Source organism: Plecotus auritus (assembly GCF_963455305.1).
Source record: "Plecotus auritus genome assembly, chromosome: 3".
Taxonomy (NCBI): Eukaryota; Metazoa; Chordata; class Mammalia; order Chiroptera; family Vespertilionidae; genus Plecotus; species Plecotus auritus.
The window spans coordinates 113,948,466-114,525,181 of record NC_137772.1 but is presented as its reverse complement, the minus strand read 5'-3'; the positions used below and the strand labels follow the sequence as shown (position 1 = coordinate 114,525,181).

At 43.9% G+C, this 576,716-nt stretch overlaps 4 protein-coding genes and 5 pseudogenes across 65 annotated transcripts in view; 3 read left to right on the top strand and 6 right to left on the bottom strand.

Moving 5' to 3' along the window:
• Positions 1-21,655, bottom strand: part of LOC308243298 (RING1 and YY1-binding protein-like) — a 25,065-nt pseudogene extending 3,410 nt beyond the window's left edge. The window contains exon 1 of the transcript in view: positions 21,644-21,655. The product of the transcript in view is annotated as an RING1 and YY1-binding protein-like (transcript). The remainder of the gene's footprint in view (positions 1-21,643) is intronic.
• The window catches only part of BCL2L13 (BCL2 like 13), a 304,446-nt gene extending 232,335 nt beyond the window's left edge, over positions 1-72,111 (top strand). For 6 of the 11 annotated variants that reach the window (XM_080658707.1, XM_080658715.1, XM_080658712.1 and 3 more), the window contains one exon: positions 25,717-28,266. In XM_080658707.1, coding sequence (XP_080514833.1) covers positions 25,717-26,514 — 798 coding nt within the window. In that variant the 3' untranslated portion in view covers positions 26,515-28,266. Of the gene's footprint in view, positions 1-25,716; positions 28,267-66,735; positions 66,890-71,990 lie in introns of those variants that run through there. The other 5 variants (XR_013960067.1, XM_080658711.1, XM_080658719.1 and 2 more) reach the window with 5 other exon arrangements.
• BID (BH3 interacting domain death agonist) lies at positions 32,555-90,542 on the bottom strand. 23 transcript variants are annotated; one of them, XM_080658721.1, is made up of 8 exons: positions 89,742-89,825; positions 74,606-74,665; positions 56,175-56,313; positions 54,295-54,380; positions 48,977-49,190; positions 37,258-37,397; positions 35,847-36,059; positions 32,555-32,790 (listed from the first exon to the last, which is right to left on the bottom strand). In XM_080658721.1, the coding sequence occupies exons 2-8, from the start codon at positions 74,624-74,626 to the stop codon at positions 32,779-32,781; spliced, it is 825 nt and encodes a 274-aa protein (XP_080514847.1). In that variant the 5' UTR covers positions 74,627-74,665; positions 89,742-89,825; the 3' UTR covers positions 32,555-32,778. The 23 variants fall into 23 exon arrangements, with proteins under 23 accessions (XP_080514847.1, XP_080514853.1, XP_080514848.1 ...); XM_080658727.1 differs by lacking the exon at positions 54,295-54,380 and having other exon boundaries at positions 56,175-56,244; positions 89,742-89,853; XM_080658722.1 differs by lacking the exon at positions 54,295-54,380 and having other exon boundaries at positions 89,742-89,830.
• On the top strand, positions 82,678-83,040 carry LOC308243380 (large ribosomal subunit protein uL29-like; the record flags this gene model as incomplete). Its single annotated transcript, XM_080658744.1, has 1 exon — positions 82,678-83,040. One exon carries the CDS (start codon positions 82,678-82,680, stop codon positions 83,038-83,040), a length of 363 nt encoding a protein of 120 aa, XP_080514870.1.
• A 19,625-nt stretch (positions 90,543-110,167) lies between the features above and the next one.
• LOC308244017 (uncharacterized protein C20orf96-like) lies at positions 110,168-111,268 on the top strand (annotated as a pseudogene). Its single transcript has one exon. The product of its transcript is annotated as an uncharacterized protein C20orf96-like (transcript).
• Positions 111,269-166,957: 55,689 nt separating this feature from the next.
• MICAL3 (microtubule associated monooxygenase, calponin and LIM domain containing 3) lies at positions 166,958-461,157 on the bottom strand. 25 transcript variants are annotated; one of them, XM_080658695.1, is made up of 41 exons: positions 460,916-461,157; positions 339,647-339,986; positions 336,674-336,881; positions 334,757-334,873; positions 334,257-334,358; positions 333,545-333,700; positions 332,440-332,540; positions 327,697-327,954; positions 327,186-327,301; positions 325,438-325,564; positions 323,235-323,331; positions 322,111-322,258; positions 310,221-310,417; positions 308,601-308,713; positions 308,443-308,505; positions 307,826-307,996; positions 306,259-306,342; positions 303,087-303,185; positions 300,694-300,834; positions 297,764-297,871; positions 295,248-295,355; positions 294,481-294,667; positions 274,722-274,810; positions 273,864-273,951; positions 240,284-240,479; positions 229,560-229,792; positions 227,780-227,866; positions 225,747-225,887; positions 224,310-224,372; positions 211,550-211,663; positions 210,618-210,764; positions 210,120-210,202; positions 207,067-208,879; positions 206,458-206,552; positions 200,667-200,777; positions 198,936-199,029; positions 194,280-194,330; positions 173,042-173,107; positions 170,466-170,565; positions 170,262-170,335; positions 166,958-170,175 (listed from the first exon to the last, which is right to left on the bottom strand). In XM_080658695.1, exons 2-41 carry the CDS (start codon positions 339,908-339,910, stop codon positions 169,991-169,993), a joined length of 6,795 nt encoding a protein of 2,264 aa, XP_080514821.1. In that variant the 5' UTR covers positions 339,911-339,986; positions 460,916-461,157; the 3' UTR covers positions 166,958-169,990. The 25 variants fall into 25 exon arrangements, 24 of the variants coding, with proteins under 24 accessions (XP_080514821.1, XP_080514818.1, XP_080514828.1 ...); XM_080658692.1 differs by lacking the exons at positions 194,280-194,330; positions 224,310-224,372 and adding an exon at positions 340,287-340,391 and having other exon boundaries at positions 460,916-461,090; XM_080658702.1 differs by lacking the exons at positions 173,042-173,107; positions 224,310-224,372.
• LOC308244143 (tubulin beta-3 chain-like) lies at positions 346,082-349,007 on the bottom strand (annotated as a pseudogene). The gene is made up of 2 exons: positions 348,306-349,007; positions 346,082-346,618 (listed from the first exon to the last, which is right to left on the bottom strand). The product of its transcript is annotated as a tubulin beta-3 chain-like (transcript).
• Positions 441,684-442,470, bottom strand: LOC308244431 (transmembrane protein 254-like; annotated as a pseudogene). The gene has a single exon. The product of its transcript is annotated as a transmembrane protein 254-like (transcript).
• Positions 461,158-547,147: 85,990 nt separating the features above from the next.
• Positions 547,148-548,637, bottom strand: LOC308244142 (vacuolar protein sorting-associated protein 72 homolog; annotated as a pseudogene). The gene is made up of 2 exons: positions 548,612-548,637; positions 547,148-548,167 (listed from the first exon to the last, which is right to left on the bottom strand). The product of its transcript is annotated as a vacuolar protein sorting-associated protein 72 homolog (transcript).
• Between the last annotated feature and the right edge of the window lie 28,079 nt (positions 548,638-576,716).

Here is a 576,716-nt window from a genome sequence, read left to right as displayed (position 1 = left end):
GCCCCTCTCCAACTAAACAGTTCTGCTCTGCTCCATTCTGTGCCTGTCTGCTGTAGCCTGTTCTGGTCTGCTTTGCTGTGCTCTAGGGCAGGGGTCCTCAAACTTTTTAAACAGGGGGCCAGTTCACTGTCCCTCAGATAGTTGGAGGGCCGGACTATAGTTTAAAAAAAAAAAAAAAACTATGAACAAATTCCTATGCGCAGTGCGGGTCCGGGACAAGTCGGCTGCTAAGCAGGACAGGCAGCGGCACCCGGCGGGCCGAATAAATGTCCTCGGCGGGCTGCATGTGGCCCGCGGGCCATAGTTTGAGGATGCCTGCTCTAGGGGCACATCTTTGGTATTTAAGTTTAGCCAGGGAAATGCAATCTTCAGGCTTCAATGGAAAGGGAAAGTGTACTCTCCAGTAGGGGAGTTGGCTTATATAGACAGAAATTCCCACCCCTGGTCCCTGATTGAAATATAGTCCATATGTGTAGAGGTATAGAAATGAAAAAGAGCTGTAACTATCACTGCCTGAGAAAATAAAAACAGTGGGTGTTTTATACCCAGAGCTTCTTTTATATGCAGAACTTCTTTTATATCCAAAGATGGGACCAATTTTCCTGTCATTCAAACATTTGTTGAGCACTCCTATTTGCTTGCCGTACATTGGGCATTACAAGGGGGATAACAAAAAAGTGTAAATCATTTCTTCTTCCCTTGAGCTATTTTTAATGTAGTTGGGGAGATTACTAATACTTAGGGAAAAATTACTGAGAGTATGGTACAAATGTATAATTATAATACTTTATGTGGCCTGTACTCATAGCTTTAAGTTCAGGAGAAAAAAGAGTGGTTGGATTTATTCCACAGGAGATGGAATTTAAGCCAGACCCTGATAGATCCAGATGGGGAGTCTTAATTAGGATCCCTGGATATGTTTCAGGGAATCTGAAATTTCACCTAAAATGGTATGCTGGCCCTAACCAGTTTGGCTCAGTGGATAGAGCGTCGGCCTGCGGACTGAAGGGTCCCAGGTTCGATTCTGGTCAAGGGCATGTACCTTGGTTGCGGGCACATCCCCAGTAGGGGGTGTGCAGGAGGCAGCTGATCGATGTCTCTTTCTCATCGATGTTTCTCTCTATCCCTCTCCCTTCCTCTCTGTAAAAAAATCAATAAAATATATTTTAAAAAAATAAAATGGTATGCTGCTTTGTATGAATACACAGGTTTTTTTTTTTTTCTTTTCAAATTTTTATTAAGGTATTATATGTGTACATATCTTACCATTGCCCCCCACCCCCACCCCACTCCCATACATGCCCTCACCCCCCAATGTTTTGCATCCGTTGGTTACTCTTATATACATGCATATAAGTCCTTCAGTTGATCTCTTATTTCCCCCACCTCTCCCTAATCTTACCACTGTAATTTGACAGTCTGTTTGATGCTTTACTGCCTCTGTAACTATCTTTTTGTTCATCAGTTTATAATGTTTTTCATTATCCCCAAATGAGTGGGATCATGTGGTATTTTTCTTTCATTGACTGGCTTATTTCACTTAGCATAATGTTCTCTAATTCCATCCAAGTGCCTACAAATGGTAGTAATTCCTTCTTTTTTACGGCAGCATAGTATTCCATTGTGTAGATGTACCATAGTTTTCTGATCCAGTCATCTGCTGATGGGCACCTAGGCTGTTTCCAAATCTTAGCTATTGTAAATTGTGCTGCTATGAACATAGGGGTGCATATATCCTTTCTGATTGGTGTTTCTGGTTTCTTAGGATATATTCCTAGGAGTGGGATTACTGGGTCAAATGGGAGTTCCATTTTCAGTTTTTTGAGGAAACTCCATACTGTTCTCCACAGTGGCTGCACCAGTCTGCATTCCCACCAGCAGTGCACGAGGGTTCCTTTTTCTCCGCATCCTCGCCAACACTTGTCGTTTGTTGATTTGTTGATGATAGCCATTCTGAAAGGTGTGAGATGGTATCGCATTGTTGTTTTGATTTGCATCTCTCGGATAATTAGTGACTTTGAGCATGTTTTCATGTGTCTCTTGGCCTTCCTTCTGTCTTCTTTCGAAAAGATTCTATTTAGGTCCGTTGCCCATTTTTTTATTGGATCCTTTATCTTCCTTTTATTAAGTTGTATAAGCTGCCTGTAGATGTTGGAAATTAAACCTTTATCAGTGATACCATTTGCAAATATGTTCTCCCATACAGTGGGGTTTCTTGTTGTTTTGTTGATGGTTTCTTTTGCTGTGCAAAAGCTTTTTATTTTGATGTAGTCCCATTTGTTTATTTTCTCTTTGGCTTCCATTGCCCTAGGGGCAGTATCACTGAAAAAGTTCTTTTGGCATATGTCTGAGATTTTGCTGCCTGTGGATTCCTCTAGTATTTTTATGGTTTCCCGTCTTATATTTAAGTCCTGTACCCATTTTGAGTTTATTTTTGTGTATGGTGTAAGTTGGTGATCTAGTTTCATTTTTTTGCATGTATCTGTCCAATTTTCCCAACACCATTTATTAAAGAGACTGTCTTGACTCCATTGTATGCTCATGCCTCCTTTGTCAAATATTAAATGCGCATATTGGTTTGGGTCGATATCTGGATTCTCTATTCTGTTCCATTGATCTATATGTCTGTTCTTGTGCCAGTACCAGGCTGTTTTGATGACAGTGGCTTTGTAATACAGCTTGAAATCTGGTATTGAGATCCCTCCTACTTTATTCTTCTTTCTCAGGATTGCTGTGGCTATTCGGGGTCTTTTTTTATTCCAGATGAATTTTTGGAGAGTTCTTTCTAGGTCTGTGAAATACGCCGTTGGTATTTTAATGGGGAGTGCATTGAATCTATAGATTGCTTTGGGTAGTATGGACATTTTAATGATGTTGATTCTACCAATCCATGAACATGGTATGTTCTTCCATCTGTTTACATCTTCCTCTATCTCTTTTTTCAGTGTCCTGTAGTTTTCCGCATATAGGTCTTTTACCTCCTTGGTTAGGTTTATTCCTAAGTATCTTAATTTTTTTGGTGCGATGGTAAATGGGATTGCTTTTTTAGTCTCTCTTTCTGTAAGTTCATTGTTGGTGTATAGAAATGCCATAGATTTCTTGGTGTTAATTTTGTATCCTGCTACATTGCCGAATTCATTTATTAAGTCTGTTAGTTTTTTGATGGAGTCTTTCGGGTTTTTTATGTACAATATCATGTCATCTGCAAATAAGGACAGCTTTACTTCTTCTTTTCCAATTTGGATGCCTTTTATTTCTTCTTCTTGTCTAATTGCAGTGGCTAATACTTCCAGTACTATGTCAAACAGGAGTGGTGAGAGTGGGCATCCCTGTCTTGTTCCTGTTCTTAGGGGAAATGGTTTTAGTTTTTGCCCATTGAGTATGATGTTAGCTGTGGGTTTATCATATATAGCTTTTATTATGTTGAGGTATGATCCTTCTATTCCCACCTTGTTGAGAGTTTTTATCAAGAAAGGGTGTTGGATTTTGTCAAATGCTTTTTCTGCATCTATTGATATGACTATGTGATTTTTATCTCTCAATTTGTTTATGTGATGTATCACATTTATTGATTTGCGGATATTGAACCATCCTTGCATTCCTGGGATAAATCCTACTTGGTCATGGTGTATGATCTTTCTGATGTACTGCTGGATCCTATTTGCTAGAATTTTATTGAGGATTTTGGCATCTACATTCATGAGGGATATTGGCCTGTAATTCTCCTTCATTGTGTTGTCTTTATCTGGTTTTGGTATTAGGGTGATGCTGGCTTCATAGAAGGAGCTTGGAAGTGTTCCTTCCTCTTGAATTTTTTGGAATAGTCTGAGGAGGATAGGTTTTAGTTCTTCCTTGAATGTTTGGTAGAACTCTCCTGTGAAGCCGTCTGGCCCCGGGCTTTTGTTTGCTGGAAGCTCTTTGATGACTGCTTCAATTTCTTCCATAGTTACTGGCATGTTGAGCTGTTTAGATTCTTCCTGATTGAGTTTTGGAAGGTTATATTTTTCTAGGAATATGTCCATTTCCTCCAGGTTGTCCAGTTTGTTGGAATAGAGTTGTTCGTAGTATTTTTTAACAATCCTTTGTATTTCGGCGGGATCTGTTGTTATTTCACCTCTTTCATTTCTGATCTTGTTTATTTGGGTCCTCTCTCTTTGCTTCTTGGTGAGCCTGGCTAGAGGTTCATCAATCTTGTTTATCCTTTCAAAGAACCAGCTCTTGGTTTTGTTGATCTTTTGTATTGTTTCTTTGGTCTCTATGTCGTTTATCTGTGCTCTGATCTTTATTATTTCCTTCCTTCTGCTTACACTGGGCTTTTCTTGTTGCTCTTTTTCTAACTCTTTGAGTTGTTGGGTTAGGTAATTTATTACCCCTGTTTCTTGTTTTTTGCAGTAGGCTTGTAGAGCTATGAACTTCCCTCTCAGGACTGCTTTCGATGTGTCCCATAGATTTTGGATTGTAGTGTTTTCATTGTCATTTGTTGTCATGATGTTTTTTATTTCTTCTTTGATCTCTCTGGTAACCCAGTCATGGTTTAATAGCATGCTGTTTAGTCTCCATGTGTTTGATTTCTTTGGGTTGTTTTTATTGTAGTTGATTTCCAGTTTTATGCCACTGTGGTCTGAGAAGATGCTTGATATGATTTCTATCTTCTTGAATTTGAAGAGACTTTGCCTATGTCCCAACATATGGTCTATCTTTGAAAATGACCCATGTGCACTTGAGAAGAATGTATATTCTGTGGCTTTGGGGTGAAATGTTCTGAAGATGTCAATTAATTCCATCTGGTCTAGTGAGTCATTTAGGATTGATGTTTCTTTGCTGATGTTTTGTTTAGAGGATTTGTCCAATGGTGATAGTGGAGTATTAAAGTCCCCTACTATGATTGTATTGCTGTCAATCTCTCCCTTGATATCCTCCAGGAGTTTTTTTATGTATTTGGGTGCTCCTGTATTGGGTGCATATATGTTTACCAGAGTTATTTCTTCTTGTTGGATTGCTCCCTTTAGTATTATGAAATGGCCTTCCTTATCTCTTGTTATGTCCTTCAGTTTGAGATCTAATTTGTCAGAAATAAGTATTGCTACCCCAGCTTTTTTTTCAGTTCCATTTGCCTGGAAAACCTTTTTCCATCCCCTCACCCTCAGTCTGTGTGCGTCTTTTTTTCTGAGGTGGGTTTCTTGTAGACAGCAGATATATGGGTCGTGTTTTCTTATCCAATCCGTTACCCTATGTCTTTTGATTGGGGCATTTAATCCATTTACATTTAAAGTTATTATTGATAGGTACTTATTTGTCGCCATTCCTATTCTTTACCCTTGTGTTACTTCTTCGCTTCCTGTTTCTTTCTTTCTTTCTTTCTTTTTTTTTTTTACAGCAGACCCTTTAGCATTTCTTGCATTGCTGGTTTGGTGGTAATAAATTCCCTTAGTCCTTTTTTGTCTGTGAAGCTCCTGATTTCACCTTCAATTTTGATTGACAGCCTTGCTGGGTACAGTATTCTTGGATTCAGACCCTTCCTTTGCATGACTTTGTATATTTCATTCCATTCCCTTCTGGCCTGATGAGTTTCTGTTGAGAAATCAGTTGCTAGTCTGATGGGGGTTCCTTTGTATGTAACTTTCTGTCTCTCTCTTGCTGCTTTTAAGATTCTTACTTTGTCATTGGTGTTTGCCAAATTAATTATAATGTGCCTTGGTGTCGGTCTTTTGGTGTTCATTTTGCTTGGGACTCTGTGAGCTTCTTGGATTTGTGTGTGTTTTTTCTTCCCTATATCTGGGAAATTTTCTGTCATTATTTCTTCAAAGAGGTTTTCTATTCCTTGCTCAGCTTCCTTTCCTTCTGGAACCCCTATTATGCGGATGTTGTTTTGTTTCGTGTTGTCCCAAAGTTCCCTTAGACTCTCCTCCTGCCTTTTAATTTTTTTTTCTAGAAGTTGCTTTTCTTGGGTATTTTTTTCCATCTTGTCCTCTAGCTCACTGATGCGGTCCTCTGCTTCTTCTAGTCTACTCTTGATGCTTTCTATTGAGTTCTTTACAGCAGCGATGTAATTTTTCATTTCTTCTTGGTTCTTCTTCATTTCCTCTTGGTTCTTGCTCATATTGTCGAATTTGTCTTCCATTCTTTTCAGCCACCTTATGACCATTTCTCTGAATTCTTTTTCTGGAAGGTTGCTTGCCTCCATTTCGTTTACTTCCTTTTCTGGTGATGCCTGCTTTTCTTTCATATGCGGACTGCTTCTTTGTCTCCCCATGGTCTCTCTTCTCTGGGTGTCTGGTTATGTAGTTCTCTCTCTCCTGGGTTGATTTAAAGGCACAAAATACAGCACTACCAGGTACAACTCACAAGGCACTGAACAGGAATGTATTCACGATATTAATAACCTCCAATAAAGGTGACCACCAGAGAAAGGCAAATTAGGTGATAGGAGAGAAAGAAGAAGAGGAAAAAGGAAAGAAAGAAAGAAAGAAAAAAAGAAAAAAGGAGTGAGAAAATGAAATTGGGAAAAGGGAAAGTAAAGAGAAAGAAAAAAAAAAGTAAGAGAGATAAGAAAGTGACTAAGAGAGAAAGGGGAACAGACTATATATATTGGGGATAAAACTCCAATAGAACAATCACTAATCCCAGCAAATGCCAGCAACAAGTGCCTGGGGATTAGTACAAACTACCACACCAACTAATATGGAGTGAGGCAAGGGAAAGCTGAAGCACAAAACAAACAAAAAAATAAACAAAAGAAGAATAAGCAAAACAATCTCACAAAAAAGCATAAAAATTGGATATAATCTACATTCAAGCAAACAACAACAAAAGGACAGAGAGAAGGACAAGTTTATGGATAGCTCAGACAGCGAAGGGAGAGGTGTATGTGGACTTGGAGCAGAGGATTGGAGATTAGATATGTAAGTAGGGTGAAATTTTAACAAGGGGTAAACAGAAAGAATAGGGAAAATCTAAAGCAGTAAAAGGGTAATATAAACAGGACACTGAAAAGGGGGAGGTTAGGAAGAGAGTGATGGCCTAAAGGTAGAGTTGAGATAGAGTAAAACGATGCTAAAGGAAAGATAAAAATAGAATGTAGAACCCTAATCCCAAAATAAAATGAAGAGAAAATAAAATGACACTTTAAAAAAAAAAAAAAGATAAAATAGCAGTAGTAATAATACGGATTGAAAATAAAAATGTAATCATTAAAAAGGTAAAATCAAGTGATGAAAAAAGAAAAAAAAAGTTTCTTGATTAAAAGATGCAAAAAATGAAAATAAAAAAAAATTAAAAAAAATAAAAGGTAAAAATAAAATGTGAAGTAGTGAAGGTCATTCACTTCCTCTGTTTTTCTGTTTGGCCCGCCTGTTTCTCAGTCCAGACAGTATTGCAGTTCCCTGCGATCCACTGCTCTTCGGTGTTGTAAGCCAGTCCTGATTTTAAGCAGGCGCTGTGTCTTTAATTTCTCGTATTCCTTTATTTTTGATTACACAAGAGTCGATTTGTGATTCAGCCCCTGGGTGGCAGTGTTTCTGGATTAACTTCCGGGTCTATCTATGGCCTCTCTAGGCAGTGTTAGAGCCTTCTTTCCCTGTGGCACTCGTCACTGGCCTGTGGGAGTGGTCTGCCTCAGAGCTGACTCTCTGATGGTCACTCCCCGCTCCGATCCCCAGGTTCCAGAAAAACAACCTTCCCCTGCAGTCTCCCAGGGTGTCCCCAACTGGGTGATCCTATGTATTGGGCTTAGTAATCAGAAGCAAGAATTTCAAGAGGAAAAAGCCCAGTTGTGCGTACTCCGGGACTCCGCGTAAGCCCAGGCACCCAGGGAACGCAGGGGCTGCGCGTAAGTCTGGACTGCCTGAAATTCTTAGGGTGTCCCTGCACTTCAGATCAAAATGGGTTGCTTTTTAGAGTGCCCTTCTCTTAGCAGCTCTGAGGACCCCTTTCCACAATCACAGATCACGCCAGCCCCTACAGCCACGGATTTTTCTAGGCACAAACTTCCCTGGTCCTCCAGCTCCCGCAAAACGCGCGTTCCTCTCTCCCGCCGGGACCAGAGACCTCACCTTATCCCAGGCGAAATCTGACCTTTCCGTGGTGGAGTGTAGAGCTCCTCTGAACCCGTGTGCTTGCGCCAGTTGGGGAGCGTTGTTCTGGGGCTCGCAGCTGTTCCTGGGGTGCCGCCGTTGTGGATTCTCAGGCTTCAGATAAGCTCCACTTTCCGGATCAAGATGGCGCAGACTCCGCGTCCAACCCCGCAGCTCCGGGAGGGGACCCAGCCACAGTTGGTGCTGCCAGGTCAGGGGAACCCCGTTCAGCAGTCCCCCACCTCCTTCTGGAATTCAGCTGTCTCCCAACCAGCCAACCAACAAACACTCCTTGTGCGACCCTCAGCTGTTCTTTCTTTCTGCTCCGGGACAAGGCTCGGAACACGTCTGTCTATTCCGCCGCCATTATTCCCCTACACAGGTTTTTTTTAAAAAAATATATTTTATTGATTTTTTACAGAGAGGAAGAAGGGAGAGGGATAGAGAGATAAAAACATCGATGAGAGAGAAACATCGATTCAGCTGCCTCCTGCACACTCCCCACTGGGGATGTGCCCACAACCAAGGTACATGCCCTTGACCAGAATCGAACCTGGGACCCTTCAGTCTGCAGGCCGACACTCTATCCACTGAGCCAAACTGGTTAGGGCTGAATACACAGTTTTAAGGAAGAAGTTTATACCTTTTGTTATATTTGCAGGACATTTTTTGTCTCCCACAATGTTAACACCAGTGTCTACATGAATAAGAAATTTAGTATAGCACTTAGAGGGGACAGTGAGCAACCTCACCAAGATAAGCCTTCCCTCTGATGTGGGGTACCTAATACAAGGTCAAGACAAATTTGGGCTAAATGATAGCTGTAGGGAGTAGAAAGGAAATATTGGCTTTACCTCTTCTAACACCATTCACTGTAATGCAGCCACTTAAAAATGTTTATATTTGGTTTCTTAGGAAAATATTCAATGTGCTCAAGAAGAAATAATATAAAGAGTGGGGCAAAAGTAGTTTTATAGTTGCCTGGCTTGTGTGGCTCAGTGGTTGAGCATTGACCTAGGAACCAGGCAGTCAGTGTTTGATTCTATGTCAGGGCACATCCTTGGGTTGTGGGCTTGATCCCCAGTAGCGGGGAGTACAGGAGGCAACCAATCTATAATTCTCTCTCATCATTGATCTCTCCCTCTCCCTTCCTCTCTGACATCAATAAAAATATTTTTTTTGAAAAGTAGGTTTACAGTTGTCCGTATGGGAAATAATCCTATCTTATGAAGAGGGAATATGCAAATTGACCATCACTCCATGACCAAGATGGCATCACCCACAGCCAATAAGGAGGGAATATGCAAATTGAGGTTCACTTCACAACAAAGATGGAGGCAGCCAGGCCCGGACACTTGAGTCATTGCCACGGCGATGACACAGTTGTTCCACCCAACTCCGCATGCAGAGGGCCTGTGGGCAGCGCAGAGGCGCAGAGCGGCTGGGGGGTGGGCCCCGCCCCAGCCACTCCAGGCCTGTGGGCAGAGTGCGGAGAGCCTTTGGGCTGCGGAGAGCTTCTGGGTGGGGGAGGCAGGCCTGCGGAGGGCGGCCTGTAATCCCCACATGGCAATGGTGGCAGCCGTGAGTGCGCCAAGCAGAGCCTGTGGGCCGAGCTGAAGTAGCGCCTGCTGGCCATCAGCACCAAGAAGTGGCTGCGCAAGTCCCGCCTCCTGGCCCAGAAGGTGCACGATCACAGGGACAGCCACTGTGGCAGGCCAAACTGACATCCTCCTGGCCGCACCATGGGGGTTTGCGGATCTGCGTAGCCGCAGGCCTCCGGTGCACACATTCTCTTCTTCCTCACCTGGCATGCGAATGTCCCCCAGCGCGCTGTCACCCAGGCGAGCCTGCAACAGTCCCAGACTATGGTGCACGCAAGTTTGCCCCCGCCCCTCCGCCGCACTTCCATCAATCCCAGCATGCCTTCGTCCCCCACAGGACTTGCGCTCGGCCCCTCCAGCACGCTCACGTCCTTTGGAGAGTGTCTGGGTGTTCTGAGTGCTGGGGGTGGGCGCCTGTGAGATGACAGTGAGAGGGCGGAGTGATGATGCCCTGTTCCTGCAGAGGCCAATGCAGCGACGAGATCACCTCCATGGGGCTAATGCAGGTGCTGAGGCGGGAGCAGGTGCGGACAGACACACCTGGTGGGCGCTGACAGCCCTCGCTGAGGTGCCTTTGGTCAGCGTTCAAGATCAGGAACCCAGAGGAGGCGAGGAGTTCCATCCTCTCAGTGAAACGATGGGATAGTTGGGGCGACGGCAGAGGAGGAATGTGCACATTGGGTGCCGGCACCCATGAGCGAAGGCTGCCCTGACTGAGCCTCACTCACTTGGGGCCTAGTGCACTCCTGCTGGGCAGCAGGTGACAGGACGTGCTTTTCCGAGTTAATGAGAAAAAACATTGATTCTCCTGCTGCCCGTGAAGGTGGAAAGTGGAGTGGGGACACATGCGGGGAGTGAGCGAGGTTCCCTGTCTGGGGGTTCCAAATCCACCGTTGGTTCCTTTCACTGCTGACTGGAGATATACAGGGTGTCCCCCAAAAATGTATACACACTTTGAATACCTACTAATTCCAATGGGTTTAAGCATGAAAAGAAAGAAACAACAATGGAGCTGTCATCTGTTAAAAGTGCGGGCACAAACCGGCAGTCGGACATTCCCCAAGGGGTCCCAGATTGGAGAGGGTGCAGGCCAGACTGAGGGACCCCCCCCCCCACCCGTGCACAAATTTTGTGCTCCAGGCGTCTAGTACAATAATAATAGAAGAATAAACTTTTGCATACTCACAACTGTAAACCTACTTTTGCCCTACCCTTGTTATTTTAAGTATTGTATGACTTTACCCTCTTGCCTTTTTTTTTTATTATTATTTGCTTTTTTTTTTTAAAAAATTGATTTTAGAGAAGGAGGAAGAGAGAGAGAGAAACATCCATGTGAGAGACATATATTGATCGGTTGCGTCCCATATATGCCTGATCAGGGATGGAACCTGCAACCTAGGTATGTGCCTTGATGGGGAATCGAACCTGTGACCTACTGGTGCATGGGATGACTCTCCAACCAACTGAGCCACACTAGCCAGGGCTGTCCCCTTCTTTTTAACTGAAGGAGTGAGAAACTCAGAGATAGATTTCAAATGTAGTACTGCTCTTTTATAAAATTCAAACTTAGTCTTTTTCTAATGGCTGGGTGCTGCTGCCTTAGATTTATCTCTTCTGTCCTAAGGGTTATTGATAATCTAAGGGTTGTCATATTTGGGGGTGTGGGGGAGTTGAGTTTATTTTTTGGTAGAACAAAGATCTTTGTCAGATGCAGCAAGATTAGAGGGAAACACCTTCTATGAGATAGAGGTATATCCTTGTTTACTATGTGTACTGGTTAATAATGGCAGATTTTATAATAAAAGAAAAGAGGATAATTTCAAGAGAAACATTAAAAGTGCTTTATTCAAAGTAATGTCCATTGCTAGCTACACATTTCCCCCCCATTTTCAGGTAATTTGTGGATACTGTCCCAATAGAATTTTTCTTGTTTTGAGGCAAACCATTCAGAGACCCAATTTTCCACTTCTTCGTATGTTTTGAAGTGCTGCTCAGAAAGTGCATGTGCCATCGATCGGAACAAGTGGTAATCTGAAGGAGCAAGGTCTGGTGAATACAGTGGGTGAGTTAATACTTCCCAGGCAAGATCTTTTAACATGTCTTTAACTGGTTTTGAAGTGTGTGATGGTGCGTCATCATGAAGCAAAATTACTTTGCCATGTCCTCTGGCACATTTTGGCCGTTTCATGATCAAAGCGTGGTTCAGATTGATTATTGGTTGTCATTAGTGATCAGTATTAATGGTTTCACCTGGTTTTAGAAGCTCATAATACACTACACCTTCCTGATCCCACCAAACACAGAGCATTGTCTTCTTTTTGAATCAATTTGGTCTTGCAGTCGATGTTGATGGTTGACCCATGATTTTGTGCATTTGGGATTCTCTAAATAAATCCACTTTTCATGGCCAATCACAATTCCATGCAAAAAAGACTTTCATGCTGTTGAAGCAACATTTTACTGATGACTTTTTGGTTTTCCATTTGTCTTTCGTTCAGTTGATGTGGCACCCATTTTCCTTCCTTTAAAATCTTTCCCGTTGCTTGTAAACGATCACAAATTGTTTAATCTTTCTGCAAATTGTTTTTGTTTTTGACACACATCTTCATCCAATAATGCTTGTAATTGTTGGTCTTCAAACTTTTTCCGTTGATCTGGACGTTCTTTGTCTTTTGCATTGAAATCATCACTTTTAAAGCATTTAAACCAGCGTTCAAAAGTATCTTGAGATGGATCATGTTCATCATAAGCTTCCCGAAGTATTCAGCAGTACTTTTCTTCAAAATAAAGTAATGAATTAAAACTTCCCGCAAATGCTCTTTTTTTGGCATGAAATTCGACATTTTTATGTGTAAAAATATCTATAATGTTTATACCTCCAGAAAATTTGACATATGAAGTTTTGAAGTTTGCTGTCAATACAACAAAATAGCATACATATCAAATCACATATATATCAACATATGTGTAACTCCATCTATTGAAAAAAATCCGCATTATTAACCGGTACACCTGTATATCCAGACTAGAGGCCCGATGCAAGAGATTCGTGCAAGAGTAGGCCTTCCTTCCCCCGGCTGCCGGCACTGGCTTCCCTCCGGCATCTGGAACCTGGGCTTCCCTCCAGCCCTGGCAGGCACCCAGGACCCGGGCTTCCCTCGTAGCCCCGGCTTTGTCCAGAAGGATGTCCGGTCTAACTGGCATATTACACTTTTATTATTATAGATAGGCCTTTTGCTTTCCATGCATTGGCATCATGCTTGACCTTTCCTACTTCTCCACCTTTATCTTTCTATATTCCTCATCTTATGCTTTGGAATACTGAAGAATTTGTAGTTGCCTGTATATACTATGATAGTGCTTGGCGCTGTGATTTTATTTACACTTTTCTGCTGCCTCCTTCTCATTTCTTTGGTCCGGCAATTCTTATTCTTTAAGATGCAGCTTTGATGTTCTCTCTTCTAAGAAGCCTTTCATGATTCCCCAAATAAGTTTTTCTCCTTCATGCTCTTAGAGTACTCCGTGTTTATCTTCTTAACTAGGTTTTAAACTATATTTGAAACTCTTTAAGGGCAGAGATGAGAGTGTTTTATCACTCGCATGCACATAGCATAGTTCCCAGCAGTAAGAAACAACTACTTCAGGAATAAGAGGAATCCAGTATGACTCCCAGGTTTTTTGCTTCGCTGGCTGGGAAGTGGTGCTTTTCATCTCCAAATAGGATTACAGGTTCAAGAAGACAGGAAGTCTTCTTGCTGGTTTGGCTCAGTGGATAGAGTGTTGGCCTGCGTACTAAAGGATCCTGGGTTCGATTCCGATCAAGGGCACAAACCCCGGTTCTGGGCTCGATCCCCAGTAGGGGGCATGCAAGAGGCAGCCGATCAATGATTCTCTCTCATCATTGATTTTTCTAACTCTCTCTCCCTCTCCCTTCCTCTCTGAAATCAATAAAAAATATTTTAAAAAAAGAAAGCCACAAGATTTTGATTGGCTTATGGGTGGTGAGTATTGCAAGGACAAGAATTACTTCCCTAAGAAGCAACCTTCAACCAATTTGGGACAGGATTCAGTGGGATACACAATCCAGCCTTTTCTCCTCTTGGTGAAAAATTCCAAGGGTTACCTTCTCATGCCTCACCTGATGCTCTACAGCAATCAAAAGTCAGGTGCCTATTTTTCAGTTACTGTCATAACTATAGTTCTTGACACAGTGCCTGACCCACAGTAAGTGCTGATTAAATTGTGGCAGCCTGCCCCAGTCCAAGGAGTGGTAGCTTTTTTTATCATAAGTACCCCACCCACTACTGCGAGCAGCCACAAGAATAGCGCCCACCCAAGGAGCCACTGCCAACTGAGGAGCAGCCGCTGCCATGACTGCCCAAGGATCAGCCACTGCCTGAGTAGCTGCTGCCACCCAAGAAGCAGCCCCCACACGACTGGACACCTAGATCCTTTGGTGAGAGCAAAAAAGCGGAGACAAAGAAACGCCCCAAGGAAAGAAAAGGAGGAATCACTAGAAAAGGAGCTAAGTGAAACGGAGGCATGCAATGTCAGAAAAACAATTCAAAATAAGGGTCATACAGTTCATAAATGGGATGGATGAGAAAATCAACAACTTATGTAAGAATCAAGAGGAAATAAAGAGTGATATAACTACAATAAAAAACACTATGGAAGCTTCAACAGTAGAGTAGGAGAAGTGGAGGACCAAATTAGCGAATTACAGGACAGGGAAGCAAAACACACAAACTGAACTGCAATTGGCAAGAAAAATTAAGAGACAGAAAGAGAGCCTAAGGAAACTTTGGGACAACATGAAACGAAGCAACATATGAATAATAGGGGTGCCAGATGACAAGAAGAGGAACAAGGGTTAGAAAACCTATATGAAGAAATAATGTCAGAAAACTTCCATAGTTTGGGGAAGAAAAAAGTCACACAAGCACAGAGAGTCCCAAACAAGATGAACCCAAAAAGACCCACACGAAGACACATCGTAATTATGATGGCAAACGTTCAGAACAAAGAAGAATCTTAAAGGCTGCAAGAGAGACAGAAAGTTATATACAAGGGATCTCCCATTAGATTATCAAATGATTTCTCAACAGAAACACATCAGGATAGAAAGGAAGGGAAGGAAGTATACAAAGTGATGTAAAGCAAGGGTCTGAATCCAAGAATACTCTATCCAGCAAGGCTGTCATTCAAAACTGAAGGGGAAATAAGGAGCTTTGCAGACAAAAAAAAAAGGCTAAGGGAGTTTATCACTATCAAGCCAGCAATGCAAGAAATGCTAAAGAGATGTGGTGTAAAAAGAAGAAATAAAAAGGGAAGAAGGAACACAGGCACAAAAAATAAAAATGGCTACAAACAAATACCTAACAATAATAACTTTAAATGTAAATGGACTAAATGCTCCAATCAAAAGACATTGGGTGGCTGAATGGATAAGAAAACATGACCCATATATATGCTGTCTACAAGACACCCACCTCAGAACAAGGGACTCACACAGACTTGGAAAAATATCGTTCAGGCAATGGAAATGACAAAAAGCTGGGTCAAATCTGTGCACCGGGCCTCTAGTATTAGAATAATAGCAGAAAATGTTGATAGACAAGGAAAATATATTTAGATACATTAAGATATATTTAAGAATAAGTATTTTGAGATACATATTTAGTAATTAACGATTAAATAGAGAGAAAGGCATGTGATGAGATAGATGCTAGCTAAAATAAATTATTAAATATATGAAAACACCGAGAAATGGTGTAGAAGTGGTATTTGTAGTTTATATTCTTCAGTAGGATAAGCATTACCTTCTGGCTGTCTGTAATTAGTGATCTGCTGTTGATGGGTATATGGTCTTTATGTACTGCATTTGTTTGTTAAGGAACTCTTTGCGGTTGGTCATTAGTGATATTCTCAGAACTGTTGAGTGATTTTACATTACAACCAGAGGGGTCCCTCGGCCTGGCCTGTGGGATTGGGCTGAAACCAGCTCTCCGACATCCCCTGAGGGGTCCTGGATAGTGAGAAGGTGCAGGCCAGGCTGAAGGACCCCACCAGTGCACGAACAGGGCCAGGGAGGGACGCAGGAGATTGGCCAGCTGGGGAGGGCCCGGGTGAGGGCTCCAGGGCATGTCTGACTCTTCTCACTCTATCCCGATTGGCCAGACCCCAGCAGGAAGCTAACCTACTGGTCAGAGCATTTGCCCTATGGTGGTCAGTGCACATCATAGCGAGTGATTGAGCATCTTTAGCATATCATTAGCATATTACACTTTGATTGGTTGAACGGATGACTGGATGACCGGACACTTAGCATATTAGGCGTTTATTATATAGGAATATACTGATGAAAATATAATGAGAGTTTAAAAGAGATGGAATCCTCTAAGATTAGAGCTGTGTCTCTTTTCCTCCTGTGTGATTTGAAACTTGGGAAAGTAATTTATATGAGGAATGGCACTAATGGCAGAGTTCTTTCTTCTTTCTTTTAATGGCAGAGATTTTTTTTTTAAAGTAACTATTCCTGGCCAATGTAGCTCAGTTGGTTGAGTGCCATCCTGTGCACCAGAATGTCACTGGTTCAATTCTCAGGTCAGGGCACACACCCAAGTTGCGGGTTCGGTCCCCAGCATGAGGGAGGCAACCAATTGATGATCAGTGTTTCTCTCTCTTCTTTTATTTCTCTCTCTCTCCTTCTCCTCCCTCACCCTTCCAGTCTCTCTTTAAAAAAATCAATAAAAATATGTTTGTTTATTTTTAAAAGAAAGCTTTAAAAAATATATAAACTAGCATAGGTTACTGGTTACTTTGGTACTTTACCTGTACCAGTATGCTTTCTTTGGGTTCAACCCCCAAACAATTGTTTACTTTAATATCCAACTGTGTATCAGTCTTGTTTAAGAATAAAAGTTAAGTCTTTTTTTCAAATATATTTATATGGATTTCAGAGAGGGAAGGAGAGGGGGAGAGAGAGAAATATCAATGATGAGAGAGAGTCATCGATCAGCTGCCTCCTGCATGTCCCCTACCAGAGATTGAGCTCGCAACCTGGGCATGTGCCCTTGACCAGAATCAAACCTGGGACCCTTCAATTGCTCTATCCACTTAGCCAACGCTCTATCCACTGAGTCAAACCAGCCAGGGCAAAAGTTAAGTCTTTTAACAGTCCTATATAATAAAGAGGTAATATGCAAATTGACCATCACTCCAGCACACAAGATGGCCGCCCCCATGTGGTCAAAGATGGCCACCACAAGATGGCCAGCAGGGGAGGGCAGTTGTGGGCAATCAGGCCAGCAGCGGGGGACAGTTGCGGGGGAACCAGGCCTGCAGGGAGGGCAGCTGCGGGGGACCAGACCTGCAGGGAAGGGCAGTTGGGTGCGACCAAGCCAGCAGGGGAGGGCAGTTAGGGGCAACCAGGCCAGCAAGGGAGGGAAGTTAGGTGTGACCAGGCCAGCAGGAGAGGGCAGTTGGGGGTGACCAGGCCAGCAAGGGAGGGTAGATAGGGGTGACCAGGCCAGCAGGGGAGGCAAGTTAGGGGCAATTGGGCCGGCAGGGGAGCAGTTAGGTGTCGATCAGGCTGGCAGGGGAGTGGTTAGGGGGTGATCAGGCTGGCAGGCAGAAGTGGTTAGGGGCAGTCAGGCAGGCAGGCAGGTGAGCGGTTGGGAGCCAGCAGTCCTGGATTGTGAGAGGGATCCCAGATTGGAGAGGGTACAGGCTGGGCTGAGGGACACACACTGCCCCTGAGCACGAATTTCATGCACTGGGCCTCAAGTTCAATAATAAAAAGACAAGTCAAGTTAAAAATAGGCAGCAGATTTGAATAGATGTTCCAGAGATATACAAATAGCCAGTAAGCACATGAAAAAATGTTCAGCATCATTAGTCATTAAGGAAATGCAAATCAAAACCACAGTACCACTTCACATCTCCTAGTATGTCCTCTTTCAAAAAGTGTCTATTTAGGTCCTTTGGTCATTTTTTTATTGGATTGTTTATCTTCCTTTTGTTAAGTTGTATGAGTTCCCTGTAAATGTTGGAGATTAAACTCTTTATCAGAGATAACATTGGCAAATATGTTCTCCCATGCAGTGGGCTTTCTTGTTGTTTTGTTGATGGTTTCTTTTGCTGTGCAGAAGCTTTTTATTTTGATGTAGTCCCATTTGTTTATTTTCTCCTTAGTTTTCATTGCCCTAGGAGCTGTATCGGTAAAGATATAACTACAACAAATGTCTGCTATTTTGCTGTTTATGGATTCTTCTAAGATTTTTATGGTTTCTCGTCTTATGTTTTAAGTCCTTTATCCATTTTGAGTTCATTTTTGTGTATGGTGTAAGTTGGTGGTCTAGTTTCATTTTTTTGCATGTATCTGTCCAATTTTCCCAACATCATTTGTTGAAGAGACTGTCTTGATTCCATTGTATGCTCTTGCCTCTTTTGTCAAATATTAATTGAGTATAATGGCTTGGGTGGATTTCTGGGTTCTCTGTTCTGTTCCACTGGTCTATATGTCTGTTCTTATGCCAGTACCAGGCAGTTTTGAGAACAGTGGATTTGTAATACAGCTTGACATCTAGTATTGTGATCCCTCCAAATTTATTCTTCTTTCTCAAGATTGCTGTGGCTATTCAGGGTCTTTTTTTATTCCAGATGAATTTTTGGAGAGTTTGTTCTAGGTCTTTGAAGTATGCTGTTCATATTTTAATGGGGAGTGCATTGAATCTATAGATTGCTTTGGGTAGTATGGACATTTTAAAGATGCTGATTCTACCAAACCATGAACACAGTATATTCTTCCATTTGTTTATGTCTTCCTCTACCTCCTTTTCTAGTGTCTTAGAGTTTTCCAAGTACAGGTCTTTTACCTCCTTAGTTAACCTGTTAACTGCCACACGTCCAAAATGGAAACCATCCCCACATGCCACGATATTTTTAATTTAATTTTAAAGATCAATTTGCAATGAATATTATAAAAATAAATATATTACAATTAGGATGTTCTTGAATATTTTCAGTTGATAATTCTCATGGAAAATGACTTTTTAAAGCATCTATAGACACTTATGGCATACAAAAGGTTTACTTCTAGGTATCTTAATTTTTTTTGTTGTTGTTGAAATGGTAAATGGGATTGTTTTTTTAATTTCTCTTTCCATAAATTGACTATTGGTGTATAAAAAAGCCATAGATTTCTGGTGTTAATTTTGTATCCTGCTACATTGCAGAATTCATTAATTCTAATAATTTTTTGATGGAGTCTTTAGGGCAAGCATGTCAAACTCAAAGGCTAACAGGCCAAATAAACAGGGTTTAAGTTTATGTGGGACGCAAAAAAACAAAAGCTTCAATTTTCTTTTCTTTTTTTAATATATTTTATTGATTTTTACCGAGAGGAAGGGAGAGGGATAGAGAGTTAGAAACATCGATGATAGAGAAACATCAATCAGCTGCCTCCTGCACACGCCCTTCTGGGGATGTGCCAACAACCAAGGTACATGCCCTTGACCGGAATTGAACCTGGGACCCTTCCAGTCTGCAGGCCGACGCTCTATCCACTGAGCCAAACCGGTTAGGGCCAAAAGCTTCAATTTTCATAGAAACGTAGGTTTATTTTGATATAGACATGCTAAATACAAAGGGATGAAATAAATGAGTAATAGTTTACATTAAATAATAGAACATTTTAATAAAAATATTCTTTCTTGAACATTAACTTACGAGACACTGACTAACTGCCCGAATTATTAAGCATAACGCAAATAAACCTATTTTTCTTGTTCTCCGAAAGCGAAATATTTCCTGTTGCGCACACCAAACAAGTCAGTACAAGACTAATGACGTGGCAATCGGCTGCTAAAATACTCGCTACTATTAGTGTAGAAAAATGGTGTGCCTGTGCATAAGGCGCATAAGGGAAATGAATGCAACATGATTATAGTAATCAGTGATTAGTGAATGTTGTAGTTCGTTATTAATAATTATGCATAACGGTATTGTAACAATTAAGTGACGAAATTTTTATTAAAACGTTTCTAACATACCATTATATTGGCTAGGCTGCAAGAATATTCGTTGTGGGCCATGAGTTTGACATGCTTGCTTTAGGGTTTTCTATGTACAATATGTCATTTGCAAATAATGACAGTTTTACTTCTTTTCCTATTTGGATGCCTGTTATTTCTTCTTCTTGTCTTATTGCTGTGGCTAGCACTTCCAGAACTATGTCGAATCGGAGTGGTGAGAGTGGGCATCCCTGTCTTGTTCCTGTTCTTAGGGGAAATAGTTTTGGCTTTTGCCCATTGAGTATGATGTTGGCTGTAGGTTTGTCATATAAGGCTTTTATTATATTGAGGTATGATCCCTCTATTCCCACTTTGCTGAGGGTTTTTATCAAGAAAGGGGTGCTGGATTTTGTCAAATGCTTTTTCTGCATCAATTGATGTGACTATGTGATTTTTATCTCTCAATTTGTGTATGTGATATATCACAGAAAGGTCAGAATGGGTGGGGTTCGCTTATAACATGAGGCCATAATGTATCAAAAGAACTTTTATTCCAGGCACCTGGGTGCAAGTGGGCTGAGTCCAAAAAAGGAATCAGCAGATACTGAAGGGAGAGGCAGGTTTTTATTAACTTCTGCTGGTTGCAAGCTGTTTCTGCTGATGTAAGGGTCCAGTCTCTCCTTGGTTCCTCCTATTGCCAGATGTCTAGTGGTTATCTAGGCTATGCCAAGCTCAAGGCTGCAAGCTTTCTGCAAGATATCCACTAAGCACAATAAGTTTCCTCTGCCCCATTTTATTCTCTTTAATCCTTTCAATGACATGTATTGATTTGAAGGTATTGTACCATCTGCATCCCTGGAATAAATCCCACTTGGTCATGGTGTATGATCTCTCTAATGTATTGCTGGACCCGATTTGCTAGAATTTTGTTGAGGATTTTAGCATCTATGTTCATCAGGGATATTGGCCTGTAATTCTCTTTCTTTGTAGTGTCTTTATCTGGTTTTGGGATTAGGTTAATGCTGGCTTCATAGAAAGAGCTTTGAAGTGTTCCTTCCTCTTGAATTTTTTTGAATAGGCTGAGTAGGATAGGTTTTAGTTCTTCTTTGAATGTTTGGTAAAACTCCCCTGTGAAGCCATCTGGCCCAGGGCTTTGGTTTTTGGAGGGGTTTTTGTTTATTTGTTTGTTTTTATTACTGCTTCAATTTCGTCCATAGTTATTGGCCTATTCAGATTTTTTTATTGTTCCTGATTGAGTTTTGGAAGATTGTATTTTTCTAGGAATATGTCCATTCCTTCTAGGTTTTCCAGTTTGTTGGAACAGAGTTGTTCATAGTATTTTTTTAATAATCCTTTGTATTTCTGTGGGGTCTGTTATTTCACCTCTTTCATTTCTGATTTTGTTAATTTGGGTCCTCTCTCTTCATGGTGAGCCTCACTAGAGGTTCATTAATCTTGTTTATCTTTTCAAAGAACCAGCTCTTGGTTTCACTGATCTTTTGTATTGTTTTTTTTTTTAAATCTCTGTGTCATTTATTTCTGCTCTGATCTTTATTATCTCATTCCTTCTGCTCACTCTGGGCTTTTCTTGTTGCAGTCTTTCTAATTCTTTAAGTTGTAGTGTTAGATAAGTTACTAGAGGCCCAGTGCATTAAATTGTGCACAGGTGAAGTCCCTGGGGTGGCCTGCAAGGATCGGGCCCCAGCTCGCGCACCCAGGCTCGCAGCCCCAATTTGCGCACCCAGCCTCACAGCCCTGCATCCCCTCCTGGCACCTCGCTGTGGCCTGGCACCGCCTCCTCACCTGCTCCACCATCCCACCTGCGGGGCGATAGATTGGGGCTGGGTCCCCACCAGTGCCTGTGAGACAAGCAGCAGCCCTGCCCTGCCCCCCGCCGCTGCCGTTGATTGCTGTCTGCAGGGCGATCAGTCTGGGCCTGGCACCGCCTCCTCACCTGCTCCGCCATCCCACCTGCGGGGCGATAGATTGGGGCTGGGCCCCCACCAGCGCCTGTGAGACAAGCAGCAGCCCTGCCCTGCCCCCCGCCGCTGCCGTTGATTGCTGTCTGCAGGGCGATCAGTCTGGGCCTGGCACCGCCTCCTCACCTGCTCCACCATCCCACCTGCGGGGCGATAGATTGGGGCTGGACCCCCACCAGCGCCTGTGAGACAAGCAGCAGCCCTGCCCTGCCCCCTGCCACTGCCGTTGATTGCTGTCTGCAGGGCGATCAGTCTGGGCCGGGCCCCCCACAGCCGTTGCTGGTCGCCGTCTGCAGGGTGATTGGCAGAGCGACTGGGTGCCCACTCGCACCTGCCTTGGCCTGGCCCTGCCTGCTCCATCATCCCATGGCCGTCCTACTCTTGTCAGGGCCCATCGGGCCCACAGCGCCTCCACTGCTGCTCGCTGCCAGTGCTGCCATGTTCTGCACCACCCCCTAGTGGTGAGCACACGTCATGGTGAGCGTTCGAACTCCTGCTGGAACAATTTGCACATTAGACTTTTATTATATAGGATTACCAATGTTTCTTGTTTTTTGAGGTATACCAGTAATGCAATGAATTTCCCTCTCAGAACTACTTTTACTGTGTCCCATAGATTTTGGATTGTTTTGTTTTCATTGTCATTTGTTTCCAGGATGTTTTTATTTATTCCTTGATCTCTTTGGTAACCCACTCATTGTTTAATAGCATACTATTTAGCTTCCAAGTGTTTGAATTTTTTTGATTGTTACTGTAGTTGATTTCTAATATAACATTATGGTCTAAGAAGATGCTTGATATGATTTCAATCTTCTTGAATTTGGATGGGCTTTGCCGGTGACCCAATATGTGGTCTATCTTTGAAAATGTACCATGTACACTTGAGAAGAATGTATATTCTGTAGTTTTGGGGTGAAATGTTTTGAAGATGTTTATTAAGTCATTCTAATCTAGCGAGTCATTTAGGATTGCTGTTTCTTTTTTGATTTTTTGTCTAGAGGATTTATCTAGTGATGTCAGTGGGATATTAAAGTCCCCTACTATGATTGTATTGTTGTTGATCTCTCCCTTATATCTTCCAGAAGTTTTTTTTTTAATATATTTGGGTGTTCCTGCATTGGGTGCATATATGGTTACCAGAGTTATATCCTATTGTTGTATCGATCCCTTTAGAATTGTGAACTGGCCTTCCTTATTCTTCTTGTTATGGCCTTCACTTTGAGGTATATTTTGTCATATATAAGTATTGCTACCCCAGCTTTTTTTTTTTCATTTCCATTAAAGATATTTTTTCATCCCTTAACTTTCAGTCTGTGTGAGTCCCTTGTTCTGAGGTGGGTGTCTTGTAGACAGCATATTTATGGGTCATGTTTTCTTATCCATTCAGCCACTTGATGTCTTTTGATTGGAGCATTTAGTCCACTTACATTTAAGGTTATTATTGTTAGGTACTTGTTTGTATCCATTTTTATTTTTTGTGCCTGTGTTCCTTCTTCTCTTTCTATTTCTTCTTTTTACAAGTACCTTTAGCATTTCTTGCATTGCTGGCTTGATAGTGATATACTCCTTTAGCCTTTTTTTGTCTGTGAAGCTCCTGATTTCCCCTTCAGTTTTGAATGATGGCCTTGCTGGAGAGAGTATTCTTGGATTCAGTCCCTAGCTTTGCATCACTTTGTATACTTCCTTCCATTCCTTTCTGTCCTGATGTGTTTCTGTTGAGAAATCATTTGATAATCTAATGGGAGATCCCTTGTAGGTAACTCTCTGTCTCTCTCTCATACAGCCTTTAAGACTCCCTATTTGTCATTAACGTTTGCCATTGTAATTACGACATGTCTTGGTGCGGGTCTTTTGGGTTTATCTTGTTTGTGACTCTTCGTGCTTGTATAACGTTTTTCTTCTCCAAATCAGGGATGTTTTCTGACATTATTTCTTCAAATAGATTTTCTAATCCTTCCTGCTCTTCTTGTCATTCTGACATCCCTAATATACATATGTTGCTTCATTTCATGTTGTCCCAAAACTCCCTTGGGCTCTCCTCATGCTTTCTAATTTTTTTCTCCAATTGCTGTTCAGAATGTGTGTGTTTTGCTTCCCTATCTTCTAATTCGCTAATTCGGTCCTCAGTTTCTCCTAGTCTACTGTTGAAACCTTCCATAGTGTATTTTATTGTAGCTATATCACTCTTTATTTCTTCTTTATTCTTACATAAGTTGTTGATTTTCTTACCCAGACGATTTAGAAACTGTATGACCCTTACTCTGAATTCTTTTTCTGACATGTTGCATGCCTCTGTTTCCTTCACTACCTTTCCTGGTGACTTCTCCTTGTCTTAGCTTTGGGGGTTGTATCTTTGTCTCCCCATTTTTGCTCTTACCAAAGGATCTAGGCATCGAGTCGCCTGGGGCCTGTGGCTGCAGTGGTAGGCTTGGTGGCAGGTTGCGTGGTCGCGGGGTCCTGGTTTGAAGTGGTGGGCCCGCCGGCGGCTCCCGCGGTCATGGCACCCGGGTTTTCAGGACTTCTTAAAGACACTGAAGCAGGGGTTGAGGTAGAATGTCGGGCAGTCATAATGTTGACATTATGATCATGTGATTTGCTTAGTTGTATATCTGTTTTTCTCTTTTTAGTGGGGTGATTAGAGGGACTACTGATTTATATTAGATCTTTAGTAAACACTGAAAGTTTTTTATCTTGATTGAAGAATAAAATTAGTCTACGTCAGCCATAATCACAGAATGAAATAGGAATTGCATATCCTATTTAAATTCTCTGTAGCATTTATGAGTGCCATCCAAATTTTTTGTAAAATTTCCTGTAGATCTCTTGACATTACACTCAATTGGTTCTCTTCCTGTGTTTTTCATTATTTCTTAACCTCTGGGTTCCCCTAGCACTCTGTGCATACACCTATCTTAAAATCCATATCATACTGAAACTCATTATTCATATGCCAGTTTTGCATAAAAAATATATATTTTTATTGATCTCAAAGAGGAAGGGCCTGGGAGAGAGAGATAGAAACATCAATGATGAGAGAGGATCATTGATTGGCTGCCTCCTGTACGCCCCACACTAGGGAGCAAGCCCACAACCCAGGCATATGCCCCTGACCGGAAATCGAACCTGGGACCCTTCAGTCCACAGGCCGACACTCTATACACTGAAGCAAGCTAGCTAGGGCTAGACAGTGAATTTTTTAAGAACAAGAATTGTGTCTCATTCTTCCTATAACTCCAGTGCCTAACACTGCAGTAGGGTCCTATTAAACCTGTTAAATGTGGAAAAGAAAAATGATACTATTTGCTTTTTGTAGACTCTTGTTAAAGGAGGGAAGCAAGAGTCCCACATTTCTGGTGTCCCTCCATTCTGCTACTGCTGTCAAAGTAATTGTAAAGTGGGGCTTTGTTGTTTTGTAGCTCAAAGACTTAATTGACTAAATATTTCCTATTGAATAAAGTTCATGTTTCTTAGCTCTCTGTCAAATTCCTCACAGTGCATCTTAACTGAACTTTCTATTCTTCTTCATGTGTACTTTATACTAATTAAGCTGAGCTACTTCCTATTCCCCCTTTTCATATTTCTATGCTTTTGCTCATATTGTATCTTTGTGGCTTTCACCCAATCTTCAGATGTCCATATAGATGCTGCTTCCTTCATGAAGCTTTCAGTCATCTCCCTGCCCTCTCCAGCCTCTACCAAAAAATCATTTCCCCATCTGAACTCTTAATTAGACTTAGACTGTGGTAAAGCATTATTTTTGTATCCTATTAAGTTCCTTGAGAGCAAGGTTCTTGTCTTTGTTTTCTCTATTTTGCATTAATAATTGAATTGAGTATAAATTAACTTTTAAAAATGTTTTACCATCTTGTTAAAAATTCTTCCTCTGAATTGATCTATAAGTAAATGCACTTAATCCAGAGAGTGTGTGGGTTTAAATAATGTATTTATTCCTGCAAGTTCAGTTTAGGAAATAATTTTTGTTCCAGATTTACATTTATTTAAAATATATTTACCATTCTTTGTATTGACTCTCCTTCTCCTTTTCTAGGGCACTGTCTTTAATCTTGTGTCCAAGGAGGAGGAATACCCTGAAGTTGTTGCCGAAGATAGCAATGACATTTATATCCTGCCCAGTGACAACTCTGGTCAAGTCAGTCCTCCAGAGTCTCCAACTGTGACTACTTCTTGGCAGTCAGAGAGCTTACCTACTTCCCTGTCGGCCAGCCAGAGTTGGCATACAGAAAGCCTACCAGTGTCCCTGGGTCCTGAGTCCTGGCAGCAGATCACAATGGATCCCGAAGTAAAAAGCTTAGATAGCAATGGGGCTGGAGAGAAGAGTGAAAACAATTCTTCTAATTCTGACATTGTGCACGTTGAGAAAGAAGAAATACCTGAGGGTGTGGAAGAGGCTGCTGTGACATCTGTAGTCTTGTCAACCAGGGAGCTGCAAGAGGCATTCCCTAAAGCCCCAGGTCCCTTGCTTCCACGTATCACTGCCACTTCCTTGCTGGGCATGAGAGAATCTGACACAGAAATGACTGCAGTTGAGAAAGTCAGCCCAGCTACATCATTGTTCGTAGAACTTGATGAAGAAGAGATAAAAGCAGCTATAATTGAACCTATTGAACGAGAGGAGATGATCCCTATACTGGAATCCACAAAAACACTGTTGAGTGAAGAGATGACTATAAGGGAAAAGAGTCTTATGGAAGGGTCCTACCCTGCTGGAGAAGAAAAGTCTATGGCATTGTCTGAGGGCAAGTCTATACTGTTGTTTGGAGGAGCTGCCGCTTTTGCTATCCTGGCTGTGGCAGTTGGAGTAGTATTGGCTCTGAGAAAGAAATAGCATGTTTTAGAAGAGAAATAAGACAAAAAGGATATTAGGTTTTAGTTGTATTGACTGAATTTGAACTGCCAGCAGATGATTGGACATTTGTGGAACACTCTTGGATAATTGGAGATTTCTGGCTTGAGGTAGAGGGTGTTCGTGTTTGTCTGATTTTAAGTTCCAAAGGCCTTGGCTCATGGTAGATTCTGGATCTTAAGAGTAAAGTACTTCCTCTGGTACAGGTTTCTCAATATCTGCAGTAATTGTATCTTGAAATGTCTTTGTTGTAGGAAGTTGTCCTGTGCATTGTGTTTAGCAACATCACTGGCCTGTACCCACTAAATACCAGTAGCACCCCTCCCCCAGTTGTTACAACCAAAAATATCTCCTGACATTGCCAAATGTCCCTGCGAGTAAAATTATTCCCTCTTATGGGCCACAGCTTTAGAGGGAGAGGGTTAATTTAGGAGCATCTGTGATAGAAGTTCCAGGCAAGAGGCCTAGCTGTGTGCTTCTCAGCTATAGACTCGGTCCTGCCCTTGGAATTTCATCTTTTCTGATGAACATGCTGTGTTTGCAGTCATTCCTTTTTGGCTTTTTTTTTTTCTTCCCCAACTTTTTAGTCCTATAGTCTGAGGGTATTCTCCTCTTATGTCACAGCTGCTTCTCAGGTACCACACTTCTCTTCACCCCAGGTTTCTCCTAAGATCCATTGAGCGTGCTTGCGCTGTACCTATCAAGTCTCTGATGGTTCTTATAGCTTCACCTTGTAAAGATACTGCCTTTAGTAATCTGTAAAAAAGAGGGGAGGGGGCTCCCTACCTATAAGTGCTATGACAAGTAACTGACAAGAGCGAGATCTGTCTCGTTTAGAAGCAGAAATGGCTTAAATGACCTCTGGAGCTCTTTTGTGTATGGCCATCCTACTGAATTTATGGCTACCCACCAGCAGCATCTCCCTTGCTGGATGGTCACTGTCTATAACCTGGGCTAGTGTGTTTTTCCCTATACTATCTGGCCTCAGTGTTACTGGTCCACCATCTAACTCCTTTGCAGTCCTTTACTGCATTTTTATACTTGGCTTACAGACCAATTGAATTTTCACTCTTATGAAATACAGAAAGTCTCCTAAATATCATTGAAATAAAAAGTATGGAAAGAAAAGCTTGACTTTCTTGGTTACCCTCGAGTTCTAGTTTGGCTTTCAGGCTTCTTCACTGAAATCTTCACAGTCCAAATGCCAGTGTGATAAACCAAAATGATCCTAATTTATATGTACTAATTGAGAATCAGCATAATTTTCTTTCATCTGGCTTACTCCCACCTCTGGAAGGGTGAGAAGTGACATTTTATGCCTGAGGATCATGGTGTCACTATGCAGGGCATACTTGTTTGATACATGAGTCATCTCAGATTTATCTTAGTAAATGTAACAAATTATTTTTTTAGATCGTGAAATTGGTAGTAAAATTACTTTACCTCATCCCGATCACCAAGATGTGATGTTTTAAATGTGCTTTCTTTTTAAAATGTTTTTTAAAATTAAATCTTCTCCTTAAAGCAATGCTATTTAAAAGTTGGTCAAGAAAAGTTCTGAAGTGTGTTTGTGTGCCACTTCAGCTTTGTCATGGGGTGTATCTTTATGTTCTGAGTTTCAGTGTCCCATTTAGGGAGTGATGTTTTTAAGGATTTTGGTGCACCTTGATTAATACAGCTAGGGGTGAGGGGGCAAATGGGATTCATGTAGTAAAGAATTATTTCCTTCTTGGGCTCTGACTGTTGCAGTGGATTACTCTGTGTTCTAATTGCTACATTTGTGTTTGCATAGGGTAAGAGCAAACTGGTGTGTTATCTTAATTCCCCCTCCCCCCCTATATAATAAAAGGGTATTATGGAAATTGACCAAACGGCTGAACAACCAGAACACCTGCGGCCCCTCGCCCCGGCCGGCCCTGTCCCCTGATTCGCTCCCACCCCAGCTGGCCCGCCCCCCATACCCCCCATGGGGGTGGGCCGGCTGGACCCCACCAGTGCATGAATTCATGCACCGGACCTCTAGTTTATAATAAAATATTTTTCTTCCAGAGTTCACACTTTTAAACTCTGTATCCTCAAACCCAATGGCTGAACACATTTAAGCACTAATGTAAACCAAGTTCATTTCTGAGCTGCTAGAGAGATATGTGGCTTAGGATATTTGGGTCTGTGTTCTCTATTAAAGAGAAGAATAAGACATGTGATACGATGCTACCATTGCTGCTTTATTTTCCCGTCTCTTGAACATTAACCCAAAGTTATTTGAACAATTGGATTTTGCTGTGTAATGGTAAATAGCTATTCTTTTCCATTGGCTTTCTCTAGATTGAATTGTTGAAAGTTCCTGAGTTAATAGCATGGTCAGTGTCCACGTTTTCTCTTCATTTCCTTATCCTGTGCCTCTGGCAGTGGAAGGGAATACCCTAATAAGGACTGCTTCTTACAGCCACTCCTATTTTTGCTATTACATTTAAAAGAAAATCAGTTGTTACCCGCCCTTTTTTTATGGAGGCTGGTAGTATTAGGCTGTTCCTTTCTGTCCCGACTTATAGAGCATCTAAATCTAAGAAAAAGGGACAATTCACAATCCAACTCAAATGCAGAATTAAGAATATCACCGTTTATCTTTTCTCATTCTTTGAACTATTGAGGAAAAGTTTTTGTTAGTCTTACAGAACTTTTCTTAACTGTTCTCTTAAATATAATGATTTATGATCACTTGGCAAAAAGCTAGTGAATGTTTAAAAAAATATTAGAATTAAAGGATGCTAATTTATCTTCTCTAATAAAATGATCATTCTGAGCCCAAAGAAATCCATTTCTACAGTGTGCCTTAGGGGGACTCTCATGGTCATCATTGCCCTCTAGAAAGAAAGCTTTCTAGATGAAGAAAAACTACTGTTGACCATCTGGTTCACACATTCACCACCCAAAGTCATCCTTGATACCTCCTCTTGCCTGTGTCCCATCTCGTATTAAATGCAGCTACTACTGCCTGGGTTTGTACTGGGGGAGTAAACAGCGAACACAAAACATGGTTTTTTGAACCACAGCTACCATTAATTTCCTCAGCTTCTGTGCTGATTCTCTCTAGTAATATAAAAGTGATGCATGCTCTCTTGCTTTTTTTCTAAAAGTATGACATGTGGACAAATGTCATACCCATAGAATTTTTCAATTATTTTAAGAGATGTTTTCTAGAAATAAAAGGTACTGCAGGTAAGAAAAATTTTCCTTTTTCTCTTTTATGTCTTTTTACACAAACTTATCTTTCAAAAAATTTGAGATATTTATATCATCAGGAGGGCTGGTCCTCCTGATGAAATATCACTATCTGCTCACTTTATAGAAACAGCTTCTAGCCTCTGAACCAATACCCTCACAAGCATTATTTCACTTAAAATCTCATCAATACACTTGATGCCCGAAAGTTGCCTCTTCCGTGGAGGACCAAGATGTGCCATTAGTAATAATCTATTATAACTGAGAGGGTTCAACTGTGACATGGGTTTGAACTCAGGGTGCATATTTTTTTATATTAGAATATCCTTTTTCTAAAAAGAAGTGTGGGTAATTATAATTTCAGCAAATATTAGTTGAGCATTTACTAACTTTTCTAAAGTGTTCTAGCATATGAGAGGCAATGATTGGAATTTTTCTGACTCCAAGTCTAGTGCTTTTTCCAGTTTTTACTATTTTTTGTGACCCTGCAAAACAGTATTTGCAGGCTCTCTGCACACGGCTGTGCCAATTGTCTGCTGCACAAGAGCAGCCTATGCTTACCATATTGTGTGCCCTAATTAGTAAATATTGAGCACGTTGTCCCAAATGAGATGTCCAGGATTATTCCCAATTCCTAATTATACCAAATGTTTTGCCTCTAAATATTGAATGAGATGCCTTATGAATAATTAGCAGTTATCATTAGCTTTCTTATTTAATGTGTTAAATATTTCTTGTGAACAAGGGTAAGGCAATCTGACACAGGAATCATCACTGAATGACTTGAAGGTAGCACCATGATTCTTTCTCTTCCTTTGTTCCTAGTTTGTTACCTTTTGTTCTGTTTCCCCTGCCTGTGCTATGGGTTGTGGAAGCAAACTCTAGGCATTGCTAGACTTTTCAACACTCATTCAAGAGAGTTAAGCAGACACAGCCAGAGGCCTGTCTTGCTCAGAAGCTGGCAATATGTGACTCCCAGTGCAAACCTTCCATTCATTCCATAGTACACTGGGGAATGTAAAGTTAATAGTAGCCTTGCCTGTAGAATACTGATTTTAATTCAGTCACTATTGTTTAGTTACTTCAATATAGCCCTTCATGGAGAGTTAGAATCTGTCATGTTACTATAATATTAATAAATCCTGTCTTTTTCCTTTACACAAAACTAACCTCTACCTAGCTTGTCACCAGGGTCCTCCACCTGTGAACTCTGTTTACAACAGCCCTAGCCACGCAGCTTATGCTCAGGTTGGAATTGTTCTCAGGTATATTTGCAAGGCTCTTTTCCATTTGTTTAGTCAACTACTTGTATTTAAATTGCTCTTTCTGGAAGAAAATATCTCCCCCCAGTGAGAATCTGATTGTATGGATGAGAGTGTATGTATGTATATGTGTGATTCAACTTGTTTCTATATATGTTTCTGATATGTATCCTCTGGGGGAAAAAGTCCATTCCAAAACATTCATAATAATAGCATTACTAGAAAATGTTTTCCAAATGATGGCATTCATACTGCATGACAACATCTATTTGCTTTTAATATTTGCAACGTATTGCAGATATCAGATTGAGCCCCAACTCTAGTGTGTTAAGTATTTAATGCAGAATGATACACAGTCATTTTTTCTTTTCTGATTAATTTACTCAAGGAACATAAAATTGGTAACAAGGAACTATATATTAGTACTTCATTACTCTTATTCAAATGCTTCTCCAGAGTGTCATGTTCACAGTAACAAGACACTCTATTAGTATAGAGTAAAGGTAATGTGTGTGACATGGACCCAACATCCACCATCATACATGCAAATGGAACCTTAGGAAACAATCGTTGCTTGGAACCATAGACACCTCGGCACCATTTTTAAATGTATACGCTCCCTGGTTTATTTGGGCATTACCTAAGAAATTTGATTTTGTTATTACTTGTATTCTAACTGTATCACTAGTGTTGAATTTTTAAGTCTCATTTTTCATTTTTTTAAAAATATATTTTTATTGATTTCAGAGAGAAAGTGAGAGGGAGAGATAGATGATGAGAGAGAATCATCGATTGGCTGCCTTCTTGCACACCCTACACTTGGGATTGAGCCTGCAACATGGGCATGTGCCTGATTGGGAATCAAATCATGACCTCCTGGTTCATGGGTTGATGCTCAACCACTGTGCCATGCTGGCCAGGCTGCTTTTTATGCCTAGAAAAACGTGTTCTCTCCTGACACAACCTCTTAGGCTTGAATTGAGGGCTACGACTGGAAAATGAAAATACAAGATTATTAGCAGACAGTCCTAACTGATTGTATGCAGTAGTGTCTGGTACGCCACCTTGACTTCTTAGAAAAAGAAAATGTGCCTTTAATTACTCAGCTTTGGAAATTTGGTGACACTGGCCCTTAAATCACCTCCACACCTTTTACTTGCCTATGGTTTTTCTTGACTCTTAATAAAAGGAAATCAAGTTGAAAAATGTCCAACATGCTCTGAATCCAGAATCTCCTGAACTGTCTGGTTTTTAAACCAGAAGACTATTCTTTAGTGGTAGTATTAAGATGTCCCTGTTCTGCGAGGAATTTTTCTTTGTAAGGGATATGTGCATTCTTCCTCTGGTCCTTGCTCCCCTTACACAACACTGCTGTAAGACTATGCCCTGAGGTTGCACTTTAATAAACAGTAGATGGTTTTTTATCAAAAAACATTTTTTTTTCTTCTGCCTTATAAACTGTTTTTAATTTTAATGTTCAAGTGAAATAAGATAAAGGCACAATGTGTAGACTTAAAAAATGGGATCAAGCTTGTTCAAATATGTCCAAGTTGACATTTTTATTCAAGTATGTTACTGTAGAGATTTCTAAATGGGTCACAGGCCTAAAACATCACCTTTAAAAATAATGAGAAATAAATAACTGTTATCTTGTGCCTGTCTTCTCTAAGAACTCTAAGTGGTCACAACTCCATCTCCACCAGAGGCAGCTAACTGCTGTCCTGTATCAAGTTTTAACCAGACATGCTTTGCAGTCATCCATTTAGTCCATCTCCTAGATCAAGAAAGGAAAAACCAGAATTAGCCAGTATAATTTTCCCCCCACCAATATGTTTAGTCATATTTCTAACTTTTTATTTTAAACTAGAGGCTTGGTGCACGAATTCGTGCACCGGGCCTCTAGTATGCATATAAGATCTTTGGTTTATCTTTTCCCGCCTTCCCTCCTTCCCCCTCCCCTCTGAGATTCATCAATCTGTTCCATGTTTCCATGCCTGTGGTTTCTGCTCTTGTGTTGAGCATATGCCCCCTGGTGGTCAGTGCGTGTCATAGCGACCGGTTAGGCTTTTATATATATATATAGAATTCTTTTTTATGACTTTCTATTTACTGTTTCTCCCTCTTTTCTAACTTGTATTGAATGACCAGGCTTTCTTTTTCTTTCCTTCTAACAGCAGGGACACTTTTTCTGTTATGGCCCAGATAATATTTTAGGCTCTGTAGGCCACTCAGTCTTGGCCATATGCTCTTTGTCACAATGGCTCCATTCTGATGTTACAGTGTGCAAGCAGCCAGAGAAAATACACAAATAAATGAGCATGGCTATGTTACAATAAAACTTTGTTTATAAAAACAAGCAGCAGGCCAGATTTGGCCTATGGCCATTATTTACCAATCTTTGTAAATGATTAGAAGTTCTACATCCTTCACTTTTACCAAATGTACATTGCATTTATTAGAATGTACATTCAACTTCTATGACAGGTAATCTAAATATGACTTAAAATTTGTTTATTTCTCTAATTATATGTCAGCAGTCAGCACCTCAGTCTTGGGAGCCAGGAGCCTATCTTACTGATCCTTGTCACTAAGATAAAGCCCTCACCTGTACCCACATCCTCATACACACTTCAACCTGTGGAAGGGGGAAGGGAGAAGGAAAGGGCAGACCCCTTCAGGGACACAGCACAGAGATGTATATATCACTTCTGCCTGCATCTCTTTAATCAAAAGCCATAGGTCACACCTGGCTTACAAAGGAACCTGGGATATGTAGACCAAAAGGACCCTGTAACTACAGAAGACAGGGAGGACAGATATTGGGGGTATCTAGCAGTCTCTGCCAAAACTTTTGAGTTTCTGATTGGCTTCAAGGATTAATTATAATCTATAACTCCTCACCCAACCAACATAAAACCTTTAGTATATATTTATTTAGCACGTCTAAAATACAGTTTCTACTACTGCCATCTCCATAGATTTGGGTTAACTCCCATGTGAGTTTTTTAGTGTTCTACACCTATAATTTAATAGATGTTACTGCTTTATTGATGATCATTTTCTAAAGTCTAAATTAGCTGTTTTAATTTACAAGCCAGAATTCAGCCCTTAAAAACTCCAGTGCCATAAGAAATACAAGTGAAACTGGGGGTTGTGCAGAAACATGTTATCTGGAGCCCTGTCATCCTTATATCCTTGCATCCTATGTTTTGCTCCATGAGAGCAACTGCAAAAACAGACTTTCAAGGTGCTGAGATGTGGATATTCCCATCTATTGGGTCACTTATGGTGCCAAGAGATATCTTGGGTCCAAGGAATCAAGATTCTGTTTGAGCCATTCAGTATTTGGTAAGCTGTTAATACAGACTGCTGTTGATGTCTTGCCCATTTACTCCCCTTGGGTGGTGGGTGCTGAACACTGTCCAGGAACTTTCTCAGGTGTACCTGCTTCCAACAATTCAGCATGGTTCAATACCTGATTTGAGATTTATATTCATTCTCCTGTTTCAAAATGCTGGTATAACTAAAGTCCAAAACAGATCGAGAAAGCTTTTATGGTTTATCACTAATTTTAACAGGGTTGGATGCCTGAGTAATGCTTCTGACACATAAAATCCCAAATACTAATATTTTCAAATTTAGAGAAAAGATATACCCATTGAACATTCAGTTGGCTTTATGAAACTGAAGCAGCAGACATTAAGGACTGTCTAGCCTTCTTGGGCAACATAATGAACTGTGACTTAATATCCTGGTTATGGATAGATGTTTTCTGGGACAGGTTTTAGATAACCTCTCCTCCCTGCTTTTTTATCTCTCCTTTTGGTCTCTCTCACCTTCATCTTTCTTTCTTTTTTCTTTTTTTTTTTTTTAAATATATTTTATTGATATTTTTTTACAGAGAGGAAGGGAGAGGGATAGAGAGCTAGAAACATCGATGAGAGAGAAACATCGATCAGCTGCCTCCTGCACACCTCCTACTGGGGATGTGCCCGCAACCAAGGTACATGCCCTTGACCGGAATCGAACCCGGGACCCTTCAGTCCGCAGGCCGATGCTCTATCCACAGAGCCAAACCGGTTTCAGCACCTTCATCTTTCTTAGTAAGCATGTTTTCATTTGTTTGTTTTGTAAGCATGTTTTTAAAGAAATTAATTATACTTATTTTTGTGACAAGGTGAAGTTTACAGCAAATCTGGGGATGCTCAGCTTGGATCCCTCAGCCACTTTCTTTCATGCTCTAAGTGTCTATACCACCTATATCACACTAGTACAATTCTATGGACAGTATGAAATAAGCCTTCCCCCAATGACAGTAGAAACCTTAAAAAAAAAATGAAGCTGCCCAGCCAGCATGGCTCAATGGTTGAGCGTTGATCTATGAACCAGGAGATCACAGTTCGATTCCTGGTCAGGGCACATGCCCAGGTTGCATGCTCAATCCCAAGTGGGGGGCATGCAGGAGGCAGCCGATCAATGATTCTCTCTCATCACTGATGTTTCCCTCCCTCCCTTTCTCTCTGAAATAAATTTTAAAAAATATATTTTTTAGAAAATGAAGCTGATAAAGCTCAAAAGCTTTTTTTTTCATTGCCACCTCCTACTACATAATGTTCTTGTTCACGAAAGCAAAACCAAGCCTTTTTGCCTGAACAGGAAGGTTTATAACAGCCTTCCTTGTGGTTTGGTCATCAGAAGCAGAAGAAAGGGAGGAAAGTAGCAGAGGTCTCTGCTGAGTTTCCTGACCTTAGAGGGAAATGGATGTAGGGAGTAGGCAGACACCAAGAGGATTTAGTGAAATGCCAAGGAGCTGACATCACTGGTTCTTACATTTCTGACTAAGTTTCTCACATAGGTGAGTAGGTTCTGATTAATAAAATTCACTGTTGTGCGAAAGACATCACGGAGCAAGGATGGTGTGTGATTGGCCACCTTTTTGGCCAACAGCATGGTCAACATCAGCATAGTCTTCTCCTTCTCCATGTCTTTAGGATAAGTCTGCATGACCTGCTCCAGGGCAGCAGCAAGGCACTCCCTTCTGTCCTGTACAGAGGTGAAAACAGAAGGCTAGGTCACTAATATTCTTCCCTCTTAAATGAAAAGTAGTCCTCCAGTGGAAAGCATGAAGAAACATGCTCTCATTTCACAAGGAAGTATTTACTAAATAGCTAAGGTGGTTGGAAGAGAGAATGAGAAACAATTTAGTTCTGAGAGGAGATGGAAAGGAAAGACTGAGATTAATCCCTGGAGTGGGACACTCATTAACCAAACGCGTGGTCACTGCGCATCTTGTGTGCACACTCAACACTGATGGAACTAGAGAAGCCAAGTTATTCCCTACCTCTGAAGCACTTCAAATCAAGAATTAGTTAACTACCCAAGATATCGCATGCCCAGTTACTGGTGCCGACCTTACTCGCTAGAGGGAGGGAGTAGGGGCTGCATGTGATATTCCCACCTGGAACAGGCACACCATAGAACATTAGACTTGAGAGGGCCTGCAGGCTCATTACTTTCATGGAGAGTTAACATTGTGGGAGAGGTCCCAGAACATCACTGGATGCTACAGATTCTGTGACAGCTGGGGAGACCATCATATGGGAAGAGACCACTACAGAGGGGATAAGCCTTCTTGGAGGCAGGAGACCTGGCCTGATTGAACCTTGGAGGATTAATACATTTCTATGTAGTGAAAGGTACTTGCATTTTTAGCTGGTAGTCAAAAAAAACCTTGGGGTATTTCTCCCACTAAGTTTCCTAGTGTCTTAGACCTATTTTTGTATCCCCACAATGCTTGGCTATTGATAGAAGCTCTGTAAGTATTAGTATGTGGATTACAACTATGAAGCCAAGAGTAGGAGGCTAACATGTTGCTTTTCCTGTCACACCTGGGTGACTTAAAGTTCTCTGTTGGCATTTTTATTCAGGTCCCTAAAACTGAAGAAAGTTATTTCTGAAAGAGTCATATACATTTTGTTCATCTTTTTAGAGGCTTTTATCCTGAAACTCTTTGACTCATTCCTAAATGTGAAATAACTTAATTCTTCTGAAAGACAATTAACCATGCTATAATTTCTATTTCCAATGCTTTTGTGGACAGTCATGAATTGAGTTACCTCACTGAACACTGGTCTGTCTGATAGCAGACAGAGGGCAGACCTTGTTGGTTAAACTGACAATGCAAAAAGCCCTCACACTTCTCAATTAACCCAGAAAAGGCACCAAAGGATTTCTCACTTACTTCCTCTGACAGGTTCCCATTCATAAACTGTATTGCCAGGTGATTCACCAGTCTTGGGGGGATGCTGCAGTCCATCCTGTCCCCTATATGGGCAAGTTGCCTGGCGATATTCTGGATGATTTCGTCTTGACTCTCAGAATCTGAATGTTCAGGCAAGAGCAGCAAAGACAAAGCAGACTCAGACATTGGTCCTGTTCTACACCCTCATCCCACTGCACCCCACTGCAGAAAGGAAGGAATTCTGCTTTAAAACAAAGCCAGCTCCTACTTCCACAGCACACCATGGCGGGTTGGGGGGAAAGGGGGTGTCCCCAGAGAATGGGCCTGAATGAGCAGAAGTTTGGCTGAAGAAGCAGACTTCTCCCTGAATACAGATTCAACATCTGCCCACAAAAAGGATCAGTGATACTGTGGCACCCATGACTATGGGCACCTGAGGCATGAACCTGGCAAAAGTCTTAAGGCTGCTAGTTATGTATCCCATCATCTAACAGGTTTCAGACTCAGAAGTTGTTAGGAAAGAGGCTCTGCAGTCAGACCGAGTTAGAGTCCCATCTCTGCCAATCCCTGGTCACGAAACCTTGACACATCCTCTCCTACCTTCTTCTTCCTTAAGCTTATAAGCTATGGGGATCACTGCTTTCCCCAGTCGTATCTCACTCAGTAAAACCTCCATCATCACTCTGACCTAGAAGGCTTTGTACAATCTGCCCAGCTCCTCTAACAGGAACTCTTCCCACTTCTCAAGCTACACTGGCCTCTGTAGAGAGCAGGCTTCTTCTTTAACTTCCTTGGGTCTACACAAATGCCACTCTGTCCAAGATCAAACCCCACTTTCACTGCCACATGCCCTCTTCCACTCCCACCTTTACGTTCCTTGACACCACAGTTTCATAGTTTGTCTGTCTGTAGTCTTTGTCTGATTCCCTTCCAGAATGTAAACTTCACAATGGCTCTGATTTTTTTCTACATTTTTTTCTTTTTTCTTCTTTAAATCTTTATTGTTGAGAGTATTACCAATTTCCTCCTCTCCCTCCACCCCACACATCCTCCCTTCACATGGTTCCCAACCTGCCCCAGGCCTTCACCCTGCTACTCTCTGTGTCCATGGGTAAGATCTTTGGTTAATCTCTTCCCCCCTCCCTTCTCCCCTTCCTCTGAGATTCATCAGTCTGTTCCATGCTTCCATGCCTCTGGTTCTATTTTAGTCACCAATTTATTTCATTCATGAGATTTCTTGTTTGTTTATTTTGATTTTTAGATTCAATTATTGATATATATGTATTTGTTGCCATTTTATTGTTCATATTTTTTATCTCTTCTTCTTCATAAACAATACCCTTCAACATTTCCTGTAATACTGGTTTGGTGGTGATGAACTCCTTTAGATTTTTGTTTGTAACGCTCTTTATCTGACCTTTAATTCTAAATAAGAGCTTTGCTGGGTAGACTATTCTTGATTGTAGGTCCTTATTATTGATCACTTTGAATATTGCTTGCCAATCCCTTCTGGCCTGCATAGTTTCTGTTGAGAAATCAGCTGACAGTCATATGAGCACTCCCTTGTAGGTAACTAACTGCTTTTCTCTTGCTGCTTTTAAGATTCTCTCTTTATCTTTTGCCCTTGGCCTTTTAATTTGATGTGTCTTTGTGTGGGCCTCATTGAATTCCTCTTGTTTGGGACTCTCTGCACTTCTTGGACTTGTAAGTCTCTTTCTTTCACCAGGTAGGGGAAGTTTTCTGTCATTACTTCTTCAAATAGGTTTTCAGTATCTTGCTCTCTCTCTGTTCCTTCTGGCATCCCCATAATGAGAATGTTGGTACACTTGAAGTTGTCCCAGAGGCTCCTTACACTAGCTTCATATTTTTGGATTCTCTTTTCTTTTTGCTCTTCTGATTGGGTGTTTTATGCTTCCTCATATTCCATATCATAGATTTGATCATCAGACTCCTCTACTCTACTGCTGAATCCCTGTATATTATTCTTTATTTCAGTTAGTGTATGCTTAATTTCTGACTGGTCCTTTTTCATGCCTTTGACATTCTCACTAAAATCCTTGAAAGTATCATGAAGATCCTTGAGTAAGCTTATAATCATGGATTTGAACCCATATCCAAAATTTTGCTTTCTTCCATTTGTTTCATTTGTGACATGTTTCTTTGTCTCCTCATTTTGGCCGCTTCTCTGTGTTTGTTTCTATGTATTAGGTAGAGCTGCTATGCCTCCTTGAGTTGGAAGAGTGGCTTGTGTAGTAGTTGTCCTGTAGGGCCCATTGGCTCAGCCTTCCCAATCACCTGAGCTGGGCACTCTAGGTGAGCCCCTGTATGGGCTCTGTGCACAGTCTTGTTGTAGTTGCGTCTTGATTTCTGTTGGTGTCACTGGGAGGAATTGACCTCCAGGACAATTGGCTGTGAGGACCAGTTGTGACTATAGTGGGAGAGCTGCTGTGCAGGAAATACCCCTATGGAGCAGGACTTGCTTCAGTGGGGCTTTGGTGCTCACTGAGTCTGCCCCTTGAGTGTGTTGCTTGTGGATGTGTAGAGTTTTAATCTGCTATGGTCTGAAGCTGTCCACCAGGTGCTCTGGCTCTAGGCCCTCCATGGAGGTGCAAAGTCAGCCACTGCCTGGGGCCACCCTGCAGGAGCTATTTGTTTTGGGCAGGGGAGGCCCAGCTGTAAAGTAAGGCAGGCTTATGTTAGTGCAGGGTCTTGGGCCTTTTATTGATAGGTTTGGGGCATGATAGCTGCAGCATGTTTGAGAGATTTTAGCAAAGTCTGAAGCCTGAGCCAGATCAGGCCATTCACATGCAAAAGCCACTGCAAACAGCTTGGATAGGACTGCAAATTGGATAGGGGGGGTTTCAAGGAATCACCAGTGCAGAGGGCACAGTGTGGGACATGCTGATGGAAGGTCAGATATGGCTGCCAGTCAGCTCTGCGATGGGGGAGGTCCCGGCACAGAGACAATGACCCCTGCAAGCACCTCTGTCTGGGAAAAAGCTGCTCCCGAGTCCCTGCCCCAATGCCAGACAATCCAGTTCCTCCTCGTATGAGTCTGGATCCTCCAGAGCCTCACCCTGGCGCTGGGGCAGAGGTAGCAGGACCTTGTAAGTTCAGTTCATGCGCCAGCCCTTTAAAAGGAACTTCTGGGTTTCCAGCAGCCTCCATGTCACTGAGCTCCAGTCCCCGCTTGTTTCTACAGCTTTAGTTACGGGGACTTCTATTCCCAGTTCTGGAACCCTGGGGGTCTGGTGTGGGGCTGGGACCCCTTGCTTCTCCACAGGGACGATCTCCAATCTGATGAAACAAACGGCCCACGTGGGTGCTGTTCCAGCCTGTTCCACACCTCTGCCCCTCCTACCAGTCTCAGTGTGCTTTCTTCTTTACTTCTCTAGCTAGAGGACTTCCATTCAGCCAGCTTTCAGGTGGTTTTGAATGATGGTTGCTCTGTATTTTATTTTATTTTTTAAATAAATCTTTATTGTTCAGATTATTACAGATGTTACTCTTTTTTCCCCCCATAGCTCCCCTCCACCTGATTCCCCACCTCCCACCCCATGCCCTTACCCCCCACCACTGTCCTCATCCATAGGTGTAAGATTTTTGTCCAATCTCTTCCTGCACCCCTCACGCCCCCTTCCCCCAGAGAAATATCAGTCCACTCCCTTTCTATGCCCCTGATTCTATTATATTCACCAGTTTATTCTGTTCATCAGATTTTTTATTGACTTGATTTTTAGATTCACTTATTGATAGATATGTATTTGTTGTCACTTTGTTGTTCATAATTTTTATCTTTACCTTTTTCTTCTTCTTCTTAAAGAATACCCTTCAGCATTTCATATAATACTGGTTTGGTGGTGATGAACTCCTTTAGCTTTTTCTTGTCTGTGAAGCACTTTAACTGACCTTCAATTCTAAATGATAGCTTTGCTGGGTAGAGTAATCTTGGTTGTAGGTTCTTGCTGTTCATCACTTTGAATATTTCTTGCCACTCCGTCTGGTCTGCATAGTTTCTGTTCAGAAATCAGCTGAGAGTCGTATGGCTACTCCCTTGTAGGTAACTAACTGTTTTTCTCTTGCTGCTTTCAAGATTCTCTCTTTGTCTTTTGCCCTTGGCATTTTAATTAGGAAGTGTCTTGGTGTGGTCCTCTTTGGATTCCTTTTGTTTGGGGTTCTCTGAGCTTCCTGGACTTGTAAGTCTATTTCTTTCACCAGGTAGGGAAAATTTTCTGTCATTATTTCTTCTAATAGGTTTCCAATATTTTGCTCTCTCTCTTCTTCTGGCACCCCCATAATTCGGATGTTGGTACGCTTGAAGTTGTCCCAGAGGCTCCTTACACTAGCTTCATATTTTTGGATTCTTTTTTCTTTTTGTTTTTCTGGTTGGGTGTTTTTTGCTTCCTCATATTTCAAATCTTTGGTTTGATTCTTGGGGTCCTCTAGTCTACTGTTGGATTTCTGTATATTATTCTTTATTTCAGACAGTGTATGCTTAATTTCTGACTGGTCCTTTTCCATTTTTTTTTTTTTGGCATTCTCATTAAGATCCTTGAAAGTCTCACTAAGTTCCTCGGAGGTCTCACTAAGTTTCTTGGCAGTTTCTAGAAGATTCTTGAGTAACCTTACAACTGTGGTTTTGAACTCTATATCCAGTAGTTTTCTTTCATTCATGACATGTTTCTTTGTCTCCACATTTTGGCTTCTTCCCTGTGTTGATGGAGTGGCTTTGTGTGGTAGGTGACCTATAGGGCCCAATGGCTCAACCTCCCCAATCACTTGAGGTGGACACTCTTGGTGCATCCCTTTGTGGGCTAGGTGCACAGTCTTGTTGTAGTTAAGCCTTGATTGCTGTTGGTACACTGGGAGGAACTGACCTCCAGGCCAATTGGCTGTGAGGATCAGCTGTGTCTATAATGGAAGAACTGCTGTGCTGGAGACACCCTTATGGGGCAGGACTTGCTTCAGTGGGGCTTTGGTGCTCACTGAGTCTGCCTCTTGAGTGTGTCACTTACGTATGTGAGGAGTTGAAATCTGGTGTCATCTCACACTGACACTAGGTACACTGGCTCCTGGATCTCCAAGGAGGTGCAAGTCAGCTACTGTCTGAGGCCACCCAGCAGGAGCTATTGTAAGATCTATAGATTTCTCCTCTTTGTTTGGGGTTTGGAAGTTTTGGAGCTGACTGACCCAGCTGCAATTTGTTAGGTTAAGCTGTGAAAGGGCAGGCCATTTATATGCAAAAGCTTGGGTGGGTTTGTAAATTGGGTGGGGTGGGGTCTCAGGGAATCACTAGGGCGTAGCAAACAGCGATGGCTGCCAGTCAGCCATCTCTGCGTCTCTGTGTCCCTGCATCCAGCCCCAGTGCAGTAAACAATGATTCTTGTGAGCGCCTCTGCGAGAAAGCCACTCTCACTTTCCGACCTGATGCCAGACAGTCCAGTTTCTCCCCTTAGGACTCTGGGTCCCCAGAGTCTCACCGGAAACTGGAGTTCAGAGCAGTTTGGGGTTTGTATCTCCCTTCTGATTGAAAAAAAAAAAACATCGCACCCAGTCACCAGCCCAATTCAAGTGCCTCCGTACCACTGTTTTTCCGCGCCTCTGCACCTACTACCCGGTCTCAATGAGCTTTTCTCTTTCCTTCTAGTTGTAGAACTTATACTCAGCCAGCTTTCCCGTGGTTCTGGGTGATAGTTGTTTTGTCTTTTAGTTGTTGTTTTGGTGTGGTTGTGAGAGGCAGCACGTACAGGTGTATACCTTATGCCGCCATCTTGGTTTTCCGGTTGCTCTGTATTTTAGTTGTAATTTTGATGTGGCTGTAGGAGGCAGCGAGTACCTGCCATTTTGGTTCTCTCAGGGCTCTGATTTTTTAATGTTTTGTTTATTGCCAAACATGCAGTACTGAGAACAATGCAAGGCACACAGAAGATGCTAAATAAACAATTTTATGAACGAATGAATAAGTGAATGAACCCTGTACCTAGCTCCTAGTAAATTTTCAATAAATGCCAACTATTGTTATTTTTCCAATTAAATCTTATACCATGGAACTTCACTTCTTGAACTTAATTTGTTCCAGAAGGTTGTTCAAAAGCAATTTGTTCGAAAACATCATTTTTCCCCATTAAAAATAATGTAAATTGAATTAATCCATTCCAAATCCCCAAATCATTCCCTCTTTTAACCCACTCAATTGCCTGTGATCGATGTTTCCTTAGCATTTTCACACCCTTAGCAACATCAGCACTCTTGATGGCCTCTTTATGTTTTGAAACTGTGCTAATCATCAATTACAGTCTCTCCTCACCCCATTTTCACTGTCCTCCAGTCCACTCTCCACAGTATACTTGGGCTAGCAAAGCACCTAGAGGTGAAGATGAGAGGGCATTGAGAGGAGTGAGTGCCTCCTTACATTTTGTGCCCTGGGTGTTTCATTTACCTCACTGTGGCACATGAGTATCAATATGACATCACTTTTTTACTCAGAATTTGCTAGATGCTCAACTCTGCTGAAGTGACAATTTACCACCCAGCCTTAAATCACCCTGAACTTCAATTATTCCCTTCAAATGCTCTAGTTAAACTCAACTATTCACAGGACCTTTCCCAGGCCCTGGCCTTTTGATCTTCAGGGTTTTGCTTAAGCTATTGCCATTCCCTCTTCCCAATCTCCAGAGCAAAACTACACAGCTTCACAGCTCAGCTCAATTCCATTGCAGCCATGAAATTTCTCTTTATTTCCCACAGAGAATGAAGTACTCACTACCTTCTCCATAGATCCCACAGCACTGACTCTGCCTCACTAATTTCCCTAGGCGTTTCTCCCATTTCAGCAACTTCAGGAGTCATGGCTGATTCATCTGTGTGCAGCTGAGTGAATAAATTCACCATGAAATTGGTAGTGGCCAGAGCCTCTATTCTGCCCTTTTCTTCCAAATCTTGTCAGGTATTTACTACCAGAGGGAGAGGTTAAGTGTACAGCCTCATAATCAGTTTTGAAAATGCCATTTGAGTCAAGCCAGGCTTTCCAGTCTACAAGAAAGGGATGGTACAGAACAGCAAAGGAGAGCCCAGGGGACAGCCTCTAGCAGTAGTTACTCCTACTAGCAGTTTCTGCCTGCAAAGCCATTCCTGCCCCTCCCTTCCTAAACCTTCCCCAAAGGGTCCAGGTGCTCTTATTCCAGTTTAGGGCCAGAAGACATGCTAGCTGGATTCTAAGGCAGCTAACATCTGGCACACCTTGGCTAGTGGGGAACTCTTATTACACATCCCTATCCCACCAGCTGTGAGACAGAGCTAGGGGTCCCAAGGCTGGATGGGCTGCTGGTCTCCCTCAAGGCCACCAGAGGGCAGTGCAAAAACCCAGAGATGTAAGGGTAGCAGGATTTCAGTCCTGCTCCTAAGTAGGGAGGCTTAGAGGAGAAACCAAGATGGCGGCATAGGTGAGCATCTAAACTGCTGCCCTGCACAACTATTTCAAAACTACAACTAAAAGACAGAACAGACACCATCCAGAACCACAGAAAAGCTGGCTGAGTGGAAATTCTACAACTAGAAGGAAAGAGGAAAGCTCACGGAGAAGGAGCAGCAAAGAGCTGAGGTACGGAGACACGCGCGCGCAGAGAGGAAGGGCGGCGGAGTGCCTGGCTGGCTTTCTCTGGCGGGAGGGGGAAGGAAGGCCCGGACTGCACTGAACCCCAGTTCCGACTGCATTGAACCTCAGTTCCGGGCAAAACCCTGTGGACCCAGGATCATACAGGGGAGTTTGGACTGTCAGGTAGAGAGAAAGGCTCACGGAGACTCGGAGACTCAGGGGAGCCGCGGCGGCAGGGGTCTGGAGGCGCGAGTGCGCACAAAGACTGACTAAGGAGGTTACCACAGGCTATCCCTAGTGGAAGGGAGTCGGAAGCTCCTGACTGCACTGAACCCAATTCTGACTGCACTGAACCGCAGTTACGGGCGAGCCTTGGGGACCCACGCTCTTACGGGGGAAATCTGGACTGTAAGGCGGAAACTCAGGAACCACGGAAGGCAAAGGTCTAGAGACTCGCGCACAAGGGCAGGGATGATGGGAAGCCAAGACTGTCTGCTCCGCCCTGAGACTCCACCCTTCCAAGCTGAGCACAGAGGCTTTTGCAATCTGGCAAGTCTAATCCTGTAAGGCTGTCTCCAGCACCAAAAATCTCCCAGTGTAGACACAGCTGATCCTCACAGCCAACTGGCCTGCAGGTCAATTCCTCCCAGTGATACCAACAACAATCAAGACTTAACTACAACAAGGCTGTACACACAGTCCACAAAGGGGTGCACCAAGAGTGTCCACCTCAGGTTAACTGGGGAGGCCGACCCACTGGGCCATAAAGGAAACCTAGCACACAAAGCTACCCTACCAACTCAGAGAAGCAGTGAAAAATGGGGAGACGAAGAAACAGATCACAAACAAAAGAAATGGAGGAAAACAAATGACTGGATATAGAATTCAAAACCACGGTTATAAGGCTTTTCAAGAATATCCTAGAAAAGGCCGATAAATATAACAAGACCCTCGAAGATATGAAAAAGGACCAACTAGAAATTAAACATACACTGACTGAAATAAAAAATATTATACAGAGACACAACAGCAGACTAGAGGAACGCAAGAATCAAGTCAAAGATTTGAAATACAAAGAAGCAAAAAGCACTCAACCGGAAAAGCAAAAAAAAGAAAAAAGAATCCAAAAAGTTGAAGATAGTGTAAGAAGCCTCTGGGACAACTTCAAGCGTACCAACATCAGAATTATGGGGGTGCCAGAAGAAGAGAGAGAGCAAGATACTGAAAACCTATTTGAAGAAATAATGACTGAAAACTTCCCCCACCTGGTGAAAGAAATAGACTTACAAGTCCAGGAAGCGCACAGAACCCCAAACAAAAGGAATCCAAAGAGAACCACACCAAGACACATCATAATTAAAATGCCAAGGGCAAAAGACAAGAGAGAATATTAAAAGCAGCAAGAGAAAAACAGTTAGTTACCTACAAGGGTGCACCCATACGATTGTCAGCTGATTTCTCAACAGAAACTATGCAGGCCAGATGGGAGTGGCAAAAAATATTCAAAGTGATGAATAGCAAGAACCTACAACCAAGATTACTCTACCCAGCAAAGCTATCATTCAGAATTGAAGGGCAGATAAAGAGCTTCACAGATAAGAAAAAGCTAAAGGAGTTCCTCACCACCAAACCAGTATTATATGAAATGCTGAAAGGTATTCTTTAAGAAGAGGAAGAAGAAAAAGTAAAGAGAAAAATTATGAACAACAAATACATATCTATCAACAAGTGAACCTAAAAATCAAGTGAATTAAAAATCTGAGGAACAGAATAAACTGGTGAATATAATAGAATCAGGGGCATAGAAAGGGAGTGGACTGATAATTCTCAGGGGAAAAGAGGTATGGGGGTTGCGGGAAGAGACTGGACAAAAATCGTACACCTATGGATGAGGACAGTGTGGGGGGAGGTAAGGGCAAAGGGTGGGGTGGGAGACGGGTAGAGGGGAGCTATGGGGGGAAAAAGGAGAAACAATTGTAATAATCTGAACAATAAAGATTTATTAAATTAAAAAATAAATAAATAAAAATTCAAAAAAAATTAAAAAAAAAAAGTAGGGAGGCTTAGGGTCTAGGTCCTTAGAGTCACCTTAGGCTTTTAAGGCAGTGAATCTAACCAGGGAAAACAGCAGAGTCTCCCACCCTAGAACACACTGGTTCAGGCAGCTGGAGTAGGGGCAAGGGACCAGGCATTTTGAAAAAGTTTCTCTTGGAATTCCAATGTGCACACTACTGAGGGCCACTGTTCCCTAATCTGGGAATGGCTAAGCGTTCAACATGCTCCCCAGCCTTGCTCTCTCAGCCATCTGCTTGGGATAGTCTCCATCAGTGAAGGCAGCATCAGCAGTTAGGAGGAGTAAAAATTGAAGTTGGAGGACAGCACAAGGATGTGGGTGAGGAAAGGTGAAAGAAGTCTGGAAACTGTAATGTACCGAGAGGCGGTAGCAACCATGGGAGGATGGGGCCCAGCTCAAGGAAAGAGGACTGGCCCGTCATTTGGGGCTTGTATTTATGCTTTCTGGGCCTCAGTTTCCTCATTTGGAAATGATATTCAGAATACTTCAATGCCCCATCCTAATATATAAAAACCCTGTGTCGTAACGATCAGTAATGACCGAGCCTCGACCAACGGGAAGTCAGTCCTGCATTCAGTGCTGGGTTGCCGTGGCGCGGTGCCCCAGCACTGACTGCTGAGAGGGCTGCGAATCAGGGCCAGAGAGAGGCCTGAAGAGAGAAGCAGGGACTGATCTGTTGCCTCTGAGGCAGCTTTTGACCAGCACTTGCCTTTCTCTTTCTCTCCCAGTCTGGCCAGCAGCCTCGCCTCCATTTCTTTTTTTTCTTTTTTTTTCCTTTTTTTTATCACCTCCATTTCTCTCCAGGCCTCCACCGGGGCTGCTGATCAGCCCCGCCTTTCTGATCAGGCCCCGTTGATAGGCCCAGAGACGCTGACTGGCATAGGAACTGACTAATCAGAACCAAATTTGGGTGCTGTGAAGAACTAATGGCTGCCTAGGAGGCGAAGCTTTGATGCTGTCATAGACACCAACCAATCAGAACCAAATGTGGGTGCTGTGGGGAGCCAATGGCTGCCTAGGAGGCGGAGCTTTTGATGCTGACTAGAATAGAAACTGACCAATCAGAACCAAATCTGGGTGCTGTGGGGAGCCAGTGGCTGCCTAGGAGGCGGAGCTTTGGATGCTGACTGGCATAGAAACTGACCAATCAGAACCAAATCTGGGTGATGTGGGATCCAATGGCTGCCTAGGAGGTGGAGCTTTTGATGATGCTGACTGGCATAGAAACCGATCAATCAGAACCAAATCTGGGTGCTGTGGGGAGCCAATGGCTGCCTAGCAGGTGGAGCTTTTGACACTGACTGACACTGAAACCAACCAATCAGAACCAAATTGGCCAGCAGAGGAGGAGGGCAGTTGGGGGTGAGATCAGGTCTGCAGGGGAGGGCAGTTGGGGATGAGATCAGGCTGGCAGGGGAGGGCCATTGGGGGCGAGATCAGGCCGGCAGTGGAGGGCAATTGGGGGCAACCAGGCCAGCAAAGGAAGGCAGTTAGGGGCGATCAGGCAGGCAGGCAGAGGTAGTTAGGGGAAACCATGCCGGCAGGGGAGGGCAGTTAGGGGTGATCAGGCTGGTAGGAAGAGGCAGTTAGGGGCAATTGGGCAGGCAGGCAGGTGAGCAGTTAGGAGCCAGCGGTCCCAGAATGCAAGGGGGATGTCCAACTGCCAGTTTAGGCCCGATCCCTGTGGGCCTAAATCGGCAGTCAGACATCCCCCAACGGGTCCCCAATTGGAGAGGGTGCAGGCTGGGCTGAGGGAACCCTCCCTTCCGTGCATGAACTTCGTGCACCAGGCCTCTAGTAATATATATATATATATAAATGTAAGGTGCTATACAGATACAGTCATTATAAAGAAACTGAGTGGGTTTTCAACTAATTGGAAACTCAGCTAGGCTTGCTCCACTGGAGGAACCAAGTATCACATGACACAAACATCAATGGTGGACTAACAACACACAGGTGGAGCTGAACCCAAAGGTCTCTTCTAGCACTCTGGTTCCCTAAATGCCACTGGTGACAGCAAGGCAGAAAAGACTGGGCCCGATGCTTACCTGTCTCCTGGCTCTCCAGGACAAAGTGGCTGTACTGGCTGCCATCGGTCTGCAGTTCATCATCATGGTTTTCCCGTAGGCAAGCTGGCACATATAGGTCATGGCCCAACACCTGCAGCTCTTTTTGGAAATTGTAGTTGGAGCAGTTTTGAAGGAAGCCAAACACCAGCAAGTCTGTAATGCGCTCATCCTGGAGGCCTGAACCATTGCTGCCCTAAGATGAAAGGGGGTCAGGAAAGCTGAGCTGGCAGAAGGGCTCTGGGTACAGTGGGGCCCCAAATAGCCTCATTAGCCCAAGAGACCTGAATAACCCTGTGGGCACAACAGTCCTGCAAGAGATCTCTGTGGGCAGAGACCAAGTCTGCAACACCTGTGTGTAGATGCCAAAGAGAAAGCTCCAATTCTGCACAAGTTGGTTATCTACCATTTAACTGACATCCTGACAACATCTAGCTGGAGTAAGCTTACTTTTGGGGTAGGAAGCCCAAAAGCTGTTTTAGGACGTCAAGTAAATATCATCATGTAGAAAACATCCTTGCTTTTGCCAAGTCCCATGTGTCTTTTACCAAATGAGCCCAGCCTTACTGGCCATGCATCCAGCAGTTAGAAGCTCATTCTTCTCCATAATGTTCTTCATGGGCCCAGTATGGTATTGTGCAAACAGCAGATTTTCAATAAATACTGGTAGTAGTAACCAGATACCCTCTCCCCTTGAGCAGGCTTGGGGGGACGTGCCTCTTAACCAAAACCCACAGAGAGCACAGCTCCTGCTCCAACCCAGAGGGGCTGGTGATGGTGGCCCAGCAGCTCTCCATCCGTGAGCAGTACTACAGCAGTAGCTCACTTCAGCCTCTGTGCTATGGGAGACAGCGTGGACAATTCTGGTGTGCTGACTACATTTGGGGCAGTGTTCTTAACAAATACAGGTGAGCACTTGTGGCATCAGCAGTCAGGTGTGCTGAGAAAAATCAAAGATCTAGGATGAAGGAGTAATCTGAAAGGCCAGGGATCCAAAGATCTGCCCAGATAAATGCAAAGCTGACATGCTGGATGGTATGAGGTCAGTAGAAAATGAAGGTGCAGGTAAAATTTATTTCTATATTCTAAGTCCTTAGTAGTTTTCCTTTTTAAAAAATATTTTCTTACTGATTTTTAGAGAGAAAAGGAGAAGGAGAGAGAGAGAAAAATAAATAAATGTAAGAGAGAAACATCGATCAGCTGCCCCCTGCACGCCCCCTTCTGGGGATCAAGCCCTCAACCTGAGAATGTGCTCTGACCAGGAATGGAACCTTCAAACTTTTGGTGCATGGGACAATGCTCAAACAACTGAGCCACACTGACCAGGGCAGTCCTTAATATTTTTCGTTAGAAAATTCAGAAAACATTTAGAGGACAGTTTTTAGGAGGCAAATAGTTTTCAATAAAATGCATAAAATAAAATGCTTAGATATTGTTATTCAGACTTTAGTTCTCTAAAATTATTCCTAAAAAAATGGGGAGCCCAGCTGGCATGGCTCAGTGGTTGAATGTTGACCTATGAACTAGGAGGTCACAGTTTGATTCAGGTCAGGGCACATGTCCAGATTGTGAGCTCGATCGCCAGTAGGGGACATGCAGGAGGCAGCTGATCAATGATTCTCTCTCACAATTGATGTTTCTATCTCTCTCTCCCTCTCCCTTCCTCTCTGAAATCAAAACAGGTATCTTTAAAAAAGGGGGTGGTAATGTTATACAAAAGCTCTACTGTCAAGCCCTGGCCAGTTTTGCTCAGTGGTTAAAGTGTTAGCCCATGGTTTGATTATCACGGTTGCAGGTTAGATTGCAGGTTTCATTTCCAGCTGTGTGGAAGGCAACCAGACCATGTGCCTCTCTCACATCAGTGTTTCTCTCTCTATCTCAATGGAAAAAATATCCTCGGGTCAGCATTTAAAAACACACACACACACACACACACACAAAATCCTTGCCCTGGCTGGTTTGGCTCAATAGATAGAGTGTTGGCCTGCGGACTGAAGGGTCCTGGGTTCGATTCCAGTCAAGGGCACATGCAGTCGTGGCTTGGTCCCCAGTGGGGGGTGTGCAGGAGACAGCCAATCAGTGATTCTCTCTCATCATTGATGTTTCTATATCTCTCTCCCTCTCTTTTCCTCTCTGAAATCAATAAAAATATATTTTTAAAAAGCTCTACTGTCAAATGATTATAGTGAGGCCAGGAGAGCTTAGAAAGTCAAGGACAGGCTTCATTTCCACCTCACGGTGATGTACTGGTTACAGAGAAGACTGGGACTGTGTTCCCCAAAAGGAAACATTTAAGTGCTAAGCATAAGTACCTGTGAATGTGACCTTATTTGGAAATCAAGTTAACATCAGGTCATCCGGGATAGGGCAGGCCCTAATCCAATGACTGGTGTCTTTATGAGAGGAGACAGAGTTTTGTATAGAGACACAGAGGGACAATGGCATGTGAAGACAGACTGAAAGTAGAGTGATGTGCTTAACAACCAAGGAGCACCAAGCACTGCTGGTAGCCACCAGAAGCAGGGAAAGAGGCATGGGACATATTCTTCATCAGAGCCCCACAAGGACCCAGCATTGCTGACACCTTGATTTCAGACTTCTAGCCTCCTGAACTGTGAGAGAAAACACTCAGCTTGTAGTATTTTGTTTCAATAGCCCCAGAAAACTAATATAGGCAGTTTTTGCCTGAGGACTTCCTTTCCATCTAGGGATTGATAAATAAGTGTCCAAAGTCTGGATGCAGAGCAGTTGTTGCTACCCACTATGCCACATCAGCTTATTAAATATAACTTCAGTAATCTTGGCTTTTGCCATGGAAAATTAAAAGAATAGAATTGGCAGGGAGGAAGAAGCCAAGAGTGACCCATGCAGCCAAATGTTGAGCACCAGGCTGGCTGGGAAGCAGTATGAACAGACTCCATTCTAATAAGTAGGCTGGACTGTTCCACAGAATAGGCAGTAGGCTCAGAAGACTGACAGTATTGAACTCTAAGAACAAATAAGAACCAGTGATAGTATGACCTTTTTTGATCCTTCCAGTAATGAAAGTTAAAATGGGTATCTCAAAAAGATAAAAGATTTGATAGTTGTTTATCTTTTAGGTCATAGGAAAAAAAATTTTAAGAGAAATGATCAAAACTTAGAAGTCTTGCTGGAAATATTACAAAATTCATCTAAAGAAGGCATGCTATAAAGTCAGTTATGGTGCAGAGAAAAAGATGGAAAGCTATCCAACATGTTTGATAAATTTGCATAATCCTGGTTCCCAAACCTGGTGAAAAGAGCAGCAAATAAATAGAAAAAAAGAAAAAATCCCACAAAATCAACCTTATTTACTTTCTATAAAAAACAAAGAAGAATGATACAATATGGATGAACAGTACCATACAAGTAGTAAAAAAATAAAATAAAATCCAAACCCAAGACATTATGGTAAGTGAAATAATCCAGATACCAAAGGACAAATACTATGTGACTTTACTTCTATGAGGTACTGGAATTCGTCTGATTCAGAGAGACAGAAAGGAGAGTGGGGCTGGGGTGATGGGAAGTGAATGTTTAATGGGGACAGAGTTTCCAATTGGAGAGGATGAAACTTCTGTGGATGGTGGTGGTGATGGTGGTACAGCAATGTGAATGTACTTAATGCCACTCAACAGACACTTAAAATGGTTAAAATGATACATTTTATACTATGTATGTTTTACCACAATCTTTAACATTTTACCACACTTTAAAAACACTGAGACAAAATAATTGAAGAAAAAGTAAGAAAAATCTATAACAGGAATAAAATTCTGATGGTGGGGGAAGAGGCCAAACCCTGACATATCAGCAGAAATTGCTCTCTGTTTCACTGTGAACCCTGATTCTGTGGGACACTGGACAACTTGTGTCTGTTTTCTCACCTTGAAGGGGGAAAAAATAACATGAGAAATAATTTGAGAGTAATTATATCTACCTTCCTAAATTGAAGGGATATCAGGAGAAACGGGATGCTGTGGGAGACAGCACTCCTAAAGTTGAGCTACTCGAGCATAAGGAGGCAGTGTGGTTCTAACCCAAAGACAGCCCAAGAATACAGAAGAGGAGACAGAATTGCAAGCTGTAAGGGGCAACAATGGGTAGGTTTAAAGGACCAGAACAGAAGAGTGTTTTTGTTTTTGAATAGGCCTTTTTCAGCACGGGGAGCTCTCTTCTGTTCAAGCAACTAATGTCTGCTAAGCTTGAGATGTCTCTGGCCCTCCAGCTGCCAAGCAGTTCTCATGCTTTAGAAGGCTGTTCAACAGTACCTATGGCAAACCTTGGGTGCCAGGTGCTGCTATATGGCTCAGGTTCAGAACCTGTGGGCCACTGGGAGCACCAGAAGGCTGGAGTGTGTACACGGGCCAGCCCTGGTGCTGGTGGCCTTGAAAACATTACAGAATATGGCAAAGAAAGGAAATAGAAAGACTTATAGTAAGTAGATGAATAAAGAACAATTGATTGGATATGCTGTGATTTTCTCTTCTAAACTCATTCAAAAGTATAGACAAGGCACAGTTTAAGTACCATCCTATTGAAGGCAGGGGAAATAGCCTATACAACCTCTGGGTGACCTCTTCCAAGAACTCTATATCTTTTATTTTTTCGTGTGTGTGTGTTTATATGCTTTTTTTTTTAAATTTATATTTAATATTCAAAGTATTACATGTCCCCAAAACTCTATACCATATACACACACACACACACTGAGTGGCCAGATTATTATGACCACCTCATCAGTACTTCGTTGGGCCACCTTTTGCCTTCAGTACTGCGGCGATTCTTCTTGGCATTGACTCCACCAGATGTTGAAAGGTGATGCGAGGAATCTGACACCATGCCTGATGAATAGCACTGTTCAGTTCTGTAAGATTTGATGGTTGTGGAACCAGCTGCCTGATGGCTCTTTTAACTTTGTCCCACAAATGCTCAATTGGATTGAGATCTGGTGATTGTGGAGGCCACCTAAGCAAGGTAAAGTCTCCCTCATGTTCTTGAAACTACTCCTGCACAATACGAGCACAGTGGCATGGTGCATTGTCTTGTTGGAAGAAGCCATCTCCATTGGGATATGCCATCAACATGATAGGATGAACTTGATCAGCAACGATACTTAGCTATGTTGTGCTATTCAGACGTTGTTCCACACGAATTAAAGGGCCCAAATCATGCCAGGAAAACATGCCCCAAACCATAACACTGCCCCCACCAGCTTGAAGGGTTGTACTCATGCATGTGGGGTGCATGCTTTCATGCTGTTTCCACGAAATTCTCACTCTGCCATCTGCATGATGCAACGGGAAACGTGATTCATCAGACCACATGACTTTTTTCCAATGCTCGACTGTCCAATCATGTGTTCCTGTGAGAATTGGAGACGTTTTAGCTTGGTAACTGCAGACAGCAAAGGTGTTCGAACAGGCCTTCGGCTTCCATAGCCCATACGATGCAGTGTACGGCTAATTTGCCTACAAACGTCAGGTGGTCATAATAATCTGGTCACTCAGTGTATATATACTAAATATATATATATATCCTATCTAATAAAAGAGTAATATGCAAATTGACTGTCACTCCAAGATACAAGATGGCCGCCCCCATGTGGTCAAAGATGGCTGCCCCCATGTGGACACAAGATGGCCACCACAAGATGGTCTGCAGGGGAGGGCAGTTGTGGACAGTTAGGGGTGACCAGGCCAGCAGAGGAGGGCAGTTGGGGGGAACCCAGGCCAGCAGGGGAGAGCAGTTGCGGGGGACCAGGCCTGCAGGAGAGGGCAGCTGTGGGCGATCAGGCCAGCAGGGAGGGCAGTTAGGGGTGACCGGGCCAGCAGAGGAGGGCAGTTGAGGGAGACCAGGCCATCAGGGGAGGGCAGTTGGGGGGGACCAGGCCTGCAGGAGAGGACAGTTGGGGGGGACCAGGCCAGCAAGGGAGGGCAGTTGGGGGAGACCAGGCCTGCAGGGGAGGGCAGTTGTGGGGGACCAGGCCAGCAGGGGAGGGCAGTTGGGAGCAACCAGGCCTGCAGGGGAGGGCAGTTAGGGGTGACCAGGCCAGCAGGGGAGGGCAGTTAGGGGCAATTGGGCTGGCCATGGAGCAGTTAGGTGTTGATCAGGCTGGCAGGGGAGTCGTTAGGGGGTGATCAGGCTGGCATGCAGAAGCGCTTAGGGGCAATCAGGCAGAGGCAGGTGAACAGTTGGGAGCCAGCAGTCCTGGATTGTGAGAGGGATGTCCGACCACCCATTTAGGCCCGATCCTGGTGGGATCTGGCCTAAACGGGTGGTCAGACATCCCTCAAGGGGTCCCAGATTGGAGAGGGTGCAGACTGGGCTGAGGGACACCACCCCTGTGCACGAATTTCGTGCACCGGGCCTCTAGTGTGTGTATATATATATATATATATGTGTGTGTGTGTGTGTGTGTGTGTGTGTGTGTGTATTTATATGTGTGTGTTTTTTATTGATTTCAGAGAGGAAGGGAGGAGAGAGATAGAAACATCAATGATGAGAGAGCATCATTAGTTGTCTGCCTCCTGCACTCCCCACACTAAGGATTGAGCCCAAAACCCAGGAATGTGCCATTTCCGGGAACTGAACCTATAAACCTGGTTCATAGGTCGACAACCAGTGAGCCACATCGGCCAGGCACTCTATAGCTTTTAAATGGTCTCAAATCAGAAAGCCTCCTTGACCCTGGCCAGGTAACTCAGTTGGTTAAGCGTCATCCTGATTCACCATGGTTGTGGATTCAATCCCCAGTCAGGGCACATACAATAAGCAACCAAGAATGCATAAATAAGTGGAACAACAAATCTATGTTTCTCTCTCTCTTTCCCCCTTTCATCTCTCTCCCTCTCTCTAAAGTCAATCAATCAAAAATTTTAAAAATAAAGAAAAAGAAAAAAGAAAGCTTCCTTGAAGCCAGGCAGAAGGTATAGGAGGAGGGCTGGAGAGCAAAAGGGAAAAGGAGGAGAGCGGGAAAGGACAGAGGTGAGAGGGGCTTTCTCTCCTCTGTTTATTGCACCCCAGTCAGCTGGAAATGTGAGGTCCCTTCCACAGGACTGTCACACAAGGTGGGCTGGTCTTACTGATCTTAAGCATAAAGAACAAGTTGGTCTCAGCTGCCCTTGCTTCCCACATCCCTCCTCCAGAAGCATCTGACCTTGGGATCCATGGCACAGGCAGCTGGAGGCTTGACTGGATTCTGGCTCACAGGTGTCCAAGGCAGCAGACTGGAAGGGGACACACAGACACACAGGGTGGGTGCTGGGTCCCTGTAGGGATAGCCCTCTGGGATCCTCCTGAAAGAATCAAGAATGCTGTCCTGAGCCCTGGCTCTGAGGCACTCCAGCCCCACAGTGGGCTCCCCTCACCATCCCACCAGCTTGTCTTGGATGGCTACTTTCCTTAGTAGAGACTAGCCAAGGTGCTGAGGGCATCCCAGGCTCCACCCTCCAGCCTCAGGGTCCACTCTTCCACCCAGCTCATGACCCCTAAGACCTCACTGAGCAGGCAAGGAGAGCAGTCTGATTATGAATACTGCTTAAGTAAATACTTACATTAGTGAGTTTCCTACAAGAATAAACTTAGTTAATAAGGCATACCTAGAAGTTTTCAGGAAATCTTTTTTATTATTACACTAATAGGGCCACTACAACAACTATTCCTTCTAACAACAAAAGTGAAAGGAGTTTTAGGGATAAAAATAGGTAGGTTTAGGAAGTTTAGTAATAAAGAGGGTCCATGGGGGAGGAATGCATAGGTGAGGGCTTGGAGCTGCCAGAAGGCACACATTCACAGAGCCGGGGAGGGGGGGGGTGAGTACCACAGCATAAGGGGAGAAGAAGACATCCATTCATAGAAGATAAGGGAAAGCCACAGGGTATGACAGAAAGAGGAAGACATCCCTTCACAGGAGATAGAGAAATGTTACAAGATAAGGGGGAGAGAAAGAGGGGGCACTATGCGGGGGTTGGGCTTTGAAGCTACAAAAAGAGTGACCAATTGGAAGGCAGCATCAAGAGACATAGAACTGCAGCCTTTATAAACCTGAGCAAAAAAGAACTTAGTGGGTTACCTCCTTGGGACCACCACCCTTCGTGGGAGTCTGTATTTGCTTCCAATGAATTTCCACCCTTTTCATCTACCACCTTTTGTCCATGGCTTAATTCTTCGGATCCATCTAGACAAGGACCCGGGAAAGCAATCACCCTTGCATCCTGCTCAGGAAAACAACCCAAATCAAAAGCACCAACCCATCCCCTCAGCATACTAGTACAACAGTTCTCAGAGCTCCACACTATCACCACTTTCTTCCACACAGCATGCTGAGAAGCAGGCAGTGTACAGTGCTGATGTTGACTTAGTAGATGAGGAGATAAGGTTTGGGGAGTAAGAGACAGCCAGGCAGGTCAGTTCTCTCCACAGGCCAGATAAGATAATTTGTTCATATAGAAAGAGTTCCTGTAAAATGTTTATAACAAAAGAGAAAGAATGCATAGTTGATAATTACACAAAAGATTAAAGTTCCATATGGCATATATTCCAACTAAATAAACCATCATAAACAACTGACCAGACAAAAGTCAACTGAGAATTGAATTAAAAAGATTACATCCATAAAATGGAATATATATAACCATGAAAAGGAACAAGAGATCTGTGAGTGCATCCATACAGAGATGTCCAAACAAACTGAACAAAGTGAGTAGACTCGGAGCTCTCCTTGGCACCGAGACTTGCCAAGGTGCTGAGAGCATCCTGGGCTCCACCCTCCAGCCTCAGGGTCCACTCATTTTAATCCTATTTTAAAATGCATTTGCCTGTGTGTGTGTGTGTGTCTGTGCGCGCGCGCGCGCGCGCGCGTGCGTGTGTGGCGCGTGCGTGTGTGTTCAAACAAAATATTAGGTGGCACCAAATGAAAAGATCATTGTGTAGGGCAAAACCTGTCAAATCTGGCAAATTCTTGCGGCTCCTAAATACACAGGCCGTAAAAAACAAAGAACAGACAACCACTTGTCTTCAGTAAAAAAAGAGCAAGACTCTATCACCCACCACATACACCTAACCAAGCACCATGCAAACCTCAAGGTCACTCAACATTACACCCCATCCATCCCTGGCCCACCACTTAATCACCTATCTGACTTTGAGTGTGGCACTCATTTTGAGCTTGTTTAATGCAGGCACAGTGTTTGGGGCTAGAAGAACAATGGTACAAACAAATGACCCACAGGTCCCTGCCCCATTGAAGCTTATTTACCAACAACACAAAGAATTATAAATACAAACACTATTTTTAAAAGTGTGTGCTGTATAAGAACCCAATCATTAATGTAGCCATCAAAATTCATAGTGCCTATGAGAGTGGGGAAGGACATGTAATAAGAATAGAGCCACAGTTGTCTAAAAATTATTCACCTAACTATAGATAAGACGTTTTCTTATAGACCCTGGGAAACAAGGATGAAACAAGACTGTAAAAAGATAAGATGCCTCAATGGGTCCGTTACTCAGAAAATAAATATATATTTTTATAATACTAGTATATCTTTATTGATTTCAGAGAGGAAGGGAGAGGGAAAGAGAGATAGAAACATCAATGATCAGAGAGAATCATTGATTGGCTGCCTCCTGCACATCCCCTACTGGGGATCAAGCCCGCAACCCAGACGTGCCCTTGACCGGAATCGAACCTGAGACCCCTCAGTCCGCAGGCCGACGCTCTATCCAGTGAGCCAAACCAACTAAGGCAAGAAATACATTTTGAGAACAGACCAAGGAACAGGGCATGCTTTGATTTGGTTGCTGCACCTGGACCCTGACCCTCTCTGGGAGTTTTTCTCAGGAACGCTGACCATGCTCCGGTCCCAGGAATGGGCTGAGCTGTTTGTAACATCAAAGAAGATTAGCCACCTGGTTATCAGACTTTGAGTTCCTGAAGGCCGGACTGCAGACTCTACCCTCCCCTTTCAATGTTACACTTGTAGCTCGCAGCTGCATGTAACTATCTTCTCCCTGGTGTGTATTTAACCAGCCAACTGGCAAGGGGGGTCAGAGCAGATTTTTGTGGATGACCTGCTGCTCTCCCATTCTGCTGACATTATTGGAATAAATGCTCATATATGATTTCAACCCATTCTCTGTTTAATTGGCTCAAGTGGTGACAGGTAGCCCAGACCCCTTGGTTGTCTAGTTATACCTACTGCATGCCAGGAAAAGCTATATGTAATATATAGATATTTATATCTATTTTTATAGATATATCTTTATAAAGATACTAGAGGCCCAGTGCACGAATTTGTGCATGGGTGGGGTCCCTCGGCCTGGCTGGCAATCGAGGCCTATCAGGGGACTGGCTGGCGGGGGTGAGGGACCCCGGGAGGTTGGACAGCCGCTCTCCAATTGGGGCCTATTGGGAGGCCAGTTGGCAGGGGGTAGGGACCACAGGAGGTTGGCCTGCTGTGGGGAGGGACCGTGGGAAGTTGGCTGGGGGGAGGGGCTGCAGGAGGTTGACTATGGGAGTGCATTGACCACCCCCTGGTGGTCAGTGCGCGTCATAGTGACTGGTCGACCAGTTGTTCCAGTTGTTTGGTCATAATGGTCGCTTAGGCTTTTATATACAGTAGGTCCTCGGGTTACATCGGAGATCCGTTCCTATGGCGCAAGGTAATGCAATTTTCACCGTAAGTCGGAACCCACCTACATAAGCACCTATATCACCCACATGCAGCACATACATAGCAGTAATGAAGTGAAACAGTAAAAAAAATTTTAAAGAAAGATAATAATTCCTGACCTTTACTTGTGGTAAATAAATAATAAAAAACATAAAGCACATATGTACATACGTCAAAATGAAGGAACTTTTTTTTAATAAATAAATGGGAGATGGCGATGTAACCACAAAACAACGTACATCGAGTCCAATGTAACCCAAGGACTGCCTGTATATATAGATAGATATTTTTATATACAGGTTGAGGCAAAAGTAGGTTTACAGTTGTTTGTATGGAAAATAATACAATTTAACCAGTTAACTGCCACTATATTTTGAGTTGAATTAGAAAAGGTCTGCCACTTGCATCTGTAGACACTTATGGCATACAAATGGTTAATAATAACACAAGAATAAACTCTGTTTCACGTACTCACAACTGTAAACTTACTTTTGCCCCACCCTGTACATAAGGATAAAAATAAAGACATAGATATGTAGAAGCCAACCCAGACTGGGGATCCAGAAGAGAAAGTGCCACCTGAAAAAGAGAGAAGCAGGACAGAGAGCTAGTCTACTTTTCTGGGCCTTGGTGTTGAGGAAAGAGTAAAGAAACAAAAGTGAGCCACCACAACTAAGTTAAAATTACTTAAACCAACATGGGCTGAAACATGGGGAATAGGTTTTTTGTTTCATTTCTGAGAACAAGTTATTTTGTTCCTCCTCTTCCTTCCCCTCCCGTTCCTTTCTTTCTTTTAATCCTCACCTGAGGATATTTTTCCATTGATTTTTAGAGAGAGCAGGAGGAAAGGGGAGAGACACAGAGAAACATCGATGTGAGAGAGACACATCCTCAATTGTTTGCCTCCCGCACATGCCAGCCAGGACCCTTCAGTCCTCAGACTGAAACTCTATCCACTGAGTCAAAAAAGCCAGGGCTGAAAACAATTAAAAAAAATTTTTTTTCATTGTTGTTGTTTTTTAGAGAGAGAGGAAGGGAGAAGGAGAGAAAGTAAGTGAAACACTGATGAGAGAGAGAAAAATTGATCAGTTGCCTCCTGCATGCACCCCAGAGATCAAACCCAAAATCTGGGCATGTGTCCTGACTGGGAATCAAACCAACAACCTTTGATGCACCAGATGATGGTCAACCAACTGAGCAACACTGGCCAGGGCTGAAAACAAGTTTTATTTAAATAAGGATTTAAATACATTAGATAACATTAAAACTGAAGGGAAAAATAACCCCCAAACCAGCTTGTTACTCAATGGCATTGGGCAGCTGTTGCTAGTAAGTTGCAAGCTCTATAGGTAGCTGCATGACGGACACATCCCTTTAAAATTTGTTCCCGTGTCAAAAGCTTGTCTGATAGAAGTTTGGTCTCACATTCTGGTGTTTGGATATTAATTAGCTAGAACATGTCTGATCAAAAAGACCTTGTTGGCAAGCCAGATGTCCTATTGCCTCACTAGAGGAAAGGTAGCTGCCCTCAGCTTCACGCACCTGATCAGGATGGAGACACCAAGGGGTCTTTCTTGACCACCCAAGGCTCCCTCTAGTGGAACAAATGCTGTTGCTGCCTTACCTGGTCCTCTCTCAGCTTCACAGAAGGCTGTTCAAGTGGTGACCTTCTCTTAGGGTAGGAAACTGTAGAGGGAGAGCCAAGGAGCTTTTGGACAGTAATAGCTGTGATTTGAGGGCCGTGGCCTTGGCTGAAACATCATGTTATTTATTTGTTTCAGGCTGGACACTGCCAGGTGCCCACTGCTTGACCTCTGTTTAAAGGAGGGACTTCAAGACTAGACAGCATGGCTCTTTTCAGTTTATTGCATGGAGGAGTTACACTAGTCCAGGTTAAAAGCAGACCCAAATGGTTACATTCTGCAAGCTGTAAGGTTTTTAAACTTGTGGCAAGCAACAAAAAGAAAATTGTACTCATAGCAAGGAAATTCTCACTTAAGCTTCCGTGAGCAAAAGCAATTAAAACCCATGAACTTTCACTTTAGCTGGGCTTCCTTAGCCAGTCCAGTCTCCATGAGGAACTGGCATATGTTCTTGCTTAGTCACTCTGTAGATGAATTACTCCTTCATATTCTGGATGCTCAATTACAATACCACTGCAGGCAAATTTCTCTAAAAATGCCTTCACTAGTTTCTCCGTGCCCCACCCCCACCCTGCCTCTGCCCCTTGACTTCAGAGCGTAGAAGAGAGAAAGAGAGAAAGGGAGGGAGGAAAAGAGGGAGGGAGGGGGAAAGAGTAACATCTACTGGTTGCCTTCCACACACACCCCAACAGGGGATTGAACATGCAACCAGGTACATGCCCTGACTGGGAATCAAACCTCTGACCTTCCAATGCACGGGACGCTCTAACCCATTGAGCCACACTGGCCGGTCTTCACTAGTTTCTTTTTATCATAATCATCAGTGATCCCTTGAAGTTCATGCCATTTCTCTGTTGAATTTTTATCCTATATAAATAAAGAGGTAATATGCAAATTGACCATCACTCCAACACACAAGATGGCCGCCCCATGTGGTCAAAGATGGCTGCCCCCATGTGGACACAAGATGACCGCCACAAGATGGCCAGCAGGGGAGGGCAGCTGGAGGGGGGACCAGGCCTGCAGGGTAGGGCAGTTGGGGGCAACCAGGCCGGCAGGGGAGGGCAGTTGGGGGCGACCAGGCCTGCAGGGAGGACAGTTAGGGGCAATCAGGCCAGCAGGGGAGAGCAGTTAAGGGCGACCAGGCTGGCAAGGGAGGGAAGTTAGGGGTGACCAGGCCAGCAGGGGAGGACAGTTGGGGGTGACCAGGGGAGGACAGTTAGGGGCAACTGGGCCAGCAGGGGAGCAGTTAGGCGTCGATCAGGCTGGCAGGAGAGTGGTTAGGGGGTGATCAGGCTGGCAGGCAGAAGCGGTTAGGGGCAATCAGGCAGGCAGGTAGGCGAGTGGTTGAAAGCCAGCAGTCTTGGATTGTGAGAGGGATGTCCGACTGCCTGTCTAGGCCCAATCCCGGTGGGATAGGGCCTAAAGGGGCAGTCGGACATCCCTCGAGGGGTCCCAGATTGGAGAGAGTGCAGGCCGGGCTGAGGGACACCCCCCACCGTGCACGAATTTCATGCACCGGGCCTCTAGTATGGACATAATCTTCAATGCCAGGAGGAAGCAGAGCATCACCCCCACATGTCCAGAGGTTCAGAATCACTCCAAGATGTGCTTTTGTGGTATGCAAATTGTTTTGAGCTTATGGTGATTTTAACTTCAGACTCAAAAGAAACTTCTCCCCCCTCACCCTTTAACTATCTAGAAGAACTGGAATTAGCATCCTTGCCCACAATAGGCAATTATGAGAGATAACCTTTTAGACCCACCTATATGGCAGAGCAAACATTTATTTATTAAACATCTGCTCCTATCATCCTGTAATGACCCTCTGAAGCCCCTCATCCCTAAGCTCAGACTGTCTTATATACCTCAATCCCCCTTTCTATCTCTGAATCTCTCCTGCATATGGGGCCTCTGAGTCTCTCATGTATGTGGGATTCCCATACATATGTATGTATTAAATTTGGGTATTTTCTCTTGCTAATCTGTCTCATGTCTATTTTATTATTAGACTAGCCAGAAAAACATTGAGGGGAAAGGGAAGGAAGTTTATTCCATTCCCACACTTGCATCAGCAAAAAAGGTCAAAGGAGTGGAGGCTCTGGGTGGCAGACATAGGATTCCTCCGTGGAAAGGTCTGCAGGAGAAGTGGGAGAGGGGGAGGAGGAAGTGCCAGGAAGTGAAGGGGTTCATGGGGGAGGCTACTGAGTCCTCAGTGGCAGCTCAGTGACTGGGGCCAGGAATAGATTTTATTTACTTTAACTAGCCTGAGGACTTAACCTTTTGAACTTTTCAGTTATGTACTGATGCATGGTGATGTATCAATCCTATTGATAACCCTCTGAAAAACTAAGGAAGGAATGTCCACATGTCCAGACCACTGGACATCTGGAAAATTACCATCTTAGACCAATCCAGAAGCTAAGATTCTTTCCTAGAATGTACTTTTTACTATCCTCAACGTTTTCCTTTTCTTTGGAACACCTGGCAATATTCCCTCAGTTGCAAATGTTAAGACCCTTGAATAAAACTTTGTCATTTAATTCTAGTGAAGCCTCCTGATTCATTTAGACTTAGTCCACAGTGTACTCCTCAGTAAAATAATGAGTTTGGAGAAGGTGGATTCCCTTTTTCTCCCCCTAATTAAATGAACACATATTAAAGATTTTATTCAACTCACCATTTAATGGGGGAAACAATAAGATGTTAAAACCATTAAAAGGAATCAATATTCCTTTTAGACCTATACCTACAGGCAAAGCGAAAGCTAAAATGAATTTACGAATAGATGCAAAACTGGTCAATATCCACAAGGAGGTCCATTTATCAGTTTTCTGCAACTTAGAGACATAAAAAACTCAAAGACAACAAAAAGCAAAGGAAACCTAAAAGGGTGCTCTAACAAGAACATCAAGTTATTTTTTTATTTGGGGGGGGGGTGGGGACATCTTAAATGTTCCACAATTTTTCCTGACTGCCTACAATAATGGTCTCAAAGGTTATTCTTTGACACAAGAAGAAAAAGGGCTGCTCTCATTGCATTAGCCTGGGAACTGCCATCTATGCAGCAAAAGTGTTAATTACCACCTAAGCCTCTTTATGTTTAGAGACATGCAATATTGAACAACTACTAGGGGCACAAAATCAACTTCTGCCATAAATTTTCATAAGGGATCTCAGATTGGACTTTAAGCATCTCTATTACTTGTTATCCTGAAGGTTAAGAAACCCAATCTAAGCAATTCCACCAGGTTCCACTTGCATTCCCTATAAATGTGAGTGAATTCTTCTGTGGAAATAAAGGAAGCTCAACCAAATGGGAACAAGAGTTATTTTTTCAGACACTTGCATTTGGAAGAGACTCAAAGGCAGGCTGAGGAGGGAAGAAGATTTATATTGAGGAAAGAAGGCTTCGGGTATGCCCCCATAGGAGGCTAATGACCTGGGGTAGCTGGAGATAGTGGACTATGAGCAGGGCACCTTATGTGACTGGTCAGGGGTGAATATTTGGCTTTCTTTGGGTGGTCCTAAATTGAAAGCAGGGACAAAAAAAATAGAGAAGCTGTTAGTTATTAACCAAGTCCTGGCCATTTGGGGCTGATGGTTACAGAAATTATTTTTAGCTTCCAGGACTGTTATGAAAGACAAAGGTCTGATTTCCTGCAAGTCTGACATATAGAAGGCTGATTTCCTGGGCTGGTTATCATAAATATGGGAGTTGGTTTTCTGGGTAGGCTGCTGCAAGTTATGGGTTAAAGTTCTGTTTTCACATATGGTCCTGCCATTGTTCATTTGTTTATTCAATCGCACACCTCTCTTATTCTGAGGTAAGGTATGTGGTTAAATGGCTATAACGGATAAGGGCTACAGAGACTGTCAAGGAGATAGTCAGACCAACTCCCAACATATTTATGGCTTAGAACCAGCAGAATACCAGATCAATCCAATATGACACTAATTTTACCTTAAGTGACCCCTAGCTTCATTATACACTCATTGCAATACATTAGCATTCTAAATGACACACCCTGCACCTCCAACATCAGAAATGGAAAGCCCAGCCCTAACAGGTTTGGCTCAGTGGACAGAGCGTCAGCCTGCGGACTGAAGGGTCCCAAGTTTGATTCCGGTCAAGGGCATGTACCTTGGTTGCGGGCACATCCCCAGTAGGGAGTGTGCAGGAGGCAGCTGATTGATGTTTCTCTCTCATCGATGTTTCTAACTCTCTATCCCTCTCCCTTCCTCTCTGTAAAAAAATAAATAAAATATATATAAAATAAAAAGGAAATGGAAAGCCCATATAAGGACACAAAATGGTCAACAGGGTTCTTCTCTGAAGTCTCCACCCCTTTCCTGGAAAAATCCTGAATATTCCTCCCCCTTACTGAACGCCCTACCCCTGATTAAATGGCCTCAATAAAAGAAGTAAATCCCACCAGGGAGGGCTGCTCTGTCTGTGGAGTGGCCCACTCTCTGTCTCACTGCTTCACTAATAAATTGCTAACTTTAAATTTATGCTGGCTCACATTTGAATTCTTTTCTGAGTGAAGCCAAGAACCCATTGTGTCCCCAGGCCCCCAGAATGCCTGCATCAATTCCAGCCCCCCACATATCTTAAATTCCATGGCCTGCCAGGAAGTGACCTTCCTTACCAGAGCCAGGCCAGTTTTCCTGGGAGGGCTTTGTAGGCTCCATAAAGTCAACCTTAGTTCCATGAAAAGTGTCTTGCCATAGCCGTGGCTGGGTGGCTCATTTGTTTAGAGCGTTATCCCCTACACCAAAAGGTTGTGGGTTCGATCCCCAGTTGGGGTGGGTATGGGAAAGCAACGGACTGATGTTTCTCTCTCTCTTCCCCTTTATCTAAAATCAATAAGCATGTCCTTGCGTGAGGATTTAAAAAAGTGTCTTGTCATAGCTGGTTACGTAAGTATCATTCAGAAATATGACATTCTAAATAATACCCTGGTTGAACTATCAATTTGTTCAATTATATTATATCTTGGTTAAAAAAAGACAGTGAGGGTTCAGAGCAGGATCCCCACACTGTGCCACTTGGGCATGAGCTACAGACAATTTAGACTGCAAACTCCTGAGAAACGTTTACTGCTCCCTTAAATTTGGGGCCTTGCCCATAGTAATAGTTATCACCAGAGATAACTTATTGTGAACCATCTGTATAGCGGGCAAACATGTAATTAGTGAACATCTGTTCTTCTTATGCTGTGAATGATCTTTCTCCCCTCTGAAGCCCTCAAAGCACCTTACTTCATCCTTGGCTCAGAATGCCATATTATACCTCATTTCCCCATTATTTCTCTAAACCTGTCATGTATGTGGGGTTCCCATATGTACATATACAATTAGATTTGGTTATTTTCTCTCATTAATCTGTTTCATCTAGATTTCATTATTAGACCAGACAAAAGAGCCTGGAAGGAGTTTCATCCTCCCCTAGAGCTGGTGCGGTGAGCAGGATACCTCAGAGGCTGGACACCGCTCACCCAGAGGCTGCTGCAACAAAAAGATCCTGGGACCTTGAGCATGAGCCAGCAGAAGTAAGAATTCTTGCCAAGGCAGACTCCCAGATCTCTACCTGCAGAGTTTAGTGTAAATACAGTGATAAAACTCTTGTTTTTCTTTTCTAAATTTAGATTAGCAGAAGAAAATATTTGTGAAACTAGTTTCTAGGGCTAAGCCACTCTTGGTTATGTGATATGAGTACTCACAGGTTTTCTTAATTTTGTTTGTCTCTGTTTGGTATCTCTCCTTTCATCTTGTTATATGTCAGAAGACTTTGGTCTTTATGACCAGGAAGAATATTTTCTCTCTGGCCTCCACCATACAGAAGATATACTGACTGGGCTGGACCTTGCCCTCTGTCCAACCATGCCAAGCTCTCAAAGGGAGTTTTCTGTATCTATCCATTTCCTCCTAGAGCTAGTAAAAAGCGGGGCTCATCATTCTTGTTTTCCACCAGTCAGAGGATGTGTATGCATCTGGCAGGCAGTGGAGCAGGATCCTATGGATCCGAACTTAGGGAATCTAAACACCCCATTCAGAAGGGAAAAAACCACTTGATTCACTGTTTTTGGAATGCCTATTTCAAACTCTGGGAGTAAACTTCATCTTGTGAAGGTTGCATTTTTTTTTTTCACTCTCCTTTGGGAATGCTTCTTATATTTGAAGTTCTTATTGGTTGAATTATTATTAGAATCCTACTCATCAAGGCCAGATGATAGATCCTTTGAATGGAAAAATACTTCTAAATTGAAAAAAAATTTTAGAGACCTCTCATAGTGTTGTAATGGCTAGTCATTAAGATACCCTTAAAAAGATAGGACAGAAATTAGCACAAAAACCAAAGTCCACTCAGATTCCTTCTTATTTGCCTTCAGACATTTGTAGGTATTATTAAAAAAAAAAAATCTGGATTTTGGAAATAAAAATGTCTTTCATTTAAAAAGGAAAGATAGCCAGACCGGTGTGGCTGAAGTGGTTGAGTGTTGACCTATGAAGCAGGAGGTCACAGTTTGATTCCCAGTCATAGCACATGTCCAGGTTGCGGGCTTGGTCTCCCATAGGGGGCCTGCAGGAGGCAGCCAATCAATGATTCTCTCTCATCACTGATGTTTCTATCTCTCTCTCCTTCTCCCTTCCTCTCTGAAATCAATAATATATATATATATATATATATATATATATATATATATATATATATATATATTAAAAAATAAAATAAAAAGGAAAGACAGAAAAGAGAACCAGGATAGTGGCATAGGTACACTGTACATACTGCCTCCCCAACCACATCAAAATTACAACTAAAACACAAAACAACCATCATTAAGAAGTGCCTGAAAGCTGACTGAATAGAAGTCCTACAACTAGAGAAGTAAAGAAGAGAGCACAGTGAGACTGGTAGGAGGGGTGGAGGCACAGAACAGGCTGGTCCATCACCCACATGCTGCATATTTTTAATCAGGAGGGAGATCTCCAAGGCTTCCCGTGAGAAGCAGGGGGTCCAAGCTGTACACCAGACCCCTAGCCCAGGATCCCAGAGCTGGGAAGAGAAGTCCCTGTAACTTTAGGATATAAAAACCAGTGGGTATTGTGCCTGAGTAACACAGTGAGAGCTCCTGGAGTCCCAAGTGTTTCTCTTAAAGGACCTGAGCACAAACTTACATGGTCCTGCTTCCGCTGAGCTCCAGCCCTGGGCAGTGGCATTGGGGGAATCCAGGGACATACAGGGAGGAACTGGATTGTCTGGCATCAGGGCAGGATCTCGAAGGTGTTTTCTCCAAGACAGGGATGTTTGCAGGGGTCATAGTTCCTGTGCTGGGACCTCCACCACCATAGAGCTGACTTGGCAACCATATCTGAGGTTCTATCAGCCTGGAGCACATTGATGGCTCCACCCTGGTGATTCCCTGAGACCCCACTCCATCCAATTTGCAGCCCCACCTAAGCTGTTTGCAGGAGCTTTTCTTTATGAATGGCCTGTCCTAGCTCAGGCTTCAGACTTTGCTAAAACCTCTTAAACAAGCAGCAGCTGGAGTCAGTGTGCCCCAAACCTATTAATAAAAGGCCCAAGACCTGGCACTACCACCAGCCTGCCTTGATTCACTGCTGGGCCTCACCTGGGCATTTCCAGCCCAATGCAAGTAGCAGCCATCTGCAGATGGCTCTGTAGCTCCTGCCTGATGGCCCCAAGCAATGGCTGACTTTGCACCTCCCTGATGGCCCCAGAGCCAGTGCACCCAGTGGACAGCCTCAGACCAGAGCAGATTACAATTCCACACATCCACAAGCAACACACTCAAGGGGCGGACTCAGTGAACACCAAAGACCGACTGAAGCAAGTCCTGCTCCATAGGGATGTCTCCTGCATAGCAGCTCTTCCATTGTAAACACAGTTGGTCCTCACAGCCAACTGGCCTGGAGGTCAATTCCTCCGAGTGATGCCAACAACAATCAAGGCTCAGCTACAACAAGACTGTGCTACATAGCCCACACAGCGTTGCACCTAGAGTGCTCAGTTCAGGTGATGAGAGACTGAGTCACTGGACCCTATAGGATACCTAATGCACAAGGCCACTCTACCAATTCCAGGAGACATAACAGCTATACCTAATACATAGAAACAAACACAGGGAAGCAACCAAAATGCAGAGACAAAGAAACATGTTACGAATGAAAGAAAGGGAAGCAAGCAAAATACTGGATAGAGAGTTCAAAACAATGGTTATAAGGTTACTCAAGGACCTTCATGAGAGCTTCAAGGGATTTAATGAAGGCCTCAAGGGAATTAATGAGAACCTGAAAGGAATTAATGAAAGTGTCAAGGGACTTAGACTTTCAAAGATCTTAGTGAGAATGTCAAAGACATGAAAAAGAACCAGTCAGAAATTAAGCATACACTAACTAAAATAAAGAATAATTTACAGGGATTCAACAGTAGAGGAGAGGATTCCAAGGATCAAGTCAACGATTTGGAATATGAGGAAGCAAAAAACACCCAATCAGAAGAGCAAAAAGAAAAGAGAATCCAAAAATATGGAGATAGTGTAAGGAGCCTTAAAATCAAGGGCCTCCAAATCAAATAAAATGAATCTATTAAAAAAATTTTTTTTGCTAAACCTTGCCAGAGAATACTTTTTCCATTGATTTCTAGAAAGAGTGGAAGGGAGAATGGAGGGGGAAAGACAGAAAAACATGGACATGAAAGAAATACATTGATTGTCTGCCTCCTGCACATGCCCCTGTCCGGGCTGGGGAACCTGCAACAGAAGTACGTACCCTTGAATGGGAATCATACCCACAACCCTTTGGTCTGGGGGCCAATGCTATAACCACTGAGCCAAACTGGTCAAAGCCCACCTATATTTACCATCCCCAATTCTTATTTTAAAATATTAATAAGCAGGACTGAAATCTTTAGTAAATCTTTTTTAATTGAGATAAATAAAACAGATTGGACATTGATGGGTTTAAAACAAAGGTTTTACTATAACAATATCAAAGGCTGAATGGGCCAAATTAACTCCTTATTGGTCTCCCAACATTAAAGGTAGGCCCCTTTAACAAGTTTGCTCTATCTCAGTTTGGAGAACTTTTAAAAAGTGGGAAGGCAGATATTTTGAGAAACCTGACCAATAATTCTCTGGGTAACATCATTCTGGTTAATCAGGTTAAAAACTGACAAAAGGATCAGGGTCCTTTGCTTTGACCCCTCACTGGGGACCCAAAGTCTTTTTTACACAAGAGTGGGTAAAATGGTCATGGGATAGAAAAGATAAATTTCCAGGATTCCCTGATATGGGGATTCATGAACTGTGGCACCAAAACCCATTGGTGAAGTCCCAACTCAAGCTACAATTAGATGACAAGACTACAGAAATATAAGGATTGATAAGATTATGAAAATTAGAATGTTTAAACAGGCTTTATGTAAAGAATTTATGCCAACTATACCTGAATGTTTTAGGGAGAGTGGAAAAGAGAGGAAAGACAAAGAGAAACATCAATGCGAGAGAAACACATCAATTGGTTGCCTCCTGCATGAGCCCTACCAGGGCCTGGACTGGGGAGGAGCCTGCAATCAAGGTACACACCCTTGACTGGAATCGAACTTAGGATCCTTTGGTCTACAGGCCGACGCTTTATCCACTTAGCCAAACCAGCTAGGGCTTCTGTGGTATTTTCTGCCTTTGATGGTATGGCTTATTTGTAAAAGAGGTCTATTTAATTGGCTTAAATGAATAAGTGCTTGTATTAAAATTCTCAAAAATATAATAGAAACTAACCCAGTGCTTTTCAGGATAATGCAATCTAGGAAAATATTTGGTATTAAAGCTGGTTTGAATTTGGTTTGGTTTGGTTAAAACAGACATGCCTTTAGAGTTATCAAAATCTACACTAATAAAAGAGTAAGATACAAATTGACAGTACCTTTGCGACGCCCACCAGCCAATTAGGAGTGAGTATGCAAATTAACCCAACAAAGATGGCTGGTTAATTTGCATATGCAGGTGCAAGCAGCCGGGGGCGGGGCAGGACACAGGCGTTCTGCACTGCCCTAGCCGCTCTGGGCCTCTATGCAGTGTGGGAAGGCGGAAAGGCAGCTCCAGCCGGAGCGAAGGCGGTGCCAGCAGCCAGGGGAAGGAAGGCCCATTCTTGCACGAATCTTCGTGCATCGGGCTTCTAGATAAATATAAAACTTTAATTTTACCTGGGTTAAAAAAAGTAAGTTCATGTTATCTCTGTTACAATTTTTTTCAGCATGATAAATCACTTGGTATAATATAATTTTCATAAGTAATGTATAGTGATAAAAGTGTAATATGCTAATTAGACTAGACGTCCTTCTGGACAAAGTTGGGGCTGCTGGGGCTGCAGCGGCGGGATTGAGGCAGCTGTGGCTGTGAAGGAGGGATCAAGGCAGCCGCTGCAGCTGCGAAGGCCTACTCTTACACGAATTTCATGCATTGGGCCTCTAGTGTAAACATAATTAAGAGCAAGTAAATTAAATAATGTAATAGAATAAATAGGTTTTTATTAGGTGAACTATTTGGCAATAATTATATTTTATATGTACTTACAAATAATTTTTTGTTGTTGTTAATCCTCACTCAAGGATATTTTTCCATTGATTTTTAGAGAATGAAAGAGAGAGGGAAAGACAGAGAGAAACACCGATGTGAGAGAAACACATCGACTGGTTGCCTGCTGCACGAGCCCCCACCAAGGCCCAGGCTGGGGAGGAGCCTGCAACTGAGGTATGCACCCTTGACTAGAATGGAATTCAGGACCCTTCGGTTCACAGGCCGACACTCTATCCACTGAGCAAAACCGGCTAGGGCTAGAAATGGTTTCCTAAATCTCTTTGGTAACTTGAAACTTTAGAGTTTTACTAGCTAAATTAAATGATGGATTGTTACTGAATATCTATATCAGTAACATTAGTTACTGAACACATAGGTTTATCTGTCATTGGCTTCTTATTGCAGATAAACTAAAAAAATGAATTTGTATCTGTTAGTAATCATGTCATGTGACACATTAAAAGACCAGACTATGAAAAAGCATGTACTAGTATTTCCAGAAATTATAGAATGTGTTCATAAAGTTATCAATCTAAAAAATACTGGTATAACAATTCACAATTGCTTATTTCTTAGTTTGCTTATTTCCAGAAATTAAAGTTCCTAAAGTTTAAGAATTCTAATAAGTATAACTAAAGCTTACAAAACTATAATAGGGAAAACAACTGTATATACAAGAAAAACAAGTTATATTTTGGCTTAATAAAAGGTTATTAGGCATGGAGATATGTTTTCATTAAGGAACATAGTAAAAGTAATTGTGCCCTGGTTATTTCTGAATTGGTAAGAGAACATGATACAAATTAAAAGGGACCAAAAAGTTGCAAAAAAAACTTATGAAAAAGAAATAATGAGAAAGAAACTTTATGTATGATCAGGATAGGTAAGATTGAATTTGTTAGAAGGATTTTTTAAATTTTAATATCAATTATGTGCTAAAACTTAATATTCTTTCAGCTGCTAAAAGGACAGTTTTCCTGGACTACTGGTCTGCTTCAGATAAGCTACTGTAAAAAAAACTGCCTGCCCAGAGAGCAAAGATTCTGTGTTTTACCCAAATAAATTTTGGTATCTTATGTTGTCTTAATCAGGTATTTGGTTATTTAAGAAAACTGAATCTTTTCAATAGTAAAAGGTAACCTTCTGTATTGAAATGCTGAAGCTTTCATGCAAAGGCAACAGCAACAAAATCTGATTATGGCTCCTATGGGTGAAGTCCATTATACTTCTTTAAAACTGACCCCCCCTTGTAACTGACAACAGTCTGCTCCAGAACCAGAGAAATTAAGATGGGTAAAAAATGGCTGTAAGTTAAAGAATAGTCATTCAACTGCCACTCAGTATGTGTTATCAATATGTTCTTATTGTGTGTAGTTTTCTGAAGGTGTTGAAGACTTCAGCTGCCAAAGGCTGATGCCCTTACAGTGGCAAGGAAACTGTTAGAAAATGTATTCCCACTTGGGGTATATCTTCCACAACCTCCAGTGATCAATGCACCCACTTCACTGAGCAATTCATAAGAATCTTGATGGAAAGCTTTACAAACTTCTTGGAATTATCATTGACCCTATCACCCTCAATTGTCAGGCAAGGTTGACAGAACTAATAGAAAAACTGGATTCAAGCAGAACAAGTTTTAATTACACAAGACTGAATGAGCTAATGGGAATGATGACAATTTTTATGAGTTTTTTGTCTAAGACATTGCTAGTTCCTTAATTTTTTTTGTTTTCCTGGAATAAGTAAGTTTTGGGGTTTTTTTTCTCTTATGCTACCTCTGATTTAGAGCAGCAATTTTCTTTTCTTTCTTTTTTTTTTTTTTAAATACATTTTATTGATTTTTTACAGAGAGGAAGGGCGAGGGATAGAGAGTTAGAAACATCGATGAGAGAGAAACAACTATCAGCTGCCTCCTACACACTCCCTACTGGTTATGTGCCTGCAACCAAGGTACATGCCCTTGACTGGAATCGAACCTGGGACCCTTGAGTCCGCAGGCCGATGCTCTAGCCACTGAGCCAAACCGGTTAGGGCTAGAGCAGCAATTTTCAACCTTTTTCATCTCATGGCACACATAAACTAATTTAATTATTAAAATTCTGTGACATACCAAAAAAATATATTTTTGGCAATCTGACAAAACAAACAAACAAACAAAACCTATATATAATATTGATTCATTCACACCGGACAGCTATTGTTGTGTTGGCTGTTGTCATTATTTTATTTGACAATACAAGGGAAAGGATGTCAGTACCCCTGATTAAAATAGTCAGGTATTGCAAGTTTTAAAAATTCTGTAGCACACAGATTGAAACTTGCTGATTTAAAGCAATTTGGTAAATTACACCTTTTAAAGCAGAATTGAAACATTTTTCTTTTTCTCCCTACTTGATCCCACCAAAATTCAGAAACTCTCAGTGAGTATTACTTACATGGCAATATGGTTATTTGCATATGTCCAATAAAAATCTGTTCTCCTTCTAATGACACAATTGGAAATTGGTAATATTATCAAGGCTTTGACTGGAATGTCATGTTTGAGAAAAACATGCATAGTCTCAGACATGACCAGACAGTTTTAAGGAATTAAGATTGACATATGGAAGCCAATAAAAACCTTGGAAAAACATCCCGATACCTTGCTTACAAGGTTCCCAGAAGTCTTACCAGGTGAGTAAAGAAGGTCATGTCCTAGAAGGTGCAGGACCCTCAGGATATTTGGGGGACCTAGAGAAGAGAGACACTCACTCAAATCTATAGGTATGGCAAGTCATTGACTTCACTTTTGTGGCCTCAAAAAGCCTTTTAAAGTTCAGTCTGGAGATTCCTTATGAAAATATCCAGTAAAGTAGATTTAGAAGATCCCATGTGGACTTCCAGTCAAGATGGCAGAGTAGGTGAACACTGTGCTCGCTTCCTTCCATGACTATCAAATTACAACTAAGTTATAGAACAACCATTAAGTACCAGAATACTAGCTGAACGGAACTCCTAACACTAAGGATATATAGAAGAAGCCACATCGACAGTAGTAGGTGGGGCTGGTCCACATGTGGCAATTAAGAACTAGGGCAGAAATATCTCTGCTGCAAAGGTCCCTCTTGAGGAACAAGGGGTCCCCGTCCCACACCAGGTTCCCCAGCCTAGTACACCAGTGCTAGGAAGAGGACTCCAAACAACAGCTAGATGTGAAAATCAGCATGGACTCCATCCAAGTGAAATGGAAGGCTCTAAAGACTCAGGTGTACTCTTAAAGGGCTCAACCACAGAATCACTCACACACACTCACCCTAAGCTTCAGCAAAGGGACAGCACCTCGAAAAGCACCAGAGACATTCAGCGAGGAAATGAATTGTCTGGCTTCATGGTGACTGACTATTCCTTTGTTGAGACCTACCCACACACAGCTTGCAGGTGCCCCAAATCTGAGTATCAACCTCTCTAGAACACCTCTCTAACCCAATCTAAGTGATTCTGAGTCTTAGCCTGACCCAATTCACAGCCTAGCTAAACCTCTCTCAGAAGCTAGTCCACATAATTGGCCAGCTTATGCCTACACTGAGGTCTTTCCTAAAATCTATCAAAGGTCCACAAACCCCAAGCGAATAGCTTCAGTATACCCGGTACCTCTTGCTAAGTAGCCCCAAACCTGGCACTAATGGTGGCCATCCTTGGTTCACAGTATAACCACTCCCAGGTACCTCCCAGCCCAGCATAGACAGCTATCAACTGCAGATCACTGTGTAGCTCCTATCAGGTGGTCCTGGCTGTACACAGGCAGCAGATGACCTTGGCCTGCACTGAGCACCTCCCAAGAGGCCCCAGAACCAACACACCTGATGGCCAGCTTCAGACCACACCCAATTAGTGTCACAAATGACACACCATAAGGATGAACTTGCTGGGACCAGAACTCTGCTAAAGTGAATCTCACTCTATGGAATCAGGCCCTGCACAACAACTTGTCCACTGAGGTCATGGTCAGTATTCACAGCCAGTCAAACTGAGGATCAATCCCTCCCACTGATGTCACAACAGCAATCAAGGCTCAACTACAACAAAAGGTCACACACAACCTACCCAGCGGACACATCTGGAGCAACTGGCTCAGATGAACAGGAAGACTATGCCATTGGGTCTCACAGGATACTTACTATCCAAGGTCACCCTGCCAAGACCAGGAAACAGAGCAGATCAACCTAATACATAAAAACAAACACAGGGAGATAGCCAAAATGAGAAGACAAAGAAACATTTCCCAAATGAAAAAATAGGACAAAACTCCAGAAAAAGAACTAAAAGAAATGGAGGCAAGCAATCTACCAGATGCAGAGTTCAAAATACCGGTTATAAGGTTGTTCAATGAACTTAGGGGAAGAATAGATAATCTCAGTAAGAACTTCAACAAAGAGATAAAAAACAAAACAAAAAAAGAACAAGAAATTAAGAATACAATAACTAAAATGAAAAACACATTTGATGGGTTAGATAAGCAGATTAGATGACTCATAGGATCAAATTAGTGATTTGGAGGACAAGGCAGCAAAAACACCCAATCAGAACAGCAAAAAGAAAAAACAATTTTTAAATGAGGACAGTTTTCAGGATCTCTGGGACAACATCAAGCATAACATTTGAATCACAGGGATACCAGAAGGAGAAAAGAGTGAGCAAGATATTGAGAACCTATTTGAGGTAATAGTGACTGGAAATTTCCCTTGCCTGTGATGGAAATAGACATCCAAGTCCAGTAAGCACAGAGTCCTGTACAAGATGAACCCAATGAGGCCCACACCAACATACTTCATAATTAAAATACCAAAGGATAAAAAAAAAAAGAATCTTAAAAGCACCAAGAGAAAAGCAGTTACCTAACAAGGGAGCTCCCATAAGATTGTCAGTTGATTTCTCAACAGAAACTTTGCAGGCCGGAAGAGATTGGCACAAAATATTCAAGTGATGGAAGCAAGGAACATAACCAAGACTACTCTACCTAGCAAAGCTATCATTTAGAATCAAAGGACAAATAAAGAATTTCCCAGACAAGAAAAAGCTGAAGGATTTCATCACCACCAAAAAAGTATTACAAGAAATGTTAAAGGGACTTATTTAAGAAGTAAAAAATTAAAAATGTGAATAAGAAAATATCACAAAGAAAAACTCACTAACAAAGGCAAACATAATAAAGTGAATCAACAAACACAAAAGCTAGTACAAAGGTTAAAAAGCAAAAGTGGGAAGAGCATGTGTAACTACAACAGTAAATAAAGGAATGCACACAAACAAGTTAAAAAATGACAAAAACAAACGTGGAAGGGCTGGGTAAAAATTGTAGTGATTTAAAATGGGTCTGAACACAAGCAACTATCAATTTAAAATAGACTGCTATAAACATATCTTAGTATATCTGAAGCTCATGATAACCACAAACCAAAAATCTGCAAGAGATAAAGAAATAAAGAGTAAGGAATCCAAACACAACACTACAGGAAGTCATCAATATACAAGAGAAGAGAGTAGGAGAATAGAAAGAAACAGAGAAGAACTACAAAATCAATTAGGTATGTAGTTATTGCCATTTTATTAATTGTTTCCTATCAATTATTATTTTAGAGGCCTGGTGCATGAAATTCGTGCACGGGGGGTGGGGGGTGGGGGGTGTCCCTCAGCGCAGCCTGCACCTCTCTATTCTGGGACCCCTCGAGGGATGTCCCACTGGGATCGGGCCTAAACAGGCAGTCGGACATCCCTCTCACAATCCAGGACTGCTGGCTCCCAACTGCTCACCTGCTTGCCTTCCTGATTGCCCCTAAACCGCTTCTGTCTGCCAGCCTGATCACCCCCTAACCACTCCCCTGCCAGCCTGATTGATGCCTAACTGCTCCCCTGCCAGCCTGTTTGCCCCTAACTGCCTTCCCCTGCAGGCCTGGTCACCCCTAACTGCCCTCCCCTGCAGGCCTAGAACCCCCCAATGGCTCTCCCCTGCAGGCCTGAGTCCCCCCCAACTGCCCTTCCCTACAGACCCAGTCACCCCCAACTTCCCTCCTCTGCCGGCCGGGTCACCCCTAACTGCCCTCCCCTGCAGGCTTGATCACCCCCAACTGCCCTCCCTTGCAGGCCTGGTTCCTCTCAACTGCACTCCCCTGCTGGCCATCTTGTGGTGGCCATCTTGTGACCACGTGGGGGAAGGATCTTTGACCACATGGGGGCAGCCATCTTGTGTGTTGGAGTGATGGTCAATCTGCATATTACTCTTTTATTAGATAGGATAGAGGCCTGGTGCATGGGTGGGGGCCAGCTGGTTTGCCCTCAAAGGTGTCCCGGATCAGGGTGGGGGTTCCCTTGAGGCGTGGGGCGGCCTGGGCGAGGGGCCTGTGGTGGTTTGCAGGCTGGCCATGCCCCCTGGCGACCCCAAGCAGAGGCCCTGGGATTTGGGATTTATTTATCTTCTACAATTGAAACTTTGTAGCCTGGAGTGGAGCCAAGTCTTCTGCTCGCTCCATGGTGGCAGCCATTTCTGTTGGGATTTATGTATCTTCTATAATTGAAACTTTGTAGCCTTAAGTGGAGGCCAAAGCAGGCCAGGGCTGCAGAAGCGTGGCTTCCTCCATTGCCGCAGGCAACCCTAGCCTCCTGCTCTTTCCAGCTCCGTGGCTGCCGCCATTTCTGTTTGGGTTTATGTATCTTCTTTCATTGAAACTTTGTAGCCTTGAGTGGAGGCCTAGGCCTGCAAGGGCAGGCGGAAAGCTTGGCTTCCTCCATTGCCAGGGAAACCCAAGCCTCCCTCCTGCTCTCTGTGGCTGCAGCCATCTTGGTTGGGTTTATTTGCATATTCCCTCCTAATTGGCTGGTTGGCATGGCTTGTGGGTGTAGCGGAGTGATGGTTAATTTGCATATTACTCTTTTATTAGATAGCATGTAAATGGATTAAATGCTTCAAATAAAGATGAATGGCTAAAGATGTGGTATATTTATTCAATGAAATATTACGTGGCCATAAACAAAAATGATATCTTACCATTTGCAACAGCATTGATGAACTTAGAGGGCATTATTCTAAGTGAAATAAGTCTGAGAAAGACAAATACCATATGGTTTCACTTACATGTGGAATCTAAAGAATAATATAAATGAACAAAACAGAAACAAACCCATAGATACAGAGAACAAACTGATTGTTGCCAGATGAGAGGGGGTTTGGGGGCCTAGGTGAAAAAGGGGAAGGGATTAAGAAATACAAACTGCCCAGCTGGCATGACTCAGTGGTTGAGCCCCAGTGTGGGGCATACAGGAGACAGCTGATCAATGATTCTCTCTCATCGTCAATGTTTCTATCTCTCTCTCCCCCTCTCCCTTCCTCTCTGAAATAAATAAAAATAAATCTATTTATTTATTTGGGATCGAAACCATAATCCAGGCATATGCCCTGACTGGGAATTGAACCGTGACCTCCTGGTTCATAGATCGACGCTCAACCACTGAGCCATGCCAGCTGGGCAAATATAAATACAAATATATATATATTAAAGTAGAATTAACCCAGATGTTCAACTAATGAATCAATAAACAAAATGTGGTATATCCCTACAATGAAATTTACTTGGCCACATGCTACAACATAGATGAAAACATACTAAATGAAAAAGCCAGTCACAAAAGGCCACATATGATTCCATTTATATGAACTTCCCACAATAGGCAAATCCACAGACAGAAAGTAGATTATGGCTGCCTAGGGCTATAGAGAGAGGGGGACTGGAAGTGCCTGATAATGTATATAGAGTTTCTTTTGGAAGTGTTGAAATGTTCTAAAATTAGAATGTGATAATGGTTGCACAACTCTGTGAATATATTAATAACCACTTTAAATGGGTGAATTTTATGATATGGGAAATATCTCAATAAAAAAGAAAAGAGCAGCCTCAGAGAGGGTGGTATAAAGGCACAAGGGTCTCTTTACCAGATAACTCAGGCCATCCCCTCACACAGCTCTGCTGTTCCAGACATGTCCTCAGAGTCCATCATCCTGGGGTCTAAAGGCCTCCATGACCTAGATTCTCCTGCCTCCCCTCACATGCTCAAGCCCTGGGTTTCTACAAGAACTGTGAACAATGTGTAGGGCAAGATGGGCTAGAGGGAAGGAGACAGGTGTCCCAAGGGCTATTGCAAAACATCTAGGTTGGTCTTTGACAGTCTCACTGTAAGAGTTTGGGAGGTTAGATACCGCCAAAGTTTCTAAGAGATTCCCCAGAAAGAAAACAAGGCTTTTTAAGAAGTGGTGAATGCCTAGGGAGCCAGTCTTATTTTGCTGTCTGAAACTCGGGGTGTAACAAAAGAATGGAGATATTTGCAAGGATGTGGACTAAAGACAGTAATCTTCCTGAAGGCTGTGCTGTCACCCAGTCCCAGGAGCCCACCAGCCTGGGCCTTCTCATCAGCTCACAGCAACCCTCTTTAGGGCAAAGTGAGGAAATTCCCAGCAGGTTCCAGTCAAGAGCAGTCTAATCTCCTCAATCAGAGCAGAGCCTGCCTTCATTCCAGGTCTCCAGGCGGTGCTGAGCCTGGCTGTGGTCCCTCTACTCCTCCCCACCCCCAACCTCCTATTACCACAGACACAGATGCACCTGGGCCCAGAAAGGGAGCAGTCCCAAAAGCAGTGACGTCCCGCACCAGAAGCCAGCAACCAAAGCTCAGGTTCCCAACTGAAGCCTACAGGCGGCCTCCTCGGTCCTATTTCCAAGGAGAGTCCCTGCTGGTGCCAGGAGCCTTTCCCAGCCCCTTCTGACTCATATCTGCCTTCCCAGATGGCTAGTCCCCTATTAAGAATGAATTCGCTGATGCTGAGAGGGGCTTCTGGTAGGTGTGAGCATTTGCCCAGCTGGCCTGCTCCAAAACAGAGGCACACATATGCTGAGGCCTTAGGCCTCGTTTTATTGTCACAGAACCAGAGTTACTCAGCTCCAGGTCCCTCTCTTGCACTCAATTCCCTGGAAGGACACAAGGGTGCTGATTCCCAGATGCCTTCATGCCTCAGCCTCCATTCTACTCCCACCTGCTACACCCTCCTCCTATACCCCTCCCTGGTACTGGGTCCCTACCCTATCATGTTCTCCTGCTGCCCTAGCTCCTAACTAGACTCCACTTCTCCCAGTTCTGATTTCATTTGGCTCTCCCTAGAAAAACAGATCTAAACTCCAGAAAAAAAACAAAACAAACAAACAAAAAAACTCAACTCCTTAAGACTCCAGGGCAGGGCAAAGCAGTATGTTAAAAGACCCAGGTACTCTTAGCTCGTAGAGGGGTCCTCTGAAGGTGGACAGGTGGAGGGTTCACAGCTGGCTCTGCACCTGCCACATGATCTCACTTTTTCCATCTGTAAAAACGGGCACCACATGCCTCATGGTATAAAACAAGATAACAAGAAAGTGTCCAACATATAATGGCCATTCAAAAGTCTCTCCCTTCATTTTTTTTTGGGGGGGGAGGGGGTGGTTAAGGGAGAGAGGGATTCCAAGCAGTAGCTCGTCGGACATGGCCAGTCCTGGACACAGGGCTGCAATCCCCTGAACACTTGTTCAAACATGAGCATATATATGAGAAGCACCCCCACCATGGAGGTTTCACATCTGCAGAACTTCACAGAATTAGCATGAGAATTAAAATGAGACATATGGTTATGCAAATTAAATCAAGTACAGATGCAGAGATACCCAGTGATAGAAATACATTATCATTGGCATCAGATAAAGTTCAGGGCCAAAGGTCTACATAGGACAAGCATGGGAATATTCAGCAAGTTGGACTCCCTACATACACACAACTGCATTTGGAATTCTAACCATGGACCCCCTACAGCTGCACTCACTTCCCTTCCTCTAAAAAAGGGGGGTTTGTTAAGTACGAGCATATAAGGTGAACACTGACCTGTCCACTGGTCAGTACAGCCATCAGCAGGGCAGGAGCTTTTTTAAAAAAATCTTTATTGTTGAGATTACAGATGTCCCCCTTTCCCCCAACCCACTGGCCCCTTCCACCCCATTCCCACCCTGCCCCAGGCCTTCAGCACCCTATTGTCTGTGTTGGTTAAGCATATCCTATATAGTAAGAGAGGAATATGCTAATTATCTGTTAGGCCTGAGGCATAATGACTGACCATTCAGCAGGAGGGTGGGGCAGCGAGCTACAAGCAGGAGGCAGAAAGCTACAGAAGGGGGCAGGGCAGCAAGCAAGCTGTTGGTGGAGAGCTACAGGAGGGGGCAGGGCAGCAAGCTATGAGGGGGGTGCGGGGGGAGCTACAGGCGGGCGGGGCAGCGAACTATGAGCAGTGGAGGAGGGCAGGCAGCAAACTACCAGCAGCTGAGAGCTACTAGCGGCGGTGGGCGGGTGGCCAGCTGAGGCAAGCGGCAGCAAGCTATTCATGTATGGATTTATGTGCAGGGCTACTAGTATGCATATAAGGTATTTGATTAATCTCTTCCCCAAACCCCCATTTCCCTCTGAGGTTCATCAGTCTGTTCCATGTTTCCATGCCTCTGGTTCTATTTTATTCATCATTTACTTTGTTCATTAAATTGTTTATTTTTGATTTTTAGACTCAATTGTGATAGATAAGCATTTATTGCCATTTTACTGTTCATATTTTTTATCCTTCTCCTCCTACTACTTCTTCTTTCTCTTCTTAAAAAATACCCTTCAAGCTTTCTCTCCAAGCAGGCAGCAGTGGTGGCTTGTTTTCAGCCATGGCCAAAATTAAGGCTTTGGACCTTCTTGGAAAGAAGGAGGAGCTGCTAAAACACCTAGATGATCTGAAGGTGGAGCTATCCCAGCTGTGTGTAGCCAAAGTGACAGGCAGCACAGATTCCAAGCTTTCAAAGATCCGAGTTGTTGGCAAGTCTATCACCCATGTTCTTACCGTCATTAACCAGACTCAGAAAGAAAGCCTCGGGAAATTCTACAAGGGCAAGAAGTACAAGCCCCTGGATCTGCGGCCCAAGAACACATGTGCCATGCACCTCCGTCTCAACAAGCATGAAAAGAATCTAAAGACCAAGAAGCAGAAGGAGCAGCTATACCCCCTGCAGAAGTACACGGTCAAGGCCTGAGCATCATCGAGTCAATAAAGCAAAAACTGGCTGACATTGAAAAAAATACCCTTCAACATTTCATGTGATACTTGTCTGGTGCTGATGAACTCCTTTAGCTTTTTCTGGTCTGTGAAGCTCTTTATCTGACCTTCAATTCTAAATGACAGATTTGCCAGGTAGAGTAATCTTGGTTGTAGGTCTTGCTATTCATCACTTTGAATATTTCTTGCCACTCCCTTTTGGCCTGCAAATTTTCTGTTGAGAAATCAGCGGACAGTTGTATGGGTGCTCCCTTGTAGATAACTAACTGCTTTTCTCTTGCTGCTTTTAAGATTCTCTCTTTGTCTTTAACCCTTGGCATTTTAATTATGATGTGTCTTGATATGGGTCTCTTTGGGTTCCTCTTATTTGTGACTCTGCGCTTCCTAGACTTGTAAGTCTATTTCTTTCACCAGATAGGGAAAGTTTTCTGTCATTATTTCTTCAAATAGGTTTTCAATATCTTGCTCTCTCTCTGTTCCTTCTGGAACCCCCATAATGAGAATGTTGGTACACTTGAAGTTGTCCCAGAGGCTCCTTACACTATCTTCATATTTTTGGATTCTTTTTTCTTTTTGCTCTTCTGGTTGAATGTTTTATGCTTCCTCATATTCCACATCATTGACTTGATCCTCAGAATCCTCTCCTCTACTATTGAATCCCTGTAAATTATCCTTTATTTCAGTTAGTGCATGCTTAATTTCTGACTGGTCCTTTTTCATGTCTTTGACATTCTCACTAAGATCCTTGAAAGTCTCACCAAGTCCTTTGCAGTTCTCATTAAAATCCTTGAGTAACCTTATAAATGTTGTTTTGAACTCTGTATCTGGTAGTTTGCTTCCATTTTATTTACTTCTTTTTTCCAGAGTTTCTTGTTCTTTCATTTGTGACATGTTTCTTTGTCTCCACATTTTGGCTGCTTCCCTGTGTTTATTTCTATGTATTTGGTAGAGCTGCTATGTCTCCTGGAATTGGTAGAGTGGCCTTGTATAGTAGGTATTCTGTGGGGCCCAGTAGCTCAGCCTCCCCGGTCACCTAAGCTGGGTACTCTAGGTGTGCCCCTGTGTGGGCTGTGTACCAGTCTTGTTGTAGTTGAGCCTTGATTTCTGTTGGCATCACTGGGAGGAGTTGACCTCCAGGCCAGCTGGCTGTGAGGACCAGCTATAGTAGAAGAGCTGCTATGCAGGAGATACCCTATGGAGCAGGACTTGCTTCAGTGGGGTTTTGGTGCTCACTGAGTCTGCCCCTTGAGTTTGTTGCTTGTGGAGGTATAGAGTTGTAACATGCTATGGTCTGAAGCTGTCCACTGGGTGCACTGACTCTGGGGCCTCCAGGGAAGTGCAAAGTTAGCCATTGCTTGGGGCCACTAGGAGCTACAGAGCCATCTGCAGATGGCTGCTACTTGCATTGGGCTTGAAAGTACCCAGGGGAGGCCAAACTATGAAGCTGCTGCTAGTGCTGGTTCTTGGATCTCTTATTAATAACTATGGGGCATGCTGATGCCAGCTGATGCTTGTTTAAGAGATTTTAGCAAAATCTGAAGCCTGAGCAAGAACAGGCCTTTCATACAGAAAAGCTCCTGCAAATAGCTTGGGTAGGTCTGCAAATTGGAAGGGACTGAGTCTCAGGGAATCAACAGGGTGGAACCAAACTCAGATATGGCTGCCAGTCATCTCTGGGATGGGGGAGGTCCCAGCACAGTAACAATGACCCTTGCAAGCATTCTGGTCTGGGAGAAAGCCACCCTGGAGTTCCTGCCCCAAATGCCAGACAATCTAGTTCCTCCCCGTATGTCTCTGGATTCCTCCCAAAGCTGCTGCCCCAGTGCTAGAGCCCAAGGGAGCAATTCCTGCTAAGTTTGTGTACCAGCCCTTTAAGAGGAACTGCCTGGGTCTCCAGCAGCCTCCTTGTCACTCAGTCACAATCCCAGCTGGTTTTTACAATCTGAAGTTACGGGGCTTCTCTTCCCAGCTCTGAAACCCTGGGCTGGGGACCTGGTGTGGGAATGGAACCCCTTGCTCCTCATGGGAGACCTCCACAGCGGAGATATCCCTCCCAATAAAAATAAAAAACAAACAAACATGGGTGTCAGACCAGCCATTACGAGCCTCTGCCCTTCCTACCAGTCTTAATGTACTTTCTTTTTTACTTCTCTAGTTGTAGGACTTCCATTCAGCCAGATTACAGGCAGTTCTGAATGATGGTTTTTCTGTATTTTAGTTAGAACATTGATGTGGTTGTGGGAGGCAGCGAGTACCAGTGTTACCTACATCGCCATCTTGGTTCCCCTTATGGCAGGAGCTGGGGGTTCTCATCGAGACTAGGCAGAAGCCCTGGTATGAAGCTTTGCAAAAGCTCCATGGGACCCTGGCATCCTAACCCCAGCAGACAGGCCTCTCTCGGCATGGTGGCAGCTCCACTTCTGTGCAGCCCTCTCCTAGGCATTCACATTCTTCCACCAGAACAGACTGCCTACTCTATGGGCCTGAGGTAAGTGGTCTTTTAAATCTGGTTTATGACTTCAAAGGTACTCTTTTTCCCCTTGAAACTCCACCTCCAGCACCAGTTCCACCATCCAGAAACTGATAGGAATACTGAGGGGAGGGGGTAACTTAAAACAAACCACTTCCTTGTTTTCTAAATTGGTAGCTTCTAGGACCCTTGACACAAATACCAAAACAAAACAAAACAAAACAAAACAAAACCAAAAAAAACCCACAACAACCTAGAATTTTATTTGCAGGGCTGCAGAACCTCCTAAAGTAGTTGTTTTGTGTTTCATCCAGATGATCATGTTTGCCTTACATTCCTATCTTCCCCATTTTGACTGATGCAGGCAGGAAGAGGAGGGGGAAGGACTGAATCAGGGGTAGGGGGCTGCGGGGCCTGAGGGATGGTTCTTGAGGAGACATCCCATGGAGAGGGTCCAAAACAGTGCCCTGTAAAGCATCACCCTCTCCCATGCACATCATTATTGTCTTGTCACCTGGGCTACCTTCAAGGGAGGAGAATCACGGAAAGATCATGATCTTTCTCTCAGTCCCTCACCCTCAATGTCTAACAGGTATGAGATGCAAAGGTGGATGGGCCCTATTTGGAGAATGGAGCAGTGAGAAGCTGGGAATCCAGGCAGAGCAGAGTAATGGTTAGAGCTAGAACTCCAGAGTCTGACTCCATCAGTTGTGACCCAGGGCAAGTTACTTAACCTCTCCATGCCTCAGTTTTCCCATCTAAAGAACAGGGATAACCTAGTTTCTGATTACCGTGATGTCCAAATGAGCTAATTAATGCACATAAAATTCTCTGTGAGTGCATCTGACTTACAGTGAGCTCTGTATGTCATGGTCACCATCCTCAATTAGCTGTCCTTTTCAGACCTGTCAGTGGCTTTGGACAAGAATACATGTAGTAGCCTCTAGAGGTGGCCGATTAGGTGTGGCAACCAAGAAGCTGCTAATCAGATCCTGTGTGTGGGAGGCCCAATGGGGTGGCCAGCTGGCCTCAGGAGGCATTCCAGGCTTGCGCTGCCCTCCACAACCCCAGCCTGGCAAATGGGCACCTGAGGTGCAATCACAGGAAGCACTTCCCATGGCCACAAATCTAGAATGAGGGTTCTCATGAGCTGAAAGCCCAGAGCCAGCATCCTGAGTACCATCACCAGGACATACATAAATCTTGATTAGGATGGCTGCTTGGCTGTGAACACTGATAGTTACAGCTTCTCGTCCCAGTCCCCAATCCCTCTACCATGGACTAAACAGAAAGAAAACATCATTCACTATCCTTCAAGACTCTTGCCCTGGAAAGCTCCATCATCAAATATCCTTCTTCCCCTGTATGCCTTCATCCTTCCTGAGTCCAGGTGCCTGGGGCTCCTGGACAAGCCATTCTCATTAACAAATGGGTGGAACCTCTAGATCCTCCAATTAGTCTCCCAGGTTGGCTACGGCTGTGAGCTGCCCTGGGCAAGGCCTCGCAGCAGGGTATACAATGCCCTTTCCCATCTAGAGACACCCCTTTTCCATCTAGACAACCCTCCTGCAGAATTCCTTGCACTGCCCTGAGTGCACTTTTCCTTCTTCTGCAGCTGGCAAGCTCCTATTAATCCTTCAGAGTCCATCTCAGATAGCCTAACTTCCTCAAATGAAACTAACAGCAACCTGGGAGGGGAGTTGGGAGACTGGGTGAAAAAAAGTGAAGTGATTGAGAAGTACAGATTGGTAGCCATTCAGATGTAAAGTACAGCATAGGAAATATCTATAACAATAAAAGCGTAATATGCTAATTAGACAGGACAGCTGAACAACCTTCCAGACGTCCTTCCGGACAACCTTCTGGACAAAGCCAGGGCTGCGGGGGCCAAGGCAGCCACCGTGGTGCAAGGTCCGAGCCCCTTGCACGAATTTCGTGCATTGGGCCTCTAGTAGTCAATAATATTGTAATAACTACGTATGGTACCAGATGGAAATATCAGGGGGAACACTCTGTTAAGTATGTGATTGTCTAACCCAGTGGTCGGCAAACTCATTAGTCAACAGAGCCAAATATCAACAGTACAATGATTGAAATTTCTTTTGAGACCCAAATTTTTTAAACTTAAACTTCTTCTAATGCCACTTCTTCAAAATAGACTCGCCCAGGCTGTGGTATTTTGTGGAAGAGCCACACTCAAGGGGCCAAAGAGCCGCATGTGGCTCGCGAGCCGCAGTTTGCGGACCACTGGTTTAACCATTATGCTGTACACCTGAAGTTAATACAAAATAATACTGACTATAAACTGTAATTGAAAAAAAAAAAGCTAACAGCAACTCATCCCATGTTCCCACAGGTCTTTGCACCATCACCACTATGGCCTGCATCCCAACACTGTATAAGACACCAGTCTGTGTCTCCATTCCCAGGAGACAGCACCCTGTCCCTCATGAACCTGTGCCCAGCACAGCATAGGCATCCAGAGTACTCAAGAGAGCCTGTGAGATGTTGCCTTTAAGTGCCGCTCCTGTGGGTGCTGGCCTGAACCTCTCCTTGCGTTCCTCCCACCCCAGGAGGGACAAAACAGCTCACACTCTGGGCAGCAGGTGTCCTCTTCCCAATGATGCCTCACTAGAGGTCTGTCCACCTAACCTTTATTTTTTTCAAATATATTTTTATTGATTTCAGAGAGGAAAGGAGAGGGGGAGACAGAAACATCAATGATGAGAGAATATCATTGATCGGCTGCCTCCTGCATGCCCCCCACTGGGGATCAAGCCTGCAACCTAGGCATGTGCCCCTGACTGGAATCGAACCCGAGACCCTTCAATCCACAGGCCAACACTCTATCCACTGAACCAAACCAGCTAGGGTCTGTCCTCACTAGAGGTCTGTCCACCTAACCTTTAAAACCACAGGACTCCCCTCCCTCTTTCCTCCTAGCTCTGAGACTTCTCTTCCAGAACAGTTACTCCCATTGGAGTCCCAGGCCTCAAGATGGCATAGCCTCAGGCCCAGGTGTGTCCTCTCCAAGTCAGAGCCTGCCATGTGCCTCAGATGGGTGGAGATGGAATGTGGAAAAACCACTCCTTCTGCAGCTCCCTCAACTCCCTTCTAGAAAGAGGCCAGCTGAGAGGCCACTGAGTGAGGCTTGAGTTAACAGATATGACTTGGCAGGAAGGCCAGGCAGGATGGGTAGGCAAGCCTGGTGGTGGAATGAGGCAGTTGACTAAAAAGGTGGGGGCACTCTATGCTGGATCCCCATCCTACTCCTCAACCCCTTCCAGGCCCATCAGATGAAGGCCAATCCAATCCCAGAAGGCACAGGCCCAAACCCAAAGCCAACTCTACAGAGGTCTTAACTGTGCTCCTCAAGCTGGTCCCTCTCTGTCCTACCACTAGCCCAGCACTGGCTGCACATTCCTGCTGGTGGGTGAATGAATCAATAAACCCCTGCCACCGCAGACTCTTGGTTACTGAGGATTTCAGAGCTCTCCCAGAGTCTCCTGAGTCATCCAAACTGTTTTCTACCACCAGCCAGTATTTGTACATAACTTCTAATAGTTCTAAGGCAGGCACTCTGACCTCACTGAGGCAGGTGTTGGGGAAAGTCCTATAGACCAGAGTCCAAGGTCTGCGTCCAGATTTGGGTTCCGGATCTGGGGCCCACCCATCCATTCTTGTTGGCTTTCTCTTTTCTGGGGTGGGAACCAGTGGCCTCCAGTCTAACCCACACGCGGGCGGGGTGTCTGGAAGTCCTCACCCAATCTCCACTCTGCTCCCCCAGCATTGTGGCGGGCTGAGGCCCCACAGACGACTGCCAAACCAGAGGTTCACGTGGGGCGGAGAGGACAAAACCTCTCCCAACCCCCAAAAGGCCAGGACTTCTCGGCAAAGGGAGTGAACCATGGAGCCGCGCGGGTCCCCGCTGTGAGCCGGAAGCCTTCCGGCGACGTCTGGGCCACGGGACCGTGTGGGGGCAGACCAAACTAGGGCGGCCCCAACGCCGGTGCGGAAGGGCAGTGGTGTGCCCGGGGCCTCTTGTCTTCCGTTCCCACCCCAGGGCGCTGGCGGTCAGGGGCCACACCTGGAGGGCTGGGCTGGGGGAGCACACCTCGTCCCCAAGCAGGGGCCCCGTGAGCTTGGAGTTCCTCGCAGATCCCTAGGAGGGCACAGGGGCCGAAAGCCGGGACCTGGCGGCTACTCACCCCCACCAGCCGCCGGAGGCCGAGAGAGGCAGCGGGGCGGGCGCTGGAACCCGAAGAGGAGGCGCTGCTCGACTTCCTCTATCTGAGGCGGGCGGCCGCTGCGCCCCGCTGCGTCCCTCCGCCCCCGGTCGGGCCCCGCCTCCCGTCTGCCGGTCCACCCCGAGCCTCCGTCCCGCCGCGTGCGCCGCACGGGTCCTGAAGTTGGGTCTCCTGGAGCCCTGAAAGGCCTGGCAGATAAGCCGATATTCAGAGGAGGCAGTCCTTGTCAAGGGAACCCTATGGGAAGGTTGACCACTTACTCAGGCGACGCAGGGATAATTCGCAGTCTTTCTCGCGTGGAATTGCTTTCAGTATCCTCCGGGACTGGTTTTAAAGAAGCCTCAGGGATGCCTAGTCCTCCGGACGCAAAGATCGAATTAAAGCCCCTCACCAGGCCCCGTGTTCAGATGTCCCCAGGATGACCGTCTGGCCGCTCTAAGCCAGAATCACTTGTGGCGCCAAGAAACAGAAACAAACAGAAAAGTGAGTTTCTATAAAGGATGAGGAAGCAAATAGGACCAAGGAAGTTGCTCTACCTGAACATAAGAATAGAAACTGAACTTTAAAAAAAAGAAGAGAAAGACTGAAAGGACATATAACCAAAAATCATCACATGGTTTACATTAAAATAATAGAAATCACAATGATTTTCTAATTTCTACTTTCTTTTGTATTTTCCAATTGTGAGAGTGAACCAGTGATCTTTTCTGTCAAAGAAAGGAGCTCCCCGCTATCATAGGTTCTGCCAATTTGATTTGACCTTCAGATTCTCAGGGGGCTGCCATTTTAGGCTCCAGCTTACCCGCCCCTTCCTCTGAATTAGCCAATTGCACAATAATGTGAATCTGAGCTCTGAGCTCTGACCAATCAAGTCACAGTGAAGGGCAGGGCAGACCAGTCAGGGAATAAAACCCCAAGAGACTTCCCCTTTGGTGTGCTTTGCCCATGATTTTCAGCCTGCAACCTAGCCCTTCTGAAGAAGTAAATCTGCCTTGCCCATCCACTTTTGAGTGTTTGTCTCATTCCTGTGAAACTGTTGACCAGTGTTTCAAACAAAATTTTTCTTTTTAAATTACAGATGACATGCAATATTATATTAGTTTCAGGTGTACAACCCTGGATTGCGCATTTATGTAACTTATGAAGTGATCACCCCAATAAATCTGGCACCCATCTGACACCATATATAGTTACTAGAGGCCTGGTACATGAAAATTCAGGCACTGGAGCGGGGTGGGGGTGGGGTCCCTCAGCCAGGCCTGGCTCCTCTCACAGTCTGGGAGCCCTCAGGGGCAGGAGGCAACGCCCCCATCACACCTCTGCTGTTGCCACTGTTGGCAGCGCAAGCCTCAGCAGGCACTGGTTACCTGAGCCTCAGGCATCCCTGGGCAGCTGGGCAGCTGCCATCCGAGGCTTGCCTGCGCCTCAGGCTGGCCATGGGTGGCTGGAGGACTGAGGGGACAGGGAGATTCCAGAGGCAGGTGTGTGGAGTGGCCAGACCTGCCTGGGGGGCGGGCGTAGCTTTGCCATATGCCTGCCGCATTGGCGGGGCGGAGGGGACTGGGCGCCACCATCTGTGTGAGGGCATGACGGTCAATTAGCATATTCCCTCTTTATTATATAGGAATACAATATTCTTTTTTTATTGTTTAAAGTATTACATATAGTAGTACATATATCTCCTTTTTTTCCCCATTGACCTTCCCCCAGCCTCCCCTACCCCCTGTCGCATGCCCTCATGCCACCCCACCAGTGTCTGTGTCCATTGGTTGTGCTTATATGCATGCATACAAGTCCTTTGGTTTATCTCTTCCCCCCTCTCTTCCCCAGCCTTCCCGCTGTAATTTGACAGTCTGTTCGATGCTTTACTGCCTCTGTATCTATCTTATTGTTCATCAGGTTATAATGTTCTTTATTTTCCACAAATGAGTGAGATCATGTGGTATTTTTCTTTCATTGCCTGGCTTATTTCACTTAACATACTGCTCTCCAGGTCCATCCATTCTGCTGCAAATGGTAAGAATTCCTTCTTTTTTACCACAGCGTAGTATTCCATTGTGTAGATGTACTACAGTTTTCTAATCCATTCATCTGCTGATGGACATTTAGGCTGTTTCCAAATCTTGGTTATGGTGAATTGTGCTGCTATGAACATAGGGGTGCATATATACTTTCTGATTCGTGTTTCTAGTTTATTAGGATATATTCCTAGAAGTGGGATTACTGGGTCAAATGGGAGTTGCATTTTTAGTTTTTTGAGGAAACTCCATACTGTTCTCCTCAGTGGCTGCACCAGTCTGCATTCCCACCAGCAGTGCACGAGGGTTCCTTTTTCTCTGAATCCTCGCCAGCACTTGTCGTTTGTTGATTTGTTGATGATTGCCATTCTGACAGGTGGGAGATGGTACCGCATTGTCGTTTTGATTTGCATCTCTTGGATAATTAGTGACTTTGAGCAGGTTTTCATGTGTCTCTTGGCCTTCCTTCTGTCTTCTTTCGAAAAGTATCTATTTAGGTCCATTGCCCATTTTTTTTATTGGATAATTTATCATCCTCTTATTAAGTTGTATAAGTTCCCTGTAGATGTTGGAGATTAAACCTTCATCAGTGATAACATTTGCAGATAGGTTCTCCCAAACAGTGGGATTTCTTGTTGTTTTGTTGGTGGTTTCTTTTGCCATGCAAAAGCTTTTTATTTTGATGTAGTCCCATTTGTTTATTTTCTCTTTAATTTCCATTGCCCTAGGAGCAGTATTGGTGAAGAAATTGCTTCAGCATATGTCTGAGATTTCTCTGCCTGTGGATTCCTCTAGTATTTTTATGGTTTCCCATCTTATGTTTAAGTCCTTTATCCATTTTGAGTTTATTTTTGTGTATGGTGTAAGTTGGTGGTCTAGTTTCATTTTTTTGCATGTATCTGTCCAATTTTCCCAACACCATTTATTGAAGAGACTGTCTTGACTCCATTGTATGTTCATGACTCCTTTGTCAAATATTAATTGAGCATAGTGGTTTGGGTCAATATCTGGGTTCTTTATTCTATTCCATGGTCTATATGTCTGTTCTTGTGCCAGTACCAGGCCGTTTTGAGAACAGTGGCTTTGTAATACAGCTTGAAATCTGGTATTGAGATCCGAGAAATCTGGTATTGAGATCCCTCCTACTTTATTCTTCTTTCTCAGAATTGCTGTGGCTATTCGGGGTCTTTTTTTTATTCCAGATGAATTTTTGGAGAGTTCTTTCTAGGTCTGTGAAATATGCCATTGGTATTTTAATGGGGAGTGCATTGAATCTATAGATTGCTTTGGATAGTATGGACATTTTAATGATGTTGACTCTACCACTCCATGAACATGGTATGTTCTTCCATCTGTTTACGTCTTCCTCTATCTCTTTTTTCAGAGTCCTGTAGTTTTGAGCGTATAGATCTTTTACCTCCTTAGTTAAGTTTATTCCTAGGTATCTTAATTTTTTTTTGGTGCGATGGTAAATGGGATTGCTTTTTTAGTCTCTCTATAAGTTCACTATTGGTGTATAGAAATGCCATAGATTTCTTGGCATTAATTTTGTATACTGCTACATTGCTGAATTCATTTATTAAGTCAGCTGGTTTTTTGATGGAGTCTTTTGGGTTTTTTTATGTACAATATCATGTCATCTGCAAATAAGGACAGCTTTACTTCTTTTCCAATTTGGATGCCTTTTATTTCTTCTTCTTGTCTAATTGCAATGGCTAATACTTCCAGTACTATGTCCAACAGGAGTGGTGAGAGTGGGCATCCCTGTCTTGTTCCTGTTCTTAGGGGAAATGGTTTTAGTTTTTGTCCATTGAGTATGATGTTGGCTGTGGGTTTATCATATATGGCTTTTATTATGTTGAGGTATGATCCATCTATTCCCACCTTGCTGAGAGTTTTTATCAAGAAAGTGTGTTGGATTTTGTCAAATGCTTTTTCTGCATCAATTGATATGACTATGTGGTTTTTATATCTCAGTTTGTTTATGTGATGTATCATGTTTATTGATTTGCAGATATTGTACCATCCTTACATCCCTGGGATAAATCCTACTTGATCATTGTGTATGATCTTTCTGACATACTGCTGGATCCGATTTGCTAGAATTTTTTTGAGGATTTTGGCATCTATGTTCATGAGGGGTATTGGCCTATAATTCTCTTTCATTGTGTTGTCTTTATCTTGTTTTGGTATTAGGGTGATGCTGGCTTCATAGAAGGAGCTTGGAAGTGTTCCTTCCTCTTCAATTTTTTGGAATAGTCTGAAGAGGGTAGGTTTTACTTCTTCCTTGAATGTTTGGTAAAACTCCCCTGTGAAGCCGCCTGGCCCCGGGCTTTTGTTTGCTGGAATTTTTTTGATGACTGCTTCAATTTCTTCCATAGTTCTTGGTCTATTGAGATGTTTAGATTCATCCTGATTGAGTTTTGGAAGGTTGTATTTTTCTAGGAATATGTACTTTCCTCCACGTTGTCCAGTTTGTTGGAATAGAGTTGTTCATAGTATTTTTTAACAATCCTTTGTATTTTGGTGGGGTCTGTTGTTATTTCTCCTCTTTCATTTCTGATTATTTGGGTCCTTTCTCTTTGCTTCTTGGTGAGCCTGGCTAGAGGTTCACCAATCTTGTTTATCCTTTCAAAGAACCAGCTCTTGGTTTTGTTGATCTTTTGTATTGTTTCTTTGGTCTCTATGTCCTTTATCTCCACTCTGATCTTTATTATTTCTTTCCTTCTGCTTACACTGGGCTTTTCTTGTTGCTCTTTTTCTAACTCATTGAGTTGTAGGGTTAGGTGATTTATTACCATTGTTTCTTGTTTTTTGCAGTATGCTTGTAGAGCTATGAACTTCCCTCTCAAGACTGCTTTCACTGTGTCCCATAGATTTTGGATTTTTGTGTTTTCATTGTCATTTAATGCCATGATGTTTTTTATTTCTTCCTTGATCTCTCTGGTAACCAAGTCATTGTTTAATAGCATGCTGTTTAGTCTCCATGTGTTTGATTTCTTTGGTTTGTGTTTATTGTAGTTGATTTCCAGCTTTATGCCATTGTGGTCTGAGAAGATGCTTGATATGAATTCTATCTTCTTGAATTTGAAGAGACTTTGCCTATGTCCCAACATATGTTCTATCTTTGAAAATGACCCATGTGCACTTGAGAAGAATGTATATTCTGTGGCTTTGGGGTGAAATGTTCTGAAGATGTCAATTAATTCCATCTGATCTAGTGAGTCATTTAGGATTGATGTTTCTCTGCTGATTTTTTGTTTAGAGGATTTGTCCAGTGGTGATAGTGGGGTATTAAAGTCTCCTACTATGATTGTATTGCTGTCAATCTCTCCCTTGATATCCTCTGGGAGATTTTTTATGTATTTGGGTGCTCCTGTATTGGGTGCTTATATGTTTACCAGAGTTATTTCTTCTTGTTGGATTGCTCCCTTTAGTATTATGAAGTGGCCTTCCTTATCTCTTGTTATGTCCTTCACTTTGAGATCTAATTTGTCAGATATAAGTATTGCTACCCCAGCTTTTTTTTCAGTTCCTTTTGCCTGGAAGACCTTTTTCCGTCCCTTCACCCTCAGTCTATGTGCGTCTTTTTTTCTCAGGTGGGTTTCTTGTAGACAGCAGATATATGGGTCTTGTTTTCTTATTCAATCCGTTACCCTGTGTCTTTTGATTGAGGCATTTAATCCATTTACATTTAAAGTTATTATTGATAGGTACTTATTTGTTGCCAGTTTTATTCTTTACCCCTGTGTTCCTTCTTCACTTCCTATTTCTTTGTTTTACAGCAGACCCTTTAGCATTTCTTGCATTGCTGGTTTGGTGGTAATAAATTCCCTTAGTCCTTTTTTGTCTGTGAAGCTCCTGATTTCACCTTCAATTTTGATTGATAGCCTTGCTGGGTACAGTATTCTTGGATTCAGACCCTTCCTTTGCATGACTTGTATATTCCATTACATTCCCTTCTGGCCTGATGAGTTTCTGTTGAGAAATAAGTTGCTAGTCTGATGGGGGTTCCTTTGTATGTAACTTTCTGTCTCTCTCTTGCTGCTATTAAGATTCTTATTTTGTCATTGGTGTTTGCCAATTTAATTATAATGTGCCTTGGCATTGGTCTTTTGGGGTTCATTTTGTTTGGGACTCTGTGAGCTTCTTGGATATTTGTCGGTTTTTTCTTCCGTATATGAGGGAAGTTTTCTGTTATTATTTCTTCAAACAGGTTTTCTATTCCTTGCTCAGTTTCCTTTCCTTCTGGAACCCCTATTATGTGGATGTTGTTTTGTTTTGTGTTGTCCCAAAGTTCCCTTAGGCTCTCATCCTGCTTTTTAATTTTTTTTTTCCAGAAGCTGCTCTCTTTGAGTATTTTTTCCCATCTTGTCTTCTAGCTCACTGATGCGGTCCTCTGCTTCTTCTAGTCTACTCTTGATGCTTTCTATTGAGTTCTTACAGCAGCGATGTCATTTTTCATTTCTTCTTGGTTCTTTTTCATTTCCTCTTGGTTCTTGCTCATATTGTCAAATTTGTCTTCCATTCTTTTCAGCCACCTTATGACCATTTCTCTGAATTCTTTCTCTGGAAGGTTGCTTGCCTCCATTTCGTTTACTTCCTTTTTTGGTGATGCCTGCTTTTCTTTCATATGTGGGCTGTTTCTTTGTCTCCCCATGGTCTCTCTTCTCTGGATGTCTGGTTATGTAGTTCTCTCTCTCCTGCGTTGATTTAAAGGCACAAAATACAACACAACCAGGTAAAACACACAACGCACTGAACAGAAATATATCCATGATATTAATAACTCCAATAAAGGTGACCACCAGGGAAAGGCAAATTAGGGGATAGGAGAGAAAGAAGAAGAGGAAAAAGAAAGAAGAAAAAAAAAAGGACTGTCAAAATGAAGTTGGGAAAAGGGAAAAAAACTAAGAGAGACAAGAAAGAGACTAAGAGAGAAAGGGGAACAAACTATATATATGGGGAGAAAACTTCAATGGAACAACCACTAATCCCAGCAAATGCCAGCAACAAGTACCTGGGGATTAATACAAACTACAACACCAACTAATATCAAGCGAGGCAAGGGAAAACAGAAGCAAAAAGCAACCAAAAACAAAGCAAACAAACAAACAAACTAACAAACAAAAAAAAGAATAAGCAAAACAATCTCACAAAAAAGCATAAAAATTCGATTTAATCAACATTCAAGCAAACAACAACAAAGGGACAGATAGAAAGACAATTTTTGGATAGTTAAGACAGCGAAGAGAGAGGTGTGTATGGACTTGGAGCAGGGGATTGTAGATTAGGTATATAAGTAGGCTGAAATTTTATCAGGGAGTAAACAGAAAGAATAGGGAAAATCTAAAGCAGGAAAGGGGTAAGATAAACAGTACACCAAAAGGGGAAAGGTTAGGAAGAGAGTGATCGCATAAAGGTAGAGTTGAGATAGAGTAAAACGATGCTAAAGGAAAGATGAAAATAGAATGTAGAACACTAATCCCAAAGTAAAATAAAGAGAAAATAAAATGCTTTAAAAAAAGGTAAAATAGTAGTAGTAATGATACTGATTGAAAATAAAAATGTAATAATTAAAAAGGGAAAATCAAATGAGGAAAAAAGAAAAAAATTAGTTTCTTGAGTAAAAGATGCAAAAAATGAAAATAAAATAATAAAAGTAAAAAATAAAAAAAATAAAATGTGCAGTAGTGAAGGTCATTCACTTCCTCTATTGTTCTGTTTGGCACGCCTGTTTCTCAGTACAGACAGTATTGCAGTTCCCTGTGTTCCACTGCTCCTCAGTGTTGTAAGCCAGTCCTGATTTTTAAGCAGGCGCTGTGTCTTAATTTCTCTTATTCCTTTATTTTTGATTACACAAGAGTCAATTTGTGATTCAGCCCCTGGGTGGCAGTGTTTCTGGATTGACTTCCGGGTCTATCTATGGCCTCTCTAGGCAGTGTTAGAGCCTTCTTTCCCTGTGGCACTCACTACCGGTTTGTGAAAGTGGGCTGCCTCAGAGCTGGCTCTCCGATGGTCACTCCCTGCTCTGATCCCCAGGTTCCAGAAAAACATTTTCCCCTGCAGTCTCCCAGGGTGTCCCCAACTGGGTGATCCTATGTATTGTGCTTAGTAATCAGAAGCAAGGATTTGGAGAGGAAAAAGCCCAAATGTGCCAACAATGGGTCTGTGCGCAAGTCTAAGCAGCCAGCACACCTTTGAAATTCTTAGGCTGTCCCTGCACATCAGATCAAAATGGGTTCCTTTTTAGAGATCCCTTCTGTTAGCAGCTCTAAGGAACCCCTTCCACATTCATGAATCATGCCAGCCCCAACAGCCATGGATTTTTCTAGGCACAGCCTTCCCTGGTCCTCCAGTTCCCAAAAAACGCACGTTCCTCTCTCCCACTGGGACCAGGGACCTCACCTTATCCCAGGCGAAATCTGACCTTTCCGTTGTGGAGTGTAGAGCTCCTCTGAATCCACGTGTTTGATCCAATTGGGGACCGGTGTTCTGGGGCTCGCAACTGTTTCGTGGGTGCCGCAGTTGTGGATTTTCAGTCTTCTGATCAGCTCCACTTTCCCTTTCAAGATGGCGCAGTCTCTGCGTCCCAGCCCATAGCTCCGGGAGGGGACCCAGCAGCAGTGGGGGCTGCCTGGTCAGGGGAACCCCGTCTAGCAGTCCCCAACCTTCTCCTGGAGTTTAACTGTCCCTTAACTTGCCAACAAACACTCCTCGTGCGACCCTCAGCTGTTCTTTCTTTCTGCTCTGGGACAAGGCTCGGAACACATCTGTCTATTCTCCCGCCATATTTTCCCCTCCCTTAGATGTTATTTCTAAGGAAGAATGTAGTAGTTTAAATCCAAGCCTGCTCCTATAATAATTTTCTTAATTAACTTAAAGGCTTTGGAGCATTGCTGGGTTAAATGGTAAACATCTAAGTATTTTTTTAAAATACTGAAACATTTACTGCTAGACAAGTTTTAATCTGCCTCTTCTTAGTTTTTATTTCAGAAGGTCTCTTGTACTTTGTTGAGGTATATTTTCTTGAAAGTAAAAGTCCATTTAAAATACGTTCATAAATGTTAATCTAAGGAATGCTGACTGTTTACTTTTTGGTAAGCATTGAAAATTTAAGTTTTCTAACAGTGAAGAATTCTAATACATTAAAAAAAGAAAAGGTCTGTACAAGTTGTATAAATACTTAATGGAAGGACAGAGGCATGGTTATGCATTTTGAAGGAAAAAGAAGGTGGTTTCTAAAGGTGGTTATTTCTGGAAATTGTAAAAATGTTTTTGAAAGTTGTAAGAATGTCTGTGGAAATTATATGAAGTTTATAAAAGAAGAAGAAACCAAGATGGCCGCATAGGTAAGCACCTAAACTGCTGCCTCACACAACAATTTCAAAACTACAACTGAAAGACAGAACGGACATCATCCAGAACCACAGGAAGGCTGGCTGAGTGGAAATTCTACAACTAGAAGAAAAGAGAAAAGCTCACGGAGAATCAAAGAAGCGGCAAAGGGCTGAGGTACGGAGACACGCGCGCAGAGAGGAAGGGCGGCTGAGTGCCTGGCTGGCCTTCTCTGGCGGGAGGGGGAAGGAAGCTCCCGACTACACTGAACCCCAGTTCTGGGCAAAACCCCGTGGACCCAGGCTCATAAAGGGGGAGTCTGGACTGTCAGGTAGAGAGAAAGGCACACAGAGACTCAGAGACTCAGGGGAACCGTGGGAGTCAGAGGTCAGGAGGCGCGCGCTCGCGAGTGCTCGCAGAGAAGACTGAATGCGGAGGTTAATGTCATTTGCTATCCACACCCAGTTCCGGGCGAGCACCTGGGGACCCACACTCTTACGGGGGGAATCTGGACTGTCAGGTGGAAACTCAGGGGAGCCGCAGAAGGCAGAGGTCTGGAGGCACGTGCACAAGGGCAGGGCTGCTGGGAAGCCAAGACTGTCTGCTCCGCCCTGAGACTCCGCCCCATCCAAGCTGAGCACAGAGGCTTTTGCAATTTTGCAAGTCTGATCCTATAAGGTTGTCTCCAGCACCAAATTACTCCCAGTGTAGACACAGCTGATCCTCACAGCCAACTGGCCTGGAGGTCAATTCCTCCCAGTGATACCAACAACAATCAAGACTTAACTACAACAAGGCTGTACACACAGTCCACAAAGGGGTGCACCAAGAGTGTCCACCTCAGGTTAACTGGGGAGGCCGACCCACTGGGCCATATAGGAAACCTAGCACACAAAGCTACCCTACCAACTCTGGGAAGCAGCAAAAATGCAGAAACAAAGAAACAGATCACAAACGAAAGAAATGGAGGAAAACAAATGACTGGATATAGAATTCAAAACCACGGTTATAAGACTTTTCAAGAATATCTAGAAAAGGCCGATAAATTTAGCGAGACCCTCGAAGATATGAAAAAGGTCCAACTAGAAATTAAACATACACTGACTGAAATAAAAAATATTATACAGAGACCCAACAGCAGACTAGAGGAACACAAGAATCAAGTCAAAGATTTGAAATACAAAGAAGCAAAAAACACTCAACTGGAAAAGTAAAAAGAAAAAAGAATCCAAAAAGTTGAAGATAGTGTAAGAAGCCTCTGGGACAACTTCAAGCGTACCAACATCAGAATTATGGGGGTGCCAGAAGAAGAGAGAGAGCAAGATACTGAAAACCTATTTGAAGAAATAATGACTGAAAACTTCCCCCACCTGGTGAAAGAAATAGACTTACAAGTCCAGGAAGCACACAGAACCCCAAACAAAAGGAATCCAAAGAGGACCACACCAAGACACATCATAATTAAAATGCCAAGAGCAAAAGACAAAGAGAGAATCTTAAAAGCAGCAAGAGAAAAACAGTTAGTTACCTACAAGGGAGCACCCATATGATTGTCAGCTGAGTTCTCAACAGAAACTATGCAGGCCAGTCGGGAGTGGCAAGAAATATTCAAAGTGATGAATAGCAAGAACCTACAACCAAGATTACTCTGCCCAGCAAAGTTATCTTTCAGAATGGAAGGTCAGATAAAGAGCTTCACAGATAAGAAAAAGCTAAAGGAGTTCATCACCACCAAACCTGTATTATATGAAATGCTGAAAGGTATTCTTTAAGAAGAGGAAGAAGAAAAAAGTAAAGATAAAAATTATGAACAACAAATACATATCTATCAACAAGTGAACCTAAAAATCAAGTGAATTAAAAATCTGAGGAACAGAATAAACTGGTGAATATAATAGAAGCAAGGGCATAGAAAGGGAGTGGACTGATAATTCTCAGGGGTAAAGGGGTCTGGGGGGTGCAGGAAGAGACTGGACAAAAATCATACACCTATGGATGAGGACAGTGTGGGGGAGGTAAGGGCAGAGGGTGGGGTGGGATCTGGGTGGAGGGGAGCTATGGGGGAAAAAGGAGAAACAATTGTAATAATCTGAACAATAAAGCTTTATTAAATTTAAAAAAAAAGAAGTTTATAAAAAAAGAAATGTTGAAAGGAAATTGATTGAATGATACAGGCCAGTAAGCCAGGACAAGCAGAGCAGGGAAACTGAAATATTAAAAAAGCAGTTTGAAACCAGCTAGAAAACTCTGTCTTCCCTAAACCAAGGACACTTAAAAGTCAATGATTTGTATTTTGCCTCCCTAAACAGAGGACAAATAGCTTATGCCAAAGTTCTCAGGAAGACTGGTGGGAGAAATCCAATTAATGTCATTTGCTATCCACACCCAAGGACAAATGAAGTTAGAAAATAAGCCTTATTTTGGTCAGTTCTTTTCTAGTAAAATAATTATGTTATATTAATCAAGTATTTAATAAAAAGACCATCTTTTAATCATAGGAACTGAAGTTTGCTGGCCTATGTTCCTGTCTAACACACTATGTACTGGGTATCTCTTCTACTTTAACTGTCTCAGGTTAGAAGACCCCCTGACCCAAGGCCCTCTTGACTTTCCAGTTCATTGCCATCAACCAGAAGACTACATTTGTTTAATCAAGACTTGGAAGGAAAGCAAGTTGGGACCCTCCTGGGAAGGACCTTACCTGTCTTGCTTACCACAGAGACTGCTGTTCGAACTGCAGAGCGAGGTTGTACCCATCACACACGGGTTAAGGGTGGATACATCTCAACTTGAACAGCCATACCAGGACATATACCCTTGAAATTGACGCTAAAAACTGTGAGCTGTCTTAATAACCATCATGCACTGGGCTCTATTTGCTTTAGGGCTCTGGCAAATTGCAGGGGCTTACAATGTGGGCTGGGGAAAGGTGTACAATTCAGATCATACTTACCCAGTTAAGTTATTGATTACAGATAACTTGAATGACTTGGATATTTCAGCCTTTAGGTCAAAAGATTGGCTAGGACTAGATTTAGGAGTAGATGTCACAGGACAAGATCCCCTAGGCCACTGCCACCACCAAGCAAATAGAAGTAGGATATAAGGGAACACATGCCTGGGTGGAATGGATTAAATATTCTGTATGCACCCTAAATAAAAGCGACTGTAAACGGTTGCACGGTAGGAAGGCTAGAGGCCCAAGTGGTCCCATTCCCATTCGGATGGACCTGAGACAGTAATGGTATGGAATGTGTGCTTGCCTTGTACCAGGAGGAAACAGCCTGAGGAAATGCTTCCTGTAAGAGTCTTGCCCTGTTCCCATCCAACAGAGGTAAAGAGCTAGGACACCCATTCCCCCCTCCAAATGATCTGACCCGTCCTTTAATGTAAACTATACCTTCTCCTTCTCAAGGGGGAGGAAACAGTGCTCGGAGTTTATGAGAAATGTATCCAGATGCGTAAATGGCCAAGTATTCTCAGAAGCCCATCATGTTGCACTGTCGATACCCCGTGCTGATGTCTGGTGGTGTCATGGGGGACCCTGACTTGTGACCTTGCCCAGCAGTTGGAGTGGACCTTGCGCTCTCATACAATTGGCTATCCCTTTCATGTTGGCATATCGTAAACCTTTTTCAATGGACAGACAGCCTAGGAAGAGGAGAGAGAGTCTGGGGGACTCCTTTGATCCCCATATATACACAGATCCCATTGGGGTTCCAGGAGGAGTGCCAAGGAGTTGAAGACTAGAAATCAGATTGCTGCAGGGTTTAAGTCTGTCCTGTGTTGGTGGCCCACGGTGAACAAAAATGTGGTGGATTAGTTATATTTTCTAGAACCGGCAAAGGCTCATTAACTACACTCGAGATGCAGTTAAAGGGATAGTGAACAGCTAGATGCCAGCAGCAGGGTGCCCTGTGAGAACAGGCAGAAGGACGAAGATGTGTAATGTTGGGGCCAGTGCTGCACATTCATCCTGACAACACAGCACATAGACTGTCACTGAGGCCATAAGGCACTGGCAGTTTTAGTGACAAGTGAGCTGGAGCTTGGGATCAAGGGTCCTTTCTCTGATGCACTAGAGCAATGGTGTTTGCTTCACCCCTTTGATTAGGAGCTACAGTGATGGGATGTCACATAATCCCATGTCTTATCCAAGGGCTAATTGAAACCGCATGGACCAAACAGCAAATTAGTTTTCTAGACACTGCAGAACAGGAAAGTCAATGCATGTCAGCCAAGTTTGAAGAAAAGAGTTTAAATAAAGAAAAGCGGGGGGGGGGGGGGGGGGGGAATTGTGAGAATAAACAAGTCATCTTTTCTGTCAAAGAACAGTTTAGACAACAGCCATTTTGGATTGCGTGACTTGGCAGTTGCCATGTTGGCCCCATGGCTTGCAGCTTCCCTGGGGGCCGCCATCTTGAAACAGCAAAGGCAACCCATCCCTTTGAATTAGCCAATCATGAAAGACTGTGCATCTGAGCTCCAATCAAGAGCAAAGGACAGGTCACGTGCGTCAGGGATTATAAACCCGAGCAGCCCACCTGCTCCGTGTGCGCGTGCTTCCCGTGCACACCCTTCTACGTAGAAGTAAAGATGTTTGCCTTGCTGCCTGGCTCCCAAGTATGTTTTGTGTTCTATCAGGACCCATGACTTGGGGGGCTCGCCTTATTTCTAACAGTACTAACGTTTCCTTCTTCAACACACCCCAAATTGGGGATTCCTGTTGTTGAATTAGTGCCAATGACTATTGGTTGACAACACCAATCATCATGGAAGAAAATACATTTATTGAGGTGAACCTGCTCTTGCTCAAAATTTCTAGATTGTCCCCTTTGACACTTCCTTCTAAGACAATTTAAGCTTGTGGACGAAAGGGGCCATATGGTAACCTTACTAGTTCAGGGAAGGCCTGCACGGTGGTTGTGCAAACTCAAAGACCTAAAATAACCACAAAAGATGGTCTGAAAATTAAATATTTAACTACAAACAGGTTATAGTGGGTAGTCATATCCTAGGCCAGTATTTTCCTGACAAAGATCAACTTAGATCTTTACTGAGCCCATTATCTTTTTGCATCTAAGATAACATACCTGTGAAATGTCTGGGTAACTTATAACTTCCCTTTATTCTGGACCCCTCAGGGCCCAACAAATGGCATCAGGACATTCCCTCATTGTTATTGCTATCAAGTTAATCGTCAACTGTTAATTATGTTAAACTATCCTGTATCCATCTATGTAAAAGAAGCTTATGTCCATCATTTCACTTTTTATCCTATCCCAGAGGTTTCCCTGCTTTGCTTTCTCCCACCTCCCTAATCTAACACCAATGAATTTCATGTAACCCACTTATGTATTTTCTTTTTGATTGTAAATTTATAAAAGCAAGGTATGCACTCCCCATTCTCCAGAGCATTATCTCAATTTGTTGAGGTTCTGTTTCCCGGCATATGTCGACAGTTTGGCTCAAATAAACTCACAAAATTCTTTACAGGTCTGAATGTTTTTTACGTTAACAAGCTGCACATAAAACCCAGAAATATCATTTAAAGTTAGGTTTGGGGATAAAGGTGGACTCTCTTGAAGTGAAAATTGGTATGTTCCATTCTTTTTATAATTGTGAAACTAATCTCTCTCTCCCTTCCCTGCTCTTTTGCTTTGGCTACCAGGTACTTTAAAGACATTTATTTTATCTTATTTTTTTGTTTCTTTTTTTATTAATCCTCACCCAAGGATATTTTTCCGTTGATTTTTAGAGAAAGTAGAAGGGAGGAAGGGAGGAAGGGAGGGGGAGAGGGAGGAGAGAGAGAAAGAGAAAAAAACATTGATGTGGGAGAGACACATGGATTGGTTGCCTCCCACATGCACCCCAACTGGGCCAGTGATTGAACCTGCAACCCAGGTACATGTCCTTGACTGGGAATCAAACATGTGACCCTTTGGTGTGTGGGCCAATGCTCTAACCACTGAGTACACTGGACAGGGTTCAGAGACATTTATTAATTTTAAAATGTTATTTGCTATTTATATGTTAGCCACTTGAATATGTAACTGATAAAGAAATCAACTTGAAATATAAATAACACTGCCTGAATTTAACAATTCCATTATGTAATTTTTTAAAAAATTTTTTGTTTTTATTGATTTCACAGAGAGGAAGGGAGAGGGAGAGAGAGATAGAAACATCAATGATGAGAGAAAATTGATTGACTGCCTCCTGCACAACCCACATTGGGGATCAAACCTGCAACCCAGTATATGCCCTGACCAGGGTTCATGGGTCAATGCTCAACCACTGATCCACACCAGCTGGGCTGTGATTTTTATTATAATAGTTTTTAGTCATTATAAAATTAGTGCCCCAGTCAATCATTTAAGAAAAATTGGAGCCCTAGCAAATTTGGATCAGTGGGTAGAGCATCAGCCCACTGAAGGGTCCCGGTTTTGATTCCAGTCAAAGGCACATACCTTGGTTGCAGGCTCTATTCTCAGCCCCAGTTGGGACCCTGGAGGGAGACAATCAAATGGTGTGTCTCTTTCACATCAATGTTTCTCTTTCTCTGTCTCTCACCCTCCTTTCCACTCTCTCTAAAAACTCAATGGAGCCCTGGCTCAGTGGATAGAGCATCAGCCTGCCAACTGAAGGTTTGATTCTGGTCAAGGGCACGTGCCTGAGTTGTGGGCTTGATCCCCAGTAGGGGGCATGCAGGAGGCTGCGGATTGATGATTCTCTCTCATCATTGATGTTTTTACTTCTCTCTCCCTTTTCCTTCCTCTCTGAAAGCAATAAAAATATATTTTTAAAAATCAATGGAATAAATATCCTTGGATGAAGATTTAACAAAAAAAAAAAAAAAAAGAAAAAAGAAAAATTGTAGGTAAACACAATACTTGGAACCTCCCACAACCACATCAAAATTATAACTAAACTACAGAACAACCAATATTGAGAACCACCTGAGACCTAACTGAACAGAATTCCTATAAATAAGGATATAAAGAAGAAGCCATGTCGAGCCTGGTAGGATTGTCAGAGACATGGAACAGGCTGGTTCCACACCCACAAGTAATGGTTAAAAATTGGGAGGAATATCTCAGCAGTGGAGGTTCCCCGTGAGGAGTGATTGGTCCCAGCACCATACCTTACCCCCAGACCAGGGTTCCAGTGCTGGGAAGAGAAGTCCCCATAACTTACGGCTATGAAAACCACTGGGGATTGTGGCTGAGTGAAACAAAGGGCTGCTGGAGTCCCAGGTGTTCCTCTTAAAGTGCCCACACATGAACTTACTTGAAATCACTCACTGTGACCTCCAGTTTTTCCATACAAACAGCCTGTCTTGGCTCAAGCTGCCAACTTTCCTAAAACCTCTCAATCAAGTGGCAATCTGACTTCTGCATACACCGTACCTCTTGCTAAGTGGCCCCAAGCCTGGCACAAGTAGCAGGCATCTGCAGATCGCTTTGTAGCTCATGCTTGGTGGTCCCAGGCAGGCCACAAGTGGCAGCTGACCTTGGCCTGCACCTCCCAGGAAGCCCCAATGCCAGCACACCTGGTAGACAGCTTCAGACCATGCTGAAGCATCACCCACCACCTCCATGAGTGACACACTCAGAGGTGGACTTGGCAGGTATCTAAGCCCCTCTTAAGGGAGTTATGCTCCTTGGGGTCAACCTCTGCACAGCAAATGCTTCATGGTGGTCATGGCCAGTCCTTGCAGCCAATTAGCCTGGATAAATCCCTTCCATTGAGGTGCCAAAAGCAATCAAGGCTCTACTACAATAGGAGGATGCATGTAGCCCACATGGGGGCATACTTTGAGCACCCAACTTGGGTAACTGGGAAGGCTGTGCCACTGGGCCCTAAAGGAAACCTACTACATAAGGCTATTCTACCAAGTCTGGGAGATGTAGCAGCTCTATCCAATACGTAGGACCAAACACAGGGAGACAGACAAAATAAGAAGATAAAGAAACATATCCCAAATGAAAGAACAGGACAAAACTCCAGAAAAAGAATTAAACTTAAAGGAGGCAAGTAATCTATCAAATGCAGAGTTTAAACTGTTGGTTAAAAGGATGCTCAATGAACTTAGGGGAAGAATAGAGGGCCTGAGTGAGAACTTTAACAAAGAGATAGGAAACATAAAAATGGAGATTAAAAAAAAACAGCATAAAGAAGAATCAGTCCAAAGTAGAGAATACACTAACTGAAATGAAGAATACATTACAGGGAATCAATAGTAGTGTAGATGAAGGAGAGGGTCAAATCAGTGATTTGGAAGATAAGGAAGTAGAAGACATCCAATCAGAAAAGCAAAAAGGAAAATTATTTTAAGAAATGAGAATAGTATAAGAAGCCTCTGGGACAACTTCAAGTGTACCAACATTTCCATCATGGGGGTGCCAGAGAAGAAGAGAGAAAGTAAGAAATTGAAAACCTGATTGAAAAAATATAATGATGGAAAATTTCCCTAATTTGGTGAAAGAGAGATATACAAGTCCAAGTAGTGCAGAGAGTCCCAAACAAGATGAAACCAAAGAGATCCACACCAAGGCACATCATAATTAAAATACCAAAGGTTAGCCTTAGCCTCAGTTGGTTGGAGCCACACATATGAGGCAACTGATAGACGTTTCTCTCACATCTATGTTTCTCTCTCTCTCCCTTACTCTCTAAAAATCAGTGGAAACATATTCTCAGGTGAAAATCTATACTAATAATAGCCTAGGGCCATCATGACTGGAGGGATCACCAAACTCTACTATTGATTCCCTGTAATGTATTCTTCATTTCAGTTAGTGTATTCTTTACTTTGGACTGATTCTTCTTTATGTTTTCTATCTCAATTTTTATGTTTCCTATCTCTATCTGTAGATAGAGCTGCTACATCCCCCCTGGGAGGGGGTCGGGGAGGGGAGGAGGTGGGCACTACGAGGTCGTTAGCCTCCCGCCTGGGCCTGGCGGAGGCCTAACGACCTTGCCTCTGCCTCTGAGGTTGACTCCAGCAGGACCTGGGCCCTCCCCTCTGTGGACCAGAGGCCCTTTTCCTGCTAGCATGTTCCCAGGATCTCTCATTTGTGGAAGTCAGAAAACACTGCGTGTGGTCATCCCACCCTGGGGACTCCCAGGGCTTACACTGGGGGAGGGCCTTGGTGGGGTTCCCTCTGTTGTGGCGTCCAGAGTCCCATTAGTGTTTCCTCGGGGTCCTAACCTTGACTCTGGCAGGACTTGGGCGGGTCCTTTGCATATCTGAGGACCCGCTCCCTCTACCAAAGCCCCCGAGGCTCTGAGACCCAGATATAGAAATCGCCTGTTGTTATTCCCTCCGCCCCTGCACCCACCTCACCACTCCATAGTTCAGGAGGCTGAAGCCATGGAAGCACATCCATCCACCTGGGAAGACCCATCTTGGATGCGGTGTGTGTGCCCGGAGCCCACCCTGTCCCCGAGCCTGAACCGCGAACAGGCCGGGGCCTGGGCCATGGACAACTTCCCTGCCCTGAGCTGCCCCTCCTGTGACCCCCTGCCTCTGGTTCCTGGAGCGGAGCTGCGGGGCCCACGGGTGGCTGCACCAGCCTGGCCCCTGGGACACAGAGGTTCCTAGAGCTAAGAGGGGCCAGGAATGCAGCCCAGACCCAAGCCTTCAGGACCCGCAATTACCTAAAGAGGAGGCCCAGGCGCCGGACTTCACAGCCCTGTGGCTCCTGAACCAGCCAGGAGGTGCCAGCCCCAGAGGGGACGAAGGGACGAGGGCTCCTGATGCCGCGCTGAGCCCAAGCCACCTGTATCAGTACCGAGCACCCAGGCTGCGCCCCAGGAAGTGGACAGAAGGCGGCCAACCTGCTCCAGGAGCCCGCACCCCTGGGGAGTCCGAGACTACCCTCTAGGCAGCCCTGCTGCTTCTTTCTTTCCTGAGGGACACACAGACTTTCCTGGGACAAATCCCTCCCCCAGTGCAGTCAGTAACATGCTAAGGTACAGATTTGGCTTTTGCACCTACTTCTCTCTCTGTCCTGTTCTGGAACCCGTGGGCCGTGATTAAACCACGGATCCCTTAAAAAAAAGAAAGAAAGAAATCGCCTGTTGTCATCATCCCGCCCTGGGTGGGATGATTCTGTTCTAGGGTCCAGGGTCCCTCTCTCCTGCCTCATGTTTCTCACCTTGAGCCCTGGCAGGTCCTGGACTCCTCAGATCAAAGTCTCACTGCCCTGAGTTCTCTGCAGGAAGTCAATGTACGTCACATCCGGTACCAAGTCCAGCAATTCCAAAGCCTGATGGCAGGGGCTGAGATGGATTCCATAGGGTCCTTTAGCCCTGCCTCTGATCCATACTTTGACAGGGCCTGGGCCTCCTGTCCTCAGTGAACCTGAGTCTGCAATCCTCACACCAAGGGTCTGACTACCCGAGTTCCCTAAGGAGGTGGGGCGGAGGGAGGTGCAGTTTTCAACATACAAACAGGAAGCCCAACTTCGGGGATTTAAATTCCTACCTCATTCACCTTATACTGCTAAACCCCAAATCTAAATACTATACCTACTATGATCACCCCCAAGATTTTAAACAAAGCTAAAATAACCAGATGAGCAACTCTATTCATTAAAGACAGCCTAAAGGCAATGATTTCAACCTTGAAAACAGAAAGCTGGGGAGAGCCATATGGACAGTGGAAAAGGGGGGGGGGTGAGGTGGAAAATTTCTCTGGTAGTAGGCATGAAGTGAATGGTTTTCAAAGTGCATAAGAGCAACCTGTACTAGGGAAGCAGGATGATTCACATCTCCACAGAGACAGTCACGTTACCTTGAAAAGATTTAGGTAAATCTTATGAAAACTTGGGTGGCCTAGGGAAACGTTTCGAGGAAGCATCATCTCCCTACCATGTGACCCATCATAATTGAACATGGGAAGTTTGAGTGGCCTGAGTTACCACGCGATCCACGCTGAGACTAGGAAGTTGGAGAAGACGAATAAATAGAGATTCCAAGAGATCGGTGCCCCACGGACACTCCCAGTCTTCTTCCATTTCCCCAATGGCGCATGTCTTTCCAAAGAGTCGCTCTACAATCCACAAGTACCAGACTCTGGATTATGTTCCATGGCAGCGGTCCAAACATAAAATCAAGCCATCCACTGTGCTTCCAGTCCTACATACCAGTGGCGGTAAGAAAAGCAAAATGAAGACTTGGATTAGTGACCAGCCAGGGTATTCCAAGTCTACCACGTTGATGACATGCCAGCTGAGGAATCCACAAGACCTGTACAAAGGGGAGTTGGACTCTGGGAAGAACAAGTTCCGGCTAATGAAGACGTTGCTCAGGAGCCGGCGAACCTTACTCCAGGAGCTCTGCAAGCAGGAGGACTTTCTCATCAAGCTCAATCAAGACCTGATCAACACCATCAAGGACATGGAAGACAGCTCAGCCCTGAAAACACGCGGGATGCTGCAGCAGCAGGACATCTTTGGGACCATCATCAACAGTTTGGGGTATTCAAACAAGAAGAAGCTGCAGCAGATGACGTGTGAGCTGCAGGAGTGGAAAGGAAAAGGAGGAATCCAAGATGAGCTACCTGAAGCAGCAGGTGGAGCAGCTGAATGACAAGAAGACCCAGGAGGAAGTGAATTTCCTGAGCACTTACATGGATCATTAGTATCCTGTCAAGGTGGTCCAGATTGCCAACCTTATGCACCAGCTGGAGCAGGTGAAGGACAACCAGCAGGATGAGTTGGATGACTTTAATAAGATACGCAGAATGGTCCTGGAGTCTTTGTCTGATCAGATTCAGATGAAGAGAAAAAGCTTCTGTGCTCTCTGGTGGCGAAAATCCAGCATCCCAGTTAGGGAGTTCTTCTGCAGAAGATCTGGGAAAACCAAAGCATGGTGAAGTACATGGACAAGTACAGAGAATTTGTCAACCAGTTTGAGGAGGAAATTCCCAAATTAAGGGCTGAGGTGGAACAGCTCCAAGTCCAGACCCAGGAACCCCGAGAGATTGCATTTGCAGGTGTTCTGCTTCGGAGACCCAAGTGCACCCCAGACATGGATGTCACCCTCAACATCCCTGTGGAAGAGCTGCTACCCTTCTAGATGGCAGGGCCATGGCCACCCTTCCCTCCCTGCTCTCTTCCCCACACCTGGAGCCTGAGTCGTCTCCTTCTAAGACCATATTCCCATGGTACCCTCCTTGTCTGCTTCTCCTTTCCTCCCTCCGTCCTTTTGGTTTGGGGCTGCTACTTGGGCCAGGTGGGAATTTCCAGTCAAGTCCACCATTTCCTTTTACCAATAAAGCTGGATCTGCATTTGCTCTTAAAAAAAAAAAAAGAATTGAATATGGGGTCAGTAAGTTTGAGAAGGCTTAGGAGTGCTAAAGAAATGCCCCCTTTCTCTTACCAAAGCATCTCGGCCTCCTCACCCATCCCCCTGGAAGTGTCAGGATGGTGCTTTATGATGTCTAAGTTTCTCTCCCAGAGCTACCATTAGCTGAAGGAGAGGCTTCCTGATTAATTAAAACCTAGGGGGTGTGGCCCCTCATTGTCCTAGAGAAAAGCATATGTTCAGGAGGCCTGGGGTAGGCCCTGGGAAATTTTGACATTGTGAAGATAACAAGGAAACCACAAAGTCTTAGCACAGTTATGTAACAACCAACCCCATTCACCAAAAGAAGGTAAAAGAGGAAGAAGCCCTGTTAACCCAGGTCCAGTGTCCAGGATGAAAGGACCACACTCAAACTTCTCCTCTTCTTTAGTGGCATATTCCCAAGACTCCCTGGTCTTGCCTGGCAGATTCCATCCTCAACCCATACTTTTTTTCATGAAGACTTTTTTTCCCTTTCATCCCAGCCATTTCCCCACAAACCAATGTCCTTCTGTGCTTACTCTGTTGTCCTTCCAGGTTCTAAAGACATCCATGGGGGTGAAAGATGTCTTCAAGGAAAGGAGCCTTTCCAAAAATTCCTACCCCTTCAAGGAAACCTACGAAAGCTATAAAGCCAACAAGATGTGGCCATTATCACAGGCCAAATGAGGAACTGAATAAAAATGACCCAGAAAAAGACCAAGACAAAATGTAGAAAAATTCACCACTTCGAGTGATAACTTGGGCAGCCAGTAACTTCAGAGCAAGGCCAAAGACCTCAGAACTATCTATGAAGTCTCTGAAGTCTGGTCCTCAAGAAATGTTGACAATGTGGAAGCCAAATTTTACACCTACAGGGTACACCAATAGTGATGGTTAAAATAAAATTGATAAGTGGTTCACTTCCAGTGTAAGCATAATTTGCAGACAATTTTTATTAAATTTATTGGGATAACATCTACATTTTAAAAGACCAGGGGCCGTCACATCCTAAACAACCAGATGGATGACCAGTCACCAGGTGGTGGTGGTGGGGGGTGTGCAGCAGAGCTTGGGCAAAGCAGCGGGAGGGGGGGTGGGGGGCGAGAGGGGTGCAGTGAAGTTGTTACCCTCTGGCCTGGGATGGGCGGAGGCCTAACCACCTCACCGCTGCCTCAGCAGCTGTGGATCAGGCCTGGAGAGAGGCCTGGAGAGAGAGGCAGGGACTAATCAGCGGCCACCGAGGCTGCTGGCTAGGCCTGGAGGGAGAGAGAGAGAGAGGCAAGGGCTGATCAGCAGCTGCCACAGAGGCTGCAGATCAGGCCCCGAGAGAGGCTCAGAGGCAGAGGGGTTAGGGGCAATCAAGCAGGCAGGCAGAGGCAGTTAGGGTGATCAGGCAGGCAGGCAGGTGAACGGTTAGGAGCCAGTGGTCCCAGATTGCTAGAAGGATGTCTGACTGCCGGTTTAGGCCCGTTCCCTGTGGGATTGGGCTTAAACCAGCAGTTGGACATCCCCCAAGGGGTCCCCGATTGGAGAGGGTGCAGGCTGGGCTGAGAAAACCCCCCTCTGTGCAAAAATTTCGTGCACCAGGCCTCTAGTTAAAAATAAAAAAGCCAAGGTTAAAGACAAAAGAGAATCTTAAAAGTAGCAAGAGAAAAGCAGTTACTTACAAGGGAGCTCCCATAAGGCTGTCAGCTAATTTCTCAACAGAAACTTTGCAGGCCAGCAAGACTATCACTTATAACTAAAGAACAGATAAAGAGTTTCCCATGCCAAAACCGGTTTGGCTCAGTGGATAGAGCATCAGCCTGCGGACTGGAAGGTCCCAGGTTCGATTCCAGTCAAGGGCACATAACTTGGTTGCGGGCACATCCCCAGTAGGAGGTGTGCAAGAGGCAGCTGATCGATGTTTCTCTCTCATTGAGTTTCTAACTCTCTATCCCTCTTCCTTCCTCTCTGTAAAAAAATCAATAAAATATATTTAAAAAGAGTTTCCCAGACAAAAAAAAAAAGCCAAAGGGATTTATCACCTCCAAACCAGTATTACAATCAAATGTTAAAGGTTCGAAGAAGAAGAAGAAGAAGAAGAAGAAGAAGAAGAAGAAGAAGAAGAAGAAAGAGGAGGAGGAGGAGGAGGAGGAGGAGGAGGAGGAGGAGGAGGAGGAGGAGAAGAAGTAGAAGAAGAAGAAGAAGAAGAAGAAGAAGAAGAAGAAGAAGAAGAAGAAGAAGAAGAAGAAGGAGAAAGGGGAGGATGCCAAAACCGGTTTGGCTCAGTGGATAGAGTGTCAGCCTGTGGACTGAAAGATCCCAGGTTCGATTCCGGTCAAGTGCATGTAACTTGGTTGCGGGCACATCCCCAGTAGGAGGTGTGCAAGAGGCAGCTGATCAATGTTTCTCTCTCATCGATGTTTCTGACTATCTATCCCTCTTCCTTCCTCTCTGTAAAAAAATCAATAAAATATATTTTTAAAAAAAGAAAGAAAGAGGAGGAGGAGGAGAAGGAGAAGGAGAAGGAGAAGAAGAAGAAGAAGAAGAAGAAGAAGAAGAAGAAGAAGAAGAAGAAGAAATTTTTAAAATATGAAAAATAAAATGGTAATAAATACATATCTATCAACAATTATTTTAAAGGCATATGAATTAAATGGCTGAATACATAACAAAACAAGACTCTTACATAAGCTGTATACAAAAAACTCACTTCAGCTGGAAAGATATGCACAGACTGAAAGTTAAGGGATGAAAAGGGATTTTTCAAGAAAATGGAAATGAACCAAAAAAAGCTGGATTTGCAGTACCTATACCAGACAGAATATACTTTTAAAAACAAATTTATTTTTATTTTTTAAAGTATTACAGATCCAGACATAATAGACTTTAAAACAAAGGCTATAACAAGAGTCAATGAAGGACCCAGCAATTCTACTTCTGAGTATTTATCCTAAGAAATCTAAAACACTAAATCGAAATTCCCTCTTCCCAGCTGGCAAAGGCAGAAGCAGACACAGCCTGTTGGCCTTGGTTGGGTACATGTGTGTGTGTGAGTGTGTCGCTGCTGGTGTGCCGGAGTGAGGTGGCAGGGAGGGAAGTCAGGAATGTAACTTTTTCAAAACAAAATTAAATATTTTGAGACTAAATAAATAAATAATAAAGTAAAACACTAAATTGAAAAAACATATGCATTCATATGTTCATTGCAGGATTATTTACAATAGCCAAGATGTGGAAGCAATCTAAGTGTCCATCAGTAGATGTGTGGATAAAGAAGTGGGGCATATATACAATGGAATGTGATGCAGCCATAAAAAGAAATGAAATTTTGCCATCTGTAGCAGCATGGATGGACCTAACTAGAGGGTATTGTAATAAGTGCAATAAGTCAGACAGAAAATGACAAATGTCAGATGATTTACCTTATATGTGGAAACTAAAAACAAAACAAACAAGCAGGACAGAATAAAAATCATAGACATATATATAAAACATTTTGAAGGTTGCCAGAAGGGGAAGGGTGGGTTGATGGGATGGGTAAAAAAAGTGAAGGAATTTAGAAGTACAAATTAGTACAGCATAGGGAATATAATCAATAATATTGTAATCCTAGGAAAAGAAGATGGCTACCGATGGGAAGGCAGACTGCAAGATAGTGTGTGAGTGAGAAAACAAAGGGAGAGTGTGTGGTTGCACGAGGAGTGTTTGTTGGTGAGTTGAGGGACAGCTATACTCCAGGAGACTGTGGGGGGACTACTGGACAGGGCTCCCCTGACCGGGCAGCCCCCACTGCTGCTGGGTTCCCTCCTGGAGCGACCGGCTCGGACACGGAGACCACGCCATCTTGAAGGGGAAAGTGGATGTTATTGGACACCTGAAAAGCCCTGGGAATCTACAACTCCAGCACCCACCAAACAGCTGCAAACCCAAGAACACCAGTCTCCAAGAGGCGCAAGCACGCGGATTCAGAGGAGCTCTACACTCTCACGGAAAGGTCAGATTTTGCCTGATGAGGTCTGGGGTCTCAGAAGGAGAGAGAAACACGCGCACTGCAGGAGCTGGAGAACCTGGGGAAGTCTGCGCCTAGAAAAATCCATGGCTGTTGGGGCTGGTGTGATCCGTGAATGTGGAAGGGGGTCCTCAGAGCTGCTAACAGAAGGGGACTCTAAAAAGCAACCCATTTTTATCTGGGCGAAAAAGGACAGCCTAAAAATTTTAAAAGTGTGCCGGCTGCTTAGACCCAAGGGGAAAAAAGACTGCACAGACTTGCGCGCAGCCCCAGAGTTCGCACACTTACTCTGGCTCTTTTTTTTCCCCTGCTTCCCCCCCCCCCACCTCTTTAAATCCTTGCTTCTGATTACTGAGCCCAATATATAGGATCACACAATTGGGGACACCCTAAGAGACTGCAGGGGAAAGTTGTTTTTCTAGAAGCTGGGATCAGAACATGGAATAACCATCAGAGAACCAGCTCTGGGGCAACCTACTCCCCCAATCCGGTATTAAGTGCCACAGGAAAAATAAAATCTGAACACTAGCTAGAGAGAACCTATAGTCCTGAAGGTCAATCCAGAAACACTGACACCCAGGGGTTGAATCACAAATTGACTCTTATGTAAACACAAATAAAGGAATATAAGAAATAAAGACGTCCTGCCTGCTTAAAAATCAGGACTGGCTTACAACACTGAGGAGCTGTGGAATCCAGGGAACTTCCATACTGTCCTGACTGGGAAACAGGCGAGCCAAACAGAACAGTAGAGGAAGTGAATGACCTTCACTACTGCACATTTTTATTTTTATTATTTTCATTTTTTACTTCAGAAACTAAAATTTTTTTCTTTTTTCCTCACTTGACTTTACCTTTTTAATTATTACATTTTTATTTTTAATCAGTATTACTACTACTATTTTATATTTTTTTTAAAAAGTGTCATTTTATTTTCTCTTTATTTTACTTTGGGATTAGTGTTCTACATTCTATTTTCATCTTTCCTTTAGCATCATTTTACTCTATCTCAATTTTACCTTTATGCCATCACTCTCTTCCTCACTTTTCCCCTTTTGTTGTCCTGTTTCTCTTACCCTATTCCTGCTTTAGATTTTCCCTATTCCTTCTTTTTACCCTGTTAAAATTTCACCCTACTTATATATCTAATTCCAATCCCCTGCTCGAAATCCATACACAACTCTCTCTTCTCTTTCTTCACTATCCAAATTTTTTTTCTCTGTGTCCTTTTGTTGTTGTTTGCTTGATTGTTGATTATATCAGTTTTTTATGCTTGTTTGTGAGATTATCTTGCTTATTCTTTTTCTTTTTGTTTGTTTTTTGCTTCTGTTTTCCCTCACCTCGCTTGATATTAGTTGTTGTTTGTAGTTTGTATTCATCTCCAGGTACTTGTTGCTGGCATTTGCTGGGATTAGTGGCTGTTCTATTGGAGTTTTCTCCCCATAGATATAGGTTTTTCCCATCTTCTTTCTTATTCTCTCTCTATTATCTCTTACTTTTTTTTTCCTTTTCCCAATTTCATTTTTGCACTCCTTTTTTTTTCTTTTCTCTTCTCCTTTCTCTCCTATCCTCTAATTCACCTTTCTCTGGTGGTCACCTTTATTTGGGGTTATTAATATCGTGAATACATTTGTGTTCAGTGCCTTGTGCATTGTACGTTGCTGTGTTGTATTTTGTGCCTTTAAATCAATGCAAGAGAGAGAGAACTACATAAGCAGACACCTGAAGAAGAGAGATGATGGGGAGACAAAGAAAAAGCCCGCATATGAAAGAAAAGCAGGCATCACCAGAAAAGGAAGTAAACGAAATGGAGGCAAGCAACCTTCCAGAGAAAGAATTCAGAGAAATGGTCATAAGGTGGATGAAAGAATGGAGTACAAAATTCGACAATATGTGTAAGAACCAAGAGGAAATGAAGAAGAACCAAGAAGAAATGAAAAATGACATCGCTACTGTAAAGAACTCAATGGAAAGCATTAAGAGTAGACTAGAAGAAGCAGAGGACCGCATCAGTGAGCTAGAAGAAAAGGTAGGAAAAAATACCCAAGTAGAGCAGCTTCTAGAAAAAAAATTAAAAAGCAGGAGGAGAGCCTAAGGGAACTTTGGGACAACACGCAACAAAACAACATCCGCATAATAGGGGTTCCAGAAGGAGAGGAAACTGAGCAAGGAATAGAAAACCTGTTTGAATAAATAATGACAGAAAACTTCCCTGATACAGGGAAGAAAAAAACCCACACAAATCCAAGAAGCGCACAGAGTCCCAAGCAAAATGAACCCCAAAAGACCAACGCCAAGGCACATTATAATTAAATTGGCAAACACCAACAACAAAGTAAGAATCTTAAACGAGGCCAGAGAGAGACAGAAAGTTACATACAAAGGAACCCCCATTAGACTTCCAACTGATTTCTCAACAGAAACACATCAGGCCAGAAGGGAATGGAATGAAAAATACAAAGTCATGCAAAAGAAGGGTGTGAATCCAAGAATACTGTACCCAGCAAGGCTGTCAATCAAAATTGAAGGTGAAATCAGGAGCTTCACAGACAAAAAAGGACTAAGGGAGTTTATTACCACCAAACCAGCAATGCAAGAAATGATAAAGGGTCTACTGTAAAAAAAAAAAAAAAAAAAAAAAAAAAAAAAAAAAAAAAAAGGAAGCAAAGAAGGAAAACAGGGGTAAAGAATAAAAATGGCGACAAACAAGTACCTATCAATAATAACTTTAAATGTAAATGGATTAAATGCCCCAACAAAAGGGTAACTGAACAGATAAGAAAACATGACGCATATATATGCTGTCTACAAGAAACCCACCTCAAAAAAAAAAAAAAAAGACACACACAGACTGAGGGTGAAGGGATGGAAAAAGGCTTTTCAGGTGAATGGAAATGAAAAAAAACCTGGGGTAGCAATACTTATATCTGACAAGTTAGATCTCAAAGTGAAGGACATAAAAAGAGATAAGGAAGGCCACTTCATAAAACTAAAGGGAGCAATCCAACAAGAAGAAATAACTCTGGTAAACATATACGCACCCAATACAGGAGCACCCAAATACATAAAAAAAACTCCTGGAGGATATCAAGGGAGAGATTGACAGCAATACAATCATAGTAGGAGACTTTAATACCCCACTATCACCACTGGACAAATCCTCTAAACAAAAAATCAGCAGAGAAACATCAATCCTAAATGACTCACTAGACCAAATGAATTAATTGACACCTTCAGAACATTTCACTCCAAAGCCACAGAATATACATTCTTCTCAAGTGCACATGGGTCATTTTCAAAGATAGACCATATGTTGGGACATAGGCAAAGTCTCTTCAAATTCAAGAAGATAGAAATCATATCAAGCATCTTCTCAGACCACAATGTCATAAAGCTGGAAATCACCTACAATAAAAACAATCCAAAAAAATCAAACACATGGAGACTAAATAGCATGCTATTAAACAATGACTGGGTTACCAGAAAGATCAAGGAAGAAATAAAAAACATCAAGGCAACAAACAACAATGAAAACACAAAAATCCAAAATCTATGGGACACAGCGAAAGCAGTCTTGAGAGGGAAGTTCATAGCTCTACAAGCATACTGCAAAAATCAAGAAACTATGGTAATAAATCACCTAACCCTACAACTCAAAGAGTTAAAAAGAGAGCAACAAGAAAAGCCCAGTGTAAGCAGAAGGAAAGAAATAATAAAGATCAGAGTGGAGATAAAGGACATAGAGACCAAAGAAACAATACAAAAGATCAACAAAACCAAGAGCTGGTTCTTTGAAAGGATAAACAAGATTGGTGAACCTCTAGCCAGGCTCACCAAGAAGCAAAGAGAAAGGACCCAAATAATCAGAAATGAAAGAGGAGAAATAACAACAGACCCCACCAAAATACAAAGGATTGTTAAAAAATACTATGAACAACTCTATTCCAACAAACTGGACAACGTGGAGGAAAGTACATATTCCTAGAAAAATACAACCTTCCAAAACTCAATCAGGATGAATCTAAACATCTCAATAGACCAAGAACTATGGAAGAAATTGAAGCAGTCATCAAAAAAATTCCAGCAAACAAAAGCCCGGGGCCAGGCGGCTTCACAGGGGAGTTTTACCAAACATTCAAGGAAGAAGTAAAACCTACCCTCTTCAGACTATTCCAAAAAATTGAAGAGGAAGGAACACTTCCAAGCTCCTTCTATGAAGCCAGTATCACCCTAATACCAAAACAAGATAAAGACAACACAATGAAAGAGAATTATAGGCCAATACCCCTCATGAACATAGATGCCAAAATCCTCAAAAAAATTCTAGCAAATCGGATCCAGCAGTATGTCAGAAAGATCGTACACAATGATCAAGTAGGATTTATCCCAGGGATGTAAGGATGGTACAATATCTGCAAATCAATAAACATGATACATCACATAAACAAACTGAGATATAAAAACCACATAGTCATATCAATTGATGCAGAAAAAGCACTTGACAAAATCCAACACCCTTTCTTGATAAAAACTCTCAGCAAGGTGGGAGTAAATGGATCATACCTCAACATAATAAAAGCCATATATGATAAACCCACAGCCAACATCATACTCAATGGGCAAAAACTAAAACCATTTCCCCTAAGAACAGGAACAAGACAGGGATGCCCACTCTCACCACTCCTGTTGGACATAGTACTGGAAGTATTAGCCATTGCAATTAGACAAGAAGAAGAAATAAAAGGCATCCAAATTGGAAAAGAAGAAGTAAAGCTGTCCTTATTTGCAGATGACATGATATTGTACATAAAAAAACCCAAAAACTCCATCAAAAAACCAGCTGACTTAATAAATGAATTCAGCAATGTAGCAGTATACAAAATTAACGCCAAGAAATCTATGGCATTTCTATACACCAATAGTGAACTTAGAGAAAGAGACACTATAAAATCAATCCCATTTACTATCGCACCAAAAAAATTAAGATACCTAGGAATAAACTTAACCAAGGAGGTAAAAGACCTATACGCAGAAAACTACAGGACACTGAAAAAAGAGATAGAGGAAGACGTAAACAGATGGAAGAACATACCATGTTCATGGAGTGGTAGAGTCAACATCATTAAAATGTCCATACTACCCAAAGCAATGTATAGATTCAATGCACTCCCCATTAAAATACCAATGGCATATTTCACAGACCTAGAAAGAACTCTCCAAAAATTCATCTGGAATAAAAAAAAAGACCCCGAATAGCCACAGCAATCCTGAGAAAGAAGAATAAAATAGGAGGGATCTCAATACCAGATTTCAAGCTGTATTACAAAGCCACTGTTCTCAAAACAGCCTGGTACTGGCACAAGAACAGACATATAGACCAATGGAATAGAATAGAGAATCCAGATATTGACCCAAACCACTATTCGCAATTAATATTTGACAAAGGAGGCATGAACATACAATTGAGTCAAGACAGTCTCTTCAATAAATGGTGTTGGGAAAATTGGACAGATACATGCAAAAAAATGAAACTAGACCACCAACTTACACCATACACAAAATAAACTCAAAATGGATAAAGGACTTAAACATAAGATGTGAAACCATAAAAATACTAGAGGAATCTACAACCAGCAAAATCTCAGACATATGCCAAAAGAACTTCTTCACTGATACTGCCCCTAGGGCAATGGAAGCCAAAGAGAAAATAAACAAATGGGACTACATCAAAATAAAAAGCTTTTGCACAAGCAAAAGAAACCATCAACAAAACAACAAGAAACCCCACTGTATGGGAGAACATATTTGCAAATGTTATCACTGATAAAGGTTTAATCTCCAACATCTATAGGCAGCTTATACAACTTAATAAAATGAAGATAAATGATCCAATAAAAAAATGGGCAACAGACCTAAATAGAATCTTTTTGAAAGAAGACAGAAGGAAGGCCAAGAGACACATGAAAACCTGCTCAAAGTCACTAATTATCCGAGAGATGCAAATCAAAATGACAATGCGATACTATCTCACACCTGTCAGAATGGCTATCATCAACAAATCAACAAACAACAAGTGCTGGCGAGGATGCGGAGAAAAAGGAACCCTCGTGCACTGCTGGTGGGAATGCAGACTGGTGCAGCCACTGTGGAGAACAGTATGGAGTTTCCTTAAAAAACTGAAAATGGAACTCCCATTTGACCCAGTAATCCCACTCCTAGGAATATATCCTAAGAAACTAGAAACACCAATCAGAAAGGATATATGCATCCCTATGTTCATAGCAGCACAATTTACAATAGCTAAGATTTGGAAACAGCTTAGGTGCCCGTCAGCAGATGACTGGATCAGAAAACTATGGTACATCTACACAATGGAATACTATGCTGCCATCAAAAAGAAGGAATTATTACCATTTGTAGGCACCTGTATGGAACTGGAGAACATTATGCTAAGTGAAATAAGCCAGTCAATGAAAGAAAAATACCACATGATCTCACTCATTTGTGGATAATAAAAAACATTATAAACTGATGAACAAAAAGATAGATACAGAGGCAGTAAAGCATCAAACAGACTGTCAAATTACAGCGGGAAGGTTAGGGAGAGGTGGGGGAAATAAGAGATCAACTGAAGGACTTATATGCATGCATATAAGAGTAAGCAACAGATACAAAACATTGGGGGGTGAGGGCATATATGGGAGTGGGGTGTGGGGGGGCAATGGTAAGGTATGTACACATATAATACCTTAATAAAAATATATATAAAAGAAAAAAAAAAGAAAGAAAGAAATAACATCTAAGGTTACTATTACAGCTTCCGTTTCTGGCCCTCCAGGCCAGCCCTTCCCTAGGCTGCTTGTTCTACAATTGTGAACATCATGTTAGTTTTCTGTTTTTTCCTTTCTTATTCTTATGTACATAGATCTTCTGAGCCTCTTTTAACAGCTTTCCTGCACTTCTATCCTTCCAGTTCTCTACCTTTGCAGTTTTCTTGAAATGTCAGGTCAACTAGTGGTGACAAAATACATATAAAAAGAGGTAATATGCAAATTAGCTGGGACACTGTAACAGTCACGACTGGCTCAGGACGAGGCTGCGTGCACAGATGTGTGGGAGGGGACTGCATGTGTGGTGAGGCAAGCCACAGGTGGTGCAGGCCCAGAGCAGACACACACACAGGAGGGCCTGCCCCAGCCGCCGCAGTGCAGCTGGGCAGGCCTGGAGTGGACACACCGCTGCGCACCAGCAATCCTGCCTCTGCATGTGAGCTGCAGAGGAAATACATTTTCTGGCTGCTCATTGGCTAAGATCCCTGTATGCCACTGGCAGTGTTCTTGGTAACTTGGGTAATAAAAATCCAAGAAGGTGATCTAGGGTTTTTCTACCTCACTCCTGGAGGATAAAACGAAGGTCTGCTGCTGAAGGGGCTAAGAAATGTCATATCCTGCCCTAGATGGTTTAACTCTGTAACTATTTTCTCTCTTTTCCGTGTCCAGCATGGCTAGAGAGCGGGTCCAGTTCCTGAGTAGAAGCTGGGGATTGAGAAATAAAAGAAAGAAAGAGACAGGACACAAAATGGAAGGAAAAAGCTGGGACCAGGTGGGACCGCTGTCCTCTTCTGAGGGAGAAACAGTGACCTAGAGCCGATACAGCGTGTTTATTTTATATCCCAAATATCAGGGGGTTTCACCAAAACTTAAGATAAAAGGAGCTTGGGTGGGCCTGAGTCATATTCATTCCCTCAATCCCAGTGCTAGACTGGATTTACATATCAAAGCCTACTCCCTAACACCTGGGCAAAGATAAGAGTCAGTGATGAGAACGCATCTGCCTTTTTGGTGAGATGTGTATCCAAGACAGGGCTTTGCCTGTCACCTTGGGTTCAGCTGACAATTTAAAGAAATGCCCATGTGCCTTCCCAGGGGGCCCTCTACATCTCCCCCGTTTTCATTTTTAAATGCAGCCTGTGGACATCTAGTTGGAGCCTTCGGACTTGAGATCGAAGGAGTTTGCTGATGACTGAAAAAAGGCAGGATAAGATTAGTAATACACAAAGGAACCTGATTAGGTATGAGGCGGTGTTTTTTAACATATTCCATGGATTAAATTCTTTTAAATCATCCAGCAATTCTTTTGCCAGTTTTGCCAGAGAGATAATTTCATCATGACTATTTTGAATGGCTTGCACATGTTTGTATAGCTGCACTAGGTCTATACTGATATTATTATGATGCCATATTCCCTGTAGGTGCATCTTGATTTTATTCCAATCCCATAAAGAACTGTTATAGCAGGCTGAGGTCACACAAATATATGTAAAAGCAGCATGGCATTGCAGCTTCTGTCTAATCTTGATACTTTCTAATTGATTACCTAGTCCTATCACTACAGCTTCCAAAGCATTTAGCTTTGTTTCTAGTCTTTTGTCTATATCTTCTTGATCATGAAATGTAGTTGAGGTGTTCTGAGCCAATTCATTGACAAACTTTGCGTTCTGGATGCTTTGGGTCAATGCAAGAGAAGCAGTTACAGCAGATGCAATAACAGTAACTAAGGTAACAATACCAAAAATAATAAGTCCCAAAGCATGCTTTTCCCGGGACAGCTGATTGTGTAATTCCTGCAATGCCTGGAGGCCCGCATCATGATACCATTTTCTTGTTATGTTGGTAGGAAGCATAATAAAAGAAGGCTGCTTTAAAATCAATATATCTTCATTCAGGTTATGCCTGGAAACACAGTTGGTAAGGTTGCAGTAATGGCATTGGACAGCATAATGGGTGTCCAATCTGGTGATATTCACATTCCCAGTCACCAATACATATGGGGGCTGGACAAAGGCTCGTAAGCCATAGCAAGGGCTTGATGTACATGCTCCTTTAGTATTAGCTAAGAAAGAGCCAGTAAAATTAAGGAAGTCAAGGGCAGTGGCTAAACGCCACAGATCTTTCTGTAAATTTCCTTTTTTCGTGGTTAGGGCATTACCTACAAAACCTCCTGGTGACATAGGCTCATGATAGAGATATTTAGCATCAAGCCTGTGGGACCAATCCAATACATACAAGTCAGAGCCAGAAATATTATGTCTCACTGGTACAGGATTGGCGTAATCTAGCCATTGAGGAAATGCTCCCAACTCAGCAGTGGTGCTATTAGGGCAGGAGGGGAGTGGGAAATGCTTATCAGACAGCCATCGGGTGGCCTTAGGAAATCCTAGTTTAGTAACTGTCTGAACATATTTTCCCATATCCCAGGGGCCTTCAATGTTAGCAATGTTTGTGCCTCCATAGGAAGTCTTATTTTCTTGGCCAAGCTGCAAACATCCTGAAGTCCCCCTTTTTGATAAACAAATAGGGAGCTCCCCACTAAAGCCATTATAAGTATAATCACCTTGGGAGGAAGGAGTTATGTGCTTGTCGGAGCTACCCCCGACCATATTAATGTTGTTAGTAAACACTGGCACTGATTCTCCGGTCCAGGTGGCTGGATTGATCATAGGAGGGTCTGGAACATAAGTTCAGTAAGTTTCTGCTGCAGCCATACTTACCTGGCAGCTGACAAGTGCCATCAGAGCAAGAAAAATGTTGGAGTGGGTTACCTAAACCCCCTGTTCTTTCACCACTTGCTGAGCATCGGTGGTCAGCTTCTTCAGTTGACCGCATGTGGGGACACTAGCTTCTCGGGTGGTTTTGGCCAGCTGCCTTCTGCTTCTCTCCTTCTTTGGGGCCGGTGGCTGAGCTGGCATCATCACCGGAGGTGTGATCTTCAGCTTTTTGAATGGTGGGATGAGTTGTTCTCCCAGGTCCATGGTCATGACGCACTGCTCGCTCTGGCACCCAGATGGGGTTAGAAGCACCTTCTGGAAAGATACAAACGTGGCCTCTTCCCCACATCATTACTGGATCTGGCCCTCTCCACTGCCCTGTTTGTAAATCCTTCCATCATGCCATGCCGGCAGATCCACGGCACCAGGAGTTTGATGCCTCTCAGCTGCTGTGCGACCCTCATCATCACAATTTAAAAAATTTAAAGTGTAAAGGGCATGATTTAACTGATTCTGTGGAGTAGGATTATACCTCTCTCCCCCTTTCTGTTTTTGTAATTGAGTCTTTAAGGTTCGATTAGCTCTTTCTACAATTGCCTGTCCCTGGGGATTATAGGGAATTCTTGTTTTATGCATAATTTGGTATTGCTTACAAAATTGCTGAAAGGGAGAGCTAGTATAGCCAGGTCCATTATCTGTTTTTATCTCTAGGGGCCGTCCCGTGACTGGAAAAGCCACTAGGCAGTGGTTGATTACATGTTTTGCACTTTTCCCTGTTCGGGGAGTGGCAAAAATGAAGCGTGAGCATGTGTCTATAGAGACATGGACCCACCGAAATCTGCCAAATTCAGGCACATGAGTAACATCCATTTGCCAGATTTGATTAGGTTTAAGTCCTCGGGGATTTACCCCTAATGCTGGCACAGGGAGGTGGATAACACACTAAGGGCACTGCTTAACAATTTGGCGAGCCTGCTCTCGGGAAATATGGAATTCCTTGCACAAGGCAGAGGCATTTTGATGATGCAGGTCTTGTGAGGCCTGTGCCATGGAAAATGGAGTGACCTCCTCTACTGAGGCAACGAGGTGATCTACTTCCTCTTACCTGCAGCCAAGGGACCTGGAAGGCCAGAATGGGATCTAATATGGCCAATGAAACATGGAAATCGTTGTTTTCTAGTAACTCTTTGCAAGGTGATAAACAGGTGGAATAGCCCTTCAGAGTTTGTATGCCCAATGGTAGCAGTTTCAATAATTGTAGCCATTCCGACTACATAAGCACTGTCACTGTAGATGTTGACGGGCTCAGAGGCAAAGTTTTCTAAAGCATAAATGAGAACTTGGACTTCTACTCCTTGTGCAGAAGAGTAATTTGTCTGAATTACTTTTGAACTCTTTACACTATGAAATCCGGCTTTCCCTGAGCTGGACCCGTCATTGAAGATGGTTAGTGCTTGAGGGAGAGGTTGCTGCTTAACTATTTTTGGAAAGATAAAAGTTGTAACTGACAAAAACTGTAAAATCTTATTAGCAGGGTATTGATTTCCAATTTGACCAGGATAGTTAGCAAGAGCTGTTTGCCAATAAATAGAGTGTTGCCATAGCCAACTTTGCTGTGCTGTGGTAAATGGCACTATAATGAGGGAAGGTTCTTGCCCTACTAGTTGAACTAGTCTGTACCGTGCTTTCGCCATGAGTTGAGAAACTAAATCAGGAAAAGGTGTTAATACTTTGGTTGGAGAATGAGCCAGGTGAAGCCATTCTATTACCCCTGGGTCCTGCCAAACGACTCCCGTGGGAGTGTGAGTAGTAGGGAAAATTAATATCTGAAGGGGTTTAGTTAAATCTACTCTTGCAAGCTGAGCAGCTTGAAGGGCAGCTTCTACTTTGGTTAAAGCAGTACCAGCTTCAGCAGTTAATTGTCTAGAAAATGGTGAGGAATCTCCTCGAAAAATACCATACAAAGGAGCTAAATCTGCAGTAGTCAATTTCAATTAGGGATGGATCTAATTAATGTTCCCGAGTAATTTTTGAAAATCATTTAAAATTACTAATGTATCCATCTGAATTTGTAAGCGTTGAGGACACACAGTACGTCCTTCAATTAAACTGCCTAGATATTGAAAAGGAGAACTTTTCTGTACCTTTTCTGGTGCGATACACAGCCCCATTGTTAAGGGATAGTGTTGTAAGTCTGCAAAAGCATTATGAAGAGTGTCCACATTCTCATGAGCCAACAAGATGTCATCCATATAATGGATGATGTATGCCTAGGGGTGCTATTGCCTTATGGGGTGGATAGCTGCATCCACAAAGTCCTGGCATAGTGTAGGACTGTTAGCCATTCCCTGCAACAGCACTTTCCAGCAGTATCTCTTTGCTGGCTCCTTAAAGTTTATTGCAGGGACACTAAATGCAAATCGTTTACAGTCATCTGGATGCAAAGGTATAGTGAAAAAACAATCCTTTAAATCTAGAATGAGTAGTTCATAATTAAGAGGAATAGCGGTAGGTGAGGGCAGCCCCGATTGAAGGGGGCCCATAACCTCCATGGTCTTATTTATTGCTCGGAGATCTTGCAAAAGTCTCCACCCACCTGATTTTTTCTTAATTACGAAAATAGGTGTATTCCAAGGACTATAAGTAGGTTCAATATGACCAGCTTCAAGCTGTTCTTGTACTAGAAGCTGTGCTGCTTGAAGCTTCTCTCCAGTTAGGGGCCATTGATCAACCCAAACAGGGTCTTTAGAGAGCCATGTAATTTTTGCAGCAGTCATTTGGGTTGGAGAGACGACCAAAGCCCCTAATGTAAAGGCTGTGGCTCCCTGTATCCTAACCCTCTTCTCCCTTGCTGGGTGGACGTGGGGATAGGAGATAATCTGCTTTGCTGCCTTTTGCGCTTTGCTGCCTTTTGCTTAGTCCTTTAATAGGATAAAATCCTTGATTTAACATTTGAGCTGTAACCACAGCATTGGGACTCATTAGTAATACCCCCATTTGTTCTAGAATGTCCCTTCCCAGAGGTTAATAGGTAAATCAAGCACATAAGGTGTAAAATATCCTGTATTGATCTTCCCATCTTATGAGCTGCGCACTCTGTTGAGGCTGAGAGACTTGCCCAATGCCTATAGATTGGTAGTGGCTGTATTAAGAGGCCATGCAGGGGACCAGTGCCTGGAGGCAATCACTGAAACATCTGCCCCCGTATCTATTGTTCCTAGGAAAACTTTCCCATTTAATCTTAATTCTAGCTCTGGGAGCCCTTGTTTAACTAGCTGTGCCCAGTACATTTGATTAGAGGATCCAAATCCTCCTTCTCCCCAAGGCTCTGTGGAGAGAAGTTTCCCTGCTGTATGATAAGGCAAAAGTATAATCTGAGCTATCCTAGTTTCTGGAAAAACTTGAATTACGGTATTTGTGGTCTGTGCTATAACTTTAATTTCACCAGTATAGTCTTGATCTATTACACCTGGTAAAACTTGAAATCCTTTCACGGTTAAGCTACTTCTTCCTAAAATAAGTCCCAGGGTGCCCTTAGGTAATGGTCCATAAATCCCTGTAGGGATTGCTTGTGGCCCCATATCGGGAATTAGTACATATTCGGCGGTGGGACGGAGGTCCAATCCTGCACTCCCTGGGGTGGCCTGGTAGAGGTCCCTGACAGTGGGCTTATCGGCTAGCCGGGATGGTACAGCTGTGCTGAGCCACAGTGCCCTTACTGTTTGGCGGGGCCGGGGCCGGCCCCACTTGCCATTTCCCTGATGTGTCAAGAGGCTGGCCATCAATGTCTCTCTGGGAGCACCAGTCATTGGCCCAGTGTTTCCCCTTGCGACAGCGAGGACAAAGACCTGGCTGCTGAACAGGGAGACTAGGAGCGGAACTTCCCTGTCCCCCTAAGGCAGCCTGTTGCCTGCAATTTTTTGCAAAGTGACCTGGCTTCCCGCAAGTGAAACAAGTCCTTCTTCCTTTGCTCCCTGAATGGTCCCTCTGCAGAGTCTCCTTTAATGCAGCATCCAAAGTCACTCCCTGAACATAGGCGGGCCCAATATCAGCACAAATACGGATTAACTCAGAAATTGATCCCCTTTCCCTGTAGGGGCGTAGAGCCTCCTGACATGTTCTATTGGCATTCTCAAAAGCCAGTTGCTTCACTAGTAGAGATCCTGCATCAGGATCTCCAACCACTCTGTCTACTGCCTGAAGCAACCGTGCCACAAAGTCTTGATAGGGCTCCTCTGGCCCCTGTATAATTTTAGTAATGTCCATGGTTTTTTCTGCCTTAGTGAGCAACTCCCTCCAAGCCTTAGTGCCACAAATATTTATCTGCTGATAAGCTTGCAAAGGGAACATCATCTGAGCCTGTAAGCTGTGATATACCCCGGATCCTACTAATATTTCAAGAGTGATAGGCGCACCATGTTGTTGATTTCTAGCCGCTTGTTCTGCACCAAGTTCAGTCCAATTGGATTTCCACATTAAATAATATCCAGGGGAAAGACAAGCCTTAGCCAGTGTTTGCCAGTCAAGAGGAGACAGAGCTTCGCTAGTTACAGTGTCAAGCAAGCTCAAGACAAAAGGAGAAGTGGGGCCGTACATGGAAACAGAGGCTTTAAACTCCTTGAAGGTTTTAAAAGGAATAGGCTCGTGTACTCATAGTATCTGCTCTGGGTTGGTAGGGTCTGGCCTTTCTACGACAGGATACATTGAAAATCCTGTAACATGCTCTCCAGCTCGTGTGCCTCCCGTAAGGTCTGCTATAAAGGGGACAGTATAGGCGCAGAAGTTACTTTGGCATTCGGCTGTGCACCTGCTTCTAGCCATAAAGGCTGGATGGCTAGGGCCATTTTTCCAAAACTGCAAGCAAGATCTTCCTCATTATCTGAATCATCCCACTCATGGTGATGCTCACCTCTCGTTTCCTCAAACTCTAGCTCCCGCTCATATTTAGGAGGTAAATCTTTGTCAGGCGGGCTCTTAACTAAAGTCGCAGGAACAGTGGGTGGAAGCAGCGGAGGAGGTGCAGAGGGGGGAGGTGGTATTTTTAGAGATTCACACTCCTCCACTGTAGGCTGTAGAGCCTTGGCTACACCCTGCTTAGACATTCTTAAACTTTCCTGCGCTGGATCAAGACAATCACGAATCAACGGCCATAGTGTAAACGTGGGAATAGGAATCTTCTCTGAACCTTCTGCTGTGTATCGGTCACGAGATCTCTTTCCTGAGACCCTGAATTACCCATGTTTTACACCCAGTTAATACAACTTGCAACAATCCGCTCCTTACCTTACTTCTTTAATCTGTGGTGCGCACACTTCTTGGAGCAACCCCCTCCCTTCTTGCCTCTGTACTCAGCGGGACCACGTTAGGCACCAGATGTAATTATTTTCTCTCTTTTCCGTGTCCAGTGCGGCTAGAGAGCGGGTCCAGTTCCTGAGTAGAGGAGCTGGGGATTGAGAAATAAAAGAAAGAAAGAGACAAGACACAAAATGGAAGGGAAAAGCTGGGACCGGGTGGGACTGCTGTCCTCTTCTGAGGGAGAAACAGTGACCCAGAGCCGATACAGTGTGTTTATTTTATATCCCAAATACCAGGGGGTTTCACCAAAACTTAAGATAAAAGGAGCTTGGGTGGGCCCGAGTCATATTCATTCCCTCAATCCCAGTGCAAGACTGGATTTACATATCAAAGCCCACTCCCCAACACCTGGGCAAAGATAAGAGTCAGTGCTGAGAACACAACTGCCTTTTTGGTGAGATGTGTATCCAAGACAGGGCTTTGCCTGTCGCCTTGGGTTCAGCTGACAATTTAAAGAAATGCCCATGTGCCTTCCCAGGGGGCCCTCTACATGGCTGAGTGGATAGAGCCTTAGCCTGCAGACCACAGGGTCCAGGTTTGATTCTGATCAAGAGCATGTACCTAGGTTGCAGGTTCCTCCCTGGCTGGGGCCCAGGTCAGGGCTCATGCAGGAGGCAACCAATCAAAGTATCCCTCTCACATTGGTGTTTCTCTCTGTCTTTCCCTCTCTCTTCCACACTCTCTAAAAATCAATGGAAAAATATCCTCAGGTGAAGATAAAAAAAAAAAAAAAAAGAAAGAAATGTCATTCTATGAAAGAGACATCTTGAAAATGCCTAAAGAAAGTTGTCATTTTTCCGTGGTGAAGGGACTGGAGTCTGTGTTGATGAAAACACCTTGGTGGCTGCAGCGGCTGGCAGTGGCAACAACAGGATGTCCTACTCATGGCTTAGGCCCATGGGGAGCGGGCCTAAGCCATGAGTAGGACATCCCCTGAGCGCTCCTAGACTGTGAGAGGGGGCAGACTGGGCTGAGGGAACCCCCCCCACCCCAATGCACAAATTTTGTAATATTTCTTGGCCCAACATGTCCTCAGGGTCTGGCCCAGAGTACTTTCTCATTTGACCTTTTAGTCTTGGTAAAATTCAGAAGGCCCTTCTTCGCGCTACTGAATATTGAAGGCCTTATTTAGGTTCTGAGTCCCACTGGGCTCCCGGGTTTGGAAATCTTACATATGCTGGAAGCACACCAGAGCCAGCCAGGTGCTCCCTTTCCAAGATAGCCATAGCCAACTTTCAAATCACTCCCCCTTCTTTTAGTCTAGCTAGTCAACTGAGCCACGTGGATCTTCCAGCAGAGTTTTTAACTCTTTTTTTTTTTTTTTTTATTGTTCCAACTCCTCTCGCAGCCTAGAAAAGTTGGTTTCTGGTGGCATGATGGCCAAAGGGCTGGTTAGAACCTGAGGGGAAGGCAGAACAAGGGGTCCCATTTCTCTGTCTGCCCTTGTTCTCTTTTAGGCTTCTCTGTCTTTACAGGGAGGATGACTGGACTTTCATTATTAAAATATTTATAATTATTACTGAAAAGCTTTATCTAAATTCTTCATTTTAGTTACATTTATTATATCTTAACAACTTTGAGATTTTTAAAGCCAATTATTACCAATAGCATTTTCTTGACTAATTTTGTAACAGGGATAACTCAATGTGAAAGTACCATTTTATTTTAATTACTAGAGGCCTGGTGTATGAAAATTCACGCACTGGAGGGGAGGTCCGTCAGCCTGGCCTGCCCCCTTTCACATTCTGGGAGCCCTCAGCGATGGGATGTGACCTGGCAATCAGGGGAAGGTGATGCCCCATCACACCTCTGCTGCTGCCACTGCCAGCAGCGCAAGCCTTGGCCTGCCCTGGTTACCTGAGCCTTGGGTGGCCCTGGGTGGCTGGGCAGCCACCATCTGAGGCTTGCCTGTGCCTCGGGCCAGCACTGGGTGGCTGCGGGGCTGAGGGGACTGAGGGACTCCGGAGGCAGGCACGCAAGGCTGAGGGGACTGGGCATCACCATCTTGTGGCTGTGGGCGCCGCCATATTTGAGGGCGGGGCAGTCAATTAGCATATTTCCTCTTTATTAGATAGGATGCTATTAACCATGATTGCCCTTTCTGTTTAAAGAAAGGACATGCTAATCTGGCTGGGAGTGGTATGCCTCCAGGACCATCCTTGGAATGCAGTCCATCCTCATTCAAGAACTGCCCATTCTCTTGCTACCATGCCCCTAAGGTCAGCCTTAGTTCTGCCTCGGCTGGCCTGCATGGGTTTGTGATGTCACAAGCAGGCATGGGCCACCTGCTTCCAGTCCCGGTCCCATTCTGGTCCCATGCCGGTCCGGTCCTGGTTAATATCAATGCTGACAACTGGATGTTTAATGGACGTGATGCTGGGCGGGGTTTTGCAAATTTCTCTGCCCTGGTGAGTTTGGCAAGTACCCAAGTACTTCCCCCCATTCTGCCACTTGGAAACCTAGGCTTTTTTCCTTCCCCCACCCCCCACCCCCGCTTTGCCTCAGGTGGGGAAGGTAATGGTTTGTTAGGCTTGGAATTAGCTGGCCTTTTTTTAAACTTCCCTGGTTGCAACCTTTACAAATTTTACACTTTTAAATTAATATTAGAATCTTAAAATTTTAACCCTTCACAGAAAAACCATAAATCAGGGAAGAGCAAATTAAAGCCCCTACTTTGCAGACAAAGACAGAAATCTTACTAGCTAAGAGTTCCTGGCGGGCCAACACCCTGACAGGGAGAGCAGGATGAATCCCCAATAATAAGGATTCTTGGCAGCTGCTGGGATCTCCTGCAATCTCTGTCGTGGGTCCAGGCCCACTACACACAACTGAGCTTCCCCCAAGGTGGGACTTACCCAATCTTTAAACAAATTAAACAAAAAAACAGACATAAAACATCAACACACACTCTCATACAGGCACGCACAACACTAAAAGTTTACACAAAGAGCAATGTCTCTTTTCCCTGGTTCTGGAACTTGCCTCCCCAGAACCTCAGCATTCTCCCAATGGACTATTTCAGGGAAATGTATTCCCTAGGCCTAGAATTTCTGTTTCCCATCCTCGGCAGGTCCCTTGTGACTATGTACTCAAGCCCCATGTTGGAGGTTTCTCGTACTCCCTGAGATCTGCTTCATCCCTCTCTGGCCACTTCCCTCACAGGAGAACAGAACCACAGATCAGAACTCTGCACTTGCTTTATGTCCAAGACACATCCCAGTCACATATGCTCGACCTCTGAGGACACCCAATCACCAAAGTAGTACTCAGTCCTTTTCCCACTTTGGCTCATACATGAGGTTACCTGATTGCCACAGGTCTTTCTTGGGCCCTTCCTGCATTGCTGGCTGACTCTCAATCCCGAGCTCATAAGGCTGCCGCAACTTGGCAGTGGGGCACACCTCCTCAGGAGATGGGTCCACTTTCCCTGTGGCAACAGACGCTATCCCGGACACGCCCCCAAATTGTTAGAAATAAGGCGAGCCCCCCAAGTCAGGGGTCCTGGTAGAACATAAAACATACTCGGGTGTGCACACATGGTCTGGAAGAACTCACACACCAAGCAGGTGATCTGCTCAGGATTTATAATCCCTGATGCACGTGACCTATCCCTTGCTCTTGATTGGAGCTCAGGCACACAGTCTTTCGCGATTGGCTAATTCAAAGGGAGAGGCTGGCCTTTGCTGTTCAAGATGGTGTCCCCCAGGGGAGCTGCAAGCCATGCGGCCAACATGCCGGCTTCCAAGTCATGCAGTCCAAAATGGCAGCTGTCTAAACTGTTCTTTGACAGAAAAGATGACTTGTTCATTCTCACAGGTAGGTGCAGAATAGTTAACAGTCAATAGCTAACAGGATAACAATAACAATGAAGGAATTTGTGGTCTTTTCCCTGATGCATTGGTTGTGCCCTGAGGGGTCCAGAAAAAGGGAAGTTACAAGTTACCCTTGATAGATCCTCCCTCCCCGCAACTGGTGGGTGGAGTATGACGTAACCAGCGTCTGTGCTGGGACATCCCTGAGACATTCAACCACCAATCAGTGCGTGCCGAGTGCCCTGGGACCCACCCCTTCCCATTCCACCCTGGGCCCAACCCCTTCCTGTTCCTCCCCTCAAAAGGCATGTTCACCACTGCACATGTTGCTGCTCTCCCAGTCTGCGAGTCAGCCCGCCTGGGTCCCTCCTTCTCCTCCTCCCGCTCCTCTAATCCTGGTCTTTCTACCCTCCTCCATAATGAATCTCGCTCGTTAGTGTGGAATAAACATGCTCTTTAACATGCCTTGGTCTCCGACTCCCATTTCCTGCACCTCGAACCTTACATCTGGTGCTGTGAAACCAGGGAGGGGGTGCGAGCATCCCATTTGACTGTTCACGGTCTGGGGTGCCCCCACTTCTCTCCTCGTGGCTCAGAACCCTCAGCCTCCTTCCCCCGGCTTGGCAGCATCAGCGGTAAGTCCTGCCCCTCTCTGGCCACATGGCCTGACATTCCCATGGGGCCGCCATCTTGAAATGGCAAGTTCCGCCCCTCTCTGGCCACATGGCCTGCTGTTCCCATGGGGGCCGCCATCTTGAAATAGCAAGTCCAACCCCTCTCTTTAAATAGTTACTGAGACCTCCCACAGCCCGCCCCCGCAGGCCTGGCCTGGTGTGGGTGCCCACCGCCGTATTCCTCCTCCTCCGGCCCACGGCCTGCCTCCTGCTCCGCCACCCCCTCCCCTAACGCCTACTCAGACACAGGTCCGAGATCCAGTGAATACGGCATTTAAGGTTTTAATGCTCATGAGGAGCAGGCAGAGTAAGCCCACCTTCGACAAAAGGTGAATCTGCAAACTCAAGCCTTGGTAGCAGCTCTGAGGCCGATGGCAGCCATGCATGGTCCAAAGGGGACTGTGCAAGGTGGGAGTGCAACAAGAGGACGAATGGCACCTGGAAGATACTTCAAATGCAGAAATGAAGGCCAGTGGGCAAAGCAGTGCCCCGGCCCCTGGCTCCAACCAAGCCCTGCCTGGCATGCAGTAAAAGTGACTGCCCCTGGAAAAGTGATGGGCTCTCTGCATCTCAGCATAGAGGAGCTGCCCTTCCAGGTCATGACCCGCTGCTGGGCATGACTGAAGACTGGCTGAAAACTGAAGATGCCTGGACTTGACGACCCCCATCACCCTCTCCGAGCCCAGGATAATGCTCATGGTAGTGGGTAAGCAGGTCTCCTTTCTGGTCAATACGGGGGCTACCTTTTCTGTCCTGTCCTCCTTTTTCTGGGCCACTCTTCCCTTCCACGATCTCTGTCATGGGTATTGATGGCAAATCACCCTTTAATGCTCTGAAAACTGCTCTGGCCTCAGCGCCTTCTCACAACGACCCCTCCCCCACTCCACCCTCCCTAGAGAACATCTTTCTTGCTGGCACAGGCTTATCAGAAACTTAGATCTTTATCTCTAGGAAAAAGTGGCAGTTTTAAATTCAAGCAGATAGAGGCCTGGAAACAGGCTTCAGGGCCTGCTCCCTCCTCCCCCTGTCTTTTCTAAATATTTTAAATAGCATACAATACTGAAACATTAACTGCTAGACATGTTTAGAAATATTTAATGGAAGGTATGTTGAAAGAAAGAAAGAAAGAAAGAAAGAAAGAAAGAAAGAAAGAAAGAAAGAAAGAAAGAAAGTTCTAAAGTTAACTGTTGACAAGAATTGTAAAAGGACCCACTATACCAGGCTGCTAAAGAAACACCACTAAGGGAGAAACCAAGATGGCGGCATAGGTAAGCACCTAAACTGCTGCCTCGCAAAACAATTTCAAAACTACAACTAAAAGACAGAACGGACACCATCCAGAACCACAGGAAAGCTGGCTGAGTGAAAATTCTACAACTGGAAGGAAAGAGAAAAGCTCACAGAGAATTGGAGGTACAGCAAAGGGTCGTTGTGCGCGCAGAGGGAAGGGCGGCTGAGAGCCTGGCTGACTTTCTCTGGCGGAAGGGGAAAGGAAGCCCCCGACCACACTGAACCCCAGTTCTGACTGCACTGAACTCCAGTCCCGGGCGAAACCCCGTGGACCCAGGCTCATACAGTTAAAGTCTAGACTGTCAGGTAGAGAGAAAGGCAACCGGAGACTCGGAGACCCGGGGGAGACCCGGGGGAGCCCTGGCGGGCAGGGGTCTGGAGGCACGCGCGCCAGTGTGCACAAAGGCTGCGGAGGTTGCCACAGGCTTTCCCTAGCAGAAGGGAGTCGGAAGCTCTTGACTGCACTGAACCCCAGTTCTGACTGCACTGAACCCCAGCTCCCGGCAAGTCCCTGGGGACCCATGCTCTTACTGGGGGGAATCTGGACTCTCGGGCGGAGACTCGAGAGCCGGGGAAGGCAGAGGTCTGGAGGCGCGTGCATGCAAGGGCAAGGCTGACTGGAAGCCAAGACTGTCTGCTCCGCCCTGAGACTCCACACCATCCAAGCTGAGCACAGAGGCTATTGCAATTTGGCAAGTCTAATCCTATAAGGCTGTCTCCAGCACCGAACTTCTCCCAGCGTAGACACAGCTGATCCTCACAGCCCACTGGCCTGCAGGTCAATTCCTCCCAGTGATACCAACAACAATCAAGACTTAACTACAACAAGGCTGTACACACAGTCCACAAAGGGGTGCACCAAGAGTGTCCACCTCAGGTTAACTGGGGAGGCCGACCCACTGGGCCATATAGGAAACCTAGCACACAAATCTACCCTACCAACTCAGGGAAGCAGTGAAAATGCGGCATCAAAGAAACAGATCACAAACAAAAGAAATGGAGGAAAACAAACGACTGGATATAGAATTCAAAACCACGGTTATAAGGCTTTTCAAGAATATCCTAGAAAAGGCCAATAAATATAATGAGACCCTCGAAGATGAAATAGGACCAACTAGAAATTAAACATACACTGACTGAAATAAAAAATATTATACAAAGACCCAACAACAGACTAGAGGAACACAAGAATCAAGTCAAAGATTTGAAATACAAAGAAGCAAAAAACACTCAACTGAAAAAGCAAAAAGAAAAAGAAAATCCAAACAGTTGAAGATAGTGTAAGAAGCCTCTGGGACAACTTCAAGCGTACCAACATCAGAATTATGGGGGTGCCAGAAGAAGAGAGAGAGCAAGATACTGAAAACCTATTTGAAGAAATAATGACTGAAAACTTCCCCCACCTGGTGAAAGAAATAGACTTACAAGTCCAGGAAGCACACAGAACCCCAAACAAAAGGAATCCAAAGAGGACCACACCAAGACACATCATAATTAAAATGCCAAGAGCAAAAGACAAAGAGAGAATCCTAAAAGCAGCAAGAGAAAAACAGTTAGTTACCTACAAGGGAGCACCCATATGATTGTCAGCAGATTTCTCAACAGAAACTATGCAGGCCAGACGGGAGTGGCAAGAAATATTCAAAGTGATGAATAGCAAGAACCTACAACCAAGATTACTCTACCCAGCAAAGCTATCATTCAGAATTGAAGGGCAGATAAAGAGCTTCACAGATAAGAAAAAGCTAAAGGAGTTCATCACCACCAAACCAGTATTATATGAAATGCTGAAAGGTATTCTTAAAGAAGAGGAAGAAGAAAAAAATAAAGATAAAAATTATGAACAACAAATACATATCTATCAACAAGTGAACCTAAAAATCAAGTGAATTAAAAACCTGAGGAACAGAATAATCTGGTGAATATAATAGAATCAGGGGCATAGAAAGGGAGTAGACTGATAATTCTCAGGGGGAAAGGGGTATGGGGAGGTTCAGGAAGAGACTGGACAAAAATCATACACCTATGGATGAGGACAGTGGTGGGGAGGTAAGGGCAGAAAGGTGGGGTGGGAACCGGGTGGAGGGGAGCTATGGGGGGAAAAAGGAGAAACAATTGTAATAATCTGAATAAAGATTTATTTTTTAAAAAAAGAAAAGAAACACCAGTAAGCCCCCTCTCCTCACCCTCCCTCATTCGCCAGGCTTTTTCTAAGCTCCAGAATACCCTTCAGTCCCCAGCCCTGAACCCAGCCACTCTCTTTCCCGCTGCCTCCACCCAGCCTGTGGCAACACACTCCTGCCCTGAGGTCGTCAGAGGCCCTCACTCAACCTCGGGCGGGACTCTCAGATTTTCCTCTCTCTAACCCTGATTTAACTAAACTGCACATACCCTACCACACACAATCATTGGGTAAGATCGAGAGAATCAACGGCTTCCTTAAAGACCATCTAAGTAAACTCTCTCTAGAAATTTGCAGCTCCTGGCTGGACCTCCTGCCCATGGCCCTGACCGGAATCCTCCGGGAACACGCTGACAGGTTTCTGCCCAGGCCAGAACCAGTCGACCAAGACTCCCGAGGACCAGCCCTCCAGCTGGGGGACTCAGTCATCCTCAAGAACCTTATCCCCAGGTTGTATTTCAGCTCCAGGCCCAGAAAAGCAGCAAAACCAGACAAGTGATGCTGTGGCAGCCTCAGGACCAGCTTTTACCTCCCAAGTGACTCAACAGGATCACTCTCGAGACTTCACCAACCGGAAAACACTCCCTGTTTTTCGGCTCACTTACCCCATGGCTCCTCCCATCATTAGGCCCACTAGTATCTATTCCTTTAATTTTGCTCTTTGGCTCCTGTCTCATGCGCTGTTTCACTAGTTTTTTGCAGAACAGAATGCAGGTGTTCACCAACCAGAAGGTGGGAGAGATCTATCTGGCCTTGAATTCAGAACCTAGCACCAGAATCCTTGAGACCCCGGGTAGAAACACCTAATGACTCCCCCTCTCAGCAGGAAGTAGCTATGGAAAAACATACCTTCACCCCCTGACATTGCCCGGACTCTCAATTTTTTAAATATCACCAAAAGCCTGTAATGATAGATCCTCCCTCCCCGCAACTGGTGGGTGGAGTATGACGTAACCGGCGTCTGTGCTGGGACATCCCTGAGACATTCAACCACCAATCAGTGCATGCCGAGTGCCCTGGGCCCCACCCCTTCCCATGCCACCCTGGGCCCAACCCCTTCCTGTTCCTCCCCTCAAAAGGCATGTTCACCGCTGCATGTGTTGCTGCTCTCCCAGTCTGCGAGTCAGCCCGGCTGGGTCCCTCCTTCTCCTCCTCCCGCTCCTCTAATCCTGGTCTTTCTACCCTCCTCCATAATGAATCTCGCTCGTTAGTGTGGAATAAACATGCTCTTTAACATGCCTTGGTCTCCGACTCCCATTTCCTGCACCTCGAACTTTACAACCCTGACATTGCAAAGGTACTTTAAAAAAAAAAATCTTTATTCAGTTTATTACAATTGTTTCTCCTTTTTCCCCCCCATAGCTCCCCTCCACCCGGTTCCCACCCCACCTTCTGCCCTTACCTCCCCCGCACTGTCCTCATCCATAGGTGTATGATTTTTGTCCAGTCTCTTCCTGAACCCCCCCATACCCCTTTCCCCTGAGAATTATCAGTCCACTCCCTTTCTATGCCCCTGATTCTATTATATTCACCAGATTATTCTGTTCCTCAGGTTTTTAATTCACTTGATTTTTAGGTTCACTTGTTGATAGATATGTATTTGTTGTTCATAATTTTTATCTTTACTTTTTTCTTCTTCCTCTTTTTTAAGAATACCTTTCAGCATTTCATATAATACTGGTTTGGTGGTGATGAACTCCTTTAGCTTTTTCTTATCTGTGAAGCTCTTTATCTGCCCTTCAATTCTGAATGATAGCTTTGCTGGGTAGAGTAATCTTGGTTGTAGGTTCTTGCTATTCATCACTTTGAATATTTCTTGCCACTCCCGTCTGGCCTGCATAGTTTCTGTTGAGAAATCAGCTGACAATCGTATGGGTGCTCCCTTGAGGGTAACTAACTGTTTTTCTCTTGCTGCTTTTAAGATTCTTTCTTTGTCTTTTGTTCTTGGCATTTTAATTATGATGTGTCTTGGTGTGGTCCTCTTTGGATTCCTTTTGTTTGGGGTTCTGTGTGCTTCCTGGACTTGTAAGTCTATTTCTTTCACCAGGTGGGGGAAGTTTTCAGTCATTATTTCTTCAAATAGGTTTTCAGTATCTTGCTCTCTCTCTTCTTCTGGCACCCCCATAATTCTGATGTTGGTACGCTTGAAGTTGTCCCAGAGGCTTCTTACACTATCTTCAACTGTTTGGATTTTCTTTTTCTTTTTGCTTTTTCAGTTGAGTGTTTTTTGCTTCTTTGTATTTCAAATCTTTGACTTGATTCTTGTGTTCCTCTAGTCTGTTGTTGGGTCTTTGTATAATATTTTTTATTTCAGTCAGTGTATGTTTAATTTCTAGTTGGTCCTATTTCATCTTCGAGGGTCTCATTATATTTATCGGCCTTTTCTAGGATATTCTTGAAAAGCCTTATAACCGTGGTTTTGAATTCTATATCCAGTCGTTTGTTTTCCTCCATTTCTTTTGTTTGTGATCTGTTTCTTTGACGCCGCATTTTCACTGCTTCCCTGAGTTGGTAGGGTAGATTTGTGTGCTAGGTTTCCTATATGGCCCAGTGGGTCGGCCTCCCCAGTTAACCTGAGGTGGACACTCTTGGTGCACCCCTTTGTGGACTGTGTGTACAGCCTTGTTGTAGTTAAGTCTTGATTGTTGTTGGTATCACTGGGAGGAATTGACCTGCAGGCCAGTGGGCTGTGAGGATCAGCTGTGTCTATGCTGGGAGAAGTTCGGTGCTGGAGACAGCCTTATAGGATTAGACTTGCCAAATTGCAATAGCCTCTGTGCTCAGCTTGGATGGTGTGGAGTCTCAGGGTGGAGCAGACAGTCTTGGCTTCCAGTCAGCCTTGCCCTTGCACGCACGTGCCTCCAGACCTCTGCCTTCCCCGGCTCTCGAGTCTCCGCCCGAGAGTCCAGATTCCCCCCAGTAAGAGCGTGGGTCCCCAGGGACTTGCCGGGAGCTGGGGTTCAGTGCAGTCAGAACTGGGGTTCAGTGCAGTCAAGAGCTTCCGACTCCCTTCTGCTAGGGAAAGCCTGTGGCAACCTCCGCAGCCTTTGTGCACACTGGCGCGCGTGCCTCCAGACCCCTGCCCGCCAGGGCTCCCCCGGGTCTCCCCCGGGTCTCCGAGTCTCCGGTTGCCTTTCTCTCTACCTGACAGTCTAGACTTTAACTGTATGAGCCTGGGTCCACGGGGTTTCGCCCGGGACTGGAGTTCAGTGCAGTCAGAACTGGGGTTCAGTGTGGTCGGGGGCTTCCTTTCCCCTTCCGCCAGAGAAAGTCAGCCAGGCTCTCAGCCGCCCTTCCCTCTGCGCGCACAACGACCCTTTGCCGTACCTCCAATTCTCTGTGAGCTTTTCTCTTTCCTTCCAGTTGTAGAATTTTCACTCAGCCAGCTTTCCTGTGGTTCTGGATGGTGTCCGTTCTGTCTTTTAGTTGTAGTTTTGAAATTGTTGTGCGAGGCAGCAGTTTAGGTGCTTACCTATGCCGCCATCTTGGTTTCTCCCCTCTGCAAAGGTACTTTATTGTCTAAAGTTTTACATATGTCTCCTTTTTTCACCAATTGACCCTCCCCCAGCCATTACCACCCCAGGAAAGCCCCCACTTCCCCAGTGGTTATGCTAATATGCATGCATACAAGTCCTTTGGTTGCTCTCTAACCCCCTCTCCCCTACCATTTGTCTCTGGATATATTCTTGTTCATCAAATTATGTTGATCATTATCTACACTACATCTTGCTAGACACCCCTCTTTACCCACTCTTTTATCATTCTACCTTGGTGCCTGACCAGAGCTACCGGGCATTCCCTCATAAAACCCAGTTTTCCCGAACCACAGTCACCTACCTCAGTTTCACTTTCACCTCATAAAGTCCAGTCATTCCTTAAACTGTGAACACCTCATCTTCTCTATGACTGTCCCCTCCTCTAGACAAGAAATATCTCCTTTCTTGGGCTTGCTGAGTACTCTTGCCTCTAGGTTCCCAACTTTAGTCTTCTTGCAAAGTTCCTCTATGACATGGTGAAAGGGCCCCTCACTGAGCCTTTAGATCCCAAGACCAGCATTATCACACACTTTAATGCTCTAAAAACTGTTTTGACCTCAGCGCCTTCTCACACCCCTTTCCAAAGAATAATTTTCTTTACTGCAAAACTGCAAATGCTTACTTATCAGTCCAGCTACCATCAGAAGCTGAACTCATTATCATCCAAACCTTAGCATGTTATTTCTAAGGAAAACTGTGGCAGTTTTAAATCCAAGGCACTGGAGGCCTGGAAACTGCAGTCCTAGAATAGGACCTGATCATCCCTGACATCCAAAGAGACCCCTTCTCTCCTAGTAAGCTAAAGCATCCCCGCCCAGGCTCTCTCCTGTTGCTTATGTCTTTAAATTGGAGTCTAAACTTACTTTATTTTCACTGCTCATTCACAGTCCTTGACACTATCATTGAAAGTTTCAACAGGCCTTCCTGCTTGGTATTTAGGAACCTCTCTCCCCTTTTCTAGCCTTCTTAAAAGTCATGCACTGAAAAGGACACCCCATAATACAGGACATCCAAGTCAGGAATGATCCCATAATACAGGCAAATAACAAAGCAGACCAGGAGGCCAAGGCAGCGGCTCAGAGAAAGCCTCCATCTCCCCAACTCTTAGCTCTACCTTATATAAAACCCAAATACACTCCAGAGGAACTTCAGTCCCTATTAGCTCTTGGGGCCACTCAGGAAGATCCATGGTTAAAATTTCAGGGAAAATATATCCTTCCCCAAGGACAGGCCCACGATATCTTATGGGCTATTCACAATTCCCTACATATAGGATACAGACTGCTTTTACAACTCCTAAAACTTCTAATCACAGGTTGTAGCCTACCTCCCTACTGCAAGATATCACCAAAACTTGTTCTACTTGTTAGTATCTCCTCAAGGACAGGTTAGATTAAATCTCCTTCTTTCCCCACTCATCAGACAAGGGGCCAAATTCCTGGACAAGACTGGCAAATTGACTTCACTCACATTCCCCCTATTAAAAAAACAAAACAAAAACAAATATCTCTTAACCCTAGTAGATACCTTCTCTACTAGACTGGGTAGAAGCATTCCCTACTATGTCTGAAAAGTCCTCCAAGGTCACACAAGCTCCCATTCAGCATATCATTCCCAGATTTGGCCTCCCTACCTCATTACAATCAGATAATGGACCTGTTTTCATATCTCAAATAACTCAACAGGTCTCCTCCACCCTGAACTTCCAGTGGAACTTACACCCCCTACCAGCCCCAATCTTCAGGCAAGATAAAAAAGACAAATTCCTTAATTAAGTCTCACCTAACTAAATTAACCCTTGAAACCAAAGGACCTTGGACTACTCTCCTAACTCTAGCCCTATGCACATCAGGGCAACCCCCCACATACCCTCCTTTCTTAGTCCCTTTGAGCTCATCTATGGAAGACTTTCCTTATTAGAAAACTTCCCTTCCACAGAGACCCCTCTAGGAGACTATGTACCCATTTTAAATCTCATCCAACAATTACTGAGAGAACATGCTGATGAAGTCCTCCCTCAACCTTTTATGGGAGACACCACCCCCCGCCCCGACTCCTCTACAGCCAGGGGACTGGGTCCTCATAAAGGAAATCCATCCATCAAATAATTTACAGCCCTGATGACAGGTACTTATCAGGTACTCCTAACTATCCCAACTGCATCTAAGCTATTGGAGCATATCCCATGGTTTCACCTTTCCAGATTAAAACTCATACCTGGAACACCTCCATCACATGAGCCGAGTCCCCTAAGTATTACAGGGCCAACCAGACTCTGCCTTACCCACATCCCAGAAGAAGACAAATGAGTGAGCACCCTTGCACATGCCCCCTATGTACTGACCCTACCAACCCTGACTTCTCTGAAAGCCCACCTCCTCTCCCAATACAAATATTCCAGGTCCTAGCTACTGCCCCATCTCCCTTTGCATCAGGTTTCTCACCTTTCTATGGGACTCCCTTCTATAAGGGAACTTTGATTACCCAGAAGACAAGATTTCCTTCTTTCTAGATCCTGAACATACCCTTCCACCCCTTGGGACAATCCCTTCCCTGGAAGTGGGGAACATACCCTTCCACCCCTTGGGACAATCCCTTCCTTCTCATCCTATTCTAGCCATCCTCTCCTACACACAGAGGGAACTTTCTCACCTCTACTCATCTTGAACGAACACTTAACCTTACTCATTCCTTCCTAAACCAGACCAATCCAACTTTTGCTGGGAATTGCTGGCTCTGCCTTTCCCTTTCCTTTTTTGTGTATACCACCACCCCTATACCAATCAAGAGATGGAATCAGGCAAAAATCACTCTAGCTTATAAAAAGGAAAAGGGAACTATATTTCTTGAAAAGGCAGACACCCTTCTAGGTAATTATCCCACTGCCCAGGTAAATCAAGCCTCCCTTCTTGTCCATACTTATATTCTATCTCTTACTAAGGTAGCTCCTTCCTCCATCCCAGTCCTCCCCACTTCCTATCACTCTACACAGCCCACTAATCACCCAAGGCCCTTTATGCTTTACAAGATCCCAGGGCAATATAACAATTGGCCATCTCCCATCATCACCTTGCAACATCACGGTCAACCTAGAACTACCGAATGGCCATTTGTCCCAACGGGTTGACTACCAGGTCTTCCTGGAAGCCAATGGTTATTTCCTATAGCCAGTCAGCTTTACTTCTTATCCAACCATCCAGGCCCCAGGCTTCAACTGCTCCTTTCCTTCCTTTCTCTTTTCCCTTGGATAACAGCCCATTCTAGCGTTCCTTCCCACTTTCACTGCAATAAAATCTCAACCACTCATCTGTCACCCCTTATCAGTAGTGCCATGGTGACTACCCTCTCAGCTTGGAGCTTGGAACTGGGAAAAGGAACCTCATACCCTTTAGTCCACCTCTCCTCTCTACACCTTTCAGCTTGTCACCATGATCAGGAATTCTTTTTCCTTTGTGGGGAGAACACATACATCTATCTCCCCACCAACTGGATAGGAACCTGTACTCGCATCTATCTCTCACCCAATGTAGATGTAGCCCCCAACAATCAGTCTTTACCTGTTCCTGCAGTCCAGGTAATCCATCTCCTCATAACCCTCAGTATCTCAGCAGGTGTCGGGATTGGCATGGGGGCTTAACCACTGCTTTACCATATTTTGAAATCCTGTCTCACCTAACAAAAAAAGCTCTGACACCTAACAAGGGGCAAAACTAGGAAAACAGGGTAACCTATCCTCCTCTTTCATATCACTAGTTAGGCAACTTAGACCCTTGGTCTTTTCCTCCCTAAAGATAACATCAGGCCTAAGTTGTATTTTAGCTCCAGGCCCAGAAAAGTAGCCAAACCAGACAAGTGATGTGGCAGCCTCAGGACCAGCTTTTACTAGTACCTCTCAAGTCACTCAACAAGACTGCTTCCGAGCCTTCACCAACCAGTCTCCCAGGGAAATCATGCTGCTGCGATTCCTTGCTCCAACCAGGAGAGATATATAGTGTTCCAGCCAACTACAATCAAAGTCCATCCTCCTGTGATCTTGACACTCCCTCTCAGCAGGAAGTAACTATGGAAGAGAGGACCTTCATCCCTATCCCATAAAATAAAAATGGCTGGAATATTAGGTCTGATCAAATAATTGAATCAAAACCCCCTCCCCTGGGAACTGACCTTTAGGCCACTTAACAATGGACAGTCTCTTTCGCTTAAACCACATTTCATTTGCTAAGATCGCATTTCACTTGCTAAGACCATTATCTCTACCCTGCGGACCTTCCCAGGATCCAGACCTGCAAAGAGAATTCTCCACCCAGAAAAAGCCCACCTAGAGTCCTTTAAAACATCTGACTCTTGTCTTTGGGGGCTGGCGCCATTTGGGGCTCAGCCCATCTGGTATCCTGATGACCTAATAAATTTATAATCCTTTACCACTTTGGCCTCCTGCGTTCCTCCTTTGGCAACCCTAACAGTAGGTCAAAGGAATTACAGGCATGGGGAAGTAGACAAAAGGAATAAGAATAAATATAATGGTTACAGGTTACAGGCAAGGGGGGGGGGGGAATCTAGGAGGTTGCAAAGGGCAGACTCTATTGTTTCAGCAACAAAGTTGTTCATCTTTTCATGTTAATAGGCAGTTCTGCGATCAATGGACTGCATTCCCAGGTTATCTCCCTTGTCTCAGGGCATACAACTCTCAGCCAGGTTAGAATGTGCTTTCTCTAATCAGAACAGAACATGATTAATATTTCTGCTCCTAACAGAGCCACTGACCCTATTAGGCCGAGAAGGGCTTATACCACTCGGCCCCTAATTCTTTGCACTCCTAACTAGATTTCTGCAGTTCTCTCAAGAGCTTCTCACACTCAGGGTAGCTTCTCCCAAATCCAATCCCGATTTGCTTCTTCTATTATGCTTTGGGCTTTTAAAATCTGTCAGCATTGTTAAGTTAAGAGAGAAGGATGCTTCCTTTTAAAAAAAATTTTATTTTATTGTTTAAAGTATTACACATAGTAGTACATATATCTCCTTTTTTCCCCCTGTTGACCTTCCCTAAGCCTCCCCTACCCCCTGCTGCATGCCCTCATCCCACCCCACCAGTGTCTTGTGTTCATTAGTTGTGCTTATATGCATGCATACAAGTCCTTCAGTTGATCTTTTTCCCCCACTCCCCAGTATTCCCCAGCCTTCCCGCTGTAATTTGACAGTCTGTTCAATGCTTTATTGCCTCTGTGTCTATCTTTTTGTTCATCAGGTTATAATGTTCTTTATTTTCCGTAAATGAGTGAGATCATGTGGTATTTTTCTTTCATTGCCTGGCTTATTTCACTTAGCATAATGCTCTCCAGTTCCATCCATGCTGCTCAAATGGTAAGAATTCCTTCTTTTTTATAGCAGCGTAGTATTCCATTGTGTAGATGTACCATAGTTTTCTAATCCACTCATCTGCTGATGGGCACTTAGGCTGTTTCCAAATCTTAGTTATGGTGAATTGTGCTGCTATGAACATAAGGGTGCATATATCCTTTCTAGTTTCTTGGGATATATTCCTAGACGTGGGATTACTGGGTCAAATGGGAGTTGCATTTTTAGTTTTTTGAGGAAACTCCATACTGTTCTCCACAGTGGCTGCATCAGTCTGCATTCCCACCAGCAGTGCACGAGGGTTCCTTTTTCTCCGCATCCTTGCCAGCACTTGTCATTGGTTAGGATGCTTCTTGCAAAGGCAAGATACAGGGTCAGAAAACATCAGTGGCTGCCATAGATTGGTAGGGGGTGAGACTATGGAGGAACAGCGGGGAATTCTGGAGGTGATGGAATTCATCAATATCTTGATTGTGCTGGTGGTTACATAACTATACTTTTGTCAAAAGTATAAGAACTGTCACAGAACTCCACATTAAAAGGTGAATTTTACTATGTGTAAAAATAATATCTTAATTTAAAAAATGAAATAAATACACAAATAAATAAACAAGAGAGAATAATATTCTTAGTAATGAAAACCCCACACAAACCTAGGGAAGTTTTGACTGAGAGGGTGTTGTAACTGAGTAAAGTCAGAATCTGACAGTTTCACTTTTCCCCTAAGGTTTTTCTTTGTTGCATCTGCTGTCTGCATGCTCCTCCTGAGAAACCCCATCCCCCTTCCTAAATTCCCTTTATTGCTGCAGAGATAGGCTGTCATTTGCATAAACATCTTTAAGGAGACTCATTTGTTTCTAAAGCCCACTGTTATGGGCTGAATTGTGTCCCCCCAAAATCCATATGTTGAAGCTCTAAGCCCTAGTCCCTCAGAATGTGACTGTTTTTGGAGATAGGGCCTTTAAAGAGGTAATTAAGATTAAATGAGGTCGTTAGGGTGGAGTCCTAATCCAATTTGACTGTGGTCCTTATTAGAAGAGGAGATTAGGACACAGACACCCACAGAGGAAGAAGGACCATGTGAGGTCAGCCATCTACAAGCCAAGGAAAGAGGCCTCAGAGGACAACACCTGACAACACCTTCATCTTGGACTTCTGGCCCCCAGAACTGGGAGAAAATCGATTTCTGTTCTTTAAGCCATCAGGGGTGTGGTTCTTTGTTATGACAGCCCTAGTGAACTACTATACCCACCTTCCACTGAGTCACTGGTAACTAGTCAGAGCAGGCTGGATTCCTTTCCTTTTTACTCCCTGCATTCCTTCCTAGGTAAGCTTTCCTCTCCTGGTCCTGGGGAGGAGGTCTCACACTTATCTTCTCCTGCTCCAACCTCAAGGGCAAATCTTACTCTTTTTTTTTAGCAAAATTAAAATCTTTTCCTTTTTCTCAGGCTTGGGTCCCTTCACATTCTCTTCATAGGCTGTTTCAGGCTAGGTGTCCACTGACTTTAGGGGAGCAGTGCTGGGCCTCCCTGAACACCTGGTATGACCTGGCTTTCCAGTTCTGGCCCTGACCCAGGTCTTACTCACACCCAGACCCAGGCTTTCAGAGAAACTGAACCCAGGCTTGGACGCCAAGCCTCAAACACCTGCACACCCCTGCGTGTGGCCCATAGCTGTCAGGAGGGCTTGATGACAGCAGCTCTGTTTGAAGTCCCTATTTACACTCTTTTGTGTCCAAGGCTGTGCTTGGAGAGAACCGAGGTTACAAATGCCTAAGGTGTTCCTGTGTGAGGACAACTCAGGACTGAAAATTGGTTTAGGAAGAGGAACCAAGTAACACCTGCTCCATTGTAGATGGAGAGAGACAGATGTTGTGGAGCGAACGCGAGTAAAGACCACTGGAGTCCAGACCAATTTAAAATTTAGGGAGCCTTTATTGCTGGCTGGCGACTGCCCTCTCTCCTGGGGGAGGTCAGAGAGCAGCTCTGACCCTTTGTGCAAGACCACTTTTAAGCGCATTAACCACATCCTGTTTTTGCAGAGTAAGTAACCCAAGACAAAACAGTTTTTCCCAAATAATGTCAGGGCCATGATATTGACAACCATGTTATTTACAGGGTTATCCTGTTCTTTAGAAAGCTGACAGTGTTCTATGAAAGAAGGCCTACATGCTAGGAAGGGGCCATGAGACCATATCTCAAGGCCTGGCCTGGTGTCACCACTGACAACTCTATCTGGGGCATAGTCCACAGCCTCTCTGGAATAGTAGTAGTAAGCATGCTCAAAAATTCCCACTTGCCACCATTCCCCACTGGTTTTATGTACATGAGTCAAATCATTGACTCTTTTGGGTCATTGTTGGCGAGGGAGTTATATTGACCCCTGAGGACTATGAGCTTGATAGAATTAATTCTCTGCTGAATAAAGTCAGTGGGCCTGTTTATAAGATAAGGGCCCGGAATGAGGGCCAGGACTAATCTTTAGAGGGTCCGAAGAGTCCTGGACTCTCTATTTTGCCTGGGCTGTCTTAAGCCAGGTGTGATGAAGCCATGTCGGGATCCCATTGACCTTGACTGCTATGGAGGTGGTCCTTTCCAGGTAGGAGTTAGTCCTTGCGTGGCAAATTTCTTTATCCAAACAGTCACCAGGGTGGAAGGATGGACCGGATCAGACATGCTTCTGGACTGCTTTCTGGGTGGACTGTAAAGCCTGTAAGAACTTGAGTAAAGATTGGTTATGGATTTCAGCTTTTCTAGATTGGGTTTCTATGTAAGCTGGTGAGGTGGTTAGGTCAGGGTTTGGAAGAGTCACTAGAATCTGTAGAAGCCCCACTGGTTTTAGGGCAGCCTCCCGGGCTGCTTTATCTGCAGCCTCGTTCCCTCTTGCTTCTGGGGAGTTCCCTTGTCTCACATAGGTAGAGATGGAAAGACTTAATTACATCTGGTAGTGCTAGTTGGCCCATCGTCCTTGCTCTGCTCGTATCTGTCTAACTGCCTAATATACCGTGTTTCCCCACAAATAAGACAGTGTCTTATATTAATTTTTGCTCCCAAAGATGTGCTAGGTCTTATTTTCAGGGGATGTCTTATTTTTCCATGAAGAAGAATACGGTACACATTTATTGTTAAATGAAAATAAAGGAAATTTATTACCTGTATATGGTATGGTAGTACGGTAGTTGTCAACACAAACCAGACAAACTGTGAATCCTACAGTATCAAGAATTTACTCATTTATTCAATGGCAATCATGTCATCATCTTCTGGAACATCATCATAACAATCCAATTCCTGAATTTCCTGGTGAATTTCTTGTGACTCCATTGCTTTCAGAATCAGTGGACCAAATCTCTCATGTTTAGCAATAGCACTGTCTTTAAATGAGTACTTCTTGTCAAGGTAGCCTGCTCGCAGTGCATTTACAATGCAACTGTCAGTGATTTTCTCCCATGAATTCTTCACCCAAGTCACAACTTCTTGCAGTTTAGGTTTCACAAAGTTTCCACGCTGATTTCTCTCCATTCTATTTTCAATGTAGTCATTAATTTCCATGCGCAAATTGTCTTTGAATGGCTTGTTTATTGCAATATCAAGAGTCTGGAGATAGGCCGTCATTCCTGCGGGAATCATTATCTGATCTATTTTTCTTTCGTGAAGAAATGTCTTCATGTCTTTAGCGCGGTGAGTGCTGGCTACATCCCAGACTAGCATCCCCTCTTTGGCTCCCTCGCATAACAAGCGGCAGCATTAAATCGACCCACTTCCTTATAACTGCTTGTGTGGCCCAGGCTTTTTCAGTTTCAGGAATAAAAACACCCAAAACACGTTCAATCTTTTCCTTCTTGCCCTTAGAAATGATTAAAGGTGGGATTTTAGTGCCATCCAGACGAATTGCCAAAATACAGGAAACACGTGCACTTTCGTAAGCAGTGGAGGGAATGTACGCTAAGGAGGCACCCCGCTGTTCAATTGTTGTTTGAGATGATTGGCCCATAAACACTGCAGTTTCATCCATAGCAATCATGTTGGAAAGATTGTATTTAGAGAAGTCAGCATCATCAATAAAGGACTTGAATGCAAGTGCTCGCTTAATAACTTGAGTATCTTCCAACCTAAACAATGTTGGTAGATCTTCTTAAAGACAGTTCACTTTGCTGAAGGAAATTATCCAGCCAGTGTTGTGATGCACTGGAGTATTCCGGAGCTATGTCAAACTGTGGTTGCCATTGCAAGGGCAAATTCTTGAATCTGAGCCCTATTCACAACCAAAGCCTTTGCTCTCCTGTCAACAACCCATTCACAGATCAGGTCTTCCAGCTCGGAAAATAATGGTTGCCGACCTGATCCACACTTGCGCTTTTTAGCATTTCCCTTGTCCACTTGTTCAATGAGGTTACCATACTCTGCTCGCCATTTTTGGACCAATCGGATACTCAACATCTTCTCTTTGCAGAAAGCAGTAAGATTTTGGCCCCAAGAGTCTTCCACGATTCCTTTCTTGTACTCCACAGAGTAGCTTTTTCTTTTTGCGCTCATTTCTAGGGGTAAAAAAAAGGAATTGGGGTATCAAGGTGGGGGGAGGGGGATCACTCAAAATGACACAGGGGGGATCAGAGGGGGGAATCAAATTGGCACAGGAAAATCAGAGGGGGGATTACCATTTTAGTAACCCCTTTTGATCCTCCTGTGTCATTTTGGTTGTCCCCTCTGACCCTCCTGTGTCATTTTGATTGTCCCCTCTGATCCTCCTGTGTCATTTTGATTGCCCCCTCTGATCCTCCTATGTCATTTTAAGTGATCCCCCTCCCCCCACCCCTGTGCCACTGAACACCTTCACCAGACATCCCCCCTACCCCTTTATCAGACATTTACACCCTGGGGCCTACCTGGGGACTATCATTGGGCTTGCTGGGGCCTGGATCTGGGCTGGAGCAGGGTCTGCCACTGACTGAGAACCTTCAGTCATCATGAAGGCGGCCGCGAGCATCAGGTAGTGTCACCAGAGACAGACCAGCACTCACCACCTTTGCCGCGTCCCATCCGCTCTAATCCTCCTGTTCTTCTACACGCATCTGCGAAAGTCTCCTCCTCTCTCCCGCCCCGCGCTCACCGCTCACTCCGACCTCCGCTCCGCCTCTACACAGCAGTGACGTCAGGACTCCGCGTAACATCACTGGTTGCTAGACGCAAGTCGGGGCGGCCCTAGCGACCAGTTTACGGTAAATTAATTTTCATTCTGAGACAGAGCCTGGGGGCCTTATTTTCGGGGGGATGCCTTATATTTCACTCAGAAGGAAACCTGTAAGTAGGTCTTATTTTCGGAGGATGTGTTATTTTCGGGGAAACACGGTATTGCCTCAAGGATCCTGGCTCTGAATTCTTTTAGGGAAAATGGACGTTGAATTTCTTCTATAGCTGCTTTGTGCTGAGGAGGGGCAGAGTTTTCTCTCAGAGCCAAGAGATCCTTGCTGTCTGTCAGAGGGACAATGAGGCCTGGGCACAGAAGGAGGTGGGCTTGTGACCTGGCGGAGACAAACTGTAATAAATGGTCTGGTGGAAGGGAAAGAAAACCTTTTAGTTTCAATAACTTCTATTGAAATAGAATTTTTCTCCTCAAAATTACCCCCATGTTTATCAAAAGGGCCAAATCAAGACCAATTTATCTATTGTATTTAATTTGGCCTGATTGTTTGCATAAACATAATAAGAATGGTAACTGACTACCTTTGCCGGAATTTCATGACTGAATCTTAATATGCCCCGAGGGCCAGGAAGCCAAGCCATCAAGTTGCCGCCAGGCCTGCATGTAGTATCTGCTGAGTTAGGTGAATCTTCACCTGTAGTGGCTCTACCTGGGCCCCATGCCCTAGGCTTCAAAGCCCATCTCAGCCCTCCTACTCATCGCGGCTCAGAGTGCCTTGGGGTCCCGCAGGGACGCAGAGGCGCCCTTATTGCTCCCCTTCTACTCTGACCAACCGCCAGTGATGGTAGGGCATGGGCCTGATGCTCCAGCACCAGCTATTTTCAGGGCTACCAAGCAGGATACAGACGTTCTCCATGGCACTCTTATTGGCTTCAAGTCTTCAGAGTTCAGGCAGGGCTCTTTAAAACATGATACTCCAGTCAAAGTTTCTGGTTAATAAAACCACTATTGGAAACCGGTCTTATTGAATTTATGCAAAGAAATGTATTGCTATGATTTATTTATTAAGTATTGCCAAATTTCAGAGGAATTGTATAAGGAGAAAAATATACTGACCTGCTTTAATATAGAATTTTCCTTGCCAGTCCTTTTTATGGACTTTCCAAAGTAATATTTTCTGAACAAACAGTAACTGTTAGATTTCTTTTATCAGTCCCTCCCTAAGTACTTTGGCATAAGCTATTTACCCTCTGTTTAGGGAGGCAAAATGTAAATTATTTACTCTTCCTGGCTTACTGGCCTGTATTATTTGATTTCCTTTTCAATATTTCTCTTCTCCTTCTTATTACATACACAGCCTTTATTAATTTTACACTTCTAAAGTAGCCTTCAAACCTTCTTTCTATGTCCTTTAAAAATGCATAACCATGCCTCAGACCTTCTACTCAGCATTCCTTATTCTTTGAAACCTCAATCCTTTAATGACTCCTAAAAATAAACAGCCAGAATTTCTTAGATTAACATTTATGACTTAGACCTTCTGTGATAAAACTAAGAGCAGGCAAAAATATTTCTTTTTGAGAGACAGAGATTTTTAAAACTTAAACTAGTTGTAACATTGAAGATATTATGTCTTAAAGTTCCTTTGCTGAATATTCCACCACTGCCCAAGAAGTAATAAGACGGGGCAGAGGAAGATCCACTGTGTTTTGCAAAAAAACCACATAGTTCAGATAAGTAAGAAACCAAGGACACCAGCAGAGTGGGTTTTAACCTATCTCTCCCTGCTCTCTCCACCGATGCCCGCTCCCTCTTTTCTGCATTAACCATTTACTCTGTCCTTAGCAGGGGAAGTAAGGCAAGTGGTCTGAGATCCTGTATAACCAGGCTTTTTACATTTAAGGATACTTTTTTTCTTTCTGTAACTGTTGTTTTCCCTCATAGATTTTTACTCTAAGCCCCTAGACTCCTAGAGGATCTTAAATCCTCCTCCTTACTACTCTTGATTTCTGCAACCACCCAAAAGAGATAAGAAAGTCATAAATAAAAGTTCTTTGCTCTTTGAAATGTCACAAATTTATACCTGCAAATTAACCCTCGGACTTTAAAATTTCAATTTAATACAGCAAATTCACAAATCAGAGCAAAATGAAACCCTTACTTATACAAACATAGACAGAAATTTTTATTAGCTAAGTGGGCTGATTCCCTCTCTGACGGACAGCAAAAGACTCTGAGAAAAAGGCATCTCAGCAGCTGCTAAAGACTTTTGCATTCCGGCATAGCAGGTCCGCCCTATCTTTAAACAAATTAAACAATAGAAAGAATTAACAAATACTCACATGTGTATAGCCAGACAGCACAAAGTAGCTTTCACTTCACACAGACTCTCACACTTACATTTATACACCAGACAGTCTGAGTTTTTTACTTATGGGGAGGTGATCAAGCTCCCCATTCCACTCACTGGGATATGGGAAAGTTGGCCATTCCCACTCACAAAATTTCTGTAAATCAAAAGCATTAATGGAGGCTCCATAATCATCTGCTCGCCACTTTAATTCCTGAAAATTTTTCAAAAAACATTGCAAGGGAGTACAGACAGAAGCAGACTGACCCATTCTAATGATAGAGACAATTAGACCACAATAACACAGAATAACAAAAGACAAAGACAACTGACTGAGGATCACCGAGCACCGTTGTGTGCCAGGATCTGGTCTTGGAAGTAGCCCTGTGTCCAGCCTTCCAGAGACCCCAGATGTAGCGCTGCGTCCAGCCTTCCAGAGACCCCAGGTGGACGCCCACAGAACAGAACCAGAAATAAGTTTCTTACCGGTAAGAACCAGATCCAGGCGGCTCCGATCAGAGTCAATCAGGAAATTTAGCAGGCGGGGTCTCCAACCTCTACCAGTCCCGGGGCTTAGGAACGTCTCTCAGAGATCTCCCCCTGGGTCGAAGAGTCCTGGGACCCCGGTGGGCTCTGGTCACAGGACCAGGCAAAGGCTGGTTATCTCGCGGGGGCCTCCAAATGTTGTGGAGCAAACGCGAGTGAACGACCACTGGAGTCCAGACCAAATTAAAATTTAGAGAGCCTTTATTGCCGGCCGGCGACTGCCCTCTCTCCTGGGGGAGGTCAGAGAGCAGCTCCAACCCTTTGTGCAGGACCACTTTTAAGCACATTAACCACATCCTGTTTTTGCAGAGCAAGTAACCCAAGACAAAACAGTTTTTCCTAAGCAACGTCAGGATCATGCCATTGATGACCATGTTATTCACAGGGTCATCCTGTTCTTCAGAAAGCTGACAGTGTTCTATGAAAGAAGGCCTATGTGCTGGGAAGGGGCCATGAGACCGTATCTCAAAGCCTGGCCTGGTGTCAGCACTGACAACTCTATCTGGGGCATAGTCCACGGCCTCTCTGGAATGGGAGTAGTAAGCATGCTCAAAAATTCCCACTCTCCAACACAGACATCTCAGGAATCGTCAAAGGTTGGCTCCCCTTTCCCCAACCCAACCTGAATTTAATTAAGGCTGAAAGGTCTCCAGCTGAGGACGTAATAACTATGTGAGAAATGCTCACCTGTCTGAATTCAAATAACGACTCGGAGACAGAAGTATGGCGAAAATGAGACTTTTAATACTTTCTTGAGAGCGGGTGTCTGTCCAGTTGTACAGGCACAATGGGGCAGCAATCACAGCCCATTTATTCAGTCCCTCCTCTGGTTCCTCATTGGCCGAGTACTATGTGGTCACCTGTTTTCTCATATGTCGCCTAGGTCTTATTGTCTCCTATTGGGCCATTTAAAAAAATTGGGCTGAGGCCTTTTCTAGTTGCCTTCACTTGCCCCTGTCTAGTTGAGGCAGGCGCCTGGGGCGGGGTGGGGAGGTTGGGGGATAGGGGGTGGTTTCCACCATGATGCTGGCCCACGTGCACAGTTCTTTACTCTTATACCTTCTCCCCTCCTCCCTACATTCTCTTTGCCCTGGGGAAATTCAGTAACCATTTCCATTAAAAGTTGACTATGCTGGAAATGGATCACAGAGGCCTATTTCCTACAACTATGTAAGTTTTTTAAAAAATATATTTTTATTGATTTCAGAGAGAAAGGGAGAGGGAAAGAGAGATAGAAACATCAATGATGAGAGAGAATCATTGATTGGCTGCCTCCTGCACTCCCCCAACTGGGGATCGAGCCTGCAAACCTTCCCCCCGCCCCCTCCGGCATATGCCCTGACTGGGAATCGAACTGGTGACTTCTTGGTTCCTGGATCAACGCTCAACCGCTGAGCCACACCCGGCTGAGCTGTAAGTTTGTTTTAAAAGTCATTTATTTATGCTTTAGAGTAAAAAAAAAAAAAAGTAATCTTTACTCTTGTTCTTAAAAAAAAATCTCAAGTGCAGTGGACTGGATAAACGATGCTCCTTAGTTCTTAACAAGTTATCATCGTGAGTTCCCTCTTATGTTGTTATTTATTCTCTTTTATTCCCTTTTCCAGTCCCTTCTCCCTCTTAGAGGCAACCACCATGTCATTTGTTTGCAAAAAAGTAAGTACCCTGTTGTTTTATGCTTATTATGCAAATCTCACTTGGTGTTTTCTGCACTCAGCGCTGTTTGCATGTTCCCTCCATGTTGGCTGTGTGGGTTATTCTGACTATTGAAGAATCTTCCACTGTGGGCATTTCCCACATTTTACCCATCTGCTCCCCCAAATAGCCTCCAGATTGCCTCCAACTTGCCCCCTTGACAAATAACACAACTGAACATCCTCAAACATGGTCCCTTGGACCCTGAATGAGCATTTCTTAGGACAGAATTGCTGGTCTTGAGGCAGGCATGTGGGTAGACTGACAAGCACTCCCAGCTGTCCTTCCAGTGGCGGCCGTTTCCTGCAACCCCACCACAGGGCCTCTGCTCCTCTTTCCTCCATCCTCACCCTTGGGCACGATCCAGGTTCCTAATTTTTGTAGTCTAGTGAAAACGATCTCTCAATGTTATTTTGTTTTTGTGTTTCCATGATAAGCAGTGAGTTTGAGCATCCTTGTTCGGGATCAGATGGAAGTGTTAATTTGTATCCTCCAGTGAGCAAATACTGAAACAGTTAAGGAGAGCAAGAAGTTTTTTGGGAGGAGATAATGTCTGTGAAAGATAAGAGCGGAAAAAGCAAGATTAAACAGGGAAAGCCCGCAGGTCGCCATGCAAGTCGGAGCCTGTAAAAGGAAAAAGGGAGGAAGTGGAGTGGATCAGACCATGAAGCAGATCTGATAAGACCACAACCATGCTAATGGGGCACTCCAGAGAAAAGAATGTCTGCTAGAGGAGAAGTGGACAGCTCAGTGCCCCCACCATGCCCCTTCATTGCCTGGCATTTGGGCATTTAGAGGGAAGAGAGAGCATGTGGAGTGGAGGAGTCTAGAGCAGATGGGATGGCCTCTAGTATAGCAGTTAAGAGGTCAGCCTTTGTGCCCGGACAGTATGGCTCAGTGGTTGAGCATCGACCTATGAACCAGGAGTTCATTGCTCTATTCCTGGTCAGGGCACATGCCTGGGTTGTGGGCTCAATCCCCAGTGGGGGGCATGTAGGAGGCAGCTGATCAAAGATTCTCTCTCATCATTAATGTTTCTATCTCTCTCTCACTCTTCCTTCCTCTCTGAAATCAATTATTTAAAAAAAAAGAACTCTGCCTTTGCCATTTGTTTTCTTAGCTCTGTTCCTTATCCTAGGCATGATACCTGATTGATCTGAGGCTCAGTTTTCTCTTCAGTAAAATGCGGGTAATAATGTCTCCAAATATAGTGACTGGCACAGAGTATGTTCTTTAATTATTGCCTACTTAGTGAATAGGAAGGAACAGTATGTGTTAGGCATGAAGTCAGAATGCCCAAGACAAGTTCTCAGGAGCACATGAAAACTGTTGTGGCATTCCTGGGTTTGCAACCAAAGAAGAGGCTGGTGGCTGCCCCAGGAAAGCTGGATATTAGCTCACCCTGTCCTGAGGCTCCAAAGCAAGTTTCCTGAGTTCCTATTTCCTTTCCTCTATTGAAGCATAGTGGTCCCTCCTTTGGAAGAACGGCTGTTTGAAACTGCTGTTTGAACTACTCTGTTATTCTTAGTCTCTTATTCTGTAGGTCAACTCTGTTATTTTTAGACTGTAAAATAACTTTATTTTTAGGTTGAATAATAGAAAAGATAAACTTAATTATCTGACCTTGCAAGCTAGCCATCTAACTGATACGCTGATATTGATGCCAGGTGACTGTATAGATATGATACTCAAGGTTACAAGTGTTTGTTAGATAAGATATGTACTCAAGGTTGCAAATTGTCTATAAAAACAACTTACACAAGGACCCAAAAAGATATAAAAAGAGAATGCTTCCTCCTTTGGGTGTTCAGAATTTGACAGAGGTAATCTGCTCTGAACCTGATCGAAATAAAGATGACTTCTAACTAATTGGCTGATTAAGGTGTCTTGTCCAGCTCGCTGATTTGCGATACAACACTATAACAGGAAATAATAATGCTTCTAAGTTGTATATGAATAAATGAAATATATAAAGGTCTTTGGCATAGTGTCTGACACATGGTAAGTTCTCAGTAAGCAGGGGCTGTTGTTATCATTACTCAGTAGTCCCTTCAGAGGCTCTCAAGTCCTGTGTGGTGTGAGGGTGGTTGTCTGAGAGTTAGAGATCAGGGTGCAGAAAGGTGGTTCAGGAAGTAGGAGCTCAATAGCTGGGGTTTCTCAAGGGGCATGAAAGAGAGAAAGGAGAAGAGAGAGAGGCTGCCTACTTGCTCCCCCATTTCCTTCCTCTGGTTGTGACCTCCTGAGTGGCCCTCCTCATTTGCCTCTTGGTTGCTTCCACCCCACACACCTGAACTTGATAATGAACTTTTTCTGCAGGTATCTCTCATTTCCCTGCAGGGTCAGTGTCTAGCATTGCCTCTGAGCTCTCCATAGACCTTAGATGCTCCTGGGAAACTGAAGGGATGAAGGAGGAAGGGCAGCAGGGCCAGTTTCCCTGGGTTTCGTCAGCTGAGCTCTGAGAGGGCAGGGCCGTGGCTGCCTTGTTCACAATTGGTCTCTGGTGCCTGGCACATTGTTAAGTTTGTGTTGAATAAGTCAGTCATTTCTTAACCTTGCTTTTGTGGGCATGTTGTCCCCTCAAACAGCAGGAGGGATGGCCTCTGACTTTTCCCAGAGACAAATGAGATGGGTAGAGGCTCTGGATAGCAAATGGGCTTACACTCTACCTTCTGGTGCCCACGTCCCACAAGCACCCTGCTCCAGCCTCTTTAGATGTGCCAGTCTTAGGGTCAGAATTTCCAGAAACCCACAAATGCCAGTTCTTTCTCTTTTCCCAATGCTCACAAAAGCTGACAGCTGTAATGCCCCCAGCTGACTCCTAATTTGTGGAGTCAAGGTTTCTTGCATTCTGGCCACCCTATCCCCCTTACCTCAGGGGTAAAAACTGACAACAAATTCCTGCTCAAGACCTGGGGTTGTGAAAAGGAGGTGAAAGGTAACATCTTGTGGGGGAGAAATGCGTAGCCCAGGCACTGCACAGAATATGATGTACATAGTCAGTTCTCCATAACAGCTCACTTTGTGACAGGAGTAGGAGCTGGAGGGTTGCAGGCTTACCAAGGCTCTCTAAACAACAGTCTAACAGAGGGCAGAAGAGCATGGTCTTCAGGACCCTGCAACACCCACGTGAGTAAGCACTTAGAGCTCCTTCTCTGTGCCCCACATGGACTCTGCCCTAGGATCCAAGAGAAGGGTCAGGCCAGTGGCTTCCCATCTCTGAGGAATACTGAGCTGACACACAAGAACAAACAGTGGGATTAAGGGGCCACAGTCAGAGAGTCTAGTCTGGTAGGCCCAGGAAGGGCTGATGGAAAGTGTTTGGAGGCAGAGGAAAATGGCCCGTATGGAGGGAAGATTCCACTGCACCCAGAAATGTGTATACAGGGGCTAGGAGCCACAGATGAGATGCCTGGAAAAGAAAGGGTCCAGGCTTAGGTGGGTGGTAGACTAGCCCCCTCACCTCCAAAATACTCCAATACAGAATCTAGGCTCTGGACCTTGAAGGGCAGATGGATTTGGGAGGCAGAAGAGTCTAGACAGAGGAAAAGAGGGCAAGTCCTGCTGAAGGAGAGTGGAAGATGGATACATCCAGGACCAGGGTCTGTGGGGCTAAGCTGCATTAACATCCTCCACCCCACACCCACCCCCATTTGAGTTGCCCTAGGTGAGCAGTCAGAGCTGAAGCCTGTCTGGAGCTCTCCCACCCTATCCGGTGCACGCTGGTGGGTGTCGCCCTGGGGGCAGCTGTGAGAGGCAGACCCAGCTATGACTCAGTGCATGTCACAGCTAAACCACCAATCCTATGTTTCCAATGTTACCTTAAGCAATCTTTCCCTCTGGACCTTTCTATTGAGGTCAACAAACAATAGCTGCTAGTGAGGCTTTGCCCAGGGAATCAAAACAGTGACTCCAGGCTGGCTCCCAAGACTTGAGGGCTAGAGAACTCCAGAAACATTCCTCCCAGAGTCTGACTGTGGTCAGAATGAGCTAAAAAAAAGAGGAAGATGAGAATTTCCTGTGGGAGGTAGGTGGACTCTGCCAAAGCGTTGGGTCCCTGCCCTGGCTGGTTTGACTCAGTGGATAGAACACAAATCTATGGACTGAAGGGTCCCAGGTTTGATTCCAGTTGAAGGCATGTACCTCGGTTGCAGGCTCGATTCCTGGCCCTGGTCAGGGTGCATGCAGGAGGCAACCAATTGATGTGTCTCGCTCACATCCATGTTTCTCTCTCTCTCTCTGTCTTTCTCCCCCCTTTCCACTCTCTCTGAAAATCAATAGGAAAATATCCTCCAGTGAGGATCAACAACAACAAAGAGCTGGTTCCCCCAGCATTTGCTGGTCCTCCAGGGCTGGCCAGGTTGTAGGATCTCCAGGCTTTCCTTCATCTTATTTCTGCCTTTCAGGAAACCAGCTCTTTGGAGTTGGCTGTCACACTACACCAAGGGAAGGGTGTGTGGGTCCAGGCATGCGTGGGGCAAGGGCCTGGCCTTAACTGGTTTTTACATGGTGATTTATTAGAGGGAAGGATGTTGAGAAAGAGAGGGAAAATGGATATGCTCAGATGCACAGATGGAGGATGCCATGTGGCAGAATGAGTGCCACATATGAGACTTGGTGTTCCTTGAGGGAAGGGACTATGACTCTCATTACTGTAGCCTATGTTGGATTTCCCACCAACCCCGTGGATTTCTTTCCTACAAACGCAGCACTGAGCTTTGAGTGTCATCACTAATTTTCTGGAAACCAGTCTTGAGCAGCTCCTGCTCCTCCAAAGACATTGAATATTTGTGGCACTGAGTAGCATGTCTTATCGGCCACCAAAGGACAGGCACAGTGCCCACAGACTCAGCACACAACACATCTGACCTCTTTTCAGCCCCACACCCACTTCATAGGGCAGAGAGTGGATGTTATTTTCCCATTTCAAGGGTCAGCCAGCCAGATAGTGACCAAGGTGGGCCCAGATGCCAGATAATATTTGTGGCCCAGTGTTCATTTTACATGGCTAATAGCCTCCAATAAAGAATTTTCTCCTGGGTGGAGGCAGGAGAGAAGGGTGGACTTGGGATTATCTTTAGAGGAGCATAAGGACAAAGGAAAGGTGCTGAGATCACCCTAGAGGATAAGAAGGATGGTAAATGTTTGAAACTGGACTTACCCAAGTCCCATGGAACCAAGCACACCCATAGGACTGCTGAGAGGGCGCTGGGTGGTGAAGACCAGCTCCAATACTACACAGCGGTGCTGGCTGAACTCACTGCTCAGCTCTCAAAGTCATGGTCAGTTCTTAGGTACCTGAAGAACCAGATACACCTGTGTTCCTCAGTTTCCAGGTCCAGGGGCATAGTTCCCCACCTCAGCTGGAGGGAGGCTTGCCAGCATCCTTCTCAGTCACTAGCCTGCTGGGTAGGGTGGGCAGCTTTTCCCAGCTCCCACTATTGTAGCCTGTCCCAGAAAGTGGTTGTCTCTTATTCCTCCCCCTGGGTCCTTGGAGCATTTCTCTCTAGGGAGGAGGAAGTATGGGGTTTGGGGTGAAGAGGCATGGGGGTGGACATTGTTCTGTTGCTTCACTTGCTTTAAGCATGAATTTCTTTAAAAAAAATAGATTTTTAGAGAGAGGGAGTGAAAGAAACATTGATATGAGAAATATCGATTGGCTACTTCCCAACATCAGGGATTGAACCTGCCACCATTTGGTGTATGGGAGGATGCTCCAAACAAGGCACACTGGTCAGGACTAAGCATGTTCTTTACCAGCCTTCAACTCTTGAACCTGATGGGAGTAGGAAGTACATGCTCCCCAGGCTGGATGTACAAGGTGGGCCAGGCTGCCGGGATGCTCCCAGACTGAAGAGGCCAACAGGACCGCTCTCCCGTCACCTAGGATCTGGTGGGCTGCACTCTATTTAGTATCATCTGATAACTCCTGCTCATTGAGACCTGGGGAGCATGTACCTCTGATCCTACGTTGGAGGTGGGTGAAGAGCTTAATCTTAAATCAAGTGGAAATGCTGGTGGAGAGGGTCTGTCCTCTGCCTGGGCAAAAAGCTTGGGAAAGAAGATGATTTTTCTGCCTGACATTTTCCAGGCAAGATATATACATGCACACCTCGTTTTATTGTGCTTTGCTTTATTGTGCCTCACAGGTGTAGCATGTATTTTTTTGTTTAAATATATTTTTATTGATTTCATAGAGGAAAGGAGATGGAGAGATAGAAACATCAATAATGAGAGAGAGCCTGTGGCTCAGTGGTTGACTGTTGACCTATGAACCAGGAGGTCAGGTTCGATTCCCAGTCAGAGCACATGCCTGGATTGTGGGCTTGATCCCCAGTGTGAGGTGTGCAGAAGACAACCAATCAATGATTCTCTCTTGTCATTTATGTTTCTATCTCTCTCTCCCTCTCTGAAATAATAAAAATTGTTAAAAAAGATTAGAGAGAATCATGTGCCCTGACCGGGAATCAAACCATGACCTCCTGGTTCATAGGTCAAGGCTCAACCGCTGAGCCACATAGGCTGGTCCAGGTGTACCATATTTTACAAATTGAAAGCAAGACCAGCAAAAAGATTACAAGTTGCTTTATTGTGATACTGGCTTTATTACTTATTACAGTGGTCTGGAACGAAACCTGCAATATTTCCAAGGTCTGCCTGTATAATGTTAAGGGAAGGAGAGGAAGGAGAATCTTACTACCCAGCAGTGGCCTTCTTCCAACCCAAACAAACCAACAAAGGAGATAGTGAGTGGGAGAGGAGGAGTGGAGGGAACACAGCTCCCATTCCCTACCCCAGGAACATGCCCTGCTGGGGACCAACTGGGTAGTCCTATCACTGGCCTGGATGGGCAGGTGGTCCTGGTGCTGGGGCCTCAAGGAGGGAAGTCCCCTTTCAGCTCTCAATTTAAGGGCACATCCCAGCTCCGCTGAGGGTGTGAATTTGCTTATTGAGAAGACAAATTATCCTCTTCCACACAGAAGAAAAAAATAATACTGACTTTATTTTGATTGTTGGCCACATGAGTGGGAACAGCTGGAGTGTAACTGGTATGCACCCCACCACACACAAGTGAAGAAGGTACTTTCTATTTGGTTCCCTTTTTGCTTTGCTCCAATGACTCAAAATCATGAAGAAACGGCAGTGCTTTTCACATACACAGGCATAAACTTATTTATATGTAACTACTGCCAAGTCAGCACAAAGGGGCATTCCCCTCTACCAGAAAATGTGTCCTTTCTCAATGCTTCTAAGTATCTTCCCATAGAACTTGGCAGGCCCCTGGGGCTGCTTTCACATCTGTCAGGAACAGGGGCTGAGGCCTTTCTGAGGTGGCTCCTTTGGAGAAACACCTGGGACCACCAATCCTCAGGAGCTGAGGCGCTGGGCTCCTTCTCTAGGTGGCAGATGAAGCAGCAGGGAAAAGACAGGCATCTCCTTGAACTGAGAGCTCATCTGTTTCCAGAAAGGCACCATGTGCCCATGTAGACCCAGTACTTCCCAGCCTCAGGCACACACCCAGCAGCAGCCCATCTGAACGTTCTGGGAATATTGCCTGTCTATAGCGATCTGTTTCTAGTAAGTTAAGTTCCTGAAACAGATCAGCCCAGCATTTAAAATAATTAAAAATAAATGCCCAACACTGTTGGCTCACCAGATCTGAGATGATTTTTGGGCAGCTGGGAGCCAGCCCCTAGAGCTCCTTCCCCTTAGCCCTCCTCAGGTTTCTTACCCTTCCTCAAGGTGAACATTAGTTACCTTCATGAAAGATGTCTGTGCCCTGCTTCAAGAATCTGAAACCCTTAATGCACTGACCTCCCCCGATCCTATGGGCTGGTTACCAGGTGAGACAGGGAGGGAGGCATTGACCAATTATGTGCCTAAGGCTATGTCTGAAGTTGGTTAGAGGCAGGGACAAGTTTCATGTTTCACACCCCTACTGCCCTCTCACGTGTGGATAGACACCAGCAACCTTGCCCTCATTTCTGTGTGAGTCAGTTCTACTCCCACACTGGGCACTATGTGGGCCTCTTCTCCTGGGCCTGGGGGATGGGCCATCTGCCTACCCTGGAGAACAGTCAATACAGCCGTAGCCTTCCAGGCCCAGGCTGTTGAAGGTGGCAGGAAATTCCTCAACTTTGATCTTGCCTAGCTCTGGGGCCTGGGCCACCACCACAGTTGCCCCACTTGGGGCCAAAGGCTGCAATCCAGCCTACTTTAGAACTAGAAAGAAGCACACTCTGGTTCAGAAAGACCATGCTGGGTGTGAAAAGGAGTGTATGTGTGCATATGTATGCATCACAGGACTCTGTCTCCCCTTCCTTGCCTTTCTTGGTAACAGGTGGCTTCTCAGGCAGAGGCAGCCAGCACACGTGGCCTACCCACAGAAGCTGAGACTCCAACTTTCTCATTTAAGCCCCAGCTGCATCAAGATCTTAGGGCAAGGGACACAAGGAGTGAGGCTGTCACAAAATGCTACCTAGTAAAGTTCAGCAGCAATAGGCTATCTGGAGCGTCACTGGAGGGCCTGTGACTCCAGGCATCTGGTCTACCACGCTTCTTGGTTAGGTGTGTTTTCGGTGGGACATAACCCACCTAAGAGGATGGTTTCTTACCCTCCTCACTGAACATGGCTGATCTTCTGAGCAGTTAACAGAAAGGAGGGGTCTCCTTAAGTGAACCGGTATGGCCAGCTCATAAAGTGAAATAAAGTAGCACATTCTCTCCATTTGTCATTTTCCACTCTGATTTCTAAGAAGGGACCATGAGGATTCAGGGATCAGAAAGGATTTAGAAGCCATCAGACACGGTGGTTTCTTAGACAGAAAGGAGCAGTGCTTCTAATGGGCTATTCCCAGGTAATGGAACAGCCTTCCTTTCTGGTTGCCTGTCTAAAACCACAATCACCATTTCCTGCCACCAGGGGTTACTGTGAACTGCTGCGAACTCCTGCTGCTTCCAGCTCCAATCAAAGTAAGCCCCTTTGAGGGACAAAAGGTGTTTGGGACCAGCACAGGTGACTTCCAAACTCCTCTTCTTTCCCAGCAGTCATGCACCTCGATCCATCTTTCTTTTTAGTAATCTAGGGCCACAGTACATTCACTCATGCTGGCTCTCTTGTTTCTTCTACCTGAGATGTGCACATCTGTGTCAGTGAGGCCCTTTTTTTCCTCCTGGAATAATTGGCAATACAGCCAGAAGGTTGTGGACCCAGCTTCTTAAGGCTGACCTCCAGGCTGGGCAAGACTCACTTCTACCCATCTATTGCCATTTTCTTCTCCCTTGTTACTGTTCCCAAGAGAAGCATCATACCTTAGGGATTACTCTGTATTCCTGATAGGTCAACACAAAGGGAGGGGGAGAGTGCTGGAAAAGCAACCTAGGATGCTTCTTGTAGCAAAGAGAGGAGAGTCAGTCAGGATTGTTTTCTTCAATTTCTCAGGGATTTTTCCATTCTAAAGAAGGGTGACGTCAGCTCTCTCCAAGACCCTGTGCACGGAACTCAGGGACATTCACACATCTGAATGATGAGGCCTAGAGGCTGCAGACCCCACAGCACTGGCTCCTAGGTCAGCTGTGTCAAAGGCCAGTGTCCAGCAAGCCTGGAAGCAGCACTGGCAAGGAAGGCTGCCAGGACCCAGGTTCACTCTAACTTGGGTAATTTCTAGAACATGCTTCTTTTCAAGAGAAAATACTGGGGTTTGGTTTTAAAGAGCAGCTTCTTACCACATTGGGTTGCTTCAGATATTTTCTCAAGTGATAACAGTTGATGGCTGAGCCAGGATAATAAAAACACACACACACACACACACACACACACACACACACACACACACTCACGCCAAAAAAGTTGTCTTTAAATAACCTTGCACACATTCACACATACATTAGACATAAAATGACTTGCATGAATACCACCTACCTGAAAAAGGCAGGTGGTGGACTTGGACATGCATCCTGGTGCACTGTCAAGTCCAGTACCATGACTTAAGAAACACACTGTGAATTCCTTTTAAAACTTTTATTGTGCATAAAATGGCCCATTCCCCTTTGTAATTCAGTTGTTACCACTTTAGAAATTTTTTTCTTTAAATTCTTTCAATTTCCTGCCTGACTGAAAATGTCTTCTTTTGGAAGGGATAAAGAATAATCTATCTTTGCTGGTCAAAAGAAGCTGGAGAATAACTCCTGAGGGCTAAGGCTCAAATATGCCATCTGAGCAGGGTTAGAACCTCCCATTCCTGTTGGCCAGCCCCACCACAGTGACTGACTCGGGGTGGTAGTGCCTGCTGCTGACCTAAGTGATGCTGAGCTTGGAGCCCACTGTGTGTGGCCTGGTGTTTGGGGCTCACCCAACCTCAGGCGTTTCAGATGAATATATATCCTGTTCCCCATGCCTTCAAGGGGACTTAACTCTTGAGAAGAAAAACCTGCCTGGGGCTGCAGGCATTTCCAGAGTTGGAAAACATTTCATGCAGCATGTCACCAGGTACTGAATAAACTGCAAACTAGTGATTATAAAATAGAAGCTTTGAAAAAAGTACTGTTGGGAGTGCAGTGCAGAGGAACATTTCACAGGCTTGTGGATTTTTAAAGCTTCTCTGCAAAGTCTTCAGTCCCTTTCTAGCAACTGAAGGAAGCAGTGTGCACTTTGGAAGGATGCAGTATAGGCTGGCAGCAAGAGGCAGGCAGTAACATCTCATGCCCCTGCTACATTAAGCCACTTAGAGAGGATCACTATGGCCACATCCTTTCCAGCCACTTCCTAAACTGCTTCCTTGTCCTGGAATTAGCAGGAGCTACAATGGAGGGAGGCAGCTCTCCTAGGGCATGGTCAGGTATGGTGGCCTTTGAGAGGTGGAGGGTTAGGGAAAAGGCCACAAAGGCGATAAAGGTCCTGACCCAAGTCCAATTTTATTGGAAGTTGGGGTTTAAAGATGGACTCTAGAACACCCTTCTCTCCCCCTTTTAAGAAAAGAGAATAAAAACAGAAACTCTGCCTGTCTCATCTGAAAACAGGAAGTGAAGAAGTCAGAGCTGTGGTGGCTGCCAGCAGCACACTCCTGGATTCCCACAGGAGGGAGATGGCAGCTTCGGGACAAAGTGAAGAAGAAGACAGGTTCTTTGCTCCTTTGCAGTGAGAACGAATGTTCAAGTTGAGGCACAGTGTGGTTTCCCATGGAAGTTCCAAGGTCAGCATGGATGCCCAATCTGTCCTGCCCTCAGGTGGCCTTGAAAAGTTGCCATGCCTCTGTTCTCTCTACATTGGCCCCTCTGCACAGGAGTTGGCTAGAACACCCTCCCAGACTGGCCTGGCACTGGTGGGCCTCCTCCTTGGGCTCACCATGAGCTAATTCTGTGGATGGACAAGTGGTGATCCACCAGGTTTCCTCAGACAGTGGCTGAGCTGAAAGCAATAAGCAATTTGGCTCAAGGAGCTAGTTACATGGTGCTTTATCATCCCTTGCCCTCCACCTGAAGATCCGGGAACTGTGGAGGTCTGGGCTGGAGCTGTTACTAGTTTGGAGAGACCAACCTAAACCCCAATACCTAAGACCTCACCTGTGCATGTCTATCTGGTTGGATTTGAGGCTGGGCTGAGGGGATCCTCATCAGATGGATATAAGGTCCTACCAGGCACTGTCTCAGCCAGCCTCGAAGAGGGCCTACCCTCAACTTTCTATAATAAATGTGTTATGGGAGGTTAAAAACCCCTGGTACCAAAACTGAGAAAAAATGGGTTCTGCAGAGCCAATATTCCTGCAGGGAGAGACAAGTGGCATCTGTGCCTGCTGGTCTGGCTTCAAACAGTGCTGACATGTCTCCTTGACAAGTAGTGGTGTAGAAATAAAGTTTGGCGCCAGAGTGAGAACAGGGTATCAGGTGGAGGAGGAGGAAGATCCAGAAACAAAGTATAGGAGGGGACAGAAGAGCTCTGAGTGGGGGGACCCCATGAGGGACTCACTGCTTTCTGATGTCAGTGGGGTCAGTAACTCTATAAAGAAGGTGAGCTAATAAATAGATGGATGTAGCAAGAATGCAGGCAGGCTGGAATGGTTACCTCTGTCACTTCCACACCAGGTGCCAGGTGATCAGTGTCTTTAGTAAAGATATAAAAATGAATTTTTTTTCAAGTATTAAAAAAATAAGTTAATTGAAAAAAGGAGTCTGAAGTGGCTGAGTGTCTTGCTAGATTGTCAGCTTCATTTCAATGTGCAAATGCAGGAAAAACACCAAGGAGGATCACTCCTGCCCCAACTGAAGTACTGAACAGTGACTGGGGCTTGAAATGTAGAGCCTCACCCATCTCCCAAAGTCAGTATTTTCCAGTGTTAAAATGGTTGTGAATTAAAAGCAAAATGCAGCAATACACAACCCTCAGGCCATAGTCAGAGGGAGGCCCAGGGCATTTGGCCATGTGGAGTCCAGTGTGCGGTGTGGGGCTGGGGAGCACACTCCTCCTGGATCCTCCTTACTTGCATAATGAACTCAGGAACTGGGGTCCCCTCAGCTTCCAGGTGATGCAGGATAGGCATCACCCTGACTGGCCACGGCCTCTCCCACTCTTAGTTCACATGTGGTTTTCCTGGGAATCTCCTTTGTTTCTTTGGTGGTGCTTCAGGGAGCATGAAGACAGTTGCCCCTTCCTCTCTGTGGGGTGCACTCTGGTGGCTGTGGTTTTGACAGAGGGGGAGAAGCTTCCTTCTCTCATCACACGTGCCTGCACAAGGAGGGGCGCTGGTTACTGCACATCCCTGGGAACTTTCTTTTCCCCACATTAATCCTCTGCACTCCATTGCCTTCACTCCTTGGATCAGGAAGTCAGGGTGATTCTATTCAAGGAGGCAGAGCCGCCTCAGATACTCATCTTCACTTGGGATTCCCCACAGCACAGACACTTGATCTGCTTTTTAAGAGGCATGGACATTTGAGTGCAAACTCCCAGGAGCTGCTAGGCCTTCTCAGATCTTGGATCTAGGTGGTGTAGAAGAGCCCAGCTAAGTCAGGTGGATTCCATAGACCAGCTAGCAGAGCATGGTGGGAGCTCAGGACCAGTTTAGGCTGAAGCCCTTTGACAGCATGACAGCCTCCAAGTCCTTGTCTTCCTCTTTCTCTCGGAGGCGCTGTTCCTCTAGCAAGGCCACAAGGGCATCTCTCTGCTCCACCACATCCAGCATCTCATTCAGGATCTTCTTCTCCTCTGACAACTCCTCTTCAGTCTTAAGGTGATCTGGACAGTAGCAAAAGACAGGTCTGTAGGGCCAGGAGGCTACACCCAGCCTACTCATGTACAGCTCAGCCTTGTTCCCCTCTTACCTTCCATTGCCATTCGCTCCCGCAGTTCCTGCTGCAGTCGGCTCTGCCGGTCTTCCAGTTCCAGCTCCCGGGCACTGGGAAGGTAGGAAAGGGGAAGGAGACAAGCAATAATGACTTGGGGACCATATCTCCTTACCCCCTAAATTAGAAAGGAGCTGTGCTCCTGCCATGATAGGCACTGAGCTCACAGCTGGGTCCACTCACAAGATCATCAGCTCCGACTCATAGCGCACCATGGCATTCTTCTCTTGTACCAGTCTGAACCACTCCTGCATCAGCTTGGGGTCATCCTTCTTGCCCATGCCTGCAGAGAGGGAGAGTCAGGCACACAAAGGTTTTGCTGTCTATTTGGCCAGCAGGAGTCATCATCACACTGGGGCAAATGTGCAAAGAGAGCAGAGCGAGATGCTGCAGGAACGTTCCCAAGCCAGGTTCAGCGTTTGCCTGCTGCCCAGAAAGGGACGCCATGCCCACCCCCAGAGCCTAATTGAGCCTGTGCTTTGAGTTTGTCCTTCCCAGGCCCGCCCTCACCTCTCAGTAACCTGGTCACTACTCGTTTGGACCTCTCCTGCTCAGTGGTTTTCCTTTAGTATATTTTAAGTGCTTTGCCCTCTTTTCTCTTTTTTTCTTTTCTTTTCTCTTCCCCCCTCCCTCCCTCCCTTCTTCCCTCCCTCCCTTCCTTCGTTTCATTTAATATTTACTTGGTACTTGCTATGTACTAGGCCTGCTTTGAAGAAACCAGCCTAATGATGGAGGTAAATGTGAAGTTATACACCACACTTGGTCTCTTTTTAAGTCACACTCACTAACTCAGCTCTTTCTGGGCACTGCCCCCTTGGGGCCTCATAATTTCTTTTATCCTGACCAAACACTCTTCCATTGGATCCTATATGGTATATGAGATACATCCCAGGAAGGCTAGCACATTTCTCACTGAGGGCAGAGAAACAATAGCAGACCCTAGAGACTAAATGAGGTGGTACACTCACTCAACCCAACCCCTAGCAGCAGTGTCTGGGCTGGCACCTGACTAACTCAGGCTGCCCTGCACCATGGCATTGCTGAGACCTAGACCTCCACCAGGAGTATCCTGACCCCACTTGGCTTCACTGTAGCAGGAGGATGGACAAAAGAACTTTCCATGGAATCAAACTACCCAAAGAGGGAAAACGCCTTTTCCTTGGAGCACAAAGAAGCTATAGTGTGGTCCTGCCTGAAGGCAAATGACAAACTATGTCAGTGGTTCTTCAATGTTTTTTTTATTACAAACCATTTCAAGAATCTCAGGAAAGCTAGGGACTCCCTTTCTAGAAAAAAATGCATGCATATACATCCAACAATTTAATTTCATACAGAATTTCAGGGTGTTCATGGGATTCCTGAAATCCATCTATGGGCCCCAGGTGAAGAGGCACTGCACTGGGAAGTCTTTCAAAGTGCTTTCCATTTTATGAGTAACTTGGTTGGATGTTCTATCCCAGTAAAGACTAGACCTAGAAACATATGGAGTACACCCCTCAGGTGGGATGACTCTCATGTATCAAGCTCCTTACTCACTGCTTTCCTACATTCTTCACACCTGACTTTCTTGCATATTGTTTAAAGACAACTCTTTCTCTGCAATGTTGTTTGCTTGACACACATGAGGCTCAAGCCAGTTCGTCTTTCAATGGGGCCACACTCTGGAGAGGCAGAAATGAATCACGTTCATACAAGCAGGGGTTAATGAATGCACTGTGTGGTGCACATGCAGCTGGGCTCCCAAGGTGAAGTCTTGCCCCTGAGTCCTACTCTGAAGGATGGAAGCTCCCTTCTGACTGTCAAGACTGCTACTGTGGAGTGCGTGTCGGAGTGTCTGGGGACCAAAGCTCTTCTCACCCAACCCAATAGACTTGGCTCTCTGGCTGTTAAAGCAGCCTACAGCTCAGTTCCATGCATACCTTTCTGAGTGTCTCTGCACAGTGTGCCCACATGGCCATGGAGGATGGAGCCTGAGGCATGCAAGCTATCCAGTGTGGCAAGCTGTAAATGCACTAGGAAGCCACTTCCTCCTTCCCACCTCCCCAAAATTCCACAAGGAAACCTCCACACACCATTCATGAGCTTTGGTAGATTGTTCACAGCCAATAAGCAAAAGTATATGGTGGGGTGGGTGAAAGTCAAATGTGAGCACTATGGAGAGCACAGGAAGAGATTAGCAAGGGTTAGTCATGAACACACTCCCCTTCCCCTTTCCACATGCCTTTTCAACAACAATCTTATCACCACAAAAGACTTCAAATCAGACAAACTTAAAAAAAAAAAATCACACACACTCAGCAAGACACAGGTTAGAGAAGTTTGCTTTCAGTAGTTGTTTGGGAAAAGAACTCAGGGGCATTTGTATAGACCAGTCTTTGTAAGGACAGTATTCCTTGACTCCATCAATACAAATCGTTGCCACACAGGCAGGAGGTTCCTCACCCGTGAACCTGGCCCCTCTATCTGCTGGACTTGAGACTGAAAGGCCCAACCACAAATGGTGGTGCAATATCATGGGACTCTCTGCTGCTGCTGAGAGGCCTGCCACGGAGGCTCTCTGGCTTCACTCCATACCCCGTTTCTCCCCTGAGACAGTCAAAGGGATACTGTACCTTGTAAGAAACTGCCACATACTCATGAAGTTTTGTAACAGGGCTATCAAGTGTCAGAGAAAGAAAGACAGTTGGGTGTGGCTCCCTCTTTAACTAGTGTTACTATGGCCTGAGAGGCAGTGGGGATGAGGTTGGGAGTTACGTTACCTTCCTGGACACAGCAAGGGCAGAAGGAGAGAGGTCTACGCCGTGGAGTCCCGCCACTGGGCTCAACTTCAAAAAGGACCAAACAAAGAAGAGGAGGAGGAGACAGAGAAAGACAAAAAGAAAGAGGAGTAGGAGTTTGGAAGTGAAGAGGGACAGGGAGAGAGTGAAATAAAAATTAAGCAGAGGACAAAAAGCATAAAAGTGAGAAAGGAACAAAAGGAGGACAAAAAAAAAATACAAGAAATGGAAAGGCAGAAAAAAGGGAAACAAAGTCTACAAATGAATTAAGTCCCTTTTTCGGCATGGAAACTCAGTAAGAGAGACCCAGGCCTGGGTGGCCATTCTTGATGTGGGTACGTGGCTAAAAAAAAGGAATGCACATGCACATGCTCCCTTCCCAATAGCAGGGCAGCTTCCGGTAAGGGCTGCTCCTTCTCCCTCTAGTCCCCACGGGGAGGGAGGTGACACTGGGTATTACCATATAGTGGCCTTTTGGGTTTTGGGTTCCCTCCTTAAAATTGCCCAAAGCCCCTAGATAGGTCTGCCTACCTCTGTGGAACAGACTGTTATATATGTGGTCAAAACTGCTTCTAGTTTTGTAGGTGATAACCTCAGCCAACCAACCAAACCTGCGCTCATATTCATAGACCCATGAGCCCCAGTTACAACTAAGCTTGTATAAGTCTAAGGGGTAGGGAGGGGTTTGTGACCACTGGGTTGCCATGCCCACAGAAAGCAGCTGAGTCTGCGGAGGGCTGCCAGTGCTCTGACATCTGCAATGCTTTGAATGCGGAGCCAGGATGTGTTAGGGAACATGTCCACACAGAAGCAACTTCCACCAGTCTGTTTCACTATCCCCCCACATGCCAGGGAGAGCAAACCACCCCCTTTGCTTCCATCCCTTCCATCTGCACAGAGGGATCCAATGCCATAGGTGGGGAAAGGCTGTCACACTTTGGAATGTAAGACCAAAAGGGGTGCTGACAGGACATGCCAACCCCCAGTAACACTGCTGATAAGAGCTGAGAGAAGACAGTGTGCAGAGAAACACCTGTGAGACTTAGAGACCTGATGATAACTCAAGAAAGAGGAGGAGCTCACAGGGACCATCACAGAACCACATGTCACACTGGAGACAGGGAACACCCTCCCCAGCATAGACACCTCAAGGACTCTGGTGTGTGTGTGTGTGTGCGCGTGTGCAGGTGAGCAAACGATTTTACAATTAGAACAGGGGTAAGAAGTAACCCTGGTTTAGTCATCAGAAGGTTTGAGAGGCTGTTCTGCATTGCAGTCGAATAAATGCAGGTGACACATTTTTTCTTTCCTTTAAGCCTCTCACAGTGATCTCTATATTGCTTTGTGCTATGCAGTGAATCTGGTGTCTGGTAAAACTTCAAAACTAAAGCCAGGTACTGACCGGTTTGGCTCAGTGGATAGAGCGTCAGCCTGCGGACTGAAGGGTCCCAGGTTCAATTCCGGTCAAGGGCATGTACCTTGGTTGCGGGCTCAATCCCCAGTAGGGGGTGTGCAGGAGGCAGCTGATCTATGTTTCTTCTCTCTCATCGATGTTTCTAACTCTCTATCCCTCTCTCTTCTTCTCTGTGAAAAATCAATAAAATATATTAAAAAAACAAAAACAAAACTAAAGCCAGATACTGTGTGTACATATGTTTGTGAAATGCTGATTATATCCAGCATTCTAACAGACATGACTGTGACCAGCTGATGTGCTGGGGTAGGAAGAAGTATTCCTTCCATAACTAGTCTATGTTCAACCTTCTTTGTTACAAAAATGTAGAGTCTGTATTGGTGCTCAACATACCTGGATAAATCCCATGAAATACAACATCAATGAGCACTCTGTGCCACTTTGTGGGACAGATGGTACTCCAAACAGTCTGTGGTGCAGAGTGGACAGTGTCCATATACATTTGCAAGGCACAGTGAAATGATACACAACCAAAGCACACCCAAAATAAGGAAGTATGTACCTGTACATATACTTAAAAATGTGTTTCAATTTTCTGGTAATCACAAAATAGAGCTTTCAGCTTCTTTTATGTAGACCACATCCTCATACACCTTTTCCAATACAGACGACAATATGCAGTAACAGAATATTCAGAACAGAAATTAGGAAAGGGGGTATCAGGTAAAGCAAGTGTTTAAAAAGAAGAAAGCATCCTATATAATAAAGAGATAATATGCTAATTAGACCAAACAGCAGAATGAACAGTGGATGAAGTAGGGGCGCGGGGGAGGCAGCTGGGGCTGCAAGGGCCAAGCCCCTTGCACGAATTTCATGCATCGGGCCTCTAGTTCTATAATAAGGGGCAGAGGGCAGGATGTGAAATGGCCAGAAGGGAGCTGGGTAAACTCAGACTGCGTGGTTATGACTTTCTTCTTTAGACTTTTCTGCATGCTCTGAAATTTCCATAATGTATACTATTTTAATAAACAGAAAACATAACCAATAGATATTGTTCTAAAAAGAAGAAATTGAGGAGGGAAAACTGACTGGAAACATCAGTCAAATAAAGGGCATCCTCCCAGATCTGGCTCTCAGGTGAGTGTGCATAGGAACCAAAGGATTTGGTTTTGAGTGCCATTTGTTTGCCTTTTTTGGAGATGTGAGAAATAGAGGATTTGATCCACTAGTTCTAAAGGAAAAGATGTAGTCAAGCTCATGGCAAACCTTTTAAAAATAGGGTTCTGTCTCTTTGCAACAGCTACCATATTTATAACCTCACAAACCACCTCTGCATCCTCTAGGCCAGCTGTGGGCAAACTACGGCCCGCGGGCTGGATCCGGCTGTTCTATCCAGTTCTCTTGCTCTCCCCTCCGCTCCTTTACTTTGAATTTATATTAGTTCACACAAACACTCCATCCATGCTTTTGTTCCGGCCCTCCGGTCCAGTTTAAGAACCCATTGTGGCCCTCGAGTCAAAAAGTTTGCCCACCCCTGCGTCTAGGCTCATCATCACTTCTGAGAAACCCTGGGACTTGGTTCTGGTTGGAAGCCTTTTATCAGCAGCTCTACACTCTCATCCTCATTGCTCTGCATGCCCTCAACACTCTGCAAGCTTATCTGCTCCATCTTTTACCTTGGCAGCAAACTAATTTTTTTTTCATCTGACACAGAGATTCCTTTGGAAATGTGACCACCATCAGCAACTGTTTAGCACCCATTCACTTTGACCACTGGGGGCAGGTAACAGGTGAATTTAAGAGCAGCAGAATATTGTCATATAGTAAGGTATGTTTCATCATATTTCAGTGATGCATGCAATAAGCAAGGATAGTGCTTTATTACTTCAAAACACTCTCACATGTGTTATTTCATTGATCCATACATTGGTGGCCACCTGAATGACTATTAGTATCTCTATTTTGAAATGGGTGATCTGAGGATCAAAGAAGTTAAATGTGGCACAGCCTGACTAAAATCTGGATTTTCCTTTCCCATGCTGAACTAAGTTTGCCCTCTTTAAAGGGGCAACAAAGGCTCTAGGTCAGTGGTTCTCAACCTTCCTAATGCCGCGACCCTTTAATACAGTTCCTCATGTTGTGGTGACCCCAACCATAAAATTATTTTCGTTGCTACTTCATAACTGTAATTTTGCTACTGTTATGAATCATAATGTAAATATCTGCGTTTTCCGATGATCTTAGGCTCCACAGCAGCGGTTCTCAACCTGTGGGCCACAGGTTGAGAACCGCTAGCAGGGTCGCCTAAGACCATCAGAAAACGCAGATATTTACATTACAATTCATAACAGTAGCAAAATTACAGTTATGAAGTAGCAACAAAAATAATTTTATGGTTGGGGGTCACCACAACATGAGGAACTGTATTAAAGGGTCGCGGCATTAGGAAGGTTGAGAACCACTGCTCTAGGTAAATCTAACAATAAGTAGCTACTGGAAACTGAGTCCTACTCAGATCCTATTCATAATGCCTGGCCTGGAAAAGAGTGGTACTGTCACCCTTTTCTCCAGTTGTAGAGGCCAAGAGAGGATAAGTGACCTGGCTGGGGATACAGTGAAGCTCGGACCTGACTCAAGGTCTTGCCTTTGTAAGTTAGGGGTGCTCTCCACACTACCACTTTGCCTCTGACCCACTAGACACCACTCCAGGTCCTGGCTCTTGTGTGGAGGGCTGTGGAGCAGTTGGCAGGTAGGAAAAGCAAACAATCTTATGGCAACTCCCCCTTCTACACACTTGTCTATTCTATATTTCCATCTTCCTCTGACTTCCTCATGAAGGCTTTGTCCAAGACACTTCACCTCAAAGCACTGCACCCTCCCCTGCTACCCTATCAGTTAACTGAATGAAATGTTAGCCTACCTGAAAAACACCAAACTAACCAACCCAGCCTCAGGACCCTGAGTGTGGATGCTCATCTGTGATGTAAACAAACCCAACATGACTTCAGTCCTTTTGGTTGTCAAAATCCCCTGAGACTGAGAGGCAAAGAAGGTCTGGCAGTTTTCTCAAAAGGAGAGGTGAGGATGGTGGGAAGTGCGGAGGTGCTAAAGGGTTGACTGGGTTCCCACAGACAGCAATGAAGTTCTGGAGGGATATCTTAGCTGTGAGAGGTTCCCACTGAGAACTCTGGGGTCTTAAACCCCAAGCTGGGCTCCCCAGCCCAGAGCACCAGAACTAAGAAAGGTGCCCACATAACATCTGGCTGTGAAAAGTAGCAGGGTTGCTGTCTTAAAGGGCCAACCCAAAATTTTGTGTGCCGCCACTCGCCACTCTCCTTGGACTCCAGTAGAGGGAGGGCAGAGTGGACTGGAGCTGAGTGAGCAAGCCAGGATTGGGAGCTCTGGAGTTTGAGCTTGGAGGGCAGCCACCCTGGTTTCCTGTGCTGAGTAATTTCCTCATGCTCGAGGGAAGTTTTGCTCTGGTGGTGGAATTTTGCTATCCAAGCAGTTTTTGCTTGAGGGGGAAGGCAGTAGCCCCCCTGTTTGAAAATCTCTTGCCCTACACTGTGGTCAATAGCCGGAGGCTAATCAAGTCTAAATGTCAACTGAACTGGAGGCAGAGGCAGGTCTCAGGAGATTTTAAGTCTTTTCCTCATCTATTCCTTGGCCCAGGGCTATGAAAAGCAGACCTTGGTGCACATCTTGGTCCTTTCCAAAGGCATCCTGCCCCAGCAGAGGGAGTCACAAGCTGTGGATTGCAGATAGTGCCAAACAAGGTACTCAGGGCCAGTCACAAAAAGGGTCTGACATTGCCCAGGCTGGTTTGGCTCAGGCTGGTTTGGCTCATTGGATAGAGGGTTGTCAGCCTGAGGACCAAAGGGTCCCAGGTTTGATTCCAGTCAAGGGCACGTACCTTAGTTGTAGGCTCCTCCTTGGGATAAAGACGCAACCAACTGAAATGTTTCTCTCATCAATATTTCTATGTTTTTCCCTCTCTCTTCCACTCTCTCTAAAAATCAATGGAAAAATATCCTTGAGTGAGGCTAAGAAAAAGTATCTGGCATTGTCCTGCACTAGAGATTGAGAGTTATAGCAGATCTACTTAATACACAGACACAAATCCTAACTGACAGTGAAAAAGTGGAGAAAAAAAAAAAAAAAAAGTCCCAAATGAAAGAACAAGAGAATTCTCCAGAAGAAGAGCTAAATAAAATGGAGATAAGAAATTTATCAGGCATAGAGTTCAGAATAATGATGGCAAAGATACTCAATAGCATGAGAAAATATATAGTAACTATGAAGAAAGACACAAATAAAGAACTAAGTGGAAAGAATATACAGAAGATTAGGGGAAGCCGAGGATCCCATCAGTGAATTAAAAGACAGGGCAGAAAAAAATCACTCAGAGGACCAAAAAGAAAAAGCAATTAAAAAATAGGAGGACAGCTTAAGGGAGCTGTGGGACAACATGAAACATAACAATATTCACATAATAGGTGTGCCAAAAGGTGAAGAAAGTGAGCAAGGGATAGAGAACATGTTTGAAGAAATAATGGCAGAAAACTACCCAAACCAGGTGAAGGAAAAAGTTTAGGAGGCACAGAGAGTCCCAAGCAAGAAGAACACAAACAAGTCCCATGCACAGACACATCATAATTAAAATGCTGCTTGGCCAGCGTGGCTCAGTGGTTGAGCACTGACCTATGAACCAGGAGGTCATGGTTTGATTCCTGGATGGGGCACATGCCTGGGTTGTGGGCTTGATCCCCTGTGAGGTGTGTGCTGGAGGCAGCCGATCGATGAGTCTCTTTCATCATTAATGTTTCTATCTCTCTCTCCCTCTCCCTACCTCTCTGAAATCAATAAAAATAATTTAAAAATGCCAAAAATTAAAGACAAAGAGAGAAACTTAAAGGGAGCATGAGAAAAGCAAACCGTTACCTACAAAGGAGCTCCCATAAGGCTGACACTTGATTTCTTATCAGAAACTCTATAAGCCAGAAGGGAATGGCATGAAATACTCAAGATAATGAAAGCAAAGATCTGAAAACAAGATTACTATACCCAGCAAGGCTAGCATTCAAAATAGAAGGTGAAATAAAGAGCTTCCCATACAAAAAAAGAGGCTAAAGGACTTTATCACCACCAAACCAGCACTGCAAGAAATGCTAAAGGTACTGCTGTAATAAGAAGAAGTACAGAGAGAAACATAGGCATACAGAATTAAAACTGCAATAAATAAGTACAATAATAATACTGTACTATCAACAATAATCTTTAATATAAGTGGTTTAAATGCTCCAATCAAAAGACATAAAGTACCTAAATGGATACAAAAAAACATGACCCAATTATATGCTGTCTATAAGAGACCCACCTAAGAACAAAAGAACCACACAGGATGAGAGTGAAGGGATGGAAAAAAATTTTCCATGAAAATAGAAATAAAATAAAAAAGCTGGAGTAGCAATAATCATATCTGGCAAAATAGACTTCAAAATGAAGGCCATCACAAGAGACAACAAAGGTCACTATATAATACTAAAGGGAATGATCCAACAAGAGAATATAACCGTGGTAAACATATATGTACCCAATATAGGAGTACCTAAATATATAAAAAACACTTCCAGGGTACTTTAAGGGAGAGATCGAAAACAATACAGCTATAGTAGGGGACTTTAACACCATACTGACTTCACTGGATAGATCTTCAATCTTCTAGACAAAAACTTAACAGGGAAATAGTGACTATAAAGGACACACAGGATCAGATGGATTTAATTGACAATTATAGAACATTTCACCCCAAAGCTGAAGAATATTCATTCTTCTCAAGTGCACATGGGTCATTCTCAAAGATAGACCACATATTAGGACACAAAACAAGTCTCTACAAGTTCAATAAGATTGCAATCATATCAAGCATCTTCTCAGATCACAGTGGAATGAAATTAGAAATCAACTACAGTAAAAACACTCAAACACATGGAGGCTAAATAGCATGTTATTAAACAATGAATGGGTTACCAAGGAGATCAAGAAAAACATCAAACACTTCCTGGAAACAAATGAAAATGAACACACAACAACCCCAAATCTATGGGACACAGCAAAACCAGTCCTGAGAGGGAGATTCATAGCACTACAGGCAGGCCTACCTCAACAAACAAACAAACAAACAAGAAAAATTAATAATAAACAATTAACCCTCGAGTTAAAGAATTAGAAAGAGAACAACAAGAAAAGCCAAGAGCAGACATCCTCAAACTACGGCCCACGGGCCACATGTGGCCCGCCGAGGACATTTATCTGGCCCGCCGGGTGCCACTGCCTGTCCTGCTTAGCAGCCGACTTGTCCTGGGCCCGCAGTGCGCATAGGAATTTGTTCATAGTTTTTTTTTAAAGCTACAGTCCGGCCCTCCAACAGTTTGAGGGACAGTGAACTGTGCCCCTATTTAAAAAGTTTGAGGACCCCTGACCCAGAGTAAGTAATAGGAAGGAAATAATAAAGATTAGAGCAGATTAAATGACATAGAGACTAAAAAAACAATACAAAAGATCATTGAAACCAAAAGCTGGTTCTTTGAAGAGATAAACAAGACTGATGAACTGTTAGCTATATTCATCAAGAAACAATGAGAGAGGACCCAAGTAAACAAAATCAGGAACGAAAGCAGTGAAGTAACCACTGACACCACAGAAATACAATGGGTTGTAAGAAAATATTATGAGCAACTATATGCCAACAAGCTGGACGATGTGGATGAAATGGACAAATTCCTAGAAAAAAACAATATTCCAAAACTGAATCAGAAAGAATCAGAAAACCTGAATAGGCCAATAACAACTGATGAAATTGAAGCAGTAATAAATAAGTAAAAACTCCCAGCAAACAAAAGCTCAGATTCGGATGGCTTCACAGGGGAGTTTTACCAAACATTCAAAAAAGAATTGACACCTATTCCAGAAAATCCAAGAGGAAAGAACACTTCCAAGCTCTTTCTATGAGGCCAGCATTATCCTAATCCTAAAACCAGATAATGACAGGACAAGTAAACAGAACTACAGGCCAATATCGGTATGAACACATAGATGCTAAAATCCTCAACAAAATATTAGCAAATCAGATCCAACAATATATTAAAAAGATCATACACCATGACCAAGTGGGATTTATACCAGGGATGCAAGGTTGGTACAATATTTGGCCCTGTGGACCATGGGTCCTGGGTTCGATTCCAGTTGAGGGCATGTACCTTGGTTACAGGCTCCTCCCTGGCCCGATTCCGGGTTGGGGTTCGTGTAGAGGCAACCAATCGATGTGTTTCTCTCACATCAATGTTTCTCTCTGTCTCTCCCTCTCTCTTCTACTCTCTCTAAAAATCAATGGAAAAATATCCTAGGGTGAGGATTAACAACAACAACAAAATCACATTATCATATTAATAGATGCAGAAAAAGCATTAGACAAAATCCAACACACATTTTTTATAAAAACTATCAACAAAGTGGGAATAGAAGGAGCATATCTCAACATAATAAAGGCCATATGAACCTATAGCCAACATCATACTCAATGGGCAAAAACTAAAAGCAGGGAGAAACCAAGATGGCGGCATAGGTAAGCACCTAAACTGCTGCCTCGCACAACAATTTCAAAACTACAACTAAAAGACAGAACGGACACCATCCAGAACCACAGGAAAGCTGGCTGAGTGAAAATTCTACAACTAGAAGGAAGGAGAAAAGCTCACAGAGAATTGGAGGTACGGCAAAGGGTCTTTGAGCGTGCAGAGGGAAGGGCGGCTGAGAGCCTGGCTGACTTTCTCTGGCGGAAGGGGGAAGGAAGCCCCCGACCACACTGAACCCCAGTTCTGACTGCACTGAACCCCAGTCCCGGGCGAAACCCCATGGACCCAGGCTCATACAGGGGGAGTCCGGACTGTCAGGTAGAGAGAAAGGCTCTCGGAGACTCGGAGACCCGGGGGAGACCCGGGGGAGCCCTGGCGGGCAGGGGTCTGGAGGCGCGCGCATGCCAGTGTGCACAAACGCTGCGGAGGTTGCCACAGGCTTTCCCTAGCAGAAGGGAATTGGAAGATCCTGACTGCAGTGAACCCCAGTTCTGACTGCACTGAACCCCAGTTCCAGGCGAGCCCCTGGGGACCCATGCTCTTACGGGGGGGAATCTGGACTCTCGGGCGGAGACTCGGGAGCCGGGGAAGGCGGAGGTCTGAAGGCGCGCGCGCAAGGGCAAGGCTGACTGGAAGCCAAGACTGTCTGCTCTGCCCTGAGACTCCACCCCATCCAAGCTGAGCACAGAGGCTATTGCAATTTGGCAAGTCTAATCCTATAAGGCTGTCTCCAGCACCGAACTTCTCCCAGCATAGACACAGCTGATCCTTACAGCCCACTGGCCTGCAGGTCAATTCCTCCCAGTGATACCAACAACAATCAAGACTTAACTACAACAAGGCTGTACACACAGTCCACAAAGGGGTGCACCAAGAGTGTCCACCTCAGGTTAACTGGGGAGGCCGACCCACTGGGCCATATAGGAAACCTAGCACACAAATCTACCCTACCAACTCAGGGAAGCAGTGAAAATGCGGCGTCAAAGAAACAGATCACAAACAAAAGAAATGGAGGAAAACAAACGACTGGATATAGAATTCAAAACCACGGTTATAAGGCTTTTCAAGAATATCCTAGAAAAGGCCGATAAATATAACAAGACCCTCGAAGATATGAAAAAGGACCAACTAGAAATTAAACATACACTGACTGAAATAAAAAATATTATACAAAGACCCAACAACAGACTAGAGGAACACAAGAATCAAGTCAAAGAATTGAAATACAAAGAAGCAAAAAACACTCAACCGAAAAAGCAAAAAGAAAAAGAAAATCCAAACAGTTGAAGATAGTGTAAGAAGCCTCTGGGACAACTTCAAGCATACCAACATCAGAATTATGGGGGTGCCAGAAGAAGCGAGAGAGCAAGATACTGAAAACCTATTTGAAGAAATAATGACTGAAAACTTCTCCCACCTGGTGAAAGAAATAGACTTACAAGTCCAGGAAGCGCACAGAACCCCAAACAAAAGGAATCCAAAGAGGACCACACCAAGACACATCATAATTAAAATGCCAAGAGCAATGCCATAACCGGTTTGGCTCAGTGGATAGAGCGTCGGCCTGCGGACTGAAGGGTCCCAGGTTCGATTCCGGTCAAGGGCATGTACCTGGGTTGCGAGCACATCCCCAGTGGGGGGCGTGCAGGAGGCAGCTGATCGATGTCTCTCTCTCATCGATGTTTCTAACTCTCTATCCCTCTCTCTTCCTCTCTGTAAAAAAAATCAATAAAATATATTTTAATAATAATAAAAAAAATAAAATGCCAAGAGCAAAAGACAAAGAGAGAATCTTAAAAGCAGCAAGAGAAAAACAGTTAGTTACCTACAAGGGAGCACCCATATGACTGTCAGCTGATTTCTCAACAGAAACTATGCAGGCCAGACAGGAGTGGCAAGAAATTTTCAAAGTGATGAATAGCAAGAACCTACAACCAAGATTACTCTACCCAGCAAAGCTATCATTCAGAATTGAAGGGCAGATAAAGAGCTTCACAGATAAGAAAAAGCTAAAAGAGTTCATCACCACTAAACCAGTATTATATGAAATGCTGAAAGGTATTCTTAAAGAAGAGGAAGAAGAAAAAAGGTAAAGATAAAAGTTATGAACAACAAATACATATCTATCAACAAGTGAACCTAAAAATCAAGTGAATTAAAAACCTGAGGAACAGAATAATCTGGTGAATATAATAGAATCAGGGGCATAGAAAGGGAGTGGACTGATAATTCTCAGGGGAAAGGGGTATGGGGGGTTCAGGAAGATTCTGGACAAAAATCATACACCTATGGATGAGGACAGTGTGGGGGGGAGATAAGGGCAGAAGGTGGGGTGGGAACCGGGTGGAGGGGAGCTATGGGGGGAAAAAGGAGAAACAATTGTAATAATCTGAATAAATATTTATTTAAAAAATAAAAATAAAACAAGATTTACGGTATAACCCCCCCCCCCCCAAAACCCACTAAAAGCATTTCCTCTAAAAACAGGAACAAAATAGGGATGCTCTCTTTTACCACTCCTATTCAACATAGTACTGGAAGTCCTATCCATAACAATCAGACAAGAAGAAGAAATAAAAGGCATCCAAATTGGAAAGGAAGAAATAAGACTGTCATCTGCAGATGACATGATACTGTACATAGAAAACCCTAACAACTCCACCAAAAAACTACTAGATTTAATAAATGAACTTGGCAATGTAGCATGATACAAAATTAATACCCAGAAATTGATGGCATTTTTATACTCCAATAATGAATTGTCCAAATGAGAAACTAAACAAACAATCCCCTTTACCATCACAACAACAAAATTAAGATAATTAGGAATAAATGTAACAAAGTAGGTAAAAGACTCAGAAAAATAAAAGTGGAAAAATATACTGTGTCCATGGAGTGTTAGAATTAACATCATTAAAATGACCATACAGCCCTAACTGGTTTGGGTCAGTGGCTAGAGCATTGGCCTGCGGACTGAAAGGTCCCAGGTTTGATTCTGGTCAAGGGCATGTACCTTGGTTGTGGGCACATCTCCATTAGGAGGTGTGCAGGAGGCAGCTGATCGATGTTTCTCTTTCATCAATGTTTCTAGCTCTCTATCCCTCTCCCTTCCTCTCTGTAAAAAAAATCAATAAAATATATTTAAAAAATTAAATAAATAAAATGGCCATACTACCCAAAGCAATCTATAGATTTAATGCAATCCCTATTAAAATACCAATGGCATATTTAACAGATCTAGAACAAATACTCCAAAAACTTACATGGAACCAACAAAGACCCCAAATAGCCTCAGCAATCTTGAGAAAGAAAAACAAAGTTGGAGGGATCACAATCCCAGATATCAAGTTATACTACAAAGCCACCGTAATCAAAACAGCCTGGTACTGGCACAAGAACAGGCATATAGATTATGCAATAGAACAGAGACTCGAGAAATCAACTCAAGACATTATGCTCTATTAAAATTTGACAAAGTAGTCAAGAGCATATAATGGAGTCAAGACAGTCTGTTCAATAAATGGTGCTGGGAAAATTGGACAGATATATGCAGAAAAATTAAACTAGACCACCAACTTACACCATACACAAGAATAAACTCAAAATGGAAAGAAGACTTAAAATAAGTTGTGAAACCATAAAAATCCTAAAAGAAACCATAGGCATATCTCAGACATCTTGCAGATACACCTTCTAGGGCAAAGGAAACTAAGGAGAAAATAAACAAATGGGACTACATCAAAATAAAAAGCTTCTGCACAGCAAAAGAAACCATCAACAAAATGTAAAGGGAACCCACTGTATGAAAGAACATATTTGGCAATGATACATTTGATAAAGGGTTAATATCCAAAATATATAAGGAACTCATACAATTTAACAAAAGGGAGACAAACAATCCAATTAAAAAATGGACATAGGACCTAAATAGACACTTCTCTAAAGCCAAAGTGGACATAGAGAAGGCCAAGAGACATATGGAAAAATGCCTAGTCACCAATCATCATCAAAGAGATACAAATTATAATGACAATGAGGTATCACCTTACACATGTCAGAATAGCTACCATCAACAAATCAACAAATGACAAGTGCTGGTGAGTATGTGGAGAAAAGGGATCCCTAGTACACTGCTGGTGGGAATGCAGACTGGTGCAGCCATTATGAAAAACAGTATGGAGTTTCCTCAAAAAATTAAATATGGAACTGCCATTTGATCCAGCGGTCCCACTTCTTGGAATGTATCCTAAGAGACACGAAACACCAATCAGAAAGAATATATGCACCCTAATGTTCATAGTAGCATAATTTACAATAGCTAAGATGTGGAAACAGCCCAAGTGCCCATGAGTAGAGGAGTGGATAAAAAAGCTGTGGCACATTTACACCATGGAAATCTATGTAGCAGTGAAAAAGAGGGATCTTGTACCCTTTGAGATAGCATAGAGGGATCTGGAGAGTATCATGTTAAGTGAAATAAGTCAGTCAGAGAAAGACAAGTATCACATTACCTCATGCATATGTGCAATCTAATAGCAAAATAAACTGATAAACTAAATAGTTCCAGAGATATAGAAGCATAGAACAGACTGTGGAATCTCAGAGGGAAGGCGGGGGTGGGTGGGTGGGAAGAGATCAACCAAAGAACTTGTATATGCATAACCCATGGACACAGACAACAGGGTGTTGAAGGCCTGGCGGGGGTGGGTTAAAAGGGGTTAATTGGGGGAAAAGGGACATATGTAATACTTTCAACAATAAAGATTAAAAAAACACAACAAACAAACAGAAACCCTGGTATGACCTAGAATGTTAGGGCCTAATACGGTATACTAGAAACATTATGAGAAAAATGGGCTTTTTGTGAGCTGAGCTACTATTTATAATTGTATTTCCACATGAAAATACAAAATTCCAAATAATCAAGTCACAACCATCATACAATATCATCCTTTTAGGCTCAGAATCTCTGCCCCTTCCCTTTTGATACACCACAGCTGGTTTCATGCACAAAAATCTGTAAAGCACCCCAGAGTTAAGTACTTCCCTTCCAGCTCTACTTTTGGAAAATCCTGCATATAGGAAGAGATTCTATTTGATTTTTTACTTCCTCTTGGCCTCCAAGGTATCATGGGTAGGCAACAGGCATGCTTACTTCTCAGTCGCATTTTGAGGCTCCACTTTCTTGCTACAGGGAACCTGGGCTAGTCTTTGTGGGCAACTGTCTGGGGCAGACTTCCATTTCTCACACTTGTTTTTGGCTATAATGCCACAATATGTACTGATAACTGACCCAGCATTGCATAAGTACCTTTTTATCCAGTTCAATCTATTGATACTACCAGAATTTCATTCTTTTTCCCCCTAAGAAACATCAGGGACATTACCTTTCATTTCCAAGCTCAATCAACCAGATTAAACTTGCAGAAAGCCAGATTGGGAGAATTTCTTGGTGACGTAGGTATAAGGAATGGGGCTTTCACTAATCTTTCTTTTTTATAAAGCAAATCTTTTTTTAAAATAGGAAGAGATTCTTTTTTATTTTGATTTCCTCTTGGCCTCCAAGAGAGCGGAAGGGAAAGGGAGAAATAGAAACATCTATGAAAGAGAAACATCTATCAGCTGACTACTGAATGCCCCCTAATGGAGATCAAGCCCACAATCGGGGCATGTGCCCTGACTGTGAATGGAACCAGCAACCTCTTGGTGTATGGGATGATGCTCAACTGAGCCATACTGGCCAAGTCTGATTTTCCTTTCTGCGTTGTTCAGGTTATGTAGTCTGAAGCAAGGGAAGATTGGCCAAATATTTTGTTGACTAAGATTATACTCAAGTGTTCTGACTCCTTAACCCAGAAACCTATTTGCTCTGTATCAATAAATGCTATGCCGGACATGAGGTAGCCTTTGCATTATTTGTAAAACTGAGGTGCCCAGTCCCAAACCCAGGGGCAATGACAGATGCTGTGACCCTACAAGGGAGTCAAGGTGGCTGGCTGCAAAGCTGCAGAGTGGTAAGCTGGAAGGTCTATGTCCCAGCAGGCTCAGTATATATACATATGACAGGGCTAGGAGAGTGCCTTGTGTTATAAAACTTAGTAGATAAATCTTAAGATGGCATAGCTAAATGCCTGTACTTGCTGCCTCCCACAACCACATCAAAATTACAAGTAAAATACAGAACAACTATCATCCAGAACCATGGGAAAGCTGGCTGAGTGGAAGTACTATAGCTAGAGAGGTAAAGAAGAAAGCACATTGAGACTGGTAGGAGGTGCAGAGGCACTGAACTGGCTGGTCCAGCACCTGGGTGTGTCGCTTTTTTAATTGGGAAGGAGATTGCCTCTGCGGAGGCTCCCAGAGGAGCAAGGAGTCCCAGCCCCAAACCAGACCCCCAGTCCAGGGTCCCAGAGCTGGGGAAAGAAGTCCCTACGGGCCATAAGAACTACAGACTGTAAAGATGAGTGCAGACTGGGGTTGAGTGACACACAGGCTGCTGGAGACCCAGCTGCTCCTCTTAAACGGCCAGCACCATGAACTGAATTTACAAGCTCCTACTTCCTCTGAGCTCCAGTGCTGGGCGAGGCTCTGGGGGACCCAGACACATACAGGGAGAAACTGGAATGTCTGGCATCGGGGCAGGAACACGGGGCGGCTTTCTTCCAGACGGAGGTGCTAGCAGTGGTCATTGTTCCTGTGCTGGGACCTTCCCAGTGCAGGGCTGATTGGCAGCCATTTCTGTTCCCTCTGCCTTGGTGATTCCCTGAGACCCTGCCCTACCCAATTTAGAACCTCACCCAAGCTGTGTGTAGTGGCTTTTGCATAAGAATGGTCTGTCCTTTCTCAGACTGAAAACCTGTCAAACAAGCTGTGTCTGGGTCAGGGAGCCCCAAATTTGTCAATAAAAGGTCCCCCAAACCGGCACTAGCACCAGCCTGCCTTGCTTCACAGCTGGGCCTCGTCTGGGCACTTCCAAACCCTCTACAAAGAGAAGGAATCTGCAGATCTCTCTGTAGCTCCTGCTGGGTGGCCCCAGGCAGTGGCTGACGTTGCACCTCCCTGGAGACCCAAGAGCCAGTGTATCAGTGGTCAGTATGAGACCATACCAGATTACAACTCTTCACATCCATAAGTGACACACTCAAGGAGCATCAAAGCCCCACTGAAGCAAGTCCTGCTCCATAAAGGTGTCTCCTGCACAGCAGCTCTCCCACTGAAGTTGTAGCTGGTTCCCACAGCCAATTGGCCTGGAGGTCAATTCCTCCCAGTGACACCAACAGCAATCAAGGCTCAACTACAACAAAACTGTGCACACAGTCCACAAAGAGGTGCACCAAGAGTGTCTACCTCAGGTGATTGGGGAGGCTGAGCCACTGGGTCCTACACAAAGCCACTCTATCAGCTCAAGGAGACTTAGCAGCTACCCAATACATAGAAACAAACACAGGGAAGCAGCCACAATGTGGAGACAAAGAAACATGTCACAAATAAAAGAAATGGAAGAAAGCAAACTACTGGATATAGAGTTCAAAACTATGGTTATAAAGTTACTCAAGAATCTTTTAGAAACCTCTGAGGAACTTAGTGAGACTTTCACAGATCTTAGTGATAATGCAATATATATATATATATATATATATATATATATATATATATATATATATATGGAAAAGGACCGGTCAGAAATTAAGCATACACTGACTGAAGTAAAGAATAATATACAGGGATTCAACAGTAGATTAGGGGATCCCGAGAATCAAATCAATGATTTGAAATACGAGGAAGTAAATAACACCCAACCAGAAGAGCAAAAAGAAAAAAGAATAAAAAAATATGAAGATAGTGTAATGAGACTCTTGGACAACTTCAAGCATAACAAATCTGAATTATGGGGGGGGGGGGGGGCGCCAGAAGAGAGAGAGCAAGATACTGAAAACCTATTTGAAAAAATAATGACAGAAAACTTCTGCTACCTGGTGAAAGAAATAGACTTAAAAGTCCAAGAAGCGCAGAGAACCCTAAACAAGAGGAATCCAAAGAGGACCACACCAAGACACATCATAATTAAAATGCAAAGGGCAAAAGACAAAGAGAGAATCTTAAAAGCAGCAAGAGTAAAACAGTTAGTTACCTACAAGGGAGCATCCATACAACTGTCATCTGATTTCTCAACAGAAACTATGCAGGCCAGAAGGGAGTGTCAAGAAATATTCAAAGTGATGAATAGCAAGAACCTACAACCAGGAATACTTTACCCAGCAAAGCTATCATTTAGAATTGAAGGTCAGATAAAGAACTTCACAGACAAGAAAAAGCTAAAGGAGTTCATCACCGCCAAACCAGTAGTATATGAAATGCTGAAGGGTATTCTTTAAGAAGAGGAAGAAGAAGGTAAAGATAAAAAATATGAACAACAAAGTGACAACAAATACATATCTATCAACAAATAAATCTAAAAATCAAATGAACAAAAAATCTGATGAACAGAATAAACTGGTGAATGGAATAGAATCAGGGGCATGGAAATGGAACAGACTGATGATTCTCAGAGGGAAGGGAGTGTGTGTGGGGTGCGGGAAGAGATTAGACAAAGATCTTATATGCTTGTATGCATTACCTATGGACACAGACAATAGGATAGCGAGGGCCTGGGGTGGGGTGGGAACTGGGTAGAGGGGAGCTATGGGAGGAAAAAAGAGGGACATCTATAATAATCTCAACAATAAGGATTAATTTAAAAATAACTTAGTACAGAATGGATCTCTAGAATAAAGGCAAGAAAGAGAAAAAAACCCCAAGAAAACAGAATATAAGAATTGCGATCCAACACACCCATGTGCATGCACATACAATATGTGTGTACATTCACATGTGTACACACACATATACACAGAAGAATGCTGGGAAATCTCAAGGATTTTAAAGTTCCTATGCAAAAACAGAGCCAAAAAGACAAGCCAAAATCTAGAACATCAAATTAAAGGAAGCAAACAGAATAGGAAGACCCAGAAAGGAAGGAAGTAAGCAGGCTTGTGGGGGGCCCTCTGTGCCTCTCACCCCAATTCACCAGCAACAATAAAAGACCACTTTCCAGTCCTTTATGCTACATTTCTAAACCATTCATGTTCTTTCATTTTCCCTTTGAGATCAATCAACAGGTGAAATCTTTGAAAACTAGAAATTAGGTGTATACAGGATAAGCAATATTAGGATTACAGTTGTGAGTATATGAAACAGAGTTTATTCTTGTATTATTATTCATTAACTATTGTATTATTTCCCATACAAACAACTTTACCCTCATTTACCCACTCCCTGTACGTTTTTGATTTAGTTATTCAGAGATATGGTTTTTTTATAAAGGTTTCCAGTCATCTATCTGTCTGGTGCAACAAAATGTGCTGACTGGGTAGGGTGGGGAGCCTGCCTAATGTCCTGGGAAGATGAAGGGGGTGAGGTCATCTCTCTGGCCCAAGGCTCATTCTGTCATTTTAATGGTTTGTTTTGAAATAACAAGGTTCAGCTAAGTGAAGAAAGGATCTTTATTCTCTGTATTCTGTGGCTTAAAAAGAGACTTCTAATACAGATTTGGAGCCTTTATATAGTCAGCTGATGGCCATCAAATGACCCTACTGGAACAATATAGTGTAATGGGCAGAGCACCAGGCAGGCATTAGGAGTCTGGACTTCTCTGAGCTTTGATTAGAGCTGGGCCCAGCAATGGGATCTCTGTGTGGCCTTCTGGGGATGCAATAGTAGAGAAGCAATCAGATTTGGTATTTCAGGCTTCAGATTTTAAAAGGATAATTTCCTCCCCTCAAATAATGAATATTACCAAGTGCTCCAAGAAGAAAACATTAGCAGAATCTGAAAGGGACCTATTTCTGTTATCTAAATGTTCCTCCTGGAGCTTGATGGGAGTGGGGCGGGAGGAGCCTTGCTCTCTGCCTGGGTTCATAGTGACTCCCTTTGGAATGGATGTTTCTCTCATGCTTCATTGTTAGGGCAGTAGCAGCCTCTTTGTGGTGAGCAGAACCCACAGGAGAAGTCTAACGTTTACACAGAAATCGCATAAATAAGCTGAAAAAGAAATGATGAGTTGATGAGAATCCAGTAGCAGGGTTATCAGGTGTTGGATGGGGGCATTTCATAATTCAGAAGACACACTGAGTTTTATTTATTTATTTATTTAATATTCACTTAGAATTTGTGGAATTTTAAAGGCTAGTAGTTGGGAGTTCAGGAACACAGAAATGAAAACAGCAACTACATTTATCATTCAAGCAATGGGGATAAAGAAAACAAAACTAGACATATGAGGTAATCAGTGTGGCAACAGTATCTTAAACTGGGAGGGAAGGGTGAATATACTTTTAAATAAATTGATTTTGACATTTCCTTCCAGATTTTGAATTAAAAAACAACAACCCAACCACATATTTTCACATATTGAGATTCACTTAATAAAAATGACATAAACAGCCTGGCTGGCGTGGCTCAGTGATTGAGCATCGTCAACCCATGAACCAGGAGGTCATGGTTTGATTCCTGGTCAGGGCACACGCCCAGGTTGCGGACTCGATCCCCAGTGTGGGGCAGCTAATCAATGATTCTCTCTCATCATTGATGTTTCTATCTCTCTCTTCCTCTCTGAAATCAATTAAAAATATTTTTAAAAAATGACATAAACATCCCCCAAGAGTGTTAGGAGGCGGCAGGAAAGGAATCAGACATTAAACAAGAAATGCGTTTTGTTAATTGGAATGTAAGTATTAGCCCTTTTACAGCATGAATGGCCATGAGTGTGGGAATCCCTGAGAAGCTCTGGGGCACTGAAGGAATCTGTGGAGGGTGGAATCCATGGGACAATAGGGTTGGACAGAGAGACCAGTCACTCCCAACCCGCCCAACAAAGCCAAGAGCCAGCCTCCTTACTGATGGAGGTTCTCTTAGAATATGGTACTGTCTCATAGTAGGTACCACAGAATTATACCTTTGGATTTTAAAGGAATGAGCTAAAAAGTGATTTTCTTAAAAGGATGAGATTGTAGTAAAAAATGAAAATGATTTTTGCCAGTTCTTGAGTTTTAAGGCCACTTCTGAGAGGGAAGATGAAGACCTTTCAGAATGCAGGAACTCCAGAAGAGGAAGTGCCAGAGGCCTCCTACCATTAACCTCAGAAGCAGCTGCTTGGCACTCCTCTTGAAAAGATGTTAACTTTCCAGGAGCAAAGCTGCCCAAAGTCTAGAAATGAGACTCTTGGATTGGTTATTTCTCTAATCTGATACAAATGATAAGTTTCATGAAGCAAGACATAAAAAATATTGACTTCTTTTAAGGCAGTGGTTCTCTGACTTTAGAAGGTCTGAGAATCATCAGGAAGGTTTGTTAAAATACAGATAACCAGGCCTTACTCCCAGTTTCTGATTCGGTGGGTTTGATCACTTGTATCTTTAGCAAGTTCCCAAGTCATGATGCTGATATGTTGGTCCTGGGATCCCATGCTGAGAACCACTGCCTTAGCCTTTTCCTGTGTTCAATGAAAAGAACTGTGAAGGAAGTGCCAGGACAGAGCAAGGAGGGAGGGGCATTATTACCGGTATCTGTCAACAAAGCCTCAAGCTTCATGAATTTGGATAGAAATCATAAGTGGCACCTTTATATACACTTGATTCTCTTAGGGGAAACGTGAGCACATCCTAATGAAAATGGTTGAGGCTGAGTTCTTCAGATGTTTGGTTCTCGAGTGTGGTTAGCAGTGAGCTTCCTGGTAGATATGACACCTCCAACTTCTGAGGGATGAGATCCAAGGCAGAGGTCATGTTGGAGTGTGTGTGTATGTGTGTGTGTGTATTGGTTGTCAAACAACCAAAATGTTATTAGAGGGACCAGAATGCAGAGGTGAGGTTGATGGGCTGGGGTAGGTGAACTTTTATTATAAAAAATTAAGATAACCCTGGACAGCAAAAGCTACCTCAGATCTTCTTTGGAGTATATATGGCAGTGGGGAGGACCCAGTATGCTGCTCCATTATCAGATAGGAAAGAGCCAGTGTTTGCCATTTGGTTAACAGGTTGATTTCTTCTTTCATTTGTGAGCAGGGACTAATGAGAACAGGTGAGGGAAGGGTGTCAGCAGGGTTAGTGTCAGCAACAGATGCTGCTATACATACCACCCAGATGCAAGTCGATGAGGTCACTGTAATAAGACTCTCCCCAATAGTCTACAACAAGGAATCGATGAAGAGAGAGTTACTGGATCTGATAAAACCCTCCTGTCCCCCCCTACCCAAAGCAATCAATATCAAAAAGTATAAGAAACAAAGAGAAAGAGGGAGAAGAGAAACAGCTGGAAAGCATGCATCTCTCTGAAAGTGCATTGTGTGCACACATGCTGAACTATACATATTTCCTGGTGGTGGGAGGAGGTGTTCACTAACCACAGGTGACAGAGTTAATAGCCAATATCAATGTGATTCTGTTTATAACTCCAATGATTAGTTAGGACAAAAGGCCTTGTTGGGAATTCTGGCCCTGCTAGGACTGAATCTTATCTAACTAAGAAGATTTTAAAAATTCAAGGGCAGATCAGGGGCAACTACTTCTTTAGTTACTGAATATTAGAGACCCCAGGCTGAGCTCTGAAGGCAAGACATAAACCACCTAAAAAAGCTTGGCCAGGACACCAATCCTTAGGGTTAAAGAGCTCTCTCAAGAATTCACACATGTGACCCCCACTGGTGAGTATACCAAACTCCTTGCAGAACCACTTTTGCTAGATGGGTTGAGAGGAAGGAGATGCTCTTTCTTCTGAGGTTAGACCCTAACTTCAGCCAGCCTTCTCTCTAAAAGCAGGAAATGAGCTGTGGCTATTTGCCTGAAGGCTCTTCGAGGTTTGCTGGCCACTGGCACTCCTAGCTTTTTAGCTTCATGTGGCTATCCAGTAAGGATGTTATGTTCTTCACATGCCTGAGATGCAGAGACTGGGCTGTGCCAAGGGACTGGACTTGGGCAGAATCATAAACAAATGCAGAGCACAATAAAGGTCAGCTGCTATTTCTCTCCCTTTCCTCCACATTTCACAATCTGAATGCTGATCCTAGCAGCCTTTTGTTTCCTAACAGGGTTCCCCCTTAAGAATGGACACACCAGAAAGTAGAATGCAATCATGCTCAAGGTTGATCCATTAGTTTAAGTTTGAATCAGGGTTCCATGAACAAAAAGGGCTTTCCAGATGCTCCAGACCAGAAATCATGTCAGTTTTAGTCTTGCTCTTGGCTGGAAAGCTCTGAATCTAACCCTGGTGGTCTGGATATTCATGAGCCTTGGGTAAGTTGAGACTAATGGATGGCAGGTCCATATCAGATCTCTCCTCTGGAAGGCATTTTGGCTAATTGGGCAGTCTGACCCCCTCAGCCAGTGAGACCAAAAAATAAGTTGACCAGATGTATGCCTCCCAGGGAAGGGGCTGATGAGCATTGCTGGAAGACTCCAGACTGTCATGCTATACTAAGATTAGCTGGGAGCAACCGAACTAACAAGAGGAGAGGAATGCTGAAGCAGCAGAGGAAGAAGCGGCCAGTGAGCACAGATTTGCCTCAAAGATGATCTCTGCCAAGTAGGAACAGGGCCACTGGGGCATCTGACAAAAGGGGGGGCCTTGGAAGTGATGTGCTTAAATAAGAAAAGGAAAAAATATATTTGGAAATATATTCTTATGGTAAGAGCTATTATATTCTTAGAATTTCCCAAATGCATCTTGAGAAAATCTCCCATGGAGCTGCTGAAGCCTGTCTTTATAAACAGAACAGATGTTTATGTATTTGGATGGAGGTTTCTGGTAAAGCCTTGCTTGGAAGAGTATGGACTAGAATAGTGGTTTTCAAACTGTTCTGTGGAACCCTAGGGTTTTTCAAGTGCTACTCCAGGGGTCTCCCAAATACCTGATTCACAAACACTTTTACCTTATTTTTAAAAACTTAAATAAGTTACTCCATGTTCAAATGTTTGATATGCCAACTTTTAACCCACTGAAGACCATCAACACATTAATTTGTACTACCAGGTAAAATGGCTTTTGTGAAGCCCTCAGGACCAAGTTTCTTCTGCCCTCTTTGTGCAAGTATCTGTACGCCCTGTAAATGTGTTAGGGAAGAGGACATTTATTCATTCATTGACATTCTGGCAAGTAGAGTACTCCTGAACAAGTGTACAGATCAGCGTCCTGAGAGAGTTCTCTCTCAGCCTCAAGCAGCTTTTGTCACAATGAGGTCCTCTAGGTGGGTAACACACATACCACAATATCATAGCATAGTTGGGTTTGTGTTCATTGTATATTTGAGAGCTTTTATCTGAGATATACTCTTTATGAAGAATATGAACTACTATTAGATTTGTCAGTGATTTACCTGTGAAAACAATTTCTAGTACTCCAAGTGTCAAGCATCTGCATCATTTAAATTATGTATATCCTTAGATCTCCAGGTGAGCTGTTAAAAACTTACCATTTGCAGCAACTACCTCTGTGTGTCAGGATGTTCCCTACACAGGTGTGAACTGGAAGTGGAGGCAGTGCTTTCAAATTTTCAAATTTGTGTTGATTAACATTTTAAAGTAATTCTTTTTGACTTGAATTTATAATTTGGTTTGTAAAAAGGATTCTGCTGTTAAAAAACAAGTTTGAAAACCAATGACTTAGATAAAATCCTGGCTGTATATGTTTATGAAAAGAAAATTATCTAAACAGCTAGAAAGAGGAATTTTGGCAAAATCTTATGCCAGTCTTCAATGGTATTATTTTTCTCTGATCCCTTGGTAGCCAGCAGCTTGAACCACACAGCCTGTTGCAGAAACACTGAAGCACCATCATAGACTCAAATTGCATGGCAGCTGGCAGGCACGCAAGTGCTTTATGGGAACCATCAACCCTGGGGTGGCCCACTCAAACCTCCGAATCTGTGAGCAAGGAGGCACACCCTGTTGAGCTAGTCTGACTATGTGTTGGGAGATCTACCCTTCACTTTCTACTTTGGCAGAAGTAATCAGTGGGGAAGGGTAGAAGGAATGATGGGCCCGGGCTCCCTCTTGATTTCTTCTGCAAGAAGAGAAAGCAGCGAGGGCAGGGCCCTGCGAGTTGCTTATGGCAGGTACAGGGCATCTCTGGTAGGTTTGGGCCAACTTCCTCCAGGGGCTCAGGCTTAACTGAGGAGGCCAAGTTGGAGCATGCAGGACACGGAGCAAAAATAGGATGGTGGATACATCACAGCTTCATTTGGAAGCCAGGGACCCTTTTAGGTGAACCTGAACCTCCACTCCTTGACACAGAGCCAGTGCTAGCTTTGCAATCACATATCCCAGGCTTCTGGCTCACTGGCTCCTCAGTGGTTCAAGTATTTGCATTTCGTTTGGTGACTTGGGCTTCAAGCAGTAAGTCAAGCATCAGTAAGGCACAAAACCAAGAACATCACACCCTCATCTTTTTCCCCCACCCATCTCTTCACCTGAAGGTCATCACTGAGTCAATTGTTCAACTGCAATTTCTAGGCCTTGAAGGGCCTGGAAAAACACCTACTTCTATGTCTGACCCCTGACTCCCTCCATGTGAACTTCAGTCTTAAAGAACCCCATGAATTCATCTTTACACCAGGTACATACTGCAAGGTCAACCCATTGGTCAGTTCTGTAGCAAGATCAGATGGCAACAACTGGTCCCGTTCCTGGCTCTTCTTTGGTTTACAGACAGCCTGCCTACCAGGAGACATAGCACAGCCCTTCTGCCACACGAGAATAAGGAAGCAATAAGGTGCTACCGCAAAATTAAGTTACTACCTCTCTTGATCCCCAGCTTCAAAACCTGAATGCTTAACCTGTGCTCTCTACAAGAGATGGAGGTTTCCACATCTAGAGACTTGTGAATTCTTGAAAAAGCAGACTTCAATCACTCTATGCCTGTGTTGGAGCTACAGTTGGGGCTGGGCCCAGTGGTTTTCAGGTCTTGCACCAATAGGGATTCCTGGCCCTTGGGATTAAGGATAACTCCTTGCTTTCTCTGTGCCTAACTGTGCTTAATCCACCCCACACACTCCTTGGGTGAACAGCGGGTATCTCCGCACTACACTTCGATTTTCCCCAGGAACGGCAGTCACCAAGCACAATGGCCCTCACAGCTATTTCCCAATGTCTACTTAGTGCTGGCCTGTCATAGTCCTCCGAGCCTTCCCACCCTGCCTTGAGTAACCAGACTCTAGGAAATACAGAGCCTGGGCTCACACTGGGAAATATGTGTGCTCAACCCACAGTAGGTGGTGAGTGCACTGTGGGGCGTGTGTCCTCACATACTCTGAGCTGCTCGGGCAGGAGAGGGAGCCTGGAGAGCCAAAAACAGAAGGTGGCATGTGGAGAGCAGGCCAGGGGCTCTGCTTGTGCAGTTCTATGATGGTTTCTTGTGGTATAGGTCTCCCTTATTCCCAGTTATTTTCTTCTAGAGAAAATGATGGGGCGGGAAAAGAGGAGGAGGAAAGGAGAAGGCCCAGTGCTTGCCATCAACAGAGGAAGTAGACTGAGATTTCATCCCACAGGGGCTCAGTGCTGGGATTTAAGTGGCAAGCTCTAAGACAGGGTGGAAGAACAGGTGTGGGCCTTGGGGCAGTTACAAACAGAGGTGCTTTTCTTTCCTTTGTTTTACAGGAAGCCCAAATCTCAGTGATGAAGGGACCCAGAGAAGCCTACTGGAAAAGAAGCTGAGGCGATGAAAAACTGGCCCTACTATGGGGGTGGGGGTTGGGGCTTCCCTTAGGAACAACCTCCTCACAGGACAGCCCAGACAGTACCTGCTTCCCCGCGGAGCGCCTTCTCCACAGCAACACCTCTCTCCTCCAGCTGTCGCTGCCTCTCCTCCACCTGCTCCAGCTGCCGCTGGATGATCTGTGGGGAATAAAGCAACAGAAGACGCTCTCATTTCCTAGCCTTCAGGAGGCCAACAACCTGCAAACACACAGAGGGGAAAAAACTAATAAGGTAAAAAATTTGGCCTTAACTGGTTTGGCTCATTGGATGGAGCTTTGGCCTGCAGACTGAAGGGTCCCAGGTTTGATTCCGGTCAAAGGCATGTGCCTTGGTTGCAGGCACATCCCCAGTAGGAATTGTGTAGGAGGCAGCTGAAGTTTCTCTCTCATCGATGTTTCTAACTCTCTATCCCTCTCCCTTCCTCTCTGTAAAAAATCAATAAAATATTTTAAAAAAATTTGGAAAGGCTCTAGTTAATGGGCATCATGCCCAGTGTGTGAAGAACATGTCTCCAGGGCCCATCATCAGTCAGCAGCATGTATATGGCGTGCACATCAAGGAATGACCAGCCTCTCTCGGGGCAGTTCAAAGAAAGGAAGTGGATTAAATTCCTGTGAGAAGGAATTAAATACTATAGCCTAGGACCTTTCTGCTTCTTCATTTTTTTTGGTATTAATCCTCACCCGAGGATATTTCTTCCATTGCTCCTTAGAGAAAGTAGAAGAGGGGGAGCAGAGAGAGACATTGTTGATTGCCTCCCACATGCACCCCCCAACCAGGGATGGGGATCGAACCTGCAACCCAGGTACATGCCCTTGATCAGGAATCAAACCTGCAACCCCCTCAGTGCACGGGCCACGCTCTAGCCTCTGAGCCACACTGACCAGGGATCTTTCTGATGGTGATATTGTTAAAGCATTATCAGGGGTTCTTGGACACTACTGCAGACACCCTCTCTCTACAAGATTAAAAAGAAAAAAGAAATCTAGAATGTAGCACCCAGCCAGAATCTGTAATGAGAAGTTCCTGCGTGCTACGTGGGGACTAACAATGGGCAATCAGAAGAACATTCATCCCCCAAAGCAGCAGCAGCCAATGGCATATCAGTGCAGATAATGTGCATATGGAATAATGTGCAAGACAAGGTCTAAAAGACTGGTGGTTTTTGATGCTTGATGAAACATGGAATTCAGAGGAATACTTCATTGGTATTTGGATTTTCTGTTAATGTTTCTCATTGTTGTATAGCTTTTGATTAGTGTACTAATCTCTATGAATACAAGTAGATAGATATGATTTAATTAAAAACCTGTATTATATTTAGGTTTCTTTTTAAGACTTTGTATACAGAAATTATTTAGTCCTCACCATCCCCAATCTAGAATGGTCTAGGATCTGTGAGGCCTGCAGACAGAGGCCCATGACTAGAACACTACTCTGACCTCTAAATCCCAGGCCCATCAGAGGCTGTCAGGTCACAGATTGCCTCAATAATTATTCTTACAATTGAACTAGTTGACTTTAAAATTATTCCAAAGTAAGGAATTTAGAAACTCAAAGCTTGGCTCTTCCCTTTCTACCTAAAACTCCACAAAATCAAGGTTTCTATAGTTGTATCAAGCCAGGGGTTTGTGGCCTGAGCCTTTGGGGCTGTCCTCTCAGGTAGTGGGACACCCCATCTACCTCTGCTCTGCCTTCCTTTCCCTCCCTCATCATGGATAAGGAATAGCTGGTTGGAAACAAGGGTGCTATGGTGTGGCCCCTCCTGGTTTTACCTGGGCTCGGTGCAGCCGCTTAAGTTCCTCTTGCTTGGCCTGTCTCCGAGCTGCCTTCTGCACACGCCGGGTCAGCTTGGCATTCAGTTCCTCCTCTGTGTAAGTTCTTGGCTGGAGAGAACAAGAGATGTTTGGGCACTGGTTGACAAGGACATAGAGAGCACCATTCCAGGCTGCAGAGTGCCTGCAGGGCAAACAGGCAGGCCAGAGGCGTGGGAAGACTTCCAGGCTGCAGCCCTAAATGCCATAGGGTACACCTCAAGCTCCACAAGTGAGATGCTTTTCCACTGTGACAGGGACAGAAGGTTCAGTGGAGTACAGAGAATTAATGCAACAAAGGGACATATGCTTCTTTATTGTTGGTATCACCTGTTTCTCATATAAGAATGTCTGCTCTTTTTAAGACTTTTTTAAGGTAAATATATTGGTAAGATGTTTCCCATGCCTCCTTCTAGGATATATACAGGGAAAGAAAAATTAGGGTCCTTTCATTTTTTGCTTGGTATCAAAAACCACTTTCTTCAGATGAGCAATATTTATAAGATTCTTTTAAGAAGTAACATCTGAAGGAGAGAAAACAAGGATGCTTCTATTTTAAGTCTGAGAGAATCCCAAACTGACTAATGGTCTGAAGAAGAAACTATGGACACAAACCTGTCCTGACTCTGGGTTCTGCACAGCAACTACTGAAAGGAAGGCAGGGAGCGGGGCTGTTTCAGCCAGTGCCATCAAGATTTGAGAGGCAACCAGCCAAATCCAGTGCAATTCCACGAATGGAACTACCTGAGCAATCCCACCTGCAAATGTGGGAAATGAGGGCACAAGGGAGTATCAGATGCCTTGAATAAACTCAGGGCAATCACTGAGAGGCAAACGCTGGGGGGCGGGGGAGTGTTGCCTCTATTCATAACACCTTCTTTATCGCTTCCAAAAAAAAAAAAAAAAAAAAAAGGAGTCTTTTATAGACTTTAAAGGAGACTTCCAAATTCAACTCAGGTGTGTACTTTAGTAATCTTTATTCTAAGAAAACAAGGGATAGTGGAGAGCCAACTGAGCAGGTAATCCTTAAGGGTGTCAGTGGTGTTCCAGTGACCTAAACATGTCACCTTGCAGATCAGGAATCAAGGGCTCGTGAATTCCCCATTCCTGCAGCACCCAGCCCCAAAGGGCAGTCCTGTCCCCCAGCTACTCAGACCAACATTACCACATGCACTCCAGCCAGCAAAGAGCAGGGTATGTCACCCTCCTTCTCTGTCATGACACAGCTAAAGAAAGTTCTGCTGCTAGTGTATGTAACCGCTCCATGCACGTATGAACAGTTAGTGAGGGTATGGCTGCAGGGCTAGGACTGGGGACCGCCCCATGGTTAATCATGGACACACATGCAACAGTGACCAGCCAAGGGGAACAAGACACTACCTTTGGTGCATATTATCTCCTGAATGCTAAGCTGTGTGGTACATAAATTGACTTTTAAGGGGATAGCAACGAAAAACAAAACAGAATAGTAACAATAATAATAATTAAAATAGAATAAGAGATAGAGTAAGATCAGAAGTTTAAAACAAACACAAAGACTAAACTTATTATTTTTCACCATGTCACATAGGGTTGGTAGGTGAGGAACCTGGGTGTAGATTCTTGCAGTTGCACCTTAGTGAGTCCCACTCTGACAAAGGCCTGGGTTCCCTCCCTCCCTCCCTCCCTCCCTCCTTCCTTCCCTCCCTCCCTCCCTCCCTCCCTCCCTCCCTCCCTCCCTCCCTCCCTCCCTCCGTGTTTTTATTGATAGGCAGAGAAAGGGAGAGACAGATATCGACTGGTAGCCTCCTGACTAGGGATCAAACCCGCAACCTGGGTATGTGCCCTGACTAGGAATTGAGCCAGCAACTTTTCCGTGCATGGGATGATGCTCAACTAACTGAGGCACACGGGCCAGAACTGGGCTCACTTTTCTTCCGTGAAGACAGGTTCTTTCTCATGCCTCAAAACTTCCCTTTTTTCTTCTCAATCTCTTTCATGTATAAATTAAACTATTTGAACATATAGTTATAGATGTTATTTCTCATTTAGTAGTTCATTTGCTCATGGAAATTCTGACTACTCCTTCCCACTGAATGCTATTGGTGCTGGGATGGGGGACAGGTGGTGGGAAGTTCCTGTCACCAGAGACACTGACACAGGGCATGCTGAGTAGCAACCTAATGCTGTCTTTCAAAAGGCTCTCTACTGGCAGGGCTCCTAACAGGGTCAGGGGTGCCCCCGGGTCACCAACAACCCTGGGATGGAGGTGGAGTGGGTCATTTCTTGATTATACACAGTGAAAGAAACCTGAAATAGTAGAAATAACTGATATTTATAAAAAACATTTCAGGCAGTAGTTATAACCTCTTACTCCAGTAAGTCTTATGCAGAGCTGCTCAGAGCCGAGGTTAATTACCTGGCTTCCTCACCATCCCCATTCCAAGGTTGAGAGGCAGTCAGGGAGGGAGGGAGGGAGGGAGGGGTGGAGGTCTGGAGATCTGGAGAGCCTTAGGATGTACTTCTGTGGCCTGGCTGCTTATTCTGAAGCACTGGGGAGCCCACTACTGTGCAGCTGGCATTTCAAGAGCATATTGACCCCAAGAAGAATGAGCTAGCCTCCTAGTGGTCACATTTAAATTTAAGCATGTTGATTCTGCCTCTCACCGACTCCTCTCTCTCACCAACCATGATAAAAGAAAAAATGTCATTATTAGAACAAGTAAGAAAAAGAAGACAGATGGTTTCCCCAAGCAGCATGTGAAAAATTCCATAGGAGTCACATAACTACAACCTAAGGAATGGCACTCAACATTTGTACCCTGGCTGATGTGGGGCAGTCACTTACTGATTTCTGGAAGGGAGGGAGTACTACCTTGGTAGAGGCAGTGACGGAAGCATAAAATCATGACATATCTGTGGTGTGCCAAAAGAGCGGATCAGTCACAGAGCAATGCTTTTGCAGTGAACTGGGACTGGGTCCGTTAGAAAGCAAATGCACATGCTCTCGGCTGGGCCAAAGCACTCAAGAAGAGGCCACTTGTATTTAGTCAGACTGAGGCAAAGAAAAGAGGTAAACATGAGTTATCTCTTGGTAAGGCTACAAGGTAAATTAAAAAAAAAAGTCTATTATCTTAATTTTCTATATAAACATTTTAAATAAAAATAACTAACTTACTTTTGTTTTTTAAAAATGAAAAAAAAATTCGTTTCATAACTGCCTCACTCAGGGGTGGGTCTGTGATGTAAGGGGAACCACTTCCCCACCTTTGCTGGTCCAGGGAGCAAGAGGCTCCCTCATGAGTCAATCAAACCCCATTCTCACTTTAGGTGCCCCCATGCTCCCCTCACTTCTTACTCTGAAAAATCTTCAAACCTATCGAAAAGTTGAAAGAGGAGGACAATGAATACCTTCACCTAGATTTGCTAAGTGATTTTGTACACACTTGATAGATATAAGCTTTACATATTATCTTTTTTTCTGACTCATTTGAAGATATCAAGATCCTTCATCCCTTAAAATTTCAACACGTACATCCTAAGAACAGGGACATTTTCCTAAATGACTACAGTGCTTTAATAGCTTTTACGAATTTAGCATTGATGTGCCAATATTATATATCGGTGCATATCTTCCAAGATCAATTCCTTAAATTTCCAAAGTGTCCTTCCTGGCTGTTTTTGTTTAGGTTTGTTTTCCTGATTTAGCTTCTATTCTTTTTTTTTCAATTACAGTTTACATTTAATACTAGAGGCCCGGTGCATGAATTCGTGCATGGGTGGGGTCCAGCTGGCCCGCCCCGATGGGGGCCAATTGGGGCCGGACTGGCAGTGGGGAGGGGATGCAGGAGGGAGGGGTGGAGGTCTGGAGATCTGGCTGGCTGGCCCCACCCCTAATTGGGGTGGGGGCGCTGATCAGGGCCGGGCCGGCTGAGGAAGGGTGCTGTGGGAGGTCGGCCAGCTCTGCCCCTGATGGGGGGGTGATTGGGGGTGGGGCCAGCGGGGGGGGGGGCACGGGAGGTTGTGGGGGGGCTGATCAGGGCCCCCATCAGGCCGGTTGGCTGCTGCAGTGTGCATCATAGCAACCGGTCGTTCCACCATTCAGGTCGCTTGGCTTTTATATATATAGATTATTTAGTATTAGTTTTAGGTGTATAGCACAGTGGTTATTAGACAATAGTATAATTTACAAAGTATTCCCCTTGATATTTCCTGTAACCACATGGCACCATACATGCTATTATAATATTATTGACTGTGTTTCCTATGCTATACTTTAGATTCCCATGACTATTCAGTAACTATCAATCCATTCTTCTCAATCCCTTTACCTTAGCTTCTATTCTTAAAAATACACAGTGCCTTGCTCCTGCTCAGCCTGACTGCACACTACAGTGGGAGTCAGGACATTAGTATCCTTCACAGCCTCCAGCAAATGGCCCACCTCTGTGGGGAGCATGTGGAACGTAAAGTGCTTGGATTCTAGGAAGTGGGGTCCATGACCTGTCATTTATGTAGTTGCGGAGGAGCTCCTTGTATGCTCCAGGCCTTGGAGATCCAGGGAGAGGCTGTGGTCAGTGAGATGTGCTACCCAGATGACATCCTTGGCATAGCCAGCTTGGGTAGTTTGGCCCTCAGCATTTTGCCAGGAGGTTCCATTAGTCAATAGAGAAACTGTGGAGAGACCTGACCACAAAAGCAACCACAGATGGAAGTTTTTGACCAACTGGCTGAATGTCTGCACTGAGGCAAAGTGAACCTTGGACCACTATTCTCCTTCTTGACAGAACCCCTTCAGGACCTCTATGGCAGTGTTTAAGAACACACTCACATACCCAGAAGGATTTCTCACTTTAGTACGAAAGCTACTGTGTGGGAACCACAGCAGGGAGCACTTGATGCCAGGTCTCTGTGGGGAGTTGGGACACAGACCCCAACCATAACCCAGTGTGGCCTGGCTGGGACATGGGGAAGCTCTGCAGATGGCTGGGGTGGGATGGGAGGCCTGACTCATGAGTCAATCAAACCCCATTCTAGGTGTCCTTCTAGGAGAATGAACAGATACAGAGCTGGCATGGCCAAAGGGGGGACGAACAACTCAAGAATAAAATGAGAACTGAAAGATTGGTTTCCTCTGGTTTGCAAAGTTATTAAATGAGGAACTGGATCAAGCCAGGAGGAGAGAACTGGACACAGACTGGCCATGGCCTCCCTGGAAGTCAATGGAGAGGGAAGACTCAAATCTAAGCCTTGGAAAGCCTTGGAAAGAAGGTACAGAGTGTTCTGAGGAAGTTTTTCATTCAAAAAAAAAAAAAAAAGGAGGTGGATGTAGCTGGACCTTCACTTTAGACAGGAGGGTGAGTGTGTGCCCATGGCTGGACAATGGAGATGGAGCAGGAAGGCTCCCCATCCAAGCCTTGGCTGGACCTGGGAACAAACAACTATCCTGTCACTCTGGGCACTGGTGGGTGCTACTCCACGTGGGATTTCTGAGGACAAAAGAATGAATGGACAACACTGGGCTGCTTCCTAAAGACAGAATGAATCTTTGGGCATGAAATGTCTGTCTTCACCAGAACTGAACACAGGAACTCTTGCCATAGAAGCCAATAACCCCTAGCTGCTCACTGAAAAAGCCTGAGATAGGTCCCTTCTTGGACCCCTGAGCAAGGCTCTCCTTTCTTCCACCTCATCAAAGACCAACACTCAACAGAGGACAGGAGTTGAGATTCCCAACCCCTCTGAAGCCCTACTGCTGACCAGGCCTGCGTACCTCTCGCTTGGACTTCTGGGAGACCTTCTCGAGGATGTCATCGCTGGAGAGGTCAGAGTCCTCGGAGAAACTCAGCTGGTCCCGCAGCTGCAGCTCTGTGGGGATGGAAAGAAGGGGCAGAGTGAAGACTGTGACCAGTTTACAAGAACCATGGTGCTTTCCTGATTTCTACACTCACAAGAGTAGCCTGGGGGAGTGGGGTGGAGGTTTGGTTTCTTTCAAGTTTGAGTGACTTTTCCCATATTGGGGAGCCAGGAACTTGGATGCTGACATCTGTTCAGGCAGGATGGACCAACACTGAATAGATGGTGCCCAAAGAGACTGTCTGGAACTCCCAGCAACATTGCCCTCCGTTAGGGTGAGCGACTTCAGGAAGTGCATAAACCTCCTGTCTCCCTTACCCAGCTTCAGGCTGTTTTTTAGAATATCCTATTAAGTGGAGTATGTTCTGTGAACCCGTGGTTGTTTTTTTCTCCCTACCCTGTCAGCACAGCTCTAAAGACCCTTGGGGGAGTGGCATGGGGAAGCGACCTTTCGAGAAGAACCAAATGACTGAAGAACGCACACCTTATGCTCTGCCCCAGGAGGGGTCCCTTGGTGCTGATGTACCTGCTCTCACTATTGGAGACATCCTGTGCTTGCTAGAGTCCACAGTGGCACCACTGGAAGGGGTGCTGGAACAGGACTTGTTGTCACCCTTCTTCTTCTTGTCCTTCTTATACCCTGAAAAGACCGACTTCCACAAGGACCTGGGCTTGGCAGCTGCTTCCTCCAGGAGATCTGGGCTGTGTTTCTCCAGGGGCCGGCCCTCACCTTTAGATTTTCTCTCCTTGTTTCTACGGGGGGAGAAGAGTGACGATCTCTTCTTGCTCTTCCCGCTAGAGCCCTCGGATGAAGTGACTGAACCATCTGGGGCCCCAGAGTCCAATGTGGGGGAGAGGAATTCTTCACTAGTGGTTTTGTGCTTCAAGGTGGGCTCCTCAGGGCCTTTGTGCACTGGGTGTTTAGGGGATTTAAGGCCAAGGGCTTTGCCTTTAGAGGGCATTGAGGAGGCTTTGTGGCAGGTGCCTCCTGGGGGCCTGGAGGTCTCAGCCCCAATTTCCATCTCCTTCATTTGACTCAGCTGTTTGGCCATGGCGTCTCTCAACACCTGGCTCTTTATAGACTTCTCTCTGGCTCGCATGCGTTCCTCAGCCAGCTCCTTGGCTTCTGGAGAGACTAAAGGTAGCCCCCTCTTCTGCAGTTGGACCCTGCTCTCTAGAGTAAGCAACCTGACGTTCTCCTTGGCTAGGGGTGAGGGGAGGAGCTTGTCAGAGAGAGGCCAGCAGGAAGGGGGTGTGAAGAACCTCTCCTGCAGACTTGAGTCCTCGGTCTTGTCATCATATGTATCCTCCACGTCATCAGCAAAGGGGATCTCAGCTACACTCTCTACAAATGACTTCCGTACCTCCTCCCAGGGCAGCTGGGCAGGCTCTCGGGGGGGCCGCATAAAGGTGGCAGGTGGCGGGGGTGGGATTACGGAGGCCTTGGGCTTGGTTTCCTTCTGCCCATATATCTGATATGGCTTCCTTCGAAGAGTTGCGGGCTCCTCGTCCTGGGGTGGGGGTGGAGGCGGGCTTGAGGGTGGAGTAAGTATGGTGGAGTCTGAGGTATTGAAGCTCTGGCTGCCCAAGGTCTTTATGTTGGAGGAGCTCCCATGAAGGCCCAGCCCAGAACTGCTGGACAGGTCTCTTTGCTCCTCGTGGGAGCTTTTTAGTTCTCTGTCAGATGGGGACTTGGGGGTTGGCAGAGAGGGCTGGTCACTATCTGACTTTGTCTGTCTCCTAGGTGGAGGTTTTAGAAGATGGAGCCCCTCATCCTGAGGAGACTTCTCAACTGAATAGGATTTTAAGGACAATGGCTTAAAGGCAGGTGAGGGGAAGCTGTGCTTGGGCCCCTTGCTCCGATCCACGGGTGTGAGCCCAAGGCTGCGGCGAATTTCTGCGCTCTTCATCCAGAACTCGGCCACCAAGTCGTTTGGCTTCAGGGCCTCGTCCATAGCAAGAGGGCTGCCCAGTCTGTCCTTGGCATCCCCTTGGTTTTTCATGTGGAGGGGGGTGGATGTTTTCACTGGAACAGGCTGGAAGCATATGGGGGACTTGGTAGGGGATGGAATGGTGGCCTCACAGGAAGGTTTAGGCTGGGAGCAAATGGGGAGCTGAGTGGGGGTGATGGTGGAAGTGGCCAATGGGGACAGGCCCTGTGAACTAACTGGAGAGGTATGTGTCCTGGCTTCCAGCAGAGCTGTTGGCTGGGACTGGATGGGAGAGTGCACAGCTTTCTGATCAGTGGGAACTTCTGCTTTGAACTTTGCTTTGGAAACCAAAAGCTCTGGGAAAAGGTGCACCTTGGTAGCCTCAGAGGGGAGTGGAATCCGGGCCCCCTACAGAAAAAGAAGATAGATGAAAGCTGTTTAGAGGGCAGGGACTTAACGATCAGCAAAGATCCCTTAGGGAGCTTTCTCTCTCAAAGAGCCTGTGCTTGCTGAAATAAATTCCTCTCTCCATCCTTTAAGCTATTAATCAAATTGCTCCAGGAGAACCTTTCTCACTTTCTGTAATTTTTAGAACCACTTACTTAGTTGAACAGACTCAGTTTTCAGGGCTTGGCTCACCTCAAAAACATCCTATATTCTATGTGCACTAAAGTGAGTGCTGGTCAGAGGACACTAATGAATTCAGCTCCCACTCCTCAAGAGCTCTAAGATCTCTGATGTACGAACATAGTGGCCAACATGGTAAGAAGATTAAAAACATCTATTTTTTTTACAGTCTGTATTATAAACTGTCCTCCCCAGGAAGCTCAAAGATCCAGATATTCCTGCATGAATCCTTATGCCTTGTCCTCCCATCACTTGTCTCAGTAAAGCTCCTCCATCTCAGACGTGAAATCACCAAATTCATCTCGCTTCTTAGAATCTCAAAGACCAGAGCAAGCAGACCCAGTCTTCAGTTTGGACCTCCCTCCCTGATCTTTTCTCCAGAAGGCATTTTCTAAAACACATTCCATGGGACATATTATTACAATGTGTTCATATAGCATTCTTTAGTGTGTGGTTCACATACCACTGGTAATATGGATAAGTATTTCTTATTTTAAAATTCATAGTTCAGCCCAGCCAGTAGTTGAGCTTCGACCTATGGACCAGGAGGTCATGGTTTGATTCCTGGTCAAGGCACATGCCCTGGTTGTGGGCTTGATCCCTCATAGGGGGCGTGCATGAGGTAGCTGATCAATGATTCTCTCTCAATATTGATATTTCTATCTTTCTCTTCCTCTCCCTTCCTTTCTGAAATCAATAAAAATATATTTGAAAAAAATAAAATTAAAATTCATAGCTCATTTTAACATAATATTAAGAAATAATGCATCTGTAATATTGAACCAATAATTCCACAAATATTCTTGCTTTAACTTAAAAATAAACTTATTTTTGAAGTGGTATGATATGTGGACAAAACTAAGAATGATACAATAATAGGATGACCCAGGTTTGGAGTTGGTGCAGAGCAGGATGAGGGAGACGCTGCCTTATCCCCACAGATGAGAATTGAGCTGGATCCCACTCCTGTTTTCAACAACCCCACTTAGCACAAGCCAAAAAAAGGGGCTCACACTCTTACCTTTCCCACGGGGCTGTGGGCAGGAGAGAAAAGAACAACTTGTTCCGAAGGGGACCAGGTAGGACTGGAGACTTGGGAGGGACCTAAAAAGAAGAGACAGAGGATTGACAAGAGGAAAAACTCCCATTCCCTTTTCTAGCCAGCTCTGCAGTGGGGTTGGAACAAGGTTGGCCACCTGCAGAGATGGAAAGAAGAAAAAAGGGAATGTGCTTCCCCAGGGCGTCCCATATGAAGCCTCTGCTTGTGTCATGTGTATGGTGTGTGACAAAAAGATTTGAGCTGTACCTGCTACCCTTTCATAGCTCCAAATAACACACAGAAAGGGGCTGTTGGTAAAGCCACGTGCAGGGCCCATGCATAGGGGGAGGAGGTCATTATCTGAGGCTGGTATGATGCATGCCCACTCTGTTTCATGACCTGTGCCTGTGTTGCCACTAGTCCTCAAGTGGCTCTCAGCAGGAATTCTGGGAGTAGCTCATCCTGTGACAGTAGACTTACCTCTCTTGTTATGCTGTAGAGTGGCAGGGGGTCGTTCATCCTGGTTTTCTGAGACATTCAGCTCCAGCTCCGCTTCTACTACCTCTTGGTGCTGCCTGCAAAACTCTATTTCAGCATCCAATGGGATGTCGTCAGACCAGTGCTGATCTGGCAAAGGAAAAGGAGAACACGGAACTTGAGTGAGGCCTGCCCCTTTCCAGTCTCCTGCCTTCCTTGGAGAACAGCATGACTGTAGCCTGGACCAGGCTCTGTTCCCCAGTGGGGCCCTACTTGCTGGTCCTCACCCAGTTTCTGATACTCAGCCAAAAGTACATCCTCTGTAACACAGTACTCCACTATCTTCTGAAATATAGCCAGATGACACATGATAGGCCATGACAGAAAGCAGAACCATGAGCATGCTTGTGGAGGGCAGGCCTTGCTTGCTGGGCCCACTACCCACTTGCATTTCTCTCCCGTTAGCACTGCCCAGCCCTGCCACCCCACCACCACAGCTGAGGCCGTGCTCCCTTCACTATCTTACCAGGACTGTTCTTCTCATTTTTCCCAGCCTAATCCTTTGCCCTTGTTTCCCAACCAACCAGGCTATAATTCTTAAAATACCATCTCCTTATATCTAGCTTTCAGAAGGCATCTACTGGATTAAAGGCTCTGTATAAAGCCCCAAATCTGCTCAGTTTCTCAACCACAACTTAATGAATGCAGGCGATGTTGAAAGGTGGCTTATGGGAGAGTGAAATAATAGGTATTTAAGTTAGTGACCGAAAATGGAACGAACCAGGAGATCTATCTGCTGCCTCCCCTGAGCTCCCTGCTTTTGATTAATGTGTATTGTTTTTATCTTTCCTGAGTTCAAAGCACTCTGGCGTGTCCTGAAGTGAGGAACAGGGTGTTCACCATGGTGGAAAGGGGAGGCTCTGGGGTCCCCATACCATCATCCAGCTCAGCACCAGTGTCACCCATGTCCCCATTCTCTGCTGCCTCCCCTTCTATTTCTGCCGGCTCCGAATCCACATCTTCCTCCAGGCCATCCTCATCAAATGGGACTGTAAAGCAGAAACAAAGGAAGAAAAGGAAAGACAGGATAGGGAGACCGCCTTTGCAGGTGGGAAAGCAGCAGTGCTTCTTCCCAGGCTGTGATGCGAAGACCACTAGGAGAAGGGGCAGGACAAATTCTGGCAGAAGTGGCAGATTCGCTTGGGATAATTTAGAAATACTTTTCTAAAGCATAATAGGAAGGGATAAGGGGATATGTAAAGTTCATTTTCTGGATTCAGGACTAGCCCTTTAGTGCTACAAAATGCGGCAAAGCACTAATCAACTTCATTTCTCCTGAGGAACCAGCCCCTACAACACACACACACACACACACACACACACACACACACACACACACACACACAGCGCGCGCGCGCGCATGCACATTCACAGCTGCTTCAACCATCTGGACACTTAGAACTTACACTAACAGTCTGAAGAAAAAGCAATTAAGAAAGTAACAAGCACTGCTTTAAAGGATGCTGTGACATGCCAGTGTTATCCAAGACTAACAGTACTCACTTGCCAGGAGTCCTAATGGCTTCTTCTAGTGTTCGAAGCATAGCAACCCACAAATCATTGTTTTTATTTTATTTTAATTAAAAAACTTTATTATTGAAAGTATTACATATGTCTCTCCCCCCCCCCCCCACCCCTGCATCAACCTCCTCCAGTCTACCCCTGGCGCCTGCCCCAGGCCCTCACTACCCCACTGTCTGCGTCCATGGGTTATGCATATATGCATACAAGATCTTTGATTGATTACCTCCCATCTATCCACTCTCTCCCACTTTCCCTCTGAAATTCTGTACACTGTTCCATGCTTCCTTGCCTCTGGATCCACTCCATTCATCAGCTTATTTTGTTACTTAGATTCCACATATGAGTGAGATCATGTGATACTTGTCTTTCTCTGACTGACTTACTTCACTTAACGTGATACTCTCCAGGTCCCTCCATGCTGTCTCAAAGGGTAAGAGATTCCTCTTTTTTACTGCTGCATAGTATTCCATAGTATAAATGTACCAGAGCTTTTTCATCCACTCATCTATTTATAGGCACTTGGGCTGTTTCCAGATCTTAGCTATTGTAAATTGTGCTCCTCTGAACACAGGAATGCATACATTCTTTCTGATTGGTGTTTCGGGTTTCTTAGGCTATATTCCTAGAAGTGGGATAACTGGGTCAAATGGCAGTTCCATATTTAATTTTTTGAGGAAACTCCATACTGTTTTCCATAAAGGCTGCACAAATCAGCATTACCACCAGCAGTGTACTAGGGTTTCCTTTTCTCCACATCCTCACCAACACTTGTCTTTTATTGATAGCAGACATTCTGACAGGTGTAAGGTGATACCTCATTGTTGTTTTAATTATTATCTCTCGGATGATTAGTGACTTTGAGCATTTTTTCATGTCTCTTGGCCCATGTGTGTCCTCTTTGGAGAAGTTTCTATTTAGGTCCTTTGCTCATTTTTTCATTGGATTGTTAGTCTTCCTTTTGTTAAGTTGTATGAGTCCCTTATATAGTTTGGATATTAACCCTTTATCAGATGTATCATTGCCAAATATGTTCTCCCATACAGTGGGCTCCCTTTTCATTTTGTTGATGGTTTCTTTTGCTGTGCAGAAGCTTTTTATTTTGATGTAGTCCCATTTATTTATTTTCTCCTTAGTTTCCTTTGCCCTAGGAGATGTATCTTTCAACATATTGCTATGAGAGGTGTCTGAGATTTTGCTGCCTATGGTTTCTTCTAGGATATTTATTGTTTTCTGACTTACATTTAGGTCTTTTATCCATTTTGAGTTTATTCCTGTGTATGGTGTAAATTGGTGGTCTAATTTTTTTTTTTGCATGTTTCTGTCCAATTTTCCCAACACCATTTATTGAAAAGACTGTCTTGACTCCATTGTATGCTCTTGCCCCGTTTGTCAAATATTAATTGCGTGTAATGGCTCAGGCTTATTTCTGGGGTTCTCTGTTTTGTTCCATTGATCTACATGCATGTTCTTGTGCCAGTATCAGGCTGTTTTGATTATGGTGGCTTTGTAGTATAACTTGTTATCTGGTATTGTGATTCCTCCAACTTTTTTCTTCTTTCTTAAGATTGCTGCAGCTATTTGGAGTCTTTTTTTGTTCCATATACATTTTTGGAGTATTTGTTATAGATCTGTAAAATATGCTGTTGTTATTTTAGTAGGGATTGCATTGAATATATAAATTGTCTTGGGCAGTATGGACATTTTAATGGTGTTGATTCTACCAATCCTAGAACACAGAATATTCTTCTACTTGTTTATTATTTTCTCTGTCTTTTTTTAGTGTCCTATAGTTTTTTAAGTACAAGTCTTTTACCTCAGTGGTTAAATTTATTCTTAAGTATCTTAATTTTTTTGTTGCAGTGATAAATGGGATTGCTTTTTTTCAGTTTTGCTTTCTGAGAATTCATTATCTATCCTAATATATAAAAAGCCAGGGGCTGTCACAACCAAAACAACCAGACGGACGACCAAACAGCAGGCTGTGTGGGGCGATAAGGCCAACAGGGGGGTTAGTGAGGGACAACCAAATGACTGAACAGCAGGTTGTGTGGGGCAACCAGGCCGGCAGGGGAGGGGCAGTTGGGGGCAACCAGGCCAGCAGGAGGGCAGTTGGGGGCAACCAGGCAGGCAGGGGGAGCAGTTGGGGGTGACCAGGCCAGCAGGGAAGAGCACTTGGGGGTGACCGGGCCAGCAGGGGAGGGCAGTTGGGGGCAACCAGGCCTGCAGGGGAGGGAAGTTAGGGGCAACTAGGCCTGCAGGGGAGGGCAGTTGTGGGTGACCAGGCCTGCAGAGGAGGGCAGTTGTGGGTGACCAGGCCAGCAGGGGAGGGCAGTTAGGGGCGATCAGGCTGGCAGGGGAGGGCACTTGGGGGTGACCAGGCCAGCAGGGGAAGGCAGTTAGGGGCAACCAGGCGGGCAGGGGAGGGCAGTTGGGGGTGACAGGGCCAGCAGGGGAGGGCAGTTAGGGGCGATCAGGCTGGCAGGGGAGGGCACTTGGGGGTGACCAGGCCAGCAGGGGAAGGCAGTTAGGGGCAACCAGGCGGGCAGGGGAGGGCAGTTGGGGGTGACAGGGCCAGCAGGGGAGGGCAGTTGGGGGTTACCAGACTGGCAGGGGAGGGCAGTTGGGGGTTACCGGGCCTGCAGGGGAGGGCAGTTGGGGGTTACCAGACTGGCAGGGGAGGGCAGTTGGGGGTTACCGGGCCTGCAGGGGAGGGCAGTTGGGGGCAATTGGGCTGGCAGGGGAGCAGTTAGGCGTCGATCAGGCTGGCAGGGGAATGGTTAGGGGGTGATCAGGCTCGCAAGCAGAAATGGTTAGGGGCAATCAGGCAGGCAGGCAGGCAAGCAGTTGGGAGCCAGCAGTACCGGATTGTGAGAGGGATGTCCGACTGCCTGTTTAGGCTCGATCCACCTAAACGGGCAGTCGGACATCCCTCGATGAGTCCCAGATTGGAGAGGGTGCAGGCTGGGCTGAGGGACACCCCACCAGTGCACAATTTCATGCACCAGGCCTCTAGTATATACGTATATAAAAGCCAAGCAACCGGAAGGACAGAATGACCAGTTGGTAGGATGTGCATTGCAGCAGCCAACTGGCCCGATAGGGGCTCCAATTTGCCCCCCCCAACCTCCTGCAGCCCCCCCCCCAGCCGGTCACACCTTCATTCCCCCCCCCCCGCCAGTTTGGCCCCAATTGGCCCTCATTGGGGTGGGCTGGCTGGACCCCACCTGTGCACAAATTCGTGCACCAGGCCTCTAGTTGATGTATAAAAAGACATTGAATTTGGGTGGGTTTTTTTGATCCTGCTACATTGCCGAATTAATTTATTAAATCTAGTAGATTTTTGTTAGTGTTTTTAGGGTTTTCTATGCACAATATCATGTCATCTGCAAATAATAAGAGTTTTTCTTCCTCTTTCCAATTTGGATGCCTTTTATGTTTTCTTCTTGTCTGATTGCTATATCTGGGGCTTCCAATACTATCCTATATAATAAAAGCCTAATGTGCTGTCTGGTTCACTGGCCGGCTGTTCAACCAACCAAAGCGTAATATGCTAATGATATGCTAAGGCCGCTCAACCACTTGCTATGACATGCACTGACCACCAGGGGGCAGACGCTCAAACTGGTAGGTTAGCTTGCTGCTGGGGTCCAAGATTGGGATGGGCAAGATGGGCCGGCCATGCCCTGGAGCCCTCCCGCGGTCCCTCCCCGGCTGGCCAACCTCCCGCATCCCTCCACAGCGCCAATTGTACATTGGTGGGGTCCCTTGGCCAGGCCTGCACCCTCTCACTATCTGAGACCCCTCAGGGGATGTTGGAGAGCCAGTTTCGGCCCGATCCTGCAGGCATAAAAGGCTAATATGCAAATAGACTGAACAGCAGAATGACCAGTCACTATGACGCGCACTGACCACCAGGGGGCAGATGCTCAACACAGGGGCAGTCCCCTGATGTTCAGTGTGCTCCAATAGGGGGAGCACAGCTCAGCCAGAAGCCGGGCTCATGGCTGGCAAGCGCAGTGGTGGTGGCGGGAGTATCTCCTGCCTCCGTGGCAGTGCTAAGGATGTTGGACTGCCCCTGAGGGCTCCTGCACTGCGAGAGGGCGCAGGATGGGGTGAGGGACCCCACCCCAGTGCACGAATTTCATGCACTGAGCCTCTAGTGTTGAATAAGAGTGGTGAAAGCAGACATCGCTGTCTTTTTTCTGTTCTTAGGGGAAATGGTTTTAGTTTTTGCCCATTGAGTATGTTTGCTGTAGGTTTGCCATATATAACCTTTATCCTGTTAAGATATGCTCCCCCTATTCCCACTTTGCTGAGAGTTTTTATCAAAAACTAGAGGCCCGGTGCACGAAATTCGTGCACGGAGGGGGGTTCCCTCAACTCAGCCTGCACCCTCTCCAACTGGGGACCTCTTGCGGGATGTCCAACTGCCATTTTAGGCCCAATCCCAGGAATTGGGCCTAAACCGGCAGTCAGACATCCCTCTCACAATCTGGGACCACTGGCTCCTAACTACTCCCCTGCCTGCCTGCCTGATTACCCCTAACTGCCTCTGCTTGCCAGCCTGATCACCCCTAACTGCCCTCCCCTGCTGGCCTGGTTGCCCCCAAATGCCCTCCCCTGCCGGCATGATCTCGCCCCCAACTGCCCTCCTCTGCTGGCCAATTTGGTTCTGATTGGTCAGTTCCTATGCCAGTGTCAAAAGCTCCACCTACTAGGCAGCCATTGGCTCCCCACAGCACCCAGATTTGGTTCTGATTGGTCAGTTTCAATGCCAGTCAGTGTCAAAAGCTCCGCCTCCTAGGCAGCCATTGGCTCCCCACAGCACCCAGATTTGGTTCTGATTGGTTGTTTCCTATGCCAGTCAGCATCAAAAGCTCTGCCTCCTAGGAAGCCATTGGCTCCCCATAGCGCCCAAATTCAGTTCTCATTGGTCGGTTCCTATGCCAGTCAGGGTCAGAAGCTCCGCCTCCTAGGCAGCCATTGGCTCCCCAAAGCACCCAAATTTGGTTCTCACTGGTCAGTTCCTATGCCAGTCAGCATTTCCAGGCCTATCTCTGGGCCTGATCAAAGAGGCGGGGCTTAACAGCAGCCCCCACAGAGGCCAGGAGAGAAAGAAAAGCCTGGCTGCTGGCAAAGATCAGAAAGAAAGAGGGAAAGAGAGGTAAGTACACTGATCAACAGTTTCCACCGAGGCTGCAGATCAGACCCTGACTCACTTTCTGGGTCTCAACCACTTGGGCAGTCAGGCTGCAGCTGGGCAACACAGCGCTGACTTCTGGATGGTCAGCATTTGGTCATGAGTGGTTGTTACAATCCTGGGTTTTTATTATTAAGATGGGTGTTGGATTTTGTTGAATGCTTTTTCTCCATCTATTGATACGATCATGTGATTTTTGTCTTTCAATTTGTTTATGTATCATATTTATTGATTTGTGGATATTGTACCAGCCTTGCATCCCTTATGGACATGGTGTATGATCTTTTTAATATATTGCTGAATCTGATTTGCTAATATTTTGCTGAGAATTTTATCATCTGTGTTCATCAGGGATATTGGCCTGTAATTCTCTTTCTTTTTAGTGTTTGTATCTGGTTCTGGAATAAGGGTAATTCTGGCCTCATAAAAAGAGCTTGGAAGTGTTCCTTCCTCTTGGATTTTTTGGAAAAGTTTGAGGAGGATAAGTGTTAGTTCTTATTTGAAAGGTTTGGTAAAACTCCCCTGTGAAGCTGTCTGGTCCTGGGTATTTGCTGGGAGTTTTTTTCTTTTCTTTTTTTCATTTTTTATTACTGCTTCTATTTCATCAGTTGTTATTTGTCTATTCAGGTTTTCTGATTTTTCCTGATTCAGTTTTGGGAGATTGTATTTTTCTAGGAATTCTTCCATTTCACCCACATTGTCCAGCTTGCTGGCATATACTAGTAGTTGTTCATAGTATTTTCTTACAATCCATTGTATTTCTATGGTGTCAGTGGTTACTTCTCCACTTTAATTTCTGATTTTATTTGTTTGCATCCTCTCTCATTGTTTCTTGATGAGTCTGGCTAATGGCTCATCAATACTGTTTATCCTTTCCAAGAACCAGTTCTTGTTTGATTGATTTTTTTTTTTTTTAGTCTCTATGTCATTTATTTCTCCTCCAATCTTTATTATTTCCTTCCTTCTATTTACTCCGGGCTTTTGTTGTTGTTCTCTTTCTAGTTCTTTAAGTTGTAGGGTTAAATAGTTTATTATTAATTTTTCTTTTTATGAAGTAGTCCTGTAGTGCTATGAACTTCCCTCTCAGGACTGATTTTGCTGTGTCCCAGAGATTTTGGGTTGTGTGTTCATTTTCATTTGTTTATAGGAAGATTTTATTTCTTTCTTGATCTCGTTGGTAACCCATTCATTGTTTAACAACATGCTATTTAGCCTCTATGTATTTGAAAGTTTTACTGTAGTTGATTTCTAATTTCATTCCAATGTGATCTGAGAAGATGTTTGATATGATCTCAATGTTCTTCAACTTGTAGAGACTATTTTTGTGTCCTAACATGTGGTCTATCTTTGAGAATGACTCATGTGCACTTGAGAAGAATGTCACAGCTTTGGGTGAAATGTTCTATAAATGTCAAGTAAGTCCATCTGATTCAGTGTGTCATTTAGAGTCACCATTTCCTTGTTAATTTTTGGCTGGAAGATCTAGCCAGTGAATTCAGTGGGGTATTAAAGCCCCCGACTATGACTGTGTTGTTGTTGATCCTTAAAGTCCTCTAGAAGTTTCTTATTGTTTTTGTTTAATCCTCACCCAAGGGTATTTTTCCATTGATTTTAGAGAGAGTGGAAGAAAGAAGGGAAGATAGATAGGAAAATGGATGTGAGATAAACACATTGATTGGTTTCCCCTTGCATGCGCCCTGACCAGGGCCCAGGTTGGGGAGGAACCTGCAACTGAGTTAGGTGTCCCTGACCAGAATTGAACCTGGGGCCCTTTGGTCCGTAGGCCAATGCTCTATCCAGTGAGCCAAAGTGGCTAGGGCAGGGGTGGGCAAACTTTTTGACTCGAGGGCCACAATGGGTTCTTAAACTGGACCGGAGGGCCGGAACAAAAGCATGGATGGAGTGTTTGTGTGAACTAATATAAATTCAAAGTAAAGGAGCGGAGGGGAGAACAAGAGAACCCTCCGCTCTTTCGGCTCCACGGGCTGGAAAGAACAGCCGAACGGGCTGGATCCGGCCCGTGGGCCGTAGTTTGCCCACGGCTGGGCTAGGGCCTCTAGAAGTTTTGTTTTTTTATATGTTTAGATGTTCCTATATTGGGTGCATATATGTTTACCAGGGTTATATCCTGTTAGATTGATTCCTTTAGTATTATGTAGTGACCTTTGTTATCTCTTGTGATGGCCTTCATTTTGAAGTCTATTTTGTCAGATATGAGTATTGCTATTCCAGCTTTTGTTTCATTTCCATTTGTATGGAAAATGTTTTTCCATCTCTTCACTCTCATCCTGTGTGAGTTTTTTGTTCTGAGGCAGATCTCTTGTAGACAGCATATAGTTGGGTCATGTTTTTATATTCATTCAGCTACCCTATGTCTTTTGATTGGAGCATTTAATCCATTTACATTTATGATTATTACTGATAGGTACTTATTTATTGCCATTTCAATTTTGTATCCTTAGATTTCCCCCTTTATTTCTTCTCATTACAGCAGTCCCTTTAGCATTTCTTGTAATGCTGGCTTGGTGGTGATGTATTCCGTTAGCCCTTTTTTTGTCTTGGACACTCTTTATTTCACCATCTATTTTGAATGATAGCCTTTCATTCAAAGTAATTTTGGTTTATAGTAATTTTGGTTTCAGATCCTTGCTTTCCATTACCTTGAGTACTTCATGCCATTCCTTTCTGGCCTGTAGAGTTTCTGATGATAAATCAGGTGTCAGCCTTATGGGAGCTCCTTTGTAGGTAATAGTTTGCTTTTCTCTTGCTGTCTTTAAGATTCTCTTTAATTTTTGTCATTTTAATTATGATGTTTCTGTGCATGGGCCTGTTTGGGTTCTTCTTGCGTGGGGTTTTCAGTGCCTCCTGGACTGTGTGACTTTTTCCTTTACCAGGTTAGGGGAGTTTTCTGCCATTATTTCTTCAAACACATTCTCTTTCCTTTTCTCTCTTTCTGCCTCTTCTGGCACACCTACTATTCAAATATTGTTACATTTCATGTTGTCCCACAGCTCTCTTAAGCTGTCCTCTTGTTTTTCTTCTTGGTTCTCTGAGTGATTTTTTCAACCCTATCTTATACTTCACTAATTTGATCCTCAACTTCCTCTAACCTGCTGCGCATTCCTTCCAACGTGTTCTTTGTGCTCTGCTATTCTTTATTTCTGTTTTCATAGTTACTATATCTTTTCTCATGCTGTTGAGCATCTTTACCATCATTATTCTGAATTCTATATCAGATAAATTTCTTATCTCCATTTCATTTCTCTCTTCTTCTGGAGAGTTCTTGTTTTTCATTTGGGGGTTGTTTCTTTGTGCCCTCATTTTGGCTGCCTGTTTGGGTTTGTGTCTATGTATTAAGTTGATCTGCTACGCCTCTCAATCTCTAGTGCTGGGCAGTGTCAAGCGCTGTTTCTGACTAATAAGAGCAGGCAAAGACTCTAAGCCTCCAGAGATCACCTCTGTCTACCGACTGATAGGATTCAGTCTTAAATATCCCTCGGGCAATCCTCCACAGGTGTGGTGAGTGTTTTTTCAATACGGTGGGGCAATTGCTTTTGCCTGGAGGCTAATTATTATTCTCAGTCTCTTAATGGGCCTCAGAAACTCCTCATGTGGGACAAGGTGTTTTCCAATAGGGTAGGTCAGTGGTCGGCAAACTCATTAGTCAACAGAGCCAAATATCAACAGTATAACGATTGAAATTTCTTTTGAGAGCCAAATTTTTTAAACTTAAACTTCTTTTAATGCCACTTCTTCAAAATAGAATCCCCCAGGCCATGGTATTTTGTGGAAGAGCCACACTCAAGGGGCCAAAGAGCCGCATGTGGCTCATGAGCCGCAGTTTGCTGACCACGGGGGTAGGTCAACTATCTTCCCCCCAGGCAAAGCTGCCTGTATAGCAAATGTCTGCATGATAAAATGATCTCTGCAGCATGAGGGAATGACTCAGCATAGGACACTGGGGTGTCTACCTTTTGACCTCTAACCCCAGAGCTCCTGATCCTGGCTTCTGCTCACACAGCTCCAATCCACTCTGCCCTCCCTCTGCTGGAGTGCAAGGTACACTGCACTGCATCAGCTTCAGTTGTGCATTGGCCCTTTAAGAGGGTGCCTGCATTTCCAGCCATCTCTCCCTGGCAGATAGCAACCTGAATGCTTTTCACATTCAGATCTTATGTGGGTACCCCTATCAGTTCTGGTGCTTTCTGTTTAGGGGCCCAGCTTGGGGATTTGACCCCAGAGTTCTCAGTGGCAACCCCTCACAGCTAAGATATCTCTGGAACTTCAGTCTGTGGGAGCCCAGCCAGTCCTTGCATGCCTCCGCCCCTCCTACCAGTCTCTATGCAGTCTCCACTTCCCATCCTCGGTTATCAGGGTTCTCTCCAGCGAGTCTTCTGTTGATTATTCAGGAAGTGTTTCTGTATTATAGTTGTAATTCCAGTTTGGTCCTTGCAGTGTGTCTGTGCAGCATCCACTTACTCTGCTGCCATTTTTAATCTCCCTCAAATCATTCTTAAAGGTTTTCATTTAGGAAAAGGGCTTATGCTCTAATGTGCATATACAAGAATCTGAGGTTCAAAGCCCAAGGGAAGGTGGGTGGCAGAGGAACTGGCTGTAGCACAGTTGGATGGATTTCTTACAAGGTTGTGTTGAATTTGAGAGGACAGCTATGTAATGACTAGGTCACTGTCTGCTCACAGGCCAGCCTTGTGAATCTGTACCCCACACCTGAACGATGAGCAGAGTGAGTGTGGCAGAAACATAAGCATGGTCTCTGAGGTCAGGGTACAGTGAAAATCAAGGAAGTGCCTACCTTTTGGGGTAGGAAGAAGGGAAGAGGCACTTCGAAGACACTGGCACTGTTTTATTTCTTGACTTTTTGCTTTTAATAATTCCTTAAAAGCTGTGTACCATCCTGTGTATACTGAGCTTACTAAAAATTGGGTGCTGGTTTTACATGCAGCTTTGGAGAACTATACTAAGGAGGTCTGGAGTGTTCCAGGACAAGTTCTAGGCTGGCAAACAGATAATGTCACATTCCCCCTTGAGACAGCAGAGCAGCTCACAGAGCTGGCAACACCAAGATGCATTCCTATGACAATGGCATCTGCTGAGAAAAGACTGAGGGAAATTACCCAAATATTTCCACAGCCTTAAAACTTCTGTGTGGTAATACCGCCATTGGTCACTCAAAGAAGTTAGTTCATCAACACCAGAAAGTGGGACCTCTGAGGTACAGACAAATCTCCGTGCTCTTCACACCTGAGCTTTCTGTCTAGAGAGCAAGTTCATGGTTGTACTACCCCTTTGCTGACAAGGCTGGCAGACACTGCTCCTTCCCTAGAATCTTTCTACTTGGCACCATCCCATCCTGGTTGAAACTCAACCTGGGCCTGTAGTGGAGAGGCTCATTGTGCCAATATGAGTGCTCAAATGACTCTGAGTGCCTGGGTATCAGGTGGTAACTTTGCACTATTGTTGTTAAGCACAGAGGAGACCAAGGACCAGAAACCCCATCTGCATAGGGCAAGGTATACTGAAATGCATCGGCTTCAGCACAGGCCTGACCTTCATACTCACGTGTTTCTCATTATGAGTTTCTACTAAGAAAGGTCTGTTGGAGAGTCAGGTGGGTGAGAAGTTTATAGTCCTTGAGAAGAACCATTGTCACATATATCAACACAAATAAGTGAGAAGTATCAGTAAAGCACCAGATGTTGAGAGACACAGCTTGGGGGATGGAACTGGGGGTTAGAGCCAGGTTAAGATGGAGTGCAGGGGACTAGAAGCTGCCACACACTACAGAAGCCAGAAATCGCTGCCACACTTAGCCGCCAGCTAGGAAGTCCTGACACCTCAGTCTTGTTCAACCATCCTGGAGATACAAACTGACTAGGAGAGAGTGAGCAGCAGTTCCTATACTCAGAGCTAAGGCTCTGGCTCATTCTCCCTGCTTTATGCAAGAAGGTGCCTCTAATGGTGTGCTCATGCCCCTTTCCCCTGCTGCCTATGAGGACAATGTGCTGGACTGGGAAGAGGCTGGTGGTAAGATCCATGAGTTCGAATCCTGCTCATCCCAGAAATAACCACTGGCATAGTGGTTCTCAACCAGGGTCACTTCTGCCCTTCCCTGAGTGTTAATTGGTATTGTATAGAGGCACTTTTGGTTGTTCTATGGATGGGAGTGGGAGTGAAGACTGCACTGACATTTAGAGGGTAGAGGCCAAGGGTGTTAAGCAACTTGCAAAGGAAAGAACTGTCCTGACCCAAATGCCAGGAACCCCCTCGTTGAGAAACCTCTCCAGAAAAGTTTCAGAAGGACAACTGAGGTTTCTTAGCTACCCCTTGGCCTAATTACTTAAAGAGATACTTTCACTTTAGCCTGAAGACCCAGCTGATTATGCCCAGCATGTCCATCTGCTTTTAGCTGAACAACACCTCCCCTCCTTTGCTTTCCCCTTTTCATAGATAAGTGTTCCATCGGTCCCCCTGAGTACTGACTGCCTCCTTCTCTAATATTTCAGTAGGTTTGTGGAATATTAACTGATTCCTTTACTTTATTTTTTTATTCCTTTACTTTCATACTCAATTAATTTCTACAGACTGTAGAGCTCAGTGCTAAAAATGTTTCTTTAGCTTTGGCTTTTACCCAACCTCTGTTAATTAAAATCAGTGTCTGTCTCTGTCCTGTCTATACTACTGCTTGCCTCTGGATCTTCCCTGAAGAATGTGGGGTGCGTGTCTTGTCCATGCAAGGATGGGCTGCCTAAGTGAGGCATGCACATTCCCCCACCCTCCGCCCTTGGCATGCACTAGTGGTAGGATCAGAATTCTAGTGTTAAGATATCAGCAGAGCTGCCAAGAAACAGTTGTTATGGTGAGTGGAAAGAGAACAAACATCACCAGACTACCTCTGGACACTGTCTCCAGCCAGGCCTGAACTGCTGCACGGCGTATGGAGGGAAGGTCAGGCACTGAATTTAAAACAGATGATAAATACAAAGTTACACCGGAATAAGTGTTCCCAGTGAGGAGAGTTGAGGGCAACCCTAAAGTCCAAAACAAAAGGGAAACTAAGATGATGTTACGGCGAGGGGCCTATCCAGAACTGACAAGGGTATCAGTCCAGGAGAAGAAAGAAAACAGGGAACATAGGGAGGGGCAATACAGTTGCAAGGCTGCAGAGATAGCTCTATCTTGCAAGGCAGTGTGACATTGTCCCAGGTCAGCAGGGTCTCTCTCCTCCACTCCTGCATAGCTTCTAAGTACATTAAAAAAAAAAAAAAAAAAAGACTTTAAAATTGATTTTTAGAGAGAGAAAGGGAGAGGGAGAGAGAGAGAAACATCGATGAGAACGAAACATCAATCAGCTGCCTCCTGCATGCCCCCTATGGGGGAGGGGGGGAATCAAGCCCGAAACCCCAGCATGTGCACTGACCAGGAATCGAATCACACGACACCCAATCAACTGAGCCATATTAGCCAGGACGCTTCTGGATACATTTATATTGCTGCAGAAATAGTTAACTGAGGTTGTTTTTGCCGATAGGTGAAGATTTGGGGCAGAGGAGAATCAAATGATCCCATTGAAGGCTGTTTCATGAATGCAGGGACCACCCCCTTGTATACTCAGAGACTTGCATGGTGTGTGGTTCTCCATCAGTTCCCAACAGGAAGAGACAGAGGTTGATGATCTGTATTTGGAAGATGGGTATGGGAAGGTCAGAAGGTGTGAGAATGACATGGCAGCTGACACAGCCCTCCACTTTTTTTTTCTTTTATTGTTTGCTATTCCTTAAAAGAATCCAGAATAAGGTTCATCTTCATCCTACTATGGAACACAGATCATCTTGCCTACAACTTAGAGCTAACTATTAGAAATTATACTAAATACTTAGAGTCTCCTTGATACAAATTTCTTAAAACTTCATTTCCATTCAAACTATGCTTCCCTTGCCCCCAATCCTGCCAATGCATATTCACACCCAGACACACTCCGTGAGGAAAGGACCAGAATATTCTATCAAGTGGAGAAAGAATAACCCTGCCTAGTAATATGAGGGAAAGAAAGCAAATTCTCAATTTCTTCAAGATCAAGTTTCATTTTTCTATTTTGCTTTGGGGGAGAAGGAGCCCATAACCTCTTAACCCACAGAGAACTTTACATAGTCTCACACAAAAGCCCAGGGCAGTGGCCACCATTAACACCAAGAAAATGAAATGTTCTGTCAGCTTTTACATTTGATTAAACTGATGGCTTTGGCCCTGACAGAAAAATCCTCTGCAGCAAGGAAAGGGGCAGAATATGCTCCTAGGGGCATCAGGTCCTTGGATCCTGAAGCAGTTACCTCTAGAAGTGGAGGGCTCAGAGGTTGGTACCATTTGCTTCTCCTCCTCTTTCTCACGAACATGGGTCCAGTGCACATCAGCCTGGATTTCCAAGGGATCAGTTGCATTTATGATCTGCTGTAGCCGCTGGCTCCCAGCTACTGCACCAGGTTCAAGGAAGATGAGAAAGGGAGAGATCATGGGGAAGAAGAAAGGAGAAAATAAACAGTCAAGGGAAGGAGGGAATGAAACACCATAGGAAAGTAAACAGAAAAGTTACCATATTTGCTAGGATCAGTTTGAATCAGAAAGAGGCAAAAATTGAGAATATGTGGGCACATGCAAACACACACATAAGGGACTTCTACTCATCTAATTTGATGTAGTCATTTCAAGTTTCACATACACTTAATTTCTATGAGATTCATACATTCAACTCCAATTCAGAAAGAACTTTCTTTTCTGATGCTCTTCTTGCATTAACTGCATTCAAGGGACCCAAATGCCAAATTAGAAAAAAAGAGCAGATTACAACTGGTCCCTGAGGGCATCTTTCCAGAGGTCATGAGTTCTGAGCTGTTACCCAGTATAGTGGGAGATCCCCGAGGATGCACCATTCATGCTTTTTCTGTTGGTCACAGAAAAAGCTTACTGCCACCTGCCATGCTTCCCTTTGAGAGTTGAATCAAGGGAGAGGTGGAATGGGACAGTGCCATTCTGCCATGAACCAGCCAACTCACACAGGATAGAAATGTACTTTTTTAGTACTTTAGTTTTTATCTTCTGGAGCTAGCGAGAGAAAAAAAAATCCCCACCCATATTATAAAAGGCCTCATGCTGCATACACAGGGATACAGCTATGGGAGAAGATGGAATTAGGAGAGGCATGGTTGGAGAGGAAGCAGAGCTCCATCCTATAAATTCCCAAAGCTTTGGAAGTACATGGTAGACAATACCTCTCTGTATTTTCTGAGGTGAAAGCCCTTTGTCTTTAAATTCCATTTGGTGCCCCACTGGTCACAAGACCCAGTTTCTCAGCTAAATGAGAAATCACCAGAGTCCCTCATTTTATTCTTGCTGTCAGAGCCCAAGGGGTCTGCATGTGGCCCTGCCCTGTGGGATCCCTGTAATCAGTGCTTGGACCAGGCCATACAGTTGGGTTAAAATAAAGGAACAGCCAGGAACATTGGGGAAGGGATACTATAGAAGGGAGGATGGCTTTTCAGGCAGCAAGAGCAGGTGCCACCTGATCTGAAGGACTCTGTCATTCCTGATGGGAACCTGCTCTCAACAATCTAACTGTATAATCTGCTTTGGCTTCATTACTATAAAGACAATCTATTAATTTACAAGCAACAGAAAATGTGATATAGGCAGAAAGCGCCAAAAAGATCACCAAATGTGGATATGGGCAGTATGCTATGTTAAACACAGAGCTGCAGGTCACTACAGATTCACGGACTTTTCTAAGGCCAATTAGTCTCTATGGTGCTGGATGGGGCTGAATCAAAGCAAAGTCACCAAACAGACTGGAATGTCTTAGGGAAGATAAGTTAAAGAGAAAAATGTAGGGCCCCTTTTCATCCTCCTGGCAACAAAGGGAAGAGAGTGAATCTTCTCCCTGAAGCCTTGAGGGCTTATCTGCCATCACTTTTCGTTCCTAGGGAAATGTTAAAAGGCACCATGCAGGGAGGTTCTGGACATCTGAACCACTGCTGGGAGTTGTGATGTGATGTGAGGCTTTCTGCATTAGAGAAGAAGCCAGTCTTAACTGGATGAGGGGAACTTGCAGCAGAATGTATGAGGGGCATTGATGGGGCCACATTCAATAAGCCTGCTTCTGGAGTCTTCTCTGACTTCCCCTTGAATCTCTGTCTCATGTGCTATTTTGTACATGACCATTCATGAAGACTGGGCCCAGGGATATGTGCCAAAGCCTGTCAGTGCAGCTCTGTAACACAGATATTTTCATGTGGGACCTGCTCTTGGAGGCAGATTGTGAATGGCTGCCAGGGACCCAGGGTAGAAGGTGGGCAAGAGGCAGAATGGGTACCTTTACATGTACCCCAATCTTCTTCCTTTGACAGACACTGGAGCCACTGGCCTTGTAGTTCTCTGTCCCAGGGGCAATACTCCCCTTCTACAGAAGGGGGAATCAGACACCCACAAGCACAGCAACAAGAATCCCATGTGGGGATAAACAGGGAGAAAAGAGAAGAACAAGAGTTATCTTCAATTGCAAGGCAATAATGTCCTGTCACTGTCTACACAGGCACCAAAGTCCACTGCTCAAGGCACACAGGTGTTGGCAGAATTTGCTGGTATGTATGTTTCTGTATTTAAAGCCCATCCCCTGGTCTTGATGCCAGGTTCAGATCTGGGAAATTAAGTCTGTGTGAGGGAAGGCAGGGCTAAATGCTCCTGTAAAGGAAATAGGCTGTGATCCTAAGCCATGTCTGGGGCTACAGGCCACTGAACATATTAATCATCAAATGGAGATAATGACAACTGGAATGATACAAACAAAATACCTTTCCCCAAAAGAGCTGTGAACATGCTCAACCCCTATGACTAGCAGGGATATAAGGCCAGTCATGGGCCATATGCCAGAGACACAGCATATGGAAAAAAGAACCCAGTGTCAGGTTCCTGGCCCAGGGCCTGCCTCCTTCTGCACATAAAACTGAGTAAGGAGGGAGAGGCAGTGCTACCTGGTGGGTCCTACCTCAGCAGAAGAACCAGGTGGAGAAAAACTCCTTAGAGAGCCTGAGTACATGTCCTGCCTCTGACAGTTCATGCTGATGTGGGCACCTCAAGGTCATGTCAGCATGTGCTTTCTTTCTGCCTGCTGTGCCTAATCAGGCTTGGGGTCTTACAGTGACACAGCCCCCCAAGGCTACTCAGTAATATGCATCCTGGCTGGCAGGACTCTGTGCTGGCCAGCACTTGGTCCTTGCTGTGCCAGAGAAAACAGACCCTGGGATGGATGGGGTAGCCGAACCATCTAGTGCCAATTCCACGTGCCCAGGCTGTCCAGAACTGACTGCTCTTCTAATGGCTTGGAGGAATTGTTGCTCACCATGCCTCCTGGGAGCATACAGGGAATAGTCAGTCATGGCATCACCCTGAGAGGAACTCAGGTCTCTGCCCGTTTTCTTCTTTACCACCTATCAGCCAGGAGAGGGAAAGAATGACCCTCTCTTACACAGGCAAGAAAAGGAAGCCCAGCAAGTTCTTCCTTATTCACTCAAGGACACACAGAGCCAGATATAGGGACCGAGTTGAGAAATCTTGAGTCCAAACCAAGAGAACATTTCAGAGCCAACCAGATCAACTTGATGCTGAAACTGATGCTCCTCAGGACACTGGTCCAAACATGCTACTATCCATCATTGACTAAATACTGTTCAGTGGGCCCCCAGCTCACAGCTCCCTCCTCAATGAGGATCAATCTTTGCAGCCTGCAATATCGAGGATTAGGTATTAGGGAATCCTGTAGAAAGCTAAATTCCCTTCATTCATTAAAATAAACCTCATTCGCTGAAACTAAAGGGTAAAAAATAGAAAATGAGAAGGAGAGGAGAATGAAGAACTTAATTTGGCCTTCTACCATCCAATTTCAACTCAGAACGTGCACAAGGGACACCATTTCCACTGTTGATGGTCTTCTCTGCCCCTGTATCTAAGTTCAGAGAGACAGGAAGGATGTCTCTGGGGCTCTGTGGAAGCACATCATGTGACTTCAGCCAAAGAAACCTCTCATGCTCAGGCATAAAACAGGCTGCTTCAGTGATGGACAGGGTCCGGGATAGGAGAAGAGATTGCTTTCTGACCTTCACTAGACTCCTCCTCTTCCTCGTCAGAGTCTTCCTCTCCCTCCTCCTCGTCGTAGTCCTCCTCATCATTGTCATTGTTAGGGTCGTAGCTCTTCAAGGCATCTAGTTCCTCTTCACTCTTTCCTTTTAAAAGTGCATGGATCCTCACAGCTTCCTTCCAAGGAACGCCACCCAGGTCCGATGTGGGCAGTGTAGGCTCCTCCTCCTCCTCCATCTCAGACTCAGAACTGCTGTGGGGAAACAATCACACAACCAAAGTGAGGGAATGACAAAACCATGAACGAGATGGTTAAAAGCCACATCTGAGGCAAAGTGTCCCACAAAGCACTGCTGGGTGGGGAGAGGACAGCCTTGGAGAGACCAGCCTACTTCTCTGCTCAGGTAAGACACACAAGGAGATGGGAGGAGAGTGAACAGAGGGCAAAATGGCATACCTACGTGTGAGCCATGATGACCTAACCCATGTGAGTGGACAGCCCAGTCTGGTGGGTGGTCTGTTTAGAGTCTGGTCTCACAGAGGCCCTCAGAAGCTGCAGGCTGTGGGCCCATTTTGATGTAAACTCATGACCCCAGAAATCAAAAATGGACAGTAAGTCTCCTTTCATTATGATCCACTATTTGGTTTGAGGAACTCAGTTCTAATTGACTCAGGTGGGTTGGAAGGTTCTCATGAGAGCCATAGTGAGGAAGGAGGAGCTGCCATGAGAGGCATGAATGAAGTCTTAACCACACTCTGGCTGGCAAGCAAGATGCAGGTTCTGGAGGGGAGGTATCACACTCAATTTCACAATGTTCCTTGAGTCCCCACCATGTGCCATGACTTGAGCTGGATACTGCGGGAAACAGGTAATGTGGCAACAAAGGCCCCATTGACTGACAGTACAGTGCAGGGACTGTGGGGGCAGGGTGGAAATACCCCAACCCCTGGGTCATCACTCTTTGACAAGCAGCTGCATTCCCATCACTGTTCCCTTCACAGCACAGCCTGGCTCAGTTACAAATGGCAGCAGCACTGCCTGTGATAAACACTCACCATGACTTACACAAACCCCAAATGTGAAGCTCCAATCTTTAGGCACCACCCTCCTCCCTGCTCACAGAGAGAAGCAGGACAACAGGAAGTGTAGGAATAAAAACACTTGGTGCCCTACAATGCTGTGGGGCTCCATGGCAGTAAGAAAATCCCAAAATATCACTGCACAAGCTGTACAGTTTTCTCAGACCTGTTTTATGGTAGATAATTACCAGTTGTTTTTTTTCCCCAGTAGATTCTTTTCTCTTAGTGAGAAATGTGTAGCTGACTGGACTGGAGGAAATGGGCTTTCATAATAAAGCATGGTCCAACCTCTGGCATGATGGAGCCTCATAACCCAGGAGCATCAGGCATGGGTGGGCGGCGGGCCCACTTCCTGTGATAGTGGGTAACTCTCTCCTCAGCCAGAGCGGGGACGGTTAGTACACTGTGATGAGAACATGCCAACCACCACCCGTGCTATCAATGCCTATGGAGTAAAGAACTTAGCCTGCTCAAAGAGAGGTCTGGCCCCTGACCTCAGCTTCTGGGAGGTGAACTTAGCCTTAGAATGCCCTGCAGGGTGGGAATGCCCATTTTGCTGGGGGCCTTGGGTCATGGGAGATAGTCTACTAATGTGATTAAGGGGAAGGACTGGCCGTATCAGAAAGGCCAGCAATTTAGGGTGAGTGCTGTGGGTCATGCAGTGGATCTGGAGAGCAACTACAACCACATGAGAAATTGATCCATCAGTCAACCAATCAGTTTCAAATGGCAGCAGCACTGCCTAGTTACCAAGCCCCAATAAAAACTCTAAATGGGAAGACTTGGAGAGGCAAGCTCCATGGGTATCATCACACATCACTATCAAGAAAATGACACTGTCCCAAATGCCTGGGGAGAATGCACAGGAAGCTCTGCACCTGAACCTTCCTGGACTCTGCCCTATGCTTGTCTTTCCTTGGCTGACTTCAACTGGTGCTCTTTCCCTGTATAACACCTTTCAATGATTCTGAGTCCTTCGAGCAAATTATTGAGCCTAAGGGTTGTTTGTGGAACTTCCACATGCCAGCTGGGTCAGAAGTAAGGGCATTCCTGTGGATTGCATTCCTACTTCTCAGGTGGGTGGGTCCTCATAGGGCCATGGTGGCTCTGCTACTTACCAGATGTGTGACCTTGAGTTGATTACTTAAGCTCTCCAAGCCTCAGTAAGGGGGCAGTGTTATTACCTGCTTTGTAGGCATGTTGTGGAGATTAGGGACTTCACTGATTTTTATTGTGCTTGTGTTACAATCTGGGACTCTAGCTAGCCATTCATTTATTTGGTTACTCATTACACATTCATTCATTCATTCAACATTTTGAGCATCTACTGAAGCTCAGCCAGTGGACACAGAAATAAAAAGAGCCAACTCCTTACTCTAAACAGCTGTTTGGTGAATCCTACTTCATTCATTCATTCATCCATCCATCCATTCACCCAACTAAAATTTACTGAATATCTTCTACTTATAATGCATTTCCTAGACATTGCAGGAAACATAAATGTGACACAGAAAAGATCCTTATTCTCAAGGGAGATAAGATGGAAACATATCATGATAAAATAAGGCAAAACATGACTGTAGTGGGATGGAAGATTAGTGGGAGGCAGTTTAAAGTGGGTAGATAGGGAGAAACCGAGATGGCGGCATAGGTAAACACCTAAACTGCTGCCTCGCGCAACAATTTCAAAACTACAACTAAAAGACAAAACGGACATCATCCAGAACCACAGGAAGGCTGGCTGAGTGGAAATTCTACAACTAGAAGGAAAGAGAAAAGCACACTGAGATTCAGAGGAACTACGGAAGGCAGAAGTATGGAGGTGCGCGCGGAGAGGGCTGGCAACTGAGTACACGCCTGGCTTTCTCAAGCGGGAGGGAGACAAAAGCTCCCGACTGCGCTGAACTCCAGTTCCGGGCGAGACTCTGGGGACCCAGACTCATACAGGGTGAAACTGGACTGTCAGGAAAGAGAAAAGCACACTGAGACTCAGAGGAGCTGCAGGAGGCAGAGGTACCAAGGCGCGCATGCGGAGAGGGAGGGCAACTGAGTACGCGGCTGGCTTTCTCAAGCGGGAGGGAGACAAAAGCCCCCGACTGCACTGAACTCCAGTTCTGGGCGATACTCTGGGGACCCAGACTCAATCTGGGAGAAACTGGACTGTCTGGCAGCGGGCGGAACTCAAGAGCGGCTTTCTCTCAGAGGTGCTTGCAGCGATTACCACGGGACATTGAGACACAGGGGCTTATTAGGGCAGGGCTGATGGGAAATCAATGCTGTCTGCTCCGCCCTGAGACTCCGCCCCATCCAAGCTGAGCACAGAGGCTTTTGCAAGTCTTGTCTCATAAGGGTGTCTCCAGCACAGAAGTTCTCCCAGCGTAGACACAGCTGATCCTCACAGCCAATTGGCCTGGAGGTCAATTCCTCCCAGTGATACCAACAACAATCAAGGCTTAACTACAACAAGACTGTGCACACAGCCCACAAAGGGGTGCACCAAGAGTGTCCACCTCAGGTAACTGGGGAGGCTGAGTCACTGGGCTGTACAGGACACCTAGCACACAAAGCCATTCTATCAACACAGGGAAGCAGCCAAAATGCGGAGACAAAAAAACAGATCACAAATGAAAGAAATGGAGGAAAGCAAACGACTGGATATAGAGTTCAAAACCACGGTTATAAGGTTTTTCAAGAATTTTCTAGAAAAGGCCGATATTTAGCGAGACCCTCGAGGATATGAAAAAGGACCAACTAGAAATTAAGCATACACTGACTGAAAAAAAATATTATACAGAGATCCAACAGCAGACTAGAGGATCACAAGAATCAAGTCAAAGATTTGAAATACAAAGAAGCAAAAAACACTCAACCGGAAAAGCAAAAAGAAAAAAGAATCCAAAAATATGAAGATAGTGCAAGGAGCCTCTGGGACAACTTTAAGCATACCAACATCAGAATTATGGGGGTGCCAGAAGAAGCGAGAGAGCAAGATACTGAAAACCTATTTGAAGAAATAATGACAGAAAACTTCCCCCACCTGGTGAAAGAAATAGACTTACAAGTCCAGGAAGCTCAGAGAACCCCAAACAAAAGGAATCCAAAGAGGACCACACCAAGACACATCATAATTAAAATGCCAAGAGCAAAGACAAAGAGAGAATATTAAAAGCAGCAAGAGAAAAACAGTTAGTTACCTACAAGAGAGTACCCATACGACTGTCAGCTGATTTCTCAACAGAAACTATGCAGGCCAGACGGGAGTGGCAAGAAATATTCAAAGTGATGAATAGCAAGAACCTACAACCAAGATTACTCTACCCAGCAAAGCTATCATTCAGAATTGAAGGGCAGATAAAAAGCTTCACAGATAAGAAAAAGCTAAAGGAGTTCCTCACCACCAAACCAGTATTATATGAAATGCTGAAAAGTATTCTTTAAGAAGAGGAAGATAAAGAAAAAGGTAAAGATAAAAATTATGAACAACAAATACATATCTATCAACAAGTGAATCTGAAAATCAAGTGAACAAAAACATCTGATGAACAGAATAAACTGGTGAATATAATAGAATCAGGGGCATAGAAAGGGAGTGGACTGATAATCTCGGGGGGAAAGGGGTATGGGGGGGTGCAGAAGAGACTGGACAAAAATTGTACACCTATGGATGAGGACAGTGGGAGGGGGTAAGGGCAGAGGGTGGGGTGGGAACCGGGTGGAGGGGAGCTTTGGGGGGAAAAAGAGGAACAATTGTAATAATCTGAACAATAAAGATTTATTAAATTAAAAAAAAGTAAAGTGGGTAGATATAAGAATTTAGACTACAGACAAAAAGCTTGGCATCTGGATTTTGATTATTTTTCAGTATTTACTTAGGTATTACTTTTTTCACCTTACCTTTATATTTTCACTTATTTTCTTATTAATAAACAACGTGTAGCCCAATTTATGTCATTCAATATTTTTTGAACATGAAATAAGGATAAGAATGCTTCTTAGGCTCATCTTAAGTCTTAGGTGGGCAGAGGGAAGGCAAACTTGGCCTTCTTACGTGTCTGAGTGGTTGCAGCTTCCTGGGAGGGGCCTTAGTGCAGCCCTGTCCCTTGTACTCATGAGGAGGGCCACACTGTGCATAATGCGAGCAGTAAGGATGCCCTTAAAGCTATGAGTGCCACAGTGGTTAGTTGTAATGACAGCTCAAGGTCCCTGGGAGAGTAGCAAGTTAGGCACAGAGCATAAAAAAATAGGACAGAAAAAAAATAGGATGAAAAAAAAAATAGGATGGAAAGGTCAACCCTTGCCTCTCTTCATAAGTGGCAAGCTGTCAGGCCATTTCTGAGAGGTCTTTGTTATATGCATCTGGAAACTGAGACAGACAAGCTGGCCTTCCCACCCTTGTGAAGGACAGATGCTGCCAAGTGTTCCTTTCCTGGCAGTCATTTCCATAGGATCTTGGAATAATTTTCTGGGTTTGATCAGGTTCCATATATCACGCAAGATTTCCAGTGTAAATTCAAGGCTTATTTTACGTATTTGCCTGCTCCCAGTGTCTGAATTTCTGAATCTGGCCTTCGAAGAGGCTGGAATCTGTAGGACACCCCCACCCTCCTTAGACTACAACCTGGAAACTTTAAGTAGGGAGAATCACTATACGAGAGCAAAGCATAATAATGACAACCAACTCCTCTGTCCTTTAGAAAGGACAAGCAAACTCCTAGGACTCAGCCTCCTAGGAGAGATGAGGGCCAGAAAAGCCAGTCATCAAGATCAGCTCTCTGTCATAACAGGTGTCTGTCATTTGTAACAATATATTGTTCCATGTAACTGTTTGATTTAGGTTGGATTCCCTTGGGTCACCACACAGCCAAGATGGGCAAGGAATATAAGGGACCACACCATAGAAATCGAGGGCAGGATCCGCCTAAGTTCTCAGGTGTCAGAGATGGTACCTCTGAAGCTTCTTGGTAAAGTGTCCATGAGAAGGAGCTGCCCCTTTCAGTAGAATAATATCTAGCAAAAATCCTCCATGCTACAATTTACACCCACTCACTCATCTCAAAGCACCTTCCCTGAAACGACTCTCAGGTGTTTTCCTCTCTTTGAGGCCATGATAGGGTCGGGTGGGAGGAAGCAAAACAGCTGGGTACATGGACTAGGTTCTAACAAGATGAGATTTACTCCACAGAGGTTCTGCTAGTCTAGGAGGACAGATCTCAGGACAATAATAACAGTGATAGCCAGTACTCATTGTGCCCTGGTGACGTACTCAGGTACTACACACAAATTAGCTCACAGAACTACATGATAACTCTAAGACATGGCTACTATAATTATCCACATTTTCATAAATGCAGAAACTGACATGTAAAGATGCTGGATCATTTGTGTAAGAAATCAGGGTTCCCCTCAGCGACCACACTATCTCATGCTATGCCCTCTTGAGTAGTTCTCCAAGAACCAAGAGTTTTTCAGCCACTAGCAACTATCAGGGTAGCAAACCAGGAGGAGGAGCAGCAGCAAGTTCTGGCTGCTTGGGTCAAACCTCAGAACGTGGAGACCAGGAATTTGGGCAGGCCCTGTTACGAATAAACTAGGCTATTGTATGGAATTCCATTTGAAGTTCCTGGATGTTTTCAAGGGAAAATGGGGAATTATGGCTTTCACTTTTAAATTAACGTACTTATAATCAGTGAATCTCTATACAATCTTCCGTCCTGCTTGGCCACTCTTAGATCCCGCCCACTCTGACAACCATGTAAACACTCCCCAGCTGAGCAGACTACTGGGGATGAACATCATCCAGCAATCTTTTATACGGTGGAAATTTAATGCATGCTAAAACTGGCATTTGTTCAGTAATGATTCACATTACTGCTTCTGCTGGAGGAGGCGTGTGGCAGGAGAGAGAAGAGCAGTCAAGAATTTCCACATATTTAAGGTCAGCCCTGAAGGAGAGGCTTTTCCTGGTAGTGTTTCTCTGATGGAGGGTAAGGCCTCTGTGCTGGCCTGTCATAGAATTCTGGGGCACCAGAGGGGACAACCTTGGCTGTCCCATTTGGAGCTGGCAGCTCCAGCTCTTACTGACTTGTTCTTTAGAGCCAGGAATGTATAAACACTAAAGACTTCAGCAGAGGGGCACTGCACAAGCCATCTTCATTGCCTGAAGCAAAGTCTTCCAGATAAGCAATCAGAGAGAAACAATACAAAAACCATAAAGCCAGTTTTCTCTGGTCTTTGGGCACTTGGTCTCTTCCAAAGAAAGTAAAAGTACTATTTCTAGGGTCTCCTTGGGAAGATGCTCCCCCTCCCCTACTCCAAAAAAGGGTCATAAGCTGGTCAGGCCTGAGCTAGAGTCTCCAATTGTGTGAACTGACTCACGAAGCCCATGGTAAAAATTACCCAATGTCTGCTAAAAACAGATATTCCTGGCCTCCATCCCAAATCCACTATATCTGATACTCTAGGGGAGGGCCCAGGAATCATCTTTTTACTAAGTGTCCCATGTGGTGTTTTCATCAGGAAAATTTTGAGTGGTGGACCTCAAAGTGGGGTTTCTAGACCCCAGCATCACTGGAATCTTTTAGAAATAGATATCTTGGGTTCTGCCCATACTGACTGGATCAGAAACTGCCCAACAACGTGTGCTTTAATAAGTCCTTATGGCAATTCTGATGCAGGCAATTTTTGATGAGCACTTCCCTATGGCAAGTGGTTTTGAGCCAAACCCAATTTCTGGCAAGTAAACTACTTAAGGAAATGAATGGAAGAAGCCCAGCCTGTCTCTCCTGGTGAGGAGCACCTATATTGTGTGTGGAGATAAGGAGAGCAGTAATAGTAACTGTTGCCAGTGAGACACTGTCAGTTGCTTTATTTGATTTAATCCTCCTAACAAACATATGAAATGCAGTGTGCTTTCTAGTTGAGGAAACTGAGGCACAGAAAGACAAAGTAACTTGCCTACAACTAGTAGAGCTAGATTAAGTTCTGATTTGACTACAAAGTCATGTTCTGAAACATCATACTGCACTGGCCTCCCAGAATAGACACCTAAAGTTCTTTAAACTTGTCAAAAGTGAGTTTCTGGCCCTGACCGGTGTGCTTAGTGGTTAGTGTTGGCCCCGTGCACCAAAGGGTTGTGGGTTCGATTCCCAGTCAAGGGCACGTACCTGGGTTGCAGGTTTGATCCTCAGCCCTGGTTGAGGTGTATATGGGAGGCAACCAATTGATGTCTCTCTCTCTCACATGGATGTTTCTCTCTCTCTCTTCCCTTCCCTCCTTCCTCCCAGTCTCTTTAAAAAAAAATCAATGGAAAAAAATATTCTCAGGTAAGGATTAACAACAACAAAAAAAGTGAGTTTCTGGATTGGACTGCTTAATTCCTTAAAACTCTGTCATTTCTCATTTTTAAGACCAACACCTCATCAAGGAAGGACCGAGGGCTGAAAATGCACCTAACTGCTTGGTGCTACAGGGAAAATGGAAAAAATATGTGCCATTGCTGGGGATGTACTCCCTGTACCTCACAGCTTCCCTGTGGAAAATAAGGCCAAGTCTCCTGCTCCTTCCTCAGAGCATTTCCCCTTTAAGAGGCCATGTTTTATTCTGTATGCAGCTAATGTTAGCTGTTTCTTTCATTTTTTTAAAACTCAAAATTTAAGTAAGAAAAAGGCATTTATTGTACTGTTTGATGCTAACTGATATCATATTCTTCTGTTCTACCCATCCAATCACACCCTGCTGTAGAGGCATGACTTAGCCTTCCTGGAATTTCCCATTTATAAATGACAGTGAAGAACAAGTTATTCCTGTAGGAAAGTGATCTGGCCCATACCTGAGGCCATGGCACCAGCTCTGCTTTGACTGTGAGCGAGGACTCTTCCTCATGGATGCAGCAGTATGTCTCTATGGGCAGGGATGCATGACAACAACATGCATGTAGTGATGGCTGCGGAAATGCAGGTACCAAAGGGGAGGCTGCCCCAGAATGCATAGAAGAGCTATTGGTGAGGCCAGCCCCAAAGGCAGTCCATCCACAGCATGTCTGGCACCAGGGATAAGGTGCTGGAGTGCAGCTGAAAGGAGCTCTGTCAGCAAACAGCTTAGTAAAAACATTTGTTGAACTTGAAAAAAAAAAAAAGCTGTTTTCTTTATCCCCACATGTTCCCTTTCTCATGGCTACAAAGAAGTGTGTGTCCATCAGTCTGGGAAGTGGTCCCACTGTGGCAGCTCTGCAGGAGAGTCTGGCCAATACCAATATTATTCCATCTTTTAAAAAAATGTTATCTTGTTTGCATTCTTTTTTTTTTTTTATGCTTGTTTCTCTTTTGTATGTTTTATATTTGTTTCTCTAGCTCCTTGATAATCTTCTATTAAGCACTTGGAATCCTTCTGTACTGACACTGGCAGGCCTGGGCAGGTATTTAGAATAAAGCCCTTGGGTAAAGATAGCAAACACAGGGGTGTGGTAGGGGTTGGAGCATGCATGTTCACCAAAGGCATCACTCAGTTAAACATAATTAAAACACTGGGACTGGCCAAGGATAAAACTACTGGCTGCTGTGTGTGGCTCCTGGGACACAAATATTCTCTTCCTTTCTTTATGTATAGGGGAAAGAATAAAGCCCAGAGAGGTGAGGCAGCTTTCCCAAAATAGCACAGTGAGATGGTGGCTAAGTTATAAAAGAAGCCAGCTATTCCACCCCTGGTGCTCCTTCCATGGAACCACCAGCTCCCAATAGCACACTGCTTCAGGTCTACTGTTGTTCCTGTGTGGAATTCTTTTCCCTTCACTATATTTGTAAACAATAACTGGAGGGCAGCACCTGTGTCTGTCACTATTTTTTTGTTACCTTTTCAATGAATAGCAAAACGTAAAGTGATAGGTGTTCAATAAATACTTACTGAATCTCTGAATTAAGTCATATGGATTGTGATCTTTACTGGCTAACAAGATGAAGAGATAAGGACCTAAATGGAACAGGGGAGGAGGAATCAGCAGGCAGTAAGGAAACCAGGAAGAATCTTGGACCCAGAAAACATGAGTTTGAATCTTAGTCAATCCTTAATCCTTATCTCAGTCACCATTATTACTTTACCTGTATAGTGACAAGATATATGTTCTTGTCTACTTTACAGGATTCCTGAGAGGATGACCAAGTGAGGTGATGGAGACAGAAGTCCCTTGTAAATGGTTCAGCATTATGCAAAGTAATAAAGACAGCGCTTACATGTGCCTGAGCACTGGCAAACCTTGAATAGATATTGTGGGTTCAGTTCCAGATGACTGAATTAAAGCAAGTATCACAATAAAGTGAGCCATAATCTTTGTGTTGGTGGAGGCCTTGTCTTCAATTTGTGAAAAAATGCAACATCTGTGAAGCACAATAAAGCAAAGTGTAATAAATGAGGTGTGCTTATACTGTTTTAAACACTTTATATACATATTTAAACCTCACACCAATTCTGTGAGGAAGGTGCTAGTATTGCCCTTGTTTCACAGATGAGAAAACAGAAGCATACAGAGGTGACCCAGGCAGTCTGGTTCAGATCCCACGCTGTTGGCAGGTGCTATGCTGCTTTCCCCAAGTAGGGGAAGAGGCTGCTGGGAAAGCTACAGGTACACACAACACATAGGAAAACCAGGCCTCAGCTCCCAGCACAGGCTGACCTGCTGGCCACGTCCTCCTCCAGGCCCTTGTCTAGCACACTGCTCAGGTTGTGCTCGGCCTGTGTCTCCTCAGGTACTTCCTGCAGCTCCTCTGCCTGCTTCACAGACAGGCGGTAGTTCTCTAGCTCAATCCTCTCAGGAGTACCCCTCAGTCTCTTGGCAATGCTGGGCTCCTCCAGGCCATTCACACTTGAACCTGCAAGACAAGCAAAAAAGCAAAGTTCTATGACAAACGATAGGAACTGAATCCATGCTGTGTGGACGATGGAGGTGCAGGGAGGGAGAAGGCACTGATGGAAGGGCTATCTAAGCACCCAAGGCAGCCGCTGCTCATTTCAGTGAAAGGAGGGACAGTGCCCCTCCCCCACCATGCAGGTCAGGGAGCCAGAGGAGTCAACAAGGTCACGGATTTGATGGAGGTCAGGTGAGGGCCCTGGTCTGAGAGTGGCAAAACTTCACTAAATATGAGAAGTAACAAGATTGCACTTCAGGGGAGGGCCACTGGCTCTCCTGTATGATCTTGGGGTGGTAGTGATGGAAACTTGAGATGAACCTTGAAGAAGCTCTAAAGCACCTTTCACTGAAAAAGGTGAGTTCTTCCAGTGGCCCTGCCCTTGATGTAGGATCTAATCAAGGTTCCTGCACTACATCTGGCTGGTTCACTGAGATGTCCAGGCTGCTTGTTTTGCTAAACATCTCCCATTGTGGATTTGTCTGTCTCCCCATGATTAGATTCACAGTGGACACTTGTTTAACAAGAATACCATGTAGGTGATGCTGTGCCCCTCTCACTGCACCTGGTCAGGATAGATACAGTCAGGCTGCCTCTCTCCTGGTGACACTGGCTCAACTGCTTGGTTAAGGTGATGCCCACTTATTTCTGTGTTGTAAAGAGATACATTCCCCATTGCAACTGATAAATAATCTGTGCGGTGACATGTAGAAACATGGAACGATCCTGCTTTCATCATCCTTTCATCCACTGGTGTTAGTATCCATTGGTGATCTTTGCCTGGTGATTTTAAATATTCTAACATTCTTTCTCCACTAGCATTCTTTTGTAAAGAACTTTTCCCATTTCTTTTTATTTTTTTGAGTACCACTAGGGACTCACATCTGAATTCTTAAATGTTGTATCTATTATCGCCACTTAGTTTCCATCAATCTAGAACAGTTTCTATCTCCCTTACACCATCACTAGTTTTTGATGCACCTCATTAACCCAAATTTAAAAAAATTCTTTATTATTATTATTTTTTTAATCCTTACCTGAAGGTATTTTTTCCATTGATTTTTTTTAGAGAGAGGAAAAGACAGAGAGAAATATCAGTGTGAGAGAAATACATCAATTGATTACCTTCTGCATGCGCCCTGACCAGGGCCTGGGCTGGGCCGGGGCCGGGGAGGAGCCTGCAAACGAGGTATGTTCCCTTGACCAGAATCGAAACCAGGACCCTTTGGTCCACAAGCCGATGCTCATCCACTGACACCGGCTAGGGCAAAAATGATTTATTCTTTAATTTGCTCACTATAATATGATGTAGCATATAGATTTAGGGTCAGACAAATCCAGGCTAGACACCTGACTCCACCAGTGACAGGCTGGAGGATCTTAAGAAAATTATGTAACAATTAAGAACACATTTCCTGATGTATAATAAGGATGGTGTCATCTCCCAGGATTATTATGAACATGGAATGAAATTATATACATATAAACATGTATGTGTGTGTGCCCCATACATATTATCTTCCTCTTCTACTTAAGCTTAGTACATGGGCAGTATTCAGCAAATATGAGTTAAGTGATGGATCCAATGTCCTACTGGACATTTTCACCACCAATTTGTATGAATTCTTATGTAAGTATGTTGTATTCATTTGTTCTGGACTGCAAACAGTTACTTGACAAAGAAAGATGGGAAGAGAGTTCTGGGCAGAAGCAGCAGTATCAGATAAGGTATGGCAACAGAGAAAGGCAGTTTGGCATTATTAGACCTTCAATGGCAGTGAATTTGAAGTGGGAGAGAAGATACAGAAATGGAGGTGGGAGCAGGTGATGAATGGCTTTGCATCCTGAACAGGGCAAGTTCCTGACTTCTAAGACATTCTGAGCCTGCCTATGCGCAGGTGCACCATTTCTCTCCACTAATACTAGCAGTGAATATTTTAGCAGCCGACTGCCACGTCATTAGTCTTGGACTGACTTGTTTGGTGTGCGCAACAGGAAATATTTTGCTTTCGGAGAACAAGAAAAATAGGTTTATTTGCATTACGCTTATTAATTTGTACAGTTATTCAGTGTCTGGTATGTTAAAAAATATTTTTATTAAAATGTTCTATTATTTTGTTAATGATTACTCATTTATTTCAGCCCTTTGGAAATAAACCTACATTTCTAAGAAAATTGAAGCTTTTGTTTTTTTGTGGCCCACATAAACTTAAACCTTGTTTATTTGGCCCGTGTTAGACTTTGAGTTTGACATGCTTGGGATAGAATATTGGCCTGTGGACTGAAGGGTCCTGGGTTCAGTTCTGGTCGGGGGCTCATGCCCGGGTTGTGGGCTCGATGATTCTCTCTCATCATTGATGTTTCTATCTCTCTCTCCCTTCCTCTTTGAAATCAATAAACATATATATATATATATATATATATATATATATATATATATATCTGTGAGGTAGGTAACAGTTTGCAAATGAAATAACTGAAGTTCAGAGATGAAATAAGCTGCCCAAGGTCGCAGAGCTAGTGAACAGTGGGGCCAAGATCTGCGTCCGAGGAGGGCAGCATTATTTTAGAAGACTACCACAGTGTCCCTTGACTTAGGATATGAATGATGTGTTTTCATAAAGGGTCCTATTCTTATCCCCTACAGGAGTCTTCACCATAATCTCCTCCCCCTTATATTGCAATTTTCAAGATGAAGGACAGAGAACTTCATGAGAGCATCTTACAACAAAGAATCTGGCATTTGGAATCACATGCTGTCCTACTCCCCGTGTTATTTCTCTGGAGTTTCTACAAGTTCTGAGGACTTATGAATCATCAAGCAACAGAACTTGGCAGCCAAAGCCCAGAGTCTGGGATTTGAGGAGGGAAAATGTCGATTTATTCTGGGAGTGGCTATAATATTCAAAAAGGCAATCAGAGGCACTCAGAACTATTCAGATTTTCACATATCAGTACCACAAAGAAAGGAAGCTTTGGGCCATGAAAACAGTAAGAAGTGTTCCATCAGAGATTTTGGAAAAATTGAGGTGGAAGACATAGAGTCAGCTCACTGTTCTAGTCCTACCAGACCCTGGGTTTAACGATGCAGAACTAATCTTGCCCAGAGCTTGCTGCAACAAGGGAAAGCACTGTAAGATGTTCCTTTGGGCCAGGTCCCCGTGGAGGCTCAGTTTTTCCAAGAAAGGTAGTACTCAGAGGATATTCAGCAAATATATGAAACTCACCAACTGCCAAAATATGCTTAACATTACTTGCCCATAACCTCAAAAATGGGAAATTAAAGAAATTAACAAAATGAGCATCCTTGGTTATTTTTCCTGAGCAAGACCAGATGGTCACAACAAACACCAAACCTCCCCCTGTCCCTCAAGGTCCTCCTTCTCTTATCAACTAATGGAAGAGCCTAGGAGAGCAAAGGGGAAAAAAAACTGACAGATGTAGGTTTGGCAAGTCAAAGTTTAACCAGTGGAGCCAGGGAGTTGGCCAAAACCCACTGGCCCCTCCACTTCACATATTAGTGCAGCAACAACCACACAGTGACTTTCCAGCTAAAAGTGAGATGAAAGATTTGGAATAATTCCTAAGGCTGGTTCTTCAGTAAGTAAGGGAAGGCAGATCTCAGGTCATTGGAGGCCAAGTCCAGCTTCACACATACCACAAGGAAATAGCTCCTGGGATCTGGGTAGCATCCTAAATAGGAAAAAAGTTCTGGGCCTGGCCTAAAGGTTCTGTTTGGGAACAGTTGCTGCCTGCATGACAACTACATTATCCTGAAAGAAATATTTTTCTTATCAGGACAACCTGCTCTCAGCTGATGTGCAAAGAGTCGCCAAAAGCCTTCATTTGTATCTGTCTGATTCCTGGAGAGACATGAGGGATATAGATGATACTCGAGTCCTCAGCAGGCAGCTTTTCTTCCCCTTCCCCTCCTACAGTAGTTACAAAGCCTCAGTACCAGGGAGTGAACTGCTGAGGACACTGTAGGACTTTGAGCAACTGTGAAGGGTACCATATAAGAGATGGGGACAACTGAAGGCCTTTTCTCACCTTGCCCATATTAATTTCTGGCCCGTTTTTTTTTTTTTTTGTTTTGTTTTGTTTTTCCATTTTACTTTCCTTCTTTATAAGCTTGGGAAAGCTTCAATGAAATCTAAAAGTTTGACAAGGACCTAGGAAAGGGCACAGTGAACTGAGATTGATTTTCATCACATTCCCCATATCTATAAATAGGATGAATGCTAGGGTTAATTTATTCAACCATTCATTCGACAAATACTTATTTGCATACCTGCTTCTAGCCAGACACTGTGCTAGGTGTTCTGGCATGCCAGTGAGTAAAACAGACTACCCCTCTGCCCTTGGGAAGCTTGCATTCTCATGGAATATGGTTACTACCAACCTGCCAGGATAGACAAATCGCCCAGGGTGTCAAAAGGTGAGAACTGTGGCCATGTTTTAAGAAGAAACATGGAGAAAAGCATGCCTGCCATTTTAGAATAGAGATTCTCCCTTACAGTTGCTCTCTTGCTTCTGTTTCTTATCAAAAGTTACTTGAGAGAGCGAAGTAAGCAGCATGGCGTTGTGAGAGGACCTCCAGGTCTCTCCCCTTGAAGTTACAAGTTGGACATCTGTAACTAATAAAGGACTCCCTGCTCAACACATAAATACATCTGAAGAATATGGGCACTTAGACATCTGAAGGTGTGCATATGAAAGTGAACAGGGGAGATGGGATGGAGGAAAGACAGAGATGGGAATCACAGACGCAGTTCAGAGCTTGCTGTGCCCCCAGCAGATGTGATTAGCAATGAAGGGTCAGGGTGCAGCTCCCATAGGGCAAACTGGAGAGGCAGAGACAACAATGGGGACTTGGTGGCTGGCACACATTGAGGCTGAGCCCAGTGTCAGGGCAGAGAAGCAGTGCTAAGGGTGGCAGCAGTCCACATATCACCATCATTGCACAGAGAAATCCATAATCTTGTGAATCCACCCCCTGCCCACTTCCTGTGGCCCGCCTGGCATTAAAATCCTTACTTGGTGAAAGGGCAGAGACAACTTTCCAGCCTAAGTGGTCTGTTCTCATTGTGGTTAAACCCAATGGAAGAAACAGAGCCACAGACGCATGAACTCCCTTCCCAGTGCCTACCCCTTTCATACCCATTACAGTGGAGCCTGGTAGAGGCTGCTGGGTCATCTCAGACAGAGCAGCTCTGCTAGCAGCTTCTGGCTATAGAAAGAGGTGCTGGGAACACAGAGGCCAGGAGACCCATAGCCTGTCACATGCCACCATGAGCATGGTGCCCTGAGACTGAAGTGATTGGTTCATAGAGGATGCCCACCTCCTTGGGGAATATGAGGTGTTGTCTATGGCCAAGGTGACACCACCCCACAGAGATCCCAGGAGCCCCAGTAGTGTAGATAAGAGAAAATAAAATCTAGTACTTTAGCACCACCTACTGGAAAACAAAAGAAATATCCCTATTTATCAACCTGTTAATAGTGAAGTCAAATACAGGCAGTCCTTGGGTTACGTTGGACTCAACTTACGTCGTCATCTCCCATTTACAGTATTTATAAAAAAAAAAAAGTTCCGTCATTTCGACATATGTACATATGTTTTTTATTATTTATTTACCACAAGTAAAGGTCAGGAATTGTTATCTTTCTTTTAATTTTTTTTACTGTTTCACTTCATTATTGCTGTGTATGTGCTCCATGTGAGTGACATAGGTGCTTATGTAGGTGGGTTCTGACTTACGGCAAAAATTGAGTTACATCGTGCCGTAGGAACGGATCTCCGATGTAACCTGAGGACTGCCTATACTTACAAAAAAAAAAAAAAAAAAAAAAAGATCACATCCCCATAACTGCCCTGGCAGAGAAACAATCCACCAAACACAATGAATAATAAGGTAACAGGGAGTTCAGATAGAAAATAAAAAACCTCCAGAAAATAAACTTAAATACATGGAAGACTGTAATTGAAATGATAGAGAATTCAAGATTGCAGTTCTAAAAAAACCTCAAGATATAAAACTCAGAAAAGCAATTCAACAAGCTCAAGAATAAGGAGTAAGATAAAGGAATAATTCATCAAAGACATTGAAACTATAAAAAAAACCAAACAGAAATTCTGGAGCTGAAAAACTCAATAGACGAGATGATGAATAAACTAGCAAGCTTAGGAAATAGAGCAAACTAGATAGACAAAAGATTTAGTGATATGGAAGACAGAAATCTAGAAATGGCTCAAATAGAAGAGAGAGAATTGAGAGTAAAAAACAAAACAAAACAAAACACACACACACACACACACACACACACACACACACACACACACACAAAAGAGAAGAAAGGGAAAGGGAACAGAGAGCATATTCAAATAATCCTTACAAGAATTTCCCAAACCTGTGGAAAGAACTGGACTTTCAAATCCAAGAAGCTAACAGAACACCTCATTATCTCAATCCAAAAAGGCTTTCGTCGAGGCATATTATATTAAAGCTGTTCAAAATTAATGACAAAGAAAAAATTCTCAAGGCAGCCAGGGAAAAGGAGACAGTAACTTATAAAGGAAACCCTATTAGATTGTCATCAAAATTTTCAACAGAAACCCTATAAATGAGGAGGAAGTGAAGTCAAATATTCAAATTATTGAAAGAAAGAAATCACCAGCCAAGAATAATATATCCAGAAAATTTATCCTTTAAATGTGAAGGATAAATAAAGGCTTTTCCAGACAAATAAAAGCTGAGGCAATTTACCACTACAAGTCCTACATTACAAAAAATGCTGAAAAGTGCTCTTCTACCTAAAACAAAAAGACAAAAGGAGACAAGATTTTGAGTAAGATGACTAAAAGACAGAAGCAGGAAATTGCAACTCTTGTCCAGACAAAGGTATTAAATACTTAAATATAACAAAAATATTAAAGGAAATAAAAGCATTTAAAAAAAGAAAAAAACTATTGCAATTTGGAAATGAATGCACAGCATAGAAAAAACGGATGATTTGTGATAATAAAAACATAAAAGAGGAGGAAAGGAAGGATTGAACTTGCACAAGTGAGTGGAGATAAGATACATTCAGAAGAAAAAGCACTATTGTACTTATTAAACTTTTTTATTTTTTTTGCACAAATGTAATGGTACTCACACACAAAAAATTCTAGAACTGAGGGAAAACATCATAGAAAACCTCCAAACTAAAATAACAAACAGAAACACAAGGAAAAAGAAACAATGAAGACACAGAACTACCAGAAAACAAACGTTGAAATGACTATAGAAAATCCTCTTATATTAATAATCACCCAGAATGTAAATGGACTGAACTCATCAATCAAAAGGCAAAGTAGCAGAAAGGGTTAAAAACAACAAACAAAGCAACTATTTGCTGCCTTCAGGAAACCCATCTCAGTGGCAAAGATAAAGAGGCTCATGGTGAAGGGTGGAAGGTGATACTCCAAACAAATGGCATCCAGAGAAAAGAAGGGGTAGCCATACTTTTATTAAAAAGAATAGATGTAAAGATAAAAAAAGGTAATAAGCGACAAAGAGGGATACTTCATTGTAGAGAGCGCCTGGGAGAGCACCTGAGCAAAGGTCGTCAGCTGAATCCAGGGGTGTAGACAGAGCCATGTCCTGGAAACACACCTCGCCCAAGGCAGAAATGTTGTCAGTCCTGACCTTTAGCTCAGGCACTAGGGGGTGGGTGCCATTATCTAGGTTCAGCCAGGCAGGGTGGATGCAATTATCTGGGTCCAGCCAGACCTGACAATTATGAGAAGCCACAAGAATGAAGAATGCAGCCTGATCTTTAAGCATGACTTCACATAATTTCCTTTGTTTTAAACTCTAGTAAAACTTCCTGGTATCATGCTGTATATAATAAACACACTGCACTAGCTCTGGGTCACTGTCTCTACATCCGAGAACAGTGTCCCACCTGGTCCCAGCTTTACTTACTGTCTTTTTCTTTTTCTCAATCCCCTGTTGCCCCTACTCAGGTCTCGTTCACTCTCTAGCCATGCTGCCTGCAGCTAAAACCCATATTTGGTGCCCAGACAGGGACTTGAGTACAGGGGAACTCTAAGCAATAAGACGAGGGGATGGCTCTGAGGTGCACACATAATGATTTCAAGAAGTAATGTAAGAAGCGGATTGATATAGCTGGGTGTAAAACATGGGAAATACAGGGTCTCAGGAGAGAGACCTCTATTCTCAAATGCTTAAGACAATGCTCAAAGCTAGAGGATGCTCTATTAAGCGTAGTCAAATTCTTGATTTCTTAAATTTTGTTAATGAAACTTGCCCTTAGTTTCCTGAAGAAAACTTTTAAACTTGGGAAAAGGTTGGAAAGCAGTTGCATGACTGATACACAGAAGAAGGTCCAGAAAAAATTCCTATTCCTACATTCACACTATGGTCTCTAATTCGTGACTGCCTTGATCTGGCACAAGAGAGTTTAAGAATGTCTAAACAGGGTGTGGCTACGGCTTTGCAACATACAGTAGAGGGGTGCGAATCTCTAAAAACACCACCTCCCCACTCTGCCCATCACTCCTGCGACCGCAGTCAAAAGCCTGCCTTATAAAGTTTTACCTCCTAATTATGAGCGGGAGCTAAAGTTTGAGGTGAAGCAGGATGACTCAGATAATGAGAAAGGTTTTGCTCGTAGCCACCCAGCCTTTACGGCTGGATGCAGGCGCTTGGCTGAAAGTGAAAGCAACTTCATATTTCACTTTGCTGGAGGCTCAAGCTACTTGTAGTGGGCTAAACCTCGTAGAAGGGATTGAAGGAATTTCCCAGCAGCTGCCAAGAATTCTTCTTTCTCTCCCTCTCAGGCCACCAGAAACTCTTAGCTAGTAAGATTTCTATCTGTATGTCTGTAATACAATTTTGGCTTTCTAACTTTTAGGGACTTTATTCTTTTTATTATTTTTTAAAAATATATATTTTTATTGGTTTCAGAGAGGAAGGAAGAGGGAGGAAGGAAGGGAGGGAGGGAGAGAGAGAAAGAGAAACATCAGAGAATCATTGATCCACTGCCTCCTGCACACCCCCTACTGGGGATCGAGCCCACAACCCAGGCATGTGCCCTTGACTGGAATCGAACCCAGGACCCTTCAGTCTACAGGCTGACACTCTATCCACTGAGCCAAACCAGGAAGGGCTTAAGGACTTTAATTTGCTTTTCCCCAATTTATGATTTTGCTGTGCTGGGTTAAAATTTTAAGATTAATTTGAAAGTGTAAAATTTGTAAAGGCTGCAACCCAGGGAAGTTTAAACAAAGGGTAGCTAATTCCAAGCCTGCCTGTAATTAACAAACCATTATCTTCCCCACCTGAAGCAAAGCGGGAGGAGGAAAGAAAAAAAAAGAAAAAGAGGGGGCGATTTTACTCGCAGAAAACGACAAAAACCACCAAGGTTTCAGTCTCCAGGCCAGGCAGAATGAGAGGTGGTATTTGATGAACTTGTCAGGGTAGATAAATTTGCCAAGCCCTGCCCGCATCACGTCCATTAAACATCCAGTAGGCAGTGTTGGTATTACCGGGACTGGGTAGTCTGGCGCCTGCCTGTGACATCACAAACCCGCGCAGGCCAGCCCTGGGGACATGAAGCATGGGAATAGGTGAGCAGTAGGCATGTCCCCCCAGCATTTTCTCTGCAATTCAAAGTATTTTCTGTACTTCTGTGGCATTACTAAAATATAAAAATTTAATGGCCAAATTGAAAATAATTAATTCTGTGGTCAAGACCAAATCTTTAATATTAAAACCGGCTTAAGTTTTAATATAATTATAATAATACTCACATTGAGTTATCCCTGTTACAAAATTGGTCAAGAAAATGCTTTAGGTAATAATTGGCTTTAAAATCTCAAAGTTGTTAAGATATAATAAATAGATGTAACTAAAATGAAGAATTTGTGATAAAGCTTTTTAGTAATAATTATAAATATGTTAATAATAAAAGTCCATTCACTCAAGAGGAGACTGACTGTGCTCTCTGTTGGAGGAAGGGGCCAGTTGCCCTTCTCCCTATAAAAGTAAAGAAGCCACAACAATAACCTTAGATGTTATCTCTAAGGAAAAATGTAGCAGTTTAAATCCAAGCCGCTAGTGGCCTGAGAACAGGCTGCTGGGCCTGCTCCTTCCTCCCCCTGCCTTTTCTTCAGCCTCATATGCCTATACATAATTTTCCAAAGTCTTTAGTAACTTAAAGACTTTGGAGCATTGCTGGGTTAAATGATAAACATCTAAATATTTGAAAATAACATAAAAAATGGAAACATTGATTGCTAGACAAGTTTTAATTCACCTGCTCTTAGCTTTTATTACAGAAGGTCTCTAGTACTTTGTTGAACATATATTTTCTTGAAAGTAAAAGTGCATATAAAGTGTGTTGATAAATGTCAATCTAGGAAATGTTGGTTGTTTACTTTTTGGTTATCATTGAAAAAATTAATGTTTAAAGAAAAAAGAAAGAAAAGGTCTGTACAAGTTGCTGAAGGTATGACAGAAAGAAAGAGTATTAGAGTAGAAATACTTAATGGAAGGTCTTAGGCATGGTTATGCATTTTGAAGGAAAAAGAAGGTGGTTTCTAAAGGTGGTTATTTCTGAAAGTTGTAAAAATGTTTCTGAAAGTTGTAAGAATGTCTGTGGAAGTTATAGGAAGTTTGTAGAAAGAAATGTTAAAAGGAAATTGATTAAATAGCATAGGCCTCGTATGCCCTGCATCATCAAAGTGCTTCTGCCTTATGCAAGGAATTCCATATTTCCCAAGAGCAGGCTTGCCAAGTCGTTAAGCAATGCCCCCAGTGTGTTATTCACCTCCCTGTGCCAGCATTAGGAATAAATCCCCGAGGACTTAAACCTAATCAAATCTGACAGATGAATGTCACTTATGTACCTGAATTTGGCAGATTTCAGTGGATCCATGTCTCTGTGGACACATACTCACACTTCATTTTTGGTACTCCCCAAACAGGAGAAAGTGCAAAGCATGTAATTAATCACTGCCTAGCTACTTTTCCCGTCATGGGACAGCCCCTAGAGATAAAAACAGACAATGGACCTGTTTATATTAGCTCTTCCTTTCAGCAGTTTTGCAAGCAATACCAAATAATACATAAAACAGAAATTCCCTATGGTCCCCAGCGACAGGCAATTGTAGAGAGAGCCAATCAGACCTTGATAACTCAGTTACAGAAACAAAAAGGGGCCATAACCGGTTTGGCTCAGTGGATAGAGTGTCGGCCTGTGGACTAGAGGGTACCAGGTTCCATTCCTGTCAAGGGCATGTATCTTGGTTGCAGGCTCAATCCCCAGTAGGGGGCATGCAGGAGGCAGCTGATTGATGTTTCTCTCTCATCAATGTTTCTATCTGTCTATCTCTCTCTCTTCCTCTCTGTAAAATCAATAAAATATGTTTTTTTTAAAAGAAAAGAAACAAAAAGGAGGAGATGGGTATTATCCTACTCCACAGAATCAGTTAAATCATTCCCTTTACACTTTAAATTTTTAAAATTGTGACAATGAGGGTTGCACAGCAGCTGAGAGGCACCAAGCTCCTGGTGCCATGGCATCTGCAGGTATGATGTGATAGAAGAATTTACAAACACGGCAGTAGAGAGGGCCAGATCCAATAATAATGTGGGAGGAGGCCACGTTTGTATCTTTCCAGAAGGTGCCTCTAACCCAGGGGTGGGAAAACTTTTTGACTCGAGGGCCACAATGGGTTCTTAAACTGGACCGGAGGGCCGGAACAAAAGCATGGATGGAGTGTTTGTGTGAACTAATATAAATTCAAAGTAAAGGAGTGGAGGGGAGAGCAAGAGAACCCTCCGCTCTTTCGGCTCCGCGGGCCGGATAGAACAGCCGAACGGGCCGGATCCGGCCCTCGGGCTGTAGTTTGCCCATGGCTGCTCTAACCCCATCTGGGCTCCAGAGCGAGCGGTGCATCACGACCATAGACCCGGGAGAACAACTCATCCCTCCATTAGAGAAACTGAAGATCACACCTATGGTGATGATGCCGGCTCAGCCACTGACCCTGAAGAAGGAGAAGAGCAGAGGGCAGGTGACCAAGGCCACCCAATAAGCTAGTGTCCCCACATGGGATCAACTGAAGAAACTGACCATGGTTGCTCAACAAGTAGTAAAAGGACAAGGGGTTCAGGTAACCTCCTCCACCCTTTTTGTCTCTATGCTAGCACTTGTCAGCTGTCAGGTAGATATAGCTGCAGCAGAAATTTACTCGACATATGTTCCAGACCCCCATGTGGTTATTCCAGCCACCTGGACTGGGGAACCAGTGCCAGTGTTTACTAATAACACCAATATGGTCGGGGGAGCTCCGACCAACACATAACTCCTTCTTCCCAGGGTGATTATACTTATAATGGCTTTAGTGGAGAGCTCCCTAATTTGTTTATCTAAAACAGGGACTTCGGGATGTTTACAGCTTGGCCAAGAAAATAAGACATCCTATGGGGGCACAAAAGTTGCTAACGTCACAGGCCCCTAGGATTTGGGAAAATATATTCAGACAGTTACTAAACTGGGGTCTCCTAATACCACCCGATGGCTATCAGGTAAGCATCCCCCGCTTCCCTATTGTCCTAATAGCACCACTTTGAGCTGGGTGCATTTCCTCAATGGCAAGATTATGCCAACCCTGTACCAGTGAGACATAATATTTCTGGCCCTGACTTGTATGTACTGAATTGGTCTCACAGGCTTGATGCTAAACATTCCCATCACGAGTCTATGCCACCAGGAGGGTTTGTGGGTAACACCCTAACCATGGAAACAGGAGGTTTGCAGAAAGATCTGTGACGTTTAGCTGCTGCCCTTGACTTTCTTAATTTTACTAGCTCTTCCTTAGCTGATATTAAAGGAGTGTGTTCAGAGAGCCCTTGCTATGGTTTATGAGCCTGTGTCCAGCCCCCATATGTATTGGTGACTGGAAATGTGAACATCACCAGATTAGGCACCCATTATGCTGTCCAATGCCATCACTGTAACCTTACCAGCTGTGTTTCCAGGCATAATCTGAATGAAGATATATTAATTTTAAAGCAGCCTTCTTTTATTATGCTTCCTACCAACATAATAGGAAAATGGTATCATGATACGGGCATCCAGGCATTGCAGGAATTGCACAATCAGTTATCCCGGGAAAAGTGTGCTTTGGGACTTATTATTTTGGTCTTGTTACTCTAGTTACTATTATCACATCTGCTGTGACTGCTTCTCTTGCATTGACCCAAAACATCTAGAATGCAAAATTTGTTAATGAACTGGCTCAGAACACCTCGGCTACAGTTCATGATCAAGAAGATATAGACAAAAAGCTAGAAACAAAGCTAAATGCTTTGGAAGCTGTAGTAATAGACTAGGCAATCAATTAGAAAGTGTCAAGAGTAGATAGCAGTTTCAAGATTAGATAGCCATGCTGCTTCTACATATATTTGTGTAACTTCAGCCCACTATAACAATTCTCTATGGAATTGGAGTAAAATCAAAATGTACTACAGGGAATATGGCATCATAATAATATCAGTATAGACCTAGTATGGTTACACAAACATGTTCAAGCCATTCAGAATAGTCATGATGAGATTATATCTCCTGTGAAGCTAGCAAAAGAATTACTAGATGATTTAAAAGGATTTAATCCATAGAATATGTTAAAACACACTGCCTGGTACCTAATAGGATTCCTTTATGCACCACTAATATTATTCTGCTTTCTTTCAGTCAGCAGCAAGCTCCTGCAATCCCAAGTCCAAACGCTCCAATTAGATGTCCATAAACTACATTTAAAAATAAAAAAGGGGGAGATGTAGAGAGTGCCTGGAGAACACCTGAGCAAAGGTTGTCAGCTGAATCCAGTGGCATCGGCATACCATGTCCTGGAAACATACCTCGCCAAAGGCAGGAATGTTGTCAGTCCTGACCTTTAGTTCAGGTGCCAGGGGTGGGTGCCATTACCTAGGTTTAGCCAGGCACCAGGGGTGGATGCAATTATCCGGGTCCAGCCAGACCTGACAATTACAAGAAGCCACAAGAATGAAGAATGCAGCCTGATCTTTAAAGCAAGACTTAACATAATTTCCTTTGTTTTAAACTCTAGTAAAACTTCCTGGTATCATGCTGTATATAATAAACATGCTGTCCTAGCTCTGGGTCACTGTCTCTCCATCTGAGAACAGTGTCCCACCTGGTCCCAGCTTTACTTACTGTCTCTGTGTCTGTCTCTTTTTCTCAATCCCCAGTCACCCCAACTCAGGTCTTTGGTCATGGCAAAACCCACACTTTATAATGACACAGAGGATAATTCATCAAGAAGACATAACACATATTATGCACCCAACCTGGGAGCACCAAGACATAAAAACAACAGCTAACAGAACTAAAGGGAGAAACTGACAAAAATACAATTATAGTAGAGGACTTAAATACCCCATTAGTAACAATGAATAGATCATTCAAACAGAAAATCAATAAGGCAATATCAGCCTTAAATGACACATTAGTTCAAAGAGACATAATTGATACCTATTTTTCACCCCAGAAAACATACAGTGGAGAAAGGAAAGCCTCTACAATAGGGAAAATTAGAAAGTTGCACGCAAAAGAATAAAACTAGATTGCTATTTGACACCACACATAAAAATTAACTCAACACGAATCAAAGACTTAAATATAAGACCTGAAACAATAAAATACACAGAAAAAAATCATAGGTACTAAATTGGTCTCAAAGAAGATTTTATAAACTTGACCCTAAAGGCAAGGGAAATAAAAGCAAAAATAAATGAATGGGACTACATCAAACTAAAAAGCTACACAGCAAAAGAAACCATACGAAAGAAAAAGGTGACTGACGGAATGGGAGAAAATATTTGCAAACAAAACCTCCAATAAGGGTGAACATCCAAAATATAAAAAACAAACAAACAGTCCTATCTAAAAATGGGCAGAGGACCTGAACAGACACTTTTCCTAAGACATACAAATGGCCAACAGATATATGAAAAGCTGCTCAACTTCACTAGCTATAAAGCAAATGCAAATCAAACCACAATTAGATACTACCTCATGCCTGTTAAAATGGCTGTTATCAATAAGACAAGAAATAACAAGTGTTGGAGAGGTTGTGGAGAAAAAGGAACCCTCATTTACTACTGGTGGGAATGTAAACTGTTACAGCCATTATAGAAAACATCTTGGCTGTTCCTCGAAAATTAATAGTAAGCTACTGTGACCCAGCAATTCCTCTTCTGGGTACCTACACAAAAATTTTAAAATATTTATTTGTAAAATATATGAACCCCTATGTTGATTGCAGCATTATTCACAATGGTCAAGACATGAAAACAACCTAAGTATCCTTTATGATGGCTGGATAAAGAAGATGTGGTACATAAATACAGTGAAATACTACTCATCCATGAGAAGAGATGAAATACTGCCAATTGTGAGAACAAGGATGGATCTTGAGAGTATTATGCTAAGTGAACTAAGTCAGATGGAAAAGGACAAGAACCATATGAGTTCACTTAAATGTGGGATATAAAACAGAAAGCAGCAAATGAACAAACAAACTCTTAGACAAAGACAACAGTATGGAGTTTATCAGAGGGGAAGAAGGTTGCTGGAGGATGAAGAGGGTAAAAGGGTTAAACATATGGTGATGGAAGGAGAATAGACTTTGGTGAGCACACAATTTAATATATGGATGATTATAATGTTGTAAGCCTGAAACTTATATAATCTTATTAACCAATGTCACTCCAATAATTTTAATTTTAAAAGTTCTTGGATATATTTTTTTAAAAAATATATTTTATTGATTTTTTACAGAGAGGAAGGAAGAGGGATAGAGAGTTAGAAACATCGATGAGAGAAACATCGATCAGCTGCCTCTTGCACGCCCCCTGTTGGGGATGTGCCCGCAACCAGGGTACATGCCCTTGACCGGAATCGAACCTGGGACCCTTGAGTCCGCAGGCTGACGCTCTATCCACTGAGCCAAACCGGTTTTGGCAGTTCTTGGATATTTTTGCTGTGACTTCACTTTTAAAAAAGATTAACTAAATTCATTTCATATACTCTCCTCACACATCCACCCCAAACCTTGCCTGTCCATGATCTTGCACTAAGGAACGCACCAAGCCATGAACTAGGTCTGAGCTATAAGGTCTCAGGGAGGTAAAGGAAGATGAAAACTCTAGAAGAAAGGAGATTATCAGGCTGGCAGTATAAATTAAATTCCCACACCCAATGCAAAATTTGTTAAAGGGGCTTTCCCATTGCCTAGTTTACTGCCATTGGAAAGAGTCACAAAAATCACCCTGGGAAATTAGGGTGTCCCTTCCCACACAGAATCCCAATCCTTACAAGGCTTCAAGGCGGATCTATGCCTCAATTTTGTTTTCTTACTGTTCAGGTTGGAAATAATACAGCTGCTACATTCTCCGATGCTTCCTCATATACTAAGAAATATAAATGAAACCATTTGGAGTGGTGGTTATTGTAAATCAGAGCCACTGTCTCGCCCAGAGACATTTTCCCACATGGGATAAGGTCTTTCTTTTGGAATGTATTAAGCTGCAGTTGGACCCCAGTGACTTGAGCTGGGTGGGTAATAATAAAGAATCAGCTTGGGAGATTAGTCTACTCCTTCCATCTTGCTTTGAGCTAAAGTTCCTGTATAAGTTGTGTAGCTGTCTGAAAAGCAGGCAAGGCACCCACCATCCACATTGAGTGTCATCTTGGCTTATAAACCTGAAATAATGGATTGGGTCAATCTCTGCCTTGGGGACTTCATCACTGCTCTGGTCAAGCTGGACAATATGATCTGGCATCTGTGGGAGAAGGGCTTCAGCATATGTTTAGGAGGAGGAGGCCACTCCTAGCCGAGAGCCTGGTTGAGGAAGCAGAGATTTAATGAGGCTTAGTTAAAAGGCCCTGAAGTTTATTAAAGACCTTTCTTTGCTTATTAAAAGGTGTCTGGGACCACCAATTTGGGCTTTCCCCCTCAATTACTTTGTCTTGGAAGACACTGCTTGACTGGACTCACATTTTTATACATTTTATAGCTATTTTTCATTCTCAGCAGGCACTAAACCCTTTGCAAGCACTGCAGTAGTGCATAGAAAGGGTTTCTCTTCCTTTGGAGGACAAAGAAAGAACTTTCCAAGGCACTGTTATGGCAAGATGACTTTTGTCCCTACCCATCTACCCTCTAACAGACTCTTCTGTGACTTCCTACTGGCAAGGAGTAGGAGGTCCCAGAAAATTTCCAACATCACATGACATGAGGGTGTAAGATGTTTCTTTGCTTATGAAACAGGCAATGAAGGAATAAGGACAACTACCTGTGTCAGGCCTCATGACAAGCACGTTGCATACACTGGCCACTAAATGTCATAACACTCCCATCAATCAGTATTATTACCATTGTTACACTGAGGGTTTTGAGTCTCAGTGATATTAAACAATATGTCCAAAGGCTCAAATGAAGCAGATCCAAGACTAAACCAGAGCATATACACAGAAATGAGGCTCCTTCCACCCAATCACACAGGACAGAATTGTTAACTGCCCATTGCACATGAACTATTTATTATTCTTCACTTGGGGTAACTATATTTTTATGTGGGGGCATGGAGAAAAGTAGGTCATATGAATTCAAGGGAGAGCTCCATTGCTTTGGAGATATTTAATTACCAAGAGTTGGGAAATTCTAAGCTAAATATTATACAACAGAGAGTCCAAGGAGAAAAAAACCCCAGTATGGAACAAACCAGAACTGTACCAGGAAAAACCACCCAGAGGGGAAAGGGGACATCATGCAGACGGGAATGCTGGTCTCAGGAACGCTGAGGGCACGTACTCATATTCCTTAGGGACACTGAGGGCTCTTTAATCACCACAGTCCTCTGCTCTCATTCTGTGTGATCCCACGGAACTTTTATGTTAAATTATTTTTACTGTTATTGCAATATCCCTCAAAGTTGCCTTTTGGCAGGTGAAAATCCTGGTACATGTCACTCTATCTGGCTGAAGTGAAGAGGTTTCCTTTAAGGTAAACACCCTGCTCTCCATTAAAAATTCTACCAGGGCATTGCATGGCTCTCTTGATAATATCTTTTTTATTTTTAAATATATTTTTATTGATTTCAGTGAGGAAGGGAGAGGGAAAGAGAGATAAAAACATCAATGATGAGAGAGAATCATTGATTGGCTACCTCCTGCATGCCCCTTACTGGGGATCAAACCCGCAACCTGGCCATGTGCCCTTGACCGGAATTGAACCCGGGACCCTTCAGTCCACAGGCTGACACTCTAACCACTGAGCCAAACTAGCTAGGGCTTGATGATATCTTTTTTCATGTGTTATAATATCTCACAGATAAAACTCTACTTGATCCTTCACAGTCAGTTGGGTTGCCAACCAAACGGCCACCTTTGGTATTGGTATGTCTAAAGCACTGGGGTTTGGTTGTGTTTTCTCTTAAATGCCATGAGAGGTGTATTCTAGTTAATATTCTACTTTCCTTGTTTGGCTGTCCATCTTCACATACCTGCAGGTGAGATCTCAGAAAGGGGTAACTGCTGTGCAATGGAGCTTGAGCTACCTATTTTCACATTCATGTATGTGTCTCGCAAACCAGGAGATTCTATACAGTTAAACATCAGTAATCTATCAAATCAATCCAATTGTGGGGCTGATCTTTGAAATTCTGAGGCAGATAAAGAGAAACATGGCTCAATAAGGTAAGCTAATTGCAAACTAATTCTGCTTATTGGCTTCACCTCTGCACTCTCAAAGGACTTGTATATGTATCTTTATTACACAACTATTTCCTGTTCATATGTCTGACCAGGGGCTCTGCTGGGAGGGAATCATTACAGTCGTCTTTGTTTCTGGTGCCTATCAGTGTGTCAGAGTAGATGTTCAATAAAACATTTTGAATGAAAGTCCTAATTCTGTATCTAAGCTAGAATAACACTTGACCATAGTTTAAAGAAATTAGTTGAACATATTCTGGTCTCATTTTCCTTATCATAACACAGAAAACTTAAGACCTCTATGTCTTTCAAGTAGGTTAATGCTGTCCAGGTCCCCAAGAAAATGGGAAATGCTATCCCTGTGTAAAAGGTGAGCCTACCAAGAGAGTAACAATTCCCACAGAACCTAAGGAAAAAACCCTATAAAGATGCCAGTGTGTATGCATTAAGGCCCTGAAAAGAGACTATCTGAAATGACTAATGTTCTAAAATCATGATTTCACTTCATGGTGGAGAGTGGTTTAGTTCCAGGGAGCAGCTTGCTAACTTGAAGACCAGACCCAGTAATAAAAGCAAAGGGAGAGGTGGAAAGGCAGAGAAGGACCATGAATCTGAATGCAGACACTCCTAGCTGATGTGCTTTTCCCAAGATGCCAGATTTAAATTCTGATCCCTCCTATCCTCCAGAGCAGAGCACCTGTGGCACTTCATCCAGGGTGTGTCCAAAGCTGGTTCCGAGGCAGCACAGATGTGGCAGCTACACAGGCTTGGTCTCTGAGCCATGAGGGTGACTTTCAACATCTGGGGGGAAGGGAGACTATCAAGAGGGATAAACCCACATTCCAACAAAAGGCTATCCTTTTAAAGATAAAAAACCTCACAAAAAGCATTCTCTTAGTCAGACAAAGATAAATTTTGCAAAGGAACTAAAATCACCTCCAGGAATGCCCACAAGGACCACTTAATACTGATATCTATCATAGTTATTTATACCTTTGTCTTCTGTTAAGAGGGTCACTGAAACTGGCCTGGAGAAGAAACAATGCTTAAGGACAGATGCCCTAGAAGGCCAATGGAACAAGAGGGCACAAAACTAGACTCCGGAAGAGCCCTTTCTACTAAGTGGTGCTGCAGTGTCAGCAGCTCTTTGCTCACCCATAACACACCCCTTCACGCACTCATTCCAAAAGAGAAAATCAGATCACCTCTCCTGCAAATAGGCCACAAGGTAGCACTGAGGTTCTTGGGGATGAGGGTTGTGGCTCAAATCAGAACAGATCCAGACAGTCTTTAGGACCATGTGTAACCCTAGCTCTGCCTAAAATAAAGATAACCAAATCCTGCTCAGTCCTAACTTTGAAGTTAGGTGTTGAAAATTCAGTGTAATGCAAACCCTCTCTATGACTGTTTCTCTTTCATTATAGTGTAGAGGCCCTAGCAGTGGTCCTCAACCTTTCTAATGCCGCGACCCTTTAATACAGTTCCTCATGTTGTGGTGACCCCCAAACATAAAATTATTTTCGTTGCTACTTCATAACTGTAATTTTACTACTGTTAATGAATCGTAATGTAAATATCTGTGTTTTCCGATGATCTTAGGCTCTACAGCAGCGGTTCTCAACCTGTGGGTCGCGACAGGTTGAGAACCGCTAGCAGGGTCACCTAAGACCATCGGAAAACACAGATATTTACATTACAATTCATTAACAGTAGCAAAATTACAGTTATGAAGTAGCAACGAAAATAATTTTATGGTTGGGGGTCACCACAACATGAGGAACTGTATTAAAGGGTCGCGGCATTAGAAAGGTTGAGAACCACTGCCCTACAGTGTCATGGAATTAGTAGGTGACTTCACATTCCATCCATGCAAGCTGAGGAAAAACAATGACAAATGTAGCCAAGTACTTGCAGAGATTTAACAACGCTTCAAAAAAGCTGGCATGCAGGGCACATCAACTACCCCTGGCCCACGCTGCTGAAGATGCTGCTGAAGATGAGAGAGCCCTTCTTACTGTTTTGTTTCCCCAAGTCTTTGCTGGTTAGGAATACATCCTGATGGCCCATCCTGTCCCAACCCCACAGAGAGAAAGACCATCAGCCAGTCAGAAGAAATAATCCTAAATCATTCTCTCCCTCTGATTATTCCAGAACTTTCTGGAATCCCTACCAATAATAATCATGTTTGATTTTCCTAGAGTGCTTTTAAATAAACAACTTTCTATACATTTTAGATTAGTTGCTCTTTATAACAACCTTATGAGTTAGAGAGCAGCAGGTAGTATTTTTTTCCATTTTATAATTTTATAAAATGGGGAAACTGAGGCTCAGAGAAGTTAATGACCAAAGATGACAATTAATCTTCAGAACTGAAATTCAAATTAGCATCTTTTCTTTTCAAGATCTATGCTTGTTCCATTTATACCCAGCTCAATTCTTTGAGGCTGTTGTCACCACAGAAGGATGGGAACATTTTGGGGATAAGGGACAATTCACTGTGGTACAGGAAAAAACCCACTAGAACTTCTGTTCTTAATTTATTTTTAAGTCCTGCCTTCTAAACTGTTTTGTAAATGTCCATTAGCACATACAATATGAACACAAGGTATCTACGTGTATTTAAGTATCCACACCCTGGGAAGTATGTGTTCCCAGTTGTATGGGGTGAGTAATAAGCAAAGACCACTGCTGTTCAACGTGTTCTGTATCCCTTCTATCATCCTCACGCACTCTCCTTCCCGATCTCCTATGGCAACAATAGAATTGAGGTTAACTGTATGTCGATGTCATGTCCTTTCTTCTTTTGACTTTAATCTAGATCAATGGTTATTAACTGGGGTGATTTTCCTCATGGGTCATTTGTCAAAGTCTGGAGACATTTTCGGTAGTCACAACCTGGGAAGGGAGGTTTGTATTAACATCTAATGTGAAGAGGCCAGGGCCCTAACCGGTTTGGCTCAGTGGATAGAGTGTTGGCCTGTGGACTGAAAGGTCCCAGGTTCGATTCCGGTCAAGGGCATGTACCTTGGTTGCAGGCACATCCCCAGTGGGAGGTGTGCAGGAGGCGGCTGATCGATGTTTCTCTCTCATCGATGTTTCTAACTCTCTATCCCTCTCCCTTCCTCTCTGTAAAAAAAAAAATCAATAAAAATATATTAAAAAAAAAAAAAAAGAATGTAATGTGAAGAGGCCAGGGAAACTGCCAAATATCCTACAACATACAGGACAGGCCTCTACAACTAAGAATTATTAGTATGTAGCCCATAATGTCAACAGCGCTGAACTTGAGAAACCCTGGTCTAGAAGTTATATCAAACTACTTCTAATCTCTCACCAAATAGGCCAACCAACCTATCAAATACTCTGTTCATGCCTTGATTGGATTAGTTGCATTAAAACCATAGAGCAGTAAACTTGTGAATGTTTGTTGCCAAGGTAAGACATCTTGACAATGGAAATACAATGGAAGGATCAACTGAGAACTGCCATGCCAGACAGATAGCTGTTGGCTTGTCCATAGAAAGAAAACCCAGGGAAGATGTTCAGATACTGAAAAGTGAACCAGTTCCAATGCCCACACACAGAGCAGCACGAGACATCTGAACTTTTCATCATCTTATGGCACAACTCCACTGGCAGACCATGACTCTGTTCAATATCTCCAATGCCACTTAAGAGCAACCACACATACCCACATTTGTCTTGCATGTGAGCCCTACTATATGGCCAAAATAGAAATTAAAAGAGACTAAAAAAGTTTGATTAACTCTTCCCCTTTCACTTACTTTTTCCTAGCTGGATGCTAAGAAGTCTGTTGATAGATAGAATAGCTCTGTGACTATTATAGTAGGTCCTCTCACTAAACTAGACTTAAAGACACAATGTGGAAAAACACATCTTCTTTCTCCCTATGTTCTCAACTCTTCTTTTCCCCCCCAGTTTCTAAAAACATTCTATTTATGACCTCTAATGGCTCTCTGTCAGGCCATACCTTTCCAAGGCTGTGCTTGCACATGCGCAGGAGACTTCCTGAAAGCATTTTGGTGCCCGAATAAAATTTTATCCAACAGGACAAAACCAAAACTGCTTATCTGCAATGATATGTACATTTATTCTAAAGATTTAAAGGTCAGTCATTTTATGTGAGTTCAGTCCAAAGTTAAGTAAGAATTTCCATGTTCCTCTCCTGTCAGTACAAAAGAAGCAGACAATCATCTCTTTCTATCCTTATACCCACACTCCACTCAGGGGCAGGGCAGGTAATTTCTTAGAAGGACTGTGAATGGTAGCTGTAAAAGCAGCAAGAGAATGAAAATGTGAGCTCAATCACCTCTGGGGGCTTTTATAAAAGTGTAATTAAATAACATAGTACAGAAAGAGAATGAGAGAAGATTTATAAGTTAGAAGTAGTCACACTGGGGACCAGAGAACAACAAATATCCCCTCACCCTCGAGCATAATCCCCATCTTCTCCAGACTGCTGATAGGTTATGTTTCCATTGGGAGGGACACAGGGAGAAATTGTTCTAGGCTTATTCTTACTAATACAATTTTAGGCTTGATTTTATTTGTAGTGATCAAAACCAGAGTTAATTCATTGCAGCTTTATTTACAGTAGCCAGGATATGGAAACAACCTAAGTGTCCATCAGTGGATGAATGAATAAAGATGATAAGGTACATAGATACAATGGAATACTACTCAGCCATAACAGATATAAAATACGAAATGTCAAACATAGATAGCTGGTTTAGAAACATCAATGATGAGAGAGAATCATTGATTGGCTGACTCCTGCACATCCCACACTGGGGATCGAGCCCGCTGGGCATGTGCCCTGACTGGGAATCAAACCGTGACCTGGTTCATAGGTCAGTGTTCAACCACTGAGTCACACCGGCCAGGCTCCTTACAGTCTTTTATTTTCCCCCTTCACGTATCAGTTATGAAACCATTTACTCTTTAATATACTACTATCTTTCCAAATGCATGTTCCTAGGGGTCACTGCAAATTGGGGGATATGTATATCCCAAGAATAAGAATCCCAGGGCATTCATGAATGTTTAATAAAAATTTTATCTGTGGAGCTAAACACATAGCACTCTTCCCGCTTACTACATGCTGACAAGTTGAGGTTGTTGAGAAGGAAGAAGGGTAGTTGTGTAAGCACAGTGGGCTCACTGTACTCTTGTGTCTTCTGTAAAATCTGTTCTGACTGCCTGTTTTCCCATCTGCAAAATGATACCCACTTATAGGCTGCCATGAGAATTAATGAGTTAACACACAAAGCATCTAGACAGTGCCCAGTACCTAGTGACTGCTACAAGCCAGCTCTTATCATTAGTGTGTGTCTTCCTCAAGTTTTCTGAATTAGTATGACAAAGGCTACTATGGTAAACTAACTAGTACTAACCACATGGGAGGAAAACATGAGTTAGCACATTTCAAGTTTTTCTCCTTAAAATTTTTTTTAAAAAAATATGTTATTGATTTTAGATAATGAGAAAGGGAGAGGGAGAACATCGATCAGCTGCCTCCTGCACACCCTACCAGGGATCAAGCCCACAACCCGGGCATGTGCCCTGACCGGGAATCAAACTGGTGACCTCTCGATGCATGGAAAGACGTATAACCAACTGAACCTTACCAGACAGGTCTCCTTATAGTTTTTTTAGGAAAAGACTTCAGCAGAGAAGGAGACTCTCTTGGTTGTAAATATCAACAGCCCTTTGTTCAGGTATTTCAGCAGCATGGAACATGGTTGCCAGCTCTGGCATCATAGCAAAGTCAATAAGACTTTGGCTCTCACCTCCTGCAGCCTGTTATCCAGGCACCCAGCCCAGCCTACTCCTCTGAGGCTTGGACTGCCCTGGAGCCACTTCCCTACACCGTGTCCCAGTGTTACTGGGCTTCCCAATGTCAATTTCCTAAGAAAGGTGAACCCAGCTAAAAGGCAGGCAGGTAGCAGGTTTAGAGTAATTCACATTAGACTAAGCTCCAGGAGACTATTTACTTAAAAAAAAAACAACACAACTTTACTATTGAAAGTATTAAAGATGTCCTCCTTTATCCCCATTGACCCCTTTTAGCCTGTACCAGCCACCGGCCCCAGGCCTTCACCATACTATTTTCTGTGTCCATGAGTTATGCATATATGCATATAAGTTCTTTGGTTGATCTCTTCTGACCCACCCACCCACCCCCGCCTTTCCTTTGATATTTGACAGTCTGTTCCATGGTTCTATGCCTTCCCACCATTTTACCAACCAAGAGATTATTTACTTTTAAAAGAAGAACCTATTAACGCAAATAAGTCTTTGGTAAAATGGTGGGAAGGATATTTTATAGCTGGTTTCTCCCCAACACTGGTCTTTCTAGATCCTTAGTTCTAGAAAACAATAAGCTGTTCTAATTCCATTATAGTCAATATCAGCTATTCCCTAGTTACTAGGTTGAGCTCATGTCCAAGAACCCATGATAGGTTAGCTTCTTAGAGACAACATCCTTTCCTTAAGGTCCCAGTTAGAGTTTGAATTCTGAGCAACTACCAAAATGCCAAGAGATCACCCTCTCTGGAATTCACTTCAACAGTATTCCTGGCCTTCTTAACCTTGAAAGAATATGAGAACTAAAAAGAAAAAGAAAAAAGAAAGAATATGAGAACTAAATGAAAACATTTATATAGGCCTTTGTCAGTGAAACAGCTTGATTTTGTCATGTTTTTTGAGAAAAACCAAAACCCACTGAGGCTCTGGTACCTTAGGTCCTTGCCTGGTAGTACTGGTCTTCAATAATTGAACTGTGCGCCCTAACCGGTTTGACTCAGTGGAAAGAGCGTTGGCCTGCAGACTCAAGGGTCCCAGGTTCGATTCTGGTCAAGGGCATGTACCTTGGTTGTGGGCACATACCCAGTAGGGAGTGTGCAGGAGGCAGCTGATCGATGTTTCTCTCTCATTGATGTTTCTAACTCTCTCTCCCTCTCCCTTCTTCTTTGTAAAAAATCAATAAAATATATTAAAAAAATACTAGTACTTAAAAAAAAATAATTGTGGGACCACCTTACTGTTTTTTTAAAAAAATATATTTTTTATTGCTTTTTTACAGAGAGGAAGGGAGAGGGATAGAGATTTAGAAACATCAATGAGAGAGAAACATCGATCAGCTGCCTCCTGCACACTCCCTACTGGGTATGTGCCCGCAACCAAGGTACATGCCCTTGACCGGAATCGAACCTGGGACTCTTGAGTCCGCAGGCCGACGCTCTATCCACTGAGCCAAACTGGTTAGGGCGGGACCACCTTACTTTTTAGTTGGGTTCATCTTTCTTGGGGATATGGCTTTGGAGGGGCCCAGTAACATTGGGATTCAGGGTGCTGGGAAGATAGCTTTGGAATCCCAGAGAAACAGGTGGCTCTGGGAGTAAGGGCCTGAATTCTTCTGGTGACAGGGACTAGTTACTATAAAATTATTATATATTACAGTTCCAGGCAAGGACCTAAAAGAAATCAGGCTATACTATGAAATAATAGTGATAGTGGGAATAATTCTGATATTTTTACTGAAGTACAGAATAAAGAACTCAGTCAATTAATAGGCACACTTGGGACAGCTTCATGTGATTATCTGCTGAAAGGTGAAACTTCATCGGCAAAACTTCCATTTATGCCAATGAGGGGCCACTGGAAGCCGGTGAGTCTTCCTCACATTTTGGGAGTGCTGACTATACTGTCCCAATGCTGGGAGAACAATAACATCAAAGGCAAGGTTGAGATTAGTTAGTTTGAGTTAGGTTTTGATTCCACCTCTTGCCCATTAAGGGGCCTCAGAAATATTTAGAAAATGTTCAAAAGTATGCAAAGCTATGTGGAGGTTGACCCACAGGAAGTAAAAAGGAGACAGTATTCATGTGGCTAGTGAAACCTGGAAGTAATTAAAAGAGATTGGCATATGCCTGGAGCTCCACCTCTTTTCAGGCGTATGGAAGGTGTTTATGAACAAAAGCCTGTCCCATCCAGAACATCAGTGGCGAGAGACAAAGAGCAATTGAGAAGAAAGATGCATCGGCAGTGAACACACACAGTTGAAAACTGTGGACAGTAACAAGAGGACCCAGCAGCCCATGGCCTTACTTAGGCAGGGAGCGCCAATTTGACTTCCTCCCCCTTTTTCATTATGACTGATCTACTTGTTGGCACTTGCGGGCTGGCTGGTTGGCTGGGTCTGAGTTGCAAGGTAAGAACTGGTTTTGGAATCTTCAAGTTTTAGTTTTATAAGATTGGAATTTGGGGAGGATTCTTCCTGAAATCCCCTGCTTGGCTGTTACATTTAAGAAAGCCCCATGGGGGTATTTTTCTTCCATTTGTACCTCAGGGGGACACTTGTGGAGCATGTGCCCTACATGGCATAATCCTGCCCTATTTTTTCAGTATAAAAAGAATGTCCCATTTTCATTGCCAGTACTGTTTCATGTATGCACCATAGGATCCATCCTAGGGAGTATCTAAATTGGGGTAATCACCAGGGAATTTATGAGAAGAAAAAAAATGGATTTTAAGAAGTTTCAGAAAGAAATTGAGACTCAAATGGAGTTCTCCAGCATCTTCACAAAGGGTGGCACAGAGTCACATCTGTTGTCACCACCTTTCTTAGAAGCTTCAGGACACTGTCCTAAATAATAATGGCTCTCCTCTCTTTTCTTATTGGAATATGGGAGGGCAACAGTAGCAAAGGCTTAAATCAGAAGAACACATACATGTATCTGTCCTTCCTCATCACTCATCACAATAAATTCTTAGTCAATTTACTGTGACTTACTGCATACTCCACATCCCAAAGCTTTTTCTCTCAGCCTCTTTCGGGCACCCAGAGACTGACCAACTTATTTCAGAGAATGGGGAGCAATAGACTGAAGACTTGGGGGTCGGTGGGAATGAACAGGCTAAGAGGCCACTCAAACTTTCTACTGAGACAGGGTCTGAGCCAGCCGTGCTCTGAGGAGTACAATGAAACAAATGACAGTGTTCAGGCAGAGATGTGAGCTATGTAGGGATGCAGACCCTTTCTGACAGGGGAGACTGGTTATCCAGAACACCAAGAGAACCCAGTACTCTGTTGCTCTATTCTGTGGGGAAACCCAAGAATTCCTCCAGTCTCAGGAGAGCTGTTTCTGAGTAGAGGAGGCCAGGAAGGCCTTTTTAACAATTGACACCCAAGTTCCTAGAGCCCAGTAGGAGCAGACTTGGCACTGAGTGCTCCCCCACCAAGTTGCCCTCTTTTGGACCAATTCGGCACCAAAGCTGGGCTGTGCCACTGTGGTCAGTATGCTGACCCAGCATACCAGGCCGCTACTATGAAGGCACAGCAGTGTGTGAGAAGGGGACAGGCTCACCCTCCAAGCTTGAGTGGATGAGCAGAACTGGATATACTAGCTCAGTGTCCAGGTCACAGCAAAGGTGTTGCGGGAGAGATGCCAGCCAGGGAGCACAAAACAAGAACCTTCAAGGTTACCAGGAGCAAGTCACTGCACCGTAGGAAAAGCCTCAAGGCAGAGGAGACAGGATTGCTCCCAGTCTCCATAGCAGCCTGCTAGAATCAGAAATAGAGGTTGTGTGTCCCCATGGTAGATACCACTCAGTGTGGAACTTCCACCCTCCATCTGCTCCAGCCCTCACGGTGCTCACGCTGGCTGAACAAACATGGGACACAGGTAGCATGTTTCCTGCTCTTTTCTACCCACAGCTACTACAAAGTAAAATGTCTCCCGCTGCCCGAACAGGGGCCCTGCCATTAATGAGAATCTATATTTCAGGTATAAATGCCGTTTCCCCATTTTAATACACTTCTGCTTAATCCTTGCACTGCCCCACCCCACCCTACCTCACCCCATCCCACCCCATCCCACCCCACCCCACAATTGTTTCAAGCCAACTCTGAGACCAGTCTGAGCTACTCCCTTTCCCATCCTCCAACCAGGAAAAAGGTAAGGAAAAGAAAAACTCAGAAACCTGAAGATTGTTTGGAATTTATTCTCTTAAATAAGAATGGTAACATTTGTTAAAAAAAATTAAAAGCACAACACCTTAGTTTCACAGAAACTACAAAAACAAAGTTACATAATGAAATAAAAAAACTCACAAAGAAACACACCAAAAACTCACAACAGCACAGGTTAAAAACAAGGGCAAAATATAAAGGCTTCAAAGGCCAGAGGTGGAAAGGATATGGGCTCCTGGGCACAGCTCATCCTCCCTTGCTCAGGCTTCTTTGTACCATTGCTGTGAGAACCCCGCCTGCTGCTTATCTTCACACCCCTTCCTCTACCCTGAGCTGAATGGCAGTGGAAAAGGGTACTCATTAATTCACTGGTCATGCGTTCAAGGCCACTCTGGGGCCCCTTTTAGGAGGGACTAAAAATGTTCCACTGTCTTACAGAGATACACTGAACACCAAGAGACAGCAGCAAGCTGCAATGACTAGCTCAGTGGAACCAGTACCTAAGCCTGAAAGCAAAACAGAGGCTAGGTAGAGTGTTGGTTCTCTGTGGCATTTCACCAGCAACGGAACCCAGACTTCCCTAGTTTGCTCTTGAATCAATTTCCTGAGGCTGAGAGTGTGTACTGCCCATTTTCTGAGCTATAGGTATGCTGGCTACTCTGTCCCCTGCCAGTCTGACCAGAACACTGAGCCAGGCCAATGGCATGGCTCTTAAAGTACAATCCCTTGGTTTCCAGAACCAAGGAATAGGAAGCTTTAGAAACAGCTTCATCAATATTGTTATTAATTAGGTTACAATTATCTAAATATCTATTCATATATATGAAGTTAAGCCTATAAAAATAGATAAGTGTATGTAAATAAATATTCACACATCACCATTAACTATGACTCTTGGGGCAGGGTTGGGGTGTTAAGCTGGATTGCAAAACTTCTTTGCTCTACTAATAGGTTTTCCAAAAATGCCCCTAAGGGATTTATAGGGGAAGCATTGAGATTTCCTAACTACCTCCTGCCAGACAGGAGCCCCAGGACTGAACAGAATTCTTTGTACAAGCATGGCCAATCTAGCTGGTATGCAAAGAAATGCCTGCATTTTATAACGCCCATTCAGCATCTGCACTATGAAACCTAATGGATTATGCAAGGGGTATCTGGGGACAGGGAGCAGGCACCTGCCATGTGTTATTCTGCTAGGTACCTTTTTAAGTTAAGATCACCTTTTCCATAAGATAAGAGACAACTAAGTGTTTCTTCCATTCCATCTCTGTTGCCTGTACTAGAAGAAAAGCTCTTTTGTTTCTTGTTATGACACCCCATAGCTTTTATGCTTTATTTTTGATTATAGACTACATGAGATATAACTTTTCCTGAAGTCAGGGTGGGTACTCTGAGGAAAGGAATATCTGTGCCAGGTCCACTAATCTGTAGCAGTTAAGAATAAGAAGCTTGGAAACAAAGTAGCTAAGATTTGAGAACAGAAAAGAGGGTTTTTTGTATTAAAAGCACATAACAAAAATACTGTGAACAATGTCCTCCAAATACTAAATCAGGTAGCAGTTACAGACTAGGTTACTAGAGAAAGATAACACTGTAGGGCAGACCTACAGTAGGGTCTTTTAACTTGTAGGTTGTGTTTGTTTTTTTGGCAACAGTAGTAATTTTGGCATGAGGGGAAAAGAACATAAGGGAGAGGAGACCAATGCCACAAAATAAAGAGAAGGCACAAAGCAAAAGCACAGCAGGGTCACGTGCCAGCTACAGTTATAGCTTTTCAGGCTCTGACCCCTGGGTATATGATTCTAGATTGAAGGATGGTTTATTTGTACATGGCAGAATCAAGTTCATTCAGTTACAGCCTTTTCTTGTTTAGAGTACAGCAGAGAAGATCTGCAATGGATCTGGGTTAATGACTGCTACCTATGACACACATCTGATACCGCTGAAGCACCTGAGTTTTTCTGAAGCCTTTCAAAAGGAAATTCTAGTTAACTAATCAATGCTTAATTTGGGATATAAAGAAGGAAATCCCTATCAAAGGAGAGAAAAGAAATCTCTTTCATGGCAACTATAAAAAACCACCCATGATTCTGCTCCTTTTCTATAGAGGCTAAAATTAGGCACCTCACAGGGGAAGCGCTGCTGCTTTGGAACATGTTCAGAATCAGAGCTGTGATTTCCAAAAGCTCATGTCTCCAGAGGTAGATACTAACTGCATCTCGTCAGCACTAAATCCTGGCCTTCTTACCACCTAGAGAGTCCCTTAAATTGGGGACAGTGCCTGCCTCGTTCCTTGGGATGCCACATCTTGAACCCCTTGTGCTGTAACAGGCAAGTTACCTTTAGAATCAAGAACCATGGGGATTGATTTTTTCCTCAGGGCTATGATTCTTTTTTTTTTTTTTTTAAATATATTTTTATTGATTTCAGAGAGGAAGGGAGAGAGAGATAGAAACATCAATGATGAAAGAGAATCATTGATTGGCTGCCTCCCGCATGCTCCCTACTGGGGATCAAGCCCGCAACTCAGGCATGTGCCCTTGATCGGAATCAAACCTGGGACCCTTCAGTCCGTAGGCCGACGCTCTATCCACTGAGCCAAACCGGCTAGGGCAGGGCTTTGATTCTTTAACCACATTGCCAACTCTCTACTTTTTTTTTTCCTATCAAGACCTGGGGGGTGGGGGGGGGGTCACTTTGCAAAGGATACGACTGCCTAATCATCTCTCGTCTTCTCTCCCTGTTTTGTATTCTTCTTAATGGAACCCTTAATTCTTTACAACTCCTCAAACTAGACAATAAAATGCTTTCAAACTAGACAATAAAATGGCAAACTGAACCAGTAGGGAAAGTGAATAAATGCAACTTTCTCAGGACCTGAACTTCATGGTGTTTATTTATTTTAAAGAATGTTCTGTACTCTATACCCAAAAAGAAAGTTTCATTTCCTTGAATTGTTTTACTGAGCAGCCATGTTCTTTGGAAAATCCATCTCTGCTAGAATAAGACCTGGTTAAATGCACATTCTAGAGTGCAGAGCCCAAACCTCTGTTTGGATCCCTTTGGTTATTTATCTCTTCCAGTGCTTCCCCCATGTTCTGCAAAGGGCTATCAGCACTTCATAAAAGAGACAGATGATAAAGGGTTTCAAGGCTATAGAAGGTTTCAAAGTCATTCGTGGCTTAAACTTTGCTATAAACTGTTGGTCTAATCTGCAGGGCACTTAAAAAAGTTTCCCCAGATTATAATAAGGGCACACACAGTAGAAGGAGCCAAGCTCACCTAGCTCAGCTGGGGTATCCTGAGTCTTAGCCTCCAGATCACCTCACCAGGGGTGTCACATAGCCTCTAGCACATTCTCTCTCCCAGAACACATGAGGTTCACATTAGTTCTTACACACAGAAAAAGAAGCAGCCCTGGGAACCTTTCCTTTGAAGGTTGAGTGGGTAATTGTTGTCTTTTCCCACCCCCAATTTCTTCTCCTTAGTTTCCGGCATTAGCTAATAATCTTAGTTTTTATATAGTAATTTTTAAGAGTTTGTAAATGGATGCTTTAGACACATTTGCTTTGAATAAGATGAAATGTGTGATAGACAAAAACATGGCCCTGTTGACTTCCTTTCTTACTTACACAGTGACCCTGGCCTGTGAACAATCTGGGCTGTACTGAGGGTATCAGCTTATGGAACTATGAACATATCTCACAGGCTGGTTTGACATGGAGTAGATAGATAGATAGATAGGCAATTTTAAGGGGGGAAAACACAATTCTTCAAAATGAGCCAAGTTCTGCCCTGCAAAGATCAGAATAAATGTGTTTTTAGAGGGAGGGATGGTATCATTCACACAAGGAAATGGTTAGTAAGAGTGGGACAAATTAGGGCTTGATCCTCATTAGAAGTTCAAATGCCCCAAAATGATCAGGACAGGGCATATCCTTTAATGGTTATAGGTCAAATAGAAGTATCAGTTCATCTAGATACCTAAATAGGGAATGGGATGCAAGAATTTCAAGTCCAAGAGAACATAAATCCAGATAATGGGGCCTTATCAAACTCAGTGTTATGTCACGAGTCCCAAACTGGAGCTATAAGAAGGCCCTGTAATTCTGAATTATCACCTGGGTCAATGACAAAAACAGCCTGTTTAGAATTCCTGTTTATCTAGACAGAGCCTAGAGCAACCACCTTCATGTGTTTGATGGAGGTGGGTAGGCCACAAGACTATAGCAATACTTTTGAGATACTGAGTAGACATTATAAAGCTTGGGTGATAATGCTTACCAGATGGGGCCCCTACTGGCCCACGGTTTGCCAGTAAAACTCCCCTCTGATTTGTACCAGCACCTCTGACAGGCCATAGAGAAAGGGGACTCCGAATGCAAGCAGCTGGCACATGAAAAAGGAGTCCAAAGGGTTTTGGGCCACCTGATGCCCAATCGAAGAAATGTTGCTTTGGAGGTGCTGGCTCATCCCCTTGGCCTTGTCACAGAGGCCAAGAGAGTGACGTGCCACCCAGCCAAACAAGGAAGTGAGGCTACCTGGAGTTCTATCAGCAGGATTGGTGATGGTACTGGCCGGTCCATTTGCGTCTGCAATGGGGCCATCCTGCAGGGGTCCTCTGGCATCCTAGGAAAGTAAAAAAGCAAAAGAAGAGTGAATGACTGAAGCACTCGAATCTCAGGAGGCAATGACATCCCAACTAGTTAGTTTGTTGCTCTCACCTTTAACCCAGAGCTATATTCCACACAAAGTAAGTCTTTCTTTAAAAAACCAGGATATATTTCACAAAGAAGTCATGAGTAGTCAAAATCTAGCTCCACCCAAGTATACCTTTTCCTACAAGTACTTCTTCAGTCAACAGGAGCCTCTCAAGTAAGCATTAGCTAGCCTGCTCCCTGACAAGGAGACATCATGGAGTAAAGATGGAGGGAGGAGCTAGTTACTCTCATTAAAAAAAAAAGAGAAGGAAAAAGGTTCTTAGATAAGTTATTCACACAAGAAAGAAACTGAAAGGAATTGGCAGGCAGAGCAGATTATTTACAACTAAAAGTTCATTTTTAGGCTGTCCTTTTCTCAGAGAGATGCTCATTTACAAAGGTAAAAGTCTTCTTTTATATAGAGTGAGCAGAAGGGAAGGTCTGACACAGTATTCTAAATCCAACTCAGGTGGTGGATAGAACATTACTTCAGTGAAATGCAGCATTAGATTAGGCTTGAAAAGTTGGTTCCCTCCCCGAAATGGACTATGACCACCTCTCAAGCAAGCCTTTCCCACTCATAGGAAAGGCAATTCAGTGGCCATTCAGCAGGCTCTGCTGGCTACACACTGACCTGTCACAACACTGAAATACATAGTGCCTGCTGCTTCTCCCCACATAGAGATGGATTACCATTACCTTTCCAGACAAAGGAGTCACTGCTGGTCTTTTCCTCTGTGCAGAGCTGGAGAGTCGGTAACAGTAGTGTGGTTTGCAGTAGAATTTACCTGCAGGCAGCAAGAGGCAGAGGAAAGGGGATTGAGCACAACTCTATAATTCTGAACTTGTCTTCCTGGTCTTGGCACATTCTCTATCCATCTCCTCAAGCCATGAGCATCATCACCACGCTAGCCTTTTCCAGGTTCAGGTTTCTTGTAAAACTTTGATTTCAGCCCTCCTCTCCCCTTTATCCTTTGGATATGTGAAGGTCATTGAGCAATCAGCCAATCAGTGCCCAGAACAAAGATGTAAGGCTTACATGGCAGGGCCAGCAAACAAAGTGGCAGTGTATGCAGAACAAAGATATGGTCACATGAAAAGCTGGGAGTAACATTTGTGGGGAAACCAAGAATGAATACAAATGCAGGGTGGAGGTGTGGAGGCTGCAGGGGTGGGGCAGCATTGAATGTTAGTTAACTCAGACAGGACCCCTCTGCTGCCCCTTGTCAGCACTGGTCAGACTGCAACTTATGACCCCTTAGTGGCTTAGGATCAGCATTTAGAAACAATACAATGCAAAACCAAACCAAAAAAATCCGGAAATGGACTATAAATAGAATGAAAAAGAATACAATAGAATAAAAAGCATTAGAGTGGTGCATAGTACATAATCAGAATTAAGTATTATTTCTTGCAACTTTTAGCTGTGACTACATTTGTTTACTGGGTCCTGATGTAACATGTATTTGCTAGGGTGGGCATGGTCAAAATGATGAACAACACTGATCTTGGCTTTTCCCATGACATTGGTGGTGATTTAGTCACAAAGGGTCATTTTTTTACTTTCTTTCTTCCCACTTAAAGAGCCACGGCTTTTGAAAATTAAAGCGTAGACCTTATTATACAGACTGTTGAAACAGGAGCAATCCCACTCATTCTTCTCATTTGTATAAAGTGCTCTTTCAAGAAATGAACTTTTCCATTCTCAAAATTAAAAAATAAGAGAACCTAACCTGAAAAATAGAAAAGATCAATAAAACTAAGAGCTGTTTTTTAAAAAGAAATAAAACTGACAAACCTTAACTAGACTAATTCAGAAAAACAGAGAACTCAATTAAATAAAATCAGAAACGAAAAAGGATATATTACAAATGATACCACAGAAATACAAAAGATCATGAGAAACTACTATGAACAATTAATTATATGCTAACAAGCTGGATAACCTAGAAGAGACAAATAAATTCCTAGAAACATTCAATCTATTACTAAGAGTAAATCATGAAGAAATAGAAAATCTGAATAGACCAATATCAAATGGTCTATAATCAATAAATTCAGTAATAAAAACCCTCCCCAAGCCAAAACCGGTTTGGCTCAGTGGATAGAGCGTCAGCCTGCGGACTGAAAGGTCCCAGGTTCGATTCCGGTCAAGGGCATGTAACTTGGTTGCGGGCACATCCCCAGTGGGAGGTGTGCAGGAGGCAGCTGGTCGATGTTTCTCTCTCATCGATGTTTCTGACTATCTATCACTCTTCCTTCCTCTCTGTAAAAAAATCAATAAAATATATTAAAAAAAACAACAACAAAAAACAAACAAACAAACAAAAAACCCTCCCCAAGCAGAAAAGCCTAGGACTAGATAGATAGGTTCACTGATAAATTATACCAAACATTTAAAGAAGAATTAACAACAATCCTTCTCAAACTCTTCCAAAAAACTGAACAGGAGGTAACACTCCCAAATTCATTTTACAATGCCAGCATTACCCTGAAACCAAAGCCAGATAAGGTAGCTACAAGAAAAGAAAATTATAGACCAATATCCCTGATTAACATAGATGCAAAAATTCTCAACAAAATATTAACAAACAGAATTCAATACATTAAAAGGATCACTTGGCATAATAAACGGGGGTTTATTCCTGGGATGCAAGGATAATTCAACATATGCAAATCAATAAATGTGATATACCACATTAATATAATGAAAGATAAAAATCATATGATCATATCAATTGCTACAAAAAAAGTATTTGACAAAATACAACATCTTTTTGTGATAAAAATGCTTAACAAATTCAGTATAGAAGGAACATACCTCAACATAATAAAGGCCATATATGACAAGCCCACAGCTAACATCATGCTCAATGGTGAAAAGTTGAAAGTTTTTCCTCTAAAATCAGGAAAAAGACAAGGGAGCACACTCTCACCACTCTTAAGGCCCAGTGGGGTCCTGAAGGGGGCAATGGGGTTCCCAGGGGGTGGAGGGAGCCAGGACGTGACCGGCCCTCCCAGTGGGCAGTAGGGGATCCAGATCCGTCCCCCGGATCTGTGTCCCTAACATTCGTGCTGGTTGTCGGGAGCCACCTGGCAGCTTTTATATTGTTTCTTCCTTGTGGAGTGTCTAGGAGGGCGGGGCGGGGGCAGTGTGCTAAGAGGGGCTGCAGTGCCCGAGGCCAACTTCCAGGAGGCCTGCAGTACTGTTGGGATCCTGCCGGCCGCGCTTGTCTGTTGGCGCCTGGCCCTTTCTCTGGAGATTGGACCTGCAGGACTACTGAGGGAGTGAGTGGCTATTGCCGGGCTGGTGGGCCGCTGGGAAGGGTTGGCCAGCTGAGCAGCAAGCACTCCCACTGTGGGAGGACACTGACCACTGGGGGCAGCTCCTGCGTTGAGCAGCTGCCCCCTGGTGGTCAGTGTGCAAGACAGCAACTGATCGTTCTGGTCGTTCGGTCGTAACGGTCGCTTTGGGTTTTATATATTTAACATAGTGCTGGAAGTCCTAGCCAGAGTAATCCGACAATAAAAAGAAATAGAAGGCATCCAAATAGAAAAAGAATAAGTAATATTGATTTTGTTTGCAGATAATATGATCTTATATATATAAAATCCTAAAGACTCCACCAACAACCTCTAGGACTAATCAACAAATTCAGTAAAGTTTTAGGATACAAAATCAACATACAGAAAGCTACTGCATTTCTATATGCTAACAACAAAACATCTGAAAAAGAAATAAAACAATCTCATTTAAGTAGCATCAAAAATAATAAGATACTTAGGAATAAATCTAACCAAGGAATGAAAGACCTATATACCAAAAATAAAAAGACACTGATTAAAGAAATTAAAGAAGACACAAACAAATGGAAAGATATACTAAATTCATAGATTAGGATAATTAATATTATTAAAATATCCATAATACCCCAAACAATATACAGATTCAATGCAATCCCTAAGAAAATACCAATGGCATTTTTCACAGTAATAGAAAAAAAAAATCTTAAAATTTGTATGAAACCACAAAAGACCCTAATCAAAGCAATCCTGAGAATGAAAAACAAAGCTGGAGCCATAATATTCCCAATTTCAAACTACATTATATGGGTATAGTAATCAAACACTATGGCATAAAAATAGGCACACAGGCCAATGGAACAGAGTCAAGAGCCTAGAACTAAGCCCACACATATATAATCCTATATAATAAATGGGTAGTATGCAAATTGTCCCCTCGACCGCGAGTTCTTCCAGGAGTTTGGCCAGGGGTGGGCCAGCCGGGGGGAGGGAGGCCCCAGCCGGTGGCAGCGGCAGGCCGGTGATGGCAGGCAGCAGGGGGAAGGGAGGCAGTACCCAGCCAGCACTGCCAGCACTAGGGACCCTACCAGTACCAGTGCACGGATTTCATGCACTGGGCCTCTAGTCAAGTAATATTTGACAAGGGAGCTAAGAATACTCAATCAGGAAAACAGTCTCTTCAATAAATGGTGCTGGAAAAACTGGATAACCACATGTGGAAACATAAAATTGGATCTCTATCTTAATCTACTTAATAAACTTAAAATGGATTAAAGACTTAGTGTAAGACCTGAAACTAACTCCTAGAAGAAAACAGAGGGAAAACTCCTTGGCATTGGTTTCGGAAGGGATTTCCTGGATACGAAAGCAAAAGCACAAGCAAAAAAAGCAAAAAATAAACAAGTGGGACTACATTAAACTAAAAAGCTTCTGGACAGAAAAAGAAACCATTATCAAAATGAAAAAGCAGCCATCAGAATAAGAGAAAATATTTGTCAATCATATATATATGACAAGGGGTTAATATATAAAATATGTAAAGAACTAATATAACTCAATAGCAAAAAATCTAATGACCTAATTAAAAAATGGGCAGAGAAACTAAATATACAGTTTTCCAAAGAAGACATACAAATGGCCAACAGGTAGATGAAGAGGTGCTCAACATCAGTTATCACCAGGGAAATGCAAATCAAAACCATGAGGTATCACCTCACACCTGTCAGAATGCCTGTCAACAAAAGAAATAGTGTTGGTGAGAATGTGAAGAAAAGGGGACCCCTGTGCAGTGTTGTTGGGATTGTAAACTGGTAAAGTCACTATGAAAACAGTATAGAGCTTCTTCAATAAATGAAAAATAAGACTCATATGATCTAGCAATCCCACTTCTGGGTATTTACCTAAAAAAACAGAAGTTAAGATTTTGTAAAGATATCTGCACCCCCAGATTAACTGCAGCATTAATCACAATAGCCAAGATATGGAAACAACCTGTGTCCACTGATTGATGAATGGATAAAGAAGATGTGATTATATACACAATAAAATATTATTATCAATCAAAGAAAATCCTATTTGTTAGGTTTGATGGAGCAATTGAATCGATATTCCTCCCCCAGGAAATGACTTTTCAGGCCATGTCACTATGGACATTCCCTTTTGCTGAGACCACACTTTACTTGCTGAGACCACATTCCATGATCTCTCTCCTCCCAACCTGCACAGAGAATTCTATGCCCAGAAATAGCCCGCCTAGAGTCCTTTAAAAACGTCTGACTCCCAGTCTTTGGGGGCTGCTGGGAGCTCAGCCACTGGGTGTGTGGATGATTGAATAAATTCGTAATCCCTCACCATTCTGGCCTCGTGAATTCCTCCTTCGGCAATCTAACATCTTGGTGCCAAAATGCAAGGGGGTTCCATGAGGATGGGGAGCCATCGCCCTGGCTTCAATCACCCTGAGTTTGCTACTTGGAGAGCAGTAGGCAGCAGCAGCTAGACCTGGGCTTACCTTAGAATCCTACTCGGGTGACGTGATCGCCTGCCTCCATTAGGCATTCCTCCCTATGGACCCTCCCAAACCAGCCACAGAGGACGCCGGATCAGGAACCTCTCCTTCTCCTTCCATCCCACACCGGCCAATCTTCTCTAGGTGAGTGACATCCTACAATTCCCCTCATCTTGAGTCTTCTGCCCACTCTCTCTTGCTGACTTCACAAAAGTCTCTCGTCTCAAAAGTCTCTCATCTTAAAATGTAAACACCTTATCTCCTGCATGACTGTCCCCTCCTCTAAACAAGAAATACTCTCCTTTCTCAGGCTCGTTCGGTACTCCCCACTCTGAGTTCCCAACTTCAGTCTTCTCGCAAAACTCCTCTATGACATGACATGGTGAAGGGACCCCCCTCACTGAGCCTTTAGATTCCAAGGCAAGCAGTATCACCCTCTTTAATGCTCTAAAAACTGCTCTTTCCTCAGCACCTTCTTACCCGCCCCCCTCCCAAAGAATAGTTTCTTTACTAAAACTGCAAATGCTTAACAGTCTGGCTACTATCAGAAGCTGAACTCATTATAACCCAAACCTTAGCATGTTATTTCTAAGGAAAAATGTGGCAGTTTTAAATCCAAGCGGTTGGAGGCCTGAAAAATGCAGTCCTAGAACAGACTGTAGGGCCTGTTCACTCTCCCGCTCAGCCTTTTCTCCAGACTCATATGCCTACACATAATTTCCCAAAGTCTTCTTTGTCAACTTAGAAGCTTTGGAGCATTGCTGGGTTAAATGATAAATATCTAAATATCTCAGTAAGTTTTAAGTTCACCTGATTTTAGCTTTTGTTACAGAAAATCTATAAAGTAGATTTGGAACTGTTAATGTAATGTCTTGTGCTTTGTTAAAGTTATGCTTCTTGAAAGTGAGAGTGTTCATAAATGTTAATCTAAGCAATGCTGGCTGTAATTGGAAAATTAAGGTTACAAGCAGAATAGGGAAACTGAGATAGTAAAACAGTAGTTTGCAACCATCTAGAAAATCCAGATGCCAAGAAGTTTGCAGTCATCTAGAAAACACTGTCTTCCTTAAACCAGGACACTTAAGAGTAAATGATTTGAAGATAAACCTCATTTTGGTATATTAGACTTCAGCCCTCCAAACTAATGTCTCTTTCCTTCCACCAGACGATTTATCGTAATTCTTGTTCGTCTAGCTTTTGCCCCAGTAATATTAAATTTTATAAAACAGTTCATCTCCACCAGGTTACAAGCCCTACTTGCATTCAGGAAATATCACCCTTAGGCACCATCAAAACCTCCTTTTATTCCCAGGCCTCATTGGCCCTTTGACACCCAGAGGAAGGATGATGGGCCAGGTTTAGGTATAGAAACTCAATGGGCCAGAAAGCTCTGGATGCTAGCAAGGGGCAAAACTGGGAAAATAAGAACCTTGCCCCCAGGGTAACCTATCCTCCCCTAGCAAATAACTAGTCAGGCAACTAAGTTCCCTGATCTTTTCCTCCCTAAAGATAACATCTAGGCCTCAGTTATATTTCAGCTCCAGGCCCAGAAAAGCAGCAAAACCAGACAGGTGATGTTGTGGCAACCTCAGGACCAGCTTTTATCTTCCAAGTCACTCAATAGGACCATTTTCAAGCCTTAACAACCAGTCTCTTGGGGAAATCATGCTGCTGCGACCCCTTGTCCAGCCTACTACTATCAAAGTCCATTCCCCTGTGATCTCGATGTCCCCCCTCAGCAGGAAGGAAATACAGAAGATATGACCTTCATCCCAATTCCATAAAACAAAAAGGCTGGAATGTTAAGTCTAATCAAATAATTTAATCGATACCCCTCCCCTGGAAACTGACCTTTAGGCCACTTTACAATGGACATTCCAATTGCTTAGACCCCATTCCACTTGCTAAGACCATTATCTCTCCCCTGCGGACTTTCCCAGAATCCGGACCTGCACAGAGAATTCTCTGCCCAGAAAAAGCCCGCCTATTATCCTTTAAAAATCTCTGAATCCCAGTCTTTGGGACTGATGGAGCCATCTGGGGCTCAGCCACCAGGTGTGCAGATGATGGAATAAATTCTTAATCCCTCACCATCCTGGCCTTGTGTGTTCCTCCTTGAGCGACCTAACACTATTGTTTGCAACAATTTGGATGTACCTTGAAGGCAGATAAAGACAAATACTATATGATATCACATGTGTAATGTAAAAAGACAAACTCAGGGAAACAGCAGAGTGGTGGTTGCTAGGGCTTGAGAGATGAGGGATATGGTGAGATACTGGTCAAAGGGTTAAGTTTTAGTTATAAGATTAACAAATTTAGGGATCTAATGTATAGCATGATGATTATAGCTAATAATACTGCATCATATATACTTGAATGTAGTCAAGAGAGTGGATCTCAAATGTTATCACCAAAGCAACAGCCTTGCGAGCAGCCCGCCCCCATCCCAGGAGCAGCAGCTGCATGAGCAGCCCACCCCCATCTGAGAAGCAGCAGCCCCGTGAGCAGCATGCTCCAATCCAAGGAGCGGCAACCTCATGCGGCCTGCTCCCGTCCGAGGAGCAGCAGCCCCACAAGCAGCCCGCCCCAGTCTGAGGAGCAGCAGCCTCACGCGGCCTGCCCCTGTCTGAGGAGCAGCAATGCTGCAAGTGGCCTGCCCATGTTTGAAGAGCAGCAGCTGCGTGAGCAGCCCACCCCTGCCCAAGGAGTAGCAGCCATGCACAGCCCGCCCCCATACGAGGAACAGCAGCCTCATGAGAAGCCCGCCCCCGTCTGAAGAGCAGCAACTGAGTGAGCAGCCTGGCTCTGCCAGCCAAAAGAGCCACCACTGCTGTGAGCAGCGCTGACCACAGGAGAAGCCGCTGCCTGAGGAGCTGCTGCCACCTGAGGAGCAGCCACTGCATGACTCAACACCTATCTGTTGGTGAGAGCAAAAATGGGGAGACAAAGAAACCCCCAAAGGGAAGAAAAGGAGGAATCAGGAGAAAAGCAGCTAAGTGAAACAGAGGCATGCAATATGTCAGAAAAAGAGTCACACAGTTTATAGGCCAGATGGATGAGAAAATCAACAACTTATGTAAGAATCAAGAAGAAATAAAGAGTAATATAGCAGCAATAAAAAACACCATGAAAAGTTTCAACAGTAGACTAGGAGAAGTGGAGGACTGAATTAGCAAATTAGAAGATAAGGAAGCAAAACACACCCAAACTGAACTGCAATTGGAGAAAAAAATTAAAAGAGAGCCTATGGGAGCTTTGAGACAACATGAAACAAAGCAACATATGAATAATAGGGGTGCCAGAACAACAGGAAGAGGAACAAGGGTTAGAAAACTTATTTAAAGAAATAATGTCAGAAAACTTCCCCGATGTGGGGAAGAAAAAAGTCACACAAGCACAGAGAGTCCCAAATAAGATGAACCTGAAAAGACCCACACCAAGACACATCATAATTAAGATGGCAAACGTTCAGGACAAAGAGGGAATCTTAAAGTCTGCAAGAGAGAGAAAGAAAGTGACATACAAGGGATCTGCCATTAGATTATCAAATGATTTCACAACAGAAACACATCAGGCCACAAAGGAATAGAAATAAATTTACAAAGTGATGCAAAGCAAAGGACTGAATCCAAGAATATTCTATCCAGCAAGGCTACCATTCAAAATTAAGGGGAAATCAGGAGATTCATAGACAAAAAAAAGGCTAAGGGAGTTTATCACTACCAAGCCAGCAATGCAAGAAATACTAAAGGGACTGGTGTAAAAAGAAGAAATAAAAAGGGAAGAAGGAACACAGGCACAAAAATAAAAATGGCTACAAACAAGTACCTACAATTAATAACTTTAAATGTAAACGGACTAAATCCTCCAAACAAAAGACATCAAGTGGCTGAATGGATTAAAAAAAAACATGACCCATATATATGCTGCCTACAAGAGACCCATTTCAGAACAAGGGACTCACACAAACAGAAAGTGAAGGGATGGAAAAATATCTTTCAGGCAAATGGGAGTGAAAAAAAAAAAAAAGCTGGTGTAGCAATACTTATATCTGACAAAATAGACCTCAAAGTGAAGGCCATAACAAGAGATAAGGAAGGCCACTTCATAATAATATATGGATCGATACAACAAGAGGATATAACCCTGGTAAACATATATACACCCAATGCAGGAGCACCCAAATACACACAAAAAAAGAATGGCTATCATCAACAAATCAACAAATCAACAAATGACAAGTGCTGGGGAGGATGTGGAGAAAAAGGAACCCTTTGTGCACTGCTGGTGGGAATGCACTCTGGTGCAGCCACTGAGGAGAACAGTATGAAGTTTCCATAAAAAACTAAAAATGGAACTTCCATTGACCCAGTGATCCCACTCCTAGGAATATATCCCAAGAAACTAGAAACACCAATCAGAAGGGATATATGCACTCCTATGTTCACAGCGGCACAATTTACCATAGCTAAAATTTGGAAATAGTCTAAGTGCCCATCAGCAGATGAGTGGATTAGAAAACTGTGGTACATCTACACAATGGAATACTACACTGTGGTAAAAAAACAAGGAATTCTTACCATTTTCAACAGCATGGATGGAACTGGAGAGCATTATGGTAAGCGAAATAAGCCAGTCAGAGAAAGATAAATATCACCTGATATCACTCATTTGTGGAGTATAATGAACAACATACACTGATGAACTAAAACAGATCCAGAGACAGAGAAGCATCAATCAGACCACAAATCTCAGAGGGAAGGTAGGGGAGGGCAGGGGTAAGGGGGAGAGATCAACCAAAGGACTTGTATGCATGCATGTAAGCCTAACCAATGGACACAGACACCATGAGGGTGAGGGCATGAGTGGGGGTGGGTGGGGGTGCAATGGGAGGGATAAGGATACACATGTAATACCTTAATCAATAAAGAAAATGTAAATAAACAATGTTATCACCACACAAAAGAATTAGTAACTAAGTGACAGTATAGAGGTGGTAGCCAATAATATGGTGGTAATCATTTTACAATTAATAAATGTATCAAAACAGCATGTTGCCTACCTACCTTAAACTCACCCAATGTTGTTATCAGTCACATCTCAATGAAGCTGGGGGTTGGGGGGAGAAAAAGGAGAGAAAGAGAGAGAAAGAGAGAGAGAGAGAGAGAGAGAGAGAGAGAGAGAGAGAGAGAGAGAGAGAGAGAGAGAACCTAAAATTCAAAGTAAATAAAGATGAAATGGCATTCTTCCTTTTTCCCTTCACCTGGTGATCTGATTATATTTCTTGTCCTTCAAGGTAACTGACTTCTGTTTTTCTTTTACTGGCACTCCCCTGCAACACTGAATAAATCTTTTTTTTTAATTATTGATTTGAAAAACAGAAATACTGATGTGAGAAACATTGATTGGTTGCCTCCCATTCTCACCCTGACTGGGGATCAAACCTGCCACCTTTCAGTGTACAGGATGATGCTCCAATTGAGCCATACTGGCCAGGCTGAATAAATCTTTTAGAAAAATAGTTTATGAACTTTCATAATTTCAAATAATATTCATATACACAGTACATTTTCTGAAACAGAATTTCCTACTAGCTTCTGGCACTTAATCAAAACTCAGAGACACTACAGCTATTGTTAGGAACATCTCACAGCCAAAGGACCAGCAAGTTCACTGCTTATTCCTCTACAAGGGAAGTCCAGTCATGGCTTATTTATTTATTTTTTCAGCTTGGATACAATCTCCTTTTACAATCTGTAATAAACCATTTCACTTTTAATTCTGGCTAAGATAAAATGTAATTAGGAAAGGACAAAATGCATTAGTGCTTGGATCATATACTACTTTTTTGTCTGTTTTTATTTCATCCTTTAAGAAACACACCTCCCTCTCCCCATGTGATTCCAATGTGGCTACCAACCAGGTGGCCTGACATTACTCAGCAGAGAAGTGGACTCATGGTCCTGTCCGATGTAAAATAAATTGCATGTCACTGGCATACTGTCCCCATTTGTTTAAGGATATGATGGGATATTCATGAGGTGCCAAATGTCTTTCAATATCTCTCCATTTTTCTATTAGAGTGTATCTTCCAGTTCGACCTATTGCTTGAACTAAGGCTATTACAACCTCCTGGCAAGTTGTGACTTCAGTGACCCCACAAACAATCCTCTGAACTCCATCCACCCATACTTTAAGTTCCATGGTGCACCAGCCAGTCACCCAAGGGCCCTGAGACTGGTCATCAATGGTGTCAGGTCATGTCTCTGGCTATGGAAACATGAGAAGGCAGTATGTGCAGTCAGCTTGTCGAGCCAGAGTCTGTCCTCAAGTAGGAAGAGTGTGAGGTAGTCTTGAGGAAGGGTATAACACCAGCCACAGGCACTCAGTTTTGCAATTGCGCTGCCCAGGCAGGCCGCTGGACTGGGGCCCTGGGGACTTTGGCTTGCAGGGGACCCCGCAGCTCCAAGAGCCAGTGCTAATCCCTGCACAGCCCCACAGGTGCCTCCTTCCACAGGCACCCTCTCCTTGCACCTCTCCACAGTGCTAGGTGAGTGAAGATGCCCCAGGCGGAACTGCGGGAGAGTGTGAGCTGCCCCCTACACCGCAGCTGCCACTGCGGGTCAACTGGCGAAGTGGTGGACTTGGTGGGCACCGGTGAGCACTACAGCAGACTTGGCAGCTGGATGGCTCCCGTGGCCTGCATCTGGGAGGGGGGCCGGGCTGGGGGCCTTATAACTCATTTAATCCTCAAAATACAATGACGTTGGTACTATTATCCACCTTTCTCCAGTTGAGGCACAGAAAGGCTAAGCAACCTGCCTAAAGTGTCCCGCACTCAATAATTCTCAGACAGGACCAGAAGCCTGGCTCTAGCCATTATATAATGACTAGAGGCCCAGTGCATGAAATTCATGCATGGAAGGGGGGGTTCCCTCAGCCCAGCCTGCACTCTCTCCAATTGGGGACATCCCTCTCGCAATCTGGGACTGCTGGCTCCTAACTGCTCACCTGCCTGATTGCCCCTAATTGCCTCTGCCTGCCAGCCTGATCACCCCTAACTGCCCTCCCTTGCTGGCCTGGTTGCCCCTAACTGCCTCTGCCTGCCTGCCTGCCTGATTGCCCCTAACTATCTTCCCCTGCCAGCCTGGTTGCCCCCAACTGCCTTCCCCTGCTGGCCTGATTGCGCCCCTAACTGCCTTCCCCTGCCAGCCTGGTTGCCCCCAACTGCCTTCCCCTGCTGGCCTGATTGTGCCCCCAACTGCCCTCCCCTCCTGGCCTGGTTGCCCCCAACTGCCCTCCTCTGCTGGCCTGATCTCGCCCCCAACGGCCCTTCCCTGCAGGCCTGATCTTGCCCCCAACTGCCCTCTTCTGCTGGACAATTTGGTTCTGAATTGTCAGTTTTTATGCCAGTCAGCGTCAAAAGCTCCACCTCCTAGGCAGCCATTGGCTCCCCACAGCACCCAGATTTGGTTCTGATTGGTAGGTTTCTATGCCAATTAGAGTCAGAAGCTCTGCCTCCTAGGCAGCCATTGGCTACTGACAGCACCCACATTTGGTTCTGATTGGTCAGTGTCTATGCCAGTCAGAGTTAGAAGCTCTGCCTTCTAGGCAGCCATTGGTTCTTCACAGCACCCACTTTTGGTTCTGATTTGTCAGTTCCTATACCAGTCAGCGTCTCTGGGCCTATCAACGGTGGAGGCCTGGAGCGAAATGGAGGCACGGCTGCTGGCCAGACTGGGAGAGAAAGAGAGAGGCAAGTGCTGGTCAAAAGCTGCCTCAGAGGCAACAGATCAGTTCCTGCTTCTCTCTTCAGGCCTCTCTCTGGCCCTGATTCACAGCCCCCTCAGCAGTCATTGCTGGGGCACCGTGTCTGCAGTGGAAGCAGGCAGTGCCGGGTTGCCGTGGCAACCCAGCACTGACCACAGGACTGACTTCCGGTTGGTCGAGCCTTGGTTGTTACGAGCCAGGGTTTTTATATATTAGGATGACTATCTCAGTTAAAAAATACAACTATGCTAATGTTATAAACAAACTACACATTATGGTTGACTCAGTCAAGTCACTGATTTTACATGGTCTAAATAAATTAAGGAATCTTAGTAATTAAATACAGAAGTTACTGGAAGAGGAAAGTGTAGAGAAGAGATGGCTAAAAGTAAACTGGGCCATGCATTCATTCATTCAACAACATACTGAGTGCTATTATATGACAGGTAATAATATAAACACTGAGAATGCTCCAGTCAAGAAGACAGACTAGCCCAGCTAATGTAGCACAGTGGTTGAGTGTTGATCTAGGGACCCAGAGGTCCCCATTTGATTCCTGGTCAGGGCACATGCCCAATTTACAGGCTCGATCCACAGTAGGGGTGTGCAGGAGGCAGCAGATCAATGATTCTCTTTCATCATTGATGTTTCTATCTCTCTCTCCCTCTCCCCTCCACCTGAAATCAATAAAAAAATATATTTTTTAAAAAGAAGACAGACTAGTCTCTGCTTGGATGGAGAGGTGACATGTGAATAAGTAGCAGGTAGTAGTGAATACTGTAGATCAGGAGGTCTGCAAATGCTACTCTGAGGAGGGAGTACAGCAAGCATGTCAAACTCGGCCCATGGGCCGCATGCGGCCCACAATGAATATTTTTACAGCCCAGCAAATATAATGGTATGTAAGCACGTTTTAATAAAAATTTTGTAACTTAATTTTTACAATATCCCGTTATACATAATCCTATATAATAAAGAGGTAATATGCAAATTAATCAACATGCTGTAATGCCATCACAAGATGGTGGTGTGCACAGTGGGGGCGGAGCCGGCTGCTCCACATGCCTGCCGCCACAGTTCCCGTGGCCCCGCGGGGGAAGGCGGGGGCAGGAGGTCCAGTGACCGCTCTGCGCACCTGCCACTAGGGCTCCCGTGGCTGCACCAGGGGGCGTGGCTTCTGCCGGAGTTCCCTCAGCCCCGTTGAGGGGCGGGTCCCAGCTGCTGCTCTGCGCCACTTCCACTGGAGTTCCCTCAGCCCCGTGTACCATGGAGGCAGCTCCACGGAGGGTCCCGCGCCTCTGTGCAGCGTGATGTTGTGTCCATCTGCATGGGCACAGGCAGGTCTGGATCTCGGGGGATTTTGAAGCACATGCAAGTGGGTGGGGACTTGACTCTGGCTCTCCCAGTGCAGGCGGACTTGATGCTGTGTCCCTGTGGGCGCCGGCCCAGACTCTGACAGCAGGAAGGAGGGAGTCCTATCCCCCACAGAATCAGCCAGAATCAGCCAGCTCTCAGCGACCTGACAGCCAGGACTCTCATTCACGTGAATCCCAGACTCTGACAGCAGGGAGGTGGGAATATGTCTAAAGAGCAACTACTGACACAACGTAGCTCTGCAGTCAAAAGAAACCAGCGTCATCAACAGAAAATGTCTGAAGACCAACGTGCCTCTGAAGCTGAAAGAAGACAGAGGCGACAACAGAGTATGTCTAAAGAACAGTCATCAACAAGTACTACCAATACTGGTAGGAACTGCCTTCTCAGCGAAAATGGAGTACATGAGGATGCAATTCTTGAACATAGTTGTAGTGGAATGACTCTTACATGTCAATTTTGCCTATCACTAAATTTCTCTGATGAAAGACCATCTGATGGAAAATTTACTCGATGTTGTAGCAAAGGTAAAGTTTGTCCAAATGATATACATTTTCCAGAATACCCGGCATATTTAAAAAGATTAATGACAAACGAAGATTCTGACAGTAAAAATTTCATGGAAAATATTCATTCCATAAATAGTACTTTTGCTTTTGCTTCAATGGGTGCAAATATTGCATCGCCATCAGAATATGGGCCATACTGTTTTAGAATACACAGACAAGTTTATCACCGTACTGGAACTTTACATCTTTCGGATGGTGTTTCTCAGAAGTTTGTTCAACTCTGTATTTTAGAAATGGCCAAAATGACAAGTAAAAGATTAACAATGCCAGAAAACCAGGGCTGCTCAGAAAGACTCATGATCAACATCAACAACCTCATGCATGAAATAAACAAATTAACAAAATCGTACAAGATGCTACATGAGGTAGAAAAGGAAGCCCAATCTGAAGCAGCAGCAAAAGGTATTGTTACCACGGAAGTAACAATGGCGATTAAATACAATCGTAACAGTGATCCAGGTAGATATAATTTTCCCCGTGTAACCGAGGTTGCTGTCATATTCAGAAACAAAGATGGAGAACCTCCTCTTGAAAGGGACTTGCTCATTCATTGTAAACCAGATCCCAATAATCTGAGTGCCACTAAAATGAAACAAATCAGTATCCTGTTTCCTACATTAGATGCAATGACATATCCTATTCTGTTTCCACATGGTGAAAAAGGCTGGGGAACAGATATTGCATTAAGACTCAGAGACGACAGTGTAATCGACAATAATACTAGGCAAAAGGTAAGAACACAAGTCACACAATGCAGTATTATGGATTTCATCTATCTGTGCAGGACATGTTCAATACTATTTTAAATGCAGGAAAATTAACTCAACAGTTTATTGTGGATTCATATTCAAATATGGAGGCCAATCTGATAAATTTCATTAAAGCAAACCAATCTAAGTTGAGAGTTGAAAAATATAGTGGTTTGATGGATTATTTCACATCTAGATCTGAAAATGACAATGTGCTGATTGGTAAAATGATAATACTTCCATCATCTTTTGAGGGTAGTCCCAGAAATATGCAGCAGTAATATCAGGATGGTATGGAAATGGTAATGAAGTATGGCAAGCCTGATTTATTCATAACCATGACATGCAACCTCAAATGGGCAAATATTACAAACAATTTACAATGCTGGCAAAAAGTTGAAAACAGACCTGACTTGGTAGCCAGAGTTTTTAATATTAAGCTGAATGCTCTTTTAAATGATATATGTAAATTCCATTTATTTGGTAAAGTTATAGCTAAAATTCATGTCATTGAATTTCAGAAACACAGACTGTCTCATGCTCATATATTATTTATATTAGATAGTAAATCCAAATTATGAACAGAAGATGACATTGACCGTATAGTTAAGGCAGAAATTCTGGATGAAGACTTTTTCAAACTGTAAAATCAAATATGGTACATGGACTATGTGGAATTCAAAATCCAAATAGTCCATGTAGTCAAACATCCCCTGAGGGGTCCCAGATTGGAGAGGGTGCAGACCGGGCTGAGGGACACCCCTCTCCCCGCCCCCCCGCACGAATTTCGTGCACCGGGCCACTAGTTATTAATAACGAACTACAACATTCGCCAATGACTGATTATTATAATCATGTTGCATTCATTTCCTTTATGCGCAGGTGCACCATTTCTCTCCACTAATACTAGCAGCGAATATTTTAGTAGCCAATTGCCATGTCATTAGTCTTATACTGACTTGTTTGGTGTGTGCAACAGGAAATATTTCCCTTTTGGAGAACAAGAAAAATAGGTTTATTTGCGTTATGCTTATTAATTTGTGCAGTTATTCAGTGTCTGATAAGTTAATGTTAAAAATATTTTACTAAAATGTTCTATTATTTTATGTTAACAATTACCCATTTATTTCAGCCCTTTGTATTCAGCATGTCTCTATCGAAATAAACCCATGTTTCTATGAAAATTGAAGCTTTTGTTTTTTTGTGGCCCACAAAAACCTAAACCTTGTTTATTTGGCCTGTGTTAGCCTTTGAGTTTGACATGCTTGGAGTACAGTAAGCGGGAATGTGAATGACAAGAAGCCCACCCTGAGAAGATATGGGGAAGTACATTCCAGGAGCGGAGACAGCTAGTGCAAAGTCCTTAGGTAGCAATGGCTAACCATGTTTAGAGAATGAAAAAGAGACCAGTGTGGGAGGAATACAATGAGCCAGGGTACAGCTAACAGCTGAGAGACTGGAGATACAGGCTGGGACAGACAAGTGAAGCTCTAAGCCTGTGAAGATTGTTGGTACTGCAGCAGATAGGAAGGGAACAAAGCAGGAGATTGGTAAGATCTGACTTACTAGTACACCCCCCAGATTGCTTTATGAAAGCACACTGTAGGGGGCAACGGTGGAGCCACAGAGACCAGCAGTCAAGGTGGCAGATGCAGTGGTGGTCAGGGTAGGATGGGCAGTGATGGAGAGCGCAGACTATTTCAGGCTTATGCCTACTAAGGGTGGCCCTTCATAGACCACTTCAGCAGGCAGCATGTGTTTTTCTCTCCTCAAGATGACAGGGAAAGACTTGCAAATACTGTTGGACTGGGAGTTCTTGTCTTCAGAGTTGTCAGCAGTAAAATATAAGCTAGTATTTGGCAAGAGGAAGCATAGCTTACTTTTAGGGCAGTCTGTATCCTTTTAAAAGAGCTGAAGGAAGAATAAACAGGGACAAGGGTAAAACACGCAAAATTTTTTGAAGTATATAGTTCTCAATTTACCAGTCTGGAGATGACATCCACCCAGAGTTACCAATCCCAGAACATCTGAATAGAAAGGGACCTCAGAGACCATTTAGTGCAAACCAGCACCTACTAGTTGTGTGAATATGAACAAGCAACTTTTAACTTCTCTGAACTCAGTTTCCTGATTTGTAAAATTACAATAATAAAACTAGCCACTTTCTGGGGTTGTATAAAGATGAAATGACCTGATATACGTTAAAGGCCCAGCACAGCGCCTGGGTAATTTCTTTTGTCCTGAGCCACAACTTCCCCAGCTTTTCTTTTCTTATCTGAGGCTCAGATAGAGTTAGAGTTTGAATCACACAGTAATTTGGTTGGAGACCAGGTTAAAATTTTAGGATCCCTAAAGTTCCATTTTTTCCTCTCGTTCACCTATCCTTTGTGGAGAGGCTGAGCTGATGGAGCTGATAAAAAGTTCTTCAGGGTTAAAATTTGGGGAGCTGGTTTAGACCCACTGTCTTTCCTGCTTCAGTGTCAAGAGCAATGCACTTGCCAGGCTGGCCGGACTCGTCCTGTCCCCACATCACAGTCATTCTCACTGAGCTCCTTTCATCCCCTTGCCTCATATGCCATTTCTTCCCTCTACTCTCTGAATTGAGCCTGAGGTCAGTTCAGTCATTCCTAATGAATATTGAGCTTCATAGATTCCTCCCTCCTCTGAACTTCTACAACGTTATAATCCATACTACATAATTCTGCCCTTAATAATATATTCTCTCATTGTTTGTTGTTGCTTCACTTGCCCTTGTCTTATCATTCCAATCAGAATATAAGCTCCTTAAAGTAATTTCACACTTTAGTTGTGTCCTCAAGAAAATGTGGCAACAATGAACCCATAGCCTATGGTCAAAAATACCTGTGGACCAACTGGCTGGACTTTTTAGGGTTCTTTCAAGGCAGTAAATAATATTACAGTAAAAGGCTAAAATAATCCAAGCAATGAGGACAGTTAAAAAGGCATTGAGTGAGCTTCATCCACCAACCCCAAACCTTGGAGATCAAAGTTGTTATTCAAAGAGCAGGTGTGCAGGAACAGTGGAACAGAAAATACATTACCTGATACCATACTTTCCTTATCTAGACAACTGTCTTAGTTTTTTTCCTCCCTGGGTGGTGCATTTCACTAATATAACAAAAGGAACAGGTGTCCTAATGGTAAATTAACTTTTCTCAGTTCACCACTTTGGCTCCTTTCTGGTTGCTTCTGATGGTTTGACAGCCTATTTATTCACTAGGAGGAGAGTCTGGATGACTGAAGTAACTATTTCCTAATTGCATGGTGTCCCTCTCCTGTATCCTGTATCGCCTGAAAACACTTATTCGTGTAATGGACTTAATGTCACCCCTATGAGGACTGACTTCCCTCTCCTATTAATCTAGGGCTTTTCATTCCTTTTGAATCAGTAAGACTACCTTTCATGAAGTTCCTACACCATCTTGCAGACAGGGATGTAGGATCATCAGTGTGACCTTTCTTGATTAACCTTAAAGGGTCTCAGATGGCAGGCAATGTTATCTGTATCTATCAGGCATTGTTTTCTGTTTGGATAATTTTCTATCTTCTGCCCTATCAAGGACTTTTAACTATCACAAAAGGCCAAGACTTGAACACCACAGTAAATGAGGTTTCAGTGCTGTGCCATGAGTCCTCAATTCAGCAGATAGATGCTAGGCTACAGAGAGGTGGGAACAGTGGGCACAATTCTGTCATCTTCAGGAGGCAAAAGTCTGAGAACTCAGGGGCATGGGATCTGGTTTCAACTTGTTGTCATTGACCTTAGGCAAGAAATGTGACTTTTATAGGCCTGTGATTTCCCTTATCTAAAGTAGAGACAAAAAAGACTTATCTGCATCATGTCCTTTATATATTAAGATCTCACCATGAGGTAAGAAAGCAAGTGTCTGTAAAACCAGGAAAGTGATTTAAGTAAGTGCATGCCATTTTCATTACCATCATCATAGTAATGCTATGATAAGCCTGATGACTTTGGGGAACTATTTATAAGAGTTTTAGAGAAAAAAACAAAGACTAGAGGGAGACGGATAAGAAGGGGTAGGAGAGGCAGAATGATAAAATGTATACATAAGAGTATAATAAGAGGCCATAAGATCTGCTCAAATGGAAAAAAGGGCCCTAAGTTCAGTTTCTAAGTATGGCCTCAAGTAAAACAGACTCACCGTCCTCGATGTCATAGGCATAGGCCGAGAGGCGCAGCGTGGTGGCACAGTACTCGCATTTGAAGCAGCTCCGATGGAAGAACTTGCCCTCGGCACTCAGTCTCTCCATCACGTAGACCCGCTTCTGGCAAAAATAGCACGTGTCGCTGCCTCCCAAATTCTGTGGAAACTCCTTCTTTACTGAGCCCTATAAAGGGGTGTGGGGCACACATGTCAGGGCAATGTCTCCAGGAGGTGCATGACCCTTTCTTAGGTGAAACCCTCACCAAGGGATTTTCTTCTGAGTCTGACTAAGATGCTCACTTTGCTCCTAGCTCTCCCAAAGAATCTGCATTACTACAGTAACTGTCCCATGTGTTCCACATAGCACGCAGCACCAGTGGATTCTGAATCCATGTGATTCAAGCCAAGAGAAAACCTGAGTCTGTTTCACAGAATTTTATAAAAATCAAACCAAGTTATTTTGACACAACTGTTTTTGAAGGTAACATAAAAATATATATTAAGTGTTCATGTAGTTCTACATGGATGTGGGTCCCCTGGACTCTAGAGCAATCACTTTTAGAGATATTACATATGCTTTCCCACACAACATTCTAATTAAAACAACTATCACCGTCCTAGGAATTCAGCTACAAAATTCAGACAACCTCGAAAAAATTACCATTTGGCACATACTGTATGTTACTACACTACTTAGAATGAAGGAGGTGTGTTTACTATAGCTGTGTTATATCTAGAGACAGTGTCCTTAGTATATATCTTACCAGTTCCTTCTTGTCTAGAAGGGTTTTGGGCTGTTCTTTCCTTTGAAGCTGATTGGCTATCTGCTCAGCCAATGAGCTCACTCCACCCGTGTACATCTTTATATACTTCTATTGGTTGGAGATTATAAAATGACCAGAATGAAGGGAAATGAGAAGGAAAAAATAAATAAATTAAGAAGACAGGAAAAAACTCTTTGAAAGGTATAAAGTGAATACAGGGTGCAACAGCAAACCATGCCCACACAGTGTACAGACAAAGAAACAAGGTGGTAAGAAACACAGGTGTCAATGTCCACATAAAGCAATCAGCAGAGGCAGGAGCAATTAAATCCATTAAGGAAGAGCATAGTCTTTCAGGTCTTTTTGGAATATACAGTGTTGTGGAATGGGGAGGTGGGAAGTTAGAATGAATGCAAATACAGAAGAAAGTAAGAAGGGCCTATATCCTGGTGACTCAAATTACATATAGAGAACTTGAGAGGAATGTTGCCCATTCAAACAGCAGATGTCAGACTGTTGACAGCATGATTCAAGGGTCTGGAGGCTTGTGAAGTTATTTCCTCATTTAGAAAGCTCGTTCTTGCAAAGGCTGACTCTCTACTTGGCTAACAGATAACTTTCTTCCTCATTATTAATACTTCACTCATAAGCCCTGTCACATACATAAAATATTCCTGAGCTTTATCTGAAAGACCCCTTCTCAGCCTATTCTCATTGTTGATTTTGTGTTCCACCAAGGCACTAACACCAAAGCCTTCCAGACTGGGTTGGGCATCTTAGACACAGCTGTAGGAGGCTAACACCTGTAGCATATAGACAAGTTGCTCAGTTTAGTCTTGGGTAGTCAGAATATGTTTCTATTCCACAGGATTTTTTTTTTATAGGTTGAAACAAGATAAAAACCCCAATCTACTCAATCCTTTTCCTAACAATATTGAAGTAACAGGAAGAAACTATCAAGTTTCCATTGTAAACCTTCCTGCTAGGAAACCTAACTTCAAGTCTGTCCCCAGGGAAAGAGGTCTTGCTGGCAGTCCTTTAGAGACTCCATGCCCAGGTTACCCTTTCATGTGGAGATGGCCAAGACACCTAATGTGTGTGACACTTCTCTCATAAACTATGTGGAGTAGGTTCTGCCTGCCAAGTGTGAGGAGCCTGACTCTAATTCTGACTTACAGCACACCAGAAGCAGTTGTCTTGGGGACACCAATAACTCTGGTTAGAAATTGGTTTGCATGGACAAACACAAAGCCATGTGTGAGGTAATCACTGGCCTGAGCAATGGCATGCCCTGGGCTAGAAGGAACCAACAAGAGAAGCACTGTAGGAGAAAACTAACTTTATGTAAAAATGGGCAAACAATTCTCTAAGGTTTAGCTGGAACTGAAAAGTGAGTTATATTTTTTGATTTAAGTTAAGGAGATTTTCAAGAATTGTTGCTATTTGCTCTTTAATGCTATAGCATTATAGTGGTTGAGAATAACAAGTGGCTTAAGTTAAACTTTCTTCAGATTAAAGTCTTTAGGAGAGCTGAGTCTTGGAACAGATAGACAGCAGACAGAGGTGAGCAGATTGTTTAACAGCTTCATTCATTTTGTAACAGGTAAGTGAGGGCATGGACCAGATGTCAAATATGAGGCTGGGAAACTAAGCAAGCCCTTTTCTTGCACCAGAAACCAGCACTGTCATTACATCCTATAATCAGCAAAAACAGTTCAGAGCTGCCGGCCTGCAAAAGCATTTGTCACATTCAGTTCTCAGTGATGCGATAATACTGACAAGCATCCCCCCAAAAGAAGTTCTATTTGTTTCTGGCATAAAAAACAGATGGTTTCCTTCTTCCTATTCTTAGGAAACAGTGACAACATAGCAATCCCTGGCTTTATACTTTTTCTGCCACACATATACTCCATGATCTGCTATAGGCACGAGAATAGGAAACAAATAGGAAAGGCAAAGAGACCCTATGTTCTCTGTAAACTACTGTATAGCTGTTTTAGGTCCACTGTAGGACATAGCAGGGTTCATTCCTTAAATGATCACAATTCATGAGGCACCCAAGACACTGCATATTCACCACTCCATTTAAAAGATTTAATTACACTGTAGTTCATATTTTGTAACACATATTAATATAAAGACATTTGGAGTTAAAAAAGCTAATGGCTGAAAAATAGTTATAATTTTTTGATATAGTTGAAATATAATAAAAGTGGGTTTACGTCAAAAGAACTTGATGCAATGAAAGCTAGTAGCCTCTTAAACTTAGTTTATGCTTACAAACCCCAAATGTAAAACAGATTGTTGCACAACAGACACACACACACACACACACACACACACACACACACACACAAACAAACAAACAAACAAAACACACAAAAAACTGGATTCCTATAGGAGACAAGCAAAGTTCAGAGCTCTGCAACATCCCTGGGGCCAGGTGGCATTTGTGTAGGTGAAGTGAGCAGAGGCTTAAGAAGAAACACAGCTTTGTCAATTTCCAGGCCTGCTACCTGTCGGAGGTAGTCAGAAGAAGGAGAGGCAGGGCGGCTGGAGGAGCGAAGATTAAGAGAAAGCTCCCACTGGTGGACAAAAAATCGTCGAGAACGTTCAGGCCCTGGCTATAAAATACAAGATGGAGAAAAAAAAAAAATCAAAGGAAACATTTTAAGTAAGTTACACATTAGCCTGACCATAAGGCCAGTTTGGGGTCCTTTTAAACTTTAGACCGTTATTTAAATACATAGTGAAGACATATCCTTAGTACCCAGAAGCATGAGTGGCTCAATCAAGGCTTGCATTTTGCTTTTAGTTCACCCTTCCCTCCTGCTTCTAGGGATGCTTGCGCTAGAATATGATCACCATAGCCACGAGCACTCTAAAAGCCTGTCATCTCTTGGTGTTCTTACTTCATTTTCCCCATGTGGATAATGCTGTCAGCCACAAGGTGGCCAGAGGCAGAGGCGATGTCCTGCTCACCCACATACTTTGTGCTCTGCAGAGTCTCTCACCAGCCTGAGGTGGGATTTCTCCTGGGCAGGAGATACTACCACCTATCACTCCACTAGCCTTATAAATAGCAGACAGTAGAGACAGCAAATTTAGAGTGAAGCTTGCTACTTCTACATAAAGCCTAGGGATGTTGTTTTTCCTCCTCCTATTGCTAGTGCACAGAGAAACTCTGCTCACCAAGGAGCCAGACAAATCCCAGAAATTATCCAGAGAAAAGACTTGAGCCCCCAAGTCCTGGGCAGACTGCATGCAGTGTACAAAAGTGGGTCAGGATCTTCCTCAGTGAGAGGCCCATGCAGTCAGTCCCTTGACACTGAAGGTGGCCAAGGGCATCAACAAATAATGACTGCTTAGTTTCCTAGCAGGTTCAGGGTGAAATACTTGCAGGGGAGAGAAGAGTACTATCATGGTAAGGAGACCCTCTGCTCCCCTACCCCTAAGCAGACCTATTGCGCTGCTACTTCAGCCCACACTAACTTCATAGCTTAGAGGGGTGACAATGTGAATGTCACCAGCCTCTGCTCATCCAGTTCATAGGCTCTCAGCTCAGAACTTGCGGGCCCAAGGAGGAGCATGGGGAGATCACTGTAGAGGAGTGTGACCCACTAGAAAGAAGACAAAGCTTTCCCAGGGGTGGCAGAGCAATGGAAGCTAATGGGGGAAGGGAGGAGTTGCGAAGATGGTGGGGCAGAGGGCAGGTGAGTGCACAGGCACAATTAGGGGATAGTAGAAAGTCCTGCAAGAGAACATAAGTGACCCTTAAAAACATCTAAACAGGAGCTTGCACTAAAGAATCTGGAAACCAGCCTTTTGGTAAAATGAAGAAAAAAACTCCCTGCAATTTTGCTATCTTTCCTCCTGTGCACCACAGCCCTAGACTTCTAATATTCTCTCCCTACCAATTCTCCTTTCATTCGACACTAGAGGCCCGGTGCACGAAATTCATGCACTGGGGCGGGGGGGGGGGGGGGGCGGTCCTCAGCCCGGCTTGCACTCTCTCGCAGTCCAGAAGCCCCCAGGGAATGTCCAACTGACGGCTTAGGCCCGTTCCCCATGGGGAGCAGGCCTAAGCCAGTGGTTGGACATCCTTAGCGTTGCCGCAGAAATGGGAGAGACTCTAGCCACTGCTGCTGCGCTTGCCAGCCATGAGCCCAGCTCAGGGCTCCTGGCTGAGCGGCGCTCCCCCTGTGGGAGTGCACTGACCACCAGGGGGCAGCTCCTGTGTCGAGTGTCTGCCTCCTGGTGGTCAGTGTGTGTCATAGCGACCGGTCACTCCACTGTTAGGTCAATTTGCATATTAGCCTTTTATTATATAGGAGGATACTTCTCCCCATTCTTCATTTCACAGTTTCAGTAAAATTCATTAAAACCTCATTAAATATATATTCCCCAAAATGTAGGGCATTGCCCCAGTGAAAATGGCTAGTTTTCTTTTTGACAAGATTATAGCCTGGGAAAAAGACAGAGGCTGGACACACACAGAGCTCATGAAAGGAAGCAGTCCCAAGATTGAACAAAGCAGAGCTGGGCCGTGGGTGAGGAGATGAAAAGGTCCCCACTCTCCACTTCAGGAAGTCTCCTTCCTGCTACCCCAGCACCTGGTACCAAGTGCTCTTGGCAGTCCAGACCGCCTGCTTTTGGCTCAGTGACAAGGTACAGGAAGATAACACAACGGCTAACTTCCCAATATATCCAATAAGTAACCAGATTTGCTGCTGAGCCATAATTATACTTCTCAGAGAGCAGAGGCAGAAGGGGAGGTAAAAGTTTTTAAAAGACCCATGTGAAATTAGCAGCTGCACAGCTACAGCCACTCATAGGTCATCTTTACAGGTAACAATAACAACCAAAAAAAGTTTAATAAAATAAGCAGGCTTTTTAAAATGGGCCATCTCTGCTTTTCATCAAATTATACAATGGCCAGGTGTAAACAGTAATCTCCCCCTTTAGTTTTTCAGGAAAGATTGGCTAAAGCCTTTTAGTTGCAACCCTATCTTGTTATCACCTTCTTTCCCCTCTGTCGTCTTCATACTTGAGAAATCCCTACATCAGTAAGAACTCTCTCAGTATTTCTACCTCAAGTTACTCCACTGTCAAAAGAACTAAGCAAATACCTCCTGCCTTTTGATCTAGAGCCTTGCCCGAAGTCATACCTGGTAGTCAAATGCTATTCTGCCACTGGCACATATATTGGAATGAGAAAGATGGGCAGAAATGGGAAGTCATTGGGCTTTTTAGAATAATACAGACTTTCAGGATCCATACCTGATCTGAACTCTGGGTGGGTGAATGCTACCTGCAAGTATCAACACGGTCAGCAAAAAAAAAAACACAACAAAAAAAAACAAAAACAAAAAAACAAACACAACTCTGGCTCTTGGCTGGGTGACAAAAGAGTGCAAAAAGCAAGGGGAGAAGGGACCATCCTCACCTTCCCTCTGCCCCCTACCCCTCCAGCGTGTCCCATCTGTGTGGCTCTCAGCAGCATCCCATGCCATGGTTCATGCTCTTTTACCCTCTCATGATGGGGACTCTGCTTGCCACAGCTGTCAGCATCAAGATCCCTGTACGTCTGTTGGCAACAAAGTAGAAATTTAAGCTCCATCAAAATGCTCTATTTGGAACTACTAAGTGACAGTCCCAGAAATTTAGAGTTCATTTCAACACAAATCCCCTGCCTTCCACTAAGCCCTATTCTAAGGAACCACAATCCCATCTATATCAAACCCGGTGACCCAAGGACAACTTTTGATACAGCTATTTTGCCTATCTGGACTCCCAATCTATAGATATAAAAGCCTAGTATGCAAAGTGTCACATCGGGAGTTCGACCGACCAGAAGTTCGATCACTCACTATGACATGCTCTGACCACCAGAGGGTGGTGCAGAAGGAAGGAAGGCCCGCTGGCAGCTGCTAGGGACCATATCGGTGCATGAATTTCATGCACTGGGCCTCTAGTAAATAAATAAAGAACTAGTTAGTACGGCACTGGCTGGTGTGGCTCAGTTGGTTGGGCATCGTCCTGTGCACTGAAAGGTTGCCAGTTTGATTCCCAGTCAGGGCACATGCCTGGGTTGCAGGCTCGATCCCGGGTAGGGGGCATGTAGGAGGCAGCTGATTGTTGTTGCTCTCACATCGATGTTTCTCTCTCTTCTACTCCCTTCCTCTCTCTCTCTAAAAATAAATAAAAGTCTTTTTAAAAAAAGAACTACTTAGTACAAAGGTGGAACAACCATGTTTCTTTCACAGGGTGGTACAAGATCAGAGGCATTAAGTGGGAGGTTTAAAAGGAGAGATAGGTTAGAAGGGTGAAGCTTTCTATAGACAGCATAAAGGGAAGGTGGGAAGTGGAAAATGGCTGGAATACATGACTGCTAGAAAAATGCAGAGGGAAGTGCAGGATGGGGAGTGGTCCCTTCATAGGAACAAGGGACAAACACATACTTTTGTCAAGGGAGAAGAGGACAAAGACTAGAAGTGTTTTCAGTAAGCAGGAAAATACACATGACTGGGTAGGAACCTGTAAGACAGGAACATGGCTGCCTCCGCTGACTTGAGGCAACCACTCAAGCAGCAATCCTAGGGATAGGGAGACAGGACTTGCCGCTCCTATAACTCTTTGGATAACTGAAAATTCACCTAATGCCTTGTTCTGGTGGGAAACTGATCCAAAGCTTCCGGTATGGCTACTCTTGTCCAGAGCCCATGAGCAATATATTGTCTCCACAGGCAGGATGAGGCCAGAGTTTGGGCTCCAGAGTCACACCATCCAGAATCTGTTCCTGGACCCATCTGTGTGACCTTGTACAAATTACCTCCCTACTCTATGACTCAGTCTCCTCATCTGTAAAATAAAGATAATAGTACCAGTCTTGTAAGGTTATTGTAAGAACTGCTTGATATCACACATGAAAAGAGCCTAGAATACTACCTGGGTCACAGTGAATGCTCCTAAATATTAGCTCTTATGTAGAGATAAGGGACAGGGTAGCACTACACCTACAGCAGCTCAGTTCTTAGACCCAGGGGCACAGGCTGGGCCTTTAAAAATCAGACACATTATGGAGGAGTCACTTTTAAAATAGGCCACCTTAGTTGAGAAAATGCCTTCCCATAGATCCTACGTTTAAAATTTGTATTTTATTTTATAGTGATATACTACAAAGGTCAACAAAGCGATTCTGTAAATATACTTTATGTAAGTGTGTTTGCCACAAATGTATGCTTGTCATCCTCGTTAACCTTGTTGCCCCAGTTAACTCTACTATAAAGCAGTTTCGAAAGATCTGCCTGAGTGTGAATGGGGTGGATGGGAAGGGCAGGTGTTTGTCGGGAGAAGTTGGATAAGCAAGAGGCAGGGTTATCAAAATCAGAAGGAAGCAAACTCACAGAGTGAAGCCCTATAAAAAGCTTCCAAAAGTTCATATTAGCTCAATTTCCTTTGGTAGCAAGGCAAAAATGGCTGCTTTAAATAGGGTTATATAAAAATATGTTGCTCTCTAGGGTTTGGACCTCATGTCTGTGACAAATACAGTTTAAATTTTAGTTTGTGATTGTATGGTTGTATTCCCATGACATGGGACTAGATTAAACCACCCAGGGTTTGAATGTAATTTGTACTCTTCTGAGGTCCAATCAGGAATTTGCTCATTTGTAGCAATAAAGGTTGCTACTGATACAAAAATGGTTTCTACAAATGGTTTTTCTATTTTTTTAAGTTATAATTGAAAGGAGGGAGTCCTGATTTAGTCTCTACCCTAGCCACCTACAAAGACAGGCAGAAAGACACAGATAGGACAATGGAGCATGCAGAGGAGGTCACCTGCTGGCCGCCATGTGCCCGACAGGGAGGTAGAGTAGGGGGTGGAGAGAGTGCGATCACTTTTTTGGGGCAGGTCCGAGAATGCTCCTTTTCCCGTCGCTTTTATACCAACAGACACAAACAGAGAGAAGACTGGTGAAACAGTGGCCACATTTAGGCTGGTTCTGGAAGAATGAAGGGGTATTTGCAAAAAACATATCAGAGGCCCCCTTCCCTGTCCCTCCATCCTCAACAGCAAATCACTGTATGGTCAGGGAGGGTGATGTGTCACAGTCTGTTGTTGGTCTTCAGGTCAGACTCCCGCGGTTTGTTAGGTGCAGCTGGTCTTGGGGACAGACTTGCAGTGTAGCTTTCTAAACACCAGGGATCAAGACTATCTATCATCAAATTTGGAGGACAGAAGAAATGAGTTTGGTTATAAGTAGAGAGAAAGGACATACAGACCATCATCAGAAGGGAGTCATGCAGACCCTTCCAATGGCTTATCACCTGCCACCCAAGAGGAGCAGAGCAGCATTCTCCTTCGGGACAAACTATGAGAAAATCTTGCCATTATTTCCTCTTCTGAGTCCCCTCATACTCAAAAGGTTCTGGAAAACTACCAAGGAAATGCAAGAAGTACAGGAAATAGGATATAAAAATTAAATATCTTCCACTACCTGAAAACTATACCTATGTCCACAGATTATCTCCCCATCTTATCCCATCTTTTTCCTTGAGAATCTATGATTGGGAGAACCCTGCAGGACTTAGTAAATAATCACATACTCCTAGGTCAGAGGAATCCTCACTTCTTTGAGCCCAGAAAGACTATGTGGGGCCAGCACACAGGTCTGAGAGAACTAGTAGGACTAGGGAAGCAGTTTCCTTGTCTGTTCCCACTTCTCATGACAATCTAATTGTAAACCAAGGCTGGATAATGAGGAGTTTGCCTGTAGGATGCACTTCTGAGATCAAAAGACAAAAGGGTGGAGAGGGAAGAGCCAAAATGTTTACCCAGGAAGGTAAAAAACAGAAGTCACAGGTAAACAGCATTATTATTCATTTCCCTCTCATACTATGACCTAAGTAAAAACTGGTCCTGGTGCCAACTCAGCCATCACTGCTGTGCTTGCCATACCCTCCTGCCTCTCTTGAGCCACTTCAAGAGAAACATAAAGTGAGTCATGATAAGGTGCTGCCAGTCAGCCCCTACCCAATTCCTAAAGGGTGTTAAATGGGGTCAGCAGTTAGGGTGAGTCAGAAGCAGAGGGCTCCAATGCACCACTGGAGTCCCTCTGTCCCTAGGTTTCTGTAGCATCTGGCATTGCCTTCCTATGTTTTATCTTTTTAGAGAGATATTTACAAGGCCAAAATTCATGAAACCATTCCTGCTTTAGTGTTGAGAAAAAATTATATGTGAATACAATACATTTCACATGGATGTAAGAACTGTGAATTATAGTTCACAGCCAAGTAAATTTACAATTCCCAACTCTATATAACAAGAAGCACACAGGATCTAACAGGATTTTCATTGCTCATGGTTTCTCACTTATTCACCCAGGTGCTCTTTCTAACTGTCATCTCTGGGACCCACTCCACAGAACCCATGTTTGGATTTAATGGCTCTAGTCTGCTGCCTGCACAGCTTAGCAGTATTCTATTTCACTAATTTTGATCATCTATTTACCCAGGTGACAAGCTAGCTGTTCGTCTCCATGTAGCACTGTGCATGAGGCCAGAGGGGCCAGATCCTTCATAAACATGAAAAACACAAGAAAGCCCATAAACACTAAGCTCCTTATATCCCTCAGGATGGCTGCATCAGGCAGTGAGCTGATGTGCCAGTCTTCACCAGGACAGAGGCCTCAGCTGGGCCAGGCTCCTCGGGTCACACTTCCTGTCCCTGAGACTTCTTCGCAATCTCACCCACAGTGGCCCAAGCACATGCCATCGAGTCATTTGTTCACCCCTCTGCATGTATTACAGTTGCCCTCCTTTCCTCTTTGCTCTCCCTCTCTGATGCCTTTGTGAGTACTGTGAGAATCTGAAGTTCAGGAGCTCTAGGTTAGAGTTCATGTTCCCCTTCTGCAGATCCTCAACTGAAGATTACCTTTGAATTATACCTTCCACCTAGACTTTAAGGAATGGGCGAGGAAAGAAAATGGTAGTAAATTTCTAATGAGCACTCCTGCACAAATCTCCCCCAAGAAGAGGGAAAGAGGCAGCTTGGCTTCATGAGTTTGGACATTGTTCCCAAGCTTCCATCTCAGCCTCATGAGCTTGCTTTTAATGCAGCATATTATTAAAAGAAAGGTTAGGAAAAAAAATCACATTACCCACCCAGTCACTACTCAGTGCTTCCCAGCAATAGCTGTCACTCTATAGCATAAGAAGGAATCGAAGGCATATTCCTTTGACTCTCAGAATCTTAGTCTTAAATGATACCAACCCACAAGACAAGTCCAGTGCACTCAATGGAGCAGGAACTTGTCAGCTGTGATGTGGAGGAGGTACAGTAGAGGCCTCCAGTCCCTCTGATGTTTCCTATTATCAACCAGTGCCATTCCTCCTCTTTCTGTCCTATTCTGTACTGCTTATGAGAAGCAGCTTTCTAGGAGATCCAGTGAAAATTTCTAAAAAGAGTATTTTAAATGTATACAAAACACCAAGAAAATGCCAATTTTCTCGACCTAGTTCAAGGAGAGCCTAGGAAAGTCATCTGCAACACACAAAAACAGCTTTATAACAAGAATCTTTGTCTAGGTTCTGAACCAAATAAAAATTATAGTTCAAGACGATTTCTTGGATAACATTTTCCTATTTAACATGGTCATAAGGACACATCTGAACAAGAAGTCAACTTGGAATAAATGCTATAATAGCAAAACCCCAAAGGCTAGGGTACCTGAACAATTAACCACATAGCTTCTGCTAGTTTCATAAAATTGACAGCCCACTCTGCTAACTGGTTTCTCAAATCCCAAGAAGTTAAACAAATCATGCAATACAAACAGTGTTGTTTATTACACTTTTATCAGAGTCATTACTCATATGGGCACAGAGCTGTCCTATGCTTAAGCTGGGATTCTAGAGTGCAGGCCTCTACCTTGGCTAGCTCAGAAGGAGGAACAGGGTGGGAAGGCCTGGGGATGCAGCACCCATTCTGGTTTCTGGGCAGTTCCTTTACCTGTTTCCACTGTGGGGTGGGAGCAGGGAGACCCTGCTCAGGTAGGCAGCAGGACGGCTGGCTGACCCCACGCTCTTGTGTTGGCTGTGACACACAGGCCAAGTATGGGTGGGGGACAGGACATGGAGACAAAACAAAATAAAATATATTAAAGTAGAAGACACAAAAAAGGTACTTGTGGAGGACAGACATACATCTATATACTGGTATGGTGGTGAAGACATAGAACTCTTAGAAAGCTTTGCTTATAAAGGAAAGCAAACACCCTGTTCCCCAAACCAAAAGCAAATGTAAACAAATAAAAAAGAAAAAACAGAAGCTGTAATTATCATTATCCTTTTCCCTAGCTCAATGTTATAAGCCTAAACTACTAATTCTGATTTGGAAAACTAATCTTTCACTCAAAATGAGGAAGCAACTATCTCTTAGAGGCAAACTTCCTCTAATGGAGAATAATTCCAACCTTCCCAAGGTGGGTGGGACCTGGGTTGCCAGAGCCAACAGGGAATGAATATCATCATCTTCTCTGTGAGCCATAACCAATGGCTAGATGTGAGAAGTTGATTAAGGCCAGACTCCAAGCACAGTCAGTAAGTCAGTGCCCACCCTAGTCTGTCCACAGGAACAACCATTAATGCATGTGGAGAAGATGAAGAAAGAGGGAAAGGATGCAGAGGATGGGCTCTCTCAAATCACCAGGGACTTTTACAAGAAACTTTCAGTGTAAATTTCAAAATCCCAGCATCTCCTCTTGCAAGAAGTCTTAGTGACTTTTAGATAAGCGGGAGGAGAGACAAGGCTCCTGTCCAGCACTCTCAGGCATGACTTAGGAGAATGCAAGCCAGTATCCATGAAGAATCTTTAAAATGTTCATATTCTCAAAAAAAAACAACACAAAAACCAACAGTTCATATTCTCAACCTAGTTCAAGGAGAACCTAGTAAAGTCATCTGCAACACAAAAAAAGCAGTTTATAACAAGAATGTTTGTTGATGAGAAACGACTGAACATCCAGCACTAGAGGAGAGTTAAGAGAAGCACTTAAAGGTGCTTGTAAAGAGTTTGGAATGATGTGGGAATATGACCAAAGTTGCATGGAAAAAAAGCAGAATGGAAAAGTGTATGATAAGAATTACCTCAACTATGAAAATAAGAATGCATTAAAGAAAAAAGATCAGAAAGAACTATAACAAAATATTAACAGATTTAGAGATATTTTAATTACCCTTTTCAACATTTTCCTTAATAAGCATGTATGTTTTTAATAATTTAAATGTGAACATATACATATGAATAGGTATATAGATATAAATTTAAAAATCCCTCTGCAGAATTTTGTCACAGATACCTCAGACCTGAATGGTAAGGATGAAGCAGTACTGAAAGCGGGAGGAGCTTCTGAAATGTTCTCTTCTGCCACAGTCAAGACATGGGGAGAATCAGACACCAGTCTTGAGCCCATGGGTCCTCGGGTCTGTAACATATCCCATCTCATTCAACTGAAAAGGTACCTCATTCCTATGTAGCCAGATCAAGTGTGGATGAGCAAGGCGTGAGATGGGTTTACCTGTCTCCTTATGCCAGTGGACTGTGGAGGTGCATTCTCTTCAAACTTGGCCAGCAGCTGGGTTGCCATGTACTTTACTTTGTTCTGGTTGCTGAGTGTGACATCAGTCCTCCTGTCAGGCAGAGTGCTCACTAATGTGGATCTTCCTCTGCACACACGTGGCACTTCCTCCTGATCAATATCGACACCAAAGAACCAGCCTCTGTTAGAGAAGCCCCCAAATGCCCTTCCCTCAAAGGAAAAGTAGAGCTAGGACCTGGCATGGTGGCTGGTATTTCTGCTTTAGGTTAACCATAACAGCTCTCTTCAAAGTTCTAATCCCAAGATGGAATACAAAGAGGTACTCAGACTTTTACTGGAATTATCACACCCCAGGAAAGCCAATGCCCTTTGCCAGATGTGTGATTCCAAAGAGACAGGAAAGCTCTGGTGCACATGTGTGTGTGTTCCCTTGGACGCCTCCAAAAAAGTAAACAAAGGCAAAAGCCCACAGAAAAAGCATCTGCTCACAGAAATTCTCTTAAAAAGATCTAGCAACATCAATTTGAAAATTAAGGTTTTAAGACAAAAAGGGCAATTGAGTATAAACATTCTAACAAATCCCAAATAATTCTCACCTCTTCTGATTGACTGGTCTTTCTCCTCTTTCCAGCACCATCCAAGTCCTTTTCCTTCTTATCCTATACCAAGAGAGTAGCCAAACTGCATTATTCTAGTCACTATATCTTGCCATTGGGTTTGCAGCTGGTAAAAAACAACAACCTTTTCCACTTACCTTGGGAGAACGCTTCCGAGAGATGGTCTGCCCAAGTTTGCTTAGGAAGGAGATAGGAGATTTGGTGCTAGCTATCAGGACTGCTTTCTCTTCAGCATTCAGGTCCAAGGCATCTGTGAACAGAAAGCAATGTTCGACGATAGCATTAGAGGGGGCCTCAAAGTACTGACCAGAACTGCCTTGCCTGCAGGTGGCTCCCAGAACCTCCAAAAGCTCTAAAGGTTCATCTGCTATGACAAAAGTATGAGGAATTTAGCAGGAAATTTTACAAAAAAAATGCATACTTAGATTTATACACTGAGCCTTCTTTTTTCCATCAACATAAACAATACCAATTCTTTCCCCATCCACGTCAGTCACAAAAACCTTCACTTTTGCTTTTCAAAAGTTGGAATTCACCCATGATACAAGTTACAGTAGAGTGCTGAAGCCTCACCTTTGTGATAAACTTTCAGGGCAAAGAGAAAGGGAGGGAGGACAGGCAGCTCAGGGTTACTGGTTTGGTGTATGCATACACCATGCACTTGGCTGCACACTAAGGGGGCTCTCCATGAATGTGTACACTGATGTTAGAGTTGTGGACTTCTGTTGTAAAGACTGTGTATCTAATCAGAAAAAGCTACAAACATCTATGAGAGTACATGGGCTGGAAGACACTGGTGAGTCACAAACTGTGGATTCCAATGTTTTATTAGTAATAATAGTAATTTTTTGACACTCTTAATCATTATGCTATTCCAAGAGACAATAAATGACAACAGAAATTGCTGACAGACTGAGAGTCAAGGAAGATTTTTGGAAAACACTAAAATGTAGAAGAAAGAGAAGCCAGAGAAGGAACAGTTACTGAAGAGAACGAAGCCAGTCCAGTGCAGGATCACAGAAGCCAAGGAAAAGAGAGTTTCAGACAAAAGATGTCATTCCACAATGCTGAACAATGCAAAAAGCCAAGGGCAGAAGAGATGAGAAGTGAAAAAACATGGATTTGGCGATTCTTCATGACCAAGGAGAACAATCTAGCAGAGGAATAATGACAGAAGCCAGGTTGCAAAGTGTTACAAAGTTTAGGCAATTGAGGAAGTAGCCCACTTTTTTTAAAAAGGTGGTTCAGCCAGGCCAGTGTGGTTTAGTGGTTGAGTGTTGACATATGAACCTGGAGGTCCCGCTTTGATTCTGGGTTGTGGACTCGATCCCCAGTGGGGGTCGTGCAGGAGGCAGCTGATAGATGATTCTTTTTCATCACTGATGTTTCTATCTATCTCCCCCTCCCTTAAAAAAAAAGTGTGTGTGTGTGTGTGTGTATATATATATATATATATAAATATATTTTAAAGGCTGGTTCAGAAAGAAAGAGTATGAGAAAATAATAGTCAAGAAAAGAATTCTGGATAGGAATGATTTTTACATATTTATAGATATAGTGAGAAAGATTTGGGTAAGAATGAGTGGTTGAGAAGGAAAAAACAATGGAGCAAAATCCCAGGGACTTACCCTGATAGCTGGCCAGTAAAAAACAGTACAAGTTTGCTTTTGTGGGTGCTCATGTAGGACACAGGGAAAGAAAGAAAGCCAACAACAGAGAACACGAAAGACTCCGACACCAGAGCCCTCAGTCCTTACCGCTGGAGGGGAGCGAGTCTTTAAACATCTCATAGAACTGGGTCAGGTACATCACCATGGACAGCTTGTCAGGCTCCCCCACCGAGGCCATCTCTTTGCCTGTCATGATGGGAGAAATACCTAGTTCCTTTTCAGCAATATCAAAGGCCAGTTGGTTATTCTTCTCCACATTTTGTTCATCCAAAGAATCAAAATCTCTGAGAAACAGGATAAGAAAAACATATCAAGATGGAGTGTTTGTCCCCACACCAGAAAACAGTATCAAGAAGTCACCTCATTTCTTGGTTGTTCAGCTAAAATCCTATGTGCAGTGCTTCACTGAAACCTGAAAGCAAACTTGAAATATAAATCATCCTCAAGGAGAAAAAATGATTAAAGATCTACCCATAAAGAAAAAAACAGAGGGAAAGTTAAAAAAAACTATCCTCATTTTTCCAATTACATAAATTTATTCCTAAAATGTAAGCTCAATAAAAGAACTATCATTAATATTATTCCCTTGCATCTATTGTGTGACCTATGTTTATTAAACTAACTAGAGGCCCAATGCATGAAATTCGTGCAAGAGTAGGCCTTCCTTCCCCCAGCTGCCAGCACCAGCTTCCCTCTGGCATCCAGGACCCGGGCTTGCTTCCCTTCGGAGGCCCCCAGGCACCCGGGACACGGGTTGGCTTCCCTCTGGCCCTGGCTTCCTCTGGAAGGACATCCAGTCTATTTAGCATATTACCCTTTTATTATTATAGATGTTAAATAATGATAAAAATCCTATTTGGATCAGACTATTTTTAAAGTCCTGGGACTATTATGCATAGTGAATGTCCTTTGGACCTGACAAGCTATTATAGATGTGTTAAATCACCTCTGATAAACCTTACTCAACCTTCTATTTGAAAGGGAATTCCAAAACTTTCCTCAAAAGATTTTTCCATTGCTAAATTTCTTAAAATTTCCCAAGTACTTAGATGAACAAACATTTCCCACCAGATTTCAAGCTTCTTACTACTCAATCGTAAGTAAGAACTGAGAGCGTTCTTCTTCAGGTGATTTCAGATGAACTGGGTAGGCCTTACATTGTGCTAACCTACTGAATCCTCATAATCTACAGGCTCATCTTGAATGAAGTCACCATGGTCTAAACCAGGGGTGGGCAGAGAAACCAAGATGGCGGCATAGGTAAGCACCTAAACTGCTGACTCGCACAACAATTTCAAAACTAAAACTAAAAGACAGAACGGACACCATCCAGAACCACAGGAAAGCTGGCTGAGTGAAAATTCTACAACTAGAAGGAAAGAGAAAAGCTCACAGAGAATTGGAGGTATGGCAAAGGGTCTTTGTGCACGCAGAGAGGAAGGGCGGCTGAGAGCCTGGCTGACTTTCTCTGGCGGAAGGGGAAGAAAGCCCCCGACCGCAATGAACCCCAGTTCTGACTGCACTAAACCCCAGTCCCAGGGGAAACCCCGTGGACCCAGGCTCATACAGGGGGAGTCCGGACTGTCAGGTAGAGAGAAAGGCACCCGGAGACTCGGAGCCCCGGGGGAGACCCGGGGGATCCCCGGCGGGCAGGGGTCTGGAGACACGCGCACCAGTGTGCACAAAGGCTGTGGAGGTTGCCACAGGCTTTCCCTAGTGGAAGGAAGTCAGAACCTCCTGACTGCACTGAGCCCCAGTTCTGACTGCACTGAACCCCAGTTCCAGGCGAGCCCCTGGGGACCCACGCTCTTGTGGGGGGAATCTGGACTCTCGGGCAGAGACTCGGGAGCCGGGGAAGGCAGAGGTCTGGGGTGCACGCGCACAAGGGCAAGGCTGACTGGAAGCCAAGACTGTCTGCTCCGCCCTGAGACTCCACCCCATCCAAGCTGAGCACAGAGGCTATTGCAATTTGGCAAGTCTAATCCTATAAGGCTGTCTCCAGAACCGAACTTCTCCCAGCGTAGACACAGCTGATCCTTAAAGCCAACTGGCCTGGAGGTCAATTCCTCCCAGTGATACCAACAACAATCAAGACTTAACTACAACAAGGCTGTACACACAGTCCACAAAGGGGTGCACCAAGAGTGTCCACCTCAGGTTAACTGGGGAGGCCGACCCACTGGGCCATATAGGAAACCTAGCACACAAATCTACCCTACCAACTCAGGGAAGCAGTGAAAATGCGGCGTCAAAGAAACAGATCACAAACGAAAGAAATGGAGGAAAACAAACGACTGGATATAGAATTCAAAACCACGGTTATAAGGCTTTTCAAGAATATCCTAGAAAAGGCCGATAAATATAACGAGACCCTCGAAGATATGAAAAAGGACCAACTAGAAATTAAACATACACAGACTGAAATAAAAAATATTATACAGAGACCCAACAACAGACTAGAGGAACACAAGAATCAAGTCAAAGAATTGAAATACAAAGAAGCAAAAAACACTCAACCAGAAAAGCAAAAAGAAAAAAAAATCCAAAAAGTTGAAGATAGTGTAAGAAGCCTCTGGGACAACTTCAAACGTACCAACATCAGAATTATGGGGGTGCCAGAAGAAGAGAGAGAGCAAGATACTGAAAACCTATTTGAAGAAATAATGACTGAAAACTTCCCCCACCTGGTGAAAGAAATAGACTTACAAGTCCAGGAAGCGCACAGAATCCCAAACAAAAGGAATCCAAAGAGGACCACACCAAGACACATCATAATTAAAATGCCAAGAGTAAAAGACAAAGAGAGAATCTTAAAAGCAGCAAGAGAAAAACAGTTAATTACCTACAAGGGAGCACCCATACGATTGTCAGCTGATTTCTCAACAGAAACTATGCAGGCCAGACGGGAGTGGCAAGAAATTTTCAATGTGATGAATAGCAAGAACCTACAACCAAGATTACTCTACCCAGCAAAGCTATCATTCAGAATTGAAGGGCAGATAAAGAGCTTCACAGATAAGAAAAAGCTAAAGGAGTTCATTACCACCAAACCAGTATTATATGAAATGCTGAAAGGTATTCTTAAAGAAGAGGAAGAAGAAAAAAGTAAAGATAAAAATTATGAACAACAAATACATATCTATCAACAAGTGAACCTAAAAATCAAGTGAATTAAAAACCTGAGGAACAGAATAAACTGGTGAATATAATAGAATCAGGGCATAGAAAGGGAGTGGACTGATAATTCTCAGGGGGAAAGGGGTATGGGGGGTTCAGGAAGAGACTGGACAAAAATCATACTCCTATGGATGAGGACAGTGGTGGGGAGGTAAGGGCAGAAGGTGGGGTGGGAACCGGGTGGAGGGGAGCTATGGGGGAAAAAGGAGAAACAATTGTAATAATCTGAATAAAGATTTATTTTAAAAATAAATAAATAAATAAACAAACAAACAAACAAACAAACCAGGGGTGGGCAAACTTTTTGACTCGAGGGCCACAATGGGTTCTTAAACTGGACCGGAGGGCCGGAACAAAAGCATGGATGGAGTGTTTGTGTGAACTAATATAAATTCAAAGTAAAGGAGCGGAGGGGAGAGCAAGAGAACCCTCCGCTCTTTCAGCTTCGCGGGCCGTATAGAACAGCCGAACGGGCCGGATCCGGCCTGCAGGCCGTAGTTTGCCCACGGCTGGAAACAGTGCCAAATTACCTACTCACTGCTCTGTCTTCTGTTACAAGAAAATACCGTAGGCCTTCTCCAGACAGCCTTTGGTCTATTCCAACAGGAATGTGTCCCTCACCCTACACTCACCCCTCCACCTTACCTCTCCCTGAGTTTTGTGGGATTGACGAAGTATGTTAGCAGAAAGTGCAATCCTTAACATAAGAAAATACTGATGAACTATTACAAAGCGGGGAAGCACTAATTGTTTTGTTTTGTTTTGTTGGTAGTGCCTGACACATTTGCCATCAGCCAGCCAAATGTGCTAGCCAGGTTTTCCTTATGACCAATAACATTTGAGAGATAGTTGGCTGAAACGAAGAGTTCATGAAGTTAATATACCCAGGTGGGTGTTAAAACCAATTTTTGAAGTCAGTTACTTCCGACTTCATCCTTTTTTTACTGCCTTCCTTTGGGAATAGAACTGATTCACCTGGCCCTTCTTTTAAGCACTTTGTCATTTATCGCTATCTTTCTCAAGCTCTCCCGCTTCATCCTGACAGGCCAGCAGAGGGCATTTGGCTCAGGCAGACTAGAAAGTCCTGAACGAGAAAGTGGCCCCAGATTCATTTCGTGGAACAGCCTGCGGTCACCCTATCCAGCACAATAGGAGGCAACCGTACCTGAGGGTGGGACAGCAGGCCAACAATAACAACGGCCGAGTACAGCCCACAGCTTCAATGGCCAGCACCAATCAGTCTGAAGGACAATGAACTCCATCTAATCAGAGTAGAACACTTACATCGCCCAGCCTCCGCCCCTTGCGATTTTTGTGCATAAAATTCAATCCCAAGGACAGTGAGGGCTGAGTCCTAACCTTTCCTGGTTGTGGCTCCACCCCCCATTCCCTGTAATAAACTTCCCTCCTGCTTGCTCGCTGTGTCAGCCTACTAGGTGTACCGGTTAATAATGGCGAATTTTGTAATCAAAGAAAACACGATAATTTCAAGAGAAACATCAAAAGTGCTTTATTCAAAGTAATGTCCATCGCTAGCTACACATTTCCCCCATCTTTCAGGTAATTTGTGGATACCGTCCCAATAGAACTTTCCTTATTTTGAGGCAAACCATTCAGAGGCCCAATTTTCCACTTCTTCAGTGCTGCTCAGAAAGTGCGTGTGCCATCAATCGGAACAAATGGTAATCTGAAGGAGCAAGGTCTGGTGAATACAGCGGGTAGGTTAATACTTCCCAGGCAAGATCTTTTAACGTGTCTTTAACTGGTTTTGCAGTGTGTGATGGTGCGTCATCATGAAGCAAAATTACTTTGCCATGTCCTCTGGCACATTCTGGCTGTTTCATGATCAAAGCGTGGTTCATATTGATTATTTGTTGTCGGTAGCGATCAGTATCAATGGTTTCACCTGGTTTTAGTAGCTCATAATACACCACACCTTTCTGATCCCACCAAACGCAGAGCATTGTCTTCTTTCCGAAGCGATTTGGCCTTGTAGTAGATGTTGATGGTTGACCTGGATCAACCCATGATTTTGTGCATTTGGGATTCTCAAAATAAATCTTCTTTTCATTGCCAGTCACAATTCAATGCAAAAAAGACTTCCTTTTGTGTCATTGAAGCAACATTTTACTGATGACTTTTTAGTTTTCCATTTGTCTTTCGTTCAGTTGATGTGGCACCCCATTTTCCTTCCTTTAAAATCTTTCCTATTGATGTAAACGATTGGAAATTGTTTGCTGAGCAACGTTTAATCTTTCTGCAAGTTGTTTTTGAGTTTGACACGCATCTTCATCCAATAATGCTTGTAATTGTTGGTCTTCAAACTTTTTCGGTTGACCTGCACATACTTTGTCTTTCACATCGAAATCATCACTTTTAAAGTGTTTAAACCAGCGTTCATAAGTATCTTGAGATGGAGCATGTTCACCATAAGCTTTCCGAAGTATTCAGCAGCACTTTTCTTCAAAATAAAGTAATGAATTAAAACTTCCCGCAAATACTCTTTTTTTGGCACAAAATTCAACATTTTTAAGCATAAAAATATCTATGATGTTAACACCTTCAGAAAATTTGACATATGAAGTTTTGAAACTTGTCATTACAACAAAATAGCATACATATCAAATCGCATATATATCAACATATGTGTAACTCCATTTATTGAAAAAAATCCGCATTATTAACTGGTACACCTAGTAAATCCCTGAGTGACTCCAATCTTACACCTCCCCACCCCCTTTTTTTCCTGGTGGGGTAAGCCCTACTGTCATCTGTGCATAAACTAAGGTAGAAGGGCATAGAGGTCACTTACCTTTATCCAAACCAATCAGAAATCCCCATTCCTAAGTCACATTATACAAGGCTGTTTTTACAGCTCTTGCCTCATTAACTCATAACCCAATATAAATAGGAACTATGTCCTTTAGGATTTCTTAAGGAATCATTAAAATAAACACACAAAATTGGGCCTTTAAGTGAACCTTATAAAAGAACAGGCAGCCAAAATAATTCAACATGCTCTGCTTCTGTTTCCAAATATTCTTGTTTGGGAGAACGCCCATGGTGGAAACCTGAGTGCATTAGTATCCGCAGGTGACTTGGGGTCATCCTACTGTACTGATTCTGCACTTGGATGAGTCAAGAATGGTAAAAAGAGGAGATGTTACTGGTGTAGGTGGGTGAGGTGACCTGAGTTTTGTAAGACAGACAAAGTATCTTAGCAGGAAGTGCAATCCTTAACATAAGAGAATACCAATGAACCATTATAAAGCGGGGAAGCACTAATTGTTTTGTTGGTAGTGCCTGACACATTTGCCATTGAAAGGGCGGGGAGAGACCGACTCCATGTTCCCATTGTTCCATGTCCTCCATCTCGTGGAGTCAGGTTCCCGCCCTAGAGCCTCTCCAAGAGCCCAACCCACACTTTTGAATTAGCCAATAGAAATGCAAGAGGAAAGTAAGCCGCGCCCTGCCCCCCTGTGCAACCTGACCCCGACCACTCAGCGGAGGCCACACTACCTCACCCCTCCTACCTCTCCCAGGCCCCCTATAAATCAGCGCGTTTGGGGTCTGGGGCTCTCTCTCTCTCTCCACCTCGCCGCTGCGCGGGTGTGTGTGTGTGGGACTGAGCTCGAGCTAGCTCGATTAAAGGCTCTTTGCTTTTGCATCGGACTCGGCTCCCTGGTGGTCTTTGGGGATCACGAAATCTGGGCATAACATTTGGGGGCTCGTCCAGGATCCCCAAGAACCTCAAGGGACCCCCGATCCGTAGAGTCTGACTGGCCATGGTAGGTGTCTGTCTGTTCCTTGTCTCTTTTGTGTGAGCTCATTTCTGGATCTCTGGCAGTGCCCGAAGCGGTCTAGGTGGACGCACCGGAGAACCACGGGCAGGAGGAATCGGGAGACGTCCCAATCCTCCTTCAGGAGGGACGTGTATTCCCCTCAAACCTCTGGGACGAGGTGGGTCGCTCCCACCGATCGGCGTGAGGCCGTCGTCTGCACTTTCGGTTTTGTCAGTTTTGTTCCAACGGACTCGCGTTGGAAAGCTTGTCTCAAGGGCCCTTTGTTTGTCTGTGTCTGTGTTTTTGTTTTGTTTTGTAGACTCTGTTGACGGACAACATTGAACAGACTCAAACCACTTCTTTAAGCATTATGGTTGATCATTTCAAAGAGGTTAAGGGAAGAGCTAGCAACCTCAGTGTAGAGGTCCGGAAGGGCCGGTGGCACTTTTTGTTCTAGGGAGTGGCCGACTTTTAGTGTCGGGTGGCCGCCGGAGGGGACCTTCGACCTCCCCACAATCCACCGGGTGAGGGACATCATCTCTCAGCCCAAGAAGGGACATCCTGATCAACTCCCTTACATTATTACTTGATAGGACCTCATGGAAGATCCACCCTCCTGGCTTAAGCCCCTTCTGTCCCCGCGCCCCCTGGAGCTGAAACCCATACTTGCTTTGCAGGAAACGGAGAAGGTGAAGAAGAAGAAGGCCCTCACCCCGCCATCAGCTCCCCTCTACCCTGTCTTTCAGGGGGGGAACTGAAGAGGAACTAATCTTTCCTCCCTCATATCAGCCCCCTAGGAGTCCAGGGGGGCGATCCTCCCACACAAAGGGAAGCTGACGCCATGGGGAGCGGAGTTCCTGGAGCCGCTGGGGGTGGAGTTCCGGGAGCGGCTGCGGTTCTGGTGGGAAGCCCGCCTCTTACTAGACAAAGGGCTCAGAGGGAACTGTCTGTCACAGCCCCCGACTCCACTATTAAAACCCTACCTTTACGAGCCGCGGGGCCCCCAGATGCGGATGGCAATCAACTCCATCACTATTGGCCTTTTGCCACTAGTGACCTTTACAACTGGAAGGCTCAGAATCCTAAGTTCTCTGAGAAGCCAGCAGGGCTTATTGATCTGTTAGATTCTGTCCTTTTCACCCACCAGCCCACGTGGGACGACTGCCAACAGCTTTTATAGGTCCTGTTCACAACTGAGGAGAGGGAAAGTGGTTCCAGGCGTGGACGGGAACCCAACCACCAACCCGGTCCAGATAGATGTCTCTTTTCCCTTAACTAGGCCTGAATGGGATTTCAACACGGCAGAAGGTAAGGAGAGGCTTTGGGTCTACCGCAAGACTCTAATGGGGGGTCTCCGAATGGCTGCTAGAAAGCCAACTAATTTGGCCAAGATAGGGAATGTTCAGCAGGAAAGGGTTGAGTCTCCAGCTGTCTTTTTAGAACGGATCATGGAGGCATACCGCACCTACACCCCCATGAATCCAGAAGCTCCTGAAAACAAGGCAGCTGTGATCATAAGCTTTGTAAACCAATCAGCTGGGGATATTAAAAAGGAACTGCAAAAAGTAGATAGGTTGGGGGAGAAGAGTTTAAAGGACCTACTGGAGGTAGCCGAGAAGGTGTATAATAACAGGGAGCCCCCGGAAGAAAGGCAGGCTCACGCTGCGGCGGCTGCGAGCAGCAAACAAACCCAAGACCTAGCTAAGATCCTGCTCGCCACCACCGCGGACTCTTCTGAGGAACGGAACCGCCGTTTCCGCCAACTCGCCGGAAACCAGGAGGCAACCAGGAGGATGGTAAGGGGACCGCCCGGGGTGGGAGGCGGAATCTGCAGAAAGATCAGTGTGCTTACTGTAGGGAGATAGGGCACTGGAAACAAGAGTGTCCGAAAAGGGCCAGCAAAAAGGGAGGCGAAGCGGATCGAGTGAAGGTCCTGGAGCTAGATGAACTGAGTGATTAGGGGAGTCGGGGTTCGGAACCCCTCCCCGCGCCCAGGGTAACTCTTAGAGTGGAGGGGACCTCCATTGACTTCCTTGTCGATACCGGAGCGCAACACTCGGTCCTCTGTACGCCTCAAGGAAAATTAACAAATAAGTCTTGGGTACAAGGAGCAACTGGTATGAGCCAGTATTCATGGACTACCCGAAGAATGGTGGATTTAGGGACGGGTTGGGTATCCCACTCTTTTATGGTAATTCCGGAATGCCCCTACCCACTGTTAGGACGAGATTTGCTCACTAAGATTGGAGCTCAGATAACTTTCAGACAAGGGGGGCCTCAGGTTACTGATGGCAAGGACCACCCCATTCAGGTCCTGACCATAAGGCTGGAGGATGAGTACCAGCTTCACCAAAAAGCCTATACAATAGAGGGCTACAGCGGACAACTGACGTGGACTCGGTTGCCTCGGGTTCAAGAACTCGCCCACCATCTTCGACGAGGCCCTGCACGAGGACCCAGGAATCATAGAGCAAGTGAATGGGCTCTGGAAGGACCTGACCGACCAGCCCCTTCCAGATGCAGACGTCACCTGGTTCACGGATGGAAGCAGCTTCGTATGGGACGGGAGCAGGTATGCAGGTGCAGCTGTAGACACTGAAACGGACATTGTATGGGCAGAGGCTATGCCTCCAAGATGTCAGCCCAGAGAGCAGAGCTTGTGGCCCTCACCAAGGCCCTGACACTGGGAGCTGGAAAGCGGCTCAACATCTACACAGACAGCCGGTATGCATTCGCCACCGCTCATGTTCATGGGGCAATCTACCAAGAGAGAGGGTTACTAACAGCAGAGGGGCGGACTATAAAGAATAAACAGGAGATACTCGACTTACTCTCAGCCTTATGGCTCCCTGCCAAATTGGCCATCATACACTGCCAAGGACACCAGAAGGCTGACGACCCAGTGGCAAGAGGAAACCGCAGGGCTGACCAGGCGGCCAAGGCAGTAGCCCTTTCTCCAATCCTCACCATGGCCCTACAGCTCCCAGACCCAGGAGACCCAGTTCTGCCAGTTCAGCCAGGATATTCCCTGGAGGAGTTACAGCGCATTAGGAAGCTTCCCCAAGCAAAGGAGGAGAAGGGGTGATGGTATATGCTGGAAGACATCTTGCCCAGGTACGGTTTTCCCGCTGAGATAGGGTCAGACAATGGACCAGCTTTTGTCTCGCAGGTAACGCAGGCAGTGGCCAAGGCCATTGGGGCAAATTGGAAATTGCACTGTGCTTATAGGCCCCAAAGCTCAGGGCAAGTAGAGAGGATGAATAGAACTCTAAAAGAGACCCTTAGCAAATTGACCATAAAGACTGGCGGGGCCGAAACCGGTTTGGCTCAGTGGATAGAGAGTCGGCTTGCGGACTGAAAGGTCTCGGGTTCGATTCCGGTCAAGGGCATGTACCTTGGTTGCAGGCACATCCCTAGTGGGAGGTGTGCAGGAGGCAGCTGATCGATGTTTCTCTCTCATCGATGTTTCTAGCTCTCTATCCCTCTCCCTTCCTCTCTGTGAAATATCAATAAAATATATTTAAAAAAAAAAAAAAGACTGGCGGGGACTGGGTGGCTCTCCTTCCATATGCCCTTTACCGGGTTAGGAACTCCCCCTACACCCTGGGTTTTACTCCTTATGAGATCATGTTTGGCTGGCCACCCCCTATTATCCCTAACCTTAAAGCCGAATTTCTTACAGAATTTGAAAGTCAAGAACTGTTTCTTTCCTTGAGAGGGCTCCAGAGGGCGCACGAGGACATTTGGCCGCACCTCCGCGCTATCTATGAGACCGGCCCAGCCCCGACTCCTCATCAGCATAAGCCCGGGGACTGTGTCTACCGCAAGAGACACCGCCGGGAGACCCTTGAGCCACGTTGGAAGGGTCCCTACGTCGTGGTGCTGACGACCCCCACCGCTCTCAAGGTAGATGGCATCGCGACCTGGGTCCATCACACTCACATCTGGTCAGCGGACCCATCTGTGATCTGGGAAGACTTTGTCACCAAATGGAGTGTCGATCGAGATCAACGCAACCCGCTCAAGCTCAAGCTACGGCGTGCTCGACCTGCCTGATGCTGGAGGGGGAAGGAAGGCTACTTGATGGGACACCAGGAAGACTTGGGGACTCTGATTTTATCAGTGCAGGGAATTTGGGATGGTGTACCCTCGTGACCCAGGAATGTTGTTCAGTAGAAATACAAACCGACCCATGATTGGACCTGTAAGTTTCAAGACAAGGGGGGAATGAAAGGGCGGGGAGAGGCCGACTCCATGTTCCCTTTGTTCCGTGTCCTCCACCTCGTGGAGTCAGGTTCCCGCCCTAGAGCCTCTCCAAGAGCCCAACCCACACTTTTGAATTAGCCAATAGAAATGCAAGAGGAAAGTAAGCCGCGCCCTGCCCCCCTGTGCAACCTGACCCCGACCACTCAGCGGAGGCCACACTACCTCACCCCTCCTACCTCTCCCCGGCCCCCTATAAATCAGCGCATTTGGGGTCTGGGGCTCTCTCTCTCTCCATCTCGCCGCTGCGTGGGTGTGTGTGTGTGGGACTGAGCTCGAGCTAGCTTGATTAAAGGCTCTTTGCTTTTGCATCGGACTCGGCTCCCTGGTGGTCTTTGGGGATCACGAAATCTGGGCATAACACCATCAGCCAACCAAATATTCTAGCCAGGTTTTCCTTATGACCAATAACATTTGAGAGACAGTTGGCTGAAATGAAGAGTTCAACCTGTGGCCAATAAACAGAGTTTTCCATTATGTGAAGTTAATACATCCAGGTTGGTGTTAAAACCAATTTTTGACCTTTTGAGTGCTGTTAAAAACTCAGCTAATCATTTCTTTGTTGAGCTACATAATACTTAACATTCAGAGTTTTAAATTTAATTAAGTCAAAATTAATCATTGCTTTCTAGAGAAAGTATCTTACTATGTATTTTGTTCTAGGAAAAAAAGTACAAATTTGGCTACTTGATAGCAGGGTACTCTAAGATCCTTAGGGAATATAAAATGAAACAGAAAGTCTGGTCACAACTTACATCAGATCAGGGCGGTATCTATGGATAATTGCACATAGGGCCAGGCCACTTTTCCAAGACATAGTGAGATCTGTCACACTGACCCCTGTGTAGCCATCTGTCTGCCTTTGGCACCAACCAAGCAGTTTGCTTGAACGAGGTACAGACTCTAAAAGAACCAAAAAAAATATTAATGCAAGTGTTGTCACTTGGTAGCATTAATATGGGATCCTCTTTGTACTACACATATCCAGTTTGAAAAATTATTGAAGGTAGGAAGAACACAGTTGTCAGGCATCGTGATAAACCAGCTATGCATGTCACAAAATTCTCATGACCATAATGCGAGGTAGGTATTTGTTACCCTCATTTCATAGACAAGGAACTGAAGTTCAGAGATACTATATAACCTGCTCATTACCACACACTTCACAAATGGCAAAGATTGGACTGGGACCCAGTTGTACCTGACCCTAAAGTGAGATTTCTTCTAATTATGGTCCACTGTCCTCTTTCCATCCTCAATATCAATACCAGAGTTAGGCCTTTACAACTGTTAGCTGACTATTATAATGCCATTTGCCTTCTCCATCCCATCTTACATGTAGAGGTATACTCACATCACTCTCCTTTAAAACAAATCTTCAGGGGCCCTTCAATACACACAAAATATGAAATGGCCTTTATCTCTGTCACTGTATCCTGGCAATATCATAGTACTCAGTTAAAATGCAACTGTTTCTTCCATAAAGCCTTACCCCCCAAACCTTAGCTGGCATGTGTATGTGCCCACATGCTGCCCTTTTCTCTTTATCAATAGCATCTCTATCTGGTTTCTCTTTATTTCCTCATAATACCTTAGATCAAGGTTTCTTAACCTTGACACAACTGATATTTTTGGCTGAGAGCTGATATGTGCACAGTAGGAGGTTTAGCTACATCCTTGGATGCCAGTAACATCCTCCTCAACTCAAGACGATAAAAAATGTCCCCAGAAACTACCAAATGTCCTCTAAGGGGCAAAATCATGTCTGGTTGAGAACCACTGCTTTATGCAGTACTATGTACACTAAGAGCTCAATAAATAATTACAGACGTCTCTGGATAGGCTACCTGTATTTCAAAAGGGCATTATCAGAACTCACCATTGCGAGTCAACTTTGGGGTAGTTTGGGAATTCACCAAGTTCTCCATTTCCAGATGAATATCTTTTGTTTCTCCAGTATCATATAAATGGCGCACCTGGCAGAAATGTAAAAAGTTGTAAAGAAGAAAATGAAACAAGTAACAAATTCCCACCTGAGAAGAGAATGACAGATGAAAGACTGTGATAGCAGACTGGGCAAAGTTTACACAGAAGTTATGATGATGACCTAGGTTACATATAAATAAATACATAAGTTGTGCTAAAAATTCGCTACTCAGCTATAGAAGTCCTTCTGATAGTCTCTGTTGGACCTATTTTGAAAAAAAAAATTACTTAAAAAATTTTTTTACTGATTTCAGAGAGGAAGGCAGGAAAGACAAACATCAATGATGAGACAGAATCATCGATCAGCTGCCTGCTGCATGCTCCCTACTGGGGATCAAGCCTACAACCTTGGAATGTGCCCTGACCTGGAATTGAACTGGGACCTCCTGGTTCATAGGTCTATGCTCAACCACTGAGCCACACTGGCCAGGCAAAATCTACTTTTTAATTGATAATGCATATAGTAAAATGATTCATTTTTGTAAATAAATGTCCTATATAATAAAAGCCTAATATGCTAAGTATCCAGTCGTCTGTTCAACCAATCAAAGCATAATATGCTAATGATATGCTAAGTCAGCTTGACCGCTTGCGATGTCATGCACTGACCACCATGGGGCAAACAGTTGACCGGTCAACCACTTGCTATGATGTGCACTGACCACCAGGGGGCAGACGCTCCAATTGGTAGGTTAGCCTGCTGCTGGGGTCCGGCCAATCGGACTGAGCAAGACAGGCCCTGGAGCCCTCCCCTGTTCCTCCCTGGCCCCGATCGTGCACCGGTGGGGTCCCTCGGCCTGGCCTGCGCCCTCTCACAATCCAGGACCCCTCTGGGGATGTTGGAGAGCCGGTTTCGGCCCCATCCCGCAGGTCAGGCTGAAGGACCCTACTGGTGCACGAATTTGTGCACCCGGCCTCGAGTAGCCATATAACAACCCAGATCAAACTTTACAACATCTCCTGGCTTACAGTCAGTATTCTGATCCCAAAGGTGACCACTATTCTGATTTCTATCACCAAGGATTAATTTTGCTTGTTTTTGAACTTTATGTAAATGAAATTATAAAGTACTTATTCTTTTGTATGTGGATTTTTTTGCACACTGTTAATGACTCTGAGATTAATTCATGTTGAATGTAGCAAATAGTTCAGTCTTTCTCATGACTGTACATGTTCTATTGTAAAATATACTACAATTAATTTATTCATTCTACTGCTGATGGATGTTGAGGTTGTTTCTGGTTTCTGCATGTTATGAATAAAGCCTATTATATGTTTTTTGGTGTTGTTATGCACTTGTTTTGTTGGGTATGTTGGACCACTAGTGCTGCCCTCTATTAGTAGGTTTCATGGATGTCTTATAGACTTAGCACACTTAAGTATAGAAGGCCTAAAGGTGTCAACTTCAGGTAGAAAGTGAATAAACAGTTACACTAGAACATTGGCAAATATGTTGAACAGAATATTTTCTAAAAACTGATGGGCTCTTTGGGATAATTGTGCTCTGTAAATTATCATAACGTCTGTCTAAACTATGTCATTCTTAATGTAATTATAAGGCTTTAGATATTCTGAGAAATAACTCAGTACAAAAATGACCAACAATAACTTTTAATTGTAGCGAGTGTCTTATCTTTTAAAGTTCTTTCCAGTGAATAATCTCAGCTGTCCTCACAATGATCCTGTCAGTGAGTAGCAGGGATGATCGCCTTCACTTTACAAATAAAGAAACTGAGGTTCGGAGAAAGTGAAATAACCAATCCAAGTTACAAGAGACTGTTGGTGATAATGCAAGTGGAAGTCACATTTCCTGACTAGTAAACAAGTGCTCTTTCCCTACAAGATACAATTTGAATCAGGAGACCTGGGATAAAGCCCTGGATCCATCATTTTTCTCACGTTTGATCTTCTGGCAAGTTATTCAACAACTCTCTGCCTTAGCTGCTCAATTTGTTGATGGGAAATAGTATCTACTTCAACCAACTCAGAGAGACATCTACTTGAACCTACTCGAGGGAAAGGTTGTCTATATGTTTGTTATTAATAGGCAAATTTCAAAGGACCCAGATATAGATCACTAACTAGAAGACACTTACCTGGGTTGGCCGGAGAAAGCTGATGTTAATATTGGGATATCTGGTGACAGGGTCTATGCTGTATTGGCTGAAGTTTTTACTCACATTCTCGGGGGTTGTCTGAGGCAGCAACCTATAAATGCTTTCCCTGCAATAACACAGCAATATACTCAGGGCATGACAAGCACCACGAACATCTCCTTCTCCTTTGAGAATATTTCTATTTTTTTTACAATCCCCAAATTATCTGAAGGATGATAAATCTTCATCCTTGACTGGTTTCCTCCAATCCTACATCAGCTCTTGCTTCCCATTCCCACCAGCTCAGTGATTCCACATGCCTGGTTAAGGGCCAACGAGAACAGCAAAGACATTGCTGGGGCAGAAATGAAAACATTTGACCTTAATTTAAAAGGCAAGTAATTTACTGTTTTGTTTTTTCAAGTATGCCAATATATAATATGTAAGAGAATCACAGATGAAAAAAGAACTTGTCATCTAATTACCCAGAGTGCCTTAAGTAACAGACTTAAAATGACATCAACCACCAATTTCATCCAGGAAATGTTGTTTCTCTAGTTTTTCAGGTTAAGGTATTTGTTCTTTATCAGCAAATCCCAGGATTCTTACCTTATTTGAAATAATCTGCTTCAAAATATCTGACATTTGAAAACTTGAGAAATGTTTACAAGCAGTTTGGTATTTTCCTTTGAATTCAAAGCCACTTTTAATCTCATCTCTTATTTGAGTATGTCCCCTATTGAAACAGGAATTTTAGGGGTAAAATAGGACAGGTTTAGGAAATTTTAGAAATTTTGGAAATTAAGGGGACCATGGAGGAAAACACCAGGCTGCAGAGCAGCGGAAGGTATATTTCCATAGAATAGGGAAGCTGGAAAGCTGCAACAGGTACATTTCCGTAGAATGAGGAAGCTGGGACAGCAAAAGGTCTATATTTATAAAATAAAGAGAAGGAAGCCCTTCATTCAGAGGGAGAAGAAGAAAGCCCAAAGGGAATGGAAAAACAATAAGGAAGGAGGGGAGGAGAAGCTCACATAGGAAGGAGGGAAGGAGAAGCTCACATGTCCCATGTGAGGTTCAACCTTTGAGCCCAGGAATTACTATAGTAACCAGTCTAAGGGAATAGTGACCAATCAGAGGGGATATCAAGGCACCAGGATCTGCAGCCTTTATAAGCCATAGGGAAAAGGAACTCAGTGGGAGTCCATTCTGTGGGACTCTTTCCCTCTCCCCATGTGGGAGTCTGTACTTGTTCTTCAATAAATCTCTACCTTTGCTATACCACTTTCTGTCCGTGGATTCATTATTCTATTCCGGCAGACAAAGAATTCAGGTTCCAGTCCAAAAATTCTGTATCACTATTACCACATTGATTTCATTAGTTTACATCTTTCTAGTTTAAGAATGAGAGGATTTAATGTACTATTTTTATGTATTTGTTTATGTGGCTGTCATAAAGGACAGTCCCAGGTATTATATCCTTCGATGATATACAAAGATTCAGATACCATTAGTCTGCAACAAATTCAGTTTGGACAGGGATAAGAGAAAAACACTTAGATAATCTTTACATTTTACAATTTCTTGAATAAATATCTTGCCTTTCCTCTCTTGAATAAGAAAACATCTTGAATTAAAACAGGAAGAGAGATAGAAGGAAGAACGAACTTGTGTTCTGTCTTAAGAGCAAACCACTCACCACTCCCAGTTTTTTCTCACAAAAGGAACCCCTGGTTACTTCCCATTACCTCTCTGCCAGGACTTCTAAGGGACTTGTTCCTAGAGACCAACTTCGTACCATCCAGGCGGAGTCCATAGCAGCTAGAAAGCCCCGGGCAATTCCTGTTCCCATTGGCCAGAAAGGCTATCAAGGAGATATAAAACAAATAATTAAAATAATTTATATTTTAAAAGAGAGAAACTAAACTAAGGAACTAAGAAAGAGATTGCTATTGAAAGTAGTCTTTGGCAACTGTTCAGATACTGGACTTCTCTGCTTCACAAACTGGTAGAAGGGCAAGTCAAGGAAGTTTCTGCTTCATAAATTGGTAGAAGGGCAAGTCAAGGATGTTGCAAGATTTCCATTGCTACTTAGCAAGTCTGGGTTCCCCGTGGCCTGTGATGCTTCCCTATATCAGGAAATATAACTCCTACAGGGAGTTCACATATGTGATTTAATGTTGTAGATCCTCACTCCACAATCAAAGCACCTAGGTTTGTTTCCAACTACTATTACGTGCCGTCATCCTTAATACTCACCTCCAGGAGGCTGTCCCCAACCAGAGCCACTAGTAACTGGTGTCCATTCTGCTCTCGCACCAAGGCAGCATTCTCAGAGGCGTACATACAAGTGAAGTCGAACATGGCCACATCAGGCTGCCCATAGTGATTGATGGCAAAATCCAGAGATGGTAACTGCTGCTGGGTGGAGAAGTCTGCTGCTTCCCTGGCATAGTTCAGCAGAGCCTCTTGGTCCACATTCTCCCGGGAAAGCAAGAGCTCTGTGTCAGCGTAGTCCTAGCTCCAGAGAGGGAAGAGGCTCAGTGGAAAAGTCTAGGTATAAGTCTAGCTAGCTCAAGCCACACTACACATATCGGACATAACCAAGTTTTTCACCGCTTTTCCCATTCCCCTAAAGTGATTTCATATTCCAAAACAAGTCTTACATATACTAAAAAGAAAAAGGGGAAGTCTAAGTAGGAATACAGGGATCATGCTTCAACACAATAAAAGCCTTATATGACAAACCTACAGCCAACAACATGCTCAATGGGCAAAAACTAAAACCATTTCTCCTAAGAACAGAAACAAGACAGGGATGCCCACTTTTCACCACTCCTATTCGAAATAATACTGGAAGTGCTAGCCATAGCGATTAGATAAGAAGAAGTAATAAAAGGCATCCAAATTGGAAAAGAAGAAGTAAAACTGTCATTATTTGCAGATGACATGATACTGTACATAGAAAACCCTAAAGATTCCATCAAAAAACTATTAGACTTAATAAATGAATTAGGCAAGGTAGCAGGATACAAAATTAATGCCCAGAAATCTATGGCATTTCTATACACCAATAGAGAACTTACAGAAAGAGTGATTAAAATAACAATCCCATTTATTATTACAACAAAAATATAAAGATACCTAGGAATAAACTTAACAGAGGTAAAAAACTTGTACTCGGAAAACTACAGGACACTGAAAAAAAAGAGATAAAGGAAGACATAAACAGATGGAAGGACATACCGTGTTTATGGATTGGTAGAATCAACATCATTAAAATGTCCATACTACCCAAAGAAATCTACAGATTCAATGCACTCGCCATTAAAATATGAACAGCATATTTCACAGACCTAAAACGAACTTTCCAAAAATTCATCTGGAATAAAAAAAGACCCAAAATAGCTGCAGCAATCCTGAGAAAAAAGAACAAAGTAGGAGGTATCTCAATACCAGATATCAAGCTGTATTACAAAGCCACTGTTCTCAAAACTGCCTGGTACTGGCACAAGAACTGACATTTAGACCAATGGAATAGAATAGAGAACCCAGAAATTCACCCAAACCACTATGCTCAATTAATATTTGACAAAAGAGGCAAGAGCATACAATGGAGTCAAGGCAGTCTCTTCAATAAATGGTGTTGGGAAAATTAGACAGATACATGCAAAAAAATGAAACTCAAAATGGATAAAGGACTTAAAAGTAAGACGGGAAACCATAAAAATCTTAGAGGAATCCACAGGCAGCAAAATCTCAGACATATGCCAAAGCAGTATCTTCACCGATACAGCTCTTAGGGCAATGGAAACTGAAGAGAAAATATACAAATGCGACTACATCAAAATAAAAAGCTTCTGTACAGCAAAAGAAACCATCAACAAAACAACAAGAGAGCCCACTGCATGGGAGAACATATTTGCCAATGTTATATCTGATAAGGGTTTAATCTTCAACATTTACAGCGAACTCATACAACTTAACAAAAAGAAGATAAACAACCCAATCAAAAAATGGGCAATGGACCTAAATAGATAGTTTTCGAAAAGAGGACATACAGAAGGACAAGAGACATGAAAACATGCTCAAAGTCTCTAATCATCCGAGAGATGTAAATCAAAACGACAATGAGGTACCATCTCACACCCTTCAGAATGACTATCATCAACAAATCAACAAATGACAAGTGCTGGCAAGGATGCGGAGAAAAAGGAACCCTTGTGCACTGCTGGTAAGAATGCAGACTGGTGCAGCCACTGTGGAGAACAGTATGGAGTTTCCATAAAAAACTAAAAATGGAACTCCCATTTGATCCAGTAATCCCACTTCTAGGAATATATCCCAAGAAACTAGAAACACCAATCAGAAAGGATAAATGCACTCCTATGTTCATAGCAGCACAATTTACAATAGCTAAGATTTGGAAACAGCCTAAGTGCCCACCAGCAGATGAGTGGATTAAAAACTGTGGTACATCTACACAATGGAATACTATGCTGCCGTAAAAAGGAAGGATCTCCTACCATTTCCAACTGCATGAATGGAACTGGAGAGCATTATGCTAAGCGAAATAAGTCAGTCAGAGAAAGATAAATATCACGAACAACATAAACTGATGAACAAAAACAGATCCAGAGAAAGAGAAGCATCGATCAGACCATCAAACCTCAGAGGGAAGGCAGGGGAGGGTGGAGGGAAGGAGGAGAGATCAACCAAAGGACTTGTATGTATGCATATAAGCCTAACCAATGGACATAGACACTAGGGTGGTGAGGGCATGAGCAGGGGGGTGGGAATGGGGGCAAAAGGGGGATAAGGACACATATTTAATACTTTAGTCAATAAAGAATTTTAAAAAGGGGGGGGGGAGGAGGCTGTTTCTAAAAGAGACCAGGCCTTGCTGCCTAGTGCTGGCTTTTCCATGTACTTGGAGCAAATTACTACTTCTTTGATACTGTCCAATCCACTTCACAGTTATTCTGAATACTAAATAAAATAACTTATGTGATAGTGCTGGTAAACTGAAAAAGCACTTTATAGTTTATGTTACTATCAGCAATTATTATCTTCTGGGTAGCAAATAGCTTTTGGCAACTGGGACCACATGAAACACTTAACTTGCATAACTCCACAAACCCTAAAGAAGAACTCAAAACTTCAGTGCCAAAGGTTTTGGAGGTGGGAGCAATAGCAGTCTAGGGGACTGGGAAGAAATATATTCAAAATGGAACAGAAGTTTAAAAATTAATAATAAGATTTGGAAAGGCTCTATAGAACCCCCCAACAAAGAAAAACAATAATGAGAGAAAAGGGATTTTCCACATAAAGGGCTGAAAAACTACTTTTCTATTTTGGAGGTTCCTGGCATACTGAGCCAAATCTTTATTCTCCTAAAGTGGGGCCTATGGTTTCCAAGTGCCCCTGATGGTACTTTCAGCTACCACTACAAGATGTTAAAAGCCAAAACACAAATACTCAAGTTGGCCCTTGAAACAGTTTGTTCACCATTAAGTAAGTGGTCAGAATGAACTTAGTATTTGGCAGCACACACACAGGGGATGGCTCTTGCCCTCTAAAAAAATAAATAAATAAACAAAAAGGAAAAGTAAATCAGAGTATTGGCATTCCAGATCGTTCCTACATAATTTCGACTGATACCAATGGGCACACTGCCTATTTCTTACTGATAAAACATTCAAATACATCTTGTTTATGCTCTTGGCAGAATGGGCTGCACACACTGCTTGGTCCTGTTTCTCCTTATAGACATAAAGGACCACAAGGTTGAGAAGCAGATACAAAGTAACAAGTGGAAAGAGGCTGTGCTACAGGTACATGTTCATATGCTCATCCCTACTACTGCTCTCAGATAAGGCTACAGTATACTTCAGATTAAAGTGACCAGATTCATTAGTATCGTGCAGAGACAGAGGACACCCTGAAATTCAGCCATGAGTCTGTGGTGGGAATTGCACATGTGGGGATAGTAATTCTCACATTGAGACCAAATCAGACTTAAGAAATTCTCCTTAAGGAACCCTCTACCCTGTGGTTTTCTGATTTCTTATTCAGATCATCATCTCAGGGAATGTCATTCTCTAGAACCACAAATCAAATCACCTAAAACTAAATTAAATATTTATTCCTGAATTATCTGAGATTTGCTTTGGAACAATCCAATTGCAGGAATGGGGAGTGAGCTGGGTACTAATCCTATATAATAAAAGCCTAGGTGGTGTCGCGCAACATCGCCACAAGACGGTTGCCACAAGATGGCTGCCACATGATGGCTGGCAGAAGAGGGCAGTTGGGGACAACCAGGCCAGGGAGGGCAGTTGGGGGCCATCGGGCCAGCAGGGGAGGGCAGTTGGGGGCCATCAGGCCAGGATGGGAGGGCAGTTGGGGGCGATCGGGCCGGCAGGGGCGGGCAGTTGGGGGAGATCGGGCTAGCAGGGGAGCAGTTAGGCATCAATCAGGCTGGCAGGGGAGCAGTTAGGGGGTGATCAGGCTGGCAGGCCGAAGCGGTTAGGGGCAATCAGGCAGGCAGGCAGGCGAGGGGTTGGGAACCAGCAGTCCCGGATTCTGGATTGTGAGAGGGATGTCCAAACCGGCAGTCAGACATCCCGCGAGGGGTCCCAGATTGGAGAGGGTGCAGGCTGAGCTGAGGGACACCCCCTCCAGTGCATGAATTTCATGCACCAGGCCTCTAGTGAAACAATATTGGTCATGTGTTGATAATTCTGAAAGCCAGATAATGGGCACATGGGGGTTCATCAGATGATCTTCTCTACTTTTGTTTATATTAGAAAATTTCCATAATAAACAGTATTTTTTTAACTTTAACTAAAAAACATTAGAGTACATGTTACCAGGAGATGAGTTAGGTGCTAGTTTTCATTCCCTTGCAGGAAAACTCATCTGACAATAAAATTTTTTCTCTTGGTGATCATACTAACCAGTACAACATAAAAAGAGGTTTAAAAGAAATTTATCACTTACATGCAGTATCACCCCTTTGTCCAGTAAGCTCTGCTTTTTGGCCGTCATAACAAAATAGTGTGTGTCATCTTTGTAGTAGACGATGTTCTCCAAATCGATACCTGCAAAACAAAAATGTTGAAGGTATATTAGGGCAGCCAGAGAGATTGTACATGGGTCCACAGAGACCAGGGTTGTAAAACTCCAGGCAGGGAAAGAGAAAGTAAAAAATATGTCTTAGCCCAGATTCTCACTTCCTAAACATTCAGTTCATAAAAAGAGGGGGAACTTTGTTTATCCTTGTACTGCTCTGTTAACTCGACACTCTATAAGTTATCCTAAAAACAATGATCAGTAGTAAGCAGAAATATATGAAGATTGAAAGAAAAAGAAAGATTAACCCTAAGACAATCTGGGTTAGTTATCAGGTTAAGACTCTTTTATAGTCATCAAGGTAACTGGGGGAATCTCCTAGAACGGGACAGACAACTGGATGCCTGGAATCACAGAGTGAACTATTGGCTTTTAATTTCAATTAATCTAAAAAAAAAATAGATGTAATGGAAAGAAATCATGTTCTAGAAAACAGAGAATTAGAATCTGCTGTACATTTTTGTTGCATCAAAACATCTAAGTTAATCTATTCAAAAGCTATCATATAAAAATCTCATTCCTATCTAGCATGTGGTTTACTTCAAGATCAAAGTAGAATTTAGTAGACAAAGTAGTACACTCAATGCCTAAAGTCAGGTTCTCAATAAACCAGAGAACTACCAGCCAATAGGTTACTGCATTAAACACCATCACTTAGAGCCACAGTGTAGAGGAAGGGGTAGGAGAAGAGTTGGTAGAAGATAGCATGAACACTTAAATACAAACACACAAATATAGTAAAAACCCAATCCAGAGTATCCCAGTCCCTGTGATGAGGATAAACAACATTAGAGTAGCAATCAGTGATATGGAAAGCATTACACGCAGAACAAAGCATGGGAGTGAGGAAAAAGCAATGGGTAAATGACACAGTAACACCAATGACCAACCACCCCACCAAATTATCCAAGAGAAAACCACAAGTAGTTATTTAAACTTCTATCCTTATTGCTTTCAAGGCACTGATACCAACCTGTAGCTTCCCTGAGCTCCTGGAAAAATTTTTGGTTAAATATGAAAGCCACTCCACTGATCTCTTCCACTTTGGCTTCTGCAGTTGTATTTCGGTTGATAAAATTTGCTGTAATGGCAATGGCCAGTTTGCCTCGAAATTCTTTTCGACGAAATCCTGGAGGGAAAGAAATTTTCAGATGTGGCAGCAGTTGGCTAGAGAGGAAGGAAGATCACTTCAAACAGGAAGGAGGTATTGATGATGACATTTAGGAACATAGGTGATAAAAATCAATGGAAAAATTTTAGGGCAGCTCTTCTCAACCTGAAAATAAGGTGTTTATCCATCAAAGACTATAATAATCCAGAAAAGAAATCAAAGTCTCCTATACACTAACAAAAAATTTGAAATCTGACTAACCAGAATGTTATTCAATACTAGGAATTCCATTTAAAAAAAAAAAATTGGGAAGCCATCTTTTTATTAAACTGAGATTTAATTCTATAGTGCCAACAGCTCAAAGTATAGCTTGTCTCTTAATACCCTAACAAGAGTACCCTGTAAGAAGTAAACCATGTACCAATTGGCTAGGGAAGGCTGGGGCTGCCATTAAATTAGAGTAGGTAGCACACATATGTAGATCCTCTCTGATGACACAAATTCTCACCCCAGGGTTTGGAGAAAGTCACCCTTCACTCTGCAATAAACCAGGAAAAGGAACAATGACCAGTACCTTCCAAGGTGTTCCTACGGCCATCCCCTCCAATGATCACTTCAAATTCATATTCTGACACAGGATGGGTTTTAGGGTGCACCAGTGCCCGCCAACCTATCCCTGTAGACCAAAGTAAAATTGAAGGTTGTCACTCAGATCATATTCATACATCTAAGACATCTCAAGATAGCCAGGTAGGCAGACACCAAACCAAAAAGAGTAGGTTTAAAAGCACGGGGTACAAGCCACAGAAAGAAAGACGCCTCACAAAGGAACATTCCCACCATACAATTTTCTATAATGAATGCAAGTGCCTGCAATGTCTAATCCTATCTCAAAGGCCTCCTCATTAAATCAAAAGTTCCTCAAAAGATACTGGCTATACAAACAGAAAAGCCCTTTTTAAGTAGTTCTGAAAACAACCCACAGATTCCTATAGTTTTCTGCTTTGATCTCATCTTTTCTAACCCATTTGATGCCCTTTTATCCCTACTCCTCCCTTTTCCAATTCAACTCACGTTCATTTTCTTGGTCCTCAGGAGGGTGTACGAGTCCTTGGAATTCTACATTGACATGAATTTCAATGCCTAGGATCAATGCTACTTTCAAAAGTATTAGTTGAAGCTGACGGATACCTGGATAAACAAAAAGATAACACAAGTTAGGGCACATCGAAAAAAAGAATATCAGTTAGCAGTCAGGTTTCCACCTGTCCACCTATGCAGAGTTTATCCAGATTCTCAATGCTTCCTATAACAGGAGACATTTTCCAAGTCATGTTCCACAGCTTCTTTCTTTACTAAGGGCAAGAAATGTTCTAGAGAGACACACAAGCCCACTCCCACCTCTTGGGTGAGATATTTAAAACAAGCGAAAGCTCTGAGATAACATGAAATTGTGGCCAACAGGAGACTCTCATTTCCATGCTCTCCTGATTCAGTTAGAGCCACAATTATTTAGCAGAACCTATAATACTTACAGGACATGGTAGTTACCAGAAGAGGCAGAAGATGTGCTCCCACATGTATGCTTTCCAGTTAGATTCAAAGGGGGCTGTACTACTTCCTGGGATTCCAGACAGTTCTCCTTCAGCTTATTACCTTACTGATCTTCACAGATGCTTGCAAGGTGAGAAGGGGAACTTCAATGCAAGCTTAGTAGTCTCTTACCATTCCTCTGCCCACTACTGGTCTATAGTTGCAGAAACTAAGGTTCAAAATGAATGAAAATCTTGCTCATTATCCTAGTGAGATTCATTTATTTAAACAGTCAACTGCCATGATATTTTGAATTTAATTAAAAAAGGTCCCCTGCTTGCATCTAAGACGCTTATGGCGTACAAATGGTTAATATTCAGCAAGTACCTGCCAGATGCCAGACACACGAGATAAAAATCTAGTCCCTGATGTAGGACACAGCTCCAAGACATATCCTGCCACACATAAGGTAGACAAATCCACTGAATGAATGACCACTGGTCCTCTCTTAAAACCAGTCCTACCTGTAGCCTGTGGCTTATGTGCTAGGAGTGCATGCAAATCCTCCTCTAGATCATTTGATTATTTTCCCCAGGTTTTACAACCTGACTCCTTCTGAGTCACACATGCAGCGACTCATTAAATCCCATGTTAGCACACATTTTATATTTGCAAACAACTGGGTTCCAAGATGCTTTAAACATTACAGCCCAAAAGGTGGGCAGAGTGCTTCTTCTGCCTAGGGAATGTGGCAGCTGTGGCCAGTGTTTGGTAAACTGGCACAGCCACTTCAAACAGCAAAAGGTTTAATAGTTGACTGTATTTACAGGACACATCTGAAGGAGCTCAGAACAAAAGTTCCTTGATAAGGCTTCTCTGGAATAATGATCACACTTCAACCTCATAATGTAGACACTGTTTTCATGAACACATACAGTCATGAAAACAAAATCGCCATCTGCATTAACTTGTATTTACTTCAAAGCTTGAATATGACAAGAGTATAGCAAAAACTCCCTAGGCTGTAAACCTCATGAGAATCATCTAACCAAAGAACTCGCATTATCAACTTGCCATTCACCAAACTAGGAGTCTGTTTCTTCTACAACCGTGGTTTCCCCAGACCTGTGTCCCCACAGCATTTGTTCTTATACTAGTACAGCATCTTTCATATCACATTCCAAAGAATGGCATGCTTTGTTCTGCTTCTACTGGACTAAGAATCACCAGAGTCTGGTCAAGGCCCACACTGGTCATCTTATTTCCTAGCCTGGCCCCAATGTCTATCCCACCATTGTAATTGCTAAATAAGAGTCCAAGACCTAACTTAGAAATCCCTAAGCTAAATTCCTTGTAGTTAAATCATTCTAGGTTACAGAACCACACATGGAAGGTATTTTGACTCGAAGCAGAGTGTGTTTCTATACAACAGATACTAAAAGAACTGGTTTTACTTACTGATATGGTCAATGGCTCCAGCACAGAACTTGCCATAGAATTTCTTGGCACCCAAACCTCGCAGATCATGTATGGTGAATGGCCAGAGATGCAAGACATTGTTGCGGGAGAAGGCATCTCGTTTCTCAATAACAACTACCTTAGCTCCCAGTAAGGATAAGTCGATGGCTGTGCGGAGACCACAGGGGCCAGCTCCAATGATGAGACACTGAAAAACACAGCTGTTTTCAGGGCAAAGGCAGCATCTCTTGAGAAAGCTCACATTTCTAGAAAAGTTTCATGATCTCATAACCATCATTCCCTAAAGCCCAAAAATAGGGCTATTCTCTCCACTTCAAACCAATGTGGGTCACAGCAGAACATTTGCAATGGTTTGAAGAAAAGCTGGTGGTGGCTATGAATAAAGAAGACATAATTGTCAGTGCTGGATACAAACTTAGCACATGTTCACCCTGTAGATCTGGAACATATTTAAATGGGTCATAGTTTCAACAAACAATTGAAAATCACATCTCATTTTCCATCAAAAGGAGAGGATCTTTTGTTTTTTGCTTTTAAATATATTTTTACTAGAAGCCCCGGTGCACGAATTCATGCACCAGTTGGGTCCCTAGGCCTGGCCTGTGGGATGGGGCCAAAACTGGCTCTCTGACATCCCCCAAGGGGTCCCAGATTGTGAGAGGGTGCAGGCTAGGCCAAAGGACCCCACCAGTGCACAATCGGGACTGGGGAGAGACGTGAGAGGTTGGCCAGGAGGGGAGGGACTGCATGAGGGCTCCAGGGCGTGTCTGGCCCATCTCGCTCAGTCCCAATCAGCCAGACCCCAGCAGCAAGCTAACCTACCAGTTGGAGCGTCTGCCCCCTGTTGGACAGTGCACGTCATAGCAAGCGGTTGAGCAGCCTTAGCATATCATTAGTATATTACTCTTTGATTGGTTGAATGGCTGACCAGTCAACTGGACACTTAGCATATTAGGCTTTTATTATATAGAATTGATTTCAGAGAGGAAGGGAGAGGTAGAGAGAGATAGAAACATCAATGATGAGAGAGAATCATTGATCAGCTGCCTCCTGCATGCCCCCCACTGGGGATCAAGCCTGCAACCCGGGCATGTGCCCTGACCAGGAATCAAACCATGACCTCCTGGTTCGTAGGTTGATGCTCAATCACTGACCCACACTGGCTGGGCGGGAGAGGATCTTTTGGAAGGTTTCTAAGTCAAGCAGATTTCTGTCCAAGAAGACACAGATTATTAAATACATAGTCCTGGCAACCTTAGAGTCCTGGAATGGGTCTTTCACTCAAATGATTCCCAGGCGGTAACATCGCAAGAGCCAAACTTTTATGTGCTGAAAAAAGTTCTTATTTTTTTTTTTTTAGTATTTATTTATTGATTTCAGAGAGGAAAGAAGAGGGAGAGAGAGACAGAAACATCCATGATGAGAGAGAATCATGGATCGGCTGCCTCCTGCAAGTCCCCCACTGGGGATCGAGCCCACAACCTGGGCATGTGCCCTTGACCAGAATTGAACCTGGGACCTTTCAGTTTGCAGGCCGACGCTCTATCCACTGAGCAAATCCAGCTAGGACTGGAAAAAGTTCTTAAACCATATCTTTAGACTGAAAGTCCAGGAAAATGATCTTGAAAATCCATATTTTACAGAAGTACTCAGGGTGAGACTGGACACTTAACTAATTTGTATTGTATGTGCAGAAGAAAAAAAACAGAACATGCAATATTTTGGCTTTGAATTCCTTTTATCCTTAATAAAACTCCAGAACTCACTCTTAAAGTCATGACTTTGAATTTCTTGAATTTTGCTGATAAATAGCTAACTAAATGGCCTGGCCAGCGTGGCTCAGTGGTTGAAAATAGACCTATGGACCAGGAGGTAATGGTTCTATTCCCGGTCAGGGCACATGCCAAGGTTGCAGGCTTGATCCCCAGTGTGGGTGTACAGGAAGCAGCCAATCAATAATTCTCTTTCATCACTGATGTTTGTATCTCTCTCCTTTTCCCTTCCTCTCTGAAATCAATAAAAAACTACGTAAAAAAATTAACCATATGCAAATCCACTGGGGATGGGTCTCTAAGTACCTACACTAGGCAAATTAAAGCTCATGAAAGAGCATTAATGACATAATCATGAAGTCATTTGCAACTTTGTTTATGTGTTAGCTTTCTCCCAGATGATGTGTTCTTATATAAGCAGGAAATGCATTGTTCTTTCTCTACTTCCTCACACCTACCCTTCCTTGCACAGCTGACTGAATAGCTCAGGTCTTTGCTGAGGTCTACCTTTTTCATGAAAACACTGTTTCTGAATTTTGTGAAGAAGCCAAAGGAAATAATTTGGTTCACAAGTACCTTGCTTAAGAAAACATACTTCTGAAATATGGATAAAAAGAGGTCTGAAGCTTGTGGCAAATTCCCAAGTTGGCAGATACTATCTATACTTTACCAGTTACTTAGTATAGAACAATGACTTTGTAAAGTTGATATGCCAAGCACCATGAAGCCGTGTTTGTACAGGATGCTAACAGGGCCTGGCTACTTCTTTGCTAAATGACCTGCATCCACGATCCCCAGTGGGGGAGGGCAGGGTTTGTGTGTGTGCAGGAGGCAGCTGATCAATGTGAGATTCAAAACAAAGCCTCAGCAAAAGAAAGAAGTTGCTACACCATTGAAGTTATTCTGAAATAGTTGAAACCCTGAGTGTTCAATATATGAATACATGAAATAAGAATAAAGTTTGGCACATGGAACAGTCAAATGAACATAAATAATGGCTCCATAAACCTTCACAAGCTATAAGGTTTGACTTCCTATACTAGATCATGGCTGACTTGGCCTATTTTTCACCCAGTCAGCTTGATCCTTTTTTCAAGGCCTACCCTTACTCAAAATCTTTTCTTTACTGGTTAAATCCTTAGGTCAATGACGCCAAGGCCTCAGAACAGCCAAAGCTTACCTTGGTGTTAGTACATGCTTTTCCCTTTTTGTAGTCTTTGTGGCTGCCCCGTTTGTCCAGCTTTGCCCAGAGGGCTTTGGCTTTCCAGTAGTTGAGCTTAGACTTGAGCTTGTAATAAAAGGAGCGATAATCCTTAGGCTTCAGTTCCAGGTGGTCACAGAGCTCTTGGAAGGCCTTAAGAGTCCCCTTGCAGGTGGTAGCTTGCACAAACTGGTCAAAGAGGGTGTGTGCTTGATTCATTGTCTCATTCTTACTCTCCTCCATGCTTCCCCACCCTCAGCATACCAGACAAAGAGGGCAGTGGGATGGCGGTTGGTCCACTTGACACTGTCAGATTAATCTAACAAAAATGAAGAAAAAAGAATGGTAAGCAAATCAAAATTTTATCTACAAATATTTTCTAGGAGACATAACTCTTTTTCAATGGAATTCCTAAGCATTCTAGTCATTCATTCAACAAATGTATATTGCATACCTTCTATACTCCAGGCACTGAGGTATTGGGGAAGGAAAGATTAGTACAACAAAGGATTTGCAGTTCAGTGGTGAGACATATTCATAAACAGAATGTTAAATGTACTATGTTAAGTGTCATTTGTGAGAGAGGCACAAGGGATTTGGGAACATTAAGGCAGAGTACCTAAGTCATAGGAAGAGAGTCCTCATTGAAGATGAACCTGTGAGAAGTGACAGCTGAGTCTTTCAGGGTAAATAAGTGTTAGCAGGCATGGAAGAAGTGTAGGACCTGGAAAAAGAAGTGAAACAGGAAGGCTTGTGAGTGACTCTTAAGGTAAAAGAGTCAAAAATGATCCGCAGGTTTCCTGGCCACTGAGTGAAAGACATCAGGCCAGGGGATTAAAAACAGAAGAACTCATTTGTAAGGATGGGGTGGTGAGTTACCTTTTAGACCTGATATGTTTGTGCTGCCTTTGTGGAAATGCTCACTAGGCAGGTATGAATCTGCAGCTTGGGGAGTAGTTAGGGACCCAGCCCTAGATTTAGGCATCATTAGCATACAGGTGGTAGTTGAACCAATGATAGCTGAACACAAGGGCAGTCTGTGGTAAGAGAAGAGCCATGGGCTTTAAATAAGACCTGGGACTCATAAACTTGTAAGGAACTGGCAGAGATAGATGAGCTTTCTAGAACAAGATTATGAGGCACAGGAAAAGAGGTCTGAAGAGAACCAAAGGGTAGTGTCATAGCAGTTGAAAAAGCACAAAGTTCAGAAGTATCAAAGTCAGCAGGTATTTAAAGACCGAAAAAGTCCTGCCACTGCATATAGTATATGGCAGGTTGGGAAGATCTTATACCCATTTCACTTTCCCACAGATATATTTGACAATAATAATGATGATGTCTATATGTTCCACTTATCAGAAACATCTATCCATACACCCACCATCCTGTGTTTGCTGGGAAGAAGCTTTAAGATGAGAGATGGTACATTAGGTCCTACTTTATCCACTCACTCCCTTGGGTCTTTTTCATAATTTTTGTACTATGTTTTATTTATCATCACTCTTTAGAAGTATAATTGGGGGGGAAGGAGGCAAAGGGCCAAAGACCAAAACTAATCCATAGGAAGAACAGAAAGGGAGGGCAAGGCAGTAAGACGCTCTTCTAATTCTGAAGTTTTCTAAGTTTAGTGCCAAGAATACCTTCATGGTCACAGTATGCATTTCTGGTGCTGTAGTCATGATGGTCCACCACAGGAGCATCACCAATTTTTTTTTAAATATATTTTATTGATATTTTACAGAGAGGAAGGGAGAGGGATAGAGAGCTAGAAACATCGATGAGAGAGAAACATTGATCAGCTGCCTCCTGCACACCTCCCACTGGGGATGTGCCCGCAACCAAGGTACATGCCCTTGACCGGAATCGAACCCGGGACCCTTCAGTCCGCAGGCCGACGCTCTATCCACTGAGCCAAACCGGTTTCGGCAGCATCACCAATTTACCACTAGTGTGACAAACAGGACTACACTGGAACTTTGCTTTAAAGAGGATTTACTGTTGGAGATGGGGGCAGGTGGAAGAAGTGAGTTGTTGATCCACTGTGTACAGGTGTAGAAGTAACCCACTGTTAATGAACCAACCCAATGATAGTGGGAGCCACCAAACTGTATGTGCTAATGAAATCCATTCTCAGAAGACAGGCACCAAGTTCCAGACTGAGAACAGAGATCCATGTTCTCTCCTGAAGCTCTTACAATGAGTAGGCCTCTGAGAAACAGAATCCCCTTTTGTGAGGTAGAAGTAACATACTGCCTCGCTCCAAACCTCACCATATCATAAGGTTAACCAAATCAACTGAAAATGTATCTTAAGTTTCATGAGTGAAAGTTAATAACTCAATACAAGGTACAGCCATTTCCCTTTGTTTTCTATGTCAACAGATGCATTCTCTTCATGTACTGTGGAGGCTAAGTCAAAGACGGTAATTCTTTACCCAAAATACACTGACTTGGCTTCTCCTCCCAAATATATCACTTACTCAACAACCCCTCCTAGCTTTGGATATAAAAACTACACTACTAAGAAACTTCCAATATCTATCTGCCCAAGAATCCAGTAAGGAGTGGAATTAACTGGAATTCATCTCCAGTTTCCCCTAAATAAAAGTTTATTCTAGGTAGCCTTAACAGAAAGAGAAATATTTTAAATTTTCTATAAAGAGCCCATTCTTTTTCTTTCAAAAGATGGCTGTAGAGGCAGAAAAAAAACAAGTGTTTATCCAAAGGCAGAAGGGTGACAGGTCATAACTAAGGACTAGAAACAAAGGTCCTAGAGTGTTTGTTCTGCCAAGGGACCTCTCTGTGGATATTTCTGTAGCTTTATTTGCTGTTCTGGCAAACAGACAGCACTCTGCAAGCCACTTTGCATACCCTACCTGTGTTCATCATCAACTTTAACTCCACCAGTCACAATGTTTGGAAAGCTTTCATACACCTGGTCTAATCTCTCTGCCTTTTGTCAAGAAAGAAAATGATTTTTTGTTGTTGTTATTGTTGTTCCTAAGCAGCAGCCACCTTCCACTCCTTCCCAGAATTGGAGCACTCAGTATTATAATTTTATTGCTAAAACCAACACATTAAAGATCCTGTAATATGTGTTTCCAAAAGCCCTTCCCCCTGTCATAAGGCCCACTTTATGCTCAGACTTCCCTAAAAGAGTCTCATGCTTTTGTTTTCAGAGAAGCATTCTCCTATGTAGGCTAACACCTTTTGGTTGGCTATCGCCCACTCTGAAATAAATATTCACTTCCAAAGAGTTGCTAACCACCACAGAGAATCCAAATCAAATGCCAGCACAGATGAACCTCCACTAATAACTGGCCCCTAACCCTTCTGTTGATATAACATACTTTGAAATTTACAGGTTTCGGCCAAAGCTCCCAGACAGCTGAGCAAGGGCCTGCTTCCAAGTGGCAGGCAAGTATTAAGTGCCCAGCTGAAGGGATTTAGACCTGCGGGTCACTAATAACAACAGATAAATAGAAGTAAGTTGGTTCCTGGAACAATGTGACAGGCACCCAAGGTAAGACTACACTACAGTTATTCCCTCGGGCTGCCTCACTTTTCCTACTTTGCAAGCCAAATGACAGCAGTGGGAAGACACTCAGGGTGGAACAGTTGTTCTGTAGATCTACAGACTCGGATGTCTCATTTATCAAAGGGACTCATCTGGCATTCTGATTCACTCTTAGAGCAGCTGGGGAAAATTGCAGAAGGGCCATTCCTGTTATCTCCCTCATTTCTGAAAGTCAGATCTTGATCATGTCCTTCATGAACCACCCCTGTATATGCTATATCCCAAATATCCTGGTAAAAATCAACATTCATAATCACAGGAACCTACAGACCAGGAAACCTAGCTGGAAGGTACCAGAAATCCTGGGGACTGAAAAGCCAACATGTGGAAGGAAGAGATAAGAGAAGTGAGGAGCCTGAGTAGGCAAGAGGAAGAGGAGATGAATGCCAGGTTTGCAGGGCATTGGTGCAATTTCTACCAGTTGACAACATTCTGCATGCTGCTCTGTCCCGTGGCAGATGACTGCTGACTCAGAAGTCGTGCACATCCTTTGGCAGTGGAGGAAAGTGCTGGAGAGGCTGTCTATAAAGTACATGCAGGAGCAGTGTTTGTTTCTATTTACAACAGAAGCAAAAAGTCGGTTGTCACTGACTCATGGCTGGTTATGAGAACACTCAATCTCTAGCTCTTAGAATAGATGGGTGGTTATTTGAGGGACAGGGGAGAATTATATTTAAAAATAGAAAAAGAAAAGAGAAACAAAACAACAAAGTAAGAATTATACTTTAAGAGTATAAAATCAGAGTCGAGTTCAGTCAATTTTCTCCCTAGCCACTGCACCATTAAACCAGGCAATGTGCAAAATTTTTGAATCTTATTTTAAATATTAAACACTTCTTTCCCAGCTCATTCAGTCAGAAGTCTGACTTGTCTAAATAGATCTTAGAAGTAGGCATTTAGGAAGCATATTTTGGGATGTCACTGGGAGGCAATCCTCCTATCTAATAAAGAGGGAATATGCTAATTGACTGTCACACCATCACAATATGGTGGCACCCACAGCCAATAAGGAGGGAATATGCTAATTGACTGCCACACCCTCAAAGATGGCGGTACCCACAGCCACAAGATGGTACCCCTCAGCCCTCCAGCTGCCCAGGGCCAGCCCGAGGGATGACCAAATGACTGAACAAGCAGGCTGCGTGGGGCAACCAGGCCGCGTGGGGCAACCAGGCCGGCGGGGGGGCCGTGAGGGGCAACCAGGCTGGCAGGGTGGGCTGTTGGGGGCGACCAGGCCAGCAGGGGGGCAGTTGGGGGTGACCAGGTCAGCAGGGGGGGCAGTTGGGGGCGACCAGGCCAGCAGGGAGGGGGCAGCTGGGGCAACCTGGCCAGCAAGGGGGGGGGGCAGTTAGGGGCGACCAGGCAAGCAGACAGGTGAGCGATTAGGAGCCAGCGGTCCAGGATTGTGAAAGGGATGTCCGACTGCCAGTCTAGACCGGCAGTTGGACATCCCTCGAGGGGTCCCAGATTGGAGAGGGTGCAGGCTGGGCTGAGGGGACCCCCCCCCCGTGCACAAATTTCATGCACCAGGCCTCTAGTTTAGATGATAAGTGCCTTCAGATTATAGAGTTTCCTTCATGTTATGTCTCTGAAACAAGGGCTGTCCAGGCCACTGTCATCTGTGGATGGGGATACTGAGGCCCTCTGCTCAGCGAAGCAATGGGCTAGCTCAGCCGTGGGCAAACTACGGCCCGCGGGCCGGATCCGGCCTGTTCAGCTGTTTTATCCGGCCCGCGGAGCCGAAAGAGCGGAGGGTTCTCTTGCTCTCCCCTCCGCTCCTTTACTTTGAATTTATACTAGTTCACACAAACACTCCATCCATGCTTTTGTTCCGGCCCTCCGGTCCAGTTTAAGAACCCATTGTGGCCCTCGAGTCAAAAAGTTTGCCCACCCCTGGGCTAGCTGAAGCTGAATTAGATCATCTAGGAATAAAACTGCTTGTCGCCTTCCCAGCTCCTGTACCAATAGCTTCTCATCTCTCTCATAGCCCTTAAGTAAGGTTCACTAGGTACCTAGGAAGAAAGCTCAAAATACAATAAGGAAAGCAGTCTTCCTCGTATATTCTTAATCCTCTAGTTTCTGAGGTATTCCACCCTCAGCTCTTTTCTGATTTTCCATTCCATTTAACACCAAACTAACACTCAGTAGGATGTCCAGGTAATGGGAAAACAGCCCACCCTCACCTGCATGTCCCCTCTATTCCATTGAGCTGCTCTTTAGTCACCAGACCTCCTCAGCACCTGCATTTCTACAAGGACAGAGCTGCCTGGGGGACCAAGTCTCTGGAGCTAGAACCTGACATATAGTGGAAATGTACTGTTACTGTGGAGTTGATGAGGGGAACAGAACCCCATCTCAGGTTTCTATATGGGAACCCAGCAGCCCCATACTGGACCAATCCTGAGGTGATCCATTAGCTTTGGTCTGTGTGGCTAGGGGAGTGGAGGAGAATGGGAGATATGTAACAGAGGAGATTCCTAATATGCTACCAAAAAGTTGTATTTGGCAATGTTATGGTCAGCCTGGGGAGGGACTGATATTCTTTCTTTTTAAATCTGACAGCAATAAAATTTTTAAGTTTCCCCCCCACAACCCCCCAAATATGAACACAAACCAGTAAAAAAACAAAACAAAATTTCAGGCCCAGAGCTGACAAAGCAAAGACAAATGAGTGACACAAAAATGGAAATGACCTATGGTGGGAAGACAGAACTGAGTGCCATAAATACTGAGGAACTCTAGAAGTCCTAGGGTGACTTGATAGGAGCTGGTAGCACAAGGCTGGGGTGGCATCAGCGGCTACATGGCTCTAGGCCTTGGCCTGGCCCTCCAGGTGCTTCACTTGGGGTCCTGGGTCTTAGACTCCTCCTCATGATCTTCATATATCTCGCCTTTCTTCTGGGACATGGTGTCCTGATACTGCTGGTACTCGGACACCAGGTCATTCTTGTTGTTCTCGGCCTCAGTGCACTCCATTTCATCCATGCCCTCACCCGTGTACCAGTGCAGGAAGGCCTTGCGCCAAAACATGTCTGTGAACTGTTCTGAGATGCATTTGAATAGCTCCTAGATGGCTATGCTATTGCTGATGAAGGTGGAGGACATCTTGAGCCCATGGGGCAGGATGTCATACATAGCCATCTTCACATTGTTGGGGATCCACTCCATGAAGTAGCAGCTGTTCTTGCTCTGGATAGCCAGCATCTGCTTGTCCACATCCTTTAGGGACATGTGATGCGATCATGGAAGATGGTGGACACGGTCAGGTAGTAGCTGTGGCAGAGGTTGCAGGCAGCAGGCAGCCATCATATTCTTGGCATTGAGCATCTGCTGGTTGAGCTTGGGCACTGTCTGGGCCCGGTCCTGCTGGATGCACTAGATGGTGAGCTAGGCAAAGCTGGGCAGGAAGAAATGTAGATAGGGCCTGGCTGGCATAACTTGTGGTTGACCATTGACCTATGAACTAGGAGGTCATGGTTCAATTCCTGGTCAGGGCACATGCCCGGGTTTCAAGCTCAATCACCAGTAGGGGGCGTGCAGGAGGCAGCCGATCAATGATTCTCTCTCATCATTTATGTTCCTATCTCTCTCTCCCTTCCTCTCTGAAATATCCAATACAATAAAGAGGGAATATGCAAATTGACCGTCACTCCACCACAAAGATGGCGGCACCCACAGAGGAGGTGGGGGTTTCCATAACACAAGATGGCTGCACCTACAGTGGAGGCCGAGTTCCCGTAACGGGTCTTAACGAGCAATCAGCAGGGACCTGAGGCTGTGCCCCCTCCGCCCCCGCCCCCATGGGGCTTGACAGGGGATCTCAGGCCACACCCCCCACCTGGCAGGGTTTGACAGGGGACCTCAGGCCGTGCCCTCTGCCCTGGCACCAGGCTGGGGACCGCAGGCCGTGCCACCCTGCCCGGCGGGACTTGACGGGGGACCTCAGGCTGCACCACCCGCCCCGGCACTGGGCCAGGGGACCTGAGGCCGCGCCCCCTGTCCGGCGGGGCTTGATGGGGGACCTCAAGGTGTGCCCCCCACCCCGGTGCTAGGCCAGGGGACCTCAGGCTGCTCCCCCCGCCCTGGCGCCAGGCCAGGGGACCTCAGGCCGCGTCCCCCACCCCGGCACCAGGCCGGGGGACCTCAGGCCACGACCCCACCCGGCGGGGCTTGATGAGGGACCTCAGGCCACGCCTGCTGCCCTGGCACTGGGCCAGCGGACCTGAGGCTGCACCCCCTACCCCGGCGCTAGGCTGGGGGACCTGAGGCTGCGCCCCCCACCTGGCGGGGCTTGACAGGGGACCTCAGGCCATGCCCCCTGCCTAGCAGGGCTTGAGGGGGGACCTCAAGGTGCGCCCCCCCCACCCCAGTGCTTGGCCGGGGGACCTCAGTCTGCTCCCCTCGCCCCGGGCCGGGGCACCTCAGGCTGCGCCCCCTGCCCAGTGGGGCTTGATGGGGGACCTCAGGTCACGCCCCCTGCCCCGTGGGGCTTGACAGGGGATCTCAGGCTGCATCTCCCACCCAGTGGGGCTTGACGGGGGACCTCAAGGTGCGCCCACCCTGACCCGGTCCAAGCTGGGGGACCTCAGGCCACGCCCCCCCACCCCAGCACTGGGCCAGGGGACCTGAGGCTGTGCCCCCTGCCTGACGTGGCTTGACAAGGGTGGGACCGGCCGGGTCTGGATCTAGCCCAATGCGGGGGGCTGGCTGGGTCTGGGTCTTGCATGATTTTGAGGCGCATGTGGGTGGGCGGGGACTTGATTCTGGATCCCGTGGTGCGCCCCAGACTCTGACAGAAGGAAGATTTTCATATACATTTTATTAATTTTCTTTCATCTCTGACACTTCTATTATAGAGAAAGGGCAAATAGCAATATTAAAATATTTCCTCTAATTAATGCCCTTTTAATGTGCAGGAATTTCATGCACCGGGCCACTAGTGTGTGTGTATATATATACACACACACACACACACACACACACACATATACATATATATATATATATTAAAAAAAGTAAGTGCAGGTGGTGGAAGGGCACCATGTTCATGGCCAGCTTGCACAGGTGCACATTCAGGAAAGTCGAGGGAGCTGGTGATTCTGCTCATGAGGTCCCTGCAGGTGGGCACAGCCAGCTTGAGGGTGCTGAAGCAGATGTCATAGAGGGCCTTGTTGATGTAGGAGATCGTATAGGTGTTCTTCACCAGCTGATGGATGGACAGCATGGCATTGTAGGGCCTCACTACTGTGTCTGATACTTTAGGCAAGGGCATAATGCTGAAGGTGTTCAGGATGTGGTCAGGTACTCCTTGTGCACCTTGCTGTTGAGAAGTGTGCCAATCTAGACCCCATGCCCTCATCCAGTGGGGTCATCTGGAAGCCCTGCAGGCATTCACAATTCTCACACCCATTCTGCACCATGTCCAAGACAGTCTACCAGCTCAGTACCCTTCATGGAGTAACACTTGGCCCTGCTATTGCTGGGGCCCACTCTGACCAAAAATGAAGTTGTCAGGCCTGAAGAGTTGCCCGAGAGCCCCAGATGAGACACTGTCCATGGTTCCAGGCTCTAAGTCCATCAGGCTGGCCCGAGGTACATACTTGTGAGAGGAGGCCTTATTGTAGTAGACACTGATGCACTCTAGCTGCAGGTCTAGTCCCCCACATAGTTGCCACTGGGGTCTATACTCTGCTCATTGCTGATGACCTCCCAGAACTTGGCCCTGGATCTTGTTGCCACACTGCCTGACCTGGATGTGCATAATCTCCCTCAAGCTCTGTGCTGTGGTGGGCAGCTGTGGGAAGCAAGGCAGGGGTGTGTCTGATATTTGAATAAGAGCAACTAGCAAGAACATAGCACTTTTGTTATGAATTCTCATACAACCTTACTCTTGGCTGTGGAATGGCCCTCTATAGAGGGCTCTGAGATGAGCCTGGACCAGATTGGCCCTGAGTTGTCTTCCAAGTTTCCAATTCTGAAAGACACTGGTATAACCCTCTGTTACATCTTCTCTAACTTTTTATTTTACTCTCTTTGCTAACAACTTATTTCTTTTCTTTTTGTCTTTGTTTTTTTTTTTCTTTTATAACAACCTATTTCTTCACAACAGAGAAATAAATTGAATCAGAAATGAAGTGATCTCTGCTTTGTGATTGTCACCAAGTCAGAACCAAACACCCAGTAAACATAATGGCTGATGCTGATGCCCCAGATAACACGGAGAAACAAGAAGTCAAAAAGAGCATTGCAAAGCCAAGTATATAAATAGTTTCCTCATCTATGAAATAAATCACAAGAATTAAGGTCATGGATATAAACTGTTTAGCAGTGCCAGGCACATAGCAAGAGCCAGTAAGTGGGAGTATTATTATTACTATCTAGTAGTTTATCGTCCCAGCAACAAAAGGTCTAAATAAATGGCCACTTATATAACAGAATGAGAGAGCTCAGATAGTTGTTTCCTGAAAGAAAGAAAAATGTTTCAAAACTTTCTTTGTTCCATCATCACACTTTACTATTCCATCTGTCCCATTCCATCTGTTCTGGAAGGTGTGGCATTGGGTGGGAGGGGCTCAAGAAATAAGATCTACGTTAATAAGTTCCTGCCAAACTTAGATGTTAAAACAAGAAAGATAGAAGGACTTTCATCAATAACAGCAAAAATAACTAAGATACCGACAAGTTACGAGCTGTCAGATCCATACCTCATCTCATTGAATCTTCACCATAGCCCCATGAGGTAGAATCTATGGGGAGACTGCAGCTTAAAGAAGCTGAAATGTCTCACAGTAAGAAATCAGTGCCGCCATGTTTTGCTACCACCTGAGAACACAGAGGGAGAAATAAAAGCACATCGGGATGCATGCTCCAGCCCCTTGCTGCCCAAGAGCCAGAATCTGTAATCAGTAGACAGACCACAGACAGACCTTGTCTGCTAGGAAGATAATTGCCCAGTTATCAATGGATATATAGTTTCAAGTAAATTTAGGAAAGACACACCATACAGGATTATTTTTTCTTCTCATGATTTATCCCTACATCTGCTCCTTTGAAATGGAGCCTTTTCATAAATAAAAGTAAGGGTGGTCTTGTTTCACAGTAATTCTTCCTACTGGCTGCTGAAAGGCAACTGAAACCCATTTCATCTGTCTTCCCTCCTATGACAATGAACAGACAACTATCCACAGTATAACTGATCGCAACCCCCCTTTCTTCCTCAGCCACACTGCCACTTCATTGGTCCCCTTCTGCATCAATCCTTTCCCTACAAACCGAACTATCACCATCAACATAAATGGCTTTCCATCCCCTCTGATTAGCTTACTCTACTCCCTGAAAGAACTGTCTGTGCTCGGGGTCATGACTTTCTCTTCTCTCACTATCTTGGAACTTACAACAATTAGGCTTCATCCCCACCACTCCACAGAGTATCCTCAAGGATACTCTCAAGGACAAAGGACATGCATGACTTGCACATTGTCAAATACAATGGACAATTTACAACCCTAGTTTCCTCAACCCATCTACACACAGCACAAGTCACAGCTCATCACACCTCTTCTTGGCCTCTAGGATATCACACTCTTGCCTTGCTAGCCACATCCTGTGTCTGTTGCTGGTCCCTTACATAACTCCAACCTCTGCATGTTGAAATGGCCATGGGTCATTTGAGTCTCTTTTTAGTCTACATCCACTCACTAAACATCAGTGACTTTCAAACTTTTAAAATCGTACGTACAGTTCTCTTATACACATATGTATAAGTGGAATTTTAAACAACTTTCACAAAATAAATTTACCTTTACTACTGAGATATTCTCATATTCTCTATTTCACTTTTTAAAATTGCTGGTCCCCACTGTATTGATTTCATGACCCATTAATGAGACATAACCCACTTAGAAAAAAACTCTGCTTTATGAATTCTTCCAGTCCCATGTCTTCAAGTACCATTTTATACTAGAGATAGTCAATAGCACTCAAATATTTGTTTTCTCTTTTCTGAATCAATTGCTTACTTGGAATTTGTCAGGCATACACAAAAGCTTAACACATAAAACCAAGTTCTTGATTCCACTCCTACCTCCCACCTACTTCTTTTTTAGTATTATACATCTCGGCAAGGGCACCACCATCCACCTAGTTGCTCAATCCAAATACCTTGGAATTACCCTAATTTCTGTCACATCCCATAATCAATTTTTCAGAAACTTCTGTCTGTTCTATCTTCAAAATATAGCCCACGTCCAACCACTTTTCACCATCTCTTCCTTTACCATCCTCATCAAAGTCACCATCTTCACTCATCACCATCATTAGATTACTGCAAGAGCCTCTCTCTTTCTCTCTGCTTCCACTGTCAAATCCCTCCACACCAACCCTGAATATTTTCCACACAACAGCCTGAGCAGTCACTTAAATGTTAGTCAAATCAGTTCATGCCTCTGCTCAAATGCTCCAATGGCTTCCCATTTCAGAGTTAAATACAACAATCTTACTATGGTCTATATGCCTCCGAGTGACCTGCCCAATCTTACTATGGTCTATATGCCTCCGAGTGACCTGCCCCTCTCCCATTTCTTGTTCATGTCTTACCGCCTTCTCTTATGCTCCAGCCAGACTGGCCTCCTTCCTGACCATCAAGCAGCCCCAGCAGGCTGCCCATCTTGGGTCTTTGCCCTTCCTAGTCTCTCTGCTTGATGCTCTCCACCCAGATGGTCACGTCTTTTTTTTTCTCTCTCACTGTATTCAGGTCTTTGCTCAAATACCACCTTGTTAGAGAAAACTTTCCTGATCACTTATATGAAAGAGCACAAGCCTTTCCCTCACCTTGCATTATTTTTCCTCTAGCATTTGTTACCCTTGACACAGTATATATGATTTGTTTGCTTATTGTCTATTTACTCCAATAGAACATAAGCCCATTTAGAAAAGAGCTTTCTGAGATGTGCCCCTAACTGCTGACACACATCGTACAGTAAAACTCCAAAGTCCTCTTCTTACTAATGTGTTACCTCTAAAACACGTCTCCCTTTGTTTTTAAGATCTACAGGGACCTTTTTTTAAAAATAAAAAATCTTCACTAAATTTCATCTTGTTTGATTCAGCCAGAGCCATAGCTACGGCTCTCCATCCTATATAATAAAAGCCTAATATGCTAAGTGTCTGGTCGTCCATTCAACCAATCAAAGTGTAATATGCTAATGATATGCTAAGGCCACTCAATGGCTCGCTATGATGTGCACTAACCACCAGGGGGCAGACAGCTGACCAGTTGACCAGCCACTATGACGTGCACTGACCACCAGGGGGCAGACACTCTGACCGGTAGGTGAGCTTGCTGCTGGGGTCCGGCTGATCGGGACTGAGCGAGATGAGCCAGACACACCCTGGAGCCCTCCCGCGATCCCTCCCCTGCTGGCCAACCTCCTGCGTCCCTCCCGGCCCCGATTGTGCACCAGTGGGGTCCCTTGGCCTGGCCTGCGCCATCTCGCAATCCGGGACCCCTTGGGGGATGTCGGAGAGCCAGTTACGGCCCGATCCCACAGGCCAGGCCTAGGGACCCAACTGGTGCACAAATTCATGCACTGGGCCTCTAGTGTTAGGATAAAAGCAAACATTTCACAATGACCTAGAAGGCCCTATCACAGTGTTCTACAAAATTTTGATGTCAGAGCTTCTTTATACTCTTAAAAATATTGAGGGACCAAAGATCTATCAATATTTACAATATTTGAAGTTAAAACTGAAAAAAGTAAATATTTATTAATTCCTTTAAAAATAACAATTCATTAATAGTAACATATTTTATGAAAAAAATATTTTCCAAAACAAAATTTTAGTGAGAATAATAAACATGTTTTACATTTTTACAACTCTCCTTAATGTCTAGCTTAAGAAGACAACTGGATTCTTATATCTGCCTTCTGCATTCCTTCTTTTACAAGATCACATATCATGTAGCCTCTAGAAAACTCCACTGTACACATGAGCATATGTGAGTGAAAAAGGAAAATAACATTACCTTAGTATTGTGAAAGTAGTTTTGACCTCATGGACCCCTAACAAAGCCTCAGGGAGCCCTAGCCAGTTTGGCTCAGGGGATAGACTGTCAGTCCATGGACAGAAGGGTCAACTCGAAGGCAGGTACCTACGTTGTAGGCTCAATCCCTGGCCCTGGTTGGGGCATGTGCGGGAAGCAACCAATCGATGTGTCTCTTTCACATTCATGTTTCTCTCTCTGCGTTTCTCCCATTCCCTTCCACTCTCTCTAAAATTCAATGGAAAAATATCCTTGGGTGAGGATTAACAACAACAACAACAAAAAAGATCTCAGGGAACCCCTACAAGATCTGTACCCCATACACACCCTACCTCTGTCACCTCCTTCTGCTGCTCCCCTCACTCACCCTTTAGCCACACTGCTCTTTGCTGCTTCTTGTACACACTGAACACACATTCTCACTTCACCCTTTGCACTTGCTGCTCCTTTTGTTTGAAAATACTCTTCTCCCAAATCCATTCATGCATTCAAAAAATATTATTGAGCATCTATCTAGGATCTATTGTATTGTTATAATACAATAACAGAGGGAAAAAGCCTCTCTCTGCCTCTAAGAGCACTAGCCTTCTAATGGAGATGACTCCTCACCACCTTTGGGTGTTTATTTGACTATCACCTCAGTGTGACCTTCCATGACCTTTAAAAACAGACTCCCCCCATCCTCCTGATCCTCTTACCCTGATTTTCCCCAAAGCACTTAACCACAACTTGACACACTATCAATGTTATTCGTTTGTTTGTTTTCCTCTCTAGAATGAATGTAAGCACTATGAGAGTAAGGATTTTTGCCATTTTGTTCATTGCTGTACTATTGCACCTAGAATGTGTTCCTGATTCAAAGCAGGTACACCATAACTGCCTCTTGAATTAATGAATAGATAGATAAGTGAATTTCTGTAGCCTGCCCAGAAGATGGGAAATTCAGGCAAAATTCTGTTAGGATCTGAAGCATAAGTCAAATCAAATGCAAATGGATTGAGTGTCTTCAGGCAAGTGTCACCAGGGTGGGAGAAGGAACATATACACAGAGATCCAGAAATCTTACAAGGGGAATCCAGATGGTTTCTGCCCTCTGATCTTCTGGAGACCTGTTCCTTCTCATGACCACTACCTGTTCTGGACTTGCCTTACATATGCTCCGCCCTGTAGGCTTCTATACCCAGCTTCAGACAGGAACCAGACCTGGAAGCATCTTTGTTTACAATAGCCAAATTGTTTCAAAGTATCTGTCCCCTATGAAACACACACACACACACACACACACACACACACACACACACACACACTGGTTTCTGAAAGAAGAGTGGTATCAGTGTCATGAAATGCTATATGACAGCCCCAGCCCTCCCCAGAGATAACTGAAGAACCCATATTTCTAAATCCAAGTTGTGTGTTTTTAAAATCTGCATCAGAAAACCACAAAACTATCATAAGCCCAGGGTGTTTGAAAAGTCAACACTTCTTTATTCAAGGCAGGATGAAAAAGGGGAGCCAAACTGTTATGGATTTTACTCTTCACCAGCTTCTAATAAGGTTGCTGGGAGATTAGGTGGAAAGAGAGAGAGGCAAATAGAGATAGATCACTAGATACCTGAAATACCAGCTTCAGAAGTGAAATAGGGATGGAGATGAGACAAAAAGAACTTTTCTGAACTACTGGAGAGAAAAAAGTTAATAGTGCAGATTGATGTGGCTACACCACACCATCACCTCCAACCACAGGTAGGGCCTCAATGCTGCCCAGCCATTCTTTTACAGAACCCGAACTGGTTCCTATAAACCTGGTTCTGCATTCTCAGGTCTCCGGTTCCATTCTCACCTCTTCCACTGTCAATACCTTTGCCTCTCACATGGCCCAGAGGAGAGGCAAGGGTGCCCTCACACTTATGATTCCAACCCTCCCCTACCCCAGAGAAGCCTCCGACACCTGTCTGAAGCTATGCAGACTATCCCCTTTGTTTTTCTCTGAATCACGGTGCATTGACTATTATCCTATCTAATAGAGGGAATATGCTAATTGACTGCCCTGCCCTCAAAGTTGGTGGCACCCACAGCCAATAAGGAGGGAATATGCTAATTGTCTGCCTCACTCTCAAAATGGTGGCACCCACAGCCAATAAGGAGGGAATATGCTAATTGACTGCCACACCCTCAAAGATGGTGGTGCCCACAGCCACAAGATGGCGGCGCCAAGTCCCCTCAGCGCCTGCCTCTGGAGTCCCCCAGTCCTCTCAGCCCCCCAGCCGCCCAGGGCTGGCCCGAGGCGCAGGCAAGCCTTGGATGGCGGCTGCCCAGCCGCCCAGGGCCACCCGAGGCTCAGGTAACCAGGGCTGGCCAAGGCTTGTACTGTCGGCAGTGGCAGCAGCAGAGTTGTGATGGGGTGTCGCCTTTCCCTGATCGCCGGGTCGCCTCCCGCCCCTGAGGGCTCCGGGATTGTGAGAGGGGGCAGACCAGGCTGAGGAACGCCCCCTCCAGTGCATGAATTTTCATGCACCGGGCCTCTAGTACTATTATAAAATGGTTTCTATTTCAACCATATTTTAAGTGTATAGTTCAGTGGCATTTAAGTATATTCACCTGTTGTGCATCACCACCACCATCCGTCCATCTGTCATACATTTTAAACTTCCTCCTCACTATAGTTTACTTCTCCCTTAGTCTACCAGTATGCTTGGGTCTCGCTCATCTTTAATCTCTCTCTTTAAACTGTGTTCTCCAAGCTACTACTGGCTACCCCTCTTGCTTTCCTGAAAGAGCAGTCTATTCTCGCTATCAATACTTTAAGATCTCCTAATAACCTCATTCTGTTCATCTTTCATTCCCTGTACAATCAGGCTTCTGTCTCCATCACTCTACTGAGGTCAACAATAACATTTTAATTGTGAAAGGTTGAGACACTTTAAAAATATATATATTTTTAATTGATTTCTGAGAGGTAGGGAAAGGGAGAGATAGATAAAAACATCAACGACGAGAGAGAATCATTGATTGGCTGCCTCCTGCAAGCCCCCAACTGGGGACCGAGCCGGCAACCCAAGCATGTGCCCTGACCAGGAATTGAACAGTTGACCTCCTGGTTCAGAGGTCAATGCTCAACCACTGAGCCACACCGGCTAGGCCAGACACTTTTTAATCCTTCGCTTAGTTGTTCCCACTCTGTGGCTCTTCTTAAAAACTCTCCCTCCCTTGGCTTTGACTCCTGCTTCTCCTACTGCTATTCTCACTGCTGCTTAGTTCTCTGAAAAGGCTCCAATTAGTTCATCTGCCTCTCTCCTTCATAAAATGGATAACCCCTTAACTTTTATCATTTTTTACCTTGCTCCTGAGACCCAGATGCTACTAAACTACTTTATCTAGACATCTCACAGGCACTTCAAACCAAGTAGTCCAAAACAGAATACTTCTGTTCTCTTCCACCAATTCATATAGCCATCACCATCCAGCCACCAAATGGGAATCTAGGGTCATCCAAGACCTTCTCTGTCTCCACCCCTCAATCCAATCAACCAAAAGCAAAGTCCTGTTGAGGATCTCTATCTTATAAAAGTCATCTCCCTACCATTATCTCAGTGGGAGCACCTGTGATTTCTAGCTTGGCATATTCAATAGCCTCTTAATCTTAATTCCCGTCCAATCCATCCTCCACCTGAGTGCCAGAGTGTTCCTTTTTAAGAGAAAATGTGATCCTGTTACAGCCCTCCACTGCCTTTAAGGAATAATCTAAACCCTCAGCAAGGTTCAAAATGCCCATCAAAATTTAGCATTGGCCTTATTTCCTATACTTCCAAACAAACCATTTTCTTTGTTCATACTTTGTTTCAAGAATGTACCACAGTCTTAGGAGCCTCCTCGACTTTGTTCATGCTGTTCCCTTTGTCTACTATGTCTTTCCTCCCTGTCCACTTGTGACTTCTACTACTTATTCCAGACTGCACCGAAATGACCCCACCTACCCCAACACCAGGCAAAGCCTAATTACTCTCTCCTCTACACTTCTTCTCACCTTGCTACACACCTCCCTTTCAACACTTCCCACTTGCTCCACAATGACAGTATTGACTGTCTACCCATCAAGTTACGTGGCACTGGTTAGCAGAAGGGTGATTCATGTTTATACCTGTAGTCAGTGCACATGCCCATGGAAAAGCAGGCACCAGGGAAAAAGGAAAAAACAAATAAAAAGCTTACTTGGGCCACAATGTCTAATGTCACAGGAAGTATAGGAAAGGAGAAAAGGTATTTGTGTAATGTTTAGTTCGTAATAAACTTGTTATTGATTTAGGGGGGTGAGAAAAGAACAAAGTAGCCAAAACTGAGTTTCCTAAGGCATCTTTGTACAGGTACTGATTATGAAAAGAACTACTGTTTTTGATTCACTTTCCAGGATAATATTTACCTTTTTGAGATACCAGAAGATCCCTAAATTACTAGTATTGTGATTTCAAAGTACACAAGCGTCAGATAGTCCAAAAGGAAAAGACTCACCAGATACTCCACAGGGTGCCTACATGGAAATGGGGGAGGAAGGAGATAAAGCCAAGGACAAGTATGCACTCTTTGGAGAAGACTGGCTGCAAAACAGGACTGGTAAGAAGCTGTTTCAAGAGGCTGACAGCTAACAAAGGAAAAAGATCTTAATTTCCAGCAAGGTAGAGATTCCCACTCCACCTCCATCCCATGCACCAAGCGAACTGATAGCTCTGCCTTGACTCCAGGCCACAGAAGGGAGTAGGGCTAGTTGGCTCCAAGGTCCTGATTATTTTCAACAGTTTTCATGGAGAAAACCTCACTTGTCTCCACAGCAGGAAGAAACCAAGAGGGCCAATCTTAAACCAGCTCTACAGAATATACAGAGGTGGGCAAAAGTAGTTGTGAATACGTGAAACACAAAGTTAATTCTTGTATTATTTATTCATTAACTATTGTTTCATTCCTGCAGCTAACCCCTTCACACTGAAAAGAGTCTATTTGGTTAGAAATGAAACATCCAAAGAAAGGGAATAACAACAAGCTTTTCTTTCTTATGCTTAAAGAATATTGCAAATTCTCCAAGCCGTACCCTGACAGGCTCTTGAAAGTGTATAACCCACAACTTCTACTTACACCACTCCCTTGCCCTAGAGACCTCCCACACTATCCGAGAGGGTGCTGAAGTATAGCCAAAACTTTAGTTTCTTTTCTTCTAAAACCAATACCCAACAATTAACTGCCATGAGACCTTTGGGCTCCAAAATTCTAATTACTGTGGGCTCAAAGCCAGTCATCTACCAACGTTTTTCTACAGAAGACTAATTAATCTTTGCCCAAATCAGCACCAATGAGATTAGATGGAATAAACCCAAAAGGGCACATGCACGCTCATCTTACAATGCCAACATCTGATGTCCAAAAGACTCAGTGCCACCTTCAGGCATTCTTCTCTGGTCTAGCAACAGTGTTTCATGTTACAAGTTACTCCTTGCCCACCACCTGATTTTCTAAACCCTTGCCTAATTTATTATAGGCACAGGACTACTGTTAATTGATCTGCTGGCTGTGGTATACAGAACGCAAATACTTTGGCTTGCTCTGTGGACTGAAATCTAAAATCTGAGTGAGCCCAGTGCTCCATAGGGGATAGTACACAGTGTACATACTTCTTGACCCTTTCACCAGCTATGGCTTAGGCAAGTCTGACTCCAGGAAAGCCATCCTTACCAGGAAGGCAACCAAAAGATGTCATCTGCCCTCTAACGAACTGAAGGACTTCTAAGCCTGCAGTCATGACTCAGGACCGTTCAATGCCAAGCATGACCAAACTGACCTGGGTGCATCCCACCCTCTCAGGTTCCCCCTTTGGGTACAGCCTGAGTATATGAACTTTTAGAAATATCACTCACTTCAGGACAGGGAAAAGTGAATGTAAACAGATATTTGATCCAGATACTAAACATTATAAAGACTTTGTTGAAGGGTCTTAGTTTGTGTTTCAGGAGACATCTGATCAGAAGCCCCAGAGCATCTGAAACTACAGTGTGAAGGCAATAGGAATTCAATAAATATTCTGCTAAAATGATGTTAAAGATCTTGATCCGGAAAGTGGAGCTTATCGGAAGCCTGAGAATCCACAACTGCGGCACCCAAGGAACAGCTGCGAGCCCCAGAACAACGCTCCCCAATTGGCGCAAACACACGGGTTCAGAGGAGCTCTACACTCCACCACGGAAAGGAGAGAGGGAACTACATAACCAGACACCCAGAGAAGAGAGACCATGGGGAGACAAAGAAGCAGCCCGCATATGAAAGAAAAGCAGGCATCACCAGAAAAGGAAGTAAATGAAATGGAGGCAAGCAAACTTCCAGAAAAAGAATTCAGAGAAATGGTCATAAGGTGGCTGAAAAGAATGGAAGACAAATTCGACAATATGAGCAAGAACCAAGAGGAAATGAAAAAGAACCAAGAAGAAATGAAAAATGACATCACTGCTGTAAAGAACTCAATAGAAAGCATCAAGAGTAGACTAGAAGAAGCAGAGGACCGCATCAGTGAGCTAGAAGACAAGATGGAAAAAAATACCCAAGTAGAGCAACTTCTAGAAAAAAAAATTAAAAGGCAGGAGGAGAGTCTAAGGGAACTTTGGGACAACAAGAAACAAAACAACATCCGCATAATTGGGGTTCCAGAAGGAAAGGAAGCTGAGCAAGGAATAGAAAACCTCTTTGAAGAAATAATGACAGAAAATTTCCCTGATATAGGGAAGAAAAAACCCACACAAATCCAAGAAGCCCACAGAGTCCCAAGCAAAATGAACCCCAAAAGACCGACGCCAAGGCACATTATAATTAAAATGGCAAACACCAACGACAAAGTAAGAATCTTAAAAGCAGCAAGAGAGAGACAGAAAGTTACATACAAAGGAACCCCCATCAGACTAGCAACTGATTTCTCAACAGAAACTCATCAGGCCAGAAGGGACTGGAATGAAATATACAAAGTCATGCAAAGGAAGGGTCTGAATCCAAGAATACTGTACCCAGCAAGGCTGTCAATCAAAATTGAAGGTGAAATCAGGAGCTTCGCAGACAAAAAAGGACTAAGGGAATTTATTACCACCAAACCAGCAATGCAAGAAATGCTAAAGGGTCTGCTGTAAAAAAAAAAAAGAAAGAAAGAAAGAAAGAAACAGGAAGCGAAGAAGTAACACAGGGGTAAAGAATAGGAATGGCGACAAATAAGTACCTATCAATAATAACTTTAAATGTAAATGGATTAAATGCCCCAACCAAAAGACATAGGGTAACGGATTGGATAAGAAAACACGACCCATATATCTGCTGTCTACAAGAAACCCACCTCAGAAAAAAAGACGCACACAGACTGAGAGTGAAGGGATGGAAAAAGGTGTTCCAGGCAAATGGAACTGAAAAAAAAGCTGGGGTAGCAATACTTATTTCTGACAAATTAGATCTCAAACTGAAGGACATAACAAGAGATAAGGAAGGCCATTTCATAATACTAAAGGGAGCAATCCAACAAGAAGAAATAACTCTGGTAAACATATATGCACCCAATACAGGAGCACCCAAATACATAAAAAAACTCCTGGAGGATATCAAGGGAGAGATTGACAGCAATACAATCATAGTAGGAGACTTTAATACCCCACTATCACCACTGGACAAATCCTCTAAACAAAAAATCAGCAAAGAAACATCAATGCTAAATGACTCACTAGACCAGATGGAATTAATTGACATCTTCAGAACATTTCACCCCAAAGCCACAGAATATACATTCTTCTCAAGTGCACATGGGTCATTTTCAAAGATAGACCATATGTTGGGACATAGGCAAAGTCTCTTCAAATTCAAGAAGATAGAAATCATATCAAGCATCTTCTCAGACCACAGTGGCATAAAACTGGAAATCAACTACATAAAAACAACCCAAAGAAATCAAACACATGGAGACTAAACAGCATGCTATTAAACCATGACTGGGTTACCAGAGAGATCAAAGAAGAAATAAAAAACATCATGACAACAAATGACAATGAAAACACTACAATCCAAAATCTATGGGACACAGCGAAAGCAGTCTTGATAGGGAAGTTCATAGCTCTACAAGCCTACTGCAAAAAACAAGAAACAGGGGTAATAAATTACCTAACCCAACAACTCAAAGAGTTAGAAAAAGAGCAACAAGAAAAGCCCAGTGTAAGCAGAAGGAAGGAAATAATAAAGATCAGAGCACAGATAAACGACATAGAGACCAAAGAAACAATACAAAAGATCAACAAAACCAAGAGCTGGTTCTTTGAAAGGATAAACAAGATTGATGAACCTCTAGCCAGGCTCACCAAGAAGCAAAGAGAGAGGACCCAAATAAACAAGATCAGAAATGAAAGAGGTGAAATAACAACAGATCCCGCCGAAATACAAAGGATTGTTAAAAAATACTACGAACAACTCTATTCCAACAAACTGGACAACCTGGAGGAAATGGACATATTCCTAGAAAAATATAACCTTCCAAAACTCAATCAGGAAGAATCTAAACAGCTCAACATGCCAGTAACTATGGAAGAAATTGAAGCAGTCATCAAAGAGCTTCCGGCAAACAAAAGCCCGGGGCCAGACGGCTTCACAGGAGAGTTCTACCAAACATTCAAGGAAGAACTAAAACCTATCCTCCTCAGACTATTCCAAAATATTCAAGAGGAAGGAACACTTCCAAGCTCCTTCTATGAAGCCAGCATCACCCTAATACCAAAACCAGATAAAGACAACACAATGAAGGAGAATTACAGGCCAATATCCCTCATGAATGTAGATGCCAAAATCCTCAACAAAATTCTAGCAAATAGGATCCAGCAGTACATCAGAAAGATCATACACCATGACCAAGTAGGGTTTATCCCAGGAATGCAAGGATGGTTCAATATCCGCAAATCAATAAATGTGATACATCACATAAACAAATTCAGAGATAAAAATCACATAGTCATATCAACTGATGCAGAAAAAGCATTGACAAAATCCAACACCCTTTCTTGATAAAAACTCTCAACAAGGTGGGAATAGAAGGATCATACCTCAACATAATAAAAGCTATATATGATAAACCCACAGCTAACATCATACTCAATGGGCAAAAACTAAAACCATTTCCCCTAAGATCAGGAACAAGACAGGGATGCCCACTCTCACCACTCCTGTTTGACATAGTACTGGAAGTATTAGCCACTGCAATTAGACAAGAAGAAGAAATAAAAGGCATCCAAATTGGAAAAGAAGTAGTAAAGCTGTCCTTATTTGCGGATGACATGATATTGTACATAAAAAACCCGAAAGACTCCATCAAAAAACTAACAGACTTAATAAATGAATTCGGCAATGTAGCAGGATACAAAATTAACGCCAAGAAATCTATGGCATTTCTATACACCAACAGTGAACTTACAGAAAGAGAGACTAAAAAAGAAATCCCATTTTCCATCGCACCAAAAAAATTAAGATACTTAGGAATAAACCTAACCAAGGAGGTAAAAGACCTATATGCGGAAAACTACAGGACACTGAAAAAAGAGATAGAGGAAGATGTAAACAGATGGAAGAACATACCATGTTCATGGATTGGTAGAATCAACATCATTAAAATGTCCATACTACCCAAAGCAATCTACAGATTCAATGCACTCCCCATTAAAATACCAATGGCGTATTTCACAGACCTAGAAAGAACTCTCCAAAAATTCATCTGGAATAAAAAAAGACCCCGAATAGCCACAGCAATCCTGAGAAAGAAGAATAAAGTAAGAGGGATCTCAATATCAGATTTCAAGCTGTATTACAAAGCCACTGTCCTCAAAACAGCCTGGTACTGGCACAAGAACAGACATATAGATCAATGGAACAGAATAGAGAATCCAGATATCGACCCAAACCAATATGCGCATTTAATATTTGACAAAGGAGCATACAATGGAGTCAAGACAGTCTCTTTAATAAATGGTGTTGGGAAAATTGGACAGATACATGCAAAAAAATGAAACTAGATCACCAACTTACACCATACACAAAAATAAACTCAAAATGGGTACAGGACTTAAATATAAGACGGGAAACCATAAAAATACTGGAGGAATCCACAGGCAGCAAAATCTCAGACATATGCCAAAAGAACTTTTTCACTGATACTGCCCCTAGGGAAATGGAAGCCAAAGAGAAAATAAACAAATGGGACTACATCAAAATAAAAAGCTTTTTCACAGCAAAAGAAACCATCAACAAAACAACAAGAAACCCCACTGTATGGGAGAACATATTTGCAAATGTTATCACTGATAAAGGTTTAATCTCCAACATCTACAGGCAGCTTATACAACTTAATAAAAGGAAGATAAATGATCCAATAAAAAAATGGGCAACAGACCTAAATAGAATCTTTTTGAAAGAAGACAGAAGGAAGGCCAAGAGACACATGAAAACATGCTCAAAGTCACTAATTATCCGAGAGATGCAAATCAAAACGACAATGCGATACCATCTCACACCTGTCAGAATGGCTATCATCAACAAATCAACAAACGACAAGTGTTGGCGAGGATGCGGAGAAAAAGGAACCCTCGTGCACTGCTGGTGGGAATGCAGACTGGTGCAGCCACTGTGGAGAACAGTATGGAGTTTCCTCAAAAAACTGAAAATGGAACTCCCATTTGACCCAGTAATCCCATTCCTGGGAATATATCCTAAGAAACTAGAAACACCAATCAGAAAGGATATATGCACCCCTATGTTCATAGCAGCACAATTTACCATAGCTAAGATTTGGAAACAGCCTAAGTGCCCGTCAGCAGATGACTGGATCAGAAAACTATGGTACATCTACACAATGGAATACTATGCTGCCATAAAAAAGAAGGAATTACTACCATTTGTAGGCACCTGTATGGAATTAGAGAACATTATGCTAAGTGAAATAAGCCAGTCAATGAAAGAAAAATACCACATGATCTCACTCATTTGGGGATAATGAAAAACATTTATAAACTGATGAACAAAAAGATAGATACAGAGGCAGTAAAGCATCAAACAGACTGTCTAATTACAGCAGTAAGGTTAGGGAGAGGTGGGGGAAATAAGAGATCAACTGAAGGACTTATATGCATGTATATAAGAGTAACCAACGGATGCAAAACATTGGGGGGTGAGGCATGTATGGGAGTGGGGTGGGGGGGGGCAATGGTAAGATATGTACACATATAATACCTTAATAAAAAAAATGTCTATTTAAAAAAATAAATAAATAAATAAATAAAATTATGTTAAAAAGGGCAGCCTCTGCCCGGCCAGTGTGGCTCAGTGGCTGAACATCAACCTATGAACCAGGGGGTCATGGTTCGATTCCTGGTCAGGGCACATGCCCGAGTTGCAAGCTCAATCCCCAGTAGAAGTTGCGGAAGGCAGCCAATCAATGATTCTCTCTCATCACTTATTTATCTCACTCTCCCTTTCCCTTCCTCTCTGAAATAAATAAAAATATATTGGGGAAAGAAATGGGCAGCCTCTGAATGGGGCAATTTAACTCACTTGTTCATATTAAAGCTTCAATTCCTATTAGTAATAATACCATTTTTTTTAAACCACCTGGTGTGTGACAAGCACTTACATAAAAACAGTGAAGGTGGATAAGATCTTTGCTATCATAAGCTTATGGCTTCTGAAGAGAAAAGTAGTAATAATTAGTGAACCAAACTTGTTTCATATTACTGCAGTCCATAGAGCAGCACTTGGGGTAAAGGCAGGGAAAAATATTTTTACATCATTTTCAATCATCTAGATAATTTTGGGGGGAAAAACAGAAGAGAATGAAGAGGTTAGCAAATATATAGACGACTGGAATCATTAATTAACTTCCTCTCTTACTGAATCTTCAAATAGAACTGTTGAGAAATGGCCATACTGTGAGATTTAGCTTTCCAGAAATTCCCTCCTTAATTTGTAACCTGAGTATTAACAGAACAATAAAATGGCCAAACAGACAGGGGGGAAAGAGAGTCCATGGGATCTGAATAAACCAGAAACTGGATAACTGGTACCTGGACCCTGGAGAATCTGAGCTTTTCACCTTATAGCCTCAAAATATACTAGTAAATGGGCTTGACTTATTCATGGTAGATATACCAACCAGATTAGGTACTAGACATCCTGGGAAGAGCAAGTAGAGAGCAGCTGGGTGAGAGCCACAAACTGTGCCAAATTCTTGACATCAGAACTCTGCAGTACTTGACCAAGAACTGTTAGGACTTCAAGCAGGGTTCTAGCTGCCCACAAAGACTAGCACCCAGGCAGGAGAGGTGATTACAGTGTCGAGGGCTGGAGGGGATGCATAGTTTACATACAATATGATCCATCTGTTTTAAGTGTACAAGTCAATAATTTTTATTAAATTTATCAAGCTATGCAACCATCATCACAATCTATTTTAAGAACATTTACATCACTCTAGAGGGGATTTTTAGTTACTCCCAAATCTGAAGATGAGTATGGTTTAGTCAGGTTTAAGGGGCTGATGGATATGAAGAAAGAAGTTCGTATCCATTTGCTGTTGGTGCCAAGTTGGCAACAGGAAGAACTCAGAGCATAGGCCACAGAAAGAAGTCACAGCCATCTTCCCTCTGCATGAGAAGCACATGGCTGGGTTTGGCTTGGGGACCTGGAAATTTTTTTAAGGTAACTACTGCTGAAAATAGAGCTACCCAAACTAAAACAAAGAAATTCTTTATCTGCTTATAATTCCTGGCATCCTCCCCGCAACAATGTCTCAGTAGTACTCTTGCACAAATCTCTCTTTACCATGACAGACTTGAGTACTAGAGCCAAGGAATCAAATATATTTCAGTTAAATCTTGAAACACATTGTTCCTTTCTCATGACAGCTGTATGATTTCAAAAGCACAATGGAAAGCAATGGGGTATGAATCTCAAACATAATAACCTTCTAAATTACTGCTCAATCAATAAAAGAAACAAAATTTATGAAAAAAATGCTTTGACCTTTAATAAATGCATAGGCATCTTAATTGATGTTACCCATGAGACTGTAGGGTTGCAGATGCCTTTTATCCTGAGACTGATGTTGGCCAAAGCTATCAAAAATTTTTTTTAATCCTCCCCCAAGGATATTTTTTTCCATTGATTTCTAGAGAGAGTGGAAGGGATGGAGGAGGGGGAGAGAAAGAGAGAGAAACATCAATGTGAGAGAGACACTTTGATTGGCTGCCTCCCACATGTGCCCCCACCAGGGCTAGGGAACCTGCAACTCAGGTACATGACCTTGACTGGGAATCGAACCCTTGACACTTTGGTCCATGGGCTGACATTTTAACCACGGAGCAAAACTAGCCAGGGCGAAAAATTGTTAATTTTTATTTAACCCATTGTACTCTATAAGCGTCTGTAGATGCAAGCGGTGAACCTCCCCTACACGCCACGTGCATATATATTAAAAAAAAAAAAAATGTTTTCCCTAAGTGGCAGCCCTGACGAACTTTAAAATCATTATTCATGAGAATTTTCAGCTGAAAATATTCAAGAACACACAAATAATAATATATTTATTTTTATAATATTCATTGCAAATTGATTTTAATTAAATTCAAAATATCGTGGCATGTGGGGATGGTTTCCATTTTGGACACGTGGCAGTTAACTGGTTAAATGTAGAATGTAAGCAAAAGAAGCAAGGATAGTGGAATCAGAAAATTAGCACAGATTAGAAGATTAAAGGTCTAGAAATTCCCAATACACAGCTTAAATGTTTGGAAATGAATCCATTTTACCTCCCTTACCTCAGCACTCCAAGATGCCTGTGCCCAACTGGGACAGTCTGGCTTGGAGAGGGAACAGCCCCAGAGAGAAAGTCTGACTTCACTAGGAGCAACCAAAAAGTCAATCTGGCAAAGGACAAAGGATTATACAACTGAAGTCTCCTCCTCTGCTTTTTCTCTGGACACTCCTCTGACTTCTGCCACACTGATAAATAATGAGGGCTCCAAGGGTTCTTCTGTCCTTGGCCCACTTTTTAAAAATTTCATTCTGCACTATTCTGTAACTGTCTCCTGGACATCTCTATCTGAATATGTGAGGGCACCTCCAAGTCAGGTTTCTTAAAACAGAACTCCTTATTTTCTCTACCAAACTTATCACTCCCCCTGGATTGCAACCCTAGTAAAACTGCCATCCACCCAAGCCAAAATTCCAGGTCTTGGCCTCCAACATTACTTCCAACCTTCTCCTCATTGCCAAAAAAAGGGAGGTCAGGGACTGCACTGTGTTAAGTACTGGAGGGAGTGAAGAACATACAGGATGCACTCCCCATTTGTTCTTCCCTCCCATTCCCGGCCTTCCAGCCTCACTGCCTTGAACTTCTTATCTCTACCTGCACCCTTGCAATGGCCAAGATCTACATTTAGCTCTCCTTCACATGGATCCTGCCTCATGGTGGGGTTTTTTATTTTTATTTTTGTGGTAAGATATACAGAGTGGCCAGATTATTATCTGGCCACTCAGTGTATGTGTGTGTTTGTGTGTGTGTGTGTATTAGAGGCCCAGTGCATGAATTTGTGCATGGGTGGGGTCCGGCCAGCCTGGCCAGGGGGAGGGGACATGGGCGGTTGGCTGGCCTCCCTGCTGGTCGAACTCCTGGTCGAGGAGACAATTTGCATATTAGCCTTTTATTATATAGGATATACACTGAGTGGCCAGATTATTATGCATTCAGAGATCATAATAATCTGGCCACTCAGTGTATATAAACATAATATTTACTAATTAAGCCATTTTAAAGTATACAATTCAGTAGCATTAAGTACATTCACAATGTTGTATAATAATCACCACTATCTCCAGAACATCTTCATCACCCCCAACAGAAACTCTGTCCCCATTAAACAGTAAGTCCCCGAACTCCCCACCCCTCTATCCTCTGATAACCACTATTCTACTTACTATCCCTATGAATTTGCCTATTCTAGGTACCTCATATAAGTGGAATCATATAATATTTATCCTTTTGTATCTAGCTTGTTTCACTTAGCACAATTTTTTCAATGTTTATCAGTAATGTAACATGTACCAGAACTTCATTTCTTTTTATTGCTGAACGAGAGGCCCAATGCACAAAAATTCATGCAAGAGTAGGCCGGCTTCCCTCTGGCCACGGCAGGCACCTGGGACCCCGGCTCCTTCCCTCCAGCCACTGGCAGGCACCCAAGACCCAGGTGGCTTCCCTCTGGCTGCCGGTAGGCACTGGGACCCAGGCTTCGCTCCGGCCCCCCGGCTTTGTCTGGCCCCCCGGCTTCATCTGGAATGACGTCTGGAAGGATGTCCGGTTTAATTAGCATATTACCCTTTTATTATTATAGATAACATTCCATTGTATGTACATATTCATCCATCGATGGACATTTGGGTTATTTTCATCTTTTGGTTATGTGGAAAAATGCTGCTATTTTATAAATTCTGCCTCAAGTTTGAAATTCCAATTCATATATCATGTTTCTTTCAAAGTATTCTTTCTAAACAAATCTAATCATGCCACTCCCCTGTTTACACACTTAAAAAATACACACAACACAGGTTTTTATTGATTTGAGAGATGAAGGGAAAGAGGGAGAAACATTAATCGGCTGCCTCTTCCATGGTCCATACTGGGGAACCAGGCTGCAACTCAGGTATGTGCCCTAACCAGGATTTGAACTGGTGACCTCTTGGTGCATGGGTTGAAGCTCAACCATGGAGCCACACCAGCCGGGCTGTTTACACACTTTGAAAGACCATTTTGCTGACAAACTAAACTCCTTGGTTGCCAGCCTATGCTGGCACACCCATATCACTATCTCTCACCACCCACCCATGTTTTGGCCATTCACACCTGTTTGCTGCTCCAGGACGTGCCATGCTCTTTCCTGCACATCTTGCCTTAATAGCCCACAATGTGCTTCCCCACCTGTAAGAAACATGCCTCTGATTCATCTTCATAGCTAAGAAACAGCATGTGGCCAGGCAGTTACTGAATTTCCCCCAGAGCAAACAAGATGGGGAGAAGGTATGAGAGTTGTGCACATGGCCAACAGCACATTTTCCAGGAAGATTCCCCTAAACAAAGGGAAGTTGAGGCAACTAGAAAGATCTCAGCCCATTTTTTTTAATGGCCCAATGGGAGACAGAAAGACCTAAGAGACATAGGAGGAAACAGGTGACCTCATAGGACTCAGCAATGAGGAACTGGAGGAAGGTCTAAATAAATAGGCTATGCTCCCTGCCCCATGTGTGTGCCATACAATGGACACCTGCTCTCAAAAGTGTTATTAAAAGACTCATTTTCGCCATGCTTGTTTCCCAGCCCATCATTTGAATTCAAATGGGTGAGCCATTTCTCATACCACCTATGCATATACATTCAACCTCTTCAATCTTTTCCATCAGGGCTTCAGTTTCATATTTTCTCTGAGCCCTTCTCAGATCAATTTCATTCTTCCCTTTCTCTTAGGTACAGTTCTTTCTACTGTCCCCCAAACACCTCCTATAGAAGACTCTGTGCTCTTATAGGATAACAAGTTTCTCTTAGGTTTCTATCACCAGCATTTAGCAGAATGACGACCTACAACAAACATTCAAATCTTTATAAATAAACTAAAGTTTTGGTTACGAGCATATACTTTCAGTGTTCAAGTTAAGTTGCATCTTTAAAAAGCAGTAGAAATACTTGTGAGTTCAATATTTTATTTGAAAAATCATATGTTAGTTAGGTTGCTAACTTCCAATGCTCCACTGTACTAATTCCTTGAGAAAGAAGCAATAAATAACTACCAGAATCCCCATCTGTTCCCTGCCTGAGAAGGAACACGCCTCCTTAAAACCAAAGGGCTATCTGTAACTAAGAAAAGTCTCATATCAGAATATGTAATAAATGTGTACAAACCAACTAGGAAAAAAAAACAGACACTAAATGAAAAATGGGCAAAAGACTTGACTAAGTACTTTACAAAATAAGACATTCAAATTGCCAAGAAGCATCTGAATCAATATCATTAATCATCAGGAAAATGCCAACCATTATTATACACCCATTAGAATGACAAAAATAAAGACAGATAATATCAAGAATAGGCAAGGACATGGAACAAGTGGAACTCTCAGACACAGAGTAGAAACTGGTACAACTACTTTGGAAAACTGTTTGGCAGTAGTTTAAAGCTGAATGTAAATCTACCATAAAACTCAGCAATTTTATTCTTGGGGGTACATCCAATAGAAATGAATGTCCATGTTGATCAAAAGACAAGAAGAAGAATGTTTAGAGAATCTTTATTCTCAATACTCCCAAACTGGAAACCACACAAAGATTAAAAAAAAATAGCAGTTATAGGCAAGCAATGAAAAGGAGTGAACTACTGCAACATGGATGAAACTCACAGATCAATGTTGAGCAAGATAAGGCAGATACAGAAAAGAATATATTGCACAACTCCATTTATATGATGATCAAGAACAAACAACTCAAATCTGTGGTGCAGAAATCAGTCAGAATAATGACTGGGGATTGTGGGTGGTACTACTATCTGGGAAAAGGCAAGAGGGATCTTTGGGATCCTGATCTGGATGGTGGTTACACAATATACCAGATAGTGTTGTCAGCTTGGTTAAGTTGGGAAGTATGAATCCCAGAATCTCCAGTAAGAATTGGCCAAAAAAAGAACTTGCATGGGATTTGGAAGATGGAATTAAAGAAATAAGCATTGCTCTCTGAACGTATTAGCAGTCCAGTGGAGTGGGGGACAAAGACAGGGATGCCTGGCAGGTTCCAGCCTGCATTGCTCTCCTGCATACTACATCCAGCTCTTCTTTCTCACTGCTGACCCTGCAAATCGACAGCCCCAGGCCCACCACCAGAAATCTGGCAACCCAGAGGCAACACCTTCCCATAGAGCACTCCAGAAGCTCCCCTTTGTTAGTTCCATTTCGGTAATGAACGTGCCTGGCTTCTCAGATTTCCCTGTAAGTTCTGTCTTGCCCACCCATGCCAATTCGTCAAGCAGACTGGTTAGTACTCCTCTCTGAACTCCAGCCCACCCACCCCTCCCTACACTCTAACCTTCACCTCCCCAATTCCTCCCACAATTGTGTAAGGTCTAATTCTTATAATAAATCCCTTATCCGGCCCGGCCAGTGTGGCTCAGTGGTTGAGAGTCGACCTATGAACCAGGAAGTCACGGTTCAGTTCTTGGTCAGGGCATGCCCAGGTTGTGGGTTCAATCCCCAGTGTGGGGTATGCAGAAGGCAGCCGATCAATGGTTCTCTCTCATCATTGAGGTTTCTATCCGTTTCTTCCTCTCCCTTCCTCTCTGAAATCAATAAAAATATATTTTTTAAAAATCCCTTATCCCTAAAGTTTCATAGTGGCTTGACTCCCAGTTGAACCCTGTCATACATATCGATGTTTATACATATACAAATTCAAGTTGTACACTTAAAATTTGTACTCTTTTAAGAAAATACATTACACTAATTTTTAATACATTAAAAACATAGTAAAAAAAAATAACCCAAAATGGCATCTTTTCAGTATCCTGAGTAAACATGAATCTGAGGATCATCTAGCAGACACATGAATGGAATCTAGGCTACATCTCACATACCTAACATAGAGCTGCTTGGCATAAGATCTGGCAGACAGACAGCCCAATAAGTGTGGCTTCTGACCAGAGCCAGGGTGGTTCATTTTAAAAATAGCACATAGGACACATGGTCCCTGCCTGGCAAGCTATCAATTCCCTGGAACCAAGTTCCTAGTCCAGAGCAGGGGTGGGCAAACTTTTTGACTCGAGGGCCACAATGGGTTCTTAAACTGGACTGGAGGGCCGGAACAAAAGCATGGATGTAGTGTTTGTGTGAACTAATATAAATTCAAAGTAAACATCATTACATAAAAGGGTACTGTCTTTTTTTTTTTTTATTTCAATAGTTTTATTCATTTCAAACATTTTAACACCAGCGTTGATGCTAATGTGCAGTGGTGCATGTTAACACAAATGCCCTGTAGCACGCATTTTTACAGGCGCAAGGGGGAGAAGCAAACACAGCGCAAAATGCATTTGTTTTGCCGCTAACACATGCGGTTAGTAGCCACGGTAGCGTTACTGATATCAGCAAAAAAATGCAGCTGCAGCATGGCTAGTGTGACATGTCCTCTGTGTGTCTTTTTCCCTGCTGCGCGCGTCTGCAGTAGGGAAAAAAACTGCAGTGGATACAAGCCCTAAAAGCTGAAAGTCTTTGTTGTTTTATTAACAAGTCATTGTGATGTACAGAATGTGGGAAAAGGAAAAAATTGTGTTTGAGTAGAGCTCTTAATCTTACCTCAGAAAGGCTCCGATACTGTGCTCTCCAGGGGCGTGTCTCCCTACATCACCACGATAACGTGTCTACGCATTCCCAGGGTGATGTCGGAGGACACGTCCGCGGGCATTACAAGGAGCCTCTGGAAGATTGAGAGGTTGTTCCTTCTACTGATATCCCTGATATCCGCCCACTCAGAAGAAGGAGCTGCGGCCATGTTTCCCGACGTTGCCATGTTAACACTGCTGCTGGTGAAGGAGCTGAGGGGAGAGCAAGAGAACCCTCCGCTCTTTCGGCTCCGCGGGCTGGATAGAACAGCCGAACGGGCCGGATCCGGCTCGCGGACTGTAGTTTGCCCACGGCTGGTCCAGAGTGAGCTTTCCCTTTTGAAGGCCAATTCACAAAATTCAATGTATACCTGAATGCAAATGAATTTAGGTTCTCTAAATGGGCACAAAGGGTCATGTGGGGGTAGGGAGACATGAGTCACAAATCCAGCCTGTGGCCCTGACCAGGTAGTTCAGTTGGTTGGAGCATCATCCCATATACCAAAAGGTTGCAGGTTTGATTCTCGGTCAGGGCACATACCTAGGTTACTGGTTAGATTCCCAGTCGGTTCACATATATGAGGTAGCCGTTTAATGTCTCTCTCCCTCCCCTACTCTCCAGGCAGAAGACCAACATGTCTTCTCTGCTGCCTTTCACTTCATTCAGCAAATTATTTATAGAGTGTGTAGTATATGCCAGGTCCTGTGCATGGCATAAATTTACATTGATGAATGAAAACACAGTGCTCCCCTTCCTTGGGGTGTGTACTGTCTGGTGAAGAATACAAACAATAAACAAGTACGCAAACAAGCATATAAATACAAAATATGAGGGCCAGGAACATAATGCACAGGTTATAGTGACTTTGAATAAATAGGAGGGGACCTACAATAATGTGGTCACAGAAGCTTTTCTGAGCAGGTAACCTAAAACAGAGGTCTAAAAGATGAGAAGAGGGAAGAAACAACATGTGCTCAGTCTTGAACCCTTTTGCAGATTTCCTCTCTAGCTGATTCTTAATACCAGCTTCCTCTATAACGAGTGGAGTGAAGTCTTCATAAGTAATCTCAACTCTTCCACTATGGAGGCAGCACTTTATGCTTCTCAAAGCGATCCTCCTCCTCCTCACATCATTCTGAGTATGGAAGGCAGACCTAATGTCCACTCAACAGATGAGCAGAATAGGAGTTGAGAGAGATTCAATAACTTGCTCTGAGGCACATAACAAGCTACCAGTGGTAAAATCCTCTCCATTACCTCCCTTTACTTCTTTACATCATTACTTTGAAATAAGTCAAAGAAATACTCCCTAATTCTTTACCATAGATCCTTCCAAGGACCAATCTATCCTCCAATAATAATTTTTTAAATTAAATAATGCCAAAGTCTAGCTTTCCCCTATCTACTTCAGTTCTATACTTACTGTAAAAAGGCAAGTCAGCCCAAAGCAGCAAAAAAAAAAAAAAAAAAAAAAAAGGAAGGGGGATGATTCCATCAAAGATAGATCGCTTACTTTATCTACTTTACCATACCCCACAATGACTTCTATCATGGCATGTATAAGGTTTAATTATACTCCAATAACCAGTTATATGACCATCTCCCCAGATTTGTGAGTTCCTAGGGGCAAGGACCTTGTCTTACCTTATTCCCATCATTGAAGCAATCAAGACATGAATGAACCAAACAAAGCACTTTTTAAAAAACACATATTATTCTCTCCTCCCTCTTGTAAAATGAATATAGCAATCAGTTTTCCAGCTAAATATAAGACTAAGTGTGCACTTCCCTGCTTTGGAAGGAGGAAGCCTAAGGTTTGTCAATCATCAATTGTTGATGTAACTATTATCATTTCTTGAACTTCCCTATGTGCCAAGCATTGTGCTGGCACTTCACAGAAATATGTTCATTTGTTCCTCACAAGAACCCTAATAAGAACTCTTACAATGACCCTAACCGGTTTGGCTCAGTGGATAGAGCGTCAGCCTGCGGACTGAAGGGTCTCAGGTTCGATTCCAGTCAAGGGCATGTACCTTGGTTGCGGGCACATCCCCAGTGGGGAGTGTGCAAGAGGCAGCTGAATCGATGTTTCTTTCTCATCAATGTTTCTCACTCTCTATCCCTCTCCTTTCCTCTCTGTAAAAAATCAATAAAGTATATATATATATATATATATATATATATATATATATATATATATATATATATAGAACTCTTATAATGAACCATGATGCAATTGAGAAAACTGAATATCAGAAGGCAATTACCTTGCTCAGCTAATAAGCTACAGATGACAACATTCAAGCCTGGCTGGGGACCTATCTAAAGCCCAAATTAGTCCCAAAGAGCTCTAATGTGTCAAAAATGGAAAGCAAATTCATACTTCCATGGAGAGACAACAGCACTCAGTGGGAAAAAAAGTAGTTCTGAACCTCAGACACTCAATATCTTGATTTATATTATACTTGAGGCCCGGTGCACAAATTCATGCATGGGTGGGGTCCCGCAGGGTGGCCTCTGGAGATCAGGACCCTGCTTGCACCCCCAGCCTCACAGCTCCACCTGGCACCCCACCTTGGCCTGGCGCCGCCCCCTCACCTGCTCCACCATCCCACTTGCGAGGCAATAGGTTGGGACTAGGCCCCTGGTCCAGCTCCCTCAGTGCTTGGGAGCCAGGCAGCGGCCTAGCCCCCCACCGCTGTTGCTGGTCGCTGTCTGTGGGGCGATCAGGGCCCCGCTCTCACCCACCTTGACCTGGTGCCACCCACTCACCTGTTCCACCATACCACCGCGGTCCCGCTCTTGTCGGGGCCCATCAGGGCCCGCAGTACCTCCACTGCCACCTGCTGCCAGTGCCGCATTGCCGACGCTGGCCATGTTTCGCTCTGGTTCCTGGTGATCAGCGCATGTCATAGCGAGCAATTGAACTCCCGGTCTCCAGGTCAAACTACCGAGGGGACACTTTGCATATAAGCCTTTTATATATATAAATATCTAAGACAGCCTGGTGACTGTATGTTTGCAGGACAGCACAGAATTAAGCATAATCCAGGTGGGTGAAGGAAGATGAATACGAATGACTGTGGCTGCCAGGCCAGCTTTAGTTTTTTTTTTGTCCAACAAATCAAAATCCTGCACACTCTAAGAAGGGTAAATAAATATTGCTTCACCCCACCAAGGATAGTTCTATGGATTGGGAGAGAAGCCTGTGCAGTCCTCTGTCTTGCCAATGATGTCTCCTGTCAGACATATTCACCTCCTCCTCTTTCCAGAGTGGTATGACTTTTTTGGTCAAGCTTTTGGAAATGGTCATTATGGTCAGTGTTCATTTAGGTATGATAATGAGTCCGAAGAAAGAAAGGTGGGTTGAAAAAATGTGTCCTGAGGTAACTTTTTGGACCTTACCACGTCTAACAATAGCCACCAGTGGACCTTGACAAAAAGAGAGCTCCACTTAGGGGCTTCATTCACTGATGCAATCTGCTGCAGAAATTCCCTAAAGGAGCCTGAATTCTTCATTAGGCTTCTAAATAGTCCGAGTAACTATAGATGACAAGTGTCCAGTAATTCTGCTGGTCAATACAAGGCAAGCCCAACTCATGATGCCATCAAAGGCAGCCCTGAAGGGTTTAAGTCTCATGGGCACTACCCTACAAAATTCAGCCTGGGTCTGTTCTGCTGAATAATCAATGTTGTAACTAAACCACAGTAGGCCCAGTATGGTCCCAGGTGAAATCAAATCCGATAAAGCCCACTCAAGAATAAATAAATCAGTAAATTTTTTGCATTTCTTTTTTTCTAATTAAATTTTTTTTCAATTACAGTTTACAGTCAATATTATTTTGTATTAGTTTCAGGTGTATAGCATAGTGATTAGACAATCATGTACTTTACAGTGTTCCCCCCAATATTTCCAGTAGCTACCTGGCACCAGACACTCTTATTATAATACTGTTGACTATATTTCCTATGCCGTACTTTATATCCCCATGACTATTTTATAACTACCAGTCTGTACTTCATGATCCCTTCATCTTTTTTTACCCAGTCCTTCAACCTCCTCACCTCTGGCAACCATCAGTCTATTCTTTGTATTTATGAGTCTGTTTATTTCACTTAGCATAATACCCTCTAGGTCCATCCATGTTGTCACAAATAGTAAGGTTTCATTCTCTTTCATGGCCAAGTAATATTCCATTGTATAGCTATATCGCTGCTTTTTTTAAATCTACTTGTTTACTGATGGGCGTTTGGGTTGCTCCCATAGCTTCGCTACTGTAAATAATGCTGCAATGAACATACAGGTGCATATATTCTTTTGAATTAGTGTTTTGGGTTTCTTTGGATATATATACCCAGGACTGAAATCACTGGGCCATAAGGCAGTTCCATTTTTAATTTTTTGAGAATCCTTCATAATGTTTTCCATAGTAGCTGTACCAATCTATATTCCCACCAACAGTGCACAAGGGTTCCCTTTGCACCACATCTTTGCCAACACTTGTTTGTTGATTTATTGGTGATAGTCATTCTGACAGGTGTGAGGTGATATCTCATCATGGTTTTAATTTGCATCTCTCTGATGATATTGACATTGAGCATATTTTCATATGTCTATTGGTCATTTGCATGTCTGCCTTGGATAAGTATCTATTCAGGTCCTTTGCCCATTTTTAATTGTATTGTTTGTTTGTTTTTGGTGTTGAGTTATATGAGTTCTTCATACATTTTGGATATTAAACCCTTATCAGATGTATCACTGGCAAATATGTTCTCCTATTCAGTGGGTTGTCTTTTCATTTTGTTGATGGTTCCCTTTTTTGTGCCTGGTGCACGAAATTTGTGCACTGGGGGAGGAGGAGGCAGTGTCCCTCAGTCCAGCCTGCACCCTCTCCAATCTGGGACATCCCTCTCACAATCTGGGACTGCTGGCTCCCAATGGCTCGCCTGCCTGCCAGCCTTATCACCCGCTAACAACTCCCCTGCTAGCCTGATCGACGCCTAACTGCTCCCCTGCCGGCCCAGTCACCCCTAACTGCCCTCCCTTGCAGGCCATCTTGTGGTGGCCATCTATGACCACATGGGGGCGGCCATCTTGTGCAAGGGCATGAGGGTCAATTTGCATATTACCTCTTTATTATATAGAATTTCAGGTGTACAGCATAGTGGTTAGACACTTATATAACTTAAAAAGTGATCCCCCAATAGTCTTAGTATCTACCTGGCACCATACGTCTATACTAATAAAACAGTAATATGCTAATTAGATCGGGAGACCTACCAGAGACCTTCTGGACGTCCTTCCAGAAAAAGGCGGGGGCTTGGCCAGCCTGCAAACCGCCCCCAAACAGCCCTCAACCCCTCGCCCCGGCCAGCCACGCCCCCCAGCGGGGACCCTCACCCCGATGGGGGCGTGGCCAGTATGCAAACGGCCCTCAGTCCCTCACCCAGGCTGGCCAAGCCCCTCAGCAGGGACCCCCATCCTGAAGGGGGCATGGCCAACCTGCAAACAGCCCTTAGCCCCTCACCCAGGCTGGCACCACCCCCAGGGGGCACTCTCACCTCGATGGGGATGTGGCGGGCCTGCAAACTGCCCAGGCCCCTCGCCCAGGCCGGCAACGCCCACCCAAGGGGACCCCTACCCTGACCCGGAACTCCCTTCAGGGCAGACCAGTCAGGCTCCACCCATGCACCAGGCCTCTATCTATACTAATAAAAGGGTAATATGCTAGTTAGACTGGGAGACCTTCCAGACAAAGCCATGGTGATGGGGCCAAAACAGAGGCGGTTAGGGGCGATCAGCCCTGAGATTGCCTCTCTAATCTTTAGACTTCAGAGTATGGACTGAAGAGCTTGGAGTAAAAGTGGGAGGGAAGACATTTTTTAAATTTCAAAGAAAGCCCTCTCCCCTTTGTTCTCTTGGGCAAGCCCATGGCTAACTGCACACATTCACTTTGCAGCCTGTATCCTTGCAGTGAAGGCTGAACCAGCCAAGACAGTCACTCAACCTGAGGAACCAAAGCCACCAGCAAAACCATGACTCCAATGAGTTAGGCCAGCATTCTCTTTTTACTAAGCAAGTAAGTCAGAGAAAAGAGATCCTTTTAAGAAAACAGGAAAACATTAGGATACATGCCTTACTCTAAACTCCAAGATGTGGCCCTCCTTTCATTAAACCTCACAGTATTATATACAGGCAGCTGTTACAGAATTACCAACATGTACTGAAAAGTGGATTGTTAAATCTGATTTTTCATTGACTTGGTAATTCAATTTTAAGTATTGAATTTTAAAATGTTAACATGGTTTATAACAAGCTTCAGATATAGAGGGTGAAATAGATGCAATGCATAACAGAAGGCATTCCCTCTATTTTATTTAAAATCAAGAGTATAGAAAATGATGGTCCAGCTGGTGAACATAATGATTTTCATCTTCAAAGAGCTTGAAATTAATTTTTAATTCATCCACAGATTCCATGCCTCCCACCCAATACATCATGAGATCAATAGCAACAGGTAAAACACAACCTGTCAGTACTGATATAGGACACTCATGCTAAGGTCTCAGGTGCTCAAGCCTTTGCTCCAACAAAGTAAATGCACAACAGCTTAACAGGTCCCCAGCTGATCTACCAAATGTTTGTACCACCCATCTTCCCTTCTGCTGCCTGCCATTAAAGAAAAAATCACTTTTACAATTTCATCCCCTCCCTGTCCAGAGGAAGTGCAAAAGCTTGGGGAAGGACACAAAATTTATTGTGTCCTTTGATACTTTTTCTTGTCGTTTTAGCAGGACACTTAATTAGTTCAGATTCCGTCTTTCAATAGTCTGTTTTATAGATTTATTTGTAGAAGCATAAATACTGGTTGGGATGGGTAGAGATAGAATCAGCGCAGTACTCCAAGGCAGGGCATAGCAAGACAGTGTTTTCCCTCCGTCAAGCTCCTGCTCCATACACATCCTCACATGTCCATCAAACACCATTTTGATAGCAGGCACTCCTCCTCCATGAGAAGGGTATTCTTGGGAAAACAGACACAGATAGGAACCTTGCTTATGGCCCATCCTGGAAATCATAAAACAATACAGGGGGAGGAGTGGAGCAGATGTTAACATGACTCTTAGGAAAAATTTTCTCTATTTTGTCCCTTTTATAAAACTTAAAGTATCTCAAAGATTAGCAAGAATCCAATTAAAGTAATTTTAAATTCTAGTTATTGTTCAGTCCCTAAATACATTCATTTTGTACCATCTAGCTACCATTCACCAAGCACTTACGTTATATGTTTTATCTACATTATCTCATTTTATCTTCAGCACTGTAAGCGTAACCACAGAACCAGCTCAAATTGGTCCTATCATGTTTCTAACAAGACCCAGAACCAATGTTTCAACTTTGAATTCAGCACTTAGAGTAACACGTGATCACCACTCATAAGTAATACTTGTGAACCCTTAACTGCTCCCTGCCATGGAACCAAAGGCCCGGGACTTGAACAGAACCCACAGAAAACACTGGAACCCTTTTAGAAGCAAAGGGTCCACTGCCAAAAGATCTGGTGTTGAAACCCTTAAATCTTGCCCTGAGCTCTGGACAGAGGAGAGAGATTTAGGCTTTGCCTCCTCTCTCCTTGCAAGTTGACCTAACAATAAAACCTCTTTTCATTTCTCAAAGGCCAGTGCAATAGTATTCGCTTCTGCACATGTCAAACAGTGAACCCTCGCTCGGTAACATTATGTTACCCCAATTTTAGAGATCAGATAAATAAATTAAGGTTAAGAGAGGATAATCAAATCTTCTCAGGTCACACACAGATAGAAAGTAATGGAGCTGGAATAATTTATCTAAGGGTTGGCTAGCTCCAGTGACTATGCCCCTTAAATCAACATTGCCTCACTTGGTGAATTAAAATTTATTGTGTCCTTTCATACTTTTTCTTGTCCTTTCAGCAGTAAATTTTTATGAGCATGCATGTCACACTTCTCATACAATTCCCTACATGCTCTGACAAATTTTTTAATAAATGGTGACTCCCAGTCAATCTACAAATATTAATTAGTGCCTATTCTGTGTCAAAGTTGGGTCAGGTACTACAATGAGATTAAAAAGAGAAGAATTTGGTCTGGTCAGTGTTGCTCAGTGGTTGAGTGTCAACCCAGGAACTAAGAGGGCACTAGTTCGATTCCCAGTCAGGGCACATGGCTAGGTTGCAGGCTCTATCCCCAGAAGGGGGCATGCAGGAGGGGTAAGAGTTTCTCTCTCATCGATGTTTCTACCTCTCTATTCCTCTCCCTTCCTCTCTCTCTAAAAATCAATAAAATAATAAAACACATATTTTTAAAAAAGAAGAATTTGTAAAGGGGAGGAAGAAATAATGAAACAGTTAATCCTATATAATAAAGAGGTAATATGCAAATTGAACATCACTCCAACACAAAAGATGGCCGCCGCAAGATGGCCGGCAAGGGAGAGCAGTTGGGGGCGATCAGGCCAGCAGAAGAGGGCAGTAAGGGGTGACCGGGCCGGCAGAGGAGGGCAGTTGGGGGGGGGGGGACCAGGCTGGCAGGGGAGGGCAGTGGGGGGGGGGAACCAGGCTGGCAGGGGAGGGCAGTTGGGGGGGACCAGGCCTGCAGGGGAGGGCAGTTGGGGGGGACCAGATCTGCAGGGGAGGGCAGTTGGGGGGGACCAGGCCTGCAGGGGAGAGCAGTTAGGGGCAACCAGGCTGGCAAGGGAGGGCAGTTAGGGGTGACCGGGCCGGCAGAGGAAGGCAGTTGGGGGGGACCAGGCCTGCAGGGGAGGACAGTTTAGGGGCGACCAGGCCTGCAGGGGAGGGCAGTTAGGGGTGACCAGGCCTGCAGGGGAGGGCAGTTAGGGGTGACAAGGCTGGCAGGGGAGGACAGTTAGGGGCAATCAGGCCAGCAGGGGAGCAGTTAGGCATTGATCTGGCTGGCAGGCAGAAGTGGTTAGGGGCAATCAGGCAGGTAGGCAGGTGAGCGGTTGGGAGCCAGCAGTCCTGGAATGTGAGAGGGATGTCCGACTGCCCTCAAGGGGTCCCAGATTGGAGAGGGTGCAGGCTGGGCTGAGGGACACACACACACACATACACACACACCCCGTGCACGAATTTCGTGCACCAGGCCTCTAGTTAATAATAAAAGGTGATAAATAAATACAACATGAGACCTATAAGCAAATGCTTCTCCATGCACACAAATCACTAAATCACTGAGGTATCCTGTTCCCATGTGGATTCAGTATGTCTGGATGGTGCCTGCGAAGCTACATTTCTAACAAGCTCCTAGGCAATGTCCATGCTAATCAACAAGGAGCTAAAGTCATTCAAAGGATTGCCTGGGCCAGGGTGCTCTAGAAAAGGTAAAGAAGTGAATCAGAAACAGAGCCCTACAGAACTGAGTAGATTAGAGAAGTTTGGGTGAAGTGTCAGGAAGGAAAAAAAAAAAAATTTTAGAAAGAGGGGGGAAAACTCAGGCAAAGGTGAAACACAAACACACAGATCATTCAGGGTATAGTTATCTATTTTTAAAATGATAAAATATTCCTAAACTGTATTAAACCTTGATTGCCAGGAATTACAGAATTGTTTAATTCTCTGTGAAGAGTCCTGAGAGTAAGAGTTTCTTACTGACTGGCATGAGAATAAGTTTGAAGTAAGGAATAACCTGCATTTGTTGATCAAATAAAGGGTAACACCCATGGTGAATGAACATCTTTCAGAAGGCAGCACCAACTGCTTGGCTACTTGGTTAACACTCAGCTGTTTAATGCCATGAACTTTGGCACACACTCAGCTACTAGACAAAGAATGTTTCATGAGACATTTTTAAGTACTTACCATACCGTAATGAACAGGAAAGGAAATCTTACTGTCAGCTCCACCCTATGTTGGCCTCCTAATACAGGTCTCCCAGGAGAAGGGCCAGAATAGTGGTCTCTCCGACTGTGCCATCTGGTGATGTGGCCCAACTTCCTGGCTGGGTCACTTCCTCTGCTATTTCAGACAAAGTGGCACTGATGTTCTCAATAAGTTCCTCAGCAAACAGAAATGAATGCCCAGAAGCAAGAAAAAGTTACCTTGACGACCCCATAGCTTGCACATTGTATCTGTTTTGAAGAGGCAGGGTGGTATGGCATAACTGTATTCAGAATTAGGAACAGGAATCTGAATCAGAGCTCTGTCATTTAATAAGTTAGATAACCTCTCTAAATCCATTTACACATTTACAAAATGAAAATTATAATCCAAACTCTATCTACCTTACTATTGTGGATCAAATTCGACAGTGTGTAAAAATGCTTCATAAGATGTAAAGTACTGTAAAAACACAATTCTTTACTCCTAAAGGGACTGGAAAAATAAGAGAGGCCCTTTATGACACTCTTCCTTTCATGTCAATACTCCATTGTATATATCTAGAATTTATTATCCCTTTTGTGAAAGGAAAAACTGAAAGCACCAAAAAGGAACTGTGGACTTATTTAAGGTCAAATATGACTTTTGAGGAATGAAATGACTGCTAAAGGATGCCATGAAGTCAAACATTTTTCTGTTAAGAGAGGAATCTACTAATTCACTTCTAGAGAATCAATATGTTAACATACTGTGAAGGTGCCCAACAGGAGTCAGATCACTCAGAACTCCACTCACATTATCTGACATGAAACCAAACGTGGAAGTGACCTGAAGGATGGGAACAGGATTTCTGCACTGACTCAACAGTTCATTAGACCATCCAACCTTGGATATAACACTTGTTTGGGCAAGGCTGCAGACTCCATTTCTGTAAAAAAGACGGGATTGGACTATCTAAGTGATTTAACGTTTTGTTAGCATCTAGAACAGGTAAAGGTTGCTCTGACTGAAATACGGGCAGGTGGATCCCAGCCTTCCCAGTACCCCATTTACCTTTCTCCAGACCCTTTCAATAATCTTGTGTTTTCATTTCTCAGAGGCACCACCAAAGAAATTACAGTGTCCAGATTATAAATCTCTGCAGTAAATGATCAGTTCTGACATGCAAAGGCAGCATAGCATGCCTCCTCCTTAAATCTCCCACCACATTACACTCTCCCAGCCTTTTACAATTTGCTACAATTCTGGAGGTGAGGAGGCAGAACTAAACCACCACTGATTTCCTGACATCACTCTCACCCACCTAAAAAACAACTTCTCAGAGTGGGAGGTAGGGAGAACAAGCAAAAGAACTCCACACAAGCCAGGAGTATCCTTCCCTGGGAAAGAAGGGAAGTGGTTTGATAGGTGAGGCCAGATCCCAGGTATGGGTGAGCTCCCAAGACCCCCAGGCCTCCCATAAAGCGCTCTATCTGACCTACCCCATGACCGGTTATGATGGTTTGGGGAGAGTGAGGGTAGGAACTGTATTAAGAATCAATATTCCAATATCCAACAAACAAGAAACCCCTCTTCTTTAAACATAACTTTTAGAGAGAGGGAGAGAAAGAAACACCAATGTGTGAGAGAGAAACATAGATCGACAACCTCCTGCATGCCCCCTACTGGGGAATCAAGCCTGCAACTCGGGCATGTACCCTGACCGGGGAAGGAACCAACAACCTTTCAGTGTGCAGGACCATGCCCAACAAACTGAGCCACACTGGCCAGGGCAAGAAACCCCTCATTTTAGTCTTTGAGAAAAAGAAGCATCATTAAAGAAATATTCTGGGGAAGAACTGTAATCCTATATAATAAAGAGGTAATATGCAAATTGACCATCACTCCAACACACAAGATGGCTGCCCCCATGTGGTCAAAGATGGCTGCCACAAGATGGCCAAGCAGGGGAGGGCAGTTGTGGGCAATCAGGTCAGCAGGGGAGGGCAGTTGGGAGGGACCAGGCCTGCAGGGGAGGGCAGTTGGGGGTGACCAGGCCGGCAGGGGAGGACAGTTAGGGGCGACCAGGCCAGCAGGGGAGCAGTTAGGCGTCGATCAGGCTGGCAGGGGAGTGGTTAGGGGTAATCAGGCTGGCAGGCAGAAGCAGATAGGGGCAATCAGGCAGGCAGGCACGCAGGCGAGCGGTTGGGAGCCAGCAGTCGTGGATTGTGAGAGGGATGTCCCAGATTGGAAAGGGTGCAGCCTGGGCTGAGGGACACACACACATACACACACACCCACACACCCCTGTGCACGAATTTCGTGCACCAGACCTCTAGTATTTATATAAAATATAGGGCTAGAAAGATGTAATACATACACTGAGTGGCCAGATTATTATGATCTCTGAACACATAATAATCTGGCCACTCGTGTGTGTGTGTGTGTGTGTGTGTGTGTGTGTGTGTGTGTGTATTAGAGGCCCGGTGCATGAATTCGTGCATGGGTGGGGTCTGGGCAGCCTGGCCAGGGGGAGGGGACATGGGCGGTTGGCCGGCCTGCCTGCTGGTCGAATTACTGGTCGAGGTGACAATTTGCATATTAGCCTTTTATTATATAGGACTAGAGGCCCAGTGAACGAAATTTGTGCACGAGGTGGTGTCCCTCAGTCCAGCCTGCAACCTCTCCAATCTGGGATCCCTCTCATAATCCATGACTGCTGGCTCCCAACCACTCGCCTGCCTCTGCCTGATTACCCCTAACCGCTTCTGCCTGCCAGCCTGATCACCCCCTAACCACTCCCCTGCCAGCCTGATCGACACCTAACTGCTCCCTGGAAGGCCCGATTGCCCCTAACTGCCCTCCCCTGCCAGCCAGGTCACCCCTAACTGCCCTCCCCTGCAGGTCTGGTTGCCCCTAACTGTCCTTCCCTGCCGGCCTGGTCCCGCCCCCAACTGACCTCCCCTGCTGGCCTGGTCTCCCACAACTGCCCTCCCTGCTTGCCTGATCGCCCCCAACTGCCCTCCCCTGCAGGCCTGGTCCCCCCCCAACTGCCCATAATTGCCCCCCCCCGCTGGCCATCTTGTGTCCACATGGGGGCAGCCATCTTGTATCTTGGAGTGATGGTCAATTTGCATATTGCTCTTTTATCAGATAGGATATACACTGAGTGGCCAGATTATTATGCGTTCAGAGATCACAATAATCTGGCCACTCAGTGTACAGTAAACTGATTGTGAAAGAAAGTGGAAAATTACCCTTCTCTATAATATAAGCTCCATGAAGGTAAGGATTTTTAACTGTGTGGCTCACTGCTTTTATCTCCAGCAGAAGAATGCTTAGTGGGCATTAAAATACTTGTTGAATGAATAAAATAATGAGGGAGAAGCAGATTTCTGATATGGGTAAGGGCATAGGCTTGAGTCAAACAGAATTAGAGTCAAATCCTGGTTTTGCTACTAATAAGCTGTGTGACTTTAATCAAGTCACTCAGCCTCTCTGAATCTCAATACCCACATCATAGGACTTTGTTAAGAATCCTATATAAGTCTAATATGCAAATTGACTGACCGGTGGAATGACTGTTCGCTATGATGCACACTGACCACCAGGGGGCAGATGCTCAATGCAGGAGCTGCCCCCTGGTGGTCAGTGCACTCCCCAGGGAGAGCACCGCTCAGCCAGAAGCCAGGCTCATGGCTGGCAAGCATAGTGGTGGTGGTGGGCGCCTCTCCCGCCTCCACGGCAGCACTAAGGATGTCCGACTGATGACTTAGGCCTGCTCCCTGTCAATGGGACATCCCCCAAGGGCTCCTGTACTGCAAGAAGGCACAGGCCAGGCTGAGAAGCGCCCCCGCAAGTGCACAAATGTCATGCACCAGGCCTCTAGTTAATTGATAATGCATTTAGCCACTAAGAATGCCTAACACCAAGTAAGTGTTCAATAAATGGTGGCTAGCCAGACCAATGTGGCTCAATAGTTGAGTGTCAACCTATGAACCAGGAGGTCAAGGTTCAATTCCTGTCAGGGCACATGCCCGGGTTGTGGGCTTGATCTTTAGTAGTGGTTATGCAGAAGGCAACCAATCAATGATTCTCTCTCATCATTAATGTTTCTATCTCTCCCTCTCCCTACTGCTCTGAAATCAAAAAAATATATTTAAATAAATTTTTAAATTGTGGCTATTAGCTGTAATCATCCTCTTTTTCCATCTCACTCCTCAAAACCCCCTGGTTTGTTTCAGGTAGAAAAGAAAGGTAGGCACCTGAAAGACTCAAAGGTTCAGACTGGGAATGACAGTTCCATTCTGACCCCTAACTTAACCTAAACCACAGGTGTGTCTGCCCCACCCCAAACACTCTATGACTTTGTTCCTGTGAAATCCATGCCCTCACATTCCCCATTCTACACAGGGAAACTTCCTTCTGTTCCACTTAGGAGAGGATGTTAATATCAGTACAGTGAGGAATTAGCAGTGACTGTTCACCCAAGGCAGACCCAGCACTGGTATAAGCTGTGTGCAGCAGTGCACATATAGAAAGACTCCCAGCTGAGAACCATTTAAAATCTAAGAACCAAGACACTTTCCTATACTCACACACTTATTCTCACCTACCATCATCCCTCAATATACTAACCTAATCCTTATAAATTCACACTTTCTTGTGCTACTGCTGGGAGCAACGTTTTCTAAGATGAACTCCACATTTCTCTTGACAGCTTGCTCCATTTGTGCATCTCAATGTGTCAGTGACAATTTCCTGGACAACTTCCAGCCAGGGTGGGAGGTGGAAACATTTCTCATGCCTGAAAAGCCCCAAGCTGATATCACAGAGCTGCTGAGGATTCAAATTGAAGAAGATTCGAGAGGTATCTAACTGACTCACTGAGCTGAGTATAGGATCCAGGTTTCCTAAGGACTTGGGTCCAGAGAATTTTAAATTTTCATAATTTTTAGTCATAAACCAAAATCTTGGTCCATAAACAGTGCTTGTGAATATATATGTTCACAAGGGAAGAAAATGAGCATCTCTTAGGAGATGCAGCCATAGAAAAGAAGGTGCAGAGGAGCCATAAACATATACTTCAGCTTCTCATACTTAAGTCTGCACTGGCTTAATCCATCATGTTCAGAGATGCTGTGTGCTCACCCAATGCCCACTCCTCTGAGACATCCTGCTATGAGAAGCCAAACATCAAGATCACAACTTCTAAAAAAAAACACACCAGGATTCAGAGAGGGGAAGGGGGGGAAGGGCTCAGAGACATAAGAACAACAATCTCCCAGGTATGCCCAGGCCTGTATTGCCACTGCTGCTAAGATATCACCCACAGAAATACATGCACTCTCTCACTCACTAGAATTCCAACAAACTCCTGCAATTAGATTATTATTTAGTTCAAAGGAGAGATGCAAGAACAGCCAGAAAGTATCTGAAAAAAGAATCACTGTATTTATGTTCAGCTCCTCTCAATGTTCATGGGAGACAGGGCAGGAAGAAGTGGATCCACATGAAGTAGAAAGCATGTTAGACACTAACTAAAGCACACTAAGTACAGCAAAAACTTCTTTCTTATAATAGAACCCCAGTGTGCTCAATTACAAAACCACATTTCCCAGCCTTCCTCATGACCATGTTTTCTAAATTCTGGCTAATAAAATGTGAGCAGAAGTGTGTGAACCTTCCAGAAAGACCTTATAGGAAATGTCTCACATGGGAGAGCAACGTTTTGTCATTCTCTCCATTTCCTCCCTTTTATATTTTCCCTGGTGACAAAAATATGATAGCTGGAGCTCCAGCAACCATGTTTGACCATGGAAATCTAAAAGGGTGGAAATCATGTGCTAGTGTAGTGAAGTTAGGTCAAGTTACTCTCACCTGTCAATCCATAGAGTGGACCACAAGCTGCAGCTAATAAGCCTAAAACTGCTATTTTTCTAGATGGAAGGAGTCAGGACTTTGACCATGAAGCTGGCCATACTGGCTCTGGGGCTTCCCACCTCTAAGTATCTTTTTCATAAAGCAGAAAATCTTTCATGTTTAAGCCATATTTTGCAATTTCCAACTGAAACTAATCGTAACTGATGCATATACCTTAATAGAAGTCTCTATTTCCTAAGGGAAGCACTGAAGAAGCTAAAAATGGCTCATCTATATATATAAAAGCCTAAGTGACCACATGACCATTTGACTGGTCACTATGACCCGCACTGACTACCAGGGGTCAGATGCTCAATGCAGGAGCTGCCCCCAGTGGTCAGTGTGCTACCAAAGCGGGAGCGCCACTCAGCTGACTGACAGGCGAGAGACACCGGGCTCACAGCTGGTGAGTGGCAGTGGTGCGGCAGGCACAGCAGGGCCAGGATGAGCGGGAGTGGCATGGCACCCAGCCCAGGCTCAGGCTCCTCCCTGGCCACCTGCCGCTTCATGCACTACATCCCTCCGGGGATGTTGGACTGTTTGTTTCAGCCTGATCCCTGTAGGCTGACATCCCCCGAGGGGTCCCAGATTATGAGAGAGTGCAGGCCAGGCTGAGGGACCCCACCAGTGCACTAATCCATGCACCAGGCCTCTAGTCTTAATACATAAAAACCCAGGGTCCATAACATCCAAAATGACCAAAGGCTCAACCAACCGGAAGTCAGTGCTGGGTTGCCGTGGCGACCCAGCACTGACTGCCACAGCTGCAGGTGCCCCAACCCAGCACTGACTGCCTAGGGGACTGCAGATCAGGCCTGGAGAAAGGCCTGGAGAGAGAAGCATGGTCTGATCCGCAGCTTCTGTGGCAACTGTTGATCAGCACTTGCCTCTCTCTTTTGCTCCGGGCCTGGCCAGCAGCCATGCCTCTCTTTCTCTTGGGCCTCTGCTGGGGCTCCTGATCAGCCCTGCCTCTCTGGTCAGGCCCGTTGATAGGCCTGGAGATGCTGACTGGCATAGAAACCGACCAATCAGAACCAAATCTGGGTGAAGTGTGAGGAGCCAATGGCTGCCTAGGAGGCGGAGCTTTTGACGCTGACTGGCATAGAAACCGGCCAATCAGAACCAAATCTGGGTGAAGTGCGAGGAGCCAATGGCTGCCTAGGAGGTGGAGCTTTTGATGCTGACTGGCATAGAAGAAACCGACCAATCAGAACCTAATCTGGGTGAACTGAGAAGGCAGAACCTAAGGTGGGGGCTGAGGAGGGGTTTTAAAGGCAACAGCTGTTTGGTGTAAGGTGTAAGAAAGCGGTTCAATTTTTTAATGACCAGATATAGGGATTATGTATTTTTGTCTGCCAAGAGCATCTCCTCCTGATGAAAAAGGCTTCCCCCCCGCCATTTAAGCAATCCTATCCCATATAATCTATCTACACTACTAAAATGGTAATATGCTAATTAGAACAGGTTGACCGGCCATCTTACAGACGTCTGATTTCCTTCCCGACAAAGCCGTGGTAGTGGGGGCCGAGGCAGAGGCCATTAGGGGCGATCAGGCCGGCAGGGGAGGGGAGCTGGGGGCGAGATCAGGCCAGCAGGGGAGGGCAGTTAGTGACGATCAGGCAGGCAGGCAAAGAGGTTAGGGGCGATCAGGCAGGCAGGCAGAGGCAGTTAGGGGTGATCAGGCAGGCAGGCAGGTGAGTAGTTAGGAGCCAGCGGTCCCAGATTGCGAGAGATATGTCCAATTGGAAAGGGTGCTGGCTGGGCTGAGGGAATACCCCCCCGCCCCGTGCACGAATTTCGTGCACCGGGCCACAAGTAGTCTTATATGGAGGCAGGACAGACTCCACCATGCCAGCTTATGAACTGGTGCCTGCTTACAGAAAACAGCCATGGCTGGAGTTCAGTGGTAAGCAGTCCTGCTACTAATAAAAGGGCAAAGCTTTTCTGAGGGACTTAAAAAGGAAGAAATATTCACCCCCAAGAAACTAAATATTTCCCATTACCCATAACTGAAATCTCAGGATAAACAGATCCAATAAGATGGCATGATTTGATCTCTTAAGTAAACCCTGGATGATATAAACCTATAGATTTTCATTAAAATAATGTAAATCCCCTAACAATCAAATTCTAACACTTTTAGGCCAGCTATCTTCTAATTCTACCCCCTGCAGAAAAGCCCTGCTAATACAAAGCTCAGCAAATCTCTTAACACAATTCATTAACTCACCAAATAAGACTCATTCTTACTAGAGTGATTTTAGGTCTGCAGGCCATATTGTTAACTGTGTTATGTTCCCCAAAATGTAAATTCCTCAAAGTCAGAGGCTAGGTGAAATGAACACTCTCCGTAGTGTTGATGACAAATGTCTGGAGTAGTTAGAGATTAAAAAAAAGAAAGCCAAGTTGCAGCATGGCTCTGTCCTCCTTCCAAAGATGGCTCCTCAGCTGGTCTAAGATTTAATCCTCATCCTCTTCTATTAAAGATGGAACAGAAGCTGGAACAGATGCATTTCTCTACCCCAAACGCCAAAGATATCCCTTGAATGGTCAAGTTGAACTATCTGTGGGCCAGAACTGGCCACAAGAAGGGGGCTAAGGTGGTGGTGGCTCTGGACCTTGGGCCTGTTTTATGGTGTGAAATGCAGCTAGCACCAGGGGTGGTTTATAATGGCTGCCTACCATTTGGAGAAGGGAGGAAGGATAGGATTATTCTTGCTAGTAAAGCATTAAGTAGGTTAAAGAAATAAATTCCATCCTGGTTGGGATGGAATCCTTCTAGAACAGAAAAACAAATATAAAGGTGTGTGTGGCAGAGGGGTGGGGAATGGAATGGGTACAGGGAAAAAATAATTAACTGGATGGAAGACAGGTCTTATAAGGAAAGGTTAAAGGAATTGGACTCATTTGGCATAAAGACAAAATACTCATGATTCCTCCCCTGCCTTCAAGATCCAGCAGTATTACAGGGCCCAGAAATGTACTTAATATGCAAAAAAAGCATTTAATATTTGTGAAATGACTGATTAGCAAAAGGAAGCTGATAATTCTCTCTCTGCCTCACAGGAAAAGATGAAGACAGGGTGTGCACGAAGAATAGCAGAGCAGTTGCAGGGAAGTCATGCTCACCTTCAAGGGGTGACACCGCTCCCTCGGTACCTCCACAGAAATTTACTCTACTCCCTCAATACTACTCTCACTGCACTTCCATCACTTTGCAGTGAGCTCAGTAGGGGTAGCAACCAGTTTTATTCCTCTGTGTGTGTACATGCATGGGCCCCAGAGCCTGGTCCCCAGTACATAATGGATGCAGAATAAATGCCTGACGCCAACAGATATTTACTGTTCACTCCCTATGTTCCAGGCACTTGGCACAGAATAGTGAACAAAACAAACAAAACTTCCTGTCCTCCTGGAGCTTTCATTCTAGTGGTAGAGACAGAAAACACACAGCAAACCCTAACGTATTAAAAGGAAATAGATGCTATGAAGGAAAAACAGGGTAGAAGGGGGACGGGAATGCTGTATGGGTTGAGAAGAGATGGTGATGTTAACCAGGATGGTCTGAGAAGCCTTAAGGAAAGTGAAAGCAGAACAAAAAACTAAGGGAGCCAGCCGGGGTTACCTGAGAGCCTCTGAGACAAGGGGACAGCATGTGCAAAACAAGATGGGCTTTAGCTTTCATCAGAGTGGGATGGGGGCATTAGGAAACCACTGCAGAAGTTTAAACAAGAAAAAAGAGACTGCAACCCAGGTTTTAATAGGACCACGTTGGCTGTTCTGTTGACAATCTAAGGCTACAAGGGCGGGGGTAAAGGGAAAGTGGTTTGAAGGTTATTAAAAAAAAAAAAAAAAAAGCCAGGGGATTGGTGATAGTGGCATGGCCTAGAGAAGTATTAATATAGGTTGTAGTCAGATTCTGGATCAAAATATGAAAATGAAATATAAAGAATTTACTAATGAATAAAATATTAGGTGTGAGAGTAAGAGAGGATAATCCCAAGATTTTTGACTTGAAGAACTTTGAAGATAAATGAACAAACTAACAAGAGAGCAACTACAGAAACCTCCTTCCTAAATAACCCCATGGCCAGTCTCACTGTGCAAGAATTGTCAGCCCCTGGGGAAGAGGGCCACCTGGCAGAGGTCTGCTCCCATACTCAAGATCTGACCACGAGAACACCTATCTCCAGATCAGCCTCTCAGCCTCCACTTTGCTTCTACACTTGCGACCCCATGATTCTTCCCTAAGTGGATGGGCACATGGTCTCAGACCCATAGGAAATGCTCTTGGAGCCCATTATCAATCCTCAACAGGTCCAAAACAGCTTAAGAGGGCTCCTGATAAAGTAAAAGTCCACATTCTCAATACATACACCAACTCCTAAAGTGTGCTCCTCACACTTGTGCTACTTGAAGAGGCAATAATATCTCCAACATGGCAAGAGTTGTACAGACTTGGGGGTGGAGGTGAGAAAACAGGAGATAAGAAAGGGCAAGACAGAAAGGCTGAAGGGTCTGCACCCCATACCCACCCCAAGGCTGTGCCTACCCTCAGAGAGGTGTGATGCAGTAGTGGGTGGCAGCAAGTGTGATATGGGGCTCCTGTTGAGAGGAAGGTCTCTGAGCCCCATGCCACATTTGCTGCCACCAACAACCACATCACACCTATCTATAGCTACTCCTCCCCTTTACCACCATCTTACCTTCCAAAGAGCAGAACGGTCCTTTGCAATACCACAAGATTCAGCTTTTTATAAATATACATAAATATATATTTATAAAATATATATATTTTATTGATTTGAGAGAGGAAGGGAGAGGGAGAGATAGAAACAACAATGAGAGAGAATTATTGCTCGGCTGCCTCCTGCATGCCCCCTAATAGAGATCAAGTCTGCAACCTGGGCATGTGCCCTTGACCCTTTAGTCCACAAGCCAACATTCTATCTACTGAGAAAACTGGGTAGGGCACAGATTCAGCTTTACAAAATGTTTGAGGTTTCTTTTCCTATATCCTGAACATTTAGCCCCAAATAGAAAGTAAGACCTACAGAAAAATAATTCAAAATGGGGTAATGGTAGGAAAATGCTTCTTCTTCTTCTTTTTTTTTTGGGGGGGGGGGGCTTTTTAAAAAAATCTTTATTTTTCATATTATTACAGTTGTTCCTCTATTTTTCCCCTCATAGCTCCCCTCCACCCCGTTCCCACCCCACTCCACCCCATGCCCTTACTCCCCCCGCCCCCACTGTCCTCATCCATAGCTGTATGATTTTTGTCCAGGCTCTTCTGCACCCCCCACACCCCTTTCCCCCCGAGGACTGTCAGTCCACTCCCTTTCCATGCCCCTGATTCTATTATATTCACCAGTTTATTCTGTTCATCAGATTTTTGATTCACTTTATTTTTAGATTCACTTGTTGATAGATATGTATTTGTTGTTCATAATTTTTATCTTTACCTTTTTCTTCTTCTTCCTCTTCTTAAAGAATACCTTTCAGCATTTCATATAATACTGGTTTGGTGGTGATGAACTCCTTTAGCTTTTTCTTATCTGTGAAGCTCTTTATCTGCCCTTCAATTCTGAATGATAGCTTTGCTGGGTAGAGTAACCTTGGTTGTAGATTCTTACTATTCATCACTTTGAATATTTCTTGCCACTCCCGTCTGGCCTGCATAGTTTCTGATGAGAAATCAGCTGACAATCGTATGGGTGCTCCCTTGTACATAACTAACTGTTTTTCTCTTGCTGCGTTTAATATTCTCTCTTTCTCTTTTGCTCTTGGCATTTTAATTATGATGTGTCTTGGTGTGGTCCTCTTTGGATTCCTTTTGTTTGGGGTTCTGTGCACTTCCTGGACTTGTAAGTCTATTTCTTTCACCAGGTGGGGAAATTTTCTCATTATTTCTTCAAATAAGTTTTCAGTATCTTGCTCCCTCTCTTCTTCTGGCACCCCATAATTCGGATGTTGGTACGCTTGAAGTTGTCCCAGAGGCTCCTTACACTATCTTCATATTTTTGAATTCTTTTTGCTTTTCGCTTTTCTGGTTGGGTGTTTTTTGCTTCTTTGTATTTCAAATCTTTGACTTGATTCTTGCGATCCTCTAGTCTGCCGTTGGATCTCTGTATATTATTTTTTATTTCAGTCAGTATATGCTTCATTTCTAGTTGGTCCTTTTTCATATCCTTGAAGGTCTTGCTAAATTTATTGGCCTTTTCTAGAAAATTCTTGAAAAACCTTATAATTGTGGTTTTGAACTCTCTATCCAGTAGTTTGCGTTCCAACATTTCTTTCCTTTGTGACCTGTTTCTTTGTCTCCGCATTTTGGCTGCTTCCCCGAGTTGATAGAGTGGCTTTGTGTTCTAGGTGTCCTATGGGGCCCAGTGGCTCAGCTTCTCCAGTTACCTGAGGTGGACACTCTTGGTGCACCCCTTTGTGGGCTATGTGCACAGTCCTGTTGTAGTTAAGCCTTGATTGTTGTTGATATGACTGGGAGGAATTGACCTCCAGGCCAATTGGCTGTGAGGATCAGCTGTGTCTACGATGGGAGAACTTCTGTGCTGGAGATACCCTTATGAGACAAGACTTGCTTCAGTGGGGCTTTGGTGCTCACTGAGTCTGTCCCCTGAGTGTGTCCCTTATGGATCTGAGGAGTTGTAATCTGGATGGTCCCACTCTGACCCCTGGGTACACTGGCTTTTGGATCTCTAAGGAGGTGCTAATTTAGCCCCTGCCTGAGGCCACCCAGCAGGAGCTACAGAGAGATCTGCAGATTCCTCTTCTTTGTTTGGGTTTTGGAGGTGCCCAGATGAGGCCCAGCTGTGAAGCAATGCAAGCTGCTGAGGGGCCTTGGGCCTTCTTTTGGATGTTCTGGGTCTCACTGACTCAGCTGCAGTTTGTTAGGTAAGTTTAGATTTCAAAGGACCTGGCCATTCATATGCAAAAGCCTCTGCGCTCAGCTTGGATGGAGTGGAGTCTCAGTGTGGAGCAACCAGCAACGGCTTCGTAGGGCAGAGCAATCAGCTATGGCTTCCAGTCAGCCCTGCCCTAAGAGGCCCCCCGGGTCTCAGTGTCCCCCGGTAATCGCTGCAAGCACTTCTGAGAGAAAGCCGCCCTCGAGTTTCGCCCGCTGCCAGACAGTCCAGTTTCTCCCCGTATGAGTCTGGGTCCCCAGAGTCTCGCCCAGAACTGGAGTTCAAGAGGTCGGGAGCTTTTGTCTCCCTCCCGCTTGACAAAGCCAGGCGCGTACTCAGTTGCCTGCCCTCTCCGCGCGCAACTCGATACTTCTGTCTTCCGCAGTTCCTCTGAATCTCAGTGTGCTTTTCTCTTTCCTTCTAGTTTTAGAATTTCCACTCAGCCAGCCTTCCTGTGGTTCTGGATGATGTCCGTTTTGTCTTTTAGTTGTAGTTTTGAAATTGTTGTGCGAGGAAGCAGTTTAGGTGTTTTCCTATGCTGCCATCTTGGTTTCTCTCCAGACAGTCCAGTCAGGAAAATGCTTCTTCCTGAATATTTTCTAGGCCAGTGATTCAGTTTGTGAATCAAGGGTTTGCTAACTGTTTTTTTGTTGTTGTTGTTTTTGTTTTTTAATAATTTCATTGGTGACAGCAGAGAAAGCTTGCAATGACATGCTACAATTTTCTATGTTAGGTCACTACAGTGTATATAGAATACGTAAAGATCTCCAAAACAACATACCTAAGCCCAGAAAAATGTTATGAACACTGTTTCTGCTCAATACATGACCAATGTTTTTAAAAAAAATAATTTTAACATGGAATTATCTTCTTTTACTACCCCTCACCCCACCCACAAAAGGCTACAAAGTGCATTCACAGAGTCATACTTAAGGTAAAGACACTGCACAAATGTACAGTTCATGTGTATTGAAATGAGTACCACACTGGAGATTAACTGTAGAAGTTTTCATACACCAGTACAACAACAACCATAAGCTAAATTCTCTTAATAGAATTATAGCCAACATCTTCCTAAGGGCCATACATTATAATAACATTTAAAGTATTAAAACGTGCAGTTGAACTCAACAGCAAAATGTAAAAGCTATATCCTGAAGGGTTTGCTAATTGTTCACAAAGTGTATGATCACCACTGAATGAGGCAAGCAGAAAAGAAGACAATATGCCACCTGCAAGAAGCTTACAATCTAATCAAGGAAAAAAACTAACACGGGCACTATAACAAACAAGCAAACATTTTCTAAACCAGCCGTGGGCAAACTACAGCCCGCGGGCCGGTTCCGGCCCATTCGGCTATTCTATCCGGCCCGTGGAGCCGAAAGAGCGGAGGGTTCTCTTGCTCTCCCCTCCGCTCCTTTACTTTGAATTTATATTAGTTCACACAAACACTCCATCCATGCTTTTGTTCCGGCCCTCCGGTCCAGTTTAAGAACCCATTGTGGCCCTCGAGTCAAAAAGTTTGCCACCCCTGTTCTAAACTGTATGGCCAAGCTGTCAGGGTAGGGATGCTTAGGATTTGATAAGCAGAGAAGAGAGGCCAGGTCCTTTGGGTACAGAGAAGGCATAGAAAGCTAGAGCAAAACTTAGCAGAGCGCATGCAGGTGACTGGGAGGAGGGTGAAAGTGGTGCTGGTCAGGCAGTAGAGATCACTGGAGACATGAGTAGGAACATCCAGCCTTCAAGGCGCAATGGTCTGGCGGTAGCCCGGAGGGTGGTACCAAGGAAGGTGGAACTGCAGATAGGTGTGTATAGGACGCCTGGGCAATCCCTTGGACATGAGATGAAGAGGGACCAGATTAGAGCTGTGGCAACAGGAATAGGAATTTTAAAAGGAAAAGTAATTTAACAAACACTGAGCAGCAATTTGGGCAAGTGTAGTTTTAGGTGCCGGGATAACCAATTTCCGAAGACATTTTGAAGAAAGAAATAATAAAGCAGATTAGATACAGAGGGTATAACAAACCAAATATTGACTTTACTTATTATCTGCATCCTGTTCAGGGGTAGGAAGGCTGACAAATACTTCTAATCATTGGTTTAACTTTATCCACAACTTTCCTAGACACAGAATGTTTAAAGGAAGACTCTGTTAGGAACACATATGCGTGAGATTAAATGACAGCCATCTCTGTTCATTCATGGCAATTATTTTGCTCCTGTCATGTTTCACATAAACATGAGGGAAAGATCTGAAAATTCCTATCTCCCCAAAAAGTAAGGTAAGCATTTGTTAACACGTGATGTGCCCACTTCTCTGTTCCTTACCCTAACATGGCCAAGTAATGGGGAAATGGGCTGGGGCTTGAAGAGTACCTCTGACACCCCTTGGCACTAAGGAAGATTTTTCACTTATCTGAGACCACTTCCAACCTCAAGTATTCTATAATCCTCAGGAGTCCCCACAAACCTGGCAAGTCAGGCTCCAATGAAGACAATGGTCACATGCACTGAGGGAGCCATCTCCCATCCTAACCCACACCCAAATAAAATGCCAGACAGAATCTCAGACTTTCAAGGTAAGATGCTCCTGACTTTGGGCTAGTAGCCTCTTCACTCATTCAGCAACCAGGTCAGATATACCATACACATGGTCCTTTTTTAAGGACCTGGTTGCCACTCTTATTGCATTTACTAGAGGCCCAATGCACGAAAGTTCGTGCAAGAATGGGCCTTCCTTCCCCTGGCTGCCAGCACCGCCTTAGCTCCGGCCTGAAGCCGCCTTTCCGCCTTCCCACACTGCCCAGAGGCCCAGAGGGTCTGGGGTGGTGCAGAACGCCTGCGTCCCATCCCATCCCCAGCCACTCAGCGCATGCGTATGCAAATTAGCCCATCATCTTTGTTGGGTTAATTTGCATACTCACTCCTGACTGGCTGGTGGGTGTCATGAAGGTACAGTCAATTAGCATGTTACTCTTTTATTATGTAGACTAGAGGCCCGGTGCACGAAATTCGTGCATGGCGGGTGTGTCCCCCAGCACAGCCTGCATCCTCTCCAATCTGGGACTTCTGGAGAAATGTCGGACTGCCCGTTTAGGCCCGATCCCACTGGCAGTCAGACATCCCTCTCACAATTCAGGACAGCTGGCTCCCAACCGCTTGCCTGCCTGCCTGATTGCCCATAACTGCTTCTGCCTGCCAGCCTGATCACCCCCTAACCACTCCCCTGCCAGCCTGATCGACGCCTAAATGCTCCCCTGCCAGCCCGATTGCCCCTAACTGCCCTCCCTTGCCAGCCTGGTTGCCCCCAACGGCCCTCCCCTACAGACCTGGACGCACCCACCTGTCCTCCCCTGCTGGCCGGGTAACCCCTAACTGCCCTCCTTTGTCAGCCTGGTCACCCCAACTGCCCTCCCCTGCAGGCCTGGTTGCCCCTAACTACCCTCCCCTGCAGGCCTGGTCCCTCCCAACTGCCCTCACCTGCAGGCCTGGTCTCCCCCAACTGCCCTGCCCTGTAGGCCAGGTCACCCCCAACTGCCCACCTCTGCTCTCCTGGTCACCCCTAACTGCCATCTTCTGCTGGCCTGATTGCCCCCAACTACCCTCCCCTGCAGGCCTGGTCCTTCACAACTGCCCTCCCCTGCAGGCTTGGTTGCTCCCAACTGCCTTCCCCTGCAGACCTGGTCCCCCCCACACTACCCTCCCCTGCAGGCCCAGTCACCCTCAACTGCCCTCCCCTGCAGGCCTGGATTCCCCCCAACTGTCCTCCCCTGCAAGCCTGGTCCCCCCCAATTGCCCTCCCCTGAAGGCCTGGTCACCCCTAACTGCCCTCCCCTGCCAGCCTGGTAACCCCTAACTGTCCTCCCCTTTAGGCCTAGTCGCCCCCAACTGCCCTCCCCTGCTGGCCCGGTAACCCCTAACCACCCTCCCTTGCTGGCCTGGTCGCCAACAAATGTCCTCCCCTGCAGGCCTGGTCCCCCCCCAACTGCCCTCCCCTGCAGGCCTGGTCCCTCCCAACTGCCCTCCCTGCAGGCCTGCTTGCCCACAACTGCCCTCCCCTGCAGGCCTGGTCCCCCCCAACTGCCCTCCCCTGCCGGCCTGGTTGCCCCTAACTGTCCTCCCCTGCAGGCCTGGTCGCCCCCAACTGCCCTCCCCTGCAGGCCTAGTCCCCCTCAACTGCCCTCCCCTGCAGGCCTGGTCCCCCCCAACTGCCCTCCCCTGCTGGCTTGATCACCCCCAACTGCTCTCCCTTGCTGGCCATCTTGTGGCGACCATCTTGTGTCCACATGGGAGCAGCCATCTTGTATGTTGGAGGGACAATTTGCATATTAGTCTTTTATTAGATAGGATAATACATGACAAAATCTGAACCCCTCACAGATTTTTAAATGCAATGGCAATAACAAGCAATATACTAATAGAGAAACTTCCTTCCCGTCTTTCCCAAAGGCAGATGGAGGTCTGTTTTTATTTAACCCCAAATTTTAGGGCACTATAAATGGAGTATTCAATGTGGTATTACTAATGGAGTTGGGATTCTGTATTCTAACAAGAAGGCAGAAAGGAGCCAGTCATTACCCCAAAACTTAGTCCCTCCTCCTCAGCTCCAGTGCAAAATCCAAGAGACAAAGCTGGAAGAAAGCCAGTTTGAGGCTATCATTCTTTCACTGTGTTCTGCAGGACCTAGTCCTTTCTCCAACAGGCTGTCTTCCGTCACATCCTTCTGACTGCATTTTTATGTTGTATGGCTGACGCCAAATATGCACAGCCTAATCTTTCAGTCTTTTACAAAGTAACTGCTAACTGAGGATACTCTCCACATAGGACACACTGCCAATGCCAGAGGCCTCCAAATGATGAGGTTTTACTTCTGTTTGATCATCAGCCAGTATGGCTAATGTGTGTTTGGGTTTTGTTCACCATTTCTGCACATGGCACACATACTGCCAACTATGTGTGTGTTTGTATGTGTGTGTGTGAGAGAGAGAGAGAGACAGACAGAGAGACAGAGAGAAAGGGATTAACTCTACAAGACTTTGACCCAATGGGAGATTAAAGCCTTAAAACCAAACTCATGCACCTCTGCCAGGTGTCACCCACCTCAACACTGTCATAGTCTACACTAGAATCCTACAGACAACAAGGTTCTGTGGGTAGGAAATTTGGTCCACAACTAAACTGTCTCTTTAAAGACCTGCAGCAATTTAAAAGCAGCTGCTGGTAGCTGGTATGAGCCAGTCCTCGGAAAACAACTCTCACTTCATCTACAAAAGACAAAGTCCAATGATTGAGTTTTGTTAAAAAAAAAAAAAAAAAAAAAAAGGAATTGCTCCAAACAGATAAATTTAAGACTCAGACACAACTGCTGGGGAAGAACAGGGGTTGGGGGTTTTTAGAAGGAGTGGCCACAAGACACTGGCCTTGGCTGCTGAATATAGTTGCACCGCTGAAGCTAATCGTGGCTGGTCTAGGCCTGGGATTAGAGAAAGAAAACATTCCTAAACAAATGCTGTAGCTAAAGGGGCATAGAGCAGACAGAGCTCACAGTGGGGACTTCAGGCCACTCAGTCTCAGGGCAGATCCAGAAGGGCTGACCTTGGCCCATGCAGGCAGGTGGCTCCTGCTTACAGAGGTAAGAAGTCCTCAGATAGAGACAGAAAACTGTGGCTGAAGGAAATCCAGGCATTCTCCTCTTTTCCCTCCGTCCCCCTTTTACTTAAAAAAGGGAAATATTTCTATGAGAAAAGTTGTGTTGCAAGAGTCTTATATCAGAAAACAATGACTGACTTTTTATAAGGATTTCAGTAATACTTGTAATTTCAAAAAGATCCTGAAATTGATCATTTCAGTACTTAAAAGAAGCAACGAAGGTATGCCATTAATACACTGTGATTAGAGGTAGTTTCTTACCATGTATTTGGAAGGCTTTTTTTCTTTGGTCTCCTGCCTTAAAAGAAAACACCTACTCATACCAACTACTATGATGATGGTGATGATGGTAATGATAGTAATAATAGCAGCTATAATTTATTAATTATATTAACACTAGAGGCCGGTGCACAAAATTTGTGCACTGGGGGGTGTGTCCTTCAGCCCAGCCTGCACCCTCTCCAATCTGGGACGCCTTGGGGGATGTCCCAGCAGTCGGACATCCCTCTCACAATCTGGGACTGCTGGCTCCCAACCACTTCCCTGTCTGCCTGCCTGATTGTCCCTAACCGCTTCTGCCTGCCAGCCTGATTGATGCCTAACTGTTCCCCTGCCAGCCCGGTTGCCCCCAACTGCCCTCTTCTGCCAGCCCCGTCACCCACAACTGCCCTCCCCTGCTGGCCATCTTGTGGTTGTGGGCACTGCCATCTTTAAGGGTGGGGCAGTCACTTAGCATATTCCCTTCTTATTGGCTGTGGGTGCCACCATCTTTGAGGGTGGGGCAGTCAATTAGCATATGCCCTCCCTATTGGCTGTGGGTGCTGCCATTTTTGCAATGGCGTGAGGGTCAATTAGCATATTCCCTCTTTATTAGATAGGATAGGATTAGCTCTCTGATATAATAATGTCAAGACTTGGATTAAACTTTTCTGCAATTCTCTTGCCTTTTGTCTCGTGGTCACAAAACAGCTTCTGCAGTTCCAAACCATGCCCTCTTACGGAACAACCAAGAGCAGAAAGGTAAGAGGCCCCCTCTGGGCGATGATCTTACTCCTGAAGGAAAACCCTTTCCCGAAGGTTTTTGAAGGCTTTTCCTTCTACTTCCCTGGCCAGAAGGGGCACCTATGTACATAGTTGCAGTGGAGGCTGGGAAGTGAGAGCCTGGCATTCACAGGGAAGCATGGAAGGGTGTGACTCTTGGGTAAGCCAACAACCGAGCCTCCCTCTGGACTTGCCCTGCCCCCGTTTCCCCCTATGGCCCATCATTACATTGTATGTAATTGCATACTTGGCTGCATCCACTAGCTTTCCATCTTTATTAGGGAAAGAAAATTGTACTGAGTGAATGAAAAAGCAAATAGTGTATTATTATTAATACTTCTAATAAAAAATCAAATTGACCAGTGGCTCCCTAGTGAAATCCTAAAAGGTAAGAGTTCAACCTCAAGTGCTACCAATTATGAAAAAAACAAAACAAAGTACAATTCCTAAGTCTCTCCCAGCTGGTAAGATGAGGTGGGGAGAGGTAGTGGGAGCAGAGGGACCTGAACTGGCCTGGTGGAGACCAAACAGGAATGCATATCACTTGGGATTCTTTTGGTTGCAAGAAACAGAAAATTTGTTAGTTAATACAATAAGAAATGCTTATTATCTCAATAATGAGTCTCAAGTTACGGCAGCTCCGAGTTTATTCTGCCTTGTTATCCATAGCTTAGCTTCCTCCAGGGCTGCAAGATGGCCACCATAGTTCTAAGCTCTGTATCCAAAATGTCCGCAGAAGAACACAGTTTCCCCTATTCCTCTTTTTAAGGGACAGAATACCTTTTCCAGAAGCTTTCTAGTAGATTTTTTTTATTTTTCACTAGAGGCCCGGTGCACAAAATTCGTGCACTGGGGGTGTGTGTCCCTGAGCCCAGCCTGCACCCTCTCCAATCTGGGACCCCTCAAGGGATATCCGACTGCCCGTTTAGGCCCGATCCTACATGGATCGGGCCTAAACGGGCAGTCGGACATCGCTCTCACAATCCAGGACTGCTGGCTCCCAACTGCTCGCCTGCCTGCCTTCCTGATTGCCCCTAACCACTTCTGCCTGCCAGCCTGATCACCCCCTAACCACTCCCCTGCCAGCCTGATTGATGCATAACAGTTCCCCTGCCAGCCTGTTTGCCCCTAACTGCCCTCCCCTGCAGGCCTGGTCACCCCTAACTGCCCTCCCCTGCAGGCCTGGTCCCCCCCAACTGCTCTCCCCTGCAGGCCTGGTCCCCCCCAACTGCTCTCCCCTGCAGGCCTGATCACCCACAACTGCCCTCCCTTGTGGTGGCCATCTTGTGTCCACATCAGGGTAGCCATCTTGTGTTGGAGTGATGGTCAATTTGCATATTACTCTTTTATTAGATAGGATAGAGACCTGGTGCATGGGTGGGGGCGGGCTGGTTTGCCCTGAAGGGTGTCCCGGATCAGGGTGGGGGTTCCCTTGGGGAATGGGGTGGCCTGGGCGAGGGGCCTGTGATGGTTTGCAGGCCGGCCATGCCCCCGGGCAACCCAAGCAGAGGTCCCGGTATCTGGGATTTATTTATCTTCTACAATTGTAACTTTGTTTATTTTTTTTTATTCTTTTAAATTTTATTGTTCAGATTATTACAGGTGTTCCTCTTTTTTCCCCCACAGCTCCCCTCCACCTGATTCCCCACCCCACCCCATGCCCTTATCCCCCGCCACTGTCTTCATCCATAGGTGTAAGCTTTTTGTCCAATCTCTTCCCGCACCCCTCACACCCCCTCCCCCCTGAGAGTTGTCAGTCCACTCCCTTTCTATGTCCCTGATTCTATTATATTCACCAGCTCATTCTGTTCTTCAGATTTTTTATTCACTTGATTTTTAGATTCACTTGTTGGTAGGTATGTATTTGATGTCATTTTGTTGTTCATAATTTTTATCTTTACCTTTTTCTTCTTCTTCCTCTTATTAAAGAACACCCTTCAGCATTTCATGTAATCCTGGTTTGGTGGTGATGAACTCCTTTAGCTTTTTCTTGTCTGTGAAGCTCTTTATCTGACCTTCAGCTCTGAATGACAGCTTTGCTGGGTAGAGTAATCTTGGTTGTAGGTTCTTGCTGTTCATCACTTTGAATATTTCTTGCCACTCCCTTCTGGCCTGCATAGTTTCTGCCGAGAAATCAGCTGACAGTCGTATGGGTGCTCCCTTGTAGGTAACTAACCGTTTTTCTCTTGCTGCTTTCAAGATTCTCTTTGTCTTTTGCCCTTGGCATTTTAATTATCCTTTTGCATTTTTTTGGCATTCTCATTAAGATCCTTAAAGGTCTCACTAAGTTCCTCAGCGGTTTTTAGAAGATTCTTGAGCAACCTTATAAATGTGATTCTGAACTCTAAGTCGTCCAGTAGTTTGCTTTCCTCCATTTCTCTCATTCGTGACATGTTTCTTTGTCTCCGCATTTTGCTGCTTCCTTGTGTTGATGGAGTGGCTTTGTGTGGTAGGTGACCTATAGGGGCCAGTAGCTCAGCCTCCCCAATCACCTGAGGTGGACGCCTTTGGTACACCCCTTTGTGGGCTGAGTGCAAAGTCTTGGTGTAGTTAAGCCTTGATTGCTGTTGGTACACTGGGAGGAATTGACCTCCAGGCCAATTGGCTGTGAGGACCCGCTGTGTCTATAATGGAAGAACTGCTGCGCTGGAGACACGCTTATGGTGCAGGACTTGTTTCAGTGGGGCTTTGGTGCTCACTGAGTCTGCCTCTTGAATGTGTCACTTATGGATGTGAGGAGTTGAAATCTGGTGTTTCACACTGACCACTAGGTACACTGGCTTCTGGATCTCCAATGGGGTGCAGGTCAGCTACTGTCTGAGGCCACCCAGCAGGCACTACAGGGAGAACTACAGTTTTCTCCTCTTTGCTTGGGGTTTGGAGGTTTTGGAGCTGTCTGACCCGGGATGCAAGTTTGCTAGGTTAAGCTGCGATAGGGCAGGTCTTTCATATGCTAAAGCCATTGCTTGGAGCTTGGGTGGGTTTGTAGGTTGTGCGGGGTGGGGTTTCAGGGCGTCACTAGGCTAGGGCGTGGCTAACAGGGATGGCTGCCAGAAGCTGGCTCTGCGGCTCCAACCGCGTCCCAGCGTCCAGTGCCCCAGCACAATAAACGATTATTCCTGCACGTAGCCCTGCAAGCAAGCCTCACTCACTTTCCGACCCCACGGCAGACAGTCCAGCTTCTCCCCTTCTCCCCGTAGGAGTTTGGGTCCCCTGCGTCTCCCCAGAAACGAGTTCGGAGTAATCGGGAGCTTATCTCCCTTCAGGTTGAAAACAGCTGCGCTCCCGATTCGCACGTCTCCGTACCTCAGCTTTTCCGCACTTGTGCACCCCTCAATGCTGTTTGCTCTTTCCTTCTAGTTATAGAACTTCCACTCAGCCAGCTTTCCCGTGGTTCTGGGTGATAGACGTTTTGTCTTTTAGTTGTAGTTTTGAAATTGTTGTGCGAGGCAGCAGTTTAGGTGTTTACCTACGCCGCCATCTTGGATCCTCCTGGGTTGTAGGTTTTCTACAATTGTAACTTTGTATCCTTGAGTGCAGGCCTGGGCCAGCCAGGGTGTGCGGGAAGCGTGGCTTCCTCCATCGCTGGGGAAAACTGCTCGCTCCATGGCCACAGCCATTTTTGTTGGGATTTATTTATATTCTATAATTGAAACTTTGTAGCCTTGAGTGGAGGCCTGGGCCTGCCAGGGTGTTCAGAAAGCTTGGCTTCCTCCATTGCCGGGGAAACCCAAGCCTCCTGCTCACTCTGTGGCTGCAGCCAAGTTGATTGGGTTAATTTGCATACTTGCTTCTGACTGGCTAGTGGGCGTGGGTTGTGGGTGTAGCAGAGGTACAGTCAATTTGCATATTACTCTTTTATTAGATAGGATGTGCCAGGCATTGTTTGAAAGCACTATTTAGCTATTTATCTTTCCTCATTTAATTCTTATTGTGAGGTAGGTACAATTACAGTATCATCCTGATCCTATAAAATAGAAAAAGGAGTCTCAGAGAGGTTGAGAAATTTGTCCAAAGTCACATAGCTGGCACTTCATCACAGGGAGGTCTAGAACCACTACATTAAACAGCCTCTATATTTCTATCTGCTAGCATCTTAATCCTAAAACTATCCTATGAGTTGTCACTATTATCTGCAAATTACAGGTGGGCGGAAAAAAGAATGAAGAAAGATTAGATCCTGTGTCCAGCTAGTAAGCTATAGGACCAGGTGTCAAATCCAGGTCTCTGACCTCCATTCTGTACTTTTTCACTTCACCACACTCTAGGGTGGTTTCATCCACTGACATGGACCACTCACTATACAGATGGCTGTTCACAGGCCCAGAAGAGTTAACAGTAGATCCTGAGGGCACACGGGGAGAGAAGAATTAAAAAATAACTAGACAGGAGAGTTTGATGGCAACCATCGTGCTATGAGGAATCTGCCATCTGCTGCGAACTTTATGGCTCTTAAACAGAAAATTCATCCTGTCATATCCTGCTCAAAACCATACAGATTTGCTTATTATCTCCTCTGCATGTCTCTTATGTGATTTCAAATCCTTCTGGTTCTAGTTATTCAATCTCATCTCCCACTTTCCCTGAGATACTCTGTCTTCCAATTTGGCCGCCCCACTCTCACCCAACCCCCACTGCCCAACAGCACATCTTTCTCACTCAGGCCTCTTTCATCCTGTCCCCCACACCTGAACTCTTTTTTCCTCTTCTATGTAGCCATACTTCAGAGTGCACCAGAAGACTACCTCTTCACAGAGCCCCCTCACCTCCTCTAGTCTTTCCTGAGTTCTTCTGCCTCTGAGCTCCTTTGCAATACCAAACAATTTAATACTTATTCATATCCAAGCAACATATGCACCATTGTTTCTGTTTCTCCACTGGCAAATTCATAGGGGAACAAACAACCTAATGGGATCCACCAGAAGGCTTCTGAGCACAGGCTTGCAAGTTGTACTGAGACTGAATCCTGACCATACACACATTGAGGTAACTCATCTATAAAATGGATGTAAAAACAGTACTGTTTCATAGGGTATTTCTAAAAAGTAAATCCTATCTAATAAAAAAGTAATATACAAATTAACCATCACTCTGCTACACCCGCAAGCCACGCCCACCAGCCAATCAGGAGCGAGCATGCAAATTAACCCAACCAAGATTGCTGCGGCCACAGAGCGAGCAGGAGGCTTGGGTTTCCCCGGCAATGGAGGAAGACAAGCTTTCGACACACCCTGGCAGGACCAGGCCTCCACTCAAGGCTACAAAGTTTCAATTATAGAAGACTAGAGGCCCGGTGCATGAAATTCGTGCATGGGGGGCGGGGGATGTCCCTCAGCCTAGCCTGCACCCTCTCCAATCTGGGACCCCACGAGGGATGTCCGACTGCCCGTTTAGGCCCGATCCCAGTAGGATGGGGCCTTAACGGGCAGTCAGACATCCCTCTCACAGTCCAGGACTGCTGGCTCCCAACTGCTCGCCTGCCTGCCTTCCTGATTGCCCCTAACCGCTTCTGCCTGCCAGCCTGATCACCCCCTAACCACTCCCCTGCCAGCCTGATTGATGCCTAACTGCTCCCCTGCCAGCCCGATTGCCCCTAACTGCCCTCCCCTGCAGGCCCGGTCCCCCCCAACTGCCCTTCCCTGCAGGCCCGGTCACCCCCAACTTCCCTCCTCTGCCAGCCTGGTCACCCCTAACTGCCCTCCCCTGCAGGCTTGATCGCCCCCAACTGCCCTCCCTTGCAGGCCTGGTCCCTCCCAACTGTCCTCCCCTGCTGGCCATCTTGTGGTGGCCATCTTGTGTCCACATGGGGGAAGGATCTTTGACCACCTGGGGGCAGCCATCTTGTGTGTTGGAGTGATGGTCAATCTACATATTGCTCTTGGGTTGCTGGGGGGCATGGATGGCCTGCAAACCACCACAGACCCCTTGCCCAGGCCAACCCACGCCCCAAGGGAACCCCCACCCTGATCCGGGACACCCTTCAGGGCAAACCAGTTGGCCCCCACTCATGCACCAGGCCTCTATCCTATCTAATAAAAGAGTAATATGCAAATTGATCACCACTCCAACACACAAGATGGCTGCCCCCATGTGGACACAAGATGGCCACCACAAGATGGCCAGCAGGGGAGGGCAGTGGGGAGGGACCAGGCCTGCAAGGGAGGGCAGTTGGGGGTGATCAAGCCTGCAGGGGAGGGCAGTTAGGGGTGACCAGGCCAGCAGAGGAGGGAAGTTGGGGGCAACCTGGCCTGCAGGGGAGGGCAGTTAGGGGTGACCAGGCCAGCAGAGGAGGGCAGTTAGGGGCAAACAGGCTGGCAGGGGAGCAGTTAGGCATCAATCAGGCTGGCAAGGGAGTGGTTAGGGGGTGATCAGGCTGGCAGGCAGAAGCGGTTAGGGGCAATCAGGAAGGCAGGCAGGCGAGCAGTTGGGAGCCAGCAGTCCTGGATTGTGAGATGGATGTCCGACTTCCCGTTTAGGCCCGATCGGGCCTAAACGGGAAGTCGGACATCCCTCGTGGGGTCCCAGATTGGAGAGGGTGCAGGCTGGGCCGAGGGACACACCTGCCCATGCACAAATTTCGTGCACTGGACCTCTGGTGAGAGAATAACATTCTAAAGCCTTTTCCACAATGTCTAGCAAAAACGCTCACTAAGTAATTATTTAAATAATAACATATTGTCCACAGCCTAGCCTAATGTTTGCTATAAGTACAGGTGGAGCTCAACAAGTATTTATAAGTAGTTGCAATTCATTGGTGAGAAATCATTGGAAGTCAGGGATTTGTAAAAACTACACAAAGAAAGAAATGAGAGAGCTCAAGAAAATAAAATATTAGAGTGGATAAGACAGTGGAGCAGGTAAATAAGATCTCAGGACTAAATAAAATCTGTAACTACCTCCTGGATACCATGTGCAAGCATGTAAGACATCCCACACTCATGGGGCTCACAATCTAGCTAAGCAGTTAAGACAACTCATAAAATAACTATAAATATAAAAAGTACATAAATGCCAAAGGAATGGTATAGCCAGAGGTTCCCAGGTAATTTGAAGGGGTTGGGGGGCGAGGGGAGGCATGATGACTCCCTTTTACCATCAACTATTTTTTTATCATTATACTAGTGGCCCTGCGCACGAATCTGTGCACTAGTAGCTCGCTACCGCTTGCCTCAGCTGGCCGCCCCGCCCACCACCGCACGTAGCTCTCTGCTGCATGTAGCTCACTGCCCCGCCTCCTGTAGCTCTCTGCCCACTGCCCCGCACTCCTGTAGCTCTCCACCACTTGTAGCTCGCTGCCCCGCCCTCCTGCTGATCGGTCATTGCATGATGGCGGCCCAACCAATTTGCATATTACCCTATTATAAGTATACATTATAGGCTGTTACTTACAACCTGTTGGTTGAATAAGTCCTGTCAATAAAAAAGCTATGAATTCACATTTTCCAATGAATTTCCACATACACTGCAAAAAAAGTAGAACATATATGCCTGAGATGGTGTTAATTCAAGCTATGATATTTGATGACCTAGGATTCACAAGCCTAGCCACTGCGAATACACATACATACACACTCATGGGGATCACTGGCATAGATTCCTACTGACAGCAGGAGTTCAGAAGCAAGGAAGAGGTTAGGTGACAAACGTTTAACAGATTCAACTCAATAATTTAATTTCAATCAACATTTAACTATTAGAAGGAAAAACAATGCTTGTAAAAATAGGTAAATAGATCCAGACAAGTTTCACAGAAGAAAAGGTGGATCTGAAAAGATCCTGAAAGATGGATAAGATAAATGGACACAAAGAATTAGAAAGGAAGGAACACGAGAGAATCAGCATGAGCAAAGGAGAAATGCAGTAGCAAAACAAAGTACCAAAGCCTGCCTCTGTATGAATTTTCAGGTAAAAGGGAGGAAGGGTTAGTGACCTTGGCACAAAGTTTAGACCTGCAATACTGAAAGGACACAGCTAAGAGGTAATGTGGAAAGAGCACAGGCTCCAGAGTTCCAAGGATCCAGACGTGAACCCAGGATCCAAAACTTACTAGGCCCAAACCTACATGTCCCCCACTGTAAAATAGAGATCTAACGCCATTTAACTCAGAGGAATATAATGGTTTTGAAGGGAGGCTCAAAGTAAATAACTATTTTCAAGTGATTAGGGCAGTGTCCAACATAGCAGATAACTCAGTGATCACCATGACTACTCACAGTCCACAAGGTACAGCAGATCCTCCAATAAAGTTATTTTGTTCAACATCGTTTCATTCTAGTGCTGATGAGAAAAAAAATTTTTGGTTCCTGGATGGAACTACTGTATGGTTTGCCTATTCTCCCCATGTCTGTGTGGGTGTTCTCCTATAATCCAAAAATGTATATGTTAGATTAATTGGAGAGTCTACATTGTCCTAATATGAGTATGTGTATGTCTGTGAGCGCACCATGTGATGGAAGGGTGTTCTGTCTAGTGTGGATCCTGCTCTGTGCTCTGAGCTGCCAAGAGTGGTTTTGGCCACATGCAACTCTGAACTGGAATAGGTGGGTTGAAAAATAATTCTCTTGCTTGTTTTTATTAATAGTTCTTTGATGTATGTACAGCTCACATTTATTTCATTTTTTTATATTATAAACTAGAGGCCTGGTGCATGAAATTTGTGCATGGGGGCGGGGGCGGTCCCCTCAGCCTGGCCTGCATCAACGCAAGCGTTCCGCGCCCGGCCTGGCCAGAGGCCCTCTGCGGCTGGGCACAGAACGTTTACCTCGTTGCCCAGGTGATGACGCAAGCGTTCTCCCCCACCCCCCCAGCTGCTCCATGCCTGCTGCCCAGAAGCCCTCTGCAGCCTGGGTGTAACGCTTGCCTAGTCGCCATGGCAATGAAGCAAGCATTCCGCCAGGCCACTCACGCTGCCCACTCGCAGTGGCCGCCCCTGTTCCCCCGGGACTGGGGGACTCCGGCAGGGCTGAGAGGACTGGGCACTGTCATCTTGAGGCTATGGGCACCACCAACTTTGTGGCAGAGTAACGGTCAATTTGCATATTCCCTCTTATTAGATAGGTTGTTTTGAGTCCTTATTTAGAAGTTTAGCAATGCGCCGAAACCGGTTTGGCTCAGTGGATAGAGCGTCGGCCTGCGGACTGAAAGGTCCCGGGTTTGATTCCGGTCAAGGGCATGTACCTTGGTTGCGGGCACATCCTCAGTGGGAGGTGTGCAGGAGGCAGCTGATCGATGTTTCTGGCTCTCTATCCCTCTCCCTTCCTCTCTGTGAAATATCAATAAAATATATTAAAAAAAAAAAAAAAGAAGAAGTTTAGCAATGCTTTTCTGACCAGTAGTAATGTTTTTGCTGTAGGAACTTAACACTTGTTGATATCAATTATTTGATAGTAAAATTGGATTTGATAAATGTCATTTCAATTAAAGTTGCAGTTTCCAAGAATCTATTGATGTCATTAAGTGAAGACTTACTGTAGTCTTAAAGGTAAGACTGGTTCCATGCTAGTCCAACATTCCTCAAATAGATTTGACCACAAAACAGTTTTAAATTTAAATTTATAAAAATACTAAAAGAGCTCAAGTAGGGTGTACTTAGATTGGCATGGGATGACAAATTAAAAATGCCTAGTGATCCAACCTATAAATTCAATAACATTTTTGGTAAATTTGTATTTTATTAATCACAAATCAAAAGGTCTGATGGATGGCCAGGCCGTTGTGGCTCAGTGGTTGAGCATCAACCTAAGAACCAGGAGGTTCAATTCCTGGTCAGGAGACATACCCGGATTGCAGGCTCAATCCCCATTGGGGTGCATGCAGGAGGCAGCTGATCAATGATTCTCTCTCATCAATGATGATTCCCAAAGAAACCTCAACAAAACAACAAGAAAGCCCACTGTATGGGAGAACATATTTGCAAATGTTATCACTGATAAAGGTTTAATCTCCAACATCTACAGGGAACTTATACTACTTAATAAAAGGAAGATAAATGATCCAATAAAAAAAAAAATGGGCAATGGACCTAAATAGAATATTTTCAAAAGAAGACAGAAGGAAGGCCAAGAAACATATGAAAACATGCTCAAAGTCACTAATTATCCGAGAGATGCAAATCAAAACAAAAATTCAGTACCATCTCACACCTGTCAGAATGGCAATCATCAACAAATCAACAAACGACAAGTGCTGGCGATGATGCGGAGAAAAAGGAACCCTCGTGCATTGCTGGTGGGGATGCAGACTGGTGCAGCCACTGTGGAGAACAGTATGGAGTCTCCTCAAAAAACTAAAAATGGAACTCCCATTTGACCCAGTGATCCCACTTCTAGGAATATATCCCAAAAAACTAGAAACACGAATCAGAAAGGATATATGCACCCCTATGTTCATAGCAGCACAATTCACTATAGCTAAGATTTGGAAACAGCCTAAATGCCCATCAGCAGATGAGTGGATTAGAAAACTATGGTATATCTACACAATGAAATATTACGCTGCTATAAAAAAGAAGGAATTCTCACCATTTGCAGCAGCATGGATGGACCTGGAGAGCATTATGTTAAGTGAAATAAGCCAGGCAGTGAAAGAAAAATACCACGTAATCTCAGTCATTTATGGAAAATAAAGAACATTATAACCTGATGAATAAAAAGATAGATACAGAGGCAGTAAAACACCGAACAGACTGTCAAATTACAGCGGAAAGGCTGGGGAGTGTTGGGGGGCGGGGGGGGGGGGGAAATAAATCAACCAAAGGTCTTGTATTCATGCATATAAGCACACCAATGGACACAAGACACTGGGAGGGAGGGATGTTGGCATGTGACAGGGGGTAGGGGAGGCTGGGGGAAGGTCAATGGGGGGGGGGGCGCAAAAAGGAGATATATGTACTACTATATGTAATAAAAAAAAAAAAGTTTTCTGAAATAGCAAAAAAAAAAAAAAAAAGATTCCCTTTCTCTCCCCCTCTCCCTTCTCTGAAATCAATTAAAAAAAAAAAAAAAAAAAAGACTTCATTTGAAAAAAAACAACCACCAGCCCTAGCTGGTTTGGCTCAGTAGACAGAGCGTTGGCCTGCGGACTGAAGGGTCCAGCGTTTGATTCCGGTCAAGGGCACATGCCTGGATTGTGCGCTCAGTCCCCAGTGGGGGGTGTGCAAGAGGCAATCAATCAACAATTCTCTCTCATCATTGATGTTTCTATCTCTCTCTCCCTCTCTCTTCCTCTCTGAAATGAAAAAAAAATTTTAAATAAAAAAAACACAACTAATAAAAAGACTGATGGCTGAATTAACAGTTGAAGAACATAATTAGTTTTTTAAAGCTTTATAATCTTTCCCCTTACAAAAAAAATAGTAAAATCCAATCATTTGATTACGAACATGTTTTAACTTTCTCCAGAACACTTTTTAACAGTCCATAGAACACAGTTTAGGAAGTATTGCCTCAAAATGGGGTGGGATGCTAAAATAGAGGACAAGATAAATAGGAACTAGAAAGACACAATAAATATAACATTTTTCTACATTTTTGTGAATCCTGCTAAACTATATGGCTTAGACCAGTGATTTTCAACCAGTGTGCCGCAAGAATTTTTAAAGCATGTAACACCTGATATTTAATAAAGGGGCACTGACCTCTTTTCCCTTAGATTATCAAATAAAAAACAACAACAGCAGCCCTGGCCTGTTTGTCTCAATTGGTTGGAGCATCCTCCCATACACCAAAAGGTGGTGGGTTTGATTCCCGGTCAGGGTACATGCCCAGGTTGTGGGTTAGTCAGGGCACGTATGGGAGACAACAGATCGATGTTTCTTTCTCACATTGATGTTTTTTCTCTCTCAATGTCTCTCTCTCTCTAAAAAAAAAAAAATCAGTTAAAAATTAAAAGAAAAAGTGACAACAGCCAATACAATAGCCATCTGGTATGAATGAATCAAAATTATACCTTTTTTGGTAAGATCAGCAAAAAACATATTTTTGGTGTGCCACAGATTCTTAGTAATTAGTTTATGTGTGCCATGAGAGAAAAAGGGTTGAAAATTGCTGGCTTAGACAGACTTGATACTTCTTCCTACCATGCCTAATTTAAGGACTATTAAAGCACCTACTGTGTGCCAGGAATATTACAGGCATTAGAGAATAGGTCTTCTTGGAAGGAAGGGAACATAGAAAGAGACAGTAAGGGGATAATTATCAAATTCTGCTTCTGAATTTGTTCTTTCAAAAATGTACACATAATATTACTGTTGAAATCTGATACTTTTTTAAGAAGTGAAAACTAAAGCTTAAAAACAAATAAAATCTGCTGCTGTAGTAAAATGGACACAGTTCTGACTGCAGAGGCCTCTTTATCTGACTGGAAAAGGGAGCACTGACCAGTGGAAACGGGGGTGGAGATTGGAGACCCTAAACCTGTGGGCTCCACAGCTGGTTAACTGCTCACTCAGAAGTGGACTGAAAGACATATTTAGAACTTGGCATCCACTCCCAACTAGTATTCAAAAGCACTAGTGGGAGCTAATGAAGGAGAACCCGTGCCCCCTTCTGGCCAGGCTAAGAAAAGTGGGTATCAAAGGCAGCTGAAAATGCCACACAGGACTGAAGGCGATAGAGACCAGAGATACCCAGAAGGAGCAAGACTCCCTCAAAGTGCTGCTCAAAGAGACTACTGCCACCTTTACACTAATGACAGTCACTTAGAGCAGGGATTTTTAACCGGAGTGTCAAAATAATTTTTAAAACATGCAATACCTGACTATTTAGTCAGGGGCACGGAACTCTTTTTCCTTTTGATTGTCAAATGAAAAAATGACAAGAGCCAACACAACAATAGCAGTCCAATGTGGCTGAATCAGAATTATACCTATTTTTTTGTCAGAGCAACAAAAAATAATTTTTTTGGTATGCCACAGAATTTTAGTAATTAGTTTGTGTGCCATGAGATGAAAAAAGTTGAAAATCGCTGCTTTAGGGTGTTAGAAAATAACTGGCTTAGAAAGTTGTATTTATCTCCAGTCTGTGCCACCGTGCCAGGAGGGGGTTGGGAGGGATGGTCTGGTTATTTTTTGTGTGTTAATCCTCACAGTCAGAGCAGAGCTGAAGGCAAACCCAGGACAGAGAAGTAGAAAGGAAAATCTGATTAATGATTATACTCTGCATTTACAAAGCACCTCTTTTTTCCCTGATGAACTTGGTGTTTTGTAGACATTATTTAAGTTTCTTTATTTAAAGACTAGAGGCCCGGTGCATGAAATTTCATGCACTGGAGGGGGCGTCCCTCAGCCCGGCCTGCCCCCTCTCACAATCTGGGAGCCCTCAGGGGTAGGAGGCGACCGGGCGATCAGGGGAAGGCAACGCCCCATCACACCTCTGCTGCTGCAATTGACGGCAGCACAAGCATCGGCTTGGCCCTGGTTACTTGAGCCTCGGGTGGCCCTAGGCAGCTGGGCAGCCACCATCCAAGGCTTGCCTGTGCCTGGGGCCAGGCCTGGGCGGTTGGGCAGCCGTCATCTGAGGCTTGCCTGCGTCTTGGGCCGGCTCTGGGCGGCTGGGGGGCTGAGGTAACTGGGGGACTCCAGAGGCAGGCGTGCAGAGCAGCCAGGCCTGTCTGGGGGCGGGCCTGGCCTTGCCATGTGCCTGACGCCCCAGTGGAGCTGAGGGGACTGGGCACCACCATCTTGTGGCTGTGGGTACCACCATCTTTGAGGGCAGGACAGTCGATTAGCATAGTCCCTCCTTATTGGCTGTGGGCACTGCCATCTTTGAGGGCAGGGCAGTCAATTAGCATATTCCCTCCTTATTGGCTGTGGGCACCGCCATCTTTGTGACAGTGTGAGGGTCAATTAGCATATTTCCTCTTTATTAGATAGGATTTCACAGGCGAGTCATAAACAATATCCAGTACATGGGAAAGTTGAGATATCAAAGATTAGGAAAAGCACACATACCCTCTGGGGGAATCAGCAAAGAGATGAAACTAAGAGCTCTGCTTCTCCTATCTCTTGGTAGCATAGGCTGCTTCTAAAAGTACTTCTGAGAGTTTCAGGAAAATTAAGTATCCCAAAGGTTTCAAAATAAGTGTCTAGAATTTTACACAAGAGAATAATAGTCTTGCCTACCCTCCTCACCGTACAGCACAGATCAAGAGCCCACGTTGCCTTAAATTATTTCTAAGACAAGCCAAAAAAGGAATAAAGAGGGAAGGAAGATAGGACAAAGAAGGAAAACAAAAGCACATGTATTTTGTCTAGATCAAAGAAGTTCCAATTTTCATCTCAAGACAGGGACGCTGGTGGTTCCATAAAGCCTGTCTACTGCATAAAACCAAAGCAATGAAACTAGAGCTGTGGTCGGCAAACTGCGGCTCGCGAGCCACATGCAGCTCTTTGGCCCCTTGAGTGTGGCTCTTCCACAAAATACCACAGCCTGGGCGAGTCTATTTTGAAGAAGCGGCATTAGAAGAAGTTTAAGTTTAAAAAATTGGCTCTCAAAAGAAATTTCAATCGTTGTACTGTTGATATTTGTCTCTGTTGACTAATGAGTTTGCCGACCACTGAACTAGAGGATAAATCGCTAGTCATTTTATGTTTCTTTCTTGTCCCTGAAAAAAAAAAGTACATACAATTCTACAAGAACACTCAATCATTTAGAATTTACTGTGAGTCTTCTACTAGGTATACCGGTTAAAAATGCAGATATTTTTCAATAGATGGAGTTACACATATGTTGATATATATGTGATTTGATATGTATGCTATTTTGTTGTAATGGCAACAGCTTCAAAACTTCATATGTCAAATTTTCTGAAGGTATTAACATCATAGATATTTTTACACTTAAAAATGTCGAATTTCATGCCAAAAAGAGAGCACTTGCAGGAAGTTATAATTCATTACTTTATTTTGAAGAAAAGTGCTGCTGAATACTTCAGGAAGCATATGGTGAACATGCTCCATCTCAAGATACTTGTGAATGCTGGTTTAAACACTTTAAAAGTGATGATTTCGAAGTGAAAGACAATGAACATCCAGGTCAACCGAAAAAGTTTGAAGACAAACAATTACAAGCATTATTGGATGAAGATGCATGTCAAACTCAAAAACAACTTGCAGAAAGACTGAATGTTGCTCAGCAAACAATTTCCAATCATTTACAAGCAATGGGAAAGATTTTAAAGGAAGGAAAATGGGGTGCCACATCAACTGAACGAAAGACAAATGGAAAACCGAAAAATCATCAGTAAAATGTTGCTTCTACGGCACGAAAGAAAGTCTTTTTTTGCATTGAATTGTGACTGGCGATGAAAAGTGGATTTTGAGAATCCCAAATGCACAAAATCATGGGTTGATCTAGGTCAACCATCAACATCAACTGCAAGGCCAAATCGCTTCGGAAAGAAGACAATGCTCTGCGTTTGGTGAAATCAGGAAGGTGTGGTGTATTATGAGCTTCTAAAACCAGGTGAAACCGTTAATACTGATCGCTACCGACAACAAATAATCAATTTAACCACGTTTTGATCGTGAAATGACCAGAATGTGCCAGAAGACACGGCAAAGTAATTTTGCTTCATGATGATGCACCATCACACTTCAAAACGTGTTAAACACACGTTAATCGATCTTGCCTGGGAAATATTATTAACTCACCCACTGTATTCACCAGACCTTGCTCCTTCAGATTACCACTTGTTCCAATTGATGGCACTCGCACTTTCTGAGCAGCACTTCAAAACATATGAAGAAGTGGAAAATTGGGTCTCTGAATGGTTTGCCTCAAAACAAGAAAAGTTCTATTGGGACAGTATCCACAAATTACGTGAAAGATGGGGAAATGTGTAGCTAGTGATGGACGTTACTTTGAATAAAGCACTTTTGATGTTTCTCTTGAAATTATCCTGTTTTCTTTTATTACAAAATCTGCTATTATTAACCGGTACACCTAGTAAATACCAGACATCATGATGGGTATAAGTACAGAATGTGAATAAAATGCTGTCTCCTATGTCCAGAAATGGAAATTCAGATGGGAGTGATAACCAATAGTATAAAAATGTCAATAATTCAAATAGACAAATCAGTCCATACTTCTTTTTTGTTCGTTTGTTTTATTAATCCTCACTGGAGGATATTTTTTTCCACTGATTTTTGGAGAATACGGAAGAGAGAGATTGAGGGGGTGAGGGAGGGAGAAAGAAAGGGAGGGAAAGAGAAAAACATTGATGTGAGAGACACACTTTGATCAGTTGCCTCCCACACACATCCTGACCTGGACTGGGGATGGAATCTGCAACCCAGGTTTGTGCCCTTGACTAGGAATCGAACCTGCGACCCTTCGGTGCCTGAGCCAATACTCTTAACTATTGAGCCACACCAGCCAGGGCTCAGTAGACACTTCTGGATTGTAAAAAGGTTTTTGGAGGAAAATAATAACAGAATATAAGGGGCATCCTTGGCTGAGGTAATCAGAAAAGGCCTCAGTAATGAAGTGATGTCTTGACAGGCTGGAAGAATGGCACTAAGTAAAGGTAGGAGCTTTCTCTGGGGGCAGAAGGATTCACACGTACACAGTCTGTCAGGTTTGAGAACAGAACAGACTTATAGACTTTCCAGGGATCAAGGCCAGTGGATCAGAGTTCACTGGGAGATGAAGAAGAAGCTGGCAGGCAGGCAAGCCCAAGTTTTGCAAGGCCAGTCTAGGTATCTTAAGGAATTTAATTTAAGGACTTTGCTTTTCCTATGTCTTTTATAGCTCCCAGCCCACTGCTTTTCTCATAGCAGATACTAAGAAAATACATGTTTATTTCAGCAAATCCAGTGACCATTTAACAAACAATGCAATGATGTCAAATCTTGGCCCTCAAGAATCTTATAATCTAATTTTTAGAAAAAAGAAACCAGACTACTCAACCACAAATGACAAATATTCTTGAAACAAGGAAAATATCCTGAAGCCAAATGAAATGTTCAGGTTATACAGAGTTCATTGGAAGGGGGATAATTTTAGGCTATGGTGGTGAAACACGTTTCCTAGCGTTGAAGGAACTCCAAGTGGAAACTGAAGTCTGGGGAGAATTCGGCTAAGCTGCCTGGACAGAATGCGGCTTACACACAGAGCAGTGTGCACAGAAGTACAGATGTAGAAAGGGCAGCTGGGCCCACCCTGAAACATACTGCCATCCACCCAGAGGCAGCTCCAGGTGGGTTCACCCAGCCTAGGGGATTGGCCTGGAGATGTAAGGAAAATGCCTACAGGCCAGGGTCCACCCTGCCCATCCCCTCCCCGGCTGGTCTCCTGCCTGACACTCTGGGGGAGCTGGAGAAGAAAAGTGAGACTGCCCTAATAAGAGAAGGTTGGGCAGAGAGATATGGATCTAATTCACTGAGATAAAAAATTAAATGCCAAGAAGGAGGGCGAGAAGAAGCAAATTATGCAACTGAAATTTCATGCATAAGACAGGAAATTCAAAGGTCACAGTTCCCAAAGTAACTATAACCTAACCTGTCAACATATGTAGTCTTTGGCACTGCCAGAACCGAAAGCAACTTACCATGCTCAGTGCTCTCACCGCCCGCACATACCTGCTGCTCTGTAGCACTAGGCAGTCTATGTATGTGCTTTGCTCAGAACCCACATGGGCTGTCCACATCAGGCTACATTAAGCCTTCAGCCATTCTCTGCAGTCCCCAAGTCTTTAAGGCAGAGCTTTACCCTGAGACTCAATACCTGATGAACTTCAGGTCTTTAATCTTAACTCTCCCATGGGTTGAACTACCTTAAGAGGGAGAAGAGAAGTGTGTACATGTAGGGATAAGGGCTGCTACCTCCCTCTTCTCTGGTTATCTTGTGGCATCATACTTGCCAAGCCTCACAGGATGGGAAACAGAACAGGGCAAGGGGAGCAGTTGGAGCAGTGGCAAAGGAATATTAGGCTTCAAAACACACCATCAAAAGTGAAAAGGAAACCAAGAGAATGGAAGATTTCTGCAAATCGTATTATCTCAATTTGTTTCTAGAGAATATGTAACTGGGCAAATGTTCCTTCCCAAGAGAGGCTAGGATACTGGCAGGGTCATCCAGATACTGACCCACCCTGAGGCAGCCTGTATTTTGATAGTGAGGAGGGGACATGAGGCTCTGGCACCCTTATCCCCCAGCCTGGGATGACTGTTAAGGCTGCGGTATCTATCTGCCTGTGGATAAAAGAGAAACCAATAGGGCCTGGCTTAAAAAGAGGTGATCATAGGCCTTTTTAAAACACAAGTCCACTGAAGTCTTCCTGGATGATGTTCAATCATCGCAACTGAAAAGACTCACCCCAGAAGGGTTGACGTCCTAGATATCCTATCTCCCTTTGGGCCATGGCTTTATGTGAATAACTGAAACAACAGGTCCAGGGCAAAGAATAACTTCTGTGGTTTTTTGTTTTTGTTTTTAAATATGGAACACTTGGGAGAAAACAAGATGGCAGTATAGGTAAACACCTGAAATTGCTGCCTCGCACAACAACTTCAAAACTACAACTAAAAGACAAAACGGACATCATCCAGAACCACAGGAAGGCTGGCTAAGTGGAAATTCTACAACTAGAAGGGAAGAGAAAAGCACAATGAGACTCAGAGGAGGTGAGGAAGTGAAGTGCGGAGGTACGGGGGTGTGTGCACGTGGAAAGGGGCTGGCAACTGAGTACACAGCTGTCTTTTTCAAGTGGGAGTGAGACAAAAGCTCTCAACTGCTCTGAACTCCAGTTCCGGGTGAGACTCTGGGGACGAAGACTCATACAGGGAGAAACTGGACTGTCTGGCAGCGGGCGGAACTCGAGGGCGGCTTTCTCTCAGAGGTGCTTGCAGTGAGTACCTCGGGACACTGAAACCTGGGGGCCTTTTAGGGCAGGGCTGACTAGAAGCCATTGCTGTTTGCTCCACCCTGAGACTCCGCCCCATCCAAACTGTGCACAAATGCTTTTGCATATGAATGGCCAGGTCCTTTGAAATCTAAACTTACCTAACAAACTGCAGCTGAGTCAGTGAGACCCAGAACATCCAAAAGAAGGACCAAGGCCCCACAGCAGCTTGCATTGCTTCACAGCTGGGCCTCACTTGGGCACCTCCAAAACCCAAACAAAGAAGAGGAATCTGCAGATCTCTCTGTAGCTCCTGCTGGGTGGCCTCAGGCAGAGGCTAAATTAGCACCTCCTTAGAGATCCAAAAGCCAGTGTACCCAGGGATGAGAGTAGGACCATCCAGATTACAACTCCTCAGATCCATAAGGGACACACTCAGGGGACAGACTCAGTGAGCACCAAAGCCCCACTGAAGCAAGTCTTGCCTCATAAGGGTGTCTACAGGACAGGAGCACAGAAGTTCTCCCATCGTAGACACAGCTGATCCTTACAGCCAATAGGCCTGGAGGTCAATTCCTCCCATTGATACCAACAACAATCAAGGCTTAACTACAACAAGACTGTGCACACAGCCCACAAAGGGGTGCACCAAGAGTGTCCACCTCAGGTAACTGGGGAGGCTGAGACACTGGGCCCTATAGGACACCTAGCACACAAAGCCACTCTATCAACTCAGGGAAGCAGCCAAAATGCGGAGACAAAGAAACAGGTCACAAAGAAATGGAGGAACGCAAACTACTGGATAGAGTTCAAAACCACAGTTATAAGGTTTTTTAAGAATGTTCTATGCCAAAACCGGTTTGGCTCAGTGGATAGAGCGTCGGCCTGCGGACTGAAAGGTCCCAGGTTCGATTCCGGTCAAGGGCATGTAACTTGGTTGCGGGCACATCCCCAGTAGGAGGTGTGCAGGAGGCAGCTGATCGATGTTTCTCTCTCATCGATGTTTCTGACTATCTATCCCTCTTCCTTCCTCTCTGTAAAAAAATCAATAAAATATATTTTAAAAAAAAAAAAAGAATGTTCTAGAAAAGGCTGATAAATTCAGTGAGACCCTCAAGGATATGAAAAAGGACCAACTAGAAATTAAGCATACACTGACTGAAATAAAAAATAATATACAGTGATCCAATAGAAGACTAGAGGTTCACAAGAATCAAGTCAAAGATTTGAAATACAAAGAAGCAAAAAACACCCAACCAGAAAAGCAAAAAGAATCCAAAAATATGAAGATAGTGTAAGAAGCCTCTGGGACAACTTCAAGCATACCAACAGCAGAATTATGGGGTGCCAGAAGAAGAGAGAGAGCAAGATACTGAAAACCTAGTTGAAGAAATAATGACAGAAAACTTCCCCCACCTGGTGAAAGAAATAGACTTACAAGTCCAGGAAGTGCACAGAACCCCAAACAAAAGGAATCCAAAGAGGACCACACCAAGACACATCATAATTAAAATGCCAAGAGCAAAAGACAAAGAGAGAATATTAAAAGCAGAAAGAGGAAAACAGTTAGTTACGTACAAGGTAGCACCCATACTATTGTCAGCTGATTTCTCAACAGAAACTATGCAGGCCAGACGGGAGTGGCAAGAAATTTTCAATGTGATGAATAGCAAGAACCTACAACCAAGATTACTCTACCCAGAAAAGCTATCATTCAGAATTGAAGGGCAGATAAAGAGCTTCACAGATAAGAAAAAGCTAAAGGAGTTCATCACCACCAAACCAGTATTATATGAAATGCTGAAAAGTATTCTTAAAGAAGAGGAAGAAGAAGAAAAAGGTAAAGATAAAAATTATGAACAACAAATACATACCTATCAACAAGTGAATCTAAAAATCAAGTGAATAAAAAATCTGATGAACAGAATAAACTGGTGAATATAATAGAATCAGGGGCATAGAAAGGAAGTAGACTGATAATTCTCAGGGGGAAGGGGTGTGGGGGGTGCAGGAAGAGACTGGACAAAAATCGTACACCTATGGATGAGGACAGTGGGGGGGAGGGGGTAAGGGCAGAGGGTGGGGAGGGAACCGGGTGGAGGGGAGCCATGGCAGGAAAAAAGAGGAACAATTGTAATAATCTGAACAATAAAGATTTATTTTTTAAAAAATGCAAAAACAAAATGGAACACTTCACAAGTTTGGATGTCATCCTTTTGCAAGGGCCAGTCTAATCCTCTCTGTATCATTCCAATCTATGTACATAAAAGACTAAGTGACAGTCGCAACCAAAACAGCTGAACAGAGGACCGAACAGGCTGTGTGAGGCAACCAGGCCGGCAGGGGGGTTAGTGAGGGGCGACCAAATGACCGAGCAGCAGGCTGTGTGGGGCGACCTGGTCGGCAAGGGGGTTAGTGAGGGGTGACCAAACGTCCAAACAGCAGGCTGTGTGGGGTGACCAGGATGGCAGTGGCGGGCAGTTGGGAGCAACCAGGCCAGCAGGCAGAGGCAGTTAGGGGTGATCAGGCTGGCGGGGGGGGGGGGGGGGGGGGGGGGGGCGGGGCAGTTAGAGGCGATCAGGCAGGCAGGCAGGTAAGTGGTTAGGAGCCTGCGGTCCAGGATTGTGAGAGGGATGTCCAACTACTGGTTTAGGCCCGATCCAATCGGGCCTAAACCAGCAGTCGGATATCCCCCGAGGGGTCCTGGATTGGAAAGGGTGCAGGCTGGGCTGAGGGGACCCTCCCCCACCCTGTGCACCAGGCCTCTAGTTTTAGTATATGTGCTGCCAAAGTAAGCACTGATTTTTGTATTTTAATCCTCACCTGAGGATATGTTTTTATTGATTTTTAGAGAGAGGGAGTGAGAGAGAGAGAAACATTCAGTTGCCTCCCATAGGCGCCCTGACCATGGATCAAACCTGCAACCTGAGTATGTACCCTGACTGGGAATCGAACCCAAAACCTTTTGATGTACAGGACCATGCTTCAACCAACTGAGCCACCCGGCCAGGGAAAAAATGACGTTCTTGTTACTTTGGCTCCCAAGATACACATAGACAAGAGAAAGCCCAGTTCCTGAGAGATAATCGGCCCCCAAACTTCCCGTGGCCCTCCCAACCCACCGGTCCCACCCCTGATGGGCCACCTCCACCCTGATTTGGGGCGGGCCAACCAGCCAACCTCTCACATCCTCTCCCCCCAACTGGCCTGGCCCGATCGGCCCCCATGGGGGCAGGCCGGCCGGACCCCACCTGTGCAAAAATTTCATGCACCGGGCCTCTAGTATTTATATATATATACTAGAGGCCCGGTGCACGAAATTCGTCCATGGGGGGGTGTCCCTCAGCCCAGCCTGCACCCTCTCCAATCTGGGACCCACTGAGGGATGTCCGACTGCCCATTTAGGCCCAATCCCGGTAGGATTGGGCCTAAACGGGCAGTCGGACATCCCTCTCACAATCCAGAACTGCTGGCTCCCAACTGCTCACCTTCCTCTTCCTGATTGCCCCTAACTACTTCTGCCTGCCAGCCTGATCACCCCCTAACTACTCTCCTGCCAACCTGATCAACACCTAACTGCTTCCTGGCTGGCCCGATTGCCCCTAACTGCCCTCCCCTGCTGGCCTGGTCACCCCTAACTGCCCTCACCTGCCAGCCTGCTCGCCCTTAACTATCCTCCCCTGCAGGCCTGGTCGCCCCCAACTGCCCTCCCCTGAGGGCCTGGTCACCCCTAACTGCCCTCCCTTGCCAGCCTGGTCGCCTCCAACTGCCCTCCCCTGAAGGCCTGGTCCCCCCCAACTACCCTCCCCTGCAGGCCAGCCCCCCTCAACTGCCCTCCTCTGCTGGCCTGGTCTCCCTCAACTGCCCTCCTCTGCTGGCCCAGTCACCCCTAACTGCCCTCCTTGCTGGCCTTATCGCCCACAACTGCCCTCCCCTGCAGGCCTAGTCCCCCCCCCAACTGTCCTCCCCTGCAGGCCTGGTCCCCCTCCAACTGACCACCACTGCAGGCCTGGTCCCCCACAACTGCCCTCCTCTGCTGGCCTGGTCTCCCCCAACTGCCCTCCTCTGCTGGCCCAGTTACCCCTAACTGCCCTCCTCTGCTGGCCCAGTCACCCCTAACTGTCCTCCTTGCTGGCCTGATCGCCCACAACTGTCCTCCCCTGCAGACCTGGTCTCCCCCAACTGCCCTCTCCTACCGGCCCGTTCACCCCTAACTACCCTCCCTGCTTGCCTGATCGCCCACAACTGCCCTCCCTTGCAGGCCTGGGTCCCCCTCAACTGCCCTCCCTTGCTGGCCTGGTCTCCCCCAACTGCCCTCCTCTGCTGGCCTGGTCACCCCTAACTGCCCACAACTGCCCTCCCCTGCAGGCCATCTTGTGTCCACATTGGGGCAGCCATCTTGTGTATTGGAGTGATGGTCAATTTGCATATTACTCTTTTATTAGATAGGATATACACACACTACAGGGCCTAACACAGCAGATAATAAATGGGAATAGTATTGTTGTTATTTGTTTTCATACTTTTTGTTTTACTAAAAATACTGCTGCCCAATTTGATCATCTACTTCATTTACAAGAGCTGGGTGGAAATTAATGATTTGGTTGTTTCAAAGCAACAACAATATAGCTAACATTTAATACATGCTTACTATGTGATGAGTACTATTTTGCATACTATTCTTTGAACTTCATGCAATATCACTTAATCCTCACAATAAGACCATGAGATAGGTGTTATCTACATTTTTATAAATGAAAAACCAGAAATTTAGTATTGTACTCAAGGTCACATAGTTTTAAATGGCAGACAGTAGAACTGAACCCAAGCCTACACATCTAACCATATCAGATCCATCTTCAAAGTTCAAAAATCTGTCCCCACACCAAGAATAATGTAGGCAAAGAAGCCAAAGTATCACAGGTTCCAAAAACATCCCAAGAATGACTGGCCTGGTCCTCCCCGCAACTGCCCACCCCGCAGGCCTGGTCCCCCCCAACTGCCCTCCTCTGCTGGCCTGGTGTCCCCCAACTGCCCTCCTCTGCTGGAAGAAGAACTGTCACCCTCAGGTTAACTTGTGACCATAAAACCATATGTAATGGTTCTGTATTCTACAGAAGAGAAAGACCAGAAAAATCCAAGATGCCATCAACACCAAGTAGCATCCACTTGATCCCAGGCAACTCCATCCACAAAGGGAATATGGGCTCTAGTCGGTTTGGCTTAGTGGTAGAGCATCAGCCTGCGGACCAAAGGGTCTTGGGTTCAATTATGGTCAATGGCACATACCTCAGTTGCAGGTTCCTCCCTGGCCTGGGCACTGGTTGGGGCACGTGCAGAAGGCAACCAATCAATGTGTTTCTCTGACATCAATATTTCTGTCTTTCCCTCTCTCTTCCACTCTCTCTAAAAATCAAGGGAAAAATATCCTTGGGTGAGGATTAAAACAAAACAAAAAGGAATATGGAAGCATGCTTCATCTCAAAATTACACCTACTAAAAAGTCATCCAAGCATTTTGGTGCCCAATGAGTAATACTTAATGAACAAGCCTGGGAATTTTTTAACTGTACTATACCATACTTGATTCATTTTCTATTTAATAAATTCCCACAACTTCGTTGCATTTGGAAAGAAAGAACTTCTCATCTTCTCCATTTTTCCTTAGCAAAGTTCCTCTCCTCACATTTTTGTTCCTATGCTCCACCACCCACCTCTATCGCCCAGCTACATGATTTACATCCACTTGTTCAGATTACATGCAAAGAAAAAACCCCAACACATTTATTTACCCCATCTTAGAAATGACAATACCTGAGAAAGAGTTAACAGGGTACAAAACAAATAAGGCTCTGAAATAACACATTTGCAAGTAATCACAAGTATGTCCCCCAAAAGAGAATCCAGCATTACCACCTACCAGTGGGAATGTGATCTTGGACATGTTGTTTCCTATTCAAGATCACACCTCCTGAGCTTGCTCCCTCCCTTAGCGACCAGGAATGGTACTTACTGTTATAGATGTTACAGATGACTTAAAACCGAACTTTATCGTGTAAGTAAAATGTCCTTGGGGGTTGGGGTGTGTGAAGGGAGCTTAATATTTAGTGACGGAAGATTTGCCTTCGGGTGGTGGGCACACAGTGCAATATACAGATCTTGGAGCAGAGAAATCTACACCTGAAACCTATATGATCCTAATAAGCACTGTTCCCCCCAATAAATTTTATTTTTAAAAATGTCTTACTTCTTGCCCTAACCGGTTTGGCTCAGTGGATAGAGCGTCGGCCTGCGGACTAAAGGGTCCCAGGTTCGATTCCAGTCAAGGGCATGTACCTTGGTTGCAGGCACATCCCCAGTAGGGGGTGTGCAGGAGGCAGCTGATCGATGTTTCTAACTCTCTATCCCTCTCCATTCCTCTCTGTAAAAAATCAGTAAAATATATATATTTTTTAAAATGTCATACTTCTTACCCTTGTCAAAACAATAAAGGGAGAGGGTGGACTGCTAAGATATTTTGTAGGAATCAGAATAGGAGATAGTTTAAGCTTTTCTTTTTTTAAAAAAAAATATATTTTATTGATTTTTTACAGAGAGGAAGGGAGAAGGATAGATATTTAGAAACATCGATGAGAGAGAAACATCGATCAGCTGCCTCCTGCACACCCCCCACTGGGCATGTGCCCGCAACCAAGGTACATGCCCTTGACCGGAATCGAACCTGGGACCCTTCAGTCTACAGGCCAAGCTCTATCCACTGAGCCAAACCAGTTAGGGCAGTTTAAGCTTTTCATCCTGGTAATTTATCTACATAACCCAATGCACTTCTTGTTATTAAATTCCATGCCGTATATTAGAGTAAATAAAGCTGAAAATATTAGATAACACAAGGGAGTTGACTGACATTACAATGGGAAATGACAGTGCTCCATTTTCCTGGAATGTGATTAAATACAACCTCAATACATTTGCTTCCAAGTATTCTCAGAAGTCTAGCCCCAAATCAACGTGTTCAGTAATCATCATCAGCGGATAGTTTTTTTTTCACAGCAATATGGGAAGGAAGTTTAAAAGCTAAAACAAAGTCACCAACATAAGAGGCTCTGAGTATTAAAATTTATGAGACTGGTTATATACTATTCAACTCTAGAGACTTTCAAAGGGGTGAGGGCATGAGTGGGGGATTGGGAGGGTTAGGGGGTATAAGGACACATATGTAATACCTTAATCAATAAAGAAAAAAACAAAAAACAAACAAAAAATAATTTTAAAAATCTATAACTAAAAAAAATAAATAACAACAACAAAGAAATATAACAGAAACACTTGAAAGCTTAGAAATCTGTCATATAAATCTGGGTTTATCAAGAACTGAGGGAAAATTTGACTCATAAAAATTAAAAGATTTAATGCTTTACAGCATAAAGAAAACCATTAAGAAAGTGAAAAGAAAGGGGGAAAATATTTGCAAATCACATATGTGAAAAGGAACTTATATCTACAATATGCAAAGAACTGTTACAATTCAATAATTAAATAACCCAAATTTTTAAATGAGCTAGAGATTTGATTATGTTTCTTCAAAGAAGACACACAAATGACCAATAAACATACAAAAAGCTATTCAGCATCATTAACCATTAGGAAAATGTAAATCAAAACCACAATGAGGACTGCTGGTGGCCAAGATGACAACATAGGTAAACACGGTACTCGCCTCCTCTCACAACCATGTCAAAATTACAACTAAACTACAGAACAACCATCATTCAGAATCTCCTGAAATCAAACTGAATGGAAGTCTTACAACTACGAAATTAAAGAACCCACATTGAGACTGGTAGGAGGGACAGAGACTTGGAAGGGGCTGGTCCCACACCCACATGTGGGGGATAAAAACTGGGAGGGATACCTTGGCTGTGGAGGTCCCCATTGAGGAGCAAGGGTCGCAGTCCCACACCAGAAACCCAAGCTCAGGGTTCCACTCAACTTCTAGCTGTAAAAACCAGTGGGAATTGAGGCTGAGGAAGGCTGAGGCTGCTGGAGTCCCAGACAGCTCCTCTTAAAGAGCCCACACATGGACTTACTAAGACTTATACCCTCTGAACACAAGCACAGGGACAGCAGCTTGAAAGGTACCAGAGACATATGGGAAGAACTAAATTGTTTAGCATCAAGGTGAAGGCTAGAGGAGCAGCTTTCTCCCAGACAGAAGTGCTTTCACCCAGACAGAAGTGCTTGCAGAAGCCATTGTTCCTTTAATGAGCCCTGTCCCACAGAACCAGCAGATGGGCACCATATTTGAGACTCCATCAACTTGGCTCACACTGTTTATCCCACCCTGATAATTCCCTGAGACCCTGCCCCACCCCACTTTTAGGCTACCCAACCAATCTCCAGTGGCTTTACCATAGGAATGACCTGTCTTGGCTCATGCTCCAGATTTTCCTAAAATCTCTCAATTAAGCAGTATCTGGTCTCAGCATGCCCAGTACCTCTCACTAAGTGGCCTCAGGTCCAACACTAGCAGCAGCCTGCCTTGGTTCATAGCTTAGCCTCATCTGAGCACCTCCAAGCCCAGTACAAGAAGCAGCCATCTGCAGATTACTCTGTAGCTTATGCCTGGTGGCCCTGGGCAGAACACAGGTGGTGGCTGAGCTTGGCCTACACCTCCCAGGAGGCCCTAGAACTAGTGCACTCAATGGACAGCTTCAGACCATGTCGAAGCACCACCACCCAGCCAGCTCCATAAGCAACATATTCAAGGGTAGACTCAGTGAGTACCAGAGCCCTACTGAAGTAAGTCCTGCTCTGTCCAGTGGGTCTCCATACAGTTGATCCTCCAAGGTGGTTAGAGGTTGGTGGTCAGTGGTCACAGCCAGTCCTTACAGCTGGATGGCCTAGGTCAGTGGTCGGCAAACTTATTAGTCAACAGAGCCAAATATCAACAGTACAACGATTGAAATTTCTTTTGAGAGCCAAATTTTTTAAACTTAAACTTCTTCTAATGCCACTTCTTCAAAATAGACTTGCCCAGGCCGTGGTATTTTGTGGAAGAGCCACACTCAAGGGGCCAAAGAGCCGCATGTGGCTCGTGAGCCGCAGTTTGCCGACCACAGGCCTAGGTAAATCCCTCCCATTGATGTGCTAACAGCAATCAAGACTCAACTACAACAGGAGGGTATACAGCCCATGGTGGGGGGGGGGGGGTCACACCTCGAGTGCCCAGCTGGGGTGATCGGGGAGGCTGGGAGATGTAGCAGCTCTACCTAATATGTAGAAACAAACAGAGGGAAACTGCCAAAATGAGGAGAGAAAGAAACATGGCCCATATGCAATAACAGAACAAAACCCCAGAAAAAGAACTAAACAAAATGGAGATAAACAAGCTACTAGATGCAGAGTTCAAAACACTGGTTATAAGGATGCTCAAGGAACTTAGTGAGGACCTCAAAAGCATAAAAAAGAACTAGTTAGAAATTAAAGCTACACTAACTACAATAAATAATAATTTACAGGAAATTAACAGTAGAGTAGATGAAGCTGAGAATCAAACCAGTGATTTGAAATATAAGGAAGTAAAAAACACCCAATCAGAACAGCAAAAAGAACCCCCCTCCCCCTCCCCCCAAAAAAGAGGATAGTATAAGGAGCCTCTGGGACAACTTCGAGCATAACAACATTTGCATCATGAGGGTGCCGGAAGGAGAAGTAAGAGAGCATGAAATTGAAAACTTATTTGAAAAAATAACGATAGAAAACTTCCCTAACTAGGTAAAGGAAACAGATTTACAAGTCTAGGAATAGCAGAGAGTCTCAAACAAGAGGAAATCAAAGAGGCCCACACCAAGACACATTATAATTAAAATGCCACAGGTTAAAGACAAAGAGAAAATCTTAAAAGCAGCAAGAGAAAAGTAGTTAGTTACCTACAAGGGAGCTCCCATAAGTCTGTCAACTGATTTCTCAACACAAACTTTGCAGCCCAGAAGGGAGTGGCAAGAAATATTCAAAGTGATGAAAAACAAGGACCTACTAGTACAACCAAGATTGCTCTACTCTGCAAAGCTCACATTTAGAATCAAAGGACAAATAAAGAGCTTCCCAGACAAGAAAAAGCCAAAGGAGTTCATCACCACCAAACCAGTATTATATGAAACTAGAGGCCCGGTGCACAAAATTCGTGCACTGGGGGAGGGGGTGTCCCTCAGCCCAACCTGCACCCTCTCCAATCTGGGACCCATCGGGGGATGTCCGATTGCCTGTTTAGGCCCGATCCCACAGGGATCACACAGTGGCCCGGTGCATGAAATTCGTGCACATCCTCATGTACTCCATTTTTGATGAGAAGGCAGTTCCTACCAGTATTGGTAGTACTTGTTGATGACTGTTCTTTGGACATATTCTGTCGACACTGCCGCCTTCTTTCAAGTTCAGAGGCATGTTGATCTTTAGACATTTTCTGTCGATGACGCTGGCTTCTTTCAGCTTCAGAGCAACGTTTTTCCCATAGCTGCTCTTCAGATACATTCTGTCGCAGGTGCCGCCTTCTTTCAAGATCAGAAGCACGTTGGTCTTCAGACATTTTCTGTTGATAACACCGGCTTCTTTCGGCTGCAGAGCTACCTTGTATCAATAGTAGATATTTAGACATAGTCCCACCTCCCTGCTGTCAGGTGAATGAGAGTCCTGGTGTCAAGTGGCAGGGAGCTGTCTGACCAACGGCCAATTCTCTAGGGGTGGGACTTCCTCCTCCCTGCTGTCAGATGGCTGTCAGGCCACTGAGAGCTGTCTGACCAATGGCTGATTCTGGCTGATTCTATAGGGGTGGGACTTCCTCCTCCCTGTTGTCAGAGTCTGGGCCAGCACTAACTGAGACACAGCATCAAGTCCCCCTGCGCCAGAAGACCCACTTGTGTATCCCCTGGACTCAACATCCAGCCTCATGGAGAGGCTGACAGGCCCAGACATGCCAGAGGCTGGGGACCAGTGAGGCTGGATCTGCCACTGGAGTAGGCAGATCCCGCCTGTCCACTTCGTCCCCATGACCCCTGGCCGGGCACATAGGCCCAAACACTCCAGCCTCGCTGCTTAGCCCCAGACACTCCAGAGGCTGCAAAGCAGCCAGGCTTGATCCGCTACCTGAGTGGGCGCATCCCAAGCGACCCCTGGCTGGACACCCAGGCACCTCCCAGCCGGACACCTCGTGCTGCCTCCGCTGGCAGCAGGGATCAGTTCATGGGGGCGCGAATGCCTCCCAGCTGCACAACCCGTGCTGCCTCCGATGGTGGTGGGGATCGGTGCATGGGGGCTTGGTGGCCTCCCAGCCGCACACCCCGTGCTGCCTCCAGTGGCAGCGGGGATTGGTGCATGGGGGTGCAAGTGCCTCCCAGCCGCACACCCCGTGCTGCCTCCGGTGGCGGTGGGGATCAGCGGGTGGGGGCGCGAGTGCCTCCCAGCCGCACACCCCATGCTGCCTCCGCTGGTGGCGGGGATGGGCGCGTGGGGGCGCGAATGCCTCAAAGCCGCACACCCCATGCTGCCTCTGCTGGCGGTGGGGATCGGTGCATGGGGGTGCGAGTGCCACCCAGCCAGACTGTGGACCTCCGGCAGGGCTGAGAGCACTGGGCGCCGCCATCTTGTGGCTATGGGCGCCGCCATTTTTGTAGCGGAGTGATGGCTAATTTGCGTATTACTCTTTTATTAGATAGGATGTTAAAGGGTCTTATTTAAGAAGAAGGAAAGAGGATCAAAAATATGAACAATAAAATGGCAATAAATACATATCTATTAACAACTGAATCTACAAGCAAATTAAACAAGCATAACAGAAACAGACTTACAGATACATAGAACTTTTTGTTGGCTGCCAGATGGGAGGGGCATTCGGAGGGGTGGGTGAAAAAGGTGAAGGGATACAAATTGGTTGTTACAGAATAGCCATGGGGATGTAAAGTACAGCATAGGGAATATAGTCAATAATATTCTCACCCGGCCAGCATGACTCAGTGGTTAAGCATTGACCTATAAACCAGGAGATCATGGTTCAATTCCTGGTCAAAACACATGCCTGAGTTGTGGGCTCAATCCCTAGTGTGCAGCACACAGAGGGCAGCCAAACAATGATTCTCTCTCATCATTGATGCTTCTATCTCTCTCACCCTCTCCCTTCCTCTCTGAAATCAATAAAAATCGTTTTTAAAATAATAATAACATTCTAATAACTAGGCGTGGTACTGGATAGGTGTAAGATTTAATGGGATAATCACATATTAAGTTATGTAAGGTGTGGTCACTGGGATATACAAAAAAAACACACACACACACACACACACCATGAGATAACACTTCACATCCACTAGGATGGGTATAATAAAAAAGACAAATAATAATATATGTTGCTGAGGAGGTGGAAAAATTGGAACACTCACACATTGCTGGTGGAAATAGAAAATAGTGCAACCACTTTGGAAAACAGTCAGCAGGTTCCTTAAAATGTTAAACATAGAGTTACTATGTGACCAAGCAATTTCACTCCCAGGTATGTACCTGGTATATACACAAGAGAAATGAAAACATATGTCTACACAAAAACCTGTACATGAATGTTCATATCAACATTATTCAAAATACCAAAAGTGGAATGTCTATCAACTGTTGAATGAAAGTGTAGTATACCCATAAAATGAGATATTACTTGGCCATAAGAAAGTTCTCATGCATGCTACAAAATGAACATCATGCCAAGTAAAAGAAGCCAGTCACAAAATCATATACATTGTGTGACTTCATTTATATGAAATATCCAGAATAACAAATCTATATCAATAGAAAGTAGATTAATGATTGCCTAGGGCTGGGGGAAGGGGGACCGAAGAGAAGTAAAAAGTTACTGCTATGGGTAAAGGGTTTCTTTTGGGGATAACAAAAATGTTCTAAAACCCAGTGAATCGTAAACGTTCAGTGAGTGAACTGTATGGTATATGAATAATACAATAAAGCTGTTAAAAAACTGAGAGCAAAATAAATAAATATTTTTTTAAAAAAACTGAGAGCAGTAACCATGTCTTATGTGTCATTGTATTCTCATAAGTAACACAGGACCTGGCACATAGTAGATACTCAACAAATGTTGGTAAAAGAAAAAGAATAGAAGTGTTGAGCTTTTTTTACCGAAGATTTCATTAGAAGAATGCTCCATTGCATTCAGGGACTTCAGCAACAGTCCCACCTGGAGGAGACATGAGTCCCTCTTTAGAACCTTCTCCCAGCCCAGCACATCTCCTAAACATAAGGCTGATATTCTTTGTCTAATGTCTCTTCTAAACCTATTCTATGATGCTTTTCTGATGGATAAAAAACAACAACACATAGTTCTGAAAGCATGTAAGGTGCTAGGAGGACCAGGGGGGAAGTATAGATGTGGCCCTCTCTAGGAGTCTGGTAGAGGCAGAATTAGCATTCATGAAATAATCAGATTCCAGGGCAGTAGATGATGGGGATAAATCAGGAATAAAGACAGTAAGGGCTCTGGTCAGAAGTGGATTATTTTTCTGGGGTCTCCCAAGCAAATTATTATAAGCTATTTTTGAGGAGACAGAGGGAAGTTAGGTAGTCAGGAACCAAGACCATGGCCGGGAGGAGGAAATAAAACCAGAAAAGCCAGGTAGGTGGAGTTACTAAGGCAGGGAAGGAAGGGCACACACACAGGAGACATAAACTTTAAAATGTATGAATGTTGCTAAGACAGACAGGTTGCAGATAATCAATCAAAAGGCAGTAAGACATATAAACCAACCCCAAGGATGTTGCTAAGGCAGAATTCTTTGAAAAGAACCAATCAGGAGCTAGCAAGGCTGTATCCACCCCCTAGATTAAAAGTCTTGTGCTTCCTCTGGCCTCCTCCTTCTTCCCAGCATGTAATGGGTTCCTGACATTCCTGCAGTGGGGGAGCACAACCCTGCACCCACGTGTGTTATGTCCATGTGGGACTCCACACATGGACTAATAGACTTTAATTTGCATTGTGAGAAATGGCTCACCTGTCCAAATTTCAAATGACAGACTAGGAAACAGAAGCATGGAGAAAATGAGACTTTTAATAAACACTCTTGAGAGTAGACGTCCATTGTACAGGATCACGAGTAGGGCAAGAAACATAGCCTATTTACTTAGACCCTCCTCCAGTTCCTCATTGGCTGAGTACTATTTGATCACCTATTTCCTAATAGGTCACCTAGGTCTTGCTATCTCCCATTGGTTTATTTTAAAAAATGGGCTGGGCCTTCTCTAGTTGCCTCCACCCCCTTTGTCTAGGATAATCTTCTTATGACAGGTGCTGTCAGCTTCGTGTACAGCTCTCATCCTCTCTCCTCACCCCCACATCTTGTTTGCTCTGAGGAAATTAAGTAATGGCCTGGACACATGCTGTTTCTTTTCTATGAAGATAAATCACAGGCATGTTTCTTACAGCATGGATGCTCTCAGTAAACTTCGGTTCCACTAACCGTTTTTGTCCACGACTTCAATTCTTCAATTTCACAAAACAATGAACTCGGACTCAAACACCCACATTTTGGTTTCACTGTCATGCCTGTCCACGTGGCCTTCCCCACCCCACAATCAGAATTAGTTGCTTCCTCCACAGCATTTTGTTCACAGTCATCTTATGTTATAGTTCACTCTACATATATCTGGCTGCTCGCCCACGTAATACATTCCAAGTGGACAAAGACAATGCTTACAATTTCTGTGTCCTTGAAAACCATTAGCACAAAGTCCTGCACACAGTAAGATGGTAATTCACATATGTCCAATTTAAGTATTTACTTCACAAAAAAATATTAACACGTCTTTATTGAAGCCACATCTAGTCAGCCAAATGGAGAACTGCCTTTAAGTGTCTGTAGTACCTGAGTAGCCAACCTGCCTAAAAGCAGAATCCTTAGATTGTTAACACGACCTTCACATGACCTATAGTTAGCACTCACACAATCTGGTACACACCCACCTTTCTTTCTAGAATGCCCACCTCCTTCGGTCTTATCCTCCAGTCACAGGAACTGCTCCTTTTGCTCTTCAAGCCTGCACACCTCCTCACCAGAAGCTGTTCCCTCTGCCCCAGGTGCTCCTACATTCCCCAGTCACCTGTAGTCTGTGCTTAATATAAATAGTACTAGAGGCCTGGTGCACAGAATTCGTACACTTGGGGGAGGGGTCCCTCAGCCTGGCTTGCACCCTCTCGCAGTCTGGGAGCCCTTGGGGGATGTCCGACTGACAGCTTAGCCACCGCCGCTGCGCTCACCAGCCATGAGCCAGGCTTCTGGCTGAGTGGCACTCCCCCTGTGAGAGCGCGCTAACCACCAGGGGGCAGCTCCTGCGTTGAGCATCTGCCCCCTGTTGGTCAGTGTGCATCACAGCAACCAGTCATTCTGCCGTTCAGTTGATTTGTATATTAGCCTTTTATTATATAGGATCATTTTCCTGAGGCCTTCCTGAACTCCTCCTCCAGCCCAGATTAAGTACTTTGTCATATACTTTCTTTGGATTTTTAATGGCCCTTCCTCCAGTGCCCTTCACACACTTAGGTATCTCTGTGATTATATATCTATCTCCTCCACTAAGGAACTCCCTGAAGGCACTGATTATTTAACTCTGGTGATGTGCTGGTAAATGCTTAACAACCTAGTCTCCAAAATTATGTTCATACTAGATGCCTGGTGTCTGGGTGGCCTGCAGGGATTGGGCCGAAACCTGCAGTCCAACGCTGCCTGCAGCTCCCACTCATCCTGGCCCCACTGTGGCTGCCACAGCAGCGCTCGCCATCCATGAGCCCTGCATCTGGTGCCCTCCCAAGGGGAGTGGCCTGCAGGATCAAGCTGACCCGGCTCTCCGACATCCCCTGAGGGGTCCCGGATTGCAAGAAGGCACAGGCCAGGCTGAGGGACCTCACCAATGCACTATTGGGCCAGGGAGGGACCACAGGAGGGCTCCAGGGCGTGTCCAGCCCATCTCACTCAGTCCCGATCGGCTGGACCCCAACTGCAAGCTAACCTACTGATAGGAGCATCTGCCTGCTGGTGGTCAGTGCACATCATAGCAAGCAGTTGAGCAGCCTTAGCATATCATTAGCATATTATGCTTTGATTGGTTGTTCAGTTGTTCTGCCGTTCAGTCTATTTGCATAGTACCCTTTTATTATCTACACTAATAAAAGAGAAACATGCAAATTGACCATACCTCTGCTACAACCACAAGCCACGCCCACCAGCCAATCAGGAGCGGGTATGCAAATTAACCCAACCAAGATGGCTGTGGCCACGGAGCGAGCAGGAGGCTTGGGTTTCCCCGGCAATGGAGGAAGCCAAGCTTCCTGGCCAGCCTTGGCCTCTACTCAAGGCTACAAAGTTTCAATTATAGAAGATAAATAAATCCCCAAAAAATGCCTGTGGGTGGGAGTAACCAAGATGGTGGCATAGGTAAGCACCTAAACTGCTGCCTCGCACAACAATTTCAAAACTACAACTAAAAGACAGAACAGACACCATCCAAAACCACAGGAAAGCTGGCTGAGTGAAAATTCTACAACTAGAAGAAAAGAGAAAAACTCACAGAGAATTGGAGGTACGGCAAAGGGTCTTTGTGCGCACAGAGAGGAAGGGCGGCTGAGAGCCTGGCTGACTTTCTCTGGCAGAAGGGGGAAGGAAGCCCCCGACCGCACTGAACCCCAGTTCTGACTGCACTGAACCCCAGTTCCAGGCGAGCCCCTGGGGACGCACGCTCTTGTGGGGGGAATCTGGACTCTCGGGCAGAGACTCGGGAGCCGGGGAACGCAGAGGTCTGAAGGCATGCGCGTGCCAGTGCGCACAAAGGCTGCGGAGGGTGCCACAGGCTTTCCCTAGTGGAAGGAAGTCAGAAGCTCCTGACTGCACCGAGCCCCAGTTCTGACTGCACTGAACCCCAGTTCCAGGCGAGCCCCTGGGGACCCACGCTCTTATGGAGGGAATCTGGACTCTCAGGCAAAGACTTGGGAGCCGGGGAAGGCAGAGGTCTGAAGGCACACACATGCGCGCAAGGGCAAGGCTGACGGAAAACCAAGACTGTCTGCTCCGCCCTGAGACTCCACCCCATCCAAGCTGAGCACAGAAGCTATTGCAATTTGGCAAGTCTAATCCTATAAGGCTGTCTCCAGCACCGAACTTCTACCAGCATAGACACAGCTGATCCTTACAGCCAACTGGCCTGGAGGTCAATTCCTCCCAGTGATACAACAACAATCAAGACTTAATTACAACAAAGCTGTACACACAGTCCACAAAGGGGTGCACCAAGAGTGTCCACCTCAGGTTAACTGAGGAGGCCGACCCACTGGGCCATATAGGAAACCTAGCACACAAATCTACCCTACCAACTCAGGGAAGCAGTGAAAATGCGGCGTCAAAGAAACAGATCACAAACGAAAGAAATGGAGGAAAACAAACGACTGGATATAGAATTCAAAACCACGGTTATAAGGCTTTTCAAGAATATCCTAGAAAAGGCCGATAAATATAACGAGACCCTCGAAGATATGAAAAAGGACCAACTAGAAATTAAACATACACGGACTGAAATAAAAAATATTATACAGAGACCCAAAAACAGACTAGAGGAACACAAGAATCAAGTCAAAGAACTGAAAAACAAAGAAGCAAAAAACACTCAACCGAAAAAGCAAAAAGCAAAAAAAAAAATCCAAAAAGTTGAAGATAGTGTAAGAAGACTCTGGGACAACTTCAAGCGTACCAACATCAGAATTATAGGGGTGACAGAAGAAGAGAGAGAGCAAGATACTGAAAACCTAGTTGAAGAAATAATGACAGAAAACTTCCCCCACCTGGTGAAAGAAATAGACTTACAAGTCCAGGAAGCGCAGAGAACCCCAAACAAAAGGAACCCAAAGAGGACCACACCAAGACACATCATAATTAAAATGCCAAGAGCAGGGAGGGGGGCTGTAAGGGATCAACCGAAGGACTTGTACGCATGCATATGAGCATAACCAATGGATAAAAGACACTGGGGGGGTGGGGCAGGTAAAGGCATGTACTGTGGGGAAGGGGAGGGTGGGGGGAGGTCAATGGGGGAAAAAAAGAGACATATGTACTACTATTTCTAATTCTTCAAACAATTTAAAAAAATGTAAAAAAAAATAAAATAAAAATAAAAAAAAGAAAATAAATAAATATATAAAAAAAAAAACAGAGAAAGCTAAGAACTATATGATTTAACTCATATGTGGAATATAAAACTGTAACTTATGTACACAAACAGCAGTGTGGTGGTTGCAGAGGGAGAGGAGTGGGCGAAAAAAGGGGTCCTAATATGAGGCGACAGGAGGAGATTTGACTTTGGGTGGTGAGCACATGGTCCTATATAGAGATTTTGTAAATTAATAATCCACACATGTAACCTATATGTTCATGTTAACTAATGTCACCTCAATAAAATTTAAAATAACTAAAAAAATAATGATAGTAAAGAAAAATAAAAAGCACCCATGGGGAATTGCAAGGAGTTCAAAAAAAAAAAAATGCCAAGAGCAAAAGACAAAGAGAGAATATTAAAAGCAGCAAGAGAAAAACAGTTAATTACCTACAAGGGAGCACCCATATGACTGTCAGCTGATTTCTCAACAGAAACTATGCAGGCCAGACGGGAGTGGCAAGAAATTTTCAATGTGATGAATAGCAAGAACCTACAACCAAGATTACTCTACCCAGCAAAGCTATCATTCAGAATTGAAGGGCAGATAAAGAGCTTCACAGATAAGAAAAAGCTAAAGGAGTTCATCACCACCAAACCAGTATTATATGAAATGCTGAAAGGTATTCTTAAAGAAGAGGAAGAAGAAAAAAGTAAAGATAAAAATTATGAACAACAAATACATATCTATCAACAAGTGAACCTAAAAATCAAGTGAATTAAAAACCTGAGGAACAGAATAATCTGGTGAATATAATAGAATCAGGGGCATAGAAAGGGAGTGGAGTGATAATTCTCAGGGGGAAAGGGGTATGGGGGGTTCAGGAAGATACTGGACAAAAATCATACACCTATGGATGAGGACAGTGGAGGGGGAGGTAAGGGCAGAAGGTGGGGTGGGAACTGGGTGGAGGGGAGCTATGGGGGGAAAAAGGAGAAACAACTGTAATAATCTGAATAAAGATTTTAAAAAAAAAATGCCTGTGGCCACGGTGCGAACAGGAGGCTTGGGTTTCCCTGGCGATGGAGGAAGCCAAGCTTCCTGGCCAGCCCTGGCCTCCGCTCAAGGCTACAAAGTTTCAATTATAGAAGATAAATAAACCCCAACAAAAATGGCGGCAGCCATGGAGCGAGCAGGAGGCTTGAGTTGCCCCCGGTGATGGAGGAAGCTAAGCTTCCCGCAGCCCTGGCCTGCCCTAGACTCCGCTCAAGGCTACAAAGTTTCAATTATAGAAGATAAATAAATCCCAGATACCAGGGCCTCCACTTGGGTTGCCGGGGGGCATGGCCGGCCTGCAAACCACCACAGGCTCCTCGCCCAGGCTGCCCCACACCCCAAGGGAACCCCCACCCTGATCCAGGACACCCTTCAGGGCAAACCAGCCGGCCCCCACCCATGCACCAGGCCTCTATCCTATCTAATAAAAGAGTAATATGCAAATTGACTATCACTCCAGCACACAAGATGGCTGCCCCCATGTGGGCACAAGATGGCCACCACAAGATGGCCTGCAAGGGAGGGCAGTTGTGGGCGATCAGGCCAGCAGGGGAAGGCAGTTGGGAGGGTCCAGGCCTGCAGGAGAGGGCAGTTAGGGGCAAACAGGCTGGCAGGGGAGCAGTTAGGGATCAATCACGCTGGCAGGGGAGAGGTTGATCAGGCTGGCAGGCAGAAGCAGTTAGGGGCAACCAGGAAGGCAGGCAGGCAAGCTGTTGGGAGCCAGGAGTCCTGGATTGTGAGAGGAATGTCCGACTGCCCGTTTAAGCCCGATCCCATGGGATCGGGCTTAAACGGGCAGTCAGACATCCCTCAAGGGGTCCCAGATTGGAGAGGGTGCAGGCTGGGCTGAGGGACACACCCCCCGTGCATGAATTTTGTGCACCAGGCCTCTAGTATAGGAGATATATATATATATATATATATATATATATATATATGCATTTATTATAAATTTTACTGACATAAAAGATGCATTACATAAACAGTAAAAAATATACAATACAGTAATAAATATATAGTAATATTTAATAAAGTATGTAGCAATAAAATAAATAAAATAATGATACTCTTTACTGCTAATTCCATATAGCCAATTGATTCTCACAGAATGCTGTCATAGACTTTTGTCTCATCTGCGGCCAAACTATGGATAAAATTGATAAGTGAATGGTGATTGATATTTTCATTTACTTTAAGAAAGAGAACAAAACTAGAACAAGGAAGATGTATATCAAACATGATCTGAACAAATTATTTGCTGAATTGGACGCTAGTTTTCAACTATAAGAAAAATATTTCCTCAATTTTTAGGGTGCTATTCACTTTTTTTTTGACAATTCACAGCATTTTATTCTTTAATCCATTTCATTCAATAATGCACCATATTGTTCCTGGCACCATTAATGCTACTGTCATTATTTCCCTTGGAGAGGGCCATGCTTTTACAAAATCTGAGTTGGATTTCCATCGATTAGCTCTAAAATATTTTACCTTACCAAAAAGCAACCCCTAATCAGCTAAGATGGAGGTGGTACGGGTAAGGTGTTTTAGTCAAGAGGTGGGAGCACAGGTATACCAACCAGCAAATTTAGTACGTGGCTTACACCAGATGGCAGGGAGAGAGCACCAACACAGCCTAGGCCTTCGAGAAGGTAGCTAGAAGTACTCTGCTCAATAGGTTAGTCTTCAGAATTGTAAAGTTAAACCTTTTCCTGTTATCTACTCAAGCCCAACTAGAGAATATGAAATAATGAATAACTAGAGGGTCATAACTTTCCAGAAAACAGAAAGGTGGAGTAAACACACCACCCCCAGATAAAAGTGAGGCTGGACGTCAGTGCAGGGAAAGGCTTGGAGATCTCCTTTAAGTTTGCTTTTGGTGTTTTGGTCTGTAAGCAATCAAGATGGAGAGGGAGGCTATTCCAAAGAGGAACGTCTGCAGGAACCAGAGTAGTTGAGCCCGACCATTCGTGATGCCTTTAGACTTGCACAATACCATGGCATACAAGGACTCTCCCACGTGAATCAGCCAGGCAAGCCAGTACCCACTGCGCAGAAGGATGTGATGATGTCCACCAAGTACTGAGTGATGGGGCCCAGGGGCCTGAGGCTCTGATAAGGAAAACTCTGAGGCCAGAAGACAACCCACATGTAATAGCCAAAGGAGAGGGTGATGACCATGAACCAGAACAGACTGCCCCTCTGGAAGTAAGCCTCATCGCCTGCCGCCTTCCCCATTGCTGCAGCACATCCCCGGGAGTGCGCAGGGCACCGCTTGCTCTGTGCTATTCACTTTAAATTTAAACTGCAAATGTTAACATTTCTCCATCACTTTCTGAGATAATGAACAAAACAATAAATGAAGCCATGATTTGTAGTGTCTGTTGGTTTCCGTGTTGTAAATACTCCCACCACAGCCCATTTCAAACCACCAACTTGACATCTCTGAACACAGACACATAGCTGGGAAGAGGTGTGCCATCATTCATAATTACATAGTATTTCCACCATGTGGCTACAAGAGATGTAAGAGCATAGTCACTGCTAAAATAATGAGGAAATTATAAGATCTGAGTATTTATTACCCTTGTTTTTAATATAATCTATTTAATTATGCTTATAGAATTCATTTTTAATAATGGCTACATAATTCCTGAAAATGTAACCACAAGGTCTGACTGAGCAGGCTCTGGCCCTCATGGTTCACTACTACCATATTCCCAGTGTTTACTACTCAAAAAGTGCTCAGTGCATACGTAAAGGAACAAAGTATGATATAACCCTGTAGTGACTTCACTCCTAAGAATCTGCTATTCCAGAGGCAATCTAGACTTTCCTGTAAAAAGATTTTCCTACAGATGGAAATTTTGAAAGCTACAGAAAATATCACCATCTTCCATATAATAAACACATTATCTTTGAAAAGGGAGGTGGGCTTTTAATTCTTAGTATAAGCTCAAATGTAAGAAACAGTCTCTGATACATTCTCCCTGAGGTATTTCTTCCACAAAAACTCTTAGGCCCTGGGAAGTTAATCCGAAATCCTTCAACAGTCTGATTTGGTTTAGCACCATGTGTGGCATTATTTCCCAGGGTGTTCCTTAGTTCTGGCCACGGCTCTGGAAAAACAGAGCCCAACCAGTACCTTCAGGCCCCAGGGGGCACTGAGCTAGTACTGAGAACGGCTGGGAGCTCACTCACTGGGTTTATTCGGGCTAAGCTTGGGTCCTCTTTCTTTTTCTTTTTCATTTGTTAATCCTCACCAGAGGATATTTTTTCCCATTGATTTTTAGAGACAAGAGAAGGCGGGAAGAGGAAGAGGAAGAGAGAGAGAGAGAGAGAGAGAGAGAGAGAGAGAGAGAGAGAGAGAGAGAGAGAGAGAAACATTGATGTGAGGGAGACACATAGATTGGTTGCCTCCCACATGTGCCCCAACTGGGGCCAGGGATTGAACCTGCAACCCAGGTATGTGCCCTTGACTAGGAATCAAATCCATGACCCTTTGGTGTGTGGGCAGACACTAACCACTGAGCACATCAGCCAGGGCTGGGTCCTCTTCCTTAATTCTATTTCTTTTTTTACATTGCTATTGCTACCCTCCCTTTAAGCTTCTTCTTCTGGACTTTACTCCTCCTTGGTTCCCTATAGATTCCCCTTCCTAAAGCTGGTTTTGGTACTTGGCTTCCCACCATCCACCCCACCTAACCACTAATGATCCCTACCTAGATCTATGCCAGACTACCTGAATGCTCATCTCTACTTACTATCTTTATGACAAAGCATAAAGTAATCAGCAACTGCAGTGTCCTTCAGACCATACTGCATCTCTATGCCTTTGACAAGCACAAGCATGTCCCAGCTGCTCCTTTAAGAATACAGATTTTTATCTTCACAGACTGTAATAAGAATAAAAGGGAAGAATGATGTTTCATATTCCCAAATCTATATATATAAAAGGCTAATATGCAAAGTGTCCCCTCGGGAGTTCAACCAGGAGACAGGGAGTTGGACCACTCGCTATGATGTGTGCTGACCGCCAGGGGGCAGCACAGAATGAAGGAAGGCCCTGGCCAGCAGCCAGAAGGCTCCGATCAGCCCTAATTGCCGGTCAGGCCTAGGGACCCTACCATGCCCAAATTTCATGCACCGGGCTTCTAGTCCTATATAATAAAAGGGTAATATGCAAATTGACCCTAATGGTGGAACGACCGGTCACTATGATGCGTACTGAACACCAGGGGACAGACGCTCAATGCAGGAGCTGCCCCCGGGTGGTCAGTGCACTTCCACAGGGGGAGCACTGCTCAGCCAGAAGCCGGCTCATGGCTGGCCAGTGCACTGGCAGTGGCAGGAGCCTCTCCCACCTCCGTGGCAATGCTAAGGATGTCTGACTAACAGCTTAGGCCCTCGTGGGGAGCGGTCTTAGCCATTAGTCGGACATCCCCCGAGGGCTCCCGGGCTGCCAAAGGGATGTCTGACTGCAAGCTTAGGCCCAGTCCCCTAGGAAGTGGGCCTAATCTGTCAATCGGACATCCCCCAAGGGGTCCCGGACTGCAAGAGGGCACAGGCTGGGCTGAGGGACCACCCCGCCCCCCAGTGCATGAATTTTCGTGCACCAGGCCTCTAGTATAAAACAAAGCTAAATTTGCTTTTTCAGATTATGCACACGGCTCTTCTCCCCAGAAAGCAGTGCTGCTTTTAACAGCATATGAGCCCCCTCTCCCTTCCACTCGTCCTAGTCCTCCACCCGTCCCAAGCTGTCCTAGTCCTCCACCCATCCCAAGCTGTCCTAGTCCTCCACCCATCCCAAGCTGTCCTAGTCCTCCACCCATCCCAAGCAGTACACACCCAAGGCTCCACTACACCTATCCTGGGTTTCTAACCCTTTTTCCATTTCTAGTCACCAATGTCCTCATAACCCTCCAGAGGAAATTATTCCAAACTGCCTGCCCACAGGCCTTGCCGTCTTCCCCAAGTACTTTTCACATTGTGCCACATTCTTATTTAAGAACCTAAGGGTCCCTGTCAAAATCTAAGAGAATATTCCAGTTCCTAGGAAAAACACAAGTATCTAGGGATCCAATGGGTGCAATGTCTCTACTTCATACAGAGAGGAGAAAAATATGAAAAAGCAAATAGACAAAAAGAAAACAATTGGTGGTTCTTGTAAAGGGTAAATAAGAGTTCCTTGTACTATTCGTACACTTTTCTATAGTTATATCAAAACAAAGTAACAAAAAAATAATCTAAACTCATCTTAGCATCAAGTTTGACAATAAAAGTTCCTTCTTACTAACCACCCCAGTCAAGCTGGCCTGTGATGGTCACACCTCTACCTACCATCTTGTTTTTGTCCTTCTCTCCATACCTCAACTCAGGATTTCCCCCACCCCTCCTGACCAACAACTGCTTCCTTCACTGATTCACTTCTTCCAGTAGTGCTGAAGAAGGAAAAGAATTAACATTTATCATCTGCTACCAGCCAGGCCAATATCATGCTTTGTACTCATTGTATATTATTTTATCTAATTCTGCTAAAAACTCTAACATGGGAGGCATTAGCCTGAAACTTGGCGAGATTAAGACACTGGTCCAGAGCAAGCAAGTAAGAGAATAATCAAAATAAAGAAGCCAAAAATGGAAAAGCCAGAATAAAAAAATCAGAAATTACCATTGAATCCTATGGGATTTATGCTAGTGAATGCAAGTATCTGACAAGATAAAATTAATATAATCAAAATTAGATAGTATTAGAAGGGGAGTTGGAAACAGCTATGAATGTATACTAGGAAGTCAAAATATCTTGTCTAAAAATGAAAGTTGTTTAAAAACATTCTAAACTATTACATTTTGTTTTGTTTTGTAATTTTAAGAAAGACCCTGTCCAAATTACATAGTCATTAAGTAGAGAACTGGAATGGGATAGCCTCTGCTATCCATAGCTGACCACACCTCACTGTTTCCCTTTCCTGACCAACTCACCTACAACCTACTCATTTACTCAATGCATGCCAGGCCCTGTTCTAAATGCTGGGGATGCATTAGAGCAGCATCACCAACCTTTCGGACCTCACGGACCACCGGTTGGTGACCACTGCATTAGAGAACAAAACAGATAAAGCTCTCCAACTTCACAAAGCTTCCATTTTAGTGTGAGGAAACACAATAAAAGCAGTAGTTATCAAACACGTATATAGCTCTTACTCTATTGTACAAATATTAACTCATTTAATCATCATAAAAAACCTGAGTTAGGTATCATTCTTACAAATGAAGAAACTGAGCTAAAGGGGCTAAACTACCCAAGGTGACATAAAGAAGTACATTAGTGAAGACAAGACTTAAACCCAGGCAGTCTGGATCCAGTGCCCAGGCTACTTACTATGCCTCTCTATAAACTTTAAGTAAAGCATGCTGGAGGGTGGAAAGTACCCTGGAGAAAGGGAAAATATAAAGCAGGATAAAAAGAATGAGGAGTACTAGGGAAAAGGGGACATATTGAAATTTTAAGTGGGTGGCATGAGAGCTTTCATGGAGAAAGTAACATCTAAAAAAAGGAATTCAATGGCTAAGGGAATTAACCATCTTAGGGAATAGTATTTCAGGGAGAGGAAACACTGTGCAAAGGCCCTGAGGCAGGAGCATGCCTGGAGTGTTGGGGGAAACTCTAAGGTGCCAAAAAAGCTTGAGGGAGTGAGGGGAACAGTAACTACTGCATTTTAAAATATATTGATTTTAGAGAAGGGTGTGAGAGATAGAAACATCAACGATGAGGGAAGAACCAAGATGGCAGTGTAAGTAAATGCAGGTACTTGCATCCTCCCACCACAACATCAAAATTACAACTAAAATAAGGAACAACCATCATTCAGAACCACCTGAAAGATGGCTGAATTGAGGTCCTACAACTAGAGAAGTAAAGAAGAAAGCACATTTAGACTGGTAGGAGGAGCAGAGGCACTGAACGGGCTGGTCTGACACCCACATGTGTCATTGTTTTAATTGGGAGAGAGATCATCACTGTGTAGGCTGCCCAAGATGTAAAAACCAGCGGAGATTGTGGCTGAGTGACAAGGAGGCTGCTGGAGTCCCACATGTCCCTCTTAAAGGGCCGGCCCACAAATTGACTCAGATGCAACCCCTATGAGCTCTAGTGCCAGGAGGCACTGGGGGACCCAGACACAAACTGGGAAGACTCGATTGTTGACATCAGGACAGGAACTCAGGATCGCTTTCTCCCAGACCGGGGTGTTCACAGGGATCATTGTTCCTGTGCTGGGACGTACTCTGTCCCAGGGCTGACTGGCAGCCATATCTGAGTCTCCATCAGCCTGGCTCAAACTGTTTTCTCAGCCCTATTGATTCCCTGAGACCCCACCCCATCAATTTACAGCCCCACCCAAGCTGTTTGCAGCAGCTTTTCCACATGAATGGCCTGTCCTGACTCAGGCTTCAGACTTTGCTAAAATCACTCAAACAAGCTGCAGCTGGTGTCAATGTGGCCCAAACCTATCAATAAAAGGCCTAAGATCTGGCACTAGCACCAACCTGCCTTACTTCACAGCTGGGCCTCACCTGGGCACCTCCAAGCCCAATAAAAATAGCAAATAAGGGCCATCTACAGATCCCTCTGTAGTTTCTGCCAGGTGGCCCCAGGAAGTGGCTGACGTTGCAACTCCCTGGAGATCCTAGAGCCAGTGCACTCAGTGGACAGCTTCAGACAATAGCAGACTACAACCCTACACATCCACAAGTGACACAGTCCAGGGGCAGACTCAGTGAACACAAAAGCCCTACTGAATCAAGTCCAGCATATAGGGGTGTTTTCTGCACAGCAGCTCTCCCACTGTAGCCACAGCTGGTCCTCACAGCCAATTGGCCTGGAGGTCAAGTCCTCGCAGTGACACCATCAGCAATCAAGCTCAACTACAACAAGACTGTGCACACTGCCCACACAGGGGTGCAACTAGAGTGCCCATCTCAGGTGACTGAGGGGGCTGAATCACTGGGCCCCACAAAACACCTACTATACAAGGCCACTCTACCAACTCCAGGGGACATAGCAGCTCTACCTAATACATAGAAACAAACACAGAGAAACAACCAAAATGTGGAGACAAAGAAATATGTCACAAATGAAAGAAATGAAAGAAAGCAAACTACTGGATACAGAGCTCAAAACCACAGTTGTAAGGTTAGTCAAGGATCTTCAGGAGAGCTTCAAGGGACTTAGTGAGACTTTCAAGGATCTTAGTGAGAATTTCAAAGACATAAAAAAAGGGCCAGTCAGAAATTAGGCATACACTAACTGAAATAAAAAATAATTTACAGAGATTCAACAGTGGAGTAGAGGATTCCAAGAATCAAATCAACAATATGAGAAAGCAAAAAACACCCAATCAGAAGAGCAGAGAGAAAAAAGAATCCAAAAGTATGAAGATAGTGTAAGGAGCCTCTGGGACAACTTCAAGTATACCAACATTAGCATTATGGGAGTGCCAGAAGGAGCAGAAAGCAAGATATTGAAAACCTATTTGAAGAAATAATGACAGAAAATTTCCCCTACCTGGTGAAAGAAATACACTTCTAAGTCCAGGAAGCGCAGAGAGTCCCAAACAAGAGGAACCCAAAGAGGACCACAACAAGACACATCATTATTAAAATGCCAAAAGTTAAAGACAAAGAAAGAATCTTAAAAGCAGCAAGAGAAAAGCAGTTAGTTACCTACAAATGAGCACCCATACAACTGTCAGCTGATTTCTCAACAAAAACTTTGCAGCCCTGAAGGGAGTGGCAAGAAATAATCAAAGTGATGAAAAGCAAGGACCTATAACCAAGATTACTCTACCCAGCATAACTCTCATTTAGAACTGAGGGTCAGAAAGAGAGCTTCACAGACAAGAAAAATCTAAAGGAGTTCATCACCACAAAACCAGTATTACAGGAAATGTTGAAGGGTATTCTTTAAGAGGAGAAGGAGGAGGAGGAGGGGGAGGAAGAAGAAGGAGGAGGAGAAAAGTATGAATAATAAAATGGCAGAAAATACATATCTATCAACAATTAAATATAAAAGTAATCGAACAAGATATCTAATGAACAAAATAACAGGGTGAATAAAATAGAACCAGAGGCATGGAAACATAGAACCGACAGAGGAATCTCAGAGGGAAGGGGGGAAGGGGGCAGGAAGAGATTAACCAAAGATCTTATATGCATATAGACATTACCTATGGACAAAGACAATAGGGTGGTGAAGGCATGGGGCGGGTAGGGAATTGGGTGGAGGGAGAGTGGGGGGAAAAAGGAGGGACATCTGTAATACTCTCAACAATAAAGATTTAAAAAGATATAAAAGTAAAAATAAATAAATAAACAAACAAACATCAACAATGAGAGCGAATCATTGATCAGCTGCCTCTGCACAACCCCTGTTGGGATTGAGCTGGCAACCTGGCCATGTGCCCTGACCAGGAATCAAACCTTGACCTCCTGGCTCATAAGTCAACACTCAACCACTGACACACACCAGCCAGGCACTACTGCATTCTGAGCAGCAGAATGCCTGTGCATGATTTGTACCCGATTCTCTGCATCTCCCTGGTGTTTATTAGCTGCTCTTATATTATTTATCTTGACTCCCAAATTGTACTGTGAACTCTCTTTGTATGTCCCTGGTACTTTTAAATTTAAGTTCATTGAATCTCTCTGCCATGCCTTGTGGATTCCATGAACCATAAGGTCCATGAAGATGAGCAGATCCCCTCTGGGTAGCTTCTGATACCTCTGCCCACCAGTCCTCCAACACTAGTGGAGAACAGTACCTTCATCTGTGTTAAGGGCACTACTGTGAAACTATCAGTATATAAATGGTCCTTGTATTTGTTTCCAAGCACACCTGCCAAGTTTATACTCAAATTTTATCTCTAGTTATGTTCCTTTAAACTAGCTGACAGCCAACATCTCTCTACAAATGGCAAAACTATGACAAAGAACAATTAAGTGATTCCCCTGAGTTCACTGCACAGCAGCAGCTGAATCAAAGTTTTCTCATCTAGTCTGAGAAATCAGGGAATGTAGAGGCCATGAGAGCTTGATCCTCCTTTGTGGCCCACCCATCCCCTTTCATGCCCAGCACAGAACCTTATAGACCTAAGACAGTGAGGATTTCAGATGTTCTGGATCATAAGAACAGGCTCACAGACAGTAATGATTGATACAGTGAACCAAACGCAGTGACACAGTGTACCAAACACATCAACACAAGCATTTAGTTACATCAATGAGAATGTAGCTAAATACAGTGATCACCCCCTTTACATAGAGAGACTTCTCTGTACTCCTTTCTCATTATGTGCAGAATTTCCAGACTCCTTTTCCCATAGTTCCCAGGGAAGTAAGCAAGCTCTAGCTACTTAGAATAAAAATATTCTTATTATTACAAAATATGCATTAGACACTGCCCTATCTCTAATTTCAGTCTTTTAAAGTAGCAAAAAGAAAATCTCTTTTTGCACTAAGTCAGAAATGGTAGGATACCTTTTCCTCTCATTTTATTTCCAAAATAAATTACTCCAATCTAATTTCATTTTATTTTCCAGATCAAACCTAGAAAAAACTATCCATCCTAGAAGAATCATTTTCTATAGGTTGAGATGCAGTGGAGGTCCCAGAAAGAACATGTTTGTAACTAAAATTGAGATCTTGAGTACTGTGGTTGCTGTTCCATTTAGGAGATTAACTTTTTCATGAAGACAGCAGGGAATGGCAGGAGCTATGTGAAGCAAAACATAGTGCCTGCCCTCTAACAGCTGGAAGCTCAAGATAACAAGTGATCCTTCAGCTCTTTGACTGCTTCTCTTTTTAGGCAATTACTGGTCCTGCCACACCCACTAAGCAGCTGCTCAGTTAGGTAAATGATGGGAGTGTGAGTTCCAGAGCAGAGCAGGTACCTACCTGTGTCTATAATGCTGTTAAAGGGAGCAGTAGCATTATTTTTTTCCACATGACAGGTAATCTTAGAATAATAGCTATGGAGGGGTGCTAGGTTCAAAAACAACTATTAGATAATAGTATTGTATCAATGTTAAGTAACTGATGTTGATCACTATAATATGGTTATAGAAGAGGGTACACTTATTCTTGATAAACCTACACTGAAGTAAATAGGGGTTAAAGGGGCACAATGTCTCCAACTTTCAAATGGGTCAAAAAATGCATATATATGGGCAGGGGGAGAAAGATAAAGCACACAGGGCAAAATGTAAACAATTAATAAAATGCAATTAAGAAATGTAGATAACAGCTAGAAGGGGCACCGAGTACTGCTCTTGTAACTTCTCTGTAAATTTGAAATATTATCAAAATAAAGAGTTATCTAAAAATGGAACTTTACCTATTCTCTGACAGATAGATGGGCATGCTGTCCCAGTCACAGCAGGAGCCACTTCCGGCCTAAAACACCTGGAGGCCAAGGCAGCAAGGTGGCTGGCATTGTGATACTCACAGGGAGACAATCAGAACAATTAACCACACTGATAGAATCTGGGAGCACCTAAGACACCAGCTATTTCTGGGTTTTTCCCTAAAATCAGGTCATATTATCTGGGATTTTCTTCAGAATCAAGTCATATTCTTGGTAAATGGAAAACAAGACCAGGTTTACCAAAACGGGGCTGGGCAGGCACCAAACTTGAAACTTCAGTGTTATCTGGAGCTCTGACCTCTCTTTATCTCCTCTATCTAATCAGTGTTCACCAAAGTTCTCTGGCATCAAGTCCCTTCCTCTCTATTTCCATCACCAACATCTTGTTCCAGTTTCTGGTCATGGCAAACCTGAACATCACCAGTTCCTCAGGGTAGGCAAACCATGAGCTGTGGACCAAATCCAACCTGCAAGTGAAGGATGGTTTTTACATTTCTAAATAGCTGAGGCAAAAAAAAAAAAAAAAAAAAAAAAAAAAAAAAAAAAAAAAAAAAAAATTAAAAGACTGGTGGCATGTGAGAATTATATGAAATTCAAATTTGGGGGATATAAATAAAAGCTTCATTGGCACATGGCCACACCCATTCATTTACCAGTTGTCTGGCTGCTTTGATACTACAATAGCAGAGCTGAGGCATCAGAGACCATATGGCCCATTGAAACCCAAAATATTTACTTCTGACCCTTTATAGTAAAAAGTTTGCTGGCTTCTCCCATAGTTGGTCTTGCTTGACTGTCATCTCTCCCACTTCCACGCAATTAAAGAACATAAAATGCTACTTTCGTACTATTGTTCAGTGTTAGACACCTCTGATGAACTCCCTGTTGCCTATACTACACACTGTGCCATAGCATCCATCAGACTAGATGAATAAACTTGCTTCTAGCGAGAAAAGCCCATAAGGCCATGCCTTTGTTCATGCTGTTCTCTGCCTGTTAGAAAACTCTTCTGGCCTTCAACTGCTAAGCTCATTGCTAACTTAACCTCCCAGGAATACTTCCTGGTTCCCTCTCCTCTGCTTCCACAGCACCCTATACTTACCCTCATCACATCTCTTACCACTCCACACTAAAATAATCTATTTATGTGTCTGTCTCTCCAGCTACAGTAAGATTCCTGAGGGCAAGGAACATATCTTACTCACCTCCCAGAACCTGGCACAGCAGTCCATACATACTAAACTCTCCCCCAACCCCACCAGGCTCACTCTCAACCCTAAGCTTTGCTCATCCCAGCACCCCTTCATCTCATCTAGATAATCCTACCAATGACCTGGGACACAATCTACACAGGTCCATGACAGTCAGTGCAGACTAGGGTTGAAACCCCAGGCTCCTCTCACTCCAGTCTGTGTGATCTTGGATAAGATGACCTCTGGGGTCATCATTGCTAAAGTGGGATGTTGCAGCCTCACCTAACCTGCAGGGTTGACAGTGCATGGAAACATCTAAACCAGTGCTTGGTATACAATAAATTCTCAATGAAGTCACCTGTCTGTCCCATTTTGGTATTTTATTGTTTTTCCTCCCCCTTTATCCAAATGAGGTTCATGAGCAGGGATAATGTCATACACTTATAAAAACTGTGCCCTGCCCTAATACCCAGTATAGCTCAACATATGTAGGAGGAGCCTAAGATATGGTAAATTAATGAACAAATTATCCCAAGAAGTCTAAAGAGTTGCTAATAAGAAAAATAATGCAGAGCCAGAGATAAGGCAGAGAATAATGAAATAGAGAGCAGGAGTTGTGGGCAGGAGACACTTGAGGGAACTCATATTAATAAGCACAAACCCACTCATGCTCCCTGGAGGCTGTTCGTGGATGAAAGGAAACTAAAGTCTTAAAGTTCCACTTTGAGTTTCATACGTGTGGATCAATAATAGTACTAGCTGACACTTAGGGTGCTCACTGGGTACTTACCAAGTGCCTGGCAGAATTCTAAATGCTTAAGACCATTGCATACATGAAGAAACTGAGGCCCAGGGAGGTTAAAGAACACACCCAAAGTCATACACAGTCTAATTCTTTTTTACAGGGAGAGGAAGGGAGAGAGAAACATCAATGTGAGAGAGAAAATCAAACCCACAACTAGGTATGTGCCCTAACTGGGAATTGAACCTGCAATCTTTTGGTGTATGGGACAAAGTTCCAACCAGCCAAGCCATCTGGCCAGGGCTGGAGGTTTTTTTTTTAATCTAATGTAGTTCCATCGTTTACCAGGTGAGAGATCTCAGGTAAGTCATCTAACCTCACTGAGCCCCATGTTTCCCAACCTAAATGCATCATCATTTACTTAACTTATTGTAAGAATTAAAGGAGATTGCCCTGGCTGGGTGGCTCAGTTGGTTGGAGCATATCCCATGCACCAAAAGGTTGCAGGTTCGATTCCAGGTCAGGGCACATACCTAGGTTGAGGGTTCAATTCCTGGTCAGAGCATGTACGGGGATTAAGGGGAGGCAACCGATTGATGTTTCTCTCTCACATTGATGGTTTTCTCTCTCTTTCTCTGTTCCTTCTCTCTCTTAAAAAAAATAAATTAAAAAAGAAAGAATTAAAGGAGATCCTGTCATAAGGTATATTTATAAAACAGACTCCTGATAAATTAGTTCCCTTCTCACCTTTCCCATACACCTCAATATAATCCTTAATATAAGTAAGGATTTTAGCCAAATTCCTTGACCTCCTTTACTAATAGGGAACAATCTTTACTCTACCCTGGGTTTTCCTGCCTATTGCCTATGTCCAAGCCCTTGGATTCCACAAAAGCCTGCAAAAAACAGCCTGGAGACAAGCATGAAAGGAAAACCAGTGCACAAGGAGCTTAGTGAAGCAGCACAGATGGCAACGTTCCAGATGACTCCTGTGCAATTAATACTGTATGAGCAAAGGCTAGCTCTGACAGACAGCCATGACAGCACTTGCTTCTGTCTGCCACACCAACAAGCGAGGATGACAGGCCTGGAGGCCTGTAAAGGCAGAGCCCAGTAACATCCATGGCTCTAAGGTTGCATGTGTGGTGGGCAACAGAGAAGGCAAGGCAGGTAAAAGTGACAGGCAGTCATTCCCACCAATGGTGGAAGATCAGACTTCCTAAAATAGTTATAATTAGAGAAGTAAAAATTTAAATTCCTAGAGAAGAAATTCTGTTGCAAAATTCTTATACTGTGAAGAATTAAATTTAAAGCCAGGAAGTATAGACACACACTGTATTTTGGAAGTTAATCCACATTTCTATACACCAAGTTTTTTTTTAAAGCAAGGGAAACCTTTAAGCTGATGATCCCTTCTCTGGGGTCACTGTCATGGACAGAGAGAACTTTTCCTTAGCAGCATGTAAAAAGGTCTAAATGTTATTACCACACCGAGTCAACTCAATTAATATAGCAGAGCAATTGTCAAAAGTTGCTTACCTCATTTCTAGAAAACGTAAGTAATTTCTATTTGAATGGACTTAAGGAAGATGGAGGAGTGGGAGGCCTGGCAGACACCACTCCAAGGCTACCACCGAGTTACAAGGTCCCTGCAGTATTGTGGTTCTAGGGTGAGAAAAGAGCCTTGGAGATAACATGGTCACCTCTAATTCCCAAAGCATCAGTTAAGTAACTTCATACCCAGGACTACTCCCACCCCTGCTGAAACACCTGGGAAAGAGCACAACCTGACAGCAGGCTCCTCTAGCAAGCGCTGCCAACCCACTGGAGCAGTGACTCCAGGTAAGCAGTGACTGCAAAGACAGTCTGCCAAGCCCAACAGATCCACAGTGATGATGGGCCTAAAGGCAGCCTGCAGGAAGAGGCGAAGAGGTGGTGGCCCCAGCCTTTCCTGCAACCAAGGTACAGGGCTGGCCCTCAGAGAGGAGCTGTAAATTAATCCTCTGTTTGCAAAAACACAAACATTCCAGAAACAATAGCCACAGGGGGTAGGTAAATTCTAGGAATTCTCAATCTATGTATGCAAAATTAACAAAACCTAATCAAGAACTATTTTGCCAGTTAGTATACATTTTCTTTTTTTCCCCCCTTCTTTTTAAAAAATATATTTTTAAAGAGGGGAAGAGAGAGAGAGAGAAACATCAATGTGAAAGATAAACATAGATCGGTTGCCTCCAGCACACACCAGGACTGGGGTTCAAACCCACAACCTGGGCATGTGCCCTGACAAGGAATCAAAACAGCAACCTTGCCATAGCCAGTTTAGCTCAGTGAATAGAGCATCGGCCTGCAGACTGAAGGGTCCTGGGTTCAATTCCGGTCAAGGGCACGTACTTCGGTTGCAGACTCCTCCCCGGCCCTGGCCCTGGCCCTGGCCCTGGCCCTGGTGAGTGCAGGAGGCAACCAATACATATGTTTCTCTCATTTCGATGTTTCTCTCTATCTTTCCCTCTCTCTTCCACTCTCTAAAAGATCAATGGAAAAATATCCTCGGGTAAGGATTAACAAAACAAACAAAGAAAAAAACAACAAAGTGTAAAAAAATAAACAAAACAGGACCTTTTGGTGTATGGGACAACTCTCAAGCAACTGAGCCACACTGGCCAGGGCAGTATAAATTTTCTTACCACTTCATGTTCAGAGCTCCCTGGCCAATTAAGTCATTTATCACAACACTATGGTTTTCTGCATTTGTGTCTGCCTCCGGTAGAATTGTGGTGACCTCTTGTAGGTAAACATCATCTTATTATCTGGCACTTGCCTTATATGTATATAGTACTTGCTCACTAAATGTGCTGAAAGAAAGTCCCAGTGTGTAAACTAAAGTTCTTATATTTCCTGGCTCCCTAATGGTGGTTGAAGCCCATAACTTCTTTGTGCCCACTCTGCCCACTAAGGCTGGGCACACCGTATACAGTAAATCCTGGAGCCTGATTCAAGCTGCCATCTCACGAATTTCTTTCCCATCCCATACTTTTTCTTCTCCATTTCCTCTTCCTTTCACTCCCTTTGCACTTCACCATTTTAGCGAGGTAATTAAACACACAGGACTTGGAGTCATCTAGCCTCTGCAACTTACTGGGTTTATGGACCTGTTACTCTCTGGAATAGTTCTATTGTAAAATACAAGTGATTAGACCTACCTGAAGACTAGAAATGATGTGTGTATACAAAGCACTTGGCACAGTGTCTGATCCACAATAATACTCAGAAAGTGACAGTTATCCTATCTAATAAAAGAGTAATATGCAAATTAACCATCACTCCACTATAACCACAAACCACGCCCACCAGCCAATCAGGAGCGAGTATGCAAATTAACCCAACCAAGATGGCTGCAGCCACAGAGCAAGCAGGAGGCTTGGGTTTCCCCGGCAATGGAGGAAGCCAAGCTTTCCGCACACCCTGGCAGGCCCAGGCCTCCACTCAAGGCTACAAAGTTTCAATTATAGAAGATAAATAAATCCCAACAAAAATGGTGGTAGCCACGGAGCTGGAGAGAGCAGGAGGCCTGAGTTGCCCCCGGCGATGGAGGAAGCCTAGCTTCTGCAGCCCTGGTCTGCCTTGGCCTCCTCTGCTCAAGGCTACAAAGTTTCAATTATAGAAGATAAATAAATCCCAGATACCAGGGCCTCCACTTGGGTCGTGGGGCGGGGGGGACCATGGCTGGCCTGCAAACCACCACAGGCCCCTCGCCCAGGCCACCCCATGCCCCAAGGAAACCCCCATCCTGATCTGGGGCACCCTTCAGGGCAAACTAGCTAGCCCCCACCAGTGCACCAGGCCTCTATCCTATTGAATAAAAGAGTAATATGCAGATTGACCATCACTCCAACACACAAGATGGCTGCCCCCAGGTGATCAAAGATGGCTGCCCCCATGTGGACACAAGATGGCCACCACAAGATGGCCAGCAGGGGAGGGCAGTTGGGAGGGGCCAGGCCTGCAAGGGAGGGCAGTTGGGGGCAATCAAGCCTGCAGGGGAGGGCAGTTAGGAGCAAACGGGCTGGCAGGGGAGCAGTTAGGCATCAATCAGGCTGGCAGGGGAGTGGTTAGGAGGTGATCAGGCTGGCAGGTAGAAGCGGTTAGGGGCAATCAGGAAGGCAGGCAGGCAAGCAGTTGGGAGCCAGCAGTCCTGGATTGTGAGAGGGATGTCCGACTGCCCCAAACAGGCAGTCGGACATCCCTTGAGGGGTCCCAGATTGGAGAGGGTGCAGGCTGGGCTGAAGGACACACACCCCCGTGCACGAATTTTGTGCACCGGACCTCTAGTTACTATATAATTGTCCATAGGAACCACTTATCTAAATGGTGTTTATAATGCTAAAAGGCAGATTGATTTTTTCCCCTACCTCTGTATGTCTGCTTTTGAGACAAACCTACCTATTTTGAAAACAAACTAACACATGTCCATGTCACTAGTTAAAATCTTCCCTTTTTCTTTTTCACAGGGAAATAAATGAGTTATCAGTAATGATCAAAATGGGTAAAAGGTTCTGTTCCAATCAGTGGTTAGGATCCCAGACTAGTTTGGTTAAAAAACTAAATACATGAAATAAAAATCATAAAGTAGCTGAGCTAGGGCAATAAGAGGTTCTAGGTCTTCAAACTAGAAACCCACACTGAGCAAAAGGCAGAGTAAATCATGTTACCTCCACTTGTTCACCTATAAAATGGATATAATATACTGTACTAAACTTTGATGACCTCACAAAAGTAAGAATCAATGAGATAACAGGTTTTGAAAAAGCTTTAAGGAAAAGCAATAAGTAAATTTAGAGAATGATTATTATTAAAATGTAACGCCCAATAATATGACATAAATAAGCCAGTAATGTTTCTTACTCTTTTAAGAACACTTTGATAACCTTTAAAATATTTTTTTAAATTTTTTTCAGAGAAGAAGGGAGAGGGAGAGATAGAAACATCAATGATGAGAGGGAATCATTTATCAGCTGCCTCCTGCACGCCCACACTGGGGATCGAGCCCACAACCCAGGCATATGCCCTGACAGGAACTAACCATGACCTCCTGGTTCATAGGTCACTCTCAACCACTGAGCCACTCTGGCTGGCATTGATAGCCTTTTAATCTGTTCACATGGAGCCTGCTAGAAGCAACAGGAGGTAAACAGCTGCTCTTCACAAAGCCCAGGTCAGAGGCAGAGCCCATCATACTTAAGACTGCCCTTACTTGCCAGTCAGGCCTCTCCCAGCCAGCCCAGCTCTGATGCCAGGGCCAGAAATTAGGAAAGGTTTATGATTCCACTTAGACGTGTCAAAGCAACAACCAAAATCCTCACCCACAAACTACGCAACAGACCCACAGAGTTGTCCTTAAGTGTGTACCATCCTTTCTGAAAAATTGCAACACAAGCCAGGAGGAAGTGCTCAATTTTTCCTTGTTTGATTTTCATTTCTAGGTCCAGAGATTGAGTTTCATTTTTAACCTAACATAAAAATTATAATGTGAGAGCTAGAGGTTAGGGTGAGAAGAAGACTGATAAGGGCTAATCTTCCTAACTTAAGAGGGGAGCATGCAATCAAACTGCATCCAATTTCATCATCCACAAATGTTCAGAGAGAAAAAAGATTACTTACATTTATTAAACATCTACTATGTACTCTAGAGCCTATTTTCTCTCCCACACTTAGAAACACCACAAACAGCCATCACCAGGGAGGGAACCAGGGAACCATACCAGGAAGATGGGGGCGGGGGTAATCACAATCTGGTAATCAAGTCCTAGATATTTCAATGGTTAGTGTTGTGAACACAAAGAGTCTTGGCTAGGAACCAAGTTCAAGTTCCTAAAGATCCTTTGCAAGAGAAACTCCCAAACTACATTTTCCCTAAAATTCTGGAATTAACTCATGCTATTTAATGTACTATTTTTAAAAGTTTAAAAAAATTTTAAGCCTGGATCACAAGAATTCAATGTAGGGCTAAAACAACCTGAGCCAGATTTCTGACTCGAGCACATCTGACAAATATGTAATTCATAAGATCCTCTTAAAGGCCTTTTATAGATGTGCTCACAGGGAAAGGCAACCACAACAATGAACTGGCATATGTGTGGCCAGGTAATGGGCGAGCAAAGCCTTCCTGCTGGCAGCAACAATTCCAAGTACGAAGGCTTTCTCACTATAAAACCCAACTCATCCTAGGTTACAAGCTGTCATCCTAAATGATTGTCTATGTTGAAAACTGTCAGATGGGACCAAATACACATTGGTGTTCTGATATTTAAATGCCATTCTCTTTATCCACATCCCACTAAGAAAAAAAAAAGTGATAAGCCTTAAAAAAAGACACTATTTACAATTCACCTCCAATCCTCTGCACTTCATGTAAACCATTAACATTCCTCTGCATTAACGCATTTCATGTAAACCATAATTAACGTCTGCGTTAAACACCAACATTAAAAGAACATAAATGTGGTTTGTATTCAGTGGAAACGCTTTCCCTGAATTATGACTGTGGAGAAAAATCAGCCAAGATATAAGGCCAGTCCATGTCCCTGGACGGGATGAGGTAAGAGGTCTTGCCTGAGGGCCCAACAAACTGCGATGACTAGCTTACCATCCTCCCAGAACCCCACAGCTCAGGCTGCCACAGCGTCTGCTTCCTGTTAACACCCGGTGAGCCTCTGATCTGGGTACAGGGCTCCTAGAGGTGATTTGTAAAGTAGGAATTTCCAATGTGCCACGCAGACCTCCAACAGCGAGGTCTGGTGAGGCAGTTAGGGAAGTGGGAGGGGGTGGCTCATAGATAAATGATGCATGTGGCTGCCATCATCTCACCCTGTCCGAGAAAATAAAAGGAAAACGAACTTGAGGGTCCTTTCCTGGACATCTGCCACACAGACCTCAACAGCCCACTCAGCCCCCGCCAGGCCTGCAGACCAAGGCTCTCAGGACAGGACCTACCCGTGGAAGCTGACAATACGCCTGGCCACAGGCGACTGAGGAGGGTCCGGTCCCCAGCTCCGGGGAAGGCCGGAGGCCCAGCAGTGGGCAGGCCCCACCCACCATCAGCCTCCAGAACCTGCACCAAATGTCTCCCAGACCCTCCACCGGAGTCCCGCTCCCGCTTCCACAAAGCGCTGAAACCTCCGTGGGACTCGGGGCCCGCACGTCTGCGCCGCACCCAATTCCAGGGACCCGGAGGCCGGCCCCGCCGGAAAAAGGCTTGGAAAGTCCGCCAGAAGGAGGCGCCAGCCACACGGTGGCCCCGCGCCCTCGGACCGCCAGGGCGGCAGCGCTTGGGCCACTCGTCGGGATAGTTGTGATCACCTGCTCCAGGCCGCCCGCCGTCGTCCGCGGAAACCCCGAGCTCGGGGTGCAGCCCGGTCCTCACCTCCGCCTCATGCTGCTGTGTTCACCTGGCGCCAGCGACCCCTGGCCGGCCCTGGCCACTACCTAGCAGCTCAGCAGCATCCAGCGCAGGCCACTGCACCAAGCGGGAAGCCCAGGCAGAGGCGAGGCTGCCGGCTGGGAGGGCGCATGGAAGGGCAAGGGCTGCAGCCCTCCAGCGCGACCACAGGACCCCAGCCTTGGGGGTGACAGATCTAAGGGCACTTCGGGAAGTGCCACGTAACTCCCAACTTCCGGGTCTCTGTTGCTACCTACAGGCTCCAACAGTGCCAGAATCTCACGGTTACAGGCAAAAGGTAAAGAAATAAGCAGTCGCCTCCCAATTCCCCTTTTCTACTCTCCTCCCCCCCGCACGGTTCACATGGTACATTCCTCAAAGCCTGGTCCTGGCGACAGAGAGAGCAGTGGATTGGTTGGGAATCTTGGAAAGGGACGAGGAGACGCAAATAATGGCCAATGGAAAAACGTGGTGGGCTGCCAGATGAGGAAAAGAGAGAGTGCGCTTAAAGGGGACTCGTTTGTTGCTCTCAGTACCCGCCACACAGCAAAACTAGAATGTTCTTCCTGATCCTATCCAGATGGGAAACAAAGAAATTATGGGAATCCTCAAATTTTGGGGTTAGAGAGCTAAAAAACAATGTGGACAGAACTGAATCAGATATAAGTGTGTGACTTTGGATAGGTTACTCCATTCTCTCAGCCTCAGTTTCTCATCTAATACAATGAAGGCATTAAGCAAGAATTAATCTCTGATAGTCCTCATATTTTGTGATCCTATGATCCTTTGTATGGGATTGACAATATTTACTCTTCAATATTCTTCGATTTGGGGCACGCTCCACCATCCTAAAGAACTCTGGTTGGAAGTTGGTAGACTTTCTGACACCAAATCCTTTACAAAGACAGTATCAACCACATCTTTTGTAAAGACAAATTAAATATTATTTCTGAGTCCCTGCTCTCTTAAAACAGAGCATTTTTCTTATTCTTTCTTATATGTGGAGAGTCCACCCTCCCCCCTGAAAATCTCATAATTTCTACTTTTCCAAGAGTCTCCTCTTCCTCTTCTCTCCTCACCCACATAATTAGACAAAACTTTAATTAATACTCATTTGCCTGTTAAACTGTCCAGAATCCCTGTCTTTAACAACAAATGTAGCTGGTCAGTCCTCATTACAGTTACTAAAGTGCTCCTCTCTATCTGAAGTCTGTGAAGGTCAGCTATGCATAGCCAAATATGCTTTCAGTCATACTAGTCAAATTTAAGACTTTGAAAACACCCTCTTGAAGCCTAGTCTGCTCTATTTTAGAGCAAGTGGTCAGGCCTGCATTTAGGCTATCAAGCTTCTTTTTTCAGAACTTTTCAACCTCCCATCATCTGGTCACCCTACACCCACTCAACCTTCTTCCAAATTTTATCAGTTGTTTGGATATCATTTCTACTCCCAGACAGACAACTAATCCATTATTCAGAGAGCTCTGGAAAGTCCAGTTCCTCCATGAAGTCTTCTTAGGTTGATTAGCAGAAGCCGCTAGTTTACAGAGCTCCCATTACTACTCTGTGCCCCCATAACACTGATTTTCTGCCCCAATATGCAATTTTTATTGACATATTTATTTCTCTCATTCATTTACAACAGCAGCTTACATTTATTAAATGCTAGGCACTGTTTGGAAGTGCTTTGCATGCACTATTTCACTTCACCTTCATGTCAACTCTATGAAATGTTGTTATTCTTACTGTTTATATAAATAAAACTAGAAGGCCTGGTGCACGAATTCATACACTGGTGGGGTCCCTTGGCCTGGCCTGCGCCCTCTCGCAATCCGGGACCCCTCGGGGGATCTTGGAGAGCTGGTTTTGGCCCGGTCTCCGCAGGCCTGGTCCAGACAGGAGGGAGCCCTATCCTGTGTGTTGAGCATCTGCCCCCTGGTGGTCAGTGCATGTCATAGCAACCAGTGGACTGGTGGAACGGTCAAATGGTTGAACGGTCGCTTAGGCTTTTATATATATAGACTAGAGACCCAGTGCATGAAATTCGTGCACGGGGGTGGGGGTGTCCCTCAGCCCAGCCTGCACCCTCTCCAATCTTGGACATCCCTCTCACAATCCAGGACTGCTGGCTCTCAACTGCTCACCTGCCTGACTTCCTGATTGCCCCTAATCGCTTCTGCCTGCCAGCCTGATCACCCCCTAACTGACCTCCCCTGCCAGCCTGGTTGATCCCTAACTGCTCCCCTGCCAGCCCGATTGCCCCTAACTGACCTCCCCTGCAGGCCTGGTCACCCCTAACGGCCCTCCCCTGCAGGCCTGGGTCCCCCCCAACTGCCCTTCCCTGCAGGCCCGGTCGCCCCCAAATTCCCTCCTCTGCCGGCCTGGTCACTCCTAACTGCTCTCCCCTGCAGGCTTGATCGCCCAAACTGCCCTCCCTTGCAGGCCTGGTCCCTCCCAACTGCCCTTCCTTGCTGGCCATCTTGTGGTGGCCATCTTTGTGTCCACATGGGGGCAGCCATCTTGTGTGTTGGAGTGGTCGTCAATTTGCATATTACTCTTTTATTAGATAGGATGAGGCATAGAGAAGCTGATTTTCCCAAGTGTACACAGTGAGGGTCTAACTCTGGCCTACCTTCATAACACCACAATAAATACTATATCCAGTATCTTAAGAACCTACTGCATTCCATACAAAAGATAATGTCGTATGTTTATAACATGTTTTTCATTTATTTATATACCTATAATATAATTTTAGTTTCAAAATAATCATGTGGTAAGGGTTAGGAGCAGTTTGTTTAGAGGCAAGGAAGAAAGCTACATCTCAGAATGGCTGACCAGTTGGCTAAGGTAATAAGGCTGGTGAATAATGAGTCTGGTTTTCCAAGTTGCACATTTTTCCCACTGAAATCCCTTAGTGAGCACAACTTTTCTATGTAACAAGTAGAGAATTATGATAACAACAAGGGAACAAATACAACATAGTAAAACTCACACCACGGAATTCAGGGAGTGTGGTACAAGTGCTTACTGTGGGCAGAACACTAGTCAAGGAAGGCTTCCGTAGAAGGAGAAGCACTGTGTATTTGTTTTTATTGGCCAATTGTTTTTATTCTGTCAATAAGGCCAGGCCTTTGATGCATCTGGCAAATTTAATAGCAAAGGGCAACAAAAACTGTGCCCACTGCCTAGAGTGACTGGAAATAGAATCTGCCCCTGCCTGTGAGGAAGAGATTTTCATGTGCAGCAATGCTGCCCATCAATTCAGGTACGTTCCCAACTTGCTGTTAGTAAAATATCCTACTCCATTGACAGTTGTAATACAGCCCTGCAATATAAGCTGAGCTAATGATTTCAACAGATTTTTAAAAAATTGTTCAAAATTCTCACAGGGGTGGACACACTAACAAAATATGAAGTGTGAGAGCCAGTAAGGTTTTAATATCTATTAAGAAGCCTCAGCATGGTAATTCTGAAGCCAGTACTTCTGAGTTACTCTTTGCCTGGCTCAGCCCTAGTCAGTCCACTTAATTTTCACCTCCCATAGCTCTCTTGTCTTCTCATCCTCAGAGAGCTCTAAAACATCTCTGTTTATTTGAATGCTTTATTTATGCATTCTAACATTTATTGGGCACCTACTATGAACACAGCACTCTCAGGTTGTGTGGGGTTATCCTGACAGATCACATGCATGGCTGGTACTTACTAAGTGAATGAGGGTAATAAACATCAGATCCATTTGGTGAGGAATTAATTGGCCTGAACGCCTCAGAAGGTGTGGGACAGGATTCCATTCACAGTTAAACATACAAATTCATATTGGAATGCCCTATACCCTAGAGTAGGAGAAAGAGCACTAGGCTGAGTTCTGGGGGAGGGGAAGGGAAGAGGAGATGAGCATGTGTGATGAGGAGAGAGGTTGAGACACACATGCCCATCTCCTTTTCCTGTACTTTCTTTGTGTATGTGTATGTATCATTTTTTTATCTCACTTTTAAACAATATTTGATCAAACTGCCTTGGAATCTACTTTTCCCTTCAAAATAGACTAGGAATTTTGCCATGGCAACATATTCTAAAACATGATTTTATATTATTTTAATTTAATAAATCTTTATTGTTCAGATTATTACAATTGTTCCTCTTTTTTCCCTCCATAGTGCCCCTCCACCCGGTTCCCACCCTACCCTCTGCCCTTACCCACCCCCCCCTTCCTCATCCATAGGTTTACGATTTTTGTCCAGTCTCTTCCCGCACCCCCCACACCCCTTTCCCCCTGAGAATTGTCAGTCCACTCCCTTTCTATGCCCCTGATTCTATTATATTCACCAGTTTATTCTGTTCATCAGATTTTTGATTCACTTGATTTTTAGATTCACTTCTTGATAGACATGTATTTGTTGTTCATAATTTTTATCTTTACCTTTTTCTTCTTCTTCCTCTTCTTAAAGAATAGCTTTCAGCATTTCATACAATACTGGTTTGGCGGTGATGAACTCCTTTAGCTTTTTCTTATCTGTGAAGCTCTTTATCTGACCTTAAATTCTGAATGATAGCTTTGCTGGGTAGAGTAATCTTGGTTGTAGGTTCTTGCTATTCATCACTTTGAAAATTTCTTGCCACTCCCGTCTGGCCTGCATAGTTTCTGTTCAGAAATCAGCTGACAGTCGTATGGGTGCTCCCTTGTAGGTAACTAACTGTTTTTCTCTTGCTGCTTTTAATATTCTCTCTTTGTCTTTTGCTCTTGGCATTTTAATTATGATGTGTCTTGGTGTGGTTCCCTTTGGATTCCTCTTGTTTAGGGTTCTGTGCACTTCCTGGACTTGTAAGTCTATTTCTTTCACCGGGGGTGGGGGGGGGAGTTTTCGGTCATTATTGCTTCAAATAGGTTTTCAGTATCTTGCTCTCTCTCTTCTTCTGGCGCCCCCATAATTCTGATGTTGGTATGCTTGAAGTCCCAGAGGCTCCTTACACTATCTTCATATTTTTGGATTCTTTTTTTCTTTTTGCTTTTCTGGTTGAGTGTTTTTTGCTTCTTTGTACTTCAAATCTTTGACTTGATTCTTGCAATCCTCTAGTCTGCTGCTAGATCTCTGTATAATATTTTTTATTTCAGTCAGTGTATGCTTAATTTCTAGTTGGTCCTTTTCCATATCCTCCAGGGTCTCACTAAATTTATTGGCCTTTTCTAGAAAATTCTTGAAAAACCTTATAACCGTGGTTTTGAACTCTATATCCAGTCGTTTGCTTTCCTCCATTTCTTTCAATTGTGATCTGTTTCTTTGTCTCCACATTTTGGCTGCTTCCCTAAGTTGATAGAGTGGCTTTGTGTGCTAGGTGTCCTATAGGGCCCAGTGTCTCAGCCTCCCCAGTTACCTGAGGTGGACACTCTTGGTGCACCCCTTTGTGGGCTGTGTGCACAGTCTTGTTGTAGTTAAGTCTTGGTTGTTGTTGGTATCACTGGGAGGAATTGACCTCCAGGCCAATTTGCTGTGAGGATCAGCTGTGTCTATGCTGGGAGAACTTCTGTGCTGGAGAAACCCTTATGAGACAGGACTTGCAAAAGCCTCTGTGCTCAGCTTGGATGGGGTGGAGTCTCAGGGCTGAGCAGACAGCATTGGTTTCCCGTTAGCCCTGCCCTAATAGGCCCCTGTGTCTCAGTGTCCCGTGGTAATCGCTGTAAGCACCTCTCAGAGAAAGCCACCCTCGAGTCCCGCCCGCTGCCAGATAGTCCAGTTTCTCCCCGAATGAGTCTGGGTCCCCAGAGTCTCACCCGGAACTGGAGTTCAGTGCAGTCGGGAGCTTTTGTCTCTTTCCCGCTTGAGAAAGCCTGCCGCCTACTCAGTTGCCCGCCCTCTCCACGCGCGCGCCTCGGTATCTCTGCCTTCCGCAGTTCCTCTGAGTCTCAGTGTGCTTTTCTCTTTCCTGACAGTCCAGTTTCACCCTGTATGAGTTTGGGTCCCCAGAGTCTCACCCGGAACTGGAGTTCAGTGCAGTCGGGAGCTTTTGTCTCCCTTCCACTTGAGAAAGCCAGCCACGCACTCAGTTGTCAGTCCTCTCCGCGTGCGTCTCAGTACCTCTGCCTCCTGCAGCTCCTCTGAGTCTCAGTGTGATTTTTCTTTCCTTCTAGTTGTAGAATTTCCACTCAGCCAGCCTTCCTGTGGTTCTGGATGATGTCTGTTTTGTCTTTTAGTTGTAGTTTTGAAAGTGTTGTGTGAGGCAGCAGTTTAGGTGTTTACCTATGCCGCCATTTTGGTTTCTCCCTGATTTTATTTTTTTTTTATTGTTTAAACTATTACATGTCTCCTTTTCCCCTCATTGACCTCTCCCCGGCCACTCCCACCCCTCAGCACATGCCCTGACCCCCCTAGTGTCCGTGTCCATTGTTATGCTTATATGCATGCATACCAGTCCTTTGGTTGATCTCTAACCCCCACCCCCACCCTCCCCTGCCTTCACTCTGAGGCTGGACTGGCTGTTCCATACTTCCCTGTGTCTGTATCTATTTTTCTTCATCAGTTTATGTTGTTTATTATATTCCACAAATGAGTGAGATCATGTGATATTTATCTTTCTCCAACTGACTTATTTTGCTTAACATAATACTCTGCATGTCCATCTATGCTGTTGCTAATACTAAGAATTCTTTCTTTATCACAGCAGCATAACATTCCATTGTATAGATATACCACCGTTTTTTAATCCACTTATCTGTTGATGAGCACTTAGGCTGTTTCCAAATCTTAGCTATTGTAAACTATGTTATATGTACATAGGTGTGCATATATCCTTTCTGATTGGTGTTTCTTGGGATACAGTCCTAGAAGTGAGATTACTGGGTCAAATGGGAGTTCCTTTTTAAATTTTTTGTGGAGACTCCATAGTGTTTTTCACAGTAGCTGCACCAGTCTGCATTCCCACCAACAATGCATGAGGGTTCCTTTTTGTCTACATCCTCACCAGCACTTGTCGTTTGTTCATTTGTTGATGATAGCCATTCTGACAGGTGTGTGATGGCACCTCATTGTTGTTTTGATTTGTATCTCTCAGATGATTAGTGACTTTGAGCATGTTTTCATGTCTCTTAGCCTTTTGTATGTGCACTTTCAAAAAGTGCCTATTTAGGTCCTTTGCCCATTTTTTGATTGGATTGTTTGTCTTTCTTTTGTTAAGATGTATGAGTTCCCTATAAATTTTGGAGATTAAACCCTTATCAGAGATAACATTGGCAAATATTTTCTCCCATACAGTGGGCTTTCTTGTTGTTTTGTTGATGGTTTCTTTTGCTGTGAAGAAACTTTTATTCTGATGCAGTCCCATTTCTTTATTTTCTCCTTAGATTCCATTACCCTGGAGCTATATCAGTAAAGATATTGCTACGACATATGTCTGATATTTTGATGCCTATGTCTTCTTCTAAGATTTTTATGGTTTCCCATCTTACATTTTTGTCCTTTATCCATTTTGAGTTTATTTTTGTGTATGGTGTAAGATGGTGTTCTAGTTTTTTGCATGTATCTGTCCAATTTTCCCAACACTATTTATTGAAGAGACTGTCTTGACTCCATTGTATGCTCTTGCCTCCTTTGTCAAATATTAATTGAGCATAATGGCTTGGGTCGATTTCTGGGTTTTCTTTTCCGTCCCATTGGTCTATACGTCTGTTCTTGTGCCAGTACCAGGCAGTTTTGAGAACAATGGCTTTGTAATATAGCTTGATCCATCGAACTTTGTTTTTCTTTCTCAGGACTGTTGCAGCTATTTGGTGTCTTTTTTTTACTCCAGATGAATTTTTGGAGAGATTATTCTAGGTCTGTGGAATATTTTGTTGGTATTTTGATGGGAATTGCATTGAATCTATAGATTGCTTTCGGTAGTGTGGATATTTTAATGATGTTGGTTCCACCAATCCGTGAACACAGTATATTCTTCCATTTGTTTATGTCTTCCTCTATGTCTTTCAATGTCCTGTAGTTTTCTGAGTACAGGTCTTTTACCTCCTTAGTTAAGTTTATTCCTAGGTATCTTAATTTTTTGTTGCAATTGTAAATGGGATTTTTTTCTCTTTCTGTGAGTTCCTTATTGGTGTATAAAAAAGCCATAGATGCCCTAGCCAGTTTGGCTCAATGGATAGAGCGTTGGCCTGTGGACCAAAGGGTCCCAGGTTCGATTCTGGTCAAGGGCACATGCCTGGGTTGCTGGATGAGACCAATGTGCAGGAGGCAGCCGATCAATGATTCCCTCTCATCATTGATATTTCTATCTCTTCCTCTCCATTCCTCTCTGAAATCAATAGAAATATTTTTAAAAAGCCATAGATTTCTGGGTATTGATTTTGTATCCTGCTACATTGCCAAATTCATTTTTTAAGTCTAGTAGTTTTTTGATGGAGTGTTTAGGATTTTCTACAATATCATGTCATCAGCAACTAATGACAGTTTTACTTCTTCTTTTCCAATTTGGATAACTTGTATTTCTTCTTCTTGTCTGATTGCCATGGCTACCACTTCCAGTACTATGTCAAACAGGAGTGGTGAAAGTGGGCATCCCTATCTTGTTCCTGTTCTCAGGGAAAATAGTTTTAGTTTTTGCCTGTTGAGTATGACGTTGGCTGTTGGTTTGTCATTTAAGGCTTTTATTATGTTGAGGTATGATCCCTCTATTCCCACTTTGCTGAGAGTTTTTATTAAGAAAGTTTGTTGAATTTTGTTAAATGCTTTTTCTGCATGGATTGATATGATTATGTGATTATTGTCTCTCAATTATTTTATATGATGTATCACATTTATTGATTTGTGGATATTGTACCTTTCTTGCATCCCAGAATAAATCCCACTTGGTCATGATATATGATCTTTCTAATGCAATGCTGGATCCAATTTGCTACAATTTTGTTGAGGATTTGAGCATCTATGTTCATTAGGGATATTGGCCTGTAATTCTTTCTTTGTAGAGTCTTTATCTGGTTTTGCGATTAAGGTAATGCTGGCTTCATAGAACGAGCTTGGAAGTGTTCCTTCCTCTTGAATTTTTGGAATAGTCTGAGGAGGATAGGTTTTAGTTCTTTGAATGCTTGGTAAAACTCCCCTGTAATCCCGTCTGGCCCATTGCTTTTGTTTATTGGAAGTTTTTTTTTTTATTATTATTACTGCTTCAATTTCCTCCATAGTTATCAGCCTATTCAGATTTTTTGATTCTTCTTGGTTGAGTTTTGGAAGGTCATATTTTTCTAGGAATATGTCCATCTTTGTATACTTCATTCCATTCCCTTCTGGCATGATGTGTTTTTGTTCCGAAATCTTTTGATAATCTAGTGGGAGATCCTTTTTAGGTAACTCTCTTTCTCTCTCTTGCAGCCAGTAAAATTCTCTCTTTGTCATTAATGTTTGCCATTGTAATTACGACGTGTTTTGGTGTGGGTCTTTTTGGGTTGATGTTGTTTGGGACTCCTTGTTCTTGTGTGACTTTTTTCTTCCCCAAATCAGGGAAGTTTTCTGTCATTATTTCTTCAAATAGGTTTTCTAATCCTTGCTCCTCTTCTTGTCCGTCTGGCACTCCTATTATACAGATGTTACTTCATTTCACGTTGTCCCAAAGCTCCCTTAGGCTCTCCTGCTTTCTAATTTTTTTCTCTAATTGCTGTTCATATTGGGTTCATTTTTCTTCCCTGTCTTCTAACTCACTAATTCAGTCCTACACTTCCTCTAGTCTACTGTTGAAACCTTCTGTCAGGTGCTAGCTATATTGTAGCTATATTATTCTTCATTTTTTTCTTTATTCTTACATAAGTTGTTCATTTTCTCATCTAGCCAGTTTAGGAACTGTGTGACCTTACTCTGAATTCTTTTTCTGACATGCCTGCATTTCATTGCATGCCTGCATTTCATTTAGTTCCTTGTCTGGCGATTCCTCCTTTTCTTTCCTTTGGGGGCTTGTTTCTTTGTTTCCCCATTTTTGCTCTCACTGAAGGGTCCAAGAGGCAAGTTGCGTGGGGCCTGTGGCCAAAGTGGTGGATTTGGTGGGAGGGTGGTGCACTCTGAGACTCACTGAAGGGCCCAAGCACCAGAGAGCACAGTGGCGGGCTTGGTGAGAGGGTTGCACACTCTGAGACTTCTCGGAGGGCCCAGGCGCCAGATAGCATGGGATATGTGGGGGAAGTGGTGGACTTAGCGGGAGGGGAGCACACTCTGGGGCTCACAGGGTGTTCAGCTTTAAGGTATGTCCAGGGTAATCCTAAACATGTATCCTAAAGGGTCCCAGGATACCATAGACAGGCTCGGAATTCCATCCTATCTATTGGATAAGAGAGTCAAGAGGGTGGAACAGAATGGTTTGATAAAAATGTTATTTCTTACTGTGGTATATCTACACAGTGGAATACTACACTGCAGTAAAAAAAAAAGAAGGAATTCTTACCATTTGCAACAGCATGGATGGAACTGGAGAGCATTATGCTAAGCGAAATAAGCCAGTCAGAGAAAGATAAATATCACATGATCTCACTCATTTGGGGAATATAATGAACAACATAAACTGATGAAGAAAAACAGATCCAGAGACAGAGAACCATTGATCAGACCGTCAAACCTCAGAGGGAAGGCAGGGAGGGTGGGGGTAAGGGAGAGAGATCAAGCAAAGGACTTGTATGCATGAATATACACATAATCAATGGACACAGACACCAGAGGGATGAGGGCATGAGTTGGGGGGGGGGCAATGGGGGGATAGGACACATATGTAATACCTTAATCAATAAAGAAAAAAATTTAAAATAAAACTAAAACCTAAACAAGGCAATAAAATTTTGATTTCTTGGCTGCATCTATTGTCATATGGACCTACTAAAGAAATGAGTATATGCAAAGTTTGACATTCTTGCTCCTCTTCTACACTAAAGACTGATCTGTAATGTGGGGTTGCGGGGACAAGAAGAGATAAACCAAAGTGTGTGTATATATATATATATATATATATATATATATATATATATATATATATATGCATGGCATAGCCCATGGACACAGGCAATAGGGTAGTGAAGACCTGGGGGTTTGGGTAGGGACTAGGAGGTGATGGGGTTAAAAGGGGGGGAGGGAGATATCTATAATACTATCAACAATAAAAATATATTTAAAAAGAAAAGACTGATCTGAAATCAGCCTAGTCTTCTGGAAAAAAGTTAAAGGATCATGAATTGGGATGTACCAGAGCTGGTAGATATCCTGGGTTCTAGGGTTTACCCCTGGGCTAACATCTTGGAGTAAGGTTTACTAGTAAATCACCCAAAATATTTTAACTAAATAAATCTTTCTAACGAATTCCTGATTGATTTGCAAGTTTCACCCTGCCAGGAAAAAGGAAATTTATTTTTTTTCTTTTTTTTTTTATTAAGGTATTATATGTGTACATATCTTACCATTGCCCCCCCCCCACCCCACTCCCATACATGCCTCACCCCCCAATGTTTTGAATCCGTTGGTTACTCTTATATACATGCATATAAGTCCTTCAGTTGATCTCTTATTTCCCCCACCTCTCCCTAACCTTACTGCTGTAATTTGACAGTCTGTTTGATGCTTTACTGCCTCTGTATCTATCTTTTTGTTCATCAGTTTATAATGTTTTTCATTATCCCCAAATGAGTGAGATCATGTGGTATTTTTCTTTCACTGACTGGCTTATTTCACTTAGCATAATGTTCTCTAATTCCATCCAGGTGCCTACAAATGGTAGTAATTCCTTCTTTTTTATGGCAGCATAGTATTCCATTGTGTAGATGTACCATAGTTTTCTGATCCAGTCATCTGCTAACGGGCACTTAGGCTGTTTCCAAATCTTAGCTATGGTAAATTGTGCTGCTATGAACATAGGGGTGCATATATCCTTTCTGATTGGTGTTTCTAGTTTCTTAGGATATATTCCCAGGAGTGGGATTACTGGGTCAAATGGGAGTTCCATTTTCAGTTTTTTGAGGAAACTCCATACTGTTCTCCACAGTGGCTGCACCAGTCTGCATTCCCACCAGCAGTGCACGAGGGTTCCTTAGGAAAAAGGAAATTTAAATGCAACTTGACAAAACTGCAAATCTACTTCTGCATCAATTTTTCTAATACAACTAGGGGCCCAGCGCATGAATTTGTGCACCTTGAAAGGAACTGTGGGCTGCGAGGCTGCGGTGGGCACAGGGGCAGGTCTAGGCCCATCCTCTGCGCTCCCGCCCAGCCTCTCCTGCTGTGGCCCCCAGTCCCCTTTCTGCCTGCAGCCCCACTCCTGCCACCGCTGCTCCCACGTACTGACGGCTCCAGCCCCACTCACACCTGCTGAAGCACAGAGCGATTGGGGCTGGTGCCAGCAGCAGGTGCGAGTGGGGCCAGCGCCGTCAGTGGGTGCGAGTGGTGGCTGCTGCCCTAATTGCTGTTCAGGAGTAGGGGGAGGTGGAGAAGCCTTCAGGGGCGATCTGGGCCAACAGTCGCCACTCACACCCACTGATGGCACCGAATGATCAGGACTGGCACCAGGCACTGGCAGTGGGTGTGAGCGGCGGGTCCAACACCAGCTGTGGGTGCAAGCGGTGGCTTTGGCACTGGCAGTGGGTGTGAGCAGGGCCATTGCTGGCAGCAGGTGTGAGAGGTCACTGCCAGCCCCAATCGCCCCTGAGAAGCAGGGGGAGGTGGAGAAGTCCTGAGGGGCAAGTGGGGCCGGCAGCCACTGCTCGCACCCATTAATGGCACTGAACAACAGGCAAGTGGGGCCAGCAGCCGCTGCTCACATCCGTTAACGGCGCTGAACAATCAGGCTGGTGCCGGGCGCTGGCAGTGGGTGCGAGTGGCAGCTCTGGCGTAGGTAGTGGGTGTGAGTGGGGCTGGTGCTGGCAGCAGGTGCAAGTGCCAGGTGGGACCGTGGTGTGCGGGAGCAAAGAATTTTCAGTAACCATTAGAGGCATGCCCCGATTTCAGTGACCGGCGCTCACCTTGATCTGGCACCCCCGCTCACTGGCTCCATCTCACTGTGGCTGATGCCTGCCATGTTCCGCACTCTGCCGCCTGCTACCAATGCCTGCCATGATCCACGCACACCCCCTGGTGGTCCACACACGTCATAGCGACCGGTTGTTCAGTTGTTTGGTTGTTCTGCCATTCGCATATTAGGGTTTTATATATATAGATGGCCCCCCCCAAAAAAATTGAGAGGTGTTACCCCAAACACATTGGTATGTACATTCTGTAGTAGCCAGAAATTGCATCCAAGGACAAGCAAGCAAAACCAAGATGGGAGTCTGTGGAAGAAATTTCAGTCACCAAAGTCACTAAAAAATAAAATCAAGAATCACCACATTGTAATCTTATTAAAATAGAGCTTCCTCAAGTACTAACATAACTTGCAAGCAGACTCTTCCCCAAGCCAACTCAGACCAAGTTTGTAAAGTCTCTAGGAAACAAAGCAAATTTTGTCAACAGGTTTTTTCTGGACTTATATCTTCATATGCAGCCACACCTGAGAAAAATTTACCAAACAATAAAATGTATAAATATGTACATCGGTGTAATATATATAGAAATATATATACTTCTCTGTTCTGCAGGACTTACCTTCTTGGTCTCTGCCTACTATAGACATGACACAGAGCTGAATATTACACTTCTGCAGAACTAAAAGAAGCTTACCCTTGTGATTGGTTCCTTTTGCAGTGAGGAGGGAAATAAGCTATCTGTCTTCCCTAACCTACCTTTCTCTGCTGCATTGCTCTAAAAATAAAGATATTAGCTTCGATATTGTATGAGGCAAAGGTCAAGTTCAGCTCAATTGGGTTATATTTGAAAATAACATTTTACACAACTCTTTTCAATTGTGAAAGAGAAAAGGGAGAGAGTGCATCAATACTGCACATTTAGGAAGTAGAATAATGATAGAAGACGTTCTGATAGAACCTCAGAATAAAATTAACAAGCTTGAAAAAAAACTGGCATACAAATTAGCATTTTTAAATTTAAGAGAACACATCCAAGTGAATCAGCCTTATTATAAGGAAGGAAATATCTCAAATCTTCTGTTGTCTGGTGCCTAGTCAGGGCATATACAGGACCCCAAATCCTCTTTGCTCCCATTTGAGATCATTAAACTTCTGTTTGATTTAAGCCTCTCATTGTTTCTCATTCATTCTTCATGTGTGTCTGTGATGGGCAAGGTACTTTGGGTACTGGGAGCATTCTAAGAGCATTCTTAGATATAGGTCTGACTTCAAGGAGCAGACAATACAGCTGGGAAAGTGAGACATGGATAGAAAAGTGTCTGCCAGGTGGAAAGAACTATCTTGTAAGATGGAGAAGGCTTTCACGTAAGACACAAGGAAAGCTTCGTGGAGAATGGTTATGAGTGGTTACACACACGCATGCACACACACACACACACACACACACACACACACCACACTTTATCAGGGCTTTTCAGGAGTACCTCACTGTTCCAGGGAGTGGTAGATAGAGGGTTAGAAGGGAAGGGAATTTGAAAGAATACATTTTTAACATGTTAACAGAAATGCAAAATATTCCATTGTATTGATGAACCAGAAGATTTTATTTTTATTATTCTAAAAATATGATTTTTTTATTGATTTAAGAGAGAAAAAGGGAGAGGGAGAGAAAGAGAGACATCGATGACAGAGAAGCATTTATCCATCCATCGGCTACCTCCTGCCTGCCCCCTGCATGCCCCCTACTGGGGATCAAGCCCAAAACCTCATCATGTGCCCTGACAGGGAATCAAACCAGTGCATGGGAGAACACTCAACCAACTGAGCCACACCAGCCAGGCAAGAACCAGAAAACTTTAAACAGTTCCACTAATGTCGAACATTTCAGTTATTTCCTTTATAACAAACACAATAGAGAATATTTTCATGTATTTGGAATTTAAAAACAATTTTTACTTAGTAATTTTATTGGGAAAAATTCCTGGGTAGAATACTTTTATAGTTTTTCCTATGTATTATTATGTTGCATTCCCCTCAAATTTTACCAATTTACAAAGCAACCCACAATAAACAATGCAATTTTACTGTACCTTCAACAGTATTTTGTTTTTAATTGCTAATCATTAGCAAGAAGACAGTATTAGTTCCCACCCTTGATTGCTGCCATGGATGAACTCATACCTATGTGTTTGCTCATTCATTTCTACTTGTAAGTGAATTTCTCCCTATGGACTGTGAATTTATCTATGAAGTTACTTTTTCTCCCAGTCAGGTTTATTCAAGTATAATTTATATATTATAAAATTTACTCTCTTTAATGTTCAGTTCTGACTTGAAAAAAATATATGCAGTTATAGAACAATTCTATCATCTCCAAAGTTTCCTGGTGTCCATTTGTCGTCAACTTCTTCCCCATACCTCCAACTCCTGGCAATCACTAATCTGTTTTCTTTCCCTGCTTTTGTTTTTTCCAGAATGTTATCTATGTAGTAGCATGTAAAGTTCTGGCTCCAGATTGGTAGCTCACATTTTCTAGTATATTTCAAGTTCTAACTCTCATGCCCAGAATTTTAAACCTTACCTAATTTCCTTGAGCACCTTAGGCATTTCAAACCCCAACTTACTGTGTAGTTTCTACCTACCACCAACTTCACAGCACTTATGAATATTCATGAAATAACCTTAGAATGCTAGCTTTGGAAGAACCTCTCACCACAGGTTTGAATTTCAGTCCCATTAGGGAGGAGCTTACCCACGTGCTTAAATTCTCAGGGAAACTAAGATTTTAGGATTCCCCTCCAGTTTAGGAGGAGTTCAAGCCATTTTGAAGGGTTGTAGGCCTAAGGAGAATAATGCTTTAGAATTCTTAGGTGATCTTGTTGCATCTCCATTAGAGTGACCACAATATTCCTGACCCCTCCTCTTCTAAGTGTCCATTCTCATTGTAGTGGGTAGGAGACTTACACCTGTGACTCTGGTTAGTACTAGCAGATTTGAAATCCATAATCTACAAGGGGCCACATCTTTTATCCTACTCACTTGCAAAAGCAAAGACCACCTTTTCCCCTTGCCCTGGAATATAAATCAGAATATTTTATTTAGTGAGGGGACCTATTCTGAGAGAGATGCTCCCTCCCTCCTCTGAAACAATACCTTAATTCTAAGCCTTTTTGAGCAGCCCCATTTCTGCTAGCTCTCTTAGCTTGCAGCTTCTAGGGATTCATGACAATTACATACCTGCCCTACAGCAGCCATCTATTTGAGAGGCTAAGTAAGCTGTTACCAAGCTCACCTGGAAAAATGCCATCCTATTTGATTAGAAGAGTGGATGACAAACTTAGGACATTATAATTACCTGAGAGCTTTTTTTTTTAAAAAAAATAAATCTTTATTGTTCAGATTATTACAGATGTTCCTCTTTTTTTCCCCCACAGCTCCCCTCCACCTGATTCCCCACCCCACCCCATGCCCTTATCCCCCGCCACTGTCTTCATCCATAGGTGTAAGATTTTTGTCCAATCTCTTCCCGCACTCCTCACGCCCCCTTCCCCCGAGAATTGTCAGTCCACTCCCTTTCTATGGCCCTGATTCTATTATATTCACCAGTCCATTCTGTTCATCAGATTTTTTATTCACTTGATTTTTAGATTCACTTGTTGGTAGGTATGTATTTGTTGTCATTTTGTTGTTCATAATTTTTATCTTTACCTTTTTCTTCTTCTTCCTCTTCTTAAAGAATACCCTTCAGCATTTCATATAGTACTGGTTTGGTGGTGATGAACTCCTTTAGCTTTTTCTTGTCTGTGAAGCTCTTCATCTGACCTTCAATTCTAAATGATAGCTTTGCTGGGTAGAATAATCTTGGTTGTAGGTTCTTCCTGTTCATCACTTTGAATATTTCTTGCCACTCCCTTCTGGCCTGCATAGTTCCTGTTGAGAAATCAGCTGACAGTTGTATGGGTATGCCCTTGTAGGTAACTAACTATTTTTCTCTTGCTGCTTTTAATATTCTCTCTTTGTCTTTTGCCCTTGGCATTTTAATTATGATGTGTCTTGGTGTGGTCCTCTTTGGATTCCTCTTGTTTGGGGTTCTCTGCGCTTCCTGGACTTGTAAGTCTATTTCTTTCACCAGGTAGGAAAAGTTTTGTCATTATTTCTTCTAATAGGTTTTCAATGTTTTGATCTTTCTCTTCTTCTGGCACCCCAATAATTTGGATGTTGGTACGCTTAAAGTTGTCCCAGAGGCTCCTTACACTATCTTCATATTTTTGGATTCTTTTTTCTTTTTATTTTTCTGGTTGGGTGTTTTTTGTTTCCTCATATTTCAGATCTTTGGTTTGATTCTTGGGGTCCTTTGATCTACTGTTGAGTTTATGTGTATTTATTTCAGATAGTGTATGCTTAATTTCTGACTGGTCCTTTTCCTTTTTTTTTTTTTTTTTGGCATTCTCATTAATATCCTTAAAGGTCTCACTAAGTTCCTCAGAGGTTTTTAGAAGATTCTTGAGTAACCTTATAAATGTGGTTTTGAACTCTATGTCCAGTAGTTTGCTTTTCCCCATTTCTTTCATTCATGACATGTTTCTTTGTCTCCGCATTTTGCTATTTCCCTGTGTTGATGGAGTGGTTTTCTGTGGTAGGTGACCTATAGGGCCCAGTGGCTCAGCCTCCCCAATCACCTGAGGTGGACATTCTTGGTACACCCCTTTGTGGGCTGAGTGCACAGTCTTGGTGTAGTTAAGCCTTGATTGCTATTGGTACACTGGGAGGAATTGACCTCCAGGCCAATTGGCTGTGAGGACCCGCTGTGTCTATAATGGAAGAACTGCTGTGCTGGAGACACCCTTATGGGGCAGGACTTGTTTCAGTGGGGCTTTGGTGCTCACTGAGTCTGCCTCTTGAATGTGTCACTTATGGATGTGAGGAGTTGAAATCTGGTGTGGTCTCACACTGACCACTAGGTACACTGGTTTCTGGATCTCCAATGGGGTGCAGTTCAGCTACTGTCTGAAGCTACCCAGCAGGAGCTACAGAGAGATTTGCAGATTTCTCCTCTTTCCTTGGGTTTTGGAGGTTTTGGAGCTGTCTTGTTATGTTAAGCTGCGATAGGGCAGGCCATTTATATGCAAAAGCCGCTGCGCAGAGCTTGGGTGGGTTTGTTAATTGGGTGGGGCTGGGTCTCAGGGAATCACTAGGCTAGTGCGTGGCAAACAGTGATGGCTGCCAGTCAGCCGTCTCTGCGTCTCGGAGTTTCCGTGTCCCCGCATTCCGTGCCCCAGCGCAGTAAGCAATGATTCCTGTGCACACCTCTGCAAGAAAGACACCCTCACTTTCCGACCCGATAGCAGACTGTCCAGCTTCTCCCTGTAGGAGTCTGGATTCCCAGAGTCTCGCCAGAAACGAGTCCATAGTAATCGGGAGCTTGTCTCCCTTCAGGTTGAAAAAAACAGCGCACCCAGCCACCAACCACCAGCCCTATTTGCGCGCCTGCATACCTCAGCTTTTCTGCACTTGTGCAGGTCTCAATGCTCTTTTCTCTCTCCCTCTAGTTGTAGAACTTCTACTCAGCCAGATTTCCCGTGGTTCTGGGTGATAGACGTTTTGTCTTTTAGTTGTAGTTTTGGTGTGGTTGTGAGAGGCAGCACGTACAGGTGTATATCTTATGCCGCCATCTTGATTTCTCTCGCCTGAGAGCTTTTAAAAATTCCAGTGTTTAAGCTGTATTCCAGACCAATTAAGTCAGAATTTCTGGGGATGGGACCCAGGCATTAGTACTTTTTAAAGTTTCTCAGATGTTCCACTGGCAGCCAGGGTCTAGAACTGATAAATAGTACTGCAGGGGCCCAGCACTCAGCTTTCCTTTTATCATTCATTTTAGCAAGATTTTACCCCTCCCTTGAAAAAGGAAACTTTGTAACAATGAATATTCTAAATAGTTGATCACAGTGCTACACCAATAAGAAAGCTTTTGGGGGGAAGTCAAAGGTGAACCGGTGGGGTTGACAGGCAAGGAGAAGGTTTTTGACACAAAGTATTTTGCTGTGGAAACATAATCATTTGATTTTAAAACAAGATGCGGTTCCCTAGAAATCATTTGGCCCTTCCCTTTGCTTCCAGGAAGGTTTGAATATAGCCATCCTTCTGTTAGCTGTGCGCCTTGGGTCACACGCGTTATTTGGGTGCCTGCTTGGTACTGAGCTGTTTACCCTGCTGTGTGGGCTAGCGCTGGTGCCCTCTACTGGAGTGAAGGAGAGCGCCCTGGTGTAGCAATTGTTTCTTCTGGCTGAGCTCATGGACTCATTTCCTTGAGCTCACCAGAAAAAAACAAGGCTTCTCCAAGGACCTCTTCGCATACCCCTGACATCTGGCATGCCACTGGTTTGCCTAGGGAGTTATTTCTTTGATTGCGGGATAGGAACATAAAGCAAATTGGATTAAAGTAACTGAGACGTTGAGCCATGCTGCTTATTAGATAAGCTTTGAGTGTGTACTTGTGATGCAGCATATCAGAACGGGTGGGGTGCTGTGCGATAATGGAGGCACGGAGACTGGGATGTGCGTAGTGGTTATGGGAGTAGTCCATTTAAAAAGAGACGAAATAATTCCAAGAAACCCAAAGATGCCAGAAAGGAAAATGCTTCTTAATCTCAACAATTTTAAAATGTTATTTTAAAAAAAGGCATAAATCAAGACATATAACCTTGTCATTTAAGAGATTTGTTCGCCCAAAGGGAGACTTAATGGTACTCACCGATTAGGACTTCAAACAGCATCTCCTCCGTACGTGATCAACGCCGGCCCCCAGGGTCAGTAGATCCTCAGTGTGCAGGTTCTACTATGGCTGCACACATCCTAAGTGCCGTACACTCCACCTCCCCCAACGTGCAGCCCTTTCACCATCTTGTCCTTTCCACTCAGTTCTCTCTTAGGTTCACGGTGGAGGCCAGGAGGAAGGAATGAGATCCTGGGTGTCTGCTAGCTGGGGCTGGAGAAGTCAGTGCCTAGGAGCTGGCCTCTGGCTGGACACGGTTGCCATGGTAACCAGGCGCCAGGGTGTGGGGTTGGGGGAAGAGACTGGCTTGTGGCTGAGGAAGACAGTGAGAGAAGGTAACAGTAAGTGATGACATATTGGACTCTCTCCTGGGCATCTGTTGAGCCACAAGGGAAGTATAGTTCCTGGATGCTACCCTCCAGAATACCTGTTCTTCAGCCTCAAGCCCAAACCCAAACCAAACCCTCCCTCCTCCAGGTCTCTTTCCCTTTCTTTCCCTCCCCAATCCCTTCCTCAATACAAAGAGTAGCATTTTAAGGGTTCCTTGCCTCGGGGAATTATGCTAAATATGGCTGCCTGGGGAAGGGTGAGGTGCCCCTTGTCCATCATCCCGTCCTTCATCACACTACTCTGTATCAATGCCTCTTCCACCTGCAAATATGCAGGTGTTTTGCTCCAGTTCTAGAATAAGGAAAGGAAATATTTTTACTGAACTCTGACAACGTGCCTGGGCTTTTCAGGGTTATTTCATTTAATTCTTCTGTCAACCTGTGAGATTTTTATATTACTGTTTTATAAATTAAGAACATAGGAGCACAAATAATAAGTTATTCAACTAAGTGGTAAAACTGAAATTTCCACCCATTTATGTTTGACATGATAGCTGAAGGCATGAAGCCATCTGGGTATGGCTCAAATGAACATCAGGGAAAACTTTTTGGGATGTTCAGAATCACTGATAATTTCTCTCACCACTCATTTACTGATTCTTATCCATTTTCACTGTTATTTTATTTTATTTTATTTTATTTTATTTTATTTTATTTTATTTTATTTTATTTTATTTTATTTTATTTTATTTTATTTTATTTTATTTTATTTTATTTTATTTTATTTTATTTCATTTCATTTCATTTCATTTCATTTCATTTTATTGACCAGAGGCCTGGTGCATGAAATTTGTGCACGGGTGCAGTCTCTAGGCCTGGCTGGTGATTGAAGCATGAGCGTCTGGCATGGAAGGGCAGGTCCCACCTGACCTCCAGGCCCCCCAGGGCCCCCACACCTGCCCCTCCATCTGAGTCATGGTGCCCAAGTCCCCATGTGGAGATGCAGTGAGTGTGGCCGGGCACCTCGGGCCGGGGCTCAGTGTGGGCCTTTGGGCCACCCAGCGATGTTGCACGGAAGCTGGGCAGGCAGCGCGCTCTGTCCTGGCTGGCCTTGCAGACTGGCTCCTGTGCAAACCCATAGGGAGCCCAACCGGCCCCTATGGTCCCAGCAGCTGTGGCCCAGCTCACCCAAAAGAGGCCGCACAGGTGTGGGGCAGGCTCCTCACAAGCGCCTGGCACCTGAGCACGGGGACTTCCCAGTCACTCAAGCCCTAGCATCTGGGGAAGGGTAGCAAGGGGAGTGAGAGCGAGCTCGGCAGACACCCCGCATTTTCACCGTACCTCCATCCCCGTCACCTCCACCCCAGGTAGCCAGTGAGAGGTCATAGTGCATCGCCGATGCCCACCATGTTCCGCGCCACCCCCTGGTGGTCAGCACACATCATAGCAGGTGATCGAACTCCCAGTCTCCCGGTCGAACTCCCAGTCGAACGCCAGCCCAAGGGGACAATTTGCATATTAGGCTTTTATTATATAGAATTTTAATATATATACTAGAGGCCCGGTGCATGAAGTTTGTGCACAGGGGTGGGGGTGTCCCTCAGGCCAGCCTGTACCCTCTCCAGTCTGGGACCCTTCGAGATATGTCCGACTGCCCGTTTAGGCCCTGTCCCACTGGGATAGGGCCTAAACGGGCAGTCATACATCCCTCTCACAATCCAGGACAGCTGGCTCCAAACCGCTTGCCTGCCTGTCTGCCTGATTGCCCCTAACCGCTTCTGCCTGCCAGCCTGATCACCCCCTAACAACTCCCCTGCCAGCCTGATCGATGCCTAACTGCTTCCCTGCTTGCCCGATGCCCCTGACTGCCCTCCCCTGCTGGCCTGGTCACTCCTAACTGCCCTCCCAATGCATGATTGGGGGCGGGGAGGGATGCAGGAGGTTGGCCAGCTGGGGAGGGATGTTGGGAGGGGTCCAGGGCTCAGTACCGATTGGCCAGAACCCAGCAGCAAGCTAAACTACCAGTTGGAGCATCTGCCCCCTGGTGGTCAGTGCACATCATAGCAAACGGTTCAGCAGCCTTAGCATATCATTAGCATACTAGAGGCCTGGTGCACGAAATTTGTACATGGGGTGTGTGTGTCCCCCTCATCCCAGCCTGCACCCTTTCCAATCTGGGATCCCTCGAGTGATGTCTGACTGCCTGTTATGAGTCGGACATCCCTCTCACAATCCAGGACTGTTGGCTCCAAACCGCTCGCCTGCCTGCCTGCCTGATTGCCCCTAACCGCTTCTGCCTGCCAGCCTGATCACCCCCTAACCACTCCCCTGCCTGCCTGATTGACGCCTAACTGCTCCCCGGCCAGCCTGATTGCCCCTAACTGTCCTCCCCTGCCAGCCTGGTCACCCCTAACTGCCCACCCCTGCCGGCCTGGTCGCCCCCAACTGCCCTCCCCTTGCAGGCCTGGTTCCCCACAACTGCCCTCCCCTGCAGGCCTGGCTGTCCCCAACTGACCTCCTTTGCAGGCTTGGTCCCCCCGCAACTGCCCTCCCCTGCTGGCCATCTTGTGGTGGCCATCTTGTGTCCACATGGGGTGGCCATCTTTGACCACATGGGAGCAGCCATCTTGTGTGTTGGAGTGATGGTCAATTTGCATATTACCTCTTTATTATATAGGATTACTCTTTGATTGGTTGAACGAACAACCAGATGACAGGTCACTTAGCATATTAGGCTTTTATTAGATAGGATATTTTATTGATTTCAGAGAGGAAGGGAGGGGGAAAGAGAGATAGAAACATCAATGATGAGAGAGAATCATTGGCTGCCTCCTGCATGGCCTCTACTGGGGATCAAGCCCACAACCCAAGGCATGTGCTCTTAACTGGAATCGAACCTGGCACCCTTCAATTAGCAGGCTGATGCTCTATCCACTGAGCTAAACCAGCTAAGGTTATTTTATTTTATTTTAAAATATGTTTTATTGATTTTAGTGAGAGGGAAAGGGAGAAAGAGAGAGAGAGAGAAACATCACCTGTCTGCCTCCCATATGCTCCTCCCTCAGGGATGAAACCCACAATCCAGGCATATGCTGTGACCAGGAATCGAGCTGGCAACATTTTGGTGCACAGGAGAATGCTCCAACCAATCCAGCCACATTGGCCAGGGCTCCACTATTTTTTAAAAGAAATAAAATGTCTATTTCAGAAAACTTGAAAAATATGGAAATATAAAGGAATACAAATTACTTATAATCCTAATACCCCCAAAAAACATAGCTAATATTCCTTCCAGTCTTTTTTGTTTCTATCTTTAAATGAAGACTGAAAGTTTGTGCCTCTCTAATTCATATTTTAAAATCTAAATCCCAATTGATGATATTTGGAGGTGGATGCCTTTGGGAAGTGATTAGGTTATGAGGGCCTAGTTCTCATGAATGGGTTTAGTGCCTTTATAAAAGAGACTTTAGAGAGCCCTCTTATCCCTTTAGTCATGTGAGGACACAGTGAGAAGACTGCTCTCTATGAACTCCCACCAGACACTGAATCTGCTGGTGCTTTGATCTTGGACTTCCCAGCCTCCAAAACTGTGAGTTTATTTCTGTTGTTTATAAGTCACCCAGACTATGGTATTGTGTTATAGTTAGCAGCCCAAATGGAGTAGGGCAGAGGATATACAGTATATCTATCTGTATATATATATCTACATATCTACATATATATATCTCATAAAAGGCCCGTGGTTGTCTTGCGGGGGGCAGGGCTGGGCGCGAGCTACTAGGAGGAGAGCTATGAGCAGCAGAGGGCAGGACAGCAAGATACTAGCAGGGGAGAGCTAGGAGCAGTGGAGGGCGGGACAAAAGCTACAAGCAATGATGGGCGGGGCAGCCAGCTGAGGCAAGCAGAAGCAGCTACTCATGCACAATTTCCTTTGTGCTGGGCCTCTAGTGTACGTGTGTGTGTGTGTGTGTGTGTGTGTGTGTGTGTGTGTGTGTGTGTGTGTGTGTATATATATATATATATATATATATATATATATAATTGTATCATTTTTTTTTTTTTAGTTAACCTGGTTCACCTTTATTATTATTATTTTTTTTTTATTTTTTTCAAATTTTTATTAAGGTATATGTGTACATATCTTACCATTGCCCCCCCCACCCCACTCCCATACATGCCCTCACCCCCCAATGTTTTGCATCCTTTGGTTACTCTTATATGTATCATTCTTTTCATTTAAAATAACCTTGTAAAAAATTTATCCCTTCATTAAGTTTCTTTAAAAACATTATTTTAGCCCTAACTGGTTTGGTTCAGTGGATAGAGCGTTGGCCTGTGGACTGAAGGGTCCCAGGTTCAATTTTGGTCAAGGGCATGTACCTTGGTTGTGGGCACATCCCCAGTGGGGCGTGTGCAGGAGGCAGCTGATTAATGTTTCTCTCTCATTGATGTTTCAAACTCTCTATCCCTTTCCCTTCCTCTAAGAAAATCAATAAAATATATTAAAAACAAAAAACAAAAACAAACATTATTTTAAATGCTACACAATATTTAATCATACAAATATATCATCATTTCTTATTGAATGTTTATTTCTAATTTTTATTGATTGCATTTATATAACTGTAACAACATTTTTTTTTCTATTTAAATCTTGTTCCTGCTCATGAATATTTGCTTGCAATTGAGTCCTAGAAGTGAAATATTGGATCAAAGGTATGGATTTAAAAAAAATAGTTATTAAGGCTTTATGGTTTTTAGAGAAGTTTTGGATTCACAGCAAAATTTGAAGGAAGATGCAGAGATTTCCCATATACCACTGAATAATACTCCATTGTCTGGATGTACCACAGTTTACTTATTCTTTCTCATCCTGAAGGTGATCTTGGTTCCTTCCAAGTTCTGTCAATTATGAATAAAGCTGCTATAAACATATGTGTACAGGTTTGTTTGTTTGTTTTTTGTATGTGTGGCCACAAGTTTTCAACTGCTTGGGGAAGGAGCATGATTGTATCTCCTTTTTTTCCCCATTGACCTTACCCCAGCCTCCCCTGTTGCATGCCCTCATCCCACCCCACCAGTGTCTTGTGTCCATTGGTTGTGCTTATATGCATGCATACAAGTCCTTCGGTTGATCTCTTTCCCCACCTCCCCAACACTCCCCAGCCTTCCTGCTGTAATTTGACAGTCTCTTCGATGCTTTACTGCCTCTGTATCAATCTTTTTGTTCATCAGGTTATAATGTTCTTTATTTTCCATAAATGAGTGAGATCATGTGATATTTTTCTTTCATTGCCTGGCTTATTTCACTTAACATAATGCTCTCCAGGTCCATCCATGCTGCTGCAAATGGTAAGAATTCCTTCTTTTTTATAGCAGCGTAGTATTCCACTGTGTAGATGTACCATAGTTTTCTAATCCACTCATCTGCTGATGGGCACTTAGGCTGTTTCCAAATCTTAGCTATGGTGAATTGTGCTGCTATGAGCATAGGGCTGCATATATCCTTTCTGATTCGTGTTTCTAGTTTCTTGGGATATATTCCTAGAAGTGGGATTACTGGGTCAAATGGGAGTTCCATTTTTAGTTTTTTGAGGAAATGGCATACTGTTCTCCACAGTGGCTGCACCAGTCTGCATTCCCACCAGCAGTGCACGAGGGTTCCTTTTTCTCTGAATCCTCGCCAGCACTTTGTCATTTGTTGATTTGTTGATGATACCCATTCTGACAGGTGTGAGATGGTACTGAATTGTCGTTCTGATTTGCATCTCTCGGATAATTAGTGACTTTGAGCATGTTTTCATATGTCTCTTGCCTTCCTTCTGTCTCCTTTCGAAAAGTTTCTATTTAGGTACATTGCCCGCTTTTTTTTTTGGATCATTTATCTTCCTTTTATTAAGTTGTATGAGTTCCCTGTAAATGTTGGAGATTAAACCTTTATCAGTGATAACATTTGCAAATAAGTTCTCCCATACAGTGGGCTTTCTTGTTGTTTTGTTTATGGTTTCTTTTGCTGTGCAAAAGCTTTTTATTTTGATGTAGTCCCATTTGTTTATTTTCTCTTTAGTTACCTTTCGGTATTGGTGAAGAAATTGCTTCAGCATATGTCTGAGATTTCTCTGCCTGTGGATTCCTCTAGTATTTTTATGGTTTCCTGTCTTATGTTTAAATCCTTTATCCATTTTGAGTTTATTTTTGTGTATGGTGTAAGTTGGTGGTCTAGTTTCATTTTTTTGCATGTATCTGTCCAATTTTCCCAACACCATTTATTGAAGAGACTGTCTTGACTCCATTGTGTGTTCATGACTCCTTTATCAAATATTAATTGAGCATAGTGGTTTGGGTCGATATCTGGATTCTCTATTCTATTCCATTGTTCTATATGACTGTTCTTGTGCCAGTACCAGGCTGTTTGGGAACAGTGGCTTTGTGATACAGTTTGAAATCTGGTATTGAGATCCCATCTACTTTGTTCTTCTTTCTCAGGATTGCTGTGGCTATTTGGGGTCTTTTTTTATTCCAGATGAATTTTTGGAGAATTCTTTCTAGGTCTGTGAAATATGCCGTTGGCATTTTAATGGGGAGTGCATTGAATCTATAGATTGCTTTAGGTAGTATGGACATTTTAATGATGTATATTCTACCAATCCATGAACATGGTATGTTCTTCCATCTTTTTATGTCTGCCTTTATCTCTTTATTCAGTGTCCTGTAGTTTTCCGCATATACGTCTTTTACCTTCTTAGTTAAGTTTATTCCTAGGTATCATAATTTTTTGGTGTGATGGTAAATGGGATTGCTTTTTTAGTCTCTCTTTCTGTAAGTTCACTGTTGGTGTATAGAAATACAATAGATTGCTTGGCGTTAATTTTGTATCCTGCTACATTGATGAATTTATTTATTAAGTCTAATAGTTTTTTGATGGAGTCTTTAGGGTTTTTTATGTACAATATCATGTCATCTGCAAATAAGGACAGTTTTACTTCCTCTTTTCCATTTTGGGTGCCTTTTATTTCTTCTTCTTGTCTAATCATAATGGCTAATACTTCCAATACTATGTTGAACAGGAGTGGTGAGAGTGGGCATCCCTGTCTTGTTCCTGTTCTTAGTGGAAATTGTTTTAGTTTTGCACATTGAGTATGATGTTGGCTATGGGTTTATCATATATGGCTTTTATTATGTTGAGGTATGATCCTTCTATTCCCACCTTGCTGAGAGTTTTTATCAAGAAAGGGTGCTGGATTTTGTCAAATGCTTTTTCTGCATCAGTTGATATGACTATGTGGTTTTTATCTCTCAATTTGTTTATGTGATGTATCACGTTTATTGATTTGCGGATACTGTACCATCCTTGCATCCCCGGGATAAATCCTACTTGGTCATGGTGTATGATCTTTCTGATGTATTGCTGGATCCGATTTGCTAAAATTTTGTTGAGGATTTTGGCATCTACATTCATGAGGGATATTAGCCTGTAATTCTCTTTCATCGTGTTGTCTTTATCTGGTTTTGGTATTAGGGTGATGCTGGATTCACAGAATGAGCTTAGAAGTGTTCCTTCCTCTAGAATTTTTTGGAACAGTCTGAGGAGGATACGTTTTAGTTCTTACTTGAATGTTTGGTAAAACTCCCCTGTGAAGCCATCTGGCCCCGGGCTTTTGTTTGCTGGAATCTTTTTGATAACTGCTTCAATTTCTTCCATAGTTATTGGCCTATTGAAATGTTTAGATTCTTCCTGTTTGAGTTTTGGAAGGTTGTATTTTTCCAGGAACATGTCCATTTCCTCCAGGTTGTCCAGTTTGTTGGAATAGAGTTGTTCATAGTATTTTTTAAAAATATATTTTATTGATTTTTACAGAGAGGAAGGGAGAGATATACAGACTTAGAAACATTGATGAGAGAGAAACATTGATCAGCTGTCTCCTACACACCTCCCACTGGAGATGTGCCCACAACCAAGGTACATACCCTTGACTGTTATCAAACCTGGGACCTTTCAGTCTGCAGGCCAATGCTCTCCACTGAGCCAAACCGGTTAGGGCTTTCATAGTATTTTTTTAAACAATCATTTGTATTTCTGTGGAGACTGTTTTTATTTCTCCTCTTTCATTTCTGATTTTGTTTATTTGGGTCCTCTCTCATTGCTTCTTGGTGAGCCTGGCTAGAGGTTCATCAATCTTGTTTATCCTTTCAAAGAACCAGCTCCTGGTTTTGTTGATCTTTTGTATTGTTGTGTTTTTTTTTTTTTTTTTTTTGTCTCTATGTCATTTATCTCTGCTCTGATATTTATTATTTCCTTCCTTCTGCTTACACTGGGCTTTTCTTGTTGCTCTCTTTTTAACTCTTTGAGTTGTAGGGTTAGGTAATTTATTACCATTGTTTCTTGTTTTTTGCAGTAGACTTGTAGAGCTATGAACTTCCCTCTCATGACTGCTTTCGCTGTGTCCCATAGATTTTGGATTGTTGTGTTTTCATTGTCCTTTGTTGCCATGACTTTTTTTTACTTCTTCTTTGATCTTTCTAGTAACCCAGTTGTTGTTTAATAGCATGCTATTTAGTCTCCAGGTGTTTGATTTTTTTGGATTGTTTTTATTGTAGTTTATTTCCAGTTTTATGCCATTGTGACCTGAAAAGATGTTTGCTATGATTTCTATCTTCTTGAATTTGAAGATACTTCGCCTGTGTCCCAATATATGGTATATCTTTGAAAATTGCCCAAGTGCACTTGAGAAGAATGTATATTCTGTGGCTTTGGGGTGAAATGTTCTGAAGATGTCAATTAATTCCATCTGGTCTAGTGAGTCATTTAGGATTGATGTTTCTTTGCTGATTTTTTGTTAAGAGGATTTGTCCAATGGTGATAGTGGGGTATTAAAGTCCCCTACTATGATTGTATTGCTGTCAAAACCTCCCTTGATATCCTCCAGAAGTTTTTTTATGTATTTGGGTGCTTCTGTATTGGGTGCGTATATGTTTACCAGAGTTATTTCTTCTTGTTTGATTTCTCCCTTTAGTATTATAAAGTGGCCTTCCTTATCTTTTTTTATGTCCTTCACTTTGAGATCTAATTTGTCAGATATAAATATTGCTATCCTAGCTTTTTTTTTTCATTTCCATTCACCTGAAAAACCTTTTTTTCATCCCTTCACCATCAGTCTGTGTGCATCTTTTTTTATTTTTTTATTATTTTCTTAATAAATCCTAATTGTTAAGATTATTACAATTGTTCCTCTTTTTCCCCCCATACTCCCCTCCACCCGGTTCCCACCCCACCTCTGCCCTTACCCCCCCCCCGTCCTCATCCATAGTTGTACGATTTTTGTCCAGTCTCTTCCCGCACCCCCCACACCCCTTTCCCCCTGAGAATTGTCAGTCCACTCCCTTTCTATGCCCCTGATTCTATTATATTCACCAGTTTATTCTGTTCATCAGATTTTTGATTCACTTGATTTTTAGATTCACTTCTTGATAGACATGTATTTGTTGTTCATAATTTTTATCTTTACCTTTTTCTTCTTCTTCCTCTTCTTAAAGAATAGCTTTCAGCATTTCATATAGTACTGGTTTGGTGGTGATGAACTCCTTTAGCTTTTTCTTATCTGTGAAGCTCTTTATCTGACCTTAAATTCTGAATGATAGCTTTGCTGGGTAGAGTAATCTTGGTTGTAGGTTCTTGCTATTCATCACTTTGAATATTTCTTGCCACTCCCATCTGGCCTGCATAGTTTTTGTTGAGAAATCAGCTGAAAATCGTATGGGTGCTCCCTTGTACGTAACTAACTGTTTTTCTCTTGCTGCTTTTAATATTCTCTTTGTCTTTTGCTCATGGCAATTTAATTATGATGTATCTTGGTGTGGTCCTCTTTGGATTCCTCTTGTTTGGGGTTCTCTGTGCTTCCTGGACTTGTAAGTCTATTTCTTTCATCAGGTGGGGGAAGTTTTCTGTCATTATTTCTTCAAATAGGTTTGCTTTCTCTCTTCTTCTGGCACCCCCAGAATTCGGATGTTGGTACGTTTGATGTTGTCCCAGAGGCTCCTTACACTATCTTCATATTTTTTTATTCCTTTTTCTTTTCTTTTTTTCCGGTTGAGTGTTTTTTGCTTCTTTGTATTTCAAATCGTTGACTTGATTCTTGCGATCCTCTAGACTACTGTTGGATCTCTGTATATTATTTTTTATTTCAGTCAGTATATGCTTAATTTTTAGTTGGTCCTTTTTCATATCCCTGAGGGTCTCACTAAATTTATTGGCCTTTTCTAGAATATTCTTGAAAAACCTCATTATCGTGGTTTTGAACTCTATATTCAGTGGTTTGCTTTCCTTTATTTCTTTCATTTGTGACCTGTTTCTTTGTCTCTGCATTTTGGCTGCTTTTCTGAGCTGATAGAGTGGCTTAGTGTGCTAGGTGTCCTATAGGGCCCAGTGTCTCAGCCTCCCCAGTTACCTGAGGTGGACACTCTTGGTGCACCCCTTTGTGGGCTGTGTGCACAGTCTTGTTGTAGTTAAGCCTTGATTGTTGTTGGTATCACAGGGAGGAATTGACCTCCAGGCCAATTTGCTGTGAGGATCAGCTGTGTCTATGCTGGGAGAACTTCTGTGCTGGAGACACCCTTATGAGACAAGCCTTGCAAAAGCCTCTGTGCTCAGCTTGGATGGGGTGGAGTCTCAGGGAAGAGCAGACAGCAATGGCTTCCTGTCAGCCATGCCCTAATAGGCCCCTGGGTCTCAGTGTCTTGCGGTAATCGCTATAAGCACCTCTGAGAGAAAGCTGCCCTCGAGTTTTGCCTGCTGCCAGACAGTCCAGTTTCTCCCTGAATGAGTCTGGGTTCCCAGAGTCTCTCCGGGAACTGGCGTTCAGAGCAGTTGGGAGCTTTTGTCTCGCTCCCAATTGAGAAAGCCAGCCGCTTACTCAGTTGCCAGCCCTCTCCACATGCTCACGCACCTCTGTACCTCTGCCTTTTGCAGCTCCTCTGAGTCTCAGAGTGCTTTTCTCTTTCCTTCTAGTTGTAGAATTTCCACTCAGCCAGCCTTCCTGTGGTTCTGGATGATGTCCATTTTGTCTTTTAGTTGTAGTTTTAAAATTGTTGTGTGAGGCAGCAGTTTAGGTGTTTACCTATCCCGCTATCTTGGTTTTTCTGTGTGCATCTTTTTTTCTGTGGTGGGTTTCCTGTAGTAACAGCTATATGGGTCTAGTTTTCTTATCCAATCAGTTACCCTATGTCTTTTGATTGGGACATTTAATCCATTTACATTTAAGGTTATTATTGATATGTACTTGTTTGTTGCCATTTTTATTCTTTACCCCTGTGTTCCTTCTTCACTTCCTGTTTGTTCTTTTTACAGCAGACCCTTTAGAATTTCTTGCTTTGCTGGTTTGGCGGTAATAAACTCCTTTAGTCCTTTTTTTGTCTGTGAAGCTCCTGATTTCATTCTCAATTTTGATTGATAGCCTTGCTGGGTACAGTATTCTTGGATTCAGACCCTTCCTTTGCATGATTTTGTATATTTCATTCCATTCCCTTCTGGCCTGATGTGTTTCTGTTGAGAAATCAGTCACTAGTCTGATGGGGGATCCTTTGTAGGTAACTGTCTCTCTCTGGCTGCTTTTAAGATTCTTACTTTGTCGTTGGTATTTGCCAATTTAATTATAATGTGCCTTGGCGTGGATCTTTTGGGGTTCATTTTGTTTGTGACTCTGTGAGCATCTTGGATTTGTGAGGGTTTTTTCTTCCTTATATGAGGGAAGTTATCTGTCATTATTTCTTCAAACAGGTTTTCTATTCCTTGCTCAGTTGCCTCTCCTTCTGGCACCCCTATTATGCAGATGCTGTTTTGTAAAGTGTTGTCCCAAAGTTTCCTCAGGCTCTCCTGGTTTTCAATTTTTTTCTAGAAGCTGCTCTACTTGTGTATTTTTTCCTACCTTGTCTTCTAGCTCACTGATGCAGTCCTCTGCTTCTTATAGTCTACTGTTGATGCTTTCTATTGAGTTCTTTATAGCAGCAATGTCATTTTTCATTTCTTCTTGGTTCTTCTTCATTTCCTCTTGGTTCTTACATGTATTGTTGTATTTGTCTTCTATTCTTTTCATCCACCTTATGACCATTTCTCTGAATTCTTTCTCTGACAGTTTGCTTTCCTCCATTTCATTTACTTCCTTTTCTGGTGATTCCTGCTTTTCTTTCATATGTGGGCTGTTTCTTTGTCTCCCATGATCTCTCTTCTCCAGTTGTCTGGTTATGTAATTCTCTCTCTCCTGTTGATTTAAAGGCACAGGGTACAATGTACAAGGCACTGAACACAAATGTATTCATGATACTAATAACCCTAAATAAATGTGACCACCAGAGAAAAGTTAATTAGAGGATAAGAAAGAAATAAGAAGAGAGAAAAAAAGGAGTGCAAAAGTGGAATTGGGCAAAGGAAAAAAAAGTAAGAGAGAAAAGAAAGAGAATAAGAAAAAAGAGGGGAAAAAACTATTTATATGGGGAGAAAACTCCACTAGAACAGCCACTAATCCCAACAAATGTCAGCAACATATACCTAGAGATGAATGCAGACTACAAACAACAACTCATATCAAGCAAGGTGAGGGAAAACAGAAGTAAAAAACAAACAAAAACAAAACAAAAAAATAAAAAGCGAAACAATCTCACAAACAAGCATAAACAAACTGATATAATCAACAATCCAGCAAACAACAACAAAAGGACAGAGAGAGAAAAAATTGGATAGTGAAGAAAGAGAAGAGTGAGGTATGTATGGACTTGGAGCAGGGGATTGGAAATTAGATACATAAGTAGGGTGAAATTTTAACAGGGGGTAGGTAAAAATAAGGAATAAGGAAAATCTAAAGTAGGAATATAGTAAGAGAAACAGGACAACAAAAGGGGAAAAGTGAGGAAGAGAGTGGTGCCATAAAGGTAAAGTTGAGATAGAGTAAAATGATGCTAAAGGAAAGATGAAAATAGAATGTAGAACACTAATCCCAAAGTAAAATAAAGAGAAAATAAAATGACACTTTTTACAAAAGCTAAAATAGTAGTAGTAATAATACTGATTGAAAATATAATTGTAATAATTAAAAAGGTAAAATCAAATGAGGAAAAAAGAAAAAAATTAGTTTCTTTTTAAAAAATATATATTTTATTGATTTTTTTACAGAAAGGAAGGGAGAGGGATAGAGAGTTATAAACATCAATGAAAGAGAAATATCGATCAGCTGCCTCTTGCACACCTCCTACTGGGGATGTGCCCGCAACCAAGGTACATGCCCTTGACTAGAATCGAACCTGGGACCCTCTAGTCCACAGGCCGATGCTCTATCCACTGAGCCAAACCAGTTAGGGCAAAAAAAAAATTAGTTTCTTAAGTAAAAGATGGGAAAAAAAAGAAAAATGTGCAGTAGTGAAGGTCATTCACTTTCTCTATTGTTCTGTTTGGCACGCCTGTTTCCTAGTCAGGACAGTATTGAAGTTCCCTGTGTTCCACTGCTCCTCAGTGTTGTAGGCCACAGTCCTGATTTTCAAGCAGGCAGTACGTCTTTATTTCTTATACTCCTTTATTTGTGTTTACACAAGAGTCAACTTGTGATTCAGCCCCTGGGTGGCAGTGTTTCTAGATTGACCTCCATCTCTATAGGTCTTCTATAGCTAGTGTTTAGATTTTGTTTTCCCTGTGGCACTTAATATTGGTTTGGGGGAATGGTTTGCCCCAGAGCTGGTTCTCTGATTGTTATTCCCCACTCTGATCTCCAGGTTCCACAAAAACAACATTTCCCAACAGTCTCTTAGAGTGTCCCCAACTGGGTGATCCTATGTATTGGGCTCAGTAATCAAAAGCAAGGATTTAAAGAGAGAGAGAAAAAAAGAGAGAGATAAAATAGTCAGAGTAAGTGTGCGAACTCCGGTGCTGTGCGCAAATCTGTGCAGTCTTTTTTCCCCTTGGGTCTAAGCAGCTGGCACACTTTTAAAATTTTTAGGCAGTCCTTTTGCACTCAGTTAAGCTATGGGTCGCTTTTTAGAGTTCCCTTCTATTAGCAGCTCTGCAGACCCCCTTCCACATTCACGGATCACGCCAGCCCCAAGGCTGCAGATTTTTCTGAGCACAGACTTCCCCAGGTCCTCCAGCTCCCGCAGTGCGCATTTCTCTCTCCTGCCTGGACCACAGACCTCACCTTATCCCAGGCGAAATCTGACCTTTCCATGAGGGGGTGCAGAGCTCCTCTGAATCCACGTGCTTGCGCCACTTGTGGACCAGTGTTCTTGGGTTCGCAGCTGTTCGCTGGGTGCCATAGTTGTAGATTCCTGCGATTTTCAGGCTTCCGATAACATCCACTTTCCCCTTCAAGATGGCACGGTCTCTGCATCAGAGCTGGTCGCTCCAGGAAGGAACCCAGCAGCAGTGGGGGCTACCTGGTCAGTGGAACCCCATCCAGCAGTTCCCCATAGTCTCCTGGAGTGTAGCTGTCCCTCAACTCACCAACCAACACTCCCCGTGTGATCACACACTCTCCCTTTGTTCTCTCACTCACACACTATCTGGCAGTCTGCCTTCCTGTCAGGAGCCATCTTCCATCTCCGAACATATGATCCAAACTGTCTTCTAAAGTGCTATATCATTTTGCATTCCCACCAGCAAGGAATGAGAGTTCCTTATTGCTCCACATCCTCACCAGCATTTGGTGTTATCAGTGTTCTGGATTTTGGCCATTCTAATAAGGTGTTTAGTGATATCACATTTTTTTTTTAATCCTCACCTAAGGATATGTGTTTTCATTGATTTTTTTTTTTTAGAGAGAAAGGGAGAGTGAGAGAGAAATATTAATGTGTGAGAGAAACATCAATTGGTTCCCTCCAGTATGTTCCCAACCAAGGATCAAACCCACAACCTAGGGATGTGACCTGACCAAGAATCAAACCTACAAACTTTTGGTGTACGGGACGATGCTCAACCAAATGAGCCACCTGACCAGGTCTTCTTATTTAATTTGCATTTCCTGGATGACATATGATGTGGAGCATCTTTCCATATGTTTATTTGCCATCTACATATCATCTTTGGTGAGGTGTCTCTTAAGGTCTTTGGCCCATCTTATGAATTTGTTTGTTTTCTTTTTGTTGAATTTTAAGAGTTGGGTTTTTTTTTGTATATTTTGGATAACAGTCCTTTGTCAGAGATGTCTTTTGTAAATATTTTTTCCTAGTCTGTGGCTTGTCTTCTCATTCTCTTGATATTGTCTTTCATGAATAGAAGTTTTTTTTAAAATATATTTTATTGATATTTCACAGAGAGGAAGGGAGAGGGATAGAGAGCTAGAAACATCGATGAGAGAGAAACATCGATCAGCTACCTCCTGCACACCTCCCACTGAGGATGTGCCCACAACCAAGGTACATGCCCTTGACCGGAATCGAACCTGGGACCCTTCAGTCCACAAGCCGACGCTCTATCCACTGAGCCAAACCAATTTCGGCTGAATAGAAGTTTTTAATTTTAATGAAGTCCAGGTTATTATTTTTTTCATGGATTGTGTCTGTGGTGTTATATCTAAAAAGGCATCACCATACCCAACATCTAGGTCAGTGGTCGGCAAACTCATTAGTCAACAGAGCCAAATATCAACAATACAACGATTGAAATTTCTTTTGAGAGCCGAAAACCAACTTCTGCGCATGGGCCACGAAGTTTCAATCTCACTGTACGTGCGTGCCCACATGTGGTATTTTGTGGAAGAGCCACACTCAAGGGGCCAAAGAGCCGCATGTGGCTAGCGAGCCGCAGTTTGCCGACCACTGATCTAGGTTTTCTCCTGTTATCTTCCAGGACTTTTATAGTTTTGTGTTTTACATTTGTACCAGTGATCTATTTTAAGTTTGTTTTTGTGAAGGGTGTAAGACCTGTGTCTACATTCATTTTTTGCATGTGGATGCAAAAATTGTTCCAGCACTAGTTTTTGAAAAGACTATCTTTGCTCCATAGTATTGTCTTTGCACCTTTGTTGAAGTTCAGTTGACTATATTTATGTGGGTTTATGTCTGGGTTCTCTTTTCAGTTCTATTGACCTATTTGTCTATTTTCCACCAATACCGCACTGTTTTGATTACTCTAGCTTCATAGAGAGTCTTAAAATCAGTTAGTTTCAGTCCTCCAATTTTGTTCTCCTTCAAAATTATGTTGGCTACTCTGTGATTTTTGCCTCCCCAAATAAACTTTATTTTAGAATTAGTGTGTTGATACCCACAAAATAACTTGCTGGGATTTTGACTGGGGTTGCATTGAGTTTATAGATCAAGTTTGGAAGAACTTTTATTTTGACCATATTGAGTCTTTCTGTCCATGAACTATCTCTCCATTTATTTAGTTCTTCTATTTCATTCATCAGAGTTTTGTAGATTTCCTCATATTGGTCTTGTATGTATTTTGTTAGATTGATATATAAGTAATCTTTGGATTTTAATGTAAGTATTAGCCATTCTTAGACTTTCTAATCCTCCTCTCTAGTGGGGATATCTGACTCCTGGCCCTTCCACAACTTATGTACAGTCCAATTCCACTCATACCTCTCCCCATTTCTGGTGTGCTCTCAACTGCCCTTTGGGAAATTAGAGTTAGTTCTTTGTAGTTTTTGTTGTTTTATTCAGAAAAATTCAGTATCTATTTATTATTTTGAATGCATTATAAACAAGAAGTGGTAAAATATTAGGCTTTAGGGGGGAAAGATTTAAGACAGAAGTGGTGAGCTTTCCAAGGTCTTATGGTAAGTCAGCGATGCTGGAACTTGGAGCTTATTCACTATTGATTCTGGTGGTGGCCTCAGCTCTATACTGTTATTTACCAAAGCTGCCCTTGATTTACCTCTGATCCTTGCATTTTATTTCAGTGTTTAGTATTGACAAGATAATGTTGTCACGGAGTAGTGGGCTTGGATTAGGGGGATTTCCAAGGAAAAGCAACTAGAGTGATAGACCTTTGAAAGGTTGGGAGATAATGCTGCTTGATGTCAGTGATGGTTAATCAAGGTGAAATGCAAGGAAAGCTAGCCTAATGCTGACTCCCCTCTTCCTTGGGAGATGTAAAAAGAGGAAGGACATGCAGGGGAGAGTGGAGGTGAGTGCAACACTGATGCAGGCCTTTGTTATTCCCCCAATGAAGAAATAAAATGTAGAAGGAAAAAAGGGAATCTATTCCCCTTTTAAAATGTACCTTGTAAATTCAGATCAGGCTGAAAGGTGTTTGGTCTTGACTGTAGGGCCAAAGGCTATTGCAAAATAACTACTGTAACCAGACAATCAATGGATCTGGGCTGTCTGTCACTACTTGAGTGTCGGGAGTGACCTCAGCTGACAAAGTCCTGAGAGGGCAGGTTTCACAAAGTGGCCTGCCTGTTCCCAAGGTTAGTCATGCATCCTGCCCCCCTTAGGCTTAGAGACCCTTAAGCACAATAGTTTAGTAATCACACATTCTGCCCCCTAGAGCTTAGTTAACCTTCAAGCACAGTTAATTTATAAGCGTAATTATCCTTTAGCAAGAAGCATGGCTAGATTATCTGATGGAAAGGAACTTAGGTGGCATCAGAGGTGTATGTATAGGTATAGCGGTTGGGATCTTAGCCAAGATAAGGAGCTTTGTGTAAAGGTCAGTAGGAAACCTAAAACAAAGGGGCATAATTATGCTTACCACATTATAGGAATGATGTATTGTATGGAATGTAACTGACCCTGTATAAAGTATGGTGAAAAATAAACTCGGGACTGTAAGCGGGAAGCGCTACAGTCCTCCCGACCCCATTCTGTTTTCTGTCTGTCTTTTCTCATCCTCTCCCCCACTTGCAGTTACTGTTCGAATGATGTTGGCAGGCTCCGGCATTTTCTGGCGCCCGAACAGGAGACCTGATATAGGGGGAAACGGTGAAGGACACTGCAATTTAAGAAGGAGGTGCACCGAGTAAGGTAAGTGGAGCAGTGAGTTTATAGTCGGGAGAGATAAATTATGGGACAAGGTAATAGTAAAGAGTTGTTTGTACATGTGCTTAAAAATATGCTTTGCACTGAGGGAACTAGGGTAGGGCATAAACAGATTGAGCGCTTTCTGACTTTTGTGGTAGAAGTTTGTCCTTGGTTTCCAGAAAAAGGGACTGTGAATCTTGAGACTTGGATTAGGATTGGAAAAAGAATACAAGATTATTATTCTGCTCATGGCCCGAAGAAGGTTCCTGTGGATACATTTTCTTTTTTTTTTATTTTTTATTAAGGTATTATATGTGTACATATCTTACCATTACCCCCCCACCCAACTCCCATACATGCCCTCACCCCCCAAAGTTTTGCATCCGTTGGTTACTCTTATATGCATGCATATTAGTCCTTCAGTTGATCTCTTATTTCCCCCACCTCTCCCTAACCTTACCGCTGTAATTTGACAGTCTGTTTGATGCTTTACTGCCTCTGTATCTATCTTTTTGTTCATCAGTTTATAATGTTTTTCATTACCCCAAATGAGTGAGATCATGTGGTATTTTTCTTTCATTGACTGGCTTATTTCACTTAGCATAATGTTCTCTAATTCCATCCAGGTGCCTACAAATGGTAGTAATTCCTTCTTTTTTTATGGCAGCATAGTATTCCATTGCGCAGATGTACCATAGTTTTCTGATCCAGTCATCTGCTGACGGGCACCTAGGCTGTTTCCAAATCTTAGCTATTGTAAATTGTGCTGCTATGAACATAGGGGTGCATATATCCTTTCTGATTGGTGTTTCTAGTTTCTTAGGATATATTCCTGGGAGTGGGATTACTGGGTCAAATGGGAGTTCCATTTTCAGTTTTTTGAGGAAACTCCATACTGTTCTCCACAGTGGCTGCACCAGTCTGCATTCCCACCAGCAGTGCACGAGGGTTCCTTTTTCTCTGAATCCTCGCCAGCACTTTGTCATTTGTTGATTTGTTGATGATACCCATTCTGACAGGTGTGAGATGGTACTGAATTGTCGTTCTGATTTGCATCTCTCGGATAATTAGTGACTTTGAGCATGTTTTCATGTGTCTCTTGGCCTTCCTTCTGTCTTCTTTCAAAAAGATTCTATTTAGGTCCGTTGCCCATTTTTTTATTGGATCATTTATCTTCCTTTTATTAAGTTGTATAAGCTGCCTGTAGATGTTGGAAATTAAACCTTTATCAGTGATAATATTTGCAAATATGTTCTCCCATACAGTGGGGTTTCTTGTTGTTTTGTTGATGGTTTCTTTTGCTGTGCAAAAGCTTTTTATTTTGATGTAGTCCCATTTGTTTATTTTCTCTTTGGCTTCCATTGCCCCAGGGGCAGTATCAGTGAAAAAGTTCTTTTGGCATATGTCTGAGATTTTGCTGCCTGTGGACTCCTCTAGTATTTTTATGGTTTCCCATCTTATATTTAAGTCCTGTATCCATTTTGAGTTTATTTTTGTGTATGGTGTAAGTTGGTGATCTAGTTTCATTTTTTTGCATGTATCTGTCCAATTTTCCCAACACCATTTATTGAAGAGACTGTCTTGACTCCATTGTATGCTCATGCCTCCTTTGTCAAATATTAATTGCGCATATTGGTTTGGGTCGATATCTGGATTCTCTATTCTATTCCATTGATCTATATGTCTGTTCTTGTGCCAGTACCAGGCTGTTTTGAGGACAGTGGCTTTGTAATACAGCTTGAAATCTGGTATTGAGATCCCTCCTACTTTATTCTTCTTTCTCAGGATTGCTGTGGCTATTCGGGGTCTTTTTTTATTCCAGATGAATTTTTGGAGAGTTCTTTCTGGGTCTGTGAAATATGCCGTTGGTATTTTAATGGGGAGTGCATTGAATCTGTAGATTGCTTTGGGTAGTATGGACATTTTAATGATGTTGATTCTACCAATCCATGAACATGGTATGTTCTTCCATCTTCCTCTATCTCTTTTTTAAGTGTCCTGTAGTTTTCCGCGTATAGGTCTTTTACCTCCTTATTTAGGTTTATTCCTAAGTATCTAAATTTTTTTGGTGCGATGAAAAATGGGATTGCTTTTTTAGTCTCTCTTTCTGTAAGTTCACTGTTGGTGTATAGAGATGCCATAGATTTCTTGGCATTAATTTTGTATCCTGCTACATTGCCGAATTCATTTATTAAGTCTGTTAGTTTTTTGATGGAGTCTTTCGGGTTTTTTATGTACATTATCATGTCATCTGTAAATAAGGACAGCTTTACTTCTTCTTTTCCAATTTGGATGCCTTATATTTCTTCTTCTTGTCTAATTGCAATGGCTAATACTTCCAGTACTATGTCAAACAGGAGTGGTGAGAGTGGGCATCCCTGTCTTGTTCCTGTTCTTAGGGGAAATGCTTTTAATTTTTGCCCATTGAGTATGATGTTAGCTGTGGGTTTATCATATATAGCTTTTATTATGTTGAGGTATGATCCTTCTATTCCCACCTTGTTGAGAGTTTTTAATCAAGAAAGGGTGTTGGATTTTGTCCAATGCTTTTTCTGCATCAATTGATATGACTATGTGATTTTTTATCTCTCAATTTGTTTATGTGATGTATCACATTTATTGATTTGCAGATATTGTACCATCCTTGCATTCCTGGGATAAACCCTACTTGGTCATGGTGTATGATCTTTCTGATGTACTGCTGGATCCGATTTGCTAGAATTTTGTTGAGGATTTTGGCATATACTTTCATGAGGGATATTGGCCTGTAATTCTCCTTCATTGTGTTGTCTTTATCTGTTTTTGGTATTAGGGTGATGCTGGCTTCATAGAAGGAGCTTGGAAGTGTTCCTTCCTCTTGAATATTTTGGAATAGTCTGAGGAGGATAGATTTTAGTTCTTCTTTGAATGTTTGGTAAAACTCTCCTGTGAAGCCGTCTGGCCCCGGGCTTTTGTTTGCCGGAAGCTCTTTGATGACTGCTTCAATTTCTTCCATAGTTACTGGCATATTGAGCTGTTTAGATTCTTCCTGATTGAGTTTTGGAAGGTTATATTTTTCTAGGAATTTGTCCCTTTCCTCCAGGTTGTCCAGTTTGTTGGAATAGAGTTGTTCGTAGCATTTTTTAACAATCCTTTTTATTTCGGCGGGATCTGTTGTTATTTCACCTCTTTCATTTCTGATTTTGTTTATTTGGGTCCTCTCTCTTTGCTTCTTGGTGAGCCTGGCTAGAGGTTCATCAATATTGTTTATCCTTTCAAAGAACCAGCTCTTGGTTTTGTTGATCTTTTGTATTGTTTCTTTGGTCTCTATGTCGTTTATCTCTGCTTTGATCTTTATTATTTCCTTCCTTCTGCTTACACTGGGCTTTTCTTGTTGCTTTTATTCTAACTTTTTGAGTTGTTGGGTTAGGTAATTTATTACCATTGTTTCTTGTTTTTTGCATTAGGCTTGTAGAGCTATGAACTTCCCTCTCAAGACTGCTTTCGCTGTGTCCCATAGATTTTGGATTGTAGTGTTTTCATTGTCATTTGTTGCCATGATGTTTTTATTTCTTCTTTGATCTCTCTGGTAACCCAGTCATGGTTTAATAGCATGCTGTTTAGTCTCCATGTGTTTGATTTCTTTGGGTTGTTTTTATGTAGTTGATTTCCAGTTTTATGCCACTGTGGTCTGAGAAGATGCTTGATATGATTTCTATCTTCTTGAATTTGAAGAGACTTTGCCTATGTCCCAACATATCGTCTATCTTTGAAAATGACCCATGTGCACTTGGGAAGAATGTATATTCTGTGGCTTTGGGGTGAAATGTTCTGAAGATGTCAATTAATTCCATCTGGTCTAGTGAGTCATTTAGCATTGATGTTTCTTTGCTGATTTTTTGTTTAGAGGATTTGTCCAGTGGTGATAGTGGGGTATTAAAGTCTCCTACTATGATTGTATTGCTGTCAATCTCTCCCTTGATATCCTCCAGGAATTTTTTTATGTATTTGGGTGCTCCTGTATTGGGTGCATATATGTTTACCAGAGTTATTTCTTCTTGTTGGATTACTCCCTTTAGTATTATGAAGTGGCCTTCCTTATCTCTTGTTATGTCCTTCACTTTGAGATCTAATTTGTCAGATATAAGTATTGCTACCCCAGCTTTTTTTTCAGTTCCATTCGCCTCGAAGACCTTTTTCCATCCCTTCACCCTCAGTCTGTGTGCATCTTCTTTTCTGAGGTGGGTTTCTTGTAGATAGCAGATATATGGGTCTTGTTTTCTTATCCTATCCATTACCCTATGTCTTTTGATTGGGGCATTTAATCCATTTACATCTAAAGTTATTATTGATAGGTACTTATTTGTCACCATTTTTATTCTTTACCCCTGTGTTCCTTCTTCACTTCCTATTTCTTTTTTTTTTTTTTACAGCAGACCCTTTAGCATTTCTTGCATTGCTGGTTTGGTGGTAATAAATTCCCTTAGTCCTTTTTTGTCTGTGAAGCTCCTGATTTCACCTTCAATTTTGATTGATAGCCTTGCTGGGTACAGTATTCTTGGATTCAGACCCTTCCTTTGCATGACTTTGTATATTTCATTCCATTCCTTTCTGGCCTGATAAGTTTCTGTTGAGAAATCAGTTGCTAGTCTGATGGGGGTTCCTTTGTATGTAACTTTCTGTCTCTCTCTTGCCCCTTTTAAGATTCTTACTTTGTCGTTGGTGTTTGCCAATTTAATTATAATGTGCCTTGGTGTCAGTCTTTTGGGGTTCATTTTGCTTGGGACTCTGTGAGCTTCTTGGATTTGTGTGGTTTTTTTCTTCCCTATATCAGGGAAATTTTCTGTCATTATTTCTTCAAACAGGTTTTCTATTCCTTTCTCAGCTTCCTTTCCTTCTGGAACCCCTATTATGCAGATGTTGTTTAGTTTCATGTTGTCCCAAAGTTCCCTTAGGCTCTCCTCCTGCCTTTTAATTTTTTTTTCTAGAAGTTGCTCTACTTGGGTATTTTTTCCCATCTTGTCTTCTAGCTCACTGATGCGGTGCTCTGCTTCTTCTAGTCTACTCTTGATGCTTTCTATTGAGTTCTTTACAGCAGCAATGTCATTTTTCATTTCTTCTTGGTTCTTGTTCATTTCCTCTCGGTTCGTGCTCACATTGTCGAATTTGTCTTCCATTCTTTTCAGCCACCTTATGACCATTTCTCTGAATTCTTTTTCTGGAAGGTTGCTTGCCTCCATTTCGTTTACTTCCTTTTCTGGTGATGCCTGCTTTTCTTTCATATGTGGGCTGTTTCTCTGTCTCCCCATGGTCTCTCTTCTCTGGGTGTCTGATTATGTAGTTCTCTCTCTCCTGCGTTGATTTAAAGGCACAAAATACAGCACTACCAGGTACAACACACAAGGCACTGAACAGAAATGTATTCACGATATTAATAACCTCCAATGAAGGTGACCACCAGAGAAAGGCAAATTAGGGGATAGGAGAGAAAGAAGAAGAGGAAAAAGAAAGAAAGAAGAAAAAAAAAGGAGTGTCAAAATGAAATTGGAAAATGGGGAAAAAAAGTAAGAGAGACAAGAAAAAGACTAAGAGAGAAAGAGGAACAGACTATATATATTGGGGATAAAACTCCAATAGAACAATCACTAATCCCAGCAAATGCCAGCAACAAGAACCTGGGGATTAATACAAACTACAACACCAACTAATATCAAGCGAGGCACAGGAAAACAGAAGCACAAAACAAACAAAAAAATAAACAAAAGAAGAATAAGCAAAACAATCTCACAAAAAAAGCATAAAAATTCGATATAATCTACATTCATGCGAACAACAACAAAAGGACAGAGAGAAAAACAATTTTTTGTATAGTTAAGACAGCGAAGAGAGAGGTGTGTATGGACTTGGAGCAGGGGAATGGAGATTAGATATGTAAATAGGGTGAAATTTTAACAAGGGGTAAACAGAAAGAATAGGGAAAATCAAAAGCAGGGAAGGGGTAAAATAAACAGGACACCAAAAAGGGGAAGGTTAGGAAGAAAGTGATGGCATAAAGGTAGAGTTGAGATAGAGTAAAACGATGCTAAAGGAAAGATAAAAATAGAATGTAGAACACTAATCCCAAAATAAAATGAAGAGAAAATAAAATGACACTTAAACAAAAAAAAAAGATAAAATAGCAGTAGTAATAATGCGGATTGAAAATAAAAATGTAATAATTAAAAAGGTAAAATCAAGTGAGGAAAAAAGAAAAAAATTAGTTTCTTGAGTAAAAGATGCAAAAAATGAAAATAAAAAAATAAAAAATAAAAATAAAATGTGGAGTAGTCAAGGTCATTCACTTCCTCTGTTGTTCTGTTTGGCACGCCTGTTTGTCAGTCTGGACAGTATTGCAGTTTCCTGCGTTCCACTGCTCTTCAGTGTTGTAAGCCAGTTCTGATTTTAAGCAGGTGGTGTGTCTTAATTTCTCGCATTCCTTTATTTTTGATTACACAAGAGTCAATTTGTGATTCAGCCCCTGGGTGGCAGTGTTTCTGGATTGACTTCCGGGTCTATCTATGGCCTCTCTAGGCAGTGTTAGAGCCTTCTTTCCCTGTGGCACTCACTACCGGTTTGTGGGAGTGGGCTGCCTCAGAGCTGGCTCTCTGATTGTCACTCCCTGCTTTGATCCCCAGGTTCCAGAAAAACACTTTCTCCTGCAGTCTCCCAGGGTGTCCCCAACTGGGTGATCCTATGTATTGGGCTTAGTAATCAGAAGCAAGGATTTGAAGAGGAAAGAGCCCAAGTGTGAGAACTCTGGGGCTGCGCGTAAGTCTAGGCAGCCGGCACACCCCTGAAATTCTTAGGGTGTCTCTGCACGTCAGATCCAAATGGGTTGCTTTTTAGAGATCCCTTCTGTTAGCAGCTCTGAGGACCCCCTTCCACATTCACAGATCACGCCAGCCCCAACAGCCACGGATTTTTCTAGGTACAGACTTCCCTGGTCCTCCAGCTCCCGCAAAACGCGCGTTCCTCTCTCCTGCCGGGACCAGAGACCTCACCTTATCCCAGGCGAAATCTGACCTTTCCGTGGTGGAGTGTAGAGCTCCTCTGAACCCGTGTGTTTGCGCCAATTGGGGAGCGGTGTTCTGGGGCTCGCAGCTGTTCCGTGGGTGCCGCAGTTGTGGATTCTCAGGCTTCCGATAAGCTCCACTTTCCGGACCAAGATGGCGCAGCCTCCGCGTCCAAGCCCGCAGCTCCGGGAGGGGACCCAGCCGCAGTGGGGGCTGCCAGGTCAGGGGAACCCCATCTAGCAGTCCCCCACGTTCTTCTGGAGTTCAGCTGTCCCCCAACTTGCCAACAAACACTCCTCCTGCGACCCTCAGCTGTTCTTTCTTTCTGCTCCGGGACAAGGCTCGGAACACGTCTGTCTATTCAGCCGCCATTTTTCCTCCCCCTGTGGATGCATTTTCTTTGTGGAATCTTATTCGGGATTGTCTTGATCCCCACCATGAAGGGAAAAGGTGGAATGAGGGAATGAGGCAAAGAAGTACATCATGTCCTAGTCTAGAGGGGCTGTCTTTAAAAGACAAGAACCTTTCTTGCCCCAGCCTAGAAAAGTTATCCCTTCCTGAGGGGCTTAATAAATCTCCTGAGCTGTCAGCACCGCTAGAATGGCCGCTGTCTGAAAACCCTCACTTAGAATCAGAGAATAAAGAGCAGGAAGTGCTGCTAGCACAGAAAGAGGAAAACCCGTAGGACGAGCCTTGGGATCTTCTTCCTCCCGAGGAAGAAGAGACTTTAGAAGATGCAGCTGCTCATTATCATGATAACGGTTGGCTCTTCTTTCAGAGGGTGTTGGCAACAGTAACTGAACCAGCCCCCAGTCGTACGGAGAAAATTGAGGAGGAATTAGCTGAGATAAAAAGGGAATTAACACAGCTAAACTGTTCAGAGAAATTGGGAGAGGAGGTAGTAGAAATGAAAGAGGGACTTAGAGGAATTAAGGAAGAACTGTTACGACTGGCCTCCAAGCCAAAGAATTGTGAGCTAATGTCACCACCTGAGGAAAAAACAATTAAGCTGCAAAGTAGATGTCCTAAGTCTTCCTCTGGCAGAGGAACGCCTCAGGAGCCCTCCATCCTAAAAGTAGAAAAACCAGATGAAGGGGAACCACGCCCAATACGGGTCCCTCCGTCAGAAAATAAAGAGCTATCCTGGGGACCTAGCAAGCTAGGTTTAAATTCCCCTCTGCAGCAGACGTTGCAGAGAGCAGCAGAAAAGGATGAAGACACAGGAGGATTTCATATGGCGTTTCCCATACTGGAATGGCCAGATGGTCAGGGGCAAATGCAGAGATATCACTCTCCCATTCCATTTAAACAACTAAAGGAACTTAAAGTAGTTTGTTCCCAGTATGGGCCAACAGCACCTTTTACTGAGGCGCTGCTGGACACTAGCTACGGATGCTCTGCCTCCTAATGATTGGAAGAACATGGCAAGAGCTTGCTTGGGAGGAGGAGATTATCTGTTGTGGAAATCAGAATTTATAGAGCAGTGTCAAGCTACAGCAGAAATAAACAGAGGCCAAAATATTCCTTTTACTTTTGAGATGCTAGCAGGAGAAGGACCTTATGGAGGACTGAACAACCAACTTCAGTATCCTCCTGGAGCTTATGCTCAGGTCAATGCAGCTGCCACTAAGGCATGGAGAAAATTGCCTTCTACAGGAAGGCAAACAGAGGATTTAACTAAAATCAGGAAAGTGGAGATTACTACAGGACTTAAGAAAGGTTAATGAGACAATTTTACTTATGGGAGCCTTACAACCAGGACTTCCCTCACCTTCTGCCATTCCAGCAGGTACTTACAAAATAATTCTTGATCTTAACAACTGTTTTTATACTATTCCCCTAGCACCTCAAGATTGTAAAAGATTTGCTTTTAGTATACCATCCACTGATTTTCAGGAACCTATGAGGAGATATCATTGGCTAGTTCTCCCCCAAGGGATGGCCAATAGTCCCATGTTATGTCAAAAGTTTGTTGCTCAAGCTCTTATTAGTACTAGAAAGAAATTTCCTCAGGTTTATATCATACATTATATGGATGATATTCTGTTAGCTTATCAGAATGAAGGCATATTGCTAGCTGCATATGCTCAACTACAAAAAGGGCTTAAAGAAAAGGGACTGGTCATTGCCCCTGAGAAAGTACAGAGACAGTCTCCTTTCTCTTACTTGGGATATACTTTACATCAGAATTGTATTACCCCTCAGAAAATACAGCTAAGAAAGGATGGGTTAAAAATACTTAATGATTTTCAGAAACTGCTAGGAGACATTAATTGGCTAAGACCTTATCTTAAAATCACCACAGGACAGCTTAAGCCTTTTTTTAAAGTCCTCAAGGGAAATTCTAATCCTAACTCTCCCAGAGAGCTATCAGAAGAAGCCAGACAGGCTTTACAGATAGTAGAAACAGCTATTGGTCAACAGCAGGTTTCATATTTAGACTATTCTCAGCCATGGGGAGCCTACATTCTTGCTACTCAACATACCCCCATGGCAGTATTATGGCAGGAAGGCCCTTTATTATGGATTCACCTGCTTGTATCGCCTGCAAAAGTACTTACACCTTATTATGATCAAGTAGCTACTCTTATCCACATGGTAAGGACAGAAGCTTGCAAATTAATTGGACGTGAGCCGCCTTATATCTGTCTTCCTTACCCTAAACAGCAAGTAGATTGGTTGTTACAACATAGTGACAACTGGGGAGCGGCTATGGCTAATTACCCTGGTCAAACAGATAATCATTACCCGCACAATAAACTTTTGCAGTTTGCAAGCCAGCATGCTTTTGTATTTCCCAAAATAGTACAAAAAGAACCTATTACAGAGGCTTTGTTAATTTTTACTGATGGTTCATCTAATGGTAATGCAGCCTACAGTATTCAGGGTAAAGTAACAACCTTTCAAACTACCTATACATCTGTGCAGGTAGTAGAACTGTGTGCCATCTTAGCAGTGTTACAATATGTTCCAATAAAGCATTTAACCTGTATTCAGACAGTCAGTATGTAGTAAAAGCAATGGAAGTAATCGAAACTGTTCCCTTCATTGGGACAACTAATTCCATAGTACAAAGTATGTTTAGAGACATACAGCGCGCCCTACAGCAGCACATCCAGCCATGTTTCTTTGGTCATCTCAGAGCTCATACTGGACTGCCTGGACCGTTATCAAAAGGGAATGAACAGGTAGACATTGCGACTAGAATAATATTATATACCCAGGAACAATTGGCTGAGCAATCTCACGCGCTGCATCATCAAAATAGTAATAGTCTCAGGCAGCAATTTAAAATTACCAGGGAAGCTGCCAGACAAATAGTAAAACAATGTACAAATTGTCCTACTACTCAATCAGTGCCTCATTATGGGGTTAACCCAAGGGGACTAAAAGCACTCTCTTTTATGTAACACTTTTTCATACTGACTCATCATTTATAAACTTTTCTTTCCTTCTTATTTCCTATTTCTGTTCCATCATCCTTCTTCCCATCTTTCTCCTACCCTCCCTCCCTCCTTCCCTCCCCACATTCCTTCTTTCCTTTATCTTTACCCCTGCCCTCCCTTCCCTTTTCCTTCCTTCCCCCCTTAATTTTTTTCTTCACTTCCTCCCTCGGACCTGCTTTGCTCCCTGCCCCATTTCTTTCTTCTTCCCATTCTCCTTTTAAGCTCTACCAGCTCCTCTTTAAAACTTTTCTTGCCTCCCTCTTTCTCTCTCATCCTATCTTTCCCATACATTCTTCTCTACTTACTTCCACTGTTTTAATATCTACCTGCCTAATTATTCACTATCATTTATCTCTTTTCTTTTCTGACTCCTACTTTTAAAATCTGTCCCCATTACACAACTATACTTGATTTTCATTATAGCTCCTAGAGTTCACTCATACATCCTCTTTCCTTCTTTAACTTTGCTGTCTACTGACTTCTTTATAAAGTTCTTCCCTCCCTGCTTCCCTTCTTTTCCATCCTCCCCCCTCCTCCCCCCTCCTCCCTCACTCTTTTACTCTTTTTACAGGCTAATTAAAAATTCTATGCTTTCATCCTGTCTTAGTACTGACTGCTTTCCTCTCTAGGACCTGTAGCCGCCTCTGTTTGGGTACTTGGGCCCCTCTCGCACCAGCTTTGCGGGGCTGAGCAACGACATAGCTGTGTCTTGCTTACTGTGGCCCATGCCTCCCCGATTCGAGTTGGAAAAGGGTCCTGCCTGGCCGGGGCCAGTGTCCATCGTTACGTGCGCGTGCTTGTGCATTTGTGTGCACATGAGGCTTTTCTCCTGTGGAGTGCCGAAGTGGGGCGGGGAGCGGGAATGCAGAGGCCTTTCCCACCCCCTGGCGTGCCTGCTCCCATGCCTCAAGCGGCTCTCTGTCCTCTCCCATCCGGAATTCGCAGGTGGGACGGGCGTGCTTGCACAGGCACAGTCAGGGCCCGGCTTATCCTTGGGGGGCGTTCCACACAGGATGTGAGCCCCCGTCAGGGTCAGACCGGGCAGATGAATGGATGGACGGCTGGAGAAAGCTGGGGTGGCTTCCCTGTAGTGTGAGGGTCACCTGTGGTCTCCATGGTGGCGGGGCCAGGGCAGCATGGTGGGAGGAGGCTTCAAGGTTGTGCGCTTGGGAGGATCGTCCAGCATCCCGGGCATCGTGGAGCCACCCTGTGTGTTTGTGGCAGTGGGATCCCCGCGTTGTTTACCCGGTGGCCCATCCAGATCCGGTGCCTTACCTCGACATCCACTCTCTGTTGTCCCAGCCGGGCCCCTCCTTCCTGTTGGGTCCACACCCTCTCAACTTGTGTGTGTGACCCCTCCCGGGGGTCACTGCTGACGTTCGTACCCCCCCGTTGGTGTCTGCCAACCGCACCCCAAGAATAGGCCTTCTGCCATGCGGGTGTTGCCTCTCGGCCCCTCACCTCAGTAGGGGGGTTAGTGGTGTCCCTGGGCAGAGTGCTCTTGGACGGGGTGCAATGTCGGGGGTGTTTGTCGGGCGCATTCCCCCCGGGAGAAAAAGAGGACTCCAGCGTGGGGCAGGGGACGCAGCCTCACTTCTCCAGCCCAGTGCCAGAGGCAGGGAAGTGAGCCTCAGGCAAGTCCCCCTCCTGCACGTGCAGTCTGTTGAACTGTCATTACTTTGATGCCGTGATGGATAATTTGCATATTACCTCTTTATTAAATAGACTAGAGGCCTGGTGCACGAAATTCGTGCACGGGGGAGGGGGGTGTCCCTCAGCCCAGCCTGCACCCTCTCCAATATGGGACCCCTCGAGGGATGTCCGACTGCCCGTTTAAGCCCGATCCACTGGGATCGGGCTTAAACGGGCAGTCAGACATCCCTCTCACAATCCAGGACTGCTGGCTCCCAACTGCTCGCCTGCCTGCCTTCCTGATTGCCCCTAACTGCTTCTTCCTGCCAGCCTGATCACCCCCCAAACACTCCCCTGCCAGCCTGATTGATGCCTAACTGCTCCCCTGCCAGCCTGTTTGCCCCTAACTGCCCTCCCCCGCAGGCCTGGTCACCCCTAACTGCCCTCCCCTGTAGGCCTGGTCACCCCCAACTGCTTTCCCCTGCAGGCCTGGGTCCCTCCCAACTGCCTTTCCCTGCAGGCTTGGTCGCCCCCAACTTCCCTCCTCTGCTGGTTTGGTCACCCCTAACTGCCCTCCCCTGAAGGCTTGATCACCCCCAACTGCCCTCCCTTGCTGGCCATCTTGTGGTGGCCATCTTGTGTCCACATGGGAGCAGGATCTTGTGTGTTGGAGTGATGGTCAATCTGCATATTACTCTTTTATTAGATAGGATAGAGGACTGGTGCATGGGTGGGGGCCAGCTGGTTTTCCCTGAAGGGTGTCCCAGATCAGGGTGGGGGTTCCCTTGGGGCGTGGGACGGCCTGGGCAAGGGGCCTGTGGTGGTTTGCAGGCTGGCCACGCCCCCTGGTGACGCAAGCGGAGGCCCTGGTATCTGGGGTTTATTTATCTTCTACAATTGAAACTTTGTAGCCTGCAGTGGAGCCAAGCCTTCTGCTTGCTCCATGGCGGCCGCCATTTTTTGGGGGGACTTATGTATCTTCTATAATTGAAACTTTGTAGCCTTAAGCCAAGGCCTGGGCCAGCCAGGGTGTGTGGAAAGCTTGGCTTCCTCCATCACCACAGGCAACCCTAGTCTCCTGCTCTTTCCAGCTCTGTGGCTGCCGCCATTTCTGTTTGGGTTTATGTATCTTCTATCATTGAAACTTTGTAGCCTTGAGTGGAGTCCTAGGCCAGCAAGGGCAGGCGGAAAGCTTAGCTCTCTCCATCGCCGGGGAAACCCAAGCCTCCCTCTGGCTCTCTGTGGCCGTAGCCATCTTGGTTGGGTTTATTTGCATATTTGCTCCTGATTGGCTGGTGGGCGTGGCTGGTGGGCGTAGCAGAGTGATGGTTAATTTGCATATTACTCTTTTATTATATAGGATTATTGTACAGTGGAACCTCCGTTCTCAAACTTAATTCATTCTGGAAGGTAGTTCAAGAAGCGATTTGTTTGAAAACTATATTGTTTTTACCCCATTAGAAATAATGTAAATTGAATTAATTCATTTCAGACTCCCAAATGATTCCCTGTTTTAGCCTTTCTTATATACGGCCTATGTCTAATATACTGTTTAATCTATAAACAAACACTTCTTTTCTTAAATTTATTGAACCACCCCCTCCTAACCTTAGATGAATCACTTTCAGCACTTGTTCCATGGATGTCTTTTAGTTCAGCATGTAGCACCTAGGCATTTTCACATGTTATTGCCACCAAAATGCTGTCACCAGCCAACTGCTTTTCATTTATCCAAATCAACAGTTTAGAAAAACTGTAGAAACTTCTTCAGTTGCTTGTGATCATTGTTTCTTTCACACCATTGGTAACATTAGCACTATTTTTTTCCTTTTTAAAAAATAATTCTTTATTGTTGAAAGTATTACATATGTCCCTCTTCCCCCCCCCCCCATTGACCCCCTTCTAGGCCACCCCTGTCCCTCACCCCAGGCCCTCACCAGCCCATTGTCTGTGGCCATGGGCCATGCATATATGCATACAAGGTTCTTGGTTGATTATCTCCCACCCACCCATCTTTCTCCTCCTGCCCTCTAAGATTCCACACTCTGTTCCATGTTTCTATGTCTCTGGATCCACTCTGTTCATCAGTTTATTTTGTTACTTGGATTCCACATGTGAGTGAGATCATGTGATACTTGTCTTTCTCTGACTGACTTATTTCACTTAGCATGATACTCTCCAGGTCCCTCCATGCTGTCTCAAAAGGTAAGAGATTCCTCTTTTTTTTACTGATGCATAGTATTCCATGGTATAAATGTACCAGAGCTTTATTATCCACTCATCTATTTATAGGCACTTGGGCTGTTTCCAGATCTTAGCTATTGTAAATTATGCTGCTATGAACATAGGGGTGCAGACATTATTTCTGATTGGTGCTTTGGGTTTCTTAGGCTATATTCCTAGAAGTGGGATCACTGGGTCAAATGGCAGTTCCATATTTAATTTTTTGAGGAAACTCCATACTGTTTTCCACAGTGGCTGCACCAGTCTGCATTCCCACCAGCAGTGTACTTGGGTTCCCTTTTCTCCACATCCTCGCCAGCACTAGTCATTTGTTGATTTGTTGATGGTAGCCATTCTGACAGGTGTGAGATGGTACCTCATTGTCGTTTTGATTTACATCTCTCTGATGATCAGTGACTTTGAGCATTTTTTCATAGGTCTCTTGGCCATCTATATGTCCACTTTGGAGAAGTGTCTATTTAGGTCCTTTGCCCATTTTTTAATTGGATGGTTTGTCTTCTTTTTATTAAGTTGTATGAATTCCTTATATATTTTGGATATTAACCCTTTATCAGATGTATCATAGCCAAATATGTTCTCCCATACAGTGGGCTCTCTTTTTGTTTTGTTGATGATTTCTTTTGCTGTGCAGAAGCCTTTTATGTTGATGTAGTCCCATTTGTTTATTTTCTCCTTAGTTTCCTTTGCCCTAGGAGATGTATCTGTAAACATATTGCTATAAGAGATGTCTGAGATTTTGCTGCCTATGGTTTCTTCTAGGATTTTTATGGTTTCATGACTTACATTTAAGTCTTTCATCCATTTTGAGTTTATTCTTGTGTATGGTGTAAGTTGGTGGTCTGTTTTCATTTTATTTTATTTTTTTTTGCATGTATCTGTCCAATTTTCCCACCACCATTTATTGAAGAGACTGTCTTGATTGCATTGTATGCTCTTGCCTCCTTTGTCAAATTTTAATTGAGCATAATGGCTTGGGTCGATTTCTGGGTTCTCTGTTCTGTTCCATTGATCTATATGCCTGTTCTTTTGCCAGTACCAGGCTGTTTTGATTATAGTGGCTTTGTATTATAACTTGAAATCTGGTATTGTGATTCCTTCAACTTTATTTTTCTTTCTCAAGTTTGCTGCAGCTATTCAGGGTCTTTTTTGATTCCATATAAATTTTTGGAGTATTTGTTCTAGATCTGTGAAATACGAACATTAACACTCTTGATGACCTCTTTATGTTTTAAAATTGTGCTAATCATCCATTAGTCAGCAACAAAAGCATAACACAAAAGTATTTACAGCATAATTATTTTGAGATGTTAATAACAGGAGGTTTAGTGGTAAACTGACTGACACTGGCACATTTTTTACTTTGTTTGTGGCCTGAGAGGTGCTTTTTGTCATGAAGATGTATCAGCATGAAAGGGTTGTCAAGGTGGAGAACCAGTTTGTTAAACAAAAAAGACATTTTTTTTCCATGAATTGTTTGAGATGGGAGACAGGTTTGACTGTATTATTTTCCAAATGAGCAATTGTAAACCTACTTTTGTCCCACCTTGTATTAGGGTTCTCCAGAAAAATAAATAAATAAGTATATTTATTTATTTATTATAAGAAGTGGCTCACACAGTTATGAGGTCAAGAAATCCCATTGAAGAGTCAGAAAAAAGCTAGGTAGACAGGGATGGGGACCTTGGGGGTGGGAAAATAGAACCAGGAACCTAACTAGGCAGAGTTACTAACACAACCCCACTGGGCAGGGAAGAAAGGGCATGTGTGGGACACATGAGTTTTAAAATGTATGGATACAGGCACTTGCAGATAACCAATCACAAGATAGTGAGGCATATAACCAATCTTAAGACTGTTAAGGCAAAATTCTTTCAAAGGACCAATTGTGGAGGGCAGGAAGGGACTAGACCTGGGGGTCTAGAGTCAGAGTAGAAAAATTTAAAACAACCACTTGGAAAGGTCACCCCCCACAGGCACTATAGAACTCCCCGTTCCATAAATAAAAGAAATAGTTTCTGCCTGACCACCACTCCCCTACCTGCCAGAGGCATTACAGGGCTGTCTCTGTAACAAACAACCCATATAGGGAAAGGTCCGGTGTAGAACTTCCTCACTGCGCGAGTGAACCATATTAGGAAAAGTCCAGGACAAAGGGGTCCCACATTCGCGGGTCATTCAAAAGGGCCAATCAGGGAATGCCAGGCCAACGGTTATAGGGGTATAAAGGAAGGGGTATAAAGGAAGGGACTGCCCCTTTCAACGGCGCTCTCGCCACGGCACTTGCCTGCTGCTGCTGCGTCAGCTACAGCGGGGCCCAGATTCGAATCTGCAATAAACTTTTTCCCTGTTTGATCCAATTGGTCTCGGTGGTCTATCTCCGGGGGACGCGCTCCGTTACATTTGGAGGCCCCAGCGAGATAGCACTAAGGGGGCTTCTCATTAAGCCCCTTCAAATCTCACCCCGTTCCCCGGAGCTCCGCAATATTCCTGTCCCTGCCTGCGCGGCGCCGGTAAGTCAGGCCTGTTTCGTTTTCGTATTTCTGGTCTGGTCTGGTTTGGTATGGTGCGTACCTCAGTAGTGAACTAAGGGAGGCGGGACGCTGCAAAACTCCCTGTTCACAACCAAAGTGGTGACGACCACTGAGGCCCGGTTACAGGTTTATTGAGGAACCTGGTCTGGTTGTATGAATGGTTGATGAAGTGTCTGTGCAGCCGTGGCTGATAGTGAGGGAAGTGTTGTTTGTCGGCTTTTTTTGTTTTGTTTTGCTTCTTTGTCTCTTTACAGTGTGTGGAGAATCGGGTCAAGGGCTAAGATGGGTCAAGGAGGCAGTAAAACTGGCCCTTTGAGTCCCCTGAGTGTATGATAAAGAACTTTACTGTCTTCAGGAAGAGAGGGGAGAGCTACGGGGTGTCGCTAGATGCTTTCACCCTTCGGAGATTCTGTGAATTAGAATGGCCAACGTTTGGGGTTGATTGGCCTTCAACAGGGACCCTAGACATGGGACCCTGTACGGGAGTCCGGCACGTAGTTTATGGCAATCCCGGACACCCGAACCAAATTCCTTACATCGACATCTGGATTGATGTCCTGTTTGATAACCCCAAATGGCTGAAGGATTGTGGTTGCCCCCAGTCTAGAGAAAAACTGGGAAAGAGACCCACTAGGTCTATCCTAGTGGTGAAGTCACCCGGGGAGCGCAGCGGGAAACCACTGCGGGCCCCCTCGGCTCCCCCGATTTTGGACGCCCCGGAGGAGGACCCGATCCCGGGACCAAGAGCTCCCCGTCCGCCTCCCTACGTGGCCGCAGCCGACTCAGCCACCACCGCTGGGTCTCGGGAGGAGCCCCGAACCAAGAGAGAGTATCCACCTTTGCCACAGGGAGGTGCGGCTGGACCGGACCTCCCGATGGCACCCGATTCTTCCACCTTGCAGGGGGAGTCCCACCCCAATGACTTCCCCCTGAGTCCTCCCCATACTAGGTCAGGAGCCCTTTTTGGTGACAACCGACCAGTGGCACAACTCCCCCTGAGAGAGGTAGGAGAGACAGACTCTCGCGGCGTCCACCTAAGGACTTATGTTCTGTTCACCACCTCTGACCTTTATAATTGGAAGAATCAGAACCCCCCTTTTTCCCAGAACCCACAAGGGCTGATAACTCTTCTGGAGTCTGTTTTCTATACCCACCAGCCCACATGGGACGATTGCCAACAGCTTTTAAATACCCTCTTCACGTCGGAAGAGAGAGGATAAAGACAGAAGGAAGGAAGCCAGAACTGGCAAAGTCACCAAGTCTGCCCAGAAAGCTCAAAAACTAAATGAATCTTATTTCTGACACCTGCCGCCACCCAGTCTTAATCAGTGGTGGAGGAATGGTCTCAGAACTGTTTGTCTCAATTGGCCATTTAAGTTTAATATGGTTAATGATTACAATGCATTGTAAAACCCTTAGAAGAAAAGGAAAATATTTTGTGGGCCACTTGGTCCTTTTGTGTGTGGCAACTCTCAAGTTATTGGTTCTAAAATCAGTACTTTTTAATGGAAACACACTCAAGCAGAGGGGCTTTTCAGAGAGGTCAGAAAGTCTGATTGCAGTGTAAGGGTCACCGCTTCCCCACACGCCACCTTCGCGGGCAGGAGGCAAGCGCTTTTCCCAGTGGACTGCAGATGAAAATGCCTCGGTGGGAGCACCTCCAATCGCCACCTGGGACCAGAGTGCGCTCCCTGCCTCCGCCCACCCGGCGCCCGTCCCCTGCAGGGGTTGTTTTGAGTAGCTGGAGGCGGTGGCGAAGAGGGAAATTCCCTTGTGACCCCCTGGGCCCCAATGAGACCCAAGAAACCCCGGCGACTCCTTGGACACTTTTCACCGTGTTCTGTTAGGGGGCTTAAAGAGGGCAGCTAGAAATTCCCCCATTCCCTTTTTCAGGCTTATCAGAAACTGAGATCTTTTATCTTTAGGAAGAATGTGGCAGTTTGAATTTCAAGCGGCTGGAGGCCTGGGAACCGCATGCTGGGCCTGTTCCCTCCTCCCTCTACCTTTTCTAAATATTTTAAAATAATAGAAGGCTTGAGGCATGGTTATACATTTTTGAAGGACATAGAAAGAAGGTTTGAAGGCTAATTTGAAATTGTGACATCTGTGAAGGTTTGTGTATGTGAGGAGAAGGAAAAGAGAATGTAGAAAGAAAGAAAAGGCCAGTAGCAAACAGGAAGGAATTAGTATGCCTATTGCAGGAAGCAGGGGCACTGAAAGAGAGAATGTCCTGGCAGGTTAGCCAGGGAAGCAAAAGGGGAGACTCAGAATCCAAGGATCTTTAACTTAGAGGGAGAGGACTGTCGGGGCCGGGGCTCCTTTCCATTAAACCCCCAGGAGCCCAGGGTAACCTTACAAGTGGGGGGCAAACCTGTTAGTTTCCTGGTGGACACTGGGGCAGTCTATTCAGTCTTGACAGAGCCGATGGGACCCGTTACCTCTAAGAAGACATCAGTCCAGGGAGCCTGCCTGTTTTCCTTGGACATCAAAAAGGACTGTGGACCTCGGAAGGAACACGGTAATGCATTCATTTCTGGTCATGCCAGAATGCCCATACCCCCTGCTTGGACGTGACCTCCTACAGAAGCTACAAGCCACCATATCCTTTAAGGGGGACAGAGCACACCTCACCGTGGATCCGAGGAACCCAGGTCCGGTTACATCCTCCCCCGCCTGTATTCTTTTAACCTGTCCTCTCTCAGAGGAATATATCTTGCAGGAAACGGAAAAAGCGACACCAGGGGAAAAGCATAAGCCCACTACCTACCTGGAGGAGTTACAAGGTCTCTATCCCATGGTCTGGGCAGAAAACAACCCCCTGGGGTTGGCAAGTCATCAAGCCCCTGTAGTAGTCCAATTGCAAGCCACCGCCACTCCAGCCCGGGTACTGGGGGAACATAGCCGCTGAACTGGACCGAAGTGGAACAACGGGCCTTTGAGGAGCTAAAGAAGGCTCTCGTCTCAGCACCTACCCTAGCCTTGCCAGACGTCACGAAGCCCTTCCACCTCTACGTGAGTGAGGTAAGGGGCATTGCCAAAGGGGTTCTCACTCAGACTCTAGGTCCCTGGAAGAGACCTGTTGCCTATCTAAGAGACTAGACCCCGTGGCAGCAGGGTGGCCAGCGTGCCTCCGGGCAGTGGCCACCACAGCATTGCTGGTAAAGGAGGCAGATAAGCTGACTCTGGGCCAGGAACTAGCCCTGACAACACCCCATGCTGTGGAGGCCCTCCTTCGAGGTGCTCCGGAGAGATGGATGTCAAACACCAGGATCACCAAGTGCCAAGCTCTTCTCCTGGACCAGCCCCGTATCCGGTTCCATAAGACACTGTCCATCAGCCCTGCCAGCCTGCTTCCAGATGATGATCCGGAGGAACCCATTCATGACTGCATAGAGGTAACAGACGCAGTACAAACGGCTCGCCCAGACCTGACAGATGTCCCGCTATCATCACCAGACAAGGTACTGTTCACAGATGGGAGCAGTTATGTTCAGGATGGGATCCGATATGCAGGGGCAGCGGTAGTCACCCTGGACCACACCATTTGGGCGCAGTCCCTGAATAGGGGACATCAGTACAAAAAGCTAAACTTTTGGCCTTAATCCAGGCCCTTCGATGGGGACACAGTGCCATCCACCAGGAAAGAGGGTTACAAACTTCAGCTGGAAAGGACATTAAAAATAGGGAAGAGATTTTAGCCTTGTTAGAGGCCATCTGGCTCCCAAGGGCAGTTGCAATAGTGCACTGCACAGGACATCAGAAAGGGGAGACAACTGAAGCCAGAGGAAATAGAGCTGCAGACCAAACTGCCAAGGAAGCCACCCAAAAACCAGTGGGGCCTTTACAAGTCTTAGTAACCCTGCCGGACCCTGACCTACCACAGACCCCCTCCTACACCAAACAAGAGGAGGAATTGACAGAACAGAAGCAAGTCATCAAAGGACCACATGGTTGGTGGACCCTACCAGATGACAGACTGTTGGTCCCAGAGGCTCTAGGTCGGACGATAGTTGCCCAGTTACACCAGGCTACCCACCTAGGCGTCACCAAGACTTCTGAACTTCTGCAAGGCAGGTACTATATACCAAGCTTAGATAAGATAATTAAAAGCATAGTCACTAGAAGTACTGTCTGTGCACAGGTAAATGCTAAGCAAGGTAAGAGGGGCCCCCTGGGAATTCGGGCCCCGGGGAAATTCCCTAGGAGAGCATTGGGAGGTGGATTTCACAGAGATTAAGCCACCAGCGTCAGGGTACAAGTACCTACTAGTTCTTATAGACACCTTCTTGGGTTGGGTTGAAGCATACCCCACTAGGACAGAAACTGCCTCTATAGTAGTCAAGGAATTATTCCAGGAGAATATACCTAGATTTGGGCTGCCAGTAGTCATAGGATCAGATAATGGCCCTGCCTTTGTAGCCAAGGTATCTCAAAGCATAGCTCAAGCCTTAGGCATAAATTAGAAACTCCATTGTGCATACTGGCCACAAAGTTCAGGATAGGCATGAGCAGGACTCTTAAAAAAGGACTTTAACTAAATTTGTCCTAGAAACCGGTGAAAATTGGACCAACCTCCTGCCCTTCGCCCTCTTATGGGCCAGGTGTACCCTCTCCAGGGAGGGGTTCCCCCCCTTTTTTTGAGATCATGTATAGTAGACCTCCCCCCATCCTTCCCAGGGTCAGGGAGAAACTGAAAGCTGGAATTCATAACCATTCCTTGCTCAAGTCCTTACAGGCTCTGCAGTATACCCAGAGAGCCCCCCATAAGCTTGTTTGAAACGCACTGCCAGTACCTACCGCGGACCCTGTACATCCCTTCCAGCCCGGGGACTCGGTGTGGGTAAAGAAGTTCACTGCCCAAGGACTCACCCCAACCTGAAAGGGACGCTACACTGTTATCCTGAGCATGCCCACGGCTGTTAAAGTAGACGGCGTCCAGCCCTGGCTACACCACTCCCAGCTCCTGCACCAGGAAATGGCCTGGATCCTGGCAACCAGTGGCCTCACCAGTGAAATCCCTAGCCTGGGCTCCACGCAGGCCAGAAGGAGACTCGACGCCTGCAGGAGGGGAACTGAACTTCAGTGATGACAGTACTGATGAGGACCGTGGTACTAGGGGCCTTGCCCTACAGGAACGATGCTGTTTCTACGCCAACAAGTCGGGGATCGTTCGAGATAAGATCAAGACCCTTCAAGAAGACCTACTCAGGAGGAAAAAAGAACTCCAAGAAAATCCCCTCTGGAGTGGACTTAATGGCTTCCTCCCCTACCTCCTTCCTTTCCTGGGCCCCTTATCCGGGTTACTGTTAGTACTATCAATCAGTCCATGCCTCTTCAGGTCTTTAGTCGACATGATACAGGCTAGGACCCAGGACCTTAAAATTATGGTCCTCCGGTCCCACTATCAAAATCTAACAATAGAAGAGGAAGAGGCAGAGGAATCAAGGATTTGATTCCCCGATAAGACCAGTAGGGAATGTGGAGGGCAGGAAGGGACTAGACCTCGGGGTCTAGAGTCAGAGTAGAAAAATTTAAAACAACCACTTGGAAAGGTCACCCCCCGCAGGCACTATAGAACTCCCCGTTCCATAAACAAAAGAAATAGTTTCTGCCTGACCACCACTCCCCTACCTGCCAGAGGCATTACAGGGCTGTCTCTGTAACAAACAACCCATATAGGGAAAGGTCCGGTGTAGAACTTCCTCACTGCGCGAAAAGTCCAGGACAAAGGGGTCCCACATTCGCGGGTCATTCAAAAGGGCCAATCAGGGAATGCCAGGCCAACGGTTATAGAGGTATAAAGGAAGGGGTATAAAGGAAGGGACTGCCCCTTTCAACGGCGCTCTCGCCACGGCACTTGCCTGCTGCTGCGTCAGCTACGGCGGGGCCCAGATTCGAATCTGCAATAAACTTTTTCCCTGTTTGATCCAATTGGTCTCGGTGGTCTATCTCCGGGGGACGTGCTCCGTTACACCAATCAGGAACTAACAAGCATATATACAAAAAGCACATGCTTCATTTTTCTCTCTCCCCTGGTGCAGCACACAATGGATACCTGATGTTCCTGTTGCAGGGGAGCACATCCCCCATTGTCCATGTGGTTTATGGCCATGTGGGTCTCCACACATGGACTAATAGACTTTAATTAGTTTAGATACTGAACTACTCCAGATTGTAACATGAAAAGGAAGCTTTGGACACTGGGCTGCTCCTGAATCCCAGATGCAAATTTCCAGGACTGGCTTTTCTCAATAAACTTCTGTCCCATTAATTCATTTTTGTCTGCAACTTCATTCTTTGATTTTTGCGAGGCAACAAACTTGGACTCAACAACACATTTTGGTTTCACCATCATATGCCATCTGTGAAACTGGACACTAACCAGACACTAATCATGTTTCTTTTCCTTGGTGACCAGTTTAAATATCTTGCAGCACACAATAGGAGATTGTTCCCCGGTCCTTCCTCAGAGTCAGCCATAACCTGCTAACATCAATTGAAACAGGTCTAGTCAATTTGAGTCTGTGCAGTTAGTAATTGAGCCACTCCAACATGACCTTGAGATACTGGCAGAATCCACATTCACACTACTGTGGGACTAACATGTAAAGCCTTGGTCCTCATGGACCCAGTTCTGAAGTGAGGAGTGCCTGAAACTGTTGTCCAGTCAGAAAGAAAACCAAACACCACAAGGAATGCATGACTTCCAACAATCAAACCCTGCCGTAATTGATATTCCTTTGTACTTTCTCTTGCTCTTCCCATACCTTACCTTTGTGGAAGAAAAAAGGGCCATGCACTAATCTGACTAACTCAGGGAAGGTGAGTGTGGCACCCTTGCAAACTCAAGGGACCTAAAGTAATCACAAAGGATGGTCTGAAATTAAAAACCTTTAATTAAAAAGCAGTTTATAGTGGGTAGTCACGTGCTAGGACAGTATCTTCCTTGACAAAGATCAGCTTTTATCTTTACTGAGCCTATTGTCTTTCTACATATAAGATAACATACCTGTGAAATGTCAGGGTTAACTTGTAACTTTCCTTTTTCCAAACCCCTCTGGGCACAACCAAATGCACCTGGGCACCAGGATGGAGACCACAAATCCCTTCATTGTTATTGTTATCATGTTAATTGTTGACTGTTAACTATCCTGTACCCATCTAACTAAAAGAAGTATGTGTCTATTACTTTACTTTTTATCCAATCCCAGAGGTTCCCCCACCCTTTTGCTTTCTCCCACCTCCCTAATCTATCACCAGTGGATTTCATGCACCTTACTTTGATTGTAATGTTTAAAACAAGGTGAAAAACTGCCATTCTCTGGAGCATTATCCCAATACATTGAAATTCTACTTTCTGGCAATTGTCGACAGTTTGGATCAAATAAACCCACAAAATTTCTTTACAGGTTTGAATGTTGTTTTTTTTTATTATATCACCTTAATTGGCTAAGTTCCAGAACCACCCAATAAGACCCTTCTAAATGAGAATTTATGAATATATATAACCTTTCTTATCCTCACTTCTTAAAACCTGTCTCAAACTTTTGTTTGAGGAGACAGATTTTTAAATTATTTTTATTATTATTATTATTAATATTTTTAATAAATCTTTATTGTTCGGATTATTACAGGTGTTCCTCTTTTTTCCCCCCATAGCTCCCCTCCACCTGATTCCCCACCCCACCCCATGCCCTATCCCCTGCCACTGTCTTCATCCATAGGTGTAAGATTTTTGTCCAATCTCTTCCCGCACCCCTTACATCCCCTTCCCCCTGAGAATTGTCAGTCCACTCCCTTTCTATGTCCCTGATTCTATTACATTCACCAGTCCATTCTGTTCTTCAGATTTTTTATTCACTTGATTTTTAGATTCACTTGTTGGTAGGTATGTATTTGTTGTCATTTGTTGTTCATAATTTTTATCTTTACCTTTTTCTTCTTCTTCCTCTTCTTAAGAATACCCTTCAGTATTTCACGTAATCCTTGTTTGGTGGTGATGAACTCCTTTAGCTTTTTTTTGTCTGTGAAGCTCTTTATCTGACCTTCAATTCTGAATGATAGCTTTGCTGGGTAGAGTAATCTTGGTTGTAGGTTCTTGCTGTTCATCACTTTGAATATTTCTTGCCACTCCCTTCTGGCCTGCACAGTTCCTGTTGAGAAATCAGCTGACAGTCGTATGGGTACTCCCTTGTAGGTAACTAACCGTTTTTCTCTTGCTGTTTTCAAGATTTTCTCTTTGTCTTTTGCCCTTGGCATTTTAATTATGATGTGTCTTGGTGTGGTCCTCTTTGGATTCCTCTTGTTTGGGGTTCTCTGCGCTTCCTGAACTTGTAAGTCTATTTCTTTCACCAGGTAGGGAAAGTTTTCTGTCATTATTTCTTCTAATAGGTTTTCAATGTTTTGATCTTTCTCTTCTTCTGGCACCCCAATAATTTGGATGTTGGTACGCTTAAAGTTGTCCCAGAGGCTCCTTACACTATCTTCATATTTTTGGATTCTTTTTTCTTTTTGTTTTTCTGGTTGGGTGTTTTTTGTTTCCTCATATTTCAGATCTTTGATTTGATTCTTGAGGTACATTGATCTACAGTTGAGTTTCTGTATATTCTTTATTTTAGACAGTGTATGCTTAATTTCTGACTGGTCCTTTTCCATTTTTTTTTTGGCATTCTCATTAAGATCCTTAAAGGTCTCACTAAGTTCCTCAGAGGTTTTTGGAAGATTCTTGAGTAACCTTATAAATGTGGTTCTGAACTTTATGTTGTCCAGTAGTTTGCTTTCCTCCATTTCTTTCATTTGTGACATGATTCTTTGTCTGCATTTTGGCTGCTTCCCTGTGTTGATGGAGTGGCTTTGTGTGGTAGGTGACATATAGGGGCCAGTAGCTCAGCCTCCCCAATCACCTGAGGTGGACGCTCTTGGTACACCCCTTTGTGGGCTGAGTGCAAAGTCTTGGTGTAGTTAAGCCTTGATTGCTGTTGGTACACTGGGAGGAATTGACCTCCAGGCCAATTGGCTGTGAGGACCTGCTGTGTCTATAATGGAAGAACTGCTGCGCTGGAGACTCACTTATGGTGCAGGACTTGTTTCAGTGGGGCTTTGGTGCTCACTGAGTCTGCCTCTTGAATGTGTCACTTATGGATGTGAGGAGTTGAAATCTGGTGTGGTCTCACAATGACCACTAGGTACACTGGCTTCTGGATCTCCAATGGGGTGCAGGTCAGGTACTGTCTGAGGCCATCCAGCAGGAGCTACAGCTAGAACTACAGTTTTCTCCTCTTTGCTTGGGGTTTGGAGGTTTTGGAGCTGTCTGACCTGGGCTGCAAGTTTGCTAGGTTAAGCTGTGATAGGGCAGGCCATTCATATGCTAAAGCCGCTGCTTGGAGCTTGGGTCGGTTTGTAGGTTGTATGGGGAGGGGTCTCAGGGCATCACTAGGCTAGGGCGTGGCAAACAGCGATGGTTGCCAGTTAGCCGGCTCTGCGTCTCCGACCGCGTCTCCGTGTCCCGCGCCCCAGCACAGTAAACAATTATTCCTGTGTGCAGCTCTGCAAGCAAGCCACCCTCACTTTCCAACCCAATGGCAGACAGTCTAGCTTCTCCCCGTAGGAGTTTGGGTCCCCTGCGTCTCCCCAGAAACTGGATTTCAGAGTAATCAGAGGCTTGTCTCCCTTCGTGTTGAAAAAAGCAACGCCTGCCGCCCGCCCGGATTGCACGCCTCCGTACCTCAGCTTTTCAGCACTTGTGCACGTCTCAATGCTCTTTTCTCTTTCCTTCTAGTTGTAGAACTTCCACTCAGCCAGCTTTCCTGTGGTTTTGGGTGATAGACGTTTGTCTTTTAGTTGTAGTTTTGAAATTGTTGTGCGAGGCAGCAGTTTGGGTGTTTACCTACATTCCATCTTGGATCCTCTTCAGGAGACAGATTTTATTAGGATCACTGAAGGACCAAAAGGGATAAAGAATTATAAACTTATTAGGTCATCTGGAAAACCAGATGGGGTGAGTCCCCAAATGGTGCCAGTCCCCAGGGATGGGGAGTCAGAGATTTTAAAGGACTCCAGGTGGGCTTTTTCTGGGGTGCATCTGGAGGGGAAAGATAATGGTCTTAGTGATATGGGAATTTTGGACTGGAAATTCAAAGCTATCCTACCCAGTGTTCCCCTGGGCAGGATAGCTTCCCCGGGCTCTTTGTCCATTGGAGTCGAAGAATGAAACCACGGACGAAAGATGGTATAATTATGGTGGAAATTGATTGAAGAACAAATACAGACACCCACGTGGGGAGGGGGAAAGAGTCCCACCAACTTCCTGTTTCTATGGTTTATAAAGGCTGCAAGTCCCTGTGTCCTGATATCCCTTCTGATTGGTCAATATTTCCTTTTGAATTGGTTACTATAGTAACTCCCGAGGCCCTCCTCCTTGATTGTCCTCCTATTCCTTCTGGGCTTTCTTCCTCCTTCTTTATTTTGTAAATATAGATCTTTTGGCTACTTCTAGTTCCCTTATCTTATGTAAATGTAACTGTTGCTGCTCCCTTGTTTATGGAAATATAACTGTTGCTGCTTCCTTGTCTTATGGAAATGTAACTTCTCCCAATCTGTAGCCCTGTTTTTTTTCCCAATGGACCCCAATTCTAAATATTCCCTAAACCTGCATATTGTCCCCTAAAATTCCTATTTCTGTCTCCCCTCTGATTAGGAAACCCCAGCTGCCATTGGGGACAGGGGACGCCGGGTCTTTCTGGCTGCTTCTTGCTGGCAAAGGAGTTGCAGTTTGGGGGCGGCAGTCAGGGCCCCATCGGAAGTGGGTGATCTAAGGGTCCATGGAAGATGGATACAGTGGCCTCCATTTGCAGTTCTATGTGGAGGACCATTTGTAGCTTTTGGGCTTCTAAATGGGAGGATATGAAACATACCAGAGGTTAAACAGGCAGTGGTTATGAGAAGGCTAAAAGGGGCTAATTCCAATGTAACCCTGATATTCGGGGCTAGTGATCTGAATCCAAGCCAGCAAGCTCAGTGTACGTTACTGATAACCTATAATTAAGTCCCTCTCTCCTTCCCAGATACTGGTCTTGCAGAACCTGTTACTGTGAACAGTGCACTGCCCCGGAGGGAGGGTTATTAACGCTAACGGCCTGGAGACCCCTAACACCTGGGGGCCTTCTTGCAAGGCCCGCGAAAAGGACTGGAAGTATAATCCATGTTTGTGGGACAAAGACCACAGCAAGGGAGATATAAAGGAAAGCCCCATGTGTGTTCCTTCACTCAGATTTGGAAGGCTGTTCTCTGAGTCTGCTGGTGTATTTAACGGTGTGCCTCCTTTTTTTTCTCAGAAGTGTCCTTGGTTTTCTTTGGTCTTCTGCAACAGTTAAAGATGAGTAATAAAAAAACAGTATAAACTGTGGATGAAAGGGGCCACATGCTGACCTGACAAGCTCAGGGGAGGCCTGCATGGCAGTCTTGCAAACTCAGAGACCTAAAGTAACTACAAAGGATGATCTGAAATTAAACTTTAACTAAAAGCAGTTATGGTGGGCAGTTATGTCCTAGGCCGGTATCTTCACTGACAAGGTCAACCTTTACCTTAACTGAGCCTACCTGTCTTTTTGCATCTATGATAACATATGTCCCAATTATGCTCCAATTAATTAATTAATTATCTGTCTAGACTTAGTGGGACAAACAGAGGTAACCAGGAATCAGCAATAACGGCCTATCCCCCTTCAATGTCTAGAAAGCTGAGCCGAACCGGAACACATGAACACACAAGAGAGAATTAGTATGCAATCACACAGGGTTTATTTACCTATTCCTAGTGGGTCCTAGGCTCCAGCAAAGGCCAACCTGCGATGCATACCGAAAGACAGACGACGAAGATGGAGACAGACAGGTGGCCGCAGTTGGTTCAGGCTCACACAGCAGAACAGTCAGGGTCTTGTCTCACGGAGCGGTGTGGAGTCCTCCTCTATCAGGCAGGAGACATCAACTGAAGAAAGGTCCGATGCTTACATAGCCAGTAGTAAACAACTTGTGTCCTTATCAGTGTGGGCCAGACAGTGTGCCTTATGCTAGGAGCAGGGTGTTTATACTTTAAGGGCTCAGGGCTTTCACATCAAGATAGTGGGGTGTTCACCAATTTGGAAGTTACAGAGTATTGGGGTCTCACACAGCAAACATTTCACCCAATAATTATTTCATACATTAGAGGGGTTTCCTTATGACCATAACATTATAACATTCCACCCGGTGGTCCCCGAGGGAGATATAGGGAGGGGGATCTGAGGGGGCCAAAATTAATTTTGTTTATTATTTCTGCAGCGTAAGAGTCTAATGAAGAGGGAGATGAGGTAGATAATGGCTAAGAGAAATAAAATGGTTTTTAGCTGTTTGCCAAGCAGAGGTGAGGAAGTTCCATCCTTTTTGGATGTAATAGATGGGGTTAAAAAGATGCCAGTGTGGGGTACATGGTACAGTCCTTCAGAGAGAAATGATGGTGGTCCCAAAGTCACAGTATTTGTCGAGGTCAGCCAGGTCCGTAGCTGTGTTGAGGGTCATGCTGTTGGATATCAGGAGCAGGTGGTCGATGGCTTTTGATGTTGCTCCAAGTTTCTCGATGGTGTCATCAGAGTGTTTCTGGAGTTCTTTTAACTTAGAAATGGTGTTATCACTGGAAACAGGGGTGGTGTAATGCTTTGGGGAGATAGAGAATTGGATAGGTACAGAGGGATGAAAATATAGGGAAGTTCTTTCAATAAAGGAGGAATATTGGGTATCATTAAGATATGTAATATTCATAGTGTAAGAAAGAAGGGTGCAGTTATTAGAAGAATCAAGAGGAAGGTCAGAATTAGAGGTGTGATCATAATATGTAATATTCACAAAAAGGTAAGGAAATAAAAATGGCCTAAGTTATATATAAGGGGTTCTAGGGTATGGGGTTGTATGGATACTGAGAAAAGGGATAGTTGAAGTGGGTTGGCAGCAATGTAGATATTAAATATAAATTCAACAAGGGAGTTTTGGGGGAAGAAGTAAGGTTCAGCATAAAGTAGGTCAGAATCGGGTTTAGCCTAGGTTCTGTCAGGTAAGAGTGAAGGGAGATTTAGGGTAGAGTATCCATCTAAGTGTTCGCCGCCTATTGTAGAAAGAATAGTTAGTTGGCAAGAGAATAAATCGCAGCCAACAGGTTTAGAGAAATCAACCATAGCGGTTGAATCACTCCAGGTTGGGTTGAAGCCATGTCCCATAAGCATAAGGTTATGGATGTCTTTAAGAGCATTAGTAAGGAAGTTTTGGGTTTGTTGGCAGGAACCTGGTGTTGAGATCCTGAAGGTCTACATGAAGCTGGCAGATGTTGTCATCCATGGTGTTTGCTGTGGCTGAGAGTAGTTTCAGTTGTTGTTGATTTGGATTGTTAATTCATAGGCTGAATTGAAATTTCTAGATATAAGGTGTAAGAGTTCATTATATCTAGAGTTTTGAAGTTTGGTGTATTTTTGTAGGTCTAAAGATATTTCCGCAATTTTAACAGTGTTAGCTAAAGAGACTGTGAGAGAAAGGGCTGCAACAGCGAGTCCAAGTTGAAGCAAGTGTCTGTGGTTTGTGTAAGGTTCCAGGCACAGGAAATGGGAGTTGGAGACCAAGGCATGTTAAAGAGGAGGTTTATTCCGCACTAATGAGCGAGATTCATTATGGAGGAGGGTAGGAAGACCAGGATTAGAAGAGGGGGAGGAGAAGAAGGAAGGACCCAGCCGGACTGCCTCGCAGACTGGGGAGACAGCAACACATGCAGTGGTGAACACGCCTTTTGAGGGGAGGAACAGGAAGGGGTGGGGCCCAGGGCACTCGGCACGCGTTGGTTGGTGGTTGAATGTCTCGGAGATGTCCCGGTGGAGACACAGGTTACATCATACTCTGTCCACCAGTTGGGGGAAGGGAGGATCTATCATTACAGGCTTTTGGTGACATTAAAAAAAATTGAGAGTCTGGGCAAGGTCAGGGGGTGAAGGTCCGTTTTCTGTAGCTACTTCCTGCTGAGAGGGGGCGTCATCAGTGGTGTCTACCTGGGGTCTCAAGGATTCTAGTGACATAGGTGTCTCTAGGTTCTGAATTCAAGGCCAGATAGATCTCTCCCACCTTCTGGTTGGTGAACGCCTGCATTCTGTTCTGCAAAAAATTAGTGAAACAGTGCATGAGACAGGGGCCAAAGAGCAAAATTAAAGGAATAGATACCAGTGGGCCTAATGATGGGAGAAGCCCTGGGGTAAGTGAGTGAAAAACAGGGAGTGTTTTCCGTGCTGGACGAGGGGTGCAGCAGCACTATTTCTCCAAGGGATTGGTTGGTGAAGTCTCGAGAACGATCCTGTTGAGTCACTTGGGAGGTAAAAGCTGGTCCCGAGGCTGCCACAGCATCACTTGTCTGGTTTTGCTGCTTTTCTGGGCCTAGAGCTGAAATATAACCTGGGGGTAATGTTCTTGAGGAGGACCGAGTCCCCCGGCTGGAGGGCTGGTCCTCGGGAGTCTTGGTCGGCTGGTTCTGGCCTGGGCAGAAACCTGTCAGCGTGTTCCCGGAGCAGTTGCCTGAGTAAGGGCAGGTATGGAAGATAAATAGCCAGGAGAGGAGGGTCAGTAGGGAGATGATGGTTGATCAAGAAGGGTCTCCCATATAGGAGTTCAAAAGGGCTTAAGAAGGTGGAGCTCCTTGGTGTAGCCCGGATTCCAGTCAGGGCCATGGGAAGGAGGTCCAGCCAGGACCTGCGAATTTCTAGAAAGAGTTTAATTAGATGGTCTTTAAGGAGGCTGTTGATCCTCTCGATCTTACCCAATGATTGTGGGCGGTAGGGTATGTGCAGTTTAATTAAGTCAGGATTAGAGAGAGGAAAATCTGAGAGTCCCACCTGAGGTTGAGTGAGGGCCTCTGACGACCTTGGGGCAGGAGTGTGTTGCTGCAGGTTGGGTGGAGGCAGCAGGAAGGAGAGTGGCTGGGTTCAGGGCTGGGGACTGGGTTAGGGAGATGTCAGGACTCTCAAGGAATAGGAGATGGAGTTGCTGCATGCGAGAGGGGGCAAGGAGAGATAAGGATAGGTGGGACAGAAGATCCTGTAGTCTATGGGTGGAGAAGACCTGTAAGGGTTGCTGGAGGCAGATATCCTGGGCCTCCTTGGTGAGAACGGAGGCTGCAGCCAGAGCCCGGAGGCAGGGCTGCCATCCCCGAACCTTGGGATCAAGGTGTCTGGACAGGTAGGCTACAGGGGTCAAGGCTGGCCCTAGGGGCTGGGTGAGGACCCCCATAGCTATTCCCTGTTTCTCATCAGTAAATAGTTGGAAAGGCCTAGAGATGTGCAGGAGAGAGAGGGAGAGAGAAAGAGAGAGAGAGATGCCAGAAGGGTATCCCGGAGCTTAGATAAAGCCTGGCGAATGAGGGAGGGTGAGGAGACGGGGGCCTACTGGTGTTTCTTTAGCAGCCTGGTATAGGGACTTAGCTAGGAGAGCAAAGTTGGGGACCCAATGGTGGAAGAATCCTACCAGCAGAGGCCAGCTGTATGCCTCTGAGACATGTCCAGGGAGGGGCTGCAGAAAAGGAGATCATCTACATACTGGAGAAGAGTGCTGGGTTCTAACGAGCATTGTCAGAGGTCTCTGAGTAAGGCCTGGCCAAACAGATGAGGACTGTCTCTGAACCCCTGGGGCAGGACCGTCCAGGTGAGTGGGTCCTTTTACAATTCTTGTCAACAGTTAACTTTAGAACTTCTTTCGTTCTTTCAACATACCTTCCCTTAAATATTTCTAAACATGTCTAGTAATTAATGTTTCAGTATTGTATGCTATTTAAAATATTTAGAAAAGGCAGGGGGAGGAGGGAACAGGCCCTGAAGCCTGTTTCCAGGCCTCTAACCACTTGAATTTCTTTCCTAGAGATAAAGATCTAAGTTTCTGATAAGCCTGTGCCGGCAAGAAAGATGTTCTCTAGGGAGGGTGGAGTGGGGGAGAGGGCGGGGTGAGAAGGTGCTGAGGCCAGAGCAGTTTTCAGAGCATTAAAGGGTGATTTGCCATCAATACCCATGACTGCGATCGTGGAAGGGAAGAGTGGCCTGGAAAAAGGAGGGCAGGACAGAGAAGGTAGCCCACGTATCGATCAGGAAGGAGACCTGCTTACCTGCTACCTTGAGCATTACCCTGGGCTCGGCAAGGGTGATGGGGGTCATCGAGTCCGGGCATCTTCAGTCTTTAGCCAGTACCAGCATGGCCAGCGGCGGATCATGACTTGGAAGGGTGGCCCCTCTACACTGAGATGCAGAGGGCCCGTCACTTTTCCAGGGGCAGTCACTTTTCCAGTGGCTGTTTTGACCGCACACCGGGCAGGGCTTGGTTGGAGCCTAGGGCCGGGGGCACTGCTTTGCCCAGTGGCCTTGGTTCCTGCACTTGAAGCATATTCCAGGCGGAATTCATCCTCTCATTGCACCCCCACCATGCACAGTCCCCTTTGGACCATACATGGCTGTGTCTGCCTCAGAGCTGCTACCATGGCTTGGGTTTGCAGAATAACCTTCTGTTGAAGGCAGGCTTACTCTGTCTGCTCCTCACGGGCATTAAGAACTTAAAGGCCAAGACTTGGTAATTGAAGAGGATCAAGGATGATTTCCAGGTGTCAAGGCTCAGGCCAACTCAGTGAACAGTTATACCATTCACTGGAAGAAGGAACACAGGAGGAGGAGAGTTTTAGAGGAAGATGATGAAGAATATGAAATGAAGCCTGAGAGCTGAATTTTTAGAGGGGGAAAAAAGTTAATTACTAGTTTAAGCTCTATTAGTCTCCCTGGTATCTGGATTGTTTAAGTAGAAATATGAGGCAGATCTAAAAGCAGCCATGTGAGCAGTCTGCCCCTGTCTGAGGAGCAGCAGCCACATGAGCAGCCGGCCCCCGTCCAAGGAACAGCGGACACAAGCAACCCATCCCCACCTGAGGAGCAACAATCTCATAATCAGCCCACCCCCATCCAAGGAACAGCAGCTATACAAGCAGACTCCCCCACCAGCCAGAGGAGGCACCACTGCTGCGAACAGCACCCACCAGAGGAGCCGCTGTCAATTGAGAAGCAGCAGCTACTGTGAACACCTGAAGAGCAACTGCAGCCAGTGAAGCCATTGCCACCCAAGGAGTAGCCCCTGCACAGTTTGACATTTAGATCAGCCGGTGAGACCAAAAATGGGTAGACAAAGATACCCTCAAAGGAAAGAAAAGGAGGAATCGCCAGAAAAGCAGCTAAGTGAAACAGAGGCATGAAATATGTCAGAAAAAGAATTCAGAATAAGGGTCATAGAGTTCATAAACTGGATGGAAGAAAAAATCAACACCTTATGTAAGAATCAAGAAGAAATGGATGAAAAAATCAACAACTTATGTAAGAATCAAGAAGAAATGAAGAGTGATATAGCTGCAGTAAAAAACACCATGGAAAGTTTCAACAGTAGACTAGGAGAAGCCGAGGACCGAATTAGCTAATTAGAAGACAGGGGAGCAAAACACAGCCAAAATGAATTGCAACTGGAAAAAAAATTTAAAAGACAGGAGGAGAGCCTAAGGGAGCTACGGGACAACGTGAAATGAAGCAACATAAAAATAATAGGGGTGCCAGAACAACAGGAAGAGGAACAAGGGTTAGAAGACCTATTTGAAGAAATAATGTCAGAAAACTTCCCTGATGTGGTGAAGTAAAAGTCACAGAAGTACAGAGAGTCCCAAACAGGATGAACCCGAAAAGACCCACACCAAGACACATCATAATTACGATGGCAAATATTCAGGACAAAGAGAGAATCTTAAAGGCTGCAAGAGAGTGACAGAAAGTTACATACAAGGGAGCTCCCATTAGATTATCAAATGATTTCTCAACAGAAACACATCAGGCCAGAAAAGAATGGAAGGGAATTTATAAAGTGATGCAAACCAAGGGACTGAATCCAAGAATACTCTATCCAGCAAGGTTATCATTCAAAATTGAAGGGGAAAAATAAGGAGCTTCACAGACAAAAAAAACAAAAAACAAAAAAAAAAAACAACAAACAAAAAAACCCCAAAAAACCACAAACAAACAAACAAAAAAACGCTAAGGGAGCTTATCACTACCGAGCCAGCAATGCAAGAAATGATAAAGGGACTGGTGTAAAAAGAAGAAATAAAAAGGTAAGGAGGAACACAGACACAAAAATAAAAATGGCTACAAATAAGTACCTTTCAATAATAACTTTAAACGTAAACGGTCTAAATGCTCCAATCAAAAGACATCGAGTAGCTGAATGGATAAAAAAAAAAACACGACCCATATATATGCTGTCTACAAGATACCCACCTCAGAAAAAGGGACTCATACAGACTGAAAGTGAAGGGATGGAAAAACATCTTTCAGGCAAATGGAAATGAAAAAAAAGCTAGGGTAGCAGTACTTACATCTGACAAAATAGACCTCAAAGTAAAGGCCATAGCAAGAGATAAGGAAGGCCACTTCATAATACTATAGGGATCGATACAACAAGGGGATATAACTCTGATAAACATATATACACCCAATGCAGGAGCACCCAAATACATAAAAAAACTTCTGGAAGATATCAAGGGAGAGTTCGACAACAATACAATCATAGTAGGGGACTTTATCCACTGACATCACTGGATAAATCCTCTAGACAAAAAATCAGCAAAGAAACAGCAATTCTAAATGACTCACTAGATCAGATGGACCTAAATGACATCTTCAGAGCATTTCACCCCAAAGCCACAGAATACATGTTATTCTCAAATGCACGTGGGACATTTTCAAAAATAGACCACATATTGGGTCACAAAGTCTCCCCAAATTCAAAAAGATTGAAATCATATCAAGCATTTTCTCAGACCACAATGGCATAATATTAGAAATAAACTACAATAAAAACATTCCAAAAAATTCAAACACTTGGAAGCTGAATAACATGCTATTAAACAATGATTGGGTTATCAATGAGATCAGAGAAGAAATTAAAAACATCCTGGAGAATAATGACAATAAAAACACAACAATGCAAATGCTATGGGACACAATGAAAGCAGTCCTGAGAGGGAAGTTCATAGCTCTACAGGCCTACCTCAAAAAAACAAGAAAAAATGATAATAAATCATCTAACACAACAACTCAAAGAACTAAAAGAGAGCAACAAAAAAAGTCCATAGTGAGCAGAAGGAAGGAAATAAAGATCAGTGCAGAAATGAATGACATAGAGACCAAAAAAAAAAAAAAATCAATACAAAAGATCAATGAAACCAAGAGCTGGTTCTTTGAAAGGATAAACAAGATTGATGAACCTCTAGCCAGGCTCACCAAGAAGCAAAGAGAGAGGACCCAAATAAACAAAATCAGAAATGAAAGAGGAGAAATAACAACAGACCCCACAGAAATACAAAGGATTGTTAAGAAAAACACTATGAACAACTCTATTCTAACAAACTAGACAACCTGGAGGAAATGGACACATTCCTAGAAAAATACAACCTTCCAAAACTTACTCAGGAAGATTCTAAAAATCTCAATAGGCTGATAATTATGGAAGAAATCGAAGCAGTCATCAAAAAGCTTCCAGCAAACAAAAGCCCGGGCCAGATGGCTTCACAGGGGAGTTTTACCAAACATTCAAGGAAGAACTAAAACCTATCCTCCTCAGACTATTCCAGAAAATTCAAGAGGAAAGAACACTTCCAAGCTCCTTCTATGAAGCCAGCATCACCCTAATACCAAAACCAGATAAAGACAACACAATGAAAGAGAATTACAGGCCAGTATCCCTCATGAACATAGATGCCAAAATCCTCAACAAAATTCTAGCAAATCGGATCCAGCAGTACATCAGAATGATCATACACCATGACCAAGTAGGGTTTATCCCAGGAATGCAAGGAAGGTACAATATTCGCAAATCAGTAAACGTGATACATCACATAAACAAATTGAGAGACAATAATCACATAGTCATATCAATTGATGCAGAAAAAGCATTTGACAAAATCCAGCACCCTTTCTTGATAAAAACTCTCAGCAAGGTGGGAATAGAAGGATCATACCTCAACATAATAAAAGCCATATATGACAAACCCACAGCTAACATCATACTAAATGGGCAAAAACTAAAACCATTTGCACTAAAAACAGGAACAAGACAGGGATGCCCACTCTCACCACTCCTGTTTGACATAGTGCTGGAAGTACTAGCCATTGCAATCAGACAAGAAGAAATAAAAGGCATTCAAATTGGAAAAGAAGAAGTAAAACTGTCCTTATTCACAGATGACATGATACTGTACATAGAAAACTCTAAAGACTGCATCAAAAAATTGTTAGACTTAATAAATGAATTCGGTAAGGTAGCAGGATACAAAATTAACGCCAAGAAATCTATGGCATTTCTATTCACCAATAGTGAATTTACAGAAAGAGAGACTAAAAAAGCAAACCCATTTACCATCGCACCAAAAAAATTAAGATACCTAGGAATAAACTTAACTAAGGAGGTAAAAGACTTATATGTGGAAAAGTACAGGACACTGAAAAAAGAGAGAGAGGAAGACATTAACAGATGGAAGAACATACCATGTTCATGGATTGGGAGAATCAACATCATCAAAATGTCCATACTACCCAAAGCAATCTATAAATTCAATGCACTTCCCATTAAAACACCAACGGCATATTTCACAGACCTAGAAAGAACTTTCCAAAAATTCATCTGGAATAAAAAAAGATCCTGAATAGCTACAGCAATCCTGAGAAAGAAGAACAAAGTAGGTGGGATCTCAATACCAGATATCAAGCTGTATTACAAAGCCACTGTTCTCAAAACTGCCTGGTACTGGCACAAGAACAGACATATAGTTCAATGGAATAGAATAGAGAACCCAGAAATCGACCCAAATCACTATGCTCAATTAATATTTGACAAAGGAGGCATGAACATACAGTGGAGTGAAGACAGTCTCTTCAATAAATGGTGTTGGGAAAATTGGACAGATACATGCAAAAAAATGAAACTAGACCACCAACTTACACCATACACAAAAATAAACTCAAAATGAATCAAGGACTTAAACATACGACGGGAAACCATAAAAATACTACAGGAATCCACAGCCAGAAAAATCTCTGACATATGCCGAAGTAATTTCTTCACTGATACTGCCCCTAGGGCAATGGAAGCCAAAGAGAAAATAAACAAATGGGACTACATCAAAATAAAAAGCTTTTGCACAGCAAAGGTTCCTACCAATAAAACAATAAGAAAGCCCACTGCATGGGAGAACATATTTGCCAATGATATCAATGATATGGGTTTAATATCCAACATTTACAGGGAACTCATGCAGCTTAACAAAAAGAAGATAAGCAACCCAATAAAAAAATGGGCAACTGATCTAAATAGACACCTTTCCGAAGAAGACAGAAGGAAGGCAAATAGGCATATGAAAACCTGCTCAAAGTCACTAATCATCAGAGAGATGCAAATCAAAACGACAATGCGGTACCATCTCACACCTGTCAGAATGGCTATTATCAACAAATGAACAAATGACAAGTAATGGCGAGGATGCGGGGAAAAAGGAACCCTTGTGCACTGCTGGTGGGAATGCAGACTGGTGCAGCCACTGTGGAGAACAGTATGGAGTTTCCTCAAAAAACTAAAAATGGAATGCCCATTTGACCCAGTGATCCCACTTCTAGGAATATCCCAAGAACTAGAAACAAAAATCAGAAAGGATATATGCAGCCCTATGTTCATAGCAGCACAATTCACCCTAGCCAAGATTTGGAAACAACTTAAGTGTCCATCAGCAGATGAGTGGATTAAAAAACTGTGGTCCATCTACACAATGGAATACTACGCTGTGGTAAAAAAGAAGGAGTTCTTACCATTTGCAACAACCTGGATGGAGATGGAGAGCATTATGCTAAGTGAAATAATCCAGGCAGAGAAAGATAAATGTCACATGATCTCACTCATATGTGGAATATAATGAACAACATAAACTGTGAACAATAATAGATCCAGAGACAGAGAAACATCAATCAGAATGTCAAACCTCAGGGAAGGTAGGGGATGGTGGGGGTAAGGGGTATAGATCAACCAAAGGACTTATATGCACGCATATAAACCTTATCAATGGACACAGACAACAGGGGGGTGGGGGCATGAATGGGAGGTGGGGGGTAATGGGGGAATAAGGACACATATGTAATACCTTAATCAATAAAGAAATTAAAAAAATAAATTAAAAAAATTTAAAGGCCGTATTCGGATCTCGGACTTGGGTCTGAGAAGGCATTAGGGCAGGTTGTGGCAGAGCAGGTGGCGGGCCATGGGCCGGAGGAAGAGGACGAGCGCGGCGGGGGGCAGCCATACCAGGCCGGGCCTGTGGGGGCGGGCTGTGTGAGGTCTCAGTAACTATTTAAAGAGAGGGGTTGGACTTGCTGTGTCAAGATGGTGGCCCCCATGGGAACACCTGGCCATGTGGCCAGAGAAGGGCGGGACTTGCTGTGTCAAGATGGCGGCTCCCATGCGAATGGCAGGCCATGTGGCCAGAGAGGCGGGACTTGCCATTCCAAGATGATGGCCCCCATGGGAACAGCAAGCCATGCGGCCAACATGGCAGGTGCTCACAATACAGAAGGAAAGAGCAAACCAAAACAGAAATCTCACTTAGCTGTTTGGAGCGGCTCGGGGGACGGCGGGCGGGTGGCTCTCACACTGCGCTGCAGCCTCTGGTTGGCTTGTGGCCTTAGGTGGTGATGGTGGCTCCCACAGCGGCCGCTGCGAAGAAGGACAGGAGGAAGAGAGGGAGCAGAAGGTGGGAGAGAGAGGGGTGGAAATTAAAGATCAGCTGGGTCAAAAGAGTCAGAAGACAGAGAGAGGGGGCTGAGGACCAGTTTGAGGGGGTTTCTCACGAGCTAGGAGAACCTGGGCTATGGAACAGAAGGAGCAGAGGGAGGGACAGGAGCGCAGATTATAAAAAAGCCTGGACATATGGGACCTTGGGCCAATTCCTGGCTCGTAGGCAGAAATTATTAAGGTCAGTGAGGACGTTAAGTCCCGCTTTCGGGTCATCTGGACCCATTCCAATTCATACTGAGGTCATGCCATGTTACAGAAGTAGCCAGATTGGTGAGGAGACACCCTAGAGGTGTCTTAGGATACGGTTTAGATTTTTTGATTGCTCATTCCAAAACCTGGGGTGGGGTAGCGGAGGCTAAGGACCAGCGTCCCAGTCTTTGAGCCAAGGCTAGGGAGGCCAAAAGGCTGGAGAACCGAGGGGGGTCAGGAACGTCTTCACTGCCTCCCCAGGTTCGAAACCCCTCCTGGAGGGGCCTGGAGGGCTATGCTCGAAAGGCAATCTCTGACATGGGCCATGGTTTACGGACAGAGACGCCAGAGAAACAACTGCCAGGAATTAACATGGGCTGGGACTTACCGCTAACACTGCTGAGCCAGGGGGAGGAGGCTGAGGGTCCCGAGCCACGAGGAGAGAAGAGGGGGGCACCCTGGACTGTGAACCGTCAAATGGGATGCTCGCACCCTCCCGTGTTTCGGCACCAGATGTAAGGTTTGAGGCGCAGGAAATTGGAGTCAGAGACAAAGGCATGTTAAAGAGGAGGTTTATTCCGCACTAACGAGCAAGATTCATTATGGAGGAGGGTAGAAAGACCAGGATTAGAGGAGGGGGAGGAGAAGAAGGAAGGATCCAGCCGGACTGCCTCGCAGACTGGGGAGACAGCATCACGTGCAGCGGTGAACACGCCTTTTGAGGGGAGGAACAGGAAGGGGTGGGGCCCAGGGTGGAAGGGGAAGGGGTGGGGCTCAGGGCACTTGGTATGCACTGATTGGTGGTTGAATGTCTCGGGGATGTGCTGGTGGAGACGCAGGTTACGTCATACTCTGCCCACCAGTTGGGGGAAGGGAGGATCTATCAGTTTGTTTGTCCAATAGATGGCAGTGATGGAAGGTTAAGTTGGAGTTTATTTCTTAGGGGTGTGCATTGGGGAATTATAGTAGTTATTAGAAAATCTTGTTTTATAAAGATAATAGTTGTAGAGTGGATTATAGGTCTGTAAATAATTCTGATTGGGTTGTTTGGGTTATAATTGGTGGTGGTGGAGATGTAGAAGGTTGAAGATTGGTGATGCCGTAAGAGAATACTGGTTGGTAGTGGTATGTTCTAAGGCATCCTTGCTGTTATAACATCCTCTATGAATAATGCAAGGTTGAAGAGGTTTTTTGTTTTTTTTTTGTAAAGCAATCAGCGAAAGAGAGTTGTGTGTAGTAAAAATCCGTGATGGGTAATACAATGTGGTTTGTAATGGGTGAGTAAGAGTGTACGTATAATTTGTTCCATGCGCCATCCATATAGTGGAGCATGTATTGTTGGTATCCCTGTGATAGGGCTCCTGAAAGTCTGTGTGTGTTTGTTGGATTAATGTTTGCTCCAAAATTGTAGAACCATGCAATAGGTTTCAGACCATATGAGATGTTATATGTTAGGTTTACAAGGTGGTCCTGAATATTTAAACATGAATGTTGTTTTAGGTCAGGATTAGAGATGATATTCTGTCTGATTACTGTTTTAGGGTATTGGTAAATGTATGTGGTGGAGTTACTGGATGAATTGGCAGTGTCTAGGACAGTGGTCAGCAAACTCATTAGTCAACAGAACCAAATATCAACAGTACAACGATTGAAATTTCTTTTGAGAGCCTAAAACCGACTTCTACGCATGGGCCACAAAGTTTCAATCACACTGTATGTGCGTGCCCGCATGTGGTATTTTGTGGAAGAGCCACACTCAAGGGGGCCAAAGAACCGCATGTGGTCTAGGATATTCTCAGTGGTGAATTTGAAAGGAATAGAAAAGTTAGTCCAGGAGGTGATGGGGAATGGGCCATAAAAATATGGATTGATGTGAAGAGAATTGAATGAAGAAGCATAGGTTTGATATGTCTGGAGTAGGTAGGGTAGTTTGAATCCAATGAATTGGGGGTTAGAGACACAGCCACCTGTAAGGTTATATAGGGGTGTAGTCCTGTTAAGGAGGAAGACTGGAAATTTGTAGTTTCCTTTTGACCATGAAACATTTGCCCATGTGTAAGGGTCTTCATCAAGGGTATAGTAGAGAGTGTTTCTGAGGGTATTGTAGATATTGTTGTGTGTTAGATTAGGAAGTTTCACAAAGGGGAATTTAGGGTATGTTGCATGAAAGTTGGAAGATAGGGGTATGTTAGTGAGATTTGCAAGAATGCATGCTCTGTGTCTGGTTGCTGTAGTGTTACAGAGATGAGATCCATTAAAGGAGTAAATAAGTTTGTCTTCAAGTGATGTGTGTGTATTGGATATGACTCCTGGGAAATGTGGTGTTGTGAAGTTTGTTTTCCAAAATCCCCAAAATTCGGGTTGGGATATTTTCCATTTAATGGATTCATATTGTCTGACAGTGTGTGCCTGGAGAAGCCATAAAACTTGAGGAGGGACTTTTTCCGTGGCATTGAAGCAATTGAGAACGGTAAGAAGTTCAACGTATGCTCCAAGAATTAAATCAAAGTCATCATTTTTTTTCTGTTTAAATATATTTTCTATGTTGCACAGGGTATCATTCGGGATAAATGCAATGAAGCATATGCAAGCTATTTTACCAAATTTAGGATTGTTATTAATTTGGAGTAAAGGATTGTTGAAAATTTCAAATACAGGTGGTAAAATGAGATCTGTAAGAACTTGTGGAATATGTCTGTATGGCCAGAAATTTTGGTCTTATGTTAAAAATTCCTGAGGGGTTATAGCATCCTCCAGTGGTGTTGTGAGAGGTGATGCAAGTGTTGGTGACTCCTGAGGCATGATACATGAGTCAATGCAGAAGTTGCCAAAAATTGGAAAGTTAGGAAAGCCTGTGAGATAGTATTGATAATATGTAATACCATTTTCTGTGATTATATGAGTCATATTAAAATGCTCTGTCCGATTGAATCCTAGTGGAAGAATTGGGTTGTTAGTAGGTGGTGAAAAGAATGGATATCTGTTGAGTATTGGTGTTACTATGAATGTGGGGGAAGCATTTGAGGAGTCATCTGAGGAGTCTTCCTCATCCTCATAGTTGTTTTTATCCTCGGACTCGTAAGAGTCATAGGAGTCATAATCCTCAAAATCTGTTCCTTTCTTGCCCATGTACCAGAAATGCATTAATCTTTCCATAAAGGGAATGACATTGAGATTTGCTCTTTGTATACATGTCAGGTTATCATGAGTAACAAAGGGATCTGTGCTTTGGATGGGTTGAGAATAAGAGGATTTGTTAGTGATTTCATATGTTGTGGTTGATGGTTCATAATGGTGTGTGTCTATGATTGATACAGATCTAGTGGTGAGTGCATCTTGAAACCATTGAAGTGGTATGCCGTTTTTCATTTGGGTGTGGTAGTGAGCTCTAAGGGTCATTTGCTCAGAATTTAGTGCAAGGGTTTGGCAAGTGTGTGCAGGAAGGTATGCAGGGCAGAGTTTATAGGTGCTATGGTAGTGGATAGAAGTATTAAAATCAAAGTGTCCTATAGAGTATGAGAATAAAAAATTATTGTTTGTGACTATGTGTACTTGTCTGGTTTTGCTGCTTTTCTGGGCCTGGAGCTGAAATACAACTGAGACCTAGATGTTATTTTTAAGGGGGAAAGATTAGGGGTCTAAGTTGCCTGACTAGAGATAGGAAAGGGGAGGATAGGTTACCCTGGGGGCGAGGTTCATGTTTTTCCAGTTTTGCCCCTTGCTAGGAGATGTCATTCCAAGTCAGGATATAGGACTGGGTCAGGCTCCTTAGTAAAGGTGGTCAGGTTAGTGGAAAAAAACCCAAGATGCCTCTCAATCTGTGTGAGGCTGGACATAGAGAATGGGATGCAGACTCAGACTATGCCCTCAGTTCCTGCTGCCTCCCTCAGGGGTAGAATGGCATGAGAATAGAAGAGGCTGTTGAGGAGGGTGGTCTTTGGGTGGCCCAGGAGCAAGTGTTAGGTGGGAAAAGGCTGATTTGGAGCTTGTATTCTTGTGATTTGGATTCTCAGGGGCTGGGGGAGAAAGTGGTTGCTGGTTAGGAGGGTCTGGGTTTGGGGAATATACTGCAGGTGAGGGAAAAGATGTATAAGAGGTGGAGGTTGGTGGGAGAGGTGGATAGGAATGATCGGCTGGGTCGAAAGAGTCAGAAGACAGAGAAAGGGGCTGAGGACCGGTTTGAGGGAATGAAGGGGACTTTGCGAGGAGGATCTGATGGGTGGAACATGAGGAGCAAAGCGAGGGGCAAGAGTGGGCGAAAAAGAAAGCCTGTACGTAGGGATCTCTGAGGTCTTCCCTGTCCAGTGGCAGAAATTATCTAGGTCTCGAAGGATATTGAAATCGAAAGTGCCATTTTTGGGCTATTGAGAGCCATTATCGAATTTATATTGTGGCCAGGCTTCTTTGGTTTGATGTAGCCAGAAAGACCTCTGGAGTGGAGAGATTGGCGAGGAGACACCCTAAGGGTGTGTTTCGAGGGGGTTTGGATTGAGAGGTCCCCATGACTGGAGGGAAGGGCTATCGGAAGTCGGGGAGGGAACAAGGAGTGTCCTCCTGTTCCCCTCACCCAACCTGTAGAGAGAGAGAGAACCGAGAAAAGGTTCTGAGATCATCACCCCGAGACAGTTTTCCCGTGGAGTAGAAGAGAATTCCCAGCCAGGTGCCTGGGCTTTTGTAGTATGAGTAGCCAAGTAGACGGGAAACTCTGAGACCCTAATGCCCCTCCAGGTCACAGGGAGTGAGAAAAAGAAAGGGGAGGTGGGTAAGTTGGGTCCGAAGGCCTACTAGAGGGCAGGAGGTGAATAGATCCCCACGGGTCGAGAGGGGACCGGGACAGGCCAATCAACCCAGAACCACACCACCGAGCAAAGTCAGGGAGTTAGCCGGGTTGAGCTTCCTCTGCCCACTGCTTCCCTGAAATGCTTGGGATATGGTCTGGGATCGTCTGCGTTCCAGTTTGCCCCTCCCGGGTTTTGGCACCAGAATGAAAGATCAGTCAGGAGCCGAAAACCAGGTATTACAGACTTTATTAGAGGAAAGAGACCTGCTGGGCTGTCTTGCAAGGGGAGAGCAGCAACTCATGCAGAGGTGAGCACTCCTTTTGAGGGGAGGAATGGGAAGGAATGGGGGCTTAGGGTACTCAGCACATGCTGATTCGTGGCTTAATATATGGTCCATATAAGGTACATAGTTAGGCACTCAGGTATTTTTTTTTAATATATTTTATTGATTTTTTTACAGAGAGGGAGGGAGAGGGATAGAGAGCTAGAAACATCAATTAGAGAGAAACATCGATCAGCTGCCTCCTGCACACTCCCCACTGGGGATGTGCCCGCAACCAAGGTACATGCCCTTGACCGGAATCGAACCCAGGACCCTTCAGTCCGCAGGCCGACGCTCTAGCCACTGAGCCAAACCGGTTTCGGCAAGGCACTCAGGAATTTAGGGACAAGGGTTTAGGTATTTAGCAGGTGCTGATTGGTGATTCAATGTATAGTCCATATAAGGTACATGGTTAGGCACTCAGGTATTTCTGGGCTGTAGGTTATATAATACTCCACCCACCAGTTGGGGGAAGGGAGGATCTATCAATAATAAATACTAAGGATAAATAAGCAAAGTAGAGAAGAGAGATTGGGAGTGATACTAGTGGTGGGTTGGAGTTGGTATCTACATTTAGTTTTGGTTTCTAACAGTAAATCCAGGGTTGGGAGCAGGGCTGAGAGAAAACATGGTCATTGTGCTCAGGACTAGACCCTGTCTGGGGGATCAGTATTGATTTTGGAATGCTGCCCTTGGGACCAATGTATTTTCAGGGTCATTTGGGAGAAGCTTCACCCTAAGTACCTCTTCCTCACCAGGCAATATGCATTCCCACACAGCAAACTCAGAGGCAAGCAGAGAGCCCTGGAAAGTGGATTAGTCTAAGACTGAACTTACCAAAGTGTTTTATCAGCTTTACCTCAGATTTGACATCGAATGATGAAGATCATTAGTAATAACATATTTATTGGACTAAAGAAAAAAAATCGTTTCTCAGAAGTGGGTTTAGAAGTCTTCCTTGAAACATCAGGAAAGCAGTAGGAGCACCAGAAAACAGACCTAAGCTGGCTTGGGTGGGTGGAGACTGGTACAGCCACATCACTTCACTTCCAGTAGCTCCACCTCTAAATGGTTGTTGCCTTAAAAAGACCCCTTCCTTAATACCAAATAAGAAATTTCTTGCTATTCCAAAAATTTCCAGGAGGTGGCAGTTCAGCCTTAAAAGCAGCATACCTGCCAGAAACAAATTTGCCTACTTTGTGGCTGCCACAGAAGCCAAAATCAGGTCAAGATATTTAATGGGTGGGCGGGGTGCTAAAAATCATATTAAAATCTGATTCTGTTTTAGTTCCATGTTTCACCCAATTTCTGACTAAGCTTCATAGTGGTCTGTATGTCACCACTTAACCCTTAGCACTGTTATGCCCATAAATTGATTCTTCAACACACAGCTACTATGACTCTCCGCCATCTCACCCTGTCTGAATGTACCCAGAATTTCTCAAGCTAAGACATAGCCATCCTAAACATAAGTAAATTCATTCCATCTGACAGTGAACAGTACTATAAAAACCTAACCCAGGGTTCATGATGCAAGCTTTGAAATCACTTATCCTCTCCTTGGGTAAAACAAGAAGTAGAAATAAGGCCTGATCTGTAAAGCCAGATCTATAAGGCATGGCCCAGGTTAATATTTGTATTGTTGGAATCATTATATTTTGAGAAAACTAGTAGAATAAGTGAAACACAAAATCCACATTTTGAGCCATCCCCTGACCTCTACCCAAGTTCTGGAACTTGGTGTTCTTCCTTCCATTCCATTAGAGGAAAAGAAGAGATAATCCAACAACACATTGAACTCTTTAATCACTGGAATATTTCAGGCTAATATAAGGTGAGATGGTATAATATATTGGGAAATTAGTAAGGATAAGAAAGAATCTGACTCCACCTAAAAGTTCTGTAATTTTACTTTCTAACCTGGAATCTGACTCTTGACTCTTCTTTACAAAGGTCAGAAGAGCCCACATCTGTGGTCAGCCCAGCCTGTCCTGATCTCCCCTGAAGATGGTTCTACATTTTTTGACAATAGATAGGATCCATAGCTGCCCCTTTGAACAAATCTCATCCAGTCAGAGCCTCTCAGTACAGGGACGTTGGTGGCAAAGGTCTGGCTGCAGTAGGATCATATCTAGAGTAGACCTTTGGCCAAAAGCAAGTCAAAGAAATAAATATGGTAGGGTGGAGATGATGTTTTTTCAGGATGGTCAAGGGTTGTGCCTCCCTCACTCCAGACCTTTGTCAGTTAGATGGCATTTTTATGGCTCTTTTTAAAAGCCTGAACTTGTAGTTCAGAGCAGAATTGAAAGCTTCCTGTTTACTCCACTCCATATCGACACAGAAGAATTCTTGTTTCTGTATCTAAAAAATAATAATCATACTTCTGTATAGCACTTCACAATAATAATAATAATGGATTAATTTATATGGTACTGTATTAACTATGTCCTAGGCATTGTTCAAGTACTTTACATTTAACTCATTTTAATCATTAACAACCCTGTGACAAAAGTTTGAGTGTCATTCCTATTTTGTAAATGAAGAAACCAAGGCACAAAGAGGCTAAGTGACTTTCCCAAGGTCACACAATAAGTGCATAGTTAAGACGTCAAACTAGGCAATTTGGCCCCAGAGTCTTTCTCCTTAACTAATACATAATATTGGCTCTACAAGATGCTCTCACTTACCATATTTGAGCTTGACAGCAAAACTGTGAGCAATATAACACAGGTATATTATTATTTCTACTTATAGATGGGAAACTAAAGCTCAAAACACATTTCAGTGGCAAAATTGGAGCAATTACTGGATATTTTTCATTTTTTTTAAAAAAAAACTTTCTATTTTATTAGATTAAAAAACACAAACAAAACCAGTAGGAACTAGGGGAAGAGATGGTGAAATAAATACAGGAAAGGGCTAGGCAAAGTTTAGAGATGACAAAGGGAAAAACGGAAAGGAGGGGGTACATTGAGAGCTCGAGTCAGGGCAGAAAAAAGTTTTCTAAGGAATAGACATCTCTTCACTAGGTGACAATTTTCTGGCACAAGACTCAAGGCCCAGAACTAGGTAGGGGTTCAGGAGGTGGTGGGCCAGGACCCAGAGCGGAGACAGTGAGTGGCAGTTTGTGGACAGTGATGAACTTCTTGTAGGCCTCACGAATGATCTTGAAGGCTCGAACAGTGGCATAGGATATGTCTGTAACAGGGTGCTGGTATAAAGTGGGGCCATGGGTCACTTTGAAGACCTCTAAACAGGAGCCTTTGATGGCCACCCTTGGGAAAACCATTCCTCAAATGTCACATCATTGCTAAAAGTGATAAAGGTACCTAAGCAATGAGCAAGAGGGATCATCTGTCCTGACACATAGAGTCAATGCAGAAGCCATGGGAGCAGGATCAAGTCCTTCCATATCGACATGCTCTTCTGTAGGGCCTGGCTTCTCTACCAGCAGCACTGTTACTAAATGGTAGGTAATTATGGGCCCAGGGCACTTCCGCTTCTTGTGAACCTGCTTCTCTTTGTCAGCCTGGAGTCACTCATATGTCTCCAGTGAGCTTAAGCTGAGCTCCTCTGTGATCTTGGCCTCCATGAGCAGCTCCTCCTGGGTCAGTGGCTGCTCCCTGTGGGACCCCTTTCGCTGCTGTGACTGACTCTGCCTTTCCTGTACCACAGGGATATTTGTTGTGTATGTTCAGCTGTACATTGACTCATGAACTTCCAATTGTCAGAGACATTATCTTGTAGTTATAGTGGTAGCAGGGACTTCTCATCTTGGAACTTCTGAGAGATACCATCTGGGTTGCTGACCTTTTGAGGCATTACGTTCTTGAGAGGCTCCTTTTAGGTGTTGGGTACTACTTGGTGCTTCCTTCTTGACTCTTCTACTTTACCATCACTGGATGGTTCATCACCTTCATCAATGTCAGAATCTACCTCATCCTCTGTGTCTGAGTGGTCCCTTTGATATTTAATATCTCATAATTCTTCCATGAAATCCCCATAAGTCATCTGGTAGAAATCTTCTTTCTCTGCCTCCAGGAGCCCAGAAAGCCAGTTCCCCCACAGTCCTCTAGGGGGTCTGGCCCCTAGCCAAACAGGGGTCCCTTACCCAGTGGTTTTCCTACATATTTCTAACCAGACCCCATGCTCAGAGGCATTCTTCAAGAAAAATCATCAAAGTTACTCTTCATCCTCCTTGAAGGTGATAGGATGCCCTTCTGTGGAGACATGCTGTTCAATTCCCACCTTTTCTCACCCATCCCAGGAGTCATAGAGTTTGCTCAGAGAGGGCCAAGCAAATCTTCACAATTCCAGACCAATCCTGAAAATGAAACAAGTAGTGGATACTCACTAGGGAAAAATCAGCCCTGGCTCCATCATGGAAGGGTGGAAGGATGCTACCTCCTCCTGACCTTGCCTTATCACATTGGATTCAATGTTTTCTCATTGTTATTTATATAATTTTCTTATTCAACTGTGCCTTTCCTGGGAATGGGAACAGGGTCTCACTCACCTCAGGACCCCTGTAACAGCTATCATTGTATACTAGTAAGATAATAGTCATGCAATGCTCTGCAGGGGTCCTCAAACTTTTTAAACAGGGGGCCAGTTCACTGTCCCTCAGACTGTTGGAGGGCCGGACTATAGTTTTAAAAAAAAACTATGAACAAATTCCTATGTGCACTGCGGGCCTGAGACGAGTTGGCTGCTAAGCAGGACAGGCAGTGGCACCCGGCGGGCTGGATAAATGTCCTCGGCGGGCCGCATGTGGCCTGCGGGCCATAGTTTGAGGACCTCTGCTAGAGGGACCCACCCCTTCTGAGCTGTTCCGCATCATTTATCTTGACATTCAGTCACCTTTACCAGTAAGCACTGTGTTAAAAAGATTGGAAGCTGAGGAGATACATGCGTAACCCAGACTCCAGACCCCCCAAAAGAGAGATATTTAAAGGTGTTTCCAAATACTGGAACCCATGGCCTGCTTTCTTGCCCATGTTCCTTCTAGTACTCTCTTCTTTATTTCCTAGAAAATAATTGAATAAGCGCAGTCACCCTGAGTGTTAGAATTTTAGAATTGGGCCCTAGCTGGTTTGGCTCAGTGGATAGAGCATTGGCCTGTGGGCCAAAGGGTCCTGGGTTCAATTCATTTGGGGGCTCCTCCCCAGCCCGGGCCCTGGTTGGGGCTCATGCAGGAAGCAACCAGTCAATGTGTTTCTCTCACATTGATGTTTCTCTCTGTCTTTCCCTAAAAATCAATGGAAAAATATCCTCAGTTGAGGATTAACAAAAAAAAAATAATAATAATTTTAGACTTGGAAGAAACTTTATCATATTTCAGTTAAGGAAATGGAGGCTGCGGTAGTCAAACTATAGCCCTATATCACACAGCTGAGAACCCAGCATGCCTTGCCTTAGCCCAGGGGTGGGCAAACTTTTTGACTCGAGGGCCACAATGGGTTCTTAAACTGGACCGGCGGGCCGGAACAAAAGCATGGATGGAGTGTTTGTGTGAACTAATATAAATTCAAAATAAAGGAGCAGAGGGGAGAGCAAGAGAACTTGATAGAACAGTCAGATCCAGCCCACGGGCCGTAGTTTGCCCAAGGCTGCCCTAGCCTGTGCTGCCCCACAGAGAATTTCACCTTTGCTAAAAAAATGCTTTCCTCATTAGCTCTGAAATTCCTGCCATTAATCAAATGTACTTTGATTTATAACATCAAAGGTCACCTTTAATGCCCAGATCTTAGTTGGGAAGAGCAGCCCACAGAGGGAGCTACCTGAGGACATTAACAGCCCCAACATCCCTCCCTTCCCTAATGTAGAGCAGCAGCAGTTTCCTGGGGGTGGGGAGCAGTGGTCGAGGGGTTCTCAACACACTTTAATATTCCAAGATGACATTGTCCTGAACCAGAGTCTCTCAAAAAAGAGTAGGAATCATAGCAGGTCTAATACACAGATACAAACTAAAGATGGCAATCAAAATGGGGAGACAAAAAACAAGCCCCAAATGAAAGAACAAGAGAATCCTCCAGAAGAAGAGCTAAATGAAATAGAGATAAGACATTTACCAGAGTTCAGACTAATGATTACAAGGTTGTACAACAGCATGAGAAAACATATAGAAATTATGAAAAAATGACCAGTAGAAAGGAAGAATGACATAGCACTAATACAGAACGTATTGGAAAGAATACACCATAGTTTAGGGGAAGTGGAATATCAGTGAATTAGAAGACAAGGTAGAAAAAAATCACTCATTCAGAGAACCACAGAGGGAAAAAAATTAAAAAATAGGAGGACAGTTTAAAGGAACTGTTTGACAACATGAAACTTAACAATATTTGTATCATAGTAGTAGTACCCAAAGGTAAAGAAAGTGAATAATGGATAGAGAAAATATTTGAAGAAATAATGGCAGAAAAGTTCCCTAGCTAGGTGAAGGAAAAAGGCACACAAGTTCAGCAGGCATAGAGAGTCCCAAGGAAGAAGAACCCAAAAAGGTCCATGCCCAGACACATCATAATTAAAATGCCAGAAGTAAAAGGCAAAAAGAGAATCTTAAAGGCAGCAAGAGAAAAGCAATTTGTTACTTGCAAAGGAGTTTCAATAAGGCTGTCAAGTGAATTTTTATTAGAAACTCTTCAAGTCAGAAGGGAATGGCATGAAGTAGTCAAGGTAATGAAAAGCAAGGATCTAAAACCAAGGCTACTATATTCAGCAACGCTATCATTCAAAATAGATGGTGAAATAAACAATTTCCAGGCAATAAAAAAAGATTAAATGAGTTTATCACCACCAAACCAGCATGCAAAATATATTAAAGGTAATACTGTAATAAGAAGAGGAAATAGAGAGGGAAACATAGGCATAAAAAATTAAAATGGCAATAAATATGAGCCTATAATAATAATCTTAAATATAAATAGATGAAATGTTTTAATCAAAAGACATGATGTAGCAGAGTATATATAAAAGCATGACCCAAATATATGCTGTTTACAAGAAACCCACCTCAGAACAAAAGACTCACACAGGATGAGAGTGAGGGGATGGGAAAAAAATTTCTGTGCAAATTGCAATGAAAAAAACAAAAGCTGGGGTAGCAATACTCGTATCTGGCAAAATAGACTTCAAAATGAAAGCCATTACAAGAGACAATAAATGTCACTACATAATAATAAAGTGATTGATGCAACAAGAGGATATAATAATGGTAAACATATGTACCCAATATAGGAGCACTTAAATACATAAAAAAACAATTCTGGAGGACTTTCAGGGAGATATCAACAGCAGTATAGTCACTGTAGGGGACTTTAACACTCACTAACTTCACTGGATAGATATTCCAGACAAAAATTCAACAAGGAAATTTATCATTTTAAATAGGCTTTAAATGACACACTAGATCAGATGGATTGTTTTATAAATTGCTTTGAATTTAGTAGTAGTAGTAGTAGTAGTAGTAGTAGTAGTAGTATAAATATTAGTATTAGTATTTTATCTTTATTTTGAAAGTATTACAGATGTTCCCTTTTTTCCCCATTGTCCCCTTGTAGCCCACACCCGTTTCCCACCCCAGGCCTTCACCACACTATTATCTGTGTCCCACCCCCACCTTCCCTCTGAGATTCAACAGACTGTTCCATGCTTCTATGTCTCTGATTATAGTTTGTTCAACAGTTTATTTTGTTCGTTAGATTCCACATATGAGTGATATCATGTGATTCTGGTTTATTTTGCTTAGCATAATACTCTCCAGGTTCATCCATGCTGTCTCAAAGGGTAAGAGATACTTCTGTAGTACAGTTGCATGTATTCCATGGTGTAAATGTACCACAGATTTTTTTTAACCACTCATCTATTATAAATTGCTCTGTTATGAACATAGGGGTAGATATATTCTTTCTGATTGATGTTTCGGGTTTCTTAGAATATATCCCTAGTAGTGGGATCTCTGGATCAAATGGCAGTTCCATATTTAATTTTTGAGGACATTCCATACTATTTTCTATGGTGGCTGCAATAGTCTGCATTCCCATCAGCAGTGTACTAGGGTTCTCTTTTCTCCACATACTTGCCAGCACTTGACATTTGTTGATTTGTTGACATTCTGACAGGTCTGAGGTGATAGTTCATTGTCATTTTAATTTGCATCTCTCTGATGATTAGTGACTTTGAGCATGTTTTCATGTTTCTTGGCCACCTGTATGTCCACTTTTGTGAAATTTCTATTTAGGTTTCTTGCCCATTTTTATTATTTATTTATTTATTTATTTATTTATTTATTTATTTATTATTTTTATTTTTAATAAATCTTTCTTGTTCAGATTATTACAATTGTTCCTCTTTTTTCCCCCCATAGCTCCCCTCCACCCGGTTCCCACCCCACCCTCTGTCCTTACCCACCCCCCACTGTCCTCATCCATAGGTGTATGATTTTTGTCCAGTCTCTTCCCACACCCCCCACACCCCTTTCCTCCCAAGAATTGTCAGTCCACTCCCTTTCTATGCCCCTGATTCTATTATATTCACCAGTTTATTCTGTTCATCAGATTTTTTATTCACTTGATTTTTAGATTCACTTGTTGATAGATATGTATTTGTTGTTCGTATTTTTATCTTTACCTTTTTCTTCTTCTTTGGTGGTGATGAACTCCTTTAGCTTTTTCTTATCTGTGAAGCTCTTTATCTGCCCTTCAATTCTGAATGATAGCTTTGCTGGCTAGAGTAATCTTGGTTGTAGGTTCTTGCTATTCATCACTTTGAATATTTCTTGCCACTCCCATCTGGCCTGCATAGTTTCTGCTGAGAAATCAGCTGACAATCTGTAGGTAACTAACTATTTTTCTCTCTTTGTCTTTTGCTCTTGGCATTTTAATTACGATGTGTCTTGGTGTGGTCCTCTTTGGATTCCTTTTGTTTGGAGTTCTCTGCGCTTCCTGGACTTGTAAGTCTATTTCTTTCATCAGGTGGGGGAAGTTTTTGGTCATTATTTCTTCAAATAGGTTTTCAGTATCTTGCTCTCTCTCTTCTTCTAGCACCCCATAATTTGGATGTTGGTACGCTTGAAGTTGACCCATAGTTTCACAAATTACATTTAAATCTTTTATCCATTTTGAGTTTATTCTTGTGTATGATGTAAATTGGTGGTCTAGTTTCATTTTTTTGCATGTATCTGTCCATTTTTTTTAGCATTTATTAAAGAGAGTGTCTGTACTTCATTGTATGCTCATGCCTATTTTGTCAAATATTAATTGAGCATAATGGCTTGTGCTGATTTCTGTGTTCTCTGTTCTATTGCATGATTTATATTTCTGTTCTCATGCCAGTACCAGGCTGTTTTGATTATGCTGGCTTTGTAGTATAACTTGATATCTCATATTGTGATTACTCTTACTTTGTTCTTCCTCAAGATTGCTGTGGCTATTTGGAGTCTTTTTTGGTTCCATAGAAATTTTTGGAGTATTTGTTTTAGATCTGTGAAATATTCTGTTGGTATTTTCATAGGGATTGCATTGAATCTACAGATTGCTTTGGGTAGTATGGACATTTTAATGATGTTAATTATGTTAATTCTAAGAATCAATGAACATGGTATATTCTTCCACCTGTTTATATCTTCTTCTATCTCTTTTTTCAACGTCCTGTAGTTTTTGGAGTGCAAGTGATTTACCTCCTTGGTTAAGTTTATTCCTAAGTATCTTAATTTTTTTGTTGTGATGGTAAATGTGATTATTATGCTAGTTTCCCTTTTTGAGAGTTCATTATTGGTGTAGAAAAATGCCAACAATTTCTGGGTGTTAATTTTGTATCCTGCTGAGTTGCTGAATTCATTTATTAAATCTATTAGTTTTTTGGTGGAGTCTTTTGCATTTTCTATGTATAATATCATGACATCTGTGAATAATGACAGTTTCATTTCCTTATTTCTGATATGGATGTCTTTTATGTTTACTTCTTGTCTAATCACTGTGATTAAGACATTCAGTACTATGAGAATGGTGAAAGCGGACATCCCAGTCTTGTTCCTGTTCGTAGGGAAAATGGTTTTAGTTTTTGCCCATTGAGTATGATGTTGGCTGTTGGTTTGTCATATATCACCTTTATTATGTTTAGATATGATCCCTCTATTCCCACTTTGCTGAGAGTTCTTATCAAAAATCAGTGTTGGATTTTTTCATGTGACATTTAGCCAAAATTATCAAGAAACAAAAAGAGAAGACCCATATAAATAAAATCAGAAATGAAAGTGTGAAGTAATAAATGAAACCATAGAAATACCAATGATTGTAAGAAAATACTATGAGCAACTACCTATATGCCAACAAGCTGGACAATGTGGATGAAATAGACCGATTCCTAGAAAAATATAATCTTCCAAAACCTAATCAGGAAGAATCAGAAAACCTGAATAGGCCAATAACAATAATATGAACTTTTCTCTTTGAAAATAACCAGCTTTTGGTTTTACTTGTCTTTTGTATTGCTTTTTTTTTTCCAACTGATTTTTGACTAGGGTGCCAAGACAATTTATTGGGAAAAGAGGTCTTCTCAACAAATAGAACTGGGCAACTGGATAGTCACTTGTGGACCTTACATCACATCATATTTACTAGTAACTTAAAATGAACCAAGATCTAAATATAAGACCTAGAATTTTTTAAATTCTTAATTGTTTAAAGTATTACATATGTCTCCTTTTTTCCCACCCTACCCCCAGAATATGCCCTCACCACCCTACTGCCTGTGTCCATGGGTTATACTTATATGCATGCATACAAGTTCTTTGGTTGATCTTTTTCCTTCCTTCCCCTTCCCTCTGAGGTTGGGTGGTCTGTTTGATGCTTCTAGGTCTCTGGATCCACTTTAGTTCATCTGTTTATGTTATTCATTATATTCCACAAATGAGTGAGATCATGTGACATTTATTTTTCTCTGACTGGCTTATTTTGCTTTTGTTTGCTGGAAGTTTTAAATTATTTTTTCAATTTTATCAGTAGTTATCAGCCTATTCAGGTTTTTTTATTCTTCCTGATTAAGTTTTGGAAGCTTGTATTTTTCTAGGAATATGTCCATTTCATCTAGGTTGTCCAGTTTGTTGGAGGAGAGTTGTTCCTAGTATTTTTTTTTATAATCTTTTGTATGTCTGTGAGGTCAGTTGTTACTTCACCTCTTTAATTTGTGATTTTGTTTATTTGGGTCTTCTCTCTTTGTTTCTTGGTGAGCCTGGCTAGAGATTCATCAATCTTGTATATCCTTTCAAAGAACCAGCTCTTGGTTTTATTGATCTTTTGTATTTTTTTTGGGGGGGGGGGTCTCTATGTCGTTTACTTCCACTCTGATCTTTATTATTTCCTTCCTTCAGCTTACTCTGGGCTTTTCTTATTGCTCTCTAATTCTTTAAATTGCGGGTTATATAATGTATTACCAGTTTTTCTTTTTCTTTTTCTTTCTTTCTTTTTTTTTTTTTTTTTGAGGCATGTCTGTAGAGCTATGAACTTCCCTCTCAGAACTACTTTCACTGTGTACCATAGATTTTGGGTTGTTGTGCTTTCATTATCACTTGTTTCCAGGATGCTTTTTTTTTTTTTTTTTTAATGTTCCCAATAGGCTGAATGCTACCAACATAGCAGAAAGAAAACCTATTATTTTTTTTAAAAAAATATTTTATTGATTTTTTACAGAGAGGAAGGGAGAGGGATAGAGAGTTAGAAACATTGATGAGAGTCAGCTGCCTCCTGCACACTCCCCACTGGGTATGTGCCTGCAACCAAGGTACATGCCCTTGCCTGGAATTGAACCTGGGACCCTTGAGTCCACAGGCCGTTGCTCTATCCACTGAGCCAAACCGGTTAGGGAAAGAAAACCTATTGGGGGAGAAACCAAGATGGTGGCATAGGTAAGCACCTACACTGCTGCCTCGCACAACAATTTCAAAACTGCAACTAAAAGACAGAACAGACACCATCCAGAACCACAGGAAAGCTGGCTGAGTGAAAATTCTACAACTAGAAGGAAAGAGAAAAGCTCACAGAGAATTGGAGGTACGGCAAAGGGTCTTTGTGCGTGCAGAGAGGAAGGGTGGATGAGAGCCTGGCTGACTTTCTCTGGTGGAAGGGGGAAGGAAGCTCCCGACTGCACTGAACCCCAGTTCTGACTACACTGAACCCCAGTTACAGGTGAGCCCCTGGGGACCCATGCTCTTACAGGGGGAATCTGGACTCTTGGGCGGAGACTCGGGAGCCGGGGAAGGCAGAGGTCTGGGAACGCACACATGCCAGTGCGCACAAAGGCTGCGGAGGTTGCCACAGGCTTTCCCTAGTGGAAGGGAGTCAGAAGCTCCTGACTGCACTGAGCCCCAGTTCTGACTGCACTGAACCCCAGTTCCAGGCGGGCCCCTGGGGACCCATGCTCTTGTGGGGGGAATCTGGACTCTCGGGCGGAGACTCAGGAGCCGGGGAAGGCAGAGGTCTGAAGGCGCGCGCGTGTGCACAAGGGCAAGGCTGATGGGAAGCCAAGACTGTCTGCTCCGCCCTGAGACTCCACACCATCCAAGCTGAGCACAGAGGCTATTGCAATTTGGCAAGTCTAATTCTATAAGACTGTCTCCAGCACCGAACTTCTTTCAGCATAGACACAGCTGATCCTTACAGCCAACTGGCCTGGAGGTCAATTCCTCCCAGTGATACCAACAGCAATCAAGACTTAATTACAACAAGGCTGTACACACAGTCCCCAAAGGGGTGCACCAAGAATGTCCACCTCAGGTTAACTGGGGAGGCAGACCCACTGGGCCATATAGGAAACCTAGCACACAAATCTACCCTACCAACTCAGGGAAGCAGTGAAAATGCGGCGTCAAAGAAACAGATCACAAATGAAAGAAATGGAGGAAAACAAACGACTGGATATAGAGTTCAAAACCACGGTTATAAGGCTTTTCAAGAATATCCTAGAAAAGGCCAATAAATATAACGAGACCCTCGAAGATATGAAAAAGGACCAACTAGAAATTAAACATACACTGACTGAAATAAAAAATATTATACAGAGACCCAAAAAACAGACTAGAGGAACACAAGAATCAAGTCAAAGAATTGAAAAACAAAGAAGCAAAAAACACTCAACCGAAAAAGCAAAAAGAAAAAAAAAAATCCAAAAAGTTGAAGATAGTGTAAGAAGACTCTGGGACAACTTCAAGCGTACCAACATCTGAATTATGGGGGTGCCAGAAGAGAGAGAGAAAGATACTGAAAACCTATTTGAAGAAATAATGACAGAAAACTTTCCCCACCTGGTGAAAGAAATAGACTTACAAGTCCAGGAAGCGCACAGAACCCCAAACAAAAGGAACCCAAAGAGGACCACACCAAGACACATCATAATCAAAATGCCAAGAGCAAAAGACAAAGAGAGAATCTTAAAAGCAGCAAGAGAAAAACAGTTAATTACCTACAAGGGAGCACCCATATGACTGTCAGCTGATTTCTCAACAGAAACTATGCAGGCCAGACGGGAGTGGCAAGAAATTTTCAATGTGATGAATAGCAAGAACCGACAACCAAGATTACTCTACCCAGCAAAGCTATCATTCAGAATTGAAGGGCAGATAAAGAGCTTCACAGATAAGAAAAAGCTAAAGGAGTTCATCACCACCACACCAGTATTATATGAAATGCTGAAAGGTATTCTTAAAGAAGAGGAAGAAGAAAAAAGTAAAGATAAAAATTATGAACACCAAATACATATCTATCAACAAGTGAACCTAAAAATCAAGTGAATTAAAAACCTGAGGAACAGAATAATCTGGTGAATATAATAGAATCAGGGGCATAGAAAGGGAGTGGAGTGATAATTCTCAGGGGGAAAGGGTATGGGGGTGTTCAGGAAGATACTGGACAAAAATCATACACCTATGGATGAGGACAGTGGGGGGGGGAGGTAAGGCCAGCAGGTGGGGTGGGAACCGGGTGGAGGGGAGCTATGGGGGGAAAAAGGAGAAACAATTGTAATAATCTGAATAAAGATTTATTAAAATTAAAAAAAAGAAAACCTATTGGGAAAATGTTTTTTGGTCATGCCCACGGTAAATGAGAAACTACATTCATCCCCCTCTGCACAAGCCCCCCACTGCACCCTCCCCGCCTTCACCCTGCGGTTGGATGGTCTGTTCAATGCTTCTCTGTCTCTGGATTTATTTTAGTTCATCAGTTTATGTTGTTCATTATATTCCACATATGAGTGAGTTCATGTGATATTTACTTTTCTCTGACTGGCTTATTCGCTTAGCATAATGCTTTCCAGATCCATCCATGTTGTTGCCAAATGGTAAGAGTTCCTTCTTTTTTACAGCAGCATAGTATTCCATTGTGTAGGTGTACCACACTTTTTTTAACCCACTCATCTGCTAATGGGCACTTAGGCTGTTTCCAAATCTTGGCTATTGTAAATTGTGCTGCTGTGGACATAGGGGTCCATATGTCCTTTCTGTTGGTGTTTATTTCTTGCGATATATTCCCAGAAGTGGGATTACTGGGTTGAATGGGAGATCCATTTTAAACTTTTTGAGAAAACTCCATAGTGTATTCCACAGTGGCTGCACCAGTGTGCATTCCCACCAGCAGTGCACAAGGGTTCATTTTTCTCCACATCCTCACCAGCACTTTCATTTGTTGATTTGTTGATGATAGCCATTTTGACACGTGTGAGATGGAACCTCATTGTCCACCATTTCAGTAGGGTCAAATTTCTAAGCTTTCTAAATCTCCATTTTCTGGCTAGTGAAAAAAAAAAAGAGGATTCCACTGAGTCTCCTATCTACCTACTCCATGACTTCTGTGAGGATCAAATGAGATGAGGCATGGGAAAAGACTTCACAGACATTTGGTTGAAGTGTAAAATGTTTCCACCTGGCTATAAAGCAAGTCATGTTCCTGGGCTGAAGAAACTGCAAGGAGGCTAGTCGCTAGGGAGAGGAAGCCGGGCATTGCTATGTGACATCATTACCCAGATGGTCAGACACTTAGCATATTAGCCTTTTATATATATAGATATGCATAGCCCATGGACACAGACAATAGTGTGGAGAAGGCCTCGTGTGGGAGCAGGTGCAGGTTACAAGGGTAAATGCAGCAGGGGGAGGGGGGAAGTGGACACCTGTATTACTTTCAATAATAAAGATACATTAAATAAATAAATATAATACAAATTCTTAATAATTTTTAAAAATATTAACATACTGGATCAGATATATTTAGTTGATATTTATAGAACATTTCATCCCAAAACAGCAGAATATATATTCTTCTCTGCTGGAGGCTAATTCCAGCAGGTCATAAATGCAAGAAGTTCATCAAAAGGTTGGTGAACCTTGAGGCTTCAGCAGGGCTGAAGATACATGTTATTGCCTGCTGCCAGACAGCTGAGGGCATTTCCCCAAACCTGAATATCTACATGTTATTACCTACTGCTGGCCAAACAGCTGAACAGCTGAAGGCAATTCCCCCAACCTGATACTTTACTGCTTACCAAACTTTACCTTGTGTGATATGTGTGTTTGCTTTGCTTTAGGGCAAAAATGTGTGAGTAAAAAGCCCTGGGTCCAGAGATTCAGGGAGAACTTAGTTACTAAAGCTAAGCTCCATCTGGCTCCTCCATGTCTAGTCTCTTTATTAATTTACTCGCAGCCCTTCTCCAGCTTCCTGAACCCTTCTAGATGCTGAGAAAGACCCGGCACTTCTCAAGTGCACATTGAACATTCTCAAAGTTAGAGCACATTAGTACACAAAATAAGTCTTAAAAATCCAAGGAGATTGAAATCATATCAAGCATCTTCTCTGACCGCAATGATATGAAACTAGGAATCTACAACAATGAAAAAAATGAAAAACATTCAAACACATGGAGGCTAAATAGGATGTTGTTAAGGAATACACGGGTAAACAATGAGATCAATGGGACAATGAAGAATTATCAGGAAGATAATGAGAATGAACATACAACGGCCTAAAATTTATGGGACACAGCAAAAGCAGTCTTGAGAGAGAAGTTGATAGCATTGCAGGCCTACTCAAGAAGCAAGAAAAGTCTCAAATAAACAGTGTAACCCTACACCTAAAATAACTAGGAAACGAGCAAAAAGAAAAGCCAGGAGGCACATAAGGAAGGAAATAATAAAGTCAGAGTGGAAATAAATAACATAGAGACTAAATAAAAAGATAAATGAAACCAAGAGTTAGTTGTTGAAAAGATAAACAAGATTGTTAAACCTTTAACCAGACTCATCAAGAAAAAAGAGCAATCACCCAAATAGATAAAGTTAGAAGTGAAAAAAGTAACAAAACATCACAGAAATATAAAGAATTGTTAGAAAATTCTGAACAACTATTTGCCAACAAATTGGACACCTTGGATGAAATGAATAAATTCCTAGAAACACAATCAGGATGAATCCGAAAACCTGAATAGATGGGTAACAACAAATGAAATTAAAGCAGTAATAAAAAAAACAAAAAACTCACTGCAAACAAAAGTACTAGACGAGATGATTTCATAGGTGAATTTTTAAAAATAAATCTTTATTGTTCAGATTATTACAGTTGTTCCTCACCACCCCCATAGCTCCCCTCCACCCGGTTCCCACCCCACCCTCTGCCCTTACCCACCACCCACTGTCCTCATCCATAGGTGTACGATTTTTGTCCAGTTTCTTCCCGCACCCCCCACATCCCCTTCCCCCTGAGAATTGTCAGTCCACTCCCTTTCTATGCCCCTGATTCTATTATATTCACCAGTTTATTCTGTTCATCAGATTTATTACTCACTTGATTTTTATATTCACTTGTTGATAGATATGTATTTGTTGTTCATAATTTTTTATCTTTACCTTTTTCTTCTTCTTCCTCTTCTTAAAGAATACCTTTCAGAATTTCATATAATACTGGTTTGGTGGTGATGAACTCCTTTAGCTTTTTCTTATCTGTGAAGCTCTTTATCTGACCTTCAATTCTGAATGACAGCTTTGCTGGGTAGAGTAATCTTGGTTGTAGGTTCTTGCTATTCATCACTTTGAAAATTTCTTGCCACTCCCGTCTGGCCTGCATAGTTTCTGTTGAGAAATCAGCTGATAGTCGTATGGGTGCTCCCTTGTACATAACTAACTGTTTTTCTCTTGCTGCTTTTAATATTCTCTCTTTGTCTTTTGCTCTTGGCATTTTGATTATGATGTGTCTTGGTGTGGTCCTTTTTGGATTCCTTTTGTTTGGGGTTCTCTGTGCTTCCTGGACTTTAAGTCTATTTCTTTCACCAGGTGGGGGAAGTTTTCTGTCATTATTTCTTCAAATAGGTTTTCAGTATCTTGCTCTCTCTCTTCTTCTGGCACCCCCATAATTCTGATGTTGGTACGCTTGAAGTTGTCCCAGAGGCTCCTTACACTATCTTCAGATTTTTGGATTATTTTTTCTTTTTGCTTTTCTGGTTGGGTGTTTTTTTGCTTCTTTGTATTTCAAATCTTTGACTTGATTCTTGGGATCCTCTAGTCTTCTGTTGGATCTCTTTATATTATTCTTTATTTCAGTCAGTGTATGCTTAATTTCTAGTTGGTCCTTTTCATATCCTTGAGGATCTCACTAAATTTCTCAGAGGTTTCTAGAAGATTCTTGAGTAACCTTATAAATGTGGTTTTGAACTCTATATCCAGTCGTTTGCTTTCCTCCATTTCTGTCATTTGTGACCTGTTTCTTTGTCTCCGCATTTTGGCTGCTTCCTTGAGTTGACAGAGTGGCTTTGTGTGCTAGATCTCCTATGGGGCCCAGTGGCTCAGCCTCCCCAATTACCTGAGGTGGACACTCTTGGTGCACCCCTTTGTGGGCTGTGTGAACAGTCTTGTTGTAGTTAAGCCTTGGTTGTTGTTGGTATCACTGAGGGGAATTGACCTCCATGCCAATTGGCTATGAGGATCAGCTGTGTCTACGCTGGGAGAATTTCTGTGCTGGAGACACCCTTATGAGGCAGGACTTGCTTCCGTGGGGCTTTGGTGCTCACTGAGTCTGCCCCCTGAGTGTGTCCCTTATGGATCTGAAGAGTTGTAATCTGGACGGTCCCACTCTAACCACTGGGTACACTGGCTCTTGGATTTCCAAGGAGGTGCAAATTTAGTCTCTGCCTGAGGCCACACAGCAGGAGCTATGGAGAGATCTGCAGATTCCTCTTCTTTGTTTGGGGTTTGGAGGTGCCCAGATGAGGCCCAGCTATGAAGCAATGCAAGCTTCTGTGGAACCTTGGGCCTTCTTTTGGAAGTTCTGGGGCTCTCTGACCCAGCTGCAGTTTGTTAGGTAATTTTAGATTGCAAAAGGATAGGCCATTCATATGCAGAAGCCTCTGTGCACAGCTTGGGTGGGGTTGTAAATTGGGTGGGCCAAGGTCTCAGGGAATCACTGGGGCCGAGCAAACAGCAATGGCTTCCCATCAGCCCTGTACTAAGAGGCCCCCGGGTCTCAGTGTCTTGTGGTAATTGCTGCAAGCACCTCTGAGAGAAAGCTGCCCTCGTGTTCCGGCCCAATGCCAGACAGTCCATTTTCTCCCCGTATGAGTCTGGGTCCCCAGAGTCTCGCCCAGAACTGGAGTTCAGAGCAGTCGGGAGCTTGTATCTCCCTCCCAATTGAAAAGACAACAGTGTATTCAGTTGCCAGTCCCTTTCCACGTGCACACACCTCCGTACCTCCGCACTTCACTTCCTCACCTCCTCCGAGTCTTAGTGTGCTTTTCTCTTTCCTTCTAGTTGTAGAATTTCCACTCAGCCAGCTTTCCTGTGGTTCTGGATGATGTCCATTTTGTCCTTTAGTTGTAGTTTTGAAGTGGTTGTGCGATGCAGCAGTTCAAGTGTTTACCTATACCGCCATCTTGGTTTCTCCTCATAGGTGAATTTTATGAAACATTTCTTCTCAAATCATTCCAAAAAATTCAAGAGTAGAGAAGACATCCAAGCTTTTTTTTCTTTACAAGACCAATATTATCCTAATGTCAAAACTGATAAAGAACTACAAAGAAAGAAAATTATAGGCCAACTAGAGGCCTGGTGCATGAAATTTGTGCATGGGGGCGTGACGGGTGTGTGTGTCCCTCAGCCCAGCCTGCACCCTCTCCAATCCAGGATTGCTGGCTCCCAACCACTTGCCTGCCTGCCTGACTGATTGCCCCTAACTGCTTCTGCCTGCCATCCTGATCACCCCCTAACCACTCCCCTACCAGCCTGATCGAAACCTAACTGATCCCCTGCCAGCCCGTTTGTTCCTAACTGCCCTCCCCTGCTGGCTCAGTCACCCCTAACAGCCCTCCCTTGCCAGCCTGATCGCCCATAACTTCCCTCCCCTGCTGGCTTGGTCACCCCTAACTGCCCTCCCCTGCTGGCCTGGTCACCCCCAACTGCCCTCCCCTGCAGGCCTGGTCTCCCACAACTGCCCTCCCCTGCAGGCCTGGTCCCCCCCAACTGCCCTCTCTTGCACGCCTGGGTTCCCCACAACTGCCCTCCCTTGCAGGCCTAGTCCCTCCCAACTGCCCTCCCCTGCTGGCCTGATCACCCACAGCTGCCCTCCCCTGCTGGCCATCTTGTGGTGGCCACCTTTGACCACATGGGGGTGTTCATCTTGTGTGTTGGAGTGATGGTCAATTTGCATATTACCTCTTTATTAAATAAGATATCTCCGATGAACATAGATACTAATATCCTCAACAAAATATTGGAAAACTAGATCCAGCAACACTAAAAAGATCATACACCATGGTCAAGTAGGATTTATTCCAGGGATGCAAGGTTGGTATATTTGCAAATCAATAAATGTGATACATCACATAAACAAAATGGAGGATAAAATCACATGATCATATTAGTAGATACAAAAAAAGCATTTTATAAAATCCATCACCTATTTATGATAATAAGATCTCAGCAAAGTGGGAATAGAGGGATCATATCTCAATATAATAAAGGCCATATATGAAACACCTGCAGCCAATTTCACACTCAATGGACAAAAACTAAAAGTTTTTACCTTAAGAGCAGGAACAAGACATGAATGCTTGCTTTCACCACTCTTATTCAATAAAGTAAGGAGTCTTAACCACAGCAACCATACAAGAAGAAGAAATGAAAGACATCCAAATTGGAAAGGAGGAAGTAAAATGTCACTTTTCAGAGTTGACATGATATTGTACATAGAAAACCCTAAAGACTCCATCAAAAAACTACTAGATCTAATAAATGAATTTGGTGAAGTACCATGATAGAAAATTAATATTCAGAACTCAGTCACCTTTTTACACCAATAATAAATTATCAGAAAGTGAAATTAAGAGAAAAATTTGATTTATCATTGCAATAATAACAACAAAAATAAGGTACCTAGGATAAATTTAACCATGAAGGTTAAAGACCTGTATTTAGAATATTATAGGACATTGAAGAATGAAATTGAAGAAAATATAAATAAGTGGAACCTCATACTGTGTTAATAGATAGGAAAAAAATAACATCATTATAATGTCCGTACTTCCCATGGCAATTTACAGATTCAATGCAATTTCTATTAAAATACCAATGGCAAATTTCACAAATACTCCAAACATGTATAAGAAACCACAAAAGACCCTGAATAGCCTCAGCAATCTTGAGAAAGAACAGAGTTAGGTATCATACCTAATATGAAACAAGGTCATTGTTATCAAAACAGCCTGTTACTGGCAGAGGAACATGTATATAGACCAATGCAACAGGACAGAGAGCCTAGAAATCAACCCACACCTTTGTGATTGACAAAGGAGGCAAGAATATACAGTAGAGCAAAGATAGTTTTTTCAATAAATGGTGTTGGCAAAGTTGGATAGATACATGAAAAAAAAAGAGAGAGAGAAACTGGACCATCAATTTATACCATACACAAGAATAAACTCAAAATAGATTAAAGACTTAAATTTAAGTCATGAAACCATAAAGATTTTAGAAGAAAATAGGCGGTAAAATCTCAGACATCTCTCATAGCAATATTTTTGTTATATCTTATCAAACAAGTAAAACAAAGGAAAAAAAGAAATGGAACTACATCAAACTAAAAAGCTTTTTTTTTTTCTCAGCAAAAGAAACTATCAACAAAATATAAAGGGAACCCACTCTGTGGGAGAACGTATTTGCCAATGATACATCTGAAAAGGGTTAATGTTCAAAATATATAAATAACTTATACAACTCAACATCAGGAAGACAAACAATCCAATTAAAAAATGGGCATAGGACCTGAATGGATACTTTTTCAAAGAGGACATATAGATGGTAAATAGACATTTGAAAAGATGCTAACATCACTAACCATTACAGAGATGGAAATTAAAACCACAATGAGATATCACTTCACACCTGTCAAAATGGTTAACATCAATAAATCAACAAACAACAAATGCTGGCAAGTATATGGAGAAAAGGGATCTCTTTTGCACTGTTGGTGGAAATACAGACTTGTACAGCCACTGTTGAAAACAGTATGAAGTTTTCTCAAAAAATTAAAAATGGAACTACCTTTTGACCCAGTGAATATATTTTAAGAATCCCAAAGCACTATTTCAAGAGAATATATGCAACTCCACATTCATTGCAGCATTATTTATAATATCCAAGATCTGGAAACATCCTAAGTGCCCATCAGTAGATGAGTGGATAAAAAAAGCTGTGGTACATTTATACAATATACATTTATACATAGTAATACTATGCAGCTGTAAAAAAGAAGAAAATCTTATGTTTGTAACAGCATGGATTGACCTGGAGATTATTATGCTAAATTAAATAAGCCAGTCAGAGAAAGACAACCCATAGGACCTTACTATATGTGGAATCTAATGAACTAAATAAACTGACAAATAAAATAGGAACATTGGCATGGATACATTGAACAGACTTACAGCTATCAGAGGGGAGGGTGGTGGGAGAACTAGATGAAATGTGAAGGAATTAGCCAAAATACACACACACACACACACACACACACACACACACACACATCTATCTATATCTCTCTCTCTATATATATATATCATATATAATAAAGATGTAATATGCAAATTGACCTTCACACCCTCACAAAATGGCTGCCTAGGACCAGGCCGGCAGGGGGGTTAGTGCGGGACGACCAAACAACTGAACAAGTAGGCTGTGTGGGGTGACCAGGCTGGCAGGGGGGCTGGCAGGGGTGACTGGGCTGGCAGTTGGGGGTGACCAGGCCGTCAGGGGTAGGCAGTTGGGGGTGACCAGGCCAGCATGGGGGGGCAGTAAGAGGTGACCAGGCTGGCAGGGGGTGCAGTTAGGGGCAACCAGACCAGGGGGGTGCAGTTGGGGGTGACAAGGCCAGCAGGGGAGCAGTTGGGGCAACCAGGCCAGTGGGGGCGGGGGCAGTTAGGGGAGACCAGGCAAGCAGGCAGGTGAGCGATTAGGAGCCAGTGGTTCAGGATTGTGAGAGGGATGTCCGACTGCCAGTTTAGGCCCTATCCCTAGGATTGGGCCTAAACTGGCAGTCAGACATCCCTAAGGGGTCCCAGATTGGAGAGGGTGCAGGCTGGGCTGAGGGCCCCCCCATGCATGAATTTCATGCACCAAGACTCTAGTAAGTATATATATATATATATATATATATATATATATATATATATATATATATATATGACATATAGATACAGTTTATTTAGTTCATAGTGTTCAAATATCCACAGGGAGTAAGATTCAACTGAAAACAGAGGTTGACATGGCTCATTGTATATTGTCAGTGATTTTAGCTGTTATTTTTGTGGAGCTGGACAAAATCCTAATCTTTGTCTCTCTTTGGACATCTGATCCTGCATTTGACTAATTAAAAAACATGGCTGGAGACTATACTGCTAATCCCCGTCCCTCCACTTCCCCTCAACCCCCCCCCCCCCCCCGTTTATGTGTTTCCAACAATAAATATGATACTAGGGAACGGGTATACCAGTAATCAGTGTGTTTACCTGAACTTAGTTTCTTTTTCTTGGTGTTCTACAACATATTTGCTTTGCCATTTAGGTTAGGAACCAGAATTTGTATAGCTGATAAGAGGGGAAAATTCTTTACTTTTATTGCTATTTGTTTCTCAAGATTGTGAAGTGCAATTCCAATACATGGTGTTAAATGTGAACAATTGAAAATTATGTTACTTAGATGTGATTGATACTACACAAGACTCCCTGCTCATAACTGGATTTTCAACTGGTTGCGAAGTTTATTCTATAGAACAGAGCCTTGCATGATACCTTCATCATGGGTTCCCTGGTGAAATGAGATTGGGGAATGCAGCATACTCTATCCCTTCCTTGTACATGCTAAATATACATTGCCATATGTAATACCATAAGAATTATTGCCTTAAAGCATTTTGATTACATAGCTTAATCCCAGCATATATCCCTCCTAGTTGACTGAGTGATTTTTTACCATAATACCTATTAAAAATCAGGAAAATGAGGTGTGAAAAAAACATATGTTGGGAAATGCTTTTCAAAGTTTCTCAGTGGAAAACCAGATAAAAGACTGTGTTCTATATTTCTGGAGACTATTTTAAACAATATTTTAATTCTTTATAAAAGTAAGATGTGTGTGTGTGTGTGTGTGTGTGTGTGTGTGTGTGTGTGTGTGTGAGTGTACACAAAGGCACACATGTGCATTTGAATGTGTAGTGGTATTTTTTCTGAGCTATTAAAAGTCATGAAAAACTGGACAACCTGTGTTCCGTGCCCAGTTTTCCCTTCCTACAATGACTTTAGGAAGCCTCTCTACTTCCTATTCTCAATTCTAAGGTGTTCTGGTGAAACCAAATGGGCTGAAAAGCTCTAAAATAGAAATCATTCTCCAAGTATTTGATTACATACTAAAATATAAATCATGCGAGGAGAAACCAAGATGGTGGCATAGGTAAGCACCTAAACTGCTGCCTCGCACAATTTCAAAACTACAACTAAAAGACAGAACGGACATCATCCAGAACCACAGGAAGGCTGGCTGAGTGGAAATTCTACAACTAGAAGGAAAGAGGAAGCTCACGGAGAATCAGAGGAGCGGCATAGGAGGGCTGAGGTACGGAGACGCGCGCAGAGAGGAAGGGTGGCTGACTGCCTGGCTGACTTTATCTGGCGGGAGGGGTAAGGAAGCCCCTGACTGCACTGAACCCCAGTTCCAACTGCACTGAAACCCAGTTCTGGGCGAAATCCCGTGGACGCAGGCTCATACAGGGGGAGTCTGGACTGTCAGGTAGAGAGAAAGGCACACGGAGACTCAGAGACTCGGAGACCTGGGGGAGCTGTGGAAGGTTTGGAGGTGCACGCGCACGGGCACGCGAGTGCTTGCAGAGAAAGCTGAATGTGGAGGTTGCAGCAGGCATTCCCTAGCGGAAGGGAGTCAGAAGCTCCTGACTGCACTGAATCCTAGTTCTGACTGCACTGAACCCCAGTTCCCAGCGAGCCCCTGGGGACCCACGCTTTTACAGGGGGAATCTGGACTGTCAGGCAGACATTCAGGGGAGTCGCGGAAGGCAGAGGTCTGGAGGCGTGCACACAAGGGCAGGGCTGATGGGAAGCCAAGACTGTCTGCTCCGCCCTGAGACTCCGCCCCATCCAAGCTGAGCACAGAGGCTTTTGCAATTTTGCAAGTCTAATCCTATAAGGCTGTCTCCAGCACCGAACTTCTCCCAGTGTAGACACAGCTGATCCTCACAGCCAACTAGCCTGGATGTCTATTCCTCCCAGTGATACCAACAACAATCAAGACTTAACTACAACAAGGCTGTACACACAGTCCACAAAGGGGTGCACCAAGAATGTCCACCTCAGGTTAACTGGGGAGGCAGACCCACTGGGCCATATAGGAAACCTAGCACACAAAGCAACCCTACCAACTCAGGGAAGCAGTGAAAATGCGGCGTCAAAGAAACAGATCACAAATGAAAGAAATGGAGGAAAACAAACGACTAGATATAGAATTCAAAACCATGGTTATAAGGCTTTTCAAGAATATCCTAGAAAAGGCTGATAAATTTAGGGAGACCCTCAAGGATATGAAAAAGGGCCAACTAGAAATTAAACATACACTGACTGAAATAAAAAATATTATACAGAAACCCAATAGCAGACTAGAGGAATGCAAGAATCAAGTCAAAGATTTGAAAAACAAAGAAGCAAAAAACACTCAACCGGAAAAGCGAAAAGAAAAAAGAATCCAAAAAGTTGAAGATCGTGTAAGAAGCCTCTGGGACAACTTCAAGCGTACCAACATCAGAATTATGGGGGTGCCAGAAGAAGAGAGAGAGAGCAAGATACTGGAAACCTATTTGAAGAAATAATGACTGAAAACTTCCCCCACCTGGTGAAAGAAATAGACTTAGAAGTCCAGGAAGCGCACAGAATCCCAAACAAAAGGAATCCAAAGAGGACCACACCAAGACACATCATAATTAAAATTCCAAGAGCAAAAGACAAAGAGAGAATCTTAAAAGCAGCAAGAGAAAAACAGTTAATTACCTACAAGGGAGCACCCATACGACTATCAGCTGATTTCTCAACAGAAACTATGCAGGCCAGACGGGAGTGGCAAGAAATATTCAAAGTGATGAATAGCAAGAACCTACAACCAAGATTACTCTACCCAGCAAAGCTGTCATTCAGAATTGAAGGTCAGATAAAGAGCTTCACAGATAAGAAAAAGCTAAAGGAGTTCATCACCACCAAACCAGTATTATATGAAATTCTGAAAGGTATTCTTTAAGAAGAGGAAGAAGAAGAAAAAGGTAAAGATAAAAATTATGAACAACAAATACATACCTATCAACAAGTGAACCTAAAAATCAAGTGAATTAAAAATCTAAGGAACAAAATAAACTGGTGAATATAATAGAATTAGGGGCATAGAAAGGGAGTGGACTGATAATTCTCAGGGGGAAAGTGTATGGGGGGTGCAGGAAGAGACTGGACAATAATCGTACACTTATGGATGAGGACAGTGTGGGGGAGGTAAGGGCAGAGGGTGGGGTGGGAACCGGGTGGAGGGGAGCTATGAGGGGAAAAAGGAGAAACAATTGTAATAATCTGAACAATAAAGATTTATTAAATTAAAAAAATAAAATATAAATCATGCATACAGTATCACCTTGACACAATTTGGTACATTTTTCAAGATTCTCACTCCTAAATTCCCAGAAAATTAGTCATAAATTTTCACTAAGTAGGAAAACTCCTGGATCAACTATTTCCTGCAATAAGAGAATAAACACCTTGTACTGGAAGATTTTCTAAATGAATGATGGATTTAAAATTTCTGCTTATTTATATAGTATAAGAAGAGGAAGCATTTTTATCATTAACCACATGTGTAATCAATTCATGAGAAAACATGGAATTCATGGAGAAAAGTCAAATAATATGTTCACATTTAGTTGTATATATTGATAGTATATATTGATAGGCAGTTTAGACCAGGGTTTCTCAGTAGCATGATTGACATTTTGGTACAGATAATTATAAGTCTTTGCTGGGGGGAGGGGTCTAACTGTCCTATGCATTCTAGGTCCCTAGTCTCCCTGGCCTCTACCACTAGACTGTTCCCTCCCTCTTCTCTATTGTGACAATGAAAAATGTCTCCCAATATTGCCAAATGTCTTCATGAGGTCAAAGTCATTTATACTCCTAACACACACGCGCGCGCGTGGACACACTCACACACACACACACACACACACAAACAATCCACTGGTTTAGACTATATTATGAGTTTCAAAATCAATGTATTGGTTTTCCAAATATGACTATAAATATGTTTCTACAACCCATGAATTCTCTATAGCAATCATTGTCTCCAGCTCCCAGAATATTCACAAAATTCCATCAGCACTATATATTAAACAGATGAAGAAACATGTGATTTATCTTGGCCTAAAAGAAAATTTTGTCACACTGATCCTAATATTTTTAAGTGGAGAGGCTAGAAGGGAGGGGGGGAGAGAGAAAGAGAGAGAGAGAGAGAGAGAGAGAGAGAGAGAGAGAAACTTTTATCTGTGGTATGCATTTGGATTTTTTCCAAATAGACACTTAAGTTCAAAACTTCTCCAAGAAATATAGTCATTGTTTCTTTTTACTGCTCAAAATAAATTATCTCTTAGAGTACTTTTCTTACACCACTTTCTTAAGGACAAGAAAATAAAGTCAGAACTTCAAAATTTATGTACATTTTAATAAGGCCTAATTTTCAAACCCTAGAGTACATGAGTACATAGAATGCCTAAATTAGTATCTTCAAATAAAGTTTTCAGTTTCTAACTCTGATTTATTATCTATATACTAGTGGCCCAGTGCATGAAATTCGTGCACGGAGGGGGCGGTTCCTTCAGCCCAGCCTGCACCCTCTCCAATCAGGGACCCCTTGGGGGATGTCTGACTGCCGGTTTGGCCCAATCGGGATCAGGCCTAAACTGGCAGTCAGACATCCCTCTCACAATCTGGGACCACTGGTTCCTAACCGCTCACCTGCCTGCCTTCCTGATTGCCCCTAACTGCCTCTGCCTGCCTGATCACCCCTAACTGCCCTCCCTTGCCAGCCTGATCTCACCCCCAACTGCCCTCCCCTGCCAGCCTGATCTCGCCCCCAACTGCCCTCCTCTGCTGGCCAATTTGGTTCTAATTGGTCAATTTCTATGCCAGTCAGTGTCAAAAGCTCCGCCTCCTAGGCAGCTATTGGCTCCTCACAGTTGACCCTGATTTGGTTCTAATTGGTCAGTTTCTATGCCAGTCAGTGTCAAAAGCTCCGCCTCCTAGGCAGCCATTGGCTCATCACAGTTGACCCAGATTTGGTTCTGATTGGTCAGTTTCTATGCCAGTCAGTGTCAAAAGCTCCGCCTCCTAGGCAGCCACTGCCTCCTCACAGTTGACCCAGATTTGGTTCTGATTGGCCAGTTTCTATGCTAGTCAGTGTCTCTGGGCCTGTCAACAGGGCCTGATCAGAAAGGCAGGGCTGATCAGCAGTCTCCATGGAGGCTTGAAGAGAAATAGAGGCAGGTCTGCTGGCCAGGCTCGGAGGGAAAGAGAGAGGCAAGTGCTGGTCAAAAGCTGCCTCAGATGCTACAGATCAGCCCCTGCTTCTCTCTTCAGGTCTCTCTCTGAGCCTGATTCGCAGCCCCCTCAGCAGTCACTGCTGAGTCACTAGGCCTGCAGCCACAGTAGTCAGTGCTGGGTCCCCATGGCAACCCAGCGCTGACTGCAGGACTGACTTCCAGATTGGTGTTCTGATTGGCCGGTTTCTATGCCAGTCAGCATCTCTGGGCCTATCAACGGGGCCTGATCAGAAAGGCAGGGCTGATCAGCAGCCCCAGTGGGGGCCTGGAGAGAAATGGACTCAGGGCTGCTGGCCAGACTTCGAGGGAAACAGAGAGGCAAGTGCTGGTCAAAAGCTGCTTCAGATGCTACAGATCAGCCCCTGCTTCTCTCTTCAGGTCTCTTTCCAGGCCTGATTCAAAGCCCCCTCAGCAGTCACTGCCTGCAGCCCCAGTAGTCAGTGCTGGGTCACCATGGCAACCCTGCACTTACTTCTGGATGGTCAGCTTTTGGTGGTGATCGGTTGTTACACCCTGGCTCTTTATTATAGAGATATAAAACCCTAATATGCAAATAGACTGAACGGTGAAACAACCGAACAACCAAACAACCAGTTGCTATGACGTTCACTGACCACCAGGGGGCATGCATGGAACATGACGGGCATCGGCCATGATGGATGGTGGAGCAGGTGAGTGGGGGCGCCAGACCAAGGTGGGGCACTGGTTGCTGTCATCAGGGTGAGCCTCTGTTGGTTACTGAAAATTCTTTGCTTCCGTGCGCTGCGGTCCTGCCTGGTGCTCGCACCTGCTGCCAGCACCAGCCCTGCTCACACCCGCTGCCAGTGCCCAGCACCGGCCCCAATCGCTCCTCAAGGTTTCTCCACCTCATCCTGCTCCTGAGAGGCGATTGGGGCCAGTAACCACCTCTCGCACCCACTGATGCCACTGGCCGCACTGGCACCTGCTGCTGGAGATGGCCCCAATGGCTCCGTGCTGTCAGCAGGTGTGAGCAGGCCAGTGCCGTCAGCGCATGGGAGCAGCGGTGGTGGGAGCAGGGCTGCCTGCTAGCAGACAGGGGACTGGAGCTTCAGTGGGAGGGGCTGGGTGGGGGCGTGGAGGATGAGCCAAGACCCACCCCTGTGCCCACCACAGCCTTGTGGCCCACAGTTCCTTTCAAGGTACACAAATTCATGCACTGGGCCCCTAGTATATAATACTTAAGAAAATTACTTTTAAAACTTACTGATAATGTTTATTTAAAGGTTAATGGGAACACCTTATTGTTGCTAATAATGGCTTCTGAGTAATAATAATATATTTCTTTCTCAGTAAAATAAAGTTATTTTGTTTAAACAGACAGTGGTGAATTAAATACAAATTTTTTTCTAATAATAAAAACAACTTTTATTTTGAAAGCAGGTATCCAAGCTATAAATTATATTTTAAACAGAACAGTAAATTTTTTCAAAGTTTTAAAAGGACATAAGTACCTTTCTAAAACATACTTATTAAAAAATTTAGATTATAGAATTTTCTAAAATTCAGTGGAGGGACAGGATTCTTCATTTATTGACTTCCATCCGTACAAAGTTAGTTGCCAAAAGAATTTCAGTAAGAAGGAATTCTGTGATATGGCAGTTTGGCAAAAGTTTGTGTCCAATCCACTAATTCAAGAATTCATGTAATTGGCTCTTTATGATGGGCATTTTTGGTTAGTCATTTTACATGTTCATGGGTAAATTTTAATATTTTAAGGATTTCTATTTTATTATGAACAAAACTTTTATTTATCTTATGGCAATATTTATAGACTCATTTTTATCATAATGCAAGTTCTCTGTTCCGCTGGCAGAAATCCTATTTTGGTGGTTATTTATGAATTATATATTTGATTCCTAGTCCATTTTATTCTAACAAATCCTTGAATAATTCTACCAAATTAGTATTTCGTAAGGAAGAATTCAGATTTTGCCTTCTCTACACCAAGTTTTCTTTGTCAGCCCCCTCACTTTTCAACTTATCTCCTCTTCTCTGCTTTGCTTCCACAAACTTGACAAAGCTGGACAATTTATTACTATCCACAAAATACTGTCCTCCGGCACCTGTTTTTTTTTTTTTTTTTTTTTTTTTTTTTTTTTTTTTGTGTGTGTGTGTGTGTGTGTGTGTATGTGTGTGTGTGTGATTCCTTCCCCTCGAAGTAATGCCATCCTTCAGTGTCCCTCCACATTCTCCTTTGTGCCAAGACTCTAGTGGTCTCCCCAGGCCAATGTCCTCCTGCCCCTCCTCTGAGCCCCATATAATGGATGTTCATTATTTTACCTTACATTTTGTATTGTAATTTATGTAGGATATTTGATTTACCCGCCTTACTAGATTCTAAGTCTTATAGAAGGGCATATGTGAACCATCATTATTCTTCATAACATGTACTCTGAGTTCTATTTGAAAAACCACAATGCTGTATGTTTCCTAAAACTTCTGGAGCTGTAAGGCCATACCAACTTTTCTTTATACTTATTGTGTCTTTTTTCCCTTTTGGCAGTTAAAGACATAAATAAAGGGCTTTTTTTTATTTTTTTATTTTTTTATTAATCAGAGACAGTAAAATCACCAAGGAGGGCTGTATGTGTAGCTCTGGCATAATTTTAAAGGTATCAGAGCAGTCACCAAAGGATTTGACTAATGAAACAATACACAAGTCAAATGTAAAAGCTACCATTGTGAAACTAATCTGAAATAAATGAAAATAAAATGTGAAAAACAAACTGATGGTATCCTACTACATTCTCTCTCTCTCTCTCTCTCTCTCTCTCTCTCTCTCTCTCTCTCTCTCTCTCTCTCTCCCCTTCCTGTGACCTGACATTTATTTTTGGGTTACATTCCAGATTTCTGGATAGTAAGATAAACCTGAAGCTATAGAGTTAAACAGTCACAGAAGGTTAAACAGAAAGAGTTCAACATTTCCCCGATGCCTTTACTGCTGGAGCCATATTAAATCCCTGAAGTGAATGAATCCCCCTACTATTTAATTTCATATTATTTAAAACACACAACTTTCATGATCTTGTGCTTAAGAAAAATATTTGAGATCACAATCTGTTAAATGGCAATACCACTGGACTAAGAGTGAAAATCTCTGGGAATGTATTCCTCTTCTGCAAATAGCTGCTTTGTAATTTGATTCAAATCACAGCCTTTCTGGATCTTGGTAAAATAGGGCAGTGATAAAAGATGCAATCCAGCCCTAACTGGTTTGGCTCAGTGGATAGAGCGTCGGTCTGCGGACTGGAAGGTCCCAGGTTCGATTCCGGTCAAGGGCATGTACACCCCCAGTGGGAGGTGTGTAGGAGGCAGCTGATCGATGTTTCTCTCTCATCAATGTTTCTAATTCTCTATCCCTCCCCATTCATCTCTGTAAAAAATCAATAAAATATATTTTAAAAAAAGATGCAATCCAGCATTTATTCTTACTCTAAAGAACTTGGGGGCTTGGGGTTAGACCTCAGAATGCAGATACCCTGGTTTCCTGTGCTGAGTGATACCCTCATGCTACGTAGGACATCTTTCTCTGGTGGACATTTGCTATTCAAGTGGTTTTTGGTGGAGGGGTTGGGGGGAGGAAACAGTTGCCTTCCTTACTGGAAAACCACATGCTCCACCCTGTGGAGTCTCTGAGGCCCATTAAGAGACTGAGAAAACAATCAGCATGCAGGCAGAAGCAATTACCTCACACTGCTGGAAAACCTCTCATCCCACCCTGTAGTTGATAGCCTGAGGTTGATCAAGATTGAATACAATCAGACTGCAGGCAGAGGCAGTCTCTGGAGGCTTTGAGTCTTTGCCTGATCAATTCAGCCCGGGGCTAGGAAACGCAGACCCTAGGTTGGTCCTTTGCAAAGGCACCCAGTTCTAGCAGAGGGAGCCACAAGTTGTGGATTGCTGATAGCTCCAAACAGGATACTCAGGGCCAGTCAGAAACAGCGTCTGACATGGCCCTGCTGTAGAGTTTAGGAGGCATAGCAGATTTAACTAATACATAGTCATAACCCAAGCAGGCAGCCAAAATGGGGAGACAAAAATACAAGCCCCAAATGAAAGATCAAGAGAATTCTTCAGAAGAAAAGTTAAATAAAATAGAGATAAGAAATTTAGCCTAGCCAGTTTGGCTCAGTGGATAGAACATCAGCCTGTGGGTCGAAGGGTATTGGGTTTGATACAAGTCAAGGGCATGTACCTCAGTTTCAGGCTCCTCCCCAGCCTGGGTCCTGGTCAGGACTCATGAAGGAGGCAACAAATTAATGTTTCTTTTATATCGATATTTCTCTCTGTCTTTCCCTCTCTCTTCCACTCTCTCTAGAAAAGCAATGGAAAAAAACTTTGGATAAGGATTTAAAAAAAGAAGAAATTTATCAGACGTAGAGTTCAGAATAATGATGGGAAAGATGCTCAACAGCATGAGAAAAGATATAGTGTGGTGCGGTG

Coding starts and splice junctions, on each gene's coding strand:
- BID (XM_080658721.1), bottom strand. CDS start 74,626: ATGACCTTCTTTACTCACCTG. Junction 54,381..56,174: donor CCTGTGCCATGGATCCCAAG/GTCAGATGCTTC, acceptor CAATTCTCACAG/GAACACATGATTGGACAGTC. Junction 49,191..54,294: donor TGCATCATGCAGATGGCAGA/GTGAGAATTTCG, acceptor CTTTCATCTTAG/GGCAGCAATGGTTCAGGCCT.
- MICAL3 (XM_080658695.1), bottom strand. CDS start 339,910: ATGGAGGAGAGTAAGAATGAGACAATGAATCAAGCACACACCCTCTTT. Junction 303,186..306,258: donor CCACCCCACAGTGGAAACAG/GTAAAGGAACTG, acceptor TTGGTATAAAAG/CGACGGGAAAAGGAGCATTC. Junction 300,835..303,086: donor GGGCACATGGCGGCCAGCAG/GTGACCTCCTCT, acceptor TGTTGCCAACAG/ACGTACAGGGATCTTGATGC.